We start from the raw sequence: 526,878 nt of genomic DNA on the forward strand, positions 1-526,878 counted from the left end.
GAACTGGTACAGCTTGCGGAACGTGCGCGTCTTGCCCGAGGTTTCGGTCGCTTCGTAGTAGCTCACTGTCACGGCGAGGACGTGGTTCCCTTCCTCTTTGAGATCGAAGTTCACGATGCGCTGCAGGGTATCGCCCGGGTCGAGGTCCGTCCCCTTGGCTTCATCAGAGGGGTTGGGCGGGGAGAGCTCGAGTTTCTGGACAGAGTTTGCGCCAGGGGTTTTCATCTCCGCCTCGATGCGGACGTCGCGGATGCTCTTGCGCTTCGGGGCGCCAGCCAGGGGTTGTCCTCCCGGGCCTGCTGGTGGTGCGGAGTCGGGGACATCATGATTCGCGCAGAGGGTGCAGCTGAAGACCTCGCCGACGTAGGCGGAGCCGAAGCTCAGCGGGAGGTTGAGGATCGGAGAGAGGAGGAACGGAGCCGGGTTCGTGGCGCCGGTCGTGTCGTAGGCGAGGGAGGCCGGGGTCGGGTCGGCGGGGAGGGTGGAGGGAGTCAGGGGCGCGCGGATCGGGTGCTGGACTACGAGCGAGGGACGGGAGAGTCTGGTTTTCACAAATGGCTCACGAGTTAGAACGAGTTACTGCTTGGTCTACGGAGGAGCCAGGGAGACTACGATGGGCGCGCGAGTATAAGTAGGGATGGGGTTTGGCTGGCTACCTGAGAACTTTTAGGGAGACGGAGTGTGGCTCCTTTAGGGGGTCGTGGGAGGGGTATCTTTGGTGGCTCATCGTGTGCGGTTTTCCTCGTTTTCCCTGGAACTATCGATGGCGAGAGACCAGAGAGTGTGTGGGTTAGAGCAGTCGTCAGAACCCGGGACGGTGGAGGACGACGGAGTGACAAGTAGGGAGAGAGTTTGGAGATCCTCGGTGGGACGAAATGACGATGGGCCTTAGCTGTGGTGGAACCTCTATACGTTATCGATAAGGATGTCGTTGGGGGTTGGAGCATTGAAGGGAGGTCCGGCTCTTGCGGCGGAGCCTTTCCCCGCATCGACCTCCGGGGCCCACTCGATTCGGGGGTTCCGGTTTAGAGGTTCATGGGTTCGGGGTCGATGTCGAATTGGCGCACTGTGGCCGGAGGGTCCTCCGGTGTTCGATTTCGGTTAAATGTATAAATTCGACTTCAGCCTTATAAAACAGTGTTACTTCCATCATTGGCTCTGCTGTGATCCCTGGCGTTCGATATTATCCTAGCTCTGTGTCGAGGTAGTCATCTTGTTGGAAAGGCAAAACAGTATTTCTTTCCTAACTTTGTTGGAAGCCAAGGGACTTGAACACCCCGAATAATATTGCTTACAAACAGACCCAGTGAAGATGCGCATGGTGTTCCAAGATCCAAGGGTAAACAGATGGGAACGCGCAGGACCTGGCCTTTTCCTGCTCTGAACTTCTCTACACCTTCTTCTCTCGGTCTCCGTCATCTGGAAACACGTGCGAGAGGATTACAGCTTCGAGCGGACTGGTACATGGCGTGAATTGCAGTTATATGTGACCTTTCTCTACTCCGCAATATCAAAGACTTGAATCGATAGGACGGTTCCTCGCAGACATGGAAAATTGAAGAATACCGCTCTGTAATGAATCACGCGGGCCCATGCCGGATCTATTGTGATATTTCTATACGGTTGCCCATTGTCTTGCTGTTCAACCCTACGATGTAATTTGGTACCTGTGCGAAACGTCAACATCAAAAGGCCGCGTTCCCAGTAATCCCAGTTTCGTTTAGCAGGCTTCTATCTGACAGCATTTGCATTACTAGCTTTTGTGTATCATATGTCTCTGGTTCGTGAGTTGACAACAAAAGATGAGAAGTGAGGAAGTGTAAGTGACATGACCCTGCGGAGGAGATGGTCATAATTAGCCTCCGGGTCGCTATAAGCCCGTACTTGTGTTGCGTTCTACCAACTTCAGCAGAATTTCATTGCCGATAGCCCGGCTGTAGGAAAACGTCATAAGGGAAGCGAGAATATGAAGAAACCGCCCTTTTACACTGCATTCCACCGTTGTCTGTTAATCGAACGCACTCTATGGAATGTTGCGTGTTAATGGCAATGAATCCAGAAGAGGGCAAGATACCGTTCGGAACTGATTTACTATGTAACCAGCATCCAGGTTGCTGTTGAAACCCGGAACCCCGCTCCTCCTACTAGCTCCCATGTTGAAAAAATGGCATCGAACGCCTCCAGGTGCATGGGTTAGCAACATATTGTTTCCTGGCGTTTCTGTAAGACTGACTGCTTCAAGTTTGCTCACGAGTACTCTCATCGCTGGAAGTGGTTACCAGCAGGTGTTCATTCATTATCAATGATCTGTCAACTCCACAAGCCTGGGTTCAGGTTCCAACCTCCACATACTGTCATGGATTTCGCAGACAAAGCCCGGAAGAAAAAAGGGATCATTCATAGAGTACTCGTCAGGCTGTGTGTTTCCAAATGGTTGCGTTTCCCCGAACCGTGTAGCTGGTTTCTCCGCGGTCCGATACGTGGCTTGCTTGAGTGATGTTACCTCTCCTGTGCCTGATCGTTGTACCATACTCTGCAACGAATATACATGAGGCACCAAAGAGAGGACAAGAAGATGAGAGGGGCTTGGTGACATGGATGGAACGCAATACTAGGCCCAAGGAAGCGCTGGCAACGTTGTCTATCCTACGTCAATATACCCACGTCTCCGGATCGTAGAGGCGGCTGCATGAGAGTTTCCCGTCGATCCGACGTTGCCCCAGAGACCGTAATCGGAGAAGGTCAGACAGCTTACTAGGCGGGGGTTTCACCCCTCTCCGTCGTTGTCTCTCCCGTGCTTCAGGCGGGATAGACAAGATACATGAGAGATAGGAAGATGACACATCACGCCGTGCGTGTGCGCAACTGCTGTCCATGTAGAATAAATCATACTCCAAGAACTATCACCGGCCATGGATGTTAACATTACCACAGTGGCCTGAAGAGATGCCAACGAACCAAGTCTGACCCCAATCATGGAGGCCAACAGCGTTTCATCACTCAGGGAAGTGTTGTATGCCCCGGGATAGCTTGCAACACCCAATGTCTGTCACTTCAATGTGTAGTCGAGCCACCGCGGTGTGCAGTTTCCATTCGACGGCATTACGACCGGATAATCGTACCAAAGGTTAACTGCATTTTACGCATATCGATAAGCATCGTTAATGTCCGGTAAACAGGTAACCGAAACCTGGCTAAGGTCTGCAGAAAACCGTAGTCGGGAGTATCATAATGTTGGTTATATCTCGTTTTACTGGAATTCGATATCGATGCAATCTGCAAGGCTTTGAGTGGGTTCATATTACTATGTCTGTTTAATCATGTACAACCACATCCGCTCCTCAGTTCCACCATGTCTATGTCATCTGCGACGCCTCATGCGTTCTTGTGAATGACGTCTACAACATTGTTTCTCGTCACCAAGCTATAATGTAAGAGTGACCTGAAGTCCTGCTGGTCCCTTTAAAGACCCGGCGGGGGCGGCACCTGCCATGCACATTAGCAATAATGATCTATTAGTTTCAAGTTCTCCATGAGCACTCACTGAGCCGTATGCTCCAGTGCCCGGAGGCGAGCCCGATGGAGGTGGTGGGGGAGCAGAGCTCGGAGGAGGTGGCGGCGGAGCTGCCTCGCTGGGCGGAGGTGGGGGGGATGCGGATGCTCCAGGGGGCGCGGGCGAGCCCTGCTGTTGTGCTTGTGCAGCGGCGTAATATTGTTGGTACATTTGAACGTAGGCAGCGTAACCACCATACGCTGCGTACGGGTCCTGTCCGCCGTAGTACTGCGCATACTGGGCAGCGTAGTCGGCTCCGGCAGCAGGGCTGTTAGAACCGCCAGGAGGAGCCGGGCTGGCCGATTGAGCAGCTCCGTGGCCGCCGCCATAGCCACCGTGACCACCTTGACCGCCGTGGCCTCCATGTCCAGAGTTGTAGCCACCACCGCCATGGCCGCCGTGGCCTTGATAACCACCGTGGCCGCCGCCGTGGCCGCCATCGTGACTGCGAGATCGGTCGCCATAGCCACCACCACCACCGTAGCTACGAGGCGGTCTGCTCTTGAACTCCTCGTATTGCTCCTTGACGTTCGCAATCAAGTCTTCGCAAAGCTCCTTTGCCTTCTCAACCATCTTAGGATCAGGCCCACTGTCTCATGTCAGTCATGGGCATTAGGGATGTTACATGTATGAACTTACGCCACGTGAAGGTACATGTCTTCGTCGCTCTCGCGGTTGGTGGCAGCCTCCAGGTACCCAGAACCACGGCCCTTGATCTGGACACGGCATTGGGTCTCCTGCTGAATGTGTTTGACGTAGGCACCTCCATGACCAACGACCTGAGCGCGAAGGTTGAATCCCGGGACGGATTCCAGGCCAATGGGGATCTTCTCCTCGGGCCATTTGCGCTACAAGATGTTAGAAGAGAAACTAGAAACCAGTTGGGTACATACTCGGCCGTATTCGTCTCTCTCGACTTGCTCTTGATCACGGCGACGGAAACGACGCTCGTCGACCAGCGCAGGGAGTTCCTGTTTCATGAGTTCCTCAATCTTGGCAACGGCTTGCTCAAGACCCGTCTTTGATGTACTTGTAACGTGCAGGTACAGAGGCGGATTCTATCAAGGCCGGTTAGTACGTGTTTCAGAGAACGGACATATGCAAACATACCGCGGCGGTAGCCATGCTCTTGTCGGGATAATAGTTTCCTCGGGTAGTAACATCTTGCAAAGTCAACCTTTGTTTCTAACACGACGTAAATATGGGAGATGTTGCGTACCAGCACCAGTCTCTTCTTTGATCTAAATCAAGCAAATGGAGTCAGCAGGTGCCAAAGAGGGGTGATCTGTGCGAGCTATCGTGCCAAGTAAGCAGGATGATCTCGACACAAATCTATGGATATGTAGGAAAGCGGAATGCGCCCAAGGCGAGGCCTGGGAGGGAACAATGATCAGTGGTTTTACACAGGAGTATTTACCATCTTCTGAGTCGACCCCTTGGTCAAGAGGTATCTGTTGCGAAGGTCGTTCACTTCAATGTCTTTGATGTAGTCGCCGTCGGCAATGTACATCTCGCCATTGATCGTGTTGGCCGGATCGGGCGATTGCGCACCGCCAGCCGGAGGAGTCGCAGTCTTGATCGGAGGAACATCGACGTGTTGAATGCCTTTCTTCGCTTGGAGCTGCGCATTGATTCTGGCGGCGGCGGCGGCTGAAACTCTACGTTAGCCACTGGGCTTGCTCTACAAAGTATACAGGACAATCCGTACCGGCAGCAGCAGCGGCATCCACGGGCGACTTCTTCGGCTCAGTCACGTGGTCGGCCGCCAAAGGGCTACGATCCCTCGCCGACTCCGAGCGCCTTGAAGGCGGCGATCGTGAGCGGCGGTCGAATCTCGACGCCTTGCGCGGCTCAGGTTCGGTTTGGTCGAAGCGCGAGCGCTTGGCGGAGCGTCGCTCGGTATCGTCCATGACGGCTGCGCGCGAATAGCAGTAACTCCGTGTACGATCGTTGCCGGGTGATTCGGATTGAATGTTGGCGTGCGTCTGGAGAATGCGCAAGCGCCTATGGTGTGATCAAGGGAAGTGAAAGGTTTAGGTAAATTTTGCCAGGCTTGAAGCTCTTCGTAGGTGGAGCCTTGCGGATGGCCAGGCCAGAATATAGTAGCATGGTCTGTGCGGCGAGACGGTCACATCCATCACGGACCTAGCGCCTCAGGTGTCAGATGTAGCTGCTTCTTTGGCCTGCACCAGCCACATGGTAGCATCGGAGCGAATATCGGTAGGAAGGTGCTGCGGGTGCGCATGACCGACCACCCGGCACCGTTTCACGGAGCATGCACCTTTCCAATGACTCCCAATTGACCTCGAATGTGGACTGGAGTATCGTCAATTCCACTTTAGAGTAGTTTGCGACGCATGTAGGCATGTAAGAAACCTTGCCTTGCTGTTGATACCAACCTATTTAGGTGTGAGAAGCTAAATCGGAAGCACCTAAGGATCTCACTTCCCTTTCGTCTCATGTTCCCTCTCTTTCACTGTACTTCGCCGCCGGGATATTCCAAGCTATTCTGCTCCTTTCGCGAAGCCTTTGCTAATGGATCATCTCGAGAACGTTTGTGAAGACAAAGTCATCACGGGTGGTGTCCGGTATGGTTGGTCGGATACATCGATGGAGCTCAAGTAAAGGTTGCGCTGCATGGCTCCAAAACTTTCCCTTAGGTTTTACGACTGAGATCAACTGAGACTTCGAGATTGACAAGCTCAAAGGTCGAGACGAGCAGTAATTGAATGGTTGCTGAGCAACAAATGTTTCCCGTTTCGACAATTCAGATGATCACCCTGGACACTGTCGAGAAATGATTGGTGAGCCTACATAGTAAGGCCGTTTTGAGAGCCTCTTCACCAAGTCGATGCATGGCCTGCAACCACCTTGTTCAATAGATGGCAATTACTTTGCAAATTGTACAGGCTAACGACTGGCACAGTGCAATGTGCAACCCCGCACCCTCCAATTCCGACCCCGCGATGCAGAGTCACTAAAAGTCCACTCGCTCGGTGAAAATCCTTGTCGGTAGCTGATCCGTGCCCCATCGCCCCTGCGAACGGCCAGCTCCCCTGCCTCCGACTTGCCTCCGAACAATCATCCCCCAATCTCCTCAAATTTTCCCAGTGGAACTTGACACAGACGGTGAGTCAGTTGGTTCTTATCTTTCCAGTTATTGACCCTCGAGCTCATCATACATCTACAGGTCTAGAGATCCGTCCTTCATCTGGTCAAGAGAGCAATTGGTTGTTCTCGCAATTGATCAGGAAAGATGGCGTCTCGCCGCCTCGTTTCCACCTCGCTATGGCGGGCAGCCGCCGCCCCGGCCCAAGCGACATCGCTCTCCGCCGCCGCACGATGGAGCTCAACCACCAGCTCGACCTCTGCCATCGCCTACAAGGCTCTTCGACGCCGTTCGGCGCCTCTGCCCGTGAGCGACAGCCCGCCCGCCTGGTCCGCCCAGGCCGCTGTCTCCAACATCCTCTACGACATGCCCTCCCCATCGTCGCAGCCCCCGAAGCGTCATATCCTCAACTGCCTCGTCCAGAACGAGCCCGGTGTGCTGTCCCGCGTTTCCGGCATTCTCGCCGCTCGCGGCTTCAACATCGACTCGCTTGTTGTCTGCAGCACCGAGGTCGATGACCTGTCGCGCATGACCATCGTCCTGACCGGCCAGGATGGCGTTGTCGAGCAGGCCAGACGCCAATTGGAAGACCTCGTCCCCGTCTGGGCTGTCCTGGACTACACCAATGCCGCTCTGGTTCAGCGCGAGCTCCTGCTGGCCAAGATCAACATTCTGGGACCCGAGTACTTCGAGGAGCTGCTCGCTCACCACCGTGAAATGACGGCCGCCGACCCTGATGGCGAACATGCCCCTGAGGCCGAGCAGCAGTCGTTGGAGGAGGTCGCCAAGGACTTCCACCCCAGCAAGCTTGCTGTCAGTCAGGCCCTGCGCCACAAGCACGAGCATCTCAAGTCTATCACCTACTTCGCTCACCAGTTTGGAGGCAAGGTTTTGGACATCAGCACCAACAGCTGCATCGTGGAAGTGTAAGTCAGGCCCTCTGGTGACCGAAACCGTTCGCATACTGACTATGACGCAGCTCCGCCAAGCCGTCCAGGATCGACTCTTTCCTGAAGCTCATCGGACCTTTCGGTATCCTCGAGTCCGCCCGTACTGGTCTTATGGCCCTGCCCCGCTCGCCGTTGTACGGACCCAACGAGGAGACGATTCTGAAGGAGGCAGATGAGGTTGTTGATGCTAGCCAGCTTCCTCCCGGTTAAGCGGTTTTGTATGTAAAGAATATCCGGCGTTGGTAAAAAGGGGGTATTGCCATCTTTCAATGCTACCAAGTTGCTATTCAATCTGTACCAATTTTTTTGCCAAGAAAGAAACGCCTCGCCTTTTTTCGTTTTGCAGTGATTCTTTTGAACGCCAGTACATGTGCCATTAGATCTTGCCCTTGTTAACAACAAATCCCTCGAGGGCAGCTTTTTGATTGTTAGCGTAACTAGTCTGCTGAGGGACTGGGGGCACACTTACAAACAGCAGCCCACAGACGGTTTTCCGCCTCAGGGAAAACCAAGGAGCGAGGGCTGTAGAAGACCTCGTCGGCAACCTCCTCGGGGTGACGGGGCAGGCAGTGCATAAACTTCCAGCCCTCGTTAGCACCGCCGCGCTTGGCCAGCTCGTTGGTGATCTGGTAGCCAGCAAAGGCCTTGAGACGCTTCTGGGTCTCGGCCTCCTGGCCCATAGACACCCAGGTGTCAGTAACCAAGATGTCGGCGTTTTTGATCGCATCCTCGGGCACGGTGGTCTCGCTGAGCTTGCCGGGAGAGGCAACGCCGTGAGCCGCAGAGGCAATGACAGCCTTCATGGCGTCAGGAATGCCATAGCCGGTGGGGGAGGCCACGGCGATGTCGACGCCCATCTTGACGCAACCAATGGCCAGGTCAAAGAGGACGTTGTTCGAGTCACCAATCCAAGCAACCTTGAGTCCCTTCAGGCCAAGATCGGCCTTGTCTGAGGTGGCGGAGGCTGGGAAAGCTTCGTGAATGGTCAAAAAGTCTGCAATGATTTGCAGAGGGTGGTAGTCATCAGACAGAGCGTTGATTACGGGCACGCTCGAGTCCTTGGCGAGACCGGCGACGTCAGAGTGAGGACCGACGCGAGCAACCATGCAGGAAGTCATGGAAGAGATCACTTTCGAGGTGTCGTAAAGAGATTCGTTGACCTAAATGAGTGTGAGCCGAATGTATCCAATGTAGTGAGAGCTTCGGTCTACATACCCCAAGCTGGATGTCGTCCTTGCCCAGAAACATGGGATGGCCACCCATTAGAGCCACAGCAGCCTCCGTTGACACACGAGTGCGGGTGCTCCGCTTGCTAAACATCATGGCAACCGTCTTGCCTGTCAGGCTCGCGGCGAGCGCCTGGGGAACGTTGCCGGACTTGACGGCGGACTTATTTGACGCGGCATTGCGGACGAGGGTAGCAAACTCGGCGGGACTCAGGTCGGCAATAGACATCAGATGGCGCGGGCCGGTTGACTGTGAGTAGGCGCGGCTCTGGACGCCGTTGAGAGCTTGACGAGTCACTCGGAAGGCTGTTTGCTTCATGCTGGGCAACTCAATGGTCCGGGTTTGGAGAAACAAGACTTGAGGATTGAGACTGCTGTCGGAAGAACGAGGTTGCTTAATTGAGTGCTTGAGGGCTTTTGCTGAAAACAAGACGAGCAAATTGCAATGCTCACTGAGTCACAGTGGTGGTCAATGGATGTGTAGCGAGAGCTGGTCGAGTCACAGATGGATGGCTTCAAGTGAGGCGATAAGGACTGGGCCCTCCACAAACTCCCATGCCCCAAGCAGCAAACTCAACGGTCGATCTCACCGCTTTACACCGAAAATTTCAGAGTTGGAGCGAGCACAAGACCTTGTAACTTCAGCGCGCTGCAGAGCATTGAATGCAATGTCAGTGGGTGCTACAGGCGGGGGGGGGCCAGCTGCAGGAGCCCAGACCGGTTCGGTGCGAACGCCGTAACCGGAACATGCCAATGTGCATTGTGGACCTGTGGTACTTCGGCCGCCTGTCTCTCCACTGCAGCGATGGCACACTGGCGGCTGCGTGCCTGGGAAGCAGGATGGAATAGGGGTGGCCCGTGCCCACCACCCCCGGGCGGCCCTGCCAGGCACTCAAGCACATGGAGGGAAGATCATCCCCAGCCATCCACTCAGTGCAAGTCGGCCCTGCTGACCAGATCTCGCCTTATTGGTTTCAGCTGACCTCCACCCCAGCATCCTCAACTGCCCAGCCCGCCCTAGGATTAACCAAGTTACTTGACATCATCACCATTACGAATCCCGACCATTTGGGTTCTCGGGGCACCATCGGAAACTTGTACACCTTTTCTCTGCATCACTTCCCTCTGTACGCTTTTCTCTGTTTCACAACCGTCCTCGTTCTCGACCGGCGATGACGGACTTCTCCCTACTCTAATCCGACAACCCACCCCGCCAATTGCCATTACGATACCCCTCTATTCCACTATGGCCGAAGACGAAGAGAGATCGCCACTGCTGGCGCCCAAGGGCAAAGGAAGGGCGGAAGACGATTCTTTGCTGTCCGAGTCGGCGCCTCTGCTTTCCAGCTCGACTGCGACTCCCCGATACGATGGCGAGCAGGACAACCCCGAAACGTCTCGCGCGCCATCCCTGGCCTCGAACCCCCCAAAGAAAAAGAGCTCTATACGATGGGCGTCTCTTATTTCGATATCCGTGTTGATTGTATTGGTCATCGGCATCATGGCTGGCTGCTTTTTTGTGCCTTCGGCTGTTCAAGAGTACGCCAAGCAGGCTGCAGTCGTGGAGCCGACGAATCTTGCCCTCGAGTCCATCACTGCCAACGGCGTGCGAGCACGTGTCCAGGCGAATTTCAGACTCGACGGCTCGCGGGTGCAAGATACAACATCCCGAAGGATCGGAAAGTTCACGACGTGGATTGTGAGGCAGCTGGGGACGGAGAAGACCAAGGTCGGCGTCTATTTGCCGGAATACGACGGCGCATTGCTTGGCACCGCCGTGGTGCCGCCACTCACCATCAGTATTGTCAATGGCCAGACCACTGCTATTGACTTCGTCGCTGAATTGTCGCCTGGCGACGCCGAAGCTTATCGAAAGATTGCCAACGAGTGGCTGGACGGAAAACTCGATCAGCTCAGAGTGCTTGGAAAAGCCGACATCCCACTCAAGTCCGGAATCTTCCCGCTTGGCACCCACCCAGTCAGCGAAGTTTTGGTTTTTGAAGGTCAATCACTCTACCGCTCCTTCGCTTCCTTGTATTTTGGAGAGAAAGCACTGCTTTGAATATCATTATGCAATCATTCACCTCATTCTTTCTGAAGCTCGAGACTAATGCCTCACATAGCGAACCAAATCCCTACGCTGCCGCAGTACAACATCTCGCGACTTAATTTCCGAGATGTACCAGACAGGGATGGGCAGCGTACCGCAGTTGGTGCCGACGTTTCCATCACGGCGTACAACGAGTTTCCAGTCAGCCTTGACGTGCCCGAACTTGGTTTCGAGGTTCTTGTCCCCAACTGTAATTCCTTCGAGCCCTACATCCTCCTCGCGGACGCCACCACCAAGCCTCTCGCTATCAAGCCGCGGAGCGTTGTGACTGTCAATGTTTCGGGCATCATCCGAGAACTTCCCAAGTCCCTGACACGGGTTTGTCCTAACTCCAAGTCGTCGCCTCTGGACAAGTTCCTGGAGCAGTACATGCACGGCGAGGCTGCCACCGTCTACGTCCGGGGCCGGAAAATGCCCGATTCAGACACGCCTCACTGGGTTGGGGACATTTTGTCTGAGATCACTGTGCCTGTGCCCTTCCCGGGACAGGGGTTCGACAATCTCATCAAGAGCTTCTCTCTCACTGATGTGAATTTCCAACTCCCTGACCCAATGGCGGATCCCGATGACCCGGATGGAGCTCCCAAGGTTTCTGGCACGGTAGAGGTACTCGCCAGCCTGCCGAAAGAGATGAATTTTGACATCAACGTCACGGACTTGCGGGCCACGGCAGACGTGATGTATCAGCACAAGAAGCTTGGCGAGCTTAACCTTGACAAGTGGCAACCCGCGAATTCGACAAAGGTAGAAGGCACCGAGAAGCACGAACCACTCCTGAAGATTATGTCTCGAGTCGTCGATGCTCCCCTTAACATCACCGACGGCGACGTTTTGACGGACGTGATGCAGAGACTCCTTTTCGGCGGCAAGGAGGTCTTGTTGGACGTCAAGGCCGGTGTTGACATCCGCGTCAAGACGGCTCTTGGAAACTTGGTTCTGAAGGATGTCCCTGCAGAGGGCAAAATCCCAGTAAAACGTCCGTACTAAATCTGACACTGTTCGTCTTATCGTGGGTTGATTTCTTTTGTCCCTGCTCACTAAGAGGGACTGGCGGATCACCATGGCTTACACTGGTGTAGCTTTACCTGGCGACACTTTGGGCAATATTCGCCCGCAAGTTGGAGATGTCAAGATCATCAGTACCTCTTCGTCGTCAATGACAATTGAGGCTTTGGTCAACATCACGAATCCGACACCGTACACAGCCACTGTGCCGTATGTTAATATTCACATTGTGAGGGACGGCTTCGTACTGGGTAGTGCAACCGCGGAGAACATGAAGGTTGTTAGGGGCATGAACACGAACTTAGTCGTCAAGGCAGCATGGGATCCCGCGGCTGGCGGCGAAGCTAGCCGAAAGGCTGGCAGCGACATGATATCGGAATACTTGTCGGGTCGCAACATTACCATAGACGTCAAGACTCACCGAGGAACCATACCGGCTGCACCCCTCATTGGCGAGGGCCTATCCAAGTTGAACATCAGCATTGCCGCTCCTAAGCTGGACCTTCCAGGAGAAGGCGAAAAGAAGGGGCACTTCATCAGAGACGCGACTTTTCATTTGCTGTCTTCCACAGCGACGTTTACTCTGGTATCCCCTCTACGATATAACACCATCTATGTCGACTGGATCAATGCTACCGCACTTTACAACCATACAGAGCCGGTTGGACGAATTGTCTACGACCTACCATTTGCGGCGCCTCCCGGAACATCTGTCACACCTAAGTTGCCCGTAGACTGGTCTATGGGATCCGTGGGCTACGACGCCGTGAAGAAGGCGCTTGGAGGAGCCCTGAAGCTTGACGCAAGTGCGAATGTCACGGTCCGAATTGGTAATTGGAAGGATACGGTCTGGTATGAGGGTCAGGGAATTGGGGCGAGTATTCGTTTGTAAACGGCTATTGGGTTCGGCGTTGTTGGGTCATTATTGGGTTTGGGCGGCAGTCGTAAACGCCTTGCGCGCAAAACGACCTGAAAATACAGTCACGAAAACATGTGTCTGAGTACAAAGCATAGAACAGCCTCATGGCTTTGTGATTACATGAAGAGACTCACTTTAGTCAGATACCTCGTTTATCAGTATAACACGTGATGGGAACAGAGTATTCACTAACTCCGCCGATCTAGAGGAGGAGGTCATGGGACTGGAATGTTCCTCGTTTCTAAGATGAGAAGCGTTCGATGTGTAACTGGTTTAGTGGTGGATTGCCAAGTCTGGGGGTTTGACTCTACCTGATGCCATAGGCAGCTTATGTTCCTGTCATCTTCCCTATAGAATATTCAGTGTAAATGAACACCATTAGACGCTCTGCGAATTTTCCTGGACGATAGCGATTCTATTCTCATCCCTTGGGAAGTTCGTGGGTTCGGGTACATGGCATTCGGTCTTGTTGCTTGGTGTGCTGGCATTAGATGGGCTTCCCCGAGAACACAGGATTCTTACTTGGAAATCCCATCAATTTGACGAGTACTTTGTATGGGTAAAGAGCTTGAAAGAAGAGAAGAAAAACCCCGATAACGGGCCATAAGACGAGGCGAGCTGGACTTCGAGATGCCGCCCATCTGGCGTTCACACGAGCCTGCAATCACAGTGCGCTGGGACAGTGTCGGGATCGTCCCCTTGGCCCCGAGGGTCCCACTGTTGCCGAGAACCTGTTCCAAGATCACTCGCTCATCTCCCCGTTGCGCGTTGACTTCGCCTTCAATTAGGATCTACCATTTTCACATTCTGGTACGGTCAAAGTTCCGGAAAAGGTCAAGCAGCTGTTCCATGATAGACCGCGCCGTTCAGGTCCACCGACGTCCACAACCAACTGGCACAAAAAGTCACCTACGGTTCGCCACTGCCCGTGCCATCTGACCACCTCCACCTAACGACCCGAAGCACGTACGCTCTATTTCCATCCCACCCGCCCGCGCGCGCGCCATTCTCCCACTCAGAAATGGCCAACTTCAAAGGCAACTTCTCGCCCTACGCCCCACGCCGCCGCCGTTCCCCGCTTGTGGTCCTCACCTGGGTCGCAGTCTGGCTTACCGTCCTGACGCTGACGTGGTGGTTCACGACCGGGCGGTCTGCCGGCATATCAGCGGCGGACAGGGAGTTTGCGGACGCCGTGATCAAGGGCAAGGAGATCCCCCCCGAAGCTGGTGCTTGATTCCCATGGTCTCTTGGTTTTTTTCCTTTCTTTTTCTTTCTCTTTCTCTCTGGATGAGTTCATTTGAATTTATGGCGCCGTACTGGTCTGGACACTGTCTTCAACCTGTTTCCTTCTTTATTCGCGTTGTCTCGGAGACTGGGACAATTGGAAAGCGCGCCCTGCCGAGGAACCCACGGAGAGCACCGCCGTCAGGAGACCGAAGACGCATCCGTCCGACGAGGACGGGCGAGAATGCTGATGGAACGTGTGGCGCTACGGGGATCGGGCCTGCCAGCAGGGAAACCTCACGATGGTGACGTCGGGAAACAAATTGTCAAGGACCCTATTCGCCCCTTGACACACCTCGGGCTTGGAATAAAACCCATTTGTGTTACGTTGGTGGTGTAAAATTGTTTTCTAAAACATGAAGGATCGATCGTGGAGCGGGAAGGTTGACCGTGAAGAAGGGGTGATGAGGTTAAAGGGGACGCTGGAATGCAATTCGGCCGGCAGAGAGACGGTGTTTTCTGGAGATTAAGGTCGCCCAGGAGGATCTATTGGCATTCAAGGGAGACTCAGACCATGGGCATGAGACGGAGGTGAAGGGGAACAACGCAAGGCGTATCGCAATCATGAACACACGCTTCTTCGTCTCTTTGCAAAAGGGAATGACATAACATGGGCGTTTCGAAGCCAGAGCGAAAAGGGAGGGTAGAGCGTGTGTGAGGTATCGACAAAGTCCTCAATATTTCATTTCTTTTCTCCCTCCCCTCCCCCACCTCCTTTTCCAACTCACTGTTTTTTTGAGAGAGAGACAATGTTCGACCGGACCTGAAGATCGCACGTGTACTGTTCTCCTACTTTAGTCCACCGCTGTCCTCTAGCTTCGCCTAAACCAAGCCAACGCCACATGGCAAAATAGGGTCCTTTGTCCGAACCGCACCGACTCCAGGATTAGCAGGACTCGCCACGTACAGCTCAGCGGCGCCGCGCGTGGCCAAAAGGTAGTAAGGGACGAAGCGTTTACAAAAGCCTCGGAGCCTCGAAGCCTCGAAGCCTCAAAGAGCGGGTGGGAGACCAAACGCGGCTAGAGGGAAAGCTATTGCCCGTCTGTACCTGAACTGGTCGCGCCGGAGAGTGATACCAGAACGTGTTGTGATGCTGGCGAGCAGCTCTTAAGGTACACATTCAGTCATCTCTTCCATTCACGGGAACTACACTCACCATCATCTCAGCATTGATACCTCGCGGTCTGAAAACACGCCTGGCCTAGCCATCACGGACAGGGCTCCACACCAAACTTTCTCAATCCCGGGTCAGAGACCCGAATCACGCATAACACACAATGAACGGCACCAGCACCGCAAGGCCGGTATCGATGCTCAACTTCAAGGCTGCACACTCGGACATCTTCGCACATGGCGCCCGCGGGTCGCCGGCAGCAGGAATGGAACACGAGCTTCACGGGAACGTTGTACGGGACATTATCAAAAAGCGGCGGGATCAGAGACGCGCACGGCTGCAGCAGCGGTGCCGGACGCACAGCAACGACGCGACGCCGACAACACCAGCATCGACGAGCCGCAGCGTCACGCCCCTGAAGCGGCAGCCGAGCCAGAGCAGCAGCAAGGCCGATAGCCCGTTCTCCTCTACCTCGTCCGAGTTCTCGTCCGAGTTGTCATCTGAATACTCGTCTGAATACTCGTCGGATTTTTCGCCCTGCGTCTCTCCGCTGATGGAGGACCTCATGTTAGAGATCAAGGACGCAATTCAGAGCAGCGGCACGCACCCCGAGCCCGGCTTGTCGCCGAGGCGGACGGCGTCGGCATTCGACATGGACGACATATTTGAGTTGATCGAGGAGGCACAGAGGGAATATGAGAGCCTGAGTGACGAATCACCTGCGCCGCAACGGAGAGACGAGCCGCCTCGACCGCCTCGGTGGAGCTGGGAGAGCCTGCTGGATCATTCGTAATAGCAAAAGAGAGCCACTCGGCTTTGACCAGATGACTCGCTGAAACGCGAAGAATCGTCTCGACCTTTGCTGTGAAGGAAAGGGGGGTATGCAAGGGAGCTTGGAGTACGACTTGTACTCTGGCCTTTGGGGGGATGGAAATCAAAAAGAGAGCGTCACCAAACCAACCGGGTGTCTGAAGAATTGTGCGTTGTGTCAGCATGGAAGAAACTTCATCAATTTGGATTGTACATATTAAAGGGTCTGCACCTTTTTTCCTGGTCCCCAACCTTCAACCTTGATAGCCTTTATTGTAATCGAACACCGGCCTGCCGCTTCGCCGATGATGAACTCATGTTTGCGTTTTCGCTCGCGTCAAAGGTCGGCTTGGCCTCGCGTCGCTTCTCCTCCTCAATCTTCTTCAGCAGCTTGTCGGTCTTGCCCTTGCCGCTGCCCTTGCCGTGGAACTGGTGACTCATGTGCTTGAAGGCCTCTTTCTGGTCGAGGGACCGGCCGTGGTCATCCACGTACTTGAGCTCCACGTTGGGCTTGTAGTGCTTCTTGAAGAGCTCGTCGACGACGCGGGACTGCTGCAGTTCCCGGTGGGCGTTGGCCTGTCGAGCGCGCTCCTCCCTGTCCCTGGTGGACATGGCGTCCAGTCGACCGCTGTTCCTGTCACGCTCGCGCTGCGATCTGGCTCGCTCTTCTTGCTCCCGCTCAATGCGTCTCTTCTCTGCCAAGAACTCGGCCTTCTGGCGCTCGCTCATGTTCAGCTCGGCACCGTGAGCATCCTTGAGAATGCCACGTTCTCTCAATAACGCCAACGTTGAGCCCATTCCCGTGTTGATGGTCTTCTCCTCGTCAACTCCCGTCGCCGCAATATCAGTGGAGGCTTCTCTGGCTCTGTCTTCTGAAACCTCGCGGGTATCGTCACCCATCGGATGGTCTTCGTCGCCCGACTCGGCATCCATGGCCGTGACGGGCTCTACTGACACGGATTTCGGCCTCTTCGGTTTGCGTTCTTCTTCCTCTTCTGGCTTCTTCAGATTGGACACAAACTCTGAAATCTCGTCGATCACTACGCCGCCCGTTTGAGCCTCGCCTGGCTCGTCTGCTTGTTCTCTTAGTTGCCGAGCAATGTCTTCGGGGCGGGCCCTCTTTCTCTTCTTTAGAGCGTTTTTGCGCTGGATGGCCAATGACGCCTGCAAATCTTCGTCATCGACAAAAGTGTCGTCCTCAACTTTGCGCTTCTTCTTGACAACGGCTGCGCCGGAGTCAAGATCCATCATGTCGTCGTTGGCTGGTGTTGTGTCGACGGGGAAAATGTCATCCTCATCAACAGGCTTCTGCCGAGTTGACTTGGACTTCTTCTTCTTGGGCTTCTTGACCTTGATCTCTGAGATGTCGAGATAATCTGAAGTGGGCGCATCCTCTGGTGAAGAAATTAGCGAGGTTCCATTTCTATCAGGTTCGGCTGGGCAGTACTTACGAATGACATCGAGGTCGATGTTCTGCAGCTTCTTCGACTTCTCCGGCGCCCCTAAGATGTCGCCCAGTTCTGCAATCGCACCAGACCCGTCGAGGGTGAACTTCTTGCCCTTCTTGCCGTAGATCTCGTCGTCGTACTGAGCCAAGATGCCACGCTCTGCCCCTTCGTCTGCTGCAGCAAACACGTCGTACGCTGGCTTCTTCTTTTTGAGATCCAGCCGTTCTTGCAGCTGCTCCCTGGCCTTGAGGTCCATATTTTCGAGCTCGTCGCCCTCCTCTTCATTTTGATCGATGGTGGCGTCTTTGAGGGTCAGAATCTGCTCATCACCATCGAGAAAGTTGTCGAGTTCGTGCGCAACCTTCACACCGGCCAGGTCCTTTGACGTGTACTCAACAGCCGCCAGCGCAGCAGCTTCGGCGGCAGCCTGTTCCTCTTCCAGCTTCCTCGCCTTCTCGATGGCTTTTTGTCGCTTCTTTTGAGCCTTTAGCCACGCCTTCGCATCCACGTCGGCTTCCTCTGCTTCGCCTAGACCCTTGCCCTCGAGGATTGCGTGGCGCTGCGCAGCCTCTCGTTCCCTTTTCGCAGCGGCGGCTCGCTCCTCTCGTTTGCGCTTGGCGGCTTCAGCGTCGCGGACTTTCTGGTAGTTGTCGTATGCTTGCGCCGAGCGGCTCTCGAGGGTACTCGGCGCATCCTCATCATCTGAAGCGGAGTTGTCACGTTGCGTTTCAACTGGAGCGGCGCCGGGCACTGGCAACGGCTTCATGCCCAGCGAAACGCGGATGCGATTCGTCTCCTCGATGGTTGCGGCGTCCATCTTGGCGGGTTTTCGGGTAACGGATGGAATACTAATGGTCGATACGTCGGGTCGGCAGTGAGTCGTATCGAGATGATGTGGTTTCGAAGATGGCGATTCGTGAGCTGCAGTTACAAAAGTTGTTGCGCAAACAAGGTTGGAGTTGCTGGTGCAATGGCGATAGCAGGCCCCATCCTTTCGTGGCCAACCAGAAAAGTTATGCGGCTCATGGCACTGTGCCAGGGTAGTCTCCACCAACAAGCTGGAAAGCTTAGCTAAGCGAGGGTGGGTCTTTGATTTACTACATATCGCAGCCTTGCGAAAATTCTCTTCTCGATTTTCTTTTCTCTCTTCAACAAACACGGGTCTGTGCCCAGCGATCCTCTGCTCCCACGGGAGTTCAGAGTCGAACGCTGAGGCAGCTCGATCACTCAAGGAGCCATCAAATTTCATGATGTCAATCTTCCGATCGACAGATCCAAGAGAGACCGGTCTTTAGGAAGCCATGTTCGCCGTAAAAAGCTTGAGCGTGGTGGAATATCGCACTGGGGACGTCATATTCCGTACCCTTTTTCCGAGATCGTCGATCTTTGAGGTTAGGGAAAACCATGACTTGCCCACATACTTTCACTCGGGGAATAACTTGTATTTTTGTTGCTGTAAAGGGTCCTTGTTGCGCCGCGCGTCGAGCGATTCGCAGCTTCCTTTTTCGTGCCTTGCCCGGCGCGAAAACATTGGTCATACAGGCTCTCGACGCGATCCCCACGAGTGCTTCGGAATACTGTTCGCGCTTACCTGGTTTGGCAACCACGTCGTATTATGGTTCGTTGCGTGCCGGTCAGAATAATAAGCCCGTCCGTGTATTTGCGCAAGTAAGCTTGCTGTTCACGATGCGGCAGGAGAGTCTTCGTGAAAAATCGTCCCAAGTGGGGACCATCCCTACCTGACATGGCATGTGAAAATTTTGGGTTGACGTCGAGACGAGCTGTGAATTTCTCCACGGTCTCTCTCTCGGCGCATCCCGTGCCTGGCGCCTGTCATCTTATGCCTACCATCCCACGATGCATATTGCTCCTGCGTCACGGTGCCCACCCCTTTCCTTGCTTCGCTTCTAGATGGCATCAAGGTTTGTCGGTTGCGGCGCAGAGTCCCCATTCTGGGTATCCCGGCCGGCCCTGTCAACGTGCGGGGTGCATCCGTGTGATCTGGGGAAGCTATTGGCGTCGTCCGGCCCGATATCAACAGGAGACTCCGCCGTACCATCCATCACGCATCACACACTTTGGTCAACGCTACTGCACGGTAGTAAATGAGCAATGATGCTCGGCCTTGGAGAGTAATGTATTCCGCTTCGTGATGATGAGCTGATGGTATCATGCCACCAACAAACTAGTGCTGTCCGTCTGCGTCCAACCCAACCATAAACTGCTCAGGTGGAATAGTGTCAGGCGTCCCAATTCATACAAAGCTTCCAGAGACCGCTTTGAAGCAATCCAAAACAATGCTACCGGTCTTTCCCCCAAGTCCATCTCATACTAGTGTGGGAATGCAAGACACAGGCCGTCCTGTTTTGAGCCGTGTTTGGCCCCCCAGCCATGTTGGACGTGTCTTGGTCACTCGATCAGCTTAAGCCGCGGGACGGAGAGTGCGGGGAACGCTTAAACCTCCTCCACCTAGGCAACCCCAACCTCGATGCGGCCCTCGCATCAAAACCACCAATAACACCTGCAGTTCCTGGCGGATAGGACCGACACATCACGTACCTAATTAATCTGCTTGCCGAAGACATTATACAACCCCTGTCACTATCCTTGGCCCCTGAAGGAGACCCTAAGCTGACTTTCCCAAAAGACGAGTTGACTGAATCACGGCGGCCTGCACGGCACTGCTTGAGCCGGGGCCAGTGTTACCCTCCCTTCGCGACACTGCTCGACATCCTCTGAGTGGTAATCGCCGGCGTTGGTTTCACTCGTTGCTGAAGGGAAGACCAAGAGAGACGGCGACGTCCTACGAAGGGTGAGCGGAGGGAAAACCACAATAGGATTGGGGAAGTCGTGGGACTAGTTTGACGATTCGACCGAGTTCTGTTACTGTTGAGCCGACGTAGCCCCAGTATCCAGAGTGTGACGAGGGACATCTTAGACATCAAGGGTCTAATGCAGATCAACTTGACAGCTCGGTGATACTCTAGCATTCGGGCCTTCGAGGCACATCGCTTCGAGCCACCCTGGACGGTTACCTCATTTCCAAGCCTCTTTGAGGATATATAAGTCACCATGGTTTACCTCCAGCATGTTATGTCAGGAGCACTGGCATCCAACACCACCGAGCATCTCACACAGCCCATCATGAAGCTGCTCACCTCCGCTCTCCTGCTCGGCTCGCTTGCCACTCAGACCATCTTTGGCTACCCAGGAGCTCAGATCGTCAAGCGAGATGTTGACTCCTTCATTTCTACTGAGACCCCCATCGCCCTCAGGGAGTTACTCTGCAACATCGGACCGAACGGCTGCCATGCCCAAGGTGTGAGCTCCGGTATTGTTATTGCTTCTCCGGACAAAGTAGACCCTCCGTGTAAGTTAACACTTATCCTTATCATATCAACATATGAGCACTGCCCATATCTACGTGGCATTTGAAAAAGTAGCTTTGTCAATCAGAGACCATTGCTGACGTGTGGCAGATTTCTACACTTGGACCAGAGGTATTTCTCGCTCAACCCTTATCCAGGTTCTCTCTGGGCTTAGAAGCAGAAACTAAGTGAGATCCAGACTCCGGTCTTGTCTTCAAGGCTATTGTAGACATCTTTACAAACAGCTATGACGCAAATCTCCAGACCAACATTCAGAACTACATCGCTGCTCAGGCTCGTCTTCAGGGGGTTTCGAACCCTTCGGGAGGTCTTGGCGACGGCCAGGGTCTTGGCGAGCCCAAGTTCGAGGTAGACTTGAGGGCTTATACTGGTGATTGGGGTAAGACAAACATCTGTTCTTGCAATTCCGGGCTAAGCTGATCACCGATGCAGGGCGACCTCAGAGGGACGGCCCGGCGTTGCGAGCGGTTGCCATCATCGGTTACGCCAAGTGGCTGGTGGCTAATGGCTACTCTTCCACTGCCTCGTCGGTCTTGTGGCCCGTTATCCGCAACGACCTGAACTACGTTGCCCAGTACTGGTAAGACACTTTAAGGTAGTGTTTATTGGCACCTCTAATATGTTGCCAGGAACCAGACCGGCTTCGATCTCTGGGAGGAGGTTCAGGGGAGCTCCTTCTTCACTGTCGCCAGTCAGCACCGCGGTATGTATTCCTGAACTCTGGTAATGGACAGGACTAATATTACATTGCAGCACTTGTTGAGGGTAGTGCGTTGGCTCGCTCGCTGGGTCTGTCTTGCAACGCTTGCGATGCCGTTGCACCCCAGGTTCTTTGCTTCTTGGGTAGATTCTGGAATCCTGCTGGCAACTATATGGTGGCCAACAGTGAGTCAACGGCTTACACATATTCCACATGAAAACTATGAACGCTAACACTCTGTGAAGTCAACGGAAACGGAAGATCTGGTCGTGATGCCAACGTCATCCTCGCTTCCATCCACAACTTCGACCCCGCCGCGGCCTGCGACGCAGCAACCTTCCAACCATGCAGTGACAAGGCTTTGGCTAGCCACAAGGTTGTCGTGGACTCGTTCCGCACCATTTATGTACTCAACAACGGAATCGCGCAATCTGCAGCCATCGCGGTGGGAAGATATCCTGAGGATAGCTACTACGGTGGCAATCCTTGGTACCTCAACACCCTCGCCGCCGCCGAGCAGCTGTACGACGCCCTTTACGTCTGGAAGCAGCAAGGGTCCATCACCGTCACTCAAACCTCCCTTGCCTTCTTCCGTGATCGTCTTGGCTCCGTCGCTCCTGGGACCTACGCCTCCGGCTCATCGACCTACACTTCTCTCATCAACGCTGTGAGCGCCTATGCCGACGGATTCATGAACATCGTCGCGACCTACGCCCAGACCAACGGCTCGCTTGCCGAGCAGTTCTCGCGCAGCAATGGCCAGCCTCTGTCGGCCGATGATCTGACCTGGTCCTATGCCGCGTTCCTCACCGCCGCTCAACGTCGTGCCAATGTTATCCCCAAGGGCTGGGTGGGCTCCGCGACATCTGTCCCAGGCACTTGCCAGGCCACCTCCATTGCCGGATCCTACTCCAGCGTCACAGCGGTCTCTTTTCCCGCCAACCAGACACCCCAGACCAACGTGCCCACCAGTACGCGTAACACGGCGACTCCAACTGCCACTGGCTGCCCAATTGCGAGCTCCGTGCTCGTCACCTTCAATGCCCGTGTCGTGACGCAGTTCGGACAGACTGTCAAGCTTGTTGGTAACATTCCTTCGCTCGGAAACTGGAACCCAAGCAACGCTGTCACTTTGAGCGCTTCGGGATACACCTCTGCCAACCCCGTCTGGTCTGTGACAGTTGAGCTGCCGGCCGGTCAGGCTATTCAGTACAAGTACATCAACGTCGCCAGCAGCGGCACGGTTACTTGGGAGAACGACCCCAACCGCAGCTATACCGTCCCGTCGTCTTGCGCGACCTCGGCCACCAAGTCTGACTCTTGGCAGGGCTAGACGTTTCAGGAGTTTGAAGGACCTCTGAGATTAACAATCTTTCACCTTGTTCGGGTTTGCTTCCATGGTGGATCTGGTGGAAACGAGCGAAGCACATATTCCATAATTCTTGTACATATTTGCTGAATATTTAGTTGACGATATGCATGGCTACTCAAGACTGCCCAGAAGCCCGCTTCTCCAACTCCGTGATGATGGTATCGACAGTCCACTCCAAAGTAGTCTCCATATCAATATCGAGCCCCTTGCCAACTTGCGCCTTGATATTCTTCTCGCTCAGGACTTCTTCATTCAACTCACCCTCTACGTTACCATCCTTGAAAAGCCACGCATGGGACTCCACGTAGTTAGGCCAGACAATCTTGTCAACATATCCAGGAGGGTCCTGCCAGAAGCCCTCCAAAGTGACATAGCCGTCGCGCGCTTCACGACGCTGGGTTGCCTTGGCACGGCTTACCAAAAGAAATAGTTTAATGTCGATAAGCTTCATCGTGGTCTCCATCTCCTTGCAGTAGAGCAGGAACCCATCAAAGAGGCACACGTTGAGCTTACCTTCGGTGAAGATGGCGTGCCCTGGGTTTCCAGGCTGGAGCCAGGCTTCGATCTTTGCCTTGACGGCTTCGATCTTGGCGTCAGAGACGGGGCATCTACCGACAGAGTTTTTATCTTCTTTGGAGTCCACGAAGGGCTGGTAGGCCTTGTGTAAGTAACGAAGCGACGAATTGCACATGTCCGCGACGGCGGCTTACCGGAAACGTCCCCTTCTCACGGATGTGAGTAAGGGCTCTCTCCATATCTGGGATGGAGATTGCTTCTGGGCAATCCCAGTCTAAGAGTCCATGTTTCGTCGGCAGCCTGGCTGAAGCGGTAAGTAACAGTCATATATGCTCGATCTTGAGCTTACTCACTCAGACTCTGCCTTGTAAAAGTCGTCTTCATGCAGTATGAAGGTATTAGGAAAGACGTCTCTAAGCAGACGAGCCAGTGTTGTCTTTCCGCTGGAAGAGCAGCCACTCAGCCCAACAACTACGGCGTTGTTCCCTGCCATCTTGAAGGTTCCTCCCGATGAACCTCTGATAAGAGTTTCTGTGAGCGAGTGAGTCTATTGTTTCGTCAAAAGAAGCAGGGTTGTAAGACAATAAAACACTCCTTTTTAAAATGGGTACTTACTGGTCTCGTCTGAGGGCGTGTCGTTTAGCCAAGATGTGAGCAAGCGGGAGAGAGTCAGAGCCAAGTCCTCATCTGAGATCCTCACATGCGGTACGGAGTACCTTAGCTCAGATCTCACCTTAGTTAACAAACCCCACCACTTACCCCTCCCTGGTCCAGAGGTCAACCGGTGGAGACATCTTCCGCTGAAGGGCCCCCGACAGCAGTGGTCCAGGGGGTTTCAGCCACATCCAGACGGGTCAAGACAGGGCCATGCAAGCCCCTGACGTGCGTCATCTGGCAAGGCACAGCGCTGTTCCACGACGCGAGCAAAGAGGCAAGCAAACCCGATATCTCCAAAAATCCCATTCCCACAAAAAGTCGCAGTTCGTCCCAACTCTTCCGGCCGCTGCATCTTACACTCGTGTCGCCGTTGTACAGCGACTCTTGACCCAACTTCTTCAATCCAGCCTGAAGCCTTCCCAAGTCTCAAAAACACTCACCCGCAATGGCCTCCGACGCAGTAGTTCTTTCGACTTCCATCGTCGCCCTTATGACGGGCTTCATGCTTGGCGTCTACTCAATCCGCGGCTACCTCATCTCCCCTGAGCTGCGCGCCGAGGCCCGCGCCAACATAGATGATCCTGTTGAGAGCGACGAGTCCGACATTGACGATGACGATACCGTTCTTGACCACGCGCCCAATTGGGCCAATGGCGTGGCCGCCGACCGCCGCGACGGCCTGCGCCAGCGCAACACTGCATCCTCTGGGAAGCCTGCCTCTTCCAAGAAGCCCAACCCCGACTCTGTGCCACTCGCCGACTCCAACGAGGAGTGTAAGCTCGTCCTCGTCGTCCGGACGGATCTGGGCATGACTAAGGGTACGTTTGCTCTCTATGCAACTGCCAACTCCTGAGAACCTATCCCTGCTAACGCACTCGCTACAGGCAAGATGGCAGCGCAAGCATCACACGCGACACTCGCATGCTACAAGTCTCTCTCGCGCGCCGCGGCGAAAGACCCATCATCCCCGGCGGCCAACATCCTCAAGCGCTGGGAGCGCCTCGGCCAGGCCAAGATCGCGGTGCAGATCAAGAATCAGGACGAGATGCTCGAGCTCATGGGCAAGGCGCGGAGCCTGGGCGTCACATCCGAGGTCATCGCCGACGCCGGCCGCACGCAGATCGAGGCTGGCAGCCTGACGGTGCTCGGTGTCGGTCCCGCCCCCCGGAGCCTCGTTGACCAGATCACGGGCCACTTGAAGCTGTTGTAGAGAGGAAAAGGGTGTATTTTGCGCTCGACGTGGATATGGATAAATTGTCATGGAACATAGAATTCTGGGAACATACACGAAATGGAGCGTAACGGCGTAAGGTATATAAAAGTAGGCGATGGACTTGAGTGTGTATTTCTCTTTACATGTGGACATGAGGTACGTCCCCAAATGATAATCAAAAGTCAACGCTGAAGATGTGTTGAGTCGAAACTTGATGTGAAACTGAGCTGAAAGCCAGTGGCGGCATACTTGAAGATAAGCAGTGGGGTTACAAAGGCGTAGCAAGCGGCTCATAGGCCAACCCTTTCATACATTTGGCCAAGTTGGAGAGAATCAGGATATAGAGAAGAACCCTCAGCTTTGGGTATTCGTGGTCACTAAGGGTGAAAATGCCTAAACGCCTCTTACATGCAACCAACTCCCCGTCCAACTTTTAGTCACTTTTACAGTAAATCCCGTGCCACAGATTATTCCTTGCGCGCGAATCTTGACAGCGCCGGGCCGAGGTCGGCCTCGACCTCCTGGTTCTTCTTCTCCCTCTCCTTCTGCTGCTTCTCCCAGATCTCGTCGACCTTCATCCTCTTCTCGTCGATGATGTTCTTCTTTCTCTGCTTGCGCAGGTACTTCTTGAGCGCGCCGTTCTTGCCTCTCGCCCGCTTCTTGATCTCTTCCTCGATCGACAGCGGCTTCGCGTCGAGGTCCTTGTCGGCCTGGCGCTGCTTGTCCGATCGCAGGTCAATGTTACCAATGAAATTGGGGTCCAGGGCAATCATCTCGGGCTGCAGCTTGTTCAGCAGACCCTTGACTTCGGCCTCCTGTCTCTGCTTGGCCGTCTCGAAGGGGTTGACCTCGAGGGCGTCGAAGTTGGCCTCTCCGGCGCCAGGAACAATAATGGACGAGAACCCTTCGTCGTGACCCATGCCAAGAATATCCTCGAAGGGGCACCATCTCACCCGTTCGATGCGCTTGCCCTCGCCGCCCCATGACATGTACGGGCTCTGCACCTTCTGCTGCACGGGCTCGTTCTTTCTGAAAAGGTCCTTCCAGACGCTCGTTTGCGTGCCCCATCCGACGGCTGTAAGACCCGAGTCGGAGATGGCTACCGAAGACGCAGGCTGTCTCGTGAAGTACTGGTTCACCTCCTTGAACATTCTGATATCCCAGACCGCCATCTTGCAGTCTTGGCCGGTTGAGACCATGTACCTGCCCTCCCGGTCAACAGCTAATGACCTCACAGGGCCTCTGTGGGCCAGAAGCTTGACAAGGGGGTCAGTCTGGTTCGGCGACCAGAGGGTTACTGTGCCGTTCTGATGTCCGACATGGAAGACAGCGTTCCACGGGTTTTGGGTCATGGCTGTCGGGGGACCAAGCTTGGTAGGGATCTCGGAGACGATGTTGCCGGTCGAAACGTCCTGGTACTTGAGGAAACCAGTCGATGCCTGCGTTTGTTAGAGAAGCCCAGCATCATATCCATTGACGGTACTCACCACCGTGCCCAAGAGGAAGTGGTAGGGGAGAAACTCCATATGCGTGACCTCCATGTGTTTCCTCAAGCAGTGAATCTCCACACCGTTGTGGTCGTAAATGTAAACATACTTCTTCTGCGCGACGGCGAAAAACTGGTTGTTGTGCAGCCACCTCGCATCCCTGATCGTCTCGCCGAGCTGGATCTCGCACCCCAGCTTGCCTTCCCTCCAGTCGAACGTCGCAAGATGACCCTTGCGTCCCGCCAGCAACAACTCTCTGCCGTTACGGGTGTACTCGCCAACATACGGGCCGAGCTCCTCCAGCTTTAACTCGAAGCGCTTCTGCGCCGTCGTGACGGCGACACCGTCGGTGATTTCATCCTGGCGAACCTTGTAGGTCCTTTCGAGTTCCGTTTCAGGTTCGAGGAAGCCGCCCGAGTTCTCGAGCAGGATCTCGGCGTCCTTGGCCTTGATAGTTGCGTCGCGGTACTTGCTCTCGAGTCTCGAGAGATTGGTGCGCAGCTTCTTGTCCCGGATCGCCTTGACGTTGATGTTCTTGCCGCGGCCGTACGACTTGTTCGCCTCCTTCAACCTCCGGATCTTCTCCCGTTCCTCGCGAGGGAGGAGGTCGGTGCGCCTCTTCACCTGAACGGCGCCATTAGAGTGTGTGTTCTTTCGGGATATCGTTTGCGTCTCGGGGGTATCGACTTCCATGATGGGCGGCGCTGTCAGGTTGTAGCAACCTCTTTTCGTAGAATACCGTCGCGAAATCCTAGCGGAGCAAAAAAAGTTGACCGACCTACGAAATTTCACCCAGTTGTTATCGCCTGGGCGAATTGGTTATCGATAAAGACCATCCAATTGGCCATAATAAATTTCTAGTGGACCTTGCGGGGGTACCGTCTTAGCGATAAGAGATACGCAGTTGCCCACGCACGAAAAAGATTTTGATAGGCAGGACCCCGCGATCGCAAAACCGACGAGAAGAAAAATACAGGGCCAAATTGCGCCGAACACGAGTTACCTCAACACCCCATCCACGAATCTGATCAACAGGTAGCCTTCGCTCAACCTGGCTTCGTTACCATTCCGATTTAAGGCTGGGGGAGACGGGAAACCGCCCGCCGCGACCATGAGTCACTCTCACCGACCGACCACCAAGGTCACCCACAAGCCCTTCAAGTCCAAGCATGCGACCAAGGGTGCGCTGAGGGACGCTGCCAAAGGTTCGCCCCCAAAAATCTCACCACTCCTCACTCAGACCTATTCATACCCGGACAAAGTATACTGAATTCGTTTTCGTCAACAGGCAGACTTCCCGGCGAAGAACGCGGCCAACGAAAGACACCCCATCAGCAAGTTATGTCTAAGTTCGACCGACGAAATCAGGCCAAGCAGCGCCAGATTTCCAAACGCAAGGAGAGACTGGAGGAGGCATCGATATTCGTTGGAAAGGATGGTGCCCCGAGAATCGTCGCCGTCGTGCCCTTGTGCCGAGATGGCGACGCTGCGGCCGCTGTTAAGCAGCTGAACGACAGTGTGGACATTGAGACCGAGGTCGAAGAGACGCCGTTCCGAGTCTCGGTTGACCGATTCAAGCAGAAGGTCCAGTACATCCCCCTCAAGCGGGACCTGAACGCCGTTCTGGACGCCACCCGGGTTGCGGACTTTGTGGTGGTCATGCTTTCGGCCGACGTCGAAGTCGATGAGTTGGGCGAGTTGATGCTGCGTGGTCTGGAGAGTCAGGGTCTGTCGACCCTGTTCACTATCGTCTACGGACTGGACAAGATTGAGCAGGCTAAGCACAAGCAGTCCACGCTTGGCTCCCTCAAGTCTTACATCACCCACTTCCACCCTGAACAGGAGAAGCTCTACCAACTGGAGAACAGGCAAGAGTGCGCAAACCTGATGCGTTCAATCTGCAACACAACGCCCAAGGGCGTGAGGTGGCGCGAGGACAGAAGCTGGCTCCTGGCTGAGGACATCAAGTTCTCCAATTCCGGACTTGGCTCCACGGTCATCACTGGCGTTGTCAGAGGAAGAGGCCTGAAGGCCAATCGTCTGATTCAACTGGGCGACTATGGAACGTTCCAGATTGAGAAGATCACAGCAGCGCCGTTGCCTAAGAAGCTGAAAAGGGGTGAAATGGCTGTTGAGGAAACCGAGACTGAGGAGATTCTTGATACCCCTGATGAGGACCAGGATGACCTGGCAGAGTTGGCCCCCGACGCCGCGATGGAGGACGATGAGATGGAGGCCGACGGGCCGCCAGAGATCAAGAAGGGTGTGCTCCTTGACGACCACCACTACTTTGATGATGATTACTATGAGGCCGCGGAGGCCAAGACAAGAGTACCCAAGGGAACTTCCAACTACCAAGCGGCGTGGTACCTCGGTGACGACGTGTCGGACTCCGGCTCTGACATGGAGGACTTCGAGATGCAGAACAACTCTGAGGAGGACGAAGCCCGCCCCGAGGACGGTCTTGAAGGCCAAGCACCAAAGGAGCCCACCGAGGCGGCGCCCTCGGAATACGCCAAGTCTGAGAAGTTCATCGAACCGGATGAGGAAGAGGATGCCGCCGGCCTAGCAGCTTACCGCGCCAGGAAGTCCGATGAGGTTGAAGACGACAAGGAGTTCCCTGACGAGATTGAGCTGCACCCCGGCGTCCTCGCACGCGAGCGCTTGCAAAGATACAGAGGTCTCAAGAGCTTGAGGACAAGTGAGTGGCTCGAGAGCGAAGACCGGGCCTACGAGCCCGAGGAGTGGCGAAAGCTCCTGCAGATCCCAGACTACCAGGCGTCCCGCTCCCGCTCCACGCGCGAAGCCCTCGTCGGCGGCGTTGCCCCCGGCACAAGAGTCCACGTCTACCTCAAGGGCGTCCCGGCGTCATTTGAGAAGTCATACCAGCCCAGCAAGCCAGTAACCCTCTTCTCGCTGCTGCGCCACGAGCAGAAGAAGACGGCGGTCAACTATCTCATCAACCTGAGCGCCGACTACCACCGGTCGATCAAAGCCAAGGAGGAGATCATTGTGCAGTGCGGACCCCGCCGCTTCACCATCAGCCCGGTCTTCTCCCAGCCGGGCAACACGCCCAACAACGTCCACAAGTTCTGCAGATACCTCCACCCAGGCCAGTCCGCGGTGGCTACCTTTATGGGCCCCGTCACCTGGGGAGCCGTGCCGGTGCTCTTCTTCAAGCGCTCCGCGCCTGTACCGGAGGGTTCCGAGGAGGCCGAGAACGAGTCGACCGTTGGCCTGACTCTCATCGGCACGGGAACGGCCCTGCCGCCGTCAACCTCCCGTGTCATCGCCAAGCGCGTCATTCTGACGGGCCACCCGTACCACATTCACAAGAAGATCGTCACAATCCGCTACATGTTCTTCAACCGCGAGGACGTCGAGTGGTTCAAAGCCCTGCCGTTGTGGACCAAGCGCGGCCGCACCGGCTTCATCAAGGAGCCCCTCGGCACCCACGGATACTTCAAGGCCACCTTTGACGCCCGCATCAACCCGCAGGACGCCATCGGTGTCAGTCTGTACAAGCGTGTGTGGCCGCGTAACGCCGTCCCGGTTCAGGGACCTCTTCTCGAGCCTGGTGTCACTAGCCAGGCCGAGGAGGGTGATGTGATGATGGATTAAAATGGATACCAAGTGAGACGGAAGCCCAGAAATTCGGAAATGATGAGATGGAAATGTCAAAAAGGGGGCCCCGGTCGAAGAACAAAAAAAGCATAGATATTAGCAGTAACGTCAACTATAGATATAGGTCTGATGCCATCCTCCGGAGTTTAAAAAAGGATAAAATGGTCAACTTTTCTTCACTTTGTTCTTTCCTACACGCTTCAGTGGTGACCAACAATACAACGCTTTTCATTTTGGCTTAAGCCTTGAGGCTGTCCAGGCCCTCCGTCGGCCGCGGGCCGCCCGCCGCCCTGCGGTTCTCCTCGGCACCGCTCGCCTTCCACGCGCTCAGGATCAGGTTGACAATATGGTCCACGGCAACGTTCTTCTTGACCTGCGCGAACACCGTCGGCCCGCCCTCGCGCATCTTGCGCGCGTCCCTCTCCATGACACCCAGGTCCGCGCCCACAATCTCGGCCAGGTCCGTCTTGTTCACCACCAACAGGTCGCTCTGCGTGATGCCCGGGCCGCCCTTGCGCGGGATCTTGTCGCCGCCCGAGACGTCAATGACGTAGATGATGTAGTCGGCCAGCTCGCGCGAGTAGTTGGCGGCCAGGTTGTCGCCGCCGGACTCGATGAGCAGCAGATCCGAGTCGAACTCGCGGTGCAGGTCCTCGAGGGCGGCGAGGTTGGCCGAGATGTCCTCGCGCACGGCGGCGTGCGGGCAGCCGCCCGTCTCGATGGCGCGGATGCGCGGCGCGGGCAGGGCCTTGTGGCGGGTGAGGAACTCGGCGTCCTCGCGGGTGAAGATGTCGTTGGTCACGGCGGCGATGGAGTACTTCTCGCGCAGCGCGAGGCAGAGGGCGAGCATCAGGGCCGTCTTGCCGGAACCGACGGGACTGAGACGGAGGTGTTAGTCTGTGTTTTCTTTTGCCCTTGAGGTCGTTCTCTTCCAATGAATTCAAGAACCTGCGCTGGGTCTTCGTCCCAGTTGCGAAGTGCTGCTACCAAGACGGGAGGATGAGCGGTTTTCAACCTGCCCGATGCAACTAGTAGCAAAACAGCGACTTACCCTCCGATACCAATGGTAAAAGCCCGGTCACTCCAGTTCCTACCTTCGACAATGGGCATCTCACGGCCGAGGTAGCTGCCGGGGCCGTCGAGGATCTCATGCGAGTGGCCGTGCTCCTGGGCGTTGAAGCCGCCCTCGTGGGAGTGGGAGTGGCCATGAGGCCCGTCGTGAGAGTGCTCGTGAGACATGTTGTGCGAGTGCTTGAACAAACCTTTGGTCGAGCAATAAACAAAAGGGTATGTGAAGCTGTTGTGGAGTTGCTTCTAGAAGCGCAAGGTTACAGTTTTTGAGTTCCAGCCTGGGAGCTCTTTAAAAAGATGGAGGGGTTGTGTCAGAGCAGTCCGAGGGATCGCGGGGTTCGACAGCTTATCGATGCGATAAGAAGTGGGACGCAGGGTCCCTTCCCCACGGCCGCCGCCGGCGCACTCAGTGCGGAGATGAAATGCCATCACTCCCCAAGGGTTGGTCAGCGTGAACGATGTACCAGACTTCACGATAATAAGCAACGATGCCGCGGGGCTATATGATGGCATCCAACCCTCCCTTATATACCGAATCGCATCCAGATGTCTACAGTGCGCACTGCAAGGGAAAACACCATCACGAAATCAGAAAAAGGCATGTTTCCCACGCAGAGTAAGTCATCTCTACCTGTATGCTTCTAGCATCTACCCTCTTTGCCCGTTGCGCCCATTCCAGGGACTATGAGTCTGCATCGGTCATAATAATCATCCCGAATTCCCTTTCAACGCCAATGAATGCAAAGTCCACCTTCCCACTCAAGCCTTGGCCCCAGTGCCTTTACTCCCCTCACCCGCCTGGTCCTTGGGCTTGGGCGGCTTCGGCACCTTCTCGTACGCATTCGGGCTAGGCCTCCTCATCTTCTTCTCCTTGTCGTCACGACCGCCCTTCCTGCCGTGCCTGTGGCCGTTGTGATCGTGATCGCCGCAGTCGTGGTCATGGTCCCGCTTGGCGCTCTTCCCCTTGCCCTTGTGGTCGCCCGAGGGTACCCTGCGTCTCCCGCCATCATCCGCTTCCGAGTCGGACGAGTCTGAGGATGAATCTGAGGAGGACTCGTCGGTCGATTCGTCGACTGCCTTTGGGCGATGGTAGATGCAGCAGACTATGTGGCCGCTCAGTCAGTCAAAAGCACGGAAGAACGGACAAAGAGAGGGCGCTGTTGCGGCAGACCTTTTGAGCTTTTGCGGCCTAGGCCCTCATTATCCACCACGTCCTCGGCCCAGCGCACCGACTGCCGTGACGGCGCATGCGCGCCCCTCAGCCGGAGGATCGCTTGCGTGCCCGTCCTGCTCTGCGTCTCCGTCTGGGTCTGGGAAGGGCCAGGCGCCGAGCGCTGTTGCGAGCGGTCTTGTACGGCCGCCATTGTGGCAGCGTTTTGTATGTGGTATGCGATCTTGTACGTAAAGAGAGTCTGCTGATGGGTAGTCGTGTGCCAATCGCCCCTATTAGGAAGCCGAGGCGGTTGTCACACCGACAAAGCCTCAAAGCACAGTCGTTGACCGAAATTTCTCGAACAGAGAGTCTGCTGCAGTCGTCGGGGTCTAGTCGCAGCAGGTGCTCCGGGTTGTTGAGTCGTAAAGATCTGTCAGATGGCAGGCGGATCGGAGATATTCAGGGGTCGTGAGGGGATTGCTGATTTCTAAGTTGGAGTGGGAAGGAAAGGGTGGCATGCTTTTGTTATTTTTTTTGGAGGAGGGGCGGTTCCAGGCCGATTGTCACAGTTGGGTACATGCCAGGCTACCCACGTCATTCCGCGGGACCCACAGCCATGACCGCCGGACGGCCGATCTAGTGGTCGGAGAGGCCCAGCCATTTCAGGGAACGCCGGCGCCATAAGAGGTTCCGGGTTCGGTCCCATCCTTCTTACTGGTAACGGTCCGGCCCGGTGTGTCGATGGCTAAACGCCTTTCATTTTTCAGTTCGCATGCGGGACTGTGACGCGCCGCGCATCATTTCATGTTTAAAGTGATTTATGAGAAAACTGATGTCATAGCTATCGTCTTTCCAGTTGATGACGGATTTGGGTCGATGACGTCCCGCAGCCCTTGTTTTCAAATATTGATACGTAGTTTTTTACATGATGATTGTACATGAGTTTCTAGATGGTATACAGAGTGTGGAGTTGATAAAAGCAGCTACGCAGCTACGCAGAGGCCTCGGCGGCTCTCTTGGTGCCTCTGGCAGCCTTCTTCGCCCCTTCATACTCTTGCGAGGACGGCTCTTTATGTTCTTCTTCGGAGACTTGTTGATCAACCACGCGTTCATTGGCAAGCGAGAACCGACAAACTTGCCCTCGGGAGACCAAACCTCGACAACGGGCCAGTTTGGCTCGTTAGGCTTCGTTTCAGGCTTCTTCTCAACCTTGGCCACGGACTGGCTCTCCGCCGCCTTCTCCATCTTGGCGAAGGGATCAGCCGGCTCGGCCTCGGGCTCGGGCGCACGTTGCTCCTCAATGAACGGCGCGCAGCCGGCAAAGAGGTTCTTGGTCCGCACTTGCGCCACGATCTCAACCCATCCGCAGCCCTCGATGAGGATGTCGGTCGCCAGGACGCGCCAAGGCAGGTTCTCGACCTTCATGCCCGCGACCTCCTTGCGTGTAAGCGGACCGGCGCGCTCCTTTGTCACGTCGTCGCGCAGCTGGAATTTCCCAGCAAGCTTAATCTTGTCGGCGATCTCGGGCACAGCAATGTTTGGCACGCGGTGGGACTCCTTCCTCTGCTCCTGGAACTCAATAGCCTTCTCGGTGGCTGTTGCGTGTTCGGGGAGAGGCGTGAAGTTGTAAGCGAGGAAGACCAAGTCTGGCGTAGTGGGAGTGATGCGAATTAGGCTGCCCAGCAAAAGAGACTGGCCGGGCTTGAGGGAGTGCTGCTCAGGCTTGATGCGGTGGTGCATGATGAGATCCTGTCGGTGCTCTGGCTTGACGTAGTTTTCGAGATCTGACCGAGCGACTCCAGGCAGGTCGATCAGCTCTCCCTTTCCGTTGCCGAAAGGAATCCGGATAGGAGAAGCCGTGGTGCCAGGAAGGGAGGAGACAGTCGGCATTTCCGGGAAGTTGGTTTCATTTCGGGCGGGCGGCAGCAGCGCGTTCACGTCCAGGCGATCCGCTTCGCTCTCGAATATATCGCCCGCTGAGTACGTCGTGCCATCGCCGTCCTCCTCCTTTGCGAACATGGAGACCTCGACGTTGTGCTTGGAGGGAATACTGGCCGTCGTGCCCTTGGGGAACACAGACTCGAAAAGCTGACTCTTGCCAACGTTGACCTTTCCCACCATCCACCCAGCGCCTCCACGCTCGTAGATTTCTTCCTTGAGAGTCTTGGTCCACCACCCCCGCTGCGCGCTGACGCACTTGACGTTGCCCAGCCTGATGAGCTGACCGAACTTTCCAAGCGACCGGCGCAGCACTTCTCTCAGGTACGGCATAAGCGCATCGACTTGCTCTTTCTTCGGCGCCAGCAGATCTGACCGGGTGATAATGAAGCTCATGTCGAACTTGCGGTCCTTGAAGTAACGGCCAGCCCTGTTCCTGCGGTTGCGGTGCTTCAGATTGGCGTCGAGGACCTGGTGCAATCTCGGCATGAAAGACATGGGGAAGTCGGCGGCGTCAATGACATGGTAGATGTGGTTGTTCTTGAACGGCGACTCTTCGATCGTCTCGCGCAGAGAGTCAACGGTAGGGTGGTAGATTGGCTTTCCGGAGTGGTGGTGGACTAGGTTGTGGCATCTGTCGCAGAGCGGTGCTCTCTTGGTCGCAGGGCGGGATGCTATGAATGTGTTAGTGGTCGCGAATGTCATTGCTAGCTAGCGACACATACCAGATCGGGCCGTCTCCAACTCCTCCCCGTAGCGCAAAGTCTTCGGGTCCAAGCCTAGCTGTGCAAGCTGTTCCTCGCCCAGATTTTGGAGAGCCTCATCGACGACCTTGTCCTCTTCGCGAAGCTCCTTCTCGGCATCCTTATCACTTGCAGGCGCAAGGAACTCCCTCACGGCTTTCCTGCTGAGGTCGTAGTAGCCAGCCTGCCCGGCATCTGTCGTTTGAGTCAACGCGCCGCAGCCGCTACACTGCAAGGGGAGCTTTTTGGTCGAGAGTTGCTGTGTCGGTTCGGTCGCGGGAGGTGGCGGCGGTGCTTCAGATGCTGTGCTGGCCTCGACGTGTACGCACCGTCGCTGTCTGTAGGGAAGTTTTCGATGCGCCTCGGCGGCCGGCGCAAACGAGTGTCGAGCGGACACGGCGCTGAGGGACGGGCAGAGGTAAACCGGCACCTCAGCTAGGGCGGCTCGGTCGCCGATGCTCAGAGCGCTCCTGAGCCATCTTGACGACAGCGCGCGATGCATCGTCGCAAAATGAAACCAAAGAAAATTTCGAAAGTCGTTGAGGAATACAATATCCCCTGCAACTTTTTGCTTGGAGAGCTTTCCAAATTTTTAGATCATCGGTCGAGCTTCACAGGTAGAGCGATAAGATAAGCACCTGATTCGACTCAAGCTCGTCCCGGCCTATTAAACAGCGGACAAACCAACCCCCGGCCCCCGAAAAAGCAAGGGTCGCGGGCAATTTTCAGAATCTCAACCACGCGACTGACAGCATTCGGAGGTGTACTTTGAAGGTTTGGCAGTGATACCCCCCCCAGATTGTGATATTTCTGGAAAGATTCGTCAAAATGGTTCGCGTAGGGCAAAGATGGCATGCTCTGAGAGCTGTAAGTTATTCGACAAAAGCCCCCCATTGCAACATTTGTCAGAATGCACAGCTAATACTTGCCATTAGAAGGTACATACGATCACTCGAGAACACACCCGATGTAGCTCCTAGGACAGCTTCAATTGACACGAGAGAAACCCACCAGATCCTAAACATACGCTTCGGCCCCGGCGCCGCAACGCTGCCCCCAATGTCACGAGGATACACATGGAGTTCGCCAGGCGCGCAGAAGACGGCCATTTCGGTCCCAAGTCCGTTCACCCCCCTACCCGACCTTCCGCCCTCGAGCGCAGCGTACGGAAACACAGACAACTGACCCATTTGGAACCTACAGAAGATTCTGGCGCGACATGCTTCCCCGTCTAAAGTACTACAACCCCGCCGTCCCCATGATTGTCAACCGCAAAGCCAACAACGAGGGCGCCGCCGTCATGTCCGTCTACTTCTCCACCACCGATGCACCCGTCGACCCGTCTACCTTGCCGCAACCCCCTTCCTCCGCTATCGACAACAGCAAGGCCCAGCCCCCGCTCGAGGGCGTCGAGCGTGTCGTCAAGATCGACATGAAGGGCAAACACTCCCAGGAAATCCTCGACCGGTTCCTCGCCGAGACCAAGGCTGAGGCCATCCTGCCCGGGCCGGAGGACGAGAACGAGATGAAGGCTGTCGAGGAGCTCAGAATCAAGGGCGAGAAGGACCGCCAGCGCAATCTCAAGATTCGCGAGGAGGAGAAGAGGGAGAAGGCCATGTTGGCCAGGGCGCGTGCCGAGGCCAGCTCGTAACAGGGTTGAGAGAAGACATGTACGAGTCGGGCGTGGATGGAAATAAAAAAAGTGTATGAATATCCTGTACAAAATGTACCAAAAGAATCTCTGCATGAACTGGTATACGTTAGGGAATCTGACTGGTTTGGCCAAAAAGTTGGTCCAAGGTAGGCAGTGCATTCGTTCAGCTGTACAGACATGACATCGAGTTTATGAGGGGTATCGTGGCAAGATGTGAAGTATTGTTCATTGTAAACTAATCAAGGACTTACGACCATGTACATCCAAGAAAAAAGAAGAATAACCCCCCATTGCCCAACCAAGAAACCAGACGCTCTGTAGGCTGGAGTAGGGTCGGCCAGCCACCGCGTAGATGCATGCTAATACCCTTAAGCAGGCCAGTGGGGCCATTGTCCTTCTGTAACTCCAATAGTAATGCTTCCCGTAGTTGATTTGGCGCATGAAACGCCTACTTCAAACCAAAACCCTCGCTTTCGTGTACGGCGGTCCACAGCATATGTTCCAATTTCTCCCTCGAATCATAACGCCGCAACGCCAGCATATTGAAGCAGGTTCGAGCAATAGGGTATCTGTTCTCGTCGTCTCCCAAGCATGTAATCTTTATCGGAAGGAGAGCAGCGCCCATGGCCGGCACTCTGTCAGTGCCAGTGATGAAGGAGAGCAATTTTCTCTGTTCGTCCGGGGAAGCCTCCTTGAAGGTGTCCCAGAACCATCCCACGACGGGTTCCACGCCATCAGGGTTTCTAGTTCCCCAGTTGTCGTACTCGGCGACTCCCCTTAGGGCATCCACGTCAAGAGCTGTATCGGACCCTCGAACAAGCAACTCAATCTCTTCGGGCCGGAACAATGACAGAGCGTTACCACCACAGACTGTGTAGAAGCCGCGCTTGAAAGGCTCGAACTGCCGAGCGACTGCCGTTTCAAGGAGATATCTGACGTGCAGATTGACATACTCTCCTCTGTTTGCGTTGGTGACTGGTCTTGTCTCGCCCCCCGGACAGAGTGGGACTTGCATCACAGTCCCATACTTCTCGACATCAACAACGAAGTCCAGCTGAAAGGTCGTTTCAACATCGCCTTCATACTCAAGGAGCTGTTTGAGGCCGGTGGCCAGGCGCGGACGGTATTCTGCGAGGTCCTCCAGGGTATAGCTCATGGTTGGACGAGGGTGTGCAGACGAACCAGCCGATGCGCTAGGTGCCGATGCAAGAAGCTTTCGGAAGGCAAACGGAGGCAGCGCCACATCTAAGATGGTGGAGTTGTAGATGGCCAAGCCAAGCACAACACCGACAAGGAAGAACTGGTCTGATGTTTCAAAGGCATTGGGGTTGAAGTAGCAGAACTGTGAGTCTTCGTCGTAGATGAACATACCTGATGTTCTTGTTAGAAAAACATACAGATATGAACGAGAATGAGACGTACCATGTTCCGGGTTGAACACCTCACGGACGAGAAGAAGAAACCATTCTTTCTTTAGACCTCCTGCATCAAGGCCCTCCTCGCCCTTGAAAACGATGCGCAACCCCTTCTTGATGTCTTCGCTCCCGCTTCCAATGACTTCACTGACAGCCTTCAAACTGTCATCGACCAAACACTCTCGCCGCACATCGAGCACCAGGAATTGCGTGACATTTCTTCGCGTCATGATGCTGTCAAAGAAGGCGTCTCGCGCCTTGGTCATTTGTTGCCTGCGCGCGTCGTGCTCTAATATTTGGGACTTTGCCCATATGCTCAGCAGAAACGGATACTGGCAGAACGAGAATCTGCCCCGTTTTGACTCCCAGGCTTCGAACTCGGCCACCAGATCGGTATAGTCGATCATGGTGTTGTAAAAATCACTCGTCGGGATGATCTGCCCATGAGCCTGGATGCCGCCTCTATGGGTACTGCTGCTCATGTTCCTTGACGTCTGGTCCGGGCGTCGAATGTGCGTCATGTTGTTTGCCGCAAATACCAGAGATAAGACTCGCGCGGCCGCCCGGATCTGCCAGTCTTCATTGTACACCATCTTCTTCGGTTGCTCCTTTTGTTTTTTCGAGGCGGCACGGTGCGTTCCCAGCGCAGCATGCAGCGAAGCTGCCGAGTGCCCGGCACTCATGTTCGGAATCAGCCCGGCTGTAATGTCCACCTTGACCTCGTGCTTCTTCTCGTTTTGACGAATGAGTCTATACGTCAAGAATCCCGCGGCCAGATCCTTGATCTTGACGAACCTGGATTCGGAATACCGAGCGAACCATGTGGTCAAATGGTTCTGGCACGTACTGGAGGAGTTTGAGATCAGGCCTAGGATTCGTTTGATGATGACAGAGTGCTGTCCAGACACAGGACCAGTTTTCAAGGTCGATCTGTCTTCTCTCAATGACTCGTCGCGTGCCAACGACGGGCGTCTGTCGCTATTCCGCCTTCCCTGAAAAGCGTTTGACTCCCCATGTAGCAAAGGGTTGTCTAAAATGATGAGGAGATACCTTAAGTCTTCCGGTTCGGTCATCGGACGACCAGGTCGCCTTAATAGTGCCTCGGTAGCCTTCAATAAAGTCCTGTGGGCGTGGTCCTGGCCGAAGAGTAACTGGGATTCCAGGGCTCGAAGTTCTGTGGCTGAGAGGGGATCAGCCCCTGATTCTTGCGTCATCTCCTCATAGATAGACATCCAAGATTCTGCTGCATTGACCACGGATCTGTACCACTCTGCAACGTCGTTCCATTCTACCTGTGGTGAGCGTGGCGTAATGAACGAAGGCACCTCCTCGGTCCGTTGTGAGGCCGACCGCTTATGACGCGCCCCATTCGGTCCCTGATTTCCAGTCCACCACGTGCCATTCTCAGCGAAATCGCCGAGCAGCAGAAGTTTTGGATCAAGGTCACAGATTGGGGATTCGGTGTACTGCTCAGCGTACTTTGCTTCAGGTCTAGGAATGACTGGCCGTCGGGAAGCAGACTCGCTTCCTGACCGGACAGCGATGACAGGTCGCCGAGACGAGAAGGACGAATTTACGCAATGGAATGAGCTGAAGCAGGTCGTGATATAGTCTTCCAGCGGTCTGAAGATCATTTTCGGGTCGTCGACATTCCAGTATCTGGAGTCCGCCGGCCGGGCACCACCACTGTCTGCCGTGAGCTGCCGCATGGAAGGTCTTTCGGGGTATGAAGATGAGAGAGATCTTGCCGTTGGCGGTGCGCGAAGCGTATTGGGACGCAGCGTCGGCTGCTCGGGAAAGACGTAAGCTGTCCCATTGCCTTGACTTTTTTCTCGCCTATGTTGCAGGACGCCAGTAGTCCTCGAAGTGCATGGTCGGCCACCATGTTCTCTCAAATGGTCGGAAGGCCCATGGACCTCAACGTTTTCGCGGTGTTCATCCTCGGAGCTTGAAGACCTCCTAATCGCCCTCGCCAGATGTGCATGAATACACTGTCGAATCAGCCTTTTAGTCTGCTCGAGGGAAATCGGTTTGGCCTCATTTCGTTCGGCTGGGCGGGGCGGTTGTTTCTGAGGGGACGTCGAGTCTTGGGAGGGGCGCTGAAGCCACTTGGGGCCGCTGTTGGCTTTGGCGCTTTGCTGGTCTGAATGGATATCGTTGATAGTTACACAGACGGTGCATTTGAAGACTTTCAGCTCTCGCGGCCAACGCACGAGTGAGCCGCAAGTCATGCAGTTGCCTGTGGCGAAGTCCCTGCTGCCGCCAGTTGCACCTCCTCTCTTGTGTGTACCACTCCCTAGCGGCTTCGTCATGACGGTCACATCGTCCTCGGAGTCGGTGTCATGGGCAGCGTCTGGGCGCTTCTTCTTGCTCGAGAACAGCGAGGGAAACGGATGGCTCATGGAGCGGGAATGGGTGGGTCGGCGCGGTCGTCTTGGGTGGAAATCGGATTCGGAGGAGCTCGAGTCGGCTTGGAGGTGCAGACTATCCAAAATCGCATAATCGGGCAGTCGTCCCAGTTGGCCAGGTGGTGCAGTGAGCGAGGGGGTGTGTACTCGGGAGATCAGGTCGGCGGAAGTTTGACGGAGAGTAGAAGGGCGAAGAGGTGGAGCATGACGTTGGGACCAAGGAGCCATGGTTGCGAGCGACGTCGTCTAATGTCTGCGACAACGACAACGGCAGGGGCATGGAGGCAACTTGATCTGTAAGCAGCAAATCGGCATGGAGAGAGAAAGATGTGCAGGAAGGCAGGTTTAAGCTTTCCACGAAAAGCGTACTGCCGCCCCCAAGGAAGGTAGTTGAAGTATAAAGACGATACGATTGAGATGGGGGGAGGGGCGGCTAGAAGACGGAGGGAGACCTGCAGTTTGTGTGTCTGCGTCTCTCTTCCAGCCAGTGCGTACGAATGCAGGATGCATCTAAGTCAAAGGGCGAGACAGAACAAGACACCACCGCAGGGGAAAGGTTCACGATGAACGACGATGCAGGCAGGTGTCGATGCACGAGGAGGACGACACGGATGCGCCAATGCCGGGAATATGCTGCAGTGGTCGGGTCTAGCTGCGAGGCCATAGAACCAACAGACGCCGACACTGACTGCCAAGCGGCTGAGAGTCAACCTGAGCTGCGGACAAGGAAGCGCAACGTCGTCGTTGTTTTTGTTATGGCCGCATTGGTTAGGCCAGGCCGACGTACTGTAGGGGAATTGACCGCCTCTAGTGCCCAAGCCAACAATTTGCGCCGTGCACGCGACGACATTAGACGACGGGACGGACATCCCAAGACGATTCGGATGCCAGGCCTGCCAACTGAGCGCATCGCTTGTCGGGCTTCCAGGTCCCCAAGTCCGTTCCTCGAGATGGAGGCCGGACTGGTCGACCAGGACCACGAGACGCGCGAGTCGGGCTCGGCTGAGGGGCCTGAACAATGTAACGACGGCGGTCACCCGACCCAAGACAGAACCCAGCGGCCATGTTCTCTCATCATACTCGCCTCGTATTCGACGCCGGGCATGTGGTTCCCAGACACAGGCAGGCCAGGGCCCGATATATTACCACATCAAACAGCCGATCCCCGCAACGCACCCGTGGCTGGCGGGCTGGCTGAGCGCCATTCCCCATTTAATTCCATGAGGGTTTGTCTCCCTGGTGTGATGTGGCCCTTAGTTGACTTTCAAATTAAAGATTGTGCAGACCCATTGTCCCTAGCGCGGATAGCTTGCATTTCCTTGCATGAACTGCTAAAGAGCTTGCTGTAATTAAGGTCCCAGAAACATCAAACGTCGTTCCCAGAGTGCCAAAGATGCCATCCTAAAGAGAAATAAGTCTGGACCGTGTGGAGTGATATAATGTTGCAATTTCAAAATTGCGACCGACCCCCATGTCAGCTCAGCTTCAACCAATTTTCTCTGGTGTTCAGGGTCTTGAGCTAATCATTCAAGCCGGCAGGGGGGTTCTCTGGGTCCTCGCTTTCCAGTGTAACCCAGCATGAAGACTTGCCAATCCAAAACAAACGAGGCCGTCCGCGGCTGGAGAAACCTGCAGGGGCAGCACTCCAGCGTGCCTTACCTCCCGCTATTGCCTTGCCTTAAGGTACCTAGCACATCCTCCGCGGGCTGCAACTAGCGGTCCAATGGTCGCACTTCCCCGCGGCCGGCACACGGCGGATGTGCGGTCTGTTCCTTCCCCCAATCCATGTTTCCTCCTTCCGAGTCCCGTCGATGCCAATCTGCGCCAAGCTCAGCTAAATTCGTAACGGGGAAAGAAGCCCATCGTGGATGCCCCGTTTTGTCCCTGCCAGGCTCCGCGATTGGATCTCTTCCTCTACCTATTTTGTCACACTTCCAACCTCGATCACAGGTTTTGCAGACAAGACACACACACAACTCGCAACATATTGCCTCGGCCGTTTCAGCCTGCCCAATCCATCCTTGAATATACTTCCACGTCGTGCGAGTCTGGCTTCCTCAGCGTCCCCGAACAGCCAGGTTCCCCAAGGTTGTCGGGAAACCTAACCTTCGGCTGAACAGCTCCGGGCTGGGCGGATCCCGTGACGTCAACTGATGCCGTTGTAAAGGTCGCCAAAGACGAAGAACGACGAATACGCATACCAAACGAGTAGACGACCACAAGGCTGATGGACATGCCAAGCAAACGCTTTTCCCTGGAAAACGTGGATGTGGAAAGCTGCTCATTGGTCGGGCATCGCTCGCTTATCTCCGCAGTATTAAGAGAGACAGATCTAAGCATCATACACCAAGAGGAACGCAACATCTTACTGGATGCAAACATGTTCATATTCTCATTCGTCATAATGTATGGACAGCTAGCTGTCAACCGCCTCCGATGCCCTATAGCATCTGGGCAAACTGGGGCGTTACAGAGAACGGGGTGTCGATATACTTGATCGTCTCGTTACACCAGTTCGACTCCTGAGTACCGACACCCACCAATCTCGCCTTGTCTGTGGCCTTGGCGCCCTTCTTGATGCTGCCATGGAGCGTGCTCTCAAAGTCACCCTTCACAATCTTTAGGTCACCCTTCATTTCCGCTAACACTTCACCGCTCTCGCTGCGGAGCTCAAACATGCTGACGCCATGGTCAATCTCCAATGGACTGGGGTTGTACACCTTCATGGTGTTGACGAATGTACCGCCTCGCTCTTGAGAGTTGACCTGTGCGACTCTGGGGCCGCCCATGCCAATAATGGGCACGTCCTTGGCGTACTTGACTCTAGCTGACATGCCGAGCGCCTTGATTGTGCAATCGCCGTTGTCGAGACGCAGCACCAACTCGTTGTCGCACATAATGGCTTTGACGAACGCCATGAAGGCGGCGCGGTCGACGATCTTGATGAGTTGATCGCGAACAACCACCTCCGTTCCGCCTGACTTGGTCTTGACTTCGGGGAGGTCCAGCTTGCCAAAGCAGCCGCCATTGAACATCATGTCGACGGTCATTGGCGCCATGGTCGCGCCCATCGGTCCGGTGCCCGTGACCCTGCTCACAATGGTCATGACGAAGGAACTGTGGATTGCAAAAGTCAGCAAGGCATGATCTCGCGGCGGTGCCCGGTCCGGGATTACTCACTCCGCCGTGGGCTGGGAGATCTGAATATGTTCCACCTCCAGCTTGGACCGGTTGAGAATGGCCTGGGTGATTGCCTCCATATTGGCTAGTGTGCTGATTTGTGGAGCGCTAGAAAAGTGATGACGTTGACTGAGTTGATATGTTGTGTAAGTGAAGAGCTGTGTGCGATTGAGGCTGATTGATTGATTGATTGACTGACTACCAGACAAGAAAGCGAGGGGCAACGACCTTTATACACGCTTCCCATCTCATCTCACAATATCCTGGTCATTGCCGCGCCGCGATCCAGCCTCATTGTCGTCAGAACACATGCACACCTCCAGCTGCCATGTGCTACCGGGCAGCCACAGTCTTTTTTTGTTGTTGCTTTTGCCTCGGAACCTAAGTCTCGTCTCCAACAAGACCAGCCCCACCACAGTTCGCATAGCTCTTCGCATAGCTTTACTACCCTGCTACACGCCGTCAATATTGACAAGGCCCCCAAGTGTTTCCAGTCGGAGCTATCAGATGAAGATACTCGTCTGCTTGGTGAGCCCAACTTATCGGATAACACCCTCGCGCGTATGTGAGATCCACCGCTCGCCAGTCTCTCAAAACGGCAACTCCCTGTGCGTTGAAACACCTACACGGCAGCGGGGCGCCGCAACCAAGCAGTAGCCAGCCCACGCACACAACGCACCCGCACCCGCATTCGCACTGCTCACGTACACTACAACTAAGGTACCCAGCAATGCGCAGCCACTGTTACCTACATACTACTCCTCCTCAACGCCCAGCTCGCTTGGACGTCCGTTTCGGGAAGCATTGTGCACCTACGGCCCCAGCTCTGACTAACCTCCGGGGACCCGCGCGTCACGGCCGGCCGCCAGTCTCAGACGCACTCTCTTTCTCAAACCCCGTGTCAGCGGCGCCAGAAGGCCGCCCTTCGGGTTCCAGAAGTTGAACCCTAGGGGAGGGCTGTGAGCACTGCCTGCCGACTTCACCAAGGCTGACTCCAAAGGTTACGGGATTTCTTGAGGCGAGCAAAGGGGTTAAGCATGTATCCCCTCGGCTGCGTAAGTTATGGGTGACGCAGATCCTGCGGGGCGGCATGCTTAATCTCGGTACGCAACATCGAGCAAAGCTGTAAGGGTTGTTTTGACATGTGCTTCGTTCAGCCTCTCGTCGGCTCTCTCTCTTGGGACATCAGAGTGCGGGAGTGCGGGGCTGAGCATGACGTCTAGATTGGCGATGTTACGGCAGCGTCACAAACGTAACCCAAAAGGCAAGGTTCTCGTAGGGATGTGGTTGCATTTGGAGACGTCGACACGTGTGGAGGGACAGAGTAGGTTATAGCATGGTAGGCTTCGCCATCCATGTGGCGGCGACGCGGAGTCCTCTTGCGTAATGCTTCACTTAAGCCCTTTTGGCCGAGGAATCTTGTGGCCCAGCGATTCCTTTTATCTTGGACATGTCGGAGCAAAACTTCCAGCCTGGGCAGCTCCCTCTACTTGCAACGCGCAAAGTAAGAAACAGCTCTGGATCGGGATGTCATCAACGATGAGCAAGGTAGATCCACGGACCCAGGCGCGAACGGCAAGGCTACGATCGGGACTCGTGGTGATTCATCGCTCTTTCAATTCTTTGTTTTGAAGGGCGCGCTTAAGACTAACACCAAGCTTTTCCATGCCTTTTTTTTCCTCTCCACCTCCCTCTCCCGCAACCGCCGTACTGAAAACACACCCAAACCGGACTAAAATCGCCGTCGTCATTCCTCAACCGTCCAAAACACCTTCTCTGCGCCAACCTTTTGTGAAAGCTCAACCGCTCGCCTGCCCAGCCGCCAGCCGCTAACCGCTCACCATTCGACCCAGACAAAACAACAACCGCCGTTTCTCTCTACCTCTACAGCCGTCCCGCCAACCTCTGACTCCGGTCCGATGCTTGTCTAAGAAAAAGTACGAAATGAGATGAGCCCAAATTGAGACTTTTTTTCTTCGTGGACAACATCAAGCAACAACAACGACAACTGCGCGGGGGCAACTAAGACTTTTGTTTTCAAAGGGGAAAATGCTCGCTCCCGTGTGTGTGTATGCGGGCGGAAATGTTTTCTGTCATGCTGATGCGCACAGAGAGCGCTTACACTCCGGTAGCGTCGTCAAAGACGATGGCGGCCTTGATGGCGCTCTTGTTCTTGATGGACTCGAGAGCCTCGCCGAACTGCTCCAGTTTGAAGGTCTTGTTGACGATGCCCTTGGTCTTGACCTTGCCAGAGTCGAGGTAGTCGATGGTGGCAGCTGCGCGGGGGTCAGCACCAGGGGTCACAGCAAACACTCGGAGAGCTTGAGAGTAAGAAGGGGTACATACGGAACATGTAGGTCTCGGAGAAGGATCCGAGAATGGTGATCTCGTCACCAAAGATCTTGGAAGGGGGCCATGAGACGCGGGCGGAGCTGGAGTAGACACTGGAACAAGCGGGTTAGCTGGTGTCTAACTGCCTAGAGATGCTTACGATCTTACCCGTAGACGACAAGCTTGCCGCCACGACGGACGTAGTTGATGGCGTCCTCGAGAATCTTGACAGAGCCGGTGGCCTCCACAACGACGTCGAAGCCGTACGGGTTGTCGTTCTTAAGCTGGGAGAACTGGACCTCGGGGTCGGAGCGGGAGAGCTCAATATAGTGGTCGGCGGCGTCCAGGCTGCGGGCAAGGTCCATCTTGAGACCCTGAGGCGCGGCGATGGTGACGTTGCAGCCACCGTTGTGGCGCATCAGCTGGGCGAGCATCTACACAAAGGTTCGTTGGTCAGAGAATGGTGTCTATTCCAGTGCTCACGAGAGACTTACAAGACCGGTGGGGCCGGCGCCGAACATGAGGACGCTGGAGCCGAGACGGGGGCGGATCTTGTCCAGACCGTGGCAAGCGCAAGAGGCGGGCTCAAGGAGAGTGGCGTCGACATCGTTGAGGTTGTTGATCTTGAAGACCTTGCCGGCAGGGTAGGCGCAGTACTCGGCGAAACCACCATTCATGGTGACACCGTGAGCCTCGAACTACGGAGGGTGTTAGTCTTGTCGTCTCAATCATGCAAGTCGTAAGGTAGGCCTTACGTGCTCGCAGAGCAAAAGCTCTCCACGGCGGCAGTAGAAGCACTCATTGCAAAGCTCACTGTTGTCGGCGGCAACACGGTCGCCAACCTTGAAGTCCTTGACTTTCTGTCTATGATATCAGCATGGTTCGTGGTGGTTGTTGAGGACAGAGAGCTATACGTACGGGTCCAACAGCGGCGACGACACCGACGGTCTCGTGGCCGGGGATCAGAGGGAACTTGGCGATGAACTCTCCTTCGTGGATGTGCTGTCGAGAAGTATCAGTGATGCCACACCGGCGAGCACGTTCAAGAGTTGTGATTTACCAGGTCTGTAGCGTTCATGTTAGTCGTACAGGTTCCCCAGTTACTTGTTTCTTCTCTTGCTTGCACTACATACGTAGTGCAGACCGAAATGCGGAGTTCACTTACCAGTGCCACAAACACCGCAAGCTCGAACCTTGACCAGGACGTCGTTCTCCCGGAGCTCTGGCAGAGGGACCTGGACAATTGACCAGTCCTCAGGCTTCTCGTATCTGTATGAGGGGTTAGCTTATCGTCGATGAAGAGACAGCAGATCCAGCGAACAAAGTTCCGCGGAGAGCAGCACTATATTGCTGAGGCTGGAAATGCCGGATCTCGACACGGGGCAATCGTACCGGAGAGCCTTCATCTGCTTGGGGAGGTTCGACAAGTTCGCCATAATGAGTATGTTGCTGGCTAGGGACTAGGATACTGAATAAGGTGCTAGTGTGGGCTGTTTGAAGTCGAGTCAGTAGATGTTCTTCGTGTAAGTGAAGCCGAACTCGAACTCGGACAAGGGGCTGATTGGGCACGGAAGCTGGTAACATACAGAATCAAAGCTCACGAGTGAGGAGAAGGTGAGGAGTAGCTTGGATTCAACTTAAGATCGATAAGAAGGAGGCGGTAACGACGGCTTTATATACCGGCTCTCAAGCAGGGCCATGTTCGGTCAGCGCGGGGAACGGGCGCATTCTGGGATGGAGATGGGACCAGGGTCCAAGGTGTCTTTGGCTGGCGTGTCTGAGGTCAAGGTACCTACACCTAAAACCTCCCTAGGGCTAGCATTGTATGGTCAAATCGGCGAGCTTCTATGGCGACGCCGAATGTTTGTACCTCTTCACTCGTACAGTGCAATACACGGGAACGTGGATAGTATGTTGGTGTAACTGTATCCCGCATCCCGCGTCCACATCTGCATCCTTGTCAACATCCATCGACGCACCACTCGGCAACATATGACGCTACGTATACGAGACGGAATACTACGCCGTGGGCAAGGCCCAGCCTCATTCAGCGAAAACAGGATTGGTGAGAGCAAGAGGCACCTGTGAATAACGGAACTGTAGATGGAACCACAAAGCTGAGCAAAATCCCATCGCCAAACCAGCCGGCCCCCCGGTCCAACACGGTGCCCCGCCCCAGAACTCCCCGCCAGATTTGGCTGCACACTAGGCGTCATCACGCAGGGCTGGCACTAGTAGCGAGACTTTCTGGCGTGGAAAAATTGGGGTGAACATATGGCGGGGAGCAATCATACTGCAGGGAGAGACTTAGACTGGGAGGGGCAAAAGGTACGGCGACGCGCACACCCTCGAGCGTCTGACGACTGCCAGCCAGTTAGTCTAGCACTCCAGCTCATCCCATGGTACGGAGTCGATGAACTTTGATCGAGCCATTCAGAGAAGAGCGAGGCGGGCACGATGCATCCAAAATGGAAAGGAAGGGAAAGGGGAAAGGGGACCTTGGACTTGGATCGCAACTGACCGAACGGAACACTGACACCACCAAGACGGCAAGCTTGACCACCACCATCTCTTCCATCCCTTCTCCACTTGGACACCGCCGCGGTGCTTATCTCGCACATCCGACATCCTTTTCCCAATGTGCATCACCTCAACAAAACAACCCTTCCCAAGGCCGGCTCAGGGAGAGTGAGAATGTGGTGACACCTCACGGCACATGACATGATGAACTTCCACTAGCCTCCTGGCCTCGACCGCACCCGCGCCAGCGATTCCCTCCACGCGCTACCCTGGGCGTGGCCCTCTACCCGGCCGTTCCCCGGTTTGCTGGCCTCGTTGGCGTCGGCCCTTGGCGTGGAGATGCTCCCTCCACATGGAGCTGCCTTACGTACCAGGTTAGCATGAGAAAGCGGGATGGGCGGCTGGATGCTTTGACATGATTCTGCCACGGCCATATACAGCTTGGTCTGCGTTTGGTAGCCCAAGAGCTTAAATGTGTTTCTGTCCACTGTCTTGCATGGCAAGGTGTCGATGATACTGCCTGTTCGTCTCTTCTCGGGTAGCCTGCAGACTCTCAAGTGAAATCCGGATTCTGGCGCTATTGGAATCGCTCGGTGCATGGAGGTGTCATGTTTGGAAGAGACGCGGGGAAGGTGACTTTTGTGCAAAGAAACACCGTCCAGGATGTCTCCCTCTTCCTTCCTATCCTACGACTCGGGGATTTCGAGTAAACTACGTCCATAATCCGGTGTAAGTGCAGGAAGACCACCAAAAAGGCAGGGTAACTCGTTGAGGAAGGGGACTCGATCGACCCCTTCCAAGCCAATCTTTCACAGCCCACTCGCTGCGGCAAGACACACGGCAGCCTATGGTGTGGGGAGCATGCTTGGATTCCAACTTACGCGGGGCACGAATAAGACTCGCAAGTCGAGAAACCTGGCAGTCATGAGATTTACGCAGTCACCGCCACTTCTCAATCGTCTTACCAGTGCACCTCGGCATCCTCCCGGCTTGCCGTTCTGGATAAGACTCGAGACCGTCACGCATGTTTACTAAAGCACGGGAGCATCGCGCATTTGCTTCATAGACCGGGGCTGCACGTACACAACGGGACACGCACCAGGGATGCAACACAAGTCTGGAACCATACGTTATTCGTGCGAAGCCTGCTGAAGCTATCCTACTTGCGTCGGCGCTTACTCCAGGCTCTCAACATTCCTTCATAGACGGACCCCTTTCTCGTCCGTCCTCGACAATCGGAGAACACATCCATTGGCGTCCTCGTTTCTTTTTTTCTTTCTTCGGTTGCTCTCAACATGCGGGGAGAGTCTTGAACATGACCTCTCGAGACGTGAGCACCACCCCACGTGCTAGCCGGCAGACACTGCTTGCTCATCACAGCGTGGTATAGAAGAGAGACAAAAGGACGTTTCACAGTTTGGAGGAAGCAGCACAAGCTGCATGCTGCAATTCATGACCTTTTGATGCAAACGATTTCCGAGGATCTAACCTCCAAACTCCCACGATGTTTCCCCCGTAGTCTGTGACGTTAACAGACGCGCGACTGTTCCGGCCATCCACTTTTTAGAGTACATGTCGGTGCCTTTTTGTTTCTGCCAATGCGTCTCGAGAGTAAAAGCCGATAGGAAAGAACCTTCTTACGAAGGGGGAGCGGCACCACGGCCACGGCCAAAGCCACCACGGCTGCAAAATTGTTAGCAGGTATGTTCTCGGGATATTCCAAAGTTGCGCCAAAATGATATCGTGCGGCAACCTCCAAGGGGTTGTGGCTCACAATTGGGGCTCGAAACCACCGGGCGCACCACCCTCCTTGCCGCCCTCGCCAGCATCACGGCGGCGGTAGCCACCCTCACGGTCACCACGGTCACCACCACGGCCACGGCCGCCAAAGGGTCTTCTCTCGCGCTCGCCCTCGCCGAGCATACCGCGGGGGGGAGCGTGGGAGCGCTGCTGCTTGATGTGGGTGGCGGGGACAATCTCGGCGGGAAGGTGAAGCCACTCGCGGAGGTAGTCAAGACCCTCGGGGGTCAGGGTGTAGTAGTAGTATTGCCACGAGAACTGGGTCTTGACATAGCCGCGGGAGTTGAGCGACTGCAGGGCCTTGACGACGAACAGGTTCTTGGTGTCGATGTCGGGGTGCTTGGGGAGGTTGAAGTCCTTCTTCGCGACGAGGACACCCTCACGGAAGAGGTACTGTAATATTCGTCGTCAGCATCAGATCAATCCCCCCATTATCTGCGCCGTGCGCCAGCGAATTGTAAGTCTAACCTCGTGGATCTTCTTGCGGTCGGCCTTGGGGATCAACATCGTGGCGGTTGTCGCTGGTCGCTTGCTCAAGGTCGATGTTGGATTGTCGAGTTCGGCTTACGGTCGAGATCATTCAGCACAAAAAAGAGTGAAATCTTTTGGTGGGCTGGAGAAGGCAGGTACGCACTAACCAGGTTGCAAAACCCTACGGCTCGGCAGGAAGGTGGTCCGTGCCTTCGGTTGGTGACTTCAGTACGTACTGCTTCAGCCACACTGGGCGCCTCTCTCACGGAAGGTGCGCCGTGCCACCGTGGCTGTGCTAATTGTAACTGACATATCCGATAGAGGTGCGATTCGGCCAATAAACATTTGGTTGCAGCCGCTCTCTGCCTGCACGTCTCGCAAGTCGCAACCTACCTCATCGTCGTCACTCCCAGTTCCGCCAACGCTGCATCCAGTGATCTCGCGAAATTCAAGTCTGCAACGCAACAAGGCAGGCAATACTAAAATGGCTGTCAAGAACGTCAACGTTTTCGTCAGCACCTTCGCGGGCTTGGGCCTGCCGTCCACGCTGGTCCTGCCCGTCCCCTCGACAACCTCTATATCCGACTTGCGACACCAACTCGACGAGCGTCTGCCTGCGACAGACAACCGGCTGATTTTAACGACAGTATCAAACAAGGAGCTCTCTGCGTCATCAACAAGGCCTGTATCGGATCTCCTGTCGTCGATCAACGATGACTTTGTTTCTTTGCGACTGTCGGTGCCGCTTTGCGGTGGCAAGGGTGGTTTTGGATCCCAGCTGCGGGCTGCTGGTGGTCGTATGTCCTCCAAGAAGAAGCGCAACCAGGGAGATGCCAACAACTCCAGCCGAAACCTTGACGGCAGACGTCTGCGCACCGTCACCGAGGCCAAGGCCCTGGCTGAGTACCTAGCTATCAAGCCTGAGATGGAGAAGAAGGAGAAGGAGAAGCGTCGCGAACGCTGGGAGCAGATTGTCGAGCTTGCAGAGAAGCGCGAGGATGAGATCAAGAACGGCGGCAAGGGCCGCCTTGATGGCAAGTGGGTTGAGGACAAGGAGGAGTCCAACGAGAGAACCCGTGAAGCTGTGCTTGCCGCCATCAAAGCCGGAAAGTACAAGGACAACCTGCTCGGCACTTCTCATGCATCAGCTAGCTCAGAGGAGGCGGTTGAGGCGATGTCGAGTGATGATGAGGATGAGGAAGGAAGTAGCTCTAAAGAGTCTACGCCTCCATCAGAACTGGCAAAGGCACCCAAGGACAAACCGAGGACGTTTTTCGGATTTGACGAGGATGACGAGTTCATGAGCTCTGACGACGACGAAGCCGACGGCAAGAAGAAGTGAACCTGGGAATTCCTCTTTTCAATCATTTCGGTCTTATCAACATTTATGTTTCTTTGCGCAAGGAGTTCAGGATTAGTAGAAAGAGCGCACGGAGTTTCCGGACAACCGGGTTATTGAAATGGTATCAAAGGTTAGGGAATTGTACAAATGATCATATGGGCGGACACTACAGATAGTTTTCACGGAATCGTATTCGGCGCCCGGGAGCGCCCTCAGCTTCGTCGCACGACACATCCTCCGATGCTCTATTTGAGGTCTTGATCCATCTCGAAGTAATACAGACGCCCGGCCCCTCTGCCTAATCTGCTCGCAACCTAGTCCAATGTCGCTTATGCGTCGAGCTTGACGGGGAAGTTGCCAGCCTCTGTTCTTTGTCAGCATGCGCATCTTCGGCATATGGGTGAAGTGCTGACCTCGCTGCTCGTCCCAGCGGGTGTACCAGCCGGAGGGGCACAGAGAGCGGTAGCCGAGCCAGAACTGCGTCCCATTAGTTTCGCAGTACAGTCAAAGGATGATCGTGGACAGTCCGGACCTGGCGGCAAGGGGCAAAGTCCTCGCCCTTGGCGTTGATGCACTTGTGGTAGTCGACGTAGTTCTGCCAGCAATGCTTGGTCTGGTTCATGTTCGGGAAGCGGGCATCGGTGCCTAGTTAAGCTCAAGTTAAAAATCACATTTTCCAACATTATCGACATCAATTGAGTCGACGCTGTCGCGGGTTTCGGCGGTTCGAGCGGAGGGTCATACCGGCTGGGAGTCGTTGGTTAGCCTCGGAGAAAGATCAGGCCATACTTCGGAGAGGGATATTTCTTTCGCGACGTACCAGTAACGAACTTGAAGGGCTTGGTAACGAGTTCCTGATCGTCGGCCATTTTGACTGCGTGCGAGTGCAATTGACGGGGAGTCGGTTCTGGTAATGGGATGGGGTGGGCAGCGGCGTGCGATTGGTGTTGTTGCTTGGAGAGCAATTGAATGGTCGTTTCTGCACCGAGAATCAGGTGGTGACGGGCAAGAACCGGGTGGATGCCTGAGACGGCCAATCAGGCCTCAGGCATTGAAAAGGTGGGCCGAGCTCCGTTCTAACATCAGACCAGACTGATGGAAGCGCAGTCCAACTTCCAAACACCCATTTCGAGATCCAATCCCGATCAACTACGCTCCCTCAGCTGTACCGAAAGGACCGAAAAATCTCCCCTCTTCAAAAAAATAAATACCGCCATAATGCGTCCTACTCTCGGCCTTCGTGCTTTCCGCCCGACTCTGCGCATGAGGTCCCCCGTTCCCGTACGTTGAAATTTCGCTGGTCCGGACGAGCGCAACCGCTAATTCTAATGTTCAACCCTTAGACCGAGGACCAGGTCGGTATGTTTACACCCGCTCCCAGCCATTGAGGCTTCCCACGATACCGGACATCGATCTCGACAAACAACCCTTGGAGGTGCGAATTCACTAGCAGCAGCTGACATGCGTGGTTCCAGGCCACACCGTCTCCCAGAGACTGCGCAAGCTTCGCCAGATCCCCCCCGAGCTGATCCCCCTCGGTACGTCACATGGCATCAAAGGTCATGTTGAATTGTCGTTGACGAAGAACAGGTGTCGTCGTCGGCTTCGCTCTGGTCGCTGCCACCTACTCGGTCGGACGCCACTTCATGACCGACAAGACCATCCGTCTCAAGCGCCAGGGCAAGTCTGCCGCCGCCAGCTCCGGCCACGGAGAGGAACACTAAGCGGAAGTCGGGAGAATTGCGGGAGACAGTTTGACCAATGGCGCCGATGTGTTATTAGGGTGGATCAGTTTGTATATGTCAACGACAGACAGATGAAAAGGCACCAGAGACGCTGCTGCTTTCAGTTTCCTTTCTCAATATGCCTTCCGCCCCAAGTGTTAGAGAAAAGCCATGTCCATTTGTACATCAGTAAACCGTGTGAACGCCGTCGCTATGCCCGTTCATTAAGCCTCAAAACACCCTTCGAACTAACTCGTCCTCACTCCGGCCTTGGTCCTGCGACATCAAGCCCCTCCAGACCTTGCATGGGGTCGTCTCCACGCACTTCAATCTCCGTAGTTCGCTGCTCTGCGAGCCCGTCCTCATCACCAACGGCATGTTCTGCCAGCCATCCCTCCTTAGGAAATAGTCAGTATGGAACACATGAACACTCGAACGCAGGAGTGGTTTACCTGTTCCCAAACAGCCTTCTTGCTTCCCAGACCCTCGTCGGCGCTCTTCGGTACCTTGGCGGCTGAAACTTTGATGACTCTTCCGAAGAATTCCGACTGATCCATGTTGTCAATGGCTTCTTTGGCATCCTCCGTGTCCTCATACTCGACATAGGCAAAGCCCCTGTGAGGGTCGGTTGAGTTCGGCTTGTCGTTCTTCGGCAGCGACACATCAGCGATTTCGCCAAAGGGGATGAAGGCATCGTGAACGTTGGAGGCTGTAACAATAGAAGCCAGCCCGCCCACGAACACGGTTGCCTTCCAGCGCGCAGCGTCCGTCATCTTGACGTTGATATGGTCGATCTGCTTTTGTCTAGGCGCACTCAGTGATATTATGTGAGAGGCGGCGCGGCTGGGTGACGCTCAAGAGTGAATCTTTCGGGTAGTGGGGTTTCTGTGCAAGAGCTCCTCGCAACTCTCCATTGGCTGGACCATGGAGAGCTGTCTGCAATGATGCACGTGACGCCACTTTTGGTGCCAAATGCCTGGTGCACGGTCCAGTATCCTGGTTGGGGGGCGTGGACTACAGTTCCCTTGGGCCTTGAGCTAGAACCTGGATGTGGGCTGCAATCTGGCATCATATTTCCCAAGTGCCAGCGTATACTGTACCAATCCGAACAACTAACAGCCACCTCTCCCAAAAAGCTTGGCTGCCTTTTCCCAACTACAAAGAATCTCGGCACTCCTCGCCAGATCTTTTGCTTTCGTCTTCCCTAACCAATGCCATTTTACAGCCGCATTTGAGTTGTCTCGACTGGCTGACCTTCTCTTACGCAACGTCTCTCCCCCTCCCTCTGAGTGCAGTCCTGGGGACTGAGTGATTCTCGCAATCATGGTTCGCCTTCGCGAGATCCCGAGGACGGCGGCTTTCGCCTGGTCCCCCGACCCGTCGAAGCCTCTTTTGATTACCGGCACCAGAGCTGGAGCTGTCGATGCTGACTTCTCTGATGAGACCAAGCTGGAGCTGTGGGACCTTAACCTTGACAACCAAGACCAAGGCCTCGAGCTGCAGCCCATAGCTAGCATCAGCACCGACTCGAGGTAGGCTTTGCTACTGCTGCCACGCAACCAATCCCAACGTCTCCGCTCACGACCTTAGATTCTATGACCTTGCGTGGGGACCGCCCGATTCCGATCACCCCCGGGGCATCATCGCCGGTGCTCTGGAAAATGGCTCTCTCGACCTCTGGGACGCAGAGAAGCTCATCGAGGGCGCCGAAGACGCCTTCATGTCCCGAACGACGAAGCACACCGGTGCAATCAAGTCTCTCCAGTTCAACCCCCTCCGACCCCAAATCCTCGCAACCGCCGGCGCAAAGGGAGAGCTCTTCATTTACGACGTCAACGATGTCGAGAACCCGTTCCGACTCGGTACCGCTGCCGCCCGCGCAGACGACTTGGAATGCGTCGCTTGGAACCGCAAGGTTGCGCACATTTTGGCCACCGGAGGATCTGGAGGCTTCGTCACTGTTTGGGACCTGAAGACCAAGAAGGCTTCTTTGACGTTGAACAACAACAGGAAACCCGTCAGCGCCATCGCCTGGGACCCTAATAACTCGACCAAGCTTCTGACCGCTACCTACGACGATACCGCTCCCGTCATCTTTCTTTGGGATCTCAGAAACTCCAATGCGCCGGAGAGGACGCTTCAGGGACACGAGCAGGGCATTCTGTCTCTGTCTTGGTGCCAGCAAGACAGCGATTTGCTGCTTTCGTGTGGCAAGGACAACAGAACCCTGGTCTGGAACCCTCAGACTGGTGACCGTTACGGAGAGTTCCCCGAGGTCACGAACTGGACCTTCCTTACTCGATTCAACCCTTCCAACCCTAACCTCTCCGCTACCGCTGGGTTTGATGGCAAAATCACCATCCAGACCCTCCAGAACACCAACCCCTCGAATGCTCAGGCCGCCACCACGAACAACCTGGACGGCGAGGACTTCTTTACCAGCGCCCAGACGCAGCCTCAGGGAGCATCTTTCTCGCTGAACAAGGCTCCCAAGTGGCTCGAACGCCCCATTGGAGCTTCCTTTGGGTTTGGTGGAAAGCTTGTCATATTCAAGCAGAATGCCCAGCAACGATCCACCAAGATCTCAATTTCGCAATTCTCTGTCGACTCGTCGATCGGTCCCGCAACGGAGAAGTTTGAAGAGGCCCTGCAATCTGGTGATATTGTCAGCCTGTGCGAGTCTCGCAAGGAACAGGCCGAGAGCGAGGAGGAGAAGGCGGATTGGCTTGTCATGGAGACGCTCACAGGCGAGAACCCGCGAAAGCGCATTATTGAGTACCTCGGATTTAAAGAGGAGGAAATCACCAACGGAGTCTCGAGCAAGGACGAGGATAAGACCGAAGAAACCTCGGATGAGAAGAAGGAGGCTACCAAGGAGGGAGAGAAGTCCGACAACATGTGGGGCGAGGGTGATGGCGATGGCGAAGAAGACTTCCTATCCAACCTTTCGGCGAACAAGGGGGCGAAGACAGACAGCCCCTTCCATTTGCTCGCAGATACCGACACCACAGTGGAGAAGTCCATCACCAAGGCATTGATGCTCGGAAACTTTGCTAAGGCCACTGAGATCTCCCTCAAGGAGGAGCGCTGGGCAGATGCTTTCCTCATTGCTAACTGCGGTGGACAAGAGCTGGTGGATAAGGTACAGACTGCCTACCTGGCCAGCAAGGATGGCGTTCCCAGCTACGTCCGACTTCTTGGCTCTGTCATTGCCAAGAACCTGTGGGATGTCGTCTACAACGCCGATCTTGAAAACTGGAAGGAGTCTATGGCCATCTTGTGCACATTCTCGGATCCCAAGGAGTTCCCCGATCTCTGTGAGGCTCTTGGAGATCGCATCCTCGAAAACGGCTCCCGTAAGGACGCCTCATTCTGCTACCTTGTTGGATCGAAACTCGAGAAGGTTGTCTCCATCTGGATCACGGAACTTGAGGAGGCGGAGCAAGCTGGCATGCAGGAGCCAAGTGACGATTCGACGTTCTCTGTTCATGCCCGTTCGCTGCAGCATTTCATTGAGAAGGTCACCATCTTCCGTCAAGTCACCAAGTTCCAGGACTCTGGCAAGGATCAGAGTGCCGACTGGAAGCTGTCAGCTTTGTACGAGAAGTACACAGAGTACGCCGACATTATTGCCGCTCATGGTCAACTGGCTGTTGCGCAGAAGTACCTGGATCTGCTGCCTAAGAACTACCCTGAGGCCGAGTTGGCGAGAAGTCGCTTGGGGCGTGCTACCCAGAAGGGTGCAGCCACTCAAGCTGCTGCCAAGACGACGACTTCTGGTCGTCGCCCTGGACAGCCTCCCGTAGTCAGCAACCCGCGGGCCACTCCAGCTTACCAGCCTACAATCCCCACTCCGACCCCTGGCGGCTCTAACCCGTACGCACCGGCAGCCCCGTCCCTCGTTACTCCGCCTGCGCCGGCAGCTCCATCAAACCCCTATGCCCCGGCCGCCCCGGCCATCAGTGGTTACGCACCTGCTGCCACTCAGTCTCCGTATGCTCCGGGACAAGGCTACCAACCTCCTGCCGCTCAGTCTTACCAAGCGCCTTCGGGCTATGGGCCCCCCCCAGCAACTTTGGTACCGCGCCACCACCTCCCCGCAACTCTACACCCACGTCGACCTTCCGCCCCAAGGAGAGTTGGAATGACGTTCCATTGGTTGCCAAGGCACCCCCTCCTAGGAAGACTACCCCGAGCGTTGCTACTATCACCTCGCCCTTCCCTAACCAGGGCAACCAGCCGGGTCCTCCTCAGAGCCCTTACGGACGCACTGGCTCGACGCCTCCCCCACCTCCTCCCAAGGGTCCGGCACCGCCTCGTGTCACGTCTCCTCTGGCTGGTCCTCCTCAGACCTTCCAAGGGCCGCCGAGACCAACATCGGCTGCCTCTAACGCATATGCTCCTCCGCCGCCCCAGCCCGGAGCAGTTCCCTCTATGGCGCCGCCTTCCATGCCTCGCACTGCGTCGCCATACAACCCTTCCCCGTCAGGCGCTCCGCCCTCTAACCGCTACGCACCTGCTCCTTCGGCACAGCCGCAGACCAGCCAGCCCCCTATGGGTTCTTCTATGCCGCCTCTTGGAAGCCAGCCGCCGCCAAGGAACCCCTATGCGCCGCCACCCCAGGCGGGTACACCGCAGAGTCAGTATGCGCCCTCGCCGTATGGAGCTCCACCCGCCGGTGCACCCCCGCCGCAACCTCCAGACCCCCTACTGGACCTCCTCCCTCAAGCGGGCCCCCGCCTGCCGGCAGAGCTCAGCCTACGCCCCCTCCCCCGAAGGCGGCAGCCGCTCCGCCCAAGCCCAAGCATCCCGCTGGCGACAGGTCGCACATTCCGGCTCATGCTCAGCGACTGGTCGATGTCCTCAGCTCGGACATGCAGCGTGTAGCTTCCCGGGCACCTTCTTCCTTTGCCGCTCAGGTCAAGGACACTCAGAAGCGCCTTAACCTGCTGTTCGACCACCTGAACAACGAGGAGCTAGTCAAGCCCGACACGATCGACCAACTTTGTGCACTGGGTGAGGCCATTGAGCAGAAGAACTACGAGGTGGCCCACAAGATCCAGGTTGAGATCCAGCGGGACAAGACAGACGAGTGCGGCAACTGGATGGTAAGTTCGCATTTCCAGCAGTCTACTTGATCAATTTTACTAACGCTTATCAGGTTGGTGTAAAGCGGTTGATCAGCATGAGCAAGGCCACTCCATGAGCGCTTTTTAGAAGGATGGGAGGCGGATTGTTGTCGAATATGAGCAGTTGATGATAGCCAGCCAGTTGCGCTTTTGACGTATACACTAGAGCTTAAAATGAATGTGGATTGCTTGAGAACTTGCTTTTAAGACCGTAATACATTGAGGTTTACACCAGAACAGCACTCAAGAGAGGTATGCATGATTCGAATGCTACCACGAAACTTGTGTTTCCTGTTAAAAGATGTAAAATCAGCAATGATCAATATGAATTATGAAGTGTTGCATTGGCTTGTCAACTGATACTCATGACTTCAGGGTGTGAGAGCTTAAACAATGGCATGTCCAAGCGAATGGGGGGTGGCTAAACTCTAGAGCTGGTCGATTCACCGATAAGATAAGCACGCGGGCTAAAGCCAACATCATCCACAAAACGTCACTCCTTGCCAACCTGTCTCCCCACCAGCAGTCAACCACCACACAAAATGACGGAAGCATCACCAGAGGATGCGGCTGCTCAGCGCGCGGCAGAGCAAGTTCGACTCCGCAAGGCGAAGCGAGAGGCAAAGATTCGCGCTGGCGGCGCGTCCAGATTGAACAAAATCACTGGTCTAGGTGGAGGATTCCAGCGTGGTACGACCCAACCCTGCCTTGACAACTGAGCCTGCGCGGTCACGTTTACCGTATCACCCATGGGTTGAAAGATTCAGATGACTGATTTTATGATCCAGATGATCCCGCTCCGACACCCCCGTCGACCACATCATCACCAGCCCCGTCAGCTACATCGGGACTTCCCAAGCCCAACTCGAGCCCCGAGCACGCAGACCCTGAGGAGATCGACATCTCCCAGCACTACTACGAGCCAGCCGCGACTCCCCGCCCCTCTGCCACAGGCCCTCCCCTCGACCCCAATGCCATGACCGAGGATCAGCTTCGCCAGATGATGCTCGGCTTCGACAGATCCGGCCCGGCGGCGCAGGTGGGACCCCGCCCATGAACCCTTTTGCGGGTCCAGGCGGCATGGGGGCGGGTGGCATGCCCGGCGGCGAGGACGACCCCCTGATGAAGATGCTCTCGCAGATGATGGCCGGTGGTGGCGGTCCTGGTGGAATGCCCGGGTTCCCCGGCGCTGGCGGTGCGCAGGGTGGCTTCCCTGCTGGATTCCCTGGAATACCCGGTATGCCTGGCATGCCCGGCATGCAGACGCCTGAGCAGGCCAAGGCTTCGTCCTCCGCTTATCTCTGGCGTATCCTCCACGCCGTCTTCGCCATTTCCCTGGGTCTGTATATCGCCCTGACGACGACCTTTTCCGGCAGCAAGCTCGAGCGAGAGCGCACGGCGCTGGCGTTCAGCTACCCTGTTGGCAGCGACGAGGCGGTCACGGATGTCAACAGCATGGAGAAGGGCCGCGAGGTCTTTTTCTGGATATTCGCAACGACCGAGGCCATTCTGCTCACCACGCGGTTCTTCATTGAGCGTGGACGCGCGCCGCCCGGAGGCATGTTGTGGACTGTTGTGGGGTTCTTGCCTGGTAGCATCAAGACCTATGCCGAGACGGTGTTGCGTTACGGACAGATTTTTGCCACAGTCAGGAGCGATATCCTCGTCTGCGTTTTCGTCTTGGGTGTTGCCTCGTGGGTGCGCGGTTGATGGGAATCGTTTAGAGTGGGTGGCCTTTGCTGCGTAGGACTGAGGCATCGTGATAGGGGGTTGTAGCATATAACCTTAACCCACCCGGTTTTTCCCTGTTACTCTTGCTAAGTGCGTACAATCTCTCCCGAGTAGACAAGTGTCGCATAGGGTAATGGAACTTGGAACAGCAACCCAGTTTCCATCCCACATTGTACATGTTTTGAAGCCTACAATTGCTTCGATACACAGCCATCGCATCGGTAGAACCTTGCCTCGCCCACTGCTCCAGACATCCGAAGCTGACACGACTTCAGCTACGTAACCAACTTAAGAGGCTGCACTGGTGTGTTTAGCAAGGTTTTTGAAGAGGACTCTGATGACACGTACTGGTCATATATCAGCGTGCTGTCAACGTCTTTTTCTTGGCGACTTATGTATGTGCTTTCGAAGGTGAGCGGACTTGTTACTCATTGTCTATTCCATAGAAGTTTCTATCAAGTCATTCGCCTTAGAAACATTTGCTGAACCCTCAAGGATTCCTTTGGGGCTGGGTGTTCAAACCCTCCTTAATTGAGAGTGTTGAGAGGCAATGAATTGATAACGAATAAGAAAATCTATATATTGACAAAATTTGTCCCATGCAGATGATACTTAGATGTTTCTTTGTTGAGCAGGCAGACCACAGCGATGACAGTCTATCACAGCGAAAGTCGGTTACTGAAACTGACTTACTCCTGTAAATGGCATTCGATGACAGTAATAGCACCCGACATTTGCAGTGACAGTTAGCCAATAGTTGATCGTTGATCAATTATCAATTACAACGACCTCCAGTGGAACGCTAGTTTTTGCAGCAATCGTCATCTAGGGTAGTAAACCAATTGCACCACTAAGTCACGTCTTGTGCGTGCGTATGCCAGGCCAGTGTCGGAGATATTTATACCTGTGCTGCTGACTATATTAGTGTTACCAACAAAAAGACACAGATCTTGGTTTATTATGGAGTTCCGCCCGGATATTAAAACTAATGATCAGAGTGTAGCTCTTTGCGAATCAAGACTAAGCCGAAAATGTCCTCCTTAACAACACAAAGTATGCCTCTTTCGATGATACCTAAGAGGCGAAATTAATGAGGCATGTAGTCTGTGAAAAGAGCCACTGATCCGCAGGGACGGAGACAATATGGTGCGCCGGCACGCAGAAATAAGGAGAGAGCTGATCTAGTCTCCTGTTAAATCAAATAACGAGGCGCGTTGGATGCATGCTATGAATTAAGCTATCTCTCAATGTCGTGGAATCAAAATAATGATAGAGTTTGCCTCAAGATAATTATTGTATGAGTGGTTTGGCTGTCATCTGAGCTTTCTCCGAAACCTTTGGGATGCGTGTCATGGTATGCAGATAACCTCCAGCGCCACCGGAGGCCGCAGCCAGATATGACGCCTATAAAAGCCAGCATTCTGCCGCCTCTCAAGCAAACAAACGCAGAGTATCGTCCTACTCCCCATTACTTCTTCTCGCTTATTGCTCATCCTAATCCATACAATGCCCACACAGACAAAGAATAGCAACACTGTTAAGGATCACGCCCGGCTCAATAGTAAAATGGCTGCTTCCAGCTCCTACACTCAACAACATACACTAAACCAAGACCAGGCCGATGAAAACACTTTGTTCTTCTATATGCCCGATGCTGAAGGGGGGGAGTTTTGTCAATGGTACAAATCCAATTTCACCGTCACTAAGGCGGATATCTCTGACCTAATTGGTCATGTTGTCGACGAGGCAGACACGCAAGGAACCATCACCTTCAACTGCACCGAGCAATTCATGATGTACTGTAAGGCTGTAAGGTTCCATGATACTGCAAGGCAAGCTCGTATACTTGCAACAAGCCGCCTCAAGGAACAAAAGGCACTTGGAAGGGCAACAGCCGGCTTTACTCACGAAAGCTGGGACCAAATCAAGAGCAACGTTGTCGTGGCTGGCAATATCGCAAAGTTTGGACAAGAACCCCACTTAGTACGGAAGCTTTTGTCTACTGGAGATCGTGTGCTGTGTGAAGCCGCCTCCCAAGACCGCGTATGGGGTATCGGATACACAGCCAAGCATGCCATGTCTCAACGGCGACATTGGGGAGAGAACCGTCTAGGCAAGGCACTCATGGCAACAATAGACCATCTTAAAGCTGAAGAGGCTCGAAAAAGATAACCTTGGGACCTGTGGAAGGACTAAAGACTAAGTCAGCTCTGTCTACCCACATCTATCGGGCTACGATGGGAATGGTATCACAGCTTGTGTCAGGAGTAGATCAGGAGAAATGCATGGGTAACTCAAACACATGCGCACACGTGCGCAAGAACTCATTTGGAACTGTCGTCAGGGCCGCATCTTTCCCCGGAACTTGCGCAAGTACAAGCTGGCGACACTTGTTATTGGCACTATTGCTACTCGTCCGAATGCTGTGTACCAGCGTATGGATTCGCCCAACAGCGTCACTCAGGACTGTGTGCTCAGGGTCGATACCCTCAACCCCAACCCTGCGCCTGCGGTGCAGTATGTCTTCAGTGCTGAAGAGGGAGAGTACTTCCTCAGACAGCATGTCGGCGACAACATCCGCGTCACGCCATTTGTCAGATCTGATCTCGAGGACTGGATCAATGAGTTCCGCAGCATGCTTGGCTGAGGGTCTTCTTGGATTCCTCATCGATTCCCAGCATCAGCAGGAGCAGCCGCTCTAGCCGGTAAAACGACAACTGGAAAATGCAACTACACTGGCTGACAGGTACTACGGACGTTAGGAGAATGATGTTGGATGGGGAGTTTCAGGACGGAATTTGTCTCTTGTAGTCAGCATGGGGCGATTTGGGCAAAATGGGTTGGAAAAGACAGAGTGTTTACAAAGATTGGAGGTCAGATTCATCGAGACATTCCTGCTGAAGTGACAAAATATCATTGTAGCAAGTCATATTCAAAACCCAGAGTAACTTTTGCATCAATACCGCCCTGTCTTTTGATACCATAGGTACTTGAAGGTCGCGATCAGCCATCTAGGCGCCCTCTAGTCATAATATGCGACTGACAATATTAGCCACGAGAACCATAATCTATCGGTAAACGACTCTGGTTAATACCACTTCATCCCTCCACCCGTGTTCTGCGCTCTCCCGCATCCTACAACAGTCATGTAATAATCGACGGGGCCACCCACAGTAGTGACACTTCCAAAAGCTAGCGCCAACATTGGAATTACCAGCACGATTCGCTAGTTCCTGGCTTTGAAATGGCGGACGACACAGCATTAAGTTCCTCTTCACGGCAATCTTCGTCACATGCGTGACTGATGATGACGGAGGTGACTTCTCCGATAACCTGTTCTCAGACCTAGTGCCGTATGTCTTGTCTTTCATAGTGTTGCAACACGTATACTGGTGGCATACTGCTGATACCTAGGCTACTAGCTCTTTTTGGAGAGCGTTTCACCATGCAACTCATGAGCCAGTCGATGGGATGGGCTGACAATATCATACTGGCAATGGCTTCTCTGGGAATAGTCACAACTATTCGCCCTTCATAGCTCAAAGCCATCATAGGAAGAGCTCGGGAGAACCTTGCTGTGGCAGAGCAGGAGCTGATGTCTACTTCAACGGAAGTCTGTGAGCTCTGGAATGATAAGAAAGTGGTGAGATGTATGGGATCAGCTGCGATTGCAAATTTTATATGTTTATTGCCTGCAAATATGCCCAAGGGAGAATAGAACCCTGAATTAGTGGCAACCACGCTAGAAAGCGCGTTGTGTAAAGGTTTTGAGGAGTTTGGGTCCGACAATAAGTCACTGCATCGGACTTTTGAACCCAATCTTACCTCTCCATCAGAACGAAACAGTTGGACCGGTAACCATCGCAACTATGACGGAGGGAAACAGCTTCCCTCGTCTCCGACACCTGAAATCATCATCGTCCGGAACATGTCTCCCAATGCACCCAACATCTCGATAAACTCTCACAGTCAGTACGGGAGAGCAGAGCTATGGGTGGTAGCTGCCATCGGGGCCATCCTCCACCTGGATGGTATTGCCTACTCAGGATTCGCCACCCAACACTCGACCTGCAGGGCAGTTTGGTGGTCGCCTTTGCAGTAAGCCAGCCAGCCAGCCACTTAACCGATGACATCAAACGACCTTGATAGCTCGTTGCTTCATCTGGAGAGCCCTCTGAAGAAGCGCTTTGGCCTAGCGGAAACGCCGAGACGGTGTTGAATCGGATTTGGCAGGAAACCAAACGCCCATGTTATCCAGGTATTTCGCCGCAAGCCGGCCTCGAACTTTGTGGCGAGTACATTGATGGGCAGCACAAAGTTGTTTCCGGTAACTGCCAGCACACCATTCACCTTCTCTCCCCACGATACCGAGATTCTTCTTCTCTGCCTTGGAAAACAATCACATTTCCATGATCCCATGTGCGGATTTACAGCCAGACAACATCTGGTCTCGCTCTGGAGGCGTGCTGCGAGGCTTATCGCCTGACAAACGTCGACCCTCAGGTTGCCGCCAGAGCTCATGCTCCTCATCATTGGCTACCTATCACCCGAAGCGGTCTTGTCGCTTGCCCTCACCTGTTGGTCGTTCTATGTCTCCTATTTTCCCGAGTCGCCGATTCTCGATGCCCGATCAAAAGACGCACTTCTCACACTGCTTGAAAGGGATGTTTCACACCTTCTGTATTGTCCTGAGTGTACTATCCTCCACCCATGGCGGCGATACAGAAGATTTATGCTGTTTTTAGGCGCCAGAATTAGTCTTTTATGTAGACATAACGGCTTTTACTTACCTTTATTCTGTAGAGCAATGCCGCATCACTATGCCTAGTTAATATTAAACTGTTATCTGTATGGGAAGGCGCATGGTTTCCTAGTAGGAATACTTGATATGGATAGAGGACCGTCCTTCGGAGGAAGCGTAGACTGGGGGTCGACTTGGCGGGTGCGCATTATTAACAACGAGCTGTTCCTTTTCATGCACAAGACAGTAAACCATCCGGAAGGCGACATATCTAAGCTTGAAGGGTGGCTTAACAACTATGAAGGACGTATATGTAAACACCGGACCGTGTGGGACCTCCGTCGTCCTACCTCCTAGTCAAACTTGGCTCTTGATGCCGGGCCGGAGCTCCATAACGGATGGCCCCCTTCCATCTCGCTGCCCACATTCCTTGCCGGTATACAACGCAATACAATCCTGTCGTGCCCGCTATGCCCAACAGACGCGGAAATCAAGATCAAGTGGTATGGTGCACGCAAACAACGGTCTGTTGGAATAAAGATTTGGAGGCAATATGGAACATGCCGATCTCCCTCGGATCCAAGATTGGAAAGCTTGACAGACCCGGATTCTCCTGGGCCTCCATGGAAACGTCGGGCGGAGGAGAATCCACCGGGGGTAATCAGGTACAGATGGAGCGAAGCCGACAAGGAGCCGGTTACCATGGTTAGGTGCTTTCTTGATTCTACGAGCGACCGATATCCATTTCGTCGATCTTAAATAGGTAGGTATCTAGCAGGAAGGACACAACACACGCTCTTCGAGACTCGCCAGACGGCGGATTTTTCGCTCCTTCACAACCCGTCATACCTTTCGCCTCTCAACAGCTCTACCCCAGGCCCATCGACGACTCTGCTCAGGCACACTGCCCATTACAGCCAGAAAGCCAGCCAGCCAGCCAGCTAGCCCAGAGTACTTGTCAACATAAGGATGTATAGATCACGATGATACGGATGGGTGAATCACAATGATGCCGATGGATAGATGATAGGGACACGAGTACAGGTACAGATGATTTGAACAGGGATGCTAAGGTCTAGCAAAAAGAGCTATCACTATGATGGCGGGATGCTAGAAACTGGTTTCTCAGAGATAAATGAAGTGTTGGCGGCTGTTGACGTTGACGTCAAAGTTCACAATCACACTTACACTCTCAGAAACGTGTCACATGTGAGACTCGAGATTAGCGCCACCAAACAGCCTACAAACCAAAGTGACCAACCAAGTATTTTCAGAAATTACGCAAAAAAGAGAGAAAACAAGTCCCTTGATACACAGAGTAAACCAAGCCTCAAGGTCTTCCGATGCCATTTCACCATCAAAGCCACATCGCATCACTAAGGTGGTCGTCAAACATGAACCAACAAGGCCCGCGAAACCCGGGTTACCGTATCGGGAAACCCAAGGGAAAAAACAAGGCCAGATAAGAGACAAGACATTTACAGAACAAAGACGCGCGCAAACTTGGGCAGTTTGCTCTATTTGCAAAATCCAACACATCTCCCCCGCGAGAAGAGGAGGACTCGAGTGCCCGAATAATCCTCGTCCCCCTGTCCAGCCCCCATCCCTCCTTCTCCTCCTCCTCCGTCCGTTCCCCCCCTCCGCTCGCCTCCCTCCAAAAAGACCACCCCTCCCCGAGTCGCCGATCCGCCACCGGCGCTTCCGCCCCTACGACTCCCGCGCCGTCTGTCTCCGTTTTCCCACCCTGGGCAGAACAGACACCGCACTAGACTAGCACGACATCACACGACTAGGTAGCATCCAACTCGCCCAAATCCGCCCCCCTTCACCGACGGGCACTAGCCGGTAGTCCACTCCAGAACGCCCATCCAGATACGTTCGTTACTAGCAATAAGCCTGGCCAGCCAGCCAGCCATCCCACCCACCAACGCTTCCCTTATCCCGAGGAACTCGTTCTCCCCCAGCCCAGACCGACAAAACAGGTGTCCGTTTCTAACCCATCACGTCCACCGCCGCCGCTTAGTCCTCCCCCCCGTTCACGCACATCACGCCTCCGCCCTCGCCTTGCCTTATCTCTGCCAGCCAGAAGCCATTAAAACATCCTCCCGGCCCCGTCACCGCCAGCCGCTCAGATCTCCTCTTCCCCTCCCCTCCTCACCCCACGATTCCTCCCGATCAGAATCTCGCCCGCGCCCGGCAGGCAGGCGTTTCTGGAGGGGGGGGAGGGAGGACTACCGGCTTACCCCACCTTCGCATCGCTCTTCCCCCATCGTAGGCACCCACCGCACATGACAAGATACGGGAGAGACAACGACATGTCGCTGAACTAAGGCATATCTGTAGAATGGGGTGAGGGATTGCATCGCACTAGCACACAAACATGCAGCATTCATCTCCGGGATAATATCGCGAGATGGATGCAGGCACGGGCCGAGTGAAACAATGTGCCATCGCCAAGCGCTGTCGTCTGGGTCGAAGGTGGGAAAGCTGTACCCAGTACGCATACGCGATCGACGTCGAAAAAAAAAGAGGAACCTGCGGGGTGCATCCGCACCACGCGAGCTGAGCTTTCACATGTCAAAAATGTAGCTGTTGACTCCGAGGGACCCAAGTCTGGGCGCAACCAACCCTTGCAGATTCTTGTGTGTGTCAGTCGTTAGGGAGCAAAAAGTTGAGATGGCAGATCAGCTCAACAGTTGAACAGGATCAGAAAAGGAGCAGAGAGATTCTCCGTCACGAATGGCTGAGCCGTCACCAGGAGAGATTCAAGATGAAATAAATGGTTTTTTGAATTAGCAAACAAATTTGAAAATAGCAGTGTGAAGGGTATCAACTACAAGAGCCTTCCCTGATAAAAAGTGGTGAATATGGCTAAATCTGGTCCCGCATGTAAATCATCGTCGCCTCCCGTACACGGCCAGCAGCAAGGCCGGGATACTCATAAACCACTCTCATAATCATCCAACTCGCTGCCCTTCCGGAGAACCCCGACTTCCTTGGTGTTTATTCCTCCCATCTCATCATGTGGTGACTGCGCTCCGACGATGCAACACCATACTCGGTTTTCCGACTTCATCTCGGAGCGCAGTGAAGTGCACCAATCGTGCGTCCGTACATAGCTGTGTTTCCAGGGTATAGTGGCGTTCCTCACCGGATCGCGAGAGCGCTCTCTTGAGCCCTGAGCTCATCGTTGCCCTTCATTATATCTTCAAGCCACTCGGCTGCCATGGTCAGCATGGTACTCTTGCTGAAGCCTCCTCCCTTCAAGCCTGGCACGAGTTCGCAGAGGTCGTCAAAGCCTTCCTTGATCAAAGTTCGGCGCTTTTGCTCGCTCTTGATGTGGTTCTCTCGCTTCTGGGCTTCCGTGAGATTCTCACGGGGCGGCTTAGCTCCCGTGCCCGATTTGCGTCTTCGGCTAGCTGTGCCGTTTTCTGCTGGCGGCGTGGCGGAAGCCGGCTCGATCTTGGTTTTACGCTTCCTTGCCGCCTTTGCTGCCGTGCCATTTTCCTCATCTTCCTCGTCAACGTCCTCTTTTGTGTTCTTGCTCTTCCTCCTCTTTCGTGGCGGGGCATCTACGTCCTCTTCCTTTTTCAGGATCTCCGATGACTTTCGACTGTGTCCCTTCCCTGAGGCGTGCTCGCCATTGGGGCTCGGTGGGCGAGTGTTGTCTGTGCTTTGACTTGGCTCGAGGCACTCCATATATCTCAACTGGCCCTTTGATAAGGCGTCGTACGTTTCTTTGGGGTCTGGTACAAAGCTGTTGGAGCGGTTGAACCGGGCATCTGAACCCCACTGAACATCGATGTTAGGAACTTGACTTGTTCGCTGGGTGGAAACCCTTTCCCCAGGAGCGGTGCTGAAGAACATGTCCGCAAAGGTGCTCTCGTTGTCGTCAACAAGGCTGGCCTGAGCTATGCTGCCGCGCTCAGCGCGCTTGAAATCCTCCATGGGCTGGTGTCTGAGGTGACCGACTGGGGGTCCGAGAGAGTGTGGCACGTCTCTGCTGCTACCGCCAAACATCGGTCCAGACCCGCTTGCGTTCGATCTCGACGACGACCCGTTGTGTAGTAACGTGTTGGCAGCTTGGAGGACGTCGGCCGAGGCATGCTGTTCGAGCGATGGGTGTGACTGCTGTTGATGTTGCTGGTGGTGTTGTTGTTGCTGGTGGTGGTGTTGGTGCTGCTGCTGCTGCTGTGGCGGAGGAGGAGGCGGTGGCATCAGGTTCGAACCCATGGACATCATGTCCGAGAAATCGGCATGGGGCATGGTATGCCCGGGAGATGCGAGTGGCGGTGGTGCTGGCGACTGGCCAAAAGACGTGGCTGTCCCCATGAACTGGGGTGGTAAATCCAGCCACGCATCGCTAAAGTTGAGACCTTCGCCGAATGAAGGTATGTTATAGTGGTCCGCCGTCATGTCCTCGAAGAAGGAGCTAAGTAGTTTTGTGTCATTGTCGGAGAGGAGAGGAGCGCCAGGCGCAGGTTCGGGAGGGTCGAGGAAGAAGTCTTGAGAGGGATCAACGGCATCTAAAAGGAGGTTGTCAGTGAACGTTTGACTTTGGCGGGAGGCGGAGAAGAGGGTTGCTCACAGCCGAAGGGCAAATTCGGGTCTGACGGCTGCGTCGAACCCATCCTGGGACGTTGTATGGCGAGCATGGGTGCGTCTTGTGGCAAATGGACGGTAGTCGTCGAATGTGCTGCTTCTGGTAGGGAGAGACGTTGAGCGTTGAGGCTTCGAAGTATGAGGAAAGAATGAATGCGAGCGACTCGGAGGTGGACATGCGCATTCCTCTGGGAAAGTCGTTATACTAAAGGGACATGGCAGCAGGATCGGAACGTGTCTATCAAAAACGCAGCGCGTCTATGCGAACGAGAGGCTCGGCTGGCTGGGCTGGGAGAGGACGTGCGGAGGAGCGGCGGTCGTCAAGTATCGGTCAGTCGTTTGTCTGTCTTGTGATTTGGCGGGGTGGCGGACTGTTGTTGTGGCAGCAGATACCGCAATGGTGTTGCTTGATAGGAGTGCAAAGAGGTTGGTGGGTGGTTTCTGCCGTCTTTAGGTGCGCGCCGTGGCAGAGCAGCAAGAGACCAAAGTGGACGCCTGGCGGGTTACGTCGAGGCGGAGGTGGGGTGGTGGCTGCGCTTAGGCACCGCACCGGGCTTCTGGATCCCTAGTGCTAGGAGGAGGTTCTCTTCGTTCTCGTCTCGTCTGAAGAGCGGGGGTTAGGAAGCTTGAGTGAGGAGGGGGGGGGAGGATGGACGGCGACGACAGGGCGTAGTAGGAAGGTCGGACGGGTGCCGTGTAAGGTAAGGCGAGGTAAGGTACAACGAGGTAAGGTCGGGGAGGTAAAGTGAGGTGGGCGGAGCTGGGGGCAGCGAGCGGGATGGGATGTAGCAGAGCAGCAGAGGTGCTATGCCCGGATGGAGAGGGCTGTTCGTGGTGGTGGAAATGGGTTCCAAGGTCTACCCCGTACGGCGGACGTAAATGCGGACCATGCAGTGCTAAGGATACAGAAAAAGACCCTTGAGACTGGTTGAACCGCAGAGGCAGAGAGTCCCAGTAGGTGGGCAGAGGGAGGCTATGGCGACTCTGGCGAGAGCGAGCTTAGAGACGACAAGGGTCCGTGTATATGTCGAAGATGGGATGCGAGCCCGAGGCCCATTTGAAGCATTGGATTGCTTTGCGGACAGAGTCTCTGACGGCCGTAGGCGCGCTGCTGCGTGATGTTGAGGTCCCTCACCCGTGTACTTGCATATCCAGTCTCAGCAACCGCAGTCGGTACGGACAGCTGGGACAGCGACGACAGGCAAGTGTGAGACGGACCCCCAATCAGCTTCAAAGTTGGTGGCCAGTCGCAAGCTAAGGTAAGTAAGACAGGTTGTAGAAAGGACGTGACGGAAGACGGACGGGGTCACGGCGGGCGGCGACGGCAGAGAACGGAGGGCACAAAGACCCCGTGATTTTTTTTTTAGGCTGGGTGGGAAAATGCCGAGCCCAAAATCAAGGACGACGACTCGGGAAGAATGGAATGGTCTGGGGCACCAAGCAGCCAAACGGCCACCCCTGTTCTTGACCAGGGGTGGTTGAGAGCCAGTCCTGCCAGAAGAGGCAGAGACTGAGAAAGAGGGAGGGCAGGTCGCACGCAGGTCGCAGGGCAGGGCAGGTTGCAGCGCCGAGAGGGAGGGGTGGGGTTTGGCTGGGATGGCGGCACGGTCACCTGCATCGCCCTGCAAGCCTCCGCAGTTAGTACCAGCAGCAGACACAGCAGGCAGAGGCAGGCCAGAGACTTGACGCTGACGAGCCGGCCTACCTAATCTTCCTCGCTGCTACCTCACAAAAAGGCAATTGGCCCAACTCGCAAGTGCGTGCCAAGTGAGGTGCCGGTAGCTCTTGTTTCCTGCCCTTGCCTGTCCCAACATCTGAACAGGGACGGAAGGCCAATTGGCGAAAGGCCAGGATCGGCGTCGGTGCCATACAGACATGAGACAAGCCGAGCAATATCGTTGAAGCGGTGCCCCCCGCTGTTGCTGACAAAGACGAGTTGCGCGGACTCCGAGTCGCACAAAGGGCGGTCAGCAGACAGGCCGGGAGGCGAGAAGCGCGGCTGATTGGTTCGTCGAGCCCACCTCAACCATCTTATTAGCCGGTGCCTGGCGGCTTCGCTGCATGGGGGTTGACGCATCTCTCGGGCCTACTGAGCTTAGTATCCTAACGGGGCATCACATGCCAGCTCGGGGCTTCCCTCGATTTTTTGGTCTCCCCATTCTCAATCGCTCCTTGTCCTCCTCCTGCTGTCTTACGCTGCCAGTCATGTCCCAATTCCCCCTCCGCCCCAGGAATTCTTTGACACTATCCCGTTCTGGGCTTGGCCTCCAAAGTACATTGTAACTGGGTGCTCCGCACAGTCGCACTTCCTAAGCTTTCCCCAGCACTTTTCGTACCACATCTCAGCTTGGGGTAGCTTTCGAGGATCCGTTCCGCACCCGATCGATATGCGCTGGGCTGCTTGCTTGACTTTGCTCTCATCCTTGTCTTTCACGTTATTCCCGCTCATTCTGCTCATCCTTCGGCCAAACCCGTTGCTTCCAGCTGTCGCCTGGAACTGCATCTGTAACACCGCTTCGTTCCGTTCTGAGCCTCCCGGTCTCTCAATCGAATATTGCCGTTTCGACAGCTGCAGTGCTGCCTCAATCTTTGGGGATCTTGACGGCCTGGCGGCACCAGTTCGTACGTCTTCACTAGCGTCGACGGGTCCCACTAAGGCACCTTACTGACACTGAATGTCCAACCTCCGCAAGGAAGAGAGGGACAGCGGCCAGATTTTCGGAAACATCGAGACAAAGAAACAAACACAGCCTAGCCGATACGAAACGGCTGGTTATCCCGGCCTGTCTGTGTTGACCGCCCACTCAAACAGTCGACACTCAACTCTGGTCTTTTCTTTTTCGTCCTTCGAGAGAGCGGAACCAGCGTCGACGTCCTCGTTGAAGGCCGGCCGGTCGCACTGATCAATTCTTAAGCATTCCTTGTACCGCACAGGGACTCGTGCAATGCATCCCATGTTTGGCACCGCCTGCCACCTGCCGAGCCAACGCAAAACGTAATTCCCTTCAGATTTCATTCAGCCAGGCGGCCTTCAGACTCTGATGAACACCTCTCTTTATTTGACACTGTCGCACTCGCATGGATTGCCGCGCCTTGGCTCCTTCTGGCTTGGCTGCGGGTCCAGTTTGTCGCTGTCGTTTTCCTTGGTCTACAGCGTGAATCTCAGCGTGACAAGCCAGCTGATCGAAACGTTATTCTGCGGCCAATCATATCCGACGGCCGTCTGTAATCTGCGCTTCGGTCACGTTTGCCAGATTCGACCTCTTTTTCGTTGTGTGCCGAAGGATCCAATCGTCACATTGTCTTCGGGCTCAGTCGACCGTCCCCCCCCCCTGGTCCCCCTCCTGTACTTCCTGCGCAACCTACGTCGCTCATCTCTCCCCAGGCCCTCCCCCCATCACATCGTGGGACGCACTATTTCCCCACAATTCCCGTCCGCTTCATCTCCTACCACGCAAGGTACGGACACATCATACTTTCGACGCTGGAGCACAGTTCCGGCTCTGCCCTAGGCGCTGGACAGTTGGCGGCAGAGGACCGGTTGTTGTGAGACTCGACGAACCAATTGAGCAATCTGGTTACCTTACCCCGGTAAGACGCGTTCACTACTCCTCGAAGCTCCTTTGCGCGTTGTCTTTGTTGTTCTATAATGCCTTACTCCGTACATGCCCAGACTCTCTCCTGCAGAACGTGCCTGGTTGCATCCGAGGTAGCTGGTCGACTTCGAGTGAAGACAAGCCCGGGCAATGCCGAACCTTGTTGGTAACCAAATACCTGTCATCATCCGGCTGGCCGCGCAACTTGACATGATTCATACCTTCTATGTGAAGCGGACTGGCTGTCCCGCTTGCCGGGCTTCTTCCCATTCATTACCTAAGGTAGCTCATGCACTACCGTGGTCCAACCGCCCGTTACGCCTCCCTGCCTTCACACTTCGCTGATCGAGCCCTTCGCCCAGAGCAACAACCCATGTCTTCAGCCACTTGAAATCCCTTCCGTTGAACTCAGTTTGATCAATCAGTCTACCATCGAACCTGGCGCCGTTGTACGGTTACATCATTACCATACCCCCGAGTGCACAGACACATCGCTTACTGGCTCCGATGCGCATCGCTGATTCTCTGCCCAGGAACCGTTCCGATTTCACCTACCGGCACTTGACGCCGAAACCTCATGGCTGCTGTTACACATCTTCCATCCGCAATGCTACCTCGGAGTCAGATGCAAATTCGCCGGAAAAGCCTGGTTGAGCTGCACGGAGTTCCGCCCATCTTACGGCCCCTCCTCCGGGCCTATCTGCTTGGCTATGCTTCCGCTGTCGCCCCAAGGATCCTTACACTGTTGATGCAATACATTACCAAGAAACGCCGCAGAGCCTCAACAGAAAATGGACAGTGCGTCGGGTTTGTGGCACAACTCAGGCGGATAGTCCTTGCCGGTCTAGACCCCCAGCGTTTTCCAACCTTTTGCGCCGTGATAGTTGGCGGCAGCACCTTGCTGGAGGTATGTCCGACCCCAGTGAACCGGAGTTGACGCCGGCTATATAATGGATGTGGGGGCCAGGCGCTGTCAACGCAGTAGCAACAGCAACGGCAACAACGAAGGAAACCTTTGAGCTTCAACTCCCTGTTGGCTCAAAATCTCCGAAGCCAATAGACTCAACCAAGTGGTTGTAATGTCTTGTGGAACAGCGTTGTCTTCCCACTAGCTGAAGGACGGTCGCGCCCCTTGCATACTGTTCTGCTGCTAGGCCGCCCGCTACCTCACTACAATAGCCTGGCGTTCCAACTGCGTTGCACCAGATAACTTGACCCGTATCTAATCACTAACACGTCCTCGCAGGAGCCTCTCCGGCGTTTTTTCGAGCTCAATGCGAAGGGCCTCGCCGAGGCAACGCGTATCAGGTTGGTGGGCCAGATACATCCGTTGCGATGCTGCTCAGGATCCATGGTTTACTGACACCAAAGCCAGACTTGCCAGATGGAGCGCCACATTCATTGCTGCGTGGTTTAGCCTGCAACTTCTGCAGTCCAAGAAGAGCTCAGCCTTCACAGAAAAAATCCCGGTCAAATCGGACATTCCTCCAGGGGCCGGGCTGAAGGAGATTCGATATGCCGGGCGAACTCTAGATTTGACCCTGTTCACACTGACGCGGGCACTTGATGTCGTCGTTGGAGAGATATGGGCCCGTAGACGCGCACGTCGTGTTGCTGAGGGGAGATGGACCAAGGTACGCACGCCAGTCCTCTATCTCGTATGCCGATTTGATTACTGACTTTCCACAGGCGGAGTGGATCATAGGCAGATTCACCGACCCGTGCCTCTTCGTCACCTCATGCGCCTTCATCATGTGGTCGTGGATCTACCATCCCTCGCGGCTCCCCAGCGCCTACAACAAGTGGATCAGCTCGGCTGCCAATGTCGATATGCGGCTCATCGAAGCTCTCCAGAAGCTGCGCGCCGGCGAGATGGCCTACGGCCGGAGCGGTCAGGCGGAGCTACTGCAAGGCATGTGCGAGAAGTACAAGTGGCCGGTGGAATGGGGAGACCCGTCAAAATCCATCCCAATCCCCTGCGAGATGGTCCACATGGGCTGCGGCCCCTCGTGCGAGCTCCACGCCATTAGTCGCTTCTATCGGTCGTGGAAGTGGTCCATGGCCATGTACCTACCCCTGAGCATGGCGCTCCTCCTCAGGGGGCCGATCAACAAGAAGAATGTATTGCGTGTGCTGCTCTCGGCGTCGCGCTCGGCGGCCTTTTTGGGGACGTACATCACGCTCTTCTACTACGGCGTCTGTCTCGCCCGGACGAGGATCGGGCCTCATCTCATCGGCAAGGACATGGCGGCGCGTCAGAAGATCGACACCGGCATCTGTGTTCGTACCGGATGCTGCCTGTGTGGCTGGAGTGTGCTCGTCGAGTCCGCCAGCCGTCGCAAGGACATGGCCCTCTTCGTCGCGCCGCGGGCCATGGCGACGTTGTTGCCTAGGCGGTACGGAATGGACAAGCAGTGGAGGGAGACGCTAGTGTTTGCCGCCAGCACGGCGGTCGTGTTTACCTGCATCCATGAGAACCAGGCTCGTGTGCGAGGCGTGTTAGGTGGTGTTTTGGGGATGGTCTTGCGTAATTAGGTAGACAAATACTGTCGACAAGGTGCGCGAATCAGCATCGTTGTGGGCTCGGGAGGCATTTGTGTTAGAACACTACGGGTAGAGGGGCTTGGAAATGGTATAGAGAACGAGATACATGGCCGGCTGTTGGTGCACTTTGTCTGTTGTGATATTTGGATCGGGCAGAGCAGTTGAGTAGAGTGTTCGAGTTTTCAAGGTTTAGAGAAACTAAAGGTCTGTGACAGTAGAGAAGAACGGGAAAATCTAGAAAACTGACATATCGCGCTTGTGCGGTTCTGGATGGCGGAGTTTTCCGGTTGACAAGTGTTCCACGAACGGCGGATACATCGTGATCAATGCCTAACCTTACATGCTCTCGCGTTGCGTTTTCCCGCAACACGACGAACTCGGAGAGAGGAACACTCCAAAGTGGGCCAGCAAGAGTAGTTGGATGACGTGGTTGTATGGGATATAGACTTGACGGCCGGCCGTTTGCGTAGCTCTATGCAACAAGACACTCTGTAATTGTGATGTCAAGGGGTGTGGCTGAACAGGCGCCTTTGACCTTCTGCCTGCTACCAAGGCCATAGAAGACGAGGGAGAAATTGCCCACTTCCTCCCCTACTCTTTCTAGAGTCTGCCAATGTTCTTCATGGATAAACGACGGCTTGAACAATTCTGACGGGATGGGAGAGGTTCGTGTCCGGCCGGGGCTTTCATCGCCTCCATCGTTTCCGGGCCGAGTGAATGCCAGCCTGATTTTGGCTTAACACCTCATGGACCACGACGAGCATCTGTTAATCCCCACCCAACGCACCGGCCGGCCTTGCTCAGGATGATACGATATGCCGAGCCTTTGCATATGCTCAGGACGCGCTGGGACGCAGTGCTGGTCAGCGAGTTGCGAGGTCAAGCCGTTCATGTTTAAGACTGGGAGCTGGTTTTGGCCTGGCTCCAGCCATTGAGCATTGCAGAGCTTTTCGATAATGCGATTGCTGGAGGGACGTCGTATGCGCTCAATGCCATGCAAGCCCCCGTCAGGAGAGCTATAATCACAGGACCAGAAACATTGAATCAACCAAACGATCACTCCCATCACTGGGAAACCCCGCCAGCCAACAACGTGCCGGTGCCCAAAGCCGATAGGATGCTGACACAACGGAGCCTGAGGAAGCCTGGCTGTATGATATACTTGGAATAGATCCCGTTACTTCACGGGTCATAAATAGCAGTGGATTTCCGTCGATAAGTTAGCACAAGCCAGTAAGGGTTTGAAGTCGTTCGTGAGCTTGCATCATGGCAGCGGACTTGAAAGATTTGACGGGCATCAAGTAACATACTTGGAGGCCTTGGCTGTGAGAATGTTCTGAAAGAGGATTGATTGATACCTCTGGGATTAAGTAGCCCATATTGACAAATCTAAATTGCATTGTAGTGAATGAAAGGTCCGTGATCGCTCTTATAGGTCTAGGCAGTTCGGCGCGCGGTAAAGCCGGCAGCCATTCGTCTTTGGTCCGGACCCAACGTTCGTGGATTACTGTCCGAGGCGGAGCCGCCCGGGCGTCTATGGGCGTCCACCGGAGACAGACTACCGGACCGGGTAGCGTTAACCCCACCTGTCATTTACCTCAGTCCGATCCTTCGGCTTGGCCTTCCTCCTGGCAATTCAACAGCAAACCTTTCTCCATGGGTTACCGACTTGTCGATGCCTCTCGTCAGGCCAACTGAAATGTCTCAGGTGGACTCCAATGGTGTTGTTTGACCTTAAAGCCCCAATGATTAGAAACTTTGCTTCGCTGTCACTCCGACGTCTCCGCCTCCAGGATCCTAACGTACACATCCGAACCGCCAGTGGTCAAGGTCCCCCAGGGAACTGTTGTCCTTGAGAGACGCTCATCGCGAAATAGCCAATAAGCGTCCCAACGCGATATTAAACAGCAAAGCTTGGCAGATAGTCCCACGAGGAAACCCGGAACCTCGTCCGCCGCAATGACACCCCCTTTCGACATCAACCGCTGCCTGTTTGCAGCTCTCCAGCCTGTTTCCTTACAGCCAAGGCCTCATCCCGAGCACGCCTTTGTCCACTAAGAACGGACACAAGGTGTCACAACCATGCAAACCCGCTTACAATCCACGGGTTTGCGCAAGCAGGCAGACGACGAGAGTGAAAAAAGAAAGGGGGAAATCAAAGAGACCCCATAAAACATGCTCGAATCTGCTCAGTTCTCTTCGGGACAAAAACAGTACCCTGTTTCGCCTTGAGCTGTCAACTCTTGGTTGGCTTGTCCCTGGTGTGCTGCCAAGCTGACATCTTGGGACCTTCTAGGTCGATATTATGTTGCGTCTATGTTGCAGATCCCCCCTCCGCGTGGATCACGCCGCGCCGTTCCTTCGGGATCGGAATGCTACACCCAACCCCTAGCATCCTCGTAGGCTCAGTCGTAGAGCCTTTGACGTTATTGGCTTGGAGCATTCGCGGGTCTTGGGTCTATCAGTTTTGATTTCTGGTGTTGGATGCTGTAGATGGAAATGACATATATTCCATAGACTGCCGGCTTTGCATGCACACAGCTCCGGCGCCTGGCAGTGTCGATTGTTCACGACTCTTCAATACCACCACGTTCTTTTCTCCAGCTACTGCCAGTGTCTCTTCCATTCTTCACCAGAGATCTCCAAGTTTCTCACCTTCATCCTCATCCTCTGGCTTCTCCCTCACCTTCCGCACCACCATCACTAAGAAAAGACGTCAACAAACCCCTTCAAACCGGCAAAAATGCGTCTCACAACCTTTATGACTGCGACTATACTCACGTCCCTTGTCGCCGGGAATCCCTTCCTCCACGGAACCCGCAATACCCTCACCCCGCCCCCTTAATCCCGACGACAAACATCACCTCGCCCCCTATGAACTTCGGCACCATCGTCTTCCGGGCCATGGACATGCTAGACATCTTCGGGCCCCTCGACGCCCTCCAGCTCGTCGCCCACAACCGCCACCTGAACCTCCACCTCATCGCCGCGACCCTCGACCCAGTCACCACCGCCCCGCAGGCCGCCGGCATGAACGCCTACAACTCGTCCTTCTGGCCGACGATCCAGCCCACCGCCACCTTGGACGACGACCTCGACCTCGACGTCCTGGTTGTCCCCGGCGGCCCCGGCATCCGCGCCCCCGGCCTCGAGCCGATCGTCGACTACGTTAGGAGGTACTACCCCAAGGTCAAGTATCTCATCACCATCTGCACGGGCACCAGCTTCGCGGCCAAGGCGGGCGTCCTGGACGGGAAGAGGGCTACGACGAACAAGGCGGCGTGGGAGCTGATCACGGCCATGGGACCGGATGTGAAGTGGGTCTCGCCGGCGCGGTATGTGGCTGATGGCAACGTCTGGTCTTCGTCTGGTGTAAGTGTGCCCTCATATTTTCAATTTCAATGAGTGTAGAATGTCTGGATGATGGATTACTTAACCGTTTGTAAAACCAGGTCACTTCAGGTCTGGACTTGATCATTGCCTTCATCAAGGAGGTCTACGGCGAGGAGCTGGCCACCAAGGTCAGCAGGATCATGGAATACGTGCCCAACCCGCCGACTGGGATCCTTTTGCGGAAGTCAACGGCGTCGATCCCACGAACAGCTATTGAACAAGAGCATGTAGAAGGGGCAGGAAAAAAAAGTTGGAGTTCTGTTTCGAGATATGTAGTACATGTTAAGGGCATAGCACGGCGATGTCTTTTCCGAGTGAAGAAGCTATACCAAGATGGCAGACTTTAGATGACATGGCTAAGAGGGCCGTCGAGTTTGTAATCTATCTGATGATTTCATTACGCTACCTGTACTCCTTGCTACTGAACTAGGGACAAAATGGACTTGCTAACATGAGCCGAGGACTTGCTAACATGAGTCGACATTATCTTAAGAAGACTTGGGAGCCTTCTCGACCTCGAACAGCTGCTTGATGGAGTCCCTCAGAGTGACGTTCAGGGGCGTGTACTTCAACCCCAGAACCCGTTCGGCCTTGCTCCCGTCAACGGCATACCGCTCCTCCGTCTTGCCGTATCCCGGCCGTCCCTCGGGGACCCTGCTCTTCGCCTCGGGAACCTCCTCGCGGATGATATCGGCAGCCGTCTGCCAGTCAAAGCCTTCACCGACGAGGAACCGCTCGCCCCCTGCGGCCGGCGTCTCAATCGCTCCGATCAGTGCCCGCGCGACGTCCCGGACGTCGGCATACCCGCCAAAGTCCGTTGGCGGAACCTCCTTCGCGTCGACCAGCTTCCAAAGCAGACCCATCGACTCGCTCAGGTGACCGAGGTCAGGGGTGCCGAGGTACGGTCCAAACACCCAGGGCGGGCAGATGTTGGCCAGCGTGAACGTCACAGCCTGGTTCTCGCCCACCCAGTGCCACATGGCCTTCTCGGCGAGGGCCTTGGAGGCGCAGTACGCCGCGGCGCCGCTGTCCGTCTTGGATGCCTCTTCATAGGTCATTGGGTTCCAGTCCTTCTCCGTGTACGTGTATCCCGGACGGTACCCCTGGGCCATGTCGACGATGGAAGCAAAAGACGAGACGTTGACGATGCGCTTCACTTCAGTCCCGTACAGCCTCGCAGCCTCGAGGATGGCGAGGGAGCCGTTGATGGCGGGCTGCAGGAGGTCCTTTTCATTGCTCTTGGGGTTCAGGATGAAGGGGGACGCGGCATGGATGATGCCCGAGACGCCGACGAGAGCATCTTGGTAGGATTCGTGCTTGGTGATGTCCGGGACGATGGCAAAGGAGAGGCGATCCGAGGAGTTGGGGAAAAGGGCGCGGAGGCTGGCAAAGGAGGACTCGGAACGGGCGGTTGCGCGGACATTGTAGCCACGCTCGAGGGCGAAGCTGACGATGTGGGTGCCGATGTAGCCGTTGGCGCCGGTGACGAGAAGGGTTTGGTTCGCAGTCATCGTGTTTGCTTTGATTCAGTAGTATGTGTTGAAGTGAGATGAAAGTCCTTGTAGGTGAGTTGAGTGGTGTTACGCGTTGAGTTGATGAGATGTTGTGTTGATATGGGGTTCCAACTTTGTTGTTGATAATACTTCTAACCTCAAACTTTCGTGACAATCCTGCCTACCTTTATACCTGCGAAGGATCCCGCTGGCATCCGAGTCCATAGTAAGACTCGATGCCATGTTGATTTCAAAGACTGGCAAGGGCTTCGGGCGTCCCGCAATTTCGTCAGAATAAGTCACTTACACCGAGGGCGGTGGGCTAATCGCCGCTGCACCTTAACGGCGCTCGCGCTTGCAAATCATCTCTCAAGGTTGACATGGATAATGCGAATGACATCATACAGGGTAAGCAGACGATTTGGGTAAGAACCGTGTCAATGGAAGGATCATGACCCTCAACTATTTGCGCCGATGCCTTGCTTCGGTGATCAATCCACTTGAAAGTCGGATGCTGAGGGAGGAGCTTTTCGCCGACACCTCTCAAGGTGAAAATGCGGCGTTAAGATGTTTCGTGGGGGAAACCGTGGGGGTTACGCTGACAATTGATTCGAGTTGGCGTAGGCATAACCTCTGCACAATGGCACAACTGCACATGGGATTAATAATGCGCTGAAAGCCGTTGTGCCGAGCTTGGGCCGCATCGTAGGTGGGGGGTTTACGTCAAACTTAACAAACGCAGCACAAATGCCCGGCAGGGCAGGTCGACTCGGTGTATGACCCACTTCACCGAGGTGAAGGAAGTTCACCGACATCTCAAAGCCGAGGATGCTTCAACCATAACGGCAATGCTACGGGTTCGACCCTTCCCCATCTGAGTCGGGGAATGGGGTCTTTGAATATACCATCACCAAATGGAAAAAACACATAGCCACGTCCGGATTGTGACCCGTCATAGGGGGATGCACAATTCACTGCCAGCTTGTCCTCGAGGCCACGACATCTCACAAAGGTTAATCTCGTGCTGCTGGCCACAAAACACCAACCTCTGCGCGTTAGCCGTAACAGACAGAACCCACAGATTATGCAAGTCAAGGCGTGGATGGCGATTCGTGGGATAGCTGCCAAAATGCTTCTGACTGCCCGACTTACACGCCCGCAACCCAACCCTCAGCTAGCTCATGACGCGGGTTGCCCATTGACCCCACCGACCCGAACGCGAACCCCGGGTCTTGAAGAATCTTTGAGGCTAATCGCTGCTAGATGAGACGAGGTCCCAGATCTCCAGGCACGAGGTCCTGTACCCCGGCTCGGCAAACTGTGGCTTATGTACGGCATCGGGGCGGCGGTCGGGAGGAACCGGAGCGGAAATCTGGGGTAGGTCGGGTCGAACCTCGACGAGGGCGCATCATTCCGGGGCGGCTGGCGGCAAACGGGGCCTGTAGGAGAGCTTCTTGGTTCTTGGAAAGCTACGCCTGCTGCCGTGGTCCATGTAAGTCGTGAGTACCCAGTTAACGGTGGACTTGGGACATAAGAAACGGCCAGCCATGATGGTGTGGGCTTCCAGACGGCACGAGCATCAGTGACATCCTCCTAGCCACGAGGCTGATGACACGGCTGATACTGTGCGCCCTTGACATGACAGATTGGTAAGCCGAAGGCGAACGTCAGCGTTGATCAGTCTCATGACCTGACAATTTTGTCGTCAGATGTTGACTAGTTTCATCAGACTGCGACTACAAGTGCTGAAGGATCTTCCCCGAGTGATAGCTCATTCACGTTAGTTAGGCCGTAGTACGGCCAGAATGTCATTCAGGGGCCTGTGCCGTGCGGTGCCAAAAGGCGGGAAGGGGCGGTAATGTCATATCATGCCAGGTCGATCGATGTTGGGACTATGGAAAATGATCCGATCTTGGCCTGTCGGGCGCCTGGCAACAGTAGATAGGCAGGCCTCCGGCGGTAAACACATAGGCCGCGGCATTGACGTTGGCGGGTATTTTCGGTAGGCACATCGTCAATTCCGAAGTATTCGGAAGCTCCAGAGACGATATAGGCGAAGCCAGGAGCTCTTGGGGCCGACGAAGCCGTGATACTCCGGCGTATCGGGTCAACCGGGCTGGTCATTGGGTTGGGTGAGTCGAGAGGCAGATCTCGGGCCCCACCAACCACCGGAACACCCCAGCCCTGTTTTGATGGACCGGGTTTGCAGTTCAAGCAGCAGGCCAAGACCCCCCAAGGGCAGAATTGGGTGGCATGCACAACTCCCGGCACCCTTGATAGTCGATGGCGCTTGCACAAAATATATGAGTTGAATCGAAGGGTTTGGACGAGCATGGATGGGTATTTTTGCGCGGATCCTGCCCTTTCAACACGGACGACGGAGCCAAATATGGTGCGGTCCATATGGGGGGGACCGAGAACGGAGTCGTAAACGGCCCTTCTCGATCATTATCTCTTTGGAGCTAAAATCGGCCGAGTCGAGGCTGGAAGTGCCTCATGCACCAGGCAAAGTGTTTCATTAGCTGGGCTCAGTCGAGCTTGGCGGGATGGGCAATGGAGCATTGAGTGATTTATGGAGCTGGGGGGGGGGTTTTCGTCGATATCCATTCACAGCTAAGCCGGACTTGATTAAGACTGCAAGAGAATGCGGTGGCAGGGACCCCAAGATCGGACCCTGGGGCGGAGAAGGAGCTTTGGCGCGGGATGGCGGGATGGATGGATGGACGGCGAGAGGTGCAAGCGAGCTGTTTGAACCAGGTGTGTCTGTGGCATGTCGTGTCTTGAATCCAGTTGAGAGGGATAATAATAACAATTCACAACATCCACCAAAACAAACTGGAACGGTGAGCGAGAAGCTTGAGCATCGAAGGTGCCAGAGCTTTTTGGCGTGGACCACGGTCGTCGTGGTTGCATGAGGAGGAAGGAGGTGGTGGCAGTGAGTGAGTCCACGGGGGTATCGGGCCTGACGCTGTTGGACCAGGGGGTAGCTGCGAGTGTGATGTAACGAGGGGCAAGCCAGCAACTGGAGCAGGGGCCAGGGATAAGGTGCTGTAGCTGACTTTTTTTTTTTCCCGCGTTGAAAATCAAGTGAGCTGCCCCTCCATGCCCCTCCATACCTCACCTCACCATTCCCGACCCTGATAATGCTTGTAGTGCTCGAGTCGTTGTCGGTCCGGTGGCTCTCGTGAAAAGTGACACCACCACCACCACCAAGCCCCGCCGAAGAATGGACAGGAATGAGCTGGGAGTGTTGCAAGAATTGGGGGGAACAACGGGTTGATGGCTAGTTTGTCATAAGATACGAGATGGCAGAGACGGAGCACAGACAAAGTTGAGGTGTCAGGGGAAAAAAAAAGTAGTGAGAAGGAAGGGGACGTCAACGCCACGACCCCATCGTTGTCAATCGATATTCGGAGGTACCGTACTCCAGCACCAGCACCAGCAGCAAAAACCAGAACAGCACATCCCACCTTGCTCTAGTTTCCCATCATGCCAATTGGTCCGAGAACCCGGAGGGTATCATGCTAACGCCACAACATTGGAAATGGCGGCAGCGCCTTCCCGCTTGACGCCCCGCCTCGTCCGTAAAAAGACGCACCTGCTTGGACCGAGTGGATGAGAGGCAACGGCGGGCATGGCATGGGAAAGAAGGGGAGAGATAGAGAGAGAGGTACGAGACACGCGTTACGGGCAAGAGCTATGCGGTCTGAGGTACTGCCGGGCGAGAAAAAGTGTGTGTCATTCATTCGCTCACCCACCGCTCACCACCTGGCGTCGACCAGGCAATCACCCGTTCACCACCTCGAATCACCGAGTCACCTCACCCGTTCTCGGGGCCTCACTGGAGTCTGGAACCACCCCTGCGGAGTGGCCGTACCTGGTACCTCCCTAACTTGCCAAGTCCGCCTTGGACTCTCCCACTCCTTTCCTTGCCTCGCCTCACACTCACCTCACGCCTCTCTTGTTGCTGTGCTCCTGGCTCCCGGCATCCTGCTCCTGCCACGGCCGCCGGCGCTGCGTTGGAAGACCACCCCACCATCTTTCCCTCAACCAAATTTACTATATCTCGCGCGCCCTTCCACCACCTCCCCTCCGTTTCGTCCCTCCTTCTCTCTCTCTTTTCTTGCCATTGAAAACTCCCCCACACACATCAACCCACTTCTGATCTCGTCGAACACTCCGACGTGATACCTATTCAAGGTGAGACCTAGCTCCTGACAGCTCCCCTCGAAGCTTCTGCTTTGCACATTCCCCCCTCCCATCACCCCACCTTCTCGCAACATCGATAAATACCCCGCCTACACGTCGGATCTCCATTACTGAGCGCCGCCCCGAGAAAACTCTACTGACCTAAACAACCCTCAGAAATACCCCAAATACACACAACAACAGACGCCATGGCTCCCATCAAGGTCGGCATCAACGGCTTCGGTCGTATCGGTCGCATTGTCTTCCGCAACGCCGTCGAGCACCCCGACGTCGAGATCGTCGCCGTCAACGACCCTTTCATTGAGACCAAGTACGCTGTGAGTATCACCCCACCTTACCCCTCCATCATCATCATGATATCACGTCTGCCATGACACGAACTGTCTGCTGCTCTCGCACAGCCCGCGTGCTTGGGAGGAGGAAAGACATAGTCATTCAGCTCTCGGATCCAACGATTTGAGACTGAATGTTTGTGAATGGCACGACATGACTGCTATGAGCATCAAACGCTAGTAGGATTTTCGTTGCTGACACGTCGTCCCTCAGGCCTACATGCTCAAGTACGACTCCACCCACGGCATCTTCAACGGTGACATCAAGCAGGATGGCAACGACCTTGTCATCAACGGCAAGAAGGTCAAGTTCTACACTGAGCGCGACCCCGCTGCCATCCCCTGGAAGGATACTGGCGCCGACTACGTCGTCGAGTCCACTGGTGTCTTCACCACCATCGACAAGGCGAAGGCCCATCTCCAGGGCGGTGCCAAGAAGGTCATCATCTCTGCTCCCTCCGCCGACGCCCCCATGTACGTGATGGGTGTCAACGAGAAGACCTACGACGGCAGCGCCGACGTTATCTCCAACGCTTCTTGCACCACCAACTGCTTGGCTCCCCTCGCCAAGGTCATCAACGACAAGTTCACTATCATTGAGGGCCTCATGACCACCGTCCACTCCTACACTGCCACCCAGAAGACCGTTGACGGTCCTTCCGCCAAGGACTGGCGTGGTGGCCGCACTGCTGCTCAGAACATCATTCCCAGCAGCACCGGTGCCGCCAAGGCTGTCGGCAAGGTCATTCCTGAGCTCAACGGCAAGCTCACCGGCATGTCCATGCGTGTGCCCACTGCCAACGTCTCCGTCGTTGACCTGACTGTCCGCATTGAGAAGGGTGCCACCTACGACGAGATCAAGCAGGCCATCAAGGAGTCCGCTGACGGTCCCCTCAAGGGTAAGCTTCTACTGCCCGTCTACGATGTCTTTTCGTGAACATTAGCTAACCTGACACAGGCGTCTTGGCTTACACCGAGGACGACGTTGTCTCCACCGACATGATCGGCAACCCCAACTCCTCCATCTTCGATGCCAAGGCCGGTATCTCCCTGAACAACAACTTCGTCAAGCTGGTCTCCTGGTACGACAACGAGTGGGGTTACTCCCGCCGTGTCCTCGACCTCCTTGCCCACGTTGCCAAGGTTGACGCCTCCAAGTAAATGTGCGGAACACATGAGGACGTCGTGGAGAGGAAACAGGACCCAACGGGTCTTTTAATGAGATGATAAGCAACGACCAACAAAAGCAGTAAAATGAAGATGGGGCAGTCTTTACTTGGGAGGGCGACGAAGACGATGAGTCTCCAAGGCCTGGGGAGGATGATGGTTGTGTCTTTCCCTACAAAACAAAACTCCCAGAATACATGTCCGTATGACGTCTATGAAATAGATTATGCCTACCCATCACAGTCCACGCCTTATATTGAAATGCCCAGTGAACACGGTGAAGAAATATTGAAGCACAAGTCCCATATCTGCATCATGCTGTAGAGGTTCATTTGTCCCGCATCATAACATGTGGGCTGGCCGGTGCTCGAGCTGTGAGGGGTTGTGTGGGTGCGGGGTCGTTCCCATACAATCTCCATCCCGCCTTGGCCGGGGATCGCCGATTCGACCAGTCCCGTGCCGTGCGCATCACCACGTCACATATCACAAAAAAGTAGAGCGAGCCTCTTTGGAAACGGGTTCCGTTTTCTCATTCGACCAGACGTCCGAACGGCGTCTTCCCGAGGATCTCTTTCGTCCTCCGCGCTCCGGGTGCTACTTACACGGCGCGCGCTCAACCCCGAAATGAGCATTTCCGTGTCCCTGCAGAGCCCCAAACGAGGCCGGCCTCGACGTAACATGATGTAGGATACAAGAGCAAAAAAGGAGACAATGTAGCGGTATTCGCGCGCGCACGCACACATATACACGTACGAGGGGATATCTTTTTTATGTACCTAAAAACAACAACAAGAAGTCCACACACACACAGAGAGAGACGGAGAGTCCTTGCTTATCCCGTAGAACGCCAAGCTTGAAGACCGAGATGTCGCTGTCTCGAGTTCCGAGGTTTGATGAACACACACACACACACACATACACACACACAGGAGTGACACTCGTGCGTAGTTCTCTTTCGTCTCGCCAGAGAGAGATTTTTGTCTCCTCATACAATTGATTTCTTTTTCTTGCACACAATACGGTTGGGTTGCGTCCCAGATCTCCCTTGATTAACCCAGACGCCGAGGCGGCTATCGCCGGCGTGGTCGCAACCGTCTTCTTACCAGCCATTTGCAGTAGGCATGATGACAGAGGTCGCTCATAATACAATCCACGAAGGAAGCCCTTAGTGTCCTTCGCCTCCTATCTTGTGGGCTGCGGTGTGCGCGACATGGGGAGGCGATGAGCTCTCCGCCGCAGTAAAGGAGGTGTCGTCGTCGTCGACCCGACTCTCTGCCGGCTTCTTGCCTCCGTCGAAATCCTATGACGACGCTCCGTTGGCCGCCGATACAGTGACCTCGGCGCGCCACGAGACGTTTTCCTCTTGCGTCCACCGGCGCATGATTCTCAGTGCCGACGCCACGGCATCCTCCACGCTCGTCCACGGGCCCATGGTGGTGCGCATCGCAGAAGCCTCCACGCGCTCAGCGGCGTCAAAGGCCGATTTCCACACGTTCGCCCGGCCCCGTTCCGCACCGATAATCTGCCCTGCGTGGGATGCGGGGTCGAGCGACCAGTAGCACTTGATGAGCTCCTCGTGGATCACGCCCTGCAACTGCCAAAACAGTGCCTCCAGCGGCTTGCTCTTCCGTACATCGTGGCGCATGACGTTAAGTAATGGCAGAATGCTACCCCATTGCTTGGGATCTTGCGCCTTGTTCTCCATTCGCCGCGACTCGAACAGCGCCCTGAAGCTAACCATGAATGCCAATGCGGTTTCCAACCCCAATATCATGCTGAGCTTGCTATCCGAGTCGGATATAGGTGCGCCGCGGTCGCTGTTCTTGCGCTCCAATAGCATATCGCGCTCATGCTTTAACTTGGTACCGAGTTTGCTGAATCGGCTCCAACGGTCGCGCAGCGATTGGACCCTGGCCGGGTTCGCGGCCTCTCTGCTGTCGTCTCTTGTCTGTGGCCGGTCACGGTCTGATGAAGGTGGCGCAGCGGGGGTGAGGCTGCTGCCGTCTCCAGGGGTATTGACCGAGTTGCTCGATGCCACTCTTGACATCGTCGTGGCCGCCTTCGAAGGCGTTGAAGGCGTGACCAGCTTTATGGAGCCTGTGATGTCCGACGTCCTGGGTCGCTTCACCGCAATCGAATCGCCAACATGCTCGGTACTGCTGATGGGTCGTTTCCGCGCCTGAGGCGGCGCCGGTGGCTCTATGCTCACTGAGCGCTCCTTCTTGATCGCATCTTTCCTGGGCTGCAGTGCCAGCAGTCTCTGGACAGACTTGGTGTACTTCTTGCTGTACTTGAGCGTGACCATGAATCTGCGAGGCTTGTCCTTGGCCTTTTCCTTTGGTTCTTTTCGATCTTCATCCTCTTCCTTCACTACGATATTTGGTCTCTTGCCAGTCGTCGGGGAATCTGGAGGATGTGTTCTTTGGCCCGTAGTTGAGCCTTTGGTTGGCGTCTTCTTCAACCGTGCCAGTTCCTCCTCGACTATCGGGGGCAATGTCGGAGAGAGCAGCGCCGGAAGCTTGAGGGGGGATTTCGGTCTCTTGATGGGCGGCGGCGGCTCCGACTTCAGGGACTTCTGGGATCTGTTGTGCTCGCCGACATCATCCCGCCTTTTATCTTTAGGACGAGAATCGGACTCGTTCGGTAGGTGTAGAGGAGACAGCAACGGCGGGACTGCTGACCTCGACGACGCAGTTTCAGCCCTAGCTCTACTGCCCGAAGGACTAGGCCTGTTGCCGTTGATGGAGTCGCCTCGCGCTCGCGATACAGGCGACTTGTTGGCGCCTGAGCCCGAGCCAAGCGCTGTTTTCAGAGCCGATCGTCCGTTGGGTAATGATGATGAGCTTGTACCCAGTTTGCCATCTTTCTGCGGTGTCCTGTCATGTGATGACTGCATCTCTTTCCTCCTCGGGGTATCGTCTCGGGGTGTTCGCGATCGTTCATCTAGCGGGGTGCTAGCTTCAGGTCTCGCTCGCTTCTGAGGTCGCAACTCATTGTCGGCGTCCGCAGCCCGCTTCCTCTTCTCTGGGGTATCATTACTTTCTTGAGCCGCCCTAGGCTTGTTCTCTTGCCTGCTCGTTCTACAATCAATCAGTCAACGCGCACGGCTATGGCGCAAGGGGAGCGCGTATATAATATATACCTTTCATCGTGGGCGAGTTCGCGCGTTTTGTGCGCCTTGACGTCTTTTGACGCCTCGGATTCGCGATTCCTGTATGCGTCCATCTTTTTGGGTTCTCGATCGATCCGACCATCCGCCGCTTCCTTCTCCTTCCTCGAGGCGTCGGGCCTCGGCGTCGTTCCAGTGTCGGGAGGGGAATCCGACACTTTCTTCTGCTTGTTCTTATAATCACTCAGTGATAGCTTGGTCACGGCCTTCTTCTCCATCTTCGCGTTCGATTCCTTGGGGGCGGTGGGGTTCGGAGGTTCTTCGCGCATATCATAGTATGGGCGAGTGAGTAGCATACCGCGATCCGCGTCGGACAGCAGCGTCATGTACTGCAAGCGCGGATGCTTGAACTCCTCAAAGAGCTTGCTATGTTCGGGCGGGACGCGAAAGCGCTGGTCGGGGGATACGGAGAGATGATGCGGTCGGTCGGGCAGGATGCGCTGTGCCAGCAGTTGGACCTTCTTCGCCGCTGCTTCCATGGTTTAGTGGCGTTTGCATGCCGTGGGGGCATGAAGGGAAAGGAATCGCAATATGCGCGGTTGGGAGCGCGGAACAAAAGAGCGGGACGGAGCGGGATGGAGAGGTACGATGGTGGTGGATGGGGGTATTGTGGTTGGGATAGCGAGTGTCGGGGGTTGAGGTTGAATAACAAAGGGTCGCGATGGCGACAGCCAATGCGAGGTCGATGGTTGATGCAGATGATGGAATGGGCGCCGGAGCAGAGCACAAAGCTCTCTCCGCAGCCCACGAAGGTATTGATTCGAGCCGGCGGCAATCAGCGCCGACAATGAGGTGCTTGGGTGTTATGCCCCGGGCGGGCGTTGGCGACGATGTGTCGTGATAGCGTGACGTGGGTGTTGGGTACGGCCCTTATCTGGGCGACGTGCAGCAAGTGCCGAAGTGTATCCTTGCGAAGAATCGGGGGAAACGCGAGCAGGTGGCCTGAGACCAAGCTATTGGCGATTGATTCGGCGGTGGCTAAGTGCAATGATTGCGATCGCGACGTGGTTCATGTGTCGGGGGAGATGATGGTTGTTCTCGAGGAGTTGAGTGTCTTGTCCGGTATGTCGTGGACGTGGTCGCTCTAAAGGAGGAGGAGGAGGTGGTGGTGGTTGTCGGGGTCAACGTCGTGTTCGTGGTCGTGGGAGTGGTGCATGCAGGCTCCGAACATTCAACCCTTGCATCAGCAGTAGCGGAGATGAGCCGCAGCGCATTTCCCAGCGTGACCCGCCGCCGCTGCAAAAATGCGATGGGATGGGAAGCGACGCGGCGCTCAAAAGGTGCAGGTCAATCGACGCGAGTTTTGGGTCGGGTCGGTGCGAAGAGGTGTAAGAGCGTCCCAGCAGAGCAGTTGCGCGGGATCCAGACGGGGTTGAGGACGGGACGACGTGCCGCAGGTCGATGATACGGGGTGGGACAAGGGTCAAGGTAGGAGTTGGTATTGGAAAGGGTCAAGGTCGCGCGGGTCGAGTGGTGGACGACGGGGAGACAGACGGGTGGATTTGGACGTGGATTGGAGGTCCAGGTCACAGTGTGAGTTGCAATAGCGCGAGAAGGGAACAGAAAAAAAAAGGTGGATGCCCGGCCTGGCCCAGTCCAGCCCAGCAGTAGGCGAGGTGAGGCAAGGAAGGAGTTGGTTGGTACGGAAAGAAGAGGTCAAGGGTCAGTCAGTTAGGGAAAAAAAAGGAGTGCTAAAGGTGAGGAAGGAATGGCAAGGCCGGACAGGCAAGAGACGAGGCAAGACATGCGCGCTATCGCACAAGCAAGCCAAGCCAGGCCAATGGAAACTGCGGACGACAATTGGACACAGACGATGCGAAAGGGAGATGGTCATTGGAAGTCAGTGACGAGCAGTGCAAGGTGAGAGAGAGGTGAGAAGGCAGGGAATTACTACGTAGGTGAGGCGCGTGCGGGCTTGCTCCCTAAGCCATCCCATCCCGACTGCACCATCGGCACCCAATTGCGCGGTGCAAAGGTTGGTGCCGAGATTGGTCTCTGGCACCTTATCCGCACTGCACGCTGTCCTCTTGACTGGGAGGAGGGGGGCACTGACTGGGAGAGGATGAGATGATCATCTGGGCGTCTCTAGTTGGCATGCTGGTTGGCAATCACTGGCCACTGGCCGCCGATACGACGGGACCTTGGGGACGTACTGGAGGGGAGGGGCTTTCCTTGAGCTACCTTGCTTTACAGCTCGCGTGGTCCACGTCTTGCGGCGCAAACCGTCGCCGGTCCAATGGGTGAGCGCAACGGGAGTGGAATGGGCCATCCAGGAAGGATGGGATGTGCTCTCCTGGGCTAGAAAATGCCCGATGCCTACGTACCTCCCCATGCGTGCGCCTAGGCCGGGTCTGCCCAGCGCCAACTTGTTTCTGCGGGACGGCAGCGTAGCGGCCACTTGAGCTGTTAGCGTGAGGTCAGCCACAATGTGCCCCCAACCTTTGCCTCGGACTGCGCGCGTGTGTACAGTGTGTGCTACCGCCAACACCTTTTTCCCGCTCTGCCGAGACCATATAATATACCCCGTCTCATGGCTGTCTGTCCAAGTACCCATCAAACCAGACAACTCAGCAAAGACGGGCGAGGCAGAAAATGGCAATCGTTCACAGGTTGGGTTGCGGAAATCGTAGAAGCCGCGAAATAATTTGCAACTTCGCCAGCACTGGCAAGAGCCACACATTCTGAGTATGTACTGACGGAGCAGTGACTTACAAGTGGTAGGATTCGTTACCGAACCACTTGTCAGTGACTCGACAATCATTGAACTTGGACAGTATGAAGGCTTTGATTCAACTGTTTCTCAGTCTTTCAAGGTGAGGACCAGAGACGTGTAGATGGTGATCTAGTGTTGGCCCACCCTTGAGGGCAACTAAAAAGGCAAGAGAGAGTGGTGTCGTCTCTGACCGTATTGCCCATCTTTGTAGGCAGGGGTATGCAAGGATGCCTGCCTGGAAAACATATTTACATGTGTTGTGTAACACACTTTGGTATCTTAAGCCAATCCGATGCGCCGTCGCCGTCCTTGTCTTTGGTTTCGCCCACTGGGACTTGAAAGGAATGCGCCAACTCCGTTACTCAATGCCTTCCGTTCGTCACGCCCATCTGCCCCATGTGAGGGCTCGGCCTACGCTTTTTGGTTGCTGGCTCATCGCTTGAGGCCGCCGACAGCTCTAGCACCGCCAGTCGCTGCTCATATGCACTCATTTGTTGGGATATTCTCTCGATCTTGTGCCCGACAACTGCCTCACCAGGTTGGTACCTGTCGATGTATTGGACAATGGCCTGGAAGAGGTTTTCCGTTGTGAGGTTATTCATCTGCGAGTCGAGACTCGTAAAGTTCTGCTGCATGAATTCCAGTCTTCTCTCAAACCTTTCTTCAGTCGCTTGCAGCGTTTGTTCAGTAGTCTCTACTCGTCTGCCTGTCATGCACAGCTGATGCTCTAGCTGGCTGATCCGTTCAGCCTGCGACGCCTGGCTATCGCTAGCAAGTCTGGCCGATTCAGATACAGCGTTGATAGTTTGGCTCGACATTGCCACCTGAGCTTTCAGTGCTTCGATCGTGGCATTCATCGACTCAATCGTCGGCGCGCGTCTCTGGGCAGGTGCGCCGACAGCATCCGTCGGCTCGGAAGAAGTACTAGCGGAACGATATGGACTCTTACTAGACATAGCCTCGAGAGCTTTGAGTCGCGTATCGTACTCCCTCCACTTTCCCTCGTGCTGGATGCCCCTGGGATCAGGGGCTGGGGTGGGTACGCGACTGTTGCCCGAGTTACGAGTCATCTTTTGATCTGATCCTTTCTCGAGTGTCTGGACTTGATCTTCTTTGGCCTTGATCTGCGATGAGTGGTCGTTTTGCTGCTTCGAGAGGGTCTGCAGTGTTGGAATTTGGCCCTCTACAACATCGACCCGTTGTTTCAAGTCGTCAATCCAACCACTGAATTTCTTCAAGACGGCAGTGTTCATGTTGGTAAAGGTTTTGACAGTAAGAAATGAGTCCCCTGCCGATGGCACCTGCATTGCTGATCGTAGTTTCTCGACAGCTAGCTGCGATTCCTCTGTGCCCGAGCGTAGTCGTGTCATCCCGGATTTCAGCTGCTCTTCATTTGTTTTGAGGTATTCAGTTTCGGACTTGAGTTGGTCAGTTGCAAGCCTGAGATGCTCCACGCTCGACCGGACTTCAACCGTGTCGGACCGCAACTGCTCTGTGCCTGACTGAAGCTGTTGGATTCCAGACTGAAGAACATCTGTATCCAAATGGAGCTTCTCGTTGTCTGATCTGAGCTTGCCATAATCTGTCCGGAGCACAGTGATATCATCTGCAGCCCTCTTAGCATTCTGTTCGAGTCGTGGCAGAGTAGCCGCAATAGTATAGCAGCCTTCGGTGATGAGGTCAACGTCCATCTCGCCAAGTTTCTGGTCGTGTGCCGCCATTGTTGTCTCCAAGTCGGCCAATTTGTCTCGACACTGGTCTACCATTCTCTTGACTTGAGTCAAATCTTCAGAGGTAATCGCGGTGTTTTGCGGTGGTGGGGGCAGCGACACCGCCTTTGATTTCTCTTGCAATCGCTTGATGGACGTGTCATGCTCGTCAATTTTTGTCGTCAAAGATGTCTTCTGGTCCTGTAGGTCTTGAACCTTCTTTTTGAGGGATTCATTCTCGATGCCCAGTATCTTACGCAGAGCTGTTTCGGTCGAAAGTCCCTTTTGAAGGTCTTCTATCTGTTTCTTTCGTTTTGCCACATCTTCTTCGTGTTGTTTTTCAAGTGCATCCAGGCGGGAATTGAGCCGCGTCTCGAGATATTCGAAGGAGCGGGAGCTGGACACAGCTGAGCGGTGATCTTTGTCTTGCTGCTGAAGCTCGGCAAAAGCTTGTAGCAAGGTCGTAGCGAATCCTTCGGCCGAAGTGAGCCACTGCTGGTCTACAATGCTTACTTCCTTGTACAATGCGTTCAAGTCTTCAGTATCCCTCTTCTCGAGCTTGTGGTGATAATCCTTCAAGGATGGAAACTCGGCATATTTAGGATGCGATTGGGCGTGCTCTTTCTCCCTGGCCTTAGCACGCGCCTCGACCACGTTTTTCCGTAACTGTAGTGCACCCTGCTCATTGCTTCGTTGCGATAGCTGCCGTAGAGCCGCGGTAATCTTGGCGATAGATGATGCTTCGTTCGTGGAATGAGGTGTAGGCGGCGCAGAAGATGATGGCGTTGTCGGCATCGGTGCTCTTTGAGGCACTATTTGTTCAAACAGTTAGCTGCGCTACTCTCTAGGGGAATAAAAAGCATTCATACGTGGTTCTGGGCCACGGTCGAAGCGTGGGTCTATTGGATTGCTGGGCTTGCTGTGTACTGGCGAAGACAGTGATCGATGCGAGAGGCGATGATCTCGGGGCCCTGTCGGAGGTCTTGGGTTCTCAAAGTCTCTAGATCGATCACGGTCCTTTTCTCTATCGCTGTCCCTTTCCCTGTGGCTGCGATCCCGACCTGGAGAGGGCGAGCGAGAGCGTGGGCGATTGGATTCTCGGGGGCGGTCTCGACGATCTGTTTCGCCATCCCGTCGATTATGGTAGTCATAGTGGTTGTCAAACCTGTCACGGCCGCGACGACCTTCGTTGCCATCAAAGCGCCTATAAGACGACATGCTGTGAGGAGTATGTGCTTCAGATCGAAGCTCGGATTATGACGCCCGTCTTATTCAATATGAGGCCATACCCACACCACATCCTCCAGGTGTGTATGTATGTATGTATGTGTGCCGTAGTGAATGTGAAAAGGCAGAGACGGCAAACTTAGGAGGGGAGGAGTAAGAATAAAATGAAAAAGGACGTCTTGGGGGAAAGGAAAGGTGGGATGTCGAGAATGTCGTCGTCGCGTCTTCTTGAAAAGCTGAAAGGAGCGAGCAGCGCTAGGAGTCGTTGCCGTCTAAGAGTGAACCTTTTGCTCCTTTGAATAGGCACCTCCTTGCACTTGGGCGGTCAGTCGCGTATGGTACCGGATACCGTGCCCACCTTCCTCTCGCGAATTGTGTGCCTGTTCAGATCGGCAAACCCCAGCTTAATTAATCTGCCAAGGAAACTACAACGTGCTAGTTTGCAGCTTCTAGGGGTAGCGATTTAAGTGAGATGAGGGGCCTTGGCCAGGTGTGGCAACGTATTTTCGGTGTTTAGGTGCACTATTCCTGGAGGTTTGTTTTCCCAGGGCGTGGAAGATGGACGCAATTTTCATCATTAAGTGAGATATGAGAATTGCTCAAGAACAGTTAGCATCGAACGGTGGTGAGCGATTTGAGAGAAGAGTTTTCTTCTATTAAAGGGGGGAGCCACACCCAAGAACTAGGGCGCTGGATATCATGCAGCGACCCGAAGTGGTTTTCTGATCGAATGTTTATGCACTGACGCGAATACAACGCCGGCGCGACTTTTACACCTCTAGTGATGGAGGGGTTATGCTACCTTGGGCACCTGAGGGTAGCTTTAGCGCGCCACCAGAAGGGTGGGTGGGTTTGAGGGTGGAGGAGATTGAGGGTCCTACCTAGTTTTGCATCGTTTGAATGCTGTGTGTGACTGTACGTACACTATTGATGATGACGGATCGTTTGCTGTCCTTGTTTGCTTTCTGACCGGGGAGCAAGACAGAGAAACCGGTCCAACGACAGCCGATGTAGGCAGGCGATGGTGGGGCAGCTGCACCTAAACGAGCAGGAACCTAGCAGAAGTGGCGCTACCACAACCGTTCCTGCTTCGACTTATTGTTGGACTGGGCCTCTAAGCTGCAATGTTTGTGCCTGCTCCCTTGTCTCCCATGGCCTCTTCCACTACCAGTACCTGATGTAACTTGATATGATGATGTTAGAAGCTTCCTTGTACCTAGCACCTTGCCAGAATAGCACCGTACTTCTTTGTCGACCATCGATTGAGGTTCTCGCCGTCGAGAGAGCCGAAGGAAATACTAAGTGTATTCGTTGCCTTACACATCCCATACTGGCTGGCACACATGTCACTTACAGGAGAGACCAGCTGCGCTGACTGTTCTGCATGAAACAAGTTTCTTCCATGGCTTTCAAAGTATTGCGGAAGAGAAGATGAGTTGCTCTCGGTCAGTTTAGACTATAAAATGATCACACCTAGATAACCCAGTCTGATCTCCCTAGTAAGTTATCTTGGGTACTGTAGTGGTATGATCAGCGTTGCGTCAGTGCACATTTGGGATTAGGATCCGAAGGGTAATTTGGAGCTTAAACAGAGGTGGCACAGTGCCCGGCTCTTAGACTGTGGCGTTTAAGCGCTAGCCGCGCCACGCTATGCCTGTGCAGCCTGAGGTAAGCGCGTTCCCAAATTTCTGAACGCGCATGCCCAGCTTCTCAGCCTTGATCGCAACCCGTCCGCCGACGAACTGTTTTTGCGCCTCATCAACGAACATCAATACCGCACCTCCTCACCTCCATCAAAACAGTCAATTGCCAACACGAAAACTACACCAGTAGTAACCCGAGCCGATCGGTAATCCGTATTTAAGATGGCTACGGTATGCTGTGTTCTTCGTCCAAGTCCTTACCATCCATACTAACATAACCCGCAGCCCGTCATGACCGTCTCCGAGAGCAAGGAGCTCAGAGGGCTCAACCTCATTGCGGCTCATTCCCACATTCGCGGCCTCGGCGTCGATGGCACAACATTGGAGCCCAGAGCGGCGTCCCAGGGTCTGGTCGGGCAGGAGAAGGCCAGGAAAGCCGCTGCCGTGATCCTGCAGATGATCAAAGAGAGCAAGATTGCTGGAAGAGCCGTGTTGATTGCCGGCCCCCCCAGGTCAGTCTTTTTGCGGTGCGCATAGTCGACGAAGGGCCACTTGACTAACTTTGTGTACCCCCCAGTACCGGCAAGACTGCCATCGCAATGGGCATGGCGCAGTCCCTTGGACCCGACGTCCCCTTTACGTCCCTCGCATCCTCCGAAATCTTCTCCCTCGAAATGTCCAAGACCGAGGCCCTGACACAAGCCTTCCGAAAGTCGATTGGTGTGCGCATTAAGGAGGAGAGCGAGATCATGGAGGGCGAGGTCGTTGAGATTCAGATCGACAGAAGCGTCACCGGCGGCGCCAAGCAAGGGAAGCTGACGATCAAGACGACCGACATGGAGGCCGTCTACGACATGGGCGCCAAGATGATCGATGCCATGACCAAGGAGCGTGTCATGGCCGGCGACATCATTTCCATCGACAAGTCTTCGGGCAAGATCACAAAGCTCGGTAGATCATACGCACGCTCGCGCGATTATGATGCCATGGGCGTCGACACCAAGTTCCTGCAGTGCCCCGATGGCGAGCTGCAGAAGCGCAAGGAGGTGGTTCACACCGTCACGCTGCACGAGATTGATGTCATCAACTCGAGAACACAAGGTTTCTTGGCGCTGTTTTCCGGAGACACTGGTGAGATCCGTAGCGAGATTCGTGATCAGATCAACACCAAGGTCGGGGAGTGGAAGGAGGAGGGCAAGGCCGAGATCGTCCCCGGTGTCCTGTTCATCGACGAGGTTCACATGCTCGACATTGAGTGCTTCTCATACATCAACCGCGCGCTGGAAGACGACCTCGCGCCCATTGTCATCATGGCCAGCAACAGGGGCAACTCCCGCATCCGCGGAACGGACTACCGCAGCCCCCACGGCCTGCCCCTCGACTTCCTCGACCGCGTCGTTATCATCCACACCAACACATACAACCAGGAGGAGATCAAGCAGATTCTCACCATCAGAGCCCAAGAAGAGGAGGTCGACGTCTCGCCCGACGCCCTGGCGTTGCTCACCAAGATCGGACAGGAGGCGGGTCTGCGCTACGCCAGCAACCTCATCACGACGTCCCAGCTGATCTGCGCCAAGCGCAGGGCGAAGACGGTTGAGATTTCCGACGTCCAGAGGAGCTTCTCGCTTTTCTACGACCCGGCCCGCAGCGTCAAGTTCGTCTCCGACTCGGAGAAGCGCTTGATCGGCAACGACGGTGCCGTTGACTTTACCGTCACGAACGGTCACGGCGATGCGATGGAGTTGAGTTAGGCGCGGTAAAAGGTCTTCGTGTTGGGCGTTTTTTTTGGGCAGAAAATAAGGTGGCCACCCCTGGGACTGTGTGATAGATTTATGTACCATAAATGTTTGAATGGTAGCATCGCGACGATGCCAGGAATTGCAAGGCTCTTTGATTCATTGTTTCCATTACATTTTGGTGTCCCTTGTGAGCACCCCGACCCGACGAAGGGGTCATACGAACGTGGCAACCCTAGTCCAGCCTTCATCGCCTACTGGCCGGAACTCGACCCCTTCTCCAAAGTATCCGGCGTCTTGCCACGCCTTCATCGTCGGCCCGTCATACGGCCCTTGCTTATCAGCATTGTCGCGCCCGTCCGTCCACCGGAACTCCCACATTTTGGTCGACAGATCTTCACTGGCATCCTCCTTCGCCGGCTCGACCCACTGCTCGCCCGTTTCCCGCTGCCATTCACGGACGAGCACCTCCCTTTCCTGATCATAAATCTCGGCGTGGTCTCGGCTCAGCAGCTTGTCCGCCGCGTCGGTAATGGCCTCGATGGCCTCTTTCCTCTTTTGCTGGTCGGGGGTGAGCTCCTTTTCCTTGTCGACGTCCATGGCCTCCTCGGCACCCTTGTTTAGCTTCTTGAGCTTCCACTTGGGTATCTTCTTCGGCTTCGGCTGCCCCTTGCCCAACCTCGCCAAGGCCTCGAGCGACGTCTCACCCCTGTCTAACCTGACAATGAGCGCCTTGAGCAGGTCCGTCGTCAGGATGTCGTCGTTTTCCATCCGTAGCCTCCGCGCCTCAGCCTCGCGCCTCTCGTGCGCTTCGGCCGCCTTCTTCAGGTCCTTTTTGCTCAGCCCATCGAGCCACTTGTCATGCACCGCATTCGGATCTGCCGCTTTTCTGATGTAGTTTCCGTCCTGATCGAAGGCGCCCTCTTCCTGTTCTTCCTTCATATTGAAGGCCTCAACCTTGGGAGCATTGCGCTTAAGACCGCCGAGACCGACTTCCTCGTCGATGCCCTCTTCTTGAATCGCCAGCTCCCGATCCACCTCATCGTCGCTGCTCTCCTCTTCATCTAGACGAATCTGCCCTCCACTTTTACTCTTCAAGTCTTGGCCCTCGATTTGTTTTTCATCCAGGAAGCGCACAGCCTTATCCTTCCCTGCGGGCTTGATACCCTCCTGCGCCGCCTTCCCTTCTTGTTCTTCATCGTCGTCCGCAGCAAACATGTCGTCATCCTCGTCATCCTCGTTGACCTTGCCCCCCTTCTTTCCTGTGCCGCTGCTATTCTTGGCATCGTAGTTGTCCAGTTGATCGAAAAAGTCCGCGTCGCCACCCTTCTTGCCCCTATGCCGCTCGTCGGCTCGCGATTTGAAGTTTCGCTCGTTGTCCGAGTCGCTGTCGTAGCCGTCGAGGTTCACGGCGCCGCGCTTCGTCGCGCCCGCGCCGACGCCAATGACGTCGGCATCGAGGATCGCATCTTCTTCAGGGGCGTCGGGGGCGAGAGCTGAGGGGTTGCGGACGTCGAACTTGAGCTTCTTGGAGTCGTGGCCATCGTCCTCGGCGTCGTGGTGATGTGTTCGCGCGAATGTCTCGCCGGCCCTTTTGGGGCGCGCTGCTGAGTGTCTTGAAGACATTTCGGGATGGCTTTGCCGGTGGTGTGTTGTAGGATGTGTGGATAAGCAATTCAGTCAGGTAAGGCTGGGTGAGCTTGTCTTTCAAGAGCTCCAAGGTGGGCTGAATGCATTTCGAAGCGGGTACCTGGTAGCTCCGTACAAAGTGCATGGGCATTAAAGTACCGTCTGGGGTCCAAGGCATGGGATTTTTTAGTGGAACCTTACCGAACCTCCAGCGGGTTTCGTCATTCATCAGTTGCCTTTCGGCCCCACGTAAACCGCGGGTCCTCCTTCATCGCTCTCCCAAAGGCAAAGCTACCTCTTTCACCTCACACGCCAGCCCGCCTGCTCTGATTCAAGAGCTTCCTACCGAAAGACTGTTTCCCTCCTTCAGCGACCAGGGCTTCGCATCGCAAAGCCTGCATCTTCTTTTTCCCAACCTCCCAACTACACACCCATCCAGACCGCCCAAGATGGTAAGCTAACCTAGCGGTCCAGTTCACCTCTTCACCGCGAGCTAACGTGAAGCTCCCCAGTATCGCTTCGATCCCAACGAAGCAGACATGTATAACTTTGCCCGCGGCGGCCGACGCCCCATCGTCCAGCGATTCGATGAGTACTACCGATGCTACCCCATGGTCATGGCCCCCGGTCCCGAGCGACCCGACCTCAACTACGGATCCAAGATCTTCCTGCCTCCCTCCGCTCTGGACAAGGTTTCGAAGCTACACGTTCAGTGGCCGTTGCTTATGGAGATCATAAATGGTGAGAAGGGAAAGCACTCGCATGCCGGTGTGCTCGAGTTCGTCGCAGAGGAGGGCAGAGCCTACCTGCCCCACTGGGTTCGTGGTTTCCCTACACAATGTTCGATGTGCGAGTGGCGTTGCTAACATGAGACCAGATGATGCAAACCCTCTCACTCGACGTCGGCGACATGATTCAGATCAAGACAACATCCCTCGAGCTTGCCAAGCTGGTCAAGCTGCAGCCCCAATCAACCAACTTCCTCGACATCAGCGACCCCAAGGCTGTACTGGAGAAGGCGTTTAGGAACTTCGCCGCTCTCACCAAGGGCGACGTCTTCAACTTCGAGTACAACGATGAAATCTACCACGTGGCGGTCCTCGAGGTTAAGCCCGAGACGGAAAAGATGGGTGTTTGTATGATCGAGACGGATGTCGAGGTCGACTTCGCCGCGCCAGTCGGCTATGTTGAGCCAGAGAAGCAACAGAGGGGAAGCGGAACCAGCACACCTAGAAGCGTGCGTGGCGGTCTCCCGGCTGGCGGTCTGCTCCACAGCCAGGGCTCCATGGCCCAGTCCATCAACTACAACGCCATCGCCCCGTCGGCAACTACGACTACCTCCAGATTCTACGGCGAGGGACAGAAGCTCAACAAGAAGGGCAGCAAGACGTCGACACCGAAGCCTGCAACCCCCATCGCTGGTGGTTCGGCAAACGCGCCTGCTGCTGTGCCCCTTCCACGCCGGACGAACGGACCCATGCCCCTCCGACTACCGCCCAACAAGCTTTTCTTCGGCTACGAAATTAAACCTGTAAAGACCGACGCCGACAAGGAGCGCGAGAAGGAGGAGGCTAACCGCCCGCACTTTGCTGGCCAGGGACAGACTCTGCGAGGCAAGCGTAAGGGCGAGGCCGAGGAGAAGGAGAAGGCTCCTGAGAAGAAGGGCCCCAATGAAGGACGCAGACTCGACGGCCGTGGTCCGAAGCCTCGCGGCATCGAGTGATCAGTGTTGACGAGGAACCTCGGATGATTTGGGCGGGTCCATGGCGTTCAGGAACAGGCTGGGTAGTCATTCAGGGCGCATAGTTGTAATTACGAAGGCACCAACAGGGACAGTCGAACGGTGATTAGATTCCCGGATATGAAGAATGATTGAGATCTAAGCGAGAGTCTTCCGCCTGAAATGTTTCAACTCAGTGATTCCCTGCCCATCTTTGGTAGGGTGGGAAATGACTGGCGTCTGAACTGTAACATTCTCGAATCGGCATTAACCTTCCCCGACATCCAGTGCCTTGAGATTCATCATTGCTGTAAGCCAGGCGATACACTTCCGCCCAAGTCTGCTTCAGTTCACGTTGGAATCAAGTTGCAGGGAAACCCACGGCATGGGAGACTTCACTTTGTGATCTGGGACGCGAAGTTTAGAAACCTTTGGTTTGAGAGCTCTCTACGAGAGATAGACAAGCTAGCAGAGAAAATCGCAAGCTTGCTTTCCATGGAGCCTCATCACCAATCGTCGTCAATCGTTGCCAGCTTCCCGATGTCCATGCGATGAGCCCTACTAGCCACCCTCCATACCCAGTGCCACAGACGCAGACGGCAAGAAGCCTAATCCATTGCAGATTCAATCCTCCATCTGTCTTCCTTCCGTTCCCTGCCCCTTTCCCAAAATCTCTTGCGAGACTGAACCTCTTTTGCTCCATGCCACTTTTTGAGACCAAACCAAAGACGAGTGTATCAGTCGGTGACATTGCCGCAAGAAGAGGAAGAGGTAGCAAAGAGTAGTGACGACCACGTCGAAAAAGAGCAGAAAGTCGAAACAAAAACAACAGCAAAGGAAAAGCGATATTTTTTGCCTATTGACCGAAGAATGAAAGAAAATAAGCCAGTTGCTGTCCATAACCGCCAGCTGTTAATTCGCGCTCAGTAAGTGAGGAGGTGCATAGTGACTGTTCTTCGACTTTGTCGTTTCCGCCCGCCGAGGGGGAGCAAGATGAGCCGGGAAAAGGGAGAAGAAGCAGCTAGCGATACAATCTCTCAGGTTCTGTTGCAAAATGCCATTAGAAATGGTTGGCGGCGGCGGCGATGCGGGCCTCGACGCACTCCTAGATGGAATCGTCAAGCTCGCGTTGTTGAGAGGGGCCCACGTCGTCGGCAGCCGCGTTGAAGTAAGCGGCGGAGGCATTGGGGGGAGCAACAGTCATGCTGGAAGAAAATGTTAGTCCACGTTCTCCATGTGAATGCTCAAGGTGATATATATGGCTAGGTGGATAAGGACTGGAAGGCTTGTTGCAGCAAAACATCCAGCTCAGTAGAAATGGCAAGACCGTCCCAAGGTAATGGGATAAATCTATGGGTCTAGGGAGAAGGCAGAGAGGATGCGGTGAGATGATATATCACATACCTGCGATCGCGGCCGCGGCCACGGCCAAAATAGCCATTGTCGCCCTCAACCTTGATTTCATCAAAGATGTTGAAGTCAGGCATGTCCACAGGGTTCTGGGTGGTCTGGAAGTCCTGAGAATCATCGGTAAGGTCGATTCGCTGACCATTGAGGCCAGCGACCGTACCATCGTTGGAGGTTTTGGTACGCTTCGCCTTAGGCTTGACATCCTCAAGCTCGCGCTCGGCGTCATCATCGCCGTCATCAGCAGCAACGGCGTCAGCAGCCATCTCATGAGCGGCTTGGCCACCTCTACGACCGCGAGCTCCAGAGGCCCGGGTACCAGAGGCGGGGGCTCCACGCTTGCGGGAAGCGGTGGGGGTAGTGAGAGTGCCGGCCGACGCCGAGGTGGTAGCGTTACCGACGCTGTTGACGCGTTGGCCGTAGTTCTTCACGATAGTCTTGGACCAGCGCTGGCTAAAGACGGAGGGGCAGTTAGTTTCATGTCTGGCCTGGCAACATGAAAGGGACGAGAGGGTAGACGGTAGTAGTTGTGTTAGGACAAGGAAGGGGGCTTACCTAAGAGCGTTGATAGTAAAGCTGTAGCCCATGGCGGTCATCATCTCAAGAACGAGGTTCCAGTCGGCCTTGGGCATCTTGCCGCCATTGGAAGCCTTAATGAAGGCCCAAATCAGGTCCTTCTCGGCCTGGTCGGTCCAGGTGTTTGGGGCCATGATGGATGTTGCTGAAGTGAGTGGCTGTGTATTGGTTAGCAGAGATGACATGTGTTTTTGGCTGTAGAATGTTCAGACACAAGAAGGAAGGGACAAGTAGTACGAAAAGGTAGACTTGATGAGAGAGCAGTGAGACTGATGAAGAAGAAAGCAAGAGCGACGTGAAATAAAAACCTGAGTTGGGCCAAGAGGATAGGATGAGTTGTTGTATGTCTTGGAAGTGTCAACGGTGTTGGGGTTGCTAAATATGGTGGGAGGAAAAGATGAAAGAGGTGATGCGAAGGTGACATGTGGCAGTGGTACGAGAAGAGTGAGGTGACAGATGAGTTCGAAATGAGGGAAATTGGAGGGAAAGTGGTGAAAAAGTTCAAATGTTCTGTTGTTCAAGCCAAGATGGCGAGCTTCATCCTAGGTACGAACGAGATTGGAATCGAAAAAGCATCGGTGCTAGGGAAGACGATGTGAGTACACATACCTGTGTGCTGTATATAGTAAGGCTATTGATGTTGATCTTCAGTTACTGAAGTCTCGCTTGCAGGATGAGTGGCTGTGGAGTAATGAAGCAGGTAAAAGAACAAGAAGATCTGGAGTGAGGGTTGGAGAGGTGGAAGGTTTATATAGCTTTACTTCAAGTAAAAGGACCTTGAAGCTGGTGAAGCAGAGAAGGAAGGAGTGTGTTTTGGAACAAGCCGGGCACCCACCTCGAGGGTTTTCTGACAAAACTGGCCAGAGGTATCTTGAAGCCGGCGAGATGGATGGGAATGAAGTTGGTGCGGCACCCGCCTCGAGAGGGTTCCAAACAAAACGACGAGGGGGACCAGGCTTTACACGCATGTTGAGAAGTTAATGCAACTGACTGGAGGTGTCTTTCTTTCAGTGAGACTGGGAATGAAGGATGTTATATTTGAACAAGATGAGCACATGCCTCAAGCTTTGTTGCAGAACTGGCGGGAGTGAAACAAGTTTGTGCTCAGGTTAAGGGGCTTCTGCAGCTGGTGTCAGCGTTGAGGCTTTGCATCTGCCTCAAGGGGGTTGTGACAGAACGAGTGAGAGGGATGAAGTCCTAGGAGTTCATGAGAAATCTAGTGAGAGAAACGAGTTGAACATCAGTCCTTGAGCGCTTTGGAATACCGTCGAAAGGCGTGGCCTCGCACTCAGCCCAAGAAGTTACTCACAGAACCGACAAGGGTCATGAAGTTTGGCGCCTGTCTCAAAGAGATCCTCACAGAATTTGTGAGGCTTCGTAAAGCTATCCCTATGTGGTTCATCATTATGATGGAGTGAACTTGTATCTTCAATCTCGTGGATCAAGAGTATTGGTCCCGCGTTGGAAACTGTTATCATGGTGGCATAAATTTGATGTCCTCAAGGGCTAGCGAGACAGAAGAGAGAGGTATGTGTGAATTTGCACAATCCGAACACCCATCTTCGGTAGCCTCTGTCCCAGTTGCTTGGTGTTTGGTACAGCTATAGTGAAAGTTAAGGGTAGGTCACAGGACGCAAGAGCTTGTTTCTGATTTAGGATTCTCATAGATTAATGAGACAAATATGAGCTGAGTTCAACGTAAATATGTTAAGGAGCTCCTGGCAGATTCGCCCCAGATGGGAAAGCAAAGTAAAACCTGCTTTGGCTGTTGCTCTAATGTAACGATCAGTATTGTCATAATGCCCTGGATGAAGATGACATTTGTAGTTAGTCTGAAGGCCAAGGGGCTGAGATTGAGCTAAAGAGCAAAAGCAAAAGACGGGAAAATTGTTAGAATGACCAGCGGATCAGAGGAGGGGGCGTGGTTGATGTCAGATGCAACACATTGCAAGACTGCGAGAGAGGCATTCAGATTGGAGAAAGCAAGCAAGGTTTCTCGATTTCAGTAGAACTTTTCCGTAACCTAAGGCAAATCATAGCCTATGATGACTGCTGAAGCATAAAGAATAAAGCATTGTCTGTAGCGATGCCAGAGGCATGTGCAATCCAAGTCTGTCGTCTCAACTCATCATCGATCCAAGTCGCCACCCTATCCCTCGGAAAAACGCGTGTCCTTCTCGATACGTGGTGGTGATATGGTTGGGTCGATGTATTTAGTCAACGACGCTGAGTTTGGAATTAGATACCAGCATCTTTGGTCTCGAAGCTGTCGCCCATGTCATCGGTGTTAAGGAACTCGTCAGCCTCCGCCGTCATGCTGTGTGTACATTGTCAGCCTAACTCATGAGTACATCCACGACGGTGCTAACCTAGCCTTCTTCGGCATACGAGCCTTCTTGGTGGCAGGAGTCTCCTCCTGCTCCTCATTATCCTCATTATCCTCGGCCTCGGTATCCGCCTTGGTCTTCTTGGCCGGTGACTTGCGCTTGCGGGGAGTGGTGGCCTTTTTGGTAGCCTTCTTGACGGGAGTGCCGCTGCCCTCGCCGCTGTCGCCAGCGGTTTGCTCCTTGCGCTGAAGCTTCTGAATGTGCTGCCTTTGATAACAGTTAGCATTTCTCATGTATGCATGTAATAATGCGTAAAGTGTGAATGGCAGCGATGATAGGTACGCGAAGGCGAAGAGTCTGAGGGAGGAGAAAGGAATGAAGTACATGACAGCGTTTGCGTTATAGGTGTAGCCCTTGTCGTGGACAACAGCCAGAGCACGGTCCCAATCCTCTTTGGAAGGCTTGTTGACTGTCAGGAAGGCGACCAGCAGGTCAGATCGGGCCTTGTCATCCCAAACGGTGACTGGGGCCATCGTGACTGATGTTCGTATGAGTGCTGGTGGTGAGAGGGATGCTGTGGGGAAGTTGTAATGAATGGTGGAGTACGCTATGTCGTGTTGAACATAAATTCAGGACGGCGGAAGAGGAAGAGTGAAAAGCGAGAGGCGAGAGCAATTGAATTAATTTTGTAGAGGAGTGGTAGGGGGTCTCGAGAGCAAGGGCCTTGTAGGCAGAAGTGAAAGGAAGGGGGAAGGAAAGTAGGGAAGGCGCACTTGAGAGCAGAGGCTGTGAAGCTGTAGCCTTGAGAATGAAGCTCCTCGATGATGGCAGAGTACTGTTCACCGCTTGGGATCATGGTCTTGACTATGGCGACCAAAATGTTTTGGTCGACCTCAGGAGTCCATCTCATAGTCGCGCGAGACATGGTTGTTGGTGGTTTGTGATCTAGAAAATGTGATGTGCGGTAGTGGGTGTGAAGTCGAATATGGGTGAGGTAGGATATGAGGGGTGAAATAAGAGCTGGGTTTATTGACAAGAATTGTAGGAGGGAAAGAGAGCAGGTTCATGTGTGGAAGCCGCAGAACGCAGCGGGCAGACTCGCGAATGAGGGGGATAGAGATGGAAGCGGTCATGAATACGCAAGGTGCGAGAGCAAGTCGCGGGGGAAAATAGAAGAGAAGCAAAGGAAACGCTGCAAACCTACCGGATGGCATCCCAAGTGACATCCTCGAAGCCGTCGCGATGCATCTTCTCCTCGATCGCGTCCTTAGTCTCCTTGTTGAGGTTGGTCTTGAGCTGGCCGTAGAGAGCGAGCATCAAGCTGTGGAGGAACGACGGGTTGTTCCACTTGCCGGTTGGCTGCTTCTCAGACATCTTGGCGGTATTGCTGCGACGAGTCCGTTGATGGTAGTCCAAAACGAAGAAGATTGAAGGCAACGTGAGTTCTGCGAGGGCTGAAGATTCGAGAAGACGGAAGTTGGTGTTGAGGAAGAAGATGTCCAAGGGTCCAATAATCCAATAAATCCTTTTGCCGGAAGAAGGAAGGGGAAGTCGTCGGAAAGGGAAACAGCCCAGTGCTCTGCTGCCTTCTACCGCTCTTCAGACTCTGCAGACATTCACACAAACTGGACATCTAGTAGGCTGGACAACCGCCGTCAGGTACCGGCCTCACTGTGACCAACACATATGAGGCAGTCACGGCCGCAAGACTTCCTTGATGCTCCGTGCTCCTCGGTGCCTGCTGATTGAGCCCGTCAGACAGAAACACCATTTGGCAAGCGCAGAATGCCGAAGCCTTTTCTGCAGTGTATGAAACCTCCTCAAAACTTGGGTGGCTGAAGGACGAATGTAGATGATTGGTTCAGGTATCAATACACCCAACTTGTTGATGCTGGGCGCAGGCAGACACGTCTCATCACGGATGCTTTCAAAGAACGAAACAACATGTTGTGGCTAGCAAGCTCTGGTTTATTTCTACTCCTGTCAGAGACTTCTAATCTCGACGGAAACAGTCGGCCGATGCCAGCCCGAGACAGGTTCTTTATACGGTGAATGATAATGAAAGAAACAATGAAAACCCCAATCAACCGAACTCCAAGCACCTAGTCGTATTCATTAACCTCGCTCCTGATGCCGCTACCGCTTTGATGCATAACGCCTTGACCTGACAAAACTGATACGGGGTAGGAATGTCAAGCTGCCTGGCTCTGTTGATCTGACTGCAAGTCTTAGATTGTACGACTGCCACGGCCTGGGCTCTCGGCCAAACTAGCAGCAGCCAAAAGGGCCAGGTTTTCATACTATGTCTCGCCACCGTAGCTGAAGCTGTGCGGGTCTGACCCGGTTAGGCCAGCTGTAGGATACTCGGAAGCGTAGCCGTCAACAGAGGGAGCATCACTGTGGGCGGCCAGAGCTAATACGGCCTCATCGTCAACAAGGGAGGGATCCTGAGGGGGATTGTCGAGCTTAATCCTCTTAGCATCGTGGCCATCCTGTTCGTCGTCGTTGTCTTCCTTGAGGGACATGTCGAGAGAATCATCCTTGAGAGGGAGATCCAGGGACTCTGGCAAAGCACCAAGACCATCAGACATTACAGACGGCGGTTGATGGGATTGATCGTTTTGGATGGACTGGTCGTGGTCGGGCTGATGGTCGTGCTGCTGAGGATCAGGCTGCTGGGGTCCGGGCTGATGAGAATTGACCTGATTGGGATCGGACTGATGGTCGTGCTGGTGTTCGGGTTGGTGTTCGGGCTGGGGAGGTTGAGCGGCTTGGAGTTCTTGGTCAGGTCCAAGCTGATCAGGCTGACCGGGTTGGACGGGTTGGCCGAGTTGGCCGGGCTGGCCAGGAAGAGCAGGAATAGGCATCGGCGTAGGTTGCTGAGGCTGCTTCTTGGGCCTTCCACGACCCGGGCCAGGACGACGAGTAATAGGGTTTTGGGTGGGATCAATCTTCCGAGGGTTGTCCGGGCTGCCCCCGTTAGTCTCAGCCTTGTGTTGGGCGCGGCGAAGTCCTTGAAAATGTTGCCTGTGGTTTGTTAGTCGCCGTCGACATATGTAGCAGGGCCTGGTTTCTATGAGGAGATGATCGTGTACATGAGATAAACCGATTACTAGCGCAAGACGTTGACGATAGAATAACCCAACTCAGAACACGACCAGGAATTGCTTGACAACTACATTCTATGGAACACAGGGGTGTAATGAAGGATACATGAGGGCGACGCGCAGGCAAAGAGCCATAGTGTGTTGAGTTCTCTCGGCTTTCTCGAAGCATTCCTCACGGAACAGACGGGGAAAGAAAAGAGCACCTGAGAAAGGGAGAAAGGGAAGAGTGAGTAGCAGTATACAAGAACAGAGGGGAAGAGGTCCTGGTAACGACAGAAGGAAAGTCGTCAAAGAGGGCCAATACGTGCAATTACGTTCTCTCGCTGACGTTTCCCCCGTTCATCTTCATCGCAGTATCCCCAAGGGTATGCGCGGCCGATGACAGGGCGAGAGAAGGGCGAAAGACAATGACAGTAGGAAAGAGGGCAGAGGCGGGGACAATAGAGGGGTAGGACAGCGCGTGCAATTGCGCCGAGAAGACAAATGCCTCGTCTGCCCAGGAATTCATGTCGGTGCAGGTAATGTTGGGCGGGCGAGAAAGTATGAGCGACACTGATAAAGCGCAGACTTACCGACAGCCCTCGTTGGTAAAGCCATAACCCAGGGTGCGCATGTGGTTGCCGATGGTGGTCCATTCCGAGCCGCTGATGACGCCAATGTTCTTCACTGAGAGGATGGTGAAGAAGAGGTCCTTATCGGCCCTGTCATTCCAATTTTTGTTCATGGCGACAGCGGCGGAGAGGGTTGACTGTCTGCGACGATGATAATCGCGACTTATACAATTGAAAGTGGATGAGCTGGTAGCTGTCTATCGCGGTCAAAGACGAGAAATTGGTAGTGTGCTGACGACTGCACCGAAGGTGTTCGTCCCCAAAGTCTCCATCCGAGGGGAAACACTGGAGAAATGGTGGCTCCGGGTCGGTTTAACTTTTTGCCGAGGAAGAGGTCTCTTTACATGCACGCTTTCTACAAGTTTCTAGGACTCAACACATGAGGTAATCTGAGGGCTATGTGTTCCAGTATATTCCCTGAATTCTCCCGAAGTTATTTGGAAGAAAACCATCGTTATCAACCGGCCAATTGCCTCGATATTGCGAGGTTTAGATGCTAGTGGAACCGTGACGGGCCCGTTCCCTCCAACAGAAACCGGGCTGCCCGAGGTTTAACCGTGTAGCAGCACTGGATGTGGACTAATCCCACTAAGATGGACGGTAGCTGGCCCGGCGCCAATGCAGCCAGCCCATTGGTGAGGGAGACACGTAGCTCACGATTTGCTGTGCCGACTTTGTGCAGTTGTATTTCATACTGAAGCGACCAATTTGGACATCTCAACCTGCAACCTTTGTGTTCATCTCGTATCTATGCTCAGCTAGTGAAGGGAAACCCTCTGCGCCAAGTGTCGTATGATTTGTTGAGACATACTAAGAACCTTGGCTTGCTGGTCACCTAAGACGACTCGTCGAACGATGCAGCGTTTCTGTCAGAACTTTGACTGTAAGACACAGGTGGGCAATTGTCACCTCCCAGATGGCCATTCTGGTTCAAGGGAGATCAACTTCAGGACGCACCCGATGGTGCAATCCGCCGCGCATGCGCCTGCCTCAAGCTGTGTTGCAGATGTCAGCAAGATCTGCCGACGGCCATGAGCTTGACAGCGCTGACGTACAGTCGCATGAACAGACTAGAAACATAGACAGACCTATTCAGCAATTTCTTGACCTCTTCTGCTACAATATATGATCTGCTTAAAGAGGTTGCCAACTGGGAAGCTCCTTCCAAATCCGCGGGAGGCCCCCCCTCGTCCCCTTCATCCAGGTCATCCCCGACGCTGCTTTAGCGTCCGGTCCAGCTCTCGACCGGCTATGGTCGGTGTGGAGATCCGATGCCATCAGACCTCAGGCAGCAACCACGGATTGGCCTGCGAGTACCGTGCAAGGTGCGCGACATGGTCCCAGCTGCCACCCATCACGTGGTTTCGTGGAAACCTGGCGAAAACTTGGTCGCACAGTGCCCCTCCCAAAGTTCGCGAGAACGCGTCTCCCAACCACCTCACCTCATCCCACCAACTTCATCGCGTGTCGCCTGGGACAACAACCCAGCTGTTTCGCGGTATAACTGCCCAAATTAGAGCTCCAATATATGCCATTCAATTTTGCTACAATTTGACCAGATCTCTAAAGGGCTTTTGCTCGTCAAATGGCCATCTCAACCATTGATTGTCAGGCTGGTCCATTATCTCGATTGACCCCTCCCCTTGCCGGCTCACATCACCAGCATCCGACAAATGTCCCGGTCCAGACACGAGATTGAGATTACGACACCATGATTGACTGAAGCACGAATTCAGGGGGTGCTAAATCGGGCCAAGAGGCTCAAACTCTGTTTGTCATTAATCGCCGTATCTTGCATCGCAGCAGCCCGGCGCCGCGAGCTTCATCAATCCTTCACTAGCATGACATCCTCCCAGGTACGGGGCCAGCTCACTTTTTTTTGTCGCAATACAGGTCTGCCTACGTGTTGGTAGGCGTCGTGCGTCGTCACAAGTGTGTTCGTCAACCCAACCAGAGGCGGCCCAAGTTTGTTTGACGACTCGGTGCGGGAAGGCCGCCAATGAATAGTGCGCGAAATGGATGCTGCAACATGGACGTAGACAATCGCCCCAACCACCTCCATTTCCGAAGCTACACTACTCGAGAGGTGAGTCACACACACCCCATACCGCGCTTCTGTCTCATGCCATTAAGATCCCTGCTCCGTTTCCAAGTGGTGCGCTGGCCGTTCCTGGATCTTGCATTGGGGGTGGCCGACAAGAAAAAAAATCCTTACCCCAGCATCACCAAAGTTGCGTGTGTCAATTGACGAGTCAATTCTGCCTGCGAGTGCAAATGGCAGCGATCAATTAGTGGTTGCATGTCAGTGGACACGCTAGCCCGGACGCCTCGCAATTCCTGGTCTTCCGCTCGAACCTTCATTCGCCGAGCAAAGTCAAGTCGACTCCATTTCGTCGGCTGAGTGCAGGGGAGGGATCTGCAAACAAAAAAAGAGGAAATCAAAACCACTTTACGCGAATGAGAGATGACACGGCCCCGCGCCGCGACACACCCACGCTTGCCTCGACTCTCTCCCCCTCCTAGTCTTAGCACCCCTCCACCGTCCATTTCATCAGCGCTCGGCTAAGCTGCCATCAAAACTTCAAACCGCCCATCTCGTCCATGGATGTCATGCACATGCATCTTTACTCTACCACACCACCTCTCCACCCCTCCACAAGCGTCACGCCCCCCTCCTCAAGGACATGCGTCCCTGTCAAAGCCTGGCCGTAACTCCAGGCAACAAGGGACTATTTTGATTCCTTGTGTCTCAACCAAGGGGTTTGCCACTTTTACACCTCGATAAAATGTCGGCCCAAGCGCCGCGGCATCTTCCCTGAAAGCATCTTCGTTCGCCTTTCTTTTTTCTTCATACTGTACTGGTCCAGCTCCGCTGCGCATCCTCCTACCCACAGCTGCCCACGGCCTGCCCCATCGAGTTCGCTCTTAGGGGCAGCATCAAGCCGACTTGCATATCCCATTCCCTTTAGCTCCATAGTCCAAGGCTCCCCAAAGCACCTATAACTACCGTTGATGTTCCCGGGTTGTTGTGCTGACCTCTGGCGAATCCCTCCTTGTCTGCCTCTTTTGTCCGCCTCACCTTCATTGACCTCCCACACCAACGGGTGACTGATATCGCCCCCAGTGGTTGCACCATTACCACATCGCAACCTGCTGACTTGGCTGCCATATATCTGGCTCTCGCCTTGCCTCACCGATCTTCACAGTGACTCATTTCCCTCATTTCACCTCCACATCTGCCTGTCGTGTGCTGGTCAACTGGGTCGAGCCAAAGCCCCTGCATCCATCGCTGTGCACTTCAAATTGCTCCCCTTCCTCGAGCTCACTGGCCTCGATATCGGCTTTCACCTCCATCTCATAGCTTGGGCAGCTTGAGCCGACAGACCACTTGACGCTTCCAACATGTCTTCCAACACAGACAACCAGATGACGAGGTTTCTCTTCGCCATTTTGAAACAGAAAAACCTCAAGGATGTGAGTGCTGCTGATAACAGAACATATCCTTGGCCCTTGACTTACGTCGTGTCCAGATTGATTGGAATGCTGTCGCCCACGATCCGATACTGGCACAGCCCATCACCAACGGACACGCTGCTCGCATGAGATACTCTCGTTTTCGCTCTGCCATGTTGGGTCTCGAGCCTCAGAAGCGCAACAGGGCCGCCGCAAACAAGAATCGGGTTACGAAGAACAAGAAGGAGCCAAAACCACACAAGAAGGAGGAGGATTCCGAGAACGAACGGGTCAAGCCCGAACCAGGGACGCTCGAATCGATCCGCCACCACGCCGATGCTCGCGCCAGATCTCCGGTCAAGGTTAAGCAGGAACACAACCAACCTACCTACCGGCAACAGTTCACACCGACCTCCATGGCATCCCCTACCGCTCCGGAATGCCAACCGGCCTTCCAACCGAGAATGCTCACCCCCTGCAGCGACGACATGTTTTCGGCACCTCACAACCTGCAGTTCAGCCCGTCCGCCAGCCTCATCAGCGCTCACCCGACCTTCGATCTCCCTCAAGCCATGTCTTGTGCTCATGATCAAGATCACCATCAGCACGATCACGACCACAATACCTGGGCCCCTAGTCCGATCTACTCGGCCTTCGACGCAGCTTATGACATTGAGGGGTTCGGTGTCGGCTCCTTGTGTGACCACCAACATGTCCAAGGGCATACTGACGACATGCACGGGTCGCCTGCGCTTGGCTCCCTGATGCCAGAACACATGAATATCAAAAACGAGCACTGGGACTCTCAGTTCCTCCCCTAATACGTGGATAATACCCAGGGACAAAGCGGTTGTTGTGGGATGAGGAGGGTCATCTTATACGAAGTCGGGTTCAGGTTGGAAAAAATTGGTCGTCTCACAGTTGCTGGCTTTTTGCCATCTCTCTCACTTTCTCATGTCTTGTGCTGGTCACTCCGCTCCCCGTCCCCAACGTTTGGATTGCCAGATGTACTAATGATGTTACGCACACCTGGATGGCGTCTGGTTTTGTTTCTGGTTTCGGTCTAGAATGCCATGCCTTCCCTGGAAGAAAAGGGAGGGCTCTTTAGAACTTTTCTCCAAAGACATAAAGACATACAATGATGATTTTTATGACGATGTGGTCTTTTCTGTTAGTGTTTTATCTACGTCCTTTGTGAACGCCAAGGTTACATCCAAGATCATTGTTTTACAGCCTCGAACGTTGTAAGATGGGTCCGCGATATTAAGAATCGGTCTCCAGGTTTGTGGCATCTCGCGCTTCCAGAATAATGGATAGGAAAACGGGGGCGGAACTACTGTACTCATCCTCCTTTACAATACTTACATCCGATTCCGAACACTTTCAGGCCAGTACTTCTCCCCGTCTAGTTGCATTTGTCTTACTGCAGAATTTGTCGCATCATGGGTTTGGAGAGGGTTGGGTGTTCCTGTATAGCAACGCTTAGTATCTTTAGGACAAAATCGTAACCATCTCTAACTGACATTCTAGAAATTCATTTCAAGCCCCCAAGTGCATGCTCGAAACGGTTCGATATCTGCATTGAAATGCGCCACTGCTCGTAGATCTCGTTCCCTGCAAGATGCAATCCGCGGCTTGAAGGTCACATCTCGCTCTGGTTCATCCGGATCATTGGTGTCATCGGTAACTGGGCCTCAAAGGAAATGAATTATAATTATTTGATAAGATAGAATAAAATAAAAAAGAAACCCACGCACGGATTTCGCGCTCCCATGACTCCGAATGGCTTCCGGGGCTCTGGAATTTCTCATTTTCCTCCTCCGATGACGATCGTGATCGGGTTGTTTTCAGGGGCCGGTGAAGGCGTACGTAAGCATGTTATGTCAGATGTCGAAGCTCGTTCTCCCCCGGGTGAGGTGAGAAGGAGGTTATCGTCCAGGGTGTGGGCATTGAGGCTGTGCAAGCAGAAAAGTGCTAAAGGGACTGATGGGGGGATTAGTACGTAGCGTTCCGTTTTTTCCTCTCCAGATCTGATGAATTGGCGGGCTGTGTGTGATGCGAGGCGCGAATACATAGTCTCAGTTCCTCAAGGCCGCCAAGCCAAGAACGTTGCTGTACCGGATGCCAAGAACACATCATCTCTTGTCTTTGCCAAGAAATATACCGTCCCACATTTTGCCAAGACATGGTGATACCTTCGTCTTTTGATGCTCACTTTAACGGGAAGATGTGGTCTTGCTCTTCGCCTGCGCTGTTATAGTATGAAGCTCGGCGCGGCTTTAGACGGTGGACTTCCCTTGAACATTGGTACGTTGTGTGACGCTGGCGGCCAGGTGAAATCGGACAATGTCTACGTACCGGAAGTGTGCGAAGAGGCTTTACTTACTAAGACATTTAGAAAGATATAGCAGAGAGTCGCTCTCGCCTCCCTCCCGACGCTGACTTCTAACGAGGTCGAAATCGGCGCAAAAAGGGAATTGGCAGGGCTTGGCGGTCTGGGCTCCAGAAAGCTTCAGCTGAGACGGATAGTTGGTGACGTGCCTGGTAAGATCCTCACGGTTAAGACCCCGGCAGGGTACACGAACGTGGCCGCGCTAAAATACGATTGGGCAACTGAGGCTGTACGATGTATGTAGAAGAGGTTAGTCCATGCCAAGAGGGCTCTCACGCCCTACCTAGAGAAGAGACTCTATGCCAAGAGGTTGCTGCACTGAGACATAGCATGGTCCTGTCGGTTTGGTGTAACCCTGGGTTTAATGGTTCTTTCGCTGCGACCACTCTTTCGCACATATATATCAGACAACATTTCCCTTGACTTTTTGACAACTTTTGACAGCACATCTGCATCATGAACTTCAAGCTTCTCAGCGAGCAGTATCCTCTAGTCATTATCTTCTTTCTTCTCCTTCTACGCCCTCTCCCTGCATTGTTCTTTGCATTGCCATGGCGCTCTCCACTGAAGTCACTGTCGCCATCGTCTTTGGCGTTCCAGGCTTGATCGTCGCCGTTTTGTCAGCCATGTTCGCACACATGGCGGTGCGAAAGGCTCGTCGGAGCCTGACTGACAGAAACGATGTTGAGCTGCAGACGAACACGTACCCTTACTCTCTCATGCCTACACATACGGGAACCGACTATCAGCATCACCAACCTCGACCTTACCAATGTTTTGTGCGTCCGAACATGCACATGTCATCCGAGATACTTTACGCCAGTAGAGACTCGTTGATCCGTCCCCTCGAGCAATGGTACCCCGGCCGTGTACCCGCGCCGATCGAATTCAGTGTTCGGCGTCCACTGCGGTAGGGCCCGGCTCCACTGCGGCATCGGCCCACGGGAGCACCGGGGCCAATTAACTGGTTTAGCGTCTTCACCAGTGCAAGCCTGCCTGAACGTGCCTGGATCACCGTTGCACTACTTCACACTGGCCCCTTCTTAGGGAACTTGACGTCAGACCCAATAGAGGTCTTCATCCCATCCCGCCGTGCATCCCAAGTTGCAAACATCTAATGACATACCCGTCACACCTCACTACTTCGCATTCGATCGACCCCAAATCCTTTCCGAATTCTACCTATAATACTGATACCCACACGCCAAACAACACTCTGCATTCTGCCCTTTAGCCATTAGGGCTGCTTACTCTGCGCCAACATACAAATCCGCAGCGTCTCTATCGTCTTCCTGCCCTTTGACATTTTCAGGCAGATCTCAGCGTTAAATACAACAATATCCGTTTTGTCCTCTATTATTGCTCCTCGCAGCTATATCCACCGACCACCACAACCGCAACCGACCGAAGCTCCGCATCAAGATTTTCCAGGACCCTGCCTTGTACTTCTCTCTCTTCAACATCCCACTCGCCCGCTCCCTCGCTGCGGATTTTCTCGAGCTCAGGCATAATATCTGACACTCCAACGAGTAGAAGTACACGACCTCATTCTAGCTCAGCTAAAGTTCTCTTCAAAGAAAATGCTGCGACTCTAATCTGAAACCCGTCACACACCTCCTCCACGAAGCTGACGGACCAACTACTTTTTTCTCAAGAAGACATTACCGACGGCATACTAGCCCGAGAAAACATCACAGAGAGACATTTCAATGAGCTCCCAGATAAGAATCAGGCTCCTACAGACAGAAGCGGGACTTACTCAGCCATGGGGGGGTCGATACTAGGCTTTTCAAGGAACAACGCCGTCGACTACTCCCTCATTTTTGTACTCCAACTTTAACGCCATTGACAAGTCGCGCAACAGTCTCATCCATCTAGTCCGACGTGTACCTCCATCGTACCAACATCCCCGACGTTGACGGTACTTGTGGCTACTGCGTCATCGTCCTCGACTTCTTCAAGGCCAAGTAGACGTTCCTCACCAAGCTTGTGACCGGGCCTGTCGACATGTACAATATGGCTGCTGACCTCGGGCCGGAGAATCACGGCCGACATCACCGAGTCCAAGAGGACGTTCTTCGACGTGGTTCGGGATATTGTAATTAAATATTGACTCGGTCGGGTAGGGAAGCAGCTGCGCGAGTAATCACCTTTAACTGTACTACTTCCTAGAGCGCAGCTTTTGCTTGGTTTTTTCCACATAATTCACGCCCATCTTGTACTATACCATCTGTTCTTCTTTAGAATACCACATGAAAACAGCAAGGACTTGTCTCGACTCGACTCTGGATGTTGGTGTATTTACTCGGGCCCAATACTTATAGCAGATCTCGAGCCATGATTTTGTATCACAGGCAGCTCGTCGTCCTGAATCTAATACCAAAAAGCGCAAGCTAGTACTATCTAGACCAGAGAGAGTATCCTGTTCCAACAACAATACTAAAACTTTGAACTGAGGGCCAGTTTCATCCGCCTCACATTCACCTATGCAATAAATAGATAACAACAATATTAACCTTAGCGCTAGGATAAGGATTCAAGGTAGAGTTGACCAGCTAAGTTGTGGACATCGTTCATGAGTATCGTCTAGAATGTCCGGGATTGGCGTGAAGGAAGCGACTCGCTCGATCGTTCCCCATGTCATACCATATAGTTCATCAGTATCATCGCTCACGACGCAGGTTTCAAAATCCAAGGGAAAGCCAGACACTCCCTGGTTGTACCCCTTCCCATGACTTTACATAACTTGATGATGGGGTGTATGGTATCATTCGAACTTGACACCGCCCCAAGACAACATCTAGTTGGACCAAAACCGTGGTCTGCATAGATAGGTTACTTGCATCTAGTGTATATACGGAAGGTGTTATTCATGATTATTGCAGGCTCTCTGAACAAGGAGAAACCGGATGTCTCGTCATTCAGATAACGAAGCCGATACGGACTTGACTCTATAGACGAATGCGAACATAACCTTGACCTATTACCCAGCAAGAAGACCAGAGAGCATACTTGTTTGCTTGGCTTCTGAAGCCAACAATACTGCTGTCTCCGTTATGTAACAAAAATTGAGCAGGAAATACAATTTTTTCACGGGATAGAAGAGAAAAGCCCAGGCAATCTGAGAGTTTGTGTCAGAATATTGGCAGAATGGCTTCCAGGGTCCATCGAAAGGCGAGGATTGGTCTTTTGTCTTGTTTCTGACCCACTGAAATCTGGAATTTCTGTTTCTGTAACAAAAAAATACCGGTTTTACTGTGACGAAACTAAGCCAATACAAGTCTCTTTCTTGGTTCTCATTCCGGGCCTTCAAGTGTGACCATTGCTTTCGAAACAGATACGCAGCATATTTCAAGCCCGACATTTCCTTTATGAGGGAACTTAGGTCTCGGCAGTTTTTAGCCACGGTGCGTTGTCTCAGAGCCTGTATACCTATCAAAGGAGTCAAATCTTCCAAGCGTTGTTGAGTTGTAGCCATTGTAGTCTTCGGAGACCAGGATTTGGATCTACAAGGATGATCGGGTTCGCGGGTGAAACAATACCCGTCAAACTTCTAGCTCGCTGTATATTCCTAATGCAACTATGCTATTGTGTTCAGTGTGGGAAACACATATGGCCAAGACGCGAGGGGTCCTTCACTGTCCAGTGACTCGAGACTGGAAGGCAGGCACTGGTTCCTCTGTTACATCGTAGGGCTCCGCCTAGAACTTTCCACGCTCAAATTCTGAAAATTTCATGTAAAATAGCATCAAACTGGCTTATGTCTTTCTTTAGAGTGCGCCTGGCTTGGGCGTCTCAATGCTCCCGAACCAGTACTCTTGACGAATGGGGTTGAATAGGCCATTGGAAACACGGCTCGACCATACTTAAAGCCAAAAGACTAGTGTCCCCAGAACAAGCTTTACGCCCCCGCAGGTATGATGTCAAAACAAGCCGCGGGCTGTTAGAACCGGGCGGGCGGATACTGTCTAAGACCTCCCCGGGCCCCGCACAGACACGGAACGGGAATAGAGTGGAGCCCCGGCAACCCGGGCAGTGAGCTGGGGGACGGGCATTCCCATGTTGGCGGCGGCATTCTGGTGGGAACAGGTGTGCCATGCTGCACCTTGTGCATAAATCTGAGAGCTCACACCGATGCGCATGTTCATCTTGCACCAAGATCTGGGTAGATCCAATTCAACGAATGGCCCTCTGTTTGAGGGCAGGGACGTTTCCGGACGGTTTGTGATGGCTCTGTCCGTGAGAACCGCTCAGCGCAACAAAGACGGCAGACGTGGCTGACCGAGTTCGAATACGAGATCGCACGTCTATACCGAGTCTTGCTTCGCTGGCTCTGCATACGCGCCTGCGTCTAAACCACACCGACATCGCAAACCCCCAATCCCGCCCCAACCCTCGTGGGAAAGCCCCCCCACAATGCTTCCAGAAAGCCCAAGTGAGACATCGAATACCACTTGACTTACACCGGGTCGCCGTTTTCGGGCATGGCGCCAGCTAACTGAAATACCGGCGTGTGTCTCTCAGGTACGGGAGCATGACGGAAGAATCGTCCGTCCATCCCAACCTCCCCCCCACGAACTTCTGTTCCGACACTTTGCAACTTTGCTTCACCCGCAGTGCAGGTCACACAAGACCACGTGCCCGTCAATGGATGGGGGTGGTTGGCAGTCGAGACTCCACCACGGAAAGGGAAAAGCAAAGAGTCGTTTAAAGAATGCCCTCCGTCGTGGCGCGAATTATCGCAAGCGAAAAACCTCTTTTGTTTCTCGCCCCCAGCCAGCTCCAACCGCCCGGCCCCAGCCAAATAAAACCCCCTCATGCGTTGTACGAGGGACACATGACCACAAAATATGCATCATGTCGCTCATTGCGCTCACCGCTGCACTGCTCAGCGCTTCCAACCAACATAGTTTTCCCCCATGGTCTATCTGTTTTGCCACTGCTGGCAAAGATACCAGACCCTCGCTTGCGATCGCACTGAGTCACGCATGCTCCCCAGCCACATGATTCAACTCCCTTTGGCACTCAACAAACAGAGCCGTTGCAGGGAGAACCTGGATGGACTTTGCCGATACTAATGTTGCAATACGAAAGCAGAGGTGATGTGGAATATGGTTCTCCTGGACTCGGTTATGTAAGTCAGCCAAATGTCAAGCGCCACCAGCGACGCCCAAATCCTACCATCACATCTCCAAACCAACACGCACCCCCTCGGTCCGTCTCCCCTCCCGTCACGCAGCTACAGATGACATTGCCCGTCCGCCTCTCCAATCCAACAGGCCTTCCGCATTGCCCCGCGCGCGTGAGGAGCTAGCACTAGCGTGCCCGTTACCTGCGGATGTTTGTCTCTTCGCTCATGGCTCGTGCCGGCCGTAAACGGGGGGTGGTGGGACGGGGGACCAACAAGTCACAGATAGCGCCGTCCGAATCACGCACCTAGGCCGTATGCGGGTTGTAGGGCGGCACGGCGGCCGGCTTGCCCCCCAGGGGTCCAAAGGGACTGCGGGCAAGTAAGCCAGCGCAACGCGGACATGCCGATTATCTACTCGCGTCATCAACACCATTATGAATGCCCAAATGTGTGAAGAAAGGGTCGCGGCCATCAGATCTTGGTCCGTCTTGCCGTGTGGCTAGAGCAAAGTTGAAGCTAAGGTGTGGGTGCAATCGGATGTGACCGGACGAGCAAGGATTCCCTCGGTGATGATCTCTGCAGATGGGGCAGAAGCTGTAGTCAGAGTTGATCGGACGGTTTGACTGGGGGAGGAGTGAAGCCAGGATCTCTCATTCACGTTTGTGCCCCTGTGAACTGCCAACTAGGGCCAAGTTCAGGTTGATACGATGCCACAGTTTTGCCATTTTCGCATCTTTTTGGCCGTCTGTTTCGGGTGATTGAGGGATAGAGTCAGTTGGAGTTGTCACTCCGCCGCTGGTCCCGAAGGATGACAGGACAGGGTTAAGCGAAAGCTAGACAGGCTCCTTCACGGCGCAAATTCCGTGATGCCATGGGGTGGTGTGTTACTCATCTACTAAGACGAATCGGGTCTTCCAATCCAAGTCCAAAGATGGGCTTTCCTTCACAAATGCTCGCGATGGTCGAGCAGGCAACCTTTATCACATTCGTAAACACAGAGGCCTAGGCCAAGGCCGCATCGACTCAATGTCACGGGATGCGGGCTTTCCGATAGGTAAAGGGGATCTGGCGGCCTGGTTTAGTCACAAAGCAGAAAACGGTTTACCGTTCTGACGTTCCGGGAAACCTATTTGCATGGGCTTCCCCCTCATTGTGGATATATGAGTGGAGGGCTCCAGTTCGGAAACCTGAGCTGCAGAAAACTGCGCTGGTGAGGGCCAGTTATCGTCGATTCTATGACGGTCATTCTGTATGCGAGGGACGGCTAGCTGCCAATGAAGACGCCAGAGCGGCACAGTAGCCTCTCATTCGTTGCAAAACACTCTCCGTGACCCGGGCCAGGCATTCCCAACCGGCGTGGACGCGTTGCGAATTGCGCGGTATCCTCGAATATATTGTCGTTATCAACACTGCTGTGTCGCCTCAGAGGCTCTATGCTCGTCTATTAGAGATGCTGGGCGATTCCAGGAAAACCTTTCGAGATGGTGGGACGGCTTCCGCGTTTGCCGCTGCGGCTTCAGGGGCGAACCATGCGTAGCGACGGCTGTCCACTTTGAGTAAAGTGAGCCAATGTTGAAGCTGCCTCTTGCGTACTGGGCCACACAAGAAATGTAAATGCCGTGACGCCTAAGCAATGCGTTGTAGTCGATCGTAATGGCACAAGTTGCACACAGCGCACGCATCTTGGTTGGCCCTCGGTTGCCTCTTGGTTGCTACCTGGCGTGTGAGATCCTGACGTTGATCTGAGCGATCGGATGTAAGATGGAGCAGCAGTACGTGGGGCGACAGCTGCCAAGCATTCAGGGCCCCCTAGCAATGGCTTCCCAAAGAGCATCTCAAGGCGAACTGTGATTGTGATGAGTCCGGAATTGAGTTGTGATGAGAACCCGAGTCAGTTCCTTCCATACAACTGGGTCGGATCTCTATTTGAAATTTTGGTTGCCATTGATTGAGGCGTATTTCGTAATGCGTAGCGCCAATCCGCAATCCAGGTTGGCCATGCCCTCCTTCAGCGCTTCGGGCATGAATATCACAGTTGTATCAATGTGCGTGAAGCAAGCCTGCCGCAATATGCTAGCTCGATAGAGCTGCGTGACAAGATCTTATAGACAGGGCCAGGAACCAGACCGTGTTGAGTCTCGAATTTGTGTGATGGACGCCGATCATCGATTTTTGGTTGATTGCCGTCCTGAAGGGCGAGCCAAGCAAAGTTGAGGGACACGCGGGCGTATCTAAGCTGACGAGCGGACATCGGCTTAGGTGCCCATGCCAGTAACACCCATGTCACCCTCAACTGCTACTTGAAGGGCCACACTTGGGATCAAAGCGGAAACTCAACCAGAAACGATGAAAAAATCAGATGGCCAGAGAGGCTAGCCCGACGGCAAAGCAACCACCCCTGCAACCGGGCCAAGGTACTGTACGACATGGCAGGGGTAGCAGAGATGCGCCCGTCAACTTGCAGACGCACATCCTCGAAAACGAACGAAATCCATCAAAGCTCTTGCGGTCTCTGCTGTTAGTTGGAGCATACCCGAAATTTGAGCAATGGCTCTCGTCGAGTCGCAGTTGGGCAGAAAAGTCGGGCTCGTCTACAGTTCGATAAGGCTGCCAGGACGCCCGCAAGAAATGTAGTGTCTGATACCGGAAGCCTTTGGTATCCCGGTGAAATACGTTGCCAGTTGATGTTGCAGATATCTTTCACCGCCCAGTGATGATTATCTTGTAACGACATGTCGGCGCGACTGAGAACGGGTTTGATGAATCCAAGGTATTTGTCACAGTGGACGTTTTGCCAGCTGTACATCGCAATTACAAGCCCAGGAGAAACGCGATCGATCAACTGCGCCATCCAAAGCGCTGTGAGCATCACTTTGGGAAATTCCCCAATGTATCCGAGGTTGGACAGAATCATACGACGCGGCAGGCACTGCTGCCATGCGAAATGGTGAAAATCTGACATGTTGTGTGGGTGCCTGGCGACCCAGAAACCGAGCTTACTCAACAAGCAGCTAGCCGGGACAGCAGGTGAGGCACGGACAACAAGATGGTTGCGGCGGGGGAACTGACCGCCCGTTCCGAGGTAGCATCGCGGGCGTGCCAGATAGGGAGGGCGCTCTATGTACCTTGCGCATGTGGCATCGGCTTGGCAGTTTCTCCAAGCGATGGCTCGAGAATGAGGCGGCCGTGGGTTGAACCATGCTCACAGTATGCAGCCATACTTTAATACGTGCTTCAGCTATGCACGGGGAAGAGGCCGGTGAATTTCCGTGCTGAACGAGTGTGAATGGGATGAGCTATCATTAGCGGCCGGTGGAAGAGCACAGTTTCCGAGGCTGTCCTGTCTGGCTATGCCATTGGGCTGTCATCGGATGGGTTTCCAGGGGCACCAGCATGGAATTGATATCCGGGGTCCAGAAGACAGGCCAGGCCGGGACCATTGGCATGAATGGGTGTGGACGAGGGGCGAATCGAAATCAGCAAGTCGACCAAAAGGTCGACAGGTGCAGCAAAGTCCATTACTTTGGCTCTGCGTGAGACGAGAAACGAATGTCTTGCAGCATGTCGAACCAAGGTGATGTAATGCAATGCGTCTCATGGTATCGGTGGGATATTGCGATGGACCTTAAGGTTGGTCAGTCTCCACAACCGTAGATACGTTGAACATAGACCAGCTCTGGCCAGCCAGAGGACTGTGACTGAGGGCAATTGGATCGGAACTTTGGAGACCAAAGCTCTATATGATACGGAACGGGTTGGCGGGGGTGTCTGTGTTGTGCATGGTATTCCATGTGGTAGTGATCAGCCCGCGAGCACAAAGAGTTAACGGCGGGCAGATGCAGTGCTGCTGCAGCCTCAACCCTGAAAGTGTTCTGTTTGGTCGGACCTGGGCTCCTGAAGCTGCAGATGCGGATACGGGCTGTTTGAGGGAGCCATTGCACAATGCCAGGCCGGCGAATTGCCCCATCAGTGTGCAGACAGGGCGAGGGGGAACACAGGCTTCCGAGCTTCAAGAAGATGTGGAGATCGATGGTGGATGGTGGCCGCTTGTGTGCCGGCCAGCGGGATGTGATTCCAGACCCACGCCGGCAGAGGCGAAGACGAAGGATGAAGACGAGTGGCGTCCGAGTCGAGGCCCTGGCAAGAAGAACCCAGATCGACTACGAACTAAGACGGTTTAACGCTGCCAGAAAGTGACGGCCGTGTTCCTGAAACTGATGGTAAGGGCCCGATGGTGTGTACCTGACTGTGTGTGTGTGTGAGAGAGCAAGTAGAAATAATGGTACTGATAATGGATGAGGAACGAAACAGGGTATGTAGTCGGCGGAGGGTGTCAGAGGGATGGCTGGGGGATTATGTGAATCAGCAATCCAGCAAAAAGAGGCCGAATAGACATGCCGTGGTTGACAAGAAAGAAGAAACAATTAAGCAGAGAAGTACAATTATTCCGCCGTCCATTGACGCTCACTTCCATGAAGTGAGGTTGGTGAGGTGGCATAGACGGGGGAAAGAGGCATAGGTAGCGGCTACCTCAAGCTTTGCCGCCGTGCGGACGGAAAAAGCGGGTGCCCGTTCGTACCGACTACTACCGAGTGGGTCGATATGGGTCCCCGCAACGGGAGGTTAAAAGCGATGAACCAATCATATAAGACGACATGGGTATCCTTGCTATGCACCTGCTGAACACAAGGCACATGCGGCTCCGGATTGGCCCCATGCAAGTTCCGTAGGCGCCATCACCCTTTCCTCGGCGCGTAGATTGTTCAACCCCGGCTCCCTGTCTCCAGGCCACCGACCCCGACTTCCTCCTCCTCTCTCCTCTCTGTTTCTGTCTCTCCCCTCACCCACCATGCTTCGCCAGCAGCAGGCGCAGCTCCTAGCACTCTCCTCTCCCCCAACCACGCTCTTTTCCTCGCTTCCCGCCGCTCTACCCACGCCGCCCTTCCTTCTGCTAGACTGCTTCCCATGCCATCGATAGGCTCGAGAGCCTATCGATGAGCCCGTCCGAGACTCTTAGCAGCTAACCATCCATGGCCGAGGAGGCGAATCAAGCTTGTCTGTGCCAGGATTCACCATCGTGACCATCGCCGAGAAGAGGGGAGTCGTGCCACTCGTCCCTCCAGTCTCCAAGCTGGACACGCATCCCTCTGTGCACATACCGCGCATTTGGCATTCCACTGCAGCCCTGTAAGGTACCTTTGGCGCCCACCCACTGCTTCAGTACCTAGACCACTGCGTCGATACGGCGAAGCAAGTCAAATCATCAGGGGAAAGCGGAGCTGGAACATCCAAAGCGAGACAGGCTTGTTGGAGAACAGCCGCCGACCAGACGTCACTGCGACTCAAATACCAAACGATGGGGTTCGCTTCTTTATCTGTTGGTTCATTCTGCTTCTTGGTCTCGATGGACTGTTGAACGGGATGACAACCGTTGCAGCAACTGGGGAGTCAAGCTAGGCTGAGCAAGCGAGCGCCGCCTCAGCTCAACCTGATAGGCCAATATTCCTGTCGCCCGCGCGCACACGTACGCACGCAGGACAAGCAAGCATTGCAAGTAGCAGCAGCAGCGGTAGCCAGCCAGCAGCATGCCAGTGGCTGCAAGCAAGACTTTTGCGAGAGAAGAGATGGGCTAGCACTGCGCAACAAGAGGCCCAGAGGCCTAATTATGGCAAAATATTGATGTACTGCCCTGCTCAGACACATTCTGCTTGCCTGGGTGCTCGACAGGTTGCCCAACCAAGCTGCTCATCCTACTCGACCATCTCCACCATGCCATGATCCCCAGTCTTCCTGCTGCATATCCCCCAATTCTGACCCCTCGGCACGCGGTGGCTTGCACCTTACACACCCTGCGCCGTCCCCTTCAACTGGCTTGACAGGGTCCGTCGAAGACAAGCACCCCGGTCTGGTCTCCAGAGCCATGCAGCGCCTTGGCTGTCCAGATGAGCCGGACCGTATCCGCTCCCAGATTCCTCGACCGTTCAGCGAGAAGCTCTAATTTTATGGTCAAGACTGATCGTCCAGTGACAGGTCAGCTCGTCGACTTAGGCGCCATGCTCCATGTTGACTTGACTCTTCCTATTTGGCTCCATCACACCCCGTCCACACCCCCTTCGAGTAGTAACCTCTCTTATTTTCCATCGTCTTTTCGATTCCTTCCCTTTTCTTTTCCCTTTCGTCGTCTGCAAGAAACTCTTTCTAGTGTATACTTGTGTTGCATACTGACAGAGCTTTCCTGCAAGACAAGCGCCGTCACACCCCCTTGAGTAGAGCTTATCCAGTGAGATCCTCTACCCGTCCAACAGACATCGCCTTGAGCAGACAAACCACATCGCTCCACACCCTCCATCTGCGTCTATAGCGTCTTCCTCTCCTCAACACGTCCCGACAGGCTGTAACCGTCTTTAACACGCCGCCTCCCGGACTTTTCTTCTTTCTCCTTTTCCTGTCCTGCCTATATCGGCAACTCGCTGGGAACCTCCCCTAGAAAACCAAGAGAACAACTCCGCGCTGTAAGAGTGACACTGGAGTACAACGGCGCAACCAGCAACAGTAGCACAGCAGCAGGCAAACGATACCGCCATTCTCAAGAGAGCCTACGAAGAACATTCCGCAAGTCTGGAACCCTGAAACGTGGAAGGACAGCCGGTCCGGGAACGGACATTGGAAAGTGCTTCATGTGATAGTTGAAGTGGAAGAGGTGTAGCTTCCCGACTGCCTTTGGTTCGCTACGAAGCAGCCGGACGGAGGTGTGACCGCCGCGGATTGGTGAGTAGGCCTGTCTCACAAAAGTCATTCAGTTGTTTCTCGGCTTAAGAGGGCTTAGAGGTTACCGGTGGACAGGGAACTGCAGCCGTTTCCCTGCCTAAAACTTGCCATTCCCAAATGCAGCTTGCCGACTAACATCGTACCGGGTTCCAGATCGAAATCCAAAAGAGATATAGTGCCATCATGTCCGCCTCCGCGAGAAACCGAACCGCTACCGTCAGCTCTGGGAAGTCGTCGCAAAGGGGTCGGAGCAATGAGATGCAGGATTTCAACATGTCGCAGCCCAATATTATGCGTTACTTCGAGCCATGCGCCGCGACGGCGTCCATGTTCCTGTATGCGCAGGGCTCATCCATCGTCTGCTGCCACCACGACACCCTTACAATCGAGAGGAGGTTTTCGAGACACTCGGACGAGGTTCAGTTACTTGCAGTCGACACCCAGAGCGAGATTGGAGCGGGGAGGCTGGTAGTGAGTTACGATGCTGGGCAGACAGCGATTGTCTGGGATATTATGACAGGCGACGAAGTGGCTCGGTTTGCATCGTATGAGCATCTTACGACTGCCGCTTGGATGCGTAACGGCAACGTTGCTTTTGGTGAGTTTGCATTGGGAGTTCTTCTGCTGAGGCTGCTAACAGATCATAGGCAACACCCAGGGCAACATTATTCTATTCGAGCCTACTACATCAGAACATATTTCTTCAAGAACGATTGACCAGATCGCAGTAACAGCACTCGCACCGGCCGCAGACTGTCGGACATTTGCAATCGGGTAGGCTTGGCAAATACCTCAAGACAGGCAACAGAAAGCTAACCACATATAGTTATCAAAACGGATCTCTGCTGGTCGCAACCCTTCAGCCGCGATTCACCATTCTACACAACCTGGGCACCTCAAGAGCGCCTTCACCCATCGTCACCCTGAACTGGCATGCATCGTCATCTCGACAGAAGTCGGACATGTTGGCGTCCCAAACTCATGATGGCGACCTACGAGTTTGGAGCGTCTCTAAATCATACAGCAGCGACGACCCCGCCAAGGTCGTGAGAATCCTCAAGCGTACCGACAACTATCAAAGCGGACCGAACTGGATGGGCTGGTCAAAGAACGGCCGAATCATTCAGTATTCCGACTCGTACGTCATTTTTTGCCACTTGGACATACGCGCGCGTTTAGAATCCGCACTGACGTTGATCACACTAGGGAAACACTATCGTGGGATGTCCGTACTAAGCACGTTACTTGGGACAGTATCCCGACGCTTGAGCATGTCAGAGGCCTGGCCGTGTACGGCCCCGGTGCCAGCCTATTCACACTCGGAGCCAACAACACGGTTCAGCAGTTCGATCTCAACACCCCGTCAATCATCGTGGCCAACGTCCAGCATCCTGCTAACCTGTTGCCGCCATCACCGCCGGTCTCAATCGAGGAACAGCAAGGGCAAAAGACCTCAACAACAATCGTCACCGACTCTGATGCCACCTCTGGTACAATTGAACTGGGTATCTCCGAGAGCGACGAAGACCACCTATCGCCCTTTGACCGCATCGTCGGCCGGAAGGACACGGACACTCCCAAGGCGCTTGATCCCTATGATGCCGACACAGCAAGCGCAGCCTCTAGCCGCAGCGGGCTCTCTTCGATCTCAAAATCTTCCGGAGGATCTCGGACACCCGGCCGCTACCCTTCGTCAGCTGTCTCACGAGGTATGACTGAAAACACATACATCTCGGCCGGTTCGTCTTTGAGGTCATCCGCTGCGCCGTACCAAGAAAGAGACATGTACTCGATGAGCGGAACCTCGATGATGAGCGGTACCTCAATTTCTTCCTACCGCTCTCGCCGCTCCAGGCCCTCCCGCCTGCGTAATGAGGTTCTGCCAAGCCCAGTTGACAGCAAGGTTCAGGACCTCTTCAAGTACACAAGAAGCCGGCTCAGTGACATTCCTTACAAGCACCCAGTCACCACTGATAACAGCCGCCTGACTAACGACGATCTTCGCAAGCAAATGCTGAACACCATCTTCGGATGGAACAAGGAGATCGAGGATCTGGTCCGGGAGGAGTTGAGCAGACACAACGCTGGCTCACCGGGCCGCATCCTACTGATGAGGTGGCTTGGCGATATTGACGCTGATGTTATGGCAGCGAGTTCAGCCTCCATGACTTCTTCCGACTGGATGTTGCTAGCCCTCAGCGGTATCGGAGGCCAAGCCTCGCAGCACAAGTTGGGTCGAGCTTACGTTCAGAGACTACTGGAGCATGGCGATCTTCACGCTGCGGTTACTATTCTCATTGGAATGGGTGACCACAATGACGCGATCGAGATTTACGTCTCGCACAAGAAGTACATGGAAGCTCTCATTCTGACCTGCCTGTTCTATCCTGCCGTTTGGGAACGACAGTCAGCTATCATTAAGAAATGGGGAGAATGGGCTGTCATGCATGGGCAACAGCAGCTTGCAGTCCGATGGTAAGTTGCTCAAACAAGCAGTATCGTGTAGATCGCTAATCACTAAACAGCTTTGCTTGCACCGGAGCTGAGTCTGATGAGCCTTGGACGTCTCCTTCCGCTGCCCAGATTACCTTCCAGAGCATCAACCAGAACCTCAACGAGAGCATTCCCGAAGTGCTGTCGCCACCATTGTCGCCCCCCGGCATCAACCGCGGACCTCAAAGGAGCATCGCAAAGACGTCCGCTCTGAAGCTCATCACGTCTTTTGGCGAGCAGCCCGGCAAGTCAAAGTTCTTTTCTCAGGGAGATGGCGGCCAGACTCCCATTGCCGCCGGCCCCACTCCTATTGCGGATTCCGCTGTCTCTCCCGGCGGCTACGATGTGACCACTGCGTTCATCCGCCCACCAAACCGCAGTCAATTCAACACGCCGAACTCCGCAAGATCTGGAGCGTCTGGCTTCAGTCGCAAGCGTCTTCCCTCCATCGGTGAGATCCCAGGAGACTTGTCCCGCGATCAGCTCCACGCCGAAGGCGAAGAGTCCCGGCGCGCCATGCAAATGCGCATGTCTTCTGCCGAGCAGGATAACCTTGCCGCCGGTCTTTCGTTGCAGAGGGCCGCTACCGCAAGCCCCATGATGATGCGTGACCAATATAAGAAGATCACTACGCGGACAAGAGAGCCTCCTCCGCCGTCTCCCGACGCCAGAATGCTCGTCAAAATGGAGGGCAACATGGCTCAACGCAACGGTTCTCGAGACCGCAAGCCAAAGGGCCTTCATCTTGAACTCGCGGGTCTCAATAACATGGCCAATGAGATTACTTCACCCGAACAGTCTGTGTCATCTTCGACCCGCTTCCACTGGCCCTCTCGACGTCGCGGCCCGGGATCCGTCACAGGCTCTGTGACGTCTCAGTCTACTACGGGCAAAAGCCTTCGCAGCAATACCACTGGCGGACGACAGGACTATATCCACAGCCTCGACACCGCTCAGCGTCTTCAGCAACGCAAACAGCGAAGCCGACACGCAAGCCGAGAAGGTAAGAGGGACGGCTCCCGTGGTCGCGATCGCGATCATAGCCGCACTCGCAAGACGACTTCTCGTGAGGCTTCGGCGGAACGTGGCCGTGCCTCAAGCCGCAACTGGCCCAAGCCGAAGCGCTCGCCAACCTCACCCATTCCCATGTCGCCTGAGGACCTTATCAACTTGAGTACTCCCAGGATGCTGCCAGAGGTTGTGGACCCTGCCACAGTGAGAAAGTCCAGTAAGAGCCGAAAGGGAACCAGTCGCGCGTCCAGCCGTGGCAGCCAGGGCCGCGCTAGAAGCCCCGAGACTAGACACCGCCCTCCTGCGCTTGATCTCCGTGGGCGAAGCGCGGACCGTGGCGTTGGCTCTCATGCTCGGTCACCTTCGTCCCCGCTTCCCCTCTCAGCCAACCTGGTCCATTACCAAGGATCCGAAGACGAGGAAGACTACGTCAAGGCCGTCGTTGCACAAGAGAACTTTAGGAATAGGCATAACAGGAGCACTAGTCAGCACGGATCTCGCAAGGCCCTCTCTCCTGAGCTTACTAGAGAGTTCCCCCGGCGAGACCGATCCGAGAGTCGCCGTCGCCAAGCTGATGAGAACATGGATCAGCCCCGCGATGCTGCGCCCACCCAGTCCAAGTCGCGCGCCGCCTCTACTGAGCACGCTGGAGACCTAAAGGCCATGAAGGATGAAAGACAACGCAAGAAGGAAGAAGCCGCCCGGGAGCTTGAGGAGCGCCGGAAGTCGCTTGCACAGCGTCCGTCGGCACCCCCCATCCCCCATCCCAGTCATATACGCATCGGCATTGAACCGTCATCCAGCGCCTTCGAGCTTCCCCCTCGCAGTCACACTGCCGACCCGACCCAGAGGAGCATGTACGCTCGTAGCAACTCCAACGTCCACATCGGGCTTCCTGCGACCCCTAAGGCCATGCGTCTTATCATTGAGTCGGACAAGGACAAGAACAGCATCCCGGTGCCCCCAATCCCAGCGACATTTGCGCAGCGTCACTCTCCAGTGACTTCTCCTCAGGAGCAATCCCCCGACAAGGAGAAGGAGGCCGAGTCTCTTACCCTGCTTCCGCAGACGACGTACCAACTCCCATCTTCGGTCTACCAGCCTCCGGCCCGTGGCATGATCCCGCGCAGCATGTCCGCCCCACCAATTCCTCCTGATGCACCCTCCCCGAGGGGACCGAGCTCTCACAGCAAGGGGCTCTCCCGTGGTCCTTCGATGAGAAGAGGCAACTCAGGAGAAATCCGTACCGTTGACGACATGATCCGCGCCAGACGCGAATCCCAGGAGAGCAACAACTACGGTGTCCTTCCGCCGCCACCGCCGCCCCCTCCAATGCTGAAGGAGCTCCAGCACCTCGCCATGCCTCCTCCCCCGCCACCGGCACCCCTTCCGTACGCCGCCCACAACAACGCGGGTGGTTTTGGATCCGGCATGATCGAGATCATCATGGACGACGACGAGCCCGCTCCCGCGACCGTCGCCGCACCCATGGACACCACCGTCCCCGTTCTCCCGCCGCCCGCTCCCCCAGCGTCAAAGGGTCACAGTCGCGGCCGTAGCTTCTCTGAGCGTGACAACAGTATTGCTGGCCGCATCTCCAAGGCCACCGACCGCTTCCGATCCGGCAGCCGCCCCCGCAAGGAACCCTCCAGCCGCCCTCGCGGGCAGGATGACTACGAATACGCGCCTTACGAGAGCGTGCCTATGCAGGCGACCTACGGTCGCGAAACTTTGCGGTCTCCCATCATGGCGCAGAAAGGTCTGCCTACCGGCCTGCACCAGAGCGAGATGATCTAAAAAACAACCTCCCACCTCCTAATTATCATTACACTTTACACGTTCCGATTCGTTGCATGGCGACTGGCGTTTCTCGATGAATCTTGATACCATTACTTTTTCGACGAGCAGGAGGAAATACAAACATCCCTTCGTGACGCGGTGTAAGCCGTTGCCAGCAAGAACAACAGCAGATTTAGAAGGCGCCTGTTCTGTATACTTCGAGTCTATCCTTGAACGATTTACCAAGCGCGCAGAGCGAACGTTTTTCCAACCATTTCTTCTCATCCTTCTTCCGTTTTTCTGCTCTGTTTTGCTTGCATTCTTCCTTTCTCAAATGATGACTGATGATGGGCTGGGTCTTGGAAATGGGAGGGGGGCGAACAGAGCCGTGAGGCGAAATACATAAGCACACGATACCTGTAGGAGGCGGCGGTGTACGTGATGGACGGGCTGGCCTCGGAAGAAAAGACGACGGCGGGCAACGAAAAGAGAAAACAGAGAAAAGCCAGAAGATCTCAAGATGACACCGTCTTGTGCTGAGGCCGGAGGGGAAGAAAGCCCAGGTGGGGGTGATGAGAGTGAAAAGGAGACCGAAAAGTGCTGGAAACGCGTGTCTTACAATGTTGCCTCACGGCATCTTTGTTCATCTAGTTGAAGGGTGGGGGTTCCCATCTCTCTCTTTATCTTCTCTTGTCGCTTGCTCCCAATGTTTTCCGATTTGAGAGTGATTGACGTTATTTCCTTTTGAGTGGTCGGTGTGGTATGTAGCTGCTCGTCGAGATGGCCCACGTACAGGCAGCATATTGACAAGAATGCGATCTATTCCCGAACACCTCCTTTCAACTGTGACTCAATAACACAAATCCAAGTCGTCAGATTGATCTTAATGGTTGAGATGGGAGACAAAACCCGAAAAAGGACATGTCAATGGACGGGTTCGAACACCGTGTGCAGATTACTGTGCACATATGCTCCTAAACATCGCGAGATGCATCAATCACTACACCCGGCAGCGCAGCGCAGAAAACCCGTTTACGAGATTTCACGGTCGCAAAAGCAATGCACACCATCATCATTAAGATAAAATGCAAAAATTGGAGTTGGCATCTCCATCTTCAACCAGTACCCCAAGCCCCTAGCGATCGTAATCCAGCACGCCATGCGACGGTGAAGATATCTCTGCAGAGTGAAGCCTCCCTCAAGTGTTATCTTCATTGCTTAGGGCCACACGCAGCGATCGCAGGTTACCCATGCGAGTGGGTGGCCACCGCAGCATTCGCACTGGGCGCCGCTAGAGGGTTCCAATGTGGATGGGGTAGCGGAAGAAGAATAATGAAAGCCTTCAACCATTTGACCATTACAGCCGATAGTTTCCGCAAAACTTTGTCTATAAGTAGTATCAGCTGGTCACTAGGGACGTGCACCCCATCAGTTGGTAAGGATGGGGCTCTGTTGATGTAAGCGGGACGGTGACATTTGGGCCACCACACTGCATGTGCCACACGCTACGGGGAGACTCCCACCGAGCACCGACCTGAGCTTTAAGCTCCTATCCCCATTCTTTATCGGAGCTGAAGCCGCGATTGTGTACTGCGATCCTGGCGCAGCCATTCACCCGCGTCCCAATTGGCTTTCTTGAGTTGACTTTCTTGAGTTGACGCGACTTTGCGCACCCTCAATGGCACTATAGCGGCGACCAGCCCATCTCTCCCCCGATAGCATCGCGAACACAAATCCTCACTCACGATGCTCACGACCGCCCCCCGCCTCCACGTCCGGCGCCCCTCGCCAACAACCGCCGAATTCACAATAACCACTCGCCCGCCCCCGACCCTCACCATACGCCTTCTCTCAAGCCTCCTACTCGCCCTCCGCGTCCTCGTCTTCCTCTCCTCGATCCTCCTTCTCCACGCCGCCTGGTCGCAGTCCCTTTACGCGGCGCCCTTCTTCTCCCCGTCGCTGACTAGGACACCTGCGACACCCAACGACACCCCCGAGGACGCCTTCTTCTCGAACGGGGGCTTCTGGCGAACCCTACACTTCATCCACGCCTCCGCGCCGGGCCGCCTCGCCCACCGCATCGCCGCGTCCCCCGCGGTGCCCCTCCCCATCCTCATACCCGGCTGCCTCCTCGCGGCCTACGCGACGCTGCTGCGCACGCACACCACCGAGAGCCTGCTGGTCCTGCGCGGGCTGGGCATCCAGACGAGCTCTACGAGCGGGAGCTACCTCTCGGCCGCCGCGACGCGCTTCATACCTACAGAGAAGATCCAGGACGTGCTCGTCAACGAGGCCTTTCGCGGCTTCGAGGTGCGCTACTACCTGATTGTTATCGTCGAGGGCGAGGAGGACCTCGTCGTCGTGTTCCCGAGGCTGCTGCCGCGCAAGAAGATTGTCGAGACGGTGTGGAGGGGGGTCAGGGGGTGCCTGTGGGAGGCGGACGGGACCGCGGGCGGAAGTAGCAACACTAGGAAGATGGACGAGAGGTGGCAGGGCGGGGTGTAGCCCAGTTGCACTACACCCCCTTTACGAATTCATGATGTTCAAAAAAAGACTTAATTTGGTTTCGTTTCCACCGCCATGTCTACGGCTTATTCGTCCCCACCCCCTACCGCGGCGGCACCCGCCTGCTTGGCGTCCTTGATCACCTTCCTCCAGTTCTTGGACTCCCTCATCTCGTCAGAGTTCTTGAACCCCTTGCGCTGCGCCCACCGGTTGTTGATCTCCTCCGGCGTCGGCGTCAGCTGCTTCTTGGCGATGGGCACGTAGCCGCCCGCGAGCTTCCCCTCGTGGCCCCCCTGGAACACCCGCTTCCCCTTGGCCTTGGCCTCGGTGCCCTGCACCTGGCCCGAGACGAGGTCCAGCAGCCGGTTGGCCAGCAGCTCGTCCATCTTCTTGTCGCGGTAGTGCGCCCACAGGCTCTCGACGACGTCGGCCTCGCCGTACACCCAGCGCAGCGCGTTGGCGGCCTCGGCCGGCGTGCGGCTGTCGCCGTCGCCAGGGAACACGCAGTTCCAGAGGACGAGGGGCGTCTCGTGCGCGAGGTCGTAGTTGGGCTTGCGGGGCGACTTGTCGACGTCGAGGAGCTGCGTGATGATCTCCGGCTTCTCGAGGCGCTGGCCCACGAGGAAGAGGATCGTCACCATGTGCCGGATCTGGTGCCACAGGAACGCCGTGCCGCGGATGTTGAACGAGTACACCTTGGGCAGCTTGCTGCCGTCGGCGGCGCTGAGCCCCAGGTACGGCAGCGCCGAGCCGACGTCCCGGACCTCCTCGACGCCAGCCTCGAACATGCGCCGCTCAAAGTTTGTGATCTGCTTGCTGCCGTCGACCTTGCAAAAGTTGCGGAAGTCGTGGTTGCCGACGAAGCGCCGCGCCGCCTCGTTCATGGCGTCGATGTCGAGGTACCCTTCCCTCATGCCGTCCGGCGTGCCGTCGACGGTCGCGGCCGTGGGGGTGAAGGCCGGCTGGGTGAAGAAGTAGCGGTACTGCCGTTCCTCACAGGAGAAGCGCGCAGAAAAGTCCGGCGGCGGCGACGGGCACCAGGCGATGATGCGGATGTCGTCGGGGAGGAGGCGGTTGAGGACCTTGACGTACTGGATCTCGTCGTTGATGTCGTCCCACTCCTTGGCGGGCTTCTTTTCCTGCTTCTGCTTCTTCTTGTCCTCTTCGGCTTTCTCAGCGGTCCCCTCCATCGCCGTGTCCCCTTCCGCCTCGGCAATGGCTTCCTCCTCCGGCTTCTTGGGCAGCGGCTTGTTACTCCGCACCCTCAACCCGATGACCTGGCCAAAGGCGCTGACGCCACGGTCCGTCCGCCCACACTTGGAGTACTCGCAGCAGTCGAAGTTGACGACGTCCGGGTCCTCGGGGAAGATGAGGCACGCCTTTGTCAGCGCGTTCCACAGCTCGCCCTCGATGGTCGGCAGGCTCGCCGACGTGGCGTACTCGAAGCCGCCGTAGCGCTTGCCCAAGTACGCGAGCTTGAGGGCGATGAAGCGGGTCGAGTACCGAGAAGCGTCCATCTTCTTGGCGTCCTTCTTGCGCTTCTTCGCCGGGGGCGGGGCGGTGTCTGGCGTCGCCGTGCCGGAGCCGGAGCCGGCCCCGGTGGGCTTGGATGAAGAGGCATCGTTCCGCTTTTCCAGCTCGTGCTCGAGTTGTCTTATGCGTGCAATAAGACGATCCTTCTCCCATGAGTGGTACCTCCCGCTCGTATCAACCATTTTTGCGATGAGAGCGGTGCTCAGGCGCCGTGTTGTTGCTGGAGAAGTGCAGTAGGTGTGAATGAGAGGCCGGTGAGTGAGATGGTGGTGATGGCTCCGTTGACTATGGGGTTGTACGGGCAAAATCCTTTGACAGTCGTGTAAGAGCCCAACGGAGCGTCTGGATAGGATCAGACGTGGGCTTCGCGGGCTTTGCAGACGGAGGCCCCTTAATATTTCATGTAAGGGCTTCATAAAGCCCTCTCCTTTCTCATATGAGTCTGAATTTTGGAGGGGTCGGCTTTTAGACCACCACCATGCGGGTACCTCTTAGCTGCCACTTTGGAGGGGCACTTCAGCAGTCACAGTCATGGGCAACTTTTGGCGCATCGCTTTTTTTTTTTCTTCTTCGTCTCCAAACTTTTTTTCGCCCTGTCGGAAAACAGTGTGTGGCTTGTGCTGTGTGGCGGTGGTCCCCACTCCTCACTCCCTGATGGAGAACGCCGAACCGATTTGATGGAGCTGGTGGGAGCGGGATGGGCAGTGCGTAGACTGTGTTTCCTGGGGTCTTGGCTACTTTAACCTACCTCACCTCAGGTCTGGCCCAGGCGCTGCGCCATTTGTCCCCCAGACATCCGCTATCAAAACGTCACACGACGGCCATTCGGATTACCGCAATAGGCGTTGCTCATTCAACATGGACGGAGACGCAATCAGGATCTTGCTAGTTGGTGATGAGAAATGTGGAAAGACGTCGTTCATCTCGTCCGTATGCCCTCGTGAGAATCCGACGTGAGGAGCCACAGCTAATGTCGCGTTGCCCCTGAGTAGACGGCTGAGTGCCGGTGAAGGAACCGGTCCCATTACTCTGCTTAGAGACATTGATCAACCATTCATCTTCGAGATTAAGCTTGGCCAAAACCCATACCGTTTGGAGTTCTATGATACAAATAGCCCCGAAAACTGGAAGCTCCTTGACCCCGACATCGTCATCTTATGCTACGACATCAGCCAGCGGCTCAGTCTCATCAACATGCGGAGACATGTAAGTCCCTCGTCTCTTCAATTCTTCATGCCCCATGTTCTGATGTCCGAGATAGTGGCTCAAGGAGGTGAAACTGTCCTTCCGCAGACCCGATCGTCTGCCCATTCTCATGTTGGGTCTCAAACGAGATCTGAGATCCGAAGATGACCCCAACGGCATCATCTACCCCCAAGAAGCCTACCAGCAGGCGCAGGAGATGCGCATAGATAGATACATGGAGTGCTCGGCAGTGACTGGAGAGCTCATCAAGCTGGCGTTCGAGGACATCTGCAAAACGGCGGTGCTGACGCGCAAGGCAGAGGGTGGACAGAGCGAAGGCGGATGTATCGTCATGTAAAATTCATCGTCTTCTGTCAGTTGATCGTCGACGAGCTTCTCTGCCGAGAAGGGGAGGCAACATTGGAAGGCTCGGCGCGATCTGGATTGCATTGCAGAGTGCGGTCGGGGATGCCCTCCTAAGCAGCACCCTCGTCGCCGGCCTCCTCCTGTGCCTCCTCTTGAGGAAATGTGCCGAGGACTTCGGCAATGATGTTGACCATTTCCTCCTGCTGGTTCTCGTCGAAGCGCTCCGACATCTCTTCAATGACGGTGTTCAGCGCAGCGACGGACGCGGGACGGAGGTTGAGGATCATGATGACCTCGCCCTTGGCCAGGTCATAGGGACGGAGCTTCTCCAAGAGCTGGGGGATGCAGCCCGGCTGATAGGTGATGGGGTCCTGGCTCAACGGGTTGGGTGGTGTGCGCAGGTATTGGAGGAGCTAGACCGGATAAGTCAGTAACGGGTCTATTACACAAGAGCAGATACCCAAATCTCATTGGATTGTTTTTCGGTTGCATAGAGATAGCAAAGATGAAAATTCGGAACCTCACCTCTCTTGCCAGGGCCTCAAGGTTGCCAGGGCCGCGGCGCTCTCCACGCTTCTTCTGGCCGAGCTTGCGTTCCGTCAAGTGCTGATAGACCTCGTAGTTGGTCAGAACGGCTGACTGAGCCTCAAGGATCTTCATCGTGAAGGTAAGCTTGGCGAGTTGAGAACCGGGTCGCGATCCCAGCGGCAAAAGTAGGTGAGCGAGCGTGAGGCGGTTGGTTTATTCAGCGTGGGAGCACTGGTAACGGGGTATCGGCAAATGGTGCTGCAAGATTGCAAAGGTGCGGAAATGCAGGCTGCGCTTGGTGTTTGCTGAAATTTGTCGTGTCGGTGTGCAAGGTGAGGCTAGGCCAACAACGTCCCCTTGTCACTCAGAGAACGGAACCAAACAGGTGCACTGGATAGGCCGGGAGTTGACAGGTCGAGTCACACAACCTTGAGGGAGCCGACGCCCAAGGTGGCCCTCTTTTCTTGACAAGGGCTCAAATGGCTCTCGAGGCGAAAATAATAGAAACACAGGGCAATGTGGACTCTGTCGTGCAAAAGTCAGGGTCAGCCCAGCAGTGCATGTACACAAGTTGAGTAGGGGAGTCTAAGCAAACGACGAGGCAAGACGAAGCAAGGCGAGGTAGACGAAGCAAGGCGAGGTAGACGAAGCAAGGCGAGGTGAGCGAAGCGAAAATGTACGAAAGTACTTTTTCTATGAGTTTGAAGCAAAAAGCGTGACTGCACAGAAGTTCTGTCGCAAATTTCTTTTTTTGTAGATAGAGGTGCCCCGCGGTTGTCACAGTTGGCAGACCACCTGCGAGACCAGAAGGTGGTAACAAGCAGAAAAAAAAGCGGCTGCAGCGAGACCGCCCAAGGCACCAATCACGAAGCCCAGTCCCCCACTTTGCCATGTGCTAAAATGTCGCGAAGTACGTACCGGATCTGGAATTGCGCAATGAGAGGGGGGGGAAGCATTGGCGGCTTTCGATTCAGAAGACGCCGGCGCTCCCTTCTGCACCTCGCCTGGCTGGGTGACTGCTAGTATCATGCGACCGTTACTTGATATGAGCGGTATTTTTTCTTCCAGGTGTACATTGAAGGGAATGGGCAATCATAAGGCAGTTAGACTTGTAGGATGGGACTGCAGATTGACCACATCACAAATCGGATTTCAGAAAAGAGTCACAGGCGGTGGTGCATCATCATCATTGACTGTTGCACGAATCCCATGCAAACCTCCCTGTACGAAGAATTTGTCTCGGCACTGTATTGCAGAAGTTCGTGCTGCTGAGCCATTGTCACGGTTCTCGCCCCCAGGCCAGGTACTGGTAGGTATCCCCGCCGCCGGTCTGCGGCACTCTCCATGAGGCTCGGCATGTCTGGGCAGCCCGGCAACAGGCCGAAAAACACAGTGCATGGCCAGAAGGTCTCGGAGTCATGAGAAACACACCCACGGCGCGCGTCTTAACCTAAAAAGGCCAAGTCTAGGCCTGGCCACCCTGTGCATTCACCCTGTGCAATCTCTCTTTCCACCCCACCAAGAAACATTCCCACCCACCACCCCCAAAACCCACATGGCACGGCGACCGCACCCAACCCCGATTCCTACCAATCCCAAACAAACTTATCCACTAAGAGATTTTCCTTTACAACTTCTCGACAACCCCAGCTTCAGAGAACTCCCCCGCTAACCAGCTTTTTTCTTCCCTCCTCCCTCTCCTCTTGAGCTTGCTCGTCATGCTCCCGTTGTGATCGCAACCTCAGAGGCCTTCCCCTCTCACCTCGTCGTTTGCCCTCAATCCCCTTTGGCATTGCTACTCTATTCCCAATTCAACTCTGCGCATACCCTCGGCCTCGGCACATTCCAGTCCCCTGTGACGTCGCCCTACACCCCACTAGCAGATTTTTGACGTCTCGAGCGAACCCGACACCGGCTCTTTCGCTCGCGATCCTCCAACCCGCACACGACATCCCACCCTCGTACCCTTACTCGCACCTACCTATCTCCACAAACCCTCGATTCCCCAACCTGCGTACTATAAAATCGCAGCTCAGGCTTTGACGCCTCTTCTTCTTCAACCAACCCCAGTCTCAGCCCAAACGAGGTGCCGAACTTCAACCTCGAACATTACCGGTTTCGCCCGAACGAGAAAAAATATATACATACCCTTTCCGTCCGACAACACAACTATCCCACACAAGAGACCTCACCAATACCCACCATGGTCCGCAATATTATTGTGCTTGGTGGTAACACCCACCCCGAGCTGGTCAACAGCGTCTGCAACAACCTGGGCCTGAACCCTTGCGAGCGCGTTCTCAGCAAGTTCTCGGTCGGCGAGAGTCGCTGTGAGATCAAAGACTCCGTACGTGGCAAGGATGTCTTTATCATCCAGACTGCTTCCGGCTCCGTCAACGACGGCTTCATGGACCTGTGCATTATGATCTCTGCCTGCAAGACCGGCTCTGCCAAGAGAGTCACTGCCGTCATGCCTCTGTTCCCGTACTCGAGACAACCCGACGTCCCCTATAAGAAGGCCGGCGCGCCCCTCTCGAAGTCAACAACCGAAGCCTCCAAGAACTACACCTTCGAGAGTGTGCCTGCCACCCCGGCCCTGGCATTGCGCGCAGTGTTGGCCTCCCCAACGGCATCGACGGCATTGCCTCCAAGCTGGCCAAGAGTAAGCTCAATGAGGAGCGAACCAACGGCATGAACGGATCATCCGACTACTTCAAGAACGGCGAGCACAAGACCAATGGCAACAGCAACGGCCGCCCCCACCAGGACTCTGTTTCCTCGCAGTTCAGCTACACCACCCACGACTACGAGAACCAGAACCAGATCAACGGCTTCCAGTCCAAGCCCGGCTACAAGCAGTGGGTTGCTCAAGCTGGCACTCTGGTCGCAGACCTCTTGACCTGCGCTGGAGCGGACCATGTGGTATGTTTCCCCAAAGAACAAACCTGGGCAATGCGTGAAAGCATGCGCCCGGTGTTACTTGAACGTTGGGCACAAAGCTAACAAGTACACAGATCACGTAGGTTTACTCCCTCACCTTCCCTGGCGTGATGTGCTTTCTTGCGCCTGAGTCTTTGTTGCCAACTCTACCAAAGCTACCTCGTAGCTCCGCCCTGCCTGCATTTCTCTATTGCTTCTTGAAGAAGCAATTGCTAATGATTGCAGGATGGATCTCCACGATCCTCAATACCAGGGCTTCTTCGACGTCCCCGTCGACAACTTGTACGGCAAGCCCCTCATCAAGAGATACATCCAGCAGAACATCCCCAACTACAAGGATGCCGTTGTCATCAGCCCCGACGCCGGTGGTGCCAAGCGCGCCACTGCCATTGCCGATGAGCTGGACATGGCCTTTGCCCTGATTCACAAGGTAGGTCATTGAGTTTCCGTGAGAGAAGGTACAGAATTCATATGTTTTCTTCTTCAGGAGCGACGCCCGACCAAGTACACCGAGCAGCGCAACGCCAGCATGATGCTGGTGGGCGATGTCAAGGACAAGGTCTGTATCCTCGTCGACGATCTCATCGACACCGGCAACACCATCACCAGAGCTGCCAAGCTGCTCAAGAAGGAGGGTGCTACTCACATCTATGCCCTCTTGACCCACGGCATTCTCAGCGGTGACGCCATCCCGCGCATCAACGCCTCGGCCATCGACAAGATGGTCGTCACCAACACGGTCCCTCAGCGAGACCACATGCGGGTCTGCCCCAAGCTCGAGTACCTGGACGGTGAGTTCTCCGCTGCCCTGCCTGTCTAAACTTTTGCTAAACTGCGGTAGTCTCTCCCGTCTTCGCGGAGGCGATTCGCCGTGTTCACCACGGCGAGTCCATCAGCGTCCTTTTCCAGCACAACTAAAAGCATCATCACATGGCGTTGAAAAGAACATCGGCTTTTGCATCGGAGGGTTTATTGGATTCCAACAACTGCTTCTAGGGAAATTTCAGCAACCGTGGTTGTTGCTTTTACAGGCGTTCAGCACAGGGAGGGGGTGGTCGAGTGCGGCATCTTTTTCCGCCATGGACATTCTAGACGTTTTCCCTTTTTTACCGGATCATCCACCACATACCAGCTCGTTTCCCGCGGGAAACAGAGCGGTTCGTAGGCAGCCCCATCTGGCTTGCCATATTGCTACACAAAAACACACAACACACAAGAAGGAGTTACATAGGACCTCATCCGTAGCGATGGGGGCTCTTTGTACAGCGGACCCGAAGAGCGGTGTTGGCTCGATTCGGCGGCTTTGCTATACACAAAACTTTCCAAGTCTTCATGGGTCACAAACACACACTTGTCTCTTTTCACTCTCTGCGAATTTGGGCTCTTTCCTTGATAATTTAGGGACTCGCATGTGGGGAGGCAGTGGAGAAGTGGGTGCGCCGTAGTCTTGTCACTTCCCGTCCACGCGTAACAAGAAAATCACCGTAGAAAACAGCCTCGCCGCTCGTGCACCGTGAGTGTGCTCGTAGATCATCGTGACACGTAAGATAGACTAGAAAATCTAGCAATTAAGATGTGCGAAACCTCTGTCAGTTTGAATGTGCTGTGCCTTTGATGTCGTCAGTGGTTCTGAGAAGTTGCCTTCATGACGTCCCCAGCTTGAGTTTCTAACCGGTGGAGTCACCTTTCCAAGTCTCTGCAGCCTTGGTCGAGCCTTCTTCAGAGCTTCAGGAAAGATTGTCATCGGTGATCTCATTTTCATGGTTAACTTGGTTAGGAGCATTGCTTCTCTTCCGCGTCTGGCTCAGCTGATGCTCAGTGTAGAGAAAACATTAAGGGGTGTGGGCTGTTGGGTCTCTGGGATTGTGCGCGGCTACTTTCAAGGACAAGCAGCCCATAATCTAGGGCCCCTATCTGTGAAAGTAGCCTTGAAACCGAATCACTGGGTCGTCAACTGCCAAGCCTGTATGGCGCTGTCACTGGAGAATCGCACAAAGTACAGTTTGATTGTACTAGGAGTTTTCGGCCCAGTTGCATATTTCACAAGGTGTGAGACAAGAGAGGTAGGCATCTGTCTTAGCAGTGTTTCGTTGACTGCTGTGATATATCTGTCTATTTGGACACTGAACTATCGACCGAACATATTGAGACATGGGCTGGGTCGAGTGATGTTATAAGTATAACAATCAACCGCCGGCGTTGGACATCATGCGTCAAGACATTGGACTACGGAGCGTTTGGAGAGATCCCACCCAGTGTTTATCCTCAACTTGAGCAACACAAACCAGTTCCAGAGTGCTTCCAAGGGCGGGCGTGCAGAATAAGCAAAGACTGGTCCGGTAACTTCACCATATACTATTTACAGAAGAATCGAGCTTCCACAGATGTCTCGTTGAGGTAAAACACAAACAAGGATGGCGTAGCCAACCACCAGCTTCTCCAAGCCAAGAAACACCCTCAAGTCCCGCGGCCCCACCAAGCCCGTTTCGCGGGGTACCGGTCGCTTATCTTATCGGCAGCCAAGCTCACCCCGCCGACCCCGAGCTCTTCCCGGGGGTGGTGGATGCTCAATCCCAACTACACCTCGGCATCGGTGTCAGTCAACAAAGACCCGAGATCCTCTCCTACCGAACCGTGTCAATCCCCCCAGTTCCGACAGACTGCAATTGAGACCCACAATGGCGACGCTCTCTGGCGCAGAGCGCATCCGCGCCATCACAGACGAGGACGGCATGTTCAAGGCCTTCGACACGTACCCCTGGAAGAAGGACAAGGCGTTCATGGTACTGTTCCTCCTGGGCGCATCACCGCTCCCATCTATGTAGAGGTACTAACCCACCGCCAGTCCGGCCTAAACGCAATCCTCGGCGACCCAAACATCGAAAACCCCCAGGGCAGCCCCTCCGACCTCGCCGTCCATGCCCGGGTCTTCTACTACGCCCAGCGCATCGGCGTCACCATCGACTTCGCGCGGTACAAGGACTGGCTCGCGAGGCACCCGGGCTATACGCCTCCCGACATTCTGCCCGAGGAATACAAGTCACAGAACACACAAGGCACCGCCACCACTCCCACAACAGCAGGCAGCAGCGACGTCCCGGACCTGACCTCGAAACTCAGCGGCTTGAGCACTGGCAAGGTAAAGGAAGAGTCCGCCGCCGCTGCCGGACCGGCGCCATCGTGGCAAGCAGCCGCCCCAAAAGCAGACCTCTACGTCGAGCGCAAACCACCCTCTCAAGCAGACGCCCCAGGCGAAGGGGGCGATGAGCCCGCGTACCCGATGGGCTTCGCGCAGATGCTTGAGATGATCCAAAAGGGCATCCCGATCCCTGGCATCAGACAGATCCCGGACACGGTCGTCAGAGACGCGGTAGGCTTTCTCAACCTCTCTTTGAACCCCTCTTTTCGTCTCATTGCCGGCTGACTCTCTAGTCTGTCAAACCGTTTGGGAAACGTGCGGTGCCAAAGAAACCTTGGGAGAAGGATTTACCGGCTCCAGAAACCGCCACGGACGCGGCCGTGACGCCTTCCGTGGTTGATGCCGAATTTCCGCCATTGGACGAGGTAGCAGCACCTGTGGCCGAAGCTGCAACTAAAGAGACGTGAGCCCGTAAAGACATGCCTGGATTATTTCGAGTCATGAGTGCGGCGTTTGGTAGAAAAGGATGATATCAAAGTGAAATAACGGCGTTGGAACATTGACGAGAGGCGAAAAAGAAGCCCAAGGGAAAGTTCGTGTCTTATGAATGAGCTATTTGAGGAAACAGAGACTCTCAAGGGACACATTTTAGGGAAACTATCTAACGGCTGATTGAGGACTGCCACAGATGCTGTCCAATCTGGACTAAGCCACACTCCAAAGTCTCTGGAATGTGATACATACTACATACAGTCATTGCCGTTGTCTTTCTGATATTCCATGCTTGCTTGTTTGTCCATCCTCGCGCTTATCCGATTCGTCCAGCTGACTGATACAGTAAACTGAGGACGCATCAAAGGAATACCCGGATGTGTCGATGAACCGCCATGCATAAATGAGAGCATTTTGGCTGGGCTTCGTGGTGCAAGGCCGACACCCAAGTTAGGGTGTTGCACTGACGCACGCCGTCCATATTGCAAAATCCATAACCATGTTGTGTCCAATGCACTCAGACAAGTGATAACCTGCCGAGCGTAGGATGACAGTTGATCTGTAAATTAATGGCCGAGGAAAATGTTTCGTGAGCGCGGACAAATGGGGTTGTGCAGCGACTTCGTCAGAGTTAAGGAAAATCGACGGAAGGGTCGAAGAGTTAGGAAAAAGAGACACCATAAAAGGAGTGAGAACAGTTGATGGTTGATCGTGACAGGGTAGAGCGTTCGTGACAGGATTCAACGGTAGCCGCTACCACCACCACTGTAGCGAGAACCAGCGCCCATCCGGTTCATGCTAGGACCAACTCCAGGGCCAGGGCGTGTCGCTACAGCTGGATTGGTGCAAAGCATGCCGACACGAGAGCCGAATTTGGATCCCCGAAGAGACACCATGTGCTTGCGAATGTGGGCAGCGACCACCTCACGGTGCTGCATGCCAGCGTGGGTAAGGATGTACTGAATGAGGTAGTTGCCGTACTGGTCGCTGGCAATGTCAACAAGGGGGATACGGGGCGATCAACTCGTCCCTCACAGACTCGGTCGAGGTAACGACTGAGGAATTCTCCACCGCCAATCTTGAGGCACTTCTCGACAACCTTGGAGGCGTACTGGTCGGTGCTGTACTCGGCAGCGTAACGAATGACGTGATCAATAGCACGGCTGCGATCAGCGGGCGCGCCATGCTCGCAGATGTGCTGGATGCACCAGTTTCCAAACTGGCCATGTGCCACAATGTCGATGTTGGCAAGGACCTCCTCGATGCAAGGACGCTAGGACAACTGGTAAGCACTGTACCTCCTAGAATAGAAAAAAAATATGACAACATACCTTGTCTTCCTCGAGACAGTTCTCGAAAATGTTCTGGACAACTAAGCTGCCAGTCTCACCTAAGGCAACCTCGTGCCACATGCCTCGCAGAGCGTCGTTGACGAACTTCATGATTTGAGGAGGAGACTCGGACCAGCGAAGCTCGAAGAGCTTTTGCCAGACGTGGCAAGCATATCGATGAATGACAGTTTCGGGGATTCTACGAAGGAGTTCGTGAACCATGATAGCCTTGTAGTCCTCGGGCACAGAGTCAAATGCCTTCTGAACGACATGACATCCGAAAGGATCCATAGAAAGGTTGAGTGTGTTGCCTCGAATGGCCTCGGCGATCTTGATGACTTGCTCGGGGGTCCCATGCTCGAAACAACGTTGAACGAGAAAGTTGCCGAAACGATTGACCATGAGAGGGTAGGCTTGAGCGACGATGGCTTCCACAATCTCGTACTTTTGGTCCGGTGTGCCGACCTTGAGCTTCTGCTGCAGAAAGATGGACGCTTGCTGGTCGTTGTTGCAGACAATCTTGTCCACGATGTACTTCCAGTTGCAGTTGACATTGCGATCCAACAGCCGGCGATAGTTGAGAGGCTCAGTGGTCGGGAGGTATGTCTGACCCTCGGTAACGATGCTCTGTTCAAGTTCACAAGTCAGCTTGCTGGACCTTGGTTATATACTCTGTTTGTCCCAACGTACCTCAGTCTTCCATCCGTCACCGGTGGTGAACTCGGTTGCGTGAGGCGAAAGCTGAGTGCCAATAGGTTGCTGGTTGTAACCCTGGTACATGCCAGAACCCATATTGCCGGAGGTGCTGCTGGGTCCTCCGCTCATGGCCTCGAACGGCGCAGGTGAGGGCGTGAACCCACCATAGTTCTGTCCACCAAAGCTGGATCCACCGTAAGGCTGGGGGGAAGGCCACCGACTGTTGTCGAAACGATTGTTCCGGCGACTGCTAGGGGGCCGAGAGAACATCTCAGTGTCATGGCTCATCCGATCGCCTCGGTAACTATCCGCCATGGAGTACGGGCCAGCAGGATCCATGTAGCCCTGGTTGAAGCCACCACGGCTACCGCCATACCAATCACCTCCAGCTGACTGCGAATCGGAAGAGGGTGTGGGCATGATGTGGTTGGAAAAGGGAGGTGGGCCTCTGTGACTAGCCCAGGCAGTGCGGGAACGGCCAAACCCGCCGACAGAAGGCACGCCAGCGTCCGAAGAGCTGTCATCATTAGGGCCCCAAGCGTTCTCAGCCCCGAACATACCGGAGCGAACCGAGGGTTGCGCCATGATATCGTCCTCCTGCTTGACGGAGCGCGATTGCGCAAGCTCGTGGTCGAGGCGAGAGATCTTGTTCTGGGCTCGGGCAAGCTCCATCTTGAGCCGGAGAACCTCTTCCATGTTGCCGTGGTTCTCCTCAAGGGCGGCACTGGCCGGACGGGTGGTAGGGGCAGTCGTTGGGAACGAGTCCGTCGCGGGGGTGATGGGGACGGAGTTGGTGGTTGAGGGAGCCTGGTCAAAGCCTCGCGTGTACAAGCTATTGTCATCAGAACTCTTCAAAGCCTCATTCTGCTGTTCAAGAGCGGCTTGCTGCTCTGACAACTTGGCGAGCAGCATGTCCATTGGGTTTGTGCCAGCAATAGTGGCCGACTCCTGATTGGTCTTCTTCTGTCGTCGCTGTGAGCGAGGCGGCAGATGGCGGGTGGAAGAACCAACCTTAAGAGTGTTCTGATTTACAAGCTTGGACGTAGCAAGAGTTATGACGGCCGGCTTGTGCTTGAAGGCAGGGGCATCCTTTAACTATTGTCAGCTTGATCATCCCTCTCGGAAACTAATTTGATCGCAGCATCAGGACCTGAGCCACTGAGGCAGCCGACGGCCCAGTGGGACGACGAGCGACAAGAGATTTGACGTACATTGGCAGCTATCTCGGGAGACTGCTTGATGTTATCCTGCACGATAGTCTTCGAAACCCCCGGAGAGCCTCGCTTGGGGGTAACACCCGTAGAGGGAGGTGTAGACATCGTGGCGTTGAGTACAATGTCTTATTGAAGGGTCGATACTTTGCAGTAAATAGGACGGGGTATTGCCGAAAGGTGGCAGACAAGATGAGAAAGATTCCTTTGTAAGGGATCGCAGATGAAGGAGTGTTGATGGGATTTCTTCTCTACCGTAGAGGGAGGAGTTTGTAGTAGTGAAGGGTGAAGAGCAGAAGAAGGATTTGGTCGTGAGGATTGTAGGAGAGGAGATGAAATAGAAGGAGGAAGGAGCAGAAGGCACCGTAAGGAAGGAGGCAGGCATGGGTTGCTAGGCACCTTTCTCGAAATAAGGTGCACTATTCCTGACTTCAACTTGGCAATCGCAAGGTTGGCGAGGGGCGATAGGAAGTTTGGCTACCAAGATGAGTCCAAGGTGAAGTAGGAGTCCTGCACTGTCAAATTGATCAAGGAAAAGGTCGCTGTTAACTCTATAGAGGGTTGGAAGGAGACCACCACTCGGTAAAGATTAGCACCCTCCTCCTCTCTTTAGAGGCTGGCTGGTTAAGACAAGTATGTTGGCACCTGCCGGGTCTTCAATTTGAAAGCCTGGTGATCAGCTCTGTTGTCCGAGTGGAATAAGGCATCGTCCGTCTGACAGATGGTAGCCCAGCACTTCCTAGTGCAGCTTAGCATCAGACGGGTTCTGACTCCTTCTGAATCCAAGAACACGCGCCACTCTGGGGTCCACGGCTCAAGGCTCCATTTGCAGTATTTCCACCTCGAGGCATCGCAGTTATGCAAGGGTTTTACCCAGATATTTCGAGATCAAGACTGCAAGAGACTTAATTTTAGGCTGGACAGTGAGGCTGGCCCATTGGGAAATAAATAGTATCGGCTGACTTGTCTCCTACTCACTCAGCCAGCTATGCGCGACGTAACGTGCATGGCAAATTCGGCCAAGGTTGACACCACGAAGATCAGCCAGTAACATATTTCGAAAGAGATATTCAACAGAAACTTCCAAACAAGCCTGCGTAATCCATAACAGGCTTGTGTTTTGTGGCATTGTTTTAATCCATTGTATTTTTACACCGGGTGCCCTACGTATGGACATCCTTCTATGACCCGTCCTGGCCGCGAACCATGGCAGTGTCTTTCCAAGAACTTCGTGATTCCCAAGACGCACATATGCCACGCGAGAGTCGTCGAGTCGCTTTGGTTTGGAGAAGTAGACAAAAGCTACCCAAGCACTTCGGTGTAGAGGGCGATTCGGCGGATATGGGACCGGCGGTTCGTTCGGTAGTTGCACATCGTATCGTACAAATGTTCTCGCGAAAGGCGTTTATTTCTTCTTCGGCTCAGCTACAAGACGGTCAGCACTTCCATTCACAATAGTCGCAGCACATCGTCGGAGAAAGGCAATGGACTTACTCTTCGTCTTCTTCTTCTTAGGCGCACTCTTGCCTCTGGCCTTCAGACTACCTTGTGCGTTAGCAGCAGCTCCTCGTCTCCCTTCCTCTCAAGCATACCCGGCAATGTGCTCCAAACGGTCCATCTCTTCCAGGTCGAGGGTCGTGAGTTCCGGGCCAAACTCTCTCTGGACATCTCTGACGGTAAGGACCTTGCGCGGGTAGTAGGATGCAAGAGCAGGTCCCTTCAGACGCTGTCGCAGAATCTTGTTTCCCGTCCGCACTCCCTCAGGATTGAATGTTGCCGCAAAGACTTCGCATTGGGCCTAGTTCAATTGGTTAGTGAGATCCAACAATCGACAACACTGAACGAGCTTACCTTCATGAGGTCCAGCAACCTCGCGCGTGGGACACTCATCTTTGCATATCTTCCAAGAATACTATCAGACGATCACCGTAAAATTGTCGCGAAGTCGAGCAAGCTTAGCTAAACCGTGATGTTCAACTTTGGCCCCACTTGGCTCAAGCCGTGCCGTCCAATTGGGTCCTGGCGTCGGGCCTTTGATTGACCGTCATAGACCATCCCTGGCCCCTGTTGCACTGAAGGCGCTGGACTGGACCCCTGTCCACGGCATCGCGTGCAGCACCAGCAGTGGGCTCCATCTGCGCATAGTGCCCAGACCAAGTTTTTGTCTGAATGAAGTACCTTCTCCCCAGGCGAAGTTGTGAAAGTCACAAATAGCAGCCCCGACTATTACCAGCGCTCGCCTTCTTCAAACGAGTATTATTCAAATATATACAGGGTGTTTCGATTTGAACACCCTCGGAAATTTCATCGGGATTTCCGAACACGATAAGAATGAGCAAGCGCTCAAGTTCAGGAGCGCTGCCTCCGAACAAGCGAAGACATACAGAAGATGACGCGTTGGCATTGCTTCTCGACCATAGCGATGAACTCATAAGGTGTCTTCAGGCGTTGTCCAAACCAAAGTCTGGTTCTTCTCTTGAGAGTGAAGATATGCAAAATCTTCGACAACTCAGCAAGAAGCTACTACCTTCGTTCCAGCAACTGGCTGGCGAGGGACCCACACAGGTTGAGAAAGACCGAGAGAACGGTGTAAGCAAGGTAAATCTCTTTATGCCATCATCTGGGAAACCGATCAACCGATTGACTGTTCCAGAAAAAGCTCTTGTCAAGTGAGAAGGATGAAGCCTTGCCAACGTCTAGTCTGAGGCCACCACCCTCCGCACCGCCAATTCCTTCCTTCACGCTGGTCACACCATGGACACCCGCAGATATTCCAAGCTCGATGCCGCCTCTCCCCGAAATTTCGAACCCAGTCCTAGAGATGGCAGCTTTCACTCACGTAGGTATGGTCAATCACAAGACCGACCTCAGTTATGAACGTCTCGAGTGGCTCGGAGATGCCTACGTGGAGTTGATCTCATCATCTCTCATCTTCCAGACTTTTGGGGGGATGCCCACTGGAAAATGTTCTCAGTTGAGAGAGCTTCTAGTTCGCAACGCCAACCTGGGAGAGTACTCTGCACATTACAAGCTTTTCGAAAGAGCTAGGCTGCCCGCTGAATTCAGGCCTAACGGGAACCTGCCTGCTGTGGCCAAACCGCACGAAGTCAGGAAAGTCCGCGGAGACTTATTCGAGGCATACGTCGCCGCAGTCATCCTCTCGGATCCCGTTCACGGCCTCTCTCGAGCTGCAGAATGGTTGAAGGCACTATGGGCAACGACGATCAAGGATCAAATCAGAACAAACGCCAAGAAGCCAGAGATGGGGATGGTGAAGGAGCTGAGCGAAACTGTGACAGAAGAGAATCAAATCGCGCCCAAGGTCCGGCTGAGTCAGGTAATCGGTGCCAGGGGCATCACTATACGATATGAGGATATGCCCAGCGCGAACAAGAAGGACAAATACAACAAGAAGCTGGCGCTATTCACCGTCGGTGTCTATCTTGACGGATGGGGGGAGACAAACAAACTTCTAGGAACGGGGAGCGACCTGAACAAGAAGGAGGCAGGACAAAAAGCAGCCCAGATGGCGCTGAACAACAAGAAGTTGATGAAGGTTTACGGGGAGAAGAAAAAGGCGTTCATGGCAGCTCTTGGAGAGACGGAGGCTAAATCGGACTAATGTCTCTATGTTATACCCATGATACCAGTCTCAATTAGAGGAGACGAAACGACAAGCTTGCTGACTGGAGCATATGACCATTAGCATGAGCAAGGCAGGAAAGAAAACGCGATGGCAAAACCAAACAACTTCCACCATACGGAAGGTAGACCAGAGACAACAGACGAACATGGCAGATGTCAACTCGGATGCTTTTGTTTTATTTCGAGGGACAGCCCCCGAAAGCGAGTGCGTGCCCCAGCCGAGTCAAGTCATCCAATGCTAAACAACGAATGCACATCAGCGGATACGATGCTAGCACCAGGGGCCTCGGCACAATGCCAGCGCAGTGGTCGGTGACAATTGACGGAAGTCTAAATCGAAGACACAAGCAACCCATAATCCGGTGGAATGCACTGCAACTAGGTAACACCGCCCGCATTTCACGTGTCTCCCTGTCTCGGCCGACGACAACAGCCGCAAAACGGCTAGCCACACTCGCTTACATTACGAGAAGACGCGGGGTGATGGGACTGTGTTGCTAGTCGGGATCTCGGAGAACCACAACCCCTGACAGGCCTGCGTCAGGCCCGCGCACCCACGCCCACTCTAAACCCCTAGCTGCACCTCCTGGGTTGGAGGTGGCTAGGTAGTTGCGCGGTCGTGTTGCCGTTGCTGCTGGGTGTTGCGCTGCATTGCGTTGCGGTGCGTGACCCGCGGCCGAGGCAAAAGACAATTACCGGAGCTGGTGCTAACATCAGCGCGCGAACCACCCCCCATCCCATGCCCAACCCGACACAGGCGATAGGCAGCTGATTGCCGGTACTGAATTACTTTGCCTCGCTCACTACCTTGGCTCTTCTGCCAGCACCCGCCATCGCCGCCGCTACCTCGCTGCCCACCAGACCACTTCCTTTCTTTGGATGACGAGGGAGAAAACCTTCCATGGAGGAGCTTTCGCATTATGCATGTCGGTGTGCTGGATTCTTAACTTGCTCGTTTTGCCAGCACCTGTTGCCTCCATCACCCGTTTCAGCTCCCGCGGCCAAGGTACCTCGCTCTATCCGTACCTTTAGGTGAAGGGGAACCCATCTAAGTCATCTTCGCCCGGTGTTGCTGAGCCGAACCACCCTACACCCCCGACCCAGCCGACCCAAATCACCTCGGATACACGCCATTAACGCGCCTCCCCTCCCTTCTTCCTTCCTTCAAGTCGTCTGATTCAAGGACAGCCTTCTAGATGGCAGACTCTGTGGGTGAGTTGCGAAAGAAAACCTTACTATCCTTCCATTGTGGAGAGCAATTCCCCGGCTAATTAATGCGATTATGCTTCCTCTTCAGATCGCGTGTTCGTCCATGCCTTAAATACCGTCAAGAAAATCCCCAAAACGGGGGCCTCACGTCCCCCGCCATCCGACAGGCTGCGACTCTATGGCCTCTACAAGCAAGCGATGGAGGGGGACGTTGATGGCGTCATGGAGCGGCCGACCTCGGCTTCCGGCATGCCAGCCGACGAGCTTCAGCGCGAGAAGGACAAGTGGGATGCATGGAACTCCCAGAAGGGCCTGAGCCGGACGGAAGCGAAGAGGAGGTATATCGAGGCATTGATCGAGACGATGCACAAATATGCGACGACACCGTAAGCCCAGATCTCTCCGCTGCCTACCCGCAGCCACTCGCGCATCACGGCCCCCACTGATACGTTGATACAGAGACGCCAAGGAACTTGTCGCGGAACTCGAATTCGTATGGAACCAGATCAAGAATAACAGCCCCAGCTCGACCGACTCTTCGCCGAAAGGCACGGGGTACACCGGCGAGTTGCGACAGTATCAACAACCCTTGCCCGAATCCGAAGGGCCGCTGAAGGTTCTAAGCCCTATGAGCGAAGACGATGCTGCCGAACGAGACTCGGTCGGAAAGATAGTTTATGACGATGACGAAGAAGGGGAGGCTCTTGCGAGGAGCAGTAACTGGTCCCGAAGCGTGGAGCGAGCCCTGGAAAAGCTCTCGGCCGAAGTCGCGGCATTGCGAGAGCAAATCACAACAGGAAGGGAGTGGAAGTCGAAGAAATCACGAAGCTTTCCTGCCTGGATACGCTGGCTCACTTGGCTGATAATGAAACATCTCGCCATCGATTTGGTTCTATTGAGTTTCATACTCCTGTGGATGCGCAAGCGGAAGGATCGGAGGTTGGAAGACTTGGTCCGGGCCGGGTTGAAGTTGATGAGGGAGTACGTGAGGAATATCTTGCCATCCAGATGACAACTTCCCGATGGTGGTGAGAGATGCAATCTACGGATATACCTACGGACGGAAGAGCTATCGATGCTGCTCTCTGCACCCCAAACATGGCATCGCTCTGGGCAAGGCAACGTTTGTCACTTGTCCACAATAGAGCTGAAAGGCTTGCGCGACCTGTACGCCAGCCCGAGCTCGGCTTACTCAGGAGAACACGCGCATGCTGTCCTCCTGGCGTATGCTTCGATGTTCCATTGTAAGAGGTGAAGAACAGTCTTATCTGCATCTAGTGTCGATAGCAGACGAGTGTCTCCTGGGAGACGGGTTCACGACCACGCCACAACCCATTTCGATATCGATGGGTCTGGAGGTGACACTATTGTAGGGCGGAGGACGCTCAAATGCCGAGCCGAGCACAGTCGCCGAGTGTCATGGGACGAACGTGCAGACGATCAAGGCCCCCATAGGTCTATATATCTGATCTGTCAGGAGAATCTCATTCATCTTAATTGTGATGTCCGTATCTAATAACTACAGATGTAAACTTCAGTGTTGCACTACCGCCCATCGTGCCTTCTCTGTTAAAATATTCTCCTAGCTGTCTACACCAATAAGTGTCCGCCATGGTTTCGAAGCAACATCAACACGGAAAAACGATAAGACGAAAGGACTCGTGCATGCCACTGCGTTCCGTTTTCGGAAAAGAAATTATCAACTTTGCAATTTGGCAGAGATATCGACGAGGCTCTTAGTTGGGCACCTTGTGAAGCACCTGATCGCAGGCGTGGGACCTCAGCTTACCTATCCATGTTAAGGTCGTCTTTGGGACGGACGAGCTCAGATCTCAACTTCATACTTTCACCCCTCACTCAACAGCGTCTAATATACTGCAACAAGGAAACCGTAACACCCTGTCTTCGCCATAACCCGGCCCGGCACCCGTTTACACTGTTACATACGAGCATTGATAGTCAAGATGCAAGAGAACTCGGGCAATCCAGCAGAGACACCAGCGAAGGCGCGTGGCGGCAACGACTCCCCAGAAGAAGAAATACCAATTCTCATGCCAGGTGACCCCGCGATGGCGATGTTTGTCCCCCTGGAAGAGAGCCTTTTTGAACCCTTCGATCCCCCCCAAAATAAGAGCGACCGCCTGAAGCTCTGCCAGCAAAATATTGAGAAACACACAGCCGCCGTGGAGCAAAACATTACTCACATGTACGAACGTGAGCACCAGCGCATCCTACAGCACGCAAAAAAGTTAGAGGCAACCATGGGCGTCTGGGAGACCACCGCGGGCCTCATGCCGGGCGATGAGGATCTCATCATGGAATACGTGGACGCCCCGATTCCTCACGATGCTGACTACAGCAACCGTCACCTGTCAACGTATGCGTACCCCGAAATCCCGGGCGATATGCCTCCAAGGCAGGCGGCACTTCACTGGTCGCTCTACAACGCTGGCCAGGCCTTGATTCAGTTAAGAGGGTATGCCACTCACGCGCAAGAGATCAAAAACCATTACAAGACGGCTTTGGAGAAGGGACTTGCGCATGACGAGTCATCTGACAACGGGCGAAATGGTGAACCTGCTCGGAGCTAGAAGCGACAGCGGGTAGCCTGAGTGGCAACGATAACCATGGCCAGAAGAGGCGACGGGATATCAGGTGGTAGGCAGAAATCAAAGACGAACAGCACAACCAGACTCTAGTCGCGCTCGAGACCTGCTCGTGTATGGCCGATGACCATAGCTCGACCAGAACGCGTCCTAGGTACAAACGCGTTGTGCGTAAACATCAAAAGATACCAGCATATACACACGTATAGTCTACAACTAGTCTCATCGTCATCATAGTATGTAACGACCGGCGGTAAGAGGCAACGGTCATTGAAGAGTTCTCCCATGCTTCCATAAACGGCGTCAAAATGCTTCATCTAGGTACACTAGATAGAGGAAGGCTCGATTGAAGCATCTTACGACGCTCAAGCTCACCTACGATAAGTGTCCGTATACAATTTAAAGTGAAGAAGAAAAAGAGAAAAGGCGCTCTGCGACGAAATTTTCCGAGGACTAAATGGTGCTCGGAGGAGTTTGTTGGTGCCTCAGGCGGCAAGGAGCTCCCGGGCTGGTTAGCCAATCACGGCCGATGTAAATTAATCGCGATTTACGCACTAGCGCCACCAAATCCCCATGGCCCGGGACAGAAGAGCAGTTCCTCCCGACGTCAACGATTGAATATCAATCCGCCCTCCCACCAAAACGCCCTCCCCCGTTTCGTCTGAGTCTCAATCCGTCAAGGCGACACGATGCTGCGGCATTCTCTAGCACGTTCGGCTTGGCGGACTGGCAAGCAGGCCGCCAATGCCTCGCGAACCTTTGCTACCACAGCTCGCAGGAACGCCGAAGTCGAGCTCACAGTTGGTATGGACGAGCCCGCCCCTCGAGAAGGGCCCCAATTGGTTTCTGTGACGATTGCTGACGAGAGATACAGACGGAAAGAAGGTGTCAGTCGAAGGTGAGATGCGATGTGGACTCGTCCGGGAATTCCTGCTCACGACTTTCTAGCCGGCTCCGCCCTGATTCAAGCTTGCGAAAAGGCAGGCGTTACGATCCCCAGGTTCGTTCAGCCATTAGAAATCAAACACAGATGGCAGTAACTGACTTGCAAACAGATATTGCTACCATGAGTACGACTCCTTCGATCGAATCGATGAACGTTGCCAGGGATGACCCCCGACTGACAAATACAACAGAAAGCTCGCGATTGCCGGTAACTGCCGTATGTGCTTGGTCGAAGTCGAACGCGCCCCGAAGCCCGTAGCCTCCTGCGCATGGCCCGTCCAGCCCGGTATGGTCGTCAAGACCAACTCCCCCCTTACACACAAGGCCCGTGAGGGTGTTATGGAGTTCCTCCTCGCCAACCACCCCCTCGACTGCCCTATCTGCGACCAGGGTGGTGAGTGTGATCTCCAGGACCAGTCGATGCGATACGGTGGCGACCGTGGCCGTTTCCACGAAGTCGGCGGCAAGCGTGCTGTCGAAGACAAGAACATCGGCCCCCTCATCAAGACCTCCATGAACAGATGTATTCACTGCACACGATGTGTTCGTTTCTCTAACGACGTTGCCGGCGCCCCCGAGATGGGCTCTTTCGGCCGTGGCAACGACATCCAGATCGGTACCTACCTCGAGAAGAACCTTGACTCCGAACTTTCCGGCAACGTCATCGATCTTTGCCCTGTCGGTGCCCTCACTTCCAAGCCTTACGCTTTCCGTGCGAGACCCTGGGAGCTGAAGCACTCCGAGTCCATTGACGTCCTTGACGGTTTGGGATCCAACATCCGTGTCGACTCCCGCGGCCTCGAGGTCATGCGCATCCTGCCCAGACTCAACGACGATGTCAACGAGGAGTGGATTAACGACAAGACCCGTTTCGCCTGCGATGGTCTGAAGACCCAGAGATTGACCATGCCCTTGATCCGTCGTGAGGGCAAGTTCGAGCCCGCCGATTGGGAGCAGGCACTTACCGAGGTCGCCAACGCCTACCACCACCTCCAGCCCAAGGCCAACGAGTTCAAGGTCATTGCTGGTGAGCTGACTGAGGTCGAGTCTCTGGTTGCCATGAAGGACCTGGCCAACAAGCTGGGCTCCGAGAACCTGGCCCTTGACATGCCTTCTGGAAGCAAGCCCATCGCCCACGGTGTCGACGTTCGCTCCAACTACCTGTTCAACTCCAAGATCTTCGGTATTGAGGAGGCTGATGCCATCCTCATTGTTGGCAGCAACCCCCGTCACGAGGCTGCTGTTCTCAACGCCCGTATCCGTAAGCAGTGGCTGCGCTCCGACCTTGAGATCGGTGTCGTTGGCGAGACGTGGGACTCCACTTTCGAGTTCGAGCACCTCGGCCTCGACCACGCCGCTCTCAAACAGGCTCTTGCTGGTCCCTTTGGCAAGAAGCTGCAGTCTGCCAAGCGCCCCATGATTATCGTGGGCTCTGGCGTCACCGACCACGTTGACGCCAAGGCCTTCTACGAGACCATCGGTGCCTTCGTTGACAAGAACGCCGCTAACTTCATCACTCCCGAGTGGAATGGATACAACGTTCTCCAGAGAGCCGCTTCCCGCGCCGGTGCCTTCGAGGTCGGTTTCGTCACTCCTTCTACCGAGGTTGCTGAGACCACTCCCAAGTTCGTCTGGCTTCTCGGTGCCGATGAGATCTCTGAGAAGGACATCCCCAAGAACGCTTTCGTCGTTTACCAGGGCCATCACGGTGACCGCGGTGCTCAGATTGCTGACGTCGTTCTTCCTGGCGCTGCTTACACCGAGAAGGCCGGTACCTACATCAACACCGAGGGCCGTGTCCAGATGACCCGTGCTGCCACCTCCCTCCCCGGTGCTGCCCGTACCGACTGGAAGATCATCCGTGCCGCCAGCGAGTTCCTTGGCGCTCCTCTGCCCTACGAGGACGTTGCTCAGCTCCGTGACAGAATGGCTGAGGTCAGCCCGGCCCTGGCGGCCTACGATGTGGTTGAGCCCGTCGCTCTTCAGCAGTTGAGCAAGGTTCAGCTCGTCGACCAGAACAAGGGCTCCAAGGCCAGCGGTGCGCCCTTGAAGAAGGTCATCGATAACTTTTACTTCACAGACGTCATCTCAAGAAGGTTGGTCGACACTCATGCGCGTTCAAGTCAGTATGATGCTAACATATCTCCAAGTTCACCGACGATGGCCCGCTGCTCCGCGGCCAAGGCCACTGGCAACCCCAAGACCAACTTCATGGCGCCAGGCATGGAGGAGGACAGGCCAATGGGTCAGATTGCGTACGGAGCATGAGGAACAGGCTGTACGAGTACGACTGCTGTGGAGAAGCGAAGAAAAGAAAGCTCCTTTGTCTGGGATGAATGCATTGCTTGTACATAATAGCACGCGTGGGTAGAATGAGGCGGGTAGTTGAGAAGAAAGTAAATACCTTCATCAGAGTGCCATGTGACGACGCGATGTATAGCAGACTAATCTCCTGTATTATCCAGACCTTGCGCTATGTTACAAGTTGTAGTGGTTTCTGTTGCTAGATCGCTTTTTCAATCCTCGATAAGACGGGTCCCTGGTATCACAGGGCCAATGTTAACGAGCAAGGAGATGGATTCCTGTATGCAATCTGCAAGACGATAAGGTGTTGTCAGCACACAGTTTCCGCCATTGACTGACATTTGATGTCCCCTTACTTGTACACGCACATGGGTCTTAACAAACTGAGCTAGGTATCCGTTTCGAGCAGTCGACAAGGTACTATGTAACTCACTGACTTGATTAAGTATCATCGACTGGAAAGGTCGTTAACGTCGTACCCGATGCCTTTGGGCTTTGGAAGAAACAAACTTATAAAAATTAGCCGAACTATTTCGAGGTTCCGCCAAGTTCCTTTTCCGTCTAGCTTTTGTCGCTCTGTGAAATTCTCTTACTGTTCCATGCCAATATGTTCAGAGACACCCTATCGTTCGAGGCCATGAAAGAGAGAGCACTCCTTACAATTAATAAGAAAGTGGCCAGCTACATTATGCTGTTGGTTATTCAGCCTGGGAAATATGCTCCCCATCGAAGTTGTCTGTCACATCGTTCTCTGTAAACCATAAAGTTGGACGAATGGCAACTGTGTAGAGGACGTGGGCTCAGCAAAATAGCTGAAGAAACGACGCAAGTAGCCCTTTTTATACATAGCATTATTAGAATGACGATGTCGACTTGGTTGCCAAGTTAGATATTCCGAGAACATTCTATCGAATGTTTTGAGGGGTGCTATCGCAAACTTATCCTTATGCTGATTTGAAGACACACAAAGGGACGATGGGGTACGGTTGAATGTATCGGTGCAATGCCGATTCATATATCCAAGGCAACTGGACATTGACAGTGATCCGCGACCGTTGTCATCAAGACATGAAGTGTTTGAAGGAGCTGAGATGTGACATTACTCTCATTACTAATGCCATGGTTACGTGAGATCCAGTGCAGGCTTCTCAAAGGTTGATAGGTCGTTGCCGAATGGTCGAGTCTACCTTCATGCTAGATCCTTTATATGCCCAACATGGCCAGATTATGTGAAGTTGGTAGCATGCTACTCTATCCATGACAGGTGGGACAAGAAACAGAACACAAAAAGGCTATGCAGGTTTCCCGTGTAAAGCTGGCCGAGCTTTGATAATACGGCTATAGCGTCTCGAAAGCCGTCTATCATGGGGATTCAGTAAATCTGCTTTGAGAACAAGCTCTAGTCTAAGAGCTACAGCTGCACTGGATAGCCCTCTTGAACTTGGGTACATCCCCAACCCACCTCTCCTCCTCCTCCTTATCCCCCTTGTACTCCCGCCCCTCGATCTCCTTACCATCCCAGCTGTCTTCGAAGGGATGCAACGCCATCTGCATAACTCGCCTCAACACATCTCTCTCGCCATCCTTTTCTACCCGCTTGATGATCTCATCAAGCACCCACCCGCGCGGCACAAAGTTGGGGTTGACCGCCTTCATCGCCTTCTCCCTCTCGGCATCCTGGGCGGCGTCCTCGCCCCAGTCCTCGACGACGCGTGCGCTCCACTTGCCCAGCCACGCGCCGATATCTGCGCGGCCCTTGTCCTCGCCGCCCGCGACGCCCTCGGCGTGGAAGAAGCGCGCTGCCACCTCGCGGCGAGACTCCTCGTCCGCGATCTCGGACAGCTTGACGGAGCTGAGGCGCCGGAAGAAGTGGTTGAAGTCCAGCTCGTGCGTCTCCATCGTGTCCAGCAGGTTGCTGAACAGCTCGTCAAAGTCGCTCTCCTTGAAGTTCTTCAGCCCCAGGCGCTGCGTCATGAGGCGCTTGTACTCCGCCATGAAGAGCGCCTTGTACTCCTCGCCGACCTGCATGATGATCTTCTCGGCCCTGGCCACGAGGGCCTCAGACTGGCTCTCCTCCACGCCGTCGTTGACAAACGTGTCCTCGTCCACGCCGGCACCGGCGCCGAGCAGCTCGCCCAGCGCCTCGCCGAAGCGCACCAGGTTCCACCATATGATGGTCGGCTGGTTGCGGTAGCTGTACCGCAGCAGGTGGTCGTCGTGGTTGGGGGTGTAGGCCGGGTCGAAGTTGTCCATGAAGGCAAAGGGGCCAAAGTCGATGCTCAGGCCCATGATGGAGGTGTTGTCCGTGTTAAGCACGCCGTTCATGAAGCCGTAGGCCTGCCACTTTGCGACCGTCAGGGCGTTGCGGCGGGCGACCTCGCGAAACAGCCGGGTGAAGCGGTTCTCGGCCGACTCTTCAGGCCCCTGGATTTCCGTCGCCGGGACGCCACGAGCGGGTTCGAGGCCCTCGCCAGGCTTGTCGGGGTTTTCGAGGCGCGCGGGCAAGGCTTCCCAGCCGCCGAGGACGTCTTCGGCAACGTACGTCGCTAGGGTGCGGATCATGGCGCGGTCGCCCCTTGCACGCTGGAGGTCGAAGTTTCCGAGACGGATCCACGACTGCGCGAAGCGCAAGACGATCGCACCCGGCTCGACGGTCTCGCGCCTGACCTTGGTCTTTGGCAAGAGCGTCAAGGCCAGCGCGCGCGTGCTGGGGATCCCGAGCGCATGCAGCGCCTCGGAAACCACAAACTCGCGGATACTCGACCGCAGAACCGCCTTCCCGTCCGCGAACCGCGAGTACGGCGTGATGCCGGCGCCCTTCAGCTGCAGCTCGTACCGCACCTTTGTCTCGGGGTTCCGCGTCTCGAACAGCGAGATGGCGCGGCCGTCGCCGAGCTGGCCGGCCCACTGGCCGAACTGGAACCCGCCGTAGCACTGCGCCCAGGGGTATCCGCCCTCGAGCTTCTCCTCGTCCCAGCCGTGTAGCCTGTTTCCGGCGACGGTCTGGCGGAACTCCTCCGTCTCCTCGTCGCCTTCCTTAATACCGATATCTCGCATCGCGGCGGGACTTACGGCGAGGAGCTCCGGGTCCTCGGCGGTCTCGGGGCGGACCCATGTGAAGGCGGCGTTGCGAACACCGCGCGGGGCGATCTGGTCGCGCGGGGTCTTGTGGGAGTCGGCCGGGGTCGGGAAGAGGGAATCGGGCGGGAGGGAGGAAGTATATGTCCATGTCTTGGGGAGTTCTGCTATCGGGAGGCCGTGCCCGGCGGATGCGGGCTTGGGTGTTGTCGAGTTGGACGCCCCGTTGGAGAGTTGGGCGGCCATGGTGGGCAGTCTGGAAGCGCTAGGGACGGCTCGGCGGGAGAGCAGTCGCGAGAGCATATACGCAGTTCTCTTAAAGTCAATGGAGCGGGTGAGCAACTAGTAAAAATCAAGTCTAATGGTAGGGAAGAAGAGAAGGGAAAGGGGGGTATCTCGGATGCAAAATTTACAGCAGGAAAAGACCCGGAGAAAATTCCGTCGGGGTGTATTTGCTAATGATGATGCTCGCACGCCAACTGAGCCGTCCTTCCGCGATGGGAGACTCTCTGAACCTCAAGTGGCAACGGACTTTGAACAAATCGCCATGCTGACCTAAGCCACGAGATGCGTACCTGGATAGAACCTCGGCGTCCACGTCGGCGGGTCGCCGATAGCAACGGGTCTTCCGATCCCGGAGTCAATTATCAGTCAGATATTTGGGAATCCAGACCCCGTGTCCTCGACCCTTTCTTCGGTCGCCGCCCCAATGCCGAAAAGGGATCTGTCCCCAAAAGTTTGGAGAGCTCGCGGCCCGTGTGTCCCAGCCGAAAGAATGCTGGTTCCCCCATCATGCAACAGCTCCAATATTGTCGTCACCACTGGCGTCACTAAAAAGCCCCCGCCATCCCGGGAATGCCGCCCTTGCAAGATCCAATTGGGGCAAGTGGGGGATCCCAGTGTACCAGTCCACCACGTCCCTCAAAATGCGCCATGTCTGCTTCGTGTGACGGAACTTTACCAAGCTCTCCAGTCAGACGCGGGTTTCTGGTGATGTCAATTGGTCGTCTCGGCTGCTGCTGGCCGACTCGGTGGGGTGTTCCCGTTTCTGGCGTTTGGTTTCGTGCTGCATGTCATCAGAACGTGGAAAGGGCACAGAAGCATGGTGCATTCATTGTCTCAATCTCGTCCCATCGTGCTGATAATCCGATTCCCCTCAAGCTCCTTCGGCAACTACAAGAGATAGCTCCATCCGATTAGAAATACAAACTCCTTGCCCCAGACCCATCCGCTAATCCTCCTTATCGGAGTCAATCCCAACGTTCTTCACGCACCGCTGCATGTTCTTGACATCAACTTCCAGACTCTGCTCAGCAACTACGCCTCGGCTTCGTCACCGTTTCCGCCAACTCGTCTTCTGTCAACCTCAAAACCGCAACATGAACTCGATCCTGTCCACCTTCAAGCCCGATGCTTCGGGAACCCCACCCAAGCAAATGGACTACATCCCATGGCTCACGCTCAACGATGGCAACCAGATCCCAATGGTAAGTTGAAGCTTCCAACAACGAGTCTTGCCTCTACGGGAGGATCCGCCGCGCGGTAATGCATGTCAGCACCGGGTTACCCCTAGAGCGTGAGCTCGAGCCAAATCCGTTGCTCCGTAGCCGGTTCGCTCCAGTGACTTTTCATGCTGACCTACCGGTAGCTTGCATATGGTCTAGGTACAGCCAACTACAAATCCGGTGGTGCGAACTTTGATGAGAAGATCGTCGACAACACGGTCCAGGCTATCAAAGTTGGATACCGTCACCTTGACGGCGCAGAAGGTATGCATAGGCAATGACGCTCGTCGTAAGAGGGCATACTAACACGCGCCAGTCTACGGGAATGAGGAGGAGCTCGGCGCGGCCATCAAGAAGGCCGGCGTACCGCGGGAGAAGCTCTTCGTCACGACCAAGTGCAGCGGAACCAAGAAGCAGGATACCGAAGAGGCCTTTGCGCGGTCGCTGCAGAAGCTCGGTCTTGACTATGTGGATCTCTATCTCATCCATGCCCCCTTCTTCGCCGATTCGGACGAGGAGCTCCAGCAGAAGTGGGCAGACCTGGAGGCCATCAAGGAGTCCGGCCGGGCCAAGTCGATTGGCGTCAGCAACTTCCTCCAGTCCCACCTCGAGGCCATCTTGAAGACGGCCAAGATCCCCCCCGCCATCAACCAGATCGAGTTCCATCCTCATCTGCAGCACGGTAACCTGCTGGATTTCCACCGCCAGAACAAGATTGCGGTGTCGGTTTATGCTCCCTTGACCCCCATCACCTCGGACGTCGACTCTCCTGTCAGGACCATCTATGCCAACCTGTCCAAGAAGTACGGCGTGACCGATTCCGTCATTGGACTCCGCTGGTGCATCGACCAGGGTCTGGTCACTATCACGACCTCCTCCAAAGAAGAAAGGCTACAGAGTTACCTGAATCATCTCCCTGCCATCAAGCTTACGCCTCGGGAGGTGAGCGAGATCTCCAAGGCTGGTGAGACCAAGCATGTCCGCGGATTTTGGAAGAACAAGTTCGACCCCAATGACAAGAGCTGAGTTAATCCATCACTGCAGTGCCGTCCTGAGTTCTCGGATCATGGCGTCGAGAAATCATCTTTGTAGCAATGGGTTGAATAATTAATAAAGAACCTCTCCGTGTATCACCGTCCCTCATTACTCTGAATGTGATGGTTTGAAAATCCAAACGTAACAACCAAAGTGTTAATGGTGTATACTCTGCTGGCTTTTGTCATCGGTTAGATCAAAGCTCGTCGTCGGACTCCGTCTCGCTGCCAGCGGGCGGAGGTGATATTTTTGGAGTCCCCTTCTTTCTGGCGAAGGGCAGTTCTCTCTTCGCTGGAGGGGCTTCCTTTTTGGCGGCGGCGGGCTTTCCCTTGGGCTGTAAAGATTCCGCAGAATTCTGTTGCTTTCTAGACGCTGGCGCTGCTGGCTCGTCGTCATCGTCTTCGCTAGCCGTCTCGTCCTCGTCCTCGGTGGTGTCGCGCTGCTGTTCCGAATCTTCAGGAGCTGGCTCCATCGCAAGATCGACTTCCATCTTCTCGAAGCCTTCATCAGAGGAGCTATCGTCATTGACGCGAGCGGGGGCGGTCTTCCTCTTGGCCGGTCTAGACTTGGCCGCAGCATGGCCTTTACCTGCGGCCTGGGAGCTCTGTACCTGCGCTAGCTTGTCGGGCTCGACGGATGCAGACGCCAAAAGTTTCTGCTGCTGTCTGATCTTGACCTTCTTCTCATTCAATAGGTCGCGGAACTTCTCTAGCAGTTCCGACTCGTCAGCCTCCTTGGCCGCGATTAGCTCGTCAAGCTGTGCTTTGAGCTCGCGCACAGATTCTTCAAGCTGGCTTGCTTTGGCTGTTGCAGAAGCTAGAGCTTCCTTGGCCTCATTGGCCGTTTGCGCCGACAGACCACACCAGTCAAACAGCTCAATGAGCTCGCGTGGGCTGTGGCTCAACTCAATGGCGCCGAGACGTTGCTAGAGACCAGCCATCAGCCCGGCCACCCGGAAAGCAAGACTGGGAAGAGGCTCGAGCGAATGACACTTACAGTAAACTCTCTTCCCCTTTTCCGAACAGTCAGAGTGAGAGTTGTTTCGTTTTCGACGTCGGCGAGCACCTCGATGTCGTTGGCCGGCTCTTGATGCAACACGGCGGTCAGAATGGAGATCCATTCGTCCTCCGTGCAGGGGCTGTTCTTGACTCGGAGCGCAGCGACTTTATCTTGACGCACTGCAAGGGAAAACCTTCTGTTAGCCCCCCCGATTCCGTGACGGCGGTGCATGAAACAACATCGGACAAGACCCACCCACCCGGGCCGCCATGATCTTCGGCCAGGAAAGCGGGATGACGAGCATTCGACTCACAAGAAACGGCATAGGGCTCCACGCCATCAGTTCCCACCAATTTGACATCCAGTGCCTTGGCCCGTGTAGGAGTAGCTTGAATGACGACGAATCCGCCTTCGCTGTCTGACCGGGGGAACCGGAGGACATGGCCAGATGCCATGACGGACTAGAGGTGCGGTAAATTGCCCCCTTACGTGCCCTGAAATGAAATGCCGTTCCAATGTAAACAGCGGTTGTATCTCGGAATCGAGCCCGATAACAACGGTGGTCAATGTGTCGCTGAGTTTCAGGGACCGCAAGATTGGTTTTGAAGTGTTGGAATCTGAAAACTTGACACTTTGGTCCGAGGGGGTGTTTGGTTGGGTGGGATTTTGTGAGACAGTCGGGAAGGTGAGACTTGGACTGAGCATCCGTTCCGTAGTTGGCAGTTTGTTGACATTAAGTATAGGGTGGTGAGAGGAAGCCATCCATCTGACCCATGAGGGTCCTCGAGGGGTCCTGGGGGTCAGAGCTAGGCAACTACCGCGCTCGGACAGGCAGGCAGGTAGGCAACAGAGAGAGTTTGAGCACCAGCCTCAGGCACCGTTGGCGGGTTAGGCATTCGAGACGGGAAGGAGGGAGGTCAAGGTCGTAGTGCACGGAGAACGGGAACGTAGTCAGCAATTCAGTGTTGTTTTATTATGATGGCTGTCAATAAATAAACAGGAAGCTACGGAGACGGCTTTGTGCTTGTTTGGACTATTGGTTTGAAGGGGTCACTGGAAAACGCAACTAGTTTTCGGGGCCGTCTACCCTGGAGGATCAGATAATCGATAACTCTCCTTTTTTCCCCTGCGGCCCTTGGTGAAGCCAATAAGTCAATGCCAAAGTGCAGTGCAAGCCCGGCAACGTCTCATTTGGGTCCTCCCTGAGGTGCCGCCTGTCCTGAAGACGGGGGAATAGAGTGGATGGAAGCGACGGTCGCGCCTCGAACGCGTCAGAACCGTGCAGGCGCAGCGGTCCCCGCATCCGATCCCTTGTTATCCAATCAAACCACCATCTGATATCCCCGCTAAATCACGTGGCTCACCCTGGAAAAATTCATGATTCACTAAGGCAGGCGGAAGGAGCCCTGGAGCCCCCCCAGTCTGCACTTCCCACCTGTTCTTTTCCACTGAGCTGTTGGCCCTCAAATACGGGGCCGGGTTGACTCCGAGAAGCCGGACTAGTCTTGTTACTCCAGTTTCCCTCTTCGCTATCGAGTAGCCATTTCCAATAGACAAAGGGAGAAAACAAAAGTCAATACTACCTATGATGATCGCATGGGCACAAGAGGGACCACAAGAAACAAGAAATCACATCGTGCTCAAAATAGCTGCGCAGTACGGGGTACGAATACGTAGCTCGGTGGGCTGCCCACACCTGCGCGCAATACCTACCAGCCACCCACCTGTCCACCACACCACCCACTACGCTCTGCTGTGCTACTCCTCCTGCAGCACCACGCACCACTGTTGCTGGACCCAGCCCACCATCTGGCCAGCCTACCACCTCGCTTTGTTTGCCAGGCCCGATCCATCGACCCCAGCTTCCCAGCCATTTTTGCTTCACCACTCATCCAACAAGGCCGCAAATCCTCGCAAATCCAATCCCAATCCTCCCACCCCCCGACCTCACACGACTGCCCTGTTCTCATTCTACCACGGTTCGACAAACGTCACGCTCGAGATATTGGACCCTGTTGTGCATCACCCCTTACGACGAACCTCTTGGACAACCTCCACTTGCTCTGCACCTGTTTGCATCACTCGCAGTTCATTCTACCAGTAGCCGACAGACACTACGCACATTCCCGGAAACGACGATACCAAAGCCGACTCAAAACAAACCGGACGCCGCCATTTCTACGCCCTACCACACAACGCCAAAACCTTTTGCGCCCCTTGCTACTTACGCCGGGTCACCAAGAAACCATCGCTTGCGACAATTGTCACCATCTCTCTGAAAGGACATGCTGGGCTGGAGCCGCTGTTGTTGTTGACGATATGATCTTGCAACATTGACAAGCAGAACAGCGCTGTCGGGAAGTCTTCTGGGATACGACCACGACCTCCTTGGACCCAATTCAATTCTGCGCTCGTCAAAACAAAGAAACCTGCCGAAAACATGGAGACTTTACGCCTCAAGCCACGCCAGCCCGTGGCCGAACCCGATATCGAGGACTGGGACGATGACGACTTCCAGATCGACACCGACGATCTGACATTTCGCACTGCGTCCACCACTACGAACCTTCCTCCCACACGACGCGACTCTGCGTCTTCACATGTTTCTCTCCGCTCCGATCTCGAATCCATCCTGGACGAGGAGACACATGTGCACGTCCCGGGCGACGACGAGAAGTCGACCCTGGACGCTATCGCCGCTGCCACACAGGCCGGCATTCCGATACCCAAGAATGTACCCTCTTCCGCTCTCATGGGTGGCACTATTAAACGACTAGGTGGGAGGAAGATCAAGAAGATCATGCAGGACGACTGGGAGGATGATCTGGTACTGCCAGATTCAGGCCAGGGCCTTCGCATTAAGCCTCAAGACGGCTCCAAGTTCCCCGACATGCTCAGGCAAGTCAGCGGCGGCTCCAGCCAGACAAGTCCGACCAAGCCTATGAAGACCCCTCCGGCCGTGTCGCTGCTTGACCGGAGAGAGTCGACTGAATCGAGGACCAGCACGCTGTCAGGAGCCCTTAACTTGGAGAAGTTCCGCGACAACGACGACGACGACGACGACTTCTTTGGCGACGGTTCCGAGACCATCAAAGTGTCAAAGACTAGGCCACCAAAGCCCATTTCACTTATTACCCCCCAACGCCGCAGAAGAACGACAATGCGTTGGACGATGACTTTGAGAATGACTTCGAGCTGCCGTCGGACGGCAAACTGAAGCTCTCTACTAGGAAAGACATCCCAAAGACGCCTCTGTCACATGCAGAAGACTTGGATTGGGGCGAGGGCAGCCTTGGAACTCGATTTGGAGGCACTCGCAGAGACGGTCGTTCCAACAGAAGCTCCTCTGTCTCGGCCATGAGTCCCAGTGTGTCGAGCTCGTTCACTGCCGAAAGCGAGGACGAGAATTTTGATGGCCTTGTGCTCCCGAGCGGCCCAGTCAACTTCGAGGAGAGGCTGAGCCGGAGAAAGCTCAGCCGCTCTCCCGTACGTCCTGTGGAGGAAGAACCTCCAAACTTGAAGACTCCTCAGCCACGGAATGAGCCAGAGCCCGAGGACATGTTCGATGGCCTTGATGTCGGCGATGGCGATGTCTTCAGTTCCGGCAAACTTACCCTTCACCGCAACATTCGTGTCAATGCGAATCGGCCACCGAGCCCACAGCGGCCCAAGACGGCAATCTCCTTGACATTCTCCAACAAAACCACACCGTCACGACTGCCACGGCCTAGCCATGAGCGCCATGAGCGAACCCTCTCTGCTCTGGAGCCTGTATCCGAGAGCGGTGGTCCGATTTTCGCTCGTTCGCGGAGATCTCAGTCCCGTATGGGCCATGCGTCGCAGTCCTCTGTCACGAGCATTCACAGCATGCCGACGCCCACGACACCATCTCCAGGATCTTTGCTTCCCTCAACGCCTCGAAGGAGGGAGCTGGGTCCTAGGACTTCAACCACGTCGTTGCGGAATGAGCCCACAACAACGAGCTCGCAGTTGCTGAGGTTTAAGAGATCTCTGCCTGCCATGAAGGGTTCTCATTCACCTGCTAAACCCATTTCATCCCGCTTCGAACGACCCCCTTCTAGAACGGACTCGAATCGTCCGGCATCGGTGATGCGGCCGAAAACACCAACTGATAGGACTCGACCCGCTGTGGAAAGCCATGCTGCCCAGCAACGACGCCCCTTCCTCCCTGCCGGGGCCTCACAATCCCAGTCGCAACACGTGACTGCGAAAACTTCTCGCACCTTTCGACGCCATGATTCCGAGAACTCCCTCGATTTGCGGCCGACGTCCAGGGCGTTTTCGAGGTCGACGATGCGTTCGCCGAGCCCAAAGAGGCTCAATCGTCATTCAGACCACATCACCCACGACGGCCTGTCTTTCCGCACCCTTACCAAACCACACCGAACTCGGAATTTCGGCGACGGGCACGAGCTGGATGCATTCGATGATCTGCCTACGTCGGCGCAGTCAGAGGCAAAATTTGTCCGACAACCCTTGAAAGCACCGTTGCGCAACAAGCTCTACCAAAATGTGCTTCCCGATCGGACCACTACGCCCTCCCCGGCACCTTACTCCCCTGCGAAAGCTGATTACACGCCCCATTTCGCTCGCGATACCCAGGCTAGCCGAATTGCCCGGGAGACCTCGCTTGCTCAACGAGCTCCATCAGGCCCACTGGCGCCTCTTACCTCGTCGCGCGTCTCCCAGCTGTCGTCCAGGAATAATTTCAACCCCGGACTGCCACAGGCTACCGTACGGTCGAAAAAGAAGAGGAACCTTCCTCAATTGAAGCCTCATCTTATATCGAACATGAACAAGGACAAGACTCCGCAACGTAAGTGCAACCACTATCCGTTTGCACATCGCAATACTGACATCGCTGCAGACCTCCAGGGCATGTTTTACAACCCCGAGACGTTCCGTTGGGAAGGCAATGAAAATGTCTTGAACGCATTCGACCCACCCGCATCATCCCCATCGACAGCATCCGTACAGCCTCACGTGGTGCGCGAGAAAGAAGTTTCAACACCTCGGCCGGCCCTGATTACGAACATAAGCCATACAAAGGGTGTGCAGGTCGTCGGAGGCATGGTCTTCGACCCACAGAACATGTGCTGGCTGAAGCTGGGCCCGCAGACAAATCCCAAGTCCGAGATCCCCGATCCAATGGACGGTTTCAACGCTTTGGACGACGACGAGGATGTCTTCAAAGACATTCCGGATCTCGACGACAACCCTGGCGACTCCAAGGAGCCGGGCCGCGTCAGCGAAGTCAAGGACGAATGGCTTGTCGGCGAAGAGTTCGATGTCGGACCAGAGTTCGTGCGAAGACAGCGCGAAGAAGAAGACAGATGGAGAAAGAAATGCGAGAAATGGCTCGGCGTCGGAGACCAGGATCGCGACGCCTCGCGTTGGGCCATTCGCGACATTCTGCTTTACCAGAGGGCTGCCCAGTAGACCCCTACTCACAAACAGCATTTCACTTCGGGCGGCATTTTATGCTTTCTTCGCTCTTACATTATTACTTTAATACCCCTGGCGTCCATGGGCGAACCACAGGGCGATTTATGACGGAGGCGTTTTGGGAGAAGGATTACGACAAACAAACAACCACATTTATGACGATTCCAGTGACGACTTTCTGGATTCCTCTCTGTGTACAACATACTCCGACACACAAAAGTTGTGGTTAGGATTTATGACATACGGCTTTTATGACGAAAAGAGGTCCGGCTGGGGAAATGGGACCGCCGACCTTTATGACGAACAAGGAGATGATATGGGAAGAGGGACTCGACTTGATACCATCCACACCCAAACTGGATACGAGGGTCATGATGAGTTTGGAGGAAACGTATAGTTTTTATGTCTTGTTTTCTGTACACTGCTTTTATCTTATGTTTCACGCTGGCTTTTTGAGCAAGAGGAGGAGGTTGGGGTGTATAAGTCTTTTCTTTGTCCATCGAGGTGGTCAAGGGTTGGCTGGCGTCCTTCATCGAATGATGAGAGACGTTTCGATTAAAAGCTCTGCTTTAGACACATTTTTTTGGGCTTCGCCGTATTGGATTAGCAATAACCCAATCTTTTTTTTTTCTTCTTCAATTCTCTTCGACGACCAGCTGGCTGGTCCATTTTGACATTACGGGCGTGAAAGACATTCGGCATTTCGATCAGAAACGGTGATCACTCTTAATGACGATGGGCAACGGCAGCGACAATTTCTTCAATGTCCCATACTCTTTTTATATTCCGAATCCCTATTTTTGAGCTCCGACTCCCTAGTAATAGGTAATTATAATGCAACGACGACAAAACAGGGGGCTTCGACCTCGATCGGCCCCCCGACACGATGATGCTTCTTTGTCTACTACACAAGATACACTGAGAAACCGCCCCTCCATTCTATGCTTTTTTTTCTACTCGTTCTTCCTCTTCCTCCCCGTGGCCTGACTGCTTATTTCGCAGCCTTCTTGTCCTTCTTTTGCTTGGGGCTCTTGCTCTTGGGGCTCTTTTCCGGCGTGGCGGCCGTGGACGTCACCTTCTTCTGCGCGGTGTTCCGCTCGGCCTTGCGCTCCTTGTCGGCGGCGGCGGCCTTCTCCTTGCTCTTGTCCTTCTTCTCGGGCGTCTTCTCGGCGGGCTTCTCGACCTCGGCCTCGGACTCGGACTTGTCGGACTTGCCGCCGTCCTTCTTGGCCGCGGCCTCCCGCTTGGCCTTGGCCGAGAGGGCGTTGGGGTCGAGGCCGCGCCTGCGCATGGCGTTGCGCTTGGCCTTGTCAATGTACTCCTCGTCCTCGTCCTCGTCGAAGCCGCCAAAGTTGTCACCCTGGCCGGACGCCGAGTTGTCCTCGTCGTCGGTGATGGGGGTCTTGTCTACGACCTCGCCGGTGTAGCCGGGGCCGGAGCGGTCGGCCTTCTCGGCCTTTGCGGGCGTGGGGCCGAACTTTTGGAACTTGGCGACGAAGAAGCCGTCGACGTTGTAGGTGTGCGGGTAGTAGCGGCGGGTGAGCTTCAGGGACGGGTCGAACTTCTTGCCCATGAACGAGGTGAAACCCTCGCGACCGAAGGGGAGGTTGGTCTCGACGAGCCTGACGTTGGGGCGGCGGGAGAGGGCGTACTGGACGACGGCCTCGCTTGGGGGTTGTTAGCAACTGGTTTACATGCAGTTTCCAGCACGGGAAAAAACTTACTTCTCCTCGACGGTGACGGAACATGTAGAGTAAACAATGTAACCGCCCGTCTTGCTGTGGTGGTTGACCGAGTCAATGGCGGCCAGGATCAGCTGCTTCTGCATGTGCGGCAGCAGCATGAAATCCCTCTCCGTCTTGTTGGTCTTAACGCTGGCGTCCTTGGCAATGACACCGGTACCCGAGCAGGGCGCGTCGAGAAGCACACGGTCGAAACCGCCCATGGGCTTGGGGAATTCACGAGCGTCGTAGTTGGAGACGACGACGTTGCGGGCACCGAGGCGGTGGATGTTACCGATGAGACCCTTGGCACGCTGCTTGCTGGGATCGTTGGCGACAATGACACCCGTGTTCTTCATCATGGCGGCCATGTGCGTGGTCTTTCCACCGGGGGCGGCGGCCATATCCAGCACGCGCTCGTTCTCTTGCGGCTCGAGGGCCATGACGGGCAGGAACGAGGACGCGGCCTGGAGGATGTAGTATCCGGCGAGGTACTCGGGCGTCGCACCAAGGGGCACGTTGCTCTCGAAGATCTGCAGACCGACCTTGGACCACTTGCCGACGGGCTCGAGGGTGACACCGCGCGAGATGAGGGCCTGGGCGAGGTCGCGGCGATGGGTGCGGAGGGTGTTTGTCCTGATGACGACGGGGCGGGCCGACTCGTTGGCCTCGAAGAAGGCGAACGCCTCGCGGGGCGAGAAGAGGTTGAAGAGCTTCTCGGCGAGGTACTCGGAGTAGCCGTAGTAGGCGCAGATGTCCTTGATGAGCTGGGAGACGTACTCGACACGCGAGCGGCCCTCTTCGTGGAGGTTGGCGAAATCGTCGAGCACTCTGATGTTTTCCGTGATTCGCGTTCTCAGGAGCTGCAGATCGGGCGCGAGCAGCGACTTGGTCTTGGCGGCGAGCTCGTCGTCCTCGTCGTCAAAGACGTGCGGCTTGTCGCCGTCGATGTTGGTCTGGATACCCATCTCCTCGAGTTCGGCCTGCGCCTCAGCGTCCTCTGCGGCGATCTTCTGGTCGAGCCTCCGCGCGAGACCCTCGATGTTGGCCTTTGTGAGCTTCTCCTCGCCGTCCGACTCGTCTTCGTCCTCGGAGAACATGTGCTTGCCGCCGCCCCCTTGCTCCTGGTCCGAGTCGAAGACGGAGTCGTCGTCCGAGTCCAGGAAGTCGTCGCCCAGACCCGCCGGTGCGTTCTCCAAGTCGGAGAACTCGTCAACCTCGTCGTCGCTCATATCAGAGCCGGCAGCCTCGAAGTCGCCAAGGTCGTTGTCGTCCGACATGTCTTCGTCCTCGTCCTCGACGGGCTGGGCCTTCTTTCCTCTGCCGTTCGCCTTGGGCGCAGCGGCTTTGGGCGCGGGCGCCTTGCTCTTCTTCGCATCCTGCTTCTTTGCGGCGGCGCCGTTGGGCTTGGCGGCAGCCTTCTTGTGTGTTCTCCTCCTCTTAACCTCGACAGGCTCGACGGGGTCGGCTGGCAGACCGGCCTTGCGCTTCAACTTTGCGAAATGGGCCTCCGACAGGGGTTCGGGAGGACCCTGCTTCTTCATACGGTTTCCGACACCCATTTTGACCGATCAATTGCGTATCGAGACTTTGGCACTGGGGTTCTGGAAAGGGGAAGGGGGGGTATTGTAAAAGAATACAAAAAGTTCGAGATTCACGGTGCCGGCTGGTTAAGGTCGGTCGCCGCTACACTGCCAAAGAAAAAAAAAGTTCACTTGGATTAGAGCGGTTCCCCCCACCGAAACTTTTTCCTATCGCGCACTGACCAGGCCCGATAAGATTGGAATTGCGACGCTCGATAAAGCCACGCCGCCCAGACCTGCTCCAGCCCCACACCCCAGCTCGCTCTCCACCCCGCCATCCCTCCTCACAGCAGTGCGTAACTCTACTGAGCAAGGAGCAGACCAGAAACCGGACGAAGCCATCTCCAGCGCCGTGCCTCGAGCCGATCATCTTGTATTAAAACCTTTGCCATTACTCATCACTGCAGTATTACCCACAAAACCTATAGCTCCCGAACTCAATCCAACGACTCGAACGAACCGGCCCTGCAACGCTTCCCAACAGCACGCCACCTGCAAACCGCAAACATGGCTGAAGTCGTCTTCGCAAGACAGTTTCTGGCGACCTTGGAGTCGCGCCCGGCAAAGCTGTCGGCCGATCATGTCGAGGATCCCAAGAACTTTCCTGCTCGCCCTCCTGTACGTGACGTCCGACCCCGCGTACTCTGCACCCTAGCTAACGTCATGGAGTATATCCTGCCCAAGATGCCCAGGCCCATGAGCAAGCCCACGAACCTTGCACCGGGCCAGGAGCGCAGCATCAACGTCGCTCTCAAGTCCCTGCGCAACCCTCCCCTGGACATCAAGCTGTCCTCCCAGACTCTGAACACCTCGATCCTCGACATCAAGACGGCGGTCGAGACCCAGTCGCGGATACCTGTGGACAAGATGAAGCTTCTGTACAACAAGAAGCCGGTGCCGGACAGCAAGGTGTTGAAGGACTTGCTTACGGATGACCAGTCTTCGCTGGAGTTCTCCGTCATGGTCATTGGTGGAGCTGCCGCCGTCAAGCCCGAGCCCGCTCCTGTCGGAGGTGACTCTGGTCCACAGGACGACATTGGAGAGGCTGCACTGGAGACGCCGGAGTTCTGGGACGATCTCAAGGGCTTCTTGATGCAAAGGCTCAAGCATGAGCAGAAGGCGGAGGAGCTGTCGGCGCTGTGGCGCTCGACCTGGCAGGCACAGAAGAAGTCATGACGTAGCAGTTGGCACTGAGGATGGGACTCGAGCATAAATAATGGTCTAATAAAGAAGTGATTTTTGTCGTCGGGCAACAACAAGAATGCTCTGCATTCCGGCATGAGATGTTTTCCTATGGCACTGGGTTGGTATAGCCAGGCGGGCAGTTCAAATCTGGAAATTTACTGGTCACGCCCCAAAAGAAACTCGGAGTGGGAAAAAGGTCTCGGTCCCGAAAATCGCCAAAGGGGGGAGAAAGTGGCCCTCCATATTCATCGTAAACTCTCCATGATCGTCGTCAATCGTCCCGGAAGACTGCAGCCGCCAAAGTGTATGCTCCGTCTCGCCGCGTAAGGAAGGGTATGGTGCTTAGGGAACGAGATATTTAACCAGCCATGCCCTTGCTGACAGTCTTGAGGATGGAGTCGTACTCGATGTCATCGGGGTCGTTGGCCTGGAGCTCGGTCGCAATACCAGTGAGCGAGCGCTTCAGGGCCTCCTTGGAGGAAGCGTAGACCATCTTGGCCTATGCAAAGGTTAGCGACGAGTGCAATTGACTTTTTCATAGCGATAGGTACTGACCATGACACCGGCATCATCGGGAGACCAGGCGAGGAAGGTAATCTTGTTGCTGTCTAGGGGTTAGCTGCAGGTTCCCAGTTGGGCGAATGCGGGGCAACGTACCGCTCACCCTCGCCAGAGGCAAGGCTGTACTCGAAGTCGTAGACGGCGTAGCGGGGGCCCTTGCCGACGGCACCCTAATGCAATGTTAGTAGAGTCCTCGGGCTTTGCATTGCCATGGGAAAGAGTGCCACATACGCTCTTCGACTTGGTCGTGGCGTTGATCAGCTTCTGGCGGAAGTTCTCCCAGTCCTTATCGGCCGAAGCCTCCTCGACGACGATCTCCTTGTTGTCATCCGAGAGCTTGTAGATGATGTACTTGTACTTCTTGGACAGCTTAAGGTCGTTGTAGGCCGTTATGCAGTCCTGGGACACGGTCGCTCTGGGGGAGAAAATCGGGTTAGCATGCGCTGCGTCGCTGAGGCAGATGGAGCCAGCTTGTCCTGCTCCGCCGGGATCGTCACTGAACGAGCGGTAGAGGTTCGCCCATCAGATGGTTCGTTGGCGCGGAGAGTTGAGGCTCGGCAGAAGGGAGAGGAAAACCAACCCGGATTGAGACTGCGATTGAGATTAGTATGGTGTTTTGGTAGACAGCTGATCCTTGGAAGGTTTTAGTTACTCACCATGATGCTGGTCTATGGCGGGGGTGTGGCTAGGAGAGTAGGCGGGAAAGTGGGCTGAGAGAGAGCAGATTAGCAAGAAGCCTACGAGGGGGGAATTGCAAAGGTAATAACAATATCTAGCGATGCAAAAGACAGGAGAGGGGAAATGGGTGCCTACTTCGAAGATGGAGTGGTTCGACCGGGAGTTGCTGCACTGGGGAGGGTGGTGGCAGAAAAGAGGTAACAGCTTGCGTCGGTTGGTGAGGTATCTTGGACAGGAACGGAGGAGTTGGGTCACCGTGGAGGGGAAAGCGGGCGAGAAAAACACCCGCATGGTGGGGTTGTTGTCCAGGTGAGATTGGAGCGCACGTGACTCCGCTGCGACTGCTGGAAATGCGTCAGCCACAGCAGGTTGACGAATCCCACCCCAGGCAGTCAACAGAACGGGGCCTAAGCTTAGTATCGTTGATTTCTGGGCAGCCTAATGTACCGGCGGCGAGTGCATTTACAAGGTAGAAACAAGGTAGCACGATAACCCTCACAATGGGTGCCTGCTATGTGTTACGTGGACTGGCTTGGGTGGTTGCCTGCCTTACTTGTCAGCATGAAGCCAAGGAACTCTAGTTAACAGTAGCGGCAGCGGGCTAACCCGTTAAGCTGTCAGTTAGCTGTCAATTCTCATCAATGCAAATGTCCATGTCATTAACATCACCGCGCACAGCAGTCAATATATTTGTTTTGCTCTTTAACTTCTTTGCTTTCTTTCATCTTACATAACTTGCTAGTGCTATTGTACAATACAGAGCTCTCAAATCCCCTCGGGGAAACTGCTGCGTAAAAGGGGGAAAGAGGGGAGATTAGTACAAATGGCCGCAGTTATACATCCTTTTTAATAGTAACACCGATGCCCAATGCCCCTCGCCCAATTGACTTTTGATTTAATACAAGAAGACACGTTGATCATGTTTTTACATCATACCACCCATGCCTCCCATACCGCCCATGCCGCCCATGCCACCCATGGGAGCGGCTCCCTTCTCCTCGGGAGCCTCGACAATAGCGACCTCGGTGGTACCGAGGAGGGAAGCGACACCGCTGGCGTCAACGAGACCAGTGCGGACGACCTTGAAGGGGTCAAGGATACCGGCGGCGATCATGTCGACGTACTCGCCCTTGGAGGAGTCGAAGCCCTTGTTGAACTCGCTGGCGTACTCGTCGGTGAGCTTGCCAACAATGACAGAGCCCTCAAGACCGGCGTTCTCGACGATGCTGCGAGCGGGGCGGGTGATGGCGTTCTTGACGATGGTAACACCGAGCTGCTGGTCGAAGTTGGCGGTCTTGACGTCCTTCAGGGCCAGGGCAGAGGCCTTGATGAGGGCGGTACCACCACCGGGCAGGATACCCTCCTCAACGGCGGCACGGGTAGCGTTCAGGGCGTCGACGAAGCGGTCCTTCTTCTCACCGACCTCGACCTCGGAGGAGCCACCGACCTTGATGACGGCGACACCACCAGAGAGCTTGGCAAGACGCTCCTGGAGCTTCTCCTTCTCGTAGTCAGAGGTGGTGGGGTCGTTCATGACACCACGGATCTGCTCGCAGCGCTGGGAGATGGCGTCCTTGGAGCCCTCGCCGTTGAGGAAGATGGTGTCCTCCTTGGTGATGGTGATAGAGCCGGTGGAGCCGAGCATGTCGGGAGTGGCCTTCTCGAGCTTGATGTCAAGCTCATCAGTGAAGACGGTACCGTTGGTAAGGACAGCCAAGTCGCCGAGGATGGACTTGCGGTTGTCACCGAAGCCAGGAGCCTTGACGGCAGCAACCTGGAGCTGGCCACGGAGCTTGTTGAGAATGCAGACGGCGAGAGCCTCACCCTCGATGTCCTCGGCAATGATGACCAGAGGACGTCTCATCTGGGTAGAAGCCTCAAGGGCGGGAATGATGTCCTGGACGGCGGAGATCTTCTTCTCGGAGAGGAGGATCAGGGGCTTCTCGAACTCAACCTTCTGGGACTTGGCATCGGTGATGAAGTAGGGGGAGACAAAGCCGCGGTCGAAGCGCATACCCTCGGTGACCTCGAGCTCGTCGACCAGAGTCTTGCCCTCCTTGACGGTGATGACACCCTCCTTGCCGACCTTCTCCATGGCGTTGGCGATCAGACGACCGACCTCCTGGTCACCGTTGGCGGAGATGGTGGCGACCTGGGCAACCTCCTCGCTAGTGGTGATATCTCTCTTGTTCTTCTGGAGGAACTCGACGACGGCATCGACGGCAGCCTGGATACCACGGCGCAGATCCATGGGGTTGCAGCCGGCGGCAACGTTCTTGACGGTCTCGGAGAAGATGGCACGGGCCAGGACGGTAGCGGTCGTGGTTCCGTCACCGGCAGTCTCGTTGGTCTTGGAGGCGACATCCTGGAGCAGCTTGGCTCCGAGGTTCTCGAACTTGTCCTTCAGGGTAATTGCCTTCGCGACAGTTACACCGTCTGTATCCAATTAGCTATTTTGTCCACTTGTATCATTTGATTGAGCTCTGCCGTACCCTTTGTGATCTTGGGAGAGCCATAGCTGGACTCGATGAGGACGTTGCGGCCCTTGGGACCAAGTGTTGTCGCAACAGCCTTGGCCAGAGTCTCAGCACCAGCAAGCAGGGAGGCGCGAGCCTCGACACCGAACTTCAGTTCCTATAGATTCCGTCAGTATACTCAATCTGATGGCTTTGCCAATGCTACGCGACGTGTCGACTAACCTTGTGGGCAAAGCGAAGCTGCTGTCCCAGACCGGCACCGGCGCGGAACTTGCTAGGGGCAGCAGAGAGGACGGACGCTCTCGCGCGAGAAGTAAGTGCGCGCTGCATCTTGAATCTTATTATGAGGGTATCTAGATAAGAAATAGAAATACAGAAGCAAGGATTGAAGTTGTCGCAGGAGTTGAATCACACGTGTCGCTCCAAGTAAAAAGTTGCGGTAATGAGTGATGGAATTGGAGAAGCTTCCCGTTGCCGGCTCCAAAAATTTATCTCGGACCTTCGGCTAAACGAGGTCCCTTTCGTGAACGCCAGGACAAAAGAGGACTAGCGCATTGTGGGTGCATTTCCACCGTCTTCCAATGGCATCTGTCTCCATTCTCAGCATCCGCACATGGTAACCCAGGAGACACTGCCGAATATCGACATGGGTCTGAACATTGGAGCAGATCGGCGTCGGTATTGACTATATGACCCTGAGCAGAGATCGCATTAGACATGAGATGACATTTCAAACCAAGGTCATGGGGTCGCCATTCTAGCAATGCATTAATTCGCATGCTACTTCAGTTAAAGGCGCCGTCGCACCGTTTCAAACACCCTTTCTTTCCCCGGCGCCGGTTCCTTACTCACTTTTTGTGGCGATCTACTCTAAGTGAAATGAGAGGAGCCGGCGTGTCAACGCCTTTGGCGCTGCAATGCGACCCCTAAATCTCTTCCTGGCTCTACCATCGTACCGGCGAGGACATCATTGTTGGACACTCAAACACACAATTTCTTGGTTGCAGCATAAATCGTCAAGTTGAAAGCATGTAAGACAGGCCCTGACCTTGAGTCGTAAGCCAGGGGCCGAGCTCGAGGTCTGAGCTGAGGGACTGCAGCTCCTGGATCGTGATACTCTTGCAGTATAAGAAGAGACGTTATTCCGAGGGAAGACTTGAATTCCATCCCAGCAATCAGCATCATTGCCAGCGTCTCTTTCGTCTTTTAATAATATTCTCATCTTCATCTAATCAGCCCACAACATGAAACTCTCACTCCTTACCGTGATCGTGGCCGCCGCCTCTGCCGCTCAAGGCGCCATTACCTGGAGCCTCGAGAAGGTCGCAAACCCTACAGCCGATCAAAAAGATGCGTACACCAAAATCGAAGCTGCCATGACGCTTGCTGCAGCAAGACATGCCAAGCTGGGAACGGCCAAAAAGACAGTCCGCGTCTACTACACGCCCGGCGTGCCTACGGCCGAGGCTAGCTACAACGGCGACCTCCGCTTCGGGTCCAACCGTTCATTCATGAACGAGCGGACGGCGCTCCACGAGATCGCACATACGCTCGGTGTTGGCCAGACATCCTCCTTCAACTCTAAATGCTCTTCTGGCGACTGGCCGAAGGCTCTCCCCCTGCTCCGCTCATTTGACGGAGGGAACGCCAAGATCAACTGCGGCGGGGGTCATTTCTGGCCTTACGGACTCAATTACGACAACGAGTGGAGCGAAACGAACGCAAACCGTCACGTACAGATGATCAACGCTATGCTCGCTGATGGTATGTGAGGGGTGTTTCTGGGTTCAACTCCTGTGTAACTTTTGTTAGCGATAACGTCCAACTTCACAAATCGTTTTCTTTCTGTATTTGTAGCTAGTTGAGAAATCCAGCTCTTTGCCTCATTTAAATACAATCGAGTCACAAAGAGGGATGTTAGAAGATACAACAAAATGATACTAATCGCTTTTGGAAGAGTTTGCGTGCTCTGCTACCAGTTGCAGTACTATTCAGATGTATCTAGAGGAAGCAATACCTGGCGCAACTTCTCACACTTCTATTTTCACGTGAATACCTTCCTCTGAGATATCAGAATCAGAAAACTGGGTTGATTATCCACGGCTAGACTAATCTATGTATCATATTGGATGTGACAGTCGCCCCAGCCAAGCCCGAATGACACAGAGAAAAGGAAAAGTTAATACAATCTAAAGCGAAAGCGTCCCAGGTGAAGCCAACTCGTCCATTAACTCCTGGGGCCTTCCTCTTTTTTTGTTCCCTAGATAGGGCGTAATCAAGACCATCGCAAGGCCAAAACTGAAGGCGGCTCACCAAACTTCGGTCTTATTGCCATCCCAAATTGTTCCCCCAACGAAAGAAGCGAATCGTGAATCCAGAGCAAGACCTCAATAAACAAGATATGCCCCCGACTAGTTATACACCTCCTCTTCATGAATCCACTGGGAGAAGTCAACGTCATCCAAGGCTTCTTCTCCACTCTCCTTCTCGCGGAAAATGGGAGTCCTCGAGCTTAGACCATGAGGAGGTAGGGTTTCTTGAGTAGTATTGGTCGAAGGATTGACGGTGTGAGGCGAGGCATCGAAAGCCACGTCAGCTGGATTGTGACTGTAGAAAAGGTAGCCTCCGGTAGGCGAATTACTGTAAGGCGTGGCTTTAAGGCCGAGATGCTGGTTCTCGAACTCGGAATTGCCGGTGGCCATGTTGCTACGATAGGCATGCAAGCCAATCTCCTGAGACTCGCCGCCGAAGTCTAGCGGCATCGAAAGAGTTGGGTCGTAGTTGCTCTCGGGACCGTTCCAATAGTGACCTTGTCTGAACAGCTGAGGCGTCTCCGAGGTCTGAGAGCCAAATTCTTTGATCGTATCCAAGGGGTTGACCGTGCCCCAAGGCGCCGGAAGGGATGACTGTGGATGCATCGACGGCATCTGGTAGTTCTGCGGCGCACAGAACATTTGCTGAGGATTCTGCTGCTGGAACTCGATCTGGTGAGAGGCAATCCTGTTGGCATGTTTGTAGGATCTCATCATCTGTTGTCCCTTGACTTCCTGAGCCATGTGACGCTTGTCGTTGTTAGTGGCATACGAGTGGAGAGCTGATTATAACTTACCTCATCGTCAAGCTCAGGTTCATCGCCGGTGTCTCCATCCTGAGAGCTTCCATCTTTGAACTCTATATTTTCTTCGCCCTCATCCTCTTCGTCATCCTCAGGCTCCTAGCCTGAGACGGGGACTGGGAAGTCTTGGTGGTAGTATGGCTCACGAAAAGAGATTTCTCTCTCGGCGGTAGGGTTCTCGGGGGTTGGCTCAATGACTACGCCTCGGACGGTTGGATCGTAATGATTTCCAAGGACAGGGGGGCACATGCGACCCCTCTTGAGCATCTTCTTGCGTTCGCGGGCAAGCCATTGAATAAGTGATTGACCAGACGCTCCACAATGGGTTCGGTGAGCGATAGCATCTATAGGCAACTTGTCACCTCTGATGGCGACCTCATACATAGTGTTGAGCAGGATTGTCATTGCCGTGTCCGGTCCTGTGACTGAAATCAGTTGTGATGATCGCTAACAATGCGTGTAGTGTTACTTGCGGTTCCATTGAACCAGGCTGCGGCCCTTTTGACGACCGTTCAAGGCAGTCTGATCTTTGGTCGGCGGGTTCTCCGTCCATACCCATCTTCCTTCTCCCTCCTGTAAGTCGCTGGCGTTGCTCGGTGTTACAGCGGGAACAGATGACTCGGTGGCAGTCTTTCTGGTAGTACGAGGTCCAGACTTCTTGTTCTGAGCACCTCTGCTTGGTTTCTGGATGCCAGCTTGGGGTGTCTTGACCTTGGATGCCTTTGAGGCGTTGTTCTGCGTAGGAGCCATGATCTGAACAACGTCGTTAGTCTGAGACTTGCTGACTGGTTAAAGATGGAAGTGACGTGAGACAAAGAATGAAGTGATGTGCAACAGAAGGAGAAAAGAAGAATAATGACGGAAAGAACGCGATTCTCGAGAACGTGGGAGAGCTTTAGGTGCAGAAAGGTAGAGATTGAGGCGCCAAACAAGGACTTAGGTGATGTGTCCCCCAAAAGTAAGAACTCTTGCGTGACAAAGGTGAAAGACCCCGGGGTTGACAGCAGCCAGATAGAAGAAGACGGTGCCGACGCAACTTCGAGTGAAAATTAGATCGACGAAAGAATGAAAAGTGACTTACTCACAGTTTGCTAATGCTGGCGATGTTAAGATTGATACTTGTGGGTTCGTAAGATAGGAAAGGTGGAAAACGGAAGTCTTTGGTGGGTAGTATTGTAGGAGGGCGCGAGTGCGGGTGAGAGGCGCGGCGCGGGCCTGGGGTTGAGTTGTGGAAGGGAAAAAGGTCCAGATGGACGAAAGCTTAAGCCGGGAGATTGTTCATAGAAGGGGGCGGGCAGCCTGGTGAACAGCGCTAAGGTGGCTCAACTAAAAGAAGATACCTACCGCGACTGGGAGACGCGCTGGCAGTTGGTGGGGTCGCTCAAGGTGAGGACGTCCGGACGCGGGTGGGAGACGTGTTGAGGGCCTCACAGGCACACTGGCAGTTTAGGCAGGAACGAGATATTTGGGAGCCGGCCCTGGCGTTGCTAGGTGGCAGCTCTATTGCGGAAGACCGTCTTCGCAACTATGCTGAAACATGAACAACCCCTGAGGCCTCGAGGATTCCTTCTCACCCAGCTGATCTCATATCAAGTCTTATGGCTCTGGCGTGGCAGCACATCAACTTCAAATGCACGCTTTGATTCTAGGGACGATGCACTTACGTAACCTTATATTGGACCAGGGGCTTTCGAAAAGATCTCATAAGGTACTCACTTGGCGAAGTTGGGATCTCACAATGGCACATGATTTCAGGGGTCGTGATGAAATATTAATCTCGTGATACGAGTCCAGAACTTCCAATGATCTACAAAACCAATGACCTCCCATTATGCGTGCGATCTTTCCAAAGCTTGGTGATCAAATGTATCAAGTACGTCCAAGATCGCAGAGAACTGTCGACACAGTCGGACAGCAGATGTTGGAAGCTCATACCGAGTTTGCCCCCCTGTGACCCTCCATTTTCGCCGACCGCCCTTTTCCAATGATGCACCGCAAGAATCTCTTGAGCTTCGACTTTGTCGGTGGTGTACTAAGATGAGAAGTCCGTTCGCAGTACACTTGTCCCGATACTTGAGTCGTCGAGGTCACCGGATGTGCAAATGTGGTAAAGATCGCTCTGTCATCCTGGTGGTGGTGTTGCGACCGCGTCGCTGTGACATAGCCAGGTGGTTGCTCGAAGTTCGCTTGATACCGTAAGCCAACGCTGTGCTGATGAGAGAGAGAAGTAAGCTGCTCTTGAACTGCAGCTTGAACTACCCTAGTGATCAAGTCCGGAAGGTCGGAGGTGAGTCGATGTAAGTCAGTTGTGACGGTGTTGAGGGCCACGTTGAGCATGTTGACTGAACCGTTAAAAGTGTTGCTCTGAGCATCCAGGATGTTGTTGAGTGTGCTGATCTGCGTAGTCATAGCGCCATGGAAGCCATCCAGCTGGCTATCAAAGCGACTAATGTTGCCCTCCATGCGACTGGCGTTCATACGCAGGGGGCTGGCAACGTCGAGAAGGGTGCGCTCCGCAATCTGCATGAACTCCTCGGCGATGGCGTCCAAGTCGTCTTGCGTGGGGTTGTTGATGCCCTTGCGCTGAAGTGCTGCCTGCGTAATCTCCAGCATGCGCGCTTCCTTGTTGATTGAGTTCATCCAGTTCTGAACTCGATGATCCATCTCTTGAAGATTGGAGGGGCCTCCATGGAGCTCATCACGATCTTTGATGCGACGAGCAATGTCTACCTTGAGACTGTTGTACGCTTGTGGCGGAGGATAGACGGCAGGGTCACCTCGAGCGTCTCGAAGGCGTTGGAGGTACTGGTAATCCTCAATGATAGTCTGAGCGTCTTCGGGTGGAGCTGTAGTCTTGGGAAACTCTCCGGTATGTCGTGCTTGCTGGAGGATTTCACGCATCGCCTGTACTTGACCTGGTGCGTAAGGGGTGTTTCCGACCAAGATGTAGTTGGCGAAGCTTGGTGTGACCACGAACTGAGACTGTCCATTGACGAAAGACTTCTCAGAGCCTTGAGACCCGAGGCTGGGGGAGGACAATTCTGTTTCGGCGGGAGACCCAGGCGAAGAGATCAAGCTGTTCGGGGTGGTCGAAGTGTCGGATCGGGGCGACGAGCCGCTCGAAGAGAGCTCCCATCGATTGGCCTTGTCGACGCCAGGTGGAGGCGAAGAGTCGCACATTTTGTCCGTGATAAGCTGATGTTGGAAGCGCAAAAGCGCAATATAGGTGGAAGGACTGGGTGACTCTGTCTGCTGGAGTTGATCAGTTGAATGTCCAAACTTCGCGATCTGACGTGGGAAGAAAAAGAAGACGCGGCCAGGGAGGTCCTCACCAATTGGTCCAGATTTCGGAGTTGTCGGTGTAAAGGTTTATGTCTGCGATCAACTGATCAATTGATGGCGAGAAAGAGGCAGTTCTTTGCAGTTGACGGATGGAGAGGAAGCTCAGTTTAAGGCCAATCCGTGGTATGATGAGAGGAAGACGAAGAAGTTTTGTGTGAGAAGAAGGGAAGAAGTTTCTCTGCACCGGGAGGGCAGAGAATTTCAGGTGTGGGTGCGATACTGAGTAGCTCAGCTCACTTTCGAATTTGCGTGTTGGCTTGGGTGAGGTGGCTGGGAGACGAAAGTCGGTTGCTGAGGTGAGGGAGGGAAGTCAGGTGAGAGGGAAGGTGCGGATGAAGGGGTGAAGTGTAAATGAAGCACTCTGGTTGGTCGCCGCACTCTGAACCGGGAGGGTGTGGATGTGTGGTATGTCCGGACGAAGTTTTCGGAAGAGTGATGAGGTCGATTGCCCTGGAGTCAGGAATTGGAGGATAGAGGACCTTGCACCTGCCTTGTGTATGCCTTCTTGCCTGTGTTGCTCCTATAAGAGGGGCAGGTCGCCCAAGGGTCATTGAATATAATGTGTTCAGTTGACTGGGCTTCAGTTATGTCACCAACATATTCTCGCCTCAGAGGCGACTCATGTCTTCATTTGTTCCTGACGCTTAAGGTGCCTTGTGTCGAGATGGATCACAGGGAGACTTGCTCTGCACCTACCGCGGAGAACTTTCGCTTGACTGATTGGGTCACCGCGAGCTGAGATCTCAAGCTCAAGAAAAAAAATCACTCTGGAAGTGGCTTGATAGTTTGAAAAGGACTTGCAAACATCATGTTACAAAGTTGCGCAGCCCACTGCGGCTGGGTAGCGGGACAAGCAGGAGTCGGGGCATTTTCAACAAGCCCAGGCCAGATGGGGAATGGGAAGTGCTTCCTTATCTATCTATGAAATTTCAATCCACTATGGCTAGGATGTTGTCCCGGGAAAAGGCCTTATGGTAGACTTAGAAGGCAGGAAGAGTTAAAAGAAGCAAGTTCATGCACAGGATCTGAAGATGTCGTCGAATTTGAGCCACAAAGCTCCGGCGGAAGTGGGATGATCCCTGCTCTTCGTCACCAAGACAGATCCACCTGCCCAATCAGGCAGCGCCATGACGGACCTTTCGATAGCTTACGATGCCCACGTCGCACAGGTGGCTGTCATCATCACTAGGCAGAGAGTTCATGGAAATCGAAATTATGTTATTTCCTGTAATTCTCATCGAAGCCAACCCAACCTAAGCATGATGCACCCTTGCAAACCCTCGGTGACTTGTAATAGGCAAATCGTCAAGGCTAAGAGGGGTCATCCCTGGTCCTGCTCAAAGTTTCGTTAGCAGAATCTTGGTAAAACTGTAGGGGAAATACTAACATATCCCGACCAGCTGAGCGGCTTCTCGCTCTCCATGTAACGTGCACGTATCCGGCCATGCATAGACAGGCGTCTCTGGCATGAAACTCCAGCCATGATAGCAAGTGGGTACCTGGGCGCCGTTAAGCCTGGAAAGACTCATCGCCCTGGCCATCATCTGCATCGAAGACTCGGTATTAGTATCGCTGGACATGGAAGTGGAATGGGAGCTTCGAGATTCGCCGAAATCGTGGACAGGGCAACCGGTCGGCTTCTCCACGATGTAGAGAAGTTGCAACTCGTCGTCGTCGAAATCGCGGTCTCGGGGATGATCGTGGTACGAACCGTTGTTGGTGACAGCATCGCCAGGAGCCTGAGTCTCCTCCTTGACCTTGAACTGAGCCTCATCCTCCTCGTCATCCTCAACGTTATAGGAGGACACGGCGGGATGGTCGGCCATCTTGGCACGCTTGGTGTCCTTGGTGGAGGAGGTGGGAGCAGCGCGCTTTCCCTTGGACTTAGGAGTGGTCTTGCTGGTACTCTTGGCCGGCGTCTTGGGACTGGCGGTGTTCTGAGCAGGAGAGGAGGTACCATTCATGGTGCTACCCTTGGAGAGCTCGCTGGCCTTCATGCCATGAGCCTTGAGAAGGCGCTCGAATCGCTTGGCACTGGAGGGATGAACAGGTCAGCATGCGTGTAATCGTAAGATCAGAGACGGGAAATTTTAAAGTGACTTACGCAGCGGCCTTGGAAACAATGTTGCAGTCGTCAGCGACAGCCTGGAAATCGATCTGTTCAAGTCAGCTACTTTCCGCAAGCCATGATGATCCCGCGCTCACCTTTCCACCCTGCGAGTGCTTGATGCAGTTGACCAAGAACTTGATCTGTCCCTCAGCATCGGTACCGACGGAAGCCATGATGAATAGTGTAGGATGAACTAGGAATCAAGTATATTGTATGAAGGTTCAAGGATCAAAGTGTTGCTCAAGCTATGAGTTTGTCAGTGTGAGCTTGAGGTTGAGTTGTTGTTGTAAGGATGAGAAGGGTTGGCTGGAAGTTTTGGTGAGAAGTTGGAATAAATGGGATGGGAAAACTCCGTTAAGCTGGAACTGGCGAGAGCTACCTGGACAAGAAGCGGGAGATGCGGGTCTATCGACGAGAACTGATCAGGCAGATGGTCAAAGAATTCTACACGGCTGACGAGAGCAGCCGGGCAAGGGGGGAGGGTCCTGTCGACAAGGCGAGAGCATGGGAGTGAAAGGCAAGAACCGCACAGAACAGAGACGAAATTGATGATCGATCAAGGTCAGGAGACAAGCTTTATATCGAATCAACTCTGAATAGTCCGAATGTTGGCGGTTGCTGGTATATGTCGACTTCATATGATTAGACCCAACTCAGGGGCAGCAATTAGCAACTTTAAGCAGTATATGCATATGATGGCGCAACGGGCGGGAACATCTCTTATAGATGGATCATATTGAGAAGGCCACTTACTGGTTTTCTCTTGAAAGTCAGGGGCAAGACGGTACCCTTCCTAGCCATCGGGAGTTGGTAGGGTGCCCGACAATATGGAGAAAGACTGAAATCCTTGACTTGACGATCCTGGAGCAGTCAATTCTCGAAGGCGAAATGAGCAGCCGAAACCTTCTAAATTGAGATATTCCCGACGGCAATGTTTGAGTAGCTGATTCAAAGCTAAAATCTTGGTAAATCTTCATTCTTCGGCTTGCCATGAAGACCCAGCAACCTGAACCTCAAACATCTCAGGATAGTGGGATTTTAGGACATAGATATCCAAGACAGATGTCTGGTAATGGATTTTGCGGGTGCCAAAGATGCTCACGTAGTAGACAACGCGGACCATGCCACAGGCGCTCCGTCTCTTTTGATTAGATTTGGTCGCACAGTGGACAAAGACACTATACCAAAGGTTACCAGGATAAAATTCACTATCATAGTTTCGTCAAATGCCTTTTGTTTTTCTGGTGAAAGCCGTTTTGTCTTGTGTCTTGCAGACAGTGAAGTCCGAGACCCTTCATTGGGGCATAGGACCTCACGATAATCTGAGCCAACTTGAAAAGTCACAAAGGGGAGACACAAGGGATCGGCATGGGATATCAAGAGAGTATTGCAAGTCAAGGCTGATGAGAGCAAGGAATTATTTGGAAATTGTTATCCTGATCTGCCACTTCCCCCGGTAGATCCAACTCCACTCCGACCTTGTCGTTTTGAGCCCTCACTATTCCTCATAAACCCTCTCCAGACCTAGTGTATCCTCGATTTTTCAACCCAGAGAGTAAGTTAAGTCTTTCTGGTGGAAAATTCTAGTCGCTGTTGCTGGAGTTCTCCATAAGCTCGTCTTTGGCAGCCTTCTGGCCATCAGAGTCGGACTCGAGCTTTGCCGAAACATCCTCGTCGTTATCGGACTCGGAAGACTCCTGCTTCTTAGTCTCCATGATAGTCAGTACTCGTTAAGTATAAACTCAAGGCAAATAGAGCAGGAAGTAATGGACATACATTCTTCTTCCGCTGAGCGGTGCCCTTTTTTTTTACAGGAGCCTTTTTGACCTTGGTAGCGTTCTTGACACCGAGAGCGCCCTTTGCCTGGTTGGAGGCTGCGCCACCAGAACCATCGGTGGACGACCAGCCATGCTTCTTCGAGATGACTCGGAACTTGTCCCTGGCGGACTTGGCGTTGGCCAGGCCCATGGTGGTCGCAACTTTGTTGAAGTCGACATCAGGACGCGAGTTCATGCAATCGAAGATGGCCTTGACGAAGAGGGCCTCGTTCTCCGTGAAGCTTGGAACAGTGCCCTCATCATCGGAAGCGGGATTCTTCTTCGGAGGCATCTTGCTGTGACAAGTCAGAGAGATTCCGGAGATACACCGGAGGATAGTTGTTGAGAGAATGTAAATAAAGAGAAGAGACTTACTGTGGCTGTAGTTGCTTGATATCTGGTGTTGCTGATGAATGGGTTCAGTAAAGCTTGTTGCGATGGTGGTTGAGCGAGCAAGGCTAAACGAGATTGATTTGGATGGGAAGAAGAGGGAGGTTTTCAGCTTCAGCCTGGGCTGGAGGAGGTTAAATACTCCAGGAAGTCACAAGTTCTGGGTCAAGAAGGAGCTCGCTTGAAGCACCCGCCTCATGAAACATAGTGCTCTGTTATCAGAGTAGGCAACTATCTCTGGCCGCGGAGCGGTCAACTAGGTGATGCCCAGGTAACAGAAATTTGACGGTGCCTCAGATCAAATAACGGCACCAACTACAAAGAGGGTTTCAACAATAGCAGAAAAGTCTGCAAAGCTAGCAAAAAGGAGGAACAACCAACGGCCACGCTTCGAATGTTGTTTTGGAACGGCGAAGAAGCAACCAGATTCTAAGACTAATGGATTATATTCAAGCTCGTATGAGATAAAACACGTTCCGTTCTTTCTTGGTAAGAAGTTTACATATGGGCGATGAGCTCCTCCGAACGACGTTGTCATATGCATGTGTAGATCTTCATGGAGTTCCCGTCGCAATTTTATCTACAGCGTCTTGCAGTCAGAATATATTTAAGGATTCCAGTGTGAAAGAGTGGAGCGTGAGACACAATAATCAAGTAAGAGGGGAAGTGAGTACTGGTGTTGCTAGAAGGTCGCATGACTTCGCAGCCTGCAGTCTATTCCTTGATGGCGCATCTAATGCATGCGGCAGTCTCTCCTAGTGCCAAATATCGAGCTCGAACTTGAGCAAACCTCTATCCCCTTTTCTCCATCCTGAGATCAAAGGCCTCATGTGCAGCATCTTCAAGGCCGGGAAGTACCTCAAATTGCCGCGTCCTCGAGCTTGACTCGAGCCGCCTTGCTGGGAGTCTCAGTCTCCTCATCTTCATCGCCCTCCTCGTCAGCGTCTTCCTCCATCTTAACCGCGTTCTTTCCCTTGGCCTTCGCGCCGACACGACCGGCAGTCTTCTTGACCTTGGATGCGGAGCCCGGAGTGGTGGAGGAGCCTTGGGCAGTGGATTTTTTGGGAGTGGCCTGGCCAACAGGGTGACTGAGCTTGCGTCTAATTTGACCCCATCGAGTCTATGTTTAAGATTGTCAGCATACGTCAAAGTTATGCGTTGAGGTTAATGTGATAGTAGGAAACAAACCTGGGCCACACTAGCGCTCTTGAAGCCCGCCGCGTTGGCGAAGCTATCCCAGTCAATTACAGGCTTCTCGGTCATGTGCTGGAAGATCTGGATCATGAAGTTGATGTCACTGGGCGACGGAGCGGGAGCTGCCTTTTCAGACATCTTGACTGTCTGGAATACTTGAGTCAGCGTGAAAATCTCATATTGAATGGTGCAAATAACAGAGGGGAACTGACAATGTTCGAGTGAACGGCTTGGTGAACGTTTATGGTGTATGAATGGGCTATCCAGTCTGTTTCAGCTTGTTAGTAACTTGACCTTTGGGAGAGGAAGCGGCTTCAGTATGAGTGAGCAAGACTCACTGTTTGGTAGTTGAATACGTGTTGCCGTAAACCACAGCAAGTCGTGATGGTTGAAAGTGTGACGATGGGAAAGAGGAAGACTCGGAGCTTTGGAGTGAGAGGGCTTATAAGAAGTACAGCCGAAACAATTCGGAAAGAACCCAGCCTCGAGCTTTCTCAGCTAGAAAGATAAAAGACAAGGTAGAGAAGAAGGCAACAGAAGGAAAGTGAGACTCAGTTGAGCCATTGCAGCTTTGGGGCGGGAGTCCACGATTACACGTGTTAGGCACGGCGTATGCACACGGGTGGTGGGTGAGCCTAGTCGGAGAGCACGTTTTAATACATCGTATAGTATCGAGTTGATGTCTAGCTGTGATGAGGTGATAATAATCTGATAAAGAACATTTGGTTACCGTTCCTGGCAGATATCGCAGGTGAACAACTTGGAACTCTGCTTTGTTCAGCGTATGTAGACAGGACGATTCCCTCTTATATCTTTTATAGTCTCCTGCTTGCAACATGGCGCTGCCCCCAGCCCAGAAACCATATTATTTGAAGCTGACCTCTAACTCAGAGGTTACACCAGATATTTGCCGATTGCTGCCTTTCAACCAGGCAGCAACTCAGCAACAAGACATTGCCTCGGTCTTGCTTGTCATCGAAGTTGTTCCGTTTGATGTGTTTTGAATTCGCTAAGTGATATGAAGGCTGCACTCCAGACATCTCCCGGCTTTCAACTGGACGGTGTTTCGGGAACCGTAAGCTCTGCAACCTTCAACGAGACGGCGGATCGCCGTTACAATATATCTTGATGTATTAGATTCTTGTATAAATTTGATTCTGACTGACCTCAAGAACAAAAGTTCTTATTCCTGCCCCGCACAGAAATGTAAACCTTTATTGGCTTTGGTTGAGCCACATCAGCTGCGATATCATTCTTCATGCTCGTGTCCCGAATCAGGCGCAGTACGTCGTGATGCTTGGTCCCAGTACGAAGGAGCGCTCTCGAGCTCCATTGTATCTTCCAAGAGGGGCAAAGAGCCGAATTGGGACATGTCCCGAAGTCAAGTAACTCTCACCCCTGCCTTTCTACATGCACCTCCAATCTGTTGGTGCAAGCAACGCGCCACCTACAGTCTAGGTCAAGAGTAGTTCGATCAGTGACAGGGAGTAAAATGGTGCTATCTGACGATAAAGAAGCGATCTCTATGCCCATTCCATCAAACAGGCCTCATTTCGCGTGTTTTTGTGTGCCAGGAAAGAAAATACGGCACTCATAGATATTGGGCATGGGTATTGATTAGAACCAGACCAGAAATCGATTCACTCAGAACTCTTGGTAGAAAAGTGGCTTACTAGACTTTTCATCATCAACTTCAATTGTCTTCCCCGAATACTCCAATTGCGAGTGCAGATGGGACGGGTCCCTTGAAGGAAAAGGGAGACTGGGGGTGGTTGAGAGGGTCTCTTCAATTAACCGAACCACGACTTGCCTCGATCCAACACGGATGATCAGAACGCACACCCCCCTGCACGCTGTTGGTTCTCTTAAATTCTTGGTCTGCTGGCTCCAACAAGACGAAATACCGCAATAGCTTAGTCCCTAGTTCCCCTCTTAATCTACCTCTACCATTCTGCAGCCATGCCAAAAGAAGAGGTTTATAACCTCCACCCGTATGGATGGGAAAACGACCCAGAGGTGGAGAGGTTCAGGCTTTCTACCTTGGACTATCTGACGGTGCTGGCATACAACCACTATGCCATCTTCTTCCGCGTCGATGATGCCGCAAAGCCCAGAGTCGTTGAGGTCCTCAAGACTGGCCTCGAAAGGACTCTTGCCCAAGTACGACACTTGAACGGACGAATTGAGAAGGACCCCTGGGGCGGCTACTCTTTCACCAAGAAGAAAGACGACACCGTCCGCTTCGTCGTCCAATGGCTCGATGACCCTGAGGATGCAGGAAAATATCCCTCTTTTGACGACATTGAGAGAGCTCATTACACCACCCTCGCGCTGGGTGACCTTAGTCTCTGGGCTGTTGAGCCCATGACTTATGGCGAGAAGCCCGAAGCCAATCTGGAGCAAAGCCCCATAACCTCGGCCTTTAAGGCCAACTTTGTCCGCGGCGGTCTCGTCTTCAGCATCCACAGTCACCATTATGCAGCCGACGTCATGGGTTGGGCCGGCTTTGCTGACCAGCTTGCCGAGAACTGCTACGCGTTCACCAACGGGACTGCGTACCCCACGTGGGACCCGGCCTGCCAGGACGTCTCTAGGCTCCTCAAACCAGAGCCACCAGAGGAAGAGAAGGTGGAAGGCCCTCAGCCACCCGACAGGCATCCGGACCACATCGGCTCCTCTTCCTATCTCTTTCACCTCCCCAAAAGCAAGGCCGCCCGGCTGAAGGAGCTCGCTAAGCCTGAAGACGGCACCTGGGTTTCGACGTATGATGCCTTCTCCGCCTTCATCTGGCGACACGTAACACGCCTCCGCGCGCCTGTCTTCAAGCCCGCGCCGGATTCCAAACTCATCTGGTCCGAGGCCATCGACATGCGTCGGCGTATGCACAGTCCGAAGCCCCCCGCACGCATCCAGCAGAACGTCATGTTCGTGGCCCTGTCTACGACAGCGCCCGTCGAGCAGCCCACGGTGTCCGAGCTGATCTCGGAGTGGCCGTTCTGGAAAATTGCCCGCTACATACGCCAGCTGACAGACAGCGTCACGCAGGAGGATCTCGACGAGACGCTCAAGATGGTGGCGACGATCCGTGTGAAGTCTAGCCTCAACACCCGTGTCGACTCACGTCCGCCCATGTCGATTGGGCAGTCGGACCACCGTAGCGTCAACATCGTTTCGGCTGACTTTGGCTTCGCGAAGCCTGCCACCTACCGGTACTTAATGAGCCAAGTCTCGGACACGGGTATCCTCGTCTATCCCTCGCGAGACCTTTCGCCCGAGTCGGACGAGGGCCCCGAAATCGTCGTTATGTATGAGACTGATCTTGCTCAGACGCTTATCAACGACCCCATTTGGAACGAGTTCTTTGAGTACAGAGGTATCTATGCTAAATGAGGACACACAGACACCGGTATTCCGGCGATGATGCCTGGACTCATACTGGTGTGGTTATGTCGTCAGCGAGCTAAGAGGCAGGCCTATCAATCGTTGTATGCATCTTTAATTACTGCGATAACTTGGATCTGGTGGGCGCGATGGCTGCTGAGGCAGCATAACTCAGAGAGACTCAACTACTACATCCTGTTCAAATGTCTGATAATGAATTTATGTAGCTTCATGAAATCTTTTAGCACGTGCTGGTTAACAACTTGTTGATAAGTGTCATGCAAATTATATACGGCCCCCTCTTGCGCAACTTACGTAAATACGAGTTACTGATTTACATATACTATACTCATATCAACTTCTTGAAGTATAAATTTCGTTGCCAGTGTCGATATCTACGAGGGTCCTGGAAACTCCAACTCCCAACTCATGTATACCATTTTGTTATCTTGACTCGAACTTCCCATCGTCCCGAGAAGCACTACCATGTTGGTACGGACTATGTCAGGACTCTCTCATACCACAGCAGCTTTTGTGTGATAATCAAAGGAGGCACAATACGCCCCCGGTTGTTGGCCATTTCTCAAGCATGTCGTACTGTAGCATTAGGGTATTGTATTCAAACCCACGTTCTGCGTATACACAGGTGGCTTATTTTATCAACCAGGCTGTTATCCCTAAGATCCCCAAGCATGCATTCGTATCCGCTATGAATTCCACCTGAACATCCATGATCACTGAGGAGAAAGGACGTGAGTATGAGTAGCAATGCGGTGTATCAAACCCCCCTCCATTTGCAGTGTGCTTTGGTCAATATGAAATAAACCATTAGAACTTTTCCTGCAGTAACACTAACCACGCTTGATTCCCATACTTATGAGTTCTTACTGTGTGGTTTCCTCAAGGGTGTATTCGAGGCAGTCATCTGGCAGCACATCATGAGGAAGCACGCACCCATGCTACGGCTCTGCAAGAAGCTTGCATAGCTGGCTCCTACGTAGTACGGAGGCATCGCAGAACAGCCTTGCGTCCCGATGCAAATGAGCCAGCATATTAATCGGTAGGGTGGGAAGGAGTGACAATGTTTCTGCCGGTAATACCTGCAAAGTTTGAGGAAATTTCGCCGCAATGGAGCTCCTGTCTCACGCGATCGAGTTGCGATCTCGAGGGCGTATCTCTTAACTCACATTCAAGCACACAATCAACTTGCGGCATCTGATTTCAACGCTCGAATCCCAACACACGCAAACATCCAAGACAACATCGTTCAAACCCTCACCCACAGTCTCACTCACCCACTCAACCCATCAAACCCCCTGGGTCTTGGTATACAGCCTCCTCATCGACGAGCTCGCCATGAACCAGTCCCCGTCAACCTTCTTCCAGGTCTCGTAGTAGTGCCCCCCGCCCGTCGAATGCAGCCCGGTCTCGGTGCCCCTCGTTCCCATGTGCCAAATCACTCCGAACACGGCCTTGACCTCGTCCTCGGCGACCTGCTCCAGGTCGCCGGGGTCGATGAGGTGCATCGTCTGCATGACCTTGAACACCTCGCGGAAGTGGGCGACCCAGGCCTCGCGTGACTCCCAGCGGTAGCGCACGCCGTTCATGACGAGGACGGAGCCGTCCGTCTCGACGCCCTCGAAGGTGAAGTCGGGGAGCATGATGGTGTCGAAGCGGTCCCACTCGAGGCCGTCGGCGAAGCGGCAGTACTGGGACTTTTTGCGGCGGATAATTTCCGCCGTTTCGGGCGAGATTGTGATATTTCCGGACATCGTGACTGATATTAAATTTCGATTTGGAGTTTGTTATGGAATGAAGAGGATGAATAGTTCGGTGAACGATTGCGCATTTCAGAAACTCGGCTACGTCTAGAAAAACCCGCACTCATGAACCCCCTCATCATCTACGATGTCTGTCATTCTTGGCCGTCAGCAGAAGAGGGGTCGAGCAGGGATGTGGACGATCCTGTCACTCTGCAGAACGACAATCGATGCCTTATTCTGCGATGGAGAAATAGCCGCATGAAGAAATTCAGATCACCCCAGTCAGACGAGGCTTATCTGCAGCCCTGGCGGGTATCGAAAAGACGACCTGTATCCCACTCTACCGAGGCATCTCACGATGCAGTGAAAGGGGGTCGGTGTAAATCCACTCAGTAGCACTTGGTCATGTTCATGTCACATGTATTGAATGAGACCCAAGGTTGACAAAGTCTGCAATTTCTACCGACGTCGCCTCAAACCATGTCACACATTAGGGTATTCAGTGCCTTTGCATCAAGCGTGTGAGTATGGTTGACCCATACAAGGTCCTCTTGATGTGGAATTGCACACGCCTTGATCGTGAGGACAGCGAAGCTCGGTGCAAGAGTCATGACGTTACGACAAATTCTTCCGGTGCCCCGCTATCAAGAGCCTAATGCACCTGCTCAACACAGCTACATCGCAGCATGGACGATGTCACACCGTAATTAACGTGTCTGAGACTTCGCTTCCGGTTCTTCCAATGCACAAACTAGCAACACCCTAAATCTTCCCGCAGAAGATATGCTATGTCTTGACTGATCGAGATAACTGACCGTCAAGACCAGGTTTTTCATCCTCATCCTCTGAGTATAAGTGGCATGGCCGGATCTGATACTACAACATGGGTCTCGATATCCGCAACCGGACCAATACGCCAACAGTAACCGATACACCTATCCTCAACCTCAACACCAAGTTGGATTCTCACGATCCCTTCATCGCGCGCCGACTGCCTACAGCCGTGTTGAACCATCCTCTGCGATGCGGTTCCCGCTAGCACTCCTCAACGTCCCTATATCCACCCCCAGTCAACCAAGCCGATGAGATCTACAGACCCCAAAACGGCCACCTCTCCATTCTTGGGTATATCGTCTTTAACGAGGAGACGTTGCTTCATATGGCCTTGAATTGTTTGCAGCCATCATACACCCACCCCTCAGGAAATCAAAAGGCCTCTCAAGTCGGTTTCCACCTATGGGACGACGTGTACTTTGAGCAGAAGCGTCCCTTCATACGAAGCAGGAACAGACTAGTAGACTTAGAATGGCTTCAGCTATTAGGTTAGAAATTGAGAGCCATATCTAATCAACGGTTTGACATTCACGTGGCTGGCTGCAAGGTGCCACCGAAAGACGGAGCTCGTAAATGAACACCCATCATTGAAACCCCATCCAGAGACCGTGATCTTCAAATACGGCCACATGGACCACAGGGAGTCATCCAGATTGGGGTGCATGGAGACGAGCAGCCGAGCCTCATTATGGGCTACGGCCCAGTGCCGGATACCCATCCCGTACGCCGGAGCAAGCGGAATCACGAAGAAATTACCCTCCCCATCCGATCGTCGAGCGGATCGACCACAACCTCGACGATCGTGTCCAAATACACCTGTGAAGACAAGACCTCCCATTCCACCAGCAAGACACATCAGCTTCCGGACTGCCAGCCCGCACCTCCCTCCCCACGAGTACGAGAGATGTCTCCGACGAGACCGGCGAGATGGCCATGCTGAGGCAAGACGCCCGAATTCCACAACACTCCACAAACGGCTTTTCTCCTCTGTGTTTTGGTAGTGTAAGCATCATCAAAATACGTCCGCAACGAACCACAGAAAATGCTCCGCCCGCAATAAGGCTCAACGGCCTCCTCACCCGCCGGACGCAGATCCCCCTTGACGCCGCGCCTGCCATGCGCCGCCGTGCCTCCGCGCCTCCCGATCCGTCCAGCGCCCCCCCCCCCCAAACCGTTTCCGAAGCCCTGCTCTGCCCACCGTTTTCAGGGGCACAAAACTCCCTTGTGCATTCCAGTGCACAAAACAAACAGTCCTCCTTCACCCTTTTCCGCGTCCCCGGGTGACTAATCCGGCAGCAACCGAGCCAGAGCCGACAGGAAGGTCCAACGACCCCTACACTGGTAAAGAGCAGCAAAGAGATGGCACGTTGCGAAAGACCGCTAGGCCGGATGAGGACACCCTGTCGCGCTCCAGCGTCTTCTTTTCCCCACCCTTCCGGGCCCCACATCCCGTATGGCCGGTCCAATTTCGGGGAACTGGGGGGTCGACAAACCCAAACATCCACCCAACGGAGCAAAGCACACGGGTAGAGCAAACTGACACACACCCACACCCCCCTTTGGCATAGGTAGCAAGCGCAAGCAGGGAAGAAAAGAGTCTAGCGCCGTTCTAGAAGGTCGCGGGCCTCTTCACTTTCTCTTGACTCCTGGTCGTTTTTTTTCTTCTTCTTCCTTTTTTCCCAAGCACCCTGGCCAGCCGGGCATCATCCCGTCGTCCGGTCGCTCGGTGCACCAAGGAGCTAGGTAGGTACTGAGTCGCGGCACAAGGGAGGGGGGTGAGCCGTGGGTTTGCTTCCCAGGCGCTCGGGCGCTTGTTTGCAAATAGATGCAACGCCGGGGTCGCGGGACGCGGACGCTTGTGATGGCTTCCTTTCCTCTGCCTAAAGGGGAGGCGAACGCCGCCGCCGCCGCCACAGGGGATACAAAAAGGAAGTGGCAGGCGGCGGCGGCGGCGGCGGGAAAAGTGGTGCTGGCCCGGTGTGGCGGCGGCGGTCGACACCCGCGTCAGGCACGATTTGTCGCCTCGCCCTCTCACTTGCCCCCCCGTTTCAGTCTGATCTTGTTTTCTTCTCACAGGTCCGTGTTGCGGATGCTATTGTACAAATATAGGGATCGTCGAGTAAGTCCCGTCGCTGGCACGGACCGGATGCGACTCGACTGCAGCCGGCCGCCCTCTGCTCCCCCCCCCCTCCATCGCCCATCTGGCATGTGCCGTCGTGGCATTTGTCGTTGGAGCTTGTTTCAGTCCGCAGCTATCCCACCATTCAAAACACTGGACGAAAAGAAAGGGAAAAAAATACGTCCAAGGCATGGGAATGCTCAGGAATGTTGCCTGCCGCCGCTATCGACCGTCAACCAGTCAATGGTCCCACGGACCACAGCCGATCGCCCCTTCAGCTTCTCGCAAGAGGTTGTCCCCTGCGGCCGGGCTCGCGATGGCTTGCGCAGCTGCGCTTCGAATCAAGAGGCATCCCCCTTGCGTGTGTCCACGTTCCCGCCCTCTTGGCTGGCTCGACCGCAGAAGGGTCCAGAACGGAAGCTCTGGATTTCATATGTCCCTGGATGGCATAGGGCGACTCGGGACGAGACTCTGCCGTTGACTTGCGGGGACCAGTCACGTCTCGAGGAGCCGCCTTTGCGATCTCATTCGAAGGGCAAAAAAAGAAATAGGCAGCACAATACGATTTTTTTCAGCTTTCCTTTCGCTCGGCTGTGGCTTACGACGCAAACGGCGAGACTTTTCGCGGTGGAGGAGGAGGGGGGGCTTCCCGTCGCGGCGCAAAACTGCATTCGCGATCCAATCCGATGCCGCCGTTTGGTGGTTTGCGCAACTACTGGCAGTACGAGAACGAGGATGGCGGAGGGGACAGACCGCCTGCTGTGCGGTATGCGCGCAACGTAACGGCCTTCCCTTCGTCTCGTCGCCCTATTCTTAGGCGAGGTAAGCTTGCTCGAGGAGGCAGCAGTCCAACAAAGGATTGATTGACCGTTCCCGTCCCAAGGGCTGGCACGTAGGTAGGCACCTAGACACACCCTCTCACAGCGCCCAGCCCGCGGCTTGGGTGATCCGGGGAAAACAAAGACCGCTAATAGCGGTGGTACCGCGCTGGAGGCCAGCGTAGGTGGTGTAAATGGGATCCGCGTGCGCCACCCCCAGTCTGAGTCAGAAAGCCGGGGAACTCGTCGCCGCGGGGTCGGGCGTAGGCGATGGCGGGCTGAGGCCAGTCCAGTCCAGTCCAGTCAGCACGGCTGTAGCACTTGCGACACGGTAAGACGGCCAGGCAGGGCAGTGGAAAGGCACGAATTAAAAGCCGCCGTTATGTACTGACTCTGATACCCGGTGAGTACTACGTAAGTTGGCCGTCCGTAAAGTAAGCCTGTGAGGTTGCCTGGCGGCGCAGAAGCATAGGGCGGTCTGGCTACGCGCCGGTCACCGCCTTCCACACGGTATGGTATACCTCTGTAGTGGTGTGTGTGATATTCCGTGTTCGGGTCGTATCGCGTCCCTGGACGGGAATTGGCATTGGACGTCTCAGATGTCAGTCAAATCGACGGTTCAGATACATTGGATGTTGGAAGGGTAGCAGCGCATCGTGGAGCTAGTCAGCAGAAGTTATCAGAAGCAAAGCCGGGCATGGCGTGGCATGGCAAGGCAAGGCACCCATCCACCCATCCTATTCCCTCCCATGCCATCCCATCCAGCGGGCGGTGGGTGTCTTTGTAAGTTGGCCTCGTCGTCGCATTTCCGTTTGGATGCGGAAGCGGTTGCATGCTCGCTTGGGGGGTTTCTTTTTGGGTTTGTCAGCCAGGGTTTGTTGGTGCTCGGCGTCGGTGTTTTGGTGGTGGTGGTGGTGGTGTTGATGATGTCGGTGGTTGCTCCAGCAGGAATGGAGGAATTTCGGGCATCCAACGGAATGTGCTCGCGGGGATACACAAACCCGTCGCATTGTTGCATCCGGGGGGCCAACCATCCAAACCAGTTGCATTCCCACGAGTGATTGCCCTGAATCATCCCATTCACAAACCTTGGCCGGGAAGGGATGTTGTTGGCGACTGGGTGTGGTTCGTGCTGCTTTGCTGGCTTGCCGGCCGGGGAAACCGGGTGGGGGGAGGGAGGCAGGGCCTTTTTGGACTTCTTGTCACTCTGGGTGTTACTGAACAGGGCGATGATACGTCTTGTAACTTTGCCAACGCTCTGTACTATGTATAATGTAGTGTAGGGAAGGGCATCGTGTCTCTGAGAGAGTGCTCCAACACCCCGATTCCCGGCGGAAGAAAGAACAAGCGCCGCAAATGATGGCGATCCATGTCTCTCCCGCCTCACCCTGCCCGAACCTGACTCCGGGCGCCTGGTACGGCTTGGGCGTCAGGATTAAGATGAGATGCGCCGGGGGTGCCCTCACCACGGGAAGGGTTGGGGGCAGAGAAGCTGGGGCCGACACGCCGCGGCCCCGTCGCGGTAAAGGACGCCGAGGACGGCCAGGGGAGGGGGGGCCAGGGAGCGAAATGAGGACCTTTAGGCCCGGAGGAATTTTGAAATGACGAAAAAGCAAGAGATTGTCGCCCTTTTCTTTTCTGGCGAAGGCCAAGACACCCGGGGATCTGAACCGGTGCAGTGGATTGGATGGGGTAGAGTGTCAAAGGCGGCAGGGGGAAAAAAGAAAGGGAGCCGAGACTCGAGAGACAACGGCTACGGGGGGGCCAGCCTGGGGGTTACGGAAATGGCCGTTCCTGGACCACTGTATCGGGCGCCCTTGTTTGCTTTTGTCTCCCCTTTGGTAAATTGCAAACTCAAAAAGAGAGACGTATTTTTTGTCTAGTGTACAGTACAGGGCCGTCCTCGATCGTGACTGGAGCGGGATGGGGCTCCCGGCGCGGATGCGATGCGAGGCAATGCGCCGCCAGAGGGAAGAAGCCATCGTATCGTCAGCCCTGGGGGGGGAGGACGGTGTGCGTAGTTGGGTAGCGGGTGCTGGATGCAGCCACGGCAGATTTGCTGGCACACCTACTTTTCTGCTCCGGGCTCAACTTGGGCTTGCCGCCAATCTACGCTTGACAATCGGTGCCGAGTGGCTTGCTTACAATGTACTTTTTGGTATGGTGGCTCTCAACCAGGAAGAAGAGCAGATAAGCCACGTCCTCATCAATCGCCGGCCGGCATGCGGGGTGGACGAGCCCAGGCGGCTGTGAGGCGCTGTAAGTGCCCGGCGTGTTTGCCGTGGTTTCCCGAACGCAGCCTTTTGGTTCGTCGTCGTCGCGCTTCGCTCCCAGGGTCGTCTGGCCTATGGATGCCCAAAGACAAGAAACACACATACACAGACACAGACACGGGCAAAATGAACGAGGGGTGTTTGATGTGGATGTGGATTGCAGAGGGGGGTGTACGACACCGGACCGATGCTGTGGTCAAAGGTCAATATCCAGATCAAAGGAGCGCGATAGGCTTCTCCCTCCCCCCCCGCCTTCTCATGAGTCTTGCGCGTCTCGTTCGAAGTCTCGGACAGCGTTGCAGAGATTCAGCGATAGATTGGCGATGGAGGGTTGTCCAATGACAGGCCAAGTCGGCAACGCGTGTCAGAGGCAGTATGAGCGCACTCCCGCAGGGCACGGGCAACTTCAACCGCGAGGGAAATGCCTTGAGCAAGCAAGCAAGTCTGGACGGAGAAGCACCGAGCGGCGGCGCCCAGGACCAGCTTTCGGTATCCCCTTGCTTTGCCCTTGGGGTGCCCTGGGGCTCTTTTGCGTGCCAGTTCTTTGGCTGGCCCGAGGCCCGGGGCAGCCCAGACTGCCATCCGCGGGGAGGGGCCGCCGGGGCCCAGAGCAAGTGAACGGCGGGAGAGAATGGCCAGGGCCAGACGGTAGCCAAGGGCGATCTCTTCCCCCCCCCCCTCCCCTACCCCCTTCTCAAGCACTCTCATGCCTTCTGTCGGGCCTTGCATCTGCTGCTGTGCTGTGGTCGACCCGGCGGGGGGCCTCTTCCTAGCGCACCCGCACCGCCTGAAGGGCCTGAGAGCCAACGTTCCGGCCGGCTCCAGCTTTTCAGGCGAACTCTGTCGCGAGAAGTAGCCCCCGCGCGTCAAACGTATGCAGAGGTACCTCGAAATCATGACTCTTTCCTATCTCCCCCCCCTGTGTTCCCGGCCAATGAAACCCGACACGCCCTCCCCCCTCCCCTCCAGACAAGGCGGTCAAACACCGCTCATTCTCGTTCCGTTTTCTCTTGCTTCTTGGAGGGTGGGCAGCCGCCGCTCTGCCGCTGCAGCTGCGCTGTACCTGTACAGTAGGCCTCGTCGCTAACGCTGCTCCCGCCGCTTCCCCGTCTGTGGTCTGCGGTCTGCGGTCTGCGGTGGTTTTGGTGGTTAACGGCCCCCCCTTCCGTCCAAGCCCGTTACCCCCATGCCTCTGGGAATACACGATAATCGCCAATACCGCCAATACGCCCAAACTGTCTCTCTCTCTAACTCCGTTTTGGCTGGGCCTGTCGCTCGTTGGGCCGCGAGGGAGAGAGGCCCTCAGCGCCGGCTCCGCAGCGTAGGGGGCCTGAGTTCTGTGTTTGTCTCCTGGCTGCGATGCGCGTGGGGGTGGACAGGCGACACCGGCACACCGACCGGGGTGCCAACAATCGCCATTAACCAAGACCAAGACCAAGACCAAGCTGGCGAGACACACACGGCAGAGACAGGACGACGAGAGTCGAGGCGTCGGCGTCGGAATCGGAACCAGAAAGTTGAGACTTCAGAATGGGCGGCCTGGAATGCAGTCTCCCTTGCGTACCTTGTTGGTGTGCACCGCCAGACATTGCGGCCTGCGATAGTTGCAGACGGACGAGAGAGACAGAGAGAGACAGAGAGAGACCTCGACCGCTTGCACACGGAGCCAAGCCCGTCCGTTCGCATTCCTCTTCCTTTCCCCCATGGGCGCATTCGCGCCCCGCGGCCTCGCAACTCAAACAAACCCGGGGCCTTATTTTTTCCTCTCTCTTTATGTTTGTCCTTGTTTGCGCCATGATGTTCTGATGTTGGCCGAACAGACTGGGCGAGCAGCCATCAATCAGTAGCATGCAGGTCATCGTGTGTACTCTGTATATCATGACTCTTCCGTCCTCCCGTCCGAGTCATCCTGGTGTTTCGGCAGCAAACCATCGCAGGCAATCAGCAAGCGTCATCACAAAGATACCGATACCGTCATCGTCACCGACACACCAAAAAAGACAAAATCCCGTCGACGCCGAGGTGCACCACCAACAGCAAAGCCGAATTACTCAGGCGCAGACAAGAAGACACACACACACACACACACACACACCACGCACACCAAAACACATCATCATCATCATCACCACCCCTCGAGGAAAGCAGGATTTCCACTCCGGCCGTACCTCAGTACCGAAGCTTGACTCATCGGAAGCACTTCTGCGCCGTACCGTCCGACGCAATTCAAGTGTCTCTGGACTTGCAGCTCCTCGGCAACGCCACGTCAAGAATAGTGACCAGCCCCCCCCAAAAAAAGCCAAAAAAGCCAAAAAAGCCCAGGCCCGCGGCCCTCTCTCCCTGCTGTTCCTCCAAGAAGCAGGTAATTAACGAGCAGCAGCCCCAAAGGAAGGGCACAGCGACAGGCCGGGCCCAAGGAGAAGGAATACGGTACGGTGTTCCTCCCGCGCGACCTGTGGCCGCCAGCCCTGTCGCCGACATTTGCCCTCTTTTTTTTTTTTTCTAAACCCACCGACACGCCTCGGCCGTCTGGTCTCGTCCAGTTTTCGGCGCCACACGCCCCCCCTCAACCGACAACTGCAACCGCTTCCGCCTGCCTCTGCTTCTCTGCCTCTGCCTCTGCTTCTCTGCCTCTGCCTCTGCCTCTGCTCTCCGTATTCAGTCAGTCCTCAGCTCGGGTCTTGTCCGCACACCCTGCGCTGTCAGCACCCGCCCTGACTCTTGTCCCCCTTCCGTCTCACCCCCCCTCCCCCCCCTCCCAGCTCCCAACTCCCAATTCCCATCTCCGTCACCGCCTCCCTTGCCTTGTTTTCCCACCCCTCGGGATCCCGGGAACGCTGTTGCCCCCATCTTTTAGGCTTGCAAAGCAAAGTCCCAGGCCCACTCTCTGAAATTCCTCGGAACGTTGCTCTGCCCAACCTTGCACCCACGACCTCCTGGCCGTCCCCCCCTTCACCCCCTTCACCGTACCCCCTTTTTCTCACACCCCCAACACGCCCCCCCAGAGTTGAGAGGAAGGGAGACGCGCCCCTTCGACTTATAAGTCTCCCGTGTCCACCCTCTCCCACACTCGCAGTCCAACGCAAGAATCAACAATATCCACAACCATCAACCAAAAGTCTTATACGAACAAGACCTCACAACACTCTTCCAACTCTCACCACAAACAACAACCCACACAACACACATCGCAGCCATGTACGGCTCATACGGTTCATATAGCTCCATGGGCGCCGTCTCCATGACGGCCCCCATCGACATCGCCCCCAGCAACATGCTCGCCCACGACCGGTCGTGCGCCTTCCCTTCATGGCCGCGCCGCGACACCCTTGCCGACTTTGACGGCGAGCCCAGGGCCACCTCGTACCTCTCGGACGAGGACCTCTTCCCCCAGGACTTCGAGGACGACTCCCGCAGCGTCTCCAGCTCCGGCAGCTTCTCCTCGCCCAACTCCCGCTCGCCCCAGATCTCCGAGGCCGAGCTTCTCGACATGGAGCGCGAGCGCATGGCCATGCAGCGCGAGGCCCTCCGCTGCGTCATGCTCGAGAAGGAGCGCCGCCGCCAGGCCGCCCTCCAGCAGAAGAAGTCGCAGCGCCGCGGCAGCTCCAAGAAGAGCCCCAAGAACAAGCTGGCCTCGATGACTCCCATCGCCGAGTGAGAGCTTCACGCCAAGCACGACAGCTCTCTTCTCATTCGCGGTGGTGCGTCCACCAGTAACTTGTTCGGACGAGCGAGGCACCCTCCGGGACAGCACCATCCCAGCTGGCTCACACCTCGTCTCAACAAACCTTAATCAATAATTACACGGCACATCTACAGCTTGTGGCCGGCGAAGACCAATACGACACGCCTGCGACTCGTCCCAGGCCTTGGGTCTTCCAAACAAACTACGCCTCTGGCCACTCGTCACCGTGGCCGAGGCCTCGAATACGACTCCGAACCATGCTTTTGCACTCCCCATCACGGGGGTCGTGGAGGTGTGCAGCCGACATTCGAAGCCGGTCGCCTCGCAACAGCACGGGGCGATTCGGAACGGTGTGGGGGGGAACACAGCCAAAGCCGACTGTGGGGGAGTGTGTCTCAGCCACACTAGCACACAAGCCCCGGCGGTGTTGGCCACCCACCGAGGGAAGAAGAGTCACCCGGCTAACAGGGAGCTGGTGTGGCAGGTGGGAGGAACAGGTGTCGGCTGCCTCGTTATCGCAGCCAAAAACCTGTATCCGCGGACTCGTGGGGTGCATCATGGGCCACAGGCACTGCACATGCCGTGCAAGCCTGTTTGTTTGTTTTTTTCTCCATTTCCTTTTGCTTTTTTCATGTTGATACCCCCCTTGCAATGGCCCTCCGAGGTTACGCAACTATTTTTGTCGCATGGAGTTTTTTTCCTTGCTCATTTGTTTGATTGGAACTGGATCGATCAACGGATCGGCTTTGCGGGGGAGGAGGAGGAGGAATAGGGGAGCACCATGGCATACAGCACATTTGCATCCGCATTTTTATCGGGGGATCGTCATCACATCATCAGCCTCACTGGGATCGTGGGCTTCTTTCACAACTTAGTTTAGTATTTAGTACGAGATACCCTTCGCCGCTGCGCGACAACACCATTTGATTCTATTCTTCACACACAAAACATCCATCATCATCATCGTGACCGTTTCCAAGATTGGCATGTGCTAGTGGCTTCCTGTGAAAAGTAAAGGAAGCGGCGCGCGGTGACTTCATTGTCGCGGCCCGCTTGACTTTTGCATTCGTGCCTCGAAAGCGTCACACGTATGAAGGTGTCGGAGCCATTCCGGGTGTGGCTCAAGCAAGAGTCACTCACCCTCTGTGTGTGTGTGTGTGTAGTGGTGGTGCGTAGGCATGTGTCACCGACTCTTTTTGACCATCTCAAGTCCTGGTGGTGGTGGTTGCTGATGCACACTCGACGCGTCCGCCGGCAGATGGATGGGGGGCTGGTTGCTGAGGTGAGTCTTGCCGACCCAAACTGTGGTGGTCCAGAACCGACGGGACCACAAGAGAAGGAGACAGAGAGACAGAGAGACAGAGACAGAGTCAGAGAGAGAGAGAGTGAGAGTGAGAGTGAGAGTGAGAGCCCACGGGGCTGAAGGTTTAGCCCCCCCTTGGTTCGAGCAGCTACTGTTCTGGCCCGCGGGTCATGTCGTCATCGGCGTTGTCTTGCGGTTGCGCTGTCTTGGGGAGCGGGAAGTCTGGCTGGCGGCCAACGACACACTTGGCGCTGAGAGAGTTTTGGGGGGGAGGGGGAGGGAAGCAGCAGGAAGCGGGTGAAGCGTGCTGGGGGAGAGCCCTCCCCTTCTCTCCTCGTCAAACGGTCGGGAACGGTCGGGAACCCCATCCAGCTGCAATTCCCGGCCTGCGCAACCCAGAGAGGGCCGCGCGCTGCCCCCACCCCCCCGTAACGGACCCCGTATCAGCGCTGTGCCAGTGCCACTGCCGTCCCAGCTGCTGGAGGTGCTGGAGCTGCCCCGTCCCCAGCGGTCGTCCAGTCGTCCAGTCGTCCAGTCGTTTTGCCAGTTTTGCCCATATACCACCAGTGTACGTACAAGTACACCGTTGCTCCCGTCCGAAGGGCACAGCCTCACCTCGAGTCTAGACTTTCGGCCGCGCATTACGAACGCTCATCTCCCATCCTTATGCCCCCCCGGCAGACAGGACCCGAAAGAGAGGTCCCCAAAAAATCGTCTCTATTCTTGGGTTTCGCTCTGGGGTATGCGATCTCGAGGGGATCCGGTTTTGGTGGACCGCCTGGAATCGGCACCTCGTCGTTGGCCACCTGCTCGTTCGCCTGATGTTGTGCTTGCGAGGCGGCCTCTCGTCTTACTTTGCGGGAGGCGCCCCGCGGGGGAAAGGCCGCGCTGCCTCGGCGACGCCTTTCCCCCCTTGTGCCGCCGCCAGCAGCTTCGAGGTTCTCCCGAGGCTGCTTGCGGGTGCGATACTGGGCCCAGGGGGGGGGGGGCGCTCTTATTCTTTGTCCGTTTGGCGAGTCTATCGAGGGGGGATCGGGGCGCATCGGGGCCCCGCGAGCCTGGACCAGCCACACGTTCGGTGTCGTTTCCTTGGAAGGAGGGTACATCATCTTGGATTACATAGGCCGTGGCTTTTTTTTGGTTGTCCTTGGTTGTCTTTCGGGCTCACATGTGAGCCCGCCGAATCTTTCGGCCCTTGTCCTTCTTTCAACTTCGGGAAGCGTCTTTGGACAAGTCGTGACTGCCGAGGTCCGTGGGGAGGGAAATCAATCTGGGGTATCTTGTTCGGACGCTTTTCCCTCGTGGCGCACACCATTTCGTCCGCCCAGGACGGTAATGGTGATGCGGAGACGCAAGGGTCCCAAGCCCCCCGGCCGACGGAATCTTTCGGACTCGGGTCCGGACGCGGAGGGGAATGGATGGACGTCCATGTTCGACCATGGCACAGTTCGTAATCGTGATGCCATGGATGCGACTGGCGCTTACGGTGGTCACTCGTGGAATGCCGTATCCTCGAGACTCGTCGTCGCCGAGTCACCTGGATCCTGCTGGCGTCACGGGACGTGATCTCGAGGTTCGCTCTCGAGGTGGAATCGAGATTGTGGCGTCGGGGGGCTCTTGTGGGGCGGGGAGATCCCTGGGAGAGGGTTCAACGGCCCTCAGCCACACCTGGGGATCAGCACCTTTGTCGCTGTCATTGATGTACGGTCTCGGACGGGCATGGAGGGCTCACGCTGGGAGATCCAGCGCATCCTGACCAAGATGGGGAAGAATCATGATGTCTGGCATTTTGAGATTCCAAGCGCCCACGCCGCCGGCTCCGGGAGCGTCGCACAAGATCTCTGCTAAGGGCGAGGGCGAGGTCTCGGAATCTTTCCATCTCCCCAACAACAACAACATGCATCAAGCCCCCCCCACGAGCGAGACCGGACGTTGCAGATGCTGCGTCCCCTCACCTCGGGATCTCGCTGGCAGGCAAAGCTATAGCGCACGCTGGCCCTCCGACATATATGATAGGGCTGGGCCTGCACGACTGCGGGAGAGAACGGGATGGGCAACGGAAACTTGGCGATAAGCCCCCCCGCATGCACACAATCCTGCTTATCGCGGGGAAGAGGCGTACTATGTACTGGGCGAAGAGAGAGAGAGCTCCGTAAAATGGAGAGCCGACGACTGGTCGACGGGCAGGGTCCGTTAGGGAAAACGGGCCCCGCCGATGGCCCATTACGGCCGACGGTCGAGGGTGTTGCCGCGATTAGGACCCAGCCGTGGAATTGTGCACGCCGCGGTTCCGCAAAGGGAGGTGGCAGCGCGGTATCGCTGAGGCCCCTAAAGCGGCGCGACGGGGGAGGGATTACGTACAGTACCTACTCGCTTTAACCGGCGGCTCGGTCCACCGCTGGGCTGGGGCTGGGCTGCAGAGGATCCAAGGCGGTCAGGGAGCACCACCGCTGCAGAGAAGGGCCTGGACGGCGTGGGCCGGGGCCCGGGGGGGGGGGGAGTGCGCCTCTGCCCTCTCCCCGCCGTTTGGGTCCTTTGGGCCCAACCAAGGCATGGCAGACATATGGCCGACATGGCAGAAAGCACACGGCGGAGCGGCAGGGAACCCATGCGCCGGGATGCCCTCCCGGCGCCTGGACCCCGTTGACGGGTTCGAGTCGCCGTCCAATCCGCTGCCGCACACCCCTCCCCCCTTGTCGCGTCTCCCGGGCCCTGGGTAAAATGGCATTGGGAAATTGGGGCGAGCGGGGGGGGAACATGAAACGGGGGTGCACCCGGCGGATCCCAACTTGTCAAACTCCTCGTCGTCCTCCACCGCCGAATGACGGGACGATCGCTCCCGGGGTTGAGGAGGGGGGGAGGCGCTCTAGACCTTTTCCAGGCTTTGCTCACTTTCCTGTTCCGGTCGTGTTCGGCGGGGCCTCGTGGAGCTCCTGGGGCTCCTGCTGCTCCTGCTGCCGCGAGGGGCTCCTCTCCTGGGTAAAAATTTCTGCTCGATTCCCACCCTAGGGATGGATCTACGGGTTATCAGCCGGCGGGATTCTGGAGACGTTGGACAGAATAACTGGAGCAAGCGAGATCCAAGGGGGGGTTTTCCGGTTCTTTGGCCTGCCCAGCAGGAAGGGAGTCCCGTTGGGGCGTCAGGGGGGATCCGTATGGGAGAATGCGGAAGGAGGCTCATCTAACGGGCCTTTTTCGCATACGGGACGTTTGGGAAAAAGAGACCTTGAGGGTCGGGATGCGAGCTTGATATGCGGCACCTATTCTTCCGCCCAGCCCAAGCCTGGCAATTTCTCTTCATTAACTTTCGGTGCTTCTTCTCCCATTGTTCTCGCGGGTCGAACTCCCCTCCCCGGTGCTCCAAGGGCCGTCGACCAAGACCACCCCCCTAGGCTCTTCCTCGGCATCATCATGGCTCTTGGGTGACGGGAATGACGATTCATGGCCCACACTTGGTGTGATGAGCTTCCAGTCTCCCCCCCCCCCCCCCCCCCGTCCGAAGGGAAAAATTCTTTAAAAAAATTCTTTTCTTCTAGTGCCCTTCTCCGCCCTGGGCGATACCCACCCCCAGCCTTCTTTTTGCCTCGAGTGTGCGCGAATGCGTGGTTGTGTGTGTGCGTGTGTGCGCGACCGCGTTACCGCGCAATCCTCGTCTCGGTGTCGTTTCGGTAAACTGGCAGACTGAGTCGTGATCCCGAGTCGAGGTCGGAGAGTGCCCGACGACACGCTGAACGCGCAACTCAACCACACACGCCCCCTCGACCTTTCCCGGTCCCACTCTCGGTGGCTCATGAGTCAAGCCGTGTGGCTCAACCGCAAGCACAACCCCGACCAACAGCCCGGGGCAATCAATCTTGGAGGAGGCGTGGTCGTCGTCCGAAAGGGCATCCTCAAGCGCAACCAGTTCCCCCAGACCTGGGCCCGTGGGAGGAAAAAGCTTGTGAAAGTGATTGTCGTTGCATTTTCAGGGTCTTTTTTTTTTGTTTTTTTTTTTTTGCGTTTCCTGTCAGAGATGTGCACGACTCAGCTGTCCCCCGAGTCGTTCACACGCTTCGACGTCAGTTATGACTTCAGTCTTTTCCAACATCACTGAACATCATTCCTTCCAGGTTTCCGGAAAACGGCACCACATGGCATCAACATCATTTTGCAAGGACCTATACACACGCCCCCTCTAAACAACCTTCTTTTTTTTTTTGCTTCCTTTTCACGACCGGCACACCTGCAACTCAACTCTGAATCAGATCAGACCAAGAACCAAAAATCAAAAAAACCAAGGCTAAGACTGGGACCGGGTGGATTGGCCACCCGCACTGATGTTTTCTTCTTCTCCAGTCTGCCGTCATCCTGAAGCACTGGCCCGGCCGGCTCCTCACTGGGCTGGCGGTTTTTCTTTTTGGCGTCCTGACCAAGGCCGACCGACAATACTGAGCCCGCGAAAGGAAACCTGGGGTAAAACGGGACGCAGGCGGTTGCCGGGTTGAAACTCGAGAGGCGTTCAAGCCACGTTGAGTAGTCCCGTCGTTCTATTCCTGTTGGCCGGGTCAGGAACCGTGAAACCACGATTGCCCTCCGCAACCTGTTGTGCAACCAACCCCGCCAGCCAAACAGATCTGGTTCAGCTCTTGCTTCTCAACCACAGATCTCGGCTCGTCTAGGCCCAGCCAACAAGTGGGACATTGGGGAAAAAAAAAACGAATGGGCAAGACAAGCCGGACAGCAAACATTTGGCGTTTCCTCACCAACTGCATTGGTTGCACGCATCGTTTGGGCTCTCGACCCGGAGACCCGTTTGCCGTCCGATCAGTTTCGGAAGGAGGGGTTCGTTGGAACGTTTTTGGCACGAAAGGGGAAAACTGTGGAACCGCGGGTGTCTATCCAGAGGAGAGGCCAGGAGTCATGGGCGTGCGATTGGACGGAACGGTTCGTCCGCAGTCTCTCTTCGCGTTGGCTGCCAAGAGAGGCAGGACTGCCAAAGTAACGGAGCCCCGTTTCTCCATCCAACCGGAGGATGGATGCAAGATTGACTCGTCTGACGGACAGGCCCCGCACACCGTATCGGACCCTGGGGGGAAAAACGTGGGCGTTGGGGGGGTCTGTTGGCAGTCCAGTTGCCTGAAGCGGCAGGTGAGTCTAAAACGGATCGGGTGCGGTCGGGCCACCTTCTAATCCGCCGTTACCACGCCTTATCGCAGCCCGGACCCTCCATCTCCAGATAAGATACCGCTTCTTACACGAGAGACGGCCCAGATGAGAGGTGTGTGCGAGCACGGCGGTACCGGCCCTTCGCGGACCGGCTTATCTCACCACGTTCGTATCTGTACGCCGCGCTCCATCGCGGCCGAATATTCTCGTATGCTGTCATCCTGCTGGCATCCTCCTGGCATTGCTATTTTCAACTCTCGCAGCGACGGTGGCACCACGCCTACTCTTCAAACAGCGAGACGGCAGTCCGGCGCCGCCTCCTCCGCCTACGTTGTGCCGCCGTAGGCAGTAAGGCGAGCGCCTCTGCTCGGGTCGCCCTCCACGATGGGGATCCGTGCTCTCTGCCGTCCGCAAGCGCGGACGCCGTCACGTTTATTTTTGATCTCTCGAGGAGCGTCTGTTCGACGAGCTACCCCGAAAGCCCCGGCGGCCAAAGCAGAAGCCACCCGGCAAGCGCCTCCGGGGGGTGGTGTTGAGTCCACTAGTTGTGCTTCAAGCCCGCGCTATTCGCGCCGGGAGCGATAGGGAAGGGGGGGGGATTGTTTCTCCGCCTCTCTCTCTTCGCGTTGCAAAGGCTCCGAACAAGGAGCGTGGGGGTCGTCCATCGTTCGGGGTGATGCGTTTGTTGACCCTTCCGCACCCGCGCCGCATTCTGCCCGAGAAGGCGGTCTGCAAACAGCTTGCACACATCGCCGCCATGCTGGCGCTGCTTGCTGCTTGTTGCCTGCGAGACGTTGTCAGTTTGCTTTTGGACGAAACCCCACGCCCCTCCTTGCTGAAGTTTTCTTCTTCTTTCCCCCCCTTCCAACGGCCACCTCATTTACATCATCGTCACCGCCTTGTGCCAAACGCACACTCTCACACACACATCCACACCTGGCACCCGTCAGGGCCGACATTGCAGGTCTAGGCGCCCGGGGCCCTGCAGCGCAGGGGGTTTGCGCACAAATCGGTCGGGCAGGAAGAGAAGAAACACACACAATCACACACATACGGGGAGATAAGTGACAAGTGACAAGTGACTGGGGAGACTGGACGGGTCTGGGCCCCGCGCGAGCGCACTCGGGGAATCTGCCAGCGACAACAACAGTCTTTGGCGGTCGATCCCTAGCGATCCCCATGGCCTGGGTCTGGGTGCCGGCCGCGACCGCATCTCGCAGCTCACCAGCAGCAGCAGCAGTGCTGCCACGCAGCAGACTTGCCATGCTGTAGTAGCGGTGTCGAGACATGTCGGGAGATGTGCGATCCACGATGGCATCGTGCATTCCGGGCTGGACCCGGGGAGATGAGGAAGACACACACGCACACTCCCCTTTGTATTACGGCCGTCTTACACGGCACCGCGTGTTTTGTCAGCTACCTCGCGCTCCCATACCAATCACCCCGGAGCCCAATGTAAGCAGTGAAGAAGACCAGTAAAGACACCACGCACACACCCTCGGCGTCTCGTTGAGATGCGGCGTCCCCAACACCGGGCTGGCCCTCCACGGCCTCGCAACCACCACCCTTCGTCTTCGTAATCAGCGACGGTGAGCAATAAGCCAAATGGCCTCGCCGTGATTCGCAGTCCTCCCCATCCCACCATCCCGTTTGCTCCCCCAACCCCCCACGGCCGGAGCGCGGATGACTTTTACGCCTGTGGTCGCGATGCGAACGAGTCCGATGCCTGGCGGCTCCCATCACACGCTCGTCACAGCCGACGGTTGCCAATCGCACACTCTCACCTTGGGGGGAGAAACAGCAGTGCTACGCACTCGGTCTGGGTGACCGCGTCCCATGGCCGGCGCTCGGGACCTGACTGGACGGTCGGAGGGCGCGTGCGAAGCACCCCTTCGGAAAGGACTGCGCTCCAATCACTGTTCGGCGCATCGCGAAAGCTTGTCAGCTTGGTTGCGCCGTTCTCATCGTCCATCGGGTGCCGTCGCATCTCGCAGCGGTCATTTCGCAATCATTTTGTGACTCACCTACAGCTGAAGCGGGCAGACCAGGCACACCGCAGGTTTCTTCTTGCAACAGAGTTTCCTTGTTCTTTTCGCGGCATGCGCCATGTCATCCACCCATAATATCATCCCGCTGCTGCATCACATCCGATAGCGGGCCGCCCTCAGCGCCATCCCCCCCCCTCCATGATGCCCGGTCATGCACACTCCCCCCTCCCCCCCATCTGCCGCTATTTCGCCCTTCTGCACAGGGTGCATGGAGCAGCTGTGAGTTCCCTTACGTGCGGTACGCAAGACGGTGTGAGCTCCGAAATAAGGTGGTGTGTGTGCCAACCCGGGCTGACGCCAGGGGCGGGGAGAACCATCTCGCCCCGATTCGCCCGGCGATCGTGCAGCTTGCATCCCGACTAGCAAGAAAAAGAAAAGGAGAATGCAAAAACCAGCGGAATGCAAAGCAAGCGAGGGCTGAAACCATCACCTTCAACGACCCCTGTTCTCGTCACATTATTAGGTTCTGCCACCGCCCATCGACACTTTGCAGCCTGCATCCGCGGGGCCCCTTCACCGCTCTCGAGGGGTCGGTCGCGTGGGAAGAGGAATGAGAAAAGTGACAGGCTTATTCCGAGATTGGGATGTCTCGTTTTATGTTTTTCCCTTGGCGATGGGCAGGGTAAGAATGGACTGTCTTGCCCATCGTGTCTCATTGCCCACATCCGCTAGGGACTGGGACTGCAAAAAGCAAATGGGCAGATAGGCATAGTCGCAGACAGAAAAGCAAGACAGAAAAAGAGCCCAGACAGTTCCGTTCCAGCCCCCAAGAGGCTCTCCGGCTGGGCCCTGCGACAACAACCCCCGGTCGTGGGCGACAACTGGCAGATGCACCATTGTGCTGTCTCGGATCGTGGACGCCAGATCGCCAGGGGAAAGGGCCAGGGCTCTGAGTTGTGTCTTTGTACGACCGGGTGACGTCCTGCGCCGTTGCGGAGGAGAGCGCCCTGACCACACCCAAAGTCGTCGACTCGGCGACTCTGTGTCTCTTGGCTGGAATGTCGGCCTGCAGGTGAAAAGTAGGTTCAGCTTTTGCTTTTGGATGCCGCCGTCGGAAGAAGGAACCAATGGATTGATGGTGATCGGCCGGCGGCGTCTGATATCTCTCGCGATGGACGACGGGAGGCGGACCTGAGCGTGCTGTAGGTTTAATACGGGTGGCGCGTTCGGGCATGCGTGGTGGCTTCGTTCGGTGTTATCAGGATCCGGAGTTCGTACGCCCCCCTCTGTGCAGCTCATCTTGGGGAGGATGCGTGTGGAGGGCCATCTCGATCGAGGGCATGGCGCCGCCCGCCCCTTCGTCCCATCCGTCGAGGCACCGCGATACGGAACCTGACTGTGCATCAGCCCACACGCGGGCAATGACCCCTGGCCGCCCCGGAACCCCCTCCGGCATGCGCGGCAGCTGCCAAACTTACATCTGCCGTGACCCGCTCCTACAGCTCGCGTCCTGGAATGGCGAGATCGTCGGGATCGACGTCGGCCCCGTGTGGCCGGGAGCCGACGTCGAATCCGTATCCGGTCCGACGGGGTCCCACATGGCGGAACCCCGCGTTGGTCCGTGTGCCGGCGCCGGGAACCACGACTTGCCTATTCGGGATGTCCGGGGTGGGGAGACTGGTTGATTGCAATGACCTGCAAGCGGCCGAGAGATGCTATACTCGGAACACTCCGGGCTAGCCGGATGCGCTGGGTGGCATGTCAACAGCGTGCAGCAATGTGTTGTTTGGTGCCGATGCTCCAGGTTCTAGCGGCACCCGTGGTTCAAGATGTGATTTCATCGGCACGGTCTCACGGTACTGGCAAGCAAAAAAAGGTAGGTGGGTAGATCGTCTATTATGTCTTCTTTTGAGCGTTGCGAAACACAAAAGACCATCCGAAGAATATCGGGATCTCTAAAATAGCCGCGGAGGCTCGTCAAGGAGAGGCTAGAAGATTAAGTATACAAAGTCATGCCGAGCGTTTTTGCGAAACCCGCTCCTTGTCTTTTCCTTTTCCCGTTTCTTTCCCAGGAATCGTACCGTCCTCCCATTGTTGCCCCGTGGGCCTTGTCTATGCCGTGCTGCGCGACGCTTACAGAGGCAGGGTCTCCTGGGCGGCGCTGACGGAGCCGTTGTTGACGGCGGCGCGGTGGCCGCGGGCGATGTAGCCGTAGGCGGGGTAGTACTCGTCGAGCCAGGAGAAGAGCTCGAGGGCGCCGGGGGTGTTGCGCCAGTCGCGCATGAGGTCGAGGGAGATGGAGAAGAGGGAGACGATCTGGACGCCGGCGGCGGCCATGCGGTCGTTGGAGACGTCGCGGATGAGCTCGGTAGTGGTGCCGGAGGCCTCGACGTTGGCCCAGACGGAGTAGCCCTCGGCGCGGAGGGAGAGGGCGAGGAAGGTCGTGCAGACGTCGGTGGTGATGCCGGCGAGGATGATCTGCGACTTGTTGGCGGCGCGGACGGCGTCGCGGAAGTCGGCGTTGTCCCAGGCGTCGACCTCGCCGTTGCGCTTGATCAGGGGCGCGGACGGGTGCATGTCAAGAATCTCCTGGGGGAGGGGACCGTTGGGGCCTTGGGGATCGTGTTAGTCTCTTGCGTCCTTTGGGAGGGTGGCAAAAGGAAAGGGAGGGAAGGCATACCAGTCTCGGCAGAGGTGGTCAGGACGACGGGGAGGTCAAAGACCTTGGCCAGGGAGGAGTGAGCGAGCATCGCGTTGCGGTAGAGGGTGGGGTCGAAGTCGCGGGCGAGGTTGAAGAGGCCCTCCTGCATGTCGACGACGAGGAGCATCGAGTCGTTCTTGTTGAGCCTCTCCCAGGGGACGGCTGTGCGGTCAGGTTAGCGAGGCCGTCTTGCAAGCGGAAGATGTGAGGGATGGCTCACCATCAGCGTTGGCAGCGGCGAAGAGCGCCGAGACGGCGAGAGTCAGAGAGAACTTCATCTTGATGGAGGGTTCTTGGAAGTTGGTTCTTCGGAGAGCTGGTTGAGTCTTTGGGAGGCGGAGGAAGACTGTGCTTGACTTGTCTGCTGGATGAGGATGGAAAGAAAGACCTGGACTGGAGGTGAGACTCGATGCTCTTTATACGCAAAGTTCGAACGATATTCTACGGCAGGCATTTGCACAATCATCATCATCCTCATCACCACCAGCACCGTGGCCGAAGTTTTCCGTCTCGGAGAGGCTCCGCAACGTCGACGTCGGCATCGGTCCTTGGCACTTCAATGACGAAGCCAATCCCTTTCCCACGTTGCGGGATTTCCAATGGCCCATGTCCATCAAGATAGGCAGTGTCTCCGACTTGTGGCTGCGATGCCCATGCGGGACTCCTCGATCCCTACAGCTCCGGCCTAGACAATTTCCCCTTTCAGCAAAAGGATGAATTTCAGAGTCATTGACGAAGTCGGCGTCGCTGCGATGTTGACGAAGCATGGAGTAAACAATTGCTGTACGTTAGTAAGCTCCCCCTGTTGGCTCTATGCGGGCCACGACCCGAGTTAAGCCTCTCGGTAGTTGCAGGCTCTGCCATTGGTGGCCTGGGGGCCTACCGAGCTGTCCGGGGTATATTCGGCGGTGGAACTCCGCCCGGTGCGACCCAGACATACATATGAGATGCGTAGAGCAACAATCTCATATTTCCCATAGCCACTCCAGATTCGCATGGTGACGATCTCCGAGATCTCGGGATTGGAAAGCCAGTACGTGGGCTTGACTAAGCTCGACGGCACCGATGTCACTGGGCGCCTGGCTAGGTCGCCCGGCTGGCTGGGAGAAGCCATGCCTGCAGGACTTCATTTCCGCTGGCCCCGCTAGCATAAGCACGTAAAAGTGCGGGTTCTGACCGTCCTGCCTGGTTGGAGGTGAGGAGACGGGGCTCTTCGATGTTGGCTTAGCTAAGGACCCTGTCGGTATTGGATAAGGCTTTGACTATGCTTTGTGAGGATTGCGTCCCGCTCCGTTGTGGAGACCCCAGCACCGATGCCGCGATGTCAGGGTGGGGGCGCCAATTCCTAAGCTGTGATGGTGCATGTGTCAGCACCCATCTCCGGCGGGAACGCGTTTCTCCTCCTTTTCAACCTCGGTAGAAAAACGTCCGACTGGAAAGCAGGACTTTATGGTATCTCCATCCCCACACAACCAAGTTGTTCAGGCATTCAATACTGCTCGCCCTCCCACCTCTTCACGCTTGTAAATGCCAGTGCACCCGGTGAGCTGGAGCAGATCCTCTCAGTTGGTCTGTCGGAAAAGCATATGGGACGTCTTACGGAAGGAAACCTCTAGATGAATCATGAAATGATTCCTCTCGGCTTTTCGGGTGCTTCACATCGAACCAGATCCTACATACCGACAATATCAAAGGCATTGGTAAGAGGCGCCTTATTGGGGTTCTCATCCTATCCGACGGACCAATGGTTTTGGCAGTTGATTGCGAACTGCTCACCTGGTAGTCGGATGGACCAGCCTAGTCACTCCCCAGAAGAGAACCACCACAGTTAGCCGACTATGAGGTGCCCAGGAGCTTAAGGACAGACAGCACGTCGCTCGTGATCCAAGGGGCTTGAGGTTGATGGCCAGTTGGAAGCAGGTCAAGATACAGTCGGAACAGCCTGACTTACGAGCACACATGCTCCTCGGACAGACATGTTAATGGGGCGCGTCTAAGGCTTCAGCTGATGGCAATGTCCCCATTTGATATTGCCCGCTGTTGTGTATTGTTCCCAGCAGTTGAGCTATCCGACTTTAAAGCAATGAGCGGTGCTATCTTAAGAGGTAGCTACTAGCTGGAGGACCAGCCATGATACATTCCAATTGTACTCAACGGAATCTGGGCCGCATGCTCCAAGATCTGGACATTGAGACACGCCATTTGGTTGCAGCTTGCAATGTTGGCCTTCGTTGGTCGACATGATAGCCGTGTCTGGTCAGTTCTGACCAGAACAAAACCAGGCAGACCGCATAAGCGACACAACTACCCTGCATAGCTATGCTCAGATGCTCGTCCCGTACTGTCTGCTTGCAGGTTCGAAGTCAGAGGAGGCGGGCTACGAAGCCCCACAGACTAGAAGATGTCTTCTGTGAACAAGATAAACGACAAGGTGGCTGAGAACCACTTGTGCTCCCGGAAGTTAGGCCGCGGCTCGTCCGTGGATTAGAATGCATGACGAGACCGGGTCAAAACAGCACTATGATGCCAGTGAAGCCGATTTATCGTCGTGACATCTTCTCATTCGAAATATATCTTTCCAGGTCTTCGACCCCATGCAAATGGCCAAGTGAAGGAACCTTGCCATATTTTCACGGCCATGGACAATACATTCAGCCTCTCCAGGCGTCAAAAATACTGTATACTGCTGAACCACGGCTACTCCCAACGCCGGACGAAACTAGAAAAATGGCTTGCGAGAACAGGAGCAACCAGATGAGTAACAGAAGAGCACTGCTAAACCGTCGTTGGTGGGTGTCTTCTCCGTCGGGCGTCTCCGCGACGCAAGGTCCAGACCCATGTGGATGTTTCTTCGCTGGAACTCGAGCTGATCAACCGACGGACTCCCATAAACATGAGCGGAAAACGCCATACGCCGTCTTTATCGAATATGCAAGTCCTTAACTGCGCAGGGCCTCCAGCCTGTTGCGCATCTGGTCCATCATAGCCTCGGCGTCCTCCTCTTCCTCCTCGGCCTCGACCGGCTTCGGTTCCTGGTGGACCGGCGCCGCGGGCATCTGCTCTTTAGGCATGCGATCTTTGAGGATCTCCCCGAGCACCTTGTCGACCTCGCCCTCAGCCTCCTCCTCCTCGAATTCGTCCATGTCCTCGGGCAGGCTTTCGCCGACCATCTCTTCGATTATACCAGCCTTCATCAGCTCCACGCTCAGCTCCTGCATCGTTCCGGCCAGCTCAGGCAAGCGGATTAGGCGGTTGACATCCTTCATAACGCCGACGCTGGCGCGGATGCTACCCTCAATCTTGCGCACGGCGAAGGCCTCGTTGACCTGCATCTGCACGCTATTGAGCTGCGCCTTGGAGGTGACGAGCCGGTTGCTAGTCTTTCTTGCCCGGATCAGTTCGCGCGCAAAATCGCGGGCCTCCTTCTGTGCTTGCTTCTGCCTCGTAGGATCTCGTTGCGCTCGCTTGTCGGCCTGGAGGATGAGGTTCTTCGTCTTGGCTTCCACTTGTCTGACTTGATTGATGTCGCGGTCTAATTTACGGATGTTGGAACGTATGAGGGCGTTGCATTTCCGCAGCTGGCGATAAGAGACCTATTAGCATTCCGCGTTTGGTTTGTTTCGATGGACTCGATTTACCTGCTGCTGCGGATCAGGCTTGACGAACAACGCTCTGAGCGTCTCCATGATGGGCTAGTCGACAAGCAAAGGACGGCGGACCGTCAATCCGTCAAGAAATAGTGAGATTCGAGCTCAATCGTAGAAACGCTTGGGTGGGTGGTGGATGCGTGTCGGGCTGCCGCCAGCCTTGTCCGTTTGACAGAATCAATGAGCGCTGCCTTGGGTTGGAAAGCGATGTGTCGTCATTCCCTGCTTGCTGCGTCGACTGATACGGCCTGTAGTGGGGGATTGTCGTCACGTGGGGAAAGTGCAGTTCGCATGCACGTAAGCAAGCAGCCTGCTAAAGGGAGTATGTATGTATTGAATTCCGTATTAAGCATATCAGTCCCCGAGTGAGGCAACGTCGGCTATTGACGCTGAACTAAGTGACTGGCGACATCTAGACACAAAGTTGAGTCCCTGATTACCGCAATCGGTTCGTCTTGAAAGTAAGTTTTAGTGCCCCATCCATGGTAGCATTGCGATTCGATCAAGCTCATGCAGACCAGACAGGCTCGCCTGGCACCGGTGAGAAATCATGGTATCCGAGTGTGCACCAAATACATACTACGAATAGACGAATCGCGTGTTCCGGACTGGCCGTATCACAGCAAATGAGACCCTTGGTGGATAAGGGAATCGACAGGGGGCCCACGATGACCTCACTATACTGGTCGACGAAATCGAAAAAAGACAAGACGAAGTCCGCTACATGACAAGCACACTGATCTTCGGGCCGGGCGGGCTGGATGATAGGTCTGGCGCTGAGGGACTGGGAAATGCTGCGGAGAACAGACATTCGTCTCGAACGCGACCCAAAAACACAGATTCCTTACAGTAGCTGACACAAGAAACACAGCACAAAAGCGCCCGGGTTTGGTTCGTGTTTCTGCCATGATGCGCCTCACTTCAGAGCTGCAGGAAAAGCCAGCATCCACTCAGAGCACTGTCCAAGCCTATTTCGTGGGGTTGCAGGGGGGTTGGAAAGAACTCTGGTTGTTTTTGGCTGTCAAGCAAACGTCAGCAAAGAGGGGAAGACAGGGTAGGAGGTACTTGGACTTGGAGCCAAAGTCCCACCCAAATGGAAGTACCTGGTAGCAACTGGAAAGGGAGGAAGAGAGGCTCAGCCAGGTACCTGGCACAGAACAGAGAGGGAGAGGAGGGGGGAAAGGGGGACGGGATTTTTTAGTGTACAGTGCGTTCAGCCCTGCCAGGGTCCGGTCCGCAGCGGTCCAGCAGTTGGCCGCCTCCTTCTTCGGTGCCAATGGTGGTGCAAGCTCTGTGGTGCAGGTGCTCTGTGCTCCTGCCGTCTGCCTGCCTAGTGCCCAGGTACCTAGTGTGGGTTGCCGCCAAATCTTTTGGATTCGAGCGCTTTCTATAATTGCCCGTGATCTCTCTATGCGGTAGCAGGAACCCACCCGACCTCACCACCACCCCCAACCAAGGGCCCAGCCTTTTCAAACCCGTAGCCTCACAACCTCTTTCTAGCTTCTCTCCTTTCCCACACTCCAACCACACACTCTTACCTCCTGCAACTCAAAACAAGAAGTGTCAATTTTTGCACGAGAGACCTCTTGATACCTTCTTTACTTGGTCATCTTGCTACTTGCGATTTGCCTATCTGCGACTCATTTGCGCTCCGCGTTTTAAGAAACTACCCCTCATCCCCCGTCATAGCTCCTCACACGACACATTACCAACCAGCACAATGTCTGCCACCACGTCAACTCCCGAGGGTACGTGCAAGCTCTCCCCCCCCCATTGTCGCATTCGACGGTCCCAATCGCCGCCCCATTATCTCCGACGTCAATTTCTCTGTCTCATCCCCAGCATAATTTGCATTGACGCCAGCCTGAATCACCGCCGAAAGCTAACCATGTATCTACGTAACAGTTCTCTGGGCTCAGCGCTCCAGCTCCTCTGACGCCTCCAAGAACTTTGTCTACCTGACTATCTCTGTACCCGACGTCCCCGCCTCCAACCTCAAGCTTGATCTTAAGCCCACCGGCCTGTCGTTCAGCGGCCACTCCGACACCCTGAAGCGCTCTTACGCGGTAGACCTCGAGTTCTACGCCGAGATTGACCCCGCCGAGAGCAAAATCAACCACACTGCCAAGAACGTCGAGCTCAAGCTCCAGAAGAAGGAGCTCAAGGAGGAGTACTGGCCCCGCCTGCTCAAGGAGGCCAAGAAGGTCCACTTCCTGAAGACCGACTTCGACAAGTGGGTCGACGAGGACGAGCAGGATGAGGCTGCTGAGGAGGACTTCTCTCAGTTCGGCGGCATGGGTACGTAACCCAATTCCCCGTCTACGATACCCCGCGTTGGCGGATCGTGGCATAACTCTTCCGATCAAGAGTTCACAGGCTAACGTAACGGCTCAATAGGTGGCATGCCCGGCATGGGAGGTGCTGGCGGTGACTTCGGCGGCATCGACTTCTCCAAGCTTGGCGGCGGCGGTGGCCCCGACATGGGAGACATGGAAGATGACGAGGAGGGCGAGGACGACGATGATATGCCGCCTTTGGAGGGCGAGGACGACGGCAAGGCTGCCGCCTCCGTTGCTGATGCCAAGGCTGCAGAGAAATAAGCCATCTCTCCCTCTGAACCATTACCCATAACCGAGACGACTTCCCGGCAGTAGTAGGCCAGCAAGCATTGGCTACGCAAAGACCGTGGATTACGCTCTAGACTAACGACCTGAATGTACTCCCTTTTGAAACCAAAAGACACAAAGAAAAGACGATTCGTGAAACATGGGACTGGTTTTTTTTGTTCACACTGGCGAGAGAGGGAGGCGACGAAGGGGGCATTTGACGAACGGACACCAATCTTCTCTTGTTTCTTCCACCTCATGGCCGTAGCCTGGTCCCGCAGGCACCCGGTCCTCGATAGGCCCGCCTGATTACGATGAAGATGAAAAATACAGCAAATCAGACCCAGCAGTTTTCCCTCGTAATTCCGTGTAATCTACGCTCACAGAGTGTCCGGCGCGACTGGATGCTGATCGAATGATCACGTGGCCAACAAGTGCATGAGGGACGCCGACGGGTGGTTTGCGCAATGAATGCTCCCACACATCGCGTTGTCAGTGATATCTTCAGTCCAATAAACGACTTTGAGACGGATTGATCCAAGTATATAACTCGGACGATCTCCAAGTTGTAGTTGGCCACGGACATGATCAAATTCATACACATTTGCAATCTCACCGAAGAATCAGAAAGTAGAGTTGGGGGCCCGGCGCTTTGTGCATTAAAGTCTGTCCTACGGTGAGTTCGCTATAATACAAGCCCTGCTACAGCCTGGGCAAAGCAGATGAATGGTTTGTAGGCGTTCCGGCTCAATGAAGCCGAAGCGCCGTTTTGTTGTGTTTTGGGGTTGTGCCTTCTAGGCTGAGAGGCAATTTGCAAGCTTGAAAAAAAGCAAGACGTGTCAAAACCAAGGCCATAATCCCCTAGCCTCCATGTGTTCACTCTCCTTCCAGCAATCTGTACGAGTGCTCCACGAAACGCGAAAAGTGAAAGATGATTGGCGCCCCCGCGCGATGTACCCCTTCGGCCTCTTCGATTCTGGGCTTCCACGAGTCAATCTAGGATCAAGCTCAACCGCAATGTCTTTACATGATCTCATCCTCCATCGGGGCGTCGCCGTTGGCGGCAGCCGGAGCTGGAGCCGCAGCAGCAGCAGCGTTCTCGCCGGCAGGGTTGGCACCAGACTCGAAGTAGTCAGCCATCTCCGAGTCCAACTCCTCCGCGGTCTTCTTCGCGGGGCGGCCAGTGCGTGCGCGGCGTTGCGGCTTCTTGCCACGAGCACCGGGCGCAGCAGCGCCCTTGCTGGCATTGGCATTGGCATTCGCGTTGTTACGCTTGTCATTGGCAGCAGACTTGGGCTGAGCCTTGGGCTGACTATTGACTTGTTAGCATTGCATGTGATCATCTCGACGGTACCACCTACGTAGTGCGCTCAGCAAGCGACTTCTTGGTGGGCGGAATGACGTTGGCTGCTTGAGAAGCACCGACAACAATCTCAATCTTTGTAGTGTTAGACTTGTATAGAAACGCAAAGGTTGAAAGACTTACCTTGATGGGGCGGTTGTCCACGAGAAGACCGTTCAGCTTCTGGAAGGCCTTGCTAGCGCCATCCGGCTCGCGGAAGGTAATGTTCGCGATTCCGCGACTGACGGAGTTGGGTCCGTAGGAGATTTCCACTCTCTTGATGGGTCCAACTGATGTGATAAAGTACTCCTGAGGGGAAAGCCGACGTTAGTTATCCGCAAGCGTTGATTTTTTTAGTCACAATCGTCGTCCGAAACCGCGCCGCACTAGGGCAAGAGATCGAGAAATCCAAGTATGGTCGGGAGCACGAGAAACGGAGCAGCAAGCAGAGCAGTGAGCGTCAGTACGCGTGTCAGCATCTATCCCCCAGGAAGCCGCGTATCAGGCCGTCTCATGCTCAGTCGCTATCAGGTCGAAGGGTATCACCCCAAGTCGTAACAGCGCTGCTGCAAGCAAATCTCGAACCAGATGGCTGTAGAACCACGTCCAAGACCGTTCTCAGGCCACAAGACCATCTGTGTGGACCTCAGATTCCACCGAAGCGCAATTCGGATGCTGATAGGTTGGCATATCGAAAGCAATGAAGCCGGATATCGAAGCCGCCCTAGCCTGTGCTGCGACAATGCTCACTGCTGTGCTCGCTGGAAAGGGCTTCATTTCGCATTGTCATGCTTAACGAGCAGTATCAGACCAAGTTGATCATATGGATATGCGTCATAGACAGCCAACGTCCCGTATTTTCAGTCGGCGGTACCATTCTGCTCGTGTGCTGACCAGGCTACATGAGAGGGTACTGTAATCGCGCGACAGGGACGTGCTCAACTTCCTATGGTTTCTGCGCCGTATCTCAGGATCGCAGTGTCGAGGAAGGAGTCTTGCGGCGTCTTGGCAAGTGGCAATGGCCACGCAGGGTTTGATCTCGCTACGACGCCGGTTGGGAAGGAGGACGGGCGAGAAATAACATGTCGAACAAAGTCCGAGGGCTGAAGAGCCTTATCGGCAACATACCTTGATCTGTTGCTCGTTGACATCCTTGGGCTTTGGACGCGTTAGCTTTGTCGGGAAATGTGGCGCGAGAAGAGGAACTCACCAGGTTGCTCACGATGACCTTGCTGTCACCAGTGCCTTGCGCGGGCTTGGCGGCATTAGGCTTGTTTGCGGCGGCGCGCGCAGGCTTCGATGTCTTCTGAACACCGCCGACTGGGGCTGCGGCCGCAGGGCGACCACCAGTGGATCGTCGCTGAGAGCGGCGACCGGGTCCGCCGGCGGAGCGGCGCTGGGTCGAGAGGATCTCGTCAAGAGACTGGTCGAGCTTGCCAGACATGATGAATGTGGATTTCGGGGTAGTCGGTTGTTTTGGTGTAAAAATGTTTGTGGTAAAAAGGCTGCGATGGATAGCAGCTGGGTCGATGGCTCCTTACTATTTTTCAGGCGAAGAGCGCGATCCGAAATAGAGTGGTGATGATGTTCGACGCGTGGATGGTTTGCGCGACGATAGCGGTCTTGTGCAAAGTGGTCGGTCTGAAGAAGAAGTAACAGAGAATACAGAGGCTGCAGAGATGAAGCAGCAAGAGAAAGAGGACGCGGTCTTGAGGTCGAGGGGACTTGTAAAGCTGGGTTTTTGAGGTTTACCTGGGGTGGAAAGAGAAAGGTTGCGAAAGGAAGGGGAAATGCGAAAAGGGAAAGGAGACAGGCCAGTTTTTGCCGGCGGAAGTGTCTGGCCCTGGGCGAAGCGGCAGGCTGCGGGCGCGCCTGACCACAACAAGAGGGGCCTAAGGTAGGACTCCAATCCTTGGGCGGCGAATGAGGGACGCTAGTCCGTTTCAGGCTCGGTGACAGGGATCCACTCAAGCTGCTGCCTCCTCAGCCACATCTCCCCTGTCTGCCATCCTGTTGTTCCATTTCAGGAACGTTCGCTTCACTTCTGACTCCTGCTTTCGTCAGCTTCCTTCTTGACTGTGTCTACATGGCAACAAGAAAGGAATAGTTGGGCACAATAGCAGCGGCGCAGAGGGGTGAATTACAGAGAGGCTACCTAGTGAGCATACGTGACCAGAATAGTCAAGTGGCAGACAAAAACGAGTCTCATAAAGGCTAATCATGCTTTGCGTAACTGACCGACCCTTCAACCACAACATCAGCAAGAGAAAGTCAATTAAGACAACGAGAAGTGCGGTATTCCCGGGGAAACTATACCCATTCTGCCTGAATTAAAGCAGGGCTTGGTGCATCAAAGTCGTTGGCATTGTCTTACGTGGTTCTTCCTCCAATTCCACGATTGATAATCCAAGCTGTACTCTCCTTAACAAAGTAGCATCGATTTCGTGGGCCTTTACGGCGCTTGGTATCAGATTGTCATATGCAATGCAAGCCTGGGTTGCGCTGGGGGCACGGCTGTTCAAGGAGAACCACGCTCAAAGGCAGTGCTTGAATGCTTCGATTGTGTACCTTGAAAGGGTAGTCCCTTCCGACTACCTGCTGCTTTCGTCGCAAGCCAGAACAGCTCTACGCTTTCTTACGCGCGGTGCTGAGCTGCGGCAGTGGACTCCATCGTCGCGTCCGTCCTCTACTATCCTTTCTAAAATCGATCGTACCCTTGTATCGCCCACGGCGAGGCACTGCCGTCATGGAGTTATCACAAACGCTCACTTTTCCCTTCTCCGCCGGGTATTGTACAATCGGTCTTCCCCTTTGATACTGGTTGCCTCAATTCCGCGCAGATGCGCGCCTCTAAGACACAGCCTTTGCGGGCTTCGCGGGCTGGGCAGCTTTCGCGGGCTGTTCCTCTTCCTTGTTGACTTCGACGTAGTGGTAGAGTATGATCAAAACCATGGCGGCGGAGCCAAGGAAGATCGCAAGACGGTAGAGATCGTTGTCGGAAATCATGGTGGGCTTAGGACTGTCTGCGCGATAGTGCTGGGGACGGGCGTCGTGGCAGGTAGGGAGCTTGTGGGATTGTCTGCGGTTTATAGTGTAAGCTCTCTATAATTGGCAGACTCGGGGCTTGAACAGTTTGGAACAGCTGTAACTTACATTTTCCCGATCCTGATTCAGCGAGGCAGAAAATAGAGGTTGATCGTCTGGTTAATGCACTTGGAGTTGTGTAGGCGGCGCACATGAAGCTTGAGATGAGGATGGTATTGGGCCGAACGGACAACTAGACCACTGGAGCTTTCGGCACTAGGCCGACCGCTGCAGTGACTTGCCTGGGTCCTCCATTTCTGTTGCCGCGACCCCCTGGTCGAGTCTACCTGCGCTGACGCTCCGCCCCCACCAATTCCAGCCCTTCACGTGACCCGCCCACCGTGCCTTGAACTTCTGACTTCATCCACGCCTCCCACTCTTCTTGCACTTTCAGCGTCGACTTTTTACGGTGCGTCGATCTTAGCGGAACCTCTTACCCCCGACCGCTGACAACCCCCGAACAACACAGCCTAGACAGAACCCAGTCGAAGCGGCCATCTCCTCGTTTCGGAAGTTTTCAACTTCAATCCATCAACTTTTCCTTCGTCGCACACCGATTACCCCGCCAAGATGCCTCCCAAGAAGAATGACAAGGGTGGCGCCAAGAAGCCGGCCGCCGGCAAGGCCCTCGAGGACAAGACCTTCGGTATGAAGAACAAGAAGGGTGGTGCGGCTCAGAAACAGATTGCCCAGTTGCACTCGTCAATGAAGAATGGCGGCAGTGCCGAGCAGAAGCGCAAAGAGGCAGAGAAGGCGCAAAGGGAGAGAGAGAAGAAGGCAGCGGAAGATGCCAAGAGGGAAACTGAGATGCTCTTGAACAAGCCCGCCCAGATTCAAAAGGTTCCTTTCGGTGTCGATCCCAAGACCGTCGTCTGCATTTTCTTCAAAAAGGGCAACTGTGAGAAGGGCAAGAAGTGCAAGTTCTCCCACAACCTCGAGGACGAACGAAAGACGGAGAAGAAGAACTTGTACACGGATACCCGCAAGGAGGAGGAGGAGAAGAAGAAGGCCGAGACCTCTGCCGACTGGGACGAGGAGAAGCTCCGTTCCGTCGTTCTATCCAAGAAGGGCAACCAACAGACTACCACCGACAAGGTCTGCAAGTTCTTTGTCGAGGCCATCGAGGATGGCAAGTACGGATGGTTCTGGGTCTGTCCAAACGGCGGCGACAAGTGCAAATACAAGCATGCTCTGCCCCCAGGGTAAGTCCATTCCGGCCTGGGATAGAGTTGAAGACTAACAAGACGACAGATTCATCCTCAAGACTAAGGAGCAGCGGGCCGCCGAGAAGGCCTTGATGGACAAGTCTCCTCTCAAGACCCTTACCCTCGAAGACTTCCTCGAGTCCGAACGACACAAACTCACTGGAACCCTCACACCAGTCACACCCGAGTCATTCGCTAAGTGGAAGAAGGATCGTCTGGACAAGAAGGCCGCCGAAGAGCAGGCCAAGAAGGCCAAGGAAGCAACTGGTCGTGCCCTGTTCGAGAGTGGCAACTGGCGGACAGCAGAGGACGAAGAGGAGGAAGACGACGACGACGACGACGGAGTGTGGAACTTGGAGAAGCTGCGGGCCGAGACCCAGGCTCTCCGCGACAAGAGGGAAGAGGAACGTCTACTGGCTATCAACGGTGGCACGCTTCCGTCGGCAGTACCGGACACGGCAGCTGCCGAGGCGTCTGGATCTTGAATTTGCTAACGGCGAAGCAATCTTCTGTACACGCCCGAGGCTGCGAGTATCACCACGAAAAAGGCCGATTCCGAGCACCTGCATGTCCAGGTTCATCCGGCGGCCGTGTTGATGCTACGCCAGGCCACGATGGCGGATTCGTCTACTTTCCCACCCTAAGATCAATGAAGTATGACTACGTTCGCGACGTGCACACCACGGTCCGGAGTTGAGTATATGTGAGGCTACAACTAGGGATATCATTGAGGATCTCTGGCTACCTAGACACGCCACACCTTAGGTTGGCGGCTGTTCCGTTCCATAACGTGGACCCCTGGACTCGGCTCTTTAAGCCCTGAACAGGCCTTCTCGATCAGAACTTCTCTACATAGGGTCTGATATCAACCTCTTGGGTGAAGGCAGACCGGTGTTGCGTGTGCAAGTGCCAGTAGGTCTCCGCAATCTTGACGAGTTGGTCAGCAGGGGTCTTCTGCGGTGGATGGCATGGGCTTACTGCGTCTGGGGAAATCTTGCCGTCCTCGACACCATTGTTGGCGACATAATCTTTGCCCCAAGGCGTGTCAATGCCACCGTCGATGATTGCGTGTGATACGTGAACACCTTTGGGACCGAACTCGCGGGCTAGACTCTGGCCTAGAGCGCGGAGTGCAAATTTGCCTGCAGCAAACGAACCGAACAAGGCAGAGCCTTTGATGGACGCCGTGGCTCCTGTGATAATCAGAGACGGCGGGTGAGGCGACTCCGGCACTGACTCAAGTAGTAGAGGCAGTGTCTTTTGCGCGAATGTGAAGAATCCCTTTCTGCAGAACCGTGTCAGTGATCACCGTAACCCTAGGGGTTATCTTACGTACGGTGCTGCATCGAGACTGGCATCTAGCTCCTCCTTCTTGAGTTCGAGGAATGGCTTCCGGGAGAAGCCGCCGTTGACGTTGTATACAGCGGCGGCGAGCTTGCTTCCGGGAAGCACCTTCTTGATGGTCTCAAAAGCGGCGTTAACAGCGGCCTCATCCGTAGCGTCGGCGGTGAGGCCAAAAGCCTGTCCCCCGGCTTCTTTGATCTCGGCGACGATGGGGTCGTAGCTCTCCGGCTTACGAGCCAGCAAGACGACGGGGTAGTCCTTGGCGAAGCGGATGGCTGCGGAACGGCCTGTGGCTCAATTAGCTCCGGCTGTGTACTTATGCACGCATAGATGGGCTCTGACCTGTTCCAGAGCCGGCCCCGGATATGATAGCGTAGAAGGTCTTGGAGGCCATGTTTGGTAATGCTTGGTTATCGCAGCTAACGGATCGGGAAGCAGTGGAATGTATAAGATATGTGATTTACAATGATGGGAACTGCAGGCAAGTATGAGGCGACTGCAAGAAAGAGATGAGGGGACGAAGGCTTTATGTTCACACGAGATGCTTGCATGTGGACGGCACGGTCCGTGAGATTAGACCATTGGTCGGATCCATGACGGCATCTGCGGAGGGCCGAACAGGAAGCCCGATTAATAATGTCTGCTGCCCGGCTGCTCCAATTACGGCCTCCGACCCGGTCCGAGAGAAGTGGTGAGAGGCGATTGGCAAGAACCTTCGTGTATGGTAAACCGCCTCGGTTTCTGAGACCCATCGTCCTTTACGTGGCTTCTCCCACATTTCAAAACTGTTTACTAATCCAGTACAATGATGAGTTCGGCAATGTGCTCAGTGAGACTGATGTCGGACCTAGAAAAAGATTGCAAACGACGATCGGGCGTTCACCTTGAGTCTTGTTGCATACGCGATACTTGAGAGGCCACCTGGCCAAATGAATAAATAAATTCCCAAACGTCGTACCTCGATCGCTTGCTGACAATAAGGGGACGACACATCGTCATTATTTTGGCACGTTCTGAGGCCTGATGAGTGCAAGTCATCCACGGAACGAGCCCCTCATAAACTTGAGTGAGTTGCTAGGGTCTAAGAATAGTACCAAACATCGTGGGAAATGGATTACCAAGCCAATGCCGTGCAATGCACACCGTTGTTAGTACCTCCAATGTTGCAGCATCGTTCCTCTTGATTCGATATGTGAACGCTTTTCCAATCCGAATCCCTTTCGAGATTCAGGGAAGGAAGGACGATGACAGCTGCGAACCATCCCAAAAGGGGAGCCCCGCTTATTGCCGATTACCCAGTCGCGCCTCCGGCGTGTCAACGCGTCGTTAGCTCGGTTCATCAACCTCAACACCTCGACTGCCTTGACTTATAGGGGCTCTTATTGGCTTGCAAGTTACAAGGACTTCAACTGATACAATCAATGAGCTGAATTCATTGACAGCCCTCACCACTACCCAACGCGGCTTGGCACTGGGTCAACCCTGCCTAGTTCAAGAGGCTGCTCTTTCAGCTTGTTTTCGGTGAGCCTTACAGCAACCCAGCGAAACGATAATCTGCGTTTTCTTCGACGGCACTCCACACCGAGGCTTCCGCCATGCCCCCGCCAATGCCAACGGAACCGGAGGCGAGCGCAAATTCAAGGGGCTTAGGAAACCCGCCTCTACCACGCCAACGTACGTTGGAAATGTTTCTGAGCCGGCCTGGTAGCAGCTTGCCATCGTCTTCACCCTCGTCAGTTCCACCGAGGAGGACATCGACTGCTCAGCCGGCCCCACGATCGTCATTTGCAGTGGTTATCAAATCAAGCCCGACCAAGCGTTCAGAAGCAACTCCCGGGAGGACAGTAGAGGATGACGCGGATGACTTGATCGTATCGGACTTGTCTCCTCAGTTTAGAAGATTAGCGGCCCAAGCGGCATCGGATGTGAGCCTCGCTAAACCGGCATTACCAGCCGATGCTGCCGACGAAGCAGATGCAGCCTCGCCTGGGACCACCCCACCGCCAGAGCCTCGGAAACGTGGCCGGCCAAAGGGCTTCCGACCAAATATCACGAGTACAAAGACTTCACACGGCGAGGCTGCGGCGACGGGGCCGAGAAGGTTGCGGCCGGATAGGCCCAAGACCGGTGCTATGTACGCGGGGAGAAGACGAGGGCGGCCCCCAAAAGCACCATCGCCACAACCAAGGACTATCTACGAGGGGCTGAACCCACACTTCAACGTCTTCATCTGCGAGTGGAAGGGATGCAAAGCTGAGCTACACAACTTTGCAACGCTGCAAAAGCATGTCCTTGTGGTTCACGCGAGAAACGGTCCATTTGCGTGTCAATGGGCCAAGTGTGCCGAGCAGCAGCCGCCTCACCAGTTCTCCACATCTGCGCACCTCAAATCTCACTTGGAGGATCTACACATGCTTCCTATCGCCTGGCAGGTAGGGGACGGGCCGCAGGTATCGTTCAAGCGATATGCTCCCGATGATGGGACCGAGCTCCCAGACTACCTTTACGACAAGGCGGGCCATCAGATCACACCATCTATCCGAGATCAGAAGGAAGAAGACTTCTACACGTGGCGCAACAACCGGCGGAGACTCAAGGAGCTATTGCTCTTGCGAGATCAGAACATGCCAAGTGAGGGGGAAGACAACGGTGTGGAAGAGACGGTCGAAGGAGGATGACGTAGCTGGCCATTAAATAACGTGGCATAAACCCGAGTCGGACTCTGACAGCAGCGGATATCTCGAGGCAGCCACGACACCAACAACAGACATCGGATGGCGAGGCGAGTTGCAAATGCCAGCAACAACCAAGCTTCGTAGCATGGTTTCGGAGGAGGGTTGACCGACTGCGCCTCCCCTCCCCAGGAATGATAAGACATCGTGGATACCCACTGTTGAGAGGCCCCTGGGATTTTCGGTCACGGGCTCGGCCGCTGGGGGGATGCCGTTGAGCGATTTCCCACTTCCCCAGAAGAGCATGGATGGTTCGTCGGGATTCTCAGCCTGGGGGGTTGCGGATGAGCCGGAGCATTCTGCGATGTCCAAGCATGGTTACCTATCGTTCAAAGGGGATGACTTGGCGTTGCGGCTCTTGCTAAATTGATAGGTAGGTAGTTCAGGCTATTGTGGGAAGGGAGGAAAGGGCCTGGGACGAATTTTGCTGCATTCCATCTTACATCATAGGCGGGGACATTCGGTGTGTTGTGGGGGGGGGATTGCTGGACGTTGCATGAGTCGAGTGGAGTGACACCTCAGCGTACAGGGAGGGCCGCTGCTCAGGAAGAAACACGTCCCAGCCCTCCTTCGCATCAGCAGAGCTGCGGGAACAGGCCGAATTAGCGGATGTCGGGTTGGAGTCTCTTGCCGTGGGGTTTCATGATAAGAGAGTTATTGTCAGGCAACTGGATCAATCGAAACAGGTTGAAAAAAGAAGCAAGATAAAAGCGAACTGAACATGGGTTCTAGAATGCTTCCACTGCGGCACAGCATTCATCCTACGATTGAGGCGAATGATTCGTCGGAAAGCGGACGACAGCCAACTACGGAAGGTGACGATCGATGGGCGAGGCGGATTGGCGGCGGCGCGTACCCGCGGTCTTTTCCCTGGTCCGTCCCTTGGTTGGGACGCAGACAGATCGCTCTAGAGGCACCGATGTATTGGCAGGCTGGCTCGTCCTCGATGGATGGTGTGGATGGCCGAAATGGGCCGATTGAAGGGGAATGATGAGGGGAGAGAACAGCCCGCTGCCAGTGCCGCAGTAGTCTGCCGGTGCCGGTGCGTGATTACACGGCGTGGCCATGTAGGTACGGAAGTACCTTGGCGGTATCGTCGTGCCGTGCATCGGATAGAGAGGCAGGCTCGCGAGTGTCTTGCAAGCAAGGCATTGGCAGAGTTTTGTTTGCAAGCTTGAGAGGGACAAGCTCAGTCCAAAGTTTTTTGTTTTCCAAGCGGCAGACGTGGAATGGCCTGCCAACTGCAAGGGCAAACGCAATGGAGGGATTTTGGCTTCGGCATCTGTGCTCCTTTCTGCATATGCATCTGATCGTCTGTTGCTCCTCGTTGGTGCTTTGCACGAGCCTCTCTCTCTCTCTCTCTCTCTCTCTCCAAGGACAAGGGGGAAACAAAAACACCCGGCATCAGAGCACATCATCATCAACACCAAGGGATCTCGGGGTTGCTGAAACGGAGAAGGAATGCCTTCGCCCTGGCTGTTTTTTTGTGATGCTCGGCGCGGTGCTCTGGCACGCAACTGCCGGGCGAGTCTCGTATCACCAGTCCGGCGCCGGTCTGTCTATCTTGGCCCTGGTGCAGGGGCATGCGCTCAGTACCAAGCCCTTGGGTCAAGCGTCTGTCCATCGCATCCACGTCGCCCTCTCCCGCTTCGTAGACTTCGTAGGATCGAGAGGCATAGTGCACTAGCACGTAGCAGAAGCGAGCATTCCAGAAACAAGACCGCGATGCAGTAGGCATCCAATGGTTGCAACGTGCGCTAGAGATAGAGTTGAGGGAGTTGAGGGGTGGGTCAGACCAGCGAAATGCCTTGCAGACTCCAAGGCGCTGGACAGTAGAGTAGGTACCACCAAGCTACCAGATGGGTACCTCCAGCCGCAACCACCTGGGAGCAAAAACGCAACGGGCCAGCATGGAGGATCGCAATCGACATGCTCCAAAGCAAAGGGGATTTCCGATGGGAGGCGTGGGAAAAAGCCGGCAAAAAGAGCACCAATCGCGAGAACCAGTCCTCTGTGTCAGTCGGCCCAGCCAGCCCACTGCGAGATAGCAGACACCACACACCAGAAACCAGCCCAGAAACCAGCCCAGAGACCACCACGAATACTGGAACCTAGGTCCAGGCCGGGCCCGCCTGGACCGGACAATCCCTGCCAAAAGAAACCGACCCGTCCCATTCTGGGTGTCTGCCCCCTTCCCGCCCCCCCAGGTTGTGGCACGCCGCGCACACAGTGGGAGTCCCATCCCCTTCCTCTCCCCCTCCCCCCCGGAAGACGCGCGCGTTTCCTGCCGGCTGCGGTCCTACGGTCCTAGGCCAGTCCTTCCTGCACTGGGCTACCCCCTGTGCCTTGTGGTGCACTGCCCGAGAGCCACTGGACAGGCGAATGACGGACGAGAAAGGTGGGCTGGAGGCGACAGGAAGAGCGAGACCCAGCGACCCCAATGGGGCCTAGACGAGACGGCGAGCGACCACCACAACCACCGGCGGTGCAGTGAGCGAGCCATGGCCACGCCCAGGACCATCGAACCAACGAGCGGGGGGAATGGGAAGGTGTCGAGGCCGTCCAAGAAGCCGCCTATGCCCACATTACTAACTCGAGTTCGACACTCGCCTCACCTCACCTACCTTACCATCCAGTTCCATACCTTTGTCACCTACCTACCTGCCCTTTTACCTGCCATTACCTACCATTACCTGCCGCCTTTCTCCTGGCCTTGCTGCACCACCCACCCTACCTCTTTTTTTGACGCTACTTACACTCCGCATCCAGTCCCACGTTCCTCCCGCCTCAACCTTCACCTTCACCTCGCGTCCGACCTGCGGCCACTCTCTCCATCTCCCTCTCAACCCGCTCTCCGCCCTTCCGACACCTTCGGCCCCCCTTCGCTTCTCCCACAATTGTCCAGTCCGCCATGGCATCGGTCGCTTGATCGCGCACCCCCGAGTTTCCGATATGCCTGCCAGCCGAACCCACCAGAATGGCGCCGCCCAGTTCAACCAGAAGCTGAAGAACCTCTTCCGCATCAACCTCAACAGCGGCGCCGACCGAGACCGGGAGAAGTCCTCCTCCGCCGCCCAACTCCACGCTTCCACAGATGCACCTCCCGCGCGTCCAGACATCCGGAGCAAGTTCGGCAGCAGCTTCTTCAAAGGCACCGTCGGCCGATTGAGGACAAACACCACTGCCAGCGAAGGCAACCCCCTCGACGAGGCCCTCAGCCCGACCGCGCACGCGAACCCCTACTTTGTCCACCAGGGCCAGCCGGGCCTCCGCCACCACAACAACGAATCTGTACCCCCAAGTCCTCCAGATACCCCCAACTTCAAGATCCAAGGTCCCGACGGCGGCCCTGAGCAGCAGACCACGAGCGCCGGCAGGGAGGAATTGGCGCGGAAGCTTAGGAGGGTTGCCAGCGCCCCCAATGCCCAGGGCTTGTTCTCCAAGGGGAAGGGCAGCGCCGAGCGCCCTGCCACCGCCGAGCTGAGCAAGGATCCTCTGGTCCTCGACAAGAACTCGGGCACCCTGGAGATGGTTGACCCATCTAAGCTTAACGGCTCTGCCGGCTCTAGCCTTGGCGTCCCCGACAAGGACGTTCTCGGCAACTTGCCACCGCCGAACCGCAACAGCCTCGCCTTCCGGAGGACGTACAGTTCCAACTCGATCAAGGTTCGCGATGTCGAGGTCGGCCCCCAGAGTTTCGACAAGATCAAAATGATTGGCAAGGGAGATGTCGGCAAGGTCTATCTGGTTCGCGAGAAGAAGAGCAGTCGGCTCTACGCCATGAAAGGTGCGGTCCATTCCTGGGTTTTCCTGCTACTTAGGCCCCCAGACGTGATACTGACTCGGTGCAGTGCTGAGCAAGAAGGAGATGATCAAGCGCAACAAGATTAAGCGTGCCCTCGCCGAGCAGGAAATTCTGGCCACGAGTAACCACCCGTTCATCGTCACGCTCTACCACTCGTTCCAATCCGAGGACTACCTGTACTTGTGCATGGAATACTGCAGTGGTGGAGAGTTCTTCCGGGCACTGCAGACGCGCCCCGGCAAGTGCATCCCCGAAGAGGACGCGCGGTTCTATGCCGCCGAGGTCACCGCGGCCTTGGAATATCTGCATCTGATGGGCTTCATCTACCGCGACTTGAAGCCAGAGAGTGAGTTCGCCCGGCCGTTGCGTGCTTACCAATCGGATGCTGACATATTGCGCAGACATCCTGCTCCACCAGTCGGGCCACATCATGCTTTCGGACTTTGACTTGTCTAAGCAATCCGACCCCGGTGGAAAGCCCACCATGATCGTCGGCAAGACGGGAACTAGCACCACGTCATTGCACATCGACACGCGATCATGTATCGCGAATTTCCGTACGAATTCGTTCGTCGGAACCGAAGAGTACATTGCACCGGAGGTCATTAAGGGTAGCGGCCACACTAGTGCGGTGGACTGGTGGACATTGGGCATCTTAATCTACGAGATGCTCTACGGCACCACTCCCTTCAAGGGCAAGAACCGGAACGCGACCTTTGCAAATATCTTGAGAGAAGACATCCCCTTCCCCGACCATGCTGGGGCACCCCAGTTGTCCAAGTAAGCCTTGCATCCCAAATAGTCGAGAAACTCAGACTAACCATTCTCAGTCTGTGTAAATCCTTAATTCGCAAGCTCCTCATCAAGGACGAGAACCGAAGGTTAGGTGCCAAGGCTGGCGCCTCGGACATCAAGGCGCATCCTTTCTTTAAGACGACCCAGTGGGCTCTGATTCGTCACATGAAGCCGCCCATCGTTCCCGTCACGGGACGCGGCATCGATACCGTCAACTTCCGCAACGTCAAAGAAAGCGAAAGTATCGACCTCAGCGGCTCCCACCCGATGCAGGCCAGCCTGAAGGGAGTTCCCCTGGATAGCGGCCTGGCGACTCCCGGCGGCGATGTCGCAGATCCCTTTGAGGAGTTCAACAGCGTCACCCTGCACCACGACGGTGACGACGACCATCACCACTCCCAGCAGAATGGCCAACATCATTCGTGATCCTTGGCGGCGAGTGATTGATAACCCGAGATGCGTGGCCAATGGCCAACAGGCGCTATTTACAGGCACAGGCACGAGTTAAGGTGACTCGGGTTACCAGAGGATTATTCAAGAGAAGATGGCAGTCGTTGTCAGAGTGTAAGAGCTAGGGTGGGTTTGAACCGCCGGTACCTACAGTCACGGACTATCCTTTACAAGCGATGAAATCGGAAGAGACACGAGACATTATGAGAGGCGGACAGAGAAGAAGCGAACGAACGAACGAACTCCCCGAGCCTTTGAGTCGAGGAACCATTTGGCTTACAAAACTTTGCTACACAACCCCTTACGGATCACCCCCTTGGGAATCCTTACGAAAAAAGATCAACCATCAGCATATGGTCTCTGTGCCTTCATCATTGGGAGTTTCTTGTTGTTTACTGTCGTCTTTACTAGGACTTGTTGCTCTTTTTCCCCTTTTTCCTTTTCCTTTTTGTGTCTTCCAGGGGAACCCTAGGCGTTTTTGAGTTTGGGAAACTTTGTTTTTATTTGAACCAAGAGACGAACAGAAAGATGGAGTGAGGAGACGGGGGGAGTGTGGAGAGCGAGGGTCGGACAAGGGAACTATCGAGGCTTTTGTGCGAGTGCTATCTTTTGGACCGTTGGCGGTTGGGTGATTGAAAGAGAGAGAAAAAACAAAAGACGCCCCAGCGTTGGGGGTTGGTGTTGAAACATCTTGGTTTCTGTAAACCATTTGCCATCATTAACAATCGAATGAAACGTAAAAAAGCTTGGGAAAAAAAACCCCCAACACCTTGTGCGCGCGCGCTGTTCTATTTGGAACATTGTCAAGTATGGATGCTGCACGGCCAAGCTGAGAGACATACGCTTCTCTGTCCTTTCACTCGTCATTCTTTGTGGGAGGGGACGATGAGAGTCGATGAAAATGGCATCGAGGCAACAGAGTCTCGTCTCTTGATCGCTAAAGCGGCATGTACAATAAACACGGGTCTCTCTAAGCAGATGCCTCGGCCGGGCATACCTCTGTTGTTCGCTTTCCAGAACCAAACACCTTCGTCCCCGTCCGTGCCGCCTTCGTCGCGGCCAACCGTTTGATACACGTCAAATAACACACGTGGGGGGCTAACGCTGTCGCCCAAAAGAGCGCGTTTGCCAGTCATGGTCCCACCGATTCCGGAAACCCAACGGTTCCTAGAGCTTCGCCTTGGCGGGCTGCTGCTTCGACGGGGCCGTGGCCTCCTCGTTGAGGTTGACCTCGCCCGTCTTCTCGCCGTTGCCGAAGAAGATGACCTGCACGGTCAGGTCGTCCCTAATTTTGTTTTTCGTCAGCTTCTTGGTTCGTGTTAGCGGGGTCCCGTGTACGGCCCAACTCACCTGTAGCGTCTCGAGAACGGAGACGGCAACGTCAGCAGAGCGGAGACCTGCTCCTCGTTCTTGCCACCAAGGGCGTTGCGGACCAGGTGGGTGGCCACGTTCTTGTCCTTGACGACAAACCGCTCCGGGGCGTCGGGGGATATGCCCCACTGCTGCAGGCGGATGGGCGTCTTTTGGCCGTCGGCGCTCTTGTCGCTCGCTTGCTCGACGGGCAGGCTGGACTGCTTGGATCCAAAGAGCTTGGACCAAGTCGAGTCGAACTGCGAGGAGCCGCTGGCCTGCGTCTCGATCCACTTGCCGACGAGGCCAACAACCTCCTCGTTGGTCAGCATCTCCCATAGGCCGTCGGTGGCCATGACCACAAAGTCGCCGTTCTCAGGCTCGATCTTGGTTGTCGTGACGACGGGCTCGGCCGTGACGTAGGGGGGCGTCTTGAGGAGGGGGGAGGCGGAGCGGGCGAAGAAGGATTCCCGGAGTCTGTTGGTGATCTCGCGGCTCCACTTGTAGCTCGCGTCGCCGAAGGCGCGGGTCGGTTCCAAACCGCCAAGGACTCGGCCGTTGTGCACGACTCGGTCCTCTCCAGGGTGGAGCTTGCGCAAGCGGGCCGCCTCGTCGGGGTTACCGCCCGTCTGGTCTACCGACAGGGCGGTAGCAGTCCACTTGCCCGACGCAGATCGGCGGCCGAGGACAGCGCGCGAGTCGCCAGTGCAGGCGACGCGCAGAAGCTTGGATCTGCTGTCGTAGAAGGACAGGAGGGCGCAGGAGCCAGACAGAGCGGGGGCAAGAAGCTCCGCGGCCATGGTCTTGGTGCCGGCCTTGAGGACCCTCTCGACGCTCTGGTTGACAATCTCATCATCCAGGCGAGTAAAGCCAGACTTGATAGCAGCATCAATGGCCTCAGCTGGCGGTGACAGGTCGGCAGAAGACTGGTACGTGCTGTTGAGCTCCTTGGCAACGGAGGTGATCAGAGTCTGGCGCAGTTTCGCCGAGGTTGTCCAGCCGCTGTCACGTTGTTAGTTTGCATACTCAAGCAGGTTGACTTCGTGGTGATAACTCACGCATGGCCGTCAAACACACCCCAGAACATCCAGTCGCTGCTGTTGCCCGTAACGCCGGCGGCCTTGTTGGGCACCTCGACAATCTTCTCGGCATGGTCGTCCTCGATGGGGTCGTTACTAGGGAGCTGGACCAAGTCGTAGCGCAGGACTCCCTGGCCTCTGTTAACGAGGAAGGACTGCTCCGTCTTGCGGAGCTTTTGGGTAACCTGCTCGGGAGTCAACATCTCGATGACCTTGCGGCCGTCGTCGCTGGTGGTCTTGGAGATGGGTCCCTCTCCGACAAAGGTTCCGGTGTGCAGCTGATCGGCGCCTACGACGAGAACAGCGCGGGTCGGGGCAGCATCGCCGGCAGCGGTGGCGCCGGTGGTGAAGCTCCTCGTCAAGCTCTGGGACTTGTCGAGACTGGTGCCGTTGTACGAGTACCAGGCGCCGTAGCCGACGAGGGTGGACACGAGGGCGACGGAGAAGCGGCGGATGTACATGGAGGACTTCAGCGGCTGGACAGCATGCTCCGGGCTGTTGCGAGGCTGGTTCGGCGAGGAGGACGAGTATCGCAGGCCGTGTCGGGTCGCAAAGGACGAGGTGGTGGAGAGGTTATGTTCGAAGAGGCCCCGTCGGGTGTTGCGTGAGAAGCTACGAGCCGTACATCGGTAGGTTGTCCGCAAGGCCCTCACTGCTGCGCGATGCATCTGGGGCAGCGAGATGGGGGAGAGAGAATGGCGTTTGGACTGGAAGGCGGCCCGAGTCCAATGGAGAGTCTGGAGAGCGTCGTGGGAGGGTTTAGAAGTGGAAGGTGCAACGTTGGTCCAGGTCTAGTGGAGTGGGAGTTGAGGGTGGGTTGCGCCGAGACGTAGTGTCGTGCCTCAGGCTTCAGACGGGCGCAGTCTGGGGAAGAGCTGGGCGCAGTTGATTGCGGGCCTTGCAGCAGCGCTGTGGTGCCCCGAGTCGCGTGTGTCAGTATGGACACCGCCTGGGCGTCGTCCGTAAATTAGTGGTGACGGTTGCTATGTTTAGCAGTATCAGAGGAGCAAGTCAGTCGGAGAGGACTACCGACGGGAACACAAGCGGCCAATCACGGGACCAAAGACGTGAGAAGTGTCGTCGGATGTTTCAGGGATTCATTCGAAATATCGTTCGCGGGCGACGTGGACCCTTCTAGTGTCACCTGCGACAGGACAAAGGGAAGCCAAGGGAGTTTGACGGCTCACCCACCATCTCAGCAGTTGGCTTTCGGTACTTGTTCCGGGCCCCAGCATCGGAGCTGGAGGCGCTAAGGTGAGAAGGCATATCTTATCATCCTGCTGATTGGCCCCCCCGCCCTACGCTGCACGAACTGCATCGTTCCCTCCAACAACCCCACCAAACCCCAGATCTTTCCAACACAACGTTGTTGGCTTGACTTGACTCGCAGATCTTAAGGTTCGTGGACTCCTCAAGAGAAGGCAAGGACCACTTCAAGCCAAGTCAAACTCGCTGTAAAACATTGGCATCTATGCATAACTCTGGACTCCTGGGACAACCACCCTGCTACCGAATCCCGACCGATCTTGAAGGAGCTTAACTACTAAACCAATTGGGTAATAGGAGTGATAGAATCAAGCGTACTGGACCCATGCGGCTTGTGGATTGCATTTGATGTATTGGCTTGTACCAAAACCAGGGAGTCCAAGGTGACCCAGAGGCCACATCTAGCAATCCAGTACATATACAATTAACACAAGCCAGTTGGATACTCGGAGACGTTATCCCCTTTCGTCTCCCATCTTCTTCCAATAAGCGGTCCGGGAAAAGTGGCCGAGAGCTACGTGAGATCAGTAGCAGTCTCGGGTGATATGTTGACTCTCGTGCCATGTTTAATCATCCGCTTAACACTTCGGGCTTGATTCTCGCCTCGTTTTCTCTCTTTTCTTCTTTCTCTCCTTACATACTCTGGTATGGCTTTTCTTTTTCCTTTCCCCCGCCTCTCTGTCTCGGTCGGGCTTCTCTCTACGAGCTTCACATGACTGCGAACACCGATGTAGCGGTGGTGATCTGTAAGTGAAGCTGCCTTCTTCACTCATCAACAGACAGACATGGCCGGTGGTCGGGTAGGCAAGGGAAGGACGTCGAAATTCCTTCATCGCCAGACTCCTCGAATCTTTTACTTTCCCTCTGTAGTGTATTGTTTTCTCTACATATTCTATTCTTAACGGAAAGAGAAGAGCGAGCAACTGCATTTCAGTTCCCCCGTTGCAGATCCCAAAACCGAGTGATTTCCAGCGATACCGTCAGAAACCATAGAATAGTAGAAATTGAACATGGCCGTTCTATTGTCCATCGTATCGTCATGGACGCAGTCGAAGTTTACCATGGACGTCAAATCTATATGTGCCTGATCTTATGCTTCTTGGTACAGGGTGAAACGGTTCTCTGGGGATCCCGACAATATTCTTTCGTCTATAACGAACCTCTTTTCGCGTTCACACAAGCATGTGGTTCCAACGCTGGACTCGGGGATAACAGAGTTGAATTTGCGCACAGATACAGGCAGGCTCATGAACAAAAATAAGTTTGTGAGACTTTTGTCGTCTACGATGAAGCTAGACACGCTCATTATGCTCCTCTTCTGTCCCTGAAGAGCTGATCGTGGCAGACACTTGGGAAGGCAGAAGAGGAGACTGGATAGAATCTTTGCTAAACCCATTTCATGGTGCATTTTAGGAGGGGAAGAACCCAGATAGTTCACGGGGAAGCGAGGCAATCAAGTTGTTCATAGTAAAGACACGGGACTGCTAGAAAATGGTATCTCGCTCTGATACTATGGGGATATATTTGAACGCTGTGTATTGTCGTCATGGCTGTTACTCCTCTGACTGATTTCTTTTAATTGCAGCCTCCCCGGGTAAACTCCAATTGAATCTGCAAAACTATCGCCAGGAGGGAAAAGTACCTCCATCCACACCCATGATTATTACGCGACCCTTCATTGCGCAGTCTTCACTGCGCATTTGCCGTCATGTCCAGATCGGGAGGAACCCGCCAACCGTGAGTGGCAGCGGCGCGCTTGTACGCCTCAATGGCCTCGTAAACTCCATAGTCGTTTGAGGAGCCGGCAGTATTGCCCATTAGCCGTGCTGGGAACGGCTCGAGATTACACATTGCCATGCGTACTTGAAGCAAGACGCTTTCCATGCTGCTGACGGGGCTCCAGCCGCTGTTGGTCAGAAGCTCCATACACATGGCGCCGCCAGTCGTGACATGTCCGCCCCCTCTCTGTGAGAATGGAAGGAATCGAGGACGGACCACACGGACAAACGGCGGAGACAGCGGGAATTGACGGCCGAAGCGAATCTCGATGACAATACTGGAGACGCCGAGACGCTGCATGTCTTGCGCAAGAGGAAGAGATTTCTCGAAACTGTGTAGCTCAACGATCCACTGAAACATGTTCGTGATGTTGTCGAAGTCGATGTACCAGCCGATCTGGTGCAAAGGCGTCTTGGCCTGCAATTTCTGCAGCCTGCTGAGCTCCTTACCAAGGAACTTCCTTCCTTGGTCGGAGGCCCAGTTGGGAGGAGAAAGTTGAGGCACTGAACCGAGATCGAGGCTGCCCGGCACGAAGTCTATCTTCTCAGGATCAGAACATACGACAGCCTTGCTCTTGTCTGCTTCACCATGCTCTTCGCTATCTCGGAGTCTCATCATTAAATCGAAGTCATCCGGTTCATTGTCATGGTCGTCGTCTGAGTCGTCCATTACAACAATTGGCTGAGACATCGAAGACCCAGGAGGCGCTGACTTTTGACGCCATCTTGGAAGCGCAGCTACAGGAATTCTCACAGCACCACCGCCCTTTCCTGTGGGTTGATGGGAAGGGTCCTGAGAGATATACTCGGTTTCCGGTGTAGAAGTGGGTTTCTGGGCCTGTGTTTCAGTTGCATGTTTCCGTTGGGCTAAGAGGTAGCGGCATTGGATCCAATCAACCTGATCAACCACATAGAACGGACTTGTTGACGTGAACTGAGTCGGACGGTTGATGATCTCGCAAAGACTGATGGCGGCAAACAGCTTCAGCTCCGATCCAATCCAGGATGACATGCCGGTTCTACTGTATCCCTGACTTGTCGAGAAATCGCGGGCAAAGTACACTCCGTGACCAAAAGCACGGCCGTTGAGCGTTTCCTTGAAGTCTAAGCCAGTCCTTATGATACTATGCCAGTTTCCAAGCTGGCTGCCGTGCCAGGCAAAAAGCGTCGGGTAACGGTGATTTCCCTGCTTTTCCAGCTCCTCCTTGAAACGATTCTCCTTCTCGGGCGATCCTTGTGCAAAGCGAAACTGCATCCAATCATCAGTCATGCCAACAACTCGCTCGTGTTGTCGGTTCTCAGTCGCCGAGATTCCGCCGATGTCGAGGTCGGCAGGTTGATCAATCTGTACGATGAATGATCGATTAGAGGCAACGATCCATCGGAGTAACGCGAGAGCGGATCTTGAGATCTTGTTACACTCGCTCAATGATGATCCCTGGTGGCTCTTGAGGTAATCTCGCAAGGTTCTAATCGAAGGAATTGTTTGCACGAGAACCATCAGAGCCTCTCGTTGATAGGGCGGTTCCAGTTCGTCGAGGTCGTATTCGTAGAGAAGCAATTCAGCGTCACCCTTTTCGTCGTCAATCATCCCCTCGGGCCTGCAATCAGCCTCTTCAGCTGACAACGAGGATCCGTCCGATCCAGACCAGTAAGAATTCGTGGTGCTGGCGACGTTTGGCTGTCTGTCAGTCGACATGATGCAATCGAATTCAACCACTCTACCGCCATTGTTGCCATCGCCATTACGGACGGTGTCGATGCTCTTGATTCGGCAATGATGTACGTCGGCCTTGCTCCCCTGACCTCCCACCATTGCAGATTTGATCAGAATGACCATGTCTCCAGGCTTCAGCACCATGGTTTGTGTGCTGTCGAGGTCAAACTTTCCAGCCGAAATCTGTGCCAATACAGGAATAGCAGGGTTGATACGTCGAACTTCTGGTGGTTGTCCGAGCTGGTATGCACTGTTGACAGGCCACGATCCGAAGATGTTCGCCGGGGTTGAGGGGCAGCTCAGCAGAGGAACTTTGATAGCCAGACCTTTCGGCCATTCGCGAATCCGAGACGCATGCAAACCAGCAGCGCAAAAGCTGACTAGAAGGTCAACAACATAAGGGCGAGCAATGATATCATGCTCAATGCTGGGACCTAACCCCAGAGCCATGTATTGAAAAAGGCAAAGGGGCTCGCTGCACACGTATGGTTTCAGGGCGTCGAAGCCAGGATCAGTCTTCTGATGACAGACAAGACAGTACTGAGTGCTTTTGACAAAGTACCGCAAGGCGAACTGCATTGCAATCAAGGGTGTGCTGAGTTCATTTTGAGGCAGAGGACCTGCGGCGTGGGGATTGTGTCTCACGTAGTCCTTGTTGAGCAGCTCACGGGCTGTTGTAGAGACTTGGGCTTCCGTATCGTCGGCAAGATGGAGCGTGTGGTTCAGTTTTGATTTTGAACCGCGAAGGTGTCCATCTCTGGTCAGCGTTCGTACCAAATCTGTGGCACCATCCCAAGAGACGCCTTGAGCCAAGCGAATTTTCAGCAACGTTGCGAGTTGCCTGTTCAGGAATGTGTCGATCGAGTTTGAAATGGGCATGGAGCAGAAGGCTGCATCTTGAGCTTTTGCGATCGCCAACACCTCTTCTGCTGAGATTCCTTGGGCGTTGTTAAACTTTGGGTTGAGCGCAGTAAAGGCAGAACTAAGAGTGGGTTTGAACGAGGCGCACTTTCCGAAGCGGAACTGCATAGAAGCTGCGTGGCCAGGCGGGAGGTCCTTGAAGGTCTCCACGCAAGGATACCCAGAATCGTACCTGCATAGCAACACGATGTAGTCTGAGGAGTTCACCTCCCAAGCCTCGAGAGTGTCCTCGTTGAGACCGAGATGGGTGACTGGGAGAGAAAGAGCAAAGATGCGACTGTCCTCGTGTTCTGTGACGTTGGTCAACAAGGAAACCTTGAAGCCAGCCTCCTTGGCCTTGCGAAGGTCTTCAACCAGGCGAGCAGTGACTTTGACCCGCTCCTTTGGGGCATGGGTAGGCGTCGGGAGCGAGTGGGCTGCGGAACCAAGCCCAAACGCCACGTCGTCTTCGTAGCCATACTCGTCGTCTTCCTCGTCTTCCTCGGTGTCTGGGTTGTCGTTCGGCTCGACATCGGTCATTTCGACGTCGGAGTGGTCGCTGGTTTCCGAAGCAAGATGGCGGCTCAATCTTCTCGAGATAAGACGCAGAGTGTCGAGGATGGATTTGTACTGACTTAAGCTGGGAAGCTCATCAAGGAGTTCAGAGACAGCGGTGGGAATCGAGTCGGCATCGGTGTAAGCCAGGAAACCGGAACCTTGAGGGTATTCATCAATGTTCAAGGTGATGAGACGGATGATAAGAGGTGAGACCAGCGCATCGTCAGAGAAGACAAACTTGACTTGGCCATCATCATCTCCTTTCGTAAGGTCGGATATATGCGCAACAGCCTGCTGAGATGCATGAGCCAAGTCGCTGTTGAATTTGCGCCGAGTCATTGTGAAGAGCACTGTTGGCAATGCTGAGGAATGGGGGTTGGGAGCTTGAAAAGTCCAGCTGATACGGCTTGATGCACTTGCCTGATCTAAAAGGAAGGTTAACGGATGTTTTCAAGCTTCGTGCTAGTTCTGGTACTGGAAGTAGCCCAACCCACCAAGGCTCTACAAGGCACAGGAACAACTTGGTCGAGTGAAAACTTACAATCGATCGCTTGAAAGGGAACCGACTGGGTGAGCTTCTCGAAACAAACGCCCTAGACCCTTCTAGTAAAGAAGAGAATAAGGAACTGCCTGACAGACAAGAAATATCATGTTTGGGGACAGAGCGACTGGTCAGTTGTCAAAGCTGTAAGGCGATCGTGGAAGGTCCCGTCCTGTTTGGCCAACTCGTTTCGGCCGGAGCTGGCTGGTGAGGTCTTGTTAGATAGGTGAGACAGGCCAGTGCAGGTTAGAAAGGTAAGAACAAAGCAGGAGAGGTTAGTGATCTCAGGAGGACTAGCACTTGGAGTAGCAAAGGGGATTGATGGAAGACGTTGGGATATGGCACAAGACAGAAAGGTGGAAGAAGCACGAGCAGTAGGTAGAGTGGAAGAGGTGAGGTGCGGTGTGCCGAAGGTGTCCCTTTGAGGCGGCCTCAGCGTAGGCAGGCGCGGTGGAAGAATGCAAGAAACAGCGGGGGGCAGCCCAGGCAGGCAGGTGCTTCCCAGTGACTAACACCTCCTTCGGAAGTCAAGCTGCCACGCAAAACCAACCCAACGACCTTGTGTTGTTCCCAGGGGAAAAGACAAACGGGCTAGGTAACGAACGTATTGACCCAAAACGTGGGTTCTACAAACTCAAGTTGCGGCGCAGTTGGCAAGACGGAGGTAGAACAATTGCCATCCATCTGCAGGCATGCATGGAAGGTAGGAATAAGGTGGGTTGCAGCTTAGCCCCCAAAAACGCCTCTTCACAATGTTGTTAGTAGCATGTTTTTCGAAGTAGAGCGAGTCCGTGGCCGGCCGCCCCTTTTCGGAAGTAAAGCTCCATTTCATTTGCAACCTGTTGGTTCGGCCAGGCTGCAGTCGCTTGCTGCCTGCCACAACACACTGTGACCGGCCTGCCTCCATCAACCAACGGCCGTACCTAACCGCCAAGGTGCTACTAGCGAGATCTGATTGACATGCGCAGCAAACACAATCTGTTTCCTTGTACGTGGAAGAAGACCAGCGGTTGGTTAATCTCCTAAGGGACCAGGGAAATGGTCTGATCAAATCGGACGTTACATTAGCTTTATCCCGGGCGTCGCATCCGGGCCCGGCCCCACGCCGGTTTGCATGGTCAGGGCACTCAGACCTTCAGACGTTAGATTTCCTTCTTGACCATGACACCTTCCGCTGGACTCACCACCGCTTGCCCGTCGCCACCTCATTTTGAACAGTCAGATATCGTCTAAACCGCCTTCATCCGAAACCTCTCCCCGTACGGACTCAGCTGCACCGGCTTGTCGCCCATCCACCGATAGTACCCAACAACCTTCTTCATCGCGCCGCCCCAGCCAAGCTGCCTCCTTTGCCAGGCCTTTGGTCTCGACCCGTCCTTGCACTGCTGAACGAGCATTGTTGGGTTCACAGCCGAATCGGCCATTACCTCCATATCGCCCATGTCGGGCTCGGGCATGTCGACAAACATCTCAGTGGTCAGACGCGACGGCCGACGCATCCCAGATGCCGGCATGGACATGAACGCGATACCATGACCGTTGTTCGTTTTCCCGGACGGGAAGATCGATTCGACTTTATCGGCGGCTGCCACCTCGAAGTAGACCTCGAGACAACGCAGTTGGTCCAGGTAGATGATCAGCAGGCAAAGGATGGCAGCGCCGACAGAGGCCACCCAAAACACCCAGAAACGCGGCGAGTTTGGCGAATACTCTTCGTTCATGGAGAGGATGGCGGATACCACGGTGAATGGGAGAAGAATGCCTCCTAGGTAGGTGACACGATCGAGCGCCCGCTGATTCGCTTCCTTCTCATCTGGCCATTGGCCACCGTTGTCCGGATACGGCCGACTGCTCTGCTCGGGAAGACTCATATCTCGCGTCTGCAATGCCGCCGTAGTGGGCTGTGTGTGAGGCCACCCAGGGGTTTGCGGGATCGGCGACGTCCCAAGCCGCGAGATAGCTACGCGGCGCTGCAATCGATCGAGCAGGCTGAGCCAGTTGGTTTGCCACACGTCATTGACTAGGGGCTGCGGCTCTTGACCGTAGGTCAAATCCAAATTTTGCTCCAGAGACTCTGTTGCTTGCCAATACAGGGATGGGTCATGCAAAGAATTCAACCGAGAGCACGGTGGGAGAGTCTCGAAGAAGTCCAGCCATTTGTCGTAGACCGCTTCGCGGAGGATGTCGGGCAGGCTTTGCCTGACAACACTTGACTGCCGAAACATCCGCAAGAGGCTGTCTTCGAGACCTGGAAGCTCGTCTCCTTCTGCAATCAGAACATTCCACACGGAAGTGCCGTCCATTTGCGATTCGTCGATTTTTGACTGCCACGAGCGGGTGACGGAAAGCGGCCGCCGGGCTTTGCTGACCTCTGAAGAAGGGTCATTCCATATAGGTCGATCCATGAAGAGTACTAAGAAGAGCACATCAGCATGGGAAACATCAGAAGGGGGCTTAAGTGTCGTACCATCAGCCTTGTTACTCATCCACAACGACGCATGACAGAACATGACCGCCTGTCCATCCCTCGACATCATGTGGAAGGGTGCCTCATCCATGACATCCACCAGGTCCGACTGCCTCGCAGACGGCTTGTATCCAGGATCCGGTCCATAATTTCCCCTGGTGGTCTTGACGAGCTCTGGATATTCGAAGGAAACGAAGCTCGAGCCGTCGTCCTGTCTCCAAGGCCGATGTCGTCGGCGCCCCGCATGTGCTTCGAGGAAACCAGAATTGACGCCCAACGAGTCCCTCAACACCTGAACCAAGTCCAGCGGAAGCCCCTGAACGATCGTGAGCCGCCTCCGGCCCACCGCTTCTCTCATAAGGTCGTCGGCATGGCTGAGGAGTCGTTGCTTGCAATTGTTGGTTTCCCAGTCGAGGACGTATGCAGACGAGCCGGACTCGGGAAACTTGCTCATCAGCGAGGATCTGCGTACGAGCAGCGCCGGTGTGTTGGACCGCTTCGCCAGATCGGCCGTGTCGCTAGCCGTCAGCGGTGGTGATTGCTCGAAGTCCTTTGACCCAGGCATTTTGCTTTCGAGTCAGATTGGAGCTCTTTTCGATTCAAAGTTGCCTGGTGTCAGTATTCGTTGACTCAAACATCCCAAACAGCCCCGAATGCAGACAAAAGAAGTCGACCAGTTATAAAGAGAAATTGCCTTGGCTGGTTTGGCCGACACTTGTCGAGCAGTTGTCAAGTGACCTGAGCTAATATCCGGGATTGAGCTTCTACCAAAGCCCTCACCTGTTCCTTAGCCCCGTCTAGTCCGACTCAGGTCTAAGGAGCTGGTGTTGGCCAGCCATAGCAGCACTGTGGCTGACTGTCGCGAAATGATGGGGTAGTAGTCGTGTGCTCTAGTTTAGTCATGGAACTATTCGGGAACATCAATAAGCTTGCCACGTCAAGCCATCCCACAACTTTTGGAATACGAATGTGAGAGCGAGAGTCCCTGGGCGACCTCCCATGACCTAGAAGTTGCCGTCAAACCCGGGCAGCAACCAACCGCAAGTTTAGTGTTTCACGCCTTTCAGGAAAGATCTTCAGTCCAGCAGGGACGCGGTGTGCAGTCTGTCTGCTCAGAGTACCATATGTGTGCCCCTTAATCGGCACTCGCTAGAGCCCGCGAGAACGCATGGTAAGACACGGGTGTAGAAGAACCCCCATTACGGCCAAATCCTGTCTGCGGACTTTCTTAGCTTCCCGGTCTGGTCTTCTGGATTCAAATTCTTCGATCACAGGGTGGTAGTCTACAAGCACGCCCGGATATTGCCGGTGATGTTCTTCTTGACTGCTCCAGAATGTCTTGCAAGATGGAGGCGTGGACGGACACTGGGGTAAATTGACGTGTATTAGGTCCGAGCGCATCAGCGACGGTGCGTGGTTGACCTCGTGGAGGCGCACGAGCCGCCTCTACACCATCCGCCCATTGGGCCTTCACCGAGAGGCGTACCGAACACAGCTGCCCTTTTTTTGTGGCGGGGTTCAGTCAACAACGCGTCCCACCGCGACTCACCGAAACAACGTCCCGCTCGCTTTGCTCTGTATGTCAACACTTCCACCCTAAACAACTGCCTGCTGGACTAGTGTTGCCCAACAAGCCCGACTCACGACAGCACAAACACGCAATGGAACAAGGACGGGAATCGGCACTGCTGCATTCGCAGCCGGAGTTGACGCCGCTGGAGGCAGAGGTCCTGGAGGAGTACGAGAAGCTGGCGGATAACATGAAGAAGGTTCGTCGCATGGCCACCCTGTCACCCTCACCAAGTCTAACCCCCCCTCCTTTCCCTAATTGTCGCAAGTGCAAATGAAAGAGTTTCACTGACACTGCGGGAAACTTTGCAGCTCGCTTCTACACTGGAAGACCTTAGCGGTTCCCCGAGCACCGAAATCCTTGACGGCCTGCGCGAGCTGGAGCGCAAAACGAGTCTGGTCTTCACACTCCTTAAGGCGAGTGTGTATAGCATAGTGCTGCAGCAGGAGATCGACTGGGGCGACCAGGCAGGGAACCAGGGTGACGACCGGGAGGAGTGAGGAGTCGTGAAGAAGGGATGCCGAGGCTAGACTTGGAAAACTGCCACGGCTGCAAGCTGGGCAAGATGAGAGACATGCACGGGCAGATGATGAGATTACGATCAGAGGAGATACCCCCCATGAATATCAAACATTGGCATAAGCTACAAAAACGCCAGTTTCTAGCGTCAATGCACACGGGTCACGACCGGCGAGCTTGCAAGGGAAGATCTCTAGTGATTTGCGCTTTTTGGAACATATACAGTGGTATACAGAGTGGTATACAGGTTAATATACAGAGCCGCCGTAGTACACTTTCCTCACGTCGACCAACTTCTTCCCGCGCCCGACAGCGATTTCCTCCGGGTCGGGCTGGTTCAGAAGGGCCTTGTAGACGGCGTTGACAGTGTTGTAGGGGTTGTTGGAGCGGGGGATCTTGGCAGCCAGGTCGTGGATTCCGGCGAGGCGGGCCATTTCGAATATCCTATGGGAGACGCGGAGTCCAAAACCTGAAAACTCATGTTAGTTTCCTCTGGGCGGCCGACCACAAATGCGCCACGGGGCGACTTACCTGGGGGGCGGGCGCCGAGCTTCACAACGGTTCCCGAGATCTTGGCCTCGACGTTGCCATAGATGGTGCGGTTCTCGTACCGGCGGATGGGCTTCATGTTGCGGATGGCAAGAAGCGTGGCCGTCGCCGTGGCAATACCGGGGTCCGTTGACTTGGCCTCTCCCAGTCCCAGTCTGCCGTTGCCGTTGCCGGCCACCACAATGACGGAGGCACTGCGGATCTTGCCCAAACGGGTCTGGTTGGAGACGTTACGAAGGACGATTCTCTTGGTAAGGATGGAGAGGATGTCGGTCATCTTCATGCCAGTGGCCTGCTTGAGCTTCGAGTAACGACCCGTGGGGTCAAGACCATCGTCCTCGGGGTCATCGGGGGGCTTGTAGAGGCCCTTGACACCCTCGACCTTGCCGAGCTCGGGGGACAGCGCCGAGTTGCCGTGCTCGCCCTCAATAGCCTTCCACGAGTCCAGGCGGGAGGGGCGAAGGGGGTTCTGGTCGGTGGAGAGGGACTGCTCGAGTTCCTCGAAGAAGTGCTTGTCGATCAACTGCATCCAGTCGTCGCCTGCAATCTCCGACTGTTTGGGCACCCGCGGCTTCTTGCCTCCGAGGACGTCGGGGTCTTGGTCGACCAGGAACTTTCTGCGCAGCTCAGGGTTCTTCTCGAGCTCCTTCAGCTCCTCCTCCGTGAAGTCGAGCTTGTCCGGGTTCGTCTGCTTGACCTTGCGCAGCGCCCTGGCAAAAGCCTGGCCCATGGTGTCCTTCAACTGAGAATCGACCCGGTCCGCCATCTTCTCGATGTAGTTGTCAACCCACTCTCTCCTCGGGAGCCACTTCACTTCCTCGGGCTTCAGAGTCTTCTGGGGTTTCGCGTCGATGACGGGCTGGATTGTCGCAAAATCCTCGATGTAGGGCTGCTTATAGGGGTCCGTCCGTAACCGACCCTGAATCACCAGGTCCTTCGGGTCAATGGCGGCTTCGGCCGCCTCAAGGGCCTCCCACTGCTCGGGGTGTACTTTTGCTTCAGGGCCGCCTTCTCCTCCTCTGTGTATTCGGGAAACTGGCGCTTCGCATAGGAATCGATCGCATCGGGGGTCGTCAGGCCCATCTTCTCGGCGGTGACATTGTTGAATCGTGACCGCCTCCGTCCCGATCGGCTAACGGAGCTGTGGAATAGACGGCAGGGCAGGGCCGGCGTGCTCGAGACGGAGAGACATCTCGACAGGACGCTCCGGGCCGGGCGTACCGAGTTCATCACTGCAGAGAGAAAGGCGACGTCTCTGCGCCAGTTCGTTGCCGGCAGCAAAAGGTATGATGGTCGCCTTGGGGTGGGTGTAGTCGCGTGATGGGCTCGTTGGTTGAGCTCAGGGTCGCGCCAGCTGGTCGACAATTTTTTTGGAAAGCTCAATTGGATCGGCGTACATCGTACAAATTGCCTTGGACGGATTGAGGCCACATCATTGGCTGGAAACGCCCGGTCTTCTGCCGCTCTTGGCCCGTGCGCTTGTGGAAAGACTGGCAGAGATATTCTCACAGTCACATGACCTCGGTGAGTGCTACCATCATCGCGGGCGCCACACCGGCCAGCCCCCTGAGGCTAATCGCCTTACCGAAAGCACCTTTCTTGGCCAATGCTCAGGGGCTGGCTTACTCAATCTTGGCGATAAGCTCCACGCGCTCACGCTCTCCTCTAGTTCGGGGCGCATCAAACCTTCAGAACCAACGCCGCGGATGCTAGACCAGGCGATGATCACGTTTCCCTGGCCAGCATCACCATGCAAACACCACAACATCGGCCCAAACCCTCTTCAGAACGAAAAATAAAAGACATCATAGGTCTTTGCGGGACCACTTCAGGCTCAACCACCGCAAAGTCCAATCCAATGCATGCAAGCAAAGGTCCACGACGTCTTTCCCTTGAGATGGACGGGACCCCTTGCACCGTGCCAAAGTAACCGCTGCAGCTCGTCCCTGCGCAGCCAATCACCCGCCGCAGACATCAGTCGACTTTCTGCCGCAGGCCTGAAACGCGCATCGAAGCCCCCTCCCCTGGCCGCCTCTCACGCATTCTCAACCACCACGATGCGCACCGCATGTCGCGTCCTGGTCTCACCCACCAATCCCAAAGGCGGCTTAGCCTGCGAGGGCACTGTGGCCACTGACCACCGTAGGGCCATTTTCCTTCGTACCTTGACCGCACCCCAAATTGTGACGTCTCCCGTTTCGAGAAGCCGAGCGGATCTTTTTCCTACATCTTGGCCCCTACGAACCCTTCTGTTCCCTCTTTTTCCCTTCGGACCTCTTCGCATCTCGTGTTTCCTGCTGTCCAACAAAAACATCCTAATCCGGTCTCCGACAATACGGTACATTCTTCCCTCGTGACTGGCGCACTTGAGACCCAGACCTTCATTTTGACTTTCCCGTATCTACACGCCTTTAATCCGAAGCACCACAGTCCATACCGTCGCAACTGTCCGAGAACGACCTACTCGGCTCCGTACCTTTCGCCGATAATCAAACAAATCGTCCATTGCCAGCTATTGCTATTGCGAAGACTCGCGACTCCTTTCTCTATCCAACATCGCAGAACCCAAAGTCGCAAAGATGGGTCAATTCGACTGGTTCCGATCCATTGGCGCCACGCCCGAGGCTGTCGCCGTACTGAACGATCAGCCCATTCTCTTTACCATCCTCCTGATCGTCCTCTTCGCCCTCATCCTGCAAGGTGTTCTCCTCTGGTACATCCACTTCGCGACATTGAAGCCTGAACAGCAGAAGAAGAAGGAGCCCAAGAAGGGTGGCAAGGGCGGAAAGAAGTAGAGGACGCATAGGCTGGAGAGACGTGTTTGTGGTTGGAGGGTCCGTTGTGCATAGGAGCTGGGTTATGTGGGGGGTTGCGATTATACCGATAATCTCATCACCACCGAGTCGCCGTACGAGGAACCAAACCTTTCGCTGGGAGAGGCATCGCCGTGCTGGATCCGACAAAGCAACTCCTTGGTGGGTCGAGAGGCTGGATAATGAGCTGAGCTGGGATTTGGGAGCTGGGTCGGTCTTGCATAATCGTCCGACAGTGTCAGATTACACCTCTAAGGATGCTCGGATGTCACAGGTTGCATTCGACGTTCATTTTTTCTTGCACAATATCATTCCATACTAGGCTGTCAGAGTCTCTATTTCAGGTACTGGCAGATTTTGTGCTGGACGACTTCCGACTCCCCGACACTGTATGTTACATTGTCCATTCATCTTCGAAGTTGTCCCTCATGCCGATATCTTCCAAGAAAGTAGTTGAGTACAAACAAGCTTGAGACATAGGTTCCCAATAAGCATCGTCAGAGCCTTCAAATATCCCCTCATTGTGTGAGCAACTTCCAGCATCGCTTTCCGCTTCAAATGGTGGTTCCTGGAAAGCATCCTCATCAGCAGCCCTATTAGAATGACACTCGCTCTGGGGAGACGCCGACATTGGCTTCTGGAGTTCGCTGTTGCCGCCATGCGTTACAGGTTGGTCTTCAACTAAGTCAACATCGGAACTCCACCAGTTGCTAAAGGGTCCACAAGCATGATCGGCCATGGCTTGCGAACCCGTTGAACACGACATTGGCATCGGGTTCCGCGTCAGATCTCGGTCTTCCAGAACGTCCGTCTGGTATAGCATTCTAAATTCAGGGAAGTCTGGGCTGGCTTCCCGTGAGAACGGCGCGAACGGCGAGCTTGCATCCCCAGAGTTGATAAGATCAAGTCTGTCATCGTGGTCGACAGAAGGTTCAACGTGGCAGGCTTCGTCATCGTCCACCTCGCCCTCGTGTTGAACAGCGATGTTGTTCATGGCTAGAGGTGGAGTCAAATACCGATAGTTGTCCACCACCTCAGGTGCCAAACCATTTTCGCCATCATCGTACTGCCCCGTCTCAGAGTCCGACAAAGGGTCGTATATGTCGTAACTCTCACAGGCACCAATCTCAGTACCAACTTGGTGGTTTGGTCCCTCGCCGGAAAAGCTCCGATTCCTTGACGCAGATTGGTAACTAGCATATTCTTCTGCTTCCTGTACCAAAAAGATGCCGTCATTCACCGCCGCTGCTTCGCGAACCCTTCGCTGTTGTAAATCGCCCCTTTGAATGGGCGGGATCCGTGTCCGTGTCAACCTCCATAGCTGTTGCCAGATGTCGCTTACAGGGCCGTTAACTTCGCTTGGCTCGCTCTCGGCTCTGCCCTCGATCAAAGTCTGCATTCGCCCGGACTCAATGTACTTCAAGGCTGCGAACACAGACGATAAGCCTGAAAGGAGGTAAGACCGGGAGGCAAGTGACTGTATCCTGTCAGTCTATTCGTGATCACAATACACCTCCAACAAGGATCGTCATACCGAGAGATACTTTATGTTGAAAACTTCAGGAATAAGACGAACCAGCGGAGGTGACTCCATGGCCTGAATGGTCCGAATGCCGGCAGGACGCCTTCGACCGGCCACCAAAGTATCGAGGCTGGCTTCCAACAGCAACTTTACTGCGTAAGACGGCATCACCATGTTAACTGCATACTCTTGATTCCGTGATAATGTCGCAGTGACGACCTCTTCATTAAAAAAGCAGACACCAGAGTCTTGCGTCGATGAAAACTCTTCAACGTCGCGGTCTGGGTCCTACCCCGGCGACGAGTCGTTGCAGTTCACATCATTTATTGGCCTGGGTATGGGATCAAAGATCTTTTTCTGCGGTTCCTTTAGCTTGCGCAACTCCTGGTGGAAGTGAAGTGAGCACGTTGCGTGTTGCAGTATGGCAACTATAGTGCTAGGGGGCATGTCTGGAGATGGGGTTGCGTCAAGATGCGCGATTATGAACGATAGATGGCGCGAGCTATTCGGATTGTCCGTCTCGCAAGTCACGAGAAGCCCCAGCTGGGCCCAAATCTGTAATATGATTAACTTGTATACTCCACATGTCTTGGATGTTGCTTACAGGACAGTCTACCAAGTAACGAGCGATCTGGTCGCCGAAGCCGTGGCGCCCATTCGAGTCTTCTCCCTCGAGGACTGTGGAGACCAGAAGGCGAAATGCTTGAGCTTTAGAGACCAATACACTGCCATTTTGAACACCAGCGAGTAGTTCGTCCGCAGACGAGAAGAGGGTCTGAGAAGACAGAGCACGAAGAGAAAGGTTGCTCGCTACGGTAAGAAAGGAAGCAGTTTCTGAGTTGCACAGGACAAATGGGTCAAGAGATATCGTAGAAGTGGCCATCATAAGAAAAGACGCCGCATCCTGACTCGTACATCAAAGTAGTCAAAAGCACGTAGAGCGCCTGCCGCTCTCAGTGCGCGAGGAGATCCGAACGAAGCGTGTTGTTAAGATACAGGAATGCTAACCGTTAAGACACGTCACTGAGAGGTTGCTTGAGGAGGTGCAAGAGATGCTCATTCTAGTTCAGTAGGTACGATGCACTTGGTTGGGGCAAGCACCTTCCAGTAGCATTTACATCTCAGGACCCATCTCGAAGACCTGACGGCAGCAAGGCAGGCGCGTAGGCCAGGGTTGCAGGTGCGGTTCCCCCACAGTTCAGGCGTCACTTTGACGCTCTGCAAGGGATAATGCGGACGCTCTCCACCTGACTGTTGAAGCAATCCAGAGCCAGCAAGATTTTCCAAGGCCCAGACACCAATGCGAGATTGAAAATGAGGTCAAAGGTCTTGGGTAACGGTGCCGAAATGCAAGTCGTTGACTTCCCACCGCACTAAGGTAGTCCCCCACCTGCTTAGCGTTCTCGGCAAAGCATGTCCTATCAGCGGATGTTTATGGTAAGATAAAGATGCGGGTGATCAGAACACCTAGCGTAGACAGGCTGCCCGCGTTCTAGCGGTGCAGATGCGATGGCCATCTTTTCTTTTCCATATCTGTGATCTTGTTGCTCTTACTCTTCGGATCCTATACACTACAACGTTGAACTGATCCGTTTGGTTGTTAATTACCGATGATCGGGAAAATGAGACGACCAGTTTGGGCCTTACATCTCGATGATGACGAAGTCTGCTGTTGGTTGAACTTTGAATTCCGATGCCATGTTCGGAGAGGTTCCCCACAGGAAGTGCTGGGGTCCCGGTCATGCTGTGTCATCCACGGCAGGGTGCATCCGAGCCTCTGGGCATCTCTAGCAGCCCAGGCCAAATACTGCACCTGCCACTACCTAACTCCTTCTGCCAACTTCTGGATGACGCAGGCACCACTTTACACCTAACTTCTCACTGGGGTCTGCCTCACTTGTCAAGCTGGAATATTTCCCACAGCCACCAAGAAACCGCCGACGACATCAAAGAACTGGCAATACTCCCTTGCTGTGCAACTCCCAGTATTTCTCCATTGTCTTGGCCTTTGCTGTTGGGTGCGCGCGTCCTGGTGTCCCGTATTCACGCGACTGCCGCCACAAACTACCAAAATAATCCGTCGTAGTAACCGACGGACAAGACCGAGCGGAACCCAACGACACCCACCCACTCAACTTTGGCCGCAGCCACAGGACGACTCGTAGCTCGCTCTTGCGCAAGGAAGGAGCCGGGATCTGCGTTGGTGGCCTTGCACCACGACACACTCACGGCAGGCATCTGACTCTCTCCACCCACCCACGTCTCGAGACGTCAACGCCAGGGCTAGGTAGTCATCCCCTCACGCCTCCTAAACCACACTTTTCCCTGGCCCAACCCGCACTGCGCGGAACTGCGTCTTTGAACGCCCACCCGCTTCTGAGCATGCCTCTGTTCGATCTAGGATCGCTGTTCCTTGACCACGTTGTCTTCATCACCAACCTCGTCTATATGAACATTGCCCTCTCCAACGCTGAGCCCAGTCTGCTCTTCCCGCTCTATGTTGTATCAAAGTTGCTGGCAAGAGGACCAGAAGACTGGGACTCTCCTACGGCAAAATGGCCCCCACCCATGAAATGGTAGCCGACTGCGGCTATCAAAGTCCTGACGAGCATCATCGCCCCTCATACTTCGCTCACGCCAACGAGGCTCCGTCGACTTCGTTCCAAACACCAACCTCTCCTTCTAGACGCCCTCCGCTCGCCCTCTATTCCTACGAATCCGCCTTGGAATCGGAGAATGGGGCGCATCCCTCTGCTGAAGCGCGGGTAGAGTCAAACGGGTCCAGTCCCAACAACGCGAGAGCCAGCAAAGAGAAGCACACCAGCTTTCAGAAAGTGGGAATCCGAGACCGGATCGCATGTCACACATGGACCTGGTTTACAATGGTGGGTAATCAAAGTCACATCTATCGAGTCTGATGGCTAACGAGGAACAGACAATGGTAAGCAACGAATGATAGACCGCTTCTTCTGGATGCTGACATGGCATAGGCCACTGGAGGGATGGCAAATGTGATACACTCTCGTGGGTGATTCTTGTTCCCACTGGGTTGAACGTCCACTAACTTTGAACAGTTCCATACCAAGCTGCCTGGCTCAATGGCATAGCCGTCGCCTTTTTCTTACTCAACATCATTCTTTTCATCATGAATTGTGTCCTTGCTGGTATTCGCTTCAAATCTCGACCAGGCACACTCACGCACTCTTTCGCCGACCAGACAGAGTCTCTCTTTATTCCCTCATCCGTCGTCTCGTAAGTCTAACGGTCTAGCCTGAGAGAAAATCGACTAACCATCTTAAGGGTTGCCATCATATCGATCAATATCTGTCAGTTCGGCGTTCCACACGTTGGTCCTTGGCTCCTGAGAGTCATGCAGATTCTGTTCTGGTTCTACGTAGCCTTGAGCGTGATAGCTAGCTCGACCATTTACCTGATCCTCTGGTCGACACTGTGAGCATCAGCCTTATCCGCTCAGACTGCAAAGACGACCTAGCTAACTATGCTATAGAGCTTTCCCTATTCATACCATGACACCAACATGGGTATTCCCAGCCTACCCTCTACTTCTCACAGCACCTTTCGCGAGCAATCTCATTCAAGCCGCAACTCAGACCAACCAGCAAACAGTTACTCTTAACACTACTGCAATTGCACTCTGTGCCTTGGCTACTCAAGGCGCGGGTTGTCTGATTGCCTTCATGATATCGGCCGCCTTCATCTACCGGTTGATGACACAGAAACTTCCTAGGGACTTCCAGCGTCCTGGTGTGGTACGTGTGACATTTTGTTGTGCCACAAAGTAGAATCACGTTGACCAAGAAATAGTTCATCTCCATCGGGCCGTTTGCATTCACAGTGGGAGGACTAGGTATTGTTATCCCTCTCGCGGGAAAGATGTCTGACTAACAGTTAAAGTGCAACTCGGCAGCCAAGCAGAGACCATCCTACCTAGCAATTTCCTGGGCACTGACATAGCCGTGCCTATCGTCAAGGTCATGTCTGTCATGATAGGTGTATGGTTATGGGGACTATCCATGTGGTTCTTCATCGTCTCGGTTGGATCGCTTTGGAAATATGTGCGGCCGGAAAACAAGATGCCTTTCCAGATGACGTGGTGGTCATTCGTGTTCCCGAACACGGCGCTAATTACTGCCACCACCGCCCTTGGAAAGGTCTTTCAGAACAATGGAATGCAGATCTTCGGATGTGTCATGGCCGCGTGTTTGATAGTTGTATGGATTACTGTATTTGGGACGATGGTTCGATGTTTATACCGGCGGGAGCTCTTGTGGCCAAAAGATACCCAGTAGTGGCGGTTTAAGGATAGGGGATTTTCTTCTCTTTTTTGAACTAGCTCATGTAAATTTCAAGAAGAATATCGAAGAAAAGAATGTGGCAATATCGTTGTGTGAAACCCATAGTATGAAAGTACTCATAAAGTGCAAGCATGATTCAGGGTGGTCAGCTCCAGCGACCAAATACGATGAAGAAAGCGCCGCCATTGTGTTCGCTTAAGGGAGAGCGACAGCGAGCAAAAGTGGGGCCCGCTGCCCAACCAACCTCTCACTCAGTAAACTCCATGGATTCATCTCATCCAGATGAGACCTGTCCTCTGTGAGGCACTGCCTCGTGAAATTCCAGCAAACATCGCAACTCTTGAATCGGGCACATCTTTGGCTGAAAAAAATGTCGTGGGATTCCAAGTCAGCATTGCGCCGGCGCCAAAGCAGCAACGCCGCCGCACCCAAAAACCTCCCTATCCATACCCGCCAACAGTCCAAGTCAACCATTCAGCCCAAGTCGAGCCACGTAGCGGACGACTTCCTTCAGGACTTCTTGGACCCCTCGTTCGACCCTGCCGCATATCTGAACGCTACGCTCCCGCCTCTCCAACATGGGAGCAGTCATTCATCACGGAGCGGGGGCCCAACCGTCCCGCTGGCCGAACTGTCTAACGAGGCGCAGACGCTGCTATCTCAACTTAACATTCACACGACAAGGCTTTCGGGCACGCTCACTCAGCTAACGGACGACATTTTACGGAGCGGCAGTCGACTTGCTTACGAGGTCGAGCTTCTGCGAGGCGAGACGTTGAGTCTAGCCGAGACGATGAATGAGACGCTGCAGGAGGACATCAAGAAGTTTGTGCCAAGCGGTCTGGCAGAGAGTACTGCAGACAAGACAACACCCAAGGTGGCCAGTGGAGAAGAAAGCAGGGAATTTGTCGGCGCTACCAAGGCAGGTGAGGGCACAGCTGGGGAGGGAGAGGCGGTTACTGAGCCGCCGTACATCCACCAGTTGCGGACGTTGACGGTGGTGCGCTCTCGCCTCGACACCGTCATCAAGACCTTTGGCGACGCCATGGAGTTCGTCTTCCCGCCGTCAGAGTTATCGGTCAGTTCGTCCTTTCTGTCTGTCTCGGCGCCGGAGCCTGGGGCGGAGCAGCACAGCACGGAGGAGAAGGGGCAACAGGTCCTTCAGAAGCTGCGGGATGAGATCTCACAGCTGCTGACCAAGTCGGAGGACCCGGTCAAGGGGATCGAGAAGGCGGCACAGCGCATCGAAGAGCTCAAGGAGCTGAATCAGGTGTGGAAAGGAACGGCGGAGGAAAAGGGCCGGACAAAGTTTATCGAGAGCCTGGCCAAGATGGTCGAGGACCGGCACAGGGACCTCATGAGGGAGGTTGACCAGGCGAGCAAGAGGGATGGGGGCGATGGAAGGACGAGGAAGGGGAGCATTCACGCCGACGCAACGGAGAACAAGACCTATCTTGGAGGTTATGGTTTGATGAGCCAGCTGCAGAAGCTCAGAAATGGGTTATAGGACTAGGGCGATTCGAAGGTAGTGCAATCCTAGCTTACGGCTATTGTTGGATCGTATTGCGTGGCTCTTGATCTCACCCTCGCGAGTGACACCCCAATACTCTAACAGAGGATACTCAACTTTCTACTAAGATAATTCGCAGTCCACATTCATCCAGATCAAGTTCATAAAGCTTCCCCGTGGGCAAAACATAGTTACTTACGCAAAGTCACGTTGGAAATCTGTGTACTGTGTGAAAATCGCGTCTTGAATGAAGCCCGGCCGAAGTTCGGCGTGCACAGTGTGCCCTGTGAGCTGCTATTTTTCGTCCCTTCCGCCCGCTGAACAAACCTAGCCCCTGCGGAAGTCATCGGGTAACCCCCATCCAATAAGAAAACTCGGCCCCTCCAGCGGTCAGGTACAGAAGTACATGCACTCACTTAGTGGGAAGGAGGCTGACAAGGCCAGCCACAGTACCAGTCCATTTCGTAGTGCCCTCACTTTCTCCGATTCCTTGTCTCCCACACAAACACCTCCATGAGAGCTGCCGATGCAAATGGGCACTTAGACGGAAACCCTCTTACTCAAGAGCAGCGATTGAGTATTCTGTTCTCTCTCGAACTTGCTACCGACTCTTTTTCGTCCCTTCTTCCATTCTCAGCGCCCGTTACAGTCGAGCTCCGGTTTGCGACGGTGGACGGCTGATCTTCACATCACCAAACCAGTTTTCCGCTCTCAATCTAGAACAGCACCCTCTTCCTCAACCAAACTCGAGAAGTGCGCAGTCGAGCGACCGATACACGATCTTGTTCATCGTTGCCACAATGGCAGCCAACGAAGCAGGCGCCCCCAATTTAGGCGGTGCCTCCGCCCAACACAAGGCCGGGCGAGCCTCTCCGGCACCCCAATCGAAGCGCGACCGCAAGCGCCAGGCCCTTGCCGACAAGATTGCCAGCTTGCAAGAGAAGTTCAGCCGAGACCGTGATCTCGGATATCGTGATCAGCTCCAGAAGGTCCAGGTTGACACCAACCTCGTCCAGCGCATCGACCCGTACGCCGACGATGTTTTGAATGTCATCGCAAGCCTGCGCCAAGAGCATGAGGAGACCCAGGGACAAGAGGCGCTGTCCGACAGCAACCGCACTTTGCTGCAGATGGCCGGTCCCAAATTTGAGGACTTCGTTCAAGGCATTGAGGATCTCATTGAGTACAGAGATTTCCATTTGCTCCAACACATGGTGAGTGCGACCGATTTTTACTTCCTCCGTCCCCGGTCGACCCAGCTAACAATCCTACCAACAGCACGAGCACGAGCGCCGCCTCCATCAATACAAGAACGAATACCTCTACAAAGTCGAGACTGCAAAGCGCGAGCACCAAGCCCTCTCTGCTACCCTTCGCGACCGCCTCGTCAATACCCTGCTCTCGAGAAAATACCGTCTGAACAAGGAGAAAGAGGCGCTGGAGATTTCCGATTCTTCGGCGTTGCTACTCCATCCCAACCAGTTCAGCATCACCAACCCAGCTAGCCCTGGAGGCACCCACGGAAAGCGTGCGACAAGGCTGCGCAAAGATGCTGAAGAGCTCGCCGGCTATGCGGATGGCAAGAAACGCAAGAGGAACCCGGGCGAAGATGACGGCTCCCCTGCTCCCTCCAGACGAGTGCTTGATCCTAATAGCACGACGCCTCTCTGGCAGAACGAGAAGCTCCGCGTGGCCGCAAAACAGAACGGTCCCGCTTACAGTATTGATAAGCTCTTTACTGATAAGGAGCTCTCCCTGGCATACAACCAAGCAGCTGTCGCTTCTCACAAATACGTTCTCAGGCACAAGCCCTACGCAAATGGCGGTTCTTCCCCTGGCAGCGATTCCGGTCAAGGCGACGAGAATGGCGATCAGGACAGCGAGCCTGTTCTGTCAGCCCCGGCCATGGAACGTACGAGCTCCCACGCCACTAGGAGCACAAGGGCGGGTATCAACCAGAATTTGATCGATGCTGTCGAGGGAGCCAATGGTCTCGAATTGCCCAAGTATCTTGAGATCATGCAGCCGCATGAGCCTGCCAAACTACCTGCGGTCAACGTGACCAACTACTTCAAACCAGTTAGAGGAAACACCGACGGCAATCTGCCGCAACCGCTGTCGCATGAGGAGATCAACTCCGATATCATGGTTATGGATCTGTTCAAAAAGTATGATGCGAACCACAAGCCCGGCGATTCGATCGACCATCCCAACGGTAGTAGGAAGCTCCTAGAAGCTGCTATTACTCCGTACACCAACACCCCCTACACGGGGTTCAAGCCTGGCCCTCGACCGGATCCGACGAAACTTAGAGAGGATCTGATGCCGATTGAGAGCAGCGTCAGAGACGAAGCACCCCCTTCGTCCCTTGCGGCCGTCGCCGCGGTTCCCATGAGCCGCACCAGCAGCGCCGCAGGAGGCACAGGCATGAGTCGGCAAGGCAGCTCCCGTGGTAAGGGTCGCAAGAACCAGTGACGGCATACGAGAAGTTGAATGGTGTTTCGGCGTTTGGGAAAACTGGGTGGGACTGGCCACGTGCATTTTCTGGAGGTGTATGCGGAAGACAACCGGGGATAACAACCCCTTTCATTGCGGCGGTCGATTTCCACCGCGCCGAGCTAGTTTGTGTTTCTTATTTGTTTTTTCCCAGGACCTCTCACGAACGAGGATTGCATTTCGTGGACAATACACAACCGCATGATACACACGTATGCACACACAGGTTGGCATATGAAAATAGGGGCTTGCTATTACGGAGAGACAATTCTCGTCTGGAATCAAAACACCTCGCTAGCATTGATACCCTGGTGCTCATAATCAAACATTCATTTACTCATTGACTCGTAATAACGGACTCCTATACTAAGATTTGTGTCTCATGGGCCAAAGACCAGTGCGCGCACCTCGATGCTTTCACGACCCTCGGCATCAGCTCTGGTCCTCGGGTCTTCGAACGCAGTATGCGCCAGCCGTCCACCCGCAACCCCCGTGCCGTCGCGTAGACCCTCGCTGTCGAAGCACTCGAGCAGCAACCGCTCGTCTCCCGTCATCCCGCTCAGGTAATACCACTTCTGCTCCGGGTTGAATTTGATGCCCGCCGTCTGGCCGGTGTAACCTGTAGTATACCGATGCTCGATGGGGACAATGTCCTCGTCGGCTAGCGTCGAGGACGAGGCGAAACCCAGCGGAAACGACTCGACGGGGTTCTTGTTCAGCGGCCGCCAGACATTGATGATCCGATAGCGACCCGCGAGGAGCTTGTCCGACTCCTCGGGCAGGTGCTTCTTGATGCGCTGGATCACGGAGACGGGCGTCTGGTCAATGTGCACGCGGGTGACGGGGTTCCGGAGGGCTTTCGGGTCGGCGCGGCGGATGGTGTGGTCAAAGAATATGACCCGGTTGCTGCCGGGAACGTGTTCCAGAAGGAGCTTCTCAAGCTCTGGGTAGTAGTTCTTCTTGACGGATTCGTCGTCGACGAACTCTTTCTCGGAAGAGGGCGGCAAGTTGCGGATCACGGCGAAGGCGTCGTGGTCGAGGTTGAAGTCTGACTCGCGGCCGCGGATGTCGTGCAGGAGCGTCTCGGTGGGGCTGTCGCCGTAGTTCCTTTCGGGGGGTCCTTCGGGGTTGATGACGTTATAGGGAATGGAATTGTCCGACGGCGCGGCGAAGAAGTTGAGGGTTGCGCGGACGTCGCCGCGGGGGACTGTGTCGATGGCCATTGGGGGTTTGGTTTGGTTGCAACTTTACTTTGAATACGAGATGCTGGGGGGTTTGAGGTTAAATGGATTGTTGAGAGTTCGCAATGAGATGCCGGTGAGAAGCTGCTTGTGATGATGCTAGTTGGGATATCAAAGATGTGTGTGATTGACTAAGGTTTCTCTTGTCAGGTCGAGACTTCATTCTGTTATATACCCATCGACGTCTAAGTTACTGTATTTCAAAGCAAAGCTGAGAAATGAAGCCATTCGAACCACAAAATGGTCTACGCTTGTGGAAGAGCAATCACGTCATTCGGATGGTTGGCTGGAAAACTCTCGGCGCGAAGGCGGCATCTGAACGGGATTAGTCAAACCCGGAGCAATTGGAGACCCTGGAGATCTCTGGATGGTGGATGCCGAGGAACACCAAGCACTGCGGATTAGTCAAGGGCGCAGGGTGGAAGCTTTAGATCCCGTCGTGCTTGGTTTGCATATGATCATCTTTGTTCCACAGAAGCATGGTATCGAGTGCAGGAGCATGCTCCCTCGAAACAGAGTGTCTGCCTGAGAAGTTTCCCCATCGTCCTTGGTCCCCATATCAACCGGCGTTCTTTGCACGGCCGAATGCTTTCTAACCTATTCAGAGAATCCAGTTATTAGCCAGCTCATCAGCTCAGAATTCCAGCGGCAACTCGAGTTGAATTTGCCAGGTTACGCACGATGTGCAAAGCATACCCCGAAACCGGGGCCGAAAAGACGAGGCGAACGCCGATGTGACTAAGCAATATCGATACCGGAGGCGATCTGGGGAAGCCGGTCGATGATGACATAGCACGGTGCTATGAAGACCGTGCCGAATTGGGTTTGACACTGCTGCTGCTGCTGCCAGATCCCCCTCCCTGGCCACTGAGCTCAGTCATTTATCTCCCTTGGGGGATTTCGTCCAACATGCGGGTGGCCCCAACACAAGCACTGGCACAGGCTGCTTGCAGCGACCCCGGGCCTTGCAGTGCGGCGTGGCTTTCTTTGAATGCGGTGGTCAAAGGCTAATTTTAGCACGTCCCTCTCCTGAGTCCTTGCCTTGGGCGGTCGCTAGGGCCTAAGTTAACCCCGACTTTTTCAGCTTCGATTAATTGATGTTTAGATTAACTTGAGCCTCTCTCATCGAGAACCTCGTCGAGAGAGCCGTTGAAACCGTGGTTTCGAGGCCTTGGGTTACGGTTGAGAGTACAGCAACCCGAGCACTCACACCCAACCTGCACTTGTCTCAGGGGCCCTCTTTATCGACTACCAGGGAATACTTCCTCACGGCGATGCATCCATGACCCTCGTACACGTCGCGTCGCTGGGCTTTTTGATCTCCCATCTCCCCATACCGCGCACGCTCTCAATGCGCAATTCAGCAGACACTTTACCGGTGATGATGTCCGATTTCATGGGCCATTCAACACCGACTTATGCGCAATGATAACCCGCAGTCGACGATGCAGCAGCAACAACCTCAGCCGCCGTCGCAACCCAACGGCCTGCATGGGCAATCCCCGCCGCCGTCATTAGGACAGCAGCACACGACTGCTGCTGCTGCTGCCACTCCGCTGGCCACTCCGCTGCCATCGACAACGACATCCTCCGCCGTCTCCGTCGTGAGGCCCGCCCTCCCAGACAGGGACGTGACGGCCGAGACTATCGAGGACGCCTATGTTGGCTTCGTCCTGTACTGCAATCCCGCGGTGCCTCCGGAGACGGACGCGGCTGCGTTGCGGGAGGCGTTCCGGGTCCCGCCCAAGAGCGGCGGTAAGAGCTTTAGTACTTTTACTCTGTTTCGGCTCATCAAGCAGCTTGAGACCAAAGAGATCAAGACATGGGCAGAGTTGGCGCTCAAGCTGGGCGTCGAGCCGCCGGATCACGACAAGGGACAGAGTTCGCAGAAGATTCAGCAGTATGCAGTCCGGCTCAAGGTGATTCGTTTTTTTGTGGCTGATGAGAGGGAAGAGGCTGACTGTTTCGCAGCGCTGGATGCATTCCATGCACGTGGATGCCTTTTTTGAATATTTGATGGACCACCCTCATCCGTACTGGGCTGAGATCCCAAACGACCCGACTCCTGTGTGCGAAGCGGGACGAGATGGCGTCCTGGCAGAGGACGACATGGCCCTCCGAGCTCTGCTGCCGCAGATTCGGCCCAGGCGCGGGAGGAAACGCCCGGACGAAGACGATTTCGGCAAGCCCCCTTCGCAACGGGCGAGGTTGGACTCACCATCGGCTGGGAGCGGGTACGCCTCGAGCCGGGCAGAAACTTCAGGGCCGTGGTCCGCCCACCCCGACGGGCGGGCCTCGTTCGGCTACTCCGATCCCTCGAAGTTGAGCGTCAACTCGGCACTGGCATCGGCATGGCCGCCGGCTCATGACACCGCGCAGACGCCACTGACGGCCTACCCTGCAGGGCCAATGTCTGCGCTGACACCGTCTACGCGCAATGGGGGATTCTGGGGCGATACTGAACCCAAGTCGGCAACCACGCCGTCACGGTCAAAGGCCTCTCATCGGCGACACGGCGCCAAGGTTGTGTCTTCTGCATGGAGGAGCGGCGGTTCGGGGTCCAGTGGGAAGACTCGCGGCAGGCCACCAATGAACAAGACGAACGTCGACGGCCCATTTGTAGCATTTCCGGCAGACGGACCAACGCTCAAGGGGCCAAGTCCAGAGACCAAGATCATACCGGGACCGATCACACCCCCGACGTCAATATCTAGCAGCGTGCCGCCGGCCGTGCCTCCTGGCACCGCCCATCCGTCTCAGGTGCCACGGCCGGCTAAGCCCAATATCTCGCTTCAGGTGCCGGAACGACTAGGCGGCTCCGTCCGTCTTGCGACACCACCTCCGCCGGTCGTCGTGATCAATGGGGACCCCGCTCGCCACCTACCCGACCCAACGGATTTGAGCTCAACAGCACCGCCGGTAGAATTGCTAACCAACAACAACATGCCACCAGGCGCAATGCCATGCGTGGACCTACACGCGCAGACTGTCCTGGCCCCACCGCCCACGGCGCAAGGCAGCAGCGGCTCCATCCCGACGAAAGACGCGGCCGTGGGCATGTTCGAAAACATGAAAGACCGCACCAACATCGACGCGGTCCTGGGCTACTTTGCTCACGAGACGGCAAACGGCGACTGGTTTGACGCGCAGGACAACCCGATCGACAAATGCAGCATCGCCGAGGCGTACGCGCTCGTGCACACGACGGTGGAGCGTATGTGGCAGACGGCACCGAACCAGGACGCATTCCTCATCAACCTCGCGGCGCTAGCGGGTGGGAGGGCGCTGATGACAACGAGCAAGTTGCGGGTCAAACGGGAAGCGGAGTTTGAGGACCGCGCGACGTACAGCTGCAGCTGGCAGTTCCGGCTGGGCTCGATCCGGGGGAACTACAACATGCTGCACACGGTCATGTACAACCGGTGGAGGCGGCCCGAAGAGAAGGTGGACAAGCCGAACATGAAGGGGACGGCGGAGGCCGAATCGGAATGGGAGAAGAAGTACAGGGACCTGTTGGCGTTGTCGGAGAAGAGAGACAGGGAGATCCAGGCGCTCCGGGCGGGGATCACTGAAAAGCTCAATCAAACCTTTGACGCCGCCAAAGACCTCGAGAAGTAGAGGAACGGGCAATCGTTGGAAGAGGCAAGGGAGCCTGGGGATTTGGACCACAGAGGGATGACATGGACCATGGTACACAGCACATTGGTATACGAGTGGTGGATTTTTATATATATTTTTATTTGTTTATTTAGTTAGGACTCGAGAAGTTCTTTCAGAGGGCAAGCGTATGCATGCGGTTCATGAGTCGATAGCATCAAGCCGGCGCTGGGTCACGGGGGAACACAAATCAGGAATAAGAGTAGCCTAGGATAAGTCGAGGTCCCACAATACCCACAGGAGAGGTTGCCTTCTGGTCTTTCAGCTTGGCTGTCAACTACCGATTGCCGAGTCCCAGAGCCTACATGGCCCAGAAACAGGTCTGTGTACCGTTATGATGAGTTATCAGGAGTCGAGAGGCTGCCCTATCGAGCAGCAGTGGAGGAGGGAGATGGGCTTACTAAGTCCCCCGCCAGACCGGTTCTTCAACCCCATCCAGCCAATAAGATGCAAACCGCTCAACTTCAACACACCTCGCTCAAGCTCACGACGCCCTCAATCGTGAGCCCCTGCAACAGACTCCCCGACCGGATTACCAAGACTCAGCCGCCAAAATGCTCATCAAGGAGTCTCACGTCGACGTGCCGACCAAGGCCGACGGGAAGGAGGGATCCATGAGTTCGTCGCCCCTCCCTCGTCCAACCACCAACCGCAAGTGTTGAGTCACCACGGACAGCTAACACCGCAACCCTAGGAATCTTTCTCTTCCACCCCTCCGTCCCTGGCTACCCCAACGCGTGAGGCCCCCTCTTGCATGGCACTGATGCTCCCGAGGGATCCCAATTGACGCATTGCATAGGAAATTCCCCGGCGTCTGCGTCTTTTCCGAGATTTACCAAGGTCAGTCGGTCAGATCATTTCTCCATGGCGGGGTTCCGGGAGAAGCTCCCCCGCACTGGACCCGTCGACCCCTCCATCTCCACACCCGCCGATGGCTTCACCGAGGTCACCGAAGGATGTCGGAGGACCTCGTCTTCATGTCCCCGATTTCGCATTACCCTTGTGGCCATTGTCATGGCGGCCAAAATTAGTGAAGTCGTTTGCCTTGAATATCCGTGTTAAATGGGTCCAATTACTTTTGAAATTATGCTGAGACGCTAAACAGTCACCGGCCCCGTCGCCCGCTTCGCCCGCCAGATCGCCGGCCAGGGCTACATCGTCGCCGCCCCCTCGTCCTACCACGACTTCGCCGGCCCGGAGCCCCTGGCGTACAACGTGCCCGGAACCGACAAGGGCAACGCCTGGAAGGTCGAGAAGGTATGACCTGACCTCTCTGTTCTGTCCTCTTGCTCTCATTTTGACAGCCAGGAAACACTGACCAAATGGTGATAGACCCTCGAGTCCTACGATGAAGATTCCCGCCGGACCGTGGACTACCTTCTCAGCCTCCCGACCTGCACCGGCAAGATTGGCAGCACGGGCATGTGCCTGGGCGGCCACCTCGCCGTCCGCGCCTCCGTAAGTGCATTGTCTACCGCCTCCCGAGTCCCACCCCTAACAGCATCCAGCTCGACAAGAGAATCGCCTCGTGCGTGGCCTACTTCGCCACGGACATCCACAGCCGCACCCTCGGCCCCCACACCGCAAAGAACACCTCCCCCACGCCGCCCGAGAACAGCACCCACACGCTCGACCTCTTCCCGACCCTGACCCACGCCGAGGTCGCCATGATCTTCGGCGTCAAGGACACCCACGTCCCGCCCGAGGGCCGCGACCTCATCCGCGCCAAGCTGCGCGAGGCCGGCGTCACGACGAGCTTCTACGAGTTCGCCTGGGCCCAGCACGCCTTCATCCGCGATGAGCTCAGCAAGGGCCGCTACGACCCGGCCATCACCAAGGTCTGCTTCGAGATCCTGCTGGAGCTGTTTGGGCGGACGCTCAAGTTGGACCTGGGGCCCCAGGAGGGTGTCGGCGAGGTCGAGCACGTGTGCTGAAGCATGAGAGGTGAACCTCACCCGGGACTCACGGCGCGACAAAGGTAGGACGTATATCATGGAAGAAATGGTATTCAATTGTGGACAACATGTCATCATACTCTATTCGTAATCTATCTTGCCCCCCAATGTGAGTCTGTAAGGAAATTCATTAGGCATGGGGAGCCAGTCTCAATGCCCACGTGCAAAAAAAAAAAGAAAATGCCCAATGTCAAGGCGATTGACCGGCTGGTATAGTACTCTTTCTCCAAAAAAAATTTTACATCTTAGGTTCCATACATGTCCTCCTTACTGCTTCTTCTGGCCACTCTGAGCAGCCTCATTCTGCTGCTGGCTGTTGGAGATGCTGCGTCCTCGTGCGCGCTGGCCTGACGGCGCGCTCTGAAGGGGGTGGGGGGAGAGGCCGGAGGCCAGTGGGGGCGGAGAGATGCTAGGAGACAGCGACTGTCCGTAGTTGGGGTAGTTTGTGGATTGGCTGCCATAGTAGGCAGAGCTATACGAGTCTGGCACGCCGGTCTCGGCCTCCTCGTCATAGACGCGGTTCCGTGATGTGGTCTGCATCAGGTTCACGCCGGAGGCGTCGCCGACGGGAGACAAGGGGATGCTTTCACCGGGCTTGCGACGACCGCCGCCGCCCTTGGTGCTGGCTCGCTTCATCAGCTGGCTGCGGACGCGGTCGAGGTCGTTGGACCGGCGGCGATCCTCCCGGTCTCTAGATCCAGACAGAGTCTGCTCGTCGGCCACCCGGTAGCCCCACTCCTCCTCAGCCAGCGGGTCGCGGAGGTTTAGTTCCTGCGCGGCCTGCTTCTCGGTGTTGGAATCCGGTTTCGTGCTGGTACCTTCGGCGGCGGGCGAGGGCACCAAGCGCTTCGCCTCCTTGTCCTTGGCGGCCTTGTCACGGGCAGCCGCGGCAAACTGGTCAGAAACGGCCACGGAGTAGGCTGGGTTGCCAGGGGCGCCGAGAGCTTCGGCACCACCTCCAGGAGCATAGATGGGGACCTTCTTGAGAGCCATAGCCAGGGCGCACATGAACTTGGAGCGGCGAGTTGCGCGGACGGCGTCGTTGTGCCAGTTGGACTTGTGCTTGATGGCGATCTTAAGCTGCATTTTATCCAAGTCGCCGACACCGGCGACGCCAATGGCGATATCCGGCATGAAGTCGCGAGAGTTGTCGGAGTTGCGGACGAAGTTCTCCAACTCAACACGCAGCAGCTCGAGATCCTCAAAGCTTGTGTCGTAAGAGACGTTCAGGTCAATAACCTCCTTCATGGCCTTGCTGCGAGTGACGTTCTCGATCCAGAGGTTGTTGAGAGTGATGTTAGGAACCTGCACCACCTGCATCTTGTCGATGCGGGTGAAGACAGTGTACAGGAGAGAAATCTTGTCCACGATGAGTTGCTGCTTCTCGGAACCAACAATATCGACTCTGTCACCGACGTCATAAGGATGCTTGACAAAAAGGAAGATGCAGGAACCGAGGAACTCCTGTGTAGTAACGGCGAAGACGAAAGAGAGAGACAGGAGAGCAGTTCCAGCGGTAGCGACAGTCTGGTCTGGTTAGTGGGGTTGGTGGCGGGAGCAGCAGGGAACTTACGGTCAAGAAGCTCGACTGGAACCAGGCCAGGAAGATTAAGACAACGATCAGGAGAACAACGAACATCAGAACCTTATCAAACACGCGGAGTGCTTGACCAATGTCCTTCATGCCTTCGGTGATAGCCTTGCGTTCCTTGCCGATCTCCACAACCTTGCGCGTCATCTCCTCCAAGCTGATGTCGCCGTTCATGTCGTTGTCGATTATACCGAAGGCCTCCTCGGCCTCTTCGGAGTAGGCGGGTCCCAGCACTTCCTGGAAGTCTTCGGGGTACAGCGAGTCCTTTCCTTCGACGACAAAAGACATCCAGATGCGGCGGGCGAGAGCTTCGGAGGGCTTGGTCTTCTCGAGAGCTTCAACGACGATGGAGTGGGCCGAGTTGGGGTTGAAGACCTGCTTTCCAGTGATTTCGGAGGCAATGTTACCGAAGACACCCGTGATCTTGTCTCCCATGCGGCCAATATCGCCGACGAGTCGGAGGGGAGTGGCAGAGCCAGCTCCGCCCTTGGCGCCCTTTGCGGCCTTGGCCAGATACAAATCGAGACTATCGTTGATGACATAGTCCTCGTCCTCGAACTCGGGGCAGTACATAGGGAACAGGGTGCGTGAGGCGTCGTAGAGCAGACCGAGAAGGCGGACCTCACGCTTGGATTCTTTGATGCGGAGGGCGAAAGAACGTTGGTGGTAAGAGATACCGATGAGCTGGACAATGGCCTTCTCGCCGAGGTAGACAGCCGAGGAGGTGAAGGTGGCGCCTAGGATGCGAATCATTGTGGTAATCCACGCAGCCGGGTCGCCCCCATCGTCGGCCTTGAACAGAGACTGGAAAGACTGCCAAGATCCAAGAGCCCAGAAGAACAGCGAGAGGGCGATCTGCAAGTTCTGGAGGACGGTGGCATACTTGCGCGTACCGGAACTGACGACTCCGCAGAAGAACATGAAGGCGTGCGGGAGGATCCAAGCAACGCATTTGCCGGCCCAAAGTGTAAGCCAGGCGATCTCGATCCACAGAAACAGGTCAAAAAGCGGCTTGCCCCTCTCTCCTCCCACGAGGATATCCTCTCGGTGACCAACAATGGGAAGGACGATCAATGGTACGGCGAGAAGAATACCGATTGGGATGATGTATACCAAATACCGGGTGACGACAGAAAAGCCGGTGATCTTGTTGTAGAACCTGCCCATGGCGTTGACCTTGACCTCATCAGAGCCACCGGTTCCGTGGCGGCCCAGCTCGCCATGCTTCTTGCGGCGGCCGCCCTTGTTGCGGTGGAAGAGCCCATGCTTCTCGTTCGTGGGGGAGCCGGACTCCTCGTTGGAGGCGTTCATGGTGGGCTTTCGTGCGCCGGTCGAGGCGGCGCTCCTGACCTGGGTCAGGGGGATGTCGCTGCTGTCAGGCATGTCGTTGGACTGAGTGTTGTTTATAGGCAGAAATCCCGAATGCCGCGGCGAGAGAGGTCCTGGCATGCCGAAGGTGCGGATGGTATATATGGGGCGTGTCCGGGTCTAATCGAGGGAGGAGCTGGAATTCTGGCGTATAATAGGAATTGGTGAAAGTCGGACAGACCGCTCGCTGTACGATTGCCGGCTATTAAACGTACAAGTGAGCGGATATCAAATCCGGCTCTGGTTGTAGGTGGGTAGGAAACCAACTAAAGTGTCGTAGGACTCGAGTGCAAGGAGAAATAAGGTCGGAGGGAACCAAAATAAGGACAGTGTTGGTTCTACAAAAGATGGGCGCGTATACCTGTATTGTCCTCGGTGTTACGACAGCCCGATTCCCAAAGCGAAGGTGATTATAAGGAAAAGGGTATCGTTAGGTGAGGGGATAGACCGATGTGAAGAGGTAGGGAAGAGGGCGGGAGGAGGAGGATGAATGAGTAAACAGGTTGAAACGAGCAGAAGGTCAAGGTGAAGAGAGCGTGAGGAGGGGAAGCATTTCAGGGTTTAAGCGAAGGCGAGCCAGACGCAGAGAATGACGGCAAGGCACGCGGTATCAGTCCAGTCGGTGCGGATACAGTAGGAAGGCAAGCTGCGGCTAGCAGGTTGACGATCATCGAGGTGCAAGACAGAAACACAGGACGAAAGGGGGCCACCGCCGCTAGAGCGCGTTAGTGGGAGGGACGGAGGCTTGGAGCGTGCAGCTTTTTGGCGGTACCCCTGAACGGTTTTTTTTCTTCCTGCGCTAAGCCAGGTTCCCCTTCTGGCGCATCTGGTCTGGGAGTCTGGTTTCTCGATGACAGGGCGGTTCTTTCCCAGGGCTGTCGTGGTACGTACTCTATTTGAAGTGCCGTCGAAGACCAGAAAAAGCAGGAACAGAGCCAGCAATTGACAGGCTTTCGCTGCGGGACGGCCTGGCAGCTTTGATGCAGGGGACAAGCCACTGAGCAGGCGAGTTTCAGAAGTCGCGAGTCGATTGCTGGGATTGGCCGGTGCCGAAGCTGTCGTCCCCAGTTCTTTGGTTGGTGCGGTCGTGGTGTGGAAAGTCTGTGGCCCCACCAGATCAGGTACGTATCGCAGCTGCGTGGGCGAATCTTTTCCCAGGTGGGCTGTAGTGTTGCCGTGCTCGCCGGTATGTACTTCTTGGGCCTTGGGTTTTTTTTTTCTTTCCCTTCCTCTTTCTGTCCTGCTTGATTTATCTGTACCCCGGTCCGGAATGATACCTAGGTATTGTAGAGGCGCGGTGCGATCGATTGTGTACTCAGTATTGTTGTTCATCTTTGGGCAACAACCGTGCTGTGCAGGAGAAGACTGCCCGACTAGGTGAAGAGACGCGTCGGCATTGCCCCGTTCCGCCTGCATTGCATTTCCATGACACCCTTTTCGTGCTCTGTTAACAGTGGTATCTGAAGGTTCTGTCCAGATCAGCCATTACCATCCAAGCCCCATACATCAGACGCCGCACATTTGTACGTAGAAGCTTGGTATTCCTTTGTTGCCACCTCACTGGCCACGCCTCGGTGCGTTCACATGCATGCTGCGCAGATTGCACAGCACAGAGTACACTACACTCCGTACAATTTACGGGATCTCAATTTGTAACCCCACGATGCCATGCATGCACCCTTCATTCGGGTTTCTGGTTCCTTAATACCACCACATATGCTCATGTTCAACATGGTTGTCGGCAGTCTGAAGGCCCCGGGCTGCTGTTTTGGAGTCTTGGGCGTGGGCTGAGCCGTTCTGAGGGCTGAGGGGACCTGTGGGTACAGGTACGGGTACAGAGCAGGTCCCAGCTGTGCCTTCTGGGCCTTCCTCACTTTGGCCGCTGTTCGGAACAGCCGTGACATGCCTGGCTTTCCTGGCTCGAGTCGCATCCTTTACGGGGGTCCTAATCCAGTAACCAGCGACCGCAGGGAACTTGACCGGTTCGTTAGTCCAATAGCGAGATCGATTGGGGCTGCTCCACAGGGATGACGAGTCGCCTGTCAACGTCTACGGTAGCGGACTATCTTCCTACCACGTTGCCACATCAGTGGAGTGTTAGAGCTTAACCTTCTCCGTCTCCATGCGTGGATCATCGACAAGCCTTCCTGACATTGTTTTTGCTCAGATCTCGCCAAACTCGCCAGCCGCCAGCGCGCGCCAACGCGATCCAGAAATAACATTTCCAACAAAAAAAAAAGTCACCACAATTTTCCCAGCTCCACTTTCACGGTGGAATACGAGCGTGGAGAATTTATTTTTTCCCTCCTTTCGGCGTCGAGCCAATAACCCGTCTATCCGTATCCCCCACTGCCCGTCCGGCACATGTTTGCACTTGACAGTGGCTGGAGGCATCATCCATCCATTGCCTGATGGATGGCGAAACCCACTCTCAGCCAACCCATCACCCATCGATCCGATTCCACCCCTTCGTCCATCATCCAACTTCTTGGAACCGACGTCTTCGCTGTCTCCCCGGCTGGAGATGAGCATTCGTCCCTTCTTGGCACGGGACACCCCAAGCACCCTTCCTTTCCCCCAAACCCTCTTTTCTCTGTCTCCATTTCCCTTCTCTCCGCCGGCCTAGGCCGTCAAACTAGGCAATCAACGCCGTCCAGGTATGGTCCATGGTTACAGACTGACACCACGACACCACTTCATCTGTCCCTCGGTCTGTCCTTAAACCGGCGTTGTCGTATCTGTTTCGTTTCCGTTGCTTCGCATTCTCGTTAGCACCAAAGCCACCCGCCCACCTCTTCGGCATCCATCTACTTCATCTTCCGCCGCATCTAGCCAACTGGCTCCGGTCTCCCAGCTGTCCTTTCCCCATCCCCGCCCCCTGTCTCCTAGCGGAGCCCTACAAGGACAGGACAGAGACAAACTGTCACAGGAGCTGGCTACACCGCGTGTTCACGGTCCAACTTGCTTCGAGTCTGGTCAGTCTGGACCTGCCCATGGCGGCCCCTGCTTCGAAAGCCCACTCAATTCTGCGTCCATGAAATCCGCCAGTCGTTTCATTTCCCCTTGTTTCCATCATTTCAGCTTTAAGGTCTTCCCGAAGTGACAACAACTGAACTGACCAGCCCTTGATGAGCTGCTCCTCTCCCATAAGCCCGACTAACTCTCCCTAGTTCTCGGCACTTTGTGTCTTCACTTGCCCTTGCGAAAGCCGACCAACCAGCCCCGTCCGCGGTTCACGGCTGCCCAGGAGCCGGCGTTCTCAACGGCGCCAGCCTAGTCCGACGTTGGCTTCATTACGGGCCGCACCAGTGGCGACCAATGACACAATCTCTCCCCTCTGTTCCCTCACCTCATGCCAAGAACGGTTTTTAGCCCGAGGGGCCGAGGGGATCGTCAGAGCCACATCTCAGACCCTCGAGAACGCGGGTACCTGGAAAAAGCAAGCGCTAGGGACTTGGTGGTGTAACATGGTCGTCCGTCGTCTCCCCTCCCAGGCATGAGCCCGCGGACGAGGAACTCTATTCCACATGAGATGAATGGTTGCGCATTCTTCCTTCTTGCTCTTCACCGGTGCACTCTGTGTAGATTTGGTGTCTGCCCTTCTTGCTACTGTTGCGGCACCAGCGCGCCACGTCTCACATGCTTGACAATATACTGTTAGAGGTTGAATCGGATCTACAGCCCGTGGGTGGAAATCCTTGATAATTGATCGCTTCACTCTGCATTGTTAGGTTTGACGCTAGACTCAACACGAGGCGCGGAACGCGAGAATCTCGATGCGTATTGCCGCTCCCGCAAAAAGCCTTCTAAACCCTTTAGCTGCCGTTGCCCTCGTGCCAAGGGCTGATCGAATTCTCTCCCACGCGCTCTTCCGCACTTGGTGTTGTTGGGAGGACGTGGGCTGCATACGTCAATCGACGCCGCCCCCGCCGCAGGGGACCCGAGGGGCCCATTTAGACGGGCCGCCGTCTCGCGCGCCGTCCAGGTCGATCACTGAGACTTTCCGCCCGCCCCTGAGTCAGATTCGTCGAGAGGCATTCTTTACCCCTCTCGCAAGCCAGGTTCGGGAGGGGGCCGGCATCTTGAAGAATGCGGCTCTTGCGGTTCGTGAAATTGAAGGGGCCGTTGATGATTCAGTCATTCTTCACGAGGGGCAAAGTGGCATCATCGGGACATGCAATGCTTCGTGATGTTATCAATTACGGGTTGTGGGCTGGAGCGAGGTCCTCCTCCCAAAGTCTTCAAGGGGATTCGTATCTGATTACGTAGTTGTGTTCTGTCCGCACGACCTTTCAGCTCAGCCTCGTGGGTATCCAAGCCCCATCTCGATGTCAAGCGTCCTTAGCCTCCTGGACCCCTCCATCCTTTACGAGGAGGTGACGTCGACTCCGGTTGCGGAGCCGCTCTTCTTGTCCCGTTGCTCGACCTGCGTCTTCTCGTATGTCTCGCTATCATGGTGGTCCTCGTGAGTGAGATCGAACTTGTACAGCGGCTCGAGGGTGACATCTCGCCGGAAGAGCACCCAGCGCTTGAACCAGTACGGCAGCGCCTTGGTGAGCTGGTACTTCATGAAGACCTTAGTTGGAACCGCAAAGACATAATCGAGCTCCTCCAACGTGCGCTGCTTGGTCTCGGGCAGCCAGAAGAAGATCATGACGAGGGCCACGACATTGAGGCCGGCGTAGAAGCAGAAGGAACCGATGACACCCAGATCGGCCAACATGATGGGGAAGGTGATGGACAGCACGGCCGCCCAGAACAGGCACGTTGCCACGGCCCAAGACATGCCGACTTCACGGTGGGACAGCGGGAAGACTTCGGCCGAGTAGGTGAATGGGACAGGTCCCTCGCCAGGGGAATAGAAGGCTGGGAGACGTCAGAGCTTGTCTCGTATCAAAAGACTCAAAACTGGAAGGCTTACCGGCAAACAGGTAGACGAAGAGCGCCACCATGCCCAGATGAGCACCTCCGGTACCTGGGATGAGGGTGCAGAGACCGGCGGCCAGCAACGTCCACGCCATCTGGGGGAAAGTGAAGAGCAGCAGGGAGCGCCGTCCGAAGGTGTCAATGGTCCAGATGGCCGGCCAGGCGAAGATGAAGTTGACCATGCCGAAACCAAAGGATGCCAGGAGGGCGTTGAACTCGGATGTCCCGGCCTCCTTGAAGATGGTGCTTGAGTAGAAGGCGATGATGTTGATGCCTATGCATTGTCAGCAACGGCCGGGGGTGCTCAAGGTGGTAGTCCCGACTTACCGCACATCTGCTGAGCAATCATGACGGTGAAAGAAGCCAGGGTGGCGCTGTCATAAAGTCAGGATCGCCTCTCCTTTATCACGCAGCCTTCCGTCTCCGGGACACTTACCGTCTGACACGAGGGATGGTGAAGAGCTCCAGGAAGCGCTTGGCGTAGTTGGACCGTCCGATGATCTCGGCCTCGACTTGCAGCTGGGCATGGATGTAGTAGATGTCGCGAGCCGCCTGGATCGGGTGGTTCCGCAGCCGCAACAGGGACTGCATGGCGTTCGGGTATCGGTTCTTCTTGATGTACCAACGAGGGGATTCCGGGCAAATGTATATCAACAGGACCAGGGGTATGGCCGGAATGAAGGCTGATCCGAGCTGGAGGCGCCATGCAATATCACCGGTCTTGGCAACGGCCAGGTTAGCTGCCGTTCCGGCCATGATTCCGAAGGCTGTCCACATCTCTGAACAGGTTGTTAGAATGTAGGACTTGGGAACGGCAATACGAGGCGAAGGAGGCAGCGGCAATGAGGAGGATGATGAAGGGAGCAATAAGGGCAAACTCACGCCACGACATGACAAGAGCACCGCGGATCGGCGCGGGCGAGTTCTCGGCGGCGAAGATAGGCACCGTGCTGGCCTTCGCGCCCATACCGATACCGAGTAGCAGACGGCAGGCGAGCAGCTGCGGCCAGGACTGGGCAAACGCGCTTCCGAGGACGGGCCAGAGACAGAAGTTTGCGGCGAAGAAGATGGCGCCGCGGCGGCCGAGGAAGTTGTTCAGGGGGTCCGAGAGCCAGCATCCGATGAAGGCGCTGCCGATGTACGGGGCCGAGTTGACGAGTCCGACCTTTCCAGCCATTGTCAGCACGATCAGAGAGGTACGGTAGGTTGGGAGTGGTACTCACGAGTAGGGTATCGTGGTGCGAATTGCTCCCGATGCCAAACACGGTGGGGAACGACAGGTTGGCGCCGTTGCTGCCAGTCTGGTCCCAGCCCTGGACGGCGGCGCCGATGGAGCAGGTGATGATGGTGAGATACAAGATCCTGGGGATGCGCCACTTGTGCAGGACCTCGTCGCGGAGGACCTGGATTTCGGTCGGGTCGAGGGCCTCGGCGCCATCAATCTCCTCGTAGCCCGTCGGGTCCTGGGCGACGAGGGCGCCCTTGCGCAGGACGGGGATGTACTCCTGCAGGCCCTTTTCGTGGGCAAAGGCATCGACGTCGCGGAGGAGCTCGGCGCGGGAGATGCCGAGTAGGGGATTTTTGATTCTGTGGGCGGTGTCAGTATGCCAAGTCTGAGGCCTGGGATAGAGGCGGAAGAGGGGAGGACGGACTTTGCGTCGACGTTGGCGTTTAGATCGACTGTTGCTTGGGACCCGCGGCGGGCCTTTTCTATGTTTGATGCCGAGTAGTCGCCCGAGCTGAGACTATCAGTTTGCATGCGAGTCGTGATTGGGAGGCGATGGTACTCACGGCACAGCTCCGACGTGCTTGTCGTCCGCCATGGTCGCGGCGGGTTGGAGACACTCGACAACGTAGTGCTTCAATGCGTGTAAGTGACCTTGGGCAGTGTGACGAATGCCTCACTGGTAACCTCTTTAAGAGTACAGGAACTTAGAGCGCCGTCTATGAACGTCGCGCTTCAAGACTTGCAAATTGGTATCTAACACCGGAATCAGGGCTCGGACGAGAGGAGCATGTGGCATCAGACGGGGATGGCCAGCTTTATTTGTAGATTTCTGCCCACAGATATTTTCCATCCCGCATCCATGCTCTCGGTGCGAGAGCTGGCGCAACCACCTTCCCTCCACAGGACAAGAACGGCAGCTCTAAGTTGACAGCCTCCCTCTCCCCGTCCTTGCTGGCTGGCTGATGCCGGTCGCTTCGTGATCCACAATGGGGCAACCCATGGGGAAAGGTCCAACATTTTACCTGTGGATTCACTGGGGTTCGTCTGGGCAGGGATGGTGGTCGCCATTGTTTGGACAAAGGTCATGTGAGTGTGGAGAATGTGTAAGCGTCTCTCTCTCGCGCGCGGGCGCGGGGGTGATTTACACTTGATGACCGGTTGCATTCTTATGATCGAGGCCATGGTTCGAGAGAACGATGGTATGGCTCGTCTTCTAGATCCTTTGATTCTATTGGGCTTGAACTAAGGAGGATGCGACAAGGCTCCGCCAGCGCGCATCTTGCATTGGGGTTATGGCAACCATCAACCATCACTACAGGCTTGCCACTCAAGGGTTGGGCTTTTGTCGACGTGAAAGCGCGCCCCGAATCCTTGGTAGTGTTTGTCTAGTCCGCAGAGATCGGCGTAGGTGATACCGGTTGTTGTTGGACGGTGTAGCAAACGCGAGAGCGACGAGAAACCCTACCTTGTCCCCTCTGCCGGGTCGACGACGTACCGTGATCAGTCCGTTTATAGTTGGACGGGCTCATAGTCGCGACGGGTTTGTCTGGCCTTTCAGCCTTGGTTTTCAACCCAAATGTCGCCTTTCTCCCCAGACTTTCCCTCTCATCCTCTGCCCGCGAATAAAACGGGCACGTTCCAGCACTCTCGCTGGCACACGGAACGAAAGGCGTCGTGCGGTGCTGTCCGTGTCGCAGGAGGTGAGGACGGGAGTCCCTGGCCGCGAAGGCTGGGGACGTAATCAAAACGGCGGGACCCAGGTCGTACAGATACCGTCGGAAGTATACTTTGTAGAAAACCCCTGTTGAATTGTGAGGAGTTGCCCCTGGCAGGAACTTGCGAAGCCAAGGAGCGGGCAACGGCACGGCAATAGCGTTGGTTGATGAGGAGATACCGACCACTGCCGATCCTTGTATATCTACGGTGTAGTGTCATTTCCTTGGAAGCGGCGTACAGGCCGGGGTGGGAGTGTGTATGCGGGGACCATTCTTAGGTCTGTCATTGGGGGCCGCCGTCACATGTAGTTACTGGCCAGCCGCCATTTCCCTCAGGGCTTTCACCAAACCCAAGACGGGACGATAGATCTCCAAGGAGGAGCTGAAGGGCGAAGTTGATTGGCACCGGTATTGGCGCCGAGCCGTCTGGATTGAGTAGAAGTCTAGACCTTTGACTGTCACGACGCTTATCATGACGGAGTGAAATGTGACGGTTCATGACCCCAGGTATGCGGGGTTTCTGGCGAGAGGGGGAGAGCTCAGAGATGGAGAGGAACTAGCACGCTGGGCCGGGGTTGACCGTATCCTCCTTAGGTATTTCACCGCCTGCATAAAACGACGTCAGCACTCGAGGCGACACGCTTTCCATTGGTCTCGTCGGCAGCCCCTTGCCTGTTGGATATCCACTTGGAAGCCAACTGAAGGCTGCCAGGCTACCAGGCAGACAAGCATTGAACGGCGGCGCAGAACAAAATGGTCAGGCCAAGTCGGCAACGGCTCGTGTGTCGCGCGCCTGTGCGATACCGCCGGGATGCATGGGCGACACGTTCGTTTCCGGAACTGTATATTTACGTTGAGAACTATGTCCAAAGCTTAACACTCGCCAAGTGCAGAGCGCTGAATAGACCTGACGAAAACTTGGGCTCAGGAGTCAGAACTACCATTCGTCAATAGACCCTCATGAATTGTCGTTCCACTAGAGTCGCAAAGCCAAGACACATTGTCAAAAGAGCCGCCCACAATGCCTAGGAATGCCGAGAAAACGCCCAGCCCTCCAAAAAAATGCTTGTGTCGTCGCCGCAAAGCTTGGATGGTCAAGGGTAGCGCATGGCATCGGGCCGATGACCGCTACCCCTCCGCACTACTGCTGCTGACGGCGCCATTGTTTGCCAGCCTTTGGTCGCCTCAAACTTGGTCCCTGTGACTGTTAGAATTAATCGTAGAATGTTACCTCGTGACAAGCATCGTACGCACGGCGGCTACGCAACTGTACCACCGTAGTCTCTGGGTCAACTTCCCGGTCAAGAATAGATGAAGTCTGAGTCGTGTCTCTCTGGGCGGAACAGTTCAGAAATGGTTCGAGCTCTGGGCGGCTGACCAATGAGAACTCATAAAGCTCTCTCCGCCCCAGGCTCTTCATCTCCCCGCAAGGAGACGCCATTCGCCGCACTTCTCCAACAGGTTGCGGAGACGGTCGGCAGCTTCCCCTCTCATTCTTCAGTTCTGGCTTCCCTCCCCCACAGTGGCTCCGCTTGTTGGTGGAGGCGAGGCGGAGCCACCGGCAAGCCTGCTCACTTTGTTAGAGGTGTCTCGGGAATTTATAGATCCTTGAGGGAAGAGGTTTGCTAGTCGTGTATGGCCACGTAGATGGCGAACTGGAATTGAAGCGTATGACAGATACAGTTATTCTTCGACGATGGCTCTTCGATTCCCTGCGGGCTCATGCGTGTTGCCATAAATACTACATCACTATTGGTTCTCTTATCTAACATCAACTTCTTGTTCATCGCCATGTTATTTTCGTACCATGTGTTCGAGACAAATGAATCGGATGCCGGAAATAGCGACAGTACTGCAACATAAGCGAAAGGTATCAAGACGACCGAATAGATGGAAGCAGAAGAGATAGTCGTGAACATGCGTTGTTAGGCAAGGTAATGCTTCTGGTATCAGTCGGTAATTTGTATTGAAATGGGTATCAGCCGCTATGTTGCCCTTCAGCCTACGGATCCTCGCAAGTCTTTCACTTGAGCGAAAGTCTCCCACATTGATACGTCTTAATAGTTATGCTTAAGGACCTTCTTCAACGCCGCTATTTCCTTTTCGTACTTTGTAATCTTTGCCTGGCTTCCTTCGAGCTTGTCGAGCAAATAGGATACGCGAGGTCCGGTTTGAGAGGGCTGCTTCGGTAAACTACCCAACAGTGCCAGTTCGTTTTCGACCTTCTCAATGGTCTTGGTCTCAACCTTGGTCAACTCCTTGAGCGTAGCGAGGTCCAGCTTGGCTCTGAGAACGTGGTCCTCGAGAAGCAGGCCAAAAGCTGCTTGATACATTGGCTTGCCGGGACGAATGGTCTGCGGCCTACCGTTGTACGTCTCGACAGTGATAAGCTCAGCATTTGTCAGGCCTTCCAGTGCCGATTCGCCGTTCGAAGCGCCTGTAGTGGTGGACGAAGCAAAAGTATCGGACAATATCACCTCGTTGTATCGGAGAGCATCATGGGAGGCAAGTGCCTTGATCAAGTACCAAGCTTGCTCCATGGACCACTTTTTGCCCTCGAATGTGTCCTTGCCGTCCAAAAGGTACATCTTGACGATTTCCGTGGCACTCTGGTTGATAATGTCCTCAATGGCCCGCTGGGGGCTTTGACCGCCCTTCAAGCGACGAGCCAGGTACTCGAGATCAGTCAGGCGGCCGCCCAGAATACCAATGGCCGAATCGAGCTCCGACAGGTCCGGTCTCTCACGTATTTCAACAACATTCTCGGCCTTCTCGTTCGCTTCTTTTGAATGCTCTCGGACCTTTTCGAGCTCGTCCTCCTCCAACCGGCTGATTATGAACTTTTTGGCGACGTCAAGAGAGAGGTCGCCGAGAGCAGCTTGACGGAAAACGCGGTCTGGCATGGCCTTTGACAGTGATTTTGAGTATGCCGTGTCATCCGTCAGGAAAATGACGTGGGCGACATTATTCTGGACCATGGCGGCAGCCCACTCAGCAACCTTGTCATAGACAATGCTGGAGCCCTCGTTTTTGTGCAAGAAGTTGTCAATCACCACAACAGCCCGCTTGTCAGGGCGAGCCTCCAAGTAAGCGTCATCCGATAGATCGGCGTCCTTTCCATCCTTGTCGCGGCCAGCGAGAGAAACCTCTTTCAGTGCTTCAGCAGTCGTGTGGAGGATCTTGACAACCTGCGACTCGAGGGTTTCGGAGAATCCAGCCTTGACTCCTGTTGTGCTCTGAACTGCCAGATCGATCATGCTGCTCATGTTGTTGAGGAAGGCGAAAATGGGTTTGTATCCCACTGCGTTGGCCAGGTGTTTGATCGTCCCACTTTCGCCCCTTGCCTCAATGATTGGTTTGCAGTCAATTACCAAAACGTTCTTTCGTCCCTTCAGCGACTGGTCCAGAACAAGCTCCTTCTTTCCGGATCCTCGGGGACCTTGAACGACGATGAAGGTATCTGAGCTTTCGAGGAGCCAAGTCTGAATCTGCTCGATCAGGTCCTTCCGGTGCTGCCACACAGCATTGAAGCCGGCCTTGTCGGCTTTCTTGTGCCCGAAAGAGGAGATGATGTCGGAGGTCTGGCTCTTGATCCATCTATAGAACTTGTTGTTCGTCAGACGGAAGGAATGTTGGATATGCGCTTTGACGAAGAATTCGCGGATCGGATCGAAAATGGCGACGGTAATCGCAGCGAGAAGAGCTGCGACGACAGGGATGACCACTCTGGGGTGGCTGGTGAGCCAGTTCCAAATGTTGTGCGGTTTGACTCTCTGTTCGTACGAGAGTCGAAGTCTCGTGCCCAGTTTGCCACCACCCAGCGCCTCGTCAACAACGAATCCGTGCAGGCAATTTCTTGCCATGATGGCATCGCGTACGAGGGCAAAGTCGACGTATGCGTATTTGGGTAAGATTTTCGAGTCGGATGGTTGAGAGGTGATTTCGGCGATTTTGCCATAACGACGGAACACGCTATATAGTGTTTCTTGTGATAACTCAACGGCCTCACCTCCCGCATCCTTTCCCGTGAACTCGACCTTGACGCGGCTTTTTGGGAACCTATAGAGGTCTTCCAGCCACGGAACGCCCTTGACGAGGCCGGCCTTGACCCCGCGGAAGGGGTTGAACCACGGCCGTAAGGGACGCTTCTCCAACGATTGGGCAAGTGAGTCTAAAGACGAGTCAGTCATGTTCCTTTGTTGACACAAACCTGACTTGATCTCTGATGCCGAATACGCTAGAGCAATGCATGAATGCATCTTCCAGTAGTCGAGAGTTCGATTGACCATCAAGACAGGGTCAGACGCAGGATCTTGGAGCCCTTACTTTCAATGTCCTTGGGCGAAACGTGCGATCCGTGGCTGAACTTAACGAATGCCCCTCCATCCTTGAGTCGCGGTAGGATCTCTGTAACCTTGATCGGAAGGTCCTTTGGAATGGCTCGTTTTACCAGGCTTATCGGATCCGTACCCAAGCCCCCGTTGGAGCTGTCGAAGCGCTTGAGAAGGTCGGTCAGATTGCGGTCTGACGACCATGACCGCCGCAGCAGGTAGGTGAGCTTCAAGGGAAAGAGGTCTGTCAACCACCATTAGCTTTCTTCTGTTAAAAGAGCCGATGCAGACAGCAAGGGCATTGAAGACAACGGAGGCGATGAAGACAATAGGGGAAGCAGCGTGGGTTGACAGAGCAAAGGGTCCGGAGAGAGACGAAGATGTGAGAATCAAGATAGACCCCAGGATGCAAGATCAGGGGCGAGCAAGGGCATCAACCATGTTGGACCTTGAATGAACTTACTGTCGAAGAAAAGGATCGCTTCGCTTTCGGATTTGACAATGTGACCCGACTTCTCGTCTCCGGTCAATGTACTCTCCCAAGCCTTCGTGGCGGCGCGCAGGACGGCTCCCTCGCGCTGAGGTCGCGCAAATGGCCGTATCGGGGCGCATGTCGCGTGTAGCTTGGCCGCAGGCCTGAGGCCGGAGCGAAACATCGCTCTGCTGGGTGACATTGGATGGGTTGCGGTCCGCCCATTCACATGGTGCTCTGAGAAGCGGCGTGGGAATTGAGTTGGAAGAGGGGACGTTGACAGCGACTGGAAAGGAAGGAAGATGAGGTGACTGACCCGAACCCCTTCCCTGCCTTATCTCAACTGCTTAGCTCCTTCCTCGCGAAGCTGTGTTCGCGATGAATGATGTCACGCCTGGGGGCCCCACTGCCAAGCCCGTCGGCGCGCCCCATAACCTTATGTTGAACCATGGTTGTAGTGGGACGGACGAAACCTTATCCGAACCGAAAGAGCCCCACCACCGCGCGCGTAGCTACCGCAAAAATAATGCAACCACTCAATTGGCTGGGCGCGGCGTCTTGGAAGGTCATTGACGGTGGTGATTGCCGGCTTCCCCTCATTCTCGAGCGCTTCTGGTCTGATCAAGGACAACGATACATTGGACCTGTTCAATTCATCTACATTGATATCTTTTTGTTATCGCATCATTCATCAACATGGGTTGGCTCTGGGCTTCGCCGTCTCCTCCCAAGTCTCCCGCTCCGGGACAAGCTTCCCAAGCTCCGGCATCGACCCCGCCACCAGCGACTAAGCCGACTGAACCTGAGATGGATCCCGAGATTGCAAAGTTCATCGCCCTCTTCCAAAACGACTCGGGTAACAAGCCAGAGGAACCCGTGCCGGCGCCGGCGCAATCATCCACAACGCCCTCCAAGTCAACACCATCACCCTCCTCGTCATGGTTCTCCCTCAAATCCTCCCCGAACATGCCATCCCAAACCAACAACCGCACGATCACGCCACCTTCTGACAATCCGGTCGCCGAAGCCACCCTGCCGACCGAGATGTCCTGCCGCCAAGCTTTCGACATGGCCTTCCACTGCCAGTCCGTCGGCGGACAGTGGAACCACATCTACCGATACGGCACGATGCGCTCATGCAGCGAACACTGGGAGGACTTTTGGTTCTGCATGAGGATCAAGGGATACTCGGGCAAGATGAAGGAGGACGTGATCAGAGACCACTACCGCCAGAAGGAGTACGAGAAGTACGGGAACGGGAAGCCGAGCAGCGAGGACGTTTGGCAGGCCAGGACAGCCAAGGTACCGCCGGGCACGGTCTTCACAGAGAAGTTTGAGGAGCCCACAGTGGACGACGAGGAATGGCAGAGGATGGAAATTGAGAGGCGACGGCAGATCAGGGAGGGACTGGGCATTAGTTCGGCGACGGCGTGATTTGTAGCATAAGAACTTTTTAGTAATGTTTGTATACAATTGTCTCTCAGATGTCATGTAAGACAACATGAAGGCACTATTGACCACTTCAAGATGATTAGGGGCAAAGACATGTCACATGCATTACGAGAAGACCAGATATTTTTACTGTTTGTATTGAGACTTCCTAAACCTAGGAGCCAAACTAGAATACACTGACCCATAACCGTGCTTTTCCCATCGTGATTTCATAAATGCAAAGAAAGCAAAAGTCTAGTCGTGAAACCCCGTAACAACCTCTGCATTGTCACACCCATGACTGTGACTCTAAGGAAAGAATTCATCAAGGGTATCAATTTAGTCGACCTCCTCGACAGTAGGGCCGTCGTCATGGGCGCCGGGGGGCCTCCAGCACCAGCACCGGGGAAGCCGCCAGGGGCACCGCCAGCACCAGGGGGGCCGCCAGCGCTGCCGTAGAACTTCATCATGATGGGGTTGGCAACGCCCTCGAGCTCCTTCTGGCGCTCCTCGTACTCCTCGCTGGTAGCCTGCTGGTTCTCGTCGAGCCAGGTGACGATCTGGTCGATCTCGGTCTTGAGCTTCTCCTTGTCGTCGGCGTCAAGCTTCTCATCGACCTTGGAGTCGCTGAGGGTGTTGCGCAGAGAGTAGGCGTACGACTCGAGGCCGTTCTTGGCAGAGACACGGCGAGCCTCGGCCTCATCCTCGTCCTTGAACTTCTCGGCCTCAGCGAGCATGCGCTCGATGTCCTCCTTGGAAAGACGGCCCTTGTCGTTGGTGATGACAATCTTGTTGGACTTGCCGGTGCCCTTCTCGACGGCGGAGACGTTCATGATACCGTTGGCATCAAGGTCGAAGGTAACCTCGATCTGGGGAACACCGCGGGGAGCGGGGGGGATGCCGGTAAGCTCGAACTTGCCGAGGAGGTTGTTGTCCTTGGTGCGCTGACGCTCACCCTCGTAGACCTGGATGAGGACACCAGGCTGGTTGTCAGAGAAGGTGGAGAAGACCTCGGACTTCTTGGTGGGGATGGTGGTGTTGCGGGGGATGAGCTTGGTCATCATGCCACCAGCAGTCTCGATACCGAGGGACAGGGGAGCAACGTCGAGAAGCAGGATCTCGTTGGTGCTCTTGGAGGAGGTGTCACCAGACAAGATGGCGGCCTGGACGGCGGCACCGTAGGCAACAGCCTCATCGGGGTTGATGGACTTGTTGGGCTCCTTGCCGTTGAAGTAGTCGGAGATGAGCTTCTGGATACGGGGGATACGGGTGGAACCTCCGACCAGTACGATCTCGTGGACCTGGGACTTGTCGATCTTGGCGTCAGAGAGGACGCGGTCGACGGGCTGGATGGTGGAGCGGAACAGGTCCTGGCACAGCTCCTCGAAGCGGGCACGGGTGATGGAGGTGTAGAAGTCGATACCCTCGAAGAGCGAGTCGATCTCGATGGAGGTCTGCGCGGAAGAGGACAGGGTGCGCTTGGCACGCTCGCAAGCGGTACGAAGACGGCGCAGGGCGCGGGCGTTGGTGGACAGGTCCTTCTTGTGCTTACGCTTGAACTCGTTGACGAAGTGGTTGACGAGGCGGTTGTCGAAGTCCTCACCACCCAAGTGGGTGTCACCAGCGGTGGACTTGACCTCGAAGATACCCTCCTCAATGGTCAGGAGGGACACATCGAAGGTACCACCACCGAGATCGAAGATGAGAACATTGCGCTCACCCTCGGCCTTCTTGTCCAGACCGTAGGCAATGGCGGCAGCAGTAGGCTCGTTGATAATGCGGAGGACGTTGAGACCGGCAATGAGACCGGCGTCCTTGGTAGCCTGACGCTGGGAGTCGTTGAAGTAGGCGGGAACAGTGACAACTGGTCTTGTTAGTCTGCATACTGTAAAAAGGGGTGCGTATTGTACTAACCGGCGTTGTTGACCTGGCCACCCAGGAAAGACTCGGCAGTCTCGCGCATCTTAGTGAGGACCATGGCGGAGATCTCCTCGGGAGTGAAGGTCTTGGTCTCGCCCTTGAACTCAACCTCGATGTTGGGCTTGCCGTTCTTGTCGACGACCTTGAAGGGAAAGTGCTTCATGTCGGCCTGGACCTCGGAGTCGTTGAACTTGCGGCCGATCAGACGCTTGGCGTCGAAAACAGTGTTGTGGGGGTTCATCGCGACCTGGTTCTTGGCCGCATCTCCGATCAGACGCTCGGTGTCGGTGAACTATCAATATATGTTAGCAAATAAACCCCAAAAAATTATGCGACAGAAATGTTTTGAAATAAAAAGAGAATTTCCACATACCGCGACAAAGCTTGGGGTTGTGCGGTTTCCTTGGTCATTGGCAATGATTTCGATCTTGTCATTGGACTGTGATGATAGTCAGTGATGTTGTCCAACATAATGTTAGATGTCACAGGTGGTTTGGGTGCGCCGGGGTGGAGCGAGCGCTTAGAAAACTTACGTAGTAAGCGACACATCTGCAGGAAAGGGGTTAGCTCAGGTTCTAATCAGGCTCTGACGATATATGATATGATGGTGGTAGGTAGAATGATGATGTTGAGTGTACTGGGAATGGGAACCCGTGGGAACAAGGGGAAACCTCGCGAACGGGAAGTGTGTACTTACGAGTACGTGGTACCCAAGTCGATACCGACGGCCTTGCCTCCAGAAGCCATGATGTCGGATGTGATGTGTGGAAAGTTGGTGATGTTTTTGTGGTGTTGTGAAGGTGGGGTATCTTCAGAGTGCGCGTAACCGGTAGAAGGTGTTTTCCGGTAGAGTTGATGTCAGCGATCTAGAATTCGTTGAAAAAAGAAATGCGCTGGACACTTCTGATTTTTGATGGGTATTATGAAGAGAGAAAGATGATTGCGTGAAGAGTGAGGAATAGGAGACAGAGATGGTTGGTGTTTGACCTGACTTAAAAGGTTGGAGGCAGGAGCGACTCAAAGCCCCGCAAAAATTCGAAATGGTTCTTTCCTCTTCCACCCACCCTCCAATGGTGGGGTACAAGAGCCGCTGCGGCCCAGCTGGGACACTTCCACAAGGCACTGGAAGTCGCCTGAAAATTCCCGGATTGCAATGCAAGGATCAATTCAACACTAAGGCAATTTCAGCCCTCTCCAGGAGGCAAAGTTCCGGTTTTCTCAGCATTAGAGCAAGTCGAGGCCATCTTCAGTGGTCCTCATAGCGAAATCGAAGATTCTGCTGAAGGCGAGGTGCTGACATCATAAGATTCTACGAAATCTATGGAGGGGCAGCTTGTTTGCGCCCCATGTCACTCAGTACCCCTGGCACTAACCCCTCACACGCCTTAAAACTGGTCAGTTCGAGGTATCCTCTACTTTCTCCTCTCTAATCGAGAATCCACACCGCTCCAGAAAAGAGAATTTCGCCTGGTGATATCATTTGGGCTGAGCCACTGCGTGGCCCAGCGTAACCCAGCGTTGGTTCACGAAGCATCTAAATATCCACCATAATCCAACAGCAGTAACAGCAGCTGTTCGCCTGTATGCCTTTCCCTCTCTTTTCATGTATTCAATGAGAATAGGCAAAAGGCACGACCAATCGCCGGGGACAACGCGGATAACAGAGACGACATGCACGACGGGGACAAGGACGACAACGAGAAGTGAGACGGTCGTAGAGGAGGCAGAGCACAGAGACAAAATGTGCATGCAACCAATAGTCACAGCAGGGTATACAATAGAGCTTAAGGCTGACAACAACCGACGTACTTGCACAGAGACGCAAGGGGTCTAATTGCAACTATTCTAGGTCGCTGTGGGCGACATTGCACAATTGCAATTGCGTACCCTTTGTTGCCCTGTCAGCCCAACTAAAGGCAGTGAACGAAAATTTTCCCGTTCTCCTACTCTGCATGTGTTCGCCCAACGACAGCTAGGCAACGAACCCCGCCAGGGCATTGCGCCGGGACATTGGAAGGGAGGGGAAGCGCATCGACCAACGCAACCTGGCAACCTGACAAGCTTACTTACCTAGGTACCTAGACGGCTGCATGGCAGGGGTTGGAGATTGGTGGCGACCCTTGAGTCGCCTTGACCACCAATGAGGGGCCCCATATCTCCGGATCCGGTCGGCTGTGGTTGATCCCCGTGGTGTCGGCGTCGGTAGTGGGTCCATCACGGCTCGGAATCGGCGGTGAATTGACAGCCCGATAAACAGTCAAACAGTATACATTGAGATAGATACTCCGATGGCACAGCAACAAAGCAACAAAGCCTTCTCATTCTTTTTCTATCTTCACAAAAAGCAAACCACGTTCTATTAAGTTGGTCAAGGATAGTGTTCAAAACCATTCAGTTTGGGTACGGAGCGACTATTCACTTCGCTAGATTTTCTATCTCTAAAAGGCAAAGAAAATGTCTTGGCCCTATGAATCTCTGCTAGGCTGTTGTTATTACGTTAGCTTCTGTTATGAGTATCAATACGGAAAGGCGAGGAAGGAAGAAAATCAGTCGAGGAAGGCAAGAAGGACTCGTAATGCTGGAAGGTGCGCTCTGATGGGTAAGGTAGTTGCCTTGTACGGTTACCTGACAGAAGGGTTTCATAACCCTCTTAGGGAGGCCCATAACTGGTAGTGATCAAGAGGAGGAAGGAGCACATCCGCACTCCTAACATAACTTCCCTCTTTACGACATACAACAGATACCCTAGGTGTACTACAAGAAAATCTCTTTTCGGGGAGGGGAAAGTCAGAAACTCTACCTCAAGACAGCATCACCAAAATGTTTGTCACGGTGAGCTGTGACGACCAAGGCCGCTTTGTTGGTCTTGCCCCGTTCGCCCCCATCCCCGACCCCATTGCCGACGCTGTTTTTGACCTGCCTGACGACGAGTTCCTCGCCTTGTCCGAGATGTTCCTGTTCCTGCTTGCTCGCTATGCGGATTGACTGGACTGACTCTGCCAATAGCCGCCGCTTGTAAGGACGTCAAGGAGGCCGAGAAGAAGGCTGAGGAGGAGAAGACCAAGGTCAAGCCCGCCGAGAGTAAGTAGATCCCTGTGTGCATCATTGATGCCTTGACTTTGTCATGTGGCGGATTCGGATGTGCGTGACACCAGGCTGACAGTGAGCTCGCAGACAAAGTGATTCCATTGAAACGATGGCCTGGGTGAGTGATCTGTGTGTGGTGCGGTTGAGGAATTAGTGCTGATCGAAATAGTCTCCCTCCTGGGGTCGACCAGGAGGACTGGTCGGTCTGGGCCGACAAGGAGGTCGGTGCCGAGGGCATCATGGTAAGTGCCTTTGTTTTCTTGTGTTGTTGATTTCGTCGTGTTTGAAGACTTCTTCCTATACTAATCGCGTATGTGTCCAGCGACGCCTCAAGCTCGAGCACCACCGCGCTTCTGAGCGCGCCGCCCCCTAGGCGGCGGCTGCGAAGGAGTGCGCACGCCGAACATGCAATGCCTCCCAACCTCCGGCGGACCAGCCGCACCTGCCGTAGTCGCTGCGACAGGAGGTTCTTCATAACATCCGGGCCTTTACCAACAGGAAGAAGCGCGCCGCCAAGAAGGCCGCCGCTGCCGCTGCCGCTGCCGAGGAGGAGAACAAGGAGGAGAACGAGGACGACGATGAGGATAAGGATGAGGACGATGATGAGAACGAGGAGAAGCTGACAATCGAGCATCAATGAGCTCACGTCCGAAGTGTTTTTACATATTCTATTCTACAAGTGAGAATGATTCTTGTATACCGGATCATCATGTGTCGGGCCTCGCACCTGGTATTTCTCACCTAGGTAGGAGCGTTGAGCCATCGTGGTCCAACGAACAATCATCACTCATATACAGCCCACTAGAACGCCTCTAGGCCGGCCGGTCTTCCAAACCATGTCCCCAACTCATCACCATCTTTGTCGTTATCCCCCGACACGAAGAAGTCCGTCATGCGTGCCGTATCAGCGTCATCCTCGACTGGCCAGTCTACCTTGAGACACCCCTTGCCCTCGAGCATGTCCTTGGCTGTGCCCCAACTGAACCGACACTCGGGACCCCATCCAAAGACGGGATGCATGTTGGACTTCATCCACGATACACACCTTCCGTCTGACGGATACCCCGAGCCCCAAGCCATGCCCTCCTCCTCTGCCGACTCAGGGGCTCGTGCCTTGTATAGCACTTCCAGCGCAGCATCGCGAGTGACCTTGGCACAAACGGAGGCGGCTGACACACAGGGGTATAGACTGTCTGCCTTCTTGGCGACGGTGATCTTGGTGGCGGGGAAGAAGCGTTGGAGCTTAGCCTGGTAGGCAGCCGGCTGGCCAACGGTATCGACGTAGATCTCCTGAACGTTGACGCCCTGGGCAAAGACGCCCTTGATCAGCTCGACAGTGGCGTCCATGGCCTGGGCGTTGAGGTTGTAGTTGGCGCCGGGGCGCATCATGCCCGACGAGATGTCGCGGGCGCTGAGTGCTGAGACGGCGAAGCCGCAGGACTCGGCCAGATCTGAGCCGGCGGTGCAGAGGGCGGCCATGAGTTGAGATCGAACGGCCGGCGTGAGCACCTTTGAGTCGTCAAAGTGGTGGGTCTCGCGGAGCAAAGGGTCGGAGAGGGGGATGGGGAGGTAGAAGACGCCGTAGACCATGGGCCCCAGGACGGGGCCGCGGCCGGCTTCATCAACGCCAAGGCAGACCGGGGTCCCAGATGCTGGTGTTTCCGAGGTGGTCTTTGTTGGTGATGAAGAAGGCGGGAGAAGTGTTGGAGGAACTGGAGAGAAGTATGTGTAGGAGTCGCCTGAGAGGAGCGCCTTATCGTTGATGGACGGGGGAATAAAGACATCCGAGACCGGGGTCTCGAGGGCAATGTCCTCGACCGTTTGAGGGTCTTCCATTGTGAGCTGTAGACTGAAGTCGCTTAGAAGAATCTCGATGCGCCCAAAGTTGTTGCTCTCAGGCCAAGGAGTGAGCCGTTGCGCCAAGTTTCTGATGCGTAGTGTCTTGCTCGCCAAAATCCCGAAATAAATAACACGACTGAAGAGTGAGGAAATGAATTATTCGAAAGTCACTTGAGGCGGGAGGTGAGAACATTTGGTGGCAGGTTGTGTCCTCGACGCGTCTAGATCAATGGAGACGCGTCCAGCCGTTAATGCGCCGCCAAGTCCACACGTGCCCCTATCAACCCGGTCTGCAGCGGGCGTCGGCCACTAAAAGTCCCTCGACGCAGGAGCACCTCAGCGCGCGTCGCCATTTCTACCGCCCAAAAAGTTGCGCGCTCAACATCACCACAACCACCTTGTCGGGGTAAACACGACGACCATCCGGTTCACGGCGTCCCTCTTTTTGCACCAGTACACAGTGGGCGTCAACGCCAAGCCGCGATTTTTTTTCTACTTTCAGCAAGGTCTAGATTGAATTCGGGACAGCTACACAGTCGCGATGGCACCACCGCGACAGAGCAATGTCCGGCGTCGCGAGACGTCAACAGGCGACTTCCACGAGCTTGGGGTGAAGGGACGGTATGTCACCACGCGCCCGTCCGAGGGCTATCGCAATCGTCAGCCGCGCCCGAGCTTGAGCTAATACCTCTACAGAAAGACTGGGATCGAATTGCCCGACACCGGCGTACGCGACGAACATGGCATGCAGCCCATCGACGGGCTGTTCTCCTCGCCAGAGAAGGATAATGGGTCTTCCGGCGACGATATGACGCGCGGCGAGCAGGACATGGAGCTGGACTCGGGTGAGTTGTTCTACGGGCCCGCAACATTGTTCGCTTCCTAACCATGCTTGCGTGCCAGAATCCGGCCCCGGACCTGCCTCCATCATGAAGAACCACCCTCGGCTCGTACCCCGAGGAACCTCCCCGCGCAAGACCAACCTTGGATCGCCTGCGATGCGGCACCCCAGCTTCGGCCCTTCATCATCACCCACCCGCCTGTCGCCTCACCGAGGATCACCTCCGCTTTCGCAGTCCAACCGTGGTGGTTCAGTATCCCGCCGACTCGATTACGGTGGTCCTGATAGGAACGGCACCGGACTCAGCGGCAGACGCCCGAACGGGATAAATGGCCGCGCACTCTCGACGGAGGACGAGGAAGACGAGGAGGCCGTGCTGCAGGCCCAGAACGGGTCGCCTCTAGAGAACGGCGACGAAGAGTCAATGCAGATGGTCGGGATGGATGGCGGCGACGAACCCGAACCCGGGTCAGGGATGGAAGCATCAGACCCTCAACAGGATGACGCGGAGGAGTCAGAAGCAGAGGCACCAAAGCAACCTACCAAGCGCAGAGGTCGGCCGCCCAGGGCCAAGGCGCCGGTGGAGGAAGAGGTCGAGGAGGCGCCTGCAGATTCCGGCCACGAATCGGAGGAGCAAGCACCCGTCAAAAGGAGGGGCCGCCCGCCCAAGGGTAAGGCCAAGGCGGACGAACCGGAGGAGCCTGAGCCTGAGGCGGGCGCCCCCAAGCGTAGACGTTCACGGAATTCCAACGCAGATGAGGCCGAGCGGGAAGCAGGTGACGACCACTCCTCCAAAAGGCAACGTACGGAGCCCAAGAAGCCGACGGCTGGGAAGCGCGGACGCCCCAAGGCCGCTCCCCAGGAGAAAGAGGGCGAGTCGTCCAGGACCGCCACAGCCGACTCGAAACCCAAAGCTGGCCCCAAGGGCAAGCCCGGCCGCAAACCGAAAGCTGCCGTTGGCGACGACTCGATCCTTGGCGTCGTGCAAAAGGGACCGCCCATGCCCAAGGCGCGCGGCTTGGTCTCGCAAAAACGACAACAGGACCCCCACGCGATCACCCAAACGAGGTCCGGCCGCCAGTCGTACCGACCACTCGCCTTCTGGAAGAATGAGCACGTTACCTACGATGAGGACGAGGCCTTTGAGGACGGCAAGAAGGGTGGCAGGTTTCTGCTGCCGAGCGTCAAGGAGGTCGTCCGCGTCGAGGAAGAAGAGCGGGAGGCGCGGAAGAACAAAAGGTCAAAGAGCCGCAAACCCGCCGCCAAGGGCGGACGGCGGCAGGCCGACTCCGACGAGGAGGAGGAGCCTCCCGAGCCGTGGGAGCAGGATCCCGGCAGCATCGAGGGCGAGATTGTCGTCTGGCAGCCCGAGCACGAGTTCAACCCGCCTGCCATTAATGAGCAGGTCGAGATTGACGAGGACCGCATCGCTGTGGCGGCGGGCGCTATTCAAACGCGCGATATCCGGGATGCGACGTTCCGCTTTGCCAAGACGCTCAGCCTGCCCTTCTTCGGTTCTGGCGTTGTCGACCTCCCGCCGGGGGCGGAGAAGCGGCCCAAGAACTCGCGCAAGATGCAGATGGTGTTTTTCGTATTCCAGGGCAAAGTCCTGGTCACGGTTCATGAGACCCAGTTCAGGATCGGCGCCGGTGGAATGTGGTTCGTGCCGAGAGGTATATCTTGCTCGTTTTTGCATGAACACAGGAGTGCATCTCGCTGACTATCAAACAGGCAACTACTACAGCATCCATAACGACTATGAGACACCCGCGCGCATCTTCTTCGCCCAGGGATGCGAGGTCAGCAACGGTCTGGCGCAAGGGGTGGGCGGTTCTCAGGACACAACCATTATGGGTTGAGCACTGAAATCCTAATGGAGGCGACGGGCGGCCCATATGGCGGTTCTTTATTTTCCAACTTATCTTTTCCCCGATACAAGTATCGGCAGCGTGTGTCTCGCAAGATATCCATTTCGGCCTTCTCAGGAAGCTCCCTCGTTTCCAAACATACCCCGTAGTAGTTTCTCTTGGATTCGGTCGGCGGCGGCGGTGGTGGTTGTTAATCAGCCTTGAACGGCTCGAAAGGGGTTAGACTTTGCAAGCTGGTGAAAGGTGGGCGCAGAGTCGCCCAGACGTGGCATGTTGCGATATGAGCGAGTTAGGACAGATACGAGGCGTAAGCGGCTTTTTGCATTGGGTGGCATAATCATACCAAAATCAATCAAGACGCGCTTGCGCGGTCCCGTGGCTTGTGTACGGTTCCCGGTTGAACTCGATTTCATGACGCAACGAATATTGGTTACGGTGACTGGAAAGAAGTGTGCTCGGGTTTGGACAGAACCGCTCTCGTTTTCTGATGAGGGGCACGTTGTTCTTGCGGGCCAGTCACGTAGCTCGACTTCCATCAAGATTACCACGTCGCGTAGCATGAGAGCACAGCCCATCAAGTCGCAAATCCAACGAACCTTGATCGAACTTACGAGGTTCGCAGTCCTACGAGCTCGAGTGCGCTACGTATTTGCCACGGATGGGTTTCACAACTCGGGAATCGACCTCGCAGCTCTTGACGGACAGTATTGAGCAACAACCAACACATCACAGTCACAAGCACCAGCATAAGTGTAACGTATAGACATTATATCCTTTCCATCCCTACTCATACCCTCGGTGGGCTCGCTTCTCGGGCGTCTGGACCGCAGCGTTTATTTCAGCTGTCATAACAAAATATCAACACCAACAGGAGTCTAGATGTCATCAATATCGTCCTCAGCGCTCTTCTTCTTGCCCCGGCTGTCGAGCGTGTCCATGCTGATGGAGTCGCTTTCGCGGCCGGGCATGGCCAGCGCCTGCCGCGCCGTGTCCGAGTTCTCGATGAACTCGCGCAGCTTCTGCTTACCGATCTCGACGCCCTGGTTGGCGGCCGCGTTGGCCATCTGGTACATGGGTCCGAGCATGTTGAGCGTGTAGGCGACGTAGGTTCCTCCGGCGAGCAGGATGAGGAAGATGAAGAGGAACGGGTTGCGCAGCACTGTTCACGTTAGCATGGTCCACAGGCGTGTGTCGCAAATGTACTCACCGGCAACGATCTCGTTCCATCCCAGAGCCACCAGCAGGGCATAAAAGTACAGAGGCACCTGGGCAACGCCACCAATGGCGCTGCGCTTGGCCTCGACGTAGACACCGTCGGCCGTCTTCTTGAACCGGATGACGAGGTCTTGGCGCTTGCTCTCGCTGAGAACAGTCATCTCCTCCTCGAGGCTCTTGCCGTCCTCCTCGTCGACACCGCCAATGGGTGTCAAATCCTCCTCGTCGCTCGGCTCAACACCACGTGGTTGGTTGCCGATCCACTCAGGCAGGTCGGGAGGGCCGTAGCTCTCCGCGAGCTTGAACTTTGACAGCAGAGGGATGAGCGTCAGCGTGGACTCCCGCGCCTTGGTGTAGATGCCCTCAATGTCGTCGGTGGGTCTCCATATCCTGGGCACGCCGGCCTCGTCATATCTGAACTTGTCCTCAAAGTTTTCCCTCAGCTTCAACAGAATGTTGCCCTCCATGACCTCCTCCTCAATCTTCTCGCGCAGAGCCACCCAGCTCTTGCGCCTGAGTCGCCAGAGACCGACCTCGACCTCATCCTGGGTGGCCTCGAAGCTCTTGGCTCGTTCGGTGAACCTGCTTTGCGCGTCCTTGACGATATCGACAAAGACGTTCCAGATGCGGTCCCAGAGATCCTTCTCCGCGGGCTTCTCGCCCGTTTCGGGGGCGCCGGAGCCAGCTCTACCGGAGCCGAGCTTGTTGAACTCGAGACCAATCGCGTCGCCCAAACGGGATTTGACCCATCGCTCCACCCTCGTGGCCAACCGGCGCATCTCCTCCTTGCGCAGCTTACCGCTCACGTCGTCCAGCTCTTTCTCAAACAGCCCATACTGCGACTTGAAGTTGGACCAGGCGACGCCAGGAATGGCGAGGCTCTCGGCCTCGCTCTTGAAAGACTCGAGCGTCTTCTTCTTCTCCTTGGTCACGATCTCGGCGAACTCGTAAGCGGCACCAGACTTTTGACCAGCCTTGACGGCGCCAGAGACAGCTTCGCTGAACGAGGCGATGCCGGACTTGTGGGCTGCGGACAGCTGTGCGTTGTAGAGCGTCTTGAGACGGCCGTCAATCTTGGCCTCTAGGTCTTGGCGCTTGCGGGTGTAGACGCCCTTGTGGTATCTGCTGGCCTGCACCTCGAACGCCTTCAGGCACCTCTCGCGAGAGTCACGACCCGTCGTGCCGAGCTCGGCCAGGACGGTAGGCTTGCCGGACCGAGCCGCCTCGGACTGCTTCTCTTCGAGGGGCACGATGGCGTTGTCGAATCCAACCAGGACCTCCCGCGAGATCTCATCGCAACGGAACTGGGCGAGCAACTCCTGTTGTGTCGGCAGATCAAGGTCCTTGTTGTTGACAATCTGATCCCAGATGCCCTCGGCGTAGATTGAGAAACCGTCGGCGGGAATGCGTCGATGGTACTCGGGCAGGAACACACCGCCCTCGAATTCCTGAGAACTAGCCCCACCAGTGCGGTGTCCCGCAGTGAACCTCCTTCCCAGGTTCTGGATCTCGGTGGTGAACTTATCGGCCTGGAGGATCTTGTGGGGGAGTGCGGCGAACGCGAAGTCGAAGTAGTCCTCGATGCGCGAGTTTTCGAGGCCCTGGGGCTTGGAGATGGAGGACCAGATCTTGGTCAGGTCCTGAACGAGGGTGTTACGCAGGTTCGCAAGGGGCGTCGTGCCAAGGTGATCTCGGATGACGAAGAAGAGCAGGGATCTCAGGCTCGACCTAGTGGCGTGTCAGCAGGCGACCAGTCTACCTATTTGCAGACGACTTACTGCTTGTCCTTGAGGAAGAGCTGCAGGTTGACCTCGAAGACGGTCTTGAGCAGGCCCATGTTGGCGCCGTTATACAGGCCGACCTGCGTCTCCCAGAGGTTGACAATCAGGACCTCACTCGTCGCCAGGGCGAAAAGAGCGCTCTTCCTCTCAAAGTCCTGGTCCTCGCCGCGCTCGCGACCGTCGGTACCCTCGACATCCATGACGAGGATGTTCTCGGCCATGCCGGCTTCCTTCTTGTTCTTGGACATCCATATTCCCTTGGTGGTCTGCTGGCGCATCGTCTCGGACATGACGGAGAAGTCGGTCCCAAAGAGGTTGTTCAGCAGCGTCGACTTGCCGGTGGATTGGGAGCCGAAAACGGAGATGAGGTGATAGTTGAACCCCGCCTCGGCGACGCGCACTTTTTGCAAATATGTTGCGACATTGCCACTGTAGAGTAACGGGTTAGCATTCGGTCATCGTCGGTCTAGAGGGGCGGCGGAGTTTGGGGCGTACTTGAAGTCCTTCTGATCGTCAATGACCTGGATGCCGTGCTCGTAGTTCTGAGCATCCGGCTCCTCGCCGACACCAGCAAAGTGGCCGTTCATGGTTGCAGCGACGGATGAAGCAAATAATCTGGAGGGGCGAGAGTAGATTGTACTATTTGCTCATTGTCGTTCTGAAGAGAGAGAGAAAAGGAGGAAAGCCAACAGCGTCTTTCGTCTTCGTCGTCAGGTGTCAGGTGCAATGTAGCAACGGGGGCAAAAGTGCATCGGAGTTGACAGCTGGATGGGAAGTGACCAGATCAACCCTTGTGATCAAATTACCCTGTCATGGGCCGTAATCTTGCTTTCCCACCTGGCCGTGCTGGCTTCGAGCGCAAATGCGCCGGACAAATGGTTGGTCCGTGCGGCTTCTCCCCAACGAGTGGCCAGAATAGGCCTCGTCCAGGGCAACCCCTGGCATGTGAATCCTAGCCGCCCCCTACAAATCCCATGAAATCATCAGACGGGCATGATGACAACGTGGGAGCCCACCGTCGTAGGCGTGATGAGCGGTGACTGTCTACGAGCGCTAGCATGGGATGCGCCATCGCATGCACTCCAGGAAGACAAGCAAGAACATCACCTGAGAGCACTTGTCCCTGAAACTAAGAGCTGTCATTTTATGGCCGCTAGTCAAGATGCTAAGTCCGTGGTTCCCAGCGGCGCGGGCCGGCTTTGATGTGGAATCCCCAGCTCAACTCGATAAACCAGGCTTCCAGACGACCTTTCATGTATAACGTTTGGTGACTTCAACCGTACTTTGAAATCAGCTTCTTCATAATCCCCATCGCGCCGCTGCGGTATCCACCACCAAATATCGCGTAATGGTTGAGGTGGTGATATCTGCGACATGTTAGAGGGGCATTCACAATCACCATGGCAACGCAAAGTGGGCGAGTGGACATACAGCTCATAAAGCGCGACCCGATCCTCCCACTCCTCTTTCGGCTCAGCCTTGGGGACCAGCTTGTTGTACTCGTTCCAGAACGTGCTCCCGAACCCGCCAAACATCTTCATGATGCCCAGCTCGTACTCGGAATGCCCGTACACGGCAGATGAGTCGTACACCACCTCCTCGGCACCACCCTTGCCGCCGATCTGGCCCCGGCTGTGGTTCCCGCTCCAGAGATCCCCGTGGACCACCACCGGCTTCATGCCCTTGACGTGGTTGTCGCTGATCAGCCGCGGGACGACTCTGCTGGCGACCGTTTCCACGGCCTTGGACAGCTCCCCATCGGAGCCATTGTTCTTGATCCCAGCGCGAAGGATGCTGCGCAGCCTGTTCTCGGCGTAGAAGTCGGCCCAGGATTCCTTCCACGAGTTGTCCTGCGGTGTCGAGCCGCAGCACGTCGTCTCCGGGAAGCCGTACATGGGCTTATCAAAGCCCTCCGGGACGGGCGCTGGAGTCGTGTGCATCTTGGCGAGCTTCGCTGCCAGGGACAGACCGGAGCCACCTAGGGCGGATGATCCCAAGTCTAGGAAATCTGTGGCCATGAACCACTTGCCCGGCGAAGCCTGGTATTCTCCATGGGCGTATGACTTTGGGCAAAAGTTCGGGACGGCATTGTGGATGGCGTTGAGCGATTCATGCTCGCCTGCGGCTTGTCAACGCTCGTCCATCTCACACTGGATGAGCCTTGGCTGTTGCTCGAAAAGGCAGTTTCACTTCGGGTCTGACTAACCTCTGAACATGACCTCTGCATCTTTCCCTGAGCCCGTCTTCACGAAGAAGTTAGTGGGCTGGCCATCGACGACGGATGTGAGTTTGAACGATGACGCAAAGCCAGAAGCACCATGCGACGCAATCTTGGTCTGCTCTGGATCTAAATGGAGAGCTTTGATGATTGCTGGATCCACGTTGGGTGCCATTGTGTACGTTTCTCAATCTGGTCGGGGAATTTGAAGCCTGGACATGATTGATGAGAAGCTTAGAGCTCTTGAGCTCAGTCGCATACCAGCAGCTCAACCGTTAGATGAGCCTTGAGTGACGTAGAACCGCAACGGCCTCCACAGGGTGCTGCAGCACACACCACAACCTAAGTGCAGTGACACTCGCGCCCCACTAGGATCCACTCGCTGCCTCTTGTTACCACCGTGTCCCCAGTCCAGGCCGTCTTGAGCTGACTTGTGCGCTACCTCGTCAACTTCCACAACCACTTGGATCGATAGCTCAGTGGTAGAGCGAGAGATTGCAGTTCACCGCAGTTATCTCTAGGCCCCGCGTTCGAACCGCGGTCGGTCCTTGCTTTTTGCCTTTTGTCGTCTTGGGCTCTTTCCTTTTGAAGCCATGTAGCTTGCTTCTGATTTGTACTTCTCGAACAGACGCAAGTGCCTTTTCCTTGTTCGTAAACCCGCTTCAGCCTATTGCGTGCTTTGACCTTGCCATTCCCGGCTATCTGATTCGGTCCCGGTGTGCAGGTGGAGTATCACTGCCGACCGAAGGACGGCGCCGTGATGGGGCCGAGAAAATGATCCGCTCATGCTTCAAGACTTGTGTATTAGGTCGCCTGGTCTACCTGTGTGACTTGCATATACTCTGTACAGTCGTCATGAAATACCATTCAGTTTCCATTCTAGCGCCTGCTTACAACCATGCAAACCATCCCAAATCAACCAAGAACCTGACTCCAGTTCATTCCTTCGTGTGGAACACCAAGTGGCTTCCGCAATGTAGAAACACCAAAAGACCCGCTCTCATCCTCGTCTCGAGGCCTCGTCTCGAGGCGTCGCAGCCCTTCGATTCACAATTCCCTCCAGCCACCCACCAAACCAGAGCCCAAGAAAACGTTGTTTGGCTGATTTCCCGTCCCACCTGACCGGCTCACGAGCGGGAGCCAAACCCCAGCCCGCGTTCCCTGTCAGTACCCCAACATTCCCCGACTTTCCAAGCCCGGACTAAGAGCAAGCACGCCAACCACCTTCTCACCCCTCCAAATCCAGGAGCTGTTCCCCTCCTATCGCTTCCCCAGGATTAGGATTGCACCAACCCAACGGAACAGTTCCTCCACTAGGCCGCCGCCGGCGCGTCCTAAATCGACCAACGACTGCGACCCAAGAACCCTTTATCTGCATCTCAAACCCTAAATCTGGACTGTCGACCGCGCTTGCTCTCCTGCGCCGAGACGACTGTTGGAGAGTCAGCTTCTTGGCATCCGGGGCAGGATTGAGGGGTTTTATCCAACCTGCCCGAAATGAAGGAGCGCCGGCTTTTCGAATGGCAGACATGCGAAGAAAGGAACGGCCCAGACTCTCAAGCGCCAAGAGGCTCCATGGTAACGTGGCTTGGGTCTGGTCAGCCCGCCGCGTCGTGTCGAGGCACCCCCTCCTTTAGACGATTTCCTTTGCTCGAACCAGGCGGTGAATGTTGGTGAGCGAGACTCTGTCCGAGCTGGCCCTGCTTTCTTGGGAATAAACACTGAGGTTCGTGGTCGACGATGTCTCTTCGCGGCGGAGTGGTTGGAGGTCTGATTCCGTTTCTCGTCGTAGGGTCGACGTTCGCGTCTCCTTTCTCAGGGTGTTCTGAGTGAGCGCGAAGCTTGGTGCTGCTGTCACCGGTGCGGTCGTCTTCCAATGCTCGCCGTTGCCGTTCCAACACGCGGAGCAGGGCATTGAGGACTGCGGTTGATGGCCGGCGGCGGAGTGCAGTGGCGTTTCCACCAACTGAGAGGCTTCTGCTCAGAAGACATTGTGGAGGGGAATGAGGTTGTAGTCGTGATGAGAGAAGTCAAGGAAGGGTAAGGGATCAAGACACCAGAGAACTAAATACAGACTCTAGGTATTTGCGGACGGGTATAAGTAGAGATCGACTGGACGGACAAAGATCGAAGGGTGACCCTTTAATGCAGAGTGTAAGGCCCTTGACACAAAGGCAAGAAGTAGACTGAAGATAGGAACAAATCGGGGGGAGGGGACTGCTCGGGAATGGGGGCCAACGAACTTATATACACACGATAACAAGCCCTCCGAGACCATGGCGGCCGAGATGGGTCGAGGAGAACGGCTTGTGGGACCCTGAAGTACCCATGGCATGTGAAGCTGAGTGGCCGGCGGCCTTGCACTTGCAAGGCTCGACGCCGAGATGTGTGCGTCTTGGATTTGGTACGAGATCCTGGCTGGGCGCTGGCCTAGCAGGGCTGGCTGCCGCCGCCGGCGCACGTCCGAACGCGCTCTCACACCCGTCTCACCTCAAGCTGATACTCGGGACTGTGTTGCGACTCAACATGTCATTGAGGAGTCAGTCGAATTCGTAGAAACTAGCAGCCACGAGGAAATGGTGTGGGAAGAGACGAAAAGGAAAAACGGCTGGGTACTTGTTAGTCGCAACCTTTCAGAGTCCCGGTGCCTCCAAATAAGGTATAGACAGGTACGTACTGGTTTAGTCACCTTCGCTAATCGCCTCTCCTCACCCTCATGTTGGCTCGGGTCTCGTTCGGAGAACCTCGCAGTGTTGGAGCCCGCTTTTCTTCGCGTTCCTATGGATATACATTCAACATACGATGTGGATCCGTTGTCATGAAGGAATCAATATTTTCATCGAAGGTTCGGAATCCCCGAGGTTGTACTGGTCGATGCGGCTCGTTTCATGACTTCGTTGTTGCGAGGTTGTAGTTATGGCGGGTGCAATCATCGCAACCATCGTTGTCGTGATGCGGTACGAGGTGATGATCATCCGGCCACTCACATATTGGGACTAAAGACTGGGTAAAATCTTCTAAGGGCACTAATGTCTTGTCGAAGGAGGTGTTGAGAACTCTCGAAGTATCGGTGTGTTCGAGAGTAACGGCTCAGGTCGGGCATAAGTGGCAAGAAATGGCGGTTTCCTCCCACTATCGATGCCTGAGTCCAGACCCCATCGTTGAAGCCTAAACATCCCGAGGAAACCATAGGTAGCGTCATTGACCCTTGCAGATGTGGAAAACGTCGGAATGTGTCCGCCGGAAGGGCTTCCGCTAGCATGCAAGCTAGCAAAATCATGAACGGGAGAAAAGAGAGACGTGGGAGCGCTATTTCTGTTGTCAAGGTATAGGATAGGGATTCGGAACCCTTTCTATGTACAAATGGACGCGGACGGCAACGGCATGTCCTTGAGCCTCACGGTGGAGAACCTCCGTTGTGGACGCCCTTCATCCGAGAATTGCAATAGCCGAAGGGTCTCCATTTTGAGCCGACAGATGCTGTGGGTGGAGGCTCTCGGGTTTGGGTCCTAGGATGCGGAGTGGAATGGCCTGATCAATACATGCGGCGTCGCATCGGAGCGACATTTGATGATACAGGCGCTTTCACAATATCTTCCACGGGGTGCGCTTTTCTCTACTTCTGCCTTCTTCCTGCTCCCTCTTTTCTTACTTTTTTGACGAAGTGCAACTCAGAGGAACAAGTGTTTTTGAGACAAGATGAGAGCCGGCAGGGAAGACCGAGACAAGGGTCATCCTAAAGTCGCAACAAAGAACGTCTACGCAGCACACCTTTCATCTCCATGATCGGTCGCAGCCCCGTTGAATCTGATTCTTATTTCTTGGTATCCTCACACTTAGCAGCCCGACCCTGGGACGATTGCGACAATCAGTGGGTACCTCTTGATCAGCAGCTGCCTGGAGAACATCTCTAAACATGGAGCAGGTCGACTATCTTGATGCTTCTCATGGATCTCAGCTGTCGGTCAGGCCTAGCGGCCCGCATCATGATCGCCTTTGATGGCGGGTCGTCTGAAGTGTTGCTTCATGCCTGGCGCCCTTCAGCTATCCCAGCTCTAATATGGACCATCACCCGCACAGATTCCAGTCGACAGTTGGACGGAAATGACCTTAGACTCAAGCCAAAGCTTTATGGCCGCATGCTTCACTAGTTCGATCCATGATGGATGTTTCCCGGCGTTCTACGTTCTGGCCTGGTCTGTCCATCTGGCACAATCCCGGTTCGCAGAGCATATGCCACGCTCCATCTACGTTACCCAAGAATCCCTTCAGCCGACTGTCTGGTGTCCCCGGAGTCATAGCTGAAGCGCATAATACCGAAGAATACCACTTATTTCAGCTGTCCTGTTACGCCCAGCCGCCCAGCATGAAGGGTGTCAACGAAAGCGCCGCGCCCAACATCACGTTCCGATGCGAAGCGACGCCGAGTCCGATTGCCCGGTTTTCGTCGGGACTTCTGATCCTACTCACCATGTGGGAAAACGCCAAAAGGATGTTTCGAACCGCGTTGTCGAATGTATTGGGTGTCATAAACCAAACACTCGACAAGATCGGCACTTGGTGGCTTTCAAGCAGAGGACTTCGGCTGTATTCTCAACGACTGGGCATGAGCTTGCTCATGATACTCGCAAGTATAATCTTGGTTCAACATTTGAAGACAAGGAGCCCGCATGTATATGTGTTGGTGCACGTATGCCGAGCTTGGTCGGTGTATCAGGGCCAGTAGCTCTGGCTGGTATGGGAGGATCTGATCACGAAGCTGTCTCCTAGGCCCATCATGGATGGCAAGTTGTTCACCACGGCCATCGATCTTCTGGGTAGCATTCTAGCTGCTTGGGCAACGAAGCCAAAACCCGTGCTCCATCGCAGGGTTTTAGACCTGCGGACGTGAATAATTCGACTGGTGAGTTTCTGTCCTGACTTGCAAATATGTGAAACCCGTGAGATCTTGCTAATATGTCACTAGTTAAGAGGTCGCCAAATTTACGTTCCAACATAAGGCGGGGTCTCCGAGGCGTTTCGTGTCCTCTTGTGAAAGAATCGTGAGAGCATCATGATAGCCCCAATCCTTGTCTCAGTCGATACATGGCATGGAGGAGTCGGGGACTTGGGCTTGGGGGAGAAAGGACAAAAACCTGTCCGAGGAGATGGACTTGTCAAAGTGTATCTGTGAGTCGGCGCTTTCATGAATTCAAATCGGTCCCTGTACCTCTGGGTCAGATCGCAGCACTTCCCGAGGAGACCGTGGCAATGTCTGAAAGGTGAGGTGAAGAATTGGCGCCACATGATCAGCCTGCAGATGAGCTTCTTGCAGACACGTGGTTGGCAGGTTGGTGTGAATGTCTTGACGAATGCACGGGTTCGGAGCTCGGGCCAATGCAGAGCCGCTTTAGCAAACCGCCTCCGAAAACCCTGGGAGCTAGCCGTACTTCGGCTAACAATTTCCTGCTGCAAGGTGTTGCGCCTCCTCTGCAAAGGAAAATGTCTCGAATAAAATGGCTAATACTCAATTATTTCAGATATATTCACACTCGTATAGACTCACTTTGCAGTAAATGTGATTGCGCTGCATGAAAATCAACTCTAGGCGGAGAAAGCAAGCTCCGGCAATTCCTAAAAGCGGCGGCGCATTTGTGTAGCTCGGCTGAAGCTTTCTTCCGAGCGGGAACCCAACCAGAGCACCGGGAATTCCCGCGGCCCAGAAACCTCTGGTTTTCCCGTTTGAGATTGCTTGGAGATAGCGCTTTCTTGCAAAACCAATTGCATCACAGCACAACCTATAGGACTTTCTTGTCGGTCCTCTTTCCTTTTCCCTTCTACGAAGCGCCCCATCATCCCACCCGTCGGGATCTTCTATTCAGTCATTTGATTGACGGCGCGACTCTTTTTCTTCGAACCTGCGGTCTCGAAGAACCTTACCCCTTCCTCACGACACGAACACATAAACCTCTTCACAATCATGTTCAAGCTCGGACGCAACCGTTTGGCTTCTGCCATCCAAACTTCCTCGAGGGTCGCCGCCTCGCCTGCCAGATTCCCGGGTCTCGCGCAGCAACAAAGAAGAAACCTCAGCATCCACGAGTACCTCTCCGCCGACCTCCTGCGCCAGGTAAACATCCACACCCGTACCCGCGACTGAAATGCCCCACTCTCCTTTTCGTCGGGGCAGCCAAGTTTTCAATAGAGCTTCCCACGCACGCGCGATAGTCGACCACGATAGCTAACGTTTGCGTCTGTTCCTTCAATCTAGTATGGAGTCGGTGTCCCCAAGGGTTCCGTCGCGAAGTCCGCCGCCGAGGCCAAGGCCATCGCAAAGGAGATCGGTGGTGAGGACATGGTCATCAAGGCCCAGGTCCTCGCCGGTGGACGTGGAAAGGGCACGTTCGACAACGGTCTGAAGGGCGGTGTTCGCGTCATCTACTCCCCTACCGAGGCCGAGATGTTCGCCGAGCAGATGATTGGCCACAAGCTTATCACCAAGCAGACCGGCGCTGGCGGCAAGCTCTGCAACTCGGTCTACATCTGCGAGCGCAAGTTCGCCCGCCGCGAGTTCTACCTCGCCATCCTCATGGACCGCGCCTCCCAGGCCCCGTTATCGTGTCCTCCTCCCAGGGTGGCATGGACATCGAGACCGTCGCCAAGGAGAACCCTGAGGCTATCATCACCACCAACATCGACATCAACAAGGGCGTCACCGACGAGATCGCTCGCGACATCGCCGTCAAGCTTGGCTTCAGCGAGCAGTGCATCGAGGATGCCAAGGACACCATCCAGAAGCTCTACAAGATCTTCCTCGAGAAGGACGCCACCCAGATCGAGATCAACCCCCTTTCCGAGACCTCGGACCACAAGGTCCTCTGCATGGACGCCAAGTTCGGCTTCGACGACAACGCCGACTACCGCCAGAAGGACATCTTCGCCCTCCGCGACACCACCCAGGAGGATGCCGACGAGGTCCGCGCCGCCGAGTCCGGCCTGAACTTCATCAAGCTTGACGGTGACATTGGCTGCCTCGTCAACGGTGCCGGTCTGGCCATGGCCACCATGGACATCATTAAGCTCAACAAGGGCACGCCCGCCAACTTCCTCGACGTCGGTGGTGGTGCCACTCCCGCCGCCATCAAGGAGGCCTTTGAGCTCATCACGAGCGACCCCAAGGTTTCCGCCATCTTCGTCAACATCTTCGGTGGTATCGTCCGCTGCGACCTCATCGCCCAGGGTCTCATCAACACCTCCAAGGAGCTCAACCTCAAGATCCCCATCATCGCCCGTCTGCAGGGCACCAACGTCGAGGCCGCCCACGAGATCATCAACAACTCCAGCATGAAGATCTTCTCCATTGACGACCTCCAGACCGCCGCCGAGAAGGCCGTGCAGCTGTCCAAGGTTGTGAAGATGGGTAAGTCTCGGCCTCTATTCTCTCGCTAATTCACTGAAGCAACGCTAACTGAAACTCTCAGCCCGCGATATTGACGTCGGCGTCGAGTTCTCCCTGGGTATCTAAAACTCTAGCGTTGTGTTTTAGACTGGCCTCGCCCTGTACATTAATTAACATAGCCCTAGGTTGAAGGAGCTAGCACTGGGAGCCCGAATATCAGACTTTGTGTTCAAATGCCATCCTCAAACTCTCCCAACCATTCTTTTCATTTTTTGTGACGTCCAAGTGTTGCTCAGTTTTGTCCAGTCCCTGTCAGTACATGTCACATGAACGATTCGCTAATCAAGATCCCGGCCCCACGTCACCGAGCATGCAGACATGCGTGGGTATGCAACCACATGATGCCCACTCGCATCTGCTCGCGTCCTGCATACGCGAAAGTCTCCATGAGACCACATTGCGGCCAGGCGGTCAAGCGGTCTAGATGACTAAGCCCTGATCCGCTTACAAGGATCGATAGCTCAGTGGTAGAGCGAGAGATTGCAGCTTCCGCAGCAACCTATCTCTAGGCCCCGCGTTCGAACCGCGGTCGGTCCTTGGTTCCTCTTTGAGGATTGCTTTTTGCCGTTATCCCACACAATATGGTCATTTCCATAGCTGTGACGGCGTCTTGACGTCTCAACCAGGATGTTGTTGTGCTGATTTGGTGAGAGCGTCGGGTTGGTTGCGCGATTTACTCCGCCCAACTCCCCTTGAGGCGGTTTGATGGTGGAATCAAGGCGAGAGCTGCGAAAGTTTCTTTTGCCATTAATTCTGATTGTTTCGCTACGGTAGATGTGCCACGGTTTATTCCTTGTTGCTAAAACTCCCGGTCCAGAGCTTCTCAGACTCTTGCTTGCCTGAATCAAACTCCTAAAGAACGGTTGTTCCCAACAGTTGTGGCAACGTAGGCCGACAACTCTAGCCTTACAAACCCTTCTATGCCTTGCAGGGTAGTTTGAGTTGTCGAGAACCGTATGGGTTCGGGTCATGCTTCTGAAACTGCGAAAATTGGCCGTCGTGTTGCATTAAGACGGCTGGTGACATCGGAGAACACACGGGTGAGCAGCCAACAGCCCGAAGTATATATCCAGGCCTGCAAAGAGAATGGAGTGGTTCAAGATCCATCAAAAGGTAAGGGCTGCCTGCAATGGTGACATCTATCGACCGATGACCACAATCTCCAGAACCCCCTGAGTTCGCGAGATCTTGAGTAGCTCCTCCCCAGACCCGTTAGAGCTCATCCCGGAGCCGAAGCTTACGCTTCTGACTGTTGGCTGCAAGCACGTACATGAACACTGCCGAGCAGGCTTGACCTTCCTGTCTGCCTGATTGCCTTTGTGGAAGGAGGATGCTGGAGCGGGTGGTGTTGGACCTGGGTGGTTCGGTGATGTCCTGATGGATCTTGTACCAAGTAATGAATCGTTGCCTTTTGATGCTGTCGGTGATAACTGTGAACCTGGATTACGTTCCGATGCGGCATATTGTCAGCTTGCCAGAGGATGATTTACAATAGTAACGCGACGCCTTCTGTGCCGATGCCATAACATCTTCCCACCTTGCATCACCACATCGTCCATATGTTGCCAATTCCAAGAAGATAACAAAACTATGCGGGGAGCTATTGGTTCTTGAAGTGCCCAGAAACCAACAGCCCAATTTCTGTCCCGAAAATGGTCAGCCTGAGTTAACACCTTGTCGATGCGGCATGTGTCGATCCACAGATACTCGTATCCTCAGTCGCCTGCGATCCTGCATGCCTCGTTGCTTTTCGCGAAGCCCGTCCGCTGCCCCATGGCGGGACCTAGGATACCGTGGAAGCATACTCCCACGAACCCTTAAGTGTAAGATAATACTGCGTAGGGCGGCGTTGTTTCAGTTTTGAGAAGTCACATCTTCGTCAAGTTGGAAAACGATATTCTGGTATGTATGGTTAACAATTCCGATTCCGTGAGTCCCTGGTGATGCAGAGCGGCGTCGTTTCCCCAAGTTCATTTTGTCGATGGCGAGGCTTTGATCTAGACCATGCAGTTGACTTCACATGCACCAATGAGATGCCGGCCTTCGGCAAGTGAGTTGCAATTCAGCGGCTCTGGAAATTCTGCTTGGCCTGCGCTTACGGACGGGAGCTCAGAATTGTATTGCTAGGTTATCCTCACCCGGAACTATCAGGTTCCCGACTTGATTGAATATCATAAGGGGAGATTATGGCAAAGTTACTCGAGCCCATGGTGCCACAGTACTTGGGCCTCACAAAATGGTATCGGACAGCTTCCGCTGCATCCTCTCCCCAGCTTCCTCCTCCGCCTCCTCCTCCTTCCTCCTTTGGATCGCCGCCTTGCGGTTCTCGTGATACGACGGGTCGCGCGTGACGCCCTCGCGGCGCCACTTGCTGGGCGGCTTCATCCCCAGCTCGGCGTACCGCGACCACACGTTGACGCCGCGCCGGAACCAGCGCTCCTGCCGCTCCTCCTCCTCCTCGGGCGACGCCTGCCACTTGCTCTTGAGGATGCGCCGGACCGCCTCGGGCGACAACTCGAACTTGTCGGCCAACGTCCGTAGCGTGTACTCCTCGGGGAACTGCGCGTGCAGCGCCTTGATGCCCGCGATGGCGTCCGGCGAGAGTCGCTTGCGCGGTTTCCAGCCGTCGGGGAACTTCTTCTTCAGGGCCTCCTTTTGGATCTGCCAGCCTTCTCTTTTCGGCTTCGCGCCGCCTTCGGGGTCGTCCTCGCCAGCGACGCCGTCCCTTTCCCTCCTGTCTTTTGTGGCATGTTTTCTTTCCAAGGGCCACTTCCTTTCTTTGATAGACCCTTGCCAATCGCCTTGTCTGTTGTAGGTTGTAGAGGTTGCGAATGTCGACTTCTGACCGAGTCGCAAAGCTTGGGGGTTCTTGAGGTGCTGCGGGAGTCTCGTTGCAACAGCGGCCTCGGGGACGAGCGTTTGCGACACACTCTGTAGGAAAAGCCTCAGGGGGCTTAATCGACATGAGCAGAGCATTCTTGCTTTGTGGGTTTCGCAAAATTAGATGGAGGTGGGAGACGTCGAGAGTCGGGGTTCGGGATGCGAAGTTGGCGAAGGGGGCGTTTGGGAAAAAAGTCGAGCTCGAGTCTAATTAATTCAGTCGCGCGCCTCTGGACGACGGGACGGGGCGCGCAAAACAGTGGGACTGCCGCAGGGGGCGGCCGGGGGGAATGGCGCCGCAGCGCCGGGTGCCACCGGTGCTGACTGCAGGGGGCCGTTGAGCAACTGGTTAGCTCTGAACGGAAAGTGCTTGCAGCTAGCAAAGTCAATTACGCTTCAATTCCAACTTCACTCTGTACAACAGCCGACGTGCACTCTGGCGATTCATCATCATCACCTGCGACTAGTTGCTGGCAGGCTCACCTTTTCTCACTCTGTCTCTTGGAGACTTTCTCTAATCAGACTCGATACGTCCTCCGTTCATACAACCCGTTCCGCCCCTCCATTTCGGATGGGAGGAGAGGAGGCTATGCACGTGCAAACATCATGGCATCATCCATGTTCTCGGCAGCCTCTAGGCCTCGGACACCGGTCGTCTCACTGTGCAGGGATTTCGCAACCCATATTATCTACCCTTTCTTAGCAACCTTAACCTTATCATCTTACCTCCATTTCCATAGCTAGGCCGTCTGGTTGTTACTCTGATCCACTGATTCGCCAGCCGGCCTTGTGTCAACCCCTCACTCGAATAAGGTCACCACTTCGCTCTGCTCGTAGTTCGAGTCTGCAACTTGTGAAGACCTCGGGAAATGCTGGTCACTTAGACCTAAACACTTCTATATCTATGCCCGATGGCTTATAAATTAGAAGGGAACCGAGTTGGTTCGACATTGTCAGTTTTCAGACCGAAAATTCCTTAGGCCTTGGTGAAGTCATTCCGCCCTTAGCTTCGGTTTGCCCCTGTTTACTGTGGCGGATTAACCACCCAACCTGAAGTGTGTCCCAGCTCCCCCTCTTAACCTTAACCGTAGCCGCATTCTTGTGGCTCTTTGCACTCCAGTCTTTGATAAACTGCCCTTGTTACATTCCAAACCACTCATTACCCCAGAAGTACAGGTCAACAATGGCCGGCATCCTTTGGTATAGAGGCGAGGAGTGGCGATCAGTATGGGACTACTGGTTCAAGTGGACCGATGAACACTTCACGGGCGACGACCTCCGTCCGATGATTTACACCTACGACGAATTGGGAGCAAAAGCACTGGACCGGCTGGATGAGATATCACCGCCGACAAAGCCACAACCCCCAGCGAGAAGGTCGACGCTCCCCCGGACCCGAAGCCTCATCGGGACCTCTACACTCTCCTTAGAGATAATGCGGATTCGGATGAGATCCTGGGGGAGCTATGGACTGAGGTCAACACAATCCCCGACTGGGTAGACTGGGCCCAGATCGAGCGCGGGCAACAGGTCTTCCTCCGCTACGCCGGACCCGCGATCTTTGCCGTAAACGCCCACTCATCCTCCCTCACACGATAATCTCACTAACACTCCGCAGCTCACATTCCAATCCCTGGTTGGCGGCATGGGCGGCCGCCGTGTCGTCGAAACCCTCTCCCGCACCGGCGGCTTTGGCGTCAAAGTCACACGCCGCCGCCTCCTCGAGACCTTTCAGCACATCCTCCAAGTGACCCGCGACCTCGCCTCCGTGCAGCCCGGCGGCGACGGCTTCGCCTCCTCTCTGAGGGTCCGTCTCCTCCACGCCACCGTCCGCCGCCGCATCCTGGCGCTCGTCGCCGAGCGGCCCTCCTACTACGATGTCCAGGCTTGGGGGTGCCCGTCAATGACCTCGACTCCATCGGCACCATCTCCACCTTCTCGGCGACGCTCCTCTGGATCGGCCTCCCCCGGCAGGGGATCTTCCTCACCGACGCCGAGAAGGCAGACTACCTCGCGCTCTGGCGGTGGGTCGCCTTCATCATGGGCACGCCGACCGAGGCCTTCGCGTCCGTGACCAAGGCGCGGGCCATGATGGAGTCCCTCCTGGCCTCCGAGATCGAGCCCTCCGACACCTCGCGCGTGCTCGCCAACAACGTCCTCTCCGGGCTGTGCAACCAGCCGCCCTCGCACGTGTCGCGCGAGTTCCTCGCGGCCGAGACGTACTGGCTCAACGGGCCCAAGCTCGCGCGCGCGCTGGCGGTCGAGAGGCCGCCGTTCTACTACTCCCTGCTCATCGTCGGGCAGTGCATCTTCTTCATGGTCATGTGCTACCCCCGCCGTATGTTCCCGAACTGGGACAAGTCCGGAACGAGGTATGATGCTCCACGCCCCGGATTTCCTTGTTTCGACAGTCCCCAAGCTGACGGACCCTGAAAGACTCTCAAAAAGGCTCTCTTCAACCTGACTGTCCACAAGCCCGAACTCGGCGCCCTCGGGAAAGAGACAAACTTCGAATTCCAGTACATCCCGACCCTCGACGTCATGTCCACCGAGGCCGCCGCCCGGTCCCACCACCTCGAACCGTCGGCGCAGGGTTCCACCCTCGGCACGAACACCAGCCGCCGCGCGCGCGTCACCGAACGCCGAAGCCTCGTTGTGCTCCTGGTCGCCGTCGCCGTGGCGGGGCTGCTCGCCTGGCTAGGCATCCGGAGCGCCTCGGCGCTGTTTGGGAGGGTTGCCGGGATGGTTTCACTGGACCTGTGAGATGATGGGCAAAGCAGTTATAGAGAGAGAGAGAGAGAGAGAGAGAGAGAGAGAGAGAGAGAGAGAGACCACGTCATACCAAGTGAAACGAGGAAAACCTGCTGGGCTGGGTTGTGTAGTGTGGGCTACGGGCTGATCCCGATCGGCTTTGATCCGGAATCCATCCCCTCTCCCCCCCAGACTCGTTCTCGCGGCGCCGATCACTGTATCGGAAGATCAAACAGTCTGGGCTCGACGTTTTTTGTGGGCTGCGCCGGAACGACTCTGCTGCAGCATGAACGACTTTGCCGCAGGTTCTTGGTGTCAAAAAGGCATAACAATATCCATACACTGAAACACATATGACCGGTCCACGCAGCGTTTTGTGATAATAATCATCTTTGTTTGTTTCGCTGCCTGTGGGCTGCTCGCGAAAGGGGAATCTAGTATACATAACATTGTGCGCTTAACTGCAGCACAGTAATAAACTTTTTATCCTGGCTCGGTGGCCATCAGAAACGACAGTGCAGAGTGTCGATCTCATCCAAACAATAATCGTCCCCTTGTCCTGTCCAGTATACGTGCCATTATCTTTGCTCAAAACGCCGTCGCAAAACCCATGTGAAGATGCTAGATGCGTGCCAGAAGCCCATGTCACCATGTTCCATATCATATCCCAACGCCCAAACGAGATAGCTGTTGAAAGAAAAAAAAAAGACACCCGAATGTCCTATGCGTGGTGCATCAGCTCGACAGGCGGGCGAGAGGTGTGCGCCATGATGGGTTTTTGGTTGTCAATGGGGCTGAACTCCATGGGCTCGTCCGTCATGTCCTCGAGGCAGATGGCCGGGAGGTCAGGGCTGGCGCCGTTGGCGTCAGGCTGGTAGAGCAGGGTAGAGCTCCTGCTGCGAGTTTGCCGGGAGCCATCAACGGGGCTGATGGGCGTCTCGATGCCCGTCGGGCGGTGGTGGAGCTTAGCCAAGGCCTCGGCGAGATCCTCAGCGTGGACCATCTTGTTAGGAGCGTCCTCGAGCTTCATCTCCCAGCCGTGAGGAGGCGAGGGAGGGGGCGAGATGAAGAAGAGCTTGCCGGCGTCGGGAAGGGCAAGGTGGCGGTCGGTGACCTCGACGGGCGTAGGCTGGCCGAAGTAGACGCGGACGCGCTCGCCCATGACGGCTTCACCGTCCCAGACACGGCGCACGGCGATGGCGTCGTCCTCTGAGAAGAAGGAGACGACGATGCGGCGGAAAGACTTGAGCGGTGCCCATGAGTGGATGGGAGCCGTCTTGAGGACGAGGTCCCGGATGGTCTGGAGGTTGTCGGGGCGGAAGATGGAGGTATCATTGAGGTTTGTGAAGAGGAGGGTGTTTGTGGGCGGCGTCGGCTGGACCAGAGGCGGCAGAGAGGAGAGGTCGAGAGAAAGCGACTTGGAAGAGCTGGTTGAGCGCCTCGAGAAGATCGGGCGGGTATCTGACTTGGGCGACTCCATTTTGAGTAGTTGGGTACGTGTGTGTGATTTGGTTGTAGTAATGTGGTGGTTGATAGCGGATGCGACAGAAAGCGAGTACCGCAAAGGTGTTTCTTGCTCTTGTGATGTAGTTTCTATGTCGAGGATGTGGTACGCCTGTTCGTCTGCATGTAACAGTTTGCAAGAATGGTTGTAGGTGCGTTTTGTTTTGTTTGGTGCTGGAGTTGGAGCGGAAGATGATGGTGGTGGTTGGCGGGCGGCGGTCTTGGTTATATGTTTGGGCGTGCCAGCGAGGGTGGCTTGGCTGTCGCTACTGGACGACTACTGGGTCGGGTGGAGCGTGAGAGGTGTGTGTGTGTGTGTGTGTGTGTGTGGGATGGCTGAGTAGTGGGAGGGAGTGGAGGGGTGTGCGGGCAGGGTGCAAGGTAGACTCGAGGAGGACCACAATTACGGTGGCCGAGGGCGTAGACTTGCTCCCCCGTGGAGGAGTGTCTGGTCTGTGTGATGAAACGGGAAGGCCACACGGACTCACGGGCCCGTTTGAAGTTTCGCCGCCTTGGAGCCGTCACAGTGGAGCCTGCACGTAGGTTGGGAGGCTGGAGACTTGAGCGATACGCCTGCCGTTCCTTATCCGTTCTCCTACGTACCTAGCAGTCACGCAGTGAGAGTACACCTTGTGTGGAAGGTTCACCGTTGAGTCGAGGTAAGGCGCGTGGGTTCTGCCAAGGTGCATTGGCGCAGGTGAGGGCCCGTCGGGATCAGACGAGAAACGATATGGCGGTAACCCTACACAGTACGCAGGCTCTAGTTTACCTTTCTCTGGCACCGAGATTGCTTGCATCTCCGCGCAGAAGACGAGGTACACAGAGGAATGTGTGTACCTACACTACGGCGGTGGAAACCACTCAACAAGGATGGGCGGGAAGGAAGCACAGAGCGCAGAGAGCACATGGCACCGGCCATCCAGCAGCCAGCAGGAAAAGTCAGGAACCAACACTGCTGACCCGATTGGGGCTGTGCAAAAGCGAAGGAAAAAAAATTAAAATCTGTTATGAGGGATCTTTTTTTCCCCTTCCTTTTTCGCCCACTTCAGTAGGCTTGGCGTCCCATTGCCAGATACATCTCAAGCAGTGCCTGCCGGGTCGTCGTCCGTATGTACTACACTACTGACCCTACCTATATCGCCCTCTGCCGTGCCAGGGCGCTGACGCTGCGGTTGCACTCGCGGTCCACGCGGGCGAGTGGCTCATGGAGATGTTCGACTACGGACTAGACTCCCAATGTCTTGGAGGCTTGGGCGAATCGACAGGCCGCTGGTTCGCTCGCCCCGCAGGAAATTGAATTGTCGAGAATGCCATTCGCCACCTCAGCCATTATCTACACGCAGTTTCCGCGCCCATTCCCTTGCCCATTCCCTTGCCTTAACGGATGAGCTAAGCTTGCAAAGGCAACGCTAGACGCGGTACGTACCGTTGCAGCGCTCTGAACAGAGCGGTGTCGTTTACCTCCGCCTCAATCTCTAATTTCCACCGTGACGACTTTACGGTACGTCGCGAGGGCGGTGCTGCCGTCTCATCCCCCAGTAAACCCCGACTGCCCGAGAGTCAAGAGTCGTCTTCGTTGTCGCCGTCGGCTTAATCCTCACACCTCTTCGCCTCATGCAGGCCTCCCCTCCCATGTAGTGTACACTACCAAAACCGCCCGCCCAGTCATCACGGTGGTTCCCCCACACGCCCACTGGGCTCCGTTTCTCTCGTCAATGACGGCAGAGCGCCCTGGACGCAAACAAATCGACTTGACAGCTGGGAAACAGCGCCTCGACCCGCTATTAATTGGCCGCAGCGACGGCACTATGGTCGCATCGCCATCTCTCGACCCTGTCAAGCCGTATCCGTCTACCTCGCCTGGCCTGGTGACCTCACCTTTTGGATCCCTCTCGCTTCCCGTACGTTCCTGAACACGCGAGACACAACGCAACGAAACAGAGGCACATGGCCTGGCACGGCAATGCTGCTGCCGTTGTCAGCCACTGGACACGCCCTCCCGTCTTGAGTCTTGCGATGCCCCCCGTACATCCCTCCATATGCGACCAACAGTCTACAGAGACACCATGCAGCTCTAATCAACCGGGTGCCCAGTGTGGACTCGGGCATGCTCCGAACATCAACGTTACCTACAGATTCAGCCAGGCATAGACTTTACTGATTTGCCAAAACCCTCAACTCGACAACAGAACTCCCCGCTCTTGCGCTATCGCGACCAAGGCTAAAGTCTTTCAGGGATCCTGAGTTGATTCTCCACAGCGGCAAGTTCCTGGCTGGTTCAGTAGTCTAGAGGGATTGGGGCTGTGCAACAGTTGTTATGTTCACACGACAGCTTTCCTCTGCTATTGTTTGGCTACTTGATCACTGTATCTATGACACTTGGGGTTTGCGGTTTGCTGTCAGGCTTGAGGCTACGCCCCCTTGAACCACCTGGAAAGCTACCCTCGCCGGGCCTCGCTCTTCTCTCCGATGATTTCGGACATCGTCAGGCCACGATCGGCCGTGGTCGACTGAGGCTTGTTTTGTTCGTCTTGGCTTACGAGCCTCTGAAGCCCCAACATCAGTCATCCGGTGCTGGGGCTTGGCAGTAGAGGGGACTTCTCTCACGATGCAAAGCCCCTTTCGACAGCGGCAGTGTCAGTTGCGCCAAGTCGATAACCGGCCACGGTCTTGCAACTTTATGCCATAAACTGCCGTTCGGTTGAAAGAGGGACGAGGCCATTTGCCGCCCCGTGCGAGGAGCATCGCGGAAATTGGTCCAAAATGCCTCGCACGTTGTTGAAGTTGCTGCGTAGACTCAGCCCGCCTGCTACGAGTCAACCTACGGATTTTGTCTTCGCTCAGCCAGCTCGGGGCAAATTGCACTGAGCCTCAGCCCCTTCCGCCCGCCGTCGGACAGAAGACAGCTCTTGTCTGATACATAGCCTTCAGCCACCATGGTATCCGCAGAGCATGGCTTGCAGGAGAAAGATGAAATTTGAAATTTGGAGCCAACGTTCCTCTCGAACCGGTCGCAGCAGTTGCCATTGTGTCTGCCGCTACTCGTCAATGTTTCGTCTCAATTTCCGGCACGAAGCAAAAACCCTTCCCGGGTGCTACGTACACGGTTTTCCGGTACCGGCAACCGTCAGCAAGTTACCATCTTGCGATCTGGAAACGAGGCTGTGCAGAATACCAAGACCTCCGACCTGCCAGATTGATGTTTCGCGCTGCAATCGGCTTCCCCAGACGCCGTTCTAGGCCAAGACCTGCATTCCTGCGCTCCGCTAGCAGTGCTGCCGCCCCTCAATCGCCAATGTCCTTCTGACTAGGCGCGAATCTGCACCGGGAGCCAGTTGCCCAGTTGGGTAAGTTGCACGTCTGACGAACAGTCTCGTCCTCCAACCCGCATGCACGACAATCAGCGACGGTCCACTCGCGTGCCCTCCCTCGCACTCATCAGAGCACTTTTGCAATCGATTGGCAACTTGTCGTTCCTTCGGTTGTGGAGTTCAGATCGCGTTGCCCCATCACTTAAAGATTCTGGGTCTCGGGGGCACGGTGCGCTTCGAACCGTATCCCACCGTTATTCTACGACTTCGAGACCGTCCGTTACATAGCAATCTTCCGAGCTCAATGTGCCACCGTGCCTGGTACTTCACCTTATCTCATGACATTGCGGGGGTTTCCTTACCTGATTGACTCAATTGCCGAGTCGGGCCTGAAAGCATGGCAAGCTCATCTTATCCGTTTGGACACGTTGATTGCAAGGAACCTGCTTGAGGGCGGGAAATCAGCGTTAATTTGCGACAATCACGACTTAGTCTGATGCAGTCAACGATGAGAGCTCGCCAAAGGGAGCGTGGCTGTGTTCAACCCTATCTCTCCAACATCGAGTCTCAAACTCTCCATGGACCGAGCAGCAGGCTGAAGTTGGCCCCATCTTTGAGAAAGAAAGGACATGAAACCGACCTGCACAACCGTCCCAACAACTTGGGACGACGGGTTGAGGTTCTGCCCTTCCCACTCGCAGACTAATGCGCATGTCCCCGACGGCGGGGCATTGTAGGTTTTGCGCATGATACAACTGATCTGCAACCGCAGCGTCACTGCTTCAGATTCTTCCGACGGTTGGCTCTCGCCATGGGGGCATGAGTTCACCGTTCGAGAACCCTCGGCAGAAACAAGCCCGCCCTCCGGTGTAGGTACTTGTTGCTCGGGCATTGGCGCTGGGCGGGCGCTTTGTTGGTGTCCAACTGCTTCCAACCGTTGTTATGGCTCTTTTCGCCCGATGTTGGTGCACATCACGGCTGTGCTTCATGAGGCACTCCCGGAGAACGAAACACAACCGTCAAATCAAAACGCTGCAGGACGGAATCAAAGGAACCCCGAGTCCCCGTAATTGCCCTGAACCTCTGGCCCAAGGCTGAGCCCGCATAGTAAGGCTCTGAGCTCGGTCGCCATAGGGCGTTATAGTACAAGTCGTTCTATGATACATGGCGTGGCAGCTCCTCGACATACTCCTCCTCTCTTTGCTCACGCAGGGCGCAAGCAAAGTATGCTCGTCGGCTTGGCAGCACACTTTCTCACGACATACCCCGAGGGAGGCGTGCGACTTACGCCGGTCTGCTAATGATGTCGTGCGAGTGGGCTCACTCTATCCGGAGCCGTCCCCGTCTGATGAAGAGCGATAAAAGTATTGGCAGCACAGCCCCCTTACCCCTCAGCTACCGACGTTAAGCAAAGTGTCATCTCTACCGGACTTCGACACCTAGCTTTTCTACCAATTTCCTAGTTACTTCGCTATGTAATTCATTGGTCTCCTCGTTGGTCAGGGTCCGCTCTAGGCTTCGGTAGTTGATCCGATAGCACATGCTGCGCCTCCCCGTCTTGGGGTGCGTGAACTCGTCCACCAGCCGGACGTCCTCGGCCCTCTCGCCGGCGATGTCGCGCACCAGCTCCATGAAGTCGTTCTCGTGGAAGTCCTGCGTGTTGGCCTTGGTGTTCCCCCCGGCCGCGGACGTGCTCCGGAGCCAGAAGGATATGTCCTTGGGGCAGGCCGGGTGCTTGGAGAAGGGCACGAAGCGCTTCATCGAGTCCAGCTGGTCAGACACGCCCTTGAATTGGCTCAAGAACCTTTCATCTTGTGACCAGAACAGACGGATGTCGGGGATCTGGAAGAGGAGCATGGCGATGCGCTCGAGACCGATACCAAAGGCCCAACCCAGTTGTTGCGGCACTCCCGCGTTGATGCAGATGTCCTGCTTCACCACGCCGCAGCCCAACACCTCGAGCCAGTCCCCAGCGTAGTAGACCTCGAGCTCCCACGAGGGGCTGGTGAACGGGAAGTATGCTTCCACCCAGCGGACTCTCAGGGGCTCGTCCTTGTAGTCGGGATCCGCCTTCGCAGCGGCAGCCTTCGCTCTCGTGAAGATTTCAACAACCATGTTCTCGAGAGACCGCTTCAGGTGAGCGCCGATGGCCTCGGCCTCGGCGGGCGTGTGGTGGCCCTCCTGCAGGGGGTTACGCTCCGCATCGAAGGCGGGATGGGGATCCTCGACCTTGACATTGTGCTTCGGCAACCTGTTGACGTCCTCCCAAACGGCGGCGGCGATGTCGCCGTTGGGCACCTTGGTCCGATCCCACATACGGGCGCCCTCCATCTGGTGGAAGACGGGGTAGTGACTCCTATCGATGGCATCGCGCCTGTAAACGTCGGCGCTGATGAGGTATCCCTCGCTCAGGTTTTTCTTGAACGTCTGCGCCTGGTGCGCGCTGGTGTGTGTTCTGAGGAGCGTGTCCTTGTTGAAGTAGTAGGTATCGGACTTTGCGCGGCCGGGGTGGTCGGCGGGGAAGCCTAGCGAGTCGAAGTTTTGGTGCGTAGAAACGACAGGGTCAAAGGTGTTGTGGTACTTGTATGTCGGCGCTGGGAACTGCGACTCGATGATCTGGCGGGTGATGTACACGGGGTGATCCTTTTGGAGGTGGAGCTTGCGCGACGCCGCGTCGAGGACGGTCTTTGGGACGTTGAACCAGGTGTCGGTCGGGATGGTCTGGCCGTTGACCTCGACGGTCTTGTTGCTCTGGGTCGGGGAATCTACAATGCACTGTTTAGATAGGGGCTGCGGGCCGGGTTCGGTACGGTCTGACCTGAGGAGTAGGCGCGCCGGCTACTCATCGACAACGACGCGAGCTTCTGCCATTGTCGAGGGGGGCAGCTCCGGGGCAGATGGCGCCACGGAAGCAGCTTCGTTGCAACTGCCTGCCGGCCAGCCTCGGGACGAGCATCGCTGTGCGGTTGTATGGTTAATCTGCGCCTTTGTCCGGATACAAAGGCCCTTGTGCTATGTTCTCATCACAGGCGCCAAGCTTCTCTGTTGGGATCGCGACGGGGTTCGAAAGCTGCGGCGGAAAGAAAGGGAGCTCCAAATAGAGCGGAACTGTGCAGCCGTCAATCACAAGAAATCTGACAAAAAAGCTACCTACGGGGCGCACGGGCCCCACCAGGCGTTCGACTTTCCACTTGACGGGACGGCCATCCACGGCGCCAGGCCCTGCCGACCCGGCGCAGGGTCCGGATACGCTTCTAGCGCATGGCACCCCTGTGGGTTACAGGACCATGACGCAGCAAAAGACCGAAGCAGCAGGTTCTCTGTTGGGTGTGTCACTCAGCCAAATTTTGGGCCGAACAGAAGCGCCCATCCAGCCGAATCGGTGCCAGAAAAGGAAAAAAAAACGATAAGAAAAAGTTCGCGATACACCGAGCCGAATCTTGGTACCACTCGGCTTCTTCGTCCTACCACCCTTCGTGCCAAAGCCAAAGCCAAAAAAAAAAAGGCCTTCCACCACACCCCCGAAGTCGGCTTTATACTTTCGACGTCACCACACAGGAGGAAAAAGTGACGTTTAGCACGCCGCGGCACCCATCACACAATTGCCGACGCAGGGCAACCTTGGATATCGATTCTCCCATTAAACCCGAGGACTGCCACTTGGTTGCGACGCAGGTTACAATTTGCGCCGCAGCGGGATGAGCGTAGCAGAGGAGATTTTATAGCTGCTGCAACGATGCAGTCCGCCGCCGCCGCCAACATGATTGCTAGCAAACCGGCCGACGATACGCCGTCAGTCCCGTCGCCGTCGTCGCCGTTGAAGATGGGGCAGATTGAGGAGCAGGAGAAGCCGCAACCGCAGCTGAAGCAGACGGCGACAGCGGCGTCAACGACCAAGAAGACGACGGAGCCGTCATTAAGATACCCCTTTTGGTTCGGAGGCAGCGCCAGTAGTATGGCCGCCTGCGTGACCCATCCCCTAGATTTGGGTAAGTAATTGTTCTCTCCTGTCGCTGCCTCATGCCTGTTTTCTGCATGCTACGCAGGGCAAAAAACCCTGCGATGTCGCGATGTCGGAGCTGGAGAGCTAACAATGTCTCACAGTAAAGGTATGCGCTGCCCCCAAAGAGACCACCACGAACTCCCGGCCCCCGCGATCGCGAGCCGGCCCTCACGAGGCTGTGATGGGCCCTTAGCAATGCAAGAATACTTACACGGTGCCTCTAGGTCCGCCTGCAGGTCCGCCGCCCGGACGCGCCGAAGAACATGAGCGGCACCTTTGCCCACATCATCCGCAACCACGGCGTGACCGGCCTTTACAACGGCCTCTCGGCCTCCCTGCTCCGGCAGATGACGTACTCGACCGTCCGCTTCGGCGCCTACGAGGAGATGAAGATCCGCGCGACCCGCGCCAACGACGGCAAGGCGCCGTCCTTCCCCGTCCTCGTCGCCATGGCCTCGGCCTCGGGCTTCGTCGGCGGCATCTCGGGAAACGCCGCCGACGTGCTCAACGTGCGCATGCAGCAGGACGCCGCCCTCCCCGCCGCTGAGCGCCGCAACTACAGCCACGCGCTCGAGGGCATGCTGCGCATGGCGCGCGAGGAGGGCATTATGAGCTGGTTCCGCGGCGTGCTGCCTAACAGCATGCGCGCCGCCGCCATGACGGCCTCGCAGCTGGCGTCGTACGATACCTTCAAGGGCATGCTCATCCGCCACACCCCCATGGGCGACAACCTCACGACGCACTTCACCGCATCCTTCCTCGCGGGCGTCATGGCCGCGACCGTGACGAGCCCCATCGACGTGATCAAGACGCGCGTCATGTCGGCGAGCACCCAGGAGGGCCTGGCGCACACGCTGACCAAGATCTACAAGGCCGAGGGCCTGGGCTGGATGTTCAAGGGCTGGGTGCCTAGCTTCCTCCGCCTTGGACCGTACGTCTCTCCTTTTCCGTCCCCTCACGCATGCGTGCTCTCTCTCATATCCCCCCAACATGCACGACGGAAACGCTAACTCCACCACGCAGTCAAACCATCTGTACGTTTGTCTTCCTAGAAATGCACCGCAAGATCTATAGAAAGGTCGCCGACATCGGCGGCAGCGAGGAGGCGTCCATCAAGGGGTGAGGGACAGAGAGTAAACTCACATAGAGCCTGTTGTATAGAATGTGCCGTTTTATAGACCGGTGTTGCGTCGTCGTGCGCAGCATCAGCATCATCTTGGGCATGCTTGGGAGGCGTTGGACAGAGGCAATCTGCTGCATTTGGCATTACAGAGGAGTCCCGGAGGGTTCATACAGTACACACCGAATAGAAAGCTTTGAAGTGTTTCTTTTCTTTGCATAAGACGTCATATATGATTTGGGTGGTTTTGTATTAAAAGGTTTCTGGGGTTGTCGGCCAGCATACCACGCTGCTTGTCGCCTCCCGTCTTCTTCGCCAGCCCCTGACTGGTCTTCGGCTCTTCCCCCCCTCGTTTTCTTCCCGGACGTCATGGCTCTTACGGGCATCTGTGAGCCCGTCTCGACTCAGACCTGAACGACGCCAGGAATCCTTGGTCAAGAATGAGAAAGACCCCTCTCCGTTGCCTCATGTTTAGTTGCGTGCCTAGTCCGGTTCTTATTCGATACAGCAAACCCAAGATACTTCTTGCCGGATTGACGTGACCAGCTGTTGCTCAAGCTGGCATTTTCGCAAAAACTCTCAAACTCCATTTGCCGCCCCATTCTTTAAGTGGTTTCGTACATAAACGCCATTTTCTGCTTTGGTTTCGTCGTCCTCTCTCAGTTCCAGCCAGACTGCCCGGATGCGCCATAGGGTGTAGTAGTGGCGTACGGCGTCGTCGCATTGCCTCCCCACGAGCTCTGGCCACCGCCGTTGAAGGGAGTGGTGTAGCCCTGGTCTTGCCAGGGGTTGCCACCATCCATATCCAAGTTGGGACTGCGAGGACCGTCGAAGTCGCCCATGCCGTCATCGTCCGCCTCGCCGGTGAGAATGTGGAGCATTAGGGCCAGCTTCTCCTGGAGGATCTTGATTCCCTCCTGGATAATCTGATCGGGCTCAAGACTGCCCACACCCTCAACCTCGAAGTAGAACTTGCCAGGTACCGCATCGTAGTCGAACGGCTCCCCTTCCTGAGGGGGGTCCTCCATCTTCGCGTACTTGCTCTCGGGCCTGCATCCGGAATCAGTCATTGCGCGCATCACCGTGCCGTCCTGGGATCGCTTACCACTCAGCCTTAGCATCCTCCTCGAACCACATGTCCAGATGGTGCAGCTTGTTGTGGGGGTCGTATTCGAAGCCAACGGCAGATGTTGGCATCCACTTTGCGTGCTCCTTGGCGATTCCCTTCTTCGCGATACATGAGATCTTCAGCTCCTGTCCCTTGCGCAGCTTGCAGATCAGAGAGCCCTGTCCTTCCGGGTCGAGGATGACCGGGTTTCCCACGGTGCCGTTTTGTCTGAAACTGTCGACGATAAGGTCGCTAGCGTAGACCTTCATGGTCTCGTCCGACGAGCAACGCGCATGCAGGGTGAGTTTCACGCTGCAGTTGTCGCAGTATTGCTCGCAGTCGCAGTCTCGCGTGTAAAGTAGGCTGTTGACGTCCTTGGATTGGAGAGGAATCAGACCCAGGCGGTGGGCGATGAACTCGTCGGCAAGGACGGACGTATTGGCCTCGATCTCGACCAGGTCGATGGCGATCACGGGGACCTCGGCCTGGATAACACGACGCAGGGAGTTGGCGAAGGAGAGGTCGCAGTTGGAGAGGTCGAAGTTGACGTGGATGTTGTCGGCCTAAGCGGGCGCCGAGCTGTCAGTTGTCAAAGCCACCAGCTGGAGGAGTTGAGGAAAGAAGTACCCCCGAGATCTTGATCGACGGTCCTCCGGACTCGCCATCCAGCAGCATCGGCTCGTAGTCCATCGCGCCGCCTTTCTCCTTTCAAAGCCGGGACTCGGTCGAGGTTTCCTGAAAGCAATCGAGTTTCTGCGGCAAGCAAGTTTCGTTTGTTGTTTGTTGTGTGCAAAGCAAAGACGCCGTTAATATCGCGATTACCGAGGGTGCAGGTGGGTTGAACGGGGAGGAGTTGGTGGCCGCTGCACGGTGGTGGAGGGGAGAGGCTGAATGGATATTTTTGCGACCAGAGGCAAAGGAAACGCACGTCGCGGGTGCCACTCACTGCGAATTACCAATTGGAAGGTGCAGCAGCCGTGCCTGGCGGCGTCTGGCAGGCAGGCGTCCGTTGGCCTTGTCTTGACACTAGTGCTATCGATAAAGCTCTTGCCGGTCCCTTGATTCATCCGCCCCGGGATGGAGCTCTCTAGAATCTTTTGATTGGGCGCGAAGTTTCCCGCAGGCACGGGGGCTCAAGGGACGGCAATTCGTCACTTGGGGCCATTCCGATAAAATTTCATTCTCTTAAAAGCTGTCCCCGTACACGCGACCAGACCCTCTATCGCCTCCCCGATCTCAACCACGCTTCGACTCCCTCAAGCCTCTCGCCCCAACCACAAACAACCCGCCACAATGTTCAGACAGGCTATCGCTACCTCTTCCCGCGCTGTGCGCTCCGGCCTGCGTACCCAGGCCCCCAAGTCTGTTTTCCAAAACCAGTTCCAGAGCTCCCCTGCCTTCAGGATACGAGCTGCGCAGCCCGCCGTTGCGAGATGGTACAGCGACGCCAAGGAGACCGCCGAGGCCCCCAAGGAGGGTGAGAAGCCCGCTGATGATGCCGAGTCTGCTCTGAAGAAGCAGCTGGAGGCTAAGGAGAAGGAGGCTGCCGACTGGAAGGTTCGTTCGCACCATGTCCACCGACGTCGGCCATCGAATTTTGTGATCCAGTTCTAACATGCTTCCCTTTAGGACAAGTGCCTGCGCACCATCGCCGACTTCCGCAACCTCCAGGACCGCACACAGCGCGAGGTCAAGCAGGCGCGCGACTTTGCCCTGCAGAAGTTCTCCAAGGACCTCATCGACAGCATCGACAACCTCGACCGCGCTCTCTCCATGGTGCCCCAGGAGAAGATCAACGCCCCCGAGAAGACGGGCGACCTCCAGGACCTTGCCAACCTGTATGAGGGTCTTAAGATGACCGATGACATCCTCATGTCGACGCTCAAGAAGCACGGCATCGAGCGCTTCGACCCTGAGGGCGAGAAGTTCAACCCCAACGAGCACGACGCTACCTTCATGGCGCCCCAGCCCGAGAAGGAGGACAACACCGTCTTCCACGTCCAGCAGAAGGGCTTCAAGCTCAACGGCCGCGTTCTGCGCGCTGCCAAGGTCGGTGTCGTCAAGAATGCTTAAACCATTCTTCATGACTATCTCGACTACAAAATTGACCTCTCAAGATAGAGGTCTTGTTCCAAAACTACGGGGGCTGGTTGGCCGGCGCCGGAGGCGTCAGCAGCTTATAGAGCCCCCCTTGTACCATTATGTTCTACGATATTTTGTCGATTCCCGGAACAGCGAACTGGGCGTTCCGGTCGGTGTATAATGCTCCTCTCATGATGTGACAATAGCATGGCGGAAAAAAATCTAAGGGGGCCGCAAATGGGAAGGCCTTTTTGCTGGAAGAAAAGAAGAAACGCATAGAATCAGGATACGTTTGTGTACATAGACCCCGAGAAGGGCTTTCGGGGTCTGATGATTCTTCTCAAAGCTCTGATACAATTTAATCACCGCCTAGGAGATCTACATCTCCCTGTGTCTTATCACACAAATATTATTGACCGTATGCGTTGTATTGGTCTACTGTGTCGATGATCTTCACGCGTCCTCCCATCTATACAGCTACTTCCCAACCGCTTTTCGCAGCCCTTATCCCGTTCCAACATACTTCAGTAACTTCCACAAAGGGTGTCGTACTCAAACAGTGGGCCAGCATCCGCCCACATCATTATAAAAAGCAGACTGCAAAATGAAGAGCACGACAGAATCGACTCGTCAATAACTGCCAAAGTCCTCTAACCTGCGAAATGGGGTTAGTCAACGGTCCCACTCATTATTGCCGGCGACAGCTTGGCAGTACCTAATAGTCGACTCATCTACCAAAGCAAATCTTATGCAGAAGAGGTTGGTTTCTCGACATTGGACGCCGTTAACTCGAAACAGGTAGGAACCTCGAAGCCAACTGTAGGGGACTAGAACTTCAGCTTAGCCAAGCATCCAGCGTAAGGGGCTTGTATCGTTCCATACCTTTCTCGCATGGGGCATGGAAGTCTCAAGGAACAGTTCCTCTTTGTTGCTTGTCCTCTCAAGCAGAAACAAGCAACATCCAACAAGGCCATTGAGCGCTGTCCTGGTTGGGTCTTCAACTAGGGTCTCTGCCCGTATTCAGTTCAGATCACTTCCTCTCGACGATTAGCAACCAGGCAGTCAGAATAACCTCACGGGCGGTTGTGAAGCCCATCGGCGCAGCTGTCTTCTCACATGTAGCAGATTGTAGCATCGAGACAGCAAGTAACCGCCTCAGAAGCAGTCAGCAAGCTCCATAGCAGCCATCTTGTCCCGGAAGTGCTGCGAGACGGCCCTCCGCACCTCGTCAGGGCTGGCCATGTCGGCCCTGGCGCACTCTTCCTTTATTTGGCACTGCAAGATGGCCAGCTCCGTCTTCATGTTGTGGTTCTGTGCCTGCGCGCACTTGAGCGCGTCAAATTTGCTTTGGATCTCGTACCGCAGCTCATGCAAGTGCGCCGACACTTGGCGCAGAACACGCTTATGCTTCCGCTGACGCATCGCGAGCTCATCGGCCGCCTTCTTCTGCAGCAGGTGGTCGACCGTCAGGCGGATCTCGCGCAGCTCGATCTTGGCGCGCTCGATGGCGAGACGCATGCTGTCGTTCTCGCGGGTCAGCTCCGTGTCCTGCGCCTTCCAGCGCGTCACCGTCTGCCAGCGCTGCGAGATGATGAGCTGCGCGTTCTGCGGGGCGACGCCGGCGACGCGGCGCGAGCCGGGGGCGTGCAGAGCCTCGAGGACCTCCGCGTCGGTGTAGGCATGGTTGCGCTCGCTCGAGGTTGTGGACGGGACAGAGCGATCGGTGGCCGTCTCGAGGGGCGCGACGGGGTCGTTGACCTCGCGGAATTGGATCTTGCGGAAGCGACGTGCGGCGATGGGGTCCATGCGGTCAAAAAGGCCAAACCACCAGTTGCGCATCTTGTGCTTCAAAGTAACGCCTATCTGAGGTTAGTGACTTGAACTTCAGGGGCAATGAAGGAATGGCTCACCGCGAGGGTTATATATGATTGAGGGTTCCGACTCAACAGAATAGCAGGGTGTGATCCAGCCACCGTCGTTGACGTCTCTCTGAAGCTCAAAGGAGACGGCGAGACGGTCGACTGTAATCCGCTTCCAGCTATCGTCCAAGGGTGTCGAGGGGCGCATACGTTGAGTCTGGGTGATGATCAGCGTCAACCTCTAGAAATAGGGCCCCAGATGAGACTTACATCATGAGCCATGTAGACCTGATTCGCGTTCGGGTCTTGCTTAGCGCAACCTTCGGCTAAGAGGCGGAAAGTGCAAGGGGAGATACGCCCAGACGCGGGATCACCCTCGTCATCCGAGACGTCGTACTCCTTCGCTGAAAGGGGGTGAGCATCGGTCCCAACCACAGGTCAACTCAGGCTTACCGAAATCGCGGTTCGGGTCAAAGGGCTGCTTGTAAGGGGATTCGGGAACCTCAGCACGGGGAGGCAGGTAATCCTCAAACTGAAAGCCCTCGAATCTCGGTGAGATGTGAAGGAACCTTGGGCGGGGGACTTCATAGGTTGACTTCCTCTCCATCTCGGCCGGAGCGTACTCCTTCGCAGCCATGTTGACTTCTTTGAGCATCCTAGGCGAAGTCAGTACTAAGCAGAAGACAATGTGTCTCGATAAAACTCACTTGGCGTAGTTATCCATCTCCTGCCTCTCATCGACACTAAGGCCCGGGACCGTTGTATTTCCTTTAGCTGGAGAAGGGTGTTCTTTGGCAGCCCTGGAAACACTCTGGTTAGAGCATGCTGAATCGGGGCTATGAGTTGAAGAGAGAACTCACGTCTGAGGCTGGCTGGTTTCTAGGCCGCTAAGATTGATAGACTTCTCCTTGCCCTCTGGCGACGAGGAAACCGGCTGTTCTGCAGAGTAGCCGCCCGAACCAGTGGCTGCATCATCATTATGATGAGCCCGTATACCAGTTTCGTACGCCTTCATCTCCATCCAATACCGCAGAGGATCATTGGTACGCATAAGGGAACCGCGCATTGCGCTGTACGCTATCATCATCGAGTCTGACATCTTCCACGTCTTCGTGTACGGGTGACCGGCCGAGCAGCCAGGGAGTCTGGGACTGGGCTCGTTGGGACCGTAGTCGACTAGGTTGCTCTGGAGAATGGACCAGTCCTTGGTCTTCGGGAAGCCGTTGGTCTTGGTACTGTCCTCTGGAGTCGCCGGTACTGGAGAATAGTTAGTCGTAATCTTCGTCTCTGGGTATTCTAGTAGTCGAGATCCATCTGACACATGCAGGTACAGTATAAGCCCGCAGAGCAGGGATGCCATGACGGCGACAGCAGCATCAGTCAAACCACCCAGGTTCACTATCTAATTGCTTAGGGTTGTTGAGAGCAGAGGAGAAGCGAACAGTTGGTACCTTCTTGAAATGAACGCGAGTACGACTCCGAATCGGCCGTGTCATATTCGGTGTAGAACCCATTGTAGTCGAAATGAACCACTGTCTCCGGGGCTATCCTCTAATTAGAATTATATCTTGCAAGACTAGGACTATATCGACACATACTTGAAGCACGGCTGAGTTTCTGCAAGTTGTTGTCCTGCTCCCAATTACCGTATAGAACCGTGTCCATGGTGTCGTTCGTGGTGGCCCTGTGTTGGAATCCATGAGGTCCAACATTGGAGACCATCTGCTCATACTCTGTTATATGATGGTTTTTTGTCTTTTGATCATCAGTAAAGTGATCATCGTCTTGGTTTGAGGTGTCATCGCTGTTTGGAGACTTCGAGGATTCCTGCGAGACCTCCTCGATCATCGAGAGACGATGAGGGCTGTGGGCTTGAATGTCGCCATTAAAGTTCTGGTTGACTATTGATCAATTAGAAACTGACAGCGATGTTTTGTTAAGCCTCGACTGGGGCGTTGATGAAATCTGAAATCTTACTTGACTTTGCCATCGAGTGCTAGGTGGCCCGCTCACATCGCCAGGCTATGAGGGATAGCGTCGAGAAGCTCTTGAGAATAGCGTCTCCTTTTAAATCCTTCGACAAAAATATAGTCTTTGATACGAGTCCCAGGAAGAAACGCAAAACTGTAAGTGTCGAGAAGTAAAAAGAAGCTTCGGGATGATGGGTTGCGTCAAAAGGGAAGGTGAAGTTCAGCCGAAAATCCTCGAGTCTCCAGAAATGTTTGTTTCCCAACGACTCCGTCCCAAGACAGCGATGTGAACGAGGGAACCAAGTGAAGAGAGGGAGACACAAGAAAGGAACATCAGGGAATGTGTGTAACGTAGAAGAGATCGTGAGATCTATAAGAAGCACTCCGGCAGGGGGCTTCTTTTACATTTTCAAGCCTTAGCCATTGATTGGAGCTTGTCCTTTGGGACGCCTTTGCTCTTGCCTTTATTTGGAACATCGAAACAAACGATGTCGTTGCCAACTATGAAGCCAAATGCCTTCGAGCGATCAGGCTGTGAGTGATGTGGATGTGGATGGGAATGAGACGGTGGACTGCACAAGGTAAAAATCGGGGCTAGTGAGGCACAGCATTGGAAAGGCAGGTACAAATTAACAAGCCGGTGCCAAACGCCTCGATAAGTTTTGTGCCGCACAGAGACAAATTAATGAGGAACTATAGGTATTTTGGGTGCTTTGAAGTCCGAGTATACTGGTTATGAGAGGTGGGATGTGAACTGAGATTGGAAAACCATGCTTCGCGCGAACACAACAGGATGGAGGGGAGCTGCCAAATATGCGCAAGAAAGCCCTGTCAAGTCATAATCTAGGAGGAACACCAGTCAGAAAACATAGGTAATCTGCTTTCAGCGGGCTCCCATCACCTCATCGACATTACGGGAACTGGGGCTGTCTTCACGGCTCAGTTCAACACTTAAGCATATACTACAGTTTTTCACCACCCATGATATGGGCTTGCGTACAAACGTATACACTACCTAAGGAATGAGAATGAGGCATTTCACATTAGGCCTCGTGTCCTCCATCATCTCCATCCTAGCCGCGGTGTATTGTTGCACTGTATGTAATTATCACTGTAACACAGTCAATACCAACACGAGTGACTGTCATAGCTCATGTCAACCACCATATTACTTCTTGCCCTTTCCCTTGGCGGCCGTTGTCTTTGCACTGGACTTGCCCTTCTTCGGCTTGACATCTGCATCGTCCTCCTCATCGTCTGCCTTGGCTTTCTTGGTAGCCCGCTTGGCCTTGGGCTTCGGCTGCTTGATGTATTTGTCTCCCTTCAAGTCGAGCTGGTCGTCCTCGACTGGCTCAGCAGGCTCAACGACATCAGCATCATCCTCTTCCTCAATGGCTTCCTCAAGGTCGGGGGCCTGCTTCGCGGCCTTCTTTGGTTCCATGACGTTGCTGGCCTTCATGAAGGGAATAGGATGAGACATGGCGTTATAACTGGCATTCCATTAGCATTCGATAGAGGGTAACAGGAAAGATTTACTCACGTTCGCGTGAACGCCGCCTTTGTCTTTGACTCAATGTCGGCTCGGCCTTCAGCTTGCGGACCGACACCAAGCTCCTGGATCGCATCGAAGTCGTCTCGCGTCAGATAGTAGCTATCCATCAGCGCAATGATATCGTCGACGGAGTCCTTGCCTTCAACAGACAAGCGGCGAACCGTCTGGTCCCAGAGGACTGGCAAGTATTGTTGGCGGATCTCGTTAGCATCGCCTGAAGACTTGAGTCGCATGTGAGAATGCAGCTCACGGACGTATCGACCAAGCTTGCCAGTCTTGCTGTTATTGCCGAGCCAAGAAGTGAAGTTGGAACCCATGAGCTGACCGGCCACAAAACTTGAAGGTCGGACTGTACTGAAGACTGCATGAGTAGGCATCAGACTCCATTGCTGTTGAGGCCCGTGAATCATACGATCGACCAGGTCGCCATCGCTGATGCTCTCCGCTGCCTGATCCACCAGTTCGAGGTATTTGAGGTTTTCTTCCCGCTTGTTGTAACCTCTGTTGCTGAGTGCCATAGGCTTCGTCCTGAGGTAGTTCTCCTGAATCATGAGGTAGCTGAACTCGTGGTCATTGAAATAGAGCTCAATCTTTTCGTTCAGGGTGGTCTTGCTTGCTGGAGCGAACAATCCGCCCGCAAGCATCTTTTGGCAAATGTCCCATGGCTTGAGAATAACATGCTTCTCCCAGGCTTTCGTCATCGCCTTGCCTTTGTCGAAACTCATCGCGGCCTGGTCAAGCTTGGCGGAAGAGAGCATGTTGATGATTTGGCGGATATCCTTGTTGCTGCCTTCGATCAGAGCATCGATAACGGGCGCAGGGAGCTTCATCCCTTCGCGGTGGCAAATGGTCATTATACGGGACCGAACCTGCTCTACCGTTGGCCGTCGGAAGGGGACATCCATAGCCACAAAGTCGAAAGGCTTCATCTTTGGCAATTTACGCTCGTTGCAGATGAGAATGAGGGGTATCTCAGTCTTCTTGCAAAACTTTGCCAGAGCACCAACACCGCCACGATCTCCTGCTGACATTCCATCAACTTCGTCCATGATCAGGACGATGTTCTTCTTTTCTCCATTGACCTCTTTGCCATCTCCCGCAAAAAAGCCGAGAAGCGATGTGTTGTTCATGATGTCACTCACACCGTTCTCGACAAGTTTCTTGCTGCGGGTGTCACTGGCGTTGCTCTCAATGACATCGAATCCTGCGAGTTTGGCAGCCAAGTGAGCAGCAGTCGTCTTGCCGATGCCTGGAGGTCCCGAGATGATGATAGCACGCGTACCACCCATGCCGTCCGCACCGCGCCTCTGGAAATCGTACTTTCTTGCCTTTTGCCAGTTGTTGAGCCAAGCCTGAATTTTCTCAACCTGCGCCTTGTTGCCGCAAATGTGGTTTAGTTGGGTTGGCGCATACTTGGAGGTCCAGAGCTGCACTGGAGTTGTGGTAGGAGTCGGCACCGCAGCGATTCCGCGCGCAGAAGCAGCTTCCTTGGCCGCCTTCTCTGCCGCAGCCTTTCTAGCCTTTTCTTCTCGCTCCATTTCCAGGGCCTGTTTCTTGATAGCCTCTTCGTCCTTCTTCTTTTTCTCTCTAGCCTTCTCGGCACCTTTGCCGCCACCACCGTAGGCGGGCAGTCGTCTGACGAGTTCAAAAAGGCCCTCCTCGTTGATGGTCTTGATGTTCATGTCTCTAATCTTCTTGAGCTTGCTGGGGCCCGCATCATCTCCGAGAACAACATAGCTGGTCTTGCTACTCGGTGCTCCAGTGACTTTGCCACCGTACTTTTTGACCAGCGCCTGGCCCTCTTCACGACCGAGAGTTTGAAGGACACCAGTGAAGACAAAGGTCAGGCCCGAGAGACACTCCTCTTCGCCCTCGGGCAATTCAGCAGCGCCTGCATTTGGAGGCACTGCATTGCTATTTCCGCCAGAACCAGCGTTCTTCCTCCAGTCAAACTTCGCATCCGGGTCCTTGGCTGGGGGTGTAGGGGGGCGAACGGTAGGGATGTCGTCCAGGATCGACTGGTACGCGGCATCTTCAGGTTCGTCGGCTTTCTTAGCTCTGGGTGCACGCGGCTTGGCTGGGGCCTTCTTCTTCGGTGGCTGGTCCTCCTCAGACTCTTCTTCGTCCTCTTCGGGTGTTTTGCGCCTTTTCGTGCCTGCTGTCGCTCTGGTGCTCTTAGTTGGAGTCGCAGTTGCAGCGCTCCGAGAAGCCACACGCTTCGGCTTCGGTAGCAGTTCGTCCTCGCTTTCGTCCTCAGCGTAGTCGTCATTCTTGCGCTTGTTCCGGCCTTTCACATCGGCAGCGAATATGTCGTCATCTTCCTCATCATCGTCGTCTTTGTAGGCATCGGCATCGTCATCCGACTCGGGTTTAACGTACGTTGTGGCGCCTCGCTTCTTTGTCGCTGCGCTCCTGTTCTGGGGGGGTTCTGTTGGTTTCGCAGTGGTCTTCTTGTTGCGAGGGCTGGTCCGAGTCTCAACCTCAGTTTTGACTTTTGTCGTTTGGTCTGCCTTTGTCGCGGGCGCGGGTTTGGAGGCCTTGGCAGATTTGGACGTGGAAAAGTAGTCGCTAGCAGTGGTCTCGGTGCCATTGACAGCCTCGCTTCTGCGACCGCTGTTAGTTACACCACATCAGGGCCCGATGGTTGATTTGCGTACTTGGTCTTTTTCTTATCAGCAGCCTTTGCTGCTGGCTTCCTGCTAGGTGGTCAACTAAGTGTTTAATGGCGACTCTTCGAGTGCCAACTCACGGTGCAGGAGCAGGCTCATTGTCGTCGTCGCTGTCCTCGACGACTTTCCTGTTTCTTCGACCTTTCGGAGGTTCCTCAACCTTCTTCGCTGGAGGCTTGGGCGGTGCGCCTCCCTTTGGCCCAAAAAAGGACCGAATGTCAGGCATTGTGTTTTTTAAAGCGACAATTTCGTCGCCAGAAGGTCTCAGAAGATCTCTGTAGGCTTATATCGGCCGTTGCGCTGCTGTTGCCTGGAAATTGGAGGTTGATGAAAGAATAAGGCCGAACAGTTTGTCGTGCCTGGCGCCCGGGATGCGTGCACGCAATGGACTGCCAGTTGCTACGCGAAAGTGACGCGAGGTCTGTGACCCCAGGCAGGCGTTCAATTTAGCCAAGGTAGATATGTGTGGCGCAGCACCTGGAGAAAGCTCCAGCCTCAGTAAAATAAGCGCCCAATTTCTCAGGCCACATCAGCCACACCCATGTCGTCGTGAAGCTAGGGACATTTTTTTGGAGATCCCATCATCAACGACGTTCAACGGCAAGTCGCAAACATGAGGCCCAACGCTCCTACGGCGCTGCTCAGCGCCTTTCAAGGCCTCAGAGTGTCTGCGATACCATCGTTCAGTCCTATGGGCGCTGCGATTCGACCCCAATTCACCAAGCCGCTGGTCGCATCCCAGACCCTTCGCGATGTCCGCCCATTCTCCTCGACGCCCGCGAGGCAAGGCAACTGGCTCGAACCCTCAATCGACCGAACGAAGAAGATGATGAAGGGACGGCCCCGTGTGGCAACTGGAGGTTCAACCAAAGGCACAACTGTCATCTGGGGCGATTATGGTCTTCGGATGAAGGACCACCACCGCAGAATCAGCGCCAAGCAGCTCAAGAACGCGGAGGACACGATCAAGATGAGGTTGCGTGGTCAAAAATACCGATTGTACAAGAGGGTGTGCTGCAATGTCGGTGTCTACGTGTCGGGCAATGAGGTGAGGCAAAATCAAGGCAGTCCGCGGCGTTGTACAGATGCTAACGTCGAGCCAGATGCGTATGGGTAAGGGAAAGGGTTCTTTCGACCATTGGGCGGCACGTGTGGCTGTCAACCAGATCGTTTTCGAGATCAGGGGAATGCTTCACGAGGCAGTTGCTAAGGATGCCTTTCGCCTGGCAGGCAACAAGTTGCCTGGTAAGTCGATGTGTAGATGTGAGATATGCAACCCTGACTGACTCTGTATTAGGCCAGTGGGAGTTCGTGCACAAGGGAGAAGCGCCTGTCGTCGGTATTACCAAGCTTGACGGTGTCACGCTGGAGGACTTGAAGAGACCAAGGAAGCAGATTGCGCCCAAGGACTTACTGGCTGAGGCCACAAGCAAGCCTACTAGCGCATCATCTACCACCCCACCATCTGCTAAGCCATGAAGGTGATGACAGCTGGGCTGTAATATATATCACTTCCATGACGAGGTAGTAAGGAGTACTCTCGACACTATGGAGTGGCTGTACTATAGATGACCATGTTGGTTGATCGAAGTGGTTAGGAGCTGTACAAACAATTAAAGAATCCATCTGCACCAGACCTGAAAACAGTCGCATTATTTGAGACATTCATCATAGAAAGCTTTTCATCAATTGGGCGTAGAGAGCCATGCGGATTTTGTCTTCTTGGCTTGCATCGCAGTAGATGAACGGGGTCAGCTCCAGAATGTGGCGTGCATCAATACGAGCACGGGCCATGGCGCGCAAGCCACACATCTAGAATTTCCCACTTAACGCGACAACGCGTCTTCCGCAGACTGGAGCGCATCACCAAAAAGTCCCACGTCTCCAGCCAACTTCAGTCTCAGCGCCATCAACACCGAAACAATCACAATGGCGCTTATTGTCGACAAACACAGGCCAAAGTCACTAGAGGCTCTGACATACCACCAGGAGCTGTCTGAAAGACTTCGTTCCCTTGTAGGTCACCCGTTATCGACCCCACTGTAGCGTCACTGACATTTCACAGGCCCAGAGCGGAGATTTCCCCCATCTGCTGGTGTACGGCCCGTCTGGCGCTGGCAAGAAGACACGCATTGTCGCTACCCTGAAGGAGCTGTACGGACCCGGCGTAGAAAAGATCAAGATTGACGCGCGTGTCTTCCAGACTTCAAGCAACCGGAAGCTTGAGTTCAACATAGTCGCGTCGAACTACCACCTCGAGATCACACCGTCTGACGTCGGAAACTATGACAGAGTTGTCGTCCAGGACCTGCTGAAAGAGGTGGCACAAACACAACAGGTTGACCAGTCAGCGAAGCAGAAATTCAAGGTCGTAGTCATCAATGAGGCCGACCACCTGACAAGAGATGCCCAGGCGGCGCTGCGTCGGACGATGGAGAAGTACTCTCCCAACCTGCGACTGATCCTCCTCGCCAATTCGACTGCAAACATTATTGCACCCATTCGATCGAGAACGCTCCTTGTCAGAGTGGCTGCACCGACCCATGAGCAGATCTGCGATGTCCTGGCAGTGTCGGCGAAGAAAGAGAACTGGCCCTTGGTCAAGGGTCTGCACATGAGGATAGCCCAGGAGAGCGGCAGGAATCTGCGACGAGCTCTGCTCATGTATGAGGCTGTCCACGCACAAAAGTACGATAGGCTCTCTGCCCCATGCCAATCCGAAGCTGACAGAACAACAGCGAAAAAGTTACGGATACCACGCCGATTCCCCCACCAGACTGGGAGGCTCTGATCAGCCAGATCGCGAGGGAGATCATCGATGAGCACACCCCAGCTCGGATTCTCCAAGTGCGGGCGAAGCTGTACGACCTTTTGACGCATTGCATACCGCCGACGACGATTCTCAAGACCCTCACCTTCAAGCTCATCCCGTTGATCGACGACGCTCTGAAGGCCGAGGTGATTAAGTGGTCGGCATTTTACGAGCACCGAATCAGGATGGGCACGAAGGTCATTTTCCACTTGGAGGCATTCGTGGCCAAGTTCATGAGAATCATGGAAATGTACTTGATGAGCATGGATTTGTGAGCGAGGGTACAACCCGGAGGCGTTAGGGGTTTGGGCGGCATGTGTCGGGCGTAATAATTATTATATCGAATCGGACCAGTGCCAGAATGCAAACAATCTGCTTTGCGGCTCCCAACCAACTGGAGTTTTGCTCTCTCGCCGTGAGTCCGATTGGAGGAAAGCCTCAATTAAATCCCATAATCTCGAAAAGAACGTTAGAACACTGTAAAGTGGGCGCGACTTGTGGCCGATCGGCAAGGCGTTGCTGCAAAGTCCAGACCCTTCGCGGAATATGCGACGAGGGTATCAAAGTTGCCTGTGTCTGATAGCGACGTTGTGCGTTTTCTGCCTCATGCAGGTAGGGTAGCAGTGCAGCGTAAAGAGAAGTACAAGGGGGCAGGATACGATTGCATGGCCATGGCGTAGCGGCAAGGACGGCTCCTCCTTTTTCACACTCAACAATCCGTCATCCAAGAGCCCCAACAAACTGGAAAATTCCCACATGTCTACGGGGGCCAAGATCCATCCGCCGCACGAGGCTCGGAAACCACGGGCGGGTTTTCCCAAATGGCCCATTCGAGAGGACTCCGATTCTCCAAGACAATCCCGACTCCACGTTTGCATACCCAGCGGGTTGTTCTCCACAAGAGACGGAAAGTCGAGGAGAAAGATCCTTCGTCCAGGTTTCCACAGGGGACCGGCCACCAGACCAGACTTCCATCTGATACGGCGGCGGCGGCGACAGCGGGAGGCGTTCCAAGCCTACCAAGCCTTCCCGCGGATGTCGGGTATGCCAAGGCCGTACTTCCCTTCGTCCATCCTACGAGATGGTGGCATGTGGACTGACCCGGATGGACAGGGAAGTTAGGATAAGTTACTCACAAGGGCTGACATGGAACCACGGGTGCAGGAGAGGGACAAGCAAGGGACCCGGCCTTCTGGAATGGCAGCAGGCAGCAAGACTAAAACAGCGCAGCACGAGCACGGGCGCGGAAATCCGGGTACCCACGGGGTAAAAGTGCGGGAGGTGTCCATGTCTGGGGAGTTCAAGGATGAATGAAGGTTTTGAGGGGAAAACGTGGAGGCGTGGCTCAACCGTGGGACATCTAGCCAAACTGGCTGCGCGATGCCGGCTGTACGATGCCAAATCAGTGGTACATGGTACGAAGCGTTCTTCTCTCAGTCCCAGTCCGGTGCAAGCCAGAACCGAACCGTTCGGCCTTGGTGAAAGGAATGACGGGCTTTAGATAGCGCAACTTCTCCAGAGAATGGCATGGCGGCGTTTCCTCGTCGAAAGAGGCACGCCTTCAGACATCAGGTCCATGCAGTACAGAAGGCACCTTAGCGCGCCAACCTTGCCCGAGGTGAGATGAATCCACTTACATAGTACATGCCTCTTCCTCCTTCCACCTACGCGAGGAGGGGGCTGAACTTCCGTTCGACCCCTCCAACCACACACACTCATCACCTATCTCTGCACCACCCATGCCGTAGTGCTTCTCCGCGTGCATGGCCTCGGTGGAGGGTGTGCGCCCCTATTATTCGGCCTACATTCCCATCAAAACACAGCAACACAACCTCCAACGCTTCTCACAGGGCGCTCAAGCGGACAGCTGTCTCATCCTGACGTGCAGCAGTCTCGAAAGCGGCCTCGCCAAACTCGATACGGTTCATCCAAGTGAGTGCTGCTACCTATTGGGCACTGTATGTACTGCGACTTTCTATGTAGGTTATTCTGTGGACCACCGCCGACGTCGGAGATGCCGCATTACACGTAGGATTGCAGTCATCAACAGTCATCACAGTGGGTTCTCGAGGCCGTTGTTCCTATTCTGACCCCTATCAACAGGCTCAATTCAGAGAAGCCCACACTCTGCAAGGAGGGAACATAATTTGCAAGTTGCGACTGCAGATGTGGATTTTAACCCCAGCACCAGCGAGACTCTGTTGAACCCCGACCCGTTGCCCGACCCCGAAACGGCCATGATCAACGGCGGGGCCTGCCCTTCCTCGTTCTGCGAGGGACCCTGCTTTCTACTTCGCGGACGAAGCAGTCATCTCGTGAGATGCGCCAACGCGAAGAAGCTGATATCTTGCTGATGCAGAACCAGCATCAACACTCACCACTAATTGTCCCTGAAGCAACTCGAAGGTCGTGGAAGCCAAGCCAGAGTCCACTGTCATCACGATGTCATTGTTGGGGTTGCGGCCAATCACGGAAGTCGGAATGTCACGGCATTCATAGGTAGCGCGTTGCGATCAGCAACCATCGGCCTGGGCTGGCACATAACTCACTGGGCGACAGCCGCACGGCGTCTAGGATAGCGGCGCGATGCGGTCAGCCCAGAAGGCTTTCGAGGCGCAAGCTCGACGCCGCTGGGGTAGAGTGCGGGGAACTCTGGGCAGGTGAGGGGCAATTACTCTGTCCCTCGCCGGCACAGCACTAGACGGACTTGACAACGGCGTCAAGGACTGGTCTGTTCATCGTGACAAATTCCCAAGACTTCCATCTGCCCTTGATCTGGTCCGGTTTCCCAAGGCTAAGTTAGGTCACGAAGCTCTGACGCCAGACGCCACTTATACCATTGGCATGGCCATATTTCGCTGGCGCCTCCTCGGGGATACCGGTTCGCAACACGATATGACAGGCCACAATAGAAGAAGAGTAACAGAATTGTCGACCGCATGATTTCGTGAGATAGCAAATTGAGAGCCCCGCCTAAGAACCAGCTCCGCTACCTCCACTTTAGCCAAATGGCCAGCACCTCGATATAACAATACGGGCTTTCAGTGGTAAGTTCAGGTCAGCTTACGACCATTTGCAGCAAACGACACCAGCCATGCCTCGCAACAAAAAGATTGACATGCGATGCCCCCATTTATGGACAGGCTCCCCGGCGCCGGTGGTGTGAAAGCGTAAGTGCCGTCGCCTGGACGCATCCACACAAAGCTCTTGATATGCTCTTGGACGTCGTCACAGTCGTCTCAAGAACAGGCGACGATCGATCACGGGAAGAACAACTGGTCGCTCCATTTGCTCGGCCGGTCGACGGGACAAGTCGCCCTCGCACTGCCGGTAACAGTAGACGGTTCATCGCTTGCAAACGAAGTGACAAAACACCCACCCCCCGGTCCGGCTCAGAGGTTATTACGGTTGCTAGTCTGCTGGTCAACCAGGGCGGACCCCAAATTTCCTGATGCAGCTCGACTCTGGCTCGTCAAGGTCCAGTTATTTCTTTTTGTCATTGCACTACTCAGGCGACTAGCGCGCAGCCATTTCCCCTCCCCCAGAGCAAAGGTCTCAAGACCAACCGACGGGCCCAGGAGTACCCAGGCGCGGACGGCAGGCGGGCGTGTTGGACATAGGTAAGGTAAGGTACATCGGTGGCTTCGTCTAGTCTTTTGACTGGACGATGCAGCAAGGTGGTGTTGGGTTAGGCTGGATGCGAGTGGTTGCAGGGAACAGGAGGGTTCGCAGGTGGTTCGGGGCAAAGGAAAAACGCATCAAACCCCGGCCAAGCGGTAACGGTACAGCGGTACCAGCAAGACGCGATTGGGACTGCGGAGCTCTGGCAAGGCATTCGCCAATGAGCATGGGCGGATGGGCTGAAGGAGGTTCCCTTTCCGCCATGCCTCGTCCCTTTGCTCCATAGCATCATCGGCCTGTGCTGCACCGTGGTCCATACCGCGCGGATGGAGCTCCTTGCCAGGGCTAGAATCACAGGAACTAGGCTCTCGCACTGCACTCCCGAGGGGTGTGGCCCAGCGCAGCGAGGACTGATGGAATTGTAGGTAGTGTGGTGAGGTGGCTTTTGTGCAAGAGTCACCACCCCTCTGGCCTTTCTTTCGCACAGAAGGACATCCCATCCAAAGTCAGGTACTCCGTACTCGGGGCGTGAGAGAAGCACCGTAGTGGCTGGCTCTTGTTGGACGTTGCTAGCAAAGAAGCTCGTCCAGCTGCTCTCGACGCGGTGCACCCCATCCCGAACAGCGCTTCCGGCTCGAGTCCACGTCCCAGTCCCGTCCAAGTCCCCATTCGCCCATTAAAGGCAATCCCGTACCCCGTCCAACTCGCGGTTCGGCCAACTGGAGAGTTGGTCTTCTTAATTACTACTCGCTTCCTCCTCTTCCTCACTTCCTTCACATCCTCTTCTTCTTCTTCTCTCTTCCACAATCAGCAACCACTTGTCTCCTACAACTCCATCTACGAATACCAACACAAACCCACGAGACCCAAGTCCAAGGTGCCCCCCATTGGAGTCGACTCTTGCTGCCGCTACCCGCTTTGCAGCAACGCTATCAAGGTCACCACGCGACTTTGAAACCCTCGTCCTCGAGAGTTGTGGAGAGTTGCGCCAGTTCTCCTCGAGCTTTGCGCGCCATCTGCCATCATAGCTGCACCACCAGGGCCGCTTCTCTTACGACAAGGACCAGAAAGACAGACCACGTCGAACGATTCTTCGTCTTAGCAGCGCCAGCGTCTCGCGAGCTGCCTCAGCAGGCCTGCACAAAGTACCCCGCATCCTTCATAAACGCACACAGCACGCACAACACCCCGCTACCATGACCGAAGCTGCAGAGCCACAAAAGGCCCCTGTGGTCGCCGAGGCCCACCTCGTTGATACCTTCCGTAAGCCCGAGAGAACCCCAATTTCCCTGTCTTGGTTTTCGGACGTCCTTCGCGCCAGAGAGCACCGAGTGGTAGCTCTGGCGCAAAGCCGGCCTCGGTCCATTCTCTTTTTTTGCCTTATTGTTGGGGACCATCATGGCTAACCTACCCCCAACAGATCCCCCCCAGAAGATGCTTGACAGTAAGTGCGCCGCCGCGTTGCAGACCCAGAACTGGACCCAGACGCAGCCCACCCAAATCCCGTCCCGTGGCCTGTCGGCGGCCAAAAGTCGCGTGAGGGGCACTGGAGATGGTCGTGGATGTGGTTGCAAGGGGACGTAGAATAGAGGGGCACCCAGCGTAATTGGGAGCTAGCGAGCTCGTCCCATTGGACATTGGCTAACAATTCCGTGTCTCTTCCCGCAGAGCACCCCAGCAAGCCCCACTTGAGCAGTGAGTCCTTTCCCCCCTTACCCCAAATACAACCATTGTCATTGGCTGACTGGAGCTCCCCTCTTGCTGCAGGTCTCGAGGAGTACCAGAAGCTATACAAGCAATCCATCACCGACCCCAAGGCCTTCTGGGGCACGCAGGCACGCGAGCTCCTGTCGTGGTTCAACGATTTCCAGACCGTCTACTCCGGCTCCCTGGAGGGCGGTGATAGTGCCTGGTTTGTCGAGGGCCAGCTCAATGCCAGTTACAACTGTGTCGACCGTCATGCCTTCAAGGACCCCAACCGCGTCGCCATCATCTACGAGGCCGACGAGCCCGGCGATGGCCGCAATGTCACCTACGGTGAGCTCTTGCGCGAGGTCTCGCGCACCGCCTGGGTCCTGAAGCAGATGGGTGTGCGCAAGGGTGACACCGTCGCCATCTACCTGCCCATGATTCCCGAGGCCATCATCGCCCTGCTCGCTTGCGTCCGTATCGGCGCCGTCCACTCGGTCGTCTTCGCCGGGTTCTCCGCCGATTCCCTCCGCGACCGCGTCATTGACGGCAACTCCAAGGTCGTCATCACCACGGATGAGGGCAAGCGCGGCGGCAAGTTGATTGGTACCAAGAAGATTGTCGACGATGCCCTGAAGCAGTGCCCCGACGTCTCCCACGTCCTGGTCTACAAGCGCACCGGCGCCGATGTGCCCATGACCAAGGGCCGTGATTGGTGGTGGCACGAGGAGGTCGAGAAGTGGCCTTCCTACTTCCCCCCCGAGCGCGTTAACTCCGAAGACCCCCTTTTCCTTCTCTACACTTCCGGTTCTACCGGCAAGCCCAAGGGTGTTATGCATACCACTGCAGGCTACCTGGTCGGTGCCGCTGCCACCGGCAAGTACGTGTTTGATATCCACGAGGGCGACCGCTACTTCTGCGGTGGTGACGTTGGCTGGATTACCGGTCACACCTACGTTGTCTACGCCCCTCTGCTGCTCGGTGTGACGACCGTTATCTTCGAGGGCACACCCGCCTACCCCAACTTCTCGAGGTACTGGGACATCATCGCGAACCACAAGGTCACCCAGTTCTACGTTGCCCCCACCGCTCTTCGTTTGTTGAAGCGTGCCGGCGACCAGCATGTCAAGGGCGACATGAAGCACCTTAGAGTACTCGGCTCCGTCGGCGAGCCCATTGCCGCCGAGGTCTGGAAGTGGTACTTTGAGGTTGTTGGCAAGGAGGAGGCCCACATTGTGGACGTAAGTGCAATTGCAGTTCGGTGACATTGTTACACAGGGCTAACGCCACCATAGACATACTGGCAGACCGAGACCGGCTCCAACGTCATCACTCCCCTAGCTGGTGTCACGCCCACCAAGCCCGGAAGTGCCTCGTTGCCCTTCTTCGGCATTGAGCCCGCCATTATCGACCCCGTTTCCGGCGAAGAGATTCACGGCAACGACGTCGAGGGCGTCTTGGCCTTCAAGCAGGCCTGGCCCAGCATGGCGCGCACTGTCTGGGGCGCTCACAAGCGTTACATGGACACTTACCTGAACGTCTACAAGGGCTACTACGTAAGCATCAGAACCCGTCACACAAGCAAAAGCTATCCACTGACAGTCTCGCAGTTCACCGGTGACGGTGCGGGCCGTGACCACGAGGGCTTCTACTGGATCCGTGGCCGCGTCGACGACGTCGTCAACGTCTCCGGCCACCGTCTCTCAACGGCCGAGATCGAGGCTGCGCTCATCGAGCACCACTCCATTGCCGAGGCCGCCGTCGTCGGTGTCGCCGACGAGCTTACCGGCCAGGCCGTCAACGCATTTGTCGCCCTCAAGGACGGCAACGAGGCCTCGGACGCGCTCCGCAAGGAGTTCATCATGCAGGTGCGCAAGAGCATCGGCCCCTTTGCGGCGCCCAAGGCCGTCCACATCGTACCGGACCTGCCCAAGACCCGCTCCGGCAAGATCATGCGCAGAATTCTGCGCAAGATTCTGGCCGGTGAGGAGGACCAGCTTGGTGACGTGACGACTGTAAGTTGCCATCTACCTTCTCAGTCCAAAGAAGTGTGTGTGCTAACCGGATGACAGCTTTCGGATCCTTCCATTGTCGACAAGATTATCACCATCGTTCACGAGGAGAAGAGGAAGAAGTAAATGCATGCTAATGAGAGGGGGGAGCAGTTGGAGATGTGATGTGATACCACAGGACAGAGGATGGACATGACAGGTACGACCGATCGGTGAAAGTACCGGCTTGGAACCCATGAATGGTTTGGGTTTGTTTTTTCTTGCCATATAGCGACACTTTTTGAAGAATGAGTCCAATAAAAAAAACATGGATAACCTATCCTTGCCTCCTTCCGAAGGTGACATTCAAGACTTGTCTTTGGCAATAGGCTGGCTTGAGAGCAGATGACGACGCAGACCATCAACCACCGGATCGGCCCGAACTCGAGCAAAAGAAAAGTCGGGAGAGACTCCGCCTCGTCGTTGGCTTTTCGGGGTCTCGTCTTTCCTGCCACCTGTCTTGGGGGGAAGTCTCATACGCGGAAGGGAGATGGAGCACAGCCGTCGCATCCCGGGTAATCGGCCATGGGCCCGGAGCCCCGGGGCGTGTCTTGCACGGCACGCCTGCACCTCGCTGACACTCGGATCCCTCCCATGCTCGACGTACGACCGAGACTCGGGAGCCCCCCTCCGGAGACCCAACGCTTCCGTTGCGGCTAGTTGGTGAACTGACCGCGGCCACTGTTGGTCACGGGCCGAGGATGGTTCAATTTTGTTTCCCTTCTCTGCACTACATTGCTCTGCCTCGCTTCGTTTTGCCTTTACCTCGCCTTGCCCATGCGTCTTGTTCTGCCGCCTTCTGCGCCATGGGCCGGGAGGCGCGCTAGCGGGGTTCCGCCGAGATTGTCCGCCGGCGTGATGTCTGGGGCACGGTCGATGGGATTTCAGCCATGAAGGCGCGCTAGGCCGGGCCGTGGGTTTCGAGGGCACGCCGGATGATGTCGTCGCGCTCAAAGGCCCCTGTGCCCTGGCGCAGCTGGCTCAAGTGCGGTTTGGGGAGTCGCTGCGCGGCGCGGCGACGTATACCTCACGGGGAGCGCAATGTATGGCGGGGGCTTTGCTCTGCACGCTCGGGTCGGCTGCTGGCGAGCATGGATGTGACTATCGAAGAGACGCGGGTATGGTCAGGTGGTGGCGTGGGCTCGTACGTGCCGTCGCTTGCGTTCCACGCAAGCGCGGCTCGCGTAAACCGTGTATACGTTTAGTCGCCCGGTTGCGCGGCAATTCACATATATCACGACTACATATTTCTCTCGTCTGTCTGCACGCACGGGTCTGTTTCTGGGAAACACGGCAGCGACCTTCGGGCGACGAATACGTAGGTTCGTTTGACGATCTGAATCTGTGAGGAGTGTAGGCGTTACGCTTGCATTTCACTCGGGTGTGGTTTGATATGGACGGGCAGAGAGCAGCAGCTGCGCAGCCTCGCCAGTGGTTCGACTCACAGATGTATCTCGGCCCGTCTGCGTCTACAGCCGCGGGCGAGGAAAGGAAGGGATAGACCCAACGCAAAAGGGTCTTCGCCGAAGCGTGTTGTTGGGAGAGCACTTGCACTTTGGGCTTGCTATTGAACTGAGGCTCGCATGTGGGCAGGCATGTTCGAGAACGGGAGAGCTTTCACGCCGGAGAAGCCTCGGTGTGCCCAAGCAGCCTCACGACGTGCCGTCGGGGCTGGAGTCCACCTTGCTGACCTCGCGGACGGAAGCAGACGCGGTTTGTATGCTGTTCATGAATCACGACCTGCAGGAACCTGTTCCCGCTGATGTTCTGGGTCGGTTTCTTCTACATAGTCTCTTAGCCAACCACATGTCTTCCCGGTGACAAATTGGTCCTGGCCCATCATTTGCAATCTTTTTGTTGGTCTGCTTTCTGCTTGCTAGGAGCATAGCCTCACTCGAGATGGTGGTGTTGACCGTAGCTTAGAAAGCAGAGCCCCCCCCTTCTATCGTCGTCGTCGTCATCGCGCTTCCAAGACGGGGGAGGCGTCGGGGCGTGTGAGGGACCGTTCATATGGGTCCGCGGATGGCTGAGCCATGGTTGGGCTTGGCATGTCATCAAGACTTTTTGCTAGAACAAGACTGAAAGTCCATTATGTCCGAGAGGCAAGAGGCGGGCGTATCAGTCACTAAGTGGGACTGTGGTTCTAGTATAGACAGTTTCTCGTTTCTGTTCTCTCCAAGCACGTGGCTGACGGCGCTAAAGCGTTGGTGTATCGGTGAACTCTACACTTACGCACTGATGAGAGGATCGAATCTGCGTGTGTGTGGCAAGACTGGGAGAGACCGCCGGCTTGTAACGCTGCTTTCTGAGATGGTGCGCAAGCCAAAGAGGCTAGAGGGAGTCGTGTTGTTGGTGTCGGGTTGTTAGAGCTCCTTGGCCGAGAGTTGAGACGGATGATCGAGATGGTGTGCGCACGGAAAGAGTCTGACGCCCATTCCTTGTGAGCTGACAGTTGGACTGCTTTCCCAAGGAGAGCTCGTCGTATCAAACAATCCATCTGCATGTTAACGTAGCTATGGTCCACTTGAAACCCGGCATCTACGCCCAACCGCCCTGTTCTAGCACGAGTCGCCGGCCTAATCACCATGTCACCGGCCGTCGTGTAATCGTCGGACGGTGCGCCAGGTCGAGGTCCTTCCCTTTCGTGAGCACTTGCTCTACAGGGAAGTGGGAGACGACATTCAGATGAACATGATCCCAGTAAACTGGGTGGTGGAGAAGAGAGGTCATATTCAAGCAAGCCTCCCCTCGGCAGGCGTCCCCACGGCCAAGGAGAGGGGAGGACGGCCCAGAAACTTGGCATTCAAGATTTGCGGCAAACGCAGTGCCGTGAGCGTTCGGAAGCAGTTTGATACCCAACGCGTGGCTTGGGGAGGAAGACTGGGGGGAGAGGGTGAGAGCAGACCCGGGAGGCCTCTCTGATACCGCTTCTTCATCAAGGCTCTCGAGGTAAGTTTGTCGATTATTCAGCGATGCAGAGGATCCCGCTAGTATGTTTGGTGGTTGGTCGTGGTGTGACATGCAAAGCCACCCAAAGGATGGGGTTGGACGCGCAATCCCGTGGACCAAATGCTTTGTTGATTTGCGCAGGTTCGATGTGTGCAGTCCACATTTGCATGTTTGTTTGTACTATGTAGGTACGGCTGCCGGACTGACGGTATCGGACGTAGAACGGCTCTTAACCCCGGTTCAGAGGGCTGTGAAAGGCAGGGAAGATTGAAGTTGGTCCCCTCTGGAAATCCAGAAAAATCCAGACCGTCTGATGTTTCTTGACTCGAGATAGAGGGGGCGATTGGTTCGGTCGATGCCGGGCAACTTTGAGTTTTCCTGACCCATCCACCCTCGTCCCTTGTACGCGGGAAGTCTGTCGTGTCTGATGCTTCGGCCGGTCCATTTGGGAGTCGGGTCATTGAGCTGAGAGACTTCGAGTTGAGATGAGCGTCAGTCCGTGTCTTGACGGGATTGTCTCAAATGCGGCGCAGCACGTAAACGGCGAAATCGCACAGTGATGAGCAGACTAGTGTGCTCATCATCAACAGAACCGTTTGAAGAGGTACGACGAGTCTCGAAAAGAGAGACCGGTGACATCGGAGAACAGATTGAGTTTAGCGGCCGCGACCTTGCAAGTCGCCCGTCAGACAACCTTAAGCCAAGCATGCTCAGCCCCTCCGAGGTTTGCCCCCCAGTTTTCTAGCTAACGGAGGGAGACGTAAGCTCACAATAAGCTTACCCTTGGAGAAGAAGCAAGACAGACACAAGACCATTCCATTCGTAGGGTATCCGTACCGACACACGCAAACTGACAGGAGGAGGAAGAAAAAGCCAAGATATGGTTGGCGTAGGTACTTCGGTACAGTCGAGGATCCACAGGTCTGTTGCCCAGAAACCGGGTCGTTTGGTGCAGTTTACATGGTGTTTAATCGATCGTTGCTGCATGAGCGTGTGTCGATGATTGTTGGCTCGGGTCCAAAGGGATCTCGACGTTTTCAGATCTATACAAAAGAGAGGGCAAACCCCTTCAGATTCCCGAGACTCCAGTCTACCTCTTACAGCATTCTCGACGAAACCACTTGGGAGCCCTGAGTAAAGTTTGGCTCATTGGCCGAGAAAGCACACACACCCTTTTGCCTCTTTGCGAACCGTCAATACCCTGCCCAGCGTGCCACTGGGTCCTTGAAACACCAAAGCCGGAAAGGAGGCGCCTGTCCAGACACAGGAGCAGAAGCCGCGACTAGGCCAAGTGTTTGGGGCTAGGAGGAAAAGGTACACAGCCTGTCGATATCGGCCGTCGCTAAGAATAGTTTACGTTTTGGGGGATTGGGATTGGATGCTGAGGGAATGTCAACCCAGTCTGCAAGTCGCTGACATGCTGCTTAGAACAGGACAGGACACCCTCAGGCCTTCTCAACCTCCCCGCTCCGTTGCCCCTCTGGGCATCCCTTCGCATTCGTGGTTCTCGACTGCAACGGCTCCCCCTTCCTGTCGTCGCTGCAGCCCAGACCGGGACAGTGTCAGAGTACTTTTGAGGAAGATCTTGGTTTTCCTTTCCCGATCGCTAGGGTCCCCCCTCGCGCGGAAGTGCACTGAAAAGATCTGGATTGATCTGGTGTGCGTTCTCATACGGTACGTTGGAGCGAGTTTATTTTCCTGCAACACTGAACCATTGCTTGCATATGTCGGTCAGCGCCATGAGATGAACTATCGTGTGAACATGACCCGTCATAGCCAGCCGGTGCCGGCGGGTGCGTCGGAGCTTCAGTGGTTACTGGCTAGTGTGCTGCGTACGCACCACAGCAAGCGGCTGGCCGGGTTACGGGCGGCGGGCTCCTCGGCACTTCTCTTTCGTCTATTTCTTTTGCCCGTGTCTACCAGACCAAGAGAAGCGTCACGAGAGTGCGAGCGAGCGGACACAGAGCCCGGCGTAGCGCCCGCGCAGCATTAGTGTTGGTCAACTGGTGACCCGGGGACAGGCGATGGGGGGGGGGGGGGGTCGACCGGGTCGCAGAATTCGAATGGCTTGTCAACAACTATACTAACAGTGAAACAGGGACGCAAAAGCCGAACCCTCCAGAGTCCAAATCTCACCCCATTTCGGGACAGTCGTTTACTTTACGATAGAGATCCTTACCGAGCCACTGAACAGGTGGGCCACTTTCGCAGGTCTGCCAGGCTTTTCTGCGGGTAGTTGCTGTGCAGGGTACCTGTCAGCACCTGATTAAGGTACCGGGGCCGTGTCCCAGCCCCCATAAGGATACTTCGCCATTGGTGTTGCCACTGCCGCGTCGCCGAGTAGCAGTAGGCCAAGAGCTACCAAGCTCGCCCAGCCCGCCTTTGGAATCCACAGCAACTTGAGCGCTCCAATACAGTTGGCCCACGCCCCCGTACCAAGAGATCGTGTTGCGCAATCCACCGTTCATCCGCGCGCACTCACTTCGCTGCCAGGAGACACGCCTAACCCCTAACGTCGTCCACACTCCCACTCGCACTCACTGCCACTGCCACTGGCGGCTCCAACTCCCGGACTTTCCACCTTCTTTCCCGTCCACCACCGCCACTTCTCCATTCGTTCGTTCTTGTTATTACTACTTTCCCCTTGTTAACTGCCCTTTCTTTCGTCATCTGTTGTTTATTCGCGTTTTGGGAAGAAAAGAGCTCCCCGGCTCCAAGATATCGAGGGTTTCTGGCTGGTTCACGACGACCACACGCAAATCCCCCCCTATTCGCAGCGCTTACGCAACACCACAAGTGAGAGGCCTCCTCGAGCCTCACCCCGTTTGCGGGGACCTCACCACACATCATGGTTTCCTTTCGGACCATAGCCGCTGCCTTTGCCGGCCTTGCTGCGTTTTCGCAGGAAACACTAGGTAACATGCCCACGGGATAGAGAGGAGAGAGTCTGGGATTAACGCATTGCAGCACACTCTACGCAGCGGAACCCGTTGAAGTACGTGACCGTCCTCGAAGATGCCGTCTTCCACTCCCCTTCGCAACATTGCCACGCCCTGTCGCACTTCGACCTCACTTTCGCCCTGCACGACAAGCAGCAGGAAATCCGTCTAGCGCTGGAACCGAACCACGACATCCTCCACAACACCCTGCAAGTGAACTACATGGGCAGCGACGGCAAGATCCACACCACAGAGACGGTCGATCGGTCGGAACACCGCGTGTTCCGAGGAAAGGCGTTTGTACGGCCCGAGGGGCGACCCGACGATTGGAGCCACGCCGGGTGGGCTCGAATCACGGTACACCGAGACGGCGCCAACCCCATTTTCGAGGGCGCTTTTCGGATTTACGACGACCACCACCGCATCCAGACCGGAGCCAACTACCATGCGCGCAAGCACCGCGAAGACCCCGACGCTCCGAGCAGGCAGAACCCCGATGAGTACATGGTCGTGTGGAGGGATTCGGACGTCATCGAACACTGGACCGACAGGGAGGACTTGAAGAAGAAGCGGGAGGTTTTCGGCCGGTCTTCGTGCAACTCGGACAGCTTGGACTTCAACAGCGACTACAAGCTCTTTGACGCACGGGATCCCGATCCTCTGCAGTCCGTGTCATCCAACTCTCTCTTCGGACGTTCCATCTTTGGGAGGCAGACGGTTGACGGCAGCACCGGCAACAACGGCGCTGGCGTCAACCTCGTGTCCACCATCGGACAAACCGCCGGCTGCCCGACGACGCGCAAGATTGCGCTGCTGGGTGTCGCCACCGACTGCACCTACACGGCCGCTTTCAACTCGACCCAGGCTGTCAGGCAGAACATTATCGATGTGATCAACTCCGCGTCCGAGGTGTACGAGAGCACCTTCAACATCTCGCTCGGAATCCAGAACCTGACCATCAGCGACGCCAACTGTCCCGGCCAGGCCAGTTCGACTGCACCCTGGAACGTTGCCTGCAGCAACAGCGTTACGATTACGGATCGCCTGAACCTGTTTTCCGCATGGCGTGGCAAGTCCGACGACACCAACGCCTTCTGGACGCTCATGAGCACCTGCGGTACCGACTCCGCCGTCGGCCTCGCGTGGTTGGGACAAGCCTGTATCGATGGAGCCCAGACCTCGGGCAGCGGCAGCAACAACGAGACCGTTGCCTCGGCAAATGTCGTGATCCAGACGCCGAGCGAGTGGCAGGTCGTCGCTCATGAGGTCGGCCATACATTTGGCGCCGTGCATGACTGCATGGACACAACCTGCAGCAACGGTGATTCCGACATGCAAAAATGCTGCCCTCTGAGCTCCGGTACCTGCGACGCCGGCGGCGCCTACATTATGAACCCTTCGACTGGCAGCGGCATCCGCTCTTTCTCGCCCTGCAGTATTGGCAACATCTGCTCTGGCCTCCAGCGTGGCTCGGTCAAGTCGACTTGCCTGGCGAACAACCGCGACGTAAACACCATCACCGGAAGTCAATGTGGTAACGGCATCGTTGAGGCCGGTGAGGAGTGCGATTGCGGCGGCACTAGTGGCTGCGGTAGCAACAGGTGCTGCAACCCTACGACGTGCAAGTTCACCACAGGTTCCAGCTGTGACCCGGCCAACGAGGACTGCTGCAACGGGCAATGCCAATTTGCCTCCAACGGCACCGTTTGCCGTCAGAGCACCGGCTCCTGCGATCCCGAGGAGACTTGCAGTGGTTCGTCGTCGACCTGCCCCAGTGACGTGCACAAGGACGACGGTGACGCGTGTGGTAACTCGGGCGAGGGCCTTACGTGTGCCTCCGGCCAGTGCACTTCTCGCGACCAGCAGTGCCTGACCGCCTGGGGATCCCGCACCAACTCGAGCTCGGTGTCTTCTTGCAACAGCGGCAGCTCGGACTGCATGATCTCCTGCAACGTGCCTAGTATCAGCAATGCCGCCTGTGTCACGATGAATCAAAACTTCCTCGACGGAACGTCATGCACGGGAGGCGGCAAGTGCTCCAACGGCCAGTGTAAGGGCTCCAATGCCGGTAGCGAAATATGGGACTGGATTCAGAACAACAAGGGTATCTTCATACCCGTTGTCATTGTTGTCGGCCTCCTGGTCCTCATAGTCTTGTTCAGTTGCATTTGCGGAGCGTGCCGGAGGAGCAGGAGCCGGACCCGGGCCAAGCGTCTACAGGCGGTTCCAGTGCCGCCAATGTCGAACGGCAACGGCGGGTGGAATGGCTACGGGGGTGCTTGGAGCAACCCCAACATCCCTCCACCGCCGCCGGCCGCGACCCGTCCTGGTGGCCCTCCGTCCTACCCGGGCAGCTACCAAGACGGGTACCAGAATGGCGGTTGGGGAATGAACAGGACTCAGAGCGCCAGGTACGCCTAAGGGGTGACCTGGACGGTTCAAGAGGAGGAACAGGGACAACGGTGCCTTGGATAGACCGGAATATTGCATTACTCGGCGTTGGTGGTGTTCTTTTTATCATGTTTCTGGCTCTCAAAAGCCCCCACCCGGGCTGGGACGGTTGGACAGTCCAACAATTGCATATCTGCACATTTTGCACGACGCTGGCCTCAATTTGGACAGCCGTCATCTATCTTGCGTGTAATTATCATGACGACTACAGTCAAATACCCTGCGGATACCTACCTACCTCTAGAGACGGTAAACAGGAACATAGCTTAGGTCAGCTGGCTGATCCGGTGCGGACGCCAGTGAGATCATCACTCACAATTCCTTTCATATATCGATATCATCCCTCGTTTAATTCATGTACTCCTGTGGAGTGGCTTGACCTGATGAAGCTCGTAATTGCTGTTGACACATGCGACCCCTCGATTTCGTTTCTCATTGTTCCTGACCGAAAAGAATAACCTTGACAGCGACCGCCGTCCTGAAGAGCAAACCAGTACCAAAGTCATCTGGACTGTCGTCGTCGACACGTCCCATTCCCAAACTCGATGCCGAGTACAAGTCCCAAAACTCCTATCCGTGTTGATTCGTTACCCCGAACCCGTCTTCCCGCAAACCGTACATCAAACGCCCCTGATACGGGAGATCTCAACCCGAAAGACCTGGATCGGGTCACGCGTCAGTGACGACCCATGCGCTCGCCGCCGGCGCTCCTCCGGCGCGGGTCCCGCCGCGAGGAGGGCGCGGCCTTGCGGGGGTCGGCCGGCTGGATGACCGGCTCCTCGTCGAAGCCGCAGAGCATGCGGGTGAAGTAGAGGCGGGTGCCGGGGATGCTCTGCGTCGCTGTCAGCAAAGGCTCGTGGACGACCAGGGACGCCCGCCCGTGCATGGTGTCGTGAGGACGGACAACAAAAGGGAATGGTGGTGATGATGGGAGGGGGGAAACTCACGTCTCCGCGACTACACGCGTACATGGCCAACCTCTCCGGGTCCTCGAGAACAGACACGGCCCAGAGCTTCTGCCGCCTGACCTCGTGCGAGTCGCCGTCGCCAACACCTCCCGCCGCCGCGCCTCCTGCCATGGCACCCCCGTGGGAGTGCCCGTGGCCGTGTGCCGGACCGAGGTGTCCCAGGCGGCCGACGCCGCCGCGCGACGGCGAGTCCACGCTGTCGAACTCGAGGTCCGAGTCCGACGGGCTGTCGCGCGGGGAGTACGGGTCCTTGCCGCGGGCCTGGCGGTCGCGCATGGCGGGCGTGAAGGACGGCGGGGCCGACGAGCCCGCCGCGCCGGGCCGCGGGGCGGTCGAGGAGGACGAGGAGTGTTGCGGGGAGGGGAAGTAGGGCCGCTGGGGGGTGTAGTAGGGAGCCGACATTTCGGGAAGCGCGCGCGGGGCGTGAGAGGCGGCGAGAGAGGTTTGGTGGTTCGAAGATGAGGCCGGAGGGGGTGCCTGTGAGATTGAGACGAAGGCGCGCCTTGTGGGGTGGGGTGAGGTGAGGTTATGATGAGAGCGGTGACGCGCGAAACAGCCGCTGCTTGCGCGATTCGTTTCCTTCACGCCGGAGCTCTCGAGACTTTCGCAAGACGAGACTGTGGGAATCCCTGATCCTTCTCCTTCTGCTCGCGCGGGCTCCTGTACGACGTCTCGAGTCGCGGAACAATACCGTTGACCTGGCCTCCCCTGGTGTCGGCCGCGTCGAGGTTTGGTGACAATGGGATTATCGGAATGCGCACGGGTGAAAAGGGTGCTGTCGGGGGGTCGGCGGGTTCGGTTTGACGTGGGGTGGTGGTGCAGACGACACGAGGGGCGGGGCGGGGTTTCGCGCGGTTGGAGGGGAGGAGCCGTGTGTGGCCCCCCTTCCATTTAGTGTCCTCGGATCCGATTCGACGGTTTGCCAGCGCTTTGTGTGCGTGATACCCGGCGGTGTCTTGGGCTCGCGTTTCCCGACCAACGAACCCCGCCCACCTTTTGGTCTCTTTGATAGATACTACACAAGCGTTCGGAAAGGCTGGCGAGATACCATGGGTTTGTGTATTGTGTCCTGTAGGCACGCTAAGATCGATCGCTTTTCGGTTCCAGATTACTCCGAACCTCCCTGGGAGCCGTATCAAACGCCACCACCGCGGTCCCAGGCTGATGACTCTTAAAACAAACTGGTCTTCCGCCAGCCTAACCGCCCCTCTCGGGTGCCCGAAATGCCCTCCGAGGCGCAGCCAGGAACGGCGGCAACCTCTCTTCCTCTCACCCCGTTACACACTACTCATCTGTCCTATGACTTGAAGGCCACTTCTGTTGCCAAACTAGATACGACCAAGACGGAGCTCATAGACCATTCCTTCCCTTGCCTGCTTACGCCTCTCCATAATGTATGAACTTTGAACTGGGCAAAGTGAGAAAGACAAAGGCGAAACCCAAGTGACATCTGTACATGTCATCAGACTCTAAAGGTGATTCGCACAAACTACTTAGACACCGGAGCATCCTTTGTTGCACCCCTGGCCAAAGGCAAGTTCACTCATCGAAAAAGCAACGAACAGTCGTCAAGTCGTAACCCGCTTTCTTCATATCGGTTGGTATATACAGGCATATTGTACAACGCGCTGACCCTGCGAGTGCCAAGTAATGTATCCCTCCCCTCTCCCGCTCCCGGACACGAAACCCATCGAGTAAATAAAAAAAAGCATTCGACCGAAAAGAGGAAGACAACCGAATCATCTACCACAGCGGACTCTAAACCAACGCTGACTCCAGTGCTTCTTTCCAGAGGCTACGTTGTGTGAGATGACGACGATATGCGTATGCAAGATGGCAGCCGGCTTCTCCCCGAACCCCACCAGCGAGGATTGCATGGTATCCCCTGTAAACAACACCGCCGCGACGCCGGAAACTGCAGATAACTTTGATTGATAAATGTGCGACACGGGCTGTCCTATGCGAATGGCCTCGTGTGGCGGACATGAAGGCGCCTGCCTCGACCTCGAGGATTCCAGTCTTGTATCAGTAGACCGGCGATATCTAATATCTAACACCCCATTTGGAATGCTTCGAGCGATATGAATGAGTGCAAAGAGCACTCTATGCCGGATTCTGCTTATCGGCGGAAGTTGATGACAGCCAGCTGCGTCGGGTTAGGACTGGTTCACGATGGAGCGTCTGAAGATGACTTACTCTGCTGTTGGCTCCATATGCGAGTCTTTGTCCGTCCGCGTCCCAGCACAAACAATGTTCGTCCTCCTCCTCCGGCTCCGAGCTGGCCTTGGGGCTAAGCCAGCCAGGGTGTGGTGCTCTGCTCCAACTGGCCCTAGGCATCGTATGCTCTCCGACCTTCCAGATGAGAATACGGCCGGCTGTGGCTCCAGCAATGAAGGCGCCGTCAGGGGTGAACGCGATGGAGACGATGGGAGATTCCATCGTCAAGATGGACTTGGCTTTTCCTGGCTCAGGGTCCTTGGCGTTAGATATGATGATGGCACAATCATCGCCTCCGGATGCGATTAAACGCTCGTCTTCCGGAACATTCGAGTCCTCGGGAAGAGGTTGCCACTGCACAGCTGTGATAGCCCCAGAATGGGCCGTTATCGACAGCCGTTGACCGTTCTCATCCCAAAGCTAAATGAAAGGTTGAGTCAGCCGAACTCTCGCAGCACAGGCGTCTCAGAATACATACGTCCAGGATACCCTTGTCGCTCGCGGTGGCGGCAAGCTTTGAGCGCCAGTCATAGACAACCTGGGTGAAGGTGTCGTCTTCACGGCTCTCGAGCTTCTTGTTCGGCACAATTGACGTCTCGGTGCACTGCAATGACAGCATCACGTCGCCGCCGGTCAAGAGGAATTCGGTTTCGCTGGTCCATGCGGCATCCAGCGGCCAGTTGAGCAAGTCGTGGTTCGGCAGGAAATATGACAGCGTGTTGGAGGTGAGGGAGTGGTAGACGGTGACGAGCGCGCCGCCGTTTCCGTTGCCATTGCTGTTGTCGGGTGCAATGGCCAGAAGCGCTGCATCACTCGGGCTCCAACGGAGCTTGATGACAGGAGGGTCCGAAACGTCGAACTTATCAATATGCGAACCGTCCTTTGCCCAGATGTGAACCGATGCCTTGTCGCCATGCTCAGTGGCGATAGCAATGGCCGTCCCACCCCAGTTCCAGGCGAGCTGGCCTACCGTGGCTGTCTTGGGTGTCTCGTCGTCGATGAGACTGTGAAACGGGCGGTGGACTCCGTGCACGTGACCGTCGGGCTCGGGAGCTGGGGCAGGCGTCATTGTGCTTGAACGTGAGACGGTCCAAATGCGGGCTAGCGCATCGGTTCCAGCAGCCGCCAAGATGGATGGGTCCTTGGGGTTCCACTCGCAGCGCAACAAGATGGGTGCGTTTTCGCCGTTGGCTGGCGAGGGCGAGGCTCCGGGGCCGCTTGCACTTGCAGCAGCATTCACAATCGCCGTCGTCGGGGCGCCGCCGTCCTGAACGCTGTTGGTGTCACCGGCGTTGCTGTTGGTAGTGGTGGTGGTGCTGTCATCGGGCATTAACCGCAAAAAGGTGGTTTCGGGAGCGAGTTCCTCGACTTTGTCGACCTGCGTGCCCTGCTCGGGACCATCTGTTCTCGGAGTGGGCGTCGGAGCTTGTTCGCCCTCAAGGGGCGACGGATAGGCGTGGTTGTTGTCGCCATGGCTGTCTAGCTCCATGGGGTCCGTGGCTGCATCCGCCCCGTTTGTGCTTTCGTACCCATTGCTGAGCCTGGGCCGCTTGCTGGGTGAGCCGCCATTCACCATGTGCTGTTGTGACCGGCTGTCAAATTGGCGTTTCCGAGTGTTTTCGACCTCCATCTCTGTGTCGTCCACCTCGCCATCGGCGTCCTCGTCCTCCTCGACCTTCTGAGGCGGTTGAGCGATCAATGGCCCAAACAACCCCACCTGCAGTGCTTCGGCCGCAGCCGCTGCATCTGGAGGCACCTGCACGCGCAAAGGGAAAAAGTGTCAGTTTGCCAACGTTCGCACGCTTCCACACACACACACTCTCTCTCTCTCACCCACCCACACGTCACAGACTCGGGCTGCATCGGCTGCTCACGACGCGGAGGGGGGAGGAAGAGGAAAAGCAGCCATGGCCGGGGAGTGGATCAACGTACCAATTTCTTCGCATGCTCTCTCTCGAGGGCATGGTAGCAGAGGCCCTTGTTGATGACGGACACCAATGCATGACTCTTGACGTGATTTGCGAAATCAAAATGGCGATGAGGCTGCTGAATGTGCCATTCCTTCTGGAACTTGGCTGCGGTTTCTCGGTAGTCTGCAATCGTCAGTGAGAAAAAAAAGCCATGGCCCACCACCAGCTGTCGCTGGCTGTACCCAGACGGTCATCACGTACTGCCTTCCAAGAGATACCTGTGGACCGAGTCGACGTTAGCAATGCCGAGAGACGGAAAGGAGAGGCCGTCCCTCTCGAGAGTCTCAATCCACGAGAAGGACGAAGCCGCAGGGCGTGAGGTGAGTGAGGCGCGCGATTGTGTGTGTGATGGTGCGCCGGGTGCGGGTGAGACGCGAAAAAGGGTGAACTCACCTCCAGACGAGGAAGTTGACTCTGTCCGAGTCGAGGTACTCCTTGGTGACCATGCCGATGCCGCGAAGTGCCGCTGTGGGCGGCGTGATTGAGATCAGTTCGTTACGGGGGACTCTATCGTGGACTCAACGATCAGTCGTTGGCGGGCGCGTTTTCCGGGGGCGTCGTCGAGGGCGAGGGTGAAGCGGTTTTGCAGTCGTCGATTCGAGATGAGAGGAAAGATTGAAGATTGAGGAAGCCCGCAAGAGTGGATGAAATGGAAGGATGGGCGAATCTGAATCTGGCGGTACGTAGGCAAGGTACCTTGTTTAGGCGAGACCAGGCGTGAGGCGTGGCGCTAGCGCCAGCAGCCCAGTTGGATTCAATGGCGGACACTGACTGGGCTAGCGACTGAGGTAGGGGACTACCAATGACTGGGCCGGGGGGGGGAGGGGAGCAAGAAGAGAGACAGCACTGCGACTGGGACATGACGGGATTGGCACACACGCCTTTTCTCGCTCTTTGCGTGTCCTCCCTCTCTCTCCCCTCCGCATTGCACTCTGTGCCGAACTTGTGGTGTGCAGCACATGGTGGATTGAAGTAAGTGGGATGGCCATGGCACTGGCACTGGCATTGGCACTGGCATTTGCAGCAGCCAAACCACCGCCCACAAGTCCGTACCGCCATTGAGCACTTCTTGTCCTTCTCCATCTGCGTCTCCACGTGAGGTACCTTTCCGTTCGGCCTTCCGCAGCCTCCATCCCCATCTCCTTCGGTGCGGCGATACGGTGATGCAGTTGCAACGCGCACACATGCACACCTCGCACTCTTCTCTCACCCTCTCACACTCTCACACTCTCATCCTTTCTTACTCTCTTGCTCACACACACGCACACACACACACACACACACGCATTCGAGTCGCTGTCGGATAAGGAGCGGCAGGGAATCCATCGTAGGGAAAGGAGGGGGGAAAGGGACCATCCTCAGGCCCCTGGACCCCGGTCGATGCTTTGAAAGTCCCAGGGAAGACTAATGAACGAACGAGCGCAGCCAGCATCAGCCAGATACGAATCTTGGAGACTCCCATCAACTGGGACGGGAGCTGGAGGAACAAGCATACCCAAGGAAAGAGTACGTACCGACCATGTCGGACGGGTGTGGAGCCGGCCCAAAGTGCATGATCCAAGGTACTTAACCTTCAGCGTACCTTTGGGGCCGTTCTTCCAAGTGCTCCCGGAGCCAGCCAGCATGTATGTAGTAGCGTAGCGTCGGATCAAAAGCCAACGGACGTGACGAGAGGGCAGGCAGACAGGCAGGCAAACAATTCTTCTTTCAATGTCCATTGTTTGAGGGAGTGGCCTTGATCACCATTGCCTATCCCCTTCGGATAACTCTCAGCCCTCTGGCTACATCTCCGCATGCAGACCAACTGGACTGGCCCACAAGAGCTACAGTTTGCCCCTTGACCTTCTTTTCCATCATCGTCGTCGTCGTCGTCGTCGTGGTGTATGCCAGCGTTAGGGGGCCTGTGATGCACTGTACTACTTGTGCATGGGCATGGGGCAGAAGGTGCGGAAAGGCTTCGAGAAACCGACAATTCTCTGCTAATCCCGTGGTCCCGGCCATCAATTTGTTGTTGTGGTCCTTTGGATTTGGGGGGGGGGATGTTTGGGGCTGCAACTCGAAATACCAGGCCGAAAAGACAGGGTTCCTGGAAGAGCCACATTTCGAGGACTTGGAAGGTGGCCCTGACCACACACAGTCACAATGCCGCCCCTTGCGCCTGCTCCGCCTGAGGTGAGGTACCTTGCCGTACAGTATTACCTTGGCCATGGAAAACCTCAGTACAGTGCCTGGGTTGCCTGACCTGCCTGCGTGCTTTTTTCCTATCTCTCTCTCTCACTCTTTCGATCAGAAGGTACAAAGAGGGGGGGGTAAGCGGGAATAGCGCGCCGCTCGCTTCTCGCTGGGCGTCTCCGCGCCGTGATGCAATGCGAACGTGACCGGGAACTCGGCCGGACACAAGTCAGGATAGCTTCGTGTGTGGCCATACTTGACAACGATCGTGTTCCCACGTCTCACGGCTAGGGAGCGACTGTCTCTTTCTTCTGACCACCGCCGACCGGGCAATCCAGTAGGTAGGCATTGTGTATGTATCGACACCTCGGCCTGCGTGACCGCATCAGAAGAAAGGAAAAACTCGATCGTTTCAGGGGTCCAGAACAAGCAAGACAATGTGGGTGCCAGGCTCGTCCTGACAGGCCGGCCGACAGCTGGAGTGGCTGGAGGGCTGGCGACGTTGAACTTTGAGGTAAAAAAGGTACGGAGCACGAGTACAGTCGAAAGATACATTGAAAAGTACCTGCAGCGAAGTGCGATGCACGGATTGGCTGGCTGCCACCTGGGACTTGAAATGTCGAGGACCCCCCTCGAAACCCGCCTTAGGTAAGGCAGCTCCCCAGTTTCTTCGACCAGTCATTGGGAAAACCCGAAAACCCCCAGTGCCTTTATCCCGGGCCTGATCTGCTGTTCAAACTCTGACTCTGCCGTCCGTCATGTCTGCCAGTGCACACGCTCGCCGCAAGTCGCTTTCGTTGCATTTGCGCCAATCGAATGCAGTTTCCTGTGTCACAGCTGGTGACCTGCCTCGTGCTCCGGCATCCCCCCTTGTATCGTAGTCGATGATGCCGTTGCCATCCCCACCTCATCGTTCGGGGGACTTGGGTAGAAGAGAGAGGGAGAGAGACAGGTCCACCGCCGGAAACAGTCTCACTGTCCTGAGTCTTGACTTTCGAGGTTTCTGGCCCCCAGCGGCAACCATAAAAAGCCAAAATGGCACAATTAAAGCAGGGGACACACGCGGAAGCGACACCGCAGAGCCAGGCTTCGGAGAGGGCAGACAAGACAAGCACCAGGGCCGGCACCAGCACCGGACCATACATGCTTGTCTGGCGTACTGCTGTGTCTTGACGTCTTGCACCCAACCATCTTTGTGATTGCAGCACGGCCTAGCCTGCATGCACAAATCGACACGGTACGTACCCATCCTTTTTCTTTCCTTTCTTCTTCTGATTTTTGCCCCATGCGGCCATCGCCCTAGAGGCTAATGCCGAGAGAGGGCCGCGCCTCTTGGGGCTGCAGCCCAGATGGACAGCGGTTTGTCGTCTGTTTCCAATTCTTACCCGTCGTGTACGTACCTCGAAACCTTGACTGGCAAGGCAAGGTACGGTGCCGAGTGGGGGATACAAATCATGACAGCAGCAAGCTGGGGGAGAGCCCAAGGTCGGAGTCGGAGGAGACGGCCTCCCTCTGCAGGGCTGCTGTCGGAAGCGATTCCATCGAAAGGGAGAAAAGCCATCGTCGTTGTCGATTCGAGACTCGTCAATCTTCCGGCTCGCTCCTCCGCTCTCACTATCCACCACCACCTTCCTCTCGTCTGCTCGCGAGGTCATCTCTTGTGTGTACGTGGCACTGCCCGTCAAGGGGCCTTCCCTGGCGGGAACCGCTGGTTGCGAGGCGCCTGTGGGTGGGTGTGGACAAGGATGTGATGGCTGCATGGCCTTCGATCTTTAATAGCTCCGGGGACTTCTTCAGGGCCCCCTGCCACCGCCTGTCTGTGACCACTCGTCGCTGGCCAGTCACACCGGCACATCAGTCCAAGCCGAATGGGACCTTGTTTTGTGGTCAAACTTCCTCCCGTCAGCGTTGGCCAACGTTTTGTCGTTCGGAAACGCCCCTGGGGAATGGTACATGAAGGACGCTCACACACATAGACCACTCCTAGGCGGCATGCTGGCAGCACGGACTCAGTTGATACTGGCGCTGTTGCTCGTGCTATGCCTGTGCTGATGCTGATGCTCATGCTGATTCTGCGTTCCGAGACCGTCTAATCAATGGCTAAATGCATCCCAACGCAATGCCGCCGCAAGGTCTGGGGTATTTTGATGACGAGGGCTGGGGTTCGTCGGCCCTCAGCCGCCAGCCGCAACCTGGGCGAGTTGACAGCCGTTGCACCGGTGACAGGTGATCGATTTCGTGGTGGTATTTCTTCAAATTGTCAGTCTTTTCCTGTGGCTCAATGATGCCATGGCGAAAGCAACGGCGTCTCCTTCCCAGCCGACCGAGCCAGCCTAGTCAAGCGACGAGCGATCTGGCACTTCTTCTGGTGGTCTTAGGGCGAGCCGTCCGAGGTTTTGCGGCACCGTCCGAAGGCGTCCAGGGGCCTTGCTCCCGAGTCAGTTTTCCCGTCAGGACACACTCACCCTCAATCGCTCCCTCGCCGAAGCTCCCATTGGATTGCGTCGTAGAAGGCATATCTTGTCGTCCGTTGCAGCATTCCTCGAGACCTTGTCGGCATGGTCCATAAGCTTGACTATGCGAAAGCAAAACAAACAAGTTCTTCCGGTCGTCGCGAGGCCGGCGGCACCTGTGGGAAAAGGTGGACAAGCGGCTTCTCGCTGTGGTTGGCACGGCCGGGCTGGGCTGGCGTTCAACCGAACCAAAAGTGCCTTTGGGAGCCCTGCAGGGATGGGACCACGAGATCTCCCCGTTTCGACCGCATCGAAGACTTGTCGGATCCACCAGTGGAACACTCCCACGCCCCCCTCCCAACCCGTTCATCGCCCTGCAGATGATTGAAAAACTCTGGGGCCTGTTTGTGCTTTCTGTGCGTCGCTGCTGCTGCTGCTGTGTCAACACCGAATCAACCGAAAGCCGGGCTGTCGACGAAAGAATCCTATTGTTAGAGGCACCCGCTCGCCATTGATACATGGCATGCAGGAAAACGCATCACAGAGGCACAAGAGGTTGTTCGACAGGAACGTGGCTCGAGGATACGTACCTCAGCTGGGGGCGAGCAAGCTGCCCGCTCGTGTCATTTTTGCTGGGGACCCGTCAAAATAGACCGCGGGACCCAATCAGTCCCGTATGCAATGGCCTGTGCGTCAAGCTTCACAGCTCCAGACCCCAAAAGGACTAGCCTACTCCTGATCCGCGGTGCGACTATAATCCGTGGTCGGGAGCTCCACTGAAACGACCCTGGGACGCCTTACCATTCTCGTCCAAGTGTCCCCTTGGGTGAGGCTCCAGGACCAGATATCTGAAGGGCAGAAACGCGAGCTTGTGCTGTCACGATCGCAACCTAAATGACCTGTTAACGTCCACCGCCCCGACCGGAAGCTGTCCTAACATGCCGCCTCGAATCAACATCCCGCCGGTCACCCGGGTACTTCTAGCTGTGCTCGTTGTGCAGTCGTTCCTTAGCGCTGCGATCCGCTATCGGCAATGGAGCGCGACGTCCGAGATCGTGATACCATACTTGACGCTCATCCCTCAGCTCTCCCTTATTTACCCGTGGACTTTCTTGACATCGACACTCGTCGAGAACAACATCTTCACACTCGGCATTGCCTGTGTCACCATCTACCAAGGAGGTAGATACCTGGAGAGAGCTTGGTCGTCGGCGGAGCTGGCCAAATTCGTCGCCATCACTGCTCTGATCCCGAATACCTTGACCTTTGCGCTCATGATCATCTTCTTTACCCTGACAAGAAACGAGCGCTGGACGTAAGTCGGAACAGTTCTCTACTCGAGCTCTCAGGAAACTAATCAAGCGCCAAATAGACTGACCGTCATCGGCGGCACGATCCCAACGCAAATCTCCTTTCTCGTCGCATTCAGCCAGCTCGTCCCGGCGCACACCGTCACTCTGTTCCGCGGAATTCTTTCCCTTCGAGTTCCGAGATTCCCTCTGCTGTATCTAGGCATCGTCTTTGTCCTGTCTCTGACGCCGCTTCTGACGACCGCCTCCTTCTCCCTTGCTCTGAGCGGTTTCCTTACGAGCTGGACCTACCTGCGCTTTTACAAGACCGTCTTCCCCGACCTCGACTCCTCTCAGCCGACTTCCCTCCGGGGAGACGCCAGCGAGACCTTTGCGTTTGCCGAGTTCTTCCCCGCACCGGTGAAGCCGTTCGTAGCCACCGTCTCGGCCCAGATTTTCGAGGTACTGGTCGCGATGCGGCTATGCACCCCGTTCCCGGACAGCGGCCCCGCCGGACGAGGTAACAACTACATTCAGAGAAGCGCCCCCGGCGGCGCGAGGGCCGAGGCGGAGCGCAGAAGAGCGCTGGCACTCAAGACGCTAGACCAGAGGTTGCACGCAGCGACGGCTGGCAGCGCGGCGACCCGGTCCCCGTCACAACCCCCGGCGCAGCAGCCCACAGGCCCGACGGTGCATACGCAGCCGCAGCCCAACACGCAGACGGCCATGACCACCCAGCCAACTGCCATGCTGGGGGAGACAAACTACCACCCTGAACAGGACCCGAGCGAGAAATCTACATCGTGAGTCGTGCCTCGACTAGAGAGATCGGTTTTTTCTCACCCGGTCCTTGGGCCGGATTGGTGATTGGGACAGCAGGCAGCTGACGACGGATGGAAACGGCCGACGATGTACTCTTTATGTGTTGAATTAGGGTGACCTTTTTTAGTTTAATTCTGGGCTTTGTTTTGTCTGGCATTGGCGTCTACAGACGGATACCTTCAATGCGCGCGCGCGCGAGAGAGAGAGAGAGACGGGAGGTGGAGCGATATGAGCGGCGAGCTGGTGTTAGAGCAGCGTAGTTGGCCGTGGAGGTGTATTATGGTTCACCCAAAGGGCGGGTTTTTATTGGGAATGATGCATGTCTAGAAGAATCATGGTTCACTGTCCCTCGCCAGGCGCCGGATCATAAGACGTCTGCACGCTCTGTCCCGTCGTCCTCCCCACGTGTCTGTATCATGTCTCCGCCTCCCGGTCGACCTCGATCTGCCATCGTTGCTCCACCGGTACCCCGAAAGCAAAGGGGGAAGGGCCTTGTTCACTAGGCTCCGGTTCTTCGGGGCCGAAAAACGAACGAAAAGGGAGAGACGGTCATCTTTTTGGGCGGCTCTCGGACTGTTGTCATGTATGGCGACCCCTCGGACGTTGGTTCCCGGCCTCCTTTTCGCTTATTCCTCCTCCTGCTCTCCACCGTGCTGAACTGTAAGCGCCCTGTATGGAGTCTTTTTTCTTTCCAGTCGTCCCTTCCCGTCGTCGTTGTCGGGCCCTTTCTTCTTCCCCCAAACTGACACACGCGATCGCCGGTCCGTGGGGCGGCGGGTGCCGGTGCCGGTGCGGTGCGGTCGGAGCTCCACGCCCCCTTTCCCTCCATCCACCCTAGCAGATCTGGGAAGGGGGCAATCGGGAGAAAGGGTGGAACACTCTCGTAGGTATGTGTGCGAGACTCGTGCAACTTGACAAGTGAGCGGTGTTGCTCAGAGCCTCCTCCCGCGCGGAATTACTGGCGGCTGGAGGCTAGCGCTCGCGACCGGCCCGAATTGGCTTTCGAGACCCAAGGACTCTGCTGGCCTGGGAGCAGAGGGCGTGATGGATGACGCACAGCACCGGCGGCGGTTGTCATCGACAGGTTTCTTGTAACGCCTGCGATCAAACTGCACAAGACCGAACAAGAGCAGCGTGTGCACCGCCAACCTTCTGGCGCTTCACCACATCGGCCTGGGTATCAGGTCCACTGCACCTCACGATTGGGAGTTGTCTAGTTTGCGCAAGACAGGACCCGGGGAACTAGCTAGCATCACTAGGTCGAGAGCCTAGGCGGGCACGAGATTAGCCATGGCGCCCATCAATCTGTTTATATCGTATGCGGCTGCCTCGAAGCCTTTCCCAGCCCGTGCTCCGCCGCCAGTCTGGCGACCACGATTTGCGGGAGCGCGTCCCCGAACACGTCGGGGGGAAGACGTCAAGAAAGAAGATGCGCCCTCTGTCTCGCCCTTTCCCTCGTCCTCCCCCCTTTACTTTCCAGTTCTCTTCCTTTTTCTCTGCCTTCCATCTCGTCCTACCCGTCCGTCCGTTCGCCTCACAAAGGGTCCGTGACCCGCGTTCTTCAGTGCGTGCTCATGCCCCGCCTCCATTCCGACATCCGGAACGTCTTTTAACCCAAAGTTGAGATCGCAAAGTCACGAGGGGGTGTGCCCTGGCGCTCGGGTTTCCGACTCGCACATGAAGGTCAGGGGGAAAATGCCATTCAGGTCCATCGAGGGACGCGGTTTTGGATCCCACAGGAATGCAATAATCTAAGATGCCATTCCTCCCCCTTCCCTCCCTCAAGGTCTGTCTCTCTCTCTCTCTCTCTCTCTCCCCAACCGTTCAAGCCTGGTGAGATTTAGAGTTGCGGGACATGGAGACCGAGGAACGTTTGAGGCGCGTCGATCTCTCGTGATCCATGCGCGTCAGAGGGACTCGGGAGCTGGGAGAGAGTGCGAAATGGGAAAAGAAACAAAACTCGTCCCACGACGGGCCGCCACAGGACGACTGACGCAGCGCGCGTTGCGTAGCCGGAGGCAGACGCAAAGAGACGGTGTGGGCCGTGTGGTGGGTGTACTGGGCTGTTTTGAAGTGTCTGGATTGAACGGCGCACATAATTCCGGATCGAGTGCGTAAGACGAGACGAAAGGCACGGAAGAGTGGAAGCAAAGTTTACTTGCATTGAAATGCGTAAAGGCGCATCATCGACAGATCGAGTGTCATGTGTCGAAAGAGAGCGCTTATCGAGCCGGGGAGATACTCGTCCCTTTTCTGCCAACAACCCGTCGTCTGCTCCGTCTCCTCTTCGGATATGTCTCATCTCACCTTAAGCTCTGTGGTGATGGGCTTCTAATCCCAGAGCCTCGTCGAAGAAACGGGGGGCGGGGGTGAGCGGGCTTAGAGTGTGCCCAAGCCGGCCGGCACTGCGGTGCTGTTATGCGAATCCCCAAACGATCGATGCCTTGCGAGGGTCATCCGGATGGCTGTCAACGTGGGTGGAGAGGATGTCTGTCGATCCGCAGCGTCCGGTGGGAAGGGCAGAAACTCTACGAACATGACACATTAAACCTCGGGGCAGCTCGTCTCTGCATGACACAGCCGTGGGAGAGAACGTGGTCGGGGATTCCCTGGTCGTCCGGTCTTTCTTCGCTCCCTTCTTTTTCATTACGGTTCCTTCAATCCCAACGTCTTGCGTCTCTTCTCTGCAATGGAAGCGAACCGAAAAGGTGTCTCTAACCAATGCAGCCCAAGTGGCGCGTGCACCCGTGCGGGAGAGTCTTGACACAGCGACTTGCGTATGCCCGATGGTTTGGTCTCACGAGTCACTGCCGCCTCTTGGCGTCGACTAGGCTGCACATACAGTCCTAAGGGGAACATGGTTAGAAATAAGCATGCCGGGCAATGTCTTGGCAGGATGTGATATTTCAAAGGCTTACAACTCAGAGGTGTCTGCAGCACAACTTGCGGTCGACCACCTCTGCGCGTATGTGCTCCCTCATTGAACTGCCGCCGGGGAAAGGAGATCAGACGCGTCAAACCGCCCAGACTTGGGCGCCTGGAATCTTGGGCCAACATGGAACATGTCAATCACGAAGACGGGCATCCGCCGATCCAAGGGTACGTATCTAGCGCGTGCAGCGTACCTTAGGCGAGGGTGGGGAAAGGCTTGCTTTTTGCCTTTGGCTCGAGAGGGAAAGGACAATGAAGAAGAGCAATTTAGAAAAAAAAGGTTTCTGCCGATGTAGCGTTGGCCGGCCGGACCAATCACCGCGAAAACGTGCTTGGTAGCCGGGGTTCTCATGGTTTTGAGGCGGAGAGGGGATGACGAGGTGAGTGTGGGAGCCCCACCTTCAGCACGCCTTTTTCAGCAGGTGCTCTCGCCGTGTTTGGGGTCCTGGGCCGATGATTCGGCGATACGGCGATGTGTGTTGAAGTACCGCCCCTGATAAACTCATGTATGAGTGGGAAGAGAGATGGGCCGGAGCCGCTGAGGATATCCACCGGGAGATCAGAGCCTTGAGAAACTGAATGGAACGGAAAGACACCGGCGGCCAGGGCTTGGCTTGGCTTGGCTTGGCTTTCGAGGCCCGGTTGCTTCTGTTGATGATGCACTTGGCTTTTTGGATGAGTCGGCTTCCCCGTGGCGCGTGCAGCCCTGGGCGTCTGTGGCTCGTGAGGTTGCCGAGGAGTGGGAGGTGTGGCATCCCGTTCGGAGCGCTCTGTCTAGGCCGCCGGCTGGCTTGGGCTGGGCTGCATCATCTGTCTCACATTTTTTAATTGATTCCCATGTTCCACAACCCTCGCAGGAATGTGCGCCCGCGCAGCCGTGGCATCCTCCCCCCGAATGAAGCCGTTGGCAGGCAGACGCAGAAGCACAAGCATACAAGCAGAAAGCTGTCTAAGCAGCAGCCTGCAGTGCTGGGGCGGCGGCGGCGGCGGCGGTGCTGGCTGCATCTAGCAAACCGCCCTGCATTGGCGACTCTTGAGCCTTCTCGCATCCCTTTGGCCAGGCCCCGATGCCAAGACTCGAGCATCGTGGCAGCGGTGTCGTGCCATGAGTTGATGTGGCGGTGGTGGGATGTGGGACGCGGGTGTTTGAGATGCCCGCGCTTTGCGCTCAGCGGTTCGATCTGCACGTATCCTTGCGGGACTTCGTGCTTGTCTGCGAATTGGCTCCCGGGAGACAAGAGAGAAGGAGGTTTGGGATGGGGTGACGGAGAAAGTCTGGCTGTTGCGACAAACACATACTATGTACCATAGCAGGTCCATACGATATCGTGACTGGGAAGGCCGGTCCAGTGTGCTGCGTAGTCGACGCGCGAGATGGGACGGTTTGTGATGGAGGGGGCACATAGTTGTCGGGGATAGGCTCGTCATATTGGAGACAAGCTCACGTGTAGGTAATGGTTGCCGACAGGACCGAGTCCCAACAGTACTAGCTAGAGTAACAGTCTCCGCCGTTTACCTTCACCGCATGATGGGGCCCGAGGAGCGTTACGACTTACGTACATGATGGGGGAGAAGGGTTATTGTCGCCGGAGCGCGGCACTAGGTACGCTAGCCATCCCCTTTGAGTGGGCTTGGGATGCGGACCGTGTCCATAATTGTCTGGCGTCTACGGCTAGAAGAAAAAGGGGAAACCAAACCTTTGGTTCTTTCCAGCGATGTGTCCGACGACATGGACGTCTAGTGGTTGTAACATGGACTGGAGAATCTCGGTCGATTCTGATTCCTGCTGGCCTTGGTCGGACAACGAGTTTGATTCAGGGATTCGGGGGAGACAGGGAGACGGCTCAGCCAAGACCGGCTGCGAGCCAATCCGCCGACCAGATCAGCCTGGCAGTAACACAAGCGATACCCGTACTGCGTGCTTAACCTGAGCCTGCGCCGCTCGCAGGGCGCCATGGTACCCAGTATTCCGCCGGTAGCCACGTCTGTCAGCCTTTTAGCAGAAGTCCATCGTCGTCCGTGTCGGCAGCGTTGGTAATGGCGGTTGCGACGACCGACGGCGATGGCGATGGCGATGGCGGCTGCCGTGGATGACTGTCTCGATCCTCTGCGAGCTTCTGTTGTGTGTGTGTGTCTGTGTGTGCGCGTCTCTCCAGACCAGTTGATTGCCCCGGCCTCTGCATGGTCCGTAGGTAGGCAACCAGAATGAGGCAGAGAGAGAGAGAAAGAGAGAGAGAGAAGTGTTGGTATCTGCAGAGTCGGGTACGTACCCTACAACGTTTCTCTTTGTTCGTTTCCCAGCCCAGCGCAGCCTAGCCCAGCCCCAGCAGAATAAAAAAAAGGGGGGGGCCAGGGTTTCGAGAGACAGGCGGACGGTACGGACACAGGAAACCAGAAAAGTCAGAAAATACCCGGGCTGCCGGGGGGCGCTGCCGCTTGTACATGTTGGGAAGGGTAAGAGAAAGAAGGAGGACAGAAGAAACATGGGTGGACCCAGCCGCCGCATGCCGTGCCACTCGACCCCGAAAAGGCTCTCCCCGTCCCACAGACTCTCTGGGAGTGCCACACCACGGCGAACGCCAAGGAGTCAGATCAGTCTCCGCGGTGGCACGTCAGGTTCGACGACGGGTTGGGCGAAGCAGTGTGGAAGGGTGCAGAAACCTTGGTACATTGTACCCAGGTAGGCACGTACCTAGTGCACAGAGTAGTGGTGTAGGCACGATACCACGGTACGTACTTGCGTATTGTGTACACTATCTACAGCCGCGAGGAACGTATCTTCTTGTCCTACGTATCCGTCCGCGGCGTTGGCAAGTCCACAATTGTCCGGAGACGTGTGTGTACAGTACCTTTAGAGCAAGGGCCGTGCGCTCCTCTGACCTTATTGCCTCAACTCGATTCTTTCCACGAAGGCATCACCCTCAATCGCGCCCTGCCCTCCCCTCCCAGATCGATTACACTACAGTCGCCAACCCAGCATCAAACCATCCTTAATGTCGCATCCTCGAGAGATACCCAGCCATATTCTTTCCGTTCTTCTGTTTTGCTTTGGCCGCCGGAAGCCTTCCGAGCACCTCCCTCTCTTTTTTCCCCTTTTCTTTTCTTTCCATACCCGCATACATCATCACCCTCACCCACCTAGCCATCGTCGCCGTCTCCATCCTCGCCTCGGGCCCTGCCATTGTGACTTCGTCACCATCGTTCCCGCAAACACACACACTCACACACACACACACACACACACATGTCCGCACACCGTCCCTCGCGCTTGACGCCGCCGCCGCCAGTCGGGTACCCTCGTACTGCCCCAAACTGCCTGCATATGCGAGAGATGGCTGCATCCTTCCTCCGCCTACCCTACACGTACATATGGCGGTACAGGGCACGTACACAATCAATCTCTGCTTCGTCCAAGCCAAGGGTTGGGGAACGGCAGGCACCCCCGCCACACAGAGCCAGACGCAGCACTACGGCACGCCCCTCCACCTTGTTGCTGTCGCATTTCTTTTCTCACACCTTGACCCCTGGCAACGGGACGCCCCCCTCCATTCCTCCTCTCCTCTCCGAAAGGCTCCTCAGGTAAGCCTCCAGCGCCTGCCTTCTCTACCTTACGAAGGAAGTGTCCCCACTCAGCCATGATCCCCTCCCTCTAGCCTGGCGGCGGCGGCGGCAGCGACGACCGCATCCTGTAGAGCTATTCGCGGGTCCCTAGGGAAGCCCACAGCTGCATCCGCGTCATGTGTCTCCTGTATCTGCGTTCGCTGGCCCACACATGTGCACGGGTATGCCACTCGCATCGTTTCTGGGCGAGAGTAATCAATCCGCTGGTCCAGCAGAGGCCGCACTGCAGCACAGGAAAACGGCGTGCATCTCCCACTCAACGCGGGCCAACACGGGGCACCAGCCACTGCAGCTTCTGACGATAGCTTCGTATCGGGAAGCCCTGTTCAGGGAAGGCCAAACCCGCACTTTCCACTGCACACGCAAACGAGCGCCGACCGCTTTTCAGCGACTGATGGCCTTGTCGCGACGCCTCTTCATGTGCAACATACTACCAATAAATAATTAAATGAGGATTGAAATTCGAAATCCGTTGTCAATAGTCCTCCTTCAGCGCCGAGTCTCCGGGGAAGTCGACAAACAACCAAGCCCATCCCGTCCCATCCCATCACGATCTTCGGGCGCTGAAACCGAAGATCTCGCCGGGGGTTGCGAATAAGAAAGACAGCTGAGGTGAGGTGACGGGAGAGGGTAGCGTGCCAATCAAAGCACCAAAGACGGGTACACCAACGCCCAGGCGAAGAAGGGTGGGAAGCTCGGGGGAGGAAGGGAATCAACGCCTGACTAGTGAGCATTTGCGGCACGGATGAAGTCACGTCGTTGCTCTGAATGGATGGATGCAGTGGTTGCAGCGATGACATGAACCAAACTCAAAGTTCGTCTTTTCTTGCGTTGGTTTTGGCTTCTGGCATTTCTTCGACGGTGCGATCCACTCCCCCGATCAGGATCTTGGGGGGAACCGGTCATGCACCCTCGCCCATCTGGAGGTGCCCAGGGCACCGCCCAGCCTAGTCCAGCCAGCCAGCTAGCCAGCCTGGGCCAGACACACATCACCTACACAGCATCGGGCTGGGAACGTGAGGTGACGGTCGGTACCTCGTTCTCAGGGGGGATATCTTCCCCGACGAAGGGGAAGGGGCTACCCTTCGGTGAGCAAACATTCCCTGACCTGGACCTGAGGTGAACGCTGATAACTCCCGACACGTGGGTTTTGCCGTAATGCAGTTTAGCGGCGGCAACCCCTCAGCGCAGCGTTCCCTATTTTCTGGAAGGCATTATTTCCCTTTTCTTTTTGGCGACTTGTTATCCGTTTCTGTTATTATGTTTCTGACCTCCCTCTCCGTTCTCTGACGGGCGTCTCGGTTGATCTTGCGCGTGCCTGTCAGACCCAATCTTCCGTCCACCTTTGTTGTGTGAGAGCCAGAAAGACAACGTCGCAAGAGGACGGTGTCTTGTTGGACTTGGGTCCACTCACTACATTTGGCACGTTGCGATAATCGGATTCCCTCGATCGGAGCCAGCTGCCTGTTTTTCCAAGGCCCATGCTGCGGCAATCTCGTCCCAATTTCTCGATGACGCCTGGAGGCTCTATCGTTGCTGACGAGACAGAGGTTGGAGGGGATGCGACCGCTTGATTGCCCTGGTCACCCTCCACAGGCCAGAAGTCATGCCTAAGGCACATTACGAGTCCCATACCCTCGGTGTTCTTCCGCCGCAGCGACCGGGAGACACACACAATGGCGTCGCGATGCGATGCGACATGGCTGTCTTTTGTTTCAAAAATCTATGCGGATGGCATGTCTGACCAAGTCGTCGTCGACGTCCCTTACCCGCAGATCGCCCTTTATGTGCCATACCTGAGGACGCTGGTGGTATTGACGGCTTAGTAGATACTCCTACGTTGTACGCTCCCCAACTCCCAAATGCCCTCTCTCTCGGCTGCCACAACATGCACTACCGCCGAATCGCATCGTGACCCTCGGCCTGCTCAAACCGCAGGAGCAAGTTAGCAACACCTTCAGACTTGCAAAGCTTGGTCCAAGGCTGCATCGTGTTACGCAGCAGCATGCGGTGTGCAGCTTTAACTGCGTTCACTGATGGCTAACGGTAACATTAGCTCCGGTCGGTCGAGCTGGCCGTCGCCAATCTTTCCGAATTTTGTCGGAAATCCACGAACCATCAGCCTATGGACAGGGGAAGATTCAACCGGAGGAGTCCGATGACAAGAAGCTCCGGGACGCACTGCGAAAGGCGGGGTCAGAACTTCGATATCCAACCTTGGCCGTACATGAGGGTTGCAACGGGCTTCGGTTCACCCCTACTGGGAGTCAATGAACGATAGCTTCAAGAGTACCATCGACATCTTAACCAGGCATCTGTATTTCGTAGGGAGTTAACCAACAGGGGGGGGGGGGGGGGGGGGGGGGGGGGGGGGGGGGGGGGGGGGGATTGAGGCGGATGGCAAACACAGCAGACGCGCCGAGCTGCCGACTCGCGCTTTAAGGAAGCAATGAAAAGGGGAGGGGTCGGGTCTGCAAAGACGTGTTTCGCTAGACTCACAAGAGGAATCATCCGCGCCCATATTGTTACCGCAGATTTCCGCAGTGAGGTCGACGTCTCCATAAGCCAAGGGACGTTTATCCACCTCTCTGCTCCCCATTTCGGACCAGCAGGAGCCAAGCAACCACGGATCCCTGAGCCTCTGGAAGGGGGGCGAGACTGTTGTGTTGTGTGGGAGTGCCCGCCGCCCGCCTCCATGAAATCTGTAGGTACCTGGGCCTGGCAGGCGGCGCGCGGGCATGGGGCGTCGGTCGTGGGTGTGGGCGTGGGCGTGGGCGTGGGCGTGAAGGCGTGAGCAAGCGTGGGCGTGGGTATGGGTATCGGCTCCAGCCAAAAGTTGCGCTAGCCAAGTTGCTTTTGAGATGAGATGAGTGTGAAGATACGTACCTGCGCCTCCATCCTTGCCCCACATCGACCACCCCCCAGCACCGACTTAAATAAAAAGCAGTGTGCAGGGGGTTTGGCCGGTGTCGTTTCGCTTGGGAGAGGGTGTGCCCCATGCCGTCGATGTAACAAGCTGGGAGCTGGGTAAGGGTAGTTGAACAGAGATGATGGAACCTGACTTGGGAACTCTCGCAGCCTCCCAACTTCTCCTTCTTCGCTTTTCCCCCATCCCCAACTTTGCACTGAGCTACAACGAGGGGCGCTTCAATCGATCGCCGTCGGGTCTCGTATCCCTTCCTTTCCAACATCATCATTGTGCTGCCTCGGGGCTTGCCCGCCCTTTCGGATCAGCTCGTCGTCACGATTTTGTTTGACTTTACTCTAGCTTTGGCGTGTCGTCGCTTCTGACCTTGACGCCCAGCCTCCCGTTGACGGGTTGCACGTCGAACCTCGATCCGTTCGAACCGTCGCAACGAAATTTACCAGCTTCGAACAACATTTCAACAGAAGCAAATCGAGGCAACCTGAGTCGGCGTCTCCAGTCTTCGTCAGTTTTTTATTTGTCTCATCCTCTGTAATTACGGCATCGTCGCCGTTACTTTCGCCGCCCTTTGCGCGACCATCGTCAGCCGTTCATCGACGGAGACCCGCAACAGATCGCGCGCATAGAGTCTCGCTCGATTCGCAGACGCAATGGCCAACCACCACCCGTCGCCGACCATGGCCATGCAGGCACAGCAGCATGGCCCTCCTGGCCCTCCTCCGCCGCCAGGGATGCAGCAAGGCCAGAACTATGCGCCCTCGCGCCAGATCCTCCTCATGAACGAGGCCGTATGGATGCAGATCGGTAAGCCTGTCGCGACCAACTTGGCGCACAACACCATCTAACAATTGATACAGGCAGCTTCGCTGAGCTTCTCGGTAACCTCGAGGAAGCCATGAAGGCTTACGACCGGGCCTTGCAGGCAAACCCGCAATCAGTAGCGGCAATGAATGCCATCAGCTTGATCCTGCGCACGCGCGAGGAGTTTCACAAAGCTGTCGACTACCTGCAGGCGATACTCAAGATCGACAACACCAATGGCGAGGCCTGGGGCAGCTTGGGTACGTGCCACGCCCTCAAATGCGCTCGGCGAATGCAACTTGCTAACTGCTGACAGGTCACTGCTACCTTATGATGGACGACTTGCAGCAAGCCTACGCTGCCTACCAGTCTGCCTTGGTCAACTTGAGGAGCCCGAGGGTTAGTAGCGCCGCCTCCGGCTCTGTGGGTTTCTCGAATACTAACACTGCGCAGGAGCCCAAGCTGTGGTACGGCATTGGCATCCTTTACGACAGATATGGCTCCCTGGAGCATGCCGAAGAGGCCTTCTCGCAGGTGATGCAGATGCAGCCCGACTTTGAAAAGGCGAATGAGATTTACTTCCGTCTTGGCATCATATACAAGCAACAGCAGAAGTATGGTCAGAGTCTTGAGTGCTTCAAGTACATTGTCAACTCACCGCCTCCTCCCTTGACCGAAGAGGACATTTGGTTCCAGATTGGTCACGTCCACGAGCAGCAGAAAGACGTAAGTAGCCGGCCCCCGTTCTCGACAAAGGCCGTAGCTAACCCCAGAGACAGTACGATAGTGCTAAGGCTGCCTACCAAAGAGTTCTCGAACGTGACCCGAGCCACGCAAAGGTCCTGCAGCAGCTTGGCTGGCTCCACCACCAGCAGAGCAGTAGCTTCCAGAGCCAGGAGCGGGCGATTGAATTCTTGGAGAAGTCTGTTGCCGCCGACCAAGGCGATGCTCAGAGCTGGTACCTGCTTGGTCGCTGTTACATGTCTCAGCAGAAGTACCCCAAGGCGTACGAGGCGTACCAGCAGGCCGTCTATCGCGATGGGAGGAACCCGACGTTCTGGTGCTCCATCGGAGTGCTGTACTACCAGATCAACCAGTACCGTGATGCTCTCGACGCTTACTCTCGTGCCATTCGGCTCAACCCCTTTATCTCCGAAGTCTGGTACGACTTGGGCACACTGGTGAGTTCACAATTCCACAAATATGGTTAGTGTCATTACTAACAAAGACTCAGTACGAATCCTGCAACAACCAAATTAGCGATGCGCTTGACGCGTACCAGCGCGCCGCGGAGCTTGACCCCCAGAACCCTCACATCAAGGCGCGTCTGCAGCTGCTGAGGAACGGCGGCGCCAACGGAGGACAGCCCCCAGCGCTCCCCAGCCCGCTGATGTTCACCCTCAAGCATACCAAGTCGGTCCCCCGGCACCCCAATGGGGAAGCTCTGCTCCTCAGTCCCAGCAGCAGGGAGGACAGCAGCCTCCGCCACCACCTGGTCCCGGCGGCCCTGGCAGCAACGGCTGGGGTAGACTGGCGGACATTAACCCGCCCCCACAGCCACCTAACCCCTACGAGCAGCGCGGCGAGCCGTTCCGTGGACCTGCCCCCCCTATGCCGCGCCAGCCCAGCCCTAGGCAAGAACAGCAGCAGCAGCAGCAACAACAGCAGCAGCAACAGCAGCACGGCGGCCGCCCGCCCTACCCTGAGTCGATCCGTCGGATGCCTAGCCCGCCTTCGCACTACTCTGGACCGCCGCAGCCTCCTCAACAGCCCCCTCAGGGTGCTCCCACTTCTGCGCCGCGCACCATCAACCCCAACTACTCTCAGCAGTCTTCTGCTCAAATGCCTCCTATGAATGTGGGACCCAATGGCCCTCCCAGCCAGCCGCCGCAGTTCCGCGGCACTAACAGCCCCCGGCCAGGCGAGAGGCCCATGCACGATAACCGCATGCCTTCTCCCAAGTCGGCGTATCCTCAACATCCCCCCCCTCCGCCGCCGCCGTACAGCCATCACCCTGACGGCCCCACCCCTGGCCCCATGGAGGCCGGTGCCCCGCCTCCACCCCCTCCTGGTGCGATTGCCGCAGACCCGGCAGCGCAGCGCAACGAACATGAGCGTCCCCCCTCCGTTGGCCCCAAGCGCATGCGGGAGTGGGAGGAGGAGTCCTCCCACAAGCGCCCGGCCAATGATGAGAACCGAGCCAGACTTGATGACGTTCGCCCTCGACGGCCGTCGACCCCTCCAGGACCCCGGGAGCAGTACCGTCGCAATTCATCGGAGGTCCGCCGCTTTGAGGATCAGCGCCGTGCCGAAGATCAGCGTCGCGCCGACGATCAGAGAAGGGCCGAGGACATTCGGAGAGGCGAGGAGCAGCGCCATGCCAACGACGGGTACCACCCCTCGGAGGCGGCTCATCACCCTCCTAGCCACCCGATGCCCTCCAACCACCTCCCGCCGATGCAGTCGGCTGCCGCACCGATGCAGAACATTCTCCATGACGGAGCTCAGAACGGTCCCGGACCTGCCTCCGGGCCGGCTCCTGGTGTCAAGGAGTACCCTGCCGAGGAACGGCCGCCAATCGAGCACACTCCCGCCCCCCGGCCTGCCCAGCCGAGCGAGCCGGAGCGTGCGGCCCGGAAAATGGATGTTGACGAAGACTACGATGACAGTGGAGAGGATGAAAAGAAGGGTGCCGTTGCTACGACCAACGGCTCTGGCCCTGCCCCGACGTCGGGTGAGACCAAGACGCCAACGAGCGCGAGCATCAATGGCTTGATGGGACCTACTCCCAAGGTCGAGTCGACTTAATGGATCAATGGCAGTTTGACGTATGGTTTTCTTTGTATGCGTATCCTGTGTTCCCTTTTCGTGTATACCATTTCGTTCTTCGAACTCGTCCCGTCTCAAGACCCATCTTTCGTTGGACACTGGTGTGGCCAGGCAATTAGGTAGCTTATGAAGACAATACCAGTGTGGAATCTAGACTGCATCTGTTTGCATGGCATGAAGAGCGAAGCGACGGCTGGTCGTTACCGTGTCGGTGTGAGTACGTGCATATACTCGACACCCCAAACGAGGTGTAAGACAACACACAAGACTGCCCCCAAAAGAAAACCCCAGCGATAGTGTTTTTGCTGGTGCTCCATACAACCATTTACGCTACTCCTTTTTTTCCTTTTCTATTTGTGTCTTTTTTCTTTTTCTCCCCTAAAAGCCCTAGTCCAGCATTACGAGAGGGGTCTTATTCATGGTCTCAGAGGACGGTTCGATGTAGCCCTGTCCTCTACTAACCAGTAGATCTGTCCAGATGGCCGTTGTCGGATAGATCATGCGATAGACCAAGGCGGGCAGACAAGCCTGGATAACGAGGAGGAAGCATGGATACATGTGTGTGCTAGCTAGCTTGCTGAGGTTGCCCTTCTGGCAGACGTACCGGGTTTAATGCAGGAAAGGGACTTGGCAACCAGACGACAGAATCATGAAGGACCGTGTAAGTAGGGCATTAAACAAACAAACAAGAGAGTAACATGATGGGATAATTGAGGCTAGTAGTCTAGTGTAGTTCGTTGACGCTCTCCTTGGAGACCTCACTATGGTGTTGTACTTTCCATCTTATGGGTGCGGAATGTCACGTGCCTCCAATTGCGACTCTGGATTACATAATGTGACTTTGTCGGAGGACCAAGAGGCGTCGAGTTGTACTCATCAACATGAATTTGTACGAAGAAGCAAATTACCGAGCATTGGAGTGCCGAAGCCATAGAAAATTCTTAAATTTCCATGAAGAAGTGACCCAAGTGCTGCCTAAGGTCATTGATCGCCATCTACAAAGACTGCTTGACTACAAGCGTGAATGCCCTCAGCGGCCACTTACCAAGGCCCCAGTCCAGAGGACCCCTGTATTTTTGAGCATCATCAAACTTGCGAAATTCGCACTCTTGGACTTTGATCCTGAGGCTTTAATACCATTGAACCTGTACCTGTTCCATCAAGGATCACCGAGCTGCACCCATTCACTGGATGGCTAGGGCGGCGACCCCATGCGGTCTTCAACCCCGCCATATAGGTAAAATGCAGCGGATTTTCTTTCTGCCGTTCACCGATGCCCCTGCGAAACCCACTCATTTTTGGGACAAATGGGTCGCACCTGCCAAATTTTCGAAAATTCGCTTAATTTTTGGGGCGCACACCCGGCACCTTCTCTGTTTTTTTTACTTGTAGGTGACCTAGTATTTCGATCTTTTTCTCTTCAACCACCTCGTCGACAACCCTCTCTTAGCCGGAAATATCGCCAATCGCCTCGGCCTCAGCCTCCGGAAGAAGTCATGTCTCACCGTCGGTCCCCCTCGTTCCTGTTGCAGAGGAAATTGCTAAAGTATTAAAAGGAAAGTACGAGGCGCCTCGCCACGGTTCGCTGGCCTACCTGCCGCGCAAGCGTGCTGCCCGTCACCGCGGCAAGGTCAAGTCGTAAGTGCTCAAAAATCTCGTGCGATGCTGGCTCCTAGAGGGGAGCCTGGGAGGCCCTTGGGAATTTGAAGATCGCAGAGGCTGACCATTGCGATGCACTCACAGCTTCCCCAAGGATGACGCCAAGAAGCCCGTCCACCTGACGGCCGCCATGGGCTACAAGGCCGGTATGACCACGATTGTCCGCGACCTCGACCGTCCCGGTGCCAAGGCCAACAAGAAGGAGGTCGTCGAGGCCGTCTCCATCATTGATACCCCACCTGTACTACCAACGCAGCCCGCTTGGCTCTGTGCCTATGGCTAACATCTCTACAGATGATCGTTGTTGGTCTCGTGGGCTACATCGAGACTCCCCGCGGTCTGCGCTCGCTCACCACCGTCTGGGCTGAGCACTTGAGCGACGAGATCCGCCGCCGCTTCTACAAGAACTGGTACAAGTCCAAGAAGAAGGCTTTCACCAAGTACGCCAAGCAGCACTCCGAGTCCTCCGGTGCCTCCATCACCCGCGAGCTCGAGCGCATCAAGAAGTACTGCACCGTCGTCCGCGTTCTCGCCCACACCCAGGTCCGCAAGACGCCTCTCACCCAGAAGAAGGCCCACTTGATGGAGATCCAGGTCAACGGTGGCTCCATCCCCGACAAGGTCGACTTCGGCTACGGTCTCTTCGAGAAGCCCGTCACCATCGACTCGATCTTCGAGCAGAACGAGATGATCGATGTTATCGCCGTCACCCGCGGTCACGGATACAACGGTGTCACCTCCCGTTGGGGTACCAAGAAGCTTCCTCGCAAGACTCACAAGGGTCTGCGTAAGGTCGCCTGTATCGGTGCCTGGCATCCTTCCCACGTCCAGTGGACTGTTGCCCGTGCCGGTCAGATGGGTTACCACCACCGTACCTCTGTCAACCACAAGGTTTACAGAATCGGCAAGGGCGACGCCGACGACAACGCCTCCACCGACGTTGATGTCACCAAGAAGACCATCACCCCGTATGTTTTCCCCTTATCTCAATTTCCTGGTTAAAGTACTAACAGCATCACAGTCTCGGTGGCTTCGTCCGCTACGGTGAGGTCAAGAACGACTTCGTCATGGTCAAGGGCTCCATCCCTGGTACCAAGAAGCGTGTCATGACCCTCCGCAAGTCCATGTTCACCCACACCTCGAGAAAGGCCCTCGAGAAGATCGACCTCAAGTGGATCGACACCTCGTCCGAGTTCGGACACGGCGCCTTCCAGACGCCGGCGGAGAAGAAGCAGTACCAGGGTACCCTCAAGAAGGACCTTGTCGCTCAGTAGAGGATGGGTTCTTCAATTTTCTTGTATCATGGTCATGGCATCGGTGTCGAGGGTTCTTCACGTTACTATTCGGATGGTTTGGGACACCTTTGAGGTTAAAATGAGTGCCGAGAATTCAAAAGTCAAACCAATGATACCTACATGACCAACCGCATGTTGTTTCTGTCGAGGCTCGTGCATGATGTGATATGAATGTCTTCCGTAATTCCTATGAGACGGAATTCTACTCTGAACTACTGCAAGTAATACTGTCTCGAGACGCATTTTTACAATATGTGGGCACTCGATGCCGCCCACTGTCAGCCACTACCGGCAAGGTGGGGCTGTGAAATCCCGTCCGTTCGGCGACGTGAGACGTAGCTAGCCGGCCAGTTGCGTCATTCTAGACCTGCCCAACCATGGCTTGCATCTTCCCGCAAACCAAACTCGCGACCACATCACCCCTCAGTTCCCTACTTAGCTCCTCCACGTCCCCTATAAATCGAATGAAGACTACAACCCCACAAACGATTTGCCGAAACATCTGTCACCGAGCGTTCTCAATAACCGCAAGACAACCCACCACAAGCACCGCATTCACACGTCGATTGCACCTCCCGAACAGCAGCTTCCAAGCCCCACCCCGTCAGGCTCTCAGCAGATTCTCGACGGTCCCGCATCTGAAAATGTCCGACGCAGACTACGCCTCGTTCCTGGACAAGGCGAACCAGGACCCCAACGAGGGCTACGCCAAGTCGACGGGCAACAAGAGCAAGGAGTTCAAGGCGCAGGACCAGGGCGTTGAGGTGCCCAAGGCGATTCAGGACGTGCTGAAGCAGGACAAGGTGTACGTCTCCGATGCGGACGAGCCGTTCGTCGGCGTTGCGCTGGCGTGGGATGAGGCTGGCAAGGGTCTGCCGGACGAGGGTGAGTTCTCCAGTTCTTCCCCATCCATCGCGTGCCCTCGCAGAGGGAGCGGCGCGCACTCAACTTCTTCCACGAGCAGCAGCTGACAAACATCGATACCGCAGTCGAATTCGCGCAGCTGATTGAACACCCGGACGCCGAGAACGCGGGCGTGGATCTGCTGGACCCCGTGGACTGGGACTCGAACGGCGACTACAAGGACATCATCGAAGCGGTACGCAAGGCGGGCAAAGGCAACGACGTCAGGGTCTACCAGGTACCCAAGGGCGGCGTCCGGACGGAGTACTGGGTCGTCACAACGGACGGGAAGGGCAAGGGCGCGAAGCTTGTGGGCGTCAAGGCATTATCTGTCGAGAGCTGATACCCCCAAATAGATTTAGGATATGCCAGGGGGAGTTGAAGTAGGATCAAGCGAATAGGTCAGCTCAGTCTGCTCACACATTGAAGGTTAACTCAAGCCCCCTTTAGCTGCAGCTATTTTGACTTTGACATGACCATGACTGTGTTTATGCAACTCAGTTAACGCATCAGACATCCGATCCTGCTACGGATCATTCCAGCCATTGTTTCCCAGCGTTTGGACCTCGCCTACTCGTTCAGGCCGACGGTCTAGACCAGATTGGCAGAACAATGGGTAGGTGGTGGGGGCATTGTGTCACTGATCCTTGACACAGCGGAGGTGCCACTAACGGCAACGCCTGTCTTGCCTTATCGAAGCGCAACGGCAGTGAACTTCCGCTTATCGGACCCTGCTTGGCTCGCAACCCCTCCAAGCCCGGAGGCTAAAGAATTCATTTACACTCGCTCTAGATACGGTGACTCAGATAAAAACATACACGACTCTCCCACGCCTCACCTACACATAATCTGTCTCGCCAGCGGACCGGATCAGCATGTCGGGACCGGTAAGTCCTCGCCGCCTCTCAATTGACTCCGCCCGCCGCGGGCTGTACTGCAACTGACACCGCTGCCCCAGCGCGCAGTCGTCCCGTCCCTCGAGACGGTCAGGTCCATCCTCTCCGCCCCGGCCGCGACGAACAGCACCAGGAAGCCGACCCTCGTCCCCGTTTACCGCCAGATCTCCTCCGACCTCATCACTCCGTCCGCCGCCTACCTCAAGGTCTCTACCCACCACAAGGACTCGGACTACTCCTTCCTCTTCGAGAGCGCCGCCACCGAACGTGTCGGCCGCTACAGCTTCGTCGGCGCCGGCCCCCGGAAGGTCCTCGCCACTGGCCCCGGCTATGGCCCAGAATGCGACCCCCTGCCGGCCCTCGAGGCCGAGCTGGCGCAGCACGTCGTCGCTCATGTGCCCGGCTTGCAGCTCCCGCCCATGGCCGGCGGTGCCGTCGGATACGTCGGGTACGACTGCGTGCGGTACTTCGAGCCCAAGACGGCGCGACCGATGAAGGACGTCCTCAAGATCCCCGAGTCGCTGTTTATGCTCTTCGATACGATCGTGGCGTTTGACCGCTTCTACGGCGTCATCAAGGTCATCACCTACCTCCGCGTCCCCGAGGATGCCTCCCAGCTCGAGGCCGAGTACCAGAAGGCGACACAGACCATCGACGACCTCGTAGCCGTCCTCAACGCCCCCGAGATCCCGATCCCCGAACAGCAGCCCATCCAGCTCAACCAGGAGTACACGTCCAACGTCGGGCAGAAGGGCTACGAGGGGCACGTCACGGAGCTGAAGAAGCACATCGTCAAGGGCGACATCATCCAGGCCGTGCCCTCGCAGCGCTTCGCCCGCCCGACGAGCCTGCACCCCTTCAACATCTACCGCCACCTGCGGACGGTGAACCCGTCGCCGTACCTCTTCTACGTGAACTGCAAGGACTTCCAGATCGTCGGCGCCTCACCCGAGCTGCTCGTCAAGTCCGAGGGCGGGCGCGTCATCACGCACCCGATCGCCGGCACCGTCAAGCGCGGCAAGACGCCCGAGGAGGACCAGCGGCTCGCCGACGAGCTCCGCAGCTCCCTGAAGGACCGCGCCGAGCACGTGATGCTCGTGGACCTCGCGCGCAACGACGTCAACCGCGTCGGCGACCCGTACACGGTCCGCGTGGACCACCTCATGGTCGTCGAGAAGTTCAGCCACGTCCAGCACCTCGTCTCGCAGGTCTCGGGTGTGCTGCGGCCGGGCCAGACGCGCTTCGACGCCTTCCGGAGCATCTTCCCCGCCGGTACGGTGTCGGGTGCGCCCAAGGTGCGCGCGATGGAGCTGATTGCCGAGCTGGAGAAGGAGAAGCGGGGCATCTACGCCGGCGCGGTGGGCTACTTTGGCTACGGCGGTGTTGACGAGAAGGGCGAGGAGGTCGAGGGTGCTATGGACACGTGTATTGCGCTGCGGACGATGCTCGTCAAGGACGGCGTGGCGTATCTGCAAGCCGGTGAGTTACCCCCTTTTTCCGGGGGTGGTGAGGGGAAGGGTGCTGAAGGCTGACTTTCTTTAATAGGCGGCGGTATCGTATTCGACTCGGACGAGTAAGTGAAACATGGCCAGCGTCGGGGAGGTGTTTACTGACTGTGCGATTAGGTACGACGAGTGGATGGAGACGATGAACAAGCTCGGCGCGAACATGCAGTGCATAACGACGGCGGAGGAGCTTTACTACGAGCAACAACAAGCGGCGAGTAAACAATGATAGAGTAAAAGTACTTTTTTTTTTTTTTGCAACGTTTAAAATTGATACCTCAAAATCTAAACCGGTACTGCTCTGGGTGACGGTGATGAAGAAAAGAACCTATTTGGTTCAAGACGTGTAAGTATATCCTAGCGTGATCATGTCCCTCACAACTCTCGCAGATGTTTTTACAGGCATTCATTCGAGGGCAACTAGTCTTGCGGGACACGCTTATTGAGGTTGGCAGTACGAACTGATATTTCACATTACGGATATGGGCGGCCCAGCGGTCTCCAGACCCAGTGCTTTCCCGCCGGCCGACTTTTGCGGCTATACATCCCCTCCCAACCCCCCAGAAAACATTGCCCATTAGTTTCATTATCATTATTTACATTACACATGTCCACATTCTTGATGCTCCTAAAACATGTTGTACGAGGGTATGAAGATCGACCCGGCACCGAGACCCACTGTCGCCAGCGCAGCCCACAGCACCGCGCCCGCCACGACGCCGTCCTGCAGAATCCTCAGGTGCCGGTTCTGGCTCGCGCTGGTCCGCTCAAAGACCCGCCGCCAGAGCGGCCGCCGCTCGTACGCGGCGACCCACCCCTCTTCGGAGAAGACGTTCTCGGGCCCCAGCGTCTGCAGGCTCGGTTTGCGGAGCGGGTCGACGGCGCCGGCGACGCTCTCGGGCGTCGCGGTGCGGCGGTGGCGCTTGTCGGCGCCCGTGCCGGCCTCGAGGTCGGGCACCTCCCAGGGCCGCACGTGGCGGCTGTGCGAGAGGTGGAGGGACAGGGAGACGCCGTCGAGGGCGGCGATGAGGATCATGAGACCGACGAAGAGAACGGGTGTGGGGAGGAGGCGGTAGTACTGCGATGCGCGGGAGAGGATCAGGATGACGTCGAGGACCAGGCTGAGAACCAGCAGGAAGATGCCGAGGAGGACGAGGAGGCGCGTCGCCACGCGGTTGGCATTGGCTATGCTGTAGCGGATGAAGTCTGGGTGCAGCTTGCCGCGGAGGAGGGCCTCGACCCTCTCGAAGGCGAGCAGGAGCGCCGAGGGGTGCGTAGTGGTGGACGTCGCGGCGAGGACGGCGTTGCGGTCGTCCTTTGTAAGATTCAGGCGGCGCGGGGCGTTGGGGACGATGTAGTGGTTCGTTATGGCGGTGATGTCGTCACGGAAGGGCTGCGGTGCTGCGGGGGCTGAGGGCATGTTAGTCCATCTGCTCGAGCGAAGGGCTGTGTGGATGAAAGTCAGGGGTTATACGCGAGAATGCGCACATTCAGGTGACGTTGAAGGGTGAGTCTCACCTTGCGTCTCTGCGGCCTCTTTGCCCTCCTCCTTCTCCTCCCCCTCCTTTTCTTCCTCCTCGATGACGGACATCCTGGGTTGTAGAACGTTGGCCGCCGAGGATGCACCGCGCTTGTGGCCGCGGCCGCCCGCGGTTTTGGCTTGGTGTTCGCTCTCGTCGTCGAGCATCGCGAGGATGTTGCTCACTTTGCTTTTGTTCTTGGCTCGTCTCTCCCGAGAGCTAAGCTTCCTGCCGCGGTCCGCGTCCCAGCGTGGCGCAAGGGCGCGCTGCTCGGGCGTGAGGGCCGTCGTCCACTCGTGGACGTAACTGCAGTACCACAGGAAGAACTGGAGAGGCTCGGCGTCCTGCTCGACATAGACCAGGTAGTCCATGAAGTCGTTTAACGAGCATGGCTGGTGGTGTTGACGTTAGTGAACTTCCTTTTTTGAAGTTTACAAAGCCATATCCTCGAAGATCTGACGTCGGGGGGGTAGCTCACTGATGCCGTCTTGTTCCTGACAACCTCTTCAAATGCAAGCCGGGGCGGAATCCACTTGTCGGTTTGCTTTGTCCGGCGGCGATAGCGCCGGCAATCCTCGTCCATCACGGGCGGACGCCATGGTCGTCCGGCGCTGGGCGTCTTGTAGAACTTGAGCGACATGCTGTCCGTCCTGCGGTGTTCTCTGCGCTGTTTCTCCCAGTATCACAGATCGTGTGCGAGACCTGTAGACGTAGTCGATACGAAGCGGATGAGCCGCAGACTTTTTGAGGTTCGAAGGAAAGGTTTTCTTCCACTCTTCAAACACACAGACCTCCTTGGAAATCCGACGTTGGGTGTTTGTGTGGTATGGGGTTGGGTGTGTGTGGGCGCTGACAGCACCTTTGTATACGAGAAACAGATCCCAGGATCCAACAGAACAAAACACTAGCTTCGAGATGTGTGGCCCGTCCTGTGCGCGTGCGCACGAACTGCAGCAGTAAGGGAAGTAGATCCGCCTTACGATGCACAGTCTCCCACAACCGCGCGTGCTGCCTTTACCTTGCCTCGCCTCGCCTTGCCTCAGCTTCATCCGACCTGACCGTGGCAACACGGCTGGTTGGCCCCAGATACCGACAAGGAAAGGTACAAGACTGGCCCACGGATGCAACAGCATCACGCGCCGTTGGGTTGCCTGGATATGCGCATGCCTGTGACCGATCCTACTTACTCTTCAGGAAGTAAGTATTGCATGGAACTGCAGGTTGGGCCATGCTTGTGACCGTGTCCCGCACCGCGTACCATACACACTTGTGACGCTTGACTTATAAGGCTGGCTGGGCAATAACATGAACTTCGAATACACGGATCGACAGGCATCAAGCAGCCGGCAACCGGCAGAGGGTGGGGGGTGGGGCTCCGTGTTCCTTTTCGCTCTCGCTTCTCCCTCATGATCCTCTCGCGTATCTACACTATGTTCCTGGGGGGTAGTGTATCCGCAGACAAGCTCGACTGATAGACCGGACGGTGAAAGAGGAAGGATGGGGGAAAGGGTTGTGATCTGGGTGCAGGCCCAGCCCTGGAGTGGCTTGCCGGGGTGGGGAGCGAGTGAAACGGGATATAGAGACTGTAGGATGAGAACATAGACATAGGGCGAGTGACGCAGTTGCCAAACGGCGGAGGAGTGTGGTTGTGGACGATAGGCACCTCTGCCCTTGCCTCAGCTTGCCATCAATGTTGAGCACTCGCCGCCTCGAAGGTGGCTGATTCGCTCCTCGAGAAGCTTAGAAGCGGAACAAAACGAACCAACCTGAATAGGTCAAGAAGAAAGGGAGGCATCACAGCCCTCCACCTCGCCTGTACTGTCACTTGAGCAGCAGCATGTCCTGCGTTTTCTACGCCAGCGTGGATGTCCCCGGTCGACCACCCATGACGACGGCTCCACGGATTGGCGTGTGGTGGGTGGCCTTGTCTGGCCTGGTTCCCGCGTCGTCTTGCCCGTCCGAATGATGAGAGGCAGTGTTGAGCATTCAGCAATGGCTGAAACTGGACAAGCCGACAGGGCAAGTGGCGGATAGGGCGCTCTGGGGGAATAAGTGGTCAAGGCCGGAGCGTGGCGTGTTTCTGGAAAGAGCTGGCGCCCCCATGACGTGAGCTGAGGGGATGTTGGTCTTGTTTCATAGGAACGTGCAGGTGAAGGGCAACGGGGAGGTTGTGAGCAGGAGGTGATGGGTGATGGTGCGGCAGTAAGTCACGAGTGTCAACAGCACACCCCGATTGGTTTCATGGCGTGGCATCGCGTCGCGTTTCAGAAAGTACGACCGGTTGGTCGCGGTGTGCGGTGTGCGGCTTGCGGCGTGCATGGCCCTCGGAGGTGAGACAAATCAGCTCCGGTCGAGGACTCCGTGGACTGCACGGGGCAGCCGGGCACTTGCCGAAGCTGGCTAGTTGAGTCACTGGATTGGATGCTGTAGACTTTTTCGTCTGTACGGGTCCGTAGTGAAGCTGGGAGCAACCCCTGGGGAAGACAGAGGCGGGAGCAGGATATCTGCGGGCTGTTGGATCAGCCGCTATTGTAACTCTCGTCACCGCGACCGCTACGGCATGACATGTAGGCGACGCCGACGGGTCGCCCGGTTTCTGCATGTTCATGCCATCGCTGCACGTCGAAGTGCTGTTAGAGATGGGTGAGGGCGGATGCGGAGACTGATCTCTTGACTGACATGCGCACGTCGCTGGCATACCCTCGACTTTCAAAGACAGTTGGGGGGATGTTGAACCAATGCCAATGCCAAAAATCCACCCTGAGTAATAACTCGTGGTTGTTGCGTGCGATCTTGACGGGCGAGCTGGGTTTCCCCCTCAATGACCTGTGCCTTCGAATTTATCAAAACTTGTGCTTGTCCTATTTTCCGTTCTCGTCCCCCTTTCGACATTTTGCCATCGTCTTGCCAAGTCTAGCGCTTCGCGATTTTCAGACACAATTTATTCGGTCATGGGTATTTTTAGCACAAGAGACGAATCGCCCCGAGGGCAACAGTCAAAAGCCAAGAGAGGGAAATGAAAGGAAGCGGCAGAAAGTTCAGGTCCAGGCGCACCGCAAGGCTTGGGTCGAGTAGCTGACGTGGAGCACTCAAGCCAGGGCCGGTGATCAGATCGCCAGTGCGTGATTTCGTCAATGGAACGCCTGCGGAGTTCAAACTCTTCCATGCCCGAAGCTCAAGAACATCCCATCTACTTTTTGCATTCCCTGGCAGCTCTCTGACCATTGTATTCTGACACGCGAATAAAAGCCACATTTCGAAGTTTTTGGGCCTATAGTCTGGCTCTCGCCTTGGAAATGTGACGACACTGACACCGTAGCGACTGTTCCGGAAAACAACCCTTTACAGAGTGTCGCTATGCCTTGGTTGCCGTGGGAAGAGACAACCCGTGAAAAGTACCAAAGGATAACCCAGTGCCACCTCACATTTTAAACTCTCTTCTAAATATACTATTACAAAGCCCCTGCTCCGTTCCATCTTTCCCTGAGTCCTCCTCGCTCTCGGGGAAACCCTTGGTCCCAGCCGCCATCAAGAAATCGCAACTCGCCAAATGTCGCCCACGTTCCCCCGTCTTCCCAAACATGAAACCATGACCACTCGCCTGGGTTGCGGTACCGGACCCCACATATCGCCAATAACGTCACGTCCGAGTCTCAATAGTAGAAGGATCAGGTGTCTATCAGAGAAGATCAGTCTGCCGGGGGCCTTGACGCCGTTTCCAAACCGCGGGCTGCCGTGTTTTGGGTACATTCGCATTCAATTTATAAACCGTTTTCGAAGCGCCGCCAACCATGGGTGCCTAGGCGAAGAGTATAATATATTATTCGGGCCTCGTTCACCTATATTTCAAAAATAGGGTGCTCAGCGACTTACCACGACAAACCGGATAGACTCTCTCAGCCTCCGCATAGCCCGGTTCCGAACACAGTTTGAGATCTGATAAACTCGATCAACCGGTAGAAGACCTGACCGGTCGGCTACCAATGCCCGACACCTCTCCACACCACGGCTGTCTTCTTCACTTCCACACAAACCCTTTAGACCAACCGTTAAGCCCATTTTGACACCCAATCAAAACCCGGATTCAAACCAGTGATATGCCGTCATTATCTTCCCAGTTGTGGTTCAAGGATCTATCAAAGTCAATAGAAAACGAAACCCCATCCCCGACCTGTTCCTAGTCGATCTACGTTCTGTCCATGCCACAGCAAATGAGTTCTGCACACGCAAGTGATGTGACAGCTCGACCATCTTGACGTGAGGCTACCCTTCTAGAAGATCCATAACTCATGGGGCGAAAGACAACAAAGTATCAAACCTGCCTTGAACGGTTCTGACAGGCTCCGGAGATCATAGGGCTTAGCCCCGTCTGCTCTTCTATCCCGCCGACCATCCAAGCGTGTCAAACTTCCAAGACTACGTAAGTGTCGGATTGAGTAAACACAAAAATTAGGGTAAGACGTAGCCAGGAAAACGACATAGGTTGAGCGTTGAGTTGTCGCTGTTGGTAGTCGCCCGCCAGACTTGGATGCGCACCCGTCTAGGAGAGACCATGTCCGTCTTCAGCATCGTCCAGATCGCACGAGGTGGTTTCGCCATACACGTTACAGCCGTGACTACTTGCGTAATGTCGCGTCTCATACCTCGAGGTTTGCGTAATCAAACACTGTTCATCCGAACCGCCATTTGCGTAATACCTGTCGGGTGTATCTGGCCTGGCTGCAAAGCTTGGAACCGGCAATGGCCAGTAACAGTACTCATTCATCCTACACCGTGGCCGCGAAACATCGTTCAACATACGACGTAGAGTTACATCGTGTTCCACCGTCTGAAACCTTGGCGTCCGAAATAACAGCATGTGCTAGAGAACTATGCGATCCTGCTCCCCTCATCTCTTTCTCCGATTTTCGATTAGACTTGAGAGAAGCCGAACATCAACACGCCACACGACTATTTTGGAATGGAAAAGAAAAAATGCGATAGCTGCATGATTATTAAGTCGGATCATAAATCAGCCATTACGTCTACCACATCTTGAACAAGCATAAACGTGCTGTCGTGCCGGAAGTGGGAACTCTCGAAGCGGTTGTTGATAGTTATACTCTATGAAGATATTGTATCGATTTATGTTTATCTGAACCAAAGCCTCTCTGAAGGCAGCACACCGATTATCTCCTGAGTTCTTCTGACGAAGAGTAACACTTATGGACAGAATTGCCTAGTCGTACCCTCAGAACTACCGTGCTCTCCGAGCCCAGTAGTCCCGTGATGAAGCTCCCCTGGCTGTTGATCATCCTAGAACCCAACCGACCACAACAATGACCAGAATAGTCAACGTAGGATTGCAAACGCCGACACCAGGCGCAAGAATGCTGTTTGAATTCGAGACTGCTTTTGGACTCATGTCCCGACCTCTAGCCTTGAAAGCAACCCAGTCAGCAACAACCTCTCCTAGCGCAAGCTCCATCAGTGACGAGCCACGTACCTGCGAGTCGGTCCAATGACAATCCCCTGGATGTTTCTTACACCACTCTTCCGGCTGAGTGGCACCGTGGTGCTCGTTTCTACCTGCAGAATCGTAGACCCCAAAGCCAGGATTCGGTGGGCCGGCGTCAACTCCATTGACCAAGTAAGCTGGACGGTGTATAAAACCTCCATGTCCCCTTTTCATCTCGAAGTAGTCCGTCACAAAGATAATTCCCGTGATGCAGAGACCTGCCACTCCAAGGGCGAGAACGCCCTTGACGGAAAGAGATAACCATCTTGGTACATGGAAGCTGATATGCATGTGCTTCTCGGGGCTCTCAGGCCGCGCCGGTGTCGTCTTGGGTTCTGCTGCTGTGGTGATTGGCTGTTGGAGACTGGAGGCGAAGTTGTAGCCCCACGTTACGAAGGCTGTCATGTTGACGAGCGTAGCTGATACTGTGGAAAGGATGATAAATGGTCGATAGACGTTGTCAAGCTACCTTCGATCTTGGGCAAGTTGACGATCACGCGTGGATGGGATGGAGTCTGGACGTGGCCCGTATTGTTCAATCGGTGGTATCGATGTACAGAAATGTATCGTGTTGGTAGAAAGAGTTATTCTAACCCGAAGTTCAGTATACAGAGGTTGAAGCGGTCACAAAACGTCCGCAAAAAGGTCCATCTGCAAGCATGTCCTCATTGAGAAGGGCCCAGCAAGGTTTGATGTTAGCAGGCACGATACGATGCAGCTGCCATAGTAAGTGGCCTGTGGCGACCGAAGATTGTAATGACAGACATGGGAGGGAAGGAAGTAGAGGAGCAGACGTTCACGTGGGCTGGCATTCGTTGTTGGACTCGAGAAATTTGTTGTCACGTCTATTCTTTGAGTCATGAATGACCTCTCTCATCTCTGCTCTTCAATGGGGCATTACTGATTAATCCATCATTACTCTCGCCGTAGGATCGATGCCAGAACACAACGGAACATCAACCAAGCCTCCAATCCAATCATCTCTGCCACCACCAGCAGAGACTATACCACCTCCGAGGAATAACGCCATACGCAATGCTTTGCTTCATAAAGCCCCGAGTATTCGCAAATGGGTATAAGCCATAAACCAGTTCATCGTGAAAACGAATGCACAAAATGTACAGAAGAAGAAAATAAAGTCCGCAGGTCGACTACATCCACACAGTGAAGAAGATCATGACACCAACCAAGCCAAAAGCCATTCCGGCAATTTGCTTGGTGCCGGATCCTGAAGGTCTCTCAGGTGCCGAAGACTCGGCAGATTCTGTCGGCGCCGCTGAAGCGCTGGTACCCGAGCCAGAGGTTGCCGACGCCGTCGGACTCGACGAGTAGCTGCCCTTAAAGGTCTCTCCGAGAGTGGGCAGACGAACATTCCCATCTACCAACCACCCACCCGTGGCTTTAGGACAATCGCGGGTGGAGACACTGGTCGGGTTGTAGTCGGACTTCATGACTCCGGTAGGGGTAATGGTAGCCCACTTGGATTGCAGGTTTTGGAACTCGGGCGAGCGAGGAATCGGCGTACCCTTGCGAGTGAATCCATCGTAGACATCGCCAGTTGTGATAGTCTTGGAAACTTCGGGACCGTACGACACGATACCATAATGGTTCTCCTCGTAGATCCATTCATAGACCATGGCTCCACTCCAATCATCCACCATGGGTTGGCTAAAGATGGCGTCCTGGTCGTCCCATGTCCTAGGTCCTTGTCCGGTGATACAGCCCGTCTCGGTGAAGAAGATAGGTACGGGAAATTGCTCGGCCATGGCTTGCAAGTTTGCGTAGCCTGAAGTGCTATAAGTGTTGGGATCACACCACTCGTACGAGTTGAGCCCGAAGAAATCAATGTTGTCCTCTGGCTTTCCACCGCAGGTAAGGTAGTCCTGCAACATAGGTCGTAATTCAGCAATGTCAGCAGCGGAGTAGCCAACGGGAATCTTCCGGTAGCCCTTCTTGTCTCGGTAGGCCTTCATGTCTCGCGCGGCGGCCTTCATGAAAGGGGCGACCTGAGATTGGTTGTTAAGCGCGATAATCTCGTTGCCGATGAAGAAGCCGAGAACGTTGTCGTGTTTCGCAAAGTTGTCCATGACCTTGGCGTACGCGTTGAATTGCGTCTCGTTCCAGTACGGGGTATTCTGCAGGTCGTGTTAGCAGCAACATACACGACAGTCGAGGATGGCACTGACAGGAAGGATATACGAGTCAAACGTGTCCAGGTCAATAAGGGTGTAGATGCCGGCCTCCTTGAAAGCTGCCATGCACCCGTCGTGGTTTGCGCTAGAATCGACGTGGTATACGCGAATTGCATTGGTGCCCAGCGTCTTCATGAGGCTGGCGTCGCGGGTGCATTGCTCCGTGTCCACCAATGGGTCATCTGAACAAGCTTTGGTTAGAAACGGACTTTGTGAGTGTGCATCGAGTCGAGCTGGGCTAACCTGGCGTCAATTGGTATGCAATTCCTGCGATGGCGTCAGTCACTGGTAATCTGAGCATAGTGGAACGGGTGATTGGTGTACCTTTCATGAACCATTGTCTTCCATTCTCGTCGAAGAACTTGTTGCCAACAATTTCGATTGGTGCGAGGGCAGTGGCAGTGCCAAGCAGCAACGCCGAGACAAGACTGGAGACTCGCATGGTGAAGCAATGTCTGAAAGCCAAATTTGCGATAAGCTCAGCTAACGGGTGGCAAAGAAGTGAGGATGCAACGGGTTGGTGATGTTCAAATGCTGAAGTTTCTCCAAAGACATCCAAAGCTTGCGTTGACGATGATGAGGACCGGAGGATGTAAGTGGTTCCAACAAGAAATGACCAATTAATGCCAACGGGAAATCAAGAGCTGTCGGTGATCGTGTGGGTGCTGGTGACGAAGAAAAGTAAAGACTGTCAGCCGTGGTTGCCTCTTTCTTCGTCGGTTCGTCCTTTCCTCTAAGGCGTTCTCGAGTTCTGGTCCTGATTCCGGTCCCAATCCGCCAACAACAACCGAATCCTTCCCCTACAGGTTGCTTCCGACTCAACACGCTTCGAATACACCGACCGACGTCCCTTCTCGGCAAAAACGACAGAAGGCGCAAAGTTGCAGGCGCAGCAACTAGGCGTGGAGGGGCGTCAGGCAAGGTCGGGAAGGAAAGAAAAAGCCTGGGTATCGTGGGTAAGCAGCCTCACATCAAGCGACGATGGGATGTCTTGTTGGGGGGAGGGAGGAGGGCTATTATTTTTATTCCTTCAGCTCCCCGCTGCAGGTTGACGCGGGAGACACTCCGAAAAGCATGGCCCTGCAGTTTTTTCCCATCTCTCTTCTCTTGTCCCCCTGCCGGGCTTCTCACATCGTTGCTCTTTTTCTCTTTTTGGCATCCCATCCCACCTCTCCACACACGTGGAGTACCAAACGGAAGAAAAGACTGCCTAAGAACAGGAGCTTGGAGCTCGCTCTGGTACTAGCAATGGCCCCGGTCCAGGGTGGGAAACGACGGCGGCAGGGGTGCGGCAACGAGGGAAAAAAAAAAGGATAAGCCAGACAAGGACATCAAGCGTGAAGCAACAAGGCCGACTGCATGGGTCTGGATCAATGGAGGTGCGCCATGTTGTGCCATTGGCGGCGGGCCAGGGGCGGCACCGCCTATCTTGATTGTCGCCCGGCCGCAGAGTGACCAGAGTCTGACTCTGACTGATCTAGAGTACACCCAGCATGGACTTGCTGCAGCAGATTGGCGGCGTTGGCCGGCCTCATTGGGGGCAACGCGTGTGGGTGATGCAAGACGAGACGAGGGCATGAGGGTGGAACACGGCCCCTCCAGTAAGCGGGCTGACTGCAAGAAGGCGACGACACGTCTCCTTGGCCTGCTTTAACACATAGATGCCATGTATGACATAGTTCTTCCAGGGCTGGCGATAATTCTGTTCAGAATCCTACCATCCTTCGATTCTTTCAGCCCTCCGACCCCCCCAATCCGCCATCGAGGCATATTTTTAACCGACCGAGGGCACAGTTTGACAATGCTAGGATGACCTGAACCCCAGTCTCCAGGCAACGAATAATGAAGCGGCAGAAGCAAATCGAGTGTCGCCAAAACCTGCGTTTCTTTATTTTGCCCCCACGGCCACAAGCGACATGGCGCCATGAACCCGAAGCCACGCCGTCTTTGATACCTGTCTAACTAAACGAGCGCCACTGCTGTTCCAAGCCGAAGATTGGTCCGCGTCTTTTTCACTAGCCTCGCCTAGCTACACAACCAGTTGGCCTGCGAGTCGGGGCCCGGGAAACGGACCGAAATTTCACAACTGATGGGTGGCCCAGTGTTAGGCTGCTAGCCAGAGATTTAGTGCTCCGGGAGGTACGGCCAAAGTCTCACAACGGACGGCGACAGCGAGGCATTCTCCTCGCCACAACGCCTGGGTTGTGTCTGCTACCACTTTGGCTTTCTTTGTCTTCCATGTTGGCTCCCTCTCTCTGCCCGGGAAAGTCGCACCAGGACTATAGTACCTCAACGACCCACTTCGTTTTGTCGGCTTGTTGTTGTTGTTGTTGTTGTCAGATATCTAGGAGGCAGTCGATACAATGCCAAAGATCCGACTGCGTCTAATTCGGCACTGCTAGCAAGCTTGATCAATCACCTGTTCCATGCTCTCTTCTGCTCTAGACCGGCCTACGGGGTCTGCCTCTCCAGGTTGGAGATGGTCTTCCGACAGGGTACGGCCGGAAACTGTCATTTTTTTCCCGCTTCATTTCCTGTCCAAGGAAGACAGACCCCAAGCTTGGGTGAGCACGGCAGCACGGCGGAAATCGGGGGCCTAGTGATAAAACCTCTCTAGTAATGAGTATGACGCAACAACCTGGTCGCAGCGTTCCATCGAAAATCCCTCCTGGTCCTGCAGTCAGGCAATTATTGACACGAACCAGGGTAAGCTTAATCCCGGTCCATCCTCTATGTTGGAACCCTGTCCGGTGCAGGTTGCAACGGCGACTGCAAAAAAAGACATGAAAGCCCGAGATTCTGTTTCGAGCTGAAGAGCAGCAACTAAACTCTAGACACCGTCACCCGCGGACCCAGACATCGTTGAGAGTTGTTTGCGGATGCAGAGCGAATGAGAGCTTCAACGTCACTTGTGGATCCGGACACTGGCGTCCTGTCGCACTGGGGCACCTCGACATCGCCTCGGGCAAATTCGTTGTTGCAGCATCCCCAGTTTTGGATTTCTCCTGCGAGCCTCTCAGCTGCACCTCTCCTGTCATCGCCCGTCGTGGTTGGCAAACCGTAGCGCTGAAAGTGACGTGTTGCAAAAAGGACCTCTTTCACCTAATGCAACGGACCGCCAACTGCATGGGTGACACCGTTTACAGTCATTTGCGGCGCATACTACCGCACGTTGGTCATTTAATAGTAGCGACCACAGCCTCACAAAATATCGTGAACCGCATGGCACAGGAGCTCGAACTGGCAACGCCCATGTCCCACAGCTGAGGCCCACTGACTGAAAAGACGTCTCTTTTGGATCACTGCTCGGACGGAGACGGTCAGTTGGTGCAGAACTCGACAGCCTGATCACGACGATTCCGTATCGTCCGATGGATGTCCGGACACATGCAAGCAGGAAAGACGCAATACAAGCGCTTCCCCCGTTGGCCGGCACCCTGCAGGGACTGAAACGTCAAAGGGAAACCCCCTAGACAACGACCCCGACTCAAGCTTCCCCCCGTATGACTTTGAACCCCGCGGCTTCCGGAAAAAGTTACCATGCAAAACAAGCGATCAAGCAACGACTCAAGACTCAAGGTGGGGTGATGCCGAAGTGGGTGAGAGGACGACGCGGCGGGTGGGGATAGTAAGGGTCTAATAGAGGCCAAGTGAACGCTGCGCCATCGCCAGAAGGACGGGCGATCTTCTCTCGGCGTGTGCGACGATAAGAGCCGTCGACGACACCACGCTTCCATAACGAGTCTAGATAAGCTCTCCCAATCCCATCGTCCGGCACTCGTAGCGCTTGGCTTCCCCTCAGACGACGAGCGACAACCAGGCCAATGTGCGGAGAGAGCTACGGTGTCGGGGCAGCTCTTTATGGACGACGAGTTCGGTTATGTCGGCTTCGAGGGCCCTCCCCTTCCTTCACCTCGCAAGGTCAGAAACATGATAGTGTGTACAGGCCATTTTATTTTTGCATTTATAAGGGCCGATAAGCTCGAAGCAAAGCAAACAAGCTCTCGCCCAGTCGCTCGCCCAAACAACGACACCATCGGTACGTTCTCGAGGGAGAGGGTATCCACTCCGCACTTCCCCCGCATGCCATGCCGCAGGCGAGACGGAACCACCCAAGCTGCGACTCTTGAGGTGCAGGTCTTGTCGAGCTATTCTGGGGCAGCTCACCTTGTTGGCCGCAGGGCGAAACGGATGGCCGTCAGAGCAAAGGACAGCGGCGGCTGCCTCCCGGCCAAGCTCAGGTTCCCTAGGACTACCAGAGCTGTCCTGTCAGGCCGTGCCGTCCGCCGGATTTCGCAGTCAAAGCGGTCAGCGTTCGATGCCCCCTCCATCTCTATCCGCGATCGCGAATGTAAAGCGCCGGGAAACAAGACTGGGCATCGCACTCGACCCCGGGCACCTAACATCGGACTAACAAATTCCAAGTGAAATGCAGGCACGCCCTACTGTGTTTACTACTCACCGTCTGATTCTCCTCCCCAAGAAGGGTAAAGGCCTTCTTGCATACCTCCCCCGGTGTCCCTGCTGAGCCCTCTCATCCCCCTTTCGGGTTTCCGTTTGTCATGTAAACCGCCCATTCGGCAGAAGTAGCATCACGTAACAGAGGGCGCGGATAATGCCATCCCGAATCACCTGCTGCAATGTACATGTTTCTCTACGGTGTGCACCTGCACCAACGGACTCCCTGGGAAGCCCTCGATCGTTGGCGAGTGAGACCTGACCTGTACCGTACAAAAAGGACAGTGATCCCTCGTTTTGCTCGCCGCCGGGCCCGGCTGTTCGTCCATTTCCACATGGTGCTTTGCTGTGCTACTCCGGCGCGCACATAACTCATACATCCCTCCTCCTCCTCCTGAGAGAAAGGCATCTCCCGGATCGACAGGCAACCACATAAACAGTGGGAGGATCAATCAAAGTCTTTCGGGAAACGAAGCTTTACTCCTCGACGTAATTTATTCTTCTTCTTCATCCTGCTATGGACCAGTTCATAGGGCACAGTCATATCATTTGCAGCAGAGGTATCGCTGAGCAACAAAGAAGACAAAGGAGAGCCAAACCAAACCAAACCAAAAAAAAAATCCATCCCGTGTCCTTAACCCCCCATCCAAATGAATGCCTCCTCCAGCATGTCTAACTCGAGATTCTGATGCGAAATCCAGGCAGCTTGGTATGGTATCGATATCGGGGACTGCGCCAGCCCAATGAAAACAGAATTGCACATCGCTCCTCCCTCTTACACTTCTCTCGTTGACGGGACCGGCTCAATAAACCGGAGCTTGGTCGCCGCGTCCGCTTTGAACAGCGGGGCCCGACTCCCACGGCGCTGGAGACCGCACCGGAGGTACACGGATATTCCGGAGGGCTGTGAACCCAGCCCCAACATCCCGTTCTTGGTCTCGCTCGCTGCTGGCCGCACTGCTGATCCCGCTGTTGTTCGACATGCCGCCGCTACTGCTCGTCCTCGAATGGGATAGCCCTCTCGGGCTGATGCTTCCGCTCAGGCTTTCGCTACCACGCCTTGGCGGCTGGGACATTGAGCTATGCCGAATCGGCTGGGGCATGAGCTCGGCGTTGGGACTCACGGCCTGTATGCGCAGGTGTGACATGCCAAAGTCCCAGCCGCCGTACTGGTGTACGCAGTGAGGTTCTGTTATGTCGCAGTATTTCGTCAGGATCTGGTAGACCTGGGTCTGCACCTCGGCCGCGGAGGGACGATCAATGGGGTTTGCGGATAGCATGCGGGCGACGATGTGCATCAAAGGCACGATGCCTCGGAACACATAACCACCGTCGGATGCGGAGACCTTCTTCGACGCCTCCTTCGCCAACGTCGACATCCAAGATTCGACCTGGCCGAGGTTCTTGTGAAATGACGAGTCCAGTACCGCGCCCCCGCGTCCCGGAGTCTTGTGCTTGGCAGCACGATGTGCCGAGAAACTCTTTGTTGTCTTCTTGACAAGGAAGCTCATCAAGTCCAAGATGACGCAGCCGAGAGAGAAGATGTCGGCCGCCTGCGGGTTCAGGTGTGGATTCGGCATGTTCAGCATCGCATTCGGGCTGCTTGGGTTATCACTCCGTGGGATGGAGAAGTTGGTGTGTGTCTCTGGGGACGTCGACACGGCAAAGGCTGCCCCACGACCTAAGGGACTCGTCGGACCGCCTGTGGGACGAAACCACTGCTCAGGAGCCGCGTAGTCGTACGACTCCCGGTCGAACGAATTCTTGTCCGTATAGCCGGCGAGCACCTCGGCGTTTAGTCTCGTGAAGTCGGAGTAGAAGATGTGGAGTTGGTTTGTGAAGAGAATCGTCGATGGTTTGATGTTGCCATGGCAAAGTCGCCTGCTGTGGAGGTACGCAAGAGTATCGGCAAGGCAAAGAATCCAGTTCATGACGGTGCGTCTCCTCTCTCGCTTGGGAATATTTTTGAAGTTGGACGGGGTATTCCCGAAGAAAGACTTCAGGTTGGAGTCGGTTGCGGGCGTGAACAGGGCGTATGCCGCTCCGAGTTGGGTATATGATGAGTAGTAAGAGACCAAGTGGTCGTTCTGGATGCCCTTGATACTGTTGATGATTTCCACAAACTCGCTCCGCGAAAGCTGGCCAGCGCCGTTACCCAAAGGGATGCGCCGGCGGTAAAAGACTAAGCCAGGACAGTTGGGCAAGACAACCTTATCGACTGCGTTGTTGCTCGCCGGCCGGCGCTCGATGACCTCGAGAGGAACAAGTTCATACTCACTGAAAGCGATGTGGTCGCCCCGTTGGAAGGGCTTGAGCAAGTAGACAAATTGGCGGCTGAAGAACTTGCGCTCAATCTTGTCGTCCTTAACAGCCGTCAATCTGAGGCGCTCGACATGTTCGGAGGAGATGGGTAAGTCGTGGTCATCCCAGGAGTCGTCGATGATGCCGAAGATCTGATCTGGGATCTTGAGGTCGACAAGGATTAAGAAGATGCGCTTGGCTTTATGGTTGATCCAATCCCAATATGTTTCGTCCGTTAAGCCGTCGCCAAAGGCCAGTGGTCTGTCTAAGCGCTCGATCTCCTCGGGCAGCAGGTACTGGCAGACGAACTGCCTCGTGACGGTAGCATCAATCCTGGCGGTATCCCACCACGGACCCATGGTGCCAATAGTCAAGAGCGCAAGCTGTTCGTGACGGACGACTAATCTCGCGGGGTTGTCGGATCAGCCGCGTCTGGCTCGCTCTGGTTGCTGGTTGCTGGCTCTGGCCCAGCCTTGCCTGGGTCTGCCTTTGTCGTACGTTGGTTCGCCGCGGTTGTTGGCCCCTGAAATGCGGTGACGTGCCTACCGTCTAGGACGCTGACGACGCAGGCTGCATTACCGCGTGCCTCAAAGCCCGGTTCAGCTTCACGTGGGAGGAACTAGGGGCGGAACGTGGGAGCTGAGAGCGAATAGCTGCGAAATTCACCAAGAGATCTTTTTTCCTTGTGAGTGTGTGAGTGAGGTTTATGTTTTGAGACGAAGCAGATCAGGTCGGTTCTGGACGGGAACGGAATTATTTCATAGGGTGTCGGGTTGGTTTGTCGGTTCCATGTCGAGCCCGGCCACTTACGCTTCTACGTTCGGGCACCCTCAGTTAAAGAGAAGGCAGCTTACCTTACCTTCTGGGCCCTCGCGTGTACCTTACCCAGGAAGACGTAAGCAAAGGTACTTTGGCCCCGTCTACAGGTGCCCAGTATCCAGTATCAGCAGCCCACACCAGGATGGTGCGTTTTTGGCTTTTACCTTTGGGGACGCAGCGGGCGGCACAGCGGGGCCAAGGTTAGTAGCACACTACATGCAATATGGTAACAGAAGGCGAAGAAGGCCCCGGCTTGCGGGCGCAGGTGCGTTTGCATGAGGCTTCTCTCAAAGGATGGGGGGGGTAGAGGCACGCGGGGCATATGTACCTGTACCCAGACCCTTCCCCTGGTCCCAACAGCCCTCTGTAGAACGAGGTTCCTTGTGCCGGAGCATGGGAGCAGAGTGCACTTCTATCTTCCATACTACCTACGGCAGTCTCCAACGTCTCCTTGACTTCCCCGGCGCCTTACAGTAGGTGCCTGCGGGACCTCGTTCATTGGCTGGATAGGTTATGAGATAAGAAGCCGGAGAGCCTGAGTGGTTGTCAAGAGTATCAAGGTAATCCTGCGTCTGTTCCGGTAGGAAGCGCCACTTTCGCTTCGGCAGTACGCCAGACGTACGGCGCTCTCGGGATGCCACACCATATCCACCTTGGATTCAGCGCTCGCTGGATATGAGCCTGCTCTCACTCGCAGCACACAGCAAATTCGCTAGTCCACTATCCTGTGCGGGATGAAGTAGAGACATTCTTGGCGTGCGTTGGCGTTGAATGACTGTTGGATGACACGCGACACCGATGGTGCTCTTCGCAACCAGTTCATCGCGAAGTCTGCCCGCCCCCCTGACTTTCGCACATCTTGCCGAAGACCCTAAAGGACCCCTCCATCATGACCAGCCAACGTCATGGCTAGCAGTGCTGAGCGTGGGTGTTGGTGGGGTCTCCCGAAAAGTGTGTTGCGGTTGGTTAGGGGTCGTGGACTTAGGGAGTGAACCCATTACTTGGCAACATTTGTTGAATGTCTTCTTCAGACGTTTCCTTGTCTGGATCGTTTGCGTCCTGCCGAGCTGGCAAGCATCGTGCGACTGGATGAAAGGGCCAGGCGCGGACTAGGACGAGGTACGGGACGAGATGACTTGTCTCGGAGGGGAAATGCGCTCGTCGACTCCGCGAACAGGCTTCGACGGGCCAACAGACAAATCAGAGACCCGCACGGCGCAGGCGAGCGGGCGTTCGAGAAGTCTGGCCGCCGGGTGTGCGGCGGTCCAGCCGGTGGGCACCGGCAGGCTGGCTCGTCGCCAGGGTTTTCCATGATGCTCCCCGGTGTTGCGCCCTCTTCTGCCCGTGTTTCTTCAGGCTCCCCGGCATCATCAGAAATTTCCATCGATCGAGCGGAATGGGCGTCGACACGTGAGGGCGACGATCCCATTGGTTGGTGTTGGTGAAATGTCCTGTTCTCCCGTTTTGGGCATGCTCGTTGAAAAGCCCCAGCCATGTGCTTGGAATCGTTCTCATGGCCAAGCCCTGCATCATACCATGCCGTGTTTGACCACAGCGGATCATTTCGATGCCACGACCCCTTGAGCCATGGGCTACCTACCTAGCCGTGTCATTGGAGTATTAAGTGAAAATAGCCAGATGCTGAAGTGGCTTTGCAGACAACATCGTACACCGATTACTCAACTTCCAACTCGACGATGCCATGTTGCGGCGGCAACATATTAGCTTGTTAGCTTGCGCATGTCCCAATGTCGCTTCGGTTGGGCCTTTGAATGAGTAGTTTGACTTGAGTCGGAGATCCGGCTGGGGGTGAAGGACCATGATGCAGACGTGAAGTACCAGGATGGGCTGGATTGCCAGGCTCCACTGGCAGAGCAGCACAGCAGTAAGGTCGCAATGGAAGTTGGAATGCACTGGTGGGGTCAGACTTGCTCCGCGACGGTGTCTACACTACACTACATTGGACCAGGAAAGTACAGGTACATGATTCCTTCCAACGTATCTTACTCTCTTCCCCTCAGCCCTTTCCTCTGGTAACCTACCGGCGGCTCCTAGAGGGACATGTGCCGTGAACGTATTGAGCTGTCAGCCTCTATTGTTTAGTCTGGATTGCTACGCGAACCTTCTCGTGACCACTCTTAGCCGTTCAGGAAACTGCTGTCTTGGTGCGCATAAAGCAACAGTACTGTTGCTGCGTTGCTGGGGACCAGGGCGAGACTCAGTTGCGCCCGCACTCTTCTTCAAGGCCCGCAAAAGCGCAATAGCCTCCCTGCACCACCCTCTTCTGTCATACGACAAAGTTACAACTCGCAACGAGTCTATGTAGCCCGGGAGTTTAATGTATGTATATGTCTTGCAGCCCTCCCAGGGCTTGTACCGGGATCCGGACTTCTGACCTGATGATCTAGGCGACGGATTGGATATGGACTCTGACGTTGCCCAATCAACTTTGGTCGTTCGGATTCATCACAGCTTTTTCTTGGCCATGCTGACTGAGCTTATTTTGCTGTAGGAGAACAGCATACGTACCTGCTTGCAAGTTGAGAGCACCCGCTTGAGGCCATTGATACATCGTCAGTACACACCTCTGTAGCATCTCAGGATTCCATACCCACAGCCAAGCAATTTTGCTCGCCTTGGCAGTGCCCCGCGAAAGCCATCGAAGGGAACTGTTTCCGTTGATCGTCAGCCATTGGACCGCCAGCGTCTTGGTCAATAAGGGAAGCGGCCGCTCCGTGACATGCGGTGTCTATTGCCGCTGGGAATCGCATTGCACGACCGGTACTCCAAGGAGTTCCAAACCTATGTTGAGCTTGTGAAACGCAACACTGTCTACCACCCGAAATTAGGCAACGGTAATCATGTGTCGTTCAGCTCACCGCTGATCAACACCGGATGGTCTCGAGAGAACTTTTTGGAGCTTCCGAAACGGTCGAGCGTTGGACACAGGCAACCGAGCTTGGCCTTGGGAGTTCGGACTACGGGTATGCCAATATGGACCACTCTACTCGAAGCGAGTGATTGCATCAGTGAATCAGAGCCTCTACAGCCAGGTAGCCTGTTACCTTTACGCCCTCTGAAACCAACTTGGCTTGAGCTGGCTCTTTGTCGGGAGCGATGGCCACAGCCCGGCCCTCGCAGTCCTCGACCCCGCCAAGTCCGTGTCTCGATTACATATGCAGACCGTGAGAAGTCAGTCTTCTTGATTAGTTTTCCGAGACACGGCATTGTTCAGTTTACAGCCGCTTCTCCGACATCAAGCAGACTGACAAACCCCTCGCGGTTCTAGGCTGGGTTACATAAGCGGCCGATTCATCCAAGCGGCCGCGAATTGGTCAACAACCCCGAATAAATCAAGGTGACGACGCCTGGGCGGCTCCCAATTCTAGCATGAAATGATCAGTGCCCTGCGGTGGAGGGCGGTGAACGGCTGCCGAGTTTCGGATTGTCGGGGAGTTCGAGCTGACTGGTTCGGGCGAAAGCCTAGTCCCTCCGTCTCAGTTGAGAGATATAAGTGTACTCCCTTAGCGTACTGTCTTCTGCAGGAATTCAAGGTACTCCCACAACAGATTGGGTGCAGGGGCCTAGTGACGACTGCCCCCGCAAGCCCCAAGCTTCCAGGCAAGGGAGTTGAGGCTACGACATCGCAACTCTAAATACGTAACGTGGCTGGCATCCCGCTGCTGAACATCAACCACGCCTCCTTCGACGACGACCGACGGTGCCGAGACGCACTCCGAAGCATGGCTTTTTGAAAGGCGTATTCATCACCTTTCTCGAACGCGCGACAGGTTGACGACACATTGAAGATCCTTCATCCGCCACAATGCCCGACTCGATGGACGCTCCGTTAATGGCCGGTCGCCAGGACCGGGACGACGAGTTGGACTACCGCGATGCGGACGAGGAAGCCGATGTGCTGCCCGCGTCGATGAAGCATTCGAAGCAATCAGCGCCAAGTCTCTTTGTTTGGCTTCTTACCTTTGCCGCCGGCATCAGCGGTTTGTTGTTTGGATGTGAGTTTGGCCTGGCGCTGCAGCATTGAAAACAGGGAAAGATTTCTGACCATGGGCGTGCATAGACGACACGGGCGTAATATCAGCGACTCTCGTCAAGATCGACACCTCACTTTCCGACCGAGTCCTCACGACGTTCGACAAGTCCATCATCACATCGAGCACCGCGCTCTTTGCCCTTCTTGTGTCTCCCTTTTCCTCCATTGTCGCCGATGCGCTGGGCCGTAAGCGCGTTATCCTCGTGGCCGATATCCTTTTCATTGTCGGCGCGTTGATGCAAGCATGGGCAGGTACGGTCACGTCGATGGTGATAGGCCGATCGATAGTCGGCGCGGCTGTTGGAGCTGCCAGTTTCGTCGTCCCTCTTTATATTGCCGAGCTGGCCCCCGCCAGCCACCGTGGGCGGTTAGTGACGATGAACGTTCTGTTTATTACGCTGGGCCAGGTCGTCGCGTACATCATCGGCTGGGCTTTTGCAGAGTACGGTGACCAGTCTACGGGGTGGCGATGGATGGTTGGCCTTGGAGCTCTTCCTGCCGCCCTGCAATGCTCAATCCTCGTGCTGATGCCCGAGTCACCGCGCTGGCTCGTCATGGTGGGCCAGTCGCTGAAGGCGAAGAAGGTTGTCGAGAAGGTGCTCGGCAACACCGTGGGCGGCATGAGGAATGCCGACGCCGTCATCAAGGAGATTGAAATCGAGATCAGAGAGGAGAGAGAAGTTATGAGGCGAGAGGGAACCCCGCGCATGGAGTGGTGGGGTGGCTGGCAAGAACTGTTCTCGGTCGGAAGAAACAAGCGCGCGCTGGTCATCACATGCCTGCTCCAGGGACTCCAGCAGCTTTGCGGCTTCAACTCGCTCATGTACTTCTCAGCGACCATCTTCCAGATGGTAGGATTCGGCACACCCACACTCGCCGCCATGAGCGTCGCCGTTACCAACTTCATCTTTACAGTGGCGGCGCTGTGTCTCATCGACCGTATCGGACGGCGCAAGATCTTGCTCTACTCACTACCGTTCATGATTGCGGGTCTAATGCTGGCGGCATACGGATTCTCTTTCATCAACCTGCGGCCCGAAACGACGGCAGCCAGCGAGGGTGGCACGGGTGAGGGAGCGGGCACAGACAGAGGAGCGGCCGTGGTGATTCTTATCAGTATCATGGGGTACGTTGCCGCATACGCCCTCGGGCTCGGCAACGTTCCATGGATGCAGAGCGAGCTGTTCCCGTTGGCGGTGCGATCAATTGGCAGTGGCGTGTCAACTGCGACGAACTGGGGTGCCAACTTCGTCGTCGGCTTGACATTCCTCCCGCTCATAGACGCGTTGAGTCCTTCATGGACGTTTGTGCTTTATGCCTTGGTGTGTATGATTGGATACGGACTGATCTGGCGTATCTACCCCGAGACGTCCGGGTTGAGCCTGGAGGAAGCGACGAACTTGTTAGAAAACGGATGGGGGGTCCGACGTTGACTTCCGGGGCCGTAAACGAGATGAAGGGCGTCTCTGTTCTGCACAATCGACCACAAGCGACGGTTGTATCAGTCTATCCCAAGTGTGAGGATTTGTAGAAGAGGAGTCTTCATACGTAGATGGAACGTTCACTAGGAATGCCTCGGTAAAGCAATGGCATTTTCTTTACAGGGGTATTCGCCGTGATTAACAACGGTTTGCACCGTAGACCTTTCCATGGGTAATAAGGTTCTTCCACTAGATTCGTCAAATAGCCCGAAATTCTGGGCGTTTGTTTGTCCATAACCTTACTGTAGTACCTGAAGCCTAATGTAGGCCACCCACTATGTGAACTACCTTGACTCTTCTGCCAGCTCCACAAACGCTGTGAGGCGAGCCGCTCAAGATTCGGCATTTCCACCGCGTGTGTGATGAATAGACTGGGGGTTTCCATGCCGTGCGATAAAATTCTGATGCATTGGAGGGGGCAATCGGGTGAGCGCGTTCCAGACTTTTCTGGAAATTTTGTACTTTTTTTTTTTTGCCATGGGTGGCGGTACCTCGTGGTGGGTGGGGAACTTCCAATCGGGGAGTTTTTTCTTTTTGATTTCTTCCTCCTTGGACTTCTTCTGTCGGGCGGGGCGGCGGCTGAGAGACGAAGAGGTCAAGAAGGTCCTTTTCCGTTCCGTGTGCCTCGGGAGCGGAAGACGGCAAGACGCGGCATTGGGCTGCGTTGGGCTCGGCGAGGTGAGGGTTTTGGAGGTGCGGACAAGGGCCAATTGGGGACGTGGAGGAAGGAATGGAAGATGAGAGATCGCAGATGGATCCACGATCATCCTCCTGGGTTGTATCCAATCTTACCGCAAATTCGCAGCTCCCTTTTCCCCCCTCGCTAGTGTAGTTTCTCTCTTTCTGTCTCTCTGGTTTTCACTTGGACGACCGCCTTCACGGCTTACTGTCTATTTCTGACAGCTGCATTTGTCGAGCGTATGATTCAGCCATGTGCCTTTTTCTGGTCATCTCTCAACTACCGCTACCTGATGCCGCGAAGGCGGTTGAAACTTTCGGCCTCTAGAACACGGACCGATGCCGAGCGTGGCGTGTTTACAAACCGGGGTTGCCGTTGCATGCCAAAACGGCTTTAGTCAGTGCTGCAGACCGCGGCTGCAGTCTAGACGCAGGGTGACGTTTAAGGCTGATGACTAACGTGGCGCGCTGATGGCCGAAGAGTGCATGGACGAGGAGAAGGGGAAGGAGGTCTGGCAGGGGCAGTCTAGGGACTGTGACATTGTAATCAATTGACACAATGTGGAGTTTTTGGTCTTCTGCCGCTGTTTTCCCCCTTTTCCCTCGTTCGCTCAGACCGGCCTTCGGGCGCTGGATTGGCATAACTCCTTCCAAAGTCCAGCCCGGTGACATCACACAGTCGCCAACGCCGGCTTTAGCCTCCGCCCACCGAACGCCCCCCATGTCTAGTGTCGGACCCGACCGGTTGACAAAAACTCAAGTTGATTGGCCGGGCGTGTTTGGAAATGGTTCGACGGAGATCATTGTAAACTCTGCCATCTCTGCCCGCCGCTCGAGCCAAATGGAGAACTGTGACGTGCGATTGCGGAAGCTTTCTCGAAGAGAAGCACGATTGAGTGTTCCTACCCGGATGGGATGAAGGAACTTTAAAACAGCACCCAGGAGTGCCAGGGTTGAAAAGTTTACGTACTTGACAAACGAACCGCATTTACAACAAGAATGGCCCGCCAATCTGTAATGTGTAACAACACCGCCTCAATGGCTCAACTAGCAGTCTATGCACCAACAATCCAAGGGCGGTCCCGCGCCGTCGGGTTAAGGAGATAAGAGCGAGACCCGGACAAAAAAAGATGTGACACATACCCAGCACCCCGAGGCCAAGAACCACACCTCGGCTGGTCTCCATCACAGGACCCAGGTCCAACGTTGCCGGCTACCGCCTCCGGCCCCACCTTTTCTTTTTTTTTCCCTCCTTGCCTAGTGCAGCCAGACGCACTCGTTCGGCTCGTGTCGCCTTTTGTTGCTTCATGGTGATGCCGAGTTCCCTGCCGGGTTTTGGATCGAAGCCTGCCCACTCCTGGAGGGAAGGGGGAGAGAAAAAAAAATTGAACAAGCATCCTTGGATGGGATTGAACCCCAAAGTGGGACTTGGGACTCGGCCGACCCATAGTGCCATCGTCTCTGTCGCATTCCATCCCCTTTTGCTTGGTAACCCGGGAGATGCCCCGGCTGCTTTCCCATCAGGTGAGAGCGCAGCAGAGCCATTCGTAATTGTTTTTGACAAATTCGCGGCCCTCTCTCCCTCCCGTCTGCTCCAGTCTTGATCTTCATACATACTCCCTCGGCCTTTGGCGCTGCTCAATGCCCGGCTTACCTATCCATTCTCTCTAATCCACATCCTCACTAATTGTCGTTTCGTCTGAACTGATCCCTTCTCCCTCTCCATCACGTATCTTTTGGATCAGAAAAGACACCAGTCATTCATAAGACGAAAAGCTGCCCACCTACAATCAGATTCGCCCTGTCACCATCTCCGGTTATACCCCTCCTACCTCCGCGCGCACGCTCTCTTGCCCATCGCCACCGATCTCGACGTCTAAAATCTGACTGGCATCGAACCGCCCGGTGTTTGGCATTACTCTACATTGACGTGGCCCGTCACACGCCGCCTCTTCCCAATAGCTCCGAGCTACTGCTCCGCATAACGCAGCATTGCATAAACCTGCTGTAACAATACTTTGTCGCGCGCAATCCTCACAATCGACGATATAAGCACCGTCCGATCTCAGCCCAGCACTCCTGATCAACTGCCCCTTCCATCGGAATACGCAGCAGTAGCATCACATCACACGCAACCCCCCTATCGTCGTCCAACAATGGCGATGGACGAACTAGACCGCGAGCTCGTGGCCGCCGAGCAAGACGCATCCCCACACCACTACCACGGCCGCGAAAGCCACGAGATCGAACGGGTCCTCTCCAACTCGTCCTCCTCGACCTCCACGTCGTCGGCCTCCCATGCCGGCGCCCGCCCCGCCTACCGCACCGGCACCGGCATCAGCCGCGTCTCGACCCAGAATGACCTCGAGCGGCACCCGACGGCCCTGAGCCGCATCGCCACCGCCCGCAGCCAGCACTCCAACACCGTCGGCCGCAGCATCAAGAGCAGAGAATCGAGAAAGGCCCTGCCCGCCATGGGCGCCGGCAAGCCCTACCCGCCGCCGCTGCCCGAACAGGAGGACTACGTCGTCGAGTTTGACGGGCCCGACGATCCCCTGCACGCGCAGAACTGGCCGTTGAAGAAGAAGTAAGTCAATGTCTCGCGTCAATCGTCTAAATCGCATGGGGCGCCGTTTTTCTGACAGGTCTTGGCTCGCAGGTTGCTCACAGCCGCAATGCTTGGCTACACCACCATGACCTCCGCCTTCACATCCAGTATCTTCTCTGTGGCGACGCAGGTCATCGCGACAGAGTACAACGTCTCAGCCACCGTGGGCACGCTCGGCGTGTCCTTCTACGTCCTGGGCTTCGCCTTTGGCCCGACGCTATGGGCACCCCTCTCCGAGCTTCGCGGCCGTAGGCTGCCCCTCGTTCTCTCCATGTTCGGTTTCTCCATCTTCACCATCAGCACCGCCGTCGCCAAGGACCTGCAGACGATCCTGATCTGCCGCTTCTTCGCCGGCTTCTTCGGCGCGTGTCCCTTGGCCGTCGTCGCCGCCGTGTTCTCCGACATGTTTGACAACCGCACCCGCGGCACCGCCATCACCGTCTTCTCCATGGCCGTCTTCACCGGCCCGCTCCTGGCCCCCTTCATCGGCGGCTTCATCGTCGAGTCGCACCTCGGCTGGCGCTGGACCGAGTACATCCCCTCCTTCATGGGCTTCTTTGCCTTCTTCCTGGACTTGTTCTTCCTTGAGGAGACCTACCCGCCCGTCATTCTGGTGAGCAAGGCATCCGAGCTGCGCCGCAGGACCAGGAACTGGGGCATCCACGCCAAGCAAGAGGAAATCGAGATCGATCTGATGGAGCTGGTCAACAAGAACTTTTCCCGTCCCATGCGCCTGCTCTTTGGTGAGCCCATCGTTACCGCGCTGTCCGTCTACATGGCCTTCATCTACGGACTGTTGTACCTGTTCTTGACGGCGTACCCCTTTGTCTTCCGCGGCATCCATGGCTTCGGTGCTGGCCAGTCGGGTCTTACCTTCTTCGGCATGATCACTGGCCAGCTCATCGCCGGTGTCACCGTCTTGCTCCAGCAGCCGTGGTACCTGCGCAAGCTCAAGGCCAACAACGGCGTGCCTGTCCCTGAGTGGCGTCTTCCGAGTGTCATTGCCGGCGGCGTCTTCTTCGCGGCCGGCATCTTCTGGTTTGGATGGTAAGCCTTCTCTCAATCTTGCAGCCAAAGAACACTTATACTGACAACATCGACAGGTCCGGATACCGCAAGGACATCCACTGGATCGTCCCTACCCTCAGCGGTCTCTTCACTGGTTTCGGCCTCATGTCCATCTTCCTCCAGGCGCTCAACTACCTCGTTGACGCCTACCTGATGTTGTACGTACTCCCACTTTGCCGGACACGTTTGACGATCATTGACTAATGACCTGACAGTGCCGCCTCCGCCATCGCCGGAAACACCTTCCTCCGCTCTCTCTGCGGCGCCGGCTTCCCCCTGTTCGCAAGCTACATGTTCAACGGCATGGGCATCGAGTGGGCCTCGACACTGCTCGGCATCGTTGCCGTCCTTCTCGTGCCCATCCCCGTCATCTTCTACATCTGGGGCGCCAAGATCCGCTCCAAGAGCGCCTACGCCCCGACCTTCGCCGCTCCGGCAGATGAGCCCGACAACGAAGACCCTGAGGCGCTGGCCAACGGCCACACGAGCCACGAGAACGAGAAGCCGCCGTCCGTCGCCGCGTTGGACGCGAGCAGGCCGAGGACCAGCGGCGACAAGGCCATGAACGCCGTCTAAAACTGCCTCCACTGGCCATTGGAGCGTGGTCGTTCTGCCCGTCCGTCTCCGTACATACACACTCAAAAACACATTTTTGGATTTATGCGGTTCCTGGCGTTTGATGATACCATGGGTCAGGGTTTTGGAAAAATATAATAAAGAGTTGTCAGGCTTTTTTTGTCTCCCGGTATTGCGTCTTATTTCGGACGGTCACGACAGCGTCGTTCATCTGATACCATTTTGCCTACCAAACCTACCATAGCTTACGCCTAATTTCACACCATCTAACAGTAGAGAAATTGAAAAACAAAAAACAATTCATAAAAGCTTGTGCCACCCGTTTCCGTCATGAACATGCAACCCCCCCGCATCAACTGAACCGTCTGGACAACCAGCTCCCATCTAAATATAATCCACCCGTTCCCCCTTCTCGGAACCCCGCACGTGGCTCGTCCGGGCCTTGCATCGACATTCGATCTGCACCACGGCCCCGTCCGCAGGGCGCGCGGTGTTATGACCTGATGAGGCAGGTCGCACAGTAACGGACGTCGTACCCGCCCGACTTCGCATCTCAAGGCACCGCCGGCACGTCATGACTAATACGCAGCTAGAACAAATGTCCGTGGCTTTTTGGGAGAGAGGAGACCGCGGGAAAGGGGACTGGTCGGTATTGGTCAGAATGTTAGTTCTAGGGCGACTAGTTCCTCACACCGCATCACTCCCGAGCTGCAACGGGAATTAAACAGTGAGACGGAACGGAAGTGAGAGGGGAAGAGGTGGCTGTGTTGGCAAAGCTTACATTGGTGAATCCTCCACAATCTCACCTTTTTACGGGGCGTTTCGATTTGTAAGGGGTCACCCTCGATAACGGTCTGAAAACGTTTATAACAACCGGGCATCACTGCACCAAATCTCACATCAACATTAGATAGGTCAACCAGGGTCTATAATACTTCAACGGGTAGCATCATTCTTACTGTGGCCGTGAGATCTCTCGCTTAGAACCGAAGATTTAAGAATTAAGGTTGGTAAGCAGGACGACTCTAAAGGTATACAACCCCGCCGCTCACTGACATACAACCAGATCCGCCCCACTTACACCATGTCGACAGACGAGGCCCAGAAGCCGTCCAAGACGTACGACGCGAGCTGCCACTGCGGCAGCATCAAGCTCTCGTTGACGCTCTCGCCGCCGCTCGAGGACGGGCACAAGGTCCTCAACTGCAACTGCTCCATCTGCCGGCGCAGCGGCTACCTCCTTGTTTGTATGCATCCTGTTTCTTGCCCCTCGTTTACCTCATTTCTCAACTTTCCGCCATCTCTTGGTTTAATGCGAGAGTAGAGATATGGAAGGTCTCAATGGCTCAATTGCTAACCATTCGGCGCGAAAAAGACCCCGAGAAGAAGGACGTCACCTGGCATGACGGCTCCCGCGAGAGGTGCACCAACTACCGCTTCAACACCAAGACCAAGGACCAGATGTTCTGCGGTAGCTGCGGGTCGAGCCTCGGCATCGACTTTTTGAACGAGACTTACTACGGCATCAGCGTACGTTTCCTGACCCCTCGTCTCTCCAGGAACTTGGTACGAGGACATGCTGACGGAACGAGACAGGCGCGGACGATTGACGGCATCGACCTCGACACGCTGACGTACAAGAAGCTGGATGGCCTGAACAAGGTTTCGCCGGCCCAGGACCTGTCTGGAACTGGAACCAAAGAGGCTAGCACTTGAGGGGGACTCGAGGTTCAAAGTTTGGAAATTAAAGTGTGTATTCATTCAGATACGTCTTGAGACTTTTTGACATGTATATGGCCCGCTTTTGATATTACAGGGTACCCTCGGCGCCGGCACCGCAGGCTTCCCAAGAGGTGTTTGGGAGAGCATACTCCCCCCTCTAGATCAGACTCCCGTTCTTCTCGCTCATCCCCCGCTCCTGTCTGCCGATGAACGTCTGCATCGACGTGTCGACGCGCGCCATCCGTCTCGCGATTTGCTGCACCGCGGCAGGAAGCACGTTGTACCAGTGAATCCACCGCGCGTACAGCGGCATCGCGACGTGCGCGCTCCGCCCCGCGTCAATGGCGGCGATGACCTCCTTGCAGACATCCACGGGCTCGACGATGGGGGCGATGAAGGCGTGGGGGTCTGCACGCCGTAGAAGAGCGGCGTCGACAGCTGGCCCGGCTCGACGAGGATGGTGCGGATCTCCGGGTGAGAGGCAGCGAGCTCGGCGGCCAGGGACTTGTGCAGGGCCGTGACGCCGGCTTTGGCCGCGGCGTAGTCCGTCAGGGAGGCGGCGCCGAGGTGGCCGAGGACCGAGGACATGGTCACGACGGTGCCGCCGTTGCCGCCGCGGATCATGGGCGGGAGGAAGGTCTTGAGGGTGTAGAAGTGCGCCGTGAGGTTCGTGGCGATGGACTTGTCAATGTCCTCGAACTCGAGGTCCAGGAGGGACTTGCCCTTGACAATGGCGGCGTTGTTGATGAGGACGGTGGGGGTGCCGAGCTATTTGAATGAATCGTGTCAGTGAACCTTTGTGCCGGCGCATATCAGACCACCAGGGGGAACTCACATCTTTCTCAATCTCGGCCGCGACCCTCGCGACCTGCGCCTTGTCCGTGACGTCGCACTTGTAGTACGTAACGCCCCTCGCCTCGCCGTTCTCCATGTCGTTGACGTCCAGCACGGCGACGGTGGCACCGCGCATGCCGTAGACCTCGGCAATGAGCAGGCCCAAGCCGCTGGCGCCGCCGGTGATGACAATGACCTCCTCGCTGAGGTCGACGTCGCGCGGCAGGCCGTAGGCGATGCGCTGATTGATCATGTTGGCCATCCAGCACAGCGTGATGAAGGTCGCCCATACAATGGAGGCGATCATGGGCGGCGCATCCCAGGCCTGAGCCTGGGCGCGGAAGCAGAGGGGGATGATCCACGAGATGAAGGGGTGGAAGAAGGTGACCTTGAAGACCTTGATGAGCAGATCGATGGAGAGCGGCGCGAACCACGAGTCTCGCTGGGGCGGGCGTGGGTATTCCATGGTGCGCGGTGGTAGTGATGTGTTGTGGTGGTTATGAGGGGTTGATTCGTAGACGAGCTCGTATCGTGACGAGCTGAGGGCAGAATTAGGATAGAAACTCGTATCGCGTCCTGCACAGATTCGGGCAATTAGGATGAGGTCAAGCGTGAAGGGTCTTCGGGAAAGAATTGTACGTGTGTCGTCCAGCGTGAGGGAAAGGGAGGAAAAAAGGCAACGACGGCCAAGATGAGACGAAAGACCGCACAGCCCACAACCTCGATCGGGCCACGGAGAAGCTTGACGCTCTTCGTCACATGTGGATGGACCTGGAGCGTTGAAACGTTGGCAAAGCGCCTAAGGTAGGGGGGCGCTCCCCTGACGAGCAAACTCCTGTGTGTGGCCCCTAGAACTTACTCGCCCCTGGCACGGCCGCTAAAACGCCCCGTAAACCCCCTGCAGCCGCCTGTCCGATGTCAGTCAACCCAACCGAGACTCCACTTCAAGCCGCTGTCGACCTTACCAGAGCCGGCGGACATGTCGGCCTCTGAGCGGAAGCGGGCCGGTGAGGTAGTACGGCTGACGGGTTTGCAGACGTATCAATTGACTTTGGTTCATGACCATTATTGGATTCTATTGATCAAGAACGACTTGATCCGTGGTATCCTGACCCTATCTAAGTTGCACTTTTCACGATTATCCCCCTTTTTCCTTTTTACACAGACATGACATGCCAGCCCCAACGCCGAACAATGCAAAGAAGCAACACCATTGAAGACATATATCCACAGAAGGCCGTCTCTACTTCTCCCGCGCCAGGATGGGCTTTTCTCTCTCGCCCTTACGCCTCTCGAACTGCTTCTTGGTGTGTCTCCGCTCGTTCTCTTCACGCCTCTTGATCGATTTGAGCTCCACGCTCTTGATTTCGCCCGCCTTCTTGATCACCGTGGGTAGGTGGCGGTGTCTCTTGATGCGTCGGATCTCTGGCATGTGGCTGTAACGGGAGACCAGGGCCTCGTTGTACTCGAGGGCCTGTCTCTGCTTCGCAGATCTGATGCCGGACCGGTCGGTGGCGTTGGATCGCCAGACGCGCACGTTTCCATCGTCGGAACCACTAAGGATGTACTTGGAGTCGGGAGTGAACATGGTGCTGAACACCCTCTGCATGCGCTTGGTGTGGTACATGTCGCGGGAATGTCCTTGGTCACGGTTCCAGATGCGGACCGTCCTGTCGTAGGATCCGGAAACCAGCTCCTCGCCCGTCGGACTGAACTCAACGCTCATAACGGCGGCGACATGGCCCTTGTAAACGTTGAGTGCTCTGTCGAACTTGCGCATGTCGAACATCTGTTTCGAATTAGATACTGTTTTCAAGGTGTATTATTGGCTCACGACTTACGTAGCAGTTGTGGTCTTCGCTGCCAACGACGAAGTTGAAGGCTTCCATGGGGTTCCATGACAGAGAGTTGCATGCGAATGTCATCGTCGTCTTGGTCAGGGGCATGGCAGTGCGGACGTCCCAGAGAATAATGCTCCTGTCGGCGCCTGTGCTACCAAGGATGGACTGCTCAACCTGGTTGAAAGAAACGGCGTTGATGGTGTCGGTTGCGTTGGGCCATCGTAGAATCTCGGGAGCTGCGCTGTGTCGCTCCAAGTCGTAGATGGCAATCTCACTGGACGAGGAAGAGGCGGCAAAGGCGTTCCGCGATCGGTGGTGCGACAAGCTCTGGAAACCGCTGTTACCCAACCACGAAGAAATCGGCGCGGAATCGCTCGGCGTATTGTATGGATCCCATAACTTTATCGTCTTGTCCGCGGCCGCACTGAGAAGCTTTCCGTCCTTCGTCCAGCAGAGACTTCGCACGATGTTGGTGTGGGCGCTCTTTGTGTGCCAGATCTCGTCTCGGCTCGTGAGGTCGAATGCTTTGATCGCGCCGTCGCCACTGGCAGATGCCATGTGCTTCAGGGAGTTCGGGTCCTTGGCCATCGAGTAAACCTGTGGCATCTATTAGCAACCAGGAGTTTTCGAAGACTCTGACCATACGTACTCCATCGATATGGCCGCTGCCCATCTGTCCGACAAAGGGCGCGGCATGCATGCGCTCTAACTTTACGGCATTAAGGGCTTTCGTGTATCTAAACAACTTGTCAGTTTGCGCTTCCAAAGGTGGCGAGATCGACTTACTCTCGAGCGCGCTCCATAGGATGCTGAGCAGGATCGAGGTTGCTTTGAAGTGGTTAGCTTGGCTTTGCAGTTTACGTGACAACTATAGTTACCGAGGCAGCTTCTTGGCATTTGCGCCAGGAGGCTGGTACTCCTCGACGCTCCGAGAAAGGGCTTTGATCTTCATTTTGGCGAGTGTGGTTCAGGTTCTTGCTTCACCAGTGAAATGTCAATGGCTGCGAACACTGCGAAAGCCATCCAGAACTTCTCCCAAAAATTTAAGTGGGGGTGGGGACCTCTCGGAGAATTATCACCAATGATAGAAGCCATCGGATCAACCATGGCCCGACACGCCCCTGCCCTCCACTGCTGCTCTGTCCGGGCTTGCGTCGCGGTCATGGCAACCTGGACCTTCTGAAGGCGGCTGGAGCTATCGAACACTGTACCAAGCTACATCACGAATCCGGCAAATTCACCACTACTTCCCCCCCACCACCGACGACAACCTCGCGAAATTGAACGATTCCAACAACAAAGTGACCGACTTCTTGCCACGACAACCGAAAAACCAGTCAGGATGGCTCAGGGCGAATCGGCTAGGGTACAAGAGGCACAGAAGGCGGCCAAGTCAGATCCCCGAAAGGCAGAGCAGCTCTACAAGGAAATCATCTCTCAGCCTCCCTCCTCCGCGACCTCCGATGCCGCTGTGAAGGAGTATGAGACGGCGCTGATCAGCTTGGGCGAGCTGTACCGGGATGAGAAGTGAGCCCCTCCTCCGTCCGGTGATGACATCGTGTGGGGGACCCATGTTTGCTAACAGCCCGCTCAGGAAGACGCAGGAGCTTGTCGACCTGATCACAAAAAGCCGGACAGTGCTCTCGTCATTCGCCAAGGCAAAGACAGCAAAGCTGGGTAGGGCTGCATCCAATTCGTCGTCTTGTTTGTGGCAAAGTTCAAGACTAACCTGAACCCCCTCTAGTTCGCTCCTTGCTCGACCTCTTCGAGAACATTGAGGGCAGCACCGACATCCAGATCGCAGTTACGAAGTCATGTATAGAATGGGCAACCTCGGAGCGCCGCAGCTTCCTGCGCCAGAACCTTGAGACCCGTCTGGTCACTCTCCTCATGGCGAAGCAATCCTACTACGACGCACTCACCCTCATCAACGGCCTCCTCCGCGAGCTCAAGCGTCTGGACGACAAGCTCGTCCTCGTTGAAGTCCAGCTCCTCGAGTCGCGTGTCTACCACGCCCTCGGAAACATCCCTAAGGCTCGCGCTGCTCTTACTAGCGCCCGCACGAGCGCCGCCTCCGTCTACACCCCGCCCCTCCTCCAAGCCCATCTCGACATGCAGAGCGGTATGCTCCACGCCGAAGACAAGGACTTCAACACGGCCTTCTCCTACTTCATCGAGGCCCTCGATGGCTACCACACCCAGGACGAGTCCGTCAAGGCCACCGCCGCTCTGCAGTACATGCTCCTCTGCAAGATCATGCTGAATCTGGCCGACGACGTCAACAACCTGATGACGTCGAAGCAAGCCCAGAAGTACGCCAGCAAGAATCTCGAGGCCATGAAGGCCATTGCCCGCGCGCACTCGAACCGTTCTCTGGAGGAGTACGAGCAGGCCCTTCAGTCCTACCGCGAGCAGCTCGGCAGTGACGCCTTCATCCGCAACCACCTGCGGCGTTTGTACGACGCCATGTTGGAGCAGAACCTTATCAAGGTCATTGAGCCCTTCTCCCGCGTCGAGATCAACCACATCGCCAAGATGGTCGGCCTCGACACGCAACAGGTCGAGCGCAAGCTCTCCCAGATGATTCTAGACAAGGTCATCATCGGTGTGCTGGACCAGGGTGCGGGATGCCTCATCATTTACGAAGAGACGGAGCGCGACAGCGCATACGACCACGCTTTGGCCACGATTGAGAAGCTGAGCAGCGTGGTGGACGTCCTCTACACCAACCAGGCCTCGATGCTCGAGTAAAATGCGAAGGCAGGCGTCAAGGGTTGGCAGCTGAAGGACAGCGAATGGGATTTGGGAATTGTACTATTACCATAGACAAATGCCGGCGGTGCATGAGACAGAATTCATTCTGACGAAGTGGTATCCTAACAATTGCAGAGGGGTAAGCTCGTAAGCTCCCGAGTGACCAACTTGAGAAAAAACATAAACGTGACAATAATCAAAGCCTTCAACGCCCAATCCAAACCCCCATATGTACGTGATCCTGTACACCCGTTGGACATGAGACTTTCGTAAAGACCATTCTGGTCTCTGTACTTTGAAGAGGAAAAGAAGAAGAAAAAAAAGAAAAAAAAATCCTCCCAATAAAACGATGTCGTGCGCATCAATCATCCACAGTCATGCATTACGCAAACTTCACCGAGGGCGCCTTGGGGGCCTTACCCTCCTTACGGAGCTGCTCTCCAACGATCAACGAGAACACCCTCTTGGCGAGCACCTCCTCCTCCCAGCCGCCGACCTCGGCCTTGAAGGCGTCAACGACGTCGAGGTGCCACTGCTCCATAATCAGGCTGGTACCGTGCGAGTTGACAGAGCGGCCGAGCAGCCAGCCCGACTTGCTCTGGAAGTCGTCCGGGAACTGGAAGTCGAACGGCCCCAGCCGGCGCAGCTGGATGATGTCGTCCAGTAGCAGCCAGTGGTCGCGCGACCACATAGTCTGCGAAAGGCGCGGCTCCTCCTCGGCCGCTGGCTTGAGCGGGCCGTCCACCTCCGGCGCGTCCATCATGGAGACGTCCATGTCTTCGTGTTGCACGTCGTCGGCCTCGTCCATGGAAGTGTCATTCTCCTTGTCTTCTTCTTCCATGATGGCGTTAATGCGCTGCTGCTGCTGCTGCTGGGCGGCGGACGCACTGCCGTTGGAACTAGCGGACAGGCGACGATCGGCGCGGGCTTGTGCCTGAGCCAGAGGCGAGAGGACGCTGCTGGTGAACTCGACGACTCTACCCGGGGTGCGCGGCTTCAGAGGGGAGCGCAGGCAGGACTTGGTGGGCGACATGTTCCTGTCTGGCAGGGGCCGAAGGACACGGCGCTCGGATTCGGGCGAGTCCTCCGCGACGGCAGAGGCACTACTCTCTTGCCACTTTTGGATGTCCGCGCGACTGAGCTGCATACGCACCGGGGTCAACGAGGGCACCGGCGCCGCCGCCTTGCTAAACAGGTTCTGCGTCTTCTGTCCTGCCTTGGGCGTGAAGTTCTTCTTCTGCGGCACAGAAGTGAAAGAGACCTCGGATGACATGTTTGGCTGAGAGTCGGGGATCTCTGACGGCTGTCTTACGTTGCTACGAGACCGGGTCGAAGAGAACAGTTCCCGACGTGCATCGGCGATTGGCTTCGTGGCGGAAGGCTTCGCAGGCGAGAAGAGATCCGAACGACCGCTGGCAGAAGGAGCGAATGCCTTCTGTGGGACGGACGGGAACATGGAGTTCGTCTCGAGGCCTGCGTTGACTTGCTTAGAAGGCTGCACAACATCCTTGGATGACAACGCATTCTGTCTTTTCTTGTCCAAGATCTCTTTGACACCCTCCGCCCCAGGGAGAAGAGCAGGAGAGGAGAAGAATGCAGATAGATCCTTCTTCGCGGACGACCTCTGAGCAACTTCAAAGGCCTTTTGGGGAAGCTGCTTCTCACTACGCTGCTGAGAGAGCATGGAAAAGTCCTCCTCCTCGGCCTCGCCAAAGCCGGACTTGCGGTTCTGCGACGCTGCTGGAGTGAACATAGTGTTCTTCTTTGGCGACTCAGCCCGTCTTTGCCACGGATTAGGGAGAGCCGCGCGCCGCACGGGGACAGGGGCGATGGATTGCTTGCCGAATGACTGTTGGCGGCTTGAGTTTGAAGCAGGACGCGATGCCTCGATTGCCCAAATATCATCATCCTCATCTTCTCCGGGGGGTTCTTCTTCGACCTCTGTTTCATCGGCGCCATCAAAAGTAAGACTGAGACCCTCAAAGCTGGGACGCCGACTGGTCTTAGACGCACCAGCAGCAGTCGTGCTGGTTTGCATGGATTGGGACTGAGTGAAAGGCTGCTCACGCGGAGCCGGCGCCTCTTCCATCCAGCTCATCTCATCAGCTTCGTCGGCCGGAGCTACACGGAGAGAGCCTGACATTGACACCGAAGCTTCACCTTGCCCCTCGTTGGGAGATACACGCATGCTCTTGGCTAGAGCTTCCATGAAGCTCGGCTGACCGGTATGGTCATTCTCGTGGCCAAAGGGGTCATCATAAAGCTGACCTGCAGACTGCGGCGCTGGAGGCTGCGGCGGAGGTTGAGCCGTGGCGCGAGTTGGTGACCCGAAGAACTGAGCTCCAGCCTGGATCAGGGTGGACAAGGGCTGAGTCCAACTGCGGGTTGACTTCGCGGCAGACTGAGGCTGGCTACTGCTAGTGGTAGGTCTGAAGGGGCTACCAAGAGAGTTCTGACGAGGAGGTGATGAGGCATCCGACGTGACGCTTTGCAGAGCTCTTCCGGCCCTCACGATAGGGGATAGCGCGGGACGAACTCCGTTGTCAGGGGATGCTGCACGAGGCGCTAAGAGGTTGACAGCTGGTGAGGGAACAGGGGATGATACGGGTGCGACCGGGGTGATGTATTCGCTAGTAGCCGCAGGAAGGTTGGTCGTCAGCTCCGGAACAGGAGGATCAGAGCTCATCTCGGGGACCTGAGAATACACTGCAGTCGGTGAACTTTGAGGTGCCTCGATAGTTTTGGCATCTGATTGGGGGATGGGAACATCATTAGGCGATGGCGTATCGTCTGGCGTCGGCATTCGTGCTGAGTCTGACCGAGTGTAAGAAACACTGGCATTAGATGGAGCTGCGGACTTGGGTGAACTCTTACGAGCTTCTTCCTCTGCCGCGTCTTCCTCGTCTTCCACTCCTGCCTGGTCGGCGTGAGGTTCCTCGATGTCGTTCTCGAAGTCTTCCTCCATCTCGTCCTGGATCTTGTCTTCGGTTGCGTTCGCGATCTCATCATCATCCTCGTCAACCTGTAGCAGTTTCGGTTTGCCTGGGGTCGCTGCCTCGAGATAGGCATCTGGAATCTCAGAAAAGTCATCTTCGTACATCACGGATGCTTCCTCGTTAGCCATCGAGCTGCGCCTGGAGCCCTTGGCACCAGGCGTAGCCGCAGCCAAGATTCTGGATGGTACGCTCGAGAATGAATCGTCAATTTGCGAGGTTTCCATTCTCGAGGTCTCCATCCTTGAGGTCTCCAACTCCATCTGTCTTGCCTTATTTTCAAAGAGCTTTCGGCCCAGCGGGATAGACTTGCGACGGGGACTGCTTCTGGCCCGACCCGGCGACTGGTTGCTTCTGCTTGGGGAAGTATTTTTGGATGTGAAAGACGGAGGTGGAAGTTCAGGACGAGGGAGAGAAGGAAGAGCGACTGGAGAATCGTTAACTTCGGTGTTGAGGTCCACGATAGACTCCATATGTGATTCGACCTCCTGCCGGGGCTGGGCCTCCTTCTGGGCCGGAGAGTCTTGTGGCGCAGCGTCCTGCTCGGTAGGGACGGCGACGACTTCTTCTTCATCATCTTCTTCGTCGTCATCGTCCACACGCAGGGCACCGCTTTGCCTCAAAGATTCCAGCGTCTGGTTGACAATCAGACCCGTTTCCTCGCCAACATCTTCCGACCCAGGCGCATGCATACTCATATGCCCTCTCATAGACGGTATAGAATTTGCAAATATCATACTGAAATCTTCTCCCTGAGCAACCGTGTCTTGATCGCGTGGCTCCGCACCCGCGTCGTTATCACCAATTAGCGACGAGATGTCGCTCGCCGCGCCCGGCGCAAAGTCATAGTCATTGTATTCGGGTTCGTTTCCCGATTCGGAATGAAGTTGTTCGGATGGTGTTGGGCTCTTGTCTTGTAGGTGAGCTGGTGTCGGACTGAGGGTAATGATGTTGTCTTGTGTCGCTGCTCGAGGTGTTGCTTGGTCGGACATTGTTTGCATCCAGATATCGGGTTCAGACTCAGGCATCGAGGCAGCAGGCTGTTCCCGCCTTGGTGTGGGATCGTCCACAGCCATATCCTCCATTACCGCAGCGAGTGCATCGTCTGAAGGCGCCACCCCGCCAAAGTTTGCCTCTTCCTCAATCGTTTCCACCGGCTGATCGGAGAACTCAACGCGTTTGGGTCGTCCACGACCCCGGGTTGTACTGAGCCTGGACGAAGGGGCAGCGTCTTCGGACGTGCTTCGCGGCTGGCGACTGGTAGTCCGTCTGGTGCGTGTGGTGGATTTGGGTGTTCCCTGAATGGTTACATCGGTCTCGATGCCATCAGAATCTGTAATAGTCTTGACCTTTCGAGTCTGTCTTGGTGTCTTCTTGGGAGAAGACGTAGCTCTCCTCTTGGTTGCTGTGCCGGTCTTTGGTGTGGCGGATTTTGGAGGCCGACCCCGGCGCGCAGGAGTCTTGACGGCTGTGTTCTTCCTGTCGCCAGCCAGCGGAACAGTCGTTGTATACGCGCCGCGGCTCAGAGTAGGTGTGTCGGCGTTGAAGAGTCTGCGCCCAACGTTTTCGTACTCGCCCTCCGCCTCAACGGTCACTAGCAACCGTTTGGGCGCGCGGTCATCGCCAACCTCGAGCTCGAACATTTGCTTCCTAGGCGAAGTGCTACTGCCGCCGAGGGAGAACAACCGCTGCGATCTTTGGCTTCGAGTGACGCGACGGGATGAAGGATAGAGCGCCGACGAGACCGTGTCGTTGAGCGGGTCTGGGGAGGAGAGCAGCTCGTCGCTGCCCCCTCTGGGTCGTGGAGTCGCCATTTTGATATGCGCAAAATGCCAAAAGTGAGAATGTACAAAACGAGCGCGCTATGGCTGTCGCATGGACGATAGGCAAAAAAACACACAAAACCGACGACAAAAACTAGGCCCTCTAGCCTTCGCGCAAACTAGCGATAAAAAAACGTCAAATGCTATGCATTGAAATAAGGGTCGTCGCGTGGTGGTGTGGTGGTGGTGTGCAACCGTTCTGCAGGCTGCGGTCTCTGCAGAACGGAACAGGCCCTGACCACTAGTCAAAGCTGTTTTGTTTACTTTACACCGTATTGAGACTAGCGCAGCCCCTCGACGACTTGGCGGGGGATTTTTAATGACAGGGGAACAACTTTTCCCCGCTCTCCCGATCTCACCCGTTGTCCACCCAGATCCTTTTTGGGACTCGGACGCTTGGGTTGCAATGTCTTGATGATGCAAAGAAGCGGGCTGCTTCTTTATCGGCACAGCCAACATCGGTCTTCCAAATGCCAGCCCAGATTTGCTCTGTTTTCCAATGAAGAAGCGTATTGAGCATCAGGATGTGAGCGGTCACACACGGCATGTAACTCCTTGGCTTCTTTTTTGCTTCTTTCAAAAAGCATATTTTCTTCCCGAATCAAGCATCTTTTGCCGGTACCCCCGAACTAGCTCCGACCCCACGAGCTCCCGAAGGGACCCGGTTCCTCTCCAGACCCAAGGGCAGCACAGACGGGCCCCGTCACATGCGTCCCCTTCGTCCCCCCCTCCCCTTGCCCTGTGATCGCGCGCATGAATATATAGCACGGCTGCAGTAATGACATAACTGGGGTTAAGGTTCTTAGCGGCAGCAGCAAGCCAACCCTTTCCCCCCCTTCGGCATTCAAAACGTGGTTGACCTCGGCTCCCCAGAAAATCCAAAGGGATTTGAGACGCAACTTTCTTAATTAACGTCGTCACGATACCACTCCCATCCTTTTTTATTCCTTTGACCGTAGCACTTGGATGAATCATCATCGCATATCCTGTATCCCTATCATCCCATCTTTCTAAGCTTCCTCGACGAGCACACCACTACATACCACCCAGTACAAACACATTAGCAACCATGTCCAAGCCAGCGCTCCCGCAGAACGACAATGTCGCCCATGCCCTCGCCGGCGCCGGCGGTGGTCTCCTCTCCATGGCCTTGACGTAAGGCAATTGAATCTTTTCTTTTAGGCAGGGCTCTAACCTTCCGTGTGTCGCACAGCTACCCACTCATCACCCTCTCGACCCGCGCCCAAGTCGAATCGAAGCGCGCCGACTCGGCCTTCCTGACGGCCGTTCAGAAGATTGTTGCTCGCGAGGGTGTGTCGGGACTCTACTCGGGTCTCGAGTCCGCTCTTTTCGGCATCAGCGTCACGAACTTTGTCTACTACTACTGGTACGAGTGGACCCGCGCCTTCTTCGAGACGGCCGCCGTGAAGGCCGGTCGCGCCAGCAAGAAGCTCACGACGGTCGAGTCCATGATTGCCGGCGCCATCGCCGGTTCCGCGACCGTCATCCTTACGAACCCCATCTGGGTCGTCAACACCCGTATGACGACCCGCAGCAGCAGCGCCGACAAAGACGAGGAGGCGCAGGCCTCCAAGCCCAAGAAGGCGCCCTCAACCATCGGCACCCTCATGGCGCTGATCAAGAACGAGGGCCCGCAGGCGCTCTTCTCGGGCGTCATCCCCGCTCTGGTGCTCGTCATCAACCCGATCCTGCAATACACCCTGTTCGAGCAGATGAAGAACACGGTCGAGAAGAAGAGAAGGGTGACGCCGACCATCGCCTTCCTCCTGGGCGCCCTCGGCAAGCTGTTTGCGACCTCGGTCACCTACCCGTACATCACGGTCAAGAGCCAGATGCACGTCGCCGGCAACGGCGAGAAGAAGGAGGGCATGTCCCAGGCCATCAGCCGGGTCATCAGGGAAGAGGGCTACGCCGGCCTGTACAAGGGTAAGTCTTAGTCCCGTTGGGAGGCAGTGGCTATCGCAGTGCTAACGAATGCCGCAGGTATCGGCCCCAAGGTCACCCAGAGTGTGCTGACTGCCGCCTTCCTTTTCGCCTTCAAGGACGTTCTGTACGAGCAGACTATCAAGCTCAGATCCGTTGCCGCCAAGAAGCGCGCGTAAATGCGCCAAAGGGCCTTGCCGCCTCTTCGAATGGTCAAAGAAACACTTGGCTGGATTTAGAGGTAACATCTAAAAGCGCATATATAGAATAAGCAAGCTAGAGGCACCATTGAAATTTCAGGATGGCAGCTCAGCATATATGCGGCGTTCTTGCGTTTGTAATCACGCAAGAACTGTACCGATTATTCGTATGGGAATTTTCAACGACGCGGGTAAATTGTTGGCAAACGACTGGACATGGGGGTACTAGGCATAGTATCACATGGAAACCCCCGGCAAGCTGGTTTTGTACTTTAAGAAATGTTCTCCTTCGAAAGTAGGATGACGACTATCCACTACGTATCTATACTATGCCTCGGTAGACCTTCGCGCTTTATTAGCTCTTCATCGAACAGGCATGATTCGCGGGACGATCCACCACTCGTGATACGACTTGTCGGGAGTCGGCACCTCGGCCTTGAGCTTCAGGTCCCCGCCGCCTTCGCCCGACTTGTCTAGCGCCTTTCGGATAACCGAGACGGCCAAACCTGTGGCGATGCATGACTTGAGCCCATTCTTGATGGACGGCAGCCAACGGTCATGTGATCCGACCGAGAAGGCCTCGGCCTCTGACAACTTGCTCATGACCTCGAAGCCCTTTTTCGCGCCGGCAATGGCCCGGTCGGCGAGGTCGAGCAGGTCGGCGCTCGGGCAATCTGCCTGCTGCGTGCCGATCGTGAACTCTTCAAAGGTCGGCAGGGAGGGGAGACCGATGACGGCAAAGGGCTTCATCCGCAGTTCGTAGCGGAGATCGTCAGTGCTGTAGGGTCGCGGAGGGGGCTTGACCAGCCCCAGGCGGTGGAGGACCGTGTAAAGACAGCAAAGGGCGTCCGAGAGGCCTTCAGTGACGGCAGCATCCAGAAGCGCCAGGCGGAGGAAGGCCAAGGACTTTGTGTACTGCGCCGCCTCTTCAGTCGGCGTCAGGCGCCGGCTGCCCGAGCGAATCTGGTTGAGAGTGCGGACGACGAAGGACTTGATGCGCTCGACATGCTGGAGGCGGTTCTTAGCCAGGTAGTTCAGATACCAGTACATGCCTGCCAGCTCGTCCGGCTGGTAGACCTCGAGCTCGAAGCCGAGCTGGACGATCCACTCCATCTGCTTCACCTTGTACAGGTACGCCCACGACGACAGCGGCAAAGACCACGTCTCAACGGGCCCCGAGGCGGACTGGTAAACCAAGGGCTGCTCCTTGGTCTGGTGCTGGATGATTTGGTCGATATCTTCGGCGTCAAACTGCAGATTCTCCCAGTCGCGGACGATGTGGCAGAGAGTCCTGCGCACGCGACACCGGTTCTGGCAGAAGGTGCGCAGGATGTCGAGATAGGGCTGCGCGGCGCGCTGGCGGAAGACCTCCATCTGGTTCGCGATGGTGAAGCGCGGGTCCTGGATAGCCTCGATCTCGTCGTTTTCGCGGTCGAGGAGTGGGCTGTTGGGCAAGGAGACAATGGAGAAGTCGTCATCGAGGAGTTGGCGGATGCTCTTGTGGCCTAGTACCTCCATGTCCTTGAAGAGGAAGCTTTGAAGAAGGGTGCGGACAAAGATTAGGGGCTGGGGCTTCTTCGCTTGGAAAGTCGTTACGTATGTCTGGCGGGTAGTCAGTAACAACGACGTTAGCATGGAAAATAGTGCTTGAGCATGTACCTGAAGGCAGATGGAGTCCGTGTAGTCGAGGACTCCCACAACCTCGAGTCCGTCGCTGAGGATCTTCGTAAGGTGCCCAAAGGCGTCATCGAAACTGATCTCAACGATCGGTCGTGGAGGCATCGTGCTGGCGAGTTTGCGTTGAAGCTTGGCGCTACAGGCCTCTGGAACGGGTTTGCCTAGCGCATGAGTGCTCTTGATTGTCGGCAGCATATCTTGAGCCTCTTTCCAAGGGCTCCTGATGCGATCCGGGTCCGTCCGGTACTGCGTGTGGTCGATGGCTGCCAGGAGTGTGTATCGGAAGAGCAGCCTGGTGTGGAGGGCGTCAACGAATTCTTGGGGTACTGAGTCCGAGAGCTGCCGCAAGATAAAGCTTGCTTCCTTAAGGACTTCGCGTACGGACTCTATGCTGAAATCGTCGAGTAGAACCCTGTTGTAAGTATTTGTAACGAAATCCTCTTCCTACATCGACAATCAGCCAAGTCGCCACACGAGGGCGTTGACGAACCGACCTCGTAGTAATGCTCGTTCTTGATCCTCTCGTTGACATTGCCGCATGTCTTTAGCAATCCTAAACAGTACGCTCGGAGGACGGCGTGCATCGGTGATGGCGGCGTGCCGTTGGCATCTCTGATGAAATGGGCGTCGTCGATGGTGGCCGGGTTGGGCATGAGGATCGACTCAACGTAGACGCTTGTGAACAGTGTTTGAGATAGAGGGTATCCTACGTGCCAGGACATCTGAGTCAAGTCAGCAGGGGAAGCCAGAAATAGAGCGTTCGACGCTGACTTCATGGCATAGCAGCTGATCGATAATGCCAAGAACCTCCTCGGGGAGGAGGGGACGTGACACATCGTAGTCAACGTCGAGCGAGTCCTCCGCCTCTAAGCACCCGCTGTCCATTTTCGGGTCCATGATCTGGCCTTCGATATTAGCAGACGGTTCACAGCCATGAGCAAACACCTTTTGTGACGTACCTCGAGGGCCCCAACGGACTCAAACAGAGTGAAGAAGCCATCCTTGACCAGCTCGCCGGGAGAGAGCGCTACGCATATAATCAGATCATCCGCTCTGTTTGCCTTTAGGGCCTTTGCATCTTACTCTCAGCGGCTGTTGTGAATTTCGATGTGATATCAAAAGCGACGATGCCGTTGCCGGATGTCTTAGGCGCTGGCGGGTGTGGAGGATCACGCTCTTGCTCAAGCGAAAGCCTTGAGATGTCTAGGGGATAGTGAGTGGTGCGAACATCGAATCTTCTCACGATGCGGGCTTACCTTCAGACACTGCAAAGCCGGATGGGACGGCCATGTCATCAACTTGTCATGAGGCTCTGTTGAGCAAGTGCGTTTAGTGCGGGTTTAGTGAGGTCACAGTGGCTTTGCGTCCAGTCATGGATATGCCCATTAAAAAAATCAGGCGAGTAGGTCAGGAACGCGATGACCTCCCGCAGCCTGGGCCAACACCGGGGGAAAAAAAAACTAGATTAACGAGCGATTGGAAGTAAAAGCGCAGCGATTATGTCTTTGCGTCTTGGGGATATTACGGGATCGGTGTTGTTACGAGGTAGTTGCAACGGGGGTATGGATCGATCACAACCGAGTTTGTCCGGCGGCGGGCAAATTTGGGTCTGTGGAGGGACAGCACGCCCAACATTCTGGCCTACGTCGAGCGTGTACAGTCACTTGCGGCGCCTCAGCCGACATCGCATTTTAAGGCCGTTTCTCCCCCACCAGCACGTTAGAAAGCACCAAAGTCTAGGACGGCATCTTGAATTGATAGATTATGCCACTTTTGATATGTTACAGCAGCTCACTGCCTAGGAGCCGGCGGGTATTCGGAGGAGGATGTGTGCATCACTTCCTGTCCCCCCCAAGTCCCATCTATCCCTCGATAGCCTCGGATGCATCTCCTTCCGCAAATTCACACTTCTAATTCTTGGGCAGAAAAGCCGAGTCGCTTTACGAAGAGGTAGGAGGGACGGTGACGGTGGCCTGGGACAAAGGCTTGGGCTCGCCCTGCTTGCCGTTCTGCGTTGCGGCATTTCAAGTCAGCTATCTCTGTTGTATTTTCACTTTCAACCGCCATCACGGGGGTCAATGGTATCGCAGTCCGGAGGAAAGGATGTCGGTGTCTTCTCACCTCCCACTTGGCGAAACGGAGCTCCATCTCTCCACGGCGCTCGGCAGCGATTCTCTTGTCCTCCTTCAGGCTGCGGCGCACGACGCGCGAGGCGACGGCAAGGTAGCGGTTGTAGCTGGAAATCGGGGGTTGCCGGGTTAGCTTTTTCCTCTCCTGTCTCCAAAATCACGATCGCGGTCGGTTCCAATCGAGAAACGGGTGCGAAAAGGCTCGGGGGTCGTCAATTGACTCACGTGAGACCGGCGGCTTTCCAGGCGAAGACCATTTTGGCGGTTGTTTGGATGTGTTGATGAACGTGGTTATGGGGGCAGCTCGGGGATGTGATCAATTGAAGGTTTCTAGATTCCGAAGCGCAAGCTCCGAGTTGGATGCCTTTGTGGCCTCAGGCAGAACCGTCGACTCACGGGGGGCGGTAACTCCACCCCAGTTGCCAGGCCTCGCAGCAACTCGGCCCGGACCACTCACAATTGTGGAAGATTAGATGGCAAGGTCCTGTTCTTATCCACCAACGGTTCTGGAAGCCATGGTGTACATCTTTTGTTTCTTCAAGTGTCGCCTATTTTGGATTCGACCAGCCAACTCAACCCCTTCTGCATGGCTGACGGACAGTCCTTGAATGGTGACGTGAAAATAACTAGACGGCGTCAGGCGCTGTTGTGCGCGTGCGAGCCTGGCCGCGTTGTCAGCGTCACCTGTATTACCTATGACAGCGCCACTGGGCTGGTTTGCACAAGGGTTCTTTAAACAGACGTTTGCGTCGACTCGTCAAGTCCTTCTGACACTGTTCTTAGAACCGTATTCTCTAGTCTCGCAATACCTTGGCCCAGGTCGAAAAGTACCTGTTAGGTACCACGGGCAAACACAATATGATCTACTGGCTGGGGATTGTCAGTGACTGTGCCTTATTGCCAGAGAGAGATAGAGGTAGCTAGAGGGAAAGAACTTTCGTTCCCAACAGTGCCGAAGCCGATTAACAACTCTGACGCTATCAGCAACCGGCAACTCGATTCAGCCCATTAAAATGACGGCGTGTCAGCAAGGTACATTGCAGTATCACCCCTTCTTCGGTAGATTTCGATGCAACTCGCATATAAGATCATGTGTTTCTATATAATGTTGTGATGAAACAATATATTCAACCCCGTGGCACGCCATTCCATCTCATCCGTTTGAATACCTTGCTGGACATACCACTCCGTATCAACCCTTTTGATAATTCACACAGTTCACACGGCCCTAAGTGCTAATTTTGCGATGTCCGATCCTAGAATAGCAGTGCTTGGAGCAGGGCCTGCCGGTACGTTGCCCTTATGAAAGATTGACCTTGTGCCTGCTTGATCTATCCTATTTCCGACCTTATCCCTACTGCTCAGTAGGTTCTAACACAGTCGCGGGATGTCTACTCGCCCGTCTATTGTACTTGGCAAATATCGAAGCAGCAGTCTTCGAAGGCGAAGCCTTGCCAAACTTTCGGTCCCAGGGCGGAACCTTAGACCTGCACACTGAGATCGGACTCGCCGCATTGAAAAGGCTGGTCTTTTTGACGAGTTCTGGAAGCATGCAAGGTACGATGGGCAGTACATGGCGATTGTCGACAAGAACAACAAGCCCTTGTTCGTTCAGTCCGCGACGGTTCCTCGAGGCAAGACACAGGAGCGGCCGGAGATTGACCGTCCGAAGCTACGCGAGATTCTCGCCAAGTCTCCCCCCAAAGGAATGACCAAATGAGGGCATCATCTTAGAGGCATCACCCAAGAAGGTGCTCTCATTTTGAACCCACCACTATATCTGGCTTCAATTTGGTAGTAGGGGCAGACGGAGCATGGAGCAAGGTCCGCAAGCTGCTGGCACTGGATGTCAGACCGTTGTGGACTGGGGTTGGATTATACGGCATGAGCATCCCGGACGCGGCCGAAATGGCCCCGAGGAATACAAGCTGGTCAACAGGGGCGGCGTTTTTGCCAATAGTGACGGAAAGCGAATTATTATTCAGCAAATGGGCGATGGAAGCCTGAGTGTATATTCATCGGCTGTATACGACAGCGAGAATTGGGCTTCACCTGGCGTCTGCGGATACAACTCGCACGACCACAAGGCAGTCAAGAAGGCTTTGCTCATCCTGTATCAAGACTGGAGCCCGGAGTTGACAGAAGCCACCGCCAAAGCGACGGGCAGCCGCTCGCCAAGATCGCTCTACATACTCCCAGTAGGTTTCAGGTGGCCGCGCCGGCGCGGTATCACGGTCACCGGGGACGCAGCGCACCTGATGACACCGTTTGCCGGCGAAGGTGTCAATGTCGCGCTCGAGGACGCGATGAAGCTGGCAAAAGCTATTATCCCCGCAGCGACCGAGAGAGACCAACCCGACCTACTTGACCAAAAGATCAAGGCATTCGAAAAGGAGATTTTCGCTCGCATGGAAAAGGTGCAACGGCTGGCGGAAGAGCTCATGCGCGACTACATGTTCACGCCGGGCTCGCCGCGGACGACCATTGCAACTTCGACGACGACCACGTCAAGTTCGAGACACCGCGGGCGTTGCACCCACTGGCGGCTGGCATGGTGCACTCGTACTTTTTCATGCGCCGGCTGCTGGCGCCATGAAGCACAAGAGGGGACAGGCGTGGCTGCTTAATTGCAGAAGCCTAACGAAGCATGATAGGTTTGGAGTCGGGTTAAGGTCCCTGCTGCCCACGTTTTTTGCTTTATTCCGTATTGGCTACCCATGCCATCGGGCTAGGTAGGCGATCTTAATCTTGTCATGTGGCGCAGCGCCCCATCAAATGCAGTGGTGGTCAATCGAGAGTGCTACCCAAGTTTGTGTGGTTTGAAGGAGCCCAACGGTTCGTTGCGTAGATCATGGAGAATGTTGTCTGAACGATTGGCGAACCAAGTCAGTGAGCCTGCGCCCATACAATTGCTATTCGTGATGTAATGATGCGCCCAAGTCCATGGAGTGCCTAGCCACGCGGGGTTTTGAAACGACAGACTTGTCTTCCTCTGACAATGGCTCGCAGGGTCCGGACCTCGAGCGAAGGTCCTTGGACTTATTGACAGCAGAAGACCGACGAAGCTCGGATGCACTGACCATGTCTTCGTTGGTGTTTACTCTATCAGGCCGTCTGAAGAGGAGCGATGTGTCGAGCTAATCGAAGCAACGCCCAGACACATTTTTTTTTTGGTTGGTTGCAAACACATTGGATAGAGATGGTGGCATCTATCACAATGATGGAATAGACAGCCGTCTAGATACTTGAACAATTCTGTAGGAGACATCACAGACTGTCATTGTTTTGAAACATTCCAGAGTGTTTCATCTTAGAGATTGCATGTAGGTATCTGGCTCGAAGAGGAGATGGTTCAAGGTGCGAAAGGTGGATGGATGTGACGAGAGGGATGGAATGGCATATCGGGTGGCTGGTAACTGGGGCACGTGCGTCTTGGGTCAGAGAACTGACAAGGATATCAAGCCACCGAGAAGGCGCGGGAGCCAGTCACAAGGCTAACCGGTGCTCCACTGTCAGGATGAGGTGACGGGCAGCGGACTGGAACTGGGGACACAAGTACACAAGGTGACGAGTGTGTATCCGTTTCGTATGTAGCCTACCTTTGAGAGTCTTTGACTGGGGGGCCATCAACAGTTGACAGGGCAAAGAAGGGCACAGCAAGGGGCAACGAAGCACCGCGACAGAGGGCAGAAGTTTAAGGAGTGAAGGAGTGCACGCGTACGGTTTTTCTCCAGCGGGTCTTTTGGGGGCCTTGGGCCTGGATGCTGCAACTTTGGGCCGAAAAAGCTACGGCCAGACTCTCCGCTTTCCGAACACGGTTCAACATTGCATATACGTGCTGCGACCTGTACCTCGTACATACATACCTTCACCCCAAATTCCATCTCGTAATTGCTTTGGCTTTGCATTGCACTGCGTTGCGTTGCGCTCTGGCTGGCACCTGCAACCTACAGTCATCCAACTTTTTTTTAGACACTCTGCGACACTTGCGCACCCAATCGTGTACGGGCGACAACGACGGAAATAACGACAGTAAGACGTCAGTAAGGCCCTGCGTCCCCAGGACCCCATTCCGTCTCTCCAACGCGTCGCAGCCGTCACTCCTACAGCTTCCATCCCACCCGCACGCACAGCTTCATCCTGCATCCTTTCGCAGATCCGAACCGGGCGATTCCCTAGTGCCGAGCGCCACACGAACCTCCCTACTCACGAACCCAGCATCCGATCAGCCAAGCTCGACATTCTGCACCTAGGCAATTCCACCAATTTCCCAGTCGCTACTACCATTGCTTTGCCGTAGCATGGTCGAAAACCATCCTCTCGAGTAACCACGACTAAGCCGATCATATCGCTTCGACGGCTCCTTCCGACCTCCTTTTATTATCTTCGTGGGCATCTTGGACCAGATAAACCAGCTTGGGGAAGAACAAGGCAGAGGAGGGCAAGAGAATCGCAACGACGACCACAACGACGACAAACCCCGACCTGAGTAATGATGCAGGCGCCAGGCTCCTCGCAGCGCATGCAACGGCGCTCCCCAGGTGCTGAACCTGGCCCTCCACCAAATGTGCCGGTTCGCTCGATATCACCTGGCACTGGGATGCAGCCGAGGGCTTCCAACGCCTCGAACCGATCCGCCCCGGCAAGTAGTGGGATGCGGAGATCAAATGTGAGTCTGATTGCACATTCCAGCAACCAGGAACTCATCTTCGGATGACGGCCTGCTGCAAACGATTACCTTGACAACAGACTCCTGCGCCTAGGCTCCCATGGTTATCGTACCCGCAACTAATCAAGTCTTGCCAACAGAACTCTACTAGCTCAGCCATGCCTCTATCGCAAATCGAGAAGAGCGTCACACACTTGCTTGTGGCGACCAAGCAGCTTCTCGAGACCTTGACACAATGGTCGCGGGGTCAAGCCACCGACGGCCAGGTGTCCGATGTGTATGTAAGATTGGGATACGAGTTCAACATGGCCTGTCGGGCTTTCACAGCCATCAACGTGGACACATCCGACTTGGGCAATGTCCCCGAGTTGCTACGAAGCATACTTGAGGCTACCCTTAGCCAAGAAGCAAGCACCGAGAGCTTGGAGAAATACCTTCCGCGCATTCGAGATATCATCATTAACCTGCTCCACGGATTGAAGCGCAAGCAGCAAAAGCTGCGTCAAAAGCAGCCAAGAGATAGGGAGAGTGGGGGCTCAGCTGGCGCACCCGAGCGGACGACGAGCACGAGTACGATCGGTAGCGCGAATACTGGTTTGACGAATCTGCTGGAGGAGGGCATCCAGAATGGATACCGGCCAGACGCTCAGAGGGAATCTTCCCAATCAGCCGGTGCCCCAGCGAGCACATCTCCGAGCCGTCGCTACATACCCGCGAGAGACCAGTCGCGCGGCTCCGTCAACTCGGAGCAGTCCTCCTTGTCCAGCACCACGATGCAGAACATCCCCGTTGTGCCGCCATACCCCGGTGACCAGACAACAATGCCCTCTGCACCGTCGGGAGAGGTTGATGTCGACTCTTTTCCACCACCGCCGCCTCCTCCAAAACAGCAATCGAGCGCGTTCGCCGCTCTGCAGAAAGGAGGCGACCTGGAGAGGAGAGCTTCCCGGCGATACTCGCAATACCAAATATCCAAGCACTTGGGCAGCGCCATGAATGGCGTGCCTATGTTGCCATCGCAGAACTCGCCCATACCCAATCGCGGCCGAGGCGAAGTACGGGAGTCTCTGCGTGCTGTTCAGACCCGGGAGACTGTCCGTCAGAGCCGCGTCTCAAAGCAGCCGCAGTTGGATGCGTCACCTGTGAGGGCTCCAAGCCGTACCAATGAAGTGCCTCTGGCCGAACTGCCAGCGGCCAGACCCGAGAGCCCAACGATTCAGACACCCGAAGACAAGTATCCCAAACCTAGCGCTACCTTGAAGGGTCCTCTGAGCGAGGACCTCCCTATCATGTCTCCCGATGAAGATCGCAAACCTGAACCCCCCAACAAGGATGAGCCAAAAGAGTCTCCGGGGGTCAAGACGCCCGAAAAGAAGCGAGACGCCACCTTCCTTCACGAACAATCGCCGCCGCTGACGACCGACCTAACTTTGTTTTTGCAGTACAAGTCAAAGGTCAAGAAATTCGTGCTACCTGAGGGTTACAGCGAGCTCTCTATTGGGCGTCTCCAGCTGGCGTTCATCGAGAAGTTCTCCTGGAACACGCAGGCCAATGGCGCTGACCTGCCGGAAATTTACATCCAAGATCCCGTATCGGGGGTCAGACACGAGCTTGAGGACCTCTCGGACATCAAGGATCGAACAGTCTTGGTGCTTAACGTTGAGCCACTTGACGAAGTCAAACGTCACATTGACGAAGGCATTGGGCAGCTCAAGAAGATTGTACAGGACGTGAAGCAGAATATGGACGACCAGGGTCTGGCGATACAGCGAGTCTCGGAACGCCAACAAGAGGCGGCCACGGAGATGGCAAGGCTGGCTTCCGCTCCACCTGTTGTCGCGGCGCCTACTGACGGATCCAAGTCGGTTGGCGTTGCCGGCGGCCGTAAGCTCGCTGCGGGGCACATTACCGAAATCCAATCTCTTCGTCGTGACCTGGCCGTCATGCGGCAAGCGTACTCTAACTTCCAGTCGGAGATCCAGGGCTCCATGTCGGCTATTCGCGCCAAGGCAAGCAACGTTAAGGCGGCCGTGGTCAAGGCTTCAATTCCCACTATCGAGGGCGAGACCGGCCATGCCTACGTCACTAAGGGCCGTGAACAGCTAAACGCGGACTCTGACCGGCTTGTCACCAAGGTCGACGACTTGCAAGATTTGGTGGAGGACCTCCGGAAGGACGTGGTTCACCGTGGTGTGCGGCCGCTGCCTAGGCAGCTGGAGACCGTCGCCATGGACATTACGAAACTTTCAAAGGAGCTGAAGAAGGTGGAGGATTACATGAAGGAAGAGAAGCCCATCTGGACCAAGATCTGGGAGAAGGAGTTGGAGGACGTCTGCAAGGGCCGTGATGAGCTGCGCCTTATGGAGGACCTCATGATTGATCTTCAGGACGATTTGGAGAAGGCATCAGAGACTTTTGCACTAGTCGAGCAGGCCACCAAGGAGCAACTGAAGGACAATGGATCCACCGCCAGCGCCGGCACCGCTCGTAACTTCTCCAAGGGTCTGAACAGCCTCGGAAACAGCTCCGACCCCAATGCAGCCAAGGACGGTGTTCTTGGGGAGGTGAGGGCACTACAGCCCAACCACGAGAACCGGCTCGAAGCCATTGAACGGGCAGAGAAGCTGAGACAAAAAGAGCTTGAGGGCCGAAAGGGTAATGAACTCCAGAGGGAGCTCTCAAATTTTGTGGAGGAGGGCAAGCTCAAGAAGTCGGGCGGTTTCGAGGAGGTGGAGAGAGCCCGGAAGGCTAAGGATGATATGATCAGAAGGCAGGTTTGGGAGAGACAGAACGGCATCGTTGCCGAGGAGGGAGAAGAAGAAGTCGAATACGAAGAGGTAGAAGAGGAAGAGGAAGAAGAAGAGGAGGGAGAGCCAGGGGAGGCCAACGGCACTGAGGCTGCGGCCGACGCAGACAAGGCCGCTGCGCCAGCGCCACCAGCGGCCTAGATGGAGGCCCAAACATTCGCGTTATGCCCGTATGGCGGACATGTCAACCTTTTTTTCCCCACCCTCGCACGTCGTTTCATCTCGTGGCCCCCTTTACAAGGCCAGATCTCGCATAGTGGAGTCCGGGTCATGGTTTTTTTTTACTTCTCGGATTTCTTCATTCGCAACTCAGGATACAGTTGTGTGCCGGCTGGCTGCGTTGTTTCTTTTTCGCACGTCAATTTCAGCTTTTAGCGAAGGCGAATGATGGACCTTGAATTCTACAGCATGAAAGTGTCTTTTTTTTAATGATGTGTAGTGGCACAATACTTTCGCCGTGATTCTTCGTGACTGGGAGCTAAGGTGAGGTCAAGCAAGTTTTTTTTCCATTCTACGTCTCTGATACTGAGCAGAGCCAGGTATGTTGTCTGACCTCCACGGAACAAGCACAGTCAGCATGTTTTTGGCGGAGGTTCGGCTCGGCTTGAATACATAAGCACGCAGTTGTTGATCGGATCAGAGTTCGACCGCTTCACCTCAGTAAGCTAAGGGATTCCGCGGAACCGGTAAATGACAGGGGTCCTAATTTCACGATCTCCCTGGCGTATGCCGTTTAGTAAGTGAAAATGGATTGTCTACCAGAACCGACCCCAAGGGTGGTTCGCGATTATGCGTTTGTATGAGAATGGCGAAATCGGGGCAGTTTCTTCGTATGGCTGAGATGTGTATATAACATCGACAGAGTCTCTCTGCTCGGAAGTGTGAAGGGAAAGAGATGAAGTATCGCTTCGAATACCACGCTCAAGCACCAACGGCATAAGAACCTTTACCACGCAGTCCGAGCATCTTGGTTTTGGAATCGATCTGCTTCTTGCTTTCTCTGTGTCGATTCGTGATTAACAGACTTGGTCAACATGTCCTCCTTTGAAGAATACATCACGAAGGCAGTCCGTGATGGCGTCCTCCCCGGCGCCGTTCTCTACGCAAAGGACAAATCAGGTGTGGCCGACTCACACCTTCACCCTGATGAACCACTTACTGACTTCAGCTAACAACAAAGGAGATTTGGACTACTCCAAGATCATATCTCCCTCGTCCCCGTCTCACATCCCAGCCCTGCAGCCCTCGACAACCCTCTTCCTTGCCTCCGCCACGAAACTAATCACCACCGTCGCGGTCCTCCAGCTCGTCGAGCGTGGCCTCGTGACCCTTGACGAAGACATATCCTCCCACGTCCCCGCCCTTGCTTCCCAGCAAGTCCTCCGCGGTTTCGAAAAGGGAGAAGAAGGAAAACCCATCCTCGAACCCCGCAACAACCCCCTGACCCTCCGCGCCCTCCTCACCCACTCCGCCGGCACGGCCTACGACTTCCTCTCCCCGTCCCTGATCCAGCGCTGGCAAGCCCTGCACGGCATCGTACCCGTCTCCGGCGGGGATGTCGAGGCGCGATTCTCGTACCCTCTTTTGCACCAGCCCGGCGAGGACTGGACTTACGGCAACGGGATCGACTGGGCCGGCCGCGTCGTCGAGGTCCTCACGGGCGTCGACCTCGGGAGCTACATGCAGACAAACATATTCGGGCCCCTTGGCCTGACCTCCTTCACGTTCTCCAGAGCCGAGGTCGTGAGGCAGGGTACGCTCTGGCCCCTGAGCGGCCGCGACCCATCGACGGGTAAGGTGGTCCCGTACACCGGCCTCGACCTCGAAGCCGGCGCCACGTCGCCTCTGGGCGGGCAGGGGCTCTACGGGAGGATGGACGAGTACGTCCAGATCCTGCACTCCCTCCTCGTCGACGACGGGAAGCTCCTGCGCCCGGAGACCGCGGCCGCCATGTTCGAGCCGCAACTGGGCGAGGTGCCCAAGAGGGCCCTGCTGCGCGAGATGGAGGACCCTTCGTGGACCGTGGGCGACTTCCCCGTCACGCGGGAGTACGACTGGGGTCTTGGCGGGCTCCTCGTCGACGGGGACGCCCATCCGCACCGGAAGAGGGGGATGTTGATCTGGGGCGGCGCGGCGAACATCTCTTGGGTGCGTACCCCGCGATTTCCTTTTCGTAATCTCTTACTGCTTCCCTCCCCCCTCCTCTTGAGAACAAACAGACTGACTCAGCCCCGTGCAGTGGATTGATCGCGAGGCCGGCCTTGCCGGCGTGTTCGGCACGCAGATCATGCCGTCCGGCGAGGTCGTGACCGAGGACTACATCAAAGCGTTCGAGGGTGAGATGTATGCGAGGGTCGCGGCTCTGAAGCGTGGGGGAAAGAAGCAGTAGACAGACAGACGGTTGTTGGTAACATTGCGAGCGTTGTTGGCTCGGGGTGTAGCCAGGGTTGCAAAGTGTCTTGTTTCTGGGAATAATATCAGCGACACTGGGGGCATCTAGGGCCAGAGTGGGAGAAACGAGGAGACAGTCACTTGGATAACTTGAACAGGGTGTGCAGTATACAGAGCATTCCCCTGAGATGTCCATGTGTGATTGTGTGCGCTGTAGCCGCTGATAGGTCTCTATAATTCTTGATATTGCCACCGGAATGTTGAACCCACGGCATGATAGTGACAGGGGAAGACACACTTCTCATTAGCGATGAACATGTCATTTCGGCCGCTCATTATACGGCCATCACATCGCGATTTCCCCGGGCATATACGGACATCAAATATTGAATAGCTTAAAATCTATTGAAGCTGACCTTCTGCTTTGTGCATTCGAAAACACTATAAATACAAATCTCCTTTCCTCCATCTACAAATCCCCATTGCTCCTAGTGCTCAAACTAGAAAGCCCATCAACACCCCGTTCAAACAAATTCTTCATTGTGATACATGGTTTTTCAACATGGGCGCCCGTTGCGCCTACCTGCCGTAGCGATCCGGCTGTCTACCATAGCCGTCATGCGGGCGCAGTTGGCGCTGGAGCATCTCCTGCTGTTGTATCTCCCGGGGATCTCTCGGATCCCTGGGGTCGCGCATTTGCATCTCTCGTGGGTCCGGAGGGTAGGGTCCGGGAGGAGGGCCACGTGCGTCATATCCTACAGGCGTGTAGCTTCGCGGCGGCATTTGGTCCCGAGGATCTCTAGGCGCGGGCGTGGATGCGTAGCGTGGCGGGTAAGCCTGCTGCGCTTGAGGTGGCATCGGCTCTGGCGCTCGTGAAACCGGAGGGTATCTCCCTTGCATCGCGTGCTGATGCTGAGGGGGAATCTGGCTATACATGGGCGCGCCTCTATCGTCGCGCATCGACATGTGATGGTGAGGCGGCGGCGGCTGCTGCTGCTGCTGCTGTTGCTGCTGCTGAGGCGGACCAGAGGCCCAAGACTGTTGTGGAACGGCCGGACCCGCTGGAGGTGCTTTCTGAGTCGACATGTGCGGCGAAGCCCAGTTCTGTGGAGGTGGCGCTTGTTGAGGCTGTTTCGGCGGCGGCCCGTGAGACGCTGGTGGCCACGAGGACTGTTGCTGTGGTGGTTGCGGCTGGCCCATGGCGTGTCCCTGGGGCCCGGGAGGCCATGCCGATTCCCGGCTTTGTGGGGGTGGCGGCTCTCGCCTAGAGGCCGACTGATGAACTGCGTATTGGGGAGGTGGCGAGCCAGCGTGAGTGGCAGGGGCACCATATCCGGAGTAGCCAGTCTGGGGCTGATAAGCATCCCTAGGAGGTTGCGATTGCGGCGGGTAGGGCTGCGCAATTTGAGGCGAGTTCGTCGCCTGAGGTTGGTACTGCCGGTAGTAGTCACGCTCAACTGCTGCCGCCGCATCATGCGGAGATGCGATAGCCGATCTTGGCGCGCTCATATGCTGTGCCTGTGGCGAAGCCGTGTATGTCGGCTTCAGGGGAGGCATTGCAGACGCCGACGGGGCATTTCGACCATAGGGATATGCCTGAGGAGGTTCCCGCTCTGGCCGCAGCGGGGTCGGGGCCGGAGGAGCAGGGCCTCTTGACATGCTCTGTGGAGGAGGCGTCGGTGATGGCTTCATTTGGGTCATGTCGTTGAGACGCTTCGGTTGAGGAGGGGGCGTGGGTGCGGCGGCTGCGGCAGCCGACGGAGGATCGTCGTTCAGTAATGACATGATGTTAGATGTCTTGCGCTCCGAGGCCGACGGGCGAGATGCCATAGCCGCTGGGGGTTGCGGCTGCTGAGGCGGGGTGCTGTAAGAATCCATGTGGGTAGGCATAGGACGTTGCGCAGCAATGGGTCGCTGGCCAGGAGGGGTCGAGACGGCCGGCTGGGGGTCTCCGAGCAAGCGTCCACCCGGTTGCGGCATGGGCTGGCCGTAGCTTTGTGGCACTGGGGTCGCTGTAGGCCGAGGCGGTTCAGCAGGCTGTCTCGACACGGCCGGAGGTTCGGAACGAGGCGGCGGCACGTTCCGGGCTGGCTGCTGGTTGTATGAGAATGGCTCATAGTGGTGGTGCGGCGGCGTCATCTCAGGCTCTTGCTTCAGCCGTGTGCGTTCAGTCGGGCGCAAGTGTTCCTTGGGCTGTTGCGCCTCCATCTTCTGCCTTTCCATCTGTTGCCTCTCCATCTGTTGTCGTTCAGTCTGCTGCCGTTCCATTTGCTGTCTCTCCAGCTGCTGTCGTTCGATCTGCTGTCTCTCGATGGCTTGTCTTTCAAGCTGCTGCCGCTCCATTTGCTGCCTCTCGATCTGTTGCCTCTCGATTTGCTGCCGTTCGATTTGCTGCCTCTCAATCTGTTGCCTCTCAATTTGTTGCCGCTCCATCTGCTGCTGCTCCAGTCTTTGTCGCTCCATCTGCTGTCTCTCGATCTGCTGTCGTTCGATGGCTTGACGTTCCATCTGTTGCTGCCTCTCTGCCTGTTGTCGGTCGATCTGCGGTTCAGGCTGTGCAGGTTGGATGGGTTGTGCGGCAGCCAGAGGTCGCTGCTGAACAGGTTCGGCGACCGGGGTTGCAGATGGCTTCTGAGAGATCCTAACTGGCGGAGGGGGTTGCGTCGATTCTCGCTCCCTCTCTTGGAAGCCAAAGGCTTGCTGAGGCGGCGCTCTTAGGGGACGGGCAATAGGTGATCCAGACTGCGTGACAGCAGGTTGAGCCACTGGATTTTGCTGTTGAACTGGCACCGGTACTTGTTGAGGAGCCTGTGGAGGAGCCTGTGGGGGCGCTTGGGTAACAGCTGGAGCGGGCGGAGGCGCCTGCGCCAGAGGCTGCTGCTGCTGCGGTTGAGACAGTGGTGCCGGAGTAATGGGCATCGTAAAGCGACCAAACGGTGGGTTTCCAGGCTGCTGGACTGGAGTCTCAACCTTGGTTGCTGGCGTGTCGCTCGGCGGCTCAGTCGTCACGGGCGGTACGGGAGTAGCAGGCGCAGAAGCCAGAGGCCGGTGAGACGACGCAGGTGTCGAGTCGTACTTTTTGCGCCCGCCGACAGTTGGCGGTGGTGGATCAGGCAGCTTCTCCCCTCTGCTTCGTTTCCCGTCCGCTTCAGCAGCGAATTGCTCCCACTCTGTCTTGCCCTGGTCTCTCTGTCTGACAAAGTAGTTCTTCACCATGACAGCTGTCTTCGAACCCATGTGTCCCGCAATAGCTGCCCAGTCAGTACCAAACGACTTCAACAGGCCTGGGAAGTCGTTTGCTTCCGAAACACTCCAGTAACTTGACGCCTGACTTTGAGCACGGCGTTCGGGCTGTGGTTGAGCGATGTCGAACGTTGCTATGGTGGGTTGCGCAGGAGGTGGTGGCGGCTCCGGCCGCAGGGATGGAGGCGCCATTACTTCGGATATCGCTGAAGGGGGAATGGGAACGGGACGCTCCTGGACCACCAGAGGTGGCTGTTGAGCGGGAACAAACGGGGGCTGGACGGCCGTTGTTGGTACTTCGGGCTGTGATGGAAGACGGGCCTCCGTCGGCACGGGTGGCGGTGGCTGAAACTCGGTGTTCTGGACCCTCGAATTCGAGCGAGACCGCCCCTTGCCTGAAGTTGTTGCTGGAGCCGCAGCAAGAGTTTGTTGTGGCTTGGCGGCCTTGGGCTCCTTGTCTTTCGCAGATCTCCTCCCTCTCTTCCTGCCGTCTGGCTTCTCGGGATCTCCTTTAGCTCCACGACGACCAGGTGTGCCAGCAGGTGTTGCATTGTCGGAATCCGTAGGGGGTTGCTCAAAGCCCCATGTTGGGGCAGCAGCACGGCGCGGCCGTCTCCGTTCTCCGTTCTCGCCATTCTCCTGGTTCTCCTCGCCCTCGTTTTCGGCATTGCCCAGCTCGGAGACCAAAGCGCTTGACCGCGTTTTGCCTCTACCCTTCTTCCTGCGCTTGGGCTGCTTCTTGAGCTTCTCTTTGAGGTTGAGTTCCTTCTTCATCAGGTAGTAGTACTGAATGCAAGTACCGAAATTGCGTTTCGGTATGTTCTCAGCAACCACGCCCCATTGCTTCGGGTTAGTCAGATACCTCTTCTCGAAGAGTTCGGCCTCTTCGGGTGTGAAGTTGTTGATTGGTGGCAAAATCTGCCAAGCAGGGACAAGTTTCTCCACAGGCGTGAAACCGGTGGTGTCCTTGAAGAACTCGGCGTCGCGATCCTCCTTTGTCCAATACATCTCGGGGATGACCGCCTCCTTTTCACTGCGATACTTTTCTTGCATGGCGCGCTGCTCCCTTTCCTTACGTTCCTCGTCCTCTCTCATGGAAGCTTGCAAGACTCTTTCCAGGTCGCGCTCGCTTGCATACCTTCTACCAGCTCCCCTCCCTTCTGGCTTGAGTTCAGGTGGAGGTGGAATGGGTACGTGCTTCTCGGGCGTCGGCAGACAGCTGATGAATGTCTCTCGGCTCTTGACAGCAATCGGATCGCTTGAGACTGTGAAGTCAAGATACTTAACGTAGTTATCAGCGTAGTCCTTGCGCGCAATCTCCTGCCCCGCCATCTTTTCCAGAGAAATCTTATCGAGTTGCTGCAGGATGAAGTCATCGATCATAGGGTCTGAATCGAGGGATTCCAAGAAGTCTCTGTCCCGGTTCCATGCCCGACAGCTGTAGTCGGGTAGACTGTCAATGGGAGGGGTTGCCGAGTACTGTCGAATCGTATCAATGAGCATTGCATCCGCATCAGCGTCGTCCGATTCCGTCGAGTTGTCTTCGTCGTCGTCCTCCATTTGAGAAGGTGTGCTAGGCAGAGCCTTGTCCCCTTCGATGGTCTCAATCGGCACACCGGATGGCTGAAGATGCACAGATTGGCCGTTGGTGACCGGTTCCTTTGATGCCTCGCGCTCGACGACTGCTTTTGCAGGCGGGTTTTCGGGCTCGACCGCATCCTCCATGGCAACATCGGCGTCCTTTGCTGGTTCGGAAAGTCGAGGAGGAGAAGGCGCAGAAATAGGGGCAGGCTCGTCAATATCCATTTCCTCAGTCTTGGGCTGCGGTTCATGGGGGACGATATCAAGCGGGGGCCTTTCAGTCTTTTCGGCATCGGGTTCCGGTGCATTTTCGGCGGTATCCTCGGCGGCCACTGCTGCAACCTTCTCAATGGGCTTGTCGACAAGCTTCTCCTGGGTGTCTTCAATGGCCTCCTCGGTAGGCTTCTCGGTAGGCTTCTCGGTAGGCCTTTCCACAGCCTTCTCGGCAGGCATTCCAAACTTTTCTTCAGTGTCTTTATCCACCTCCTTTTCGGCCTGCTTTGCGGTCTCCTTGTCGGTTGTCTTGTCTATCCCCTTCTCAACGATAACCTGCTCGGGCTCTTTTACAACTACAGGTTCTGGCACTGGTGCAGCTTCAATTTCAGGCGCGGCAACAGCCTGCTCTGGCGAAAACTTGGTGGGCAGAACAGGACTCGGGACTTGTGGCGTCTTTTCGCGCTGTTCGACAACGGGGGATTTGGCGGGTGTTTCCTCCTTGACAGGCTCAACGATATCGGGGACCGGACCAAGCATATCGACGAGGCCCTCCGATTCGGTGACAAGCGCAACCAAAGCGTCGTGTGAGACTTTTGCATAGCGAGCAATGATCTTGTCCGGGGCATTGTCGGCCGCCCCGCGCAACTTTTCCAGTTCCGCCTCTTCCTTGGCGATTTCCATAGCAAAGTATTCCCCGTAGTCTTCGTCGTCGTCGGATTCGGATGTCTGCTCAGATACAGGTGCCGAGGGTTCTTGCGGGGGCAATACAAACCGAACTTTTGGCACCGACATTCTGCTTTCCTTGGCAGGCCGAGGCAGCTCCTGCTTCTTCTCTGCAGAGTCTTCGTCGACGACAACTCTTTCAGCCGGGACAGGCTTCTCTTCACCCCGTGATGGGGGCCGATGCTCCTCATATGCATGGGCGTCGGTCCCTGCCATAATGGTATCCCTAGCGTCCGGGTGCTCTGAATCACGATCCATCGATCCTCTAGCCGAGGAACTGTCTCGTTCAGATTTGATGATGATTTCGCCAGGTTCGGGAAGGTTGAGCGACTTCACTGAGCCTTCAGTGGCGGAGTTGTGAGAGTCGGCCTTCGCATCACTACTGCGGGGACGCCTGTCATAATCGCCTTGTTCTGCCGGGACGCTGTCGTGGCGGAAAGGTGCCGGGCGTTGCTGCTGGGCGAAGCTCTGTGACCTCATGATCTTGGGCGACTCGGGGATCTTCTTCCCACCTAATGCGGGGTTTATCCACTGCTTGCTAGAAGGTCGTTGCTGCTTCTGCTGTTGAGCACGGGGACCCGAGGGGATGGGCGGGCTGCCCTCTACGAGGCTCATTCTGGCTGGTCCGGTGGGAGGCACTGGGAAATCGCTGCCGCCGCCGCTGCCATGTCCTGCGGAGACGGGTCGTTCAGCGTTGAAGGCTCTCGGAGCGGTGGGGGGCAATTTACCGGTGCCCCCGATGATGGGTGATCCGTCGGCGGCACCGACGTTCCTACTGGGGACCGTACCAAAAGCCGGCGCCGAGGGGGCCAGGGGTGGAGGTGACACATCCTTGGTGTTCGGTGATGGTGCTTGGGAAGACATGCCTCGGTCGCGTTCGCGGTCGACCTTGGGCCTCAGTAACTCACGTTCGCGAGGGTCACGGTCGTCTCGGGGGTCTCTGCGAGCGTCTGAGTCGATCCATCGGTCGCGATCTCGTTCGTCTCGATCACGGCCCCAACGCCCTTCCTGGGAGCGGCTGCGGGGTCCGAAGCGATCACGGTCATCGTAGAAGCCGCCGCGTCCTCTACCTCTGTCCCAGCCGCCACGTCCTCGGTCTCTGCCGCCTCGGAAACCACCGCGAGCCATGCCGAAGGGGGATCGGAGTTGGATGAGCCAGCGGAAGGCGGACCGCCGTCTCTGGAGCCCCGCCTAGATCTCTCGGCATCAACGCCTAAAGGGGGGTCTCGGTCGCGGAAATCCCGCGGAGGTGGTGAACGTCCTCTCCCTGGCGATCGTGGGCGTCCCCGATAACTCTCTCTCTCTCGGCGATCCCAGTCTCGCTCACGTTCGCGACTTCTCTCATCTCTATACGGTCCATCGCGTCGGTCCCTAAAATCGATATCGCGATCTCGGCCACGGTCCCTGCTGTCATCGCGAACCCAGCCACGCCCGCGACCTCTGCCCCGTCCTCGAAAGTCGCCAGCATAGCCGCCGCCACGAGGGCCACTGGGAGGGTCTAGAAGTGCCTTGGGACCCCGCGGGGGGTCACGGGGAAGGTTGTCGCGGAACGAATCTCTATTGTTCTGAAAGGCCGAAGTGTTGGAACGCGCTTCGGCGGAGGATCGACGGCGGTCGCCATCACTGTACTGCGATGCGCGTTCGTAGCGATCGGGCGAGCGGTCGCGAGGCGATCTCGAGCGACGATCCCCACCGTCATACCTCGAGGAATATCTCGAAGCCCTGTAGAGATCGTGATTAGCATGGAAGGGTCGCTCGACGAAACGCCTCGCATCCGCATGACGCCTCATGTGGTCATACGGAGGGCGCATCTGGATGTTAATTGTGTCCTTGTTTTGACTCGACGGGTCTCGAGCGATGCCAACTCTGGGTCGGGCATGCGTGTGTGGGTTTTGAATTGAATGTTGATCTCAGGGTTGGGTTTGTTGCTCTCGACTACTCACATCGCACTAGGCCGGGCGACAGCCCTTAAAGTTGCCTATGATAAAGATCCAATACCATATGTGTAATGATTGGGACGTGGAACCAGAGAACCTTGGTCGTCGTGGGTCGTTGAAGACTTTTGGAGTGGTCGGGTCCCAACCTCGGATAAGCGTCGCTGGGTGTGGTGTTCAGGAGGTGGGAAGGAAGCGGGAACCGGACACGGCGGGGAGTGGGTGCATCCGACGGCGGGTCGTCGCGTTGGCGTCAGGTATCCTGTCTGGAATCTGATTGTATCGATGGTCGAGGTTTCGAAGTGATGGGTGAAGGCTGTGGAGTGATTTTCGCGGGTAACGACTGCTTCGAAGTGCGTGGGCGTTGCGGGAGGGGGTCAGGCGTTCGTGTGTGTTGAAGCGCAGAAGATGCGACACCAACGCAGTCGGAGAGCAATCGTGTGATGTTGAAGGATTGAAGACGGTACCCCGGCCACAGGTTCAGCCTGCAAAATACGGTTCGCGTGCAGTGGCGCTTAATCGTGCTAGGCTCGGACGGGTTCAGGTTGGATCTCAAAATTCCGCTGGGGGCAGCACCAGGCCGCCAGCCTTTTACCGCCAGACACGCTAGACCCCTTCGAGTCTTTCTGCGGACCCCGGCACGTCGAGTGTTAGGTAGGCCAGCAGGGGGCTCTCTCTGCCTCCGAAATCTCAATTTCCAAGAGATGCGGTACGTACCGTGTCGACCTCCGTGCCTTGAATGTTTTCCACTGCCCAACTCACTCTCTCCCGTCTGTCGGTGCCCAGAGTCCCGTCCGTCTGTTCCAAGCCTGCCATTGCCGTGTCTCTGTGTCTTCCACCTGTCAACGCCTCCACCCCCAGCTCAGGCACACACCTATCAAGGCCCCATACACACCACACACCAAACGCCAGGCACACCACCCTACAGTACACGTTTGTTGCCGTGTCGCCTCACCATTAGACGATGAGGTCCGCTGGTGGGCACTTTCAAGGACGGCCTGGGGTGGGCCTTGTGCGCGCCGTGGCAGACCCTGCGGCCCTGGACTCCACCTTTCCGTCAAAATTCTTTGCAGAGTGGGGTCCGTTTTTTCAAACATCGCGACCGTGGAGTCATTGCATGCCCGCCCGGATGGAGCCATTGCACTTGGTGTGGATGGAACTTTCACAACATAATATTCGTGCCTCAATTATTGACGGGTTTGTCGCATCTTTTGTGACGGTCAAAGAGAGCCCGGGTTGATTTGAGACTGAGACAGGGTTCTTGTCTGATCGCCTTCCAGTTCGCCGGTTCTCGCGCGTTCCCACAATTCGTTGTACCTACCTCGCCTTGGATCGCCACTCCACTCACTGGTATGTATTCGCATTCGCCGGGGCTTGAGACAAATCTCATTTGTGATCCTTCCAACCGGGCTTCACCTACTGTTTTCTGATTGTGACTGCTTTGATAGCGCATCACGAAGCAAACAACATGGCGTCTCAAGAGAACCCCAACGCCCCACCGGCGGCAGCCACCGATGCAGTCCTTGTCGTGTCGGAGGAGATGCCTGAGGGCGCCCAGAAGGTCGAGGAGTTGGACTTTGATGATTTCAAGGGCCCCATTACAGCCGAGGGTCTGTTCAATGGCATGAGATACATGGGATTTCAAGCCTCGTCCCTCGCCGAGTCCATCCGGATCATCAACGACATGGTGAGCTGCTCCCACGTCTGTTCGTGATGCGACCCTACTGACAGGGGTCCAAGAGGGCATGGCGCGACCCAGAAACCGGCGACAAGACCACCATCTTCCTTGGCTACACCTCCAACATGATATCCTCTGGCATGAGGGGAGTCTTTAGATGGTTGGTCAAGCATAAGCACGTGTCCGCCATCGTGACAACGGCCGGAGGAGTCGAGGAGGACTTTATCAAGTGTCTGGGCGACACTTACATGTCCTCCTTTAGCGCCAACGGCGAGGACCTGCGCAAGAAGGGCCAGAACAGAATCGGCAACCTCGTCGTCCCCAACTCCAACTACCGCGCCTTCGAGGACTGGGTCGTGCCCATCTTTGATAAGATGCTCGAGGAGCAAGAGGCTAGCAAGGGCACCGAAGAGGAGATCAATTGGACGCCCTCCAAGATGATCCACAGGCTAGGCAAGGAGATTAACGACGAGCGCTCCGTTTACTACTGGGCGTGGAAGAACGACATTCCCGTCTTCTGCCCAGCGCTTACGGACGGAAGCTTGGGAGACATGCTATACTTCCACACCTTCAAGGCCTCACCGAAGCAGCTCAAGTGTGATATCGTCGAAGACATTCGACGTATCAACACCATCTCCGTTCGTGCGAAGAGAGCAGGCATGATCATTCTGGGTGGCGGTGTTATCAAGCACCACATTGCGAACGCATGCTTGATGCGCAACGGTGCCGAGTCGGCTGTGTACATCAACACTGGCCAAGAGTTTGACGGAAGCGATGCTGGTGCCAGGCCAGATGAGGCTGTCTCTTGGGGTAAAATCAAGATTGGAGCCGATGCCGTCAAGGTATGTCACCGAGATGAGTGGAAGTGGAATCCGAGCCCATTGCTAACATGCGTCTCTAGGTCTATGCGGATGCTACGCTGGTATTCCCATTTATCGTTGCAAACACCTTTGCCAAAGATCGTTCATCATAAATATCAGCAAGGAAAATAGAAATCATAAAGCGCACTATATCCAATACTCACGATGCGCCGTTATGCAGTCTCGGAAACTGTCGATCTCCCAGCAATGGTTGTTACGTTCTGCTTTCAACATCTGTGGTCTCACTCGCTCGTGTAGGCCCATACTTCCCAGTGGCACTGTTCTGGGGATATTCTTCGCTGTGTTTGATATTGTCTGCCTTAAACAATAGGGTAAATGCTTGAGAAACAGCACATGTCCCCTTAAACTCGGGATCCAAGGTTGGCGCCCTTCAAACCATGACTGTAATGCTGTGGACCCGTGGGACTTTTGCGGCCGGATGTATTCCCCCAGTGCTGCCCATTACACAATGTCTCGTTCCCTTCAGGGTGCTCGGGGCAGTGCTCTTCCTCTTCATCTCGATAATCAGACGCTTCCATTTCAGGGTTGGCTCCAGTTTCGTCAGAGCCGAAGAACCTTGCCAACATAATGTCGCTGCTGAGATGGTCGCTTAACGTAACGGACATTGTCTAGTCACATACTCCAAAAACATATGCCGTCCATGAAGGGGGATCTGAGCGGGAAATAATATGATAGCACACTGCTTCTTATTCGGCCTTTGCGCTGATCTAGCTCTCGGGAAAGCGTCCAAACGGGCACTGTAACTGAGTACTTACACACAGCGCACGACGAGGACCGAAAATAGTATGTAAGCACAATGTCGACTTTCAGGAAAGGCGCAACAAGTCAAAAGACTTTGTCTTGATCTGGAAGTCCGTACGGGAGGATCATTGTGTGCTAACATCGTTGCAAAACCGTTACAAGAGGGCAAAGTGGGTTTGGCGCTGCTCTGCAGCCATCTTCTCCCGAAACAGAGCTTGGCAGTTTTACAACGGGAAAGCTCTCCTGAAGAATAGGTTGTTCCTCCCATTCATCACAAAACAATCAATAATGGAAAAGTGCACGCATCAACAGCTTGATCCTTATAAGCGACGCCACGGATAGTCATAGATACTGCCATTCTTCATAAATACGAAAGGAAAAAGCGTGGCAGTAGCGCTGGACTCTGGGAATTAGAAACATCCCAGTGATGCTCCCCAGTGACGAACGTAGCGAAGCTTGTCAGGTCCACATTAAATGTCCCGGAGATACCAAAAGTCAACACAGATACCCAAAACTGGGCGTTCTAGGAGAGATCCATAGCTACTTGCTGCCCGGGCAAATTTATCAACTCGGCAGCCTCTCCGAATGGTGCTTGTTGTCGGCTCAACGGGATGGAACCAACGAAGAGGCACCGGATGGCATGACGTTGAGAGTAGACACACGTGACCTTATCGATAACAGGTGCAACCTTGGCCGACAACACAGGGCACGTCTAAGAAACTTTCGAATGTCGTAGCTGCCTCCACCCGTATCTCCACGATTCGACGTTGTATATATCAACCTCATCCTCCTCCTTTATCGCCTAAACACCCCGAAGTCCAATCTCGACGGGGCTTTGTCGCGGCCGGCTAAGATGTCGGCCATCTACAACCTCGAGCCGCAACCGACGGCTTCCGTCATCCTGCACACCACTCTGGGCGACATCTCCGTCGAACTTTTCGCGAAACAAACACCACTCACCTGCCGCAACTTCCTTCAGCTAGCCCTCGACGGCTATTACGACAATACCATCTTCCATAGGCTTGTTCCGGGATTTATTTTGCAGGGTGGTGATCCGACAGGAACCGGCAATGGCGGCGAGTCGATCTACGATGGAGGCGCATTCAGCGGCGAGCTGGACCCCTGGCCTATGGACGAACGACGAGGTCACAACGCCGGCCCGACGGGCATTGGCTTCAAGGACGAGTTTCACTCACGGTTGAAGTGGAATCGGCGTGGACAGCTGGGAATGGCAAACGAAAGCAAACCCGATACGAACGGCAGCCAGTTCTTTTTCACGCTCGACAAGGCAGAGGAGCTGAACAACAAGAACACTCTGTTCGGTCGAGTAGCCGGCGATACGATCTACAACCTGGCAAAGATGGGCGAGGCCGAAGTCACCCCAGGCACCGACCGACCGACGTATCCCGTCAAGATTACGAGCATCGAGATCCTCGTCAATCCTTTTGAGGACATGGTGAAGAGATCGAGGGTTGCGACTCAGGCTCCGAAGACGGTTGCCGTCGAAAAGAAGAAGAAGAGAAAGGGCGGGAAACAATTGCTTAGCTTCGGGGACGAGGAGGGAGATGCTGAGGAGGTCCCGGTCTTGAAAAAGACAAAGTACGATACGAGAATAGTGATGGACGTTGACGAGGAAGAACCAACTGAGAGACAGTCGACGAAGACCAAGTCGAAGTCCAAGGCAAAGGCCGACAGAGTGGAAAACCCGGAACCCCCACGTCAACCTGAGCCCGAACTCGCCGACGAGAAGATAACACCGCCGACGAAAGTGGTGCCAGACGGGGGGAAGAGCAACATTCCCATCCGGCTGCAAGAGTCCCCGTCGCCCGAGCCCCAAGTCCGGAACACCAAGTCCGCCCTTGAGAAGACTAACGAGGAAATTGCTGCTCTCAAGGCGTCAATGAAGCGGAGCTATCAGCCCGAACCGGTCAAGGAAACAAGGAAGTCGGCACTTGAAAGCATGATTCCGGAAACCTCAATTCGAGGCAGGAGGAGAAGGCCCGGCGGCAACGCGAATCCCCGCGACGATCAGCAAGCACTTGACTTTTTGAAAGCCTTCAAATCAAAGCTGGAGCAAGCTCCGGAGGACAAAAGCAACGGACCCAGCTCCGTTGATGACGATGTGACAGCCAGGGAGGAAAAAGCCGGGGACGAAGAGGCGGAACTTTGTGATCTGCACTTTATTGCCGATTGCCAGAGTTGCAAGGCGTGGGATCAGGCCGCCAAGGAAGATAGCGACGACGAAGGGTGGATGTCACACGCGCTGAGCTTCAAAGCGGACAAGCTGGGCAAGGATCTCAGTTATCGCAAAAAGGCTGAGGACGAGTTGGTTGTGATTGATCCTAGACAGAAGGCCCGGACACTGCAGGAGGAGAACAAGGCATCGCGAGAAGCCCGGAGCGGAAACTCCGGACGGGAATGGGATCAGGCACGAAACTCGAAAATGGCACGAGTTTCGGCTCTTGCGGGGAGAGGAGCCAGGTAGAGCATCGGGTCAATTGACAAGGATGAATGCGAGCCCGTAGGCATAGTTGCAGCAAACCAATGATACCCCCCTGAAATGGATCGAAGAATCGAAGATGAGTCTCTCATAGAGTTCGAGGTCGCGTTAGTCATTGTAATTCCTTGATGCTATTCAGACAATAATTGAACTGGGGCCGTGCAGGCAGGACTGAGATCGAAGAATAAGCTAGTCATCGGGGAAAAATGACGTTGCCAGAAGGAAGCTCTCCACCGTCCCCACATACTTCATCGAGATGGTCTCAAGAAAGGGCGGATGTCACCGAGGAAAAAACGGCAGTTCGGCCGAGTCTAGACCCTTGTATGCGTGTGTTGGAGTATAGGCTGGGTGGGAACATATCCCCCAAATTGGGACACTGGAGTCCCCCAAGTCCATGCTGGCGGCCACTGGGCACTGCTTGCTGTGCCGCTTGCTCCTGTCTCGAAGCCCAGATATGCTGTTTGTGATAGGATAGCGGGGCGGTCTGTACGGTTTACCAAACTATCTGCACGTGACTTTGTCGGTGAGCGTGGGCCTCTGTGTGTGTTCTGATTGGGCCGGACAATCTGTCCCGTTCCCAAGGGACCTGATCCTGACCAGTCGAGGTTCCCGCACAACCACGGTGCCCTTTGGGGTGCTCGGGAACATGGCTGTCTGGATGGGGCTCCCTGAAGGGAGCGGGCTCCTGAGCCTACTGCAGGCGTGCTTTGAATGTTCTCTCCCCAAGGGGTCTCCACTCAGGACCAAAGTCAGCCTTGAGCCTCCAATGTTGTGCCGTCTTGATAAACATTGATAACAGAAGCATATCATCCCACCACGTTCGGACCAGAGATGGCTTCAGTTCCAACTCAACCTTTGTGATTTCTTTTGCGATTTACCTTCTTACTCGTCCAGCAACAATAGCTTTTCACAGCAAACTTTTGTCATTGCCTCTGGGTGTCTCAAGTCCTACTAGGCGTAGAGAGACATCGTTTCCTGTGCCTTCTTACCACCAAGACATCCCATTATCCACCCCCACCACGAAAAAAAAAAAAGTTGTGTGAGAGAGAGACAGACGCGCTACGCCCGCAGCCAGCAGTCAGCACAGCACTGAGCACTGGGCACCACCACCTCAAGCACAAGCACAAGCACCGCTGACGCCTGACGCCTTGCGCCTTACCTCACTCACCTTGAATTACCTAACCACGACCTCACCTTTCCCACTCCAAAGAAGCGGAACCTCCCATTCAGAGCTTTCGCAACATCCTCCACGACCGAGACAATCGTATCCTTGCGCCGAAACCCAAGCCCGACTTATCGCGACAAGGGCTCCTTTGCCGACCTGTAGTTCCGACTATTGTTGTCGGTGTTTTCCCTTCACAACAGACTTCCTTTGCGAAAGCTACTGCCGCACTCCTGGCGATTGACTCAGGACCCCCAGCCTACCTTTCAATAGCCTACCGTGACAGGGACGGGGCCACGGGCGACGGCGACGACTGACAACGGCACCGAAGACCTATATAGACCGGCGACCGTACTCCTCCACCACGGCCTGCAGTCAGCGCGACCTCCCGACGACGACCCTTTTTCAATCCCAAGCAGAGCCGGTTCTGCGCATGTGACAAGCGCCTGCCCGATCCCACCTGCGCCATCCCGAACCGATTCATCGGACGTTGGTCCCATTTATTCGACAGCCGCCTTCAAAAGGCGGTTTGCTAGCCCTCGGTGAGGCTGTATCCGGCAACCGGCAGCCTGCCTCCACCGCCAACGCGGTCCGCGAAAAGCCAAACGAGCCTTGCTGAGTAGCACGTCCCCGCGACAGCTACTACGCTCGTCTCGAGGCCCTGCATCAGCCGGCGACTTGGCCGACAACAAACGGCCTTCGCCTCAACACCCGTTTACCTAGATGCATATTCCTATGTCTTCGAACCCCCGAAAGAGACCAGCGCCAGCAACAACGCCCACCATGCCGATGCCTCAAGTGCAACAGCCGTCGTTTCCCAGTCCTACGGGCGACCAGTTCCTGCGATGGGGAGGAGCGGCCGACGCAAATGGCCTCATCGACGGAACCGCGGGCCACGCCATCAATTCGTATGGCATTGTCCCCGGCCAGCAACAGCCGTTTGTGCAGCCCACACCAAGCCCTAACAATGCGCTTGCACGGAGGCAAATGAACAGAGCACTCGTTCCCACCGGTGTGAGGCAGAACTTCGACTCGCCAACTGACCCTTGGTCTTTTGGCGGTGAAGACTCTGCACTTTTGCAACAACAAGCAAATGGGAATATAACTGATACCGACAACATCGAAGTCTTGGAGGAGATGGCCCGGAAGGCCATGAGAGAGGCCCAACAGAAGCGGAAGCAGATTCCGCCGTTCGTGCAGAAATTGAGCAGGTCAGTTGGAAGCTCCGCCTCTCAAAGACGCTGAGAATGCGCCTTTGGCAGGTGGGGAAAATTGAAAGATGACCACATACTGACATGTGCTCAGCTTCCTGGATGATGACAAGAATTCGGAGCTGATTCGGTGGTCCGAGAAGGGCGACTCGTTCATCGTCCTCGACGAGGATGAGTTTGCGAAGAAGCTAATTCCGGACCTGTTTAAACACAACAACTATGCCTCTTTCGTGCGACAGCTCAACATGTACGGTTTCCACAAGCGCGTTGGCTTGTCGGACAACTCGATGCGCGCAAGTGAGCGGAAGAACAAGAGCCCGAGCGAGTACTCGAACCCGTTCTTTCGACGAGGCCACCCGAACTTGCTCTGGCTCATCAATAAGCCCAAGGGCGGCAACAAGGGCAAGAAGGGCGCCAAGAACGCCGAGGTTGAGGGCGACAGCGAGGAGGACGCTGTCATCGCTGAAGACACTATGGGCCAAGGCTTCGGAGCTGCTAGTGCACCTGCCAGCAAGGCTTTGCCGTCCTCTGGCGACATGCCCCTTCAGAAGAAAGAAATGTTGCTGATTCGTGAAGAGCTGGCCAAGGTGCGAGAGCAACAACGCATGATCATGACGGCCATTCAAAGGATTCAACAAGACAACTCTGCATTGTACCAGCAAGCAGTCGTTTTCCAGAGCCAGCACGACCGCCACCAGAACTCGATAAACGCCATCTTGAACTTCTTGGCCAATGTGTTTAGGAAGACACTTGAGGACCAAGCCGGACCCCAAAGTGTCAATGATCTTCTGGCGAGCATCATCCCGAATAGCAACAACGCCAACTCGGTCCCACAAGGAAGTGTCGTCGACTTGGGCGACTACGTCCAAGCAGCACAAAACTCGGCCAGCAATACTAACAACAATATGAACCTTGCTAAGCGCAGGCATGCGATCCTGCCTCCCATGCCAAATGCGCGCGCCAACACGGTTTCGCCATCTCCGGCGTCCAGCTCATCCACGCCTCAGCCGTACAACCGCGAGATGGGTACGGTCACGGAGCTCTTTGATACACCCCTGGAGATCAGACCACACCCACCAACTACTTGGCGCAAGAGCTCGAGACCAACCCCCACGAGAGCATGATGAAGATCATCCACGATACCAATGCTAACAACTCATCCGGCATTGACCTCCCTCACGTCGTCAACAACACCCCTGCGACGATGAGCAATGACCAGCGGAACAAGATGCTCAACGCAATGGCTGGTCGATCGGCCACACCCTCCACCAACGCTCACCGGCCTGCCAAGCCCTCGGTCTCGGCCTCTCCCAATCCGCCTGCGCCATCAGTCACCGCAACCCCCGAGACACCACCCCCCATGCCTGCCGCCTCAGGCCTTTCACTGTCACCCATCATGGGTTCCGCCGCGCCACCACCTTCACTGCAGCAGATCAACTTCAACCAGGAAGATCTTGCCGCGCTTCATCGCATGCAAGAAGAACAGGCCGCAAAGTTGGACCAACTCTCGAGTATGCTCGGACCACTCAGCCCGTCTGGTCGCATACCCGGCATCGATGAAAACGGGAATGTGAACGGCTACTTTGACGGTGATCTGGACATCGACCAGTTCCTGAATCCTGATGCTTTCCAAGGTGAGAACACCTATCCAAACGTCAACTTCAACGGCGACGGCAATGACTTCAATTTCACTCTTGACGGATCTGTTCCAAACAACGGCGGCACCAATGTCAACAGCACGCCGAGCTCTACAGGAACCGAGGAGATTCCGCGGGATAACTTTGACGGACTCAACGGAAGCCCTGACCGCGGTAATAAACGGCGACGGGTTGGTTGACGACTGATGAAACGAAGGACCATGTATCTCTTGGTGCCTTTTCATGACTCTCCTTTCGCCGGCACCAAACGTTTTGGTGCACGGTCTTGAATCATCTTTGCTTAATGACACAAAACGGCGGGTGGTCTTCTTTTTTTCTTCCGTTTGATCTTCTCTCGCTTCAGGCAGATTCTGGGAGGCAGCTGGGTTTCGTTGCTTGCGTGTGGAAGAGCATGATATCCAGAAACAAATGTTTCTTTTCTTTTTCCTCTTCACCTTACTGGTTTTGGGAACAATGGTGGGGAGTCGAAGGAAGGAGTTTGCGTCGAGGGAACAAACACACAACAAACACTATGTATGCCCTTGATGAGCGGGTGAGTGGTTCACTTGCTGGGCTCTCTGCACTCGGGCATGATTGAGATGATGAAAAACATCCCGAGGTTATTTTTTTTTTGTAAGAATAGACTCGCCGGTTCGGACGGGAGCTCTTCAAACGCTAGTCTCGATCAACAATGTCTGTCTGGCCTAACGTGACATGCCGTGTTTTGTGACATTTGGTCCGGAAATCACGGCTCAGTCAGGTGTACGGATTGGTTTTGGTCAATCATCAACATGCGAGCACGGAAACGGCACTGGACACGATGGTAAGAACACTTGAGATTGACTTTGAACGGGCACGCTGCTCAACCGCGCAGGCGGCGTTCCTCCACTAGACAGCAAGTGAAATTTGCATGCAAGCAGCTACATCATCACCATTTGCGACACTTGAGGAACATCGTGTAAGAAAAGGGGCAGGCAGCCAAAGGTCAACGCGGTCCAGATCCGTCTCACGATGCGTCGCCTTGATGGGGCCTATCGAGCCACTCCAACGACTTTAGATGCTTGCAAGGCTTCCAACACTACGTGACTACGTAAGAGCCTAAGCACCCCTGACGACCGTCCCAGCCGATTAGACTAATCAAGGTTCTGCGCTGCAGCTGTCGAAAACCGAAGAACTTCTACTTGCAGTATGTGCCCCTTATCTCAGCCTGACCAGTCCCAAGGTTCTAGAATCTCGGAGCGGAGTTCCGCCTCTCCATGACACAAGCGGCGGGCACGAGTCGGGGTTTGGTGAGGAGCGGGCTCCATAAGGGGGGTTGACATTGGGTAGTAGCCTTTGGCAGTCGTCATTCAGCCCCGGAGATGCGTTAGTTTGGGCGAGGGGCGTCCAAGGCGGCGGAAAGTATGTCGCAGCCGGTGGCTAGCAAGAGCCCATCAACATACGACCTTGCCCGGAGGTGAGTGAAAATGATTGAGTATCGAGACGCAGTGTTGCGGGCATCAATGGGACGTAGTTGGCGACGCTGTCATGACCGCGGCTTGACGATTGCATCGCCCCTCGCCGGTGATGGTTCGGCAAATCGTCGACGTGCCCCTGCATGGGGTTTCAACGATGTGTCTATTCTGCAGCTAATCAGCATAAGTTCGCGTCCAGGAGGCTGGCTTGACGTACGGGTATCATAAGTGCAGCAAAAACTTCATGGAGGTTCATCGTCCTCCACTCAACCCCGTGCGTCACCCACAAGCAGTCAGAGTCAAGACTTCCAGTCCGCTCCCTCAACCAGCAAGCGGGTTCGCGTGAACAGTGACTCTGTCAATCTTTATGGGTTCCTTGGGCCGGTTTTTCCGGTCGACCTCGACCGCCTCGATCCGATCGAGCGTCGCCATCCCCTCGTCGCCAATGACCTGTCCAAACACGGTGTTGAGCCCGTCCAGATGCGGCGCCTTGTCAAAGAGCACGAAAAACTGCGACCCGTTGGTCCCGGGTCCCTTGTTGGCCATCGAGACGACGCCGCGCGCAGAGTGCTTCAACGCAGGCCGGATCTCGTCCTCGAAGGTGCCGCCCCAGATGGAGCGGCCGCCCTTTGGGTTCTCGGGCGGGGAAGGATTCGCGGGGCCGCCGGTCTGGGCCATGAATTTGGGGATGAGTCGATGAATCGGAGAGGCGTCATAGTAGTGCGAGGCGCAAAGAGCGAGGAAGTTCTGCGTCGTTGTTAGTTTTTTCTTCTTCTTCGTTTTCTATCTTTGCGGTGGTGGGATGGATGAGATAGCTGCCATTCTCGGGGAAAAAGTGCATCGGCTTGCTTACCTCTGCGGTTTTAGGGACGCTTTCGCAAAAGACTTCAATCTTCAGATCGCCCAGGCTCGTGTGTAGTGTGACTGACATCTTCGTCTTGTCTGTCCTGCCGGGATCGCGAACGCGAGGTCTTGTCGTCTGGAATTGGTCGATTCGAAATCGCAGGCAGCTCCGGTCTTGGAGCTGTACGCGATCTAGACTTTCAATTGGACCACTTGTGGCACAGGTTGTGGGCCCGGCTGAGGTCATCCGTGCACTGGGCTCCGGGTGCTGGCCCGGCTCAGGTGGAGTATTCAAGCTTCCCGCCCACCGGCTGCCCGTCAAGGATGCATGATCCAGCGGATTCCTCCACACCAGCCCGGAGTAACGGGAGCTGAGCTTCTAGTAACCTTCACGTTTCTAGTGTCTTACGCTTCAATCTGGGACTTGAATTGATGCAAGACAGTTTTGAGTTCGGAAGACCTCTCACCGTCCCTGCGTTGAGGATGGAAGGGGGTACCTTGACTGATAACACATTACCATCCGTGCCGACTCTGAGGTTACGAGCTTAATCTCAAGACAGTAGAATAATCTACTGGATTGGTGATTGCGTTAGGAATAGTCACCGGCCCTTGAAAGCAGTTTCCTCCCCGGTAACTGCTCTCTTGCCTTTCCGTCAATCATTCTTGTTAAATACCCTCCTTCAACTTCCCCTCTCTGCGCTTGATGGCCCATAATTGGTGTCTCAACCTTGATGATGTCAGGCTTTTGGGGAGCCGTTGTGGTCGGGGCCAAGTTCTAGCCAAAACTCGGCGACACGGGCCCATCCTGGTAGGCATACAATTCGCGGGGACCGTGAGACTGGACGAAAGAGTAGGAAACATGTATGCCGGATGCGCCACCTGAGTCATCAAGCTCAAGGCTACCTACTGCCCTGCGCGTGTCCGTGAGTCCTTGAGCCGACAACTCTACTCGTTCAGAATGTTTCAAGCGCATTCGGGGAGTTCGGGGCCCGTGGACGGCGCAGTGAATCTCCTTCTGCTTCTGGGTTTTGTGAGGAGGCGTCCGATGACCGTATTTTGGCGGGCGAACGGTCGCTGCGTGTTCGGCATCCCGAGGCGACACCATCTCAGCCATCCCTAAAACTGCAATCATATGCCATGGCATGGCATCCTCCTTAGGACGATGACGAGCATCCAGACGCATACGACTCAACGTCGAAGGGGAACAGTCGGCATTGCACTTGTGTCAGAGCTTGTCATATAGAACCAACCTGTCTTTAAACTTTATCAGAGATCTTGACTCTTGGGAATTTGATTGTGAAGCAATCAGTGAGAGACGCAACGACAAACATGACATTTATTGATTTCATTCGAGATACGTCCGCATGGAAGGTGATTCGAATGGTTACGGGAGGCGGATCCCCCGCATTCCAATACTTTGACGAGCGACATCCGTTGATCCGTCAACGATACACTGAAAAATTATACGATCGAACTGCCTCTGGGTGAGTAAGATCGCAGGCATAGATTTACTGGAAAAGCCAGCCTAATGTGATAACTTCTGATGGCAGCTTTTCCCATGCATCAAGGCATACCAATGTCCGGGGACATTCATTGGATTCAGAAAAGGGGCCAGACAACAACTTCTCTAACCAGACAATAAGCCGCACGACATGGGAGAAGTACGGAATCGAAAACAGGAAAGGGTTACATCTCGTCCAGTTCTTACCGAACGATCCAGAGGTATGATGGCCTTCCGCTTATGCCCCTCGCTTGACTGCTAATTCACGTATATAGAATCCGCGAAACTGGAGCGTCTTCAAGAAGGCGCTGGTCAGCTTCGAGCTATGTCTTCTAATCATTGCCGTATATGCGGGAGCATCCATTTACACTGTCGGGTATCACGGCGTCGAGGTGCAATTCGGCGTCTCGGACACCGTCGCCCTCCTAGGGTTGACTGTCTTTGTCCTTGGATACGGACTTGGTCCCGTGAGTACAAGCCTCAGTGCCCTCATATTCTATCAGATACTAATCAAGTATAGATGGTCTGGAGTCCGTTATCTGAGGTCCCCCAGATAGGTCGAAATTCCATCTACATTCCCACCCTCGTCATCTTCATCCTCGCTCAGATCCCAACCGCCCTGGCCACCAACATTGGCATGCTCCTGGGCTTCCGCTTCGTCGCCGGTTTCTTTGGATCACCGATCCTGGGATCCGGGGGCGGTATTCTGATGGACCTGTACGCTCCGCGGAAACACACGTACGCTATGGCAAGCTTTGCGCTCATTGGCATCGGCGGGCCTACGATAGGTAAGTCCAAGTACCCGCTCCGTATATTGCGGATATATTCTAACACATTTGCAGGCCCCATCATCGGCGGTTTTGCAGTCCAGGTCAAGGGATGGACGTGGACCCTTTGGATCATCTGCTGGTTCGGCGCCTTCATACTCATAATCTTGATCTTTTTTCTCCCCGAGACGAGCGCTGATAACATTCTCTACCGGCGGACGATGCGGCTTCGTAGGGCCACCGGCGATCTAGGTTTCGTCTGCGAAGCCCAGCTCAAGGCAGATAATACGCCGGGCGTCGAGGTCCTCAAGGCGCACCTCATCCGGCCCTTTACGCTGGTGCTGACGGAACCGACGGTTTTCTTTCTCAACGCGTACAGCGCGTTCACGTATGGGCTCATGTACATCTGGTTCGAGGCTTTGCCGCTAGCCTACAAGGAAGTATACCACTTCGACATCGGAACACAGAATCTTGCCCTGTTGGGTCTTATTGTTGGTGTACTGGCCATCATCCCTCCGTTCTTCATCTATTACCGGATACGTATTGAGCCCAAGTACGACCGCAACGGCAACATCAAGCCGGAAACGCATCTTCATCCCGCAATGGTTGGGTGTTTTTTCATCCCAGCCAGTTTAGTCTGGTTCGGGTGGACTGCGAAACCCTCAATCCACTGGGCAATCCCCATCGTCGGTTCAGCTTTTTTCTCGACTGGCGCGCTGCTGTTGTACATCTCGATTCTGAATTACCTTGCGGAGTCGTACCCGGACCACATTGCATCCGTTTTCGCCGGGCACGAGCTGTTCACCAGCATGTGCGGAGCGACATTCCCCCTATTTATCCCGGCAATGTACTACAAGTTCGACGTCCTCGGGTCGAGTATGATCTTGGCCATATTGGCTGTTGCATTCGTGCCTCTCCCCTATATACTCTACATGGTAGGAACTCCCTCTTCATGCACCACACTTGGGGGTTTCAAGCTGACACTGTGATAGCGGGGCGCCAAGCTCAGGAAGAATAGCAGTTATGCCACGAAACAATGGTAAGGGGTAAAGACGTCTTGAGAGGGGGGTGTAGGACGAACGAGACGCATTCAAGAGAGATGCTATAGCTACGTAGCGTTGAAAGAACCATTTGATCAAATCACTCGGTGACATGCGTTTGATCTGAACGTGATGCAGCTAATTTCATGACAATGACAAATTCTCTCCTACTATACCAACATAATGAAAGCCGTAGTTCGATACTTCAGTCCCAGCCCAGCGAAGGGCCGCATGAGACTCAAGTGTCCGATGAATACAGCTATGCATGTCTACATAACTGGCGAAAAGAAAATAGCAGTGAAAGAATACGTCCATATTACATGGAATAAGATCTATCCACTTGACCGAGCGAACAAGCCCTTTGGCAACATCACGCCTCCTGTGACCGTTCCATGCCGCTCTGCGTGATCAAACAAGAAGAAGCTGAACATCCGCACAGCCAGCAAGGGTTCTCTGGCCAGCGCTTTTGAAGCTCAACACCACGCTACCGTCTCTTGGACACGCCATCCAGTAACCGTCTTCAAAACGCAGTCCTTCATTGGTGGAAACAAACCCAGAAGTGCCTGTCTCGCACTGCAACTGAACCGTGTTGAGGCTGGGCACCGTCGCCGTTCCGCCAGGCGTGACGACCAGCCCAGCCAGCGGGGAGGTCTCGTCTCCAACCGAGAAGTGAGCGACATTGACGGTGTCCTCGGCGGCGTAGAAGACGGCGCCCTTGCCGGCTGGCGCGAAGATAATGTCGGCTTTGCAGTTGGCGTTAGGGGCATAGGTGAGTTCTTGACCTTGAAGGGAGGTCGGAAGGTCGAAGTTGGTCACGTTGGCCGCAATTCGGAAGCTGGACGTGGTAGTTCTGGCGGGCAAGCTGGCTGCTGTTGCTGCGGCGGCCAGGAGCGCAGTCTTGAGAAGAGTCTGAGTGAACATTTTCGATGGTAATTGTAAATAAAGATTAGGGTTTCGTAAGGTCCTGTATGCTTTTCTTCGTTGTCAAGCTGCCTTCTGATGTACAATTTCTCGCGGAGTGTTACTGGCCTTATATGTGTTGCTTCATCTTCGTATCCTCCAGTGCAACGTTCCTCATCGTGGCGGTACCAGAACCCGATGTCACTGAATGGCACATCTCGGATCCTTCTAGGGTTCTATCTACGTATCGCATACTCTACAAGTTGTTTGGACTCCCGCTAGCTTGATGTAAGCTGGTTTGCGCGTTGATCTTTGAGGCGGGGTGATTCTAGTGCTTAGGGACCGAATTTCCGGCGATCCAGTCGGATTCCCGGAGCAACTGAGGGTCTGAGTCCGCCCGTTCCGAGGCCGCGCGGGGTACCACCGGCCGATGCTTTGTGTGGAGTTGAGATGTTTCGGTGACAAATAACTTATTCCTCATTTATCGTTTGGTATATAGAAGTCCTTCAGCACTTTACAAGACATTTTGCCAAAGCCATCGGGTTCATTGCGAGATTTATCACATGAGCGAGCCTTGGTCAAATCCTTAGAATCCTTCGTTTCCTAGCATCTGACTGATCAACGGTGCCCGGCCACAATGCCCCGTGCCTTCAACCAGGCAGGTGAGACACTTTGACTAATTACGACACGCCTCTCGTATCCGGAATCGCTGAAACCAAGATAGCTTGGTTAGGAACCCATAAGGAAGCGCCAGCTTACTTGCCGACGACATAGCTGACAAGCAACCGGGCCGCATAGCAACACATGCCGTGTCCGCAAGGTTAAATGCAAGTCAACGCAGTTATCGCGAGGGGATGTCGACTGATTGATAGCAGGCGACGAAGCTGTGCCCGTATGTCAACGATGCTCCAAAGCTCGGAGGTATTGTGATCGCACCGCTCCAGAGCCCCAGTTTCACAACAAGAACCAGGAAGATGTGGCAGCGACGGACAGCACAAGTGAGCGTCCCAAGCCCTTGGTATCTTGTTTCGGACCCCAATAACACCGAACTCATCAGACACGCTCTCATCCCCTTTCCCAATCCCGACAAACCCTCGCAAAGCCCTACAGAATCCGTTAATAGCGCGCTACTTCCACCACTACATCAAGCACATCGCCCCATGGTACGACCTCAGCGATGCATCCGCTACCTTTGCGACTAAACTCCCAGAAGCCTCTCTGGAGCTAGCCTTGCCGTTCTCCGCCATCCTGGCCTTGTCTGCTGTGCACATGAGCCAGACGTCCACGCCCTCCGCGAGGACGGCAGCAGAGTTCTATCACGGACACTGCGTCCGCCTTCTGATTGACCTGACGGCGGAAGACTACGTCGACGAGAACACCCAGGGGCTCGCGTTGGCCTCCGTGTGTCTTTTGCGGTCGTATGAGATTCTGAGTGGTGCGTTCTTGGCCCATTCTCCAGACATAGGCCAAGCTTTTACTGAAGCTTACCATAACAGAGGAAGTTGATCCAAACAGACATCTACAGGGTGCATACTCCCTAGCAGCCTACCGCAACCCCTCCACAGACCACCTAGGGTCCAGCCTCAGGGCGGCAGGGTTCTGGAACTACCTCCGCGAGGACATCACCTTCAGTTTATTCCGGCGGTGTCCTCTCAAGATCGACCTGGACCAGATGTCTCTTCCGACGCAGCATGACACGGATCAGGACCATCTCAACACGGTCTCTCTCATTCTAGGGCGCATCATCAACGCGTGCTTCTCGGGTATAATCACCGATGAGACGTGGCCATCTCTGCTCGGTATGCTGCAAGACTGGCGGTCGAACTTGCCGCCTCGCTTCAACCCATTCTCACGAGCAGAGCGTGGTTTGGGCCTAGCTCTTCCGTCTACATGGATGCTCAGAGACTGCCACGGTAAACTTGTATTCCCCAGCAATCCTACGCCCAGAAGCTGAAGTTTGTAAGCGGCGGCACTACACTACAGACTCGTCTCGATGAGTCTTCTCTGCACTCACGCAACCCCGGAGCGGTTACTGGGCCTACGCGCCTTGCTCGAGGACCGCGCTGAAGACAGCACTACAAAACAGGACATCCTGGAAACCCTCGCCATGGACATCTGTAGCGCGGCATTCACTACCGACGCCCCAGCCGTACAAGTCAACGCCTTTGGTCCAATCGCATTCTGTGAGTCTCAACCCTGAGCCCTACACAGGGAATCCCCTCCCCCGTTTTCCTACGCCACGGGTTGTGTTTTTTTAATGACAAATGGGGACCCAAGGTGCGAGATTCCTCCGTACAGAGCCCGCGAGACAGGAACTCGTCCGGCGTCTCTTGGCGTGTAAGCGGACTATCGGATGGCCGGTGCAGAGGCTCGTCGCGGATCTAAAGACCGAGTGGAGGGGATCGATCGCGCATGCACCTCGTGACGACGAATAAGACGGCCTGGGTTTCCAAGCCACATGAAGGCCCATAATGTTTATTCGATCGGAGGAGGAGGTGGTAAGAGGGGGTGGTCGATGGCTCGGGCGGGTAACATACCCCGAGCTCGGGATTGAGGAACCTGGGGTATGAGGAGGGGTGTAAGTGGCTCCAAACCCGAGCTCGGGATTGGGGTAGACATTCTTCACCTCGCCTCCTCATTTCAACATTTATAGACGTGAAAGATCCTCATCCTCATCAGTGTTCTTACCATGAAATTTCACAAAGCAACGCCGATCCATCAATAAACAGCATCATGAAGCCCGCCTCATACACAGCAGTCCTCCTCCGCCGTCTTCCTACCATCGCGAGACCCCCGCCTTCAACCCCTTTCACTCGCCGGACGATGGCCTCACTTGCACCAAATCGCAACCCACCAACGCCCGCCACGATAACGCCCTCCGATACCGAGGTCCGCAACCAGGCCCTCTCCCCGCGAAACCTCGAACTCGCCGTCCGTCACCTTCACACCGATGGCCTCGTCGTGGTTGAAGGCGTCGTCCCGCACGCCGACCTCGACGCCTTGAACGAGAAGATGGTGAAGGACGCCCTCTATCTCCAGTCCCTCGGGGACAAGGGGCCATTCAACTACAACCTGGGCAACCTACAGCAGGACCCGCCTCCCGTGGCGGAGCACTTTTACAAGTCCATCTTCACCAGTAAACCCCCCCTCCCCCGTTGTCATCGAGCTCGACGTCCACGACACCCTAACAGACACCACCAGACCCCATCGCAACCCAAATCACGTCCTCCGTTCTGGGCCCCGTCCGAAACTCACCTTCCTTTCCGCCAACTCCTCCATGCCGCCTCTGCCCTCCTCCCCGCCCCAACGCCAACCCGTCCACTCGGACGCCGACTTCGCCCACCCCGCGCACCCCTTCGCGCTCGTGACCAACATCCCGCTCGTGACAATGACGCCCGCCAACGGCTCGACGGAGCTCTGGCTCGGCACGCACACCGCAGACGTCTCGGCGCAGGAAGGCGCCCACGGCGACCGCGCCAGCGGGCGCATCCGCGAGCCCCTCCTGGCCGCGCGGGCGGCGGTCCGCGGGCCCTCCCAGCCCACGGTCCGCAAGGGGAGCATCGTCCTCCGCGACCTGCGGCTCTGGCACGCCGGCATGCCCAACTCGACGGCCGATGTGCGCGTGATGCTCGCCATGATCCGCTTTGCGTCGTGGTACCGCAACCCCATGCGGCTGCGGCTCGCCGAGGACGTGAGGCCGCTCCTCGAGGCGGTCGACGGTCGGCTCGAGGTCCCCGTGGACTGGATCAGCCGCGAAGAGGCGCTGCGGACATACCTGGGGAGGGGGTTCGGCAACAGCTACGACTTTGACCAGGAGCAGTGAGGACGAAACTCGAGCGTGTTGCCGTCTGTTTTGGGGGGGGTATTCTCGTAAGCTGTGTCCTAAGGAACCTCGAAATTGCCAGAGCCTCGACGACTTGCTTCTGTTTGCTTGTTAGAGAAATCGTGCACGAGTCAAGTTGGGCTGTTGGGTATACGCCTAGGTAGGCTCTGACCGGGGGTTCCACGAGTCGCGCAACTCGTAGACGAAAAGTCTAATCAGCCTCGTCACGGCCCTAAGCAAGACTAGAGTAGACACCAGGGCCTGTAGAGATGGTTTCATTTCGGTACCGTCTGAAAGCTAAAAACAAGTACGGATCTCGGTGTGCAGCTCCAGTGCAGCTCCACTCCGTCTGCCTCTTTCCCCCCTTCTGCCCGCCGAATCATTCTGAAGTCAAAAGCAACGTGAGAGCCGAGTAACATAGGAAAACCCTTATTATTCCAGTCTCTTCCTGCCTTCTGGCAAAGCGATACAGGAGTTTTTGTGAGACTAATGGCCTAAAGCAAACAAACACAAACGAAAAAAAACATGGTATAATAGCCCCGAGGCAACAACAGCACACTCCCTGACCGATGACGAGAAAACCGCATGGGCCTTTTTTTTTTCCGCGCCGAAGTGACAAAAGAACAGTGGTTAATAGTCGGAAACGTTGGGAGGGGGTATAGTAGGAAAATCCCGCGGTCGCCCGATCCTCGCTTCTTTTTTTGCTGCGAGAAGAAAGACAAAGAAAATCCCTATGCCGTCGTCCCACCGCTCCAATACCGGAAAAGGAAACATTCGTTGAGAGTCGACCTTCAATGTTGAGTACTTGAAAAACTATCGGTGGTGCTTTTATAACACCGACCGACCGGACAATTTGAAAAAAATATGCATGTCGTAGATGATCGCCCGAGGCGACTTAGAAAAAACTCGGCTTCGTTAGTACGCGGTATTCGACGTAGTCTTCTCCATCGATACTGATAATGGTGCCCTGAGAGACAAGCTTGCCGACAAAGGGTCCGTTCGTCTTGCGCTCGTATTTGATACCGCCGTAAAACTTGGTCTCTTCGCCTCCGACCTTGCTGCGGTGCTCTTCTTGGCTGGCCCAGACCTTGTTGAGGCGCTGCATCTCGTCGCGCTCGTGGAAAAGACTGCTCATGCGAGGGCCGTTGCCGTTGGTATTACCATTGGCATTGCCATTCTGCATGGGCATCTTGGGCATGGCTTGCGGTATCATAGGGGGAGGGGCGATGTTGGCGGCGTTGGCAGCATTGGCGGCGGCGAGGGCGGCGGCAGCGGCTTCGCGATCGGCGGCGAAGCGCTCGGTGCGCATCTGTGCAGCCTCGATTCTGGCGATCTCGCGGCGGGCGCTGGCATCGATCTTGTTCTGAGCCTGGACCGGCGTGCGGGAAGACTGCCTGACCTCGAGATCGGGCAAGGCGTGCCGGATGCCTCGGGTCTCGGTCCTGCGGCTCTGACGCAGTTCCGGGTTCACCTCGGCCTTCGTCTCGAGTGGCTCGAGGATCTCCTCCTCGGGCTGGGGGACAATGACGGGAGGGGGTCCCATGTTGTTCATGACGCCGGGCTTGTTGAGGCCGTGAGCAACGCGCTGCTGGGCCTCGTACACGGCCTGCGCCTCGTTGTTGGCGCGTTCCTCGGGGTTCTCTCCCTGGTCGAGCTGCCACTGGCGGACACGGCAGTACTCCTTGACTTCGGCTCGAGACAGATTCTTGAGGTGGGGCTCGAGTTCGACTTCTTCCCAATGAATCCAGAGGGCGCCGGCTCCGACAGGGAAGTTGCCATCCACGAAGCGCTTGTCGCGAGTCTCTCTCGCCACTTTGACACGGAACATGTCGTTCTGTCCAAGGATACCGTAGACGGCGTGGCGATTCGCAGGATCCTGTTCGCTGGAGCCCTTCCAAAAGCCCACGACGATACGAGTGGGCCTAGTGCCGAGCAGAGGATCGAAATGAGGGGTTGGAGCAATTTCGCGTGCCGGCTGCGTCTGTGTAGGGCCTCCGCCGATCGTGCCGATACCGCTTCCAGTACGGCGACGTTTGGAATCGGGCCGCGCCGGCATTGTGGCGTGGTCGGGAATTTCGGCGCCGTAGGCGATGGCTGGGGCCACGACGTTCTCGGGAGGGGGGTTCTCCTCGACGCGGCGGATTGCCTCCTTGGCTGCGGCCAACTCTGCCGAGTTCCGGGCCTCCTCGGTCTCCTCGACGGCATCTGTCCGCAGCTTGACATACTCCTTGACTTGGTGGTGATCCATACCGACGAGGTGGTCGGCGAAGACGACGCGCTCAAAGGTCACCCAGCTGCCACCGGGTCCGGGCGGCAGGGGGTAGTCAGCGCTCGATACCGGCTCGCCAAACCGCGTGTTTTGCTGGATACGAGTGCGGAGGCGATCGCGGACGTCGATGAAGCCAATGACAGCATGCTTGCCTCGTGGTTCGGGCACCGGGGAGTCTCGCCAGTAACCGAGGATAACGCCCTTGACACCGCCCAGACCATGCCTGCGGGCTGGCTTCGTACTCCGTGGGGTGCCCTCCTTCTCTGTTACCAGGCTGTTCTCCATCTTATCTTCGCTCAAGTCGTTGAAGACAGATGCTCGCTTCCGCTTAGGGTAATGTGAGACGACGGGCTCATCTTCGACGTCCGCCATGTTCTCATCTTCTGGATCCGACACGACGCGGAGAGGCGATGACTTGGGTACACCATTGCGGTTGCCGACAACGATCTCATCCTCCAGAGCGCGGTCGTTGCTTCCCGACACAGGGCTCATGTTTTCAGGAGGAGGGCTCAGATCGTCATCATTGGCGGTGTCATCGTCGTCCAGAGCTGGAGGCTTGACGCCATTTGTGCTAAGCCTGTCCATCACGTCAGCAGGGACCACGACGTGAGTGAAGTTGCGTCGTCCTGAAGCGCCACAGGTTGTCACCTAGAAGGTGCGCTTGCACTGCGGCTGTACGCTCGACTCTTCCAAGTCCACACTTTTCTTTGCCGCCATGATGGCCAACTCCATGAATTTTCAGGTTGGCCCCCAGTTCATGTTGTTCTGACACTGAGGCCGGCTTCGGTCATGAGGTGATAGGGAGGCCAGAAAACATGAGTGCGAGGTTCCGCTGAAACGAGATCAAGGATGAAGTCGAGTTAAGCAGGGGTAGGAACCTTGGTGCGTTGGCAATGGGAGATGCGACGGGTCGCCAACTGACTCGTCCGCCACTTGGCAACTTGCCAAATGGGCTGCCTCTGTGCTCAGGAACCCGCAACCAGGCAAGGCAGCAATCGGGATTCAAGTCGGGCAAAAAGGACTCGAGGTAATGTTTTGAGAATGAAGTAGGGACTCCAACCGAGGGCACGTCGTTGCGTTGAAACCTGGTTGAGATACAACGTACCTTTCCTCTCTGAATGGGGCTGAGGGTTCTCCAATCACGCTCTTAGCAGGCAACTCTCTTGGGAATGGCATTGCGGCAGGGTCCGGAGAGGTGAACGGCGTGAGGTTGGTGGGGGGGTGCGAAAACAATAAGATGAAAGGCCGATGCAGTCCGGAAACCGAATAGGATCTCACACTTGTGGTGAAGCACAAGAGTTTTGAAAGGATGTTTGAAAGGATGAGTGAACCAGGCCAGTGACGAGAGGAGAGTTGTGGTTGAATCAAGGGAGAGAGAGGTCGGTGCTCGTAACAGAGTGAGAAGCAGACTTTGGTAACTTGACGGAGTGACCGACACAAAACGGTACCGACAACAAGGGAAGGAGCGTTGCAAGCCAAGGAGTTGCTGCAATGCCACGACAACTAAGATAAGGTAGGGAAAAGGCAGAGAGTGAAGTAAGGCAGTGAAAGGGGGCGATGGATCATGGGAAGGTACGATAGTGTATGACTTCACCACTGGTCATAGCGCCCACCTTACACATGTGCAAAGAAGGAAGAAATGAAGCGACTACGACTACGACAACGACAACGAGAGACAACTAAAGCCGCCGGGATGCAGGCGCAAAGAGACGGAAGGAAAGCAGTGGCAAAGAAATGGGACAACTTACTCTGTGGGAGTAGGGGTCTCGACGACGGGGGTCTGTTGGTGCGGCTCTGAAGGCGCAACTGACGGTTGCTTGGTTTCGACCTCGGTGGTCTCCATCGCGGTCGGTGTTGGTTAGCGACCGGGAGAGTTTAGTTGAACGAGAGGCCGTGATGTCGATGCACGGTCGCAAGAATCGAGCGAAACCCAAAGTTGGCAGCAGACAAGCGATGGAAACTCGTAGTTCAACCCGGCTCTGTGGATGGAAAGGGGCGATTGAATTGGACGAGAAATTTTACGGGTGAGGCGTTGTCGAGTGAAATAGGTTGAGTGTGTGTGTGTGAGTGTGTGGTTGTAAGAAGACAAGAGGCTAGGGGGGCGCGACCGGTGGTTTAGGGAGAGTTGACAGCCCCAAAAGGTCGCGGACGCGGTTTGTGTTTGAGGCCAAGGTTGAATGTGACTGGATGAAGTGGAGAAGGATTGGCGTGTGTAAGGGAAAATGGCAAGGTGAGGTGAGGTGAGGTGAGGCAAGACGTGTTGGATTCCTCAGCTTTACTGGTTTCCCGTATTATTATGCGCTGCTACTAAGAAAGGCCAAAGGCCAAGCAAGATGAGGCGAGAGTCCCAGTCACCAGGTCCCCAGTCGGACGTACTTCTAGTCCCAACCAGGGCGGACAGGGGTGTAGGGGTGTGTGTGTGTGCGCGCGAGAGAGAGTGTGTGTCGAGGTTGAGAGCGGTACACTACGGTACCCGTACTGTTGATTACTTACCTCAGGCTTTTGTCCCAGAGCACGGACGCTGACAGTTCAAATGGCGCGGTAAACAGGCTTCAGCGCGGCTTAAACGAGATGAAGGCGCCTTTAGCGGAGAGAACTGCTACGGTTGATGGATGAAGACACCAGTTTTGGATGACGGAATCGATCAAGGATGGGTTGCAGGAGTTGGGATTGCCGATTTGTGTGTGTGTGAGAGAGAGAGAGGGAATGAAAATGTTGGTTTTAGAGAGAGGAGGACCGTGTGCGAGACCACACGCAAAAAAGAGCGTACCGCGAGGGTAAGGTAGGTTGGCTCTGGTTGTGGCCTGGGCTAAATCACGGGAAACTGGGTTGTGTTGACGTGTTGTATGGGAACCCAGGGGGCGTGTAAGAAGAGGAGGGACGAGAACTCTGAGGGAAAAGGGAAGGGAACAGGGGAGATGAGAAGGGAAGAGAAGGAAGGCAAGCGATTGGATTGGTATGGGAATGAGATGCGATAGGGGAGGGGGGAATGGCCGAGAGTTCACAGATCAAGCGGACGGGACTTTGCGCCATGGGATATGGGAGAGGATGATAAGGACGGACGAGAGAGTGTGTGAGAGACACAGGTTTTAGTTTCCCAAGGGAAGAAGAGACCAACCAGAGTTGCGGATCAGGGGTTTTTTATTTTTTTAATTAATTATTTTTTCCCTCAGATTTCGGGGTGGTTCCAGTTTAGTTTAGTGAGCGAGTTCCAGCTCCAGTCGATGAGGTGAGAGAGAGAGAGAGAGAGAAGAAAACCACGGCAAGGTACTTGCGACTAAGGTGCCAAGCCAACTGTCCAAGATCTGTGGGTCGTGCTTCATGGGTAACGTAGGTACGGTACGGGTTATGGACGGATACGGAAAGGTAAGTAGTCACCACTACCATAGTACTTCCTTGTCAGAACATGAGCAACAAGCGCGTGTGCCAGGCAGTTTGCTTCAGTACGTAAAGTAGTACCTTTTCTTGGGCCCAACCAGCCGGATTGTACATTCCAGGTTGCTGCTCCCTCCACTCCTGCTCTCCTCAGCCAAGGCCACGTCAACTTGTACATACAAGCCCAAATCAGATCAGACCAGATACGCTTGCCACCTCGCCCTTTTCGCATCTCACTTCAGTCACCTACCTGTACTCACTTGAACAAACCCATGTGGGAGAGTCCCCAAACCCCCGTTATGATACTGGTTGAACCGGGTTCACGAGCACTTCGGACTCCCTTGAAATGATATAGTAGCACGACCCCTGAGCCGTACTCTGAACGATAGGGCCAATCTCGAGTGGACTGCTAACGAGGCAGCGCGTGCAACCAAACTGCGACCGTGGCTCGTGTACATGTCCATCAATCCCGGTCGCGGTTGTGGCCAAAGTTCCGATCATTGGCTGCTACGGCTTCCCGGCGGGGCTCACAAAGGAACAAGGTGATCAACTCCTTGCTTGTTCGCCGACGTATGCACTCGGCTACTGGCAATTGGACGGCAAGGCAAGGTGAGATAAAATCTCACGGTACGGTACCCGTACCTTGGAAAGGAGCGCTGGTTCGGCAGAATTCAAAAGTATACCTTGAGCGTCTAATAAGGTAGTTGTGCAACGCAACCCAAAGCACAACCTTTCCATGCATGTGCACATGCTTTGCTTACATTTCTTGTCATCTCCGGCTCTGGCTGGTTGGCTGGACTTGATGAAAATGTTTGAGTTGGGTTGGTCCGCATTCAAAGTCCCAACCTAATACCGCGACCACTGACATTTGGCTAGAGAGGGCTCGGGGTGTTGCTCCAGTCTCTGCCACGAGACTGTTACATCATGTACACACAATCCCTTTTATCCTTTGACGATCAAGTGCCCCTCTCCGATTCCCACCTTTGGTTATCAGGCTCATTCAGCTCTCTGTATCGGTATCAGGTCTAGTGCAACTGTTTCTGACCGAGAAGATGCCATGTACGTACCGGACCAGGCGGGGGGTACTCAACCCAAAAGTACCGGCCGATATGAACAACTGGAAAGCCCAAACTAACACAACCTAAGACAACTGGGCGGCCAGCCAGCTGCCAGCAAACGCGTTCCCATTCTTGCTCTGTATTCGTAGCGTCAAGTCGGCCCCACACCTGACTGTTGCGGTTGATCTCGTTCCCTTTGCCTCACCAGCCACTTATCACTAATCTCATGGCCTTTCTGACACTTTGAGGGGGGAGTCCGGCCAGAGCAATCACAATCGGTTCCGTTACGACACGTAGCCTGCCAGAGCGCAAACAGGCGACGGCAGATTTGCCCGGCCCGTTGGGCAGATCCAGCAACTCCAAACATTCGCCGTAGGCAAATGTCTTGTTGAAACGAGTGCATCTCATCTTTGCCGATGTGAGGCAATCAACCAGACTGTTTCCCTCCCTCCCCCCCTGTTCCTCCTCCCTCTCACACTTCCTTTCTCCCGTTCACTCAATGGTCTCTACACCGTCTTCCGCATCCATCCGCTTTCGGGTCCCGCGAGTCTCGCTTTGGGGGCGGGGGCGTTGGGACGCCTCGGGCTGCCTTTGCCGCTAGCGCTCGCAGCAAACACTCGATGGGAATCTACTGCCGTGATGCAATGCAAGAGAAAAATTCGATCATCCATCTCGCGGCTGCGGATCTCTATGGAACCTGGCTCCCCCGGCGCCGGAACATGGACCTCTCGATATTACGATGACGAGTCCCACCCGGATCTGCTGCTTGGCCCGGGTGCTCCTTTTGCAACACAGCGCACTATGTAAAAGTTGCGGTACTAACTAATATAACAATGTTATTACGCCCTCGGTGGATCTCCGGTCTGACACTGCATCAGCGTATCAGAGCGTATCATCTCCTGCGGCCTGGGTCTCTCCGTCCACCATTTCACTGGCAGCAATTCCCCAATGTCCTTTTGCGCCGTCGAGTTTACTCAATCTTAACTACCGAGCCGGCGCATTGCTAATGTTTATGTCATGCCAACTTGACAGGGAACAAGGCAAGAGGCCGATATTTTGCACCGACAATGAGTTGTCCACAAGACCCCCATCGCTTGCGTATCCCGCCGGGCCAAAAGTAGTTCACGACGCACTAGAATAGAATCCAATATTTACAAGCGAGAGGAAAGGAAATAAGGGGTCCTCGGCAAGGAACAGCCAGCAAACAACAGACCTTACAGTCCCCCTCAACTCGAAACGCCACGAGTTACTCTGTATCCTGTCTAGGAACTTCTGAAACTGGGGTCTGATGGGCTTGGGCAGCCTCTCGACCGCGAGCACACTTCCCCCAATGCGGTAGACTTTTCCTAGATTGCCACAGCGGTACCGCGAATCTCGAGCATAAAGAAAGTGCACGGGTGCCGGGAGCTCATGGCACGTTGCGCCGAGACATACTGTGCCATACTGGTTCTGCTCCTAAACCAAGTCGTTGGGCCAGTCAAGACTCTGGCAGAGCAGTTCCAAGGTATATTTTCCGCGGGATCCGGCGATTTGGCAACCAGAGTTCAGGACAGACTTGGGCTTTTTTTACTCTTGCGCCGGCAAAAGTATGCTGGAGCCCAGTTGCGGCGCTGCTGGCGCACCAGAAGAAAAATCAAGCTCACCATGCCCCATGCACGTAATTAACCTGCTGGGATAGGCAGAAACGGATATGTCCAACGTTACTCTTACGCTAGCTTTCCCCTAAACCCCTACCACACAGCAGGGTCAATGTACCGTATCTACTCGGTCAACTGGTCCCCCATATTTGTTCGCGGTAAGGGAATTGAGACAACTCGCTGGCAGATCCCGGGCTTATCATTGGATACAAGGTGAGAAAAAGAAACAGAGTAGGTTAGAGAACATTAATATGGGGGCCCAGTTGACCGAGTACATACGTAAATGATAGACCGCGCACCCGACACTGATGGCTGAACGCAAGAGGGCTAAACGCAAGTTTCTAGTCCTCCACCTCATCCTCTCAACATGCCCCTGTAGTCCCTGTAGTCTTCAAGCATTGACGTGTGTATTCGGATAGATTAAGGAGAACAACGGAACTGCCGAGGACACCAGGGATAACAGCGACAGTAAGAACAAAGGCAACGTGTAAACTTGAGTTGACAAGAAACTTATCACGGTAGCAAAGGCATATGATCCTGAGGTTATCCCTGTACGTCAGTCCTTTGTAATATAGGACGCGAGACCGAAGACGATTCTAAGGGTTCACGAAGGAGAGTCACCGCATGCATAGGTAAACCAAAGAGGGGAACACCGGTTCTCTAACAAGGTCTGAACCAATCAAAACTTCCTTTAGCATTTGACTGACCCACATCGCGACTTTCCGGAGCGTGTTCCCACACCAAACCAACCCCTTCTGTTTGCATGTCATACTTGGATCAGCATTATCAGAAACATTTCAACAACTAATAAGGCAACATGCCCGAGTGGTTAAGGGGACAGACTTGAACTAAGCGGATCAACGATCGGCGTATTCTAAGGTATCTGTTGGCTTCGGCCGCGTAGGTTCGAACCCTGCTGTTGTCGCATTGATTTTTCTTTTTCGTCATCAATATCTCCTACAGGCTCTTCCTACTGATCCCCCAAGGGCTCTTTCTTGCTGAGTGTCTTGTCTCTTGCTGGCCGGCCCTCTCTCCCCACAAGCCATGGCCGCCGTCCGAGCGTTGGCTGCGTCCAGCGATTTTGAAGCACAACCCGCGCCCGAGATGTGCCCTATTCTAGCCAGAAACCTTTTTCTTTTGTACAAACTCTCCATACGAGTTCACCATCCACCCATGTCGCAGTTGATAAGTCAATGGTGGCATTTGCTGACTTGACTCATCATACCTGTCGTTCTATAGGGAAGCAATCGGCATCAACCAGTGCATGAATCCGCCGCACACGCTTCGGTCAACGTGGTAGCAAGGGATAGGCGAGCGTACCCGGCGGGTGCCCTTTTGTGAACTCCTCGCCGGGTTCGACTCTGACTGACAGAAGTTGCATATGCGGTACCCTGCGAGTCCTCACTATTACTCGCTCGGCGACCGGTCAACCAGATGAAGGAAGACGTGCGCCTTGCGGAACTCAAACTACCCTGTCGCACGTAACCCGCCGAGCAAGGACCATTTTTGAGAACTTCCTGCGGTTGGCTTTACCCCGTCAGCAGGAAGGACTTTCGTGGCCCGGTCCAGGCCCTTGCCGTCTCTCTGTTGTCGCAATGGCGGCTCATCTCATCGCGATGACTCCCAGCGCTTTCCACTTTCCTGGGAGCCCCCGAACATCGCCGTGTTTCCATCGCCAAACACCCAGCGCATTCCCCCACCAGCGGCCGACTTTGCGGCGCGTCTCAATCTTGCATTCTACGTGCTACTCCAACCGAGTGCTACCGCAATCAACTAAGCAAAACCTAGGGATTGCTCGCACACTGCCTTGCTAAATCACCAACCTGAACCAGGCATGATGCCTCATGCCCCTCCCTCCAAGCGCCTAATCCTTAACCCTAACTTTGCGCATTACTGCCCCTAATCCTTTTTCCCCATGTGATTGCAGAGTTGGCCCCTCCTTATCAACACCGTCCAGCATAACCTACGGCATCAACAGAGAACCATGCGTCAGCTGTACGACCTTGGATGGTGCCACGCCGATCCATTCGCACGTATTGTGCACAAGTCTTGCTACTAGTATGGACCACGTGGGTCGGCTGCCCGCGAGTTGTCTCCGTCTGACGCGGGATGCCGGTCGATGCAACTGGTTGTATCCGCCCGTGCCCCACCCGGCGCCCGAGAACCGCGCTGTGTCCGGGACTCGGCAAGGTCCTGCCCAGCCCGCAGGTCAATCGATCGCTGGCGCCGTTGAACGTCGCTATAACTAAAGGTAGAATTGCCGCTGGATATAGCCAGGCGTATAGCCTGCAAAACTCGTCTTTCACTGGGACGCACTTTCTTACGCGGTTACGCGCGGTGAAACGCGCAAGACGACTTTGACTTGTTTCGCTGGAACCCCGGTTGGCGCCGAATGTCCATCCTGGACATAATCCGCCACAGTCTTCCCTTCTTTTCTCAACCCGAGAAACACCCGCATCCGTCGGAAACAGAGCTTACAGATTTATTAGTATTATTTATTTATTTTAATTCAAGAAAATTTTCTTGATGGCCCCTCCTTCGTTGCTTTAACAGAACCGCTAAGGAGTTTCAGTGGCCCAGCTTGGGTGCGAATAACCAGATTGCAAAGAGGCGCAACGTCGGTGATGATACAGTTACACTTTGCTGATCAGCAGAAGCCTAGGGTAACCAGTTGATTGTGAGTCAAGTTGGGAAATGGACGAGTCACGCGGCGAAAGCCTAGGGACGGACATGTTTGACTTTGCGCTTGGTGGTCGACATGCCTAGTTCGGTGGGAGGTGGAGGAAAGGCTAAATACGGGAGGTTCGGTGTTTTGAAGAGGAAAAAAAGAGACCGGCATACGGTAGCATGCAAGCCTGCAACTCAGATCTTCGTCAAGAGCCACGGCCACGCAGCCGAGCAGACCGGGCTTGAGTCGCTCTCTCCCAAGCGAGATTGGTCGTATAGTCGTGTCCTATCGAATGCGTATCTTACTCTCGAAAGGCGCAGGTCTTTACAGGCCCCTCCATGAGCCGCGAAGCTCTCTCTCTCTAGTCGTGTCTGATTCTGTACATGTTCGTTTGGGTATCCCATGAAAGCCGTCTACTTTCGCAACACACAATCACCGGCCACGTCCCCTCCCCCTTCCACCTCCTCTCCCCCGTCCGCCCCTTCCACCCCTCTTGCCTCCACGGAACCCGCCGCGGTTATCGAACCGCTCATACAGCCTCTCCTCCCCGAACGCCGCCTGTCCGAACCGCATAAAGTTCACCAGTCCGCGGTCCACCACCGCGATCAGCACGTTGCGGTACCCATGCCTGAGCCTCTGGTACAGCCGCCCCGGCCCGCCCATCGTCTTCAGGTCGGGCGCGTCGTATGGCGTCGAGTCCAGCAGGGCCGAGACCTCCTCGAACGACGGCACCGGGTCGTCCCGCGCGTCGGCGACCGCGATGCGGATGTCCGGCGGCGGAAGGTCTGTCACGCGCAAGTTTGGGTGCTTGGAGGGCTTCCACACGTGCCAGTGGACCTTGTACGGGTCCTCCGGCGCGACAGGCTCCTGCGTAACGGGCGAGGGCTGGTACCGCGTAAGCAGCTCGAGCTGTTTGTAGACGAGGCTGTACTGGCGGTAGACGCCCGGCCTGACGAGAGGTCCGCAGGGCGGCGGTGTGGGCGCGGGCCTATCCAGAAGGGAGACGAGCCACTGCCACAACGACTTTCTCGCGGGTTCAGGCTGGGGCGCGGGATCGGCGGCGTCCGGCGGCGCGCGCTGAACGTAGTATCCTAACCGCCGGAGGTGAGAGTAGACCTGGTATTTCGGCAGTGTGATCTTCCATCGCTCGCCGTCCATGCCGATGAAGAGAGCGTACGCGGCCTGTAAGCTCAGGGGCACGCCGGTCTCGAACTCGTCGTCCGAGTCCTCGCCGGCCTCCTTTTCGGGGGCCGCCTTTGCCTGCTCTGGATCGTGCACGTACTCTTCCGCGGCCTTGCTCTCCGGCGGCGGCAGAATATCCCTAAGCTCGCGGAACGGCCACCAGAGGTCCAAGCTGCCCCTCTCGACGAGAAACAGCGCCTCCTCGGGCAGCAGCCACAGCTTCCCGACCGCCGGCCTCGGCGCCTTGAGCCCTCTGATGACCCGTCCCATCGACTTCGCCTGCGGCCCCTTGAGGTCCTCCACAACCACGACCCGCTCCTTTGCGTAGATTGGCCCCGTCTCGGCCATGAACTCGCGCAGGTACTCGGGTTTCGCGAGCCCCGACGTGTCCCCCTCCTCGATGGTCTGCAGCGTCTCGGGCCAGTAGTCGGGGAAGTACCACCCCTTGCTCCAGGTGTCGCGGTGCACGCGTGTGTAAGAGAGCACCTCCTCAATGACCTGCCTGCTCGTCTCGAGGGCGTCCTCCTGCGCGCGGGTGCCGTGCGACTCAAAGTCCTTTTGACCCTTGCGCACGGCCTGGCTTGACACGCCCTTTTTGTTGAACATGGAGGTGAAGAGGCGCATGTCGAAGAGCCCCTCGTCTTCAGCCTCGTCGCCTGCCCCGAATCGTTTTGGAGCTGGGTGGCCGGCGCCGCAGTGGGGTTGTCGTCGTCGTCGAGGGGCATATTGGCGGTCGTTGACGGTCCGGTGATTGTTATTATTATTTTTTTGCTCTTGATGTTCAGGGGATCGATAGGGAATCTTCCAGGTTTCGGATGGTGTCTCGTGTTATCTCGGTCGGGTCGGCGCGTCGGGAGGTGTAGGAGTCAAGAGCATAGCGCGGTGTGAGTCTGGTCGAGATGGCCCCTCCAAAGACGAGAAAAAAAAAATTGGGCAAAGTTGCTGCGAGGAAAGGAGCTTGCAAGCTTTGGCCAATTGGAGTTGTCTTTTAGCGTGCTAAGACAAAAAGTTGGCACTGAAAGTCGACACCATGGACCCTGCAACGCTCTTCAATCCAGCCACATCTTGGACTCTAAAATGATGAAAAACAAACCAACCACCGTTTTGCGTGATCTTGTTTATTGCAGCTAGCAGCTTGGCATTAGAGTTAATTGAGTGAGAGAGTGATGGCTGAATACATGAACGTCGGCAATACAAGTGCATATAACAGAAGCCAAGCATGTCTGAGTGACCGACTCGAGCGCATATCTAAGAGTTGGCGTTGACTCTTGATGGCACTACAGGACTTTATCGACGTCAACGGGGAACAACCGTCGCAATTCGCGGAGCAACTGGTATCGATAGGCGCTTTGCTATGCCAGGGACCAAAGACTTGTCGCCTCATATGTGACAGTCCGAATCAAACCTCTCGCAACTACAGCAAAGCCATACATAACTACACTGACTCAGTAACAGTGGAAACAGTATCTGCAATGATTTAAACAAAGCCCAAAAGACTGTTGTTCCCCGCATCATCTAGCGGGGCCGAGCGCCTGACCTAGAGATTCCAGTGATGTGACAGAACCCACGGCCCGCACAGATTAGTCTTTCAGGAGCGCCAAAGTTGTTTAGGTAATCAGCAATGATACCCAAAACCGCAGTGGGAAACCGCGCGAGTTCGAATCTCGTCTCCATCAATGCAATCTTTTGTCTTTTTGGCTCGTTCACGGCAGGGTGCCGATTTGCGATGTGTGACGTACTTGATTCTCTCTACAAGCCACTCCCGCAGGACTAATTGGTATATGGTTTGTATGCCTGCTACTCATGTGAGGGTGTTGTGATACATTCACTGCTGGATAGAGTGTCGGTTAGCGCAGAAGAAAAAGGTCAAATTGAGTATGTATGCAAGTGTAGATTATTGAGTACTAAGTCTAAGTTTTTGGGCAAGGGATAGTTCCGAGGCAAACCCCTCATCCACGCTCAGGACCCATTTCTGAGCCCTGAATTCGTCCAATTCTCCGGAGCTCCGCCAAAGGTTTGAGTAGGAGATCCAGTCCAGTTCAGGGAACCCTGGAGACTCCCGAAGTTTCTTGGTATCCCGAGCTCGTCCGCCTAATCAGGCTCCAATCTATTTGCCCATTTCCACAGCCTCAGGATGATCACCTCTGTCAAGTAATGCCCAGAGGCGTCGCATTGGTCCCAATCCCCCCATCCCCGTTGGGCCATCACTGATGGCTGTTGTAATTTCCTGGAACAACCGGGTCTCCACATGGCTTGCTTGGTTTTCTGCGACGACTGATGGGAGATGAGTTGCTTTTGTATAGTTATGGATGGTGAAGTGGGAAAATATAGTTGAAAGGGGGGTTGAGTGAGGGGAGAGGAAGTAAGAAGAAAGGTGAGTGAGTGAGAGAATCCCCTTTCAATGTCTGAACAGCATTTGGCGGTAGAAGCAGAAGCGAAGGCAAATACGTTCCACATCTCCTGTAAAGAATCGTTCTAGCCGAACAAGCTGTGGCCACGGAATTTCGAAGCTCGGTGAGCCATCGAGTTCTAGTGACGGACAGTGATGTGATGAACTAATGACTACCGGGTCAAACTGCGGCGTAATGCCTAGGAAAATAGGAAGATAAGGACCCATCCGGTTTGCAGATATCCAGTTCAAGGTGTGAATGCCTTCAGTTGATCCTAGTGTCTCATGTGGAGTATCGAGTCCCCGTCTAATTTCTTGATTCGGTATGTCACTCATCCCACTGGATAGCGAACAGCAGATGGTCCCCTTAATCGTGGCTCAAACTTGAATGGTTTACCATCTCAAGCTAGCACTACAAGATCCCCGCAGGCACCACTCCACAGTTTCAACATAAGGTACAATAAGGGTTGATGATCTGAAGTTGACAGTGTCAAGCATTCAAGTAATCTTTTCAGTTCTGCTTCTTGTCAGCAGTGACCACCCCTTCGGGAGTTCCATCACAGTCAGGCATCACCACCATATTCGGAATTTCCGTCACCCAATTGGCTTTTGCATAGGCTTGCCAGCATTGTGTCAGCTCCTAAGAACCTGGCAATTGCCCCTTGGGCCAGACACACACCGACCTCGACCGGCTCAGGGAGATGGACGACTTCAGGACTCGCCTCTCTGCCATGCCTTTTGACATCTCCGACTTCTATCCCCGGAAGGCTTGTGAACAAGCAGCCTGTGGTTTAACCAGGCACAAATCGCTCGAAGAGTCAGCCGGTGCGAAATTCGCGTCTCAACCACGAGGATCTCACGAGTGGCCGCGAGCGCAATGAAGTCTCTGTTAATCAAAGCTCCAACACGAACAACGATTACTTGAACGAGAATCCGGTCACATTCATACATTCTCACTCACAAGCGCCTGGTTACGCGGAGATGGGGAGGGATCGGTGCCTTCTAGGAAATCATTCAGTTTGTGTAACGTAGATTCGAGAGATGTTGTAAACTTACATGAGACGACTGCACTCGGTGATCTGGGGCGGACTGGCTGGCTTTGGTCTGAGGCGACACCGAAACCTGATATTTGTTAGCATTGGAACAGAAAGGGGCAGATAAACAATCAGTATCGAAAGGTCAGCAGTGCAGTACTGCTCGATGTAGCAGCTCAGGAGCCATTTGGCGCCGACCTCTTGGGGGATGTTGAGAAGACCCGGGTCCTCTCTATGCCATGAAGGTAGGGCCAGCTTGGCAAAGTCGCACATATGAGGAGGGGACGACAATGTGTAAGATGGGTCGGGCTTCGCGTTTTTGAGAGTCTCAGACTTGATCGAAACAACTTCCTTGCCTTTTGCGCTACCACCAACCCCTCCGCATTTATTTCAACGGGAGACTGGCCATGTGCATCCTTGTCGAGCCTCCCAACACCTCCAACGTCCGTGGCAAGCAAGGGAAACAAAGCCGCTTGCCCAGCTCAACATACTGTTCTTCAAAGCAGGCCCTCTTCATCACCGGCACAGATATATTCACTAGCTTAGGGACGATGAGACGTGTTTTCTTTCTCTCAAGGTCGCTCGTCTGAACACCGCCCATGCCAGACAATCCATCACCCCTCCTCGTCTATTATCCATAGAGATAGCATTTGCTCGGCACACGACTCGGTCATGCATCTTAAAAACCACCAACCAACCCTCCGTGGAGGATCCGGAACCAACGAGTCTGCGGTTCAGCCAGACACAAATCGCTCAGGCTCAGACAGGTGGGCGGGTGACCTACAACGCTTGAACTCCAATCTTCAACAGTTCCAGATGTCCGAGGCTCCCGGTAGCTTCTTTGGTCAACTTTCGAGCATGAATAGCATAGCTGGAGTTGGGTTATCGCGGCCGGGGCTTGGGCAGCAGCCACCCCATGGCCGCCTTGGATGGTTGCCCTCGAAATACCACCAACGCCAAAAAGCCTGCCAATGGCGGTGTTTGGATCGGAGTAAGTTTAGCGAGTATCAGCCTGTTGAAAGAAGTCAAGCAACCAAATTGAAGGGCCGGTAGATCGACAGAAAGCAGCTTACCGAGAAAGGGCACTGAGAGCTGGCCTCGGCATCAGTCGTTCAGGTAGAACAGCATCCTCGAGACAGCGCATTCTAGCGAGCGCCACGTGGGAAGATGAGGTGATGGCTGGTTTTTGCGGGCAATTCTACATATCATATCAAAATACAATTGACCCATCGGCCGATTCCCTCTGATCTCCATTTCCCTATCGGAGAAGATGGACATCCACAACCCCGAGTGTCATGGACTTCTAACATCGGATGTACCCCGGGCTACTATAGAATCAGCTAGCTAGGATCTCACTTACATTAGCGTATCACCCAAGCCCACACTACACATCCTGCAATGAGCCTTTCCTCAAACAACCAACCAAAGTATCTGGGCGAGTGACCGAGTGGCTGAAGTTGATGTCTCGGGTTAACGAAGCAGTATCGTAGTCAATACTGCAAGTCGTTGCTCTGGAAGGATTTCAGGACCGCTGCTTCACCTTTTGATGTATTCGATTGCATCTGTTGCCGTCTTTGGTCAGAAAACATGCCTGATCAAACACTAGGCTTTGAGATTGAGACCCAAGTGACCGACCTAATTATGGACTGCGGAGACTTATAACCAGATAAGGGACCGGCGATAGGATCCAGAACCAGGTTGAATTGATGTTCGGTTCTCGTGCACAAGGAGGCAAAATGTCAAAATGTCAAAAATATGCTTGATGGAGACGAGATTCGAACTCGCGCGGTTTCCCACTGCGGTTTTGGGTATCATTGCTGATTACCTAAACACAGCACCTTAACCACTCGGTCACTCCACCGTGTGTTTGTTGGATGTTAATCTGATCCTGGTTGTGCTGTTATGTAGGTGTGTACAAGCGGGGGGATGTACTCCATGTTTCTGGGCGTTGGGGGCCGAATTCAGGCAAAGAGGGGAACGCGAAACATTTGCTTACGCACTAGTCCAAATACGGACCCACATAGTCTACTCAGTAAGCCAGGGGAATGTGCGAGCTTGTTTGTGGTTTGCATCTGGTTCTTCATACGACGTGTATGAATCATGAGATGAACTAAGTTTTGGAGCGACATAGCCAGCACCACTTCAACAAACGATAAGAAACGAAGAGAATCCAAAGAAAAAGAGTGGATCATATCGGAAGTTTACCTGGTTTGTATGTATATTGCCTGACCCTACTGATGATCCTTATTGAGATGCCACCTCAACACCAGGGTTCTGCTAGTCGAGCGTGTCAACGGTCCCACTTTTATATGACCACGAACCAACGTACAACAGCAACGAGTCAGTGCAGTAGCAACACATCGCGGCGATAGTCAGTTGCCGCAGCAAGTCAGCTAGGCCGAAAGTCATTTCAAGCACACGGCGATAAATCGGCAGGCCGACCGTGAAGCCCGGAGAAGGTGGGGCGTTTGTCGGATGCCACGTTGAGCTAGCCAATCAAACGTGCCGCTCCGGTCGGTAGGTGGAGACGCCGCTTACATAGGTAGCAAACCCCCAAGGCAATCACTCCTTCCTTCCATGGGTGACACAAGAAACCGCTCCTTCTTGTTTGACAGATCTAGACTTGTTCGCTTCCAACTACCCTCAAGAAACCAAACCATCGAGACAAAACCGCAGACCATTATCCACAGCTTGGTGTTTCACAGTCATTTTTATACATTTTCGATATCTGGTCCTCGCGAACCTTTCGTGTTTGAAGGGTCAAACCTGCAATGGGGGCTTGCTTCAATAGCCAACTTGCTCGCATACATGATCACGTATTAATATGAAATTCAGATAGGTGAAGTAAGGATGAAAATCTCCCGGACAGCATTTCTTTTGGAAAGCCCTTGAAACTTTTAAATAACCCATCTATACGTAGGTATCATCATCATGTACGATTTTTATCGTTCCGCCCGCCCATCCATTCGTCACCCCAAATCCAAACATGTCATGAAAACTCTCGCCACATCGCCGCATCCCCAGACTCGCTTGCTCTATGAGGTGTTGCCCATGTTGGCATCGAGGAGCTTGTCAAGCTCCGCGAGCTTCTTTGCCTCCTCTCTCGCAGTAGCCTCCTTAGCAGCATCCTCCTCGTAGCCCTCGGTCTTCATGTCCAGCAGACCAAGCTCCTCCTCCTCCTCGTGAGTGCGGGTGTAGTACTCGCGGGTGATTGATGGGTCGGGGGCGGGAGGGTCAACCAGAGGCTGTACGAAACTGCTGGCGAGGGGGTCGTTGAGAACGATGGTGAATTCGCGGTTGCCGTTGATGGCCTCATCGAGACCGTCGAAGAAGGCGGTCCACTTGGTCTTCTCCTCGGGGGCGAGGGAGTCACCGCCGCCTGCACCACCAGAGCCGCCGTCGGCTTCGAAGATCTGACTGCGCAGGTCATCACGGACCTGGGTCAGGAGACCCTCGATGGTTGTGAAGCGGCCACCCAGGGTGCCGGGGTTGACGGCCAGGTTGAGCTCGGGGCACTCCAGGGCGCAAGTCTCGGATTTGAGAATATCGCGGGCGAGGTCGATCTGGCCGTTGACCTTGACGATGATCTTCTCGCCCTTCTCGGGGATCTCACCACCAGTCTTGACGTCGTTGGAGCGGTAGCCGCAGTCGTCGCAGACGGTAGACATGAGGACGACCTGCTTGAAGTGTGGGATGTCGACCATCTTCATGTGTGTTGTGCAGGGGCGCATGCAACCCGGGCAGCTGGCGGGGAAGCTGTAGACTTCATTGGGGATGATGTCACCCTCGGCGGTCAGGCCGGGGTTGGCACCAGCAGCAAGCTCGTCGGCCTGGGAGTTGGAGATGCCCAGGGCCTCGTTCTGTTCGGCTGTGCGGATGAACTCGTGCTTCTCCCACTTGCCAACACCATCCTTCAGGTCGGGGGTGATGAACGAGTTGCCGGCCGGGTCGTCGACGGTGACGCGGAAGGGGAAGGCCTTGCCTTCAAGCATGGCGCGGCCCTTCTCAATAATCTCGGCAATCTTGGGGTAAAGCTCGGGCATCTGCTCCTTGCGCGCCTCCTGTCCAAACTCGAGATCGTTGATGACTGTGCTCAGCAGACCCTCCACATTTGTAAGCTGGCCCTTACCGGCGGGCACCTCGAGGTCGAGTTCGGTGAACTTGACGGTAGCCGTATCGGACTTCACAACCTGGCGAGAAAAGTCCTCCATTGCGGTCAAGCGAAGCTCGTAGTATGTGCCCTTGGGCTGGATGGAGCCTGCAGGCTGGACTTCGCTGTTGGCAAAGCCGCACTCTTCGCAGGCAAAGGACATGATGATGATTTCGCGGAAGTAGGGGATCGAGGTCAAGAGAAGTCTGGTGTTGCCCTGGATGCAAAAGTTAGTATATTGAATTGCATTCGAAGGTCTTGCGCAACTCACATTCTTGCCGCAGTTCATGCAGAGGGACTCGATCTCCTCGACAACCTGCTGGTCATCGCTGCCGTCAACCTTGGAGCCGATGGCCTGGAAGAACTCGTTCGGCGTCGTCTTGGACTCGGGAGCAGCCATGGTGACTGATTTCTGAAAAGTAGGTATATGCGCAATGTCTCGGGTATAGTTGAATGGTCACTGGAGTTGCGCGACGGTGGGTTGGACGTTTTGTTATCGGTCGTGGGGGAGAGCAAGTGACTCGGTGGGATGGCGATGGCGGGGTCTTGAATTTTTTGGAGGGGCAATCGCAGCTGCAGGCCCTGCAGGATGGGCACCGATGTGTGTCATTGAGCGGGTCCCTAGGTCCCTCCCAAGGCAGGAAACCTTCGAGAATATTCCCGAGAATAGCCCGCCACCCGCCGGTTTGTAATGGCACAGAGCCGCGGAGCAGGTCGTAGAATTTGGAAGTCATATTCTCCCAGGATGGGATTTTGGTACGTGCAGTTTTTCTCATCCCATTCGTCCAAAGTCGGCAAGGCTCAGATTTCTGCTCCCAGAAGAGGACGTCTTGGCTTGGCTCAACAGAGCCTGCAATCCGGCCTTGCGATTCTTCGCCCGCTTCTTGCTGCTTGAGTTGGATGTTGCCGGCTTTGCTGGTTCAGCCGTTGAAGCCTGACGACTCTTCGCCGCAAGGAGTTGCTCAGACTTTGCTCGTCGTCTCACAACTGGTGGTGGAGGGGGGAACGAGACCTTGGTGATTCGGCTGCAGTTCCCACAGTTGAAAAGCTTTCGCGTCCCAGCACGGTGCTGAGGCTCATCCTTGACTTTGGGATCCCGCGACTTGATATCGCGCCTCTTCCTCCTTAGTGCTTTCTCGGTCTCGAGCTTCAGTATTGTGCCCTGACCGGGAATCATGATGTGGCCGCAGGCACCGCAGACGTGTTGTCGTCGAACATCGTTTTGCTCGACATCGTTGAGGAACATAAGCTCGTTGTGATGGTTCAATAGATAGGCCGAGGTCTCGGGAGCCGATGTCCTTAGAAGATGAGCCGCATCATTCAGATAGTTAAGATGCGTCGGCAGAGTTGAAGAGTCCATGTTGCCTCTCTAAATCTCACGAAGCGTGGCTAGACTCAAGAATGAAGGGAACAACGGTGAAAGAGCAGAAGCCAGATGAGAGAGCCGTCTTAGGTTCAGTGACCACGCCCCACTTGTCGCTAGCGGACCTCAGGGTGCTAAACAGGGGTCTAAGCCGTTGCAACCCCTGTAAAGTCGTCTGGAAGCACCAAAGTGTTGCAAGACTAAGATTTTGGTTGGTTTTGTGAGCGACGTTCTACACATTACCAAATACATTGAGCCCAGAGTGTCCTGTTGACCTCTTTCCAAGCCTCATTTACAAATACCGAATGGCAGCCTCAAACGGTAAACCGCGGGGAAAGAAGCCTAAGCCAGAAAACCCGATCTCAGCAGCAACCCGGGCATGGCTTCTCTCTCTCCCCCCGCAAACCCAGCCATGGCGCACCTCAGACGAACTGGACACTCTTCTTAACCAACAGACACCAAAACGGTTCGCCATTTATGAGCCTATGCTTCTCCTCCCCAGTGGGAGCTTCGACAAGGGCCTTTGGCGCACTCTCCTCAGCCACCCAGACCTCACCGGCGATAAGATCCACCAGCTATGGGATGCGATCTTACGAGACGTCTCCAAGACGGGCTCAAGCACACTGACTCACCTTGCCGTCAACGAAGGAATCCCCCTCCAGACAGGTGCCAGGACCGGTGACGAGCTCGCCGCCGACAAGGCGGAGAACATTCTTCGGACTCCCAGCGGCCTCAAGATCCTGCATGGCGACTTTGGTCCTCCCAGCAATCCGGCCAAGCCCTCGGCCGAGGACTTCGAGGCTGCCTTTTGGGTGTCAACGAAGCAGAACGGCATCTATCAAACATGGGCCCCGCGCTGGACCATGTTCAGCCGGGGAAACATCAAGGAAAAGACGCGTCTCCTTGACTTTCACAGCCAAACAGCCCCGGAAGCCATGTCCCATCGCCATCGCCCAGCGTCGTTACTTAAAAACCATTGGGCGGTGGACTTATACGCCGGTATCGGCTACTTTACCTTCTCTTACGCAAAGCTCGGCTTGAGGGTCCTCTGCTGGGAGCTGAACCCATGGAGCGTTGAGGCCTTGCGCCGCGGTGCCGTCGCCAACGGTTGGCAGGTCAAGGTCGTCCAGGATGACGACCTTGAGCAGCCTGCCGCGCAACTTCTCACAGGTGATGAGCAGATCGTTGTCTTCCTCCAAGACAACCAGAAAGCCACGGTCAGGATAGCAGATATCCGTGCCTCGGGCACTGCTGTCGATATCTTACACGTCAATGGCGGACTGCTCCCGACCAGCGAGCCCACGTGGCGACCAGCGTGGGACATGACAGCCACCTCTCTTGACGGCTGCTGGCTGCATCTCCACGAAAACGTAGGCATCCATGACATCGAACCAAGACGCACGAAGATTCAAAGCCTGTACGACGGCTGGGCGGCAGCGACGGAGAGCGGCCGGACGGCGGCGGTCGAGCATGTCGAATTAGTCAAGACGTACGCGCCCGATGTCTGGCACTGCGTCTTTGATGTACATATTACAAGATCTAGTTGTGTTACATGACCGTCGTGAATCACTTTTGTCTCTCGCTCTCGTCAACGTCGTCAGCCTATCCTGCCCGCTACATCATCTCTTCTCGGAGGGGAACCGAGCAAGCACTATGATCGCCGAAACATTTGCGGGATGTTGTCCTCCACGACGGCCATATGATCGAGCTGCTCTAACCTCTCCTGCTCGTCCTCCATTTGCTCGTGCTTCTTGAAGTGCTCAATGTCCTCGGGGTGCGTCAGATCTTCGAGCTTGGTGTTCTCGTCATGGTACCTGATGTCACTTCCGTCAGATTCTCCAGTCATCTACCGCACATGGACGGGTACTCACTTCTCCCAATGGTGGATCTCGTACTCGTACTCGTCATCACCGTGATGTCCCGGGCCCATGCCCACATCCGGAAGCGTCTTGCCGCTATGGATGAAGTCGTTCCACTCGTCGCGATCGACATGACCGTCATGGTTGGCGTCCAACAGTTCCATGAGGTTGTGGAGTATGTCGAAGCGCTTCTCCTCGGAGACGTGGCGGTTCGACTCATCGAAGAGGCCGTATGTGCGGAGGATCTCGTCGCCTTGCCAAACGCCGTCGCTATTGTAATCGTGTAGGGTGAAGAAGGATGCGGCGTCCCAGCCCTCCATGTGGTGCTCCTCTGTCGAAACGTGGAATGTCAGCGCGGATCGACGGTTGGGGGCGACAATACCCGGGGGGCTTGGTTAGGAACATACCAGCCATGTGCTTGGTCATCCAGTCGGCGTTGTCGTCTACGATGGGCTTCTGGCTGTGGTCGCCGCCGTGAGCGAGGGCGCGGCTGGCGAGCGCCAGAGTTGCCAGGTAGATAGTATGCATTGTCGGATCGCTAGTGATGGCTATGTCGAGATGCGATTGAGCTTCTAGTTGTTGACGACACGTAGCACAGTTGAATATGGCAAGGTGAGACACGTTTGGGCAAAGTACGCAACAGGGCTAGTCGCCGATGAGGTAAAACAAAGAGCTTGGTTCGGGCAGATCCAGGAACCGGGCAAACAAAAACAGGCTGGGCCGAGGACGAAGAGAGAGAGCTTATAGGCGACGGACTAAGGAATGGGGAATGGAGAACATGGAAGGTTTGTAGGAACAGGTGGCGTCCGCCATGGCCAATTCGGGGGGTTTGGGGCACGGCAGATGCACGGATCGGCAACTGACAGGGGATTAAACATTCTGGACCCAGGGTCCGCTGCGTGCTAATTAAGCTCGGGTGCTGTGGTGCCTCGGGTGACGCAACAAACTCATTCTCAACACCATCTTGCCCTTGAACTATTTTCTTGCAGCTCATCCGGACTCGGTTATACCTCGACCAATCCCCCGAATCAGTCACAGAAGCATTGAAAAGACCCGACAATTCCATTCAAACAACTGATATCACCTATAGAGCTCGGAACACCTAAGAGAAGGACTCCCGCTGCTCAACGCGTCCTCGACGCGTCCTACGGCGAAAGCTCTCTACCTAGCACAGCCCGAGCAACAAATCCACGCCACACATCATGAACCGATCCATAGAACAGACACTCCTCTCGCTGATGCCGACCCATGGCTCAGCTCTACCGCCGGCCCTAGTGGAACTTGCGGGTTCTTTGCTGGCACAGTCGAGGCACCGGGCGAGCACACTCAAAGCAGACGAAGAAATTGGACGGTTATACGCTTGCGCACACATCGCTTGCGATAGGTAGGCACACCAAAAGCAACCAATACTTTTCTACCTGTTTTCTGACACTCGCAAGACTCAAAATCACGTTGGACCTCCCCCCAATCGAGCCACGGCCTCCAATCCCTCCCCGAATCTACAAGCGCCTCTACAGCCACCTCGACAACATCCTCCCCAACACCGCCTTGAACCGCACACCAGGCAAGAACGGTACCCCGCGAAACAGACAACGGCACGGCGTTGACTCTCCCGTCAGGACGCCACACCGCCCGACACCCACAAAGGAGCGATCGCTCGCGCAGTTTCGCTCTGGCAACCCCGCAAGCGGGCCCAACACGCCGACAAAGTCGACTGGCAAGGCCGCCTACCCCTCCGACAAGTCCGGCCTCCACTTCTGGATCCAGCCGACCATCCGCTTCCTGTGCAAGGAGGCAAACCAGCGGCAGCTCGGGCCGACGATGCTGGCGGGCATGGAGTACATTGTCGTACCTGGCGGGCGGAGGACGCACGACGCATGGGTGAGGGCAAACTTGGCTGCCCTGTGCGGCGCTGTGTACTTCTTCGTCACGCAGCAGGTCGAGAAGCTCAAGAAAGGAGAGGAGGTCGACCGCGAGACGTACGAGCCCGAAAGGAATCGTATTCTAAATCTAATTGCCAAGGCGAAGGAGGAGGTGGACTCGAAGGGACTGGACGAGGACGAGTTGTGGGAGGGGTGGGCGCCAGTCACGGCCAAGGAATTTGACGCTGCGGTTCAGGAAGTTACAGATCGCGGCTGGCTGGAGGCTGATTGGTATCGCAGTCTCAGTGACATTATCGAGGCGGGCAATGTGATCGCCGACAGTCATCGGCAAGTGGAAGACCTATACAAGGCGCCTGTGCGTGGAGCAGACACCATGTTCCAGGACCGGTACGACTTTCTGAGTGAGAAGAAGCGCAGGGAGTACAGGGTATGGAAGGAAGGCATCCTCAGGCGCATCGAGTTATTGGAAAAGGAGGGCGGGGAAGCCATGGAGGTAGACGGCTAAAAAGAACAAGAGACGTTGAAACCTTGGCAGCCGGACGGCATTTTACCTCGGGGGTTGTTGCAAGAAGATGCATGCCGGAAGGAGCCGGCGCCGGGTCGGCGCCGGGCGGCAGTGGTTGGACCGCACCCGCTCCGCTCTCCGACAACCACCGACAACATGACCGGGCTGTGTGACCTCTCATCCGAATACTCTGTCTTTCGAATATTATGCCCCTGGCATTCAGCACCCCTGGTGCCATAATCATGAATGCCCAAAGCGCTACAGATCCTCGCCCATTGTTCGTGCTTCAAAAGGCCGACACGACTCATTTCCCCAATGGCATCCAAACTATATTATAGACAGCCCCTCTAATGACGCTCACATCTGGTCGAATGCCCGCTACAATTTTTAAAGAAGGGACGCGGCCTTGGCCGGACCTGCTTCGAAGTGGGTGTGTCCGTGTTCCTCAAACTACGGATCCACCACACCTACCCTCTCTGCACCCTTCCCCTCTCCATTGGAGAACTGAAGTACAAGGATGCCTTTAGGGAATGCTAGGAATTTTGCGTCATTCAGGAGATGCTTGAGAAGTATAAGTGCCCTTGGCTGTAGGATGGCTGAAAAGCTCGCACACTATGTATTCTTTCTACGTATTGTGTTTTCTTAGAAAACTATCTTAGTACATTCACAGGTCCTCAGTTCCTATTAGCCGTAGTAAGGAGCGTCTTAAGGTCGAGCTTGATGAGGGCAAGCCTATCTGACCTAAGGCTAAGGTCTGCGATAATTCCATTTTCTTCATCATAAAGAAAACCAAAAGAATCAACTTGACGGCCGTCGAGGTATTGTTTTGTGTTTATTACTTCTATCTAAGCTTTAACTAAATGACTATATGGGAAGACAGCGTTAGGGGCCTGTGAAAACCATGTAAAGCCTTCCGGGGCCTATTGGGGCAACGCAAGGCCTTACTGGACTAAAAACCAGGCTTCTACGATGTACAGCATTCCTCTACAGTTTACCCTAAGCGTTAGCAAGATCCCCTTGCTGAAGGGGAGTAGCTAATCGCCCTCATAGTGAAACTACGTGGGATAAAGGAATCCAGTGAATAGGCGGTTAGCACAAAAACCACACTAAACACCAAGGTCCCAGTATCGTCACGAGTGCACCTAAAGTGACCAATTACTAAAGGTGACTAACACGAGGTCTAGGCAGTGAGGAAATGACCTTTCTAGGTGCTCCTTGGCCTGACCAGGGCCACGGATGAGCTTGAATAGGGCTTCTTCACGCGTCTGGCAGGCTGGTCAGAATTGCCCTTGTTGCTAAGTGGTATGCATGTGTGTGCCGTTATCTCGAGAGGAGGAGGATACCCTCCTAGACCCTCAGGGTCTAGTCAGGCTTAAGGAAAACAAAGCAACAGTCACTTATACACGTCTTGGCTGAATACTAAGTAATGAATTTGTCCGTGTCTGTCTAAGTGCCCGTCCTGAAGATGTCAAGCTTGTCTAGTTGCTTGATGATGATAGATGCTGATCCTGACCTCTCGTCCTGACTGAATCTGACTAGAGTGCCCTTTTGTACTTAGTTGGGTACTGCAGAGCCATGTCTGATCAGGCCTATGGATGCATCTGCAAGCTAATAAAAGGAAACACAAAAACGCGAAACCCTGCCCCTTTCCAATTGTAGTCCATCGGACCAAGCGGGCCCTCTCGGGGCCTCGCGCGGGCTCTCCTACCCTACCTCTGCCTTTGTGCCTCACAGTGGTATGAGCGCGCCAGTACTGCCAGGGCACTACTGGCTGCACCTTTCTTTGCTAATTGCCCGACTTCACCTTGGCTTCATTTATTACTAGGCAGCGCCAACTTTACGGCTCACCTGGCAGCCCTTTTCCCATATAAATATCCCCCATATCCCCCAGCCTAGAGTTTTCTCTTCTTTTCTTTTCTTCTTAGCCACTCACGATCAGGTAAGCAAGTCCCACGATCTCCCCTTCCCGCAAAGGCTTACGAGGCCTAGCAAGATATCACATTAACTATGGCTAGTTCCTCTTTACAACTTGTCTAACACTGCGGGACCTCTTGAGGGCTTGGGAGACTCTACGGGCACCAATTACTGCTTTTGCTGCTGCTATAAAGTGGCCGAGAAGGGCTTGGACAAGAAAGTCCATTGCGTCGTCGTATGTAAGTACTCATGAGGCCCCTGTGTGCTCGTGATCGCTCGTGCTAACTCCTGGGAGAAGACGCTACTTGCCCCGTTCACCGCTGTGGCCACTGTCGCAACCAGTCCGCCGTCTGCGTCGCCATAAGTCATCTCGAGTCCTCGGCAGGGTTCCTGTAGTTGCTAACATCTCGTAAAGATGCCCGAGCCCGTCGAGGTATACTATACTGGCAAGATGGACACGGATAAACTCTGTTCCCGAAACTTCATGGATCACCTTGTGCGATAGTATCCAAGAGAGCGTCATCTCTCAATCAAGCAAGGTTTCTACAACAAGGGTAACAAAGAGGAGCATAGACTTTGCCTTCCGCTTGGAGTTCGTCAAGGGGGTTTGTTTCTTGGCCCGCCATAACCGAGTCTGCTATGGACAAAATTTGGACGTGGATTCGGTCTGAACGTCGATGTCGCCAACACGGCTTTCTGGAAGGAGACTCTCTGCTTCACATGTTTGTCCGGGGCTTTCTGGGCATTTTGACCGCAGATGGCAGGGCATGAAGGCCAACGGCATCGCCAATCTGCTCAAACCGGTTCGGCAGAAAGATCAGAACGGAGGTGTCTTTGCCATGTCGGGTGCGCTTGTTGGAATGAGGGCAATCGGAGGCAACAATAGCAACACCAAATACTTCTTGGACTCATATCCAATAACACTAGCGTTGCACAGCTACACACACGGCCCCATCCACGTCAGTCCAACCGCAAGATGCCTGCCGACGGCCGTACTCAGCAGATTTGTGCCTCCATCATGAACACGGGAGTGACCATTTTTATACCGGTCCCCTCGGTCGATTATGGCGCTGCAATGTTGAAGGACGGGACAAGATGTCATCTGCTGTCACTTGCTTTCTGGAGGAAAGCCCAATTGCCCACACAAAACCCGCGAATGTACGAGTCTCGTCTCTCTCATAGCTCTCGTTTACTCATCACGTGTTTGACCCCACTCAGCTTCTGTCATGGTGACACACAGGTTGATCACCATTAGGGCAACTGGCGCAGTCAGTTGTGTCAGATGGGGTGAGATTCTCACACCCGGGTTGCTCATCTTCCTAATCCCTTCTTCGCATGTAATATGTACAGCATCGAAGCACAAAAAATTTCTCTCCCCTTGGCAACTCACACGTCACCACCACCACCTTCTCCCCAAGTTCGTCATCTCGTGATATAGTGTTCGTTCCAAACGTTGCTCCGTCAAAAATGCTGAAGGATCCCGACCATGTTGGTCTCCCCGACTAACCTTTCGGCCAAAGACCCATGCCAACGCCGTGCCGTGATGATGCCGTCCCGCTCTGCCGAATAACCCGCGTGGTATAAACGCCGACGCGCAGGTCCGTGGGTGAACCGTAAAGGACCACTCGCCAAGGGCATCGTTCCTTGGATACTCCTGTTCCGGGCATAGACAGAGACCCGAGCTTCCGCTTCTCCCATGCTCTTTTCCCACCGCTTTCCTCGCCTCGTTGGCCGCCTTGGTCGCCTTGGTCGACGCCGACAGCAGCATCCGATAGCCTGTGCTCGTCACGGCAGTAGCTCCGCGGATCCGGTGCTGCAACAGGGAAGATGGATTTCCATCCGCAAGCCGAATCGGGTTCGGCTCGCCGTTCCGGGGTAGATCGCCGGCCGTCATGTGCAGCTGGTCTCATACCCCGCAGCCTGAAGCCAAGGCTTCCCGCCACTCAATTCGTACAATAACTCTGTGCGATTCCGGTGTCGTTCACTCAATCAACGGCTTCTTCTGCCCTGCCACCAAGCACAGACCCAGCGTCTTCATTGATTCTCGGTCGTTCGCTAACACGATCGAGCGGGCTGGGAGCATGGGGTTGTTGGGGTCGACATGCGAGGCATCCTTGGCGGCCTGCTCGATGGCGTCCATTTCCTCCTTGCATGCTTGCTGGTCCATCGGGCAGATGACCAGCGGTTGCCGAACGGTTAAGTCTTTTGTAGAACCTAGTTGCGCCTACGCGATTGTGAGTTTTAGTGAATGGTTCGCAAAGGACTATCAAATCATCTCACCTTGACGGTCAGGTAGAACTCAATCTTGTATAATGTTGAGCTCGTGGTGAAGGAGGTGACTTCGTAGAGGGGGAACGCGGGCTTTCCTCTTCGAATGATGCCGTCCGGGTCGCGCAGGTCCTTGGAGGGAAACACCAGCCCAAGATTTGTAGCGTATCCTGCCTCGGGCATTCTCGTGTTCACCAGCTGTGTGTTCTTTGCGACCTTGTTGACCTTTTTCGACGGTTCGTCGCCTTCGGGATTGTAGGTAATCTCCTCCTCGATGGTGACGGTGATTTTCTGAATGGTGACCTTCAAAGCCTTCTTCATCCAGTCGGGGTTCGGGACCAGCTTGATGTACACTGTTATTGGGTCGAGAGGGCCGTAGCTCCATTTGGGAACCGAGATGCCCAACGTGACCACGCTCGCGTCGCTGACTTGGCGCGATTCGGGCTTGTTGTACATGCCAAAGGTCGACAAGGTATCGTATCGCTGCAGCGGTATGGGGAAGGAGTATTTGTTCTGGAGAGTGTGGCCTTGCTGCACGGTAACAACAAGCTCGTAGTACGTCTCGGCGGTCCGGCTGGGGAGCTGCAGCGATGCGGGGGGTATTCGTCGGTTCGTCTCCTCGCCGCCTCTTCCAAACGGGATGAACAGGACAAACGGCAGATCCATCGCAATGACGCTCTCGGCCTCCTTCCCGGACTGGCATCGGAACAGTAGCAGCTCCTTGCCGACTACGTCGGTGGTCTCCCGTCTCGGTGTACCCAGGTGTCGTTTCGCGACATTCTCGGCGGCGGGGTGGATCGTTTCTCGGCGCTGTAGACAAATGCGCACCAGCGAAACGGCGACGGGCATGGAAAAGCCCTGTGACGGACGGATCTCGACTTTGCCTTCGATTCGGGGCTGGATCACGAAGCAAGGAAACACGTCAGCAGCGTTGCGCAAAGCGTCGAACAGACTCCAGCCTCCCCGACGTCATCATGGAGGGAGCACACATACTAGCGTCGCAGAGATGCCCGGGTAGCCGACCAGAAAGCTGCTGTTGGGCGGACCAGAAACCCTCACGAAGGCGGCCATGCTGGCTGAGTCGCCAGAGATGCGAAAGAGTGTCTCTTGTCGGCGTGGGAGCGGCGAGGGCGTTTGGCGGATGGCGGAGGTGAGGTTCTCATGTGTGTCGGTGGGCGGCAGTCGTGCGTCTTAGGCGCTGCTCGCGTTGCCGCCTGGTGGGTGTGGGGTCGAGACAGTTGCGTCCAAGCTGTCGGGGACGTGCAGCAGCAGCGGCAGCAAGAAGAGCAGAGCGCAAGGCCCAGCGACGGCATTACATGAACGGATCGCAGTCGGCTGGTAGCCCTGTGCTTGGCGTCGTCGGGGCGCTGTGGGGGGTTAGTGCACAGTCCGGCGTCGAGATGGGCGTTGATGGGACGTTGGCGCAAAGGTCGGAGGGGTTGGAGAAGCGGCGCCCTGTCCCGGAGTCTGGAGGAGGTAACCGAAGGGGCGGCGGTTGTTGGAGTGCGGGCGGGTTGGTAGAAGAAGAAGAAGAGTCGAGAAACAGTGACGAGCAGACAGAACAGAACCCCAGTCCGGACCAAGGAAAATCGCAGAAGCTGTGTACCTCAGCAAAAGGTGAGCCGGGAAATCAGGGTACCTTAGCTCTGAGTGGATACATACAATCCGGGCTGATGCAGCTTATTTTCGCTCCTGCATCGATCTTCCCAAGGCAAGAATAAGCAGGCCCAGCAGCACAGGTCGGGCTCCTCGGTCAGACAAGGCCAGGGAAGCTCTGGAAGAGCGGTAGATTACGAATGGAGTCGCGCAAGTGGCACACTCGGCTTGGCGATTGAGAGGGAATGAGAAGAGACCGCAGCAGGCTGCTGATGTACGGATGGGCCGTACCTTGGGTAGAGGGAATGTATACCTGGAGGCTGGTGTTGGCGGTGGAGGAGGACTGCTCCAACAAGTGGATTATGCGACTTGGGTGTACACACGTCCGCAGCTTTGTTTTACCCCTCCGTCCTTGTGTGTGTGATGCTGTTTATCCTCGTCTTTCTTTTGTCAGCCGCCTCTTGTTTCGAGGGGAGAGTCTTCCTGGGCGTACACTCAGCTTCTCATGTGCGCACACACGCACGATGAGATGTATGTAAGATGTCGAGGCTCCTGCTCCTCTTGTTCTAGCGAGCAGTGCACAGCAAAAGACCAGGCTCTCAGAATGGCGGCTGTTTGCGCCTGTGTGGGATGGACTCGCTTCACACTTGGGTGTGTTGATGTCGGCGATGATTGGGTCGTTTGCTGCTCAGCCGCTGAGCTGTGGATTGCTTGCCTGCTTGGGGGGCAGCAGGGAGACGAGAGGATCGGTACAAGGGGTGTGTAGTGTACTTTGGGGGCCTGGTGTAGTACAGCCTCTCTTCCTTGAGCCACTGCGGAGGGCGAAAGATGCAGATGCTTCTTTTTTGGGGGCGAGTGGTCTTGATGGCTTGCGTGTCAAATAACGGTGTCTGGGCGAGATTCGGAGAGGTTTGTGCTTTGTTTTGTTTTTTTGGGGTTGGTTGCCCGTACACCAGTAGATGTGCAACGGCGGAGGGCACGGGAGCCAACGAACCGGCACCTTCATCTTCAAAACAATGAAGCTTTCTGGATCGTCTTTTTGATTCGACCCGGATTGGCGGCCGTGACCAGGAAGAGGTGCTGAGAAGGGTGAGGGGACTTGGAAGGGAACGGGTCCGAACGGGGGGTCCGGACCAGGGAGCAAGCAAATGCTGGGACGACTGGTGCGGCGAATGGGGGGGCCTGCGGGGAAAGCTCTAACGCAATTCTACGGTATCTTAGAGTTTCTGTTAGGGGCAAAGTGCACCTACCGCCGTAGCTGCCACGGCCTGGGCACCGAAACCCAGAACATGGACATTTGATGGATGGGGAAATGGCAATCGGTGTCTTTTTTGGTAATCGGCAACCCGGACGCCTCAGACAGCAATATCTACCATTGGGAGCTTTCCATTCCGGGCCTCGATGATGATCAACTGTCAGAAGTGACATGCAACTAATTCGTAAGATGAACCCATCTGAATCTCAACGGACAAAACTCCAAGTCCCATCCTTGCCGGTTCGGCTCGACAAACCAAGCAAGTACCTAAGCACTTGAATCAGCGCGGAGATGAACAGCCGCGGTGGTGTTTCCATGTCACTACGCACTATGGGCCCGAGTCGTACCACCTGCGGCAGAAAAGTAAAGGCAGTTTGACGTCGTTGGTCCTCTACTCTATGTCGTTTCGATTAGCCAACCGAGATGTCCAGGTGCGGTAGGCGAATATCAGCGAGCTAGTATACAACTGGTGGTCTTGACAGCCGCTCACACCCCCCCGGGCAGCGGCTGAAGGCGTGCTAAAACTGGCCCGTGGTCCCTGGAAATCGGCACGCTGAGGCTTCGCCCTGCTCTGCACAGCCCTGGGACACATCCATGACCGCTACAGAAGAACAGCCTCAATGCGTAGGGGCAGTGGGCAATGGCAGGGGTGCGCTCTTCTCCTCCTCCTCCTCCTCCTCCATGTGTCCCAATCACGCGCGACACCGGCCTCGGCGTCAACCCGAGACTGGCCTGGAGGCTCTGACAACCTCGGGCTGAATCTGTCACAAAAGGCACCAACGCCTCCAACGACAGCTGGGCCAGCAAGCAGCACGGGCGATTGAATCGGTCGGTGCAGCCATCTCGGGAACATATCGGACGGGATTGGCGTGACGATGAGAGTGGGGACCAATGACGCACGAGCCTCCGGAGCCGAACCTAAATCTCATGGTCACGTGCCTTGTTGTCGAGGTTTCTGTAGAGTCGTCCGTGCTTTCCCTCCCCCAGCAATCACCATGCCTTATTGCCGGCCTGATTACCTCATCTGCCCGCCGGAGACCGCACTCTTAACTCCACGCCCCTCGAATCCCGCATTAGCTTCTTGGTGATGAATACAACACGCGGGCGAAGCGGCCGCGTTGCGGGTCGGTGGCCGCACATGGACCGTCCAGTCCGTCGCAGCAGGCCATGTACGCCAACACGTGACCCGTGCCTAAGCACGACATTCTGCGTCAATCCAGTCTATGACAGACGTGCCCGTCCAATCAGGTAAGTCTTCGAGGTTGGCCCTGTCGAAGCTGCAAGTGTTCGAGTCTAACTCCGGAATTCCGTCCAATGGCATCACACGGTTCATAGCTACTGGCAACCTAGGGACAGGAATGCGGTGCTTGCGGCCGCGTTCATTCCGTATATATAGCTCCATGGTCCACGGCCATCAACAAGTTTGTGATATTCCAGCAGCATGCTGTTCTTCCTCTGCCTGCATAAAAGAATCGCACCCGCATTCTCATCTCAAACGCGATCCATCTACCAATACGCCTTCATTAGCAAACCCTCCTCTTACAGACATCATCACTCCCCACCCACCGCAATGTCTCGTCTGGCTCCCTATGCTGAACAGCACAAGCACGTCACCGGCCCCGGAGATGCCCGTCCTACTGCCATTCAAGTCGTTGAAGACCAAGACCTCGTCGGGAAATGGGCCGGAAAAGTAGTCGTCGTTACCGGCTGCTCCCCCGGCGGCATTGGCCCCGAGACCGCTAGAGCCCTCCACGTCACCGGTGCCGACGTCTACATCACCGCCCGTGATGTTGCCAAGGGCGAGGAAGTCGCCAAAGACATTCTCTCTGACGGCAAGCCCGGAAAGGTCGAGGTCATTGAATTGGACCTCGGCTCCCTTGAAAGTGTGAGACGGGGTGCCAAGGAGATTTTGAGCAGGTCTGACAAGTTGAATGTGCTCATCAACAATGCTGGTAAGCCAAGTGCACTCCGACCATATTCTCAGATGGTTTTTAATCCACTCTTCTAGGCGTCATGGCCTGCCCCAAGGGAAAGACCGTCGATGGATTCGAAACTCAGTTCGGGACCAACCACCTCGGTAAGCATGACTATTCCTTTCGCAAGATTGATAACCATTAACACCGACAAGGCCACTTCCTTCTCTTCCAGCTCCTGAAGCCGACCCTTCTGGCCTCCTCGACCCCTGAATTCAATTCCCGCGTGGTTTCCGTCTCATCATCGGCCCACCGCCAGGGCAGGATCCAGTTTGAAGACTTCAACTTCGACCATACCGTCGAGTACAAACCCTTCGCGGCCTACGGCCAGGCCAAGCTCGCCAACATCCTGTTCGCCAACGAGCTCGACCGCCGCTACGGCTCCAAAGGCCTCCACGCCCTGAGCCTTATGCCTGGCGGCATCCGGACGCCGCTGCAGAGGCACGTGCCCGAGCTCTTGGATCAGCTCGAGGACCCGGAGATCGGCAAGTGGATGAAGACACCCGAGCAGGGCGCCGCGACATCCGTCTGGGCCGCGGTCGCCAAGGAGTGGGAGGGCAAGGGCGGCAAGTACCTCGACGACGTCGCCGAGGCCGACAAGGTTGCGTCTGAGGGCTGGAGTGCCAGGCCCGGGTATGCGCCGTCTGCGTACGACCCCGCAACCGAAAAGAGGCTGTGGACGGAGAGTCTGAAGTTGGTCGGACTCGAGGATGATGCTTGATGGGGTGCACGAGATGTCGGTGATGAACATATAGCATAGGCCTTCTGCACAAATTCACAAACCTTGATTCCTCGTTTTGGACATCTGCGCCAGTTTCTCTGAAGGCTTGTGTTCTTGTGATGGACTGTTGCACCGACCTTACCAAGACTATGGACCAAGAGTGCCGATTTGGACCTGGGGACACAGCCGGGTCGGTCGCAGGCGACGAGACTTTGAATTTCACTCACACAGTCGGTAATCAAATAGAGATTATCGCTGTCTCCCTATCCTCGATTTGGCACTGCTTCTTTCTGGAGCAGTGACGTTGGCCTGCATTGCCAGCTTGTCGTTGTGGAGGCCCCTTGCCTAAGAGTCTGCGGCAGATCACCAGTAAGGACTTGATATCCTCCCCTCATTCTTGTGCAGTTACTGTTTAAGGGGACGAAGTTTACATTTGAGAGGACACGACCGTGTGTACGCCTCAAAGAATTATCCAGTGACTAATGAGAGACAAAATGATCCAGTGGGTGCTTATAGCTTCTGTGTTTCTCAATCGAGTCGGGAGCCCTTTCCATACGTTAACATCTCACTCAAGCCGGACTTCCTTGATATTCTCATGCCAAAGAACAAGAGCCATCTGCTTAATTCTTCATGCAAGTCTTTCTTATTTCCAATAGATCAACCTATCCTCCCATTTTCTACAGCCCTTCTAAACCGCCCCTCACTTCGAAAACTGATCCACAAACTCAGCAATCTCGCGGTTGAACCTCTCTGGGTCCTCATAAAACAACCAGTGTCCAGACTCGAACACCGACGCCTTTGCCAGGCCGGGCCGGTTCTTCTCCACCCGCTTCACCGTCTCGAGCATGCCCTCCAGGGGGAAACATCCCGACCTCCGCCCCGCCATGACCAGCGTCGGCACGCTAATCATCTCAATCGCCTCGCGGTGGTCGTACCGCGTGTGGTCGGCCAGCAGCCGCGCCAGCCACGCCTGGTCGCACAGCGCGCTGATGCCCGTGAAGAAGGCCTCGTCCTTCTCCCTCGTCTCGGGCGCGACGTTGTCGGTCGGGTCGGGCTTCGCCCGGTACCCCAAGCACCCGTCCACGAGGTCCACGTGCGCGGCCGCGGATTCGTTCATCCAGAACTGCTGCGCGGCCAGCATGCTCTTCTCGTCGTAGCACCCCGTGTGCGCCTTGCTCTCGTCCCACCCGTCAAACGGCGAGCGGTCCTGCAGCGGGGCCTGGTCGACAAAGACGAAGCCCGCAAAGTCGACGCACCCAAACAGCTCAACGTAGGTCCAGAGCACGGCGGCGCCGATGGAGCAGCCCACGGGTACAAACTTGACGTCCGGCGCGGCGCGGCGCAGGTGGGCGACGAGGTTGTGCAGGTCGGCGGCGAGGCGAGCGACGTGGTACCCGCCCCGCGTGCGGTCCGACTTGCCGTGGCCGCGCATGTCCGGGGCGACGACCCAGAGGCCCGCCGCGACGAGGGCGTCGAAGTTGCGGTAAAAGTAGTCGCTCGAGCCACTGAAGCCGTGCATGAGGACGACGCACTGCGTTACGGAGGCCGCCCCGGTGAGGGGCAGCGAGGACTGGAAGGCGAGCCTGCAGCCGTCGTTGGCGCCGCAGTGGGCGTAGTGCATGGCCGTGGTCGCCATTCCGAACAGTGTTTTTTGTCGAGTTGAGTGAGGATAAGATGAAGTGAAGTTCCCTCAAAAGTGAGACGTTGCGAGTTGCCGTCTTTTTGATTTAAGGGGGTTTTGTTTTGTTCAGTGTTGAGTGGACGGCGGGGACGTCATGTCGGAGGGTGTTTCCTGTTGGTGGGGCCGATGTGGGTTGCGGGGGAGGAGTACGTGTTCGGCGGCCCGCGATAGCGCCGGCGATCCCGTCCTGCCGGCGATAGCTCCGTGCTCTGACTCCGTAGCGATTCACAGTGTAATTGAGCCGAGACCACACACTCAATGATGTTAGAAAGATAAAGATGGAACGATTAAAGTGGAATGTAAGCATCGTTTTCCTCCGGGATGCACATCAGATAGCCCCTCAGCAGCAACCTACTGCCAAGAGCTATCTCAGTTGCGCCTTTCTCCACTCATCATGGTTGACTCGCTTTACCTCATCATTTTCTTCATCCACCTCACAGTTTACAATGATGAACCGCCATGTACTCAAACTTTTCTCCGTGGCTATACCTTTACCGCTCCGAAGTTACGCCTTGCATTGGTTTCCCGTACGGGAGAGGTGGAAGGGCTGAACACGGCTCAAGTCTTCCGTGGTTACTCATATGGGCCTCTTTGAGATACTGAACTCATGAGCTATCTTCGAGGCAACGCAAGGCGTTTGATATTGTTAGAATGCACAAGAAGTCGTGTTTTAGGCTTAAGCCAGACACATGTCATACGACTGGTTCACCTGAGGAGCAGATACGACGCAATAGCAACGTGTGTCCACATGCAAAAATTATAGATCACCCCTTTTCTTCAGTTCAATATCTACCTGGCTCGACCCAACTCAACCTAGTCGCCACTACAATAACCAACCACATATCTCTCTTCACACTCTTGTGTACATTAGCCAAGCTCGTCATGGAATTAAGGGACTTTAGCAATCTCTCGAGAAAACCCTGCCTTTAAGCTGCTGCTGCTGCGATGGAGGTTAGCGGGATAACGACGTAGCAGAGGCGGGCTGGACTGAGCCAGTATCGACAGGGGCACCAGAAGGAAAAGGAGACATACAAGTAGTAGGAGGGGCGCCACCGGGAGGACCGCCGGGACCGCCAGGACCGCCTGGAGGGCCGCCACCACCGCTCTGGTCGACGCCGCCACCCTCGTAGTAGTGGGCAGCAGCGCTGACATTGTCGTTGTAGTTGGCAGTGGTGTTGATACCGATGGTGATCCACATGAGGAGGCCGTCGTTGAGGTCGTCGCCGAGTCTGACGTACTTGAGGAAGGGGTCGTACGCGGCCGTGGCCTCGTCCGCCGCGATGCTGTCCTGGAGGTTGGTGGTGAGAGTCTGCGTATTGGTGATGTACGGGGCCAGGGTCTCGACCTCGGAGATGAGGCTCTGGTCGAAGAAGAGCTGGCCGATGTTGCGCGCGGTGCCGCCCTCGAAGGTGCCGTTGGGGAGGATCTCGGCGCCGTCGGTGGACATGATGTGGATGTGCGTGGCACGGCCAGTGTAGTGGCCCGGGAAGATTGTGTCGAACTGCACGACACCGTCCGAGTCGGTCTGCTGGACGCCGCGGCCGTGGGTCGTGTTCAGACCGCCCTGGCCCTGGGCCGAGACGCCCGAGTAGACACCCGTGGCGTTGCAGGCCCAGACGTCGATGAGCTGCTCGGAGACGGCGGTGCAGGACGTCACGTCGACGAACTGGATGTCCAGGTGGACGGGCACACCGGCCTGGCCGTCAGTCGTGTCGGTGCGGATGAGCTCACCCTCGACGTAGTAAGGGCCGATGGTGGTCTCCGGGACGAGGGCGCAGGTGGCGTTGGAGCCAAAGATTGTATCAAGAGGGGTGTCGAGGGTGTAGTCCTCAGTAGACTCGTGGTTGATGGCGGACCAGGACTCCAGGTCGGCCTGGGTACGCTTCTGGCGCATCTTCTGGTCGTTGAGGCCGCGCTTCTCGCGGAGTTGCTTGGCGGTCGCGGCGCGGCGCTCGAGGGCACGCTGCTTGAGGGCCAGGGCGGCGGGGGAGTTGGAGCAGGCGTCGAGGGCGCGTCTGCCATGAGCAGTCACAACGTCACGAAGGGCGAGCTCGGCAGCTATTTCCTCGGGGGAGTGGTTGCCGTGAGCCGCAACGGATCCCAGAAGGGGGAGAGGGCCAGGGCCGCCGCGAGAGCGGAGCGGAGCGCCATGATGAGGTTGGAAAGAAGAACGAGGAGTGTTCGCGACTGAAGCAGACGGCGAAGGGTCGGGGACAGGCTATGGGAGCAAAGGATGGTAGAGATGAAGAGCCTGGTGAGGAGGATGAGCTGGATTCATCTTCTTGGAGGAAACCTGTCCCCTTCTTATACTGCTATCCGTCTTGGCATTCTCATGATCCATGGTATTCTCTTCTCCTTCTTGATACTGTTCACGTCGACGTCTTGGCGTTGTCCTGTCGCTGCGGAATCCCGTCTTCCACCTTGCCTAGAGCAGCACGAAGATTGAGCACGAAGCACGCAAATAGCAGCGACATTCGTGACAACGCCAAGACGCGCGAATTCCCACACTCACTCCCAGGGGCGTTTCGCGAGACACCGTCGTCATCTCCCTCCAACGTTGCTTCAACCGGAGTATCAGGGGCGGAGTGAAGCGTGCTCTAGCCACAGGAAGGTTATTTCGAGGCCGCTTGTTCGTTGGCCCCTCCGGGAGGCTTGCAGGGAAGAACCTGCGTCCGCCACCCCGCGTACCGCAAGGGAGCGACCTGAAAAGGGAATGTCGTTCACGTCCGGAGGCGGATGACAGCCATCATCTAATGTCACCCAATGAAGTCGAACCCAATTCTGATTGCATCGCGTCGGGTCATTGGACAGACTGCCAGGCTGAGGACCTCTGTTCCGCGCATTGTGGTTTGTGAGCAAGGTACAGGATCGGGGCATCTGTCTGGGTGGGTCCCGTCCCGGGGGGCGGCGGTTTGGGACGTGGATGGCGCATCGGGATGTGGGCGGCCATGTTGGGTTGGTTACGTGGCTCGGCCGAGACCAGGGGGGGGGAGGGTTACGGGGGCATGATGGGGCTCCTGCAAAGCGCCAAAGAAACGCACAACGGGAGGAGCCCGAAGATGAAGAGGGAAGGAGGGCAATGTCGCTTCATTACGCGACCATTCCCTGTGGCAAGAGATTTCTGACCAAAAACATCGAGACGTGTCTGGTGATTCGGTTTTGCTCGGTTTCATGTTTTAGCGCTTCGCACGGGGAGCGGAGGGGAAGGAGAGGGCAAGAAGATGCTGGATTCCGCCGGCGGCGATCCCCGGTGCCGTAGTCTTGATTGTGGAGAAACCGCCGGGAGCCTCCATCACCCACGCTATGCAGAGAAGCTAGAGCGGTTTGCTTATGCTTGATTGTCAAGGCCCGGCTAATCCTCGAAAGTGTGGGATTGCAATCTATTTGGCCGCGTCACCAGCGAATGAGGATGCAACCGATTATAATGAACGGCCTTGTTTGGCGATGCGGAAGCGGCAGCTAGGTTGTTGGCCCGGGAGGGAAACAGTGGAGATGTGATATGGTTGTCTGGTCATCCACCAGAGAGGCATAAGAACATGACATCGAGGACGGAAAGTGGTAATGGCGTCCGAACTTGTTCAAGCTCGTTGGAGATCCCTATCAAGGTCCTGTAGATCGAGAGGGCCAATGTAACTGTGCTCCTCCTCTCCGTCTCCTAGCGTGCCCAATGACTTTTCAGACATCTCACTGCAGTCCACCTCGAGGACCTCAAGACCAGAACTCACCCTTGCTGATTTTACCTCCTTCCAATCTATGTGCGACCGGCCCTAGATAGCGCCACCGGAGCCTCGGCTGCCCACACCGGTCAACTCCATAGGCCCTCGTGCGTGCTCATCACATGCTCTATGCGGGCACGACTCCTTCAAACTTCCCCTCTGGAGATATTATGTATTCAAACAAATGCCTGTCGCCCGCATAAGTACACATACAAAACAGCTCAAGAGGAGAAAAGTATTCGCTCCACGCTCTTCACGCAAGCTTTCCAACCACATACGGATGTCCCGCGCTCAAGCCGCCGTCCACCGCCCAGGCCTGGCCGTTGACGTAGCTGCTCTCGTCGCTCCCGAGGAAGAGCGCCACGCGCGCAATCTCGTCGGCGTGGCCGCCGCGCTTCATCGGGTTGATCTGCCCAATCTTGCTCTGGGTGCCGCGCGCGCGGGCCGTGTCGTACATGAGCGACGTCATGCCCGTCTCGATGAGGCCCGGGCAGATGGCGTTGACGCGCACGTTGGAGCCGGCGGCCTGGTATGCGCAGGTCTGCGCGATGGAGACGACGGCAGCTTTGGCGGCGGAGTAGGGCGTCGTGCCGGCGTTGGACCGGAGGCCGGCCACGGAGGCCGTGAGGATGATGCTGCCGCCGGGCGTCTTCTTGTCGGCCGACGTCTTGCCCATGGCGGGGGCTGAATGCTTGGCGGCGAGGAAGACGCTGGAGATGACTCAGCATGAGAGCGGCCGTATGGGACGTCGGGTCGCGCCCCAAAAAAAACTCACCTCAAGACGTTGGTTCGCAGAGTCTTCATAAAGTCCTCCTCAGTGATGTCGGTAAAGACGTTGTGCGGGCCGGTGATGCCGGCGTTGGCGAAAAACACATCTAGCCTACCGTAAGTTGTGATGGCGTGAGAAACGACTTCCTTGACGGCGCTCTCCTCAGCGGCGTCGAATTTGCGGGTGTGAACCTCGACCTTGGGGTACAGTTTGTTGAGCTCTTTCTTGTGAGACTCGAGGTTGTCATCGGCGTAGTCGCAAATGTAGATTGCCCGGGCGCCGTTCTCAGCAAACTGGTGGGCTGAGGCGCGACCAATGCCCATGAGGGAGTTCGCGCCTGGGTCAAGCGCGTCAGATGGCACTTTGAACAGGAGGCGTTTATTGCTTATGGCGTGCTTCTGGAGTCTGACTGACCTGTGATGATGATGACCTTGCCCGGGACTCGGGGTGCCGCAGAGGGGCCGGCAATCTTGACGGGCGGAGGGGCATCCAGATGGTTGCCCAGAGCCTGGAGTCTTTGTTGCGCTTTGTCGGACATGGTGAAGTTTGGATTAACAGATAGATAAAAAGTGAGAGATCAATTGACCAAGAGACTGCGTGGCAGGTTTCGAGAAGAGATGTCGAGATGTCCACAAGAAAGGACAATGCTATGCAGGTTAGTGGCGCAGCTGGTCGTTGAAGATATCGGAAAGGGTGGAGGCGAGCGTGACACGGACGCTTGAGGAACCAGAAGCTCAAGCTCCAAGATGTGAGGTGCGAGAGAGAGAGAGAGATAGGTGGTTGGAACGAGGGAGTTGGGCCGAGGCTCGCCGGGATTCAAAGCCCACCCCCGCCAAATGACGGTACGCGATTGGCGGGGCTACCCCAGATGCTAGCGGGTGACCTGCCGGAAATGGTTCCCCGGTCGGCCCGGGGCTCTTCGCCCGCTGTCGACTCTCCACTTCGCAAGTCCTCTGCTATCAGCCCATTTTGCTGTGTCTTCACTTTGCATGTTCCGCGTCCAATTTCAACCTCTGGAGCCAACGGCAAGGACATACGAGGACATGCGAGGACATACGACCAATATTTTCGTCGAATAGCTTTGAGCCAGGCAACCCGGCGGCCTGAGGACGGATCGCCAACTCCGTTCCGGAGCTGAAGAGGCCAGATTGGAGTTCCACGACCGTCATGGACTGGCTTACTTGGCGCCCGCGACTAGCCGGAGCAACATGGACATCGCTAAATCTACCGAGATCATTATGACCTCTTATTTAGATTCCCTCGCCTTGTCTACAATGGCAACCACGGGAGGCTGCAGCGGCCAAGGTGCTGTCGCCTTGACGACGAATGAGAAGCCCACGCGCCCTTGATGATATAACCGGGCGAGACCCAGCAAGCAAACGACATGATTGCGAACTTTCTGCAACATCCCGAAAAGGCGCATCATCTTCTGACCGCTATTCTTCACACTTTCATACGTTTTGCGCCAGAACCACTCGTTTGGCTGACTGGAACACTTGCGTGGCCGCCTATCATCTGGCGGTTGACTACTTTCATAGGGTTTTGCGGTATCAAACCTCATGGGAACACAACCAACCCGCCCATATTATGCCATTAAACCCGGGGTTTCAACCCGTTGATGTGACCTCACTTCTTAGAGAATATCCACACACGTGCGGAAGCGACGAGCAACGCCTCCATCACCACCCACGGTGATTGTTGCCTAGGGGGGTCAGCACTTCTTGCCAGCGCTAGAAATCAGCGCTACAAATCTTACCGATACCAAGTCGATGTTGACCTTCGTGAGTCTGAGTCTGCTCAGATGTCTTCAGATTGCCCAGAAACCCCTGATGCCTTCCGTCGTTGGATCTCACCAAATGGCGCGTCACATCAACGAAGGTTCGTCGTCGAAGCCCGCCAGTGTTAGACTCGAGCGCCCAAAGCAAACATCACGGAAGATTTCCCCGACGAGTTTACGGTCCTACTTCGGCAAAAATATGGCGCGCTGCTGCCAATCTCCCAGCACCCTTCTTTCTCTTTAATCGGCAAACAAGTCGGTTGAGCAGAGATCAAATTTGAAGGTGCAAAAGTTTCGGTCACTCCTGCCATTCGCAACATTCCCCTTTTCAGGCAAAGCCGCCGATTGAGACAGAAGGTTCTCTTATATCCTTAGCGCAGACTGTTACTAACTGATTTGCTACGAGGCAGGCCTAGGACAGAAATACGAATGATCCTTGTATGGCGGCTGAGGGCATGGTTCCGCTGTGTTGACCCGGACACCAACCGGTTATGAGCCAATGCCCAGACTTCCAGAAGACGTAAGGTTCTCAGACTTGAAGATGAAATCCTTCTTATTCTTGGTTTAAAACCAGACATTGGCAGTCCTCACACAGCGCCTCTGAATATTTACAAAAGGGTTCCAAACACAACCTTTTCTTAAACAGCCTTCTGCTACGGACTGCTAGCCTAAATCGCTAGTTGCTCTCCACGCCATGGAAGTGAGCTTATACAAACGTACACTGCTTCCGTATACATGATTTCCGCATTTCGAGGTACTTTAGAGGTTAAGAGTCACCAGGTACGGGCCCTGAGCACATGCAAAGGAGGATATATCCGAGTTGGTTCATAGTGCCACAGCGCTAGCTTCACCCCGGAAGACATCTCGTGGGAGTGTCACAGTGGACCGTATGAACTCGCTTACTATCGAAACTTATTGGGTCCCATCCTCATAATATCTTGGCATGTGTTCTTCAGCACCAGCTATACGACCCCGGGCAGGTTGTGCCACCTTCCAAGGTTCACATAAACGGAAGACAGGGCAACACCTAGCCCGTATTGGCTTAGTGAACTACTCAACGACCCATTCCCAGAAAAGACCATACTTAAGAAAAAAAAAAGGCAATGGCTTTTTCCGCAGTCTCCCTGGGATTTCTCCTTCAGATGGATGGACGGGGTCCCGACCGCTGTCCCTGCCGCCGTAGTATTCCTTCTTGGGTTCGTGCGAAGTAAGGCCGTTCGTGACACGAGGGCCCCGTGAGCACAGGTCCAATCATAGGTTCTATGATGCTATCTCAGGGATACTTTTTCCGTATGAAATGAGCTGAAAGCCGCTGAGCGACAGTTCGTAATCTGAACCTGTTTGGTGGACGCCGAACTAGAACAATTCCATATCGAGAGCTCAGCCCCCATTATTCTTTCCCAAAGATGCTTGCTGCACCCCTACCATATGCAAAGACTCGGAAATCAAGTAGACAAGTACTCTTAGTCATATCATGTAAGCCAATGGTCATATAAACGTCCTGTACGTGTTGCAGACCCGCAGCCCTACTTACATCAATCTCCGTATCCAAAACTCCTCTTCCACAGTGGCCATGGCCAGTCGGGTGCGTGCAGTTATCTCCCCATCTTTCTGCCTGCTGTACAACCAGGTCTCCGTACGAGGTCATATTCGACCGACAGCAAGCATACACAGTGCGATGTGACCACTGCGTTCATGTATGAACGGATCCTCTACCCCTTTGTTCACCTCTCACTGTCACCAAGTCCCCTTCCGTGCGAACCAACAGTATGGGGGCAAGGTATTAGTATGTAGCAGTAGCGTGGCCTTCCAATCGAGTTGCTGGCAATTCATTTAAATCTAGCTCATGCATCTAGCCAAACTAACAGAGACGTTATTTCTCGCCTTTGCCTATTTTTTTTTCTTTTCTTCTGTTATTGCTCCACCTCGGCTCATCTACACTCAGTGGTTTGGTCTTTGGCCTCTGGTCTCTGGATCCCTGGATGTCATACCCGCTTGACTCAGAAGATATCGCATTCGTAGTTACACTCACCTCACGACCGCCTGGGCTCTCCGAGACCGCAAAACAGTCCTGTCGAACGAGGTCGATATGAGCTTCGTGTCGGATACCTGCTATCCAGAGCCGGATGATGAGGGCAAAGCCTGGGGCAAGGTCGCGAGCAGTGTTCCAGATCCGCCCAAGTGCATCGAGAAGTGTCGGATCCGATTCTTTGAGAGGGTAGTACCAGGCTTCGATAAAACAAAGTACCCTGATGTGTGTAAAGCGCTGTCGAATGGAGACGGTGCAATGAGTAGGCTATGGGAGCTATATTGCTGCGACTCAGTATCATGTGGGGTTCAGTCGAACGGGAACTTAGGTCAGGATCGTAAGTAGATCAAGGAAATCATTTCTCGATTGACGGCTTTTGACGGAATGCTTAGCCAGTGTCAACTTTATCATCAACACCTGTCAAAAGTGAGTTGCCCTTTTAACTCTCCGTCTAACTAACGACTGACGACGTGAGATAGCATCGGATCCGTCGTTATCCAAGATCCAGGTCCTCCTCCAGCCGCATATGCCTGTCCCATCTCATCCAACGACAACCTCGGTGACCCATGCCCGAGACCATTCATGATGACAGATGCGAGAGGACCCATCTCGACCAACACCAACTCGTTGGCAACACCCAATCCAGACTTAACAACACTTACAGCGTCTATATCAGTCGCCACTAGGTCTTCGATACAGACCACGACCTCGACAATGAAGAGTCCAGGCGTCCCCGGTTCAAAGTCGAACCAAAATCAGGAAGGTCGACACGCTGGGTTGTCAATGGCCTCCAAAGTCACAATCGGAGCCGCCTCTGGCGTGGCCTTCTTTGCGATCCTGGCTTTCACGATATGTCTCCTCCGCCGCCGCACACGCATTGGATACAAAAAAAGCCTCAGGGACGATAGCAAATACCCAAATGTTCAACAGGCCAGCTCATCCACTCCCCATATGCCATCTATGCGCTCGGCGCATGGAGCTATCCACACTCTGCTAGTACCACCGCCGCGTCTCCAAGAACGTAAACTCCTTCCAACTCCTCTCAGTCCGGGGAAGCCAAGAACCAAAGTCCCCATTCATATAACGCCGCTGGGCGCGTCCGCAGCGCAGGCAAGCCCTTTCTCGTCAACCACTGTCTCCTCACCGACAGCGAGCAAATGCCCGCCAAGGTTCGACCGCTCAACCAAGCCCTACTATGGGATTCGTCCACCAAGCGCCTTCTCAGGCACCTCAAGCCCTGGAAAAACAGCAAGCATGAGCAGCGCTGTGAGCGGCCGCACCGCAACCACGATATCCAACATCTCGGACTCGTTTCCGCATCTCGTTCCATCGTCGCCGACACGGCCTGCTCGTCCCCATGACAGACCGCTCCACATCCCTGACCTTGTGTGCCCCGGCCCACCACCGACTCGATCACTGCCTCCCCCACCAGCTCGGATTCCCTCGAGATCAGTGCCGCTATTCCGGAATAGGCAGCATGAGGAGAGTCACAGCACTCTCAGCCTCGCCATCGGCAATGGATGGGTGCCGCCGCGGAATCCTGCGCGAGGGGTCTTCTTGGGGAAAGAGTCAAGAGATCTACGCGATTTGACGGAGACTTGTGCCAGGGAGTCACGGGACAGTGATAGTTGGGGAAGCTGGACGATAGGAGGTGGCAGAACGGGAGCTGGGACGAGTTCGGTGCCGAAGGGGGCCGGGAGACTGAATAATCCTGTACTGGAAGAAGCAGACTTGGAAGTTATAGGCGGGAGATATTGATATGATACAATGTAATCTGAAGGATTACTGAGAACCATTATGTTTTCCATCGCTTAGTTAAGAGGTGGACTGGCTATACGTATGTTATCTCGCTCGGTTGGCTGCCGGGTCTCCCAACGATGCCTTTTTGTTGACGATTTCAATGGGACATCGTATACCTTGTTATTCTCTAGTCCAACTCCCAGAGCATGTTCGAGATTTTTCTGAACCGCGAGACTTTTAGAAACTCACCAACATCTCCCTGGCCCGCGCTCAACTGTCCAAAATTCTTTTTAGTCGACTTCGCTGCTCCCTGTGGTGTAGAAGGGTTGTTAATGCCGTGAGTACCAAGACCATGAGACGCTAGGAGATGTAGAAGGAAGAGTCGTTCCCGAACGCAGCCCTGGTTACGGCGCGATGTTCATCGGTTCCCGACATGATCTACTCCTAGAGCAATGAATCCAGTACAGATGCCAGCACTATGTGTAAACACAATGATACCACTGACGCAAAACGCGTCTAGCTTGAGATAATATGGAAAGTTTCCACCACTCTCCCAATTATCTTTCCTGGTACATCGCGCTCCTCGTGATGATGTTTAATAACCTGAGCCGTCTGCTCTGCCCACAGCTCGCTCAATCTCCTCCAACATGGCCCGCCCGCCGTCTGCTCCTCTTGGCGTGCCTCGGGGAAACCTGTATCGTCCATCCACTCCACCAGCAGGATCGATAAGCTTGCCACGCGAAGAACCGTCATAAAGCGGTATCTGGCCGTCGTACTCTCGAACACGGCTTAGTCTTGCCAGAGACCGCGAGCCGAGTTCCTCAAACAGCTGACCCAGAGCACGCGCGCGCGATCTCGTGAAGCCCATGTACGGCCCTCCCCCGCCGTAAGGCACGCTCGCTGGGTTTTTGGTGTCGACTACGACAACCCACGGTTCCAATTCAAGGTTCGGGACCTTACCGGGAACAAAGTCTGGCGCTTTGAGCAGTGAAGCCAGCGCAGGCTCGTCGATGACGATGCAGACGTCGCGGCGCACGTCGGACGTCCACGCTTCATCTTGGTAGTCGTCATCTGAGGGCCCCTCGCAGCGGACGAAATCGTTCACCCACCCGTTGAAGGCCTTGCGCACGGAGGTGTAATCGGCGCCGCGCAGGATGGTACCGTCGGCTATGACGGGCAGCGCAAAGGTGTCGAGGTCCATCTCGGCGTCGTCATCTTCCCGAGTGGCGTAGGCTCGCAGCTTCTCCAAGGCGGCGGCCCATTGTGCTTCGTCAATACCGACGGCGTAAGCTGTGCGCACGACAACGAAGCCCCATTCGTGCGTGAGGCTTTCCACCGCGCTGCGGAACTGTGTTGTCAGGCCGCTGAGATTTTGAGGTTGTGGTGGCTCCGCCATTCTGAGTGAGCGATTGTCGCCAGAATTACCTGTGATGCAGACTTTGACTGACGAGATTGAGTTGTATATGGTATCTTGCAAAACAGAAGAGTTGCAAGGGTAGTCATCGCCTATCGCACAATGTGGCGTGGAGCTCAGCTGTCGCTGCGGGGGCGGGGCAGTTCGAAATTGAGGTTGCGCAGGTTGGGGGAGCTCGCCGACTACCTTATTTGTCCACAATTAGACGGGTTGCTTTCTGGGTTTATCATGTCTGAATCAGGCGGGTACGTTCCGGCAATGAGTTGCCAAACAAACAAAGATAATAAGTAATTGAGTAAGAACAGAATCATGTCAAAGGTTGCAGCTGTCCACCATTTACAATGTAAAGTATGTAAAAGCATAAGTCCCTATTAAATCCATCTACGCTGCATACATGACATACTTTCATTGAAACTGCCACATATCTCACGTCTCAGATACACTATAGTGACTCCCGTGGGTTGCTGTTGGCGAGCATTAATAGTCGATAGCCTGAGTTGATGGGTCTGTGTATCTCCAGATCTACATATGTGTGATGCAATGGTTAGTCAATACCTTAGGACTAATCAGTTCTGCAGAGCTTGGCTTACTATAGCTTTCATTCTGTTCAATTTTCTCTAGAGGGATGGTCATGGAATGCCTACTGCGGCCGGCTGTCTACTTGAGGACCTTGTAAAGGTTGTCTATAAACTTTGAGAAGTTCTCAAAGTATTATGGTCTAACGCTGCGATCCGTAGCTTCGAGGTACTCCCATTCGAGGTGACACTGTCCATTTCGTGTTTGCTGAGGAACACTATATAAGACTTAATGAATCTATTCCGGTTCTCCTTGGGCCGAGCAATGTCTGAAAACGTGGTAGCCGTTTGGTCTGGGTCTTTGAAGGTCCAGCCACTAATAGAAATGTAGACGCGTAGTGTGAGATCACCTCTATTGGGCGCCTTAAAGAGCTTTAGAGTGAAATATCGACAGGAGTGGCTGGTAGGACTTCGAAAGTCTGAGGACCAATGGTGGCATAGGCGAAGTTGATGATCGAGTAGACGCCAAGAGGAACTTTCTCGGGAAAGGTGTCGCATGACCTTCGGGCTCGCCATCCTTCGTAGTAGCCGAAAATCCTATTGAGTGTATTGTCTTCATCACAGGGTTCTTTCTTGGCCTTCTTGTCGCCACACTAAAAGGGATGCTTGTAGACATGGTGCTATGATTTCAAAACAACTCGGCCTTCACTTATGAAATCTTTGGTTGTGCTGCAGAATCTCTGAGAGACATATCTTCATTGCTAGCCCAACCCTGTTGTAGAAAGGCTCCAGATTTTGCTGTGGACTTATACATTCCGAACAGCACACGTTCGGGTGGCCCTTGGATTTCTTGGCCCATTGTGAGCTGGATCCAGAATCACATTCGGACTTTCTCTCACAGCCCGAGGCCCAAGCATCTGGGGCACAGAAGTCTGGTCCGAAACGACAATGATCGAATTTTGAGCTGTTTGATATCTGTAGTCACAGGCCTGGATAGGTAGCGGAATCGCTGTAAAGACTGTAAAGATTGGAATCAAAAAGGTAGCAGTGCCAGCCCTTCACATAGCGAAACAATTCAACCCCCAGAGGAAGTTTCATCCGCGGTACAGAGGCAATATCAATACCAAAGCTTCAAAGAAAGATTGAGAAGGCAACTTACCAGCATACAATGACACAGGGACTGGAAGCACAACGTGTTTGAGTGCCGGATAATGGCAAACAAGCCAAGGGACGACGAAGAAGCGGGAAAAGACTGAATATGTTCGGGGCCATGACTGCAGTAATGAACCGACAAAATAGTGTAGATGTCTTTTTCTGACTACCGAGTGGAATGCCAGAGAGATGCCAAAGACTGTTAAGGTCCTGGACATTGACGGGCCAGTCCAGTGATATGCCCTAGAGCCTGTGAATCAACCTTTGGATAGCGGCTCACGGCAAGCCTTTTTCTTGGACCAGCATTCTCAGTTCCTTGAGTTCCGTTGCTATACTATTGTGACTCTAACTAATGGCAGTTCAAACACGGTAGTTTCTTCGTGCGAAGGCTGTACCATCGTAAGTAAGCAACCTATTTCAACAGCAGGTAACCCTCAGCTTTGGTCAATGGGATATCGCTATCAAGGCATCTGAAAAAAGAACGAAAAAAACACTACACGTGTCTTACAAGATACAGAAAGAGAAAGCGAAGAAGACCGCCAACTGGTTCTAGATAGCCCATGTCTGGATCCGGGACGTGATCTGGGAAGCGACTTCGCAAGACTACTTATGAACCAGCTCACACTATTGCAATCAATCCTGAGAACTTTTCATCCAGAATTTCGTTGCTTGGAGTGTTAGAAATGGCTTGCTTAATCACATTATGCTCAAAGAGCGCCCTTGATCGATTTGTTGACTTATCGTTTTGAGCACTCAATTGCCGGCGCTATCCCTAACCCCTGACTTCGATCAACTCGCAACATGATTGCGACTGAATCGTTTCTCTCACCATCAAAAGATATGAGCAATCCACGCGATGTCAACCGACCATCGGCATTAGCGAGTAGACAATACGGGTCAAGACCCGCGCGAAACTGTGGCTTGCCTCACAACCGCATAACCCTGAATCCTCAGTGTTCTTCTACGTTCCCTGACATCATTGAAATTTTCGAACCCCCATTCTGCTTTTTCATGTTTCTTATCTCAGGAAACATCACCAACGAGCCAAATCAGTTTCAGCCTGAGGATGACGGAACACTCGTCGAACCACCCAGGTCGGTTTTGGCCACAGAACACCGTCCATGATCCAGGACAGCCTATGACCATGTAGCTGTACAATTCACTACCTCTTCTCGCTAAAAGACAAGAGTAGAAATAAAACACCGCAAGTCTTGTCTTGCTTTTTCTTTGCCCATGGAATTTTCTCGTGTCCGTAAACGACAAGTGACAGGTCAATGGAGGGGGGGAGAGACATGATTGAGACAAATTCAACAAATATCCAGCGGCCCTTGAGGGTTTGGCTCTGCGGCCCAAAAAGCAAACATGGACAAGCAAACATTAACGCGAGTTCCTCCAGCGTCGTCGTAGCACAGTGTTAATATGGAAGATACATACGGGCATGCTTGCTTTTTCTCGAGGCCAACGACCAGGCAAGCGAGCCATGGCCCCTGGTCTGTCAGATTCTCATGATACCCTCAATTGGCGCCGGCCGATTAGAAGCTTTTCTCATCAGTGCGAGATCACCCTGGACGGACCTGTCCGGCTCCTTTCCCCGTGTTGATCTGACGCAGCGTTGGTGACATCGCTGTGATGACTGCATGAGCCACGTATGGTCTATTGTCGAAATCACATAATCCCCACGCCCAAGAACCGACAGCTCGTCTTCCAATGACATAAACACCTCTAGCCGGGGAGGTGCGGCTGGTTAACTAGCTTAAGCGACAGGGGTTCTACAAGCAAGGAGGCCTATCGCAAGATCCATCATTCACCAGTTGGGAAGGATCCTTTCCCCTCACGCCAGAATCCACAAATCGCATCTTGGAACCGCAGCCGGCTGCGTCTCAACGCCGTCAGATTGAAGTTTTGCTTTATGCACCACGAGATTTGATCGATCTTCGATCCAGAACTTGCCATGTCATCCACGCCGAAGAGCATCAACCTCCGACAGACATTTCACTTAGGTTCACGGGGGTGGCAAATCACTCGACGGATCTCATGATGGTATGCTTTCTTTTTCCTCGGAACAGGCTCACAGGGCAGCCTGGAAGCGCTGGTTTTCAACGTTCAGAGATTTTCGTCAGATATCACATTCGGTGCCCTCGTCTGTTACCCGACATTAGAGGGCACACAGCCTACGTAACAGCAAGGGACAGCAGCTAAGAAGCCTTGCTGTGTCAGTACCGACTCATTTTTTGCTTAATGCAGCCTCGACGCTTGCAGTTGCAGTCCAACACACCCATACGACGCTTACTCGCTTGCTACGAGATGGTTGCTTTACCTGCGAGATCCTGCAGCCGGATCTATCACCCCCTTTACGTATGCAATGCATCATGGGGGTGTCACCACCGTATTTTTTCTTCTTCTCGGAAAGAAGAACTCAGATTGACTAGTCTCATCATCATTTTCCGGCGTTACATGTAGTACTGTAGCCTTCAGGGATGTGGTGGTCAATATTCAGTCCTACATAACAAGCCACCGAAAGGCGTTCCCGTTCGTTAAATCTGTGGAGAAGTAAACGGCCGCGGCCAGGAAGCACATAGTCGTTATATCATTGCGATTTCGTTGACTCACCAGTTACTACCAATGAAAGCAACTGGCACGTGTGCGTCTTAACTGTCTTATTCTGGCAGATCTAAAAGATCCACGACTGGTTGCCGGGAATGTTTTACACAGGGCTGATCGCGTGCTGAACCATGAGGACATCCCTCCTCCTCTACCAGTGATTAAGCGCAATCATATCCAAGCCGCCTCTCACCATTCCCCACGGCTTCACATCTACAGCCTCAGGTTCAACGCTGAATGAGCAGAGAAAGCAATGGTGTATCGTGAACTACATGACTATACTACCGAGACAAGAAACCTGTCAATCAAGACTGTATCTGAAAAGCTCTGATACCGACTCGCGAAAAAACCGCCTTAGTTGCTTCTCACATTCGTATGCCTTGTATCAGTCCCATAGCACTGATTCGGCGTCTCGGGGGTGAATATCGGACCCTTTTCTGATGTTGGTCGGCATGCTCCGACTTGGCAAACACGGTGGTGGATCGGTCTTGGCTGGTCCATCAGCCGACCAGTCGGCACCACACCACAGGACCTGTTAATCCACGGTTTGATACCACAAACCACTTGGGAACTGTGTCCAACCGCCGGGAATCTGTGCTCTGCAAATTTCACAATCTCAGCCAGGCCATGTGTTGGTCCAGTCTTCGGTGCACTCGGGCGATCGGAAACCTAAGCTGCATTTCTCCCCGCTTCTCCGACTTGAGATGAAGCTGTCTCACGGTACATCTCACACCCGAATTGTTGCATTAGGCAGTGTCAGCCTCACCCGAAGAATCATCGGCTCAAACTTGATGACATATCCGTCAAACAAGTTTTGCTATGCGTCTAACATACTTCTGATGCGTACCATGCTTGACCAATTTGCCTTCAGAACTTCGGTTAGGAAGTTCGCCAAGCGTCGCAAATATGAGGGGCGTCGTTCGTTCGAACGCGTTAGTCCGGATTAGGAAGAAAGCTGTGCTTCATAATACTGGCACCAAAAGCATGCCGCCACGAAGTGTCTCTTGGAGGTGTTTGACCTGAGACAGACCCGTCCGAAACGGCTAGGAGCATCTCTGGACAACACCCACACGACTACTTTGTTGTCGTTTTTCGTCTCTCCTCGCTCCTTCAGACCTAGTTTGCGAAAGCCTCGATTCAGCTTCCAATTTGGTGAAATCTGCCACCCACACCTTTTCTAGTGCGTTGTGAGGGCTGTTGACGATCAAAGGCTGATGTGTAATTAGAGATGATGATTCAAACAAGCTCAGCCAGTAAGCTTTGCAGCCAGTTTCTTAGAGTTCAGAGTCGCCATTGTCCTCCATGGGCGCCCCGGTATATTCGAACTCCTCAAGCTACTGCGGTCAAATTAAAGCTCATGATGCGACCTCTCGTCCGTGATAATTTCCGTGTGCCCAACTGACTCGGCCGCTGTCCCATCCTTGACCCAAAGTCTCATTGGGAGCAGTTGAGCTATTGAGAGGCGAATCTCGGCAGGAAGCATGGCGACAACATGATGCGGTTGACCACCATCTCTTGGTAATGCTTTGCGATGGATATTGGCTCGGATGATAGCCCTCACTACGAGGCCGTCGGGTTGATACTGTGATCAGAAACCGGACCGTTTCCGAGCCTCTCACAATGAGCGAAGCCAGTTCATTACGTTATAGAACGTCATCGGCATAGGTAAAGATGCTACGCAAAACAGATGTACCGTGGCATTCTGGGTCTGGCTGCCTGAAGCGCCTCGTCAGGGCCGTGATGTCCGACCAAGTCAGTTGCCGCAAGCCTCGTCTACTGCAACTACCGTGAAAATAGACCCTGCAAAGACCCGCCAAATCCTTGGTCGGTTGTCGGGCCTCTTGACGAAAGGCATCACGAGGTTCCCGTTAGCGGGTGGATGGGACCTCTAGACCGGACCTCCCGGCAAGAAGTTGCCCCTGCAAAGATGGGTTTTCCTATAACGACCGATGCCACTAACACTAAGAGATCTGCTTTTAGCACGTCGATCATCCTTTTATCCAGTCAGGATCCGTAGACGTCCGGCCTGCAGGGGCGGCATTACAACAATGCAACACCCTAAAGTATGTCAATTTCCGGCTTATCATAGGCCATATCAAACGGTTGGGATGATTCGCTGTTTGGCTGACACGTGAAGCCAGCATGACAGAGCCAATAGAATCCTAACCTTGGCGAT

At 55.3% G+C, this 526,878-nt stretch overlaps 175 protein-coding genes and 4 non-coding genes across 179 annotated transcripts; 85 read left to right on the plus strand and 94 right to left on the minus strand.

Annotated features, from left to right (window-relative positions):
- Nucleotides 1-4,188: 4,188 nt before the first annotated feature.
- Nucleotides 4,189-5,463, minus strand: ColSpa_07094 (uncharacterized protein; the record flags this gene model as incomplete). Its single annotated transcript, XM_049273306.1, has 5 exons — nucleotides 4,189-4,401; nucleotides 4,447-4,611; nucleotides 4,664-4,738; nucleotides 4,971-5,203; nucleotides 5,262-5,463. The coding sequence occupies 5 exons, from the start codon at nucleotides 5,461-5,463 to the stop codon at nucleotides 4,189-4,191; spliced, it is 888 nt and encodes a 295-aa protein (XP_049129263.1).
- Nucleotides 5,464-6,809: 1,346 nt separating this feature from the next.
- On the plus strand, nucleotides 6,810-7,822 carry ColSpa_07095 (acetolactate synthase small subunit, mitochondrial; the record flags this gene model as incomplete). Its single annotated transcript, XM_049273307.1, has 2 exons — nucleotides 6,810-7,588; nucleotides 7,642-7,822. 2 exons carry the CDS (start codon nucleotides 6,810-6,812, stop codon nucleotides 7,820-7,822), a joined length of 960 nt encoding a protein of 319 aa, XP_049129264.1.
- A 166-nt stretch (nucleotides 7,823-7,988) lies between these two features.
- Nucleotides 7,989-9,157, minus strand: ColSpa_07096 (ornithine carbamoyltransferase, mitochondrial; the record flags this gene model as incomplete). The annotated part of the gene is made up of 3 exons (XM_049273308.1): nucleotides 7,989-8,029; nucleotides 8,082-8,772; nucleotides 8,828-9,157. The coding sequence occupies 3 exons, from the start codon at nucleotides 9,155-9,157 to the stop codon at nucleotides 7,989-7,991; spliced, it is 1,062 nt and encodes a 353-aa protein (XP_049129265.1).
- A 927-nt stretch (nucleotides 9,158-10,084) lies between these two features.
- Nucleotides 10,085-10,900, plus strand: ColSpa_07097 (uncharacterized protein; the record flags this gene model as incomplete). Its single annotated transcript, XM_049273309.1, has 1 exon — nucleotides 10,085-10,900. One exon carries the CDS (start codon nucleotides 10,085-10,087, stop codon nucleotides 10,898-10,900), a length of 816 nt encoding a protein of 271 aa, XP_049129266.1.
- Nucleotides 10,901-10,948: 48 nt separating this feature from the next.
- Nucleotides 10,949-11,935, plus strand: ColSpa_07098 (uncharacterized protein; the record flags this gene model as incomplete). The annotated part of the gene is made up of 1 exon (XM_049273310.1): nucleotides 10,949-11,935. One exon carries the CDS (start codon nucleotides 10,949-10,951, stop codon nucleotides 11,933-11,935), a length of 987 nt encoding a protein of 328 aa, XP_049129267.1.
- A 73-nt stretch (nucleotides 11,936-12,008) lies between these two features.
- Nucleotides 12,009-12,845, plus strand: ColSpa_07099 (uncharacterized protein; the record flags this gene model as incomplete). Its single annotated transcript, XM_049273311.1, has 1 exon — nucleotides 12,009-12,845. One exon carries the CDS (start codon nucleotides 12,009-12,011, stop codon nucleotides 12,843-12,845), a length of 837 nt encoding a protein of 278 aa, XP_049129268.1.
- Nucleotides 12,846-13,893: 1,048 nt separating this feature from the next.
- ColSpa_07100 (uncharacterized protein) lies at nucleotides 13,894-14,106 on the plus strand (the record flags this gene model as incomplete). Its single annotated transcript, XM_049273312.1, has 1 exon — nucleotides 13,894-14,106. The coding sequence occupies one exon, from the start codon at nucleotides 13,894-13,896 to the stop codon at nucleotides 14,104-14,106; it is 213 nt and encodes a 70-aa protein (XP_049129269.1).
- Nucleotides 14,107-15,433: 1,327 nt separating this feature from the next.
- On the plus strand, nucleotides 15,434-16,063 carry ColSpa_07101 (uncharacterized protein; the record flags this gene model as incomplete). The annotated part of the gene is made up of 1 exon (XM_049273313.1): nucleotides 15,434-16,063. One exon carries the CDS (start codon nucleotides 15,434-15,436, stop codon nucleotides 16,061-16,063), a length of 630 nt encoding a protein of 209 aa, XP_049129270.1.
- A 287-nt stretch (nucleotides 16,064-16,350) lies between these two features.
- ColSpa_07102 (U5 small nuclear ribonucleoprotein) lies at nucleotides 16,351-18,345 on the minus strand (the record flags this gene model as incomplete). The annotated part of the gene is made up of 2 exons (XM_049273314.1): nucleotides 16,351-17,474; nucleotides 17,532-18,345. 2 exons carry the CDS (start codon nucleotides 18,343-18,345, stop codon nucleotides 16,351-16,353), a joined length of 1,938 nt encoding a protein of 645 aa, XP_049129271.1.
- A 2,255-nt stretch (nucleotides 18,346-20,600) lies between these two features.
- On the plus strand, nucleotides 20,601-22,950 carry ColSpa_07103 (glucoamylase; the record flags this gene model as incomplete). Its single annotated transcript, XM_049273315.1, has 6 exons — nucleotides 20,601-20,898; nucleotides 21,096-21,296; nucleotides 21,350-21,497; nucleotides 21,547-21,620; nucleotides 21,671-21,802; nucleotides 21,863-22,950. 6 exons carry the CDS (start codon nucleotides 20,601-20,603, stop codon nucleotides 22,948-22,950), a joined length of 1,941 nt encoding a protein of 646 aa, XP_049129272.1.
- A 154-nt stretch (nucleotides 22,951-23,104) lies between these two features.
- On the minus strand, nucleotides 23,105-23,744 carry ColSpa_07104 (nicotinamide riboside kinase; the record flags this gene model as incomplete). The annotated part of the gene is made up of 2 exons (XM_049273316.1): nucleotides 23,105-23,638; nucleotides 23,700-23,744. 2 exons carry the CDS (start codon nucleotides 23,742-23,744, stop codon nucleotides 23,105-23,107), a joined length of 579 nt encoding a protein of 192 aa, XP_049129273.1.
- Nucleotides 23,745-24,607: 863 nt separating this feature from the next.
- ColSpa_07105 (peptidyl-tRNA hydrolase 2) lies at nucleotides 24,608-25,372 on the plus strand (the record flags this gene model as incomplete). The annotated part of the gene is made up of 2 exons (XM_049273317.1): nucleotides 24,608-24,980; nucleotides 25,047-25,372. 2 exons carry the CDS (start codon nucleotides 24,608-24,610, stop codon nucleotides 25,370-25,372), a joined length of 699 nt encoding a protein of 232 aa, XP_049129274.1.
- A 470-nt stretch (nucleotides 25,373-25,842) lies between these two features.
- Nucleotides 25,843-27,555, minus strand: ColSpa_07106 (putative U6 snRNA-associated Sm-like protein LSm3; the record flags this gene model as incomplete). Its single annotated transcript, XM_049273318.1, has 2 exons — nucleotides 25,843-26,814; nucleotides 26,863-27,555. The coding sequence occupies 2 exons, from the start codon at nucleotides 27,553-27,555 to the stop codon at nucleotides 25,843-25,845; spliced, it is 1,665 nt and encodes a 554-aa protein (XP_049129275.1).
- A 418-nt stretch (nucleotides 27,556-27,973) lies between these two features.
- ColSpa_07107 (ribosome biogenesis protein TSR3) lies at nucleotides 27,974-30,483 on the plus strand (the record flags this gene model as incomplete). The annotated part of the gene is made up of 2 exons (XM_049273319.1): nucleotides 27,974-28,067; nucleotides 28,151-30,483. 2 exons carry the CDS (start codon nucleotides 27,974-27,976, stop codon nucleotides 30,481-30,483), a joined length of 2,427 nt encoding a protein of 808 aa, XP_049129276.1.
- A 241-nt stretch (nucleotides 30,484-30,724) lies between these two features.
- On the minus strand, nucleotides 30,725-31,725 carry ColSpa_07108 (putative uridine kinase; the record flags this gene model as incomplete). The annotated part of the gene is made up of 2 exons (XM_049273320.1): nucleotides 30,725-31,364; nucleotides 31,538-31,725. The coding sequence occupies 2 exons, from the start codon at nucleotides 31,723-31,725 to the stop codon at nucleotides 30,725-30,727; spliced, it is 828 nt and encodes a 275-aa protein (XP_049129277.1).
- A 591-nt stretch (nucleotides 31,726-32,316) lies between these two features.
- On the minus strand, nucleotides 32,317-32,921 carry ColSpa_07109 (type I inositol polyphosphate 5-phosphatase 8; the record flags this gene model as incomplete). The annotated part of the gene is made up of 2 exons (XM_049273321.1): nucleotides 32,317-32,660; nucleotides 32,729-32,921. The coding sequence occupies 2 exons, from the start codon at nucleotides 32,919-32,921 to the stop codon at nucleotides 32,317-32,319; spliced, it is 537 nt and encodes a 178-aa protein (XP_049129278.1).
- Nucleotides 32,922-36,239: 3,318 nt separating this feature from the next.
- Nucleotides 36,240-37,042, plus strand: ColSpa_07110 (uncharacterized protein; the record flags this gene model as incomplete). The annotated part of the gene is made up of 3 exons (XM_049273322.1): nucleotides 36,240-36,258; nucleotides 36,406-36,554; nucleotides 36,629-37,042. 3 exons carry the CDS (start codon nucleotides 36,240-36,242, stop codon nucleotides 37,040-37,042), a joined length of 582 nt encoding a protein of 193 aa, XP_049129279.1.
- Nucleotides 37,043-37,493: 451 nt separating this feature from the next.
- On the minus strand, nucleotides 37,494-40,862 carry ColSpa_07111 (putative E3 ubiquitin-protein ligase rbrA; the record flags this gene model as incomplete). Its single annotated transcript, XM_049273323.1, has 2 exons — nucleotides 37,494-38,416; nucleotides 38,468-40,862. The coding sequence occupies 2 exons, from the start codon at nucleotides 40,860-40,862 to the stop codon at nucleotides 37,494-37,496; spliced, it is 3,318 nt and encodes a 1,105-aa protein (XP_049129280.1).
- Nucleotides 40,863-43,309: 2,447 nt separating this feature from the next.
- ColSpa_07112 (uncharacterized protein) lies at nucleotides 43,310-44,128 on the minus strand (the record flags this gene model as incomplete). Its single annotated transcript, XM_049273324.1, has 2 exons — nucleotides 43,310-43,985; nucleotides 44,049-44,128. The coding sequence occupies 2 exons, from the start codon at nucleotides 44,126-44,128 to the stop codon at nucleotides 43,310-43,312; spliced, it is 756 nt and encodes a 251-aa protein (XP_049129281.1).
- A 2,038-nt stretch (nucleotides 44,129-46,166) lies between these two features.
- ColSpa_07113 (D-arabinitol dehydrogenase 1) lies at nucleotides 46,167-47,815 on the minus strand (the record flags this gene model as incomplete). Its single annotated transcript, XM_049273325.1, has 8 exons — nucleotides 46,167-46,324; nucleotides 46,395-46,492; nucleotides 46,548-46,813; nucleotides 46,874-47,077; nucleotides 47,135-47,239; nucleotides 47,298-47,368; nucleotides 47,545-47,648; nucleotides 47,772-47,815. 8 exons carry the CDS (start codon nucleotides 47,813-47,815, stop codon nucleotides 46,167-46,169), a joined length of 1,050 nt encoding a protein of 349 aa, XP_049129282.1.
- Nucleotides 47,816-50,536: 2,721 nt separating this feature from the next.
- On the minus strand, nucleotides 50,537-51,206 carry ColSpa_07114 (40S ribosomal protein S10-A; the record flags this gene model as incomplete). The annotated part of the gene is made up of 3 exons (XM_049273326.1): nucleotides 50,537-50,582; nucleotides 50,674-51,092; nucleotides 51,168-51,206. 3 exons carry the CDS (start codon nucleotides 51,204-51,206, stop codon nucleotides 50,537-50,539), a joined length of 504 nt encoding a protein of 167 aa, XP_049129283.1.
- A 448-nt stretch (nucleotides 51,207-51,654) lies between these two features.
- ColSpa_07115 (telomeric DNA-binding factor trf1) lies at nucleotides 51,655-52,512 on the plus strand (the record flags this gene model as incomplete). The annotated part of the gene is made up of 1 exon (XM_049273327.1): nucleotides 51,655-52,512. One exon carries the CDS (start codon nucleotides 51,655-51,657, stop codon nucleotides 52,510-52,512), a length of 858 nt encoding a protein of 285 aa, XP_049129284.1.
- Nucleotides 52,513-52,841: 329 nt separating this feature from the next.
- Nucleotides 52,842-53,381, minus strand: ColSpa_07116 (cytochrome c oxidase subunit 6B; the record flags this gene model as incomplete). Its single annotated transcript, XM_049273328.1, has 4 exons — nucleotides 52,842-52,876; nucleotides 52,926-52,989; nucleotides 53,045-53,157; nucleotides 53,333-53,381. 4 exons carry the CDS (start codon nucleotides 53,379-53,381, stop codon nucleotides 52,842-52,844), a joined length of 261 nt encoding a protein of 86 aa, XP_049129285.1.
- Nucleotides 53,382-53,730: 349 nt separating this feature from the next.
- Nucleotides 53,731-54,236, plus strand: ColSpa_07117 (uncharacterized protein; the record flags this gene model as incomplete). The annotated part of the gene is made up of 4 exons (XM_049273329.1): nucleotides 53,731-53,793; nucleotides 53,856-53,871; nucleotides 53,988-54,050; nucleotides 54,103-54,236. The coding sequence occupies 4 exons, from the start codon at nucleotides 53,731-53,733 to the stop codon at nucleotides 54,234-54,236; spliced, it is 276 nt and encodes a 91-aa protein (XP_049129286.1).
- Nucleotides 54,237-54,495: 259 nt separating this feature from the next.
- On the minus strand, nucleotides 54,496-55,009 carry ColSpa_07118 (peptidyl-prolyl cis-trans isomerase E; the record flags this gene model as incomplete). Its single annotated transcript, XM_049273330.1, has 2 exons — nucleotides 54,496-54,633; nucleotides 54,689-55,009. The coding sequence occupies 2 exons, from the start codon at nucleotides 55,007-55,009 to the stop codon at nucleotides 54,496-54,498; spliced, it is 459 nt and encodes a 152-aa protein (XP_049129287.1).
- A 4,898-nt stretch (nucleotides 55,010-59,907) lies between these two features.
- ColSpa_07119 (uncharacterized protein) lies at nucleotides 59,908-60,422 on the plus strand (the record flags this gene model as incomplete). The annotated part of the gene is made up of 2 exons (XM_049273331.1): nucleotides 59,908-60,055; nucleotides 60,196-60,422. 2 exons carry the CDS (start codon nucleotides 59,908-59,910, stop codon nucleotides 60,420-60,422), a joined length of 375 nt encoding a protein of 124 aa, XP_049129288.1.
- Nucleotides 60,423-60,445: 23 nt separating this feature from the next.
- ColSpa_07120 (uncharacterized protein) lies at nucleotides 60,446-61,075 on the plus strand (the record flags this gene model as incomplete). The annotated part of the gene is made up of 1 exon (XM_049273332.1): nucleotides 60,446-61,075. The coding sequence occupies one exon, from the start codon at nucleotides 60,446-60,448 to the stop codon at nucleotides 61,073-61,075; it is 630 nt and encodes a 209-aa protein (XP_049129289.1).
- Nucleotides 61,076-63,398: 2,323 nt separating this feature from the next.
- ColSpa_07121 (uncharacterized protein) lies at nucleotides 63,399-63,743 on the plus strand (the record flags this gene model as incomplete). Its single annotated transcript, XM_049273333.1, has 1 exon — nucleotides 63,399-63,743. The coding sequence occupies one exon, from the start codon at nucleotides 63,399-63,401 to the stop codon at nucleotides 63,741-63,743; it is 345 nt and encodes a 114-aa protein (XP_049129290.1).
- A 5,241-nt stretch (nucleotides 63,744-68,984) lies between these two features.
- ColSpa_07122 (uncharacterized protein) lies at nucleotides 68,985-69,785 on the minus strand (the record flags this gene model as incomplete). Its single annotated transcript, XM_049273334.1, has 1 exon — nucleotides 68,985-69,785. The coding sequence occupies one exon, from the start codon at nucleotides 69,783-69,785 to the stop codon at nucleotides 68,985-68,987; it is 801 nt and encodes a 266-aa protein (XP_049129291.1).
- A 5,524-nt stretch (nucleotides 69,786-75,309) lies between these two features.
- On the plus strand, nucleotides 75,310-76,570 carry ColSpa_07123 (uncharacterized protein; the record flags this gene model as incomplete). Its single annotated transcript, XM_049273335.1, has 2 exons — nucleotides 75,310-75,669; nucleotides 75,725-76,570. 2 exons carry the CDS (start codon nucleotides 75,310-75,312, stop codon nucleotides 76,568-76,570), a joined length of 1,206 nt encoding a protein of 401 aa, XP_049129292.1.
- A 3,890-nt stretch (nucleotides 76,571-80,460) lies between these two features.
- On the minus strand, nucleotides 80,461-81,483 carry ColSpa_07124 (NADPH-dependent methylglyoxal reductase GRE2; the record flags this gene model as incomplete). The annotated part of the gene is made up of 1 exon (XM_049273336.1): nucleotides 80,461-81,483. One exon carries the CDS (start codon nucleotides 81,481-81,483, stop codon nucleotides 80,461-80,463), a length of 1,023 nt encoding a protein of 340 aa, XP_049129293.1.
- A 4,379-nt stretch (nucleotides 81,484-85,862) lies between these two features.
- Nucleotides 85,863-87,167, plus strand: ColSpa_07125 (glyceraldehyde-3-phosphate dehydrogenase; the record flags this gene model as incomplete). The annotated part of the gene is made up of 4 exons (XM_049273337.1): nucleotides 85,863-85,991; nucleotides 86,221-86,391; nucleotides 86,674-86,905; nucleotides 86,965-87,167. 4 exons carry the CDS (start codon nucleotides 85,863-85,865, stop codon nucleotides 87,165-87,167), a joined length of 735 nt encoding a protein of 244 aa, XP_049129294.1.
- On the minus strand, nucleotides 86,110-87,182 carry ColSpa_07126 (uncharacterized protein; the record flags this gene model as incomplete). The annotated part of the gene is made up of 3 exons (XM_049273338.1): nucleotides 86,110-86,348; nucleotides 86,643-86,913; nucleotides 86,979-87,182. 3 exons carry the CDS (start codon nucleotides 87,180-87,182, stop codon nucleotides 86,110-86,112), a joined length of 714 nt encoding a protein of 237 aa, XP_049129295.1.
- A 1,291-nt stretch (nucleotides 87,183-88,473) lies between these two features.
- ColSpa_07127 (uncharacterized protein) lies at nucleotides 88,474-90,821 on the minus strand (the record flags this gene model as incomplete). The annotated part of the gene is made up of 2 exons (XM_049273339.1): nucleotides 88,474-90,253; nucleotides 90,316-90,821. 2 exons carry the CDS (start codon nucleotides 90,819-90,821, stop codon nucleotides 88,474-88,476), a joined length of 2,286 nt encoding a protein of 761 aa, XP_049129296.1.
- A 2,596-nt stretch (nucleotides 90,822-93,417) lies between these two features.
- On the minus strand, nucleotides 93,418-95,559 carry ColSpa_07128 (uncharacterized protein; the record flags this gene model as incomplete). Its single annotated transcript, XM_049273340.1, has 1 exon — nucleotides 93,418-95,559. One exon carries the CDS (start codon nucleotides 95,557-95,559, stop codon nucleotides 93,418-93,420), a length of 2,142 nt encoding a protein of 713 aa, XP_049129297.1.
- Nucleotides 95,560-97,856: 2,297 nt separating this feature from the next.
- ColSpa_07129 (RWD domain-containing protein 2B) lies at nucleotides 97,857-99,388 on the plus strand (the record flags this gene model as incomplete). The annotated part of the gene is made up of 3 exons (XM_049273341.1): nucleotides 97,857-97,865; nucleotides 97,920-98,150; nucleotides 99,062-99,388. The coding sequence occupies 3 exons, from the start codon at nucleotides 97,857-97,859 to the stop codon at nucleotides 99,386-99,388; spliced, it is 567 nt and encodes a 188-aa protein (XP_049129298.1).
- A 201-nt stretch (nucleotides 99,389-99,589) lies between these two features.
- ColSpa_07130 (LIN1-like protein) lies at nucleotides 99,590-100,999 on the minus strand (the record flags this gene model as incomplete). The annotated part of the gene is made up of 1 exon (XM_049273342.1): nucleotides 99,590-100,999. One exon carries the CDS (start codon nucleotides 100,997-100,999, stop codon nucleotides 99,590-99,592), a length of 1,410 nt encoding a protein of 469 aa, XP_049129299.1.
- Nucleotides 101,000-101,541: 542 nt separating this feature from the next.
- ColSpa_07131 (ubiquitin fusion degradation protein 1) lies at nucleotides 101,542-102,725 on the plus strand (the record flags this gene model as incomplete). Its single annotated transcript, XM_049273343.1, has 2 exons — nucleotides 101,542-101,820; nucleotides 101,880-102,725. 2 exons carry the CDS (start codon nucleotides 101,542-101,544, stop codon nucleotides 102,723-102,725), a joined length of 1,125 nt encoding a protein of 374 aa, XP_049129300.1.
- Nucleotides 102,726-103,827: 1,102 nt separating this feature from the next.
- Nucleotides 103,828-104,839, minus strand: ColSpa_07132 (uncharacterized protein; the record flags this gene model as incomplete). The annotated part of the gene is made up of 3 exons (XM_049273344.1): nucleotides 103,828-103,927; nucleotides 104,127-104,582; nucleotides 104,685-104,839. 3 exons carry the CDS (start codon nucleotides 104,837-104,839, stop codon nucleotides 103,828-103,830), a joined length of 711 nt encoding a protein of 236 aa, XP_049129301.1.
- Nucleotides 104,840-106,943: 2,104 nt separating this feature from the next.
- On the minus strand, nucleotides 106,944-107,565 carry ColSpa_07133 (uncharacterized protein; the record flags this gene model as incomplete). Its single annotated transcript, XM_049273345.1, has 2 exons — nucleotides 106,944-107,022; nucleotides 107,075-107,565. 2 exons carry the CDS (start codon nucleotides 107,563-107,565, stop codon nucleotides 106,944-106,946), a joined length of 570 nt encoding a protein of 189 aa, XP_049129302.1.
- Nucleotides 107,566-107,639: 74 nt separating this feature from the next.
- On the minus strand, nucleotides 107,640-107,957 carry ColSpa_07134 (uncharacterized protein; the record flags this gene model as incomplete). The annotated part of the gene is made up of 1 exon (XM_049273346.1): nucleotides 107,640-107,957. The coding sequence occupies one exon, from the start codon at nucleotides 107,955-107,957 to the stop codon at nucleotides 107,640-107,642; it is 318 nt and encodes a 105-aa protein (XP_049129303.1).
- A 1,375-nt stretch (nucleotides 107,958-109,332) lies between these two features.
- ColSpa_07135 (uncharacterized protein) lies at nucleotides 109,333-110,863 on the minus strand (the record flags this gene model as incomplete). Its single annotated transcript, XM_049273347.1, has 2 exons — nucleotides 109,333-110,059; nucleotides 110,712-110,863. The coding sequence occupies 2 exons, from the start codon at nucleotides 110,861-110,863 to the stop codon at nucleotides 109,333-109,335; spliced, it is 879 nt and encodes a 292-aa protein (XP_049129304.1).
- Nucleotides 110,864-114,152: 3,289 nt separating this feature from the next.
- Nucleotides 114,153-115,024, plus strand: ColSpa_07136 (uncharacterized protein; the record flags this gene model as incomplete). Its single annotated transcript, XM_049273348.1, has 2 exons — nucleotides 114,153-114,224; nucleotides 114,281-115,024. 2 exons carry the CDS (start codon nucleotides 114,153-114,155, stop codon nucleotides 115,022-115,024), a joined length of 816 nt encoding a protein of 271 aa, XP_049129305.1.
- A 3,437-nt stretch (nucleotides 115,025-118,461) lies between these two features.
- ColSpa_07137 (uncharacterized protein) lies at nucleotides 118,462-118,650 on the minus strand (the record flags this gene model as incomplete). The annotated part of the gene is made up of 1 exon (XM_049273349.1): nucleotides 118,462-118,650. The coding sequence occupies one exon, from the start codon at nucleotides 118,648-118,650 to the stop codon at nucleotides 118,462-118,464; it is 189 nt and encodes a 62-aa protein (XP_049129306.1).
- Nucleotides 118,651-128,677: 10,027 nt separating this feature from the next.
- Nucleotides 128,678-133,795, plus strand: ColSpa_07138 (uncharacterized protein; the record flags this gene model as incomplete). The annotated part of the gene is made up of 5 exons (XM_049273350.1): nucleotides 128,678-129,092; nucleotides 129,142-129,268; nucleotides 129,321-129,632; nucleotides 129,701-130,961; nucleotides 131,078-133,795. The coding sequence occupies 5 exons, from the start codon at nucleotides 128,678-128,680 to the stop codon at nucleotides 133,793-133,795; spliced, it is 4,833 nt and encodes a 1,610-aa protein (XP_049129307.1).
- Nucleotides 133,796-135,523: 1,728 nt separating this feature from the next.
- Nucleotides 135,524-136,282, plus strand: ColSpa_07139 (phosphatidylinositol N-acetylglucosaminyltransferase subunit gpi15; the record flags this gene model as incomplete). The annotated part of the gene is made up of 1 exon (XM_049273351.1): nucleotides 135,524-136,282. The coding sequence occupies one exon, from the start codon at nucleotides 135,524-135,526 to the stop codon at nucleotides 136,280-136,282; it is 759 nt and encodes a 252-aa protein (XP_049129308.1).
- An 86-nt stretch (nucleotides 136,283-136,368) lies between these two features.
- On the minus strand, nucleotides 136,369-137,997 carry ColSpa_07140 (putative tRNA-splicing endonuclease subunit tsp-1; the record flags this gene model as incomplete). Its single annotated transcript, XM_049273352.1, has 1 exon — nucleotides 136,369-137,997. The coding sequence occupies one exon, from the start codon at nucleotides 137,995-137,997 to the stop codon at nucleotides 136,369-136,371; it is 1,629 nt and encodes a 542-aa protein (XP_049129309.1).
- Nucleotides 137,998-138,673: 676 nt separating this feature from the next.
- Nucleotides 138,674-139,358, plus strand: ColSpa_07141 (GTP-binding protein RHO2; the record flags this gene model as incomplete). The annotated part of the gene is made up of 3 exons (XM_049273353.1): nucleotides 138,674-138,741; nucleotides 138,808-139,021; nucleotides 139,077-139,358. The coding sequence occupies 3 exons, from the start codon at nucleotides 138,674-138,676 to the stop codon at nucleotides 139,356-139,358; spliced, it is 564 nt and encodes a 187-aa protein (XP_049129310.1).
- A 118-nt stretch (nucleotides 139,359-139,476) lies between these two features.
- Nucleotides 139,477-140,026, minus strand: ColSpa_07142 (DNA-directed RNA polymerase III subunit rpc9; the record flags this gene model as incomplete). The annotated part of the gene is made up of 2 exons (XM_049273354.1): nucleotides 139,477-139,779; nucleotides 139,892-140,026. The coding sequence occupies 2 exons, from the start codon at nucleotides 140,024-140,026 to the stop codon at nucleotides 139,477-139,479; spliced, it is 438 nt and encodes a 145-aa protein (XP_049129311.1).
- Nucleotides 140,027-142,097: 2,071 nt separating this feature from the next.
- On the plus strand, nucleotides 142,098-143,752 carry ColSpa_07143 (ribosomal lysine N-methyltransferase 4; the record flags this gene model as incomplete). Its single annotated transcript, XM_049273355.1, has 5 exons — nucleotides 142,098-142,472; nucleotides 142,661-142,816; nucleotides 143,001-143,264; nucleotides 143,322-143,625; nucleotides 143,676-143,752. 5 exons carry the CDS (start codon nucleotides 142,098-142,100, stop codon nucleotides 143,750-143,752), a joined length of 1,176 nt encoding a protein of 391 aa, XP_049129312.1.
- Nucleotides 143,753-145,512: 1,760 nt separating this feature from the next.
- ColSpa_07144 (uncharacterized protein) lies at nucleotides 145,513-146,440 on the plus strand (the record flags this gene model as incomplete). The annotated part of the gene is made up of 3 exons (XM_049273356.1): nucleotides 145,513-145,617; nucleotides 145,680-146,204; nucleotides 146,267-146,440. The coding sequence occupies 3 exons, from the start codon at nucleotides 145,513-145,515 to the stop codon at nucleotides 146,438-146,440; spliced, it is 804 nt and encodes a 267-aa protein (XP_049129313.1).
- A 765-nt stretch (nucleotides 146,441-147,205) lies between these two features.
- ColSpa_07145 (meiotic coiled-coil protein 2) lies at nucleotides 147,206-149,811 on the minus strand (the record flags this gene model as incomplete). The annotated part of the gene is made up of 5 exons (XM_049273357.1): nucleotides 147,206-147,445; nucleotides 147,505-147,738; nucleotides 147,797-148,423; nucleotides 148,487-149,587; nucleotides 149,704-149,811. The coding sequence occupies 5 exons, from the start codon at nucleotides 149,809-149,811 to the stop codon at nucleotides 147,206-147,208; spliced, it is 2,310 nt and encodes a 769-aa protein (XP_049129314.1).
- A 1,297-nt stretch (nucleotides 149,812-151,108) lies between these two features.
- ColSpa_07146 (mitochondrial 37S ribosomal protein S27) lies at nucleotides 151,109-151,593 on the minus strand (the record flags this gene model as incomplete). Its single annotated transcript, XM_049273358.1, has 4 exons — nucleotides 151,109-151,128; nucleotides 151,198-151,244; nucleotides 151,296-151,501; nucleotides 151,555-151,593. 4 exons carry the CDS (start codon nucleotides 151,591-151,593, stop codon nucleotides 151,109-151,111), a joined length of 312 nt encoding a protein of 103 aa, XP_049129315.1.
- Nucleotides 151,594-154,544: 2,951 nt separating this feature from the next.
- On the plus strand, nucleotides 154,545-155,569 carry ColSpa_07147 (autophagy-related protein 37; the record flags this gene model as incomplete). Its single annotated transcript, XM_049273359.1, has 3 exons — nucleotides 154,545-154,560; nucleotides 154,646-154,943; nucleotides 155,017-155,569. The coding sequence occupies 3 exons, from the start codon at nucleotides 154,545-154,547 to the stop codon at nucleotides 155,567-155,569; spliced, it is 867 nt and encodes a 288-aa protein (XP_049129316.1).
- Nucleotides 155,570-156,521: 952 nt separating this feature from the next.
- ColSpa_07148 (uncharacterized protein) lies at nucleotides 156,522-157,148 on the plus strand (the record flags this gene model as incomplete). The annotated part of the gene is made up of 1 exon (XM_049273360.1): nucleotides 156,522-157,148. The coding sequence occupies one exon, from the start codon at nucleotides 156,522-156,524 to the stop codon at nucleotides 157,146-157,148; it is 627 nt and encodes a 208-aa protein (XP_049129317.1).
- A 704-nt stretch (nucleotides 157,149-157,852) lies between these two features.
- Nucleotides 157,853-160,376, plus strand: ColSpa_07149 (NADH-ubiquinone oxidoreductase subunit, mitochondrial; the record flags this gene model as incomplete). The annotated part of the gene is made up of 4 exons (XM_049273361.1): nucleotides 157,853-157,967; nucleotides 158,112-158,163; nucleotides 158,300-160,204; nucleotides 160,259-160,376. The coding sequence occupies 4 exons, from the start codon at nucleotides 157,853-157,855 to the stop codon at nucleotides 160,374-160,376; spliced, it is 2,190 nt and encodes a 729-aa protein (XP_049129318.1).
- A 1,440-nt stretch (nucleotides 160,377-161,816) lies between these two features.
- ColSpa_07150 (UPF0098 protein) lies at nucleotides 161,817-163,736 on the minus strand (the record flags this gene model as incomplete). Its single annotated transcript, XM_049273362.1, has 1 exon — nucleotides 161,817-163,736. One exon carries the CDS (start codon nucleotides 163,734-163,736, stop codon nucleotides 161,817-161,819), a length of 1,920 nt encoding a protein of 639 aa, XP_049129319.1.
- A 1,133-nt stretch (nucleotides 163,737-164,869) lies between these two features.
- On the plus strand, nucleotides 164,870-166,021 carry ColSpa_07151 (NAD/NADP-dependent indole-3-acetaldehyde reductase; the record flags this gene model as incomplete). Its single annotated transcript, XM_049273363.1, has 3 exons — nucleotides 164,870-164,977; nucleotides 165,139-165,259; nucleotides 165,312-166,021. The coding sequence occupies 3 exons, from the start codon at nucleotides 164,870-164,872 to the stop codon at nucleotides 166,019-166,021; spliced, it is 939 nt and encodes a 312-aa protein (XP_049129320.1).
- A 205-nt stretch (nucleotides 166,022-166,226) lies between these two features.
- Nucleotides 166,227-167,484, minus strand: ColSpa_07152 (uncharacterized protein; the record flags this gene model as incomplete). The annotated part of the gene is made up of 3 exons (XM_049273364.1): nucleotides 166,227-166,955; nucleotides 167,027-167,208; nucleotides 167,289-167,484. 3 exons carry the CDS (start codon nucleotides 167,482-167,484, stop codon nucleotides 166,227-166,229), a joined length of 1,107 nt encoding a protein of 368 aa, XP_049129321.1.
- Nucleotides 167,485-169,469: 1,985 nt separating this feature from the next.
- On the plus strand, nucleotides 169,470-170,970 carry ColSpa_07153 (uncharacterized protein; the record flags this gene model as incomplete). The annotated part of the gene is made up of 3 exons (XM_049273365.1): nucleotides 169,470-170,123; nucleotides 170,180-170,852; nucleotides 170,873-170,970. 3 exons carry the CDS (start codon nucleotides 169,470-169,472, stop codon nucleotides 170,968-170,970), a joined length of 1,425 nt encoding a protein of 474 aa, XP_049129322.1.
- Nucleotides 170,971-171,841: 871 nt separating this feature from the next.
- On the plus strand, nucleotides 171,842-172,489 carry ColSpa_07154 (protein byr4; the record flags this gene model as incomplete). The annotated part of the gene is made up of 2 exons (XM_049273366.1): nucleotides 171,842-171,866; nucleotides 171,918-172,489. The coding sequence occupies 2 exons, from the start codon at nucleotides 171,842-171,844 to the stop codon at nucleotides 172,487-172,489; spliced, it is 597 nt and encodes a 198-aa protein (XP_049129323.1).
- Nucleotides 172,490-173,486: 997 nt separating this feature from the next.
- On the minus strand, nucleotides 173,487-175,778 carry ColSpa_07155 (25S rRNA (cytosine-C(5))-methyltransferase nop2; the record flags this gene model as incomplete). Its single annotated transcript, XM_049273367.1, has 2 exons — nucleotides 173,487-174,162; nucleotides 174,220-175,778. The coding sequence occupies 2 exons, from the start codon at nucleotides 175,776-175,778 to the stop codon at nucleotides 173,487-173,489; spliced, it is 2,235 nt and encodes a 744-aa protein (XP_049129324.1).
- A 528-nt stretch (nucleotides 175,779-176,306) lies between these two features.
- Nucleotides 176,307-176,975, plus strand: ColSpa_07156 (uncharacterized protein; the record flags this gene model as incomplete). The annotated part of the gene is made up of 1 exon (XM_049273368.1): nucleotides 176,307-176,975. The coding sequence occupies one exon, from the start codon at nucleotides 176,307-176,309 to the stop codon at nucleotides 176,973-176,975; it is 669 nt and encodes a 222-aa protein (XP_049129325.1).
- A 367-nt stretch (nucleotides 176,976-177,342) lies between these two features.
- On the minus strand, nucleotides 177,343-178,514 carry ColSpa_07157 (cofilin; the record flags this gene model as incomplete). The annotated part of the gene is made up of 5 exons (XM_049273369.1): nucleotides 177,343-177,483; nucleotides 177,540-177,588; nucleotides 177,642-177,715; nucleotides 177,777-177,944; nucleotides 178,359-178,514. The coding sequence occupies 5 exons, from the start codon at nucleotides 178,512-178,514 to the stop codon at nucleotides 177,343-177,345; spliced, it is 588 nt and encodes a 195-aa protein (XP_049129326.1).
- Nucleotides 178,515-179,142: 628 nt separating this feature from the next.
- Nucleotides 179,143-180,699, plus strand: ColSpa_07158 (uncharacterized protein; the record flags this gene model as incomplete). The annotated part of the gene is made up of 1 exon (XM_049273370.1): nucleotides 179,143-180,699. One exon carries the CDS (start codon nucleotides 179,143-179,145, stop codon nucleotides 180,697-180,699), a length of 1,557 nt encoding a protein of 518 aa, XP_049129327.1.
- ColSpa_07159 (heat shock protein 60) lies at nucleotides 179,149-181,030 on the minus strand (the record flags this gene model as incomplete). Its single annotated transcript, XM_049273371.1, has 3 exons — nucleotides 179,149-180,659; nucleotides 180,716-180,857; nucleotides 180,923-181,030. 3 exons carry the CDS (start codon nucleotides 181,028-181,030, stop codon nucleotides 179,149-179,151), a joined length of 1,761 nt encoding a protein of 586 aa, XP_049129328.1.
- A 914-nt stretch (nucleotides 181,031-181,944) lies between these two features.
- On the plus strand, nucleotides 181,945-182,472 carry ColSpa_07160 (uncharacterized protein; the record flags this gene model as incomplete). The annotated part of the gene is made up of 1 exon (XM_049273372.1): nucleotides 181,945-182,472. The coding sequence occupies one exon, from the start codon at nucleotides 181,945-181,947 to the stop codon at nucleotides 182,470-182,472; it is 528 nt and encodes a 175-aa protein (XP_049129329.1).
- A 639-nt stretch (nucleotides 182,473-183,111) lies between these two features.
- On the minus strand, nucleotides 183,112-183,847 carry ColSpa_07161 (uncharacterized protein; the record flags this gene model as incomplete). The annotated part of the gene is made up of 2 exons (XM_049273373.1): nucleotides 183,112-183,700; nucleotides 183,810-183,847. 2 exons carry the CDS (start codon nucleotides 183,845-183,847, stop codon nucleotides 183,112-183,114), a joined length of 627 nt encoding a protein of 208 aa, XP_049129330.1.
- A 433-nt stretch (nucleotides 183,848-184,280) lies between these two features.
- On the minus strand, nucleotides 184,281-184,565 carry ColSpa_07162 (uncharacterized protein; the record flags this gene model as incomplete). The annotated part of the gene is made up of 1 exon (XM_049273374.1): nucleotides 184,281-184,565. One exon carries the CDS (start codon nucleotides 184,563-184,565, stop codon nucleotides 184,281-184,283), a length of 285 nt encoding a protein of 94 aa, XP_049129331.1.
- A 1,179-nt stretch (nucleotides 184,566-185,744) lies between these two features.
- ColSpa_07163 (uncharacterized protein) lies at nucleotides 185,745-186,995 on the minus strand (the record flags this gene model as incomplete). Its single annotated transcript, XM_049273375.1, has 1 exon — nucleotides 185,745-186,995. The coding sequence occupies one exon, from the start codon at nucleotides 186,993-186,995 to the stop codon at nucleotides 185,745-185,747; it is 1,251 nt and encodes a 416-aa protein (XP_049129332.1).
- A 1,544-nt stretch (nucleotides 186,996-188,539) lies between these two features.
- ColSpa_07164 (uncharacterized protein) lies at nucleotides 188,540-189,440 on the minus strand (the record flags this gene model as incomplete). The annotated part of the gene is made up of 3 exons (XM_049273376.1): nucleotides 188,540-189,191; nucleotides 189,262-189,314; nucleotides 189,363-189,440. The coding sequence occupies 3 exons, from the start codon at nucleotides 189,438-189,440 to the stop codon at nucleotides 188,540-188,542; spliced, it is 783 nt and encodes a 260-aa protein (XP_049129333.1).
- Nucleotides 189,441-190,850: 1,410 nt separating this feature from the next.
- ColSpa_07165 (uncharacterized protein) lies at nucleotides 190,851-191,376 on the minus strand (the record flags this gene model as incomplete). Its single annotated transcript, XM_049273377.1, has 2 exons — nucleotides 190,851-190,976; nucleotides 191,044-191,376. 2 exons carry the CDS (start codon nucleotides 191,374-191,376, stop codon nucleotides 190,851-190,853), a joined length of 459 nt encoding a protein of 152 aa, XP_049129334.1.
- Nucleotides 191,377-192,333: 957 nt separating this feature from the next.
- ColSpa_07166 (uncharacterized protein) lies at nucleotides 192,334-192,806 on the minus strand (the record flags this gene model as incomplete). The annotated part of the gene is made up of 2 exons (XM_049273378.1): nucleotides 192,334-192,594; nucleotides 192,663-192,806. 2 exons carry the CDS (start codon nucleotides 192,804-192,806, stop codon nucleotides 192,334-192,336), a joined length of 405 nt encoding a protein of 134 aa, XP_049129335.1.
- Nucleotides 192,807-194,627: 1,821 nt separating this feature from the next.
- ColSpa_07167 (trichothecene 3-O-acetyltransferase TRI101) lies at nucleotides 194,628-196,058 on the plus strand (the record flags this gene model as incomplete). The annotated part of the gene is made up of 1 exon (XM_049273379.1): nucleotides 194,628-196,058. The coding sequence occupies one exon, from the start codon at nucleotides 194,628-194,630 to the stop codon at nucleotides 196,056-196,058; it is 1,431 nt and encodes a 476-aa protein (XP_049129336.1).
- Nucleotides 196,059-197,356: 1,298 nt separating this feature from the next.
- Nucleotides 197,357-197,821, minus strand: ColSpa_07168 (uncharacterized protein; the record flags this gene model as incomplete). Its single annotated transcript, XM_049273380.1, has 1 exon — nucleotides 197,357-197,821. The coding sequence occupies one exon, from the start codon at nucleotides 197,819-197,821 to the stop codon at nucleotides 197,357-197,359; it is 465 nt and encodes a 154-aa protein (XP_049129337.1).
- Nucleotides 197,822-204,231: 6,410 nt separating this feature from the next.
- Nucleotides 204,232-204,474, plus strand: ColSpa_07169 (uncharacterized protein; the record flags this gene model as incomplete). The annotated part of the gene is made up of 1 exon (XM_049273381.1): nucleotides 204,232-204,474. One exon carries the CDS (start codon nucleotides 204,232-204,234, stop codon nucleotides 204,472-204,474), a length of 243 nt encoding a protein of 80 aa, XP_049129338.1.
- A 2,578-nt stretch (nucleotides 204,475-207,052) lies between these two features.
- Nucleotides 207,053-207,514, plus strand: ColSpa_07170 (uncharacterized protein; the record flags this gene model as incomplete). The annotated part of the gene is made up of 1 exon (XM_049273382.1): nucleotides 207,053-207,514. One exon carries the CDS (start codon nucleotides 207,053-207,055, stop codon nucleotides 207,512-207,514), a length of 462 nt encoding a protein of 153 aa, XP_049129339.1.
- Nucleotides 207,515-210,179: 2,665 nt separating this feature from the next.
- On the plus strand, nucleotides 210,180-210,410 carry ColSpa_07171 (uncharacterized protein; the record flags this gene model as incomplete). Its single annotated transcript, XM_049273383.1, has 1 exon — nucleotides 210,180-210,410. One exon carries the CDS (start codon nucleotides 210,180-210,182, stop codon nucleotides 210,408-210,410), a length of 231 nt encoding a protein of 76 aa, XP_049129340.1.
- Nucleotides 210,411-214,955: 4,545 nt separating this feature from the next.
- ColSpa_07172 (uncharacterized protein) lies at nucleotides 214,956-215,278 on the minus strand (the record flags this gene model as incomplete). Its single annotated transcript, XM_049273384.1, has 2 exons — nucleotides 214,956-214,971; nucleotides 215,112-215,278. 2 exons carry the CDS (start codon nucleotides 215,276-215,278, stop codon nucleotides 214,956-214,958), a joined length of 183 nt encoding a protein of 60 aa, XP_049129341.1.
- A 2,120-nt stretch (nucleotides 215,279-217,398) lies between these two features.
- Nucleotides 217,399-217,662, plus strand: ColSpa_07173 (uncharacterized protein; the record flags this gene model as incomplete). Its single annotated transcript, XM_049273385.1, has 1 exon — nucleotides 217,399-217,662. The coding sequence occupies one exon, from the start codon at nucleotides 217,399-217,401 to the stop codon at nucleotides 217,660-217,662; it is 264 nt and encodes an 87-aa protein (XP_049129342.1).
- Nucleotides 217,663-218,110: 448 nt separating this feature from the next.
- ColSpa_07174 (putative hydrolase YuaR) lies at nucleotides 218,111-218,956 on the minus strand (the record flags this gene model as incomplete). The annotated part of the gene is made up of 3 exons (XM_049273386.1): nucleotides 218,111-218,589; nucleotides 218,658-218,840; nucleotides 218,899-218,956. The coding sequence occupies 3 exons, from the start codon at nucleotides 218,954-218,956 to the stop codon at nucleotides 218,111-218,113; spliced, it is 720 nt and encodes a 239-aa protein (XP_049129343.1).
- Nucleotides 218,957-219,510: 554 nt separating this feature from the next.
- Nucleotides 219,511-219,792, minus strand: ColSpa_07175 (uncharacterized protein; the record flags this gene model as incomplete). The annotated part of the gene is made up of 1 exon (XM_049273387.1): nucleotides 219,511-219,792. One exon carries the CDS (start codon nucleotides 219,790-219,792, stop codon nucleotides 219,511-219,513), a length of 282 nt encoding a protein of 93 aa, XP_049129344.1.
- A 1,825-nt stretch (nucleotides 219,793-221,617) lies between these two features.
- ColSpa_07176 (vacuolar protein-sorting-associated protein 25) lies at nucleotides 221,618-222,364 on the minus strand (the record flags this gene model as incomplete). Its single annotated transcript, XM_049273388.1, has 2 exons — nucleotides 221,618-222,271; nucleotides 222,317-222,364. 2 exons carry the CDS (start codon nucleotides 222,362-222,364, stop codon nucleotides 221,618-221,620), a joined length of 702 nt encoding a protein of 233 aa, XP_049129345.1.
- Nucleotides 222,365-224,045: 1,681 nt separating this feature from the next.
- On the plus strand, nucleotides 224,046-224,925 carry ColSpa_07177 (protein wos2; the record flags this gene model as incomplete). Its single annotated transcript, XM_049273389.1, has 3 exons — nucleotides 224,046-224,073; nucleotides 224,231-224,623; nucleotides 224,723-224,925. 3 exons carry the CDS (start codon nucleotides 224,046-224,048, stop codon nucleotides 224,923-224,925), a joined length of 624 nt encoding a protein of 207 aa, XP_049129346.1.
- Nucleotides 224,926-225,954: 1,029 nt separating this feature from the next.
- ColSpa_07178 (mRNA export protein mlo3) lies at nucleotides 225,955-226,908 on the minus strand (the record flags this gene model as incomplete). Its single annotated transcript, XM_049273390.1, has 5 exons — nucleotides 225,955-226,243; nucleotides 226,293-226,369; nucleotides 226,418-226,582; nucleotides 226,635-226,659; nucleotides 226,820-226,908. The coding sequence occupies 5 exons, from the start codon at nucleotides 226,906-226,908 to the stop codon at nucleotides 225,955-225,957; spliced, it is 645 nt and encodes a 214-aa protein (XP_049129347.1).
- A 303-nt stretch (nucleotides 226,909-227,211) lies between these two features.
- On the minus strand, nucleotides 227,212-227,717 carry ColSpa_07179 (uncharacterized protein; the record flags this gene model as incomplete). The annotated part of the gene is made up of 3 exons (XM_049273391.1): nucleotides 227,212-227,376; nucleotides 227,402-227,431; nucleotides 227,484-227,717. 3 exons carry the CDS (start codon nucleotides 227,715-227,717, stop codon nucleotides 227,212-227,214), a joined length of 429 nt encoding a protein of 142 aa, XP_049129348.1.
- Nucleotides 227,718-229,927: 2,210 nt separating this feature from the next.
- On the plus strand, nucleotides 229,928-231,047 carry ColSpa_07180 (translation machinery-associated protein 7; the record flags this gene model as incomplete). Its single annotated transcript, XM_049273392.1, has 2 exons — nucleotides 229,928-230,559; nucleotides 230,609-231,047. The coding sequence occupies 2 exons, from the start codon at nucleotides 229,928-229,930 to the stop codon at nucleotides 231,045-231,047; spliced, it is 1,071 nt and encodes a 356-aa protein (XP_049129349.1).
- A 352-nt stretch (nucleotides 231,048-231,399) lies between these two features.
- On the minus strand, nucleotides 231,400-232,300 carry ColSpa_07181 (diacetyl reductase [(S)-acetoin forming]; the record flags this gene model as incomplete). The annotated part of the gene is made up of 3 exons (XM_049273393.1): nucleotides 231,400-231,847; nucleotides 231,899-232,193; nucleotides 232,249-232,300. 3 exons carry the CDS (start codon nucleotides 232,298-232,300, stop codon nucleotides 231,400-231,402), a joined length of 795 nt encoding a protein of 264 aa, XP_049129350.1.
- Nucleotides 232,301-234,038: 1,738 nt separating this feature from the next.
- Nucleotides 234,039-234,584, plus strand: ColSpa_07182 (uncharacterized protein; the record flags this gene model as incomplete). The annotated part of the gene is made up of 1 exon (XM_049273394.1): nucleotides 234,039-234,584. One exon carries the CDS (start codon nucleotides 234,039-234,041, stop codon nucleotides 234,582-234,584), a length of 546 nt encoding a protein of 181 aa, XP_049129351.1.
- A 3,006-nt stretch (nucleotides 234,585-237,590) lies between these two features.
- On the plus strand, nucleotides 237,591-239,664 carry ColSpa_07183 (serine/threonine-protein kinase oca2; the record flags this gene model as incomplete). The annotated part of the gene is made up of 2 exons (XM_049273395.1): nucleotides 237,591-238,229; nucleotides 239,299-239,664. 2 exons carry the CDS (start codon nucleotides 237,591-237,593, stop codon nucleotides 239,662-239,664), a joined length of 1,005 nt encoding a protein of 334 aa, XP_049129352.1.
- A 1,191-nt stretch (nucleotides 239,665-240,855) lies between these two features.
- On the minus strand, nucleotides 240,856-242,785 carry ColSpa_07184 ([Pyruvate dehydrogenase [acetyl-transferring]]-phosphatase 1, mitochondrial; the record flags this gene model as incomplete). Its single annotated transcript, XM_049273396.1, has 3 exons — nucleotides 240,856-240,973; nucleotides 241,039-242,040; nucleotides 242,097-242,785. 3 exons carry the CDS (start codon nucleotides 242,783-242,785, stop codon nucleotides 240,856-240,858), a joined length of 1,809 nt encoding a protein of 602 aa, XP_049129353.1.
- Nucleotides 242,786-245,072: 2,287 nt separating this feature from the next.
- On the minus strand, nucleotides 245,073-248,675 carry ColSpa_07185 (ubiquitin-like modifier hub1; the record flags this gene model as incomplete). The annotated part of the gene is made up of 1 exon (XM_049273397.1): nucleotides 245,073-248,675. One exon carries the CDS (start codon nucleotides 248,673-248,675, stop codon nucleotides 245,073-245,075), a length of 3,603 nt encoding a protein of 1,200 aa, XP_049129354.1.
- Nucleotides 248,676-250,106: 1,431 nt separating this feature from the next.
- ColSpa_07186 (uncharacterized protein) lies at nucleotides 250,107-251,909 on the minus strand (the record flags this gene model as incomplete). The annotated part of the gene is made up of 1 exon (XM_049273398.1): nucleotides 250,107-251,909. The coding sequence occupies one exon, from the start codon at nucleotides 251,907-251,909 to the stop codon at nucleotides 250,107-250,109; it is 1,803 nt and encodes a 600-aa protein (XP_049129355.1).
- A 1,096-nt stretch (nucleotides 251,910-253,005) lies between these two features.
- On the plus strand, nucleotides 253,006-253,414 carry ColSpa_07187 (DASH complex subunit DAD3; the record flags this gene model as incomplete). Its single annotated transcript, XM_049273399.1, has 2 exons — nucleotides 253,006-253,113; nucleotides 253,226-253,414. 2 exons carry the CDS (start codon nucleotides 253,006-253,008, stop codon nucleotides 253,412-253,414), a joined length of 297 nt encoding a protein of 98 aa, XP_049129356.1.
- Nucleotides 253,415-253,681: 267 nt separating this feature from the next.
- On the minus strand, nucleotides 253,682-255,212 carry ColSpa_07188 (37S ribosomal protein S5, mitochondrial; the record flags this gene model as incomplete). The annotated part of the gene is made up of 3 exons (XM_049273400.1): nucleotides 253,682-253,902; nucleotides 253,965-254,933; nucleotides 254,960-255,212. 3 exons carry the CDS (start codon nucleotides 255,210-255,212, stop codon nucleotides 253,682-253,684), a joined length of 1,443 nt encoding a protein of 480 aa, XP_049129357.1.
- A 1,349-nt stretch (nucleotides 255,213-256,561) lies between these two features.
- Nucleotides 256,562-256,777, plus strand: ColSpa_07189 (uncharacterized protein; the record flags this gene model as incomplete). Its single annotated transcript, XM_049273401.1, has 1 exon — nucleotides 256,562-256,777. The coding sequence occupies one exon, from the start codon at nucleotides 256,562-256,564 to the stop codon at nucleotides 256,775-256,777; it is 216 nt and encodes a 71-aa protein (XP_049129358.1).
- A 412-nt stretch (nucleotides 256,778-257,189) lies between these two features.
- Nucleotides 257,190-258,491, minus strand: ColSpa_07190 (uncharacterized protein; the record flags this gene model as incomplete). Its single annotated transcript, XM_049273402.1, has 2 exons — nucleotides 257,190-258,272; nucleotides 258,330-258,491. The coding sequence occupies 2 exons, from the start codon at nucleotides 258,489-258,491 to the stop codon at nucleotides 257,190-257,192; spliced, it is 1,245 nt and encodes a 414-aa protein (XP_049129359.1).
- Nucleotides 258,492-260,699: 2,208 nt separating this feature from the next.
- ColSpa_07191 (uncharacterized protein) lies at nucleotides 260,700-260,897 on the plus strand (the record flags this gene model as incomplete). The annotated part of the gene is made up of 1 exon (XM_049273403.1): nucleotides 260,700-260,897. One exon carries the CDS (start codon nucleotides 260,700-260,702, stop codon nucleotides 260,895-260,897), a length of 198 nt encoding a protein of 65 aa, XP_049129360.1.
- A 2,106-nt stretch (nucleotides 260,898-263,003) lies between these two features.
- On the plus strand, nucleotides 263,004-264,140 carry ColSpa_07192 (uncharacterized protein; the record flags this gene model as incomplete). Its single annotated transcript, XM_049273404.1, has 1 exon — nucleotides 263,004-264,140. One exon carries the CDS (start codon nucleotides 263,004-263,006, stop codon nucleotides 264,138-264,140), a length of 1,137 nt encoding a protein of 378 aa, XP_049129361.1.
- Nucleotides 264,141-264,943: 803 nt separating this feature from the next.
- Nucleotides 264,944-266,618, plus strand: ColSpa_07193 (uncharacterized protein; the record flags this gene model as incomplete). Its single annotated transcript, XM_049273405.1, has 2 exons — nucleotides 264,944-265,357; nucleotides 265,422-266,618. 2 exons carry the CDS (start codon nucleotides 264,944-264,946, stop codon nucleotides 266,616-266,618), a joined length of 1,611 nt encoding a protein of 536 aa, XP_049129362.1.
- A 401-nt stretch (nucleotides 266,619-267,019) lies between these two features.
- On the minus strand, nucleotides 267,020-267,862 carry ColSpa_07194 (aspirochlorine biosynthesis protein N; the record flags this gene model as incomplete). Its single annotated transcript, XM_049273406.1, has 1 exon — nucleotides 267,020-267,862. One exon carries the CDS (start codon nucleotides 267,860-267,862, stop codon nucleotides 267,020-267,022), a length of 843 nt encoding a protein of 280 aa, XP_049129363.1.
- A 1,463-nt stretch (nucleotides 267,863-269,325) lies between these two features.
- Nucleotides 269,326-271,498, plus strand: ColSpa_07195 (ARS-binding protein 2; the record flags this gene model as incomplete). Its single annotated transcript, XM_049273407.1, has 2 exons — nucleotides 269,326-269,799; nucleotides 269,852-271,498. The coding sequence occupies 2 exons, from the start codon at nucleotides 269,326-269,328 to the stop codon at nucleotides 271,496-271,498; spliced, it is 2,121 nt and encodes a 706-aa protein (XP_049129364.1).
- A 903-nt stretch (nucleotides 271,499-272,401) lies between these two features.
- On the plus strand, nucleotides 272,402-273,471 carry ColSpa_07196 (putative carboxypeptidase; the record flags this gene model as incomplete). Its single annotated transcript, XM_049273408.1, has 4 exons — nucleotides 272,402-272,567; nucleotides 272,643-272,794; nucleotides 272,870-272,995; nucleotides 273,046-273,471. 4 exons carry the CDS (start codon nucleotides 272,402-272,404, stop codon nucleotides 273,469-273,471), a joined length of 870 nt encoding a protein of 289 aa, XP_049129365.1.
- Nucleotides 273,472-273,759: 288 nt separating this feature from the next.
- ColSpa_07197 (mechanosensitive ion channel protein Msy1) lies at nucleotides 273,760-276,466 on the minus strand (the record flags this gene model as incomplete). The annotated part of the gene is made up of 2 exons (XM_049273409.1): nucleotides 273,760-275,019; nucleotides 275,066-276,466. The coding sequence occupies 2 exons, from the start codon at nucleotides 276,464-276,466 to the stop codon at nucleotides 273,760-273,762; spliced, it is 2,661 nt and encodes an 886-aa protein (XP_049129366.1).
- A 4,351-nt stretch (nucleotides 276,467-280,817) lies between these two features.
- ColSpa_07198 (putative pre-mRNA-splicing factor ATP-dependent RNA helicase prp43) lies at nucleotides 280,818-283,200 on the minus strand (the record flags this gene model as incomplete). The annotated part of the gene is made up of 8 exons (XM_049273410.1): nucleotides 280,818-281,317; nucleotides 281,373-281,651; nucleotides 281,705-281,751; nucleotides 281,814-282,181; nucleotides 282,273-282,542; nucleotides 282,601-282,964; nucleotides 283,030-283,116; nucleotides 283,169-283,200. 8 exons carry the CDS (start codon nucleotides 283,198-283,200, stop codon nucleotides 280,818-280,820), a joined length of 1,947 nt encoding a protein of 648 aa, XP_049129367.1.
- A 3,177-nt stretch (nucleotides 283,201-286,377) lies between these two features.
- On the minus strand, nucleotides 286,378-288,510 carry ColSpa_07199 (mitochondrial escape protein 2; the record flags this gene model as incomplete). Its single annotated transcript, XM_049273411.1, has 1 exon — nucleotides 286,378-288,510. The coding sequence occupies one exon, from the start codon at nucleotides 288,508-288,510 to the stop codon at nucleotides 286,378-286,380; it is 2,133 nt and encodes a 710-aa protein (XP_049129368.1).
- Nucleotides 288,511-288,608: 98 nt separating this feature from the next.
- ColSpa_07200 (mitochondrial escape protein 2) lies at nucleotides 288,609-289,325 on the minus strand (the record flags this gene model as incomplete). Its single annotated transcript, XM_049273412.1, has 2 exons — nucleotides 288,609-288,895; nucleotides 289,115-289,325. 2 exons carry the CDS (start codon nucleotides 289,323-289,325, stop codon nucleotides 288,609-288,611), a joined length of 498 nt encoding a protein of 165 aa, XP_049129369.1.
- Nucleotides 289,326-289,819: 494 nt separating this feature from the next.
- ColSpa_07201 (early meiotic induction protein 1) lies at nucleotides 289,820-290,557 on the plus strand (the record flags this gene model as incomplete). The annotated part of the gene is made up of 1 exon (XM_049273413.1): nucleotides 289,820-290,557. The coding sequence occupies one exon, from the start codon at nucleotides 289,820-289,822 to the stop codon at nucleotides 290,555-290,557; it is 738 nt and encodes a 245-aa protein (XP_049129370.1).
- A 227-nt stretch (nucleotides 290,558-290,784) lies between these two features.
- Nucleotides 290,785-293,221, minus strand: ColSpa_07202 (heat shock protein; the record flags this gene model as incomplete). Its single annotated transcript, XM_049273414.1, has 4 exons — nucleotides 290,785-292,432; nucleotides 292,666-292,766; nucleotides 292,848-292,913; nucleotides 293,201-293,221. The coding sequence occupies 4 exons, from the start codon at nucleotides 293,219-293,221 to the stop codon at nucleotides 290,785-290,787; spliced, it is 1,836 nt and encodes a 611-aa protein (XP_049129371.1).
- A 3,141-nt stretch (nucleotides 293,222-296,362) lies between these two features.
- On the minus strand, nucleotides 296,363-297,397 carry ColSpa_07203 (ribonuclease H2 subunit B; the record flags this gene model as incomplete). Its single annotated transcript, XM_049273415.1, has 1 exon — nucleotides 296,363-297,397. One exon carries the CDS (start codon nucleotides 297,395-297,397, stop codon nucleotides 296,363-296,365), a length of 1,035 nt encoding a protein of 344 aa, XP_049129372.1.
- Nucleotides 297,398-297,941: 544 nt separating this feature from the next.
- On the plus strand, nucleotides 297,942-300,100 carry ColSpa_07204 (inner kinetochore subunit cnp3; the record flags this gene model as incomplete). The annotated part of the gene is made up of 4 exons (XM_049273416.1): nucleotides 297,942-298,021; nucleotides 298,097-298,245; nucleotides 298,304-299,914; nucleotides 299,973-300,100. The coding sequence occupies 4 exons, from the start codon at nucleotides 297,942-297,944 to the stop codon at nucleotides 300,098-300,100; spliced, it is 1,968 nt and encodes a 655-aa protein (XP_049129373.1).
- An 884-nt stretch (nucleotides 300,101-300,984) lies between these two features.
- On the minus strand, nucleotides 300,985-303,692 carry ColSpa_07205 (protein SEY1; the record flags this gene model as incomplete). The annotated part of the gene is made up of 4 exons (XM_049273417.1): nucleotides 300,985-301,268; nucleotides 301,317-303,052; nucleotides 303,103-303,534; nucleotides 303,601-303,692. The coding sequence occupies 4 exons, from the start codon at nucleotides 303,690-303,692 to the stop codon at nucleotides 300,985-300,987; spliced, it is 2,544 nt and encodes an 847-aa protein (XP_049129374.1).
- A 686-nt stretch (nucleotides 303,693-304,378) lies between these two features.
- On the minus strand, nucleotides 304,379-305,498 carry ColSpa_07206 (ketosamine-3-kinase; the record flags this gene model as incomplete). Its single annotated transcript, XM_049273418.1, has 3 exons — nucleotides 304,379-304,472; nucleotides 304,537-305,224; nucleotides 305,312-305,498. The coding sequence occupies 3 exons, from the start codon at nucleotides 305,496-305,498 to the stop codon at nucleotides 304,379-304,381; spliced, it is 969 nt and encodes a 322-aa protein (XP_049129375.1).
- A 290-nt stretch (nucleotides 305,499-305,788) lies between these two features.
- ColSpa_tRNA_191 lies at nucleotides 305,789-305,872 on the plus strand. The gene is given in 2 exon segments: nucleotides 305,789-305,824; nucleotides 305,837-305,872. It is a non-coding gene; the product is annotated as a tRNA-Cys (tRNA).
- A 5,410-nt stretch (nucleotides 305,873-311,282) lies between these two features.
- Nucleotides 311,283-312,827, plus strand: ColSpa_07207 (succinate--hydroxymethylglutarate CoA-transferase; the record flags this gene model as incomplete). The annotated part of the gene is given in 4 exon segments (XM_049273419.1): nucleotides 311,283-311,432; nucleotides 311,574-311,936; nucleotides 311,954-312,722; nucleotides 312,784-312,827. The coding sequence occupies 4 exon segments, from the start codon at nucleotides 311,283-311,285 to the stop codon at nucleotides 312,825-312,827; spliced, it is 1,326 nt and encodes a 441-aa protein (XP_049129376.1).
- Nucleotides 312,828-313,211: 384 nt separating this feature from the next.
- ColSpa_tRNA_192 lies at nucleotides 313,212-313,298 on the plus strand. The gene is given in 2 exon segments: nucleotides 313,212-313,247; nucleotides 313,263-313,298. It is a non-coding gene; the product is annotated as a tRNA-Cys (tRNA).
- A 1,692-nt stretch (nucleotides 313,299-314,990) lies between these two features.
- Nucleotides 314,991-315,737, minus strand: ColSpa_07208 (respiration factor 2; the record flags this gene model as incomplete). The annotated part of the gene is made up of 1 exon (XM_049273420.1): nucleotides 314,991-315,737. One exon carries the CDS (start codon nucleotides 315,735-315,737, stop codon nucleotides 314,991-314,993), a length of 747 nt encoding a protein of 248 aa, XP_049129377.1.
- A 1,087-nt stretch (nucleotides 315,738-316,824) lies between these two features.
- ColSpa_07209 (uncharacterized protein) lies at nucleotides 316,825-318,404 on the plus strand (the record flags this gene model as incomplete). Its single annotated transcript, XM_049273421.1, has 5 exons — nucleotides 316,825-316,921; nucleotides 316,999-317,207; nucleotides 317,260-317,452; nucleotides 317,527-317,960; nucleotides 318,090-318,404. The coding sequence occupies 5 exons, from the start codon at nucleotides 316,825-316,827 to the stop codon at nucleotides 318,402-318,404; spliced, it is 1,248 nt and encodes a 415-aa protein (XP_049129378.1).
- A 709-nt stretch (nucleotides 318,405-319,113) lies between these two features.
- On the minus strand, nucleotides 319,114-319,872 carry ColSpa_07210 (calcipressin-like protein; the record flags this gene model as incomplete). Its single annotated transcript, XM_049273422.1, has 1 exon — nucleotides 319,114-319,872. The coding sequence occupies one exon, from the start codon at nucleotides 319,870-319,872 to the stop codon at nucleotides 319,114-319,116; it is 759 nt and encodes a 252-aa protein (XP_049129379.1).
- A 4,756-nt stretch (nucleotides 319,873-324,628) lies between these two features.
- Nucleotides 324,629-326,077, minus strand: ColSpa_07211 (phenylalanine--tRNA ligase, mitochondrial; the record flags this gene model as incomplete). Its single annotated transcript, XM_049273423.1, has 2 exons — nucleotides 324,629-326,024; nucleotides 326,049-326,077. 2 exons carry the CDS (start codon nucleotides 326,075-326,077, stop codon nucleotides 324,629-324,631), a joined length of 1,425 nt encoding a protein of 474 aa, XP_049129380.1.
- An 865-nt stretch (nucleotides 326,078-326,942) lies between these two features.
- Nucleotides 326,943-328,332, plus strand: ColSpa_07212 (mitochondrial dicarboxylate carrier; the record flags this gene model as incomplete). Its single annotated transcript, XM_049273424.1, has 3 exons — nucleotides 326,943-327,173; nucleotides 327,434-328,140; nucleotides 328,233-328,332. The coding sequence occupies 3 exons, from the start codon at nucleotides 326,943-326,945 to the stop codon at nucleotides 328,330-328,332; spliced, it is 1,038 nt and encodes a 345-aa protein (XP_049129381.1).
- Nucleotides 328,333-328,988: 656 nt separating this feature from the next.
- Nucleotides 328,989-330,127, minus strand: ColSpa_07213 (DNA-directed RNA polymerase II subunit RPB3; the record flags this gene model as incomplete). Its single annotated transcript, XM_049273425.1, has 3 exons — nucleotides 328,989-329,379; nucleotides 329,435-330,000; nucleotides 330,065-330,127. The coding sequence occupies 3 exons, from the start codon at nucleotides 330,125-330,127 to the stop codon at nucleotides 328,989-328,991; spliced, it is 1,020 nt and encodes a 339-aa protein (XP_049129382.1).
- Nucleotides 330,128-330,730: 603 nt separating this feature from the next.
- Nucleotides 330,731-331,510, plus strand: ColSpa_07214 (protein GrpE, mitochondrial; the record flags this gene model as incomplete). The annotated part of the gene is made up of 2 exons (XM_049273426.1): nucleotides 330,731-330,994; nucleotides 331,067-331,510. 2 exons carry the CDS (start codon nucleotides 330,731-330,733, stop codon nucleotides 331,508-331,510), a joined length of 708 nt encoding a protein of 235 aa, XP_049129383.1.
- A 1,164-nt stretch (nucleotides 331,511-332,674) lies between these two features.
- ColSpa_07215 (uncharacterized protein) lies at nucleotides 332,675-334,738 on the minus strand (the record flags this gene model as incomplete). Its single annotated transcript, XM_049273427.1, has 6 exons — nucleotides 332,675-333,378; nucleotides 333,430-333,619; nucleotides 333,649-333,782; nucleotides 333,832-334,034; nucleotides 334,086-334,178; nucleotides 334,239-334,738. 6 exons carry the CDS (start codon nucleotides 334,736-334,738, stop codon nucleotides 332,675-332,677), a joined length of 1,824 nt encoding a protein of 607 aa, XP_049129384.1.
- Nucleotides 334,739-336,516: 1,778 nt separating this feature from the next.
- On the minus strand, nucleotides 336,517-339,795 carry ColSpa_07216 (replication factor C subunit 2; the record flags this gene model as incomplete). The annotated part of the gene is made up of 4 exons (XM_049273428.1): nucleotides 336,517-336,838; nucleotides 336,889-339,122; nucleotides 339,393-339,504; nucleotides 339,650-339,795. The coding sequence occupies 4 exons, from the start codon at nucleotides 339,793-339,795 to the stop codon at nucleotides 336,517-336,519; spliced, it is 2,814 nt and encodes a 937-aa protein (XP_049129385.1).
- A 387-nt stretch (nucleotides 339,796-340,182) lies between these two features.
- Nucleotides 340,183-341,048, plus strand: ColSpa_07217 (54S ribosomal protein L16, mitochondrial; the record flags this gene model as incomplete). Its single annotated transcript, XM_049273429.1, has 3 exons — nucleotides 340,183-340,617; nucleotides 340,673-340,814; nucleotides 340,867-341,048. 3 exons carry the CDS (start codon nucleotides 340,183-340,185, stop codon nucleotides 341,046-341,048), a joined length of 759 nt encoding a protein of 252 aa, XP_049129386.1.
- Nucleotides 341,049-341,498: 450 nt separating this feature from the next.
- Nucleotides 341,499-342,656, plus strand: ColSpa_07218 (replication termination factor 2; the record flags this gene model as incomplete). Its single annotated transcript, XM_049273430.1, has 3 exons — nucleotides 341,499-341,585; nucleotides 341,635-342,257; nucleotides 342,308-342,656. 3 exons carry the CDS (start codon nucleotides 341,499-341,501, stop codon nucleotides 342,654-342,656), a joined length of 1,059 nt encoding a protein of 352 aa, XP_049129387.1.
- Nucleotides 342,657-347,198: 4,542 nt separating this feature from the next.
- Nucleotides 347,199-349,829, plus strand: ColSpa_07219 (acetyl-coenzyme A synthetase; the record flags this gene model as incomplete). Its single annotated transcript, XM_049273431.1, has 5 exons — nucleotides 347,199-347,265; nucleotides 347,770-348,932; nucleotides 348,987-349,247; nucleotides 349,302-349,706; nucleotides 349,764-349,829. 5 exons carry the CDS (start codon nucleotides 347,199-347,201, stop codon nucleotides 349,827-349,829), a joined length of 1,962 nt encoding a protein of 653 aa, XP_049129388.1.
- A 5,710-nt stretch (nucleotides 349,830-355,539) lies between these two features.
- ColSpa_07220 (disintegrin and metalloproteinase domain-containing protein B) lies at nucleotides 355,540-358,051 on the plus strand (the record flags this gene model as incomplete). The annotated part of the gene is made up of 2 exons (XM_049273432.1): nucleotides 355,540-355,606; nucleotides 355,659-358,051. The coding sequence occupies 2 exons, from the start codon at nucleotides 355,540-355,542 to the stop codon at nucleotides 358,049-358,051; spliced, it is 2,460 nt and encodes an 819-aa protein (XP_049129389.1).
- Nucleotides 358,052-358,757: 706 nt separating this feature from the next.
- Nucleotides 358,758-359,451, minus strand: ColSpa_07221 (uncharacterized protein; the record flags this gene model as incomplete). The annotated part of the gene is made up of 2 exons (XM_049273433.1): nucleotides 358,758-358,913; nucleotides 359,029-359,451. The coding sequence occupies 2 exons, from the start codon at nucleotides 359,449-359,451 to the stop codon at nucleotides 358,758-358,760; spliced, it is 579 nt and encodes a 192-aa protein (XP_049129390.1).
- A 1,717-nt stretch (nucleotides 359,452-361,168) lies between these two features.
- Nucleotides 361,169-363,682, minus strand: ColSpa_07222 (F-box-like/WD repeat-containing protein TBL1XR1; the record flags this gene model as incomplete). The annotated part of the gene is made up of 6 exons (XM_049273434.1): nucleotides 361,169-361,195; nucleotides 361,246-361,686; nucleotides 361,745-363,022; nucleotides 363,199-363,359; nucleotides 363,438-363,454; nucleotides 363,630-363,682. The coding sequence occupies 6 exons, from the start codon at nucleotides 363,680-363,682 to the stop codon at nucleotides 361,169-361,171; spliced, it is 1,977 nt and encodes a 658-aa protein (XP_049129391.1).
- Nucleotides 363,683-368,799: 5,117 nt separating this feature from the next.
- ColSpa_07223 (riboflavin kinase) lies at nucleotides 368,800-369,957 on the plus strand (the record flags this gene model as incomplete). Its single annotated transcript, XM_049273435.1, has 2 exons — nucleotides 368,800-369,176; nucleotides 369,234-369,957. 2 exons carry the CDS (start codon nucleotides 368,800-368,802, stop codon nucleotides 369,955-369,957), a joined length of 1,101 nt encoding a protein of 366 aa, XP_049129392.1.
- Nucleotides 369,958-376,272: 6,315 nt separating this feature from the next.
- Nucleotides 376,273-376,595, plus strand: ColSpa_07224 (uncharacterized protein; the record flags this gene model as incomplete). The annotated part of the gene is made up of 2 exons (XM_049273436.1): nucleotides 376,273-376,482; nucleotides 376,557-376,595. The coding sequence occupies 2 exons, from the start codon at nucleotides 376,273-376,275 to the stop codon at nucleotides 376,593-376,595; spliced, it is 249 nt and encodes an 82-aa protein (XP_049129393.1).
- A 1,822-nt stretch (nucleotides 376,596-378,417) lies between these two features.
- On the minus strand, nucleotides 378,418-379,123 carry ColSpa_07225 (uncharacterized protein; the record flags this gene model as incomplete). The annotated part of the gene is made up of 2 exons (XM_049273437.1): nucleotides 378,418-378,548; nucleotides 379,024-379,123. The coding sequence occupies 2 exons, from the start codon at nucleotides 379,121-379,123 to the stop codon at nucleotides 378,418-378,420; spliced, it is 231 nt and encodes a 76-aa protein (XP_049129394.1).
- Nucleotides 379,124-380,100: 977 nt separating this feature from the next.
- Nucleotides 380,101-383,059, plus strand: ColSpa_07226 (general transcriptional corepressor ssn6; the record flags this gene model as incomplete). The annotated part of the gene is made up of 6 exons (XM_049273438.1): nucleotides 380,101-380,254; nucleotides 380,308-380,511; nucleotides 380,568-380,977; nucleotides 381,025-381,432; nucleotides 381,486-381,776; nucleotides 381,809-383,059. 6 exons carry the CDS (start codon nucleotides 380,101-380,103, stop codon nucleotides 383,057-383,059), a joined length of 2,718 nt encoding a protein of 905 aa, XP_049129395.1.
- A 1,517-nt stretch (nucleotides 383,060-384,576) lies between these two features.
- ColSpa_07227 (60S ribosomal protein L3) lies at nucleotides 384,577-386,013 on the plus strand (the record flags this gene model as incomplete). Its single annotated transcript, XM_049273439.1, has 5 exons — nucleotides 384,577-384,586; nucleotides 384,637-384,718; nucleotides 384,824-384,980; nucleotides 385,034-385,707; nucleotides 385,761-386,013. The coding sequence occupies 5 exons, from the start codon at nucleotides 384,577-384,579 to the stop codon at nucleotides 386,011-386,013; spliced, it is 1,176 nt and encodes a 391-aa protein (XP_049129396.1).
- A 1,799-nt stretch (nucleotides 386,014-387,812) lies between these two features.
- ColSpa_07228 (anthranilate synthase component 1) lies at nucleotides 387,813-389,567 on the plus strand (the record flags this gene model as incomplete). The annotated part of the gene is made up of 4 exons (XM_049273440.1): nucleotides 387,813-387,824; nucleotides 387,896-389,312; nucleotides 389,379-389,406; nucleotides 389,459-389,567. 4 exons carry the CDS (start codon nucleotides 387,813-387,815, stop codon nucleotides 389,565-389,567), a joined length of 1,566 nt encoding a protein of 521 aa, XP_049129397.1.
- Nucleotides 389,568-389,966: 399 nt separating this feature from the next.
- On the minus strand, nucleotides 389,967-391,498 carry ColSpa_07229 (uncharacterized protein; the record flags this gene model as incomplete). Its single annotated transcript, XM_049273441.1, has 3 exons — nucleotides 389,967-390,739; nucleotides 390,857-391,250; nucleotides 391,337-391,498. 3 exons carry the CDS (start codon nucleotides 391,496-391,498, stop codon nucleotides 389,967-389,969), a joined length of 1,329 nt encoding a protein of 442 aa, XP_049129398.1.
- Nucleotides 391,499-396,148: 4,650 nt separating this feature from the next.
- On the minus strand, nucleotides 396,149-396,516 carry ColSpa_07230 (uncharacterized protein; the record flags this gene model as incomplete). The annotated part of the gene is made up of 2 exons (XM_049273442.1): nucleotides 396,149-396,343; nucleotides 396,385-396,516. The coding sequence occupies 2 exons, from the start codon at nucleotides 396,514-396,516 to the stop codon at nucleotides 396,149-396,151; spliced, it is 327 nt and encodes a 108-aa protein (XP_049129399.1).
- A 990-nt stretch (nucleotides 396,517-397,506) lies between these two features.
- On the minus strand, nucleotides 397,507-398,989 carry ColSpa_07231 (protein EPD1; the record flags this gene model as incomplete). The annotated part of the gene is made up of 3 exons (XM_049273443.1): nucleotides 397,507-398,490; nucleotides 398,518-398,729; nucleotides 398,872-398,989. 3 exons carry the CDS (start codon nucleotides 398,987-398,989, stop codon nucleotides 397,507-397,509), a joined length of 1,314 nt encoding a protein of 437 aa, XP_049129400.1.
- A 4,819-nt stretch (nucleotides 398,990-403,808) lies between these two features.
- ColSpa_07232 (uncharacterized protein) lies at nucleotides 403,809-405,665 on the minus strand (the record flags this gene model as incomplete). The annotated part of the gene is made up of 1 exon (XM_049273444.1): nucleotides 403,809-405,665. The coding sequence occupies one exon, from the start codon at nucleotides 405,663-405,665 to the stop codon at nucleotides 403,809-403,811; it is 1,857 nt and encodes a 618-aa protein (XP_049129401.1).
- Nucleotides 405,666-409,951: 4,286 nt separating this feature from the next.
- ColSpa_07233 (myo-inositol transporter 1) lies at nucleotides 409,952-411,612 on the plus strand (the record flags this gene model as incomplete). Its single annotated transcript, XM_049273445.1, has 2 exons — nucleotides 409,952-410,126; nucleotides 410,207-411,612. The coding sequence occupies 2 exons, from the start codon at nucleotides 409,952-409,954 to the stop codon at nucleotides 411,610-411,612; spliced, it is 1,581 nt and encodes a 526-aa protein (XP_049129402.1).
- A 2,882-nt stretch (nucleotides 411,613-414,494) lies between these two features.
- ColSpa_07234 (putative transporter) lies at nucleotides 414,495-416,590 on the plus strand (the record flags this gene model as incomplete). Its single annotated transcript, XM_049273446.1, has 4 exons — nucleotides 414,495-414,925; nucleotides 414,998-415,993; nucleotides 416,050-416,172; nucleotides 416,230-416,590. 4 exons carry the CDS (start codon nucleotides 414,495-414,497, stop codon nucleotides 416,588-416,590), a joined length of 1,911 nt encoding a protein of 636 aa, XP_049129403.1.
- Nucleotides 416,591-417,674: 1,084 nt separating this feature from the next.
- ColSpa_07235 (centromere protein V) lies at nucleotides 417,675-418,306 on the plus strand (the record flags this gene model as incomplete). Its single annotated transcript, XM_049273447.1, has 3 exons — nucleotides 417,675-417,837; nucleotides 417,966-418,120; nucleotides 418,187-418,306. 3 exons carry the CDS (start codon nucleotides 417,675-417,677, stop codon nucleotides 418,304-418,306), a joined length of 438 nt encoding a protein of 145 aa, XP_049129404.1.
- Nucleotides 418,307-418,469: 163 nt separating this feature from the next.
- On the minus strand, nucleotides 418,470-419,612 carry ColSpa_07236 (protein dhs-3; the record flags this gene model as incomplete). The annotated part of the gene is made up of 3 exons (XM_049273448.1): nucleotides 418,470-418,688; nucleotides 418,727-419,080; nucleotides 419,148-419,612. 3 exons carry the CDS (start codon nucleotides 419,610-419,612, stop codon nucleotides 418,470-418,472), a joined length of 1,038 nt encoding a protein of 345 aa, XP_049129405.1.
- A 777-nt stretch (nucleotides 419,613-420,389) lies between these two features.
- ColSpa_07237 (protein sof1) lies at nucleotides 420,390-421,939 on the minus strand (the record flags this gene model as incomplete). The annotated part of the gene is made up of 5 exons (XM_049273449.1): nucleotides 420,390-420,935; nucleotides 420,988-421,584; nucleotides 421,637-421,724; nucleotides 421,774-421,815; nucleotides 421,866-421,939. 5 exons carry the CDS (start codon nucleotides 421,937-421,939, stop codon nucleotides 420,390-420,392), a joined length of 1,347 nt encoding a protein of 448 aa, XP_049129406.1.
- Nucleotides 421,940-422,329: 390 nt separating this feature from the next.
- On the plus strand, nucleotides 422,330-423,738 carry ColSpa_07238 (putative 26S proteasome regulatory subunit rpn6; the record flags this gene model as incomplete). Its single annotated transcript, XM_049273450.1, has 3 exons — nucleotides 422,330-422,514; nucleotides 422,582-422,664; nucleotides 422,732-423,738. 3 exons carry the CDS (start codon nucleotides 422,330-422,332, stop codon nucleotides 423,736-423,738), a joined length of 1,275 nt encoding a protein of 424 aa, XP_049129407.1.
- Nucleotides 423,739-424,123: 385 nt separating this feature from the next.
- ColSpa_07239 (uncharacterized protein) lies at nucleotides 424,124-428,548 on the minus strand (the record flags this gene model as incomplete). The annotated part of the gene is made up of 1 exon (XM_049273451.1): nucleotides 424,124-428,548. The coding sequence occupies one exon, from the start codon at nucleotides 428,546-428,548 to the stop codon at nucleotides 424,124-424,126; it is 4,425 nt and encodes a 1,474-aa protein (XP_049129408.1).
- A 1,078-nt stretch (nucleotides 428,549-429,626) lies between these two features.
- On the plus strand, nucleotides 429,627-430,680 carry ColSpa_07240 (peroxisomal membrane protein PMP47A; the record flags this gene model as incomplete). Its single annotated transcript, XM_049273452.1, has 3 exons — nucleotides 429,627-429,712; nucleotides 429,744-430,504; nucleotides 430,562-430,680. The coding sequence occupies 3 exons, from the start codon at nucleotides 429,627-429,629 to the stop codon at nucleotides 430,678-430,680; spliced, it is 966 nt and encodes a 321-aa protein (XP_049129409.1).
- Nucleotides 430,681-431,064: 384 nt separating this feature from the next.
- On the minus strand, nucleotides 431,065-433,031 carry ColSpa_07241 (N-alpha-acetyltransferase, 35 NatC auxiliary subunit; the record flags this gene model as incomplete). The annotated part of the gene is made up of 3 exons (XM_049273453.1): nucleotides 431,065-432,303; nucleotides 432,361-432,790; nucleotides 432,853-433,031. The coding sequence occupies 3 exons, from the start codon at nucleotides 433,029-433,031 to the stop codon at nucleotides 431,065-431,067; spliced, it is 1,848 nt and encodes a 615-aa protein (XP_049129410.1).
- Nucleotides 433,032-433,110: 79 nt separating this feature from the next.
- ColSpa_07242 (N-alpha-acetyltransferase, 35 NatC auxiliary subunit) lies at nucleotides 433,111-433,668 on the minus strand (the record flags this gene model as incomplete). The annotated part of the gene is made up of 4 exons (XM_049273454.1): nucleotides 433,111-433,278; nucleotides 433,338-433,405; nucleotides 433,462-433,581; nucleotides 433,635-433,668. The coding sequence occupies 4 exons, from the start codon at nucleotides 433,666-433,668 to the stop codon at nucleotides 433,111-433,113; spliced, it is 390 nt and encodes a 129-aa protein (XP_049129411.1).
- A 650-nt stretch (nucleotides 433,669-434,318) lies between these two features.
- Nucleotides 434,319-434,764, minus strand: ColSpa_07243 (protein stunted; the record flags this gene model as incomplete). Its single annotated transcript, XM_049273455.1, has 3 exons — nucleotides 434,319-434,387; nucleotides 434,500-434,614; nucleotides 434,733-434,764. The coding sequence occupies 3 exons, from the start codon at nucleotides 434,762-434,764 to the stop codon at nucleotides 434,319-434,321; spliced, it is 216 nt and encodes a 71-aa protein (XP_049129412.1).
- Nucleotides 434,765-436,321: 1,557 nt separating this feature from the next.
- On the plus strand, nucleotides 436,322-437,134 carry ColSpa_07244 (monooxygenase asqM; the record flags this gene model as incomplete). Its single annotated transcript, XM_049273456.1, has 1 exon — nucleotides 436,322-437,134. The coding sequence occupies one exon, from the start codon at nucleotides 436,322-436,324 to the stop codon at nucleotides 437,132-437,134; it is 813 nt and encodes a 270-aa protein (XP_049129413.1).
- Nucleotides 437,135-439,334: 2,200 nt separating this feature from the next.
- Nucleotides 439,335-442,124, plus strand: ColSpa_07245 (bud site selection protein 6; the record flags this gene model as incomplete). The annotated part of the gene is made up of 1 exon (XM_049273457.1): nucleotides 439,335-442,124. One exon carries the CDS (start codon nucleotides 439,335-439,337, stop codon nucleotides 442,122-442,124), a length of 2,790 nt encoding a protein of 929 aa, XP_049129414.1.
- An 893-nt stretch (nucleotides 442,125-443,017) lies between these two features.
- Nucleotides 443,018-444,372, plus strand: ColSpa_07246 (acyltransferase LovD; the record flags this gene model as incomplete). The annotated part of the gene is made up of 3 exons (XM_049273458.1): nucleotides 443,018-443,102; nucleotides 443,152-444,131; nucleotides 444,223-444,372. 3 exons carry the CDS (start codon nucleotides 443,018-443,020, stop codon nucleotides 444,370-444,372), a joined length of 1,215 nt encoding a protein of 404 aa, XP_049129415.1.
- A 581-nt stretch (nucleotides 444,373-444,953) lies between these two features.
- ColSpa_07247 (uncharacterized protein) lies at nucleotides 444,954-451,265 on the minus strand (the record flags this gene model as incomplete). The annotated part of the gene is made up of 1 exon (XM_049273459.1): nucleotides 444,954-451,265. One exon carries the CDS (start codon nucleotides 451,263-451,265, stop codon nucleotides 444,954-444,956), a length of 6,312 nt encoding a protein of 2,103 aa, XP_049129416.1.
- An 85-nt stretch (nucleotides 451,266-451,350) lies between these two features.
- On the minus strand, nucleotides 451,351-451,605 carry ColSpa_07248 (uncharacterized protein; the record flags this gene model as incomplete). Its single annotated transcript, XM_049273460.1, has 1 exon — nucleotides 451,351-451,605. The coding sequence occupies one exon, from the start codon at nucleotides 451,603-451,605 to the stop codon at nucleotides 451,351-451,353; it is 255 nt and encodes an 84-aa protein (XP_049129417.1).
- A 1,934-nt stretch (nucleotides 451,606-453,539) lies between these two features.
- ColSpa_07249 (deoxyhypusine synthase) lies at nucleotides 453,540-454,722 on the plus strand (the record flags this gene model as incomplete). Its single annotated transcript, XM_049273461.1, has 3 exons — nucleotides 453,540-453,758; nucleotides 453,803-454,591; nucleotides 454,651-454,722. The coding sequence occupies 3 exons, from the start codon at nucleotides 453,540-453,542 to the stop codon at nucleotides 454,720-454,722; spliced, it is 1,080 nt and encodes a 359-aa protein (XP_049129418.1).
- A 1,502-nt stretch (nucleotides 454,723-456,224) lies between these two features.
- On the plus strand, nucleotides 456,225-457,856 carry ColSpa_07250 (peptidyl-prolyl isomerase CWC27; the record flags this gene model as incomplete). The annotated part of the gene is made up of 1 exon (XM_049273462.1): nucleotides 456,225-457,856. One exon carries the CDS (start codon nucleotides 456,225-456,227, stop codon nucleotides 457,854-457,856), a length of 1,632 nt encoding a protein of 543 aa, XP_049129419.1.
- A 1,960-nt stretch (nucleotides 457,857-459,816) lies between these two features.
- On the plus strand, nucleotides 459,817-462,081 carry ColSpa_07251 (heat shock factor protein; the record flags this gene model as incomplete). The annotated part of the gene is made up of 3 exons (XM_049273463.1): nucleotides 459,817-460,244; nucleotides 460,339-461,270; nucleotides 461,306-462,081. The coding sequence occupies 3 exons, from the start codon at nucleotides 459,817-459,819 to the stop codon at nucleotides 462,079-462,081; spliced, it is 2,136 nt and encodes a 711-aa protein (XP_049129420.1).
- A 1,575-nt stretch (nucleotides 462,082-463,656) lies between these two features.
- ColSpa_07252 (peptidyl-prolyl cis-trans isomerase-like 3) lies at nucleotides 463,657-464,266 on the minus strand (the record flags this gene model as incomplete). The annotated part of the gene is made up of 2 exons (XM_049273464.1): nucleotides 463,657-464,082; nucleotides 464,189-464,266. The coding sequence occupies 2 exons, from the start codon at nucleotides 464,264-464,266 to the stop codon at nucleotides 463,657-463,659; spliced, it is 504 nt and encodes a 167-aa protein (XP_049129421.1).
- Nucleotides 464,267-465,830: 1,564 nt separating this feature from the next.
- On the plus strand, nucleotides 465,831-467,435 carry ColSpa_07253 (caffeine resistance protein 5; the record flags this gene model as incomplete). Its single annotated transcript, XM_049273465.1, has 4 exons — nucleotides 465,831-465,839; nucleotides 465,955-466,146; nucleotides 466,200-466,467; nucleotides 466,522-467,435. The coding sequence occupies 4 exons, from the start codon at nucleotides 465,831-465,833 to the stop codon at nucleotides 467,433-467,435; spliced, it is 1,383 nt and encodes a 460-aa protein (XP_049129422.1).
- Nucleotides 467,436-467,894: 459 nt separating this feature from the next.
- On the minus strand, nucleotides 467,895-468,407 carry ColSpa_07254 (uncharacterized protein; the record flags this gene model as incomplete). Its single annotated transcript, XM_049273466.1, has 1 exon — nucleotides 467,895-468,407. One exon carries the CDS (start codon nucleotides 468,405-468,407, stop codon nucleotides 467,895-467,897), a length of 513 nt encoding a protein of 170 aa, XP_049129423.1.
- Nucleotides 468,408-469,023: 616 nt separating this feature from the next.
- Nucleotides 469,024-470,340, plus strand: ColSpa_07255 (uncharacterized protein; the record flags this gene model as incomplete). Its single annotated transcript, XM_049273467.1, has 4 exons — nucleotides 469,024-469,048; nucleotides 469,331-469,384; nucleotides 469,510-469,821; nucleotides 469,931-470,340. The coding sequence occupies 4 exons, from the start codon at nucleotides 469,024-469,026 to the stop codon at nucleotides 470,338-470,340; spliced, it is 801 nt and encodes a 266-aa protein (XP_049129424.1).
- A 996-nt stretch (nucleotides 470,341-471,336) lies between these two features.
- ColSpa_07256 (kanamycin B dioxygenase) lies at nucleotides 471,337-472,209 on the plus strand (the record flags this gene model as incomplete). The annotated part of the gene is given in 3 exon segments (XM_049273468.1): nucleotides 471,337-471,347; nucleotides 471,426-471,508; nucleotides 471,524-472,209. 3 exon segments carry the CDS (start codon nucleotides 471,337-471,339, stop codon nucleotides 472,207-472,209), a joined length of 780 nt encoding a protein of 259 aa, XP_049129425.1.
- Nucleotides 472,210-473,104: 895 nt separating this feature from the next.
- ColSpa_07257 (uncharacterized protein) lies at nucleotides 473,105-475,063 on the minus strand (the record flags this gene model as incomplete). Its single annotated transcript, XM_049273469.1, has 1 exon — nucleotides 473,105-475,063. The coding sequence occupies one exon, from the start codon at nucleotides 475,061-475,063 to the stop codon at nucleotides 473,105-473,107; it is 1,959 nt and encodes a 652-aa protein (XP_049129426.1).
- Nucleotides 475,064-481,359: 6,296 nt separating this feature from the next.
- Nucleotides 481,360-481,473, plus strand: ColSpa_tRNA_193. Its single transcript has 2 exons — nucleotides 481,360-481,396; nucleotides 481,430-481,473. It is a non-coding gene; the product is annotated as a tRNA-Ser (tRNA).
- A 2,175-nt stretch (nucleotides 481,474-483,648) lies between these two features.
- On the minus strand, nucleotides 483,649-485,022 carry ColSpa_07258 (putative tubulin--tyrosine ligase; the record flags this gene model as incomplete). Its single annotated transcript, XM_049273470.1, has 1 exon — nucleotides 483,649-485,022. The coding sequence occupies one exon, from the start codon at nucleotides 485,020-485,022 to the stop codon at nucleotides 483,649-483,651; it is 1,374 nt and encodes a 457-aa protein (XP_049129427.1).
- Nucleotides 485,023-489,581: 4,559 nt separating this feature from the next.
- ColSpa_tRNA_196 lies at nucleotides 489,582-489,682 on the minus strand. The gene is made up of 2 exons: nucleotides 489,646-489,682; nucleotides 489,582-489,623 (listed from the first exon to the last, which is right to left on the minus strand). It is a non-coding gene; the product is annotated as a tRNA-Leu (tRNA).
- Nucleotides 489,683-490,856: 1,174 nt separating this feature from the next.
- Nucleotides 490,857-492,371, minus strand: ColSpa_07259 (zinc finger transcription factor ace1; the record flags this gene model as incomplete). Its single annotated transcript, XM_049273471.1, has 2 exons — nucleotides 490,857-492,188; nucleotides 492,243-492,371. 2 exons carry the CDS (start codon nucleotides 492,369-492,371, stop codon nucleotides 490,857-490,859), a joined length of 1,461 nt encoding a protein of 486 aa, XP_049129428.1.
- Nucleotides 492,372-492,743: 372 nt separating this feature from the next.
- ColSpa_07260 (uncharacterized protein) lies at nucleotides 492,744-493,331 on the minus strand (the record flags this gene model as incomplete). Its single annotated transcript, XM_049273472.1, has 1 exon — nucleotides 492,744-493,331. One exon carries the CDS (start codon nucleotides 493,329-493,331, stop codon nucleotides 492,744-492,746), a length of 588 nt encoding a protein of 195 aa, XP_049129429.1.
- Nucleotides 493,332-493,819: 488 nt separating this feature from the next.
- Nucleotides 493,820-494,890, plus strand: ColSpa_07261 (tRNA wybutosine-synthesizing protein 3; the record flags this gene model as incomplete). The annotated part of the gene is made up of 1 exon (XM_049273473.1): nucleotides 493,820-494,890. The coding sequence occupies one exon, from the start codon at nucleotides 493,820-493,822 to the stop codon at nucleotides 494,888-494,890; it is 1,071 nt and encodes a 356-aa protein (XP_049129430.1).
- A 95-nt stretch (nucleotides 494,891-494,985) lies between these two features.
- On the minus strand, nucleotides 494,986-495,721 carry ColSpa_07262 (putative carboxylesterase 120; the record flags this gene model as incomplete). The annotated part of the gene is made up of 3 exons (XM_049273474.1): nucleotides 494,986-495,148; nucleotides 495,206-495,524; nucleotides 495,601-495,721. The coding sequence occupies 3 exons, from the start codon at nucleotides 495,719-495,721 to the stop codon at nucleotides 494,986-494,988; spliced, it is 603 nt and encodes a 200-aa protein (XP_049129431.1).
- Nucleotides 495,722-496,395: 674 nt separating this feature from the next.
- Nucleotides 496,396-497,581, plus strand: ColSpa_07263 (uncharacterized protein; the record flags this gene model as incomplete). Its single annotated transcript, XM_049273475.1, has 2 exons — nucleotides 496,396-496,577; nucleotides 496,711-497,581. The coding sequence occupies 2 exons, from the start codon at nucleotides 496,396-496,398 to the stop codon at nucleotides 497,579-497,581; spliced, it is 1,053 nt and encodes a 350-aa protein (XP_049129432.1).
- A 3,895-nt stretch (nucleotides 497,582-501,476) lies between these two features.
- Nucleotides 501,477-502,834, minus strand: ColSpa_07264 (arrestin family protein 1; the record flags this gene model as incomplete). The annotated part of the gene is made up of 3 exons (XM_049273476.1): nucleotides 501,477-501,719; nucleotides 501,776-502,660; nucleotides 502,757-502,834. 3 exons carry the CDS (start codon nucleotides 502,832-502,834, stop codon nucleotides 501,477-501,479), a joined length of 1,206 nt encoding a protein of 401 aa, XP_049129433.1.
- A 3,350-nt stretch (nucleotides 502,835-506,184) lies between these two features.
- On the plus strand, nucleotides 506,185-507,308 carry ColSpa_07265 (retinol dehydrogenase 14; the record flags this gene model as incomplete). Its single annotated transcript, XM_049273477.1, has 3 exons — nucleotides 506,185-506,566; nucleotides 506,623-506,691; nucleotides 506,743-507,308. The coding sequence occupies 3 exons, from the start codon at nucleotides 506,185-506,187 to the stop codon at nucleotides 507,306-507,308; spliced, it is 1,017 nt and encodes a 338-aa protein (XP_049129434.1).
- Nucleotides 507,309-508,008: 700 nt separating this feature from the next.
- Nucleotides 508,009-508,944, minus strand: ColSpa_07266 (AB hydrolase superfamily protein YdjP; the record flags this gene model as incomplete). The annotated part of the gene is made up of 1 exon (XM_049273478.1): nucleotides 508,009-508,944. The coding sequence occupies one exon, from the start codon at nucleotides 508,942-508,944 to the stop codon at nucleotides 508,009-508,011; it is 936 nt and encodes a 311-aa protein (XP_049129435.1).
- Nucleotides 508,945-509,941: 997 nt separating this feature from the next.
- On the minus strand, nucleotides 509,942-511,330 carry ColSpa_07267 (uncharacterized protein; the record flags this gene model as incomplete). The annotated part of the gene is made up of 2 exons (XM_049273479.1): nucleotides 509,942-511,207; nucleotides 511,283-511,330. 2 exons carry the CDS (start codon nucleotides 511,328-511,330, stop codon nucleotides 509,942-509,944), a joined length of 1,314 nt encoding a protein of 437 aa, XP_049129436.1.
- An 8,285-nt stretch (nucleotides 511,331-519,615) lies between these two features.
- ColSpa_07268 (uncharacterized protein) lies at nucleotides 519,616-520,416 on the minus strand (the record flags this gene model as incomplete). Its single annotated transcript, XM_049273480.1, has 1 exon — nucleotides 519,616-520,416. The coding sequence occupies one exon, from the start codon at nucleotides 520,414-520,416 to the stop codon at nucleotides 519,616-519,618; it is 801 nt and encodes a 266-aa protein (XP_049129437.1).
- Between the last annotated feature and the right edge of the window lie 6,462 nt (nucleotides 520,417-526,878).

This window comes from Colletotrichum spaethianum (assembly GCF_022836535.1).
Source record: "Colletotrichum spaethianum MAFF 239500 DNA, contig18, whole genome shotgun sequence".
NCBI lineage: Eukaryota > Fungi > Ascomycota > Sordariomycetes > Glomerellales > Glomerellaceae > Colletotrichum > Colletotrichum spaethianum.